Below are 576,716 nucleotides of genomic sequence, written 5' to 3'. Positions count from 1 at the left end.
TAACAAAAATTGAATCATTTTCTAAATCATTTTTATAACTTGCTCTTTTTACATGTTGCTGTATCTTGGAACCCTTTCTGTGTAAGTACATATAGATCTACCAAATTCTTTTCAGAGGTTTGTTTCCAGTGTTTAGCTGTTAGGAACTATGTACATCATTCATGTACATTTGTCTTTGTGTACTTAGGGGAATGTTTTCTATAGGTTACTACTATAATTACTTCTACAGTAGAAGTAAAATGTGGGGTTCAATTTTAATAAGTATTGCAACATTGCCAACACAAAACATTATATCAATTTATACACTTATGAACAATGTATGAAACGACTGTTTTCTCATATCTTATCCTGGTTTTACCTCTTTTAAAAATCTGACTGAGTGCGGTGGCTCACACTGGTAATCCCAGCACTTTGGGACGCCCAGGTGGATGGATCACCTGAAGTCAGGAGCTCGAGACCACCCTGGCCAACATGGTGAAACCCCATCGCTACTGAAAATATACAAAAATTAGCTGGGCATGGTGGGGGGTGCCTATAGTCGCAGCTACTCAGGAGGCTGAGGCAGGAGAATTGCTTGAACCTGGGAGATGGAGGTTGCAGTAAGCCAAGATCCTAGGCTGCTGCACTCCAGCCTGGGTGACTGAGGGAGACTCTGTCTTAAAAAAAAAGAAAAAATCTGTACCAACTGGAAGTGAAAATTTCTGTCTCATCATCATTTGAATTTGAATTTTTAAACTACAAGCAAGGTGGAGTATGTTTTCACATGTTGATTTCCTGCTTTTTGTTCCTCTTCCTGAACTGCCTGGATATTTCCTTTGCCTATTTTCCTATAGAGTTATCTTTTCTTATTGATTTGTAAGATACATTTTTATATTAAAGAAATTAGTAATTTCTTTTCTGTATGTGTAATGATTATTTTGTCCAGTCAATTGGAGCCCTAAGTAACATCCTGTGAAACATGTTCCAAGGAATATAACAAACTTAGGAAAAAGCCATGTTCAGACCCTTCTCTCTGAACTTTCCACATAGGGAGTAGACCAGGGCACTGACTTGATTTTAACCTCTGTGTGAAAGTAAAATATATGTTATGTATTTATACACATACACATGTACACTATGTATAATTGGAGAGTATTTTTAAAAAATATTTTCTTAGTGGTAATTTTTGTTTCAAAAAATAAACTACGTGAAGATACTTTAATAAAAGATCCTTAAACTCCTGGGCTGTGGTGGATTATAAGGTAGAAGTAGAAATTGTTCTGAAGCTAGAAATAGGCTACAGATAAGTAAATCCAATGTCTACAGCTGGCCAAATATTTATTTTCCTATGGCTGTACGTAATTTGGAACTCATCACTCTGGAAGGTCTCAGGAAGCTCTGATAAGAAGAGTATCTTAAGGAGGTAGACTCTATCCACTTAATTTTCTCTCACCTTGAGCTGCTGGATTTAGTTCCACGGCTACGCGTTGGCAGCCTGCAGATTGCACTGTTAGGTGCACTCAGGGCCTAAGTTTAATCTTCAGAAATTTTTCCAAACAGAAATGACTCTGGGCCAGAGGTTCTTTGTTTTTGTTTCTTTCCTGTTCCAACCAAGTTGGATTCCTTTTCTCACAATTTGGATCTTGTCATTGCATTTCATATGAGCAAGACAGCTGGCTTCAGAGATTCCTATATTTGGTGATAGCAAATTATGTTCAGCATTTTTACAAAGTTCTTTTAAATCATTTATCCTGGTTAACTGGACGTGTTGGCTGTGTGCCTGGTACAAAAATTAAAGATTAGTTAATTGGATGCACTAGGTACATTGCTGTCAGCTCAATGTAGAACGCGTGATGAACTCTCTTACCTCCTCTAAGTGCTGTCCTCACTCCTCTGGTCTAAAAGTCATGCAGCTTTTTCTTGTTCAATACTATTGACTGCTCTGTAGAAAGAAACAGGAGGAAAAAAGACCTCAACTTTCAAGCCCCCAAAGCTATATTTGCTAGAAAACTGAAATATATTCAGTTTCCAATAATAAAACATTTTCATATGTAGCTTTGGAGGAGCTAGAATATATTTTCTCAGAATTTGATTTCACATGTACAGGTGGTCCGTGAGGGTAAAAGTAAACTATCCACCCTGAGCCCCTAACAAAGCGAAGAAATAGGAAATAGAGAAATATATGCACACAGACACTAAACGGGAATTAGAGAAATAGACACACTCTGTAACCGTTAAACTATGAAATCAACACATAATGGCACTGAGCAGAGATATGTAAAATCTCTTTAAAAGGGCCAAAATCGATGACCTGCCTTAGGGCTTGAAGGCTTGGCTGCTGCTGGACTTAGGTATAAATGCATATTCAAAGAAAAAACACCATGTATATTATTTATAAAAGGAAACATAGAAATGTTACATGGCAACTGTTTTGGTTGTTACATAATAGAGCTATATTAACTTTGCTTCTTCCTTGCTATTCATTCCATGTGCATTTTTTTCCAATCAAAGATACTCAATGGAATAAAAATATTTTTCCCTTTTTTAAAAAAGTGTTCTATTCGCTAAAATAGTGGATCTGCTTCAAAGCTGTGATTAAGCATGCTCATCTGACTTGGTTGGGACAGAAGCTCCTATACCCTCTCAATTTGTTAAGCTACAGCTGAAATATTTTGATAAGAGAAAACAGGAAACAGCTCCACAAACAAACAAAAGTACATTCAAGGTGGAATCAAAACTTTTCCTTCATGGGAAATAAACTAACAATATCTCTGTTTTCTTCTGAGCAGAGGAGACCTGGCATAGAATATGGCTTCTTATACCACTGAAACATTCATTGAAATTAGGTCTCATAGATGAAACATATTGACTGTCATACCCTTTGGTTCAACCCCTCAGCAGCTGTCCAACTAACCAGGCTTCATGAACAGAAAGTTGAGACAAACAGCTCTGCTTCATGGACACACCCAGAGCACATACTTAGAATGCCCTCCCCACACCCCAGACTTCCATACTCACTCTGTCCTACCCAGCAAACAGTCGGCAACCAAATACATGTTAATTCGATTGTACCACAAGGATAATCATCCCAACCAATCACCTGTATGCGGTATCACTGATCTCCTAAAAACGTTCAATGGCTGGAGATTTTGACTGAATTTTGACCATCAGGTTTGATGTTTCCCTACCCACACCCGTTTAAAAAAAAAAAAACCTACTGCACTCCTCATTCTTCTGATTTGAGTGATTGTGTCATGATTACTTAATTTGCTTTTCATACTTTGCAGTGGAATTTAGATAGCTCAGATGTTTAACTCTTGAAAAAATGGTTACCAGTCACACATAACAACTACTTTCTTTAAGCAATGTCATGGGTGGGTGAGGTGGCTTACACCTATAATCCCAGCACTTTGGGAGGCCAAAGTGGGAGGAGTCCAGGAATTGGAGACCAGGCTGGGCAACATGATGAGATCCCATCCCAGGAGGTCGAGTCTGCAGTGAGCCGTGTTCGCGCCACTGCACTCCAGCCCGGGTTACAGACGGAGACCCTGTCTCAGAAAAAAAAAAAAAGAAATAAAGAAAAAAATGTCACAAGGATGTTGATAACTTATTTCTGGGCTTGTTCAGTAAAGCATACAAACCAACTTATGTATTTATGTCCTGCATCAAATATGACCTTAAAAACAAAGGCACAGCTCAAGCCAGTCAAAGCAGGTGTACCCTCATTGGCAACACTGTGGCGCTGCTTTTCCTCACTCTGGCATTTTTCTACATGTAAAAATAATCCCATTCCTATGGTATATGAGTGCACATATGTGGTCAAAACCACAAAATGCAAATGAAAGGTGGTCAGGGCACCATTTTATGACTGTGCACAGGCCTTGAAGCTTTGGCCACGAGGAAAAGAGAACTCCGAAGCAAAAACTTCGATGGAAACCATGGCACAGGGATTTAGTAGTCACTGGTCGTGGGCCCCAGGGAATGGCTGTGTAGCCGGCCCCAAACTGCAGTGAAGCCTATGAACACGCAGATCCCTAACATCATACATGAAAGCATTGGAAGGAAACATTTAGGTTGAATAAATGGATTCTGAGATGAGAGGGACTTTGTAAAGGGCCTGTCATTCCTTAGGACCACACCCTGACAAAAATCCTCTCCAACTTCTGACTGTTGTCTGAAATCGCACAGGTAGATTCTAATTTTCTTTGGCTTAGGGCTTTCTTCAGCATTTTTTAAATAAAAATATTTGAGAGAGATATAATACTGTATGCTCCTCTTACTGGTGCCCTAATGTGAATAAGGAGGAGAATATTCCTAAAATAAAATGTGTCCATAGGGCACGGGGACACAGGGAGAACCTGCCTGCAATGGGTCCTTGAGAAGAGGATGCTATGGAAGGTCGGGGTCAGGAGGCTTGATGCTCACCTGTGTGCCAGTGGCCTCCCTGGTGCCCTTCTTAACTTTCATTCCCATGGAGAGCTTTAGTATCTCAGCTCCCCATTGGTGATCCCCTGCAAAGTTGAAACAAAGAGGGAATGGGCTGTTCAGTTGCTGAGCAAAGGAAACAGCTGCTGATCCACAGAGGTCGTGTCGTGTAGTAGAAATAAATGGGGCTTGCAGTTGGGAAACACTTTTGTAGCTCTCTAAGGCTTTTAGGTCTTTCTGTGTGATCAACTCTCCTCTTGTGGAGGATCAACCCTGTCTAGATATTTACAAAATTAACACTTCAAGTTAATTCCTAAACCCAACCCAGCCCTGAGAGCCTGCCAATGCGCAGGGCTGCAGAAGCTCTTCCACAGTGAGGAGTGGCAATCAGTGGCTCTCAGGAGATGGGCCAACATCCCTCCCCCATTCCTTGCTCTCTGCCACCACCATGTCTCTGCCCAGAGATGTAAGATTTGTTTTGCACCTTTCTGAGTGGATCTGAAAGCCTTTTACAGAAAAGAATGAGGGTTAACCCAGGACAGAACTCTTAGTTTGTATTCATCAGATTACACTTGGCTAAAGACACAGTCACAGTTGGAAGCAGGAACAGACTCTATCCTTCCTAAGAAGCCTGGTAGGGGTTTTGTAATCACAGGATGAGTCTGGAGTATGAGACAAATCTCAAATAAGCTCAGAAATGTGGCAGAGGTGTGCCTCGCTGTGACCTACATGCTACATATGCTGTTTCCTTTAGTCCAGTCAGCCGGGTGGTAGTAGTGTCCATAGATATCGGACAATAACAACAACAAGGAACATTTCCATAGCATTTACTATGTGCCAGACACTGTTCAAAGGCTCTTACATACATTAATTGATAACAATCCTTAGAGACAGGTATACTACTACCCTTACATTTGACGGATGAGAAAACTGAGGCACTAGGGAGATTAAGTAACTTACCCAAGGGCACACAACAATAATTACAACTTATTACACTTTAATTTCTCACAATAACTATTACTGTTAGTGTCCTTATTTTGCAGATGAGGAAACCGAGTATCAGAGGCCTAAAGTACTTAACTAAAGTCAAACTGTTGAAGTGATGGCATGGCCGGCCTCTACCATTTGGGGAGCTTGGGGCTACAAATAGCCTCTATTTGTACTCTTGCCCCAAGCTCCCCAAGTGTTAAAGCCTATTTGTACTCTTGCTCCAAGCTCCCCAAATATTCCATGAATAAATGGAATATTTGTTCATATTCCATGAATAAATGGAATATTTGTTCATATTCCATTTGAAAAAATATGCAAAACTAATATAACAGGCTAACAGTTAGACATGTTCCCTCCTCCTACTTTGACAAATAAACCTTCATAACAACCAGGAAGCCCAGATTCAAATTTAGAATGTTCAGACTCCTTGGTCTGAGCCAGAAAGAGGCGGTATACCATGGAGAATCAGACCGTAGCCCCTGGCCTGGTGCCCTTCTCTTCCCACCTTTGAAATTCAAATATAGATACTCCAGTGTGTGCCGTCCACCCATTCTTCATCCTGTCTGCAAACAGTTATCCCTAGGGCACCCTGAACTCTAGGGCATACACATCCTTGAGAGGACAGACCCTGGAAGAGGCTCTTACAGGCCCTGGAAACAGGCGCAGGGCCGCTTGTACAGGGAATTCTGGAGTCTCAGGACCTGGAACACGGTCTTGAGGGGTATATATGGGCTCTGGTGAACTCTTCACTTCACGAGGTGGAGTGAGCCTTGAGGAGGGCAAGGGCCCTTTAGAGGTCATAGCCCAGGGCAGAGGACCCTCTTGTCTGGGTCAGAGAGTGGTGCTGGTGATAGTGCCACAGCTTTACCCACCTCTGGCCAACTCCAATGTTCTTGCTATACAAAACCACTGTTCCTGTCACTCCCTTGCCTCTGATGCCCCCAGTTTTCATGTCACTGAGATTTGAAGTGGGTAGAGGGAACACCGTGGGAAGGAGGGAACCCTAAGGGGGTTCCCTTGGCGGGGAATGATTGGAGGGTGAGGAGGCGAAGGAGCCCAAGATATTTCCTCTCACTCATTCCCACACTTCCCTTTCCCACTGGGTCCTGCCTCTGGCCTTGGATACACAAACACTGCTCAGAACAAATCCAAGTCATGACCGCACCCTTTCCTTGTTTATGGACACAAAGTAGGGAGAGAATAGGAACAGCCTTGAAAATGGGGTTCTTTCAGAAATTGTTCATTCTCCCCTAACCTGGAAGATAGGACTTTTGAAGAGCGCCCTGACTAGCCAGCCCCTGCTACTGCTGTTACTTCCTAGCACCTGGCAAGGGCTATTTACATGGACTTAAGGGGGATCCTGTCAATCTGTCCAGGCTTCTAAATTTAGTTTCCATAGATAAATGCAATTTCCTGTGTAAGCTATCATAATTAAAACTTTCCACAGGCTTAATGTTGTATTGTTGACGTTCAAATGTCATCACTCACAGTGTCATGCTTCCTTTTTTAAAGAACCAAATTAACACCCCCACTAACCAACAGCTCCCAAACCCCCAGCGTTAGAGCTAAAACTCCAGCCAGCCCCTGGCCGTGGATGCCAGTTGCTGCAGTGCAAGGCCTCCCGTAGTCTAGCCCTCCCCTCCGCCAACATGACACCAAGAATTGAAGACAGTCCTCCTGCCTGAACACCAGAACATGTGTGTCTTAGGCCTGGGACCTCGGAAAACCACCCACACCAGCATAAACATAAAAAGGAGGCCAGAGTTGGCCAGACAACGTATCAGATGTCCCCAAAGGGACTGGAATCAGAAACAGGAAAGCTGTCAGGAACTGATCTCTCTTCCTGCCACCCTGCTATTACACCACGGTGGTTTCCTGTGCCTCTGCTTTCTCCCTGCTGACCACTTTTCTCTGCTTCACTCTTTCACCCCAAATGGCTGCCCAGATAGCCCCGCAGGTTCTCTTCTTAGGACCATGTGCGGCTCAATTCCAAACGGAGAGAATCTGATTGGCTTAGCTTGAGTCATGTGCCCTGTCTGGTCCAATCAGCTGTGGATCAAGAGGCTGGGTGGAGTCAGGGCCCTTACAAATAAGCCTGCACGGCCTGTTCTTGGGGTAGAGTGAGTGAGAAGTGTCCTCAGCGAGGTGGGAGTGAGCAAAGGCTCTGAAGGTGGGCCTAGTATACCCAGTTCAATACCCAGATTATACATATGTTTAAAAGTTATAGCGCTACTGTTTTACCTTTGCCCTAAGTTTTTGGTTGATAAGCACTCTGAGGTCAAGTTTCATATCTGTGCTTGTTCTGTGGCACATAGTGCACCCTTATTTACCAAGAATCATCATCGTGGCAATAGCTTTATCATCCTACCTCCTACCATTAAAACCTTTTTGGCTTTCTGTTATGGAGCCGTACTGAAAGCCCAAAATCAGAAGTAAGAATAAACATTGCTGAGAAGTAGTTATGATCACTACTTTGCATTTTGCCTGGCTGAAGCCTGTTTGGATCTTGCATGGAATATGGCTGTTGTCAGCCTATGTCACTTTTTAGGCCCAGAGACCAATCACAGCTTTCACTGCATTTACTTGACTTGGCTAATATGTAAAACAATAGCCGATTCTACCCTCTGAAATATCATAAACCTCTCAGTCCATAAATCTCAGACGAGGATATCTGAGGAATTTCTGGCAGATACACCAAGAAACATCGCCAATCTAGATGTTAGAGGAATTTGTTGATTCTCCAGCCAACCAAGAACATTAACGCTTCACCCGTGTTCCAGAGGAATGCAATTATTTTGTACAGTCAGACAGTCTTTAGGGAATGGGCAATATTGCTATTGCTTATTTTAAGAAATGTGCATTTGGTTTCTCTGATATTAATGTTCATGAAGAACAAAGCACTCATTGCAAACTAAATTTTGGGCATGGTATAGTCTGTGCTGCCAGATGAAGTTTCAATGTAAAAAAAACCACTTTTTCTTGCTAGAATGACTAAAGAAGAATTTTGTGTACCAAAATCAAGACTGTAAACTAAAGTCCATTAATCCGTTTATTCATTCATCTGTTGTTCATTGTGCATTTGCTGTGTCCTAGGCACTGCACTAGATGCTGCATATACAGAGACAAAGGACACAGTTCTTGCCCTCATCAAACTCACAGTCCAGCAGCAAAGATAGATTCATAAACCAAAAATGATAGTGCAATGTACTAAGGGTAATAAGTACACATAAAATGTTAAGGGAGGACATAGGAGGGACTTGTAACTCAGCCCGGGTTGGGTGGGGTGAGGAAAAACTTCCTGATGGAGAATAAAGCCTGAGTTGACTTTTAAAGCTGAAAATAGAGTTAACCAACAAATGAAGTGGAAAGCATGAAAGAGCACGATGGACTGTGGATATGGGTGATTAATTGTTTTGGCTGGAGGTTAGGCCAGGAGTAGTAGGGATGGGACTGGAAATGTCGGCCTGGGGCCAGGTCATAAAGCCTCAGGCCTTGCTGAAGTTTTGGGACTTTATTCTAGGATGATATGGAGTTTTCAGAAAAATTTTTAAAGAAAACTTTTTATTGAAGTGTAAAATATATGCAGAAACATGCACATATAAGTATTCAGCTTGATAAATTTTCATGAGCTGAACATAGCTGTGTAGCCAGAAGCCAGATCATAACACACCCAGCATCCTGGAAGCCCCCTGTTGTTTCCTTCCAGCCACCACTTCCCTCTCCAAGGCTGACCACTGGCCTGATTTCTAACACCATGGATTTGTTTTGCCTGTTATTGAATATTATTTAAGTGAAAGTTTAAAGTGTGTACTCTTTTGTGTCTGGCTTCTGTCAGTCAGCATGATGTTTGTGAGCTTTAACCATAGTGTGTTCAGTCTCATGGTTGTATGATATCCTGTTGTATGGATATCTGTAAGTTATTTATTCCTCCCATTATGTATCAACATTTGAATTCTCTCCTATTTAAGGCTATTATGAATCGTGCTGTGGTGAATATTCTTGTGTATGTCTTTTGGTGTGTATACGTTTGCATTTCCTTTGGATAAAATATCTACGAGTAGAATCTCAAAGGCTAGGCATATATTCAGCCTTATTGGATTCAGCTCAACAGTTTTTACAAAGTGATTGGACTAAAGTCCCAACATCAGTGTATGAGAATTCCAGTTGTTCCAGTTTCCAACATATGATGTTTGTTTTTAAATTCATTTTAGCCATTCTAGTGTTTGTGTAGTAGTTACGGACTGAATTGTGTGTATTCCCACCCCATGCCCCAATCATGAAGACCTAATCCCAAAAGTGACTGTATTTGGAGAGAGGGCCTTTAAGGGTGGAGCTCTTATCCATTAGGACTGGTGTTCTTGTAAGAAGAGGAAGAGACACCAGAGATCACTCTTTTTTTGCACACATACAGAGGAAGGGCCACATGAGGACAGAGTAATAAGATAGCTGTCTGTAAGCCAAAAGAGAGGCCTCAACAGAAACCAATATAAAGAAAATAAAAAGTGATTTTCATACATAACTGTAAACACAATGCAGAATCTACCTTTCCCTTGACATTATTCAGTGCAGGATATGTGCTAGGTACTTGGTAAACATTAGCTGCCACCATCACCATCACCACCACCACCATCACCACCACATTATCATTGTGGAGATATCTAGGATTACTTCTCTGGCAGATTGCAAAAAGGATCACATTTCTCCACCCCTCTCTCTGTCCACACTCCTTAAAATGTGACTTTGCATCTACTTCCATTAAGAGGTGGTGTATATTTCTCCATCCCTTGAACCTGGGCTGGCTTTGTGACTTCTGGCCAAGAGGATGCAGTGGAAATGATATGGTGTTTTAATTAGGATCCTCTGCCCCAAGAGGCCTTGAATGGTTTCCACTTTCTCTCTTGGAACTCTGTCCATCTGCCATGTGAATAAACCTAGGCTAGCCTGTTGGAGGATAAGAGACCATATGGACCAAGTCATCCCAGTTGTCCCAGCAGAGGTTCCAGATATGTGAGAAAGCCCAGTCAAGATCAGCTGAATCTGGCTCCAGTCAGCAGAAATGCCCCATTGACCCATAGGCTTGTGAGCAATAATAAATGTCTGTTGTATTAAGCTACTGATTAGGGGAGGTTTGTCAGGCAGCAATAGGTACTTGCTTCAACTTTCAAACAGAGACATAAACTGAGATAGAGGATATAGGAGGGAGAATGCATCTGGAGGTAGGAGTTTAATAAACTTCAGACATATGGAGTTTAAGATAGCTAAGAGCATTCTGTGGAGGTGTTGAGAAGAGCAGTCTGATCTAGAGGCAAAGATTTAAGAAAACTCAGCATTAGTTAGAAACAGAAGCCCCAGGAACGACTGACCTTTTCCAGGAAGACAGAAGAGAGGGCTGAGAAGAGAACTCTGGGGAAAATCAACACTTAAAGTATGAGCAGAGGAAGAAGATGATGAGAAGGAACAACCAGAGATGTCAGAGGAAAACCAGAAGACAGTGTATAATGGGAGAAAGACATGAGCATTTAAAACCACGTCATGAGGGTGGGAAAGAAGGTAGGAAAAATGGTCAATGCATCCTCCCCTATCTAGAGGACTCTATGCACTGGACACAGGAGGGGAGTGTGGGATAAGCCTAGAAAGGAAGGTGATAGGCAGACCATGAAGGACCTAATAGGCCACCCCAAGGAGTCTGGGTTTTATCCTGAAGGACTTTAACAAAGGAGTAACTTGAACAGGTTTTTGTTGGAAGATTCCTCTGCAGCAATGCAGTTGATGGACTGATTGGAGGGAGCAAGATGGAAGTCAGGGAGACTAGTTGGGAAGCTCTCAGAGAAATCCAAGTGAGAAAAGACAAGGGCTTGAACTGAGAGGATGACTGTAAGTATGAGAGCATCTTTTCTCTTCATGCCTACATTCTGATGGATTCAAGAAAAAGTTAGGAGATAGAACTGGCAGGCCTTTGTGACTGATTGTATGTGGTACATCAGAGAAGACAAAATGACTCTTAGTTTTGGGGTTTAGGCATCTGGGTAGATGACCTAATATAGATGGAAATAAATGTAATGCAAGGGAATACTCTGGCCCTCTAGCCTGTGACTATAACATATTCTTCCTTGGTATACCTAAATTATTATACTATAGAGCCTGCACTACTAGAAATCAGCTACTGTCACTGTCCCATCAGTTATTTCTGAGAGTGTCTTAGAATGCCTCTCATTTGAGCTGCAGACAAGTTCCACTGGGTTATTCTTCTCTAGCCTTCTCATCTTGCTGCTGCTGGTGCTGCTGTTGCTGCTGCTGATATTGAAACCCTTCTGAGATTCTTACCCTGCAGGATCAGCTGGTTGAGGGTAACCACCACCTGTGGATCACCACTCCAGTCTTGGAAATAGGATGTGCCCTCTAAAAACTGACCAGGTCCACAAGTGCTGTCTCAGTTTGGCATCTCTAGAAATTGGCCCCTTTTTTTGCCTTGACTTTTTAGCCTCCATGTTGCTGCTCGATTAGATACCTGCTATTACTGTTCACTGCGTTCATGGGACAGCAGTAGCTACTCTGCCAGTAGAATGACTCTAGCCTTCTCCATGTCACTCAGACTCAGCTGGTCTTAGGCCCTAGATCTTTCTCTCCTCCAGTTCAAATCGCTTCTCACCTCCCATTCCTTGTCCCAGAGAAACCACTTCACAGGATGATTGACAGCAGAAACATCTATTTCTCTGCAGAAAAAAACTCCATTCCTATTTACCAGCAGGTAGTCTTGTTCCATCGCTCAAAAGATGCAATCACAAAATAGTCTAAAATAGCTCAAACGAAGTCAAAATTTTCCAAAAGCTGGGTCACTCACTCTTGTCCACAGTTACCTTGGTAAACAGGGAATGCAGGGAAAAGTTTACAGGAAGATCGTGTGTCCATTTTACCCTTGATGATGTTGTGGAAGTGTGACATTCAAGTGGATATGAGTCTGCAGTGAGGGAGAGAGAGAGAGAAAGGTCGGTGGATCAGCATGTGGGTGGTCTTGGAAGTCAGGGATGCAGTGGTGTGCTAGAGCTAGTTCATTCAGCTGTTAAGCGTCAGTTATATGCCTCTCTTCCCAACTCCATAATGTCTGGGAGCCTGATATTGGCCATAGTGAGAGTATTTACACCACAGAAATCAGCAAACACTGCAAGTCAGGGCTTTTCTTCACCCTGGAAGCGCTGCTTGTTAAACATTTGCCAGCACACCATTGTAGGTGAGGGTGAAATCATCCGAGGAGGGCAGATACAGCAAGAGAGGAAAACATCTGAGAGGGAACGCCAAGGAACAAATATTTAGGGAATGGACAGAGAAAGAGGAGTTGTAAATAGAACAAGAAAAACTATCCAGGAGGCAGTGAAAAGTTGTGCTGTAGACACTAAGGGAGGAGAGTTTGTAGAGTAACCCTGTGGGATATGTGTCTCAAGACACTCATAAATAAGGCCAGATTAGGTGACAGAGATCAATTGATCAGTTGTTGAAATGTTCAATTGATCAAAGGGTGGTTATTCTTATTTTTTAAAAGCTATTTTAACTATTTTTAATTTTAAGCAATCAAAAGGACTGCTTCATAGTCAAGCCAGTAAGTAGTTAAGGTTGCTGAAAATAGCTAGCCAGGGTTTTTTTTTTTTTTTTTTTTTTTAAAAAAAACCTGGTTATATTGGTCATTTCAACAACTGAATGATATAACCAGTCTATTGTTGGGCAATTGACCTATTCAAACTTTCTGTCCAGCCACCCAGACTTAGTTATACACATCAAATCATACTTTTTTGGATCTATAGAAGACTATAAAGATCATATATATTCTAATTATCCAGCTAAGAAAATTAAAGTTCAGAGAAGTTAAGTGACATGGCATGATCACAGTCAACACGCGGCTGCCTCCTGGAATAGGCATGACTGAATCCAGGTCTCCCAACTCCTCTCTCCTGCTATCCTTACCTCTTGGCAGAGGCTCTCCTTATAAATGCAAGACTAATATGAGTTCAGCTGAGTCTTGAGGCAAAAATGTCTGGAGTCTTTGCAATCTCTTTATGAAAATTCAGACAAATCAGGGTCATTAGGTCTATTTTCTTCAGCTAGGTGATATATCCCCAATAACACACAAGATTTAAGCCCATGATCGGCTCTGACTTCCCCAACCAAGGGAAACTGGAGGGTCTGGGAGCCATTTTATTTTCAAGGTGTTTCCAGGAAGAACATGTTGAGCAGACATTCTCTGGTAAGGGAAGTTTCATACTGACTTCCTTCGCTTGTCCTGAGAACCAGGAAAAGATTTGACTGCTTATTGCATCAAAAGATTAGGTTTTGAATCTGATTTTAACTCACAGACATTGTACAGTATTTATGTAAAAAATTATAACATCTATTAGAAGTACAAAGAACAACTTTGGTTGTATGAGGAATTTAAATCTATCCACTAGTATTATTTTCCACTGAAGCTCTTCAGAGGACTTGTGGTTCACAGTACCAGCTTCCTGAACAGCCTTGTTTCCTGACTGCTGTTCAGAAGCTCGGGAGACTCCCCCATGGCTTAGAAAGTGTGTGGGAGAAAACTCCACTCCCTTCCCTCCTCAGAAGGGGGCGGAGGGAGAACAGCTGCTAATTGAGTTTTCTTACTTTTTGACTTGAGGTGGGTGTGGATGCCCTCTGCAGAGCTGGAGTTCCAAATTGGGACCAGTATGATTCCTCTTATTACTCTTGTTTATCTAGTGAGCCAGACACTGAAGACCCTGTTTACTGCCATCCAGGAACCAATAAGTCAATGGAAAGACCAAACACTTAGTCCTCATTGTTATTTGCTTATATGTATGACTGCAGTCACCCCGTGCTACCCAGGCCCTGAATTATTAATCTCTTAAAATGGCATCTAATGGGCTGTGACACAGGTCCCAGCCACCTCTACTTCTTTTAGATGCTGTCTGGTGAATGCCCCTATGGCCCAGAATCTTCATCAACTTCTCCCTTTAAAACTTTGTTTACCATCACTGTTGCTTGCATTTTGCATATTCTCTGGGAGCAGATTTTCCTCTTTGCAAATGAAGTCAGTCATCTAAGGAAATTATTCACATTTCCATTTTCAATATATATTCTCCTTTCATGTGGGTGTTATTCCTGAATACATTGGTTCAGCAGTAAATTTGAATAATGGTTGATATCATCTGCCTCCTTTGGTTTTGTTTCTTAGTTTCCCCAGTAGATTAAACATTTTTTTTTCAATTGTCTCTGTCATTTGTATCTTTTTGAGAGGTGAAGCCAGCTGGGCTTCTGGGTCTGTTGGGGACTTGAAGAACTTCTGCGTCTAGCTAAAGGATTGTAAATGCACCAATCAGCACTCTGTAAAAATGCACCAATCAGTGCTCTGTGTCTAGCTAAAGGATTGTAAATGCACCAATCAGCACTCTGTAAAAATGCACCAATCAGCACTCTGTAAAATGGACCAATCAGCACTCTGTAAAATGGACCAATCAGCCCTCTGTAAAATGCAGCAATCAGCAGGATGTGGGCGTGGCCAAATAAGGCAATAAAAGCTGGCCACCCTAGCCAGCAGCAGCAACCTCCTGTTCTTTTCTTCTTCACAGTAAATCTTGCTGCTACTCACTCTTTGGGTCTACGCTACTTTTATGAGCTGTAACACTCACCGCGAGGGTCTGCGGCTTCTTTACTGAAGTCAGTGAGACCACGAACCCACTGGAAGGAACAAGCAACTCCAGACTCGCCACCTTTAAGAACTGTAACACTCACTGGGAAGGTCTGAGGCTTCACTCCTGAAGTCACCCACACAGCGAACCCACAGGAAGGAAGAATCTCTGGACACATCTGAAGCAACAAACTCCGGACGCACCATCTTTAAGAGCTGTAACACTCACCACAAGACTCTGCGGCTTCATTCTTGAAGTCAGCGAGACCAAGAACCCACCAGAAGGAATAAATTCCGGCTACATTTTTATCTTACACTTTTAAAAATACGTATTTTTAAAGCAATTTACAGTAAAACGAAAGGAAATTCTACATTGTGTTCTATGTAACGTAACCATGATACTAGATGTCTTGGCCATTAGTTTCAGTTGGTACTACTGGTCTTTTAAACATTTTAAAACTCTGTTGATGTGTCAGTTTCTTCCTTAAGGCATCATACACATACACTTTACACACACACACACAAAAAAACATTTATTCACTTAAAACACCTTTTTATTTGTAGGCCTGGCCTTATACTTGGTTGAGATAGGGAGAAAATTCTAAGTAACATCTCAATGCCAGGTTTCTGAGGTCATCTAAACGTTACAATACCCTAGTAGTGAATATTTATCAGAGAGCTTTAATTGTCCATAGACATATTGAGAAGCAAAGACTTAGGAAAGTTGCCAGTGATTGCTCCTCGACTAGAGTCAGTCACTTAAGTCAGTGGTTCCTGACAGTGTTAGGACAATGTTTCCAAAGGACTGTGCTGCAATGAGAGAAATAAGTCAATATAGGGAGTTTTCCTAAAGCACAGTTTATTCAATTTTTTTGAAAAACGAAGTTTATATCTTTTCTACTTTTTGGAAGTTAAATGTCCTTTATTTTATGACATGATGGTGATGTGACAGTAGATGATAAAATTTCTCCATAATATCCTTCCTTGGCAAAATAAAAATAAAATGATTCCTCCTCATCAGTCTCCCAAAGTTTTTCTGGACATTTAGGGATTATTGTTTGCATTCCTCTCTTTGTTTACAACACCCTTCCCCTGCACCAACATCTCTTGCTCTCTTTGGCATCCCAATGGCATTTACTATTCTCCAAATCAATTTAAAAATTCAAGGTCATGCTGGAATTAGTATGTTCATCCTTCCCAGTTACCATGCATGCTTTCTGTGATAATTACCCTCAGGTTTTGTAGGAAAACAGACCCCCAGAGATGCATTCACATATGCAAATATGCACTCAGTAAAAATCTGCTGAGTGCCTGTGTGTTGGAGAAACAGCAATGACTAAGACAGATGAGTCCCAGTTCCCTCGAGGCTCATTTTCTATGCATTGGGGGGTAGAGCTGTGGGGGAAGGGCAGGGAGATTAACAATAAATAAGTAAACACCTAATCCACAGAATTCCATATTGTGATAAATATGAGGTTATGGAGAAATTTCCAGTTTATGTGCATAATTACCAGAATAACTGGTGGTGGCCGTGGGAAAGGAATGGGCCACTTCAGATGGGGGCCAGGGACAGCTAAGGAGGAAGTGATGTTTGAACTGAGATCTGAATGACCAAGGGGAGCTGTCCATGAAATGACTGGTGGAAGAGTGTTCCAGGCCCAGAGACTGTGCAAAGGCCCTAAGGTAGAACTTGGCCTTTGCAGGGATAAGAGTGTGGAGGGAGGGAACAAAATCACAAATTCTGTTTTGAACATATTAAGTTGATCTTTGACATTCAAGAGAAGATTTTACATATGCAACTGGATATATTAGTTCTGAGTTCAGGCAAGAGGTTGAGGCTGCAGATAAAATTTAGGAAACATCAGCATATGGATGACATTTAAACCAGATAGTAGGGAAAAAGACAGGGCCAAGAAATGTCTGAATCAGACACTCAGACATTGAGGAATCGTGGACGAGCAATCAGCAGAGGAGCAGCTGGAGACGCCGGAGGAAACCCGGGGAATTTAGAGATGAAAGTATTTAAAAAATGAGGGGCCAAGGCACAATGTGGGTGGAACTTTTTCAATACAAAAAACCTTTCATTTATGTTATGATTTTCATAAGCCTGCAGTGATTATAAGTGTAAAGGTGGCTCCTGTCACATGATTCGGGCACTGCTTACTTTAAACTAACCCCGGTTCCATCCTCCATGTGCGTGGTGGGCTCAGAGCTCTCCTGGCTGCTTCTGCCGTCTTCTACAACAGCTTGGGCCACTGGGCTCTGAGCATATGTCCCATCCAGAGCATAACAGTGAGTTCAGTCCCTGGACACAGGGCTCCCTCTTAATTACTCTTTCAATTCTGAAACCTTACTTTCCTCTCATGCCAAGAAAAGAGAATATCAAGTTTTTAGAGACCCTGGTCTGCTTAAATTCTAAGGTAGATGTAACTCAGTTTCCATCTACCTAATCAATGTATTAATGGATTTAATTGATTTTACATAGAATAGTTTTGATTTCCTATTAACCAGGTTAGTGAACTACCAGATTCCCTACCTCACCCGTTTTTTAGATCATTGCTGTTTTTAAAGAGGGCCCCCTTTTCCTCTAAGGGTTTGAAAAATGCATTTAGAGAAGCAGAACATTTGGAAATCAGCTTCAAATGATGTTTCTCACATTCCTCTTTGAATGATGGCTGTGAAGACAGCCTGGAAACTGTTCAAGCCTGCCAGAAGAGTACTGCCTTATATCCTTCCGGATTACATTCTTTATTGTTGTTATTGTATTTTTGGATATTGTTTGGTCAGAGGCATAAAATAGAACAAAGATATCGGACTAGAATTTGAAATAACTGAATTCTGCTTCTAGCTGTCGACAAGTCAAAAATCTCTTTGTGTTTCAGTCCCTCTACTAAATGGGGCAGGCCTACCCATATTAGCTGTCTAATGTTAAGTGTAATTTTCTTTTCTTTATTTTTTTTCTTTATTTCTTTAAAAAAAAAAAAGGGATACACGTGCAGAACGTGCAGGTTTGTTACATAGGTATACGTGTGCCATGGTGGTTTGCTGCACCTATGGACCTCTAAGTTCCCTCCCCTCACCCCCCACCCAACAGGCCCTGGTGTGTGTTATTCCCCTCCCTGTGTCCATATGTTCTCAATGTTCAACTCCCACTTATGAGTGAGAACATATAGTGTTTGGTTTCCTGTTCCTGTGTTAGTTTGCTGAGGATGATGGCTTCCAGCTTCATCCACGTCCCTGCAAAGGACATGATCTCATTCCTTCTTATGCGTGCATAGTATTCCATGGTGTATATGTACCACATTTTCTTCATCCAGTCTATCACTGATGGGCATTTAGGTTGGTTCCATGTTATTAAGTGTAATTTTCAAAAGGGTAAAATCATCTCTCTCAGGAAAATAGAATATGAATACCTGTCAAAGAATGTATTTATTGAGGTGAACGTTAAGATGTTAAAACTGATTCAAAAAGCATTTGAGATTATGTGTGTGTAAAATTTAATTTAAAAATATTATAAGATTGATGAGTTAAAACTGGTTGGTGTCCAACAGGACAGTAAACTAATCTTTGTGCTTATTGGCTCTATTGCACAGAAACTATTTGCATCTTTACCAGACAAAAATTTTTAAGTTAACCTCTGCACCTATGGAGTGTAAAGTCAGTAGAAAATTAAGCTCAATACTGCACTGAAAGAAGACCCAATAATCAGTAATATTTTCTGCCTATTTTCAAATGTCAGATAATTTTTCTGACATATATGTGTTTTTTATATATATATAAATAATAGTGGTTAACATTTCTTGAACACGACTATGTGCTGGGCAACACTTAACATGTTCTATCTCTTTGGATACTCATTACAACCCTATGGGGTAGGCATTTTTATTATCCCCATCTTACAGGAGAGAAGACTGAGGCTCTTCTTAACCAGCCTAAGGTCGCAGAGCTAAGCGGCAAGAGTGGTGATTAAACTGAGGTCTGACTCTAAAATCTTTGTTTCAGTTCCTAAGTTATTAATACTATTATTATTATTATTATTATTATTATTAGAGGTCAAAAGGAATCAAGAATGTGAAAGTGCTTTAAAGACTGCAAATATACTATAAGTTGCAAGGCGCTCTTGTTAAATCTAGATCACTACTAAAGAGTAAGGCAGTGAGAGTTACTGCTGCATCATTGTGGAGGGAGCAGTGTTCATTATGGAAAAGGTCGGCTGTCCTGGAAATGCCTATGAGACTATCTCGACTCTGTTCCCTTGAGCTGAATTGGTTTTACTTAACTCAGACTACTTTTCTCTCTTTTTTTTTTTGGAGGGTGGATTTCATTAAGAGAGTCTCTTGGCCTATTTTTGATTAAATGCATGGAGAGGTATCCACTATGAAACCCTTCCTCGCTTTTCTTTGTGTTTTCTTTTCTCAGCTTAGTAGAGTGAAAAGAACACAGGTCTCCGGGCTAGACAGGCCTGAGGCTGAATTTCAGCATCATGATTGACTAATGTTAATACTTGGAGCAAATCACTTAGCCCAGCTTATCTTAAAACCTGCCCAACTGCACCAAAATCACTTGAGGGAGAACATAATGTTCATTCAGAAGCAGGGAAGGGGAATCATTTCCTTGTTGGTAAAAGAACAATATTATTATCTACCTTCAAAGTATTTTGAGAATTGACATCTAGTAGGACATCAGAAATGTTAGTTCTAGCCTGGGCAACATAACAAGATCTCTATCAAAAATTTAAAGAAATAAAAAATTAGCCAGGCATGGTGGCACATACCTGTTGTCCCAGCTACTCTGGAGGATGAGGCAGGAGGATTGCTCGGGCCTGGGAGGCTGTGAGCTGTGATCATGCCACTGCAGTTCAGCCTGGGTGACAGAGAAAGACCCTGTCTCAAAAGAAAAAAAAAAGAAGAAAAAAGAGAAATGTTAGTTCTGTTCTTCCCATCTTCTTTCTTTGTTATTTATTTATTTATTTATAATTTTTTCTCCAGTCTGTAGAACCTGTGAACTTCCCATCTTCTTTCTAAAGAAGTCTTACTAATTTGCCATTCGTCTCTCCTCCTGGCCCCTCCTACTTCTGTTTCCTTTCCTCTATTCCCCTCCTTTCCCATCTCCTTCCCATCTTTTTTTCTCCTCTTATCCCCTCCATTTCCCTCCCCTCCCTCCTTGGATCCCCACTTCTCTTCCTGTGCCCCCAACTCTTCTCCCCTTCCTTCCCTTCTGTGCTTTCTCATCTCCTCTTGTCCCTTTCCCTTTCCCTCCCTTTTCTTTCTCTTCCCTCAAGGATCCTGAGACCAGAATCTCCTAAATAGTGAGACCTTATTTTCACCTTACTAATGTAGAGAAACTATGGACTGAAATCTGGAAGGACCTGCTGTGACCTCTTTCTATTCCAACTCTCACTTCATCCATGAGAGGACTGAGAACCAAGGAGGTTAAACCCAAACCCAGATACCCTGACTTCTGGTCAGTGCTCCTCCTAATACATCACCAAGTCCCCTCTGTGTCTATTCTATCAACGCGACGTGATGGCTCCTCCCCATCTTCACTTAGCAGTTTATCAGGAGGCTGGGAAATACAGAGAGATGAATCATTGCTGTAGTTTGTTCCTGAAGAGTGAGGTAAGGTCTTGTAACTTCTGAGGCTACCAGAGAGAATGCACCACGGCACATAAAACAAAAAGGTCAAATGTCACCATCAAATGTGCAGTGTCCTCCCTAGCTGGTCAGGAAAAGGAGGCCTATACAAATGGCAAGGAAAATAATCTGTGGTCATTTCCACAGAGAACCACAGCTTTTACACTTCCGCTTAATGTCCCTGGAAAAAGAACAAAACAGCGTCCTGCAGGAGATAAGTCTGGTGAGGAAAACAGATAATAAGCTTGGTGAAAGCAGCCAGAGACCCAGCCACCACACAATGCCTCCTCCAAGTTCCTTAGTGGAAAAATTAAAGGCAGCACCAGACTTCCTTTGCGTGCATTAGCAGAGGAAGAGGTGCTTCCTGGTCCTGCCCCACTCTCTCCTCACACCGGTTCCACCGGTCCTGTGGTCTTGGCTCTAAATGTCAGGGAGGGAAGCTGGAAGTGGGTGCTAAGGTGGTACTCACCTCAGGAAGGGAGGGACTAAATTAGAAGGGTTGGGTCTCACAGAGTGAGCTACGTGTTCTGTAAGGCAGATTCCTTAGTTTTGCATGACAGTGTTGAATTCCCATTTGTATGTCTGAACTTTTAATAGAGTGGTGTTTACTGGCCTTCCGTCTGTTGCACTCTGGGGAGGGCTAGTGTCCCTATGCGGGGCCAGGGCATTAGAGAGGGCATGGCCCCTGCTTACTCAGGCTCAGGAGGACAGCAGGGATTAGGGCAGAGAAGGGGAAGAAGAGGCAGTTCTCTAGAGACAAGAGGTAGGTTGGTAGTTGTCAAGGGCTGGAAGGAATGGGGAATGACTGGTAATGGATTTCTTTTTGGGTTGATGAAAATATTCTGGAATTAGATGGAGGTGATAGTTTCACAACTTCATGAATATATTAAAACCACTGACTTGTGTGCTTTCAATGTGTGAATTTTATGGTGTGTTAATTACATTTAAATAAAAGAAATGTGATGATAACAAAGAAGGAATGGTGAATTTTGGAGCAATGCTAAGTGCTGTCAGGACCAGCTGCTCTCCCCCAGGTATCCTGCCTGCATTTCATAAACATTTTTAAGTGTCATATATTTTCATAATTTTCATTCTTGTAGTGGAATTATGGTCCACTGTGTACCACAATTCACAAAGAGATATCTCCAAGTTGGTCATTTAGGAATGTTTCTTTTTTTGCTGTTATAGGTGTCAAACAAGGGCAATAGAGCTCTGTTTTCACTCTGCCGCAAATCTTGGTTTTTCACAAACCTTCTCTGGAATTTATATTCCCACACTACTGTGAATATATAGTTAAATTGTTTGCTATTTTAATTCTTGGTGCCTTTTTCCCCATAGTTTTACATGGTCTCCTTCATAATCTTTTCTCAACTCTGCCAGCTCTCTGCTTACCTACCTCACCCACCTCATCATGAAAATCAAGCTCTTCTGACCTCATCTATGTTTCCACTGCTGGACTTACAGCACTGTTTTGTAATGTATTTACCCACCTGGCTCCTTTGCCAGACTGTGAGCCCCCTGAGGTCACACACAGTGTCTTATTAATTTCTGACTCCCTGTTGCCTTTGCTTGGCAGAAGGAAGGTGTAAAATATATGTTAATTGGATTTAATTGAATTGCTGAGGCTCTGAAGAACAGTGTGGAGTCTGTCCCTTTGCTTCGGTTGAATTACTATCCTTAGTGCCAATTACAAGAACTGGAATTGCTGGGCCAAAGGGCATGGATGTTTCTCCATGCTTGCCATATTGCTTTCTCAAAAGTGGTACTAATTTGTAGTGCCACCTGAAATGGATGAGTGCGCCAATAGCGCTGTCACCTTGCCAACCCATCATTTTTCAAAATGCTAGTTTAGTAGGTATCAAATGATATTTCAAGGTTGCTTTAATTTGCATTTCTTTGATTACTCCTAGGGCTGAACATTTTCTCAGGTGTTTATTTACTGTTTCTGTTTCTCCTTGGGGGAATTGCTTGTTCATAGTCTTTGCCCATTTATCAAAATGATGAAATACAGCTAATACATTTGAATAAGCTCCTTGTATATTTTATTTATGATCCTATAGTCTATCGTATTTGATATATATTTTTCATATTTTATATTTTGTTTTCTTCTGTTTTTGCTTTTTTACATTGTACAGAAGTTTAAAATGTATACATGTGTGTACCTATCTCTTTCTTTACAATTCCTTATAAAATTTCAAGAAAAAGTTCTTCCTCACAGATGTGCTAAATATTTTATTCAATGTTCTGTTCTTTTTTTCAACATAAAAAGTTAACTTAATCCACCTAGAGTATATTAAGTACTTAGTTACTTTTAAAATTGCTATCACAAATTCCAAAACCTCTTATCAAATAAAACTTGTATCAGTTATATTATTTGATAGCAAGTAACAAAATCCAACTAACAGTGGCTTAAACAAAAAGGGGCTTTTTCTTCTCACTTTATAGGAAGTCGCAGTTGGTAGGGTTGGCAGCATTTTGGTGTCTCTGTGATGTGGGTCCTGGAGACTGGAATGCTCTGGGCCCTTCTCTCATGCTACCTCCTCATGATTCCAAGATGGCTGCTGAGCCTCTATATTCAAAGCAGGAAGGAAGGGCAGTAAGAGCCACGTCAGTTCTTTTAATCAGGAAAACAAACATTTTCTTCCAAACCTACCAGCAGACTTTCTCTTATGTCTTTATTTTTATTTATTTATTTATTTTTTGAGACAGAGTCTTACTCTGTCGCCCAGGCTAGAGTGCAGTGGCGAGATCTCAGCTCACCATAACCTCCGACTCCCAGGTTGAACTAATTCTCCTGCCTCAGTCTCCCGATTAGTTGGGATTACAGGCACGTACCACCACACCCAGATAATTTTTTTTTTGTATTTTTAGTGGAGACGGGGTTTCACCATGTTGGCCGGGCTGGTCTCGAACTCCTGACCTCAGGTGATCCACCTGTCTTGGCCTCCCAAAGTGCTGGGATTACAGGCATGAGCCACCGTGCCCAGGCCTCTTATGTCTTATTAGTCAGAACTGTGTCATAAGGTCACACCTAGCGCAATGGTGGCTGGGAAAGTATTTCATATTTCTCTTTCTATAGAAAAAACAGCAGGAGAGAAGGCGTTTGGGAAAGGCCATTTAGTCAGACAACTAGGCGTGTCTGTACACACTTTCCTTCCCTCCTGCTGTTTTCAAAAGCTATTTTTGATAGATATATTTTAAGTGTGTACATATATTTAATTATTTATAGTTAAACTTTATTTCACAAAAATGCTACTGTAAATTATTAGGCCTTTTTAGTCTCTTCATTTGGTTCCATTAATCTATGATCTAGTTAGTGCATTATTTTAATTCTTATTTTATTATATAGCAAGTTTTAATGGCTGATATTGGTAGAAACTTTTCTGTGTCTTTTTTATACTCCCTGTTGATGGTATTCTTATTATTTTCATACATACATTTTAGGATAATTTTGTGAAATTAAAAATACTTATTAGGTTTTAGGCTGGGCACAGTGGCTCACGCCTGTAATCCCAGCACTTTGGGAGGCCAAGGCTGGCAGATCACTTGAGGTCAGGAGTTCAAGACCAGCTTGGCCAACATGGCAAAACCCCATCTCTACTAAAAATACAAAAATTAGCTGGGCCTGGTGGCACATGCCTGTAATCCCAGCTACTGGCTGAGGCAGGAGAATTGCTTGAACCCAGGAGGTGGAGGTTGCAGTGAGCCTAGATCATGCCATTGCACTCCAGCTTGGGAGATAAGAGCAAAACTCCATTAAAAAAAAATACTTACTAGGCTTTAGATCAGAATAGTATTAAATCTATAAATTCAATTTAATTCAAATTTAATTCTATTGGTCATATAGACATTTTAGTGTTATTAAGTCTTTTTATCTTGGAATTGGCTCTATTTCTCCACTTACTTGAATCATCTTTTAAATGTTCTAACAAAGTTTTGAAGGTTTTCTTTTTAAAAGTCACATCACATAGTTCCTAGCCATTTTAAGTTTGGAAATCTGGCCAGGCATGGTGGCTCACACCCGGAATCCCAGCACTTTGAGAGGTCTAGGTGGGCGGATCGCCCGAGGTGAGGAGTTCGAGACTAGTCTGGCCAACATGGTGAAACCTGTTTCTACTAAAAATACAAAAATTAACTGGGCACGTGGCATGTGCCTGTAATCCCAGCTACTCGGGAGGCTGAGGCAGGAGAATCACTCAAACCTGGGAGGCAGAGGTTGCAGTGAGCCGAGATCACACAACTGCACTCCAGCCTGGAGTGACAGAGTGAGACTCCATCTCAAATAATAATAATAATTAAAAATTAAGTTTGGAAATTTGTGATATGGTGTGTGTGACTATAAATCAGATATCTTTTCTTGTTGTATTATCTAGCTGGTAATTAAGGGTATGTAGGACTTGTCCTGTATTTTATGATTTTCTTGAAAATCAAACTGCCTCATTTAAATGGACAACTTCTTTAAGTTGTAGATCTGAGACTTGCCTACGCCCTTCTCAAGGTTATTGGCCACTTGTTGATCAGATCTCACCTTCTGTATCAGTTAGGTTGGATTTGATTGCAAGTAACAGTCAGCTGAAGCTCTACTGCCTTAGATAAGAAAGGCTCACATTACCAGGGTTGGTTTAGCAGCTCTACCAGGTCAGGAAGAGTTCAGTTTCTCTTCAGCTTCTTACTCTGCTGGGCAGCATAGCCTTCCTGCTGAGGCTGGTGGTCCACGTGGTGATCAGATGGTGAGCGGTAGTGACGCCGGCACTCTTGTTTATTTGTGTTCTTTGAAAGAAATTGTTTCTTTCCTAGACTGCCCCTTCCCCCATGCTGCCTCCCCCTTTCCCACAAACATCTCTTTCAGTCTCATTGCCCAGATTAGGTCCTTACTCACCCCTGACCCAATAAGTATGGCTAGGGGTATGAAATGATACCATTTAGCTTAGGCTTGTGCTAAGAGCCACGGCATTGCCTCTCCCCAAAGCAGGTAGGCGTCATGTAGAAGGTATGCATATCCCCTACTCCTGCCTCCACCACCAAATTGGAATAGTTACCAAGAGTTGAACAATGGATGTTGAGGAGGCAACTATACTCCCTAGCATAGTTTAGATATCACTTTTTCCAGGACACCTGCCCTGCTGCCCTATGTCCAGATTTGAAGTCTTTCCTTGTGTCTTTTCAGCACAGTAGGACTGCCTGTTTGCTTATGGAACAAGAAGAAAAAATAGTTTCTTTATAATTCGGTGGTCATCTTCTAAGGAGGGGGTATCTGGCTAATGGGAGGACCCTTTTAAGAGTTCAGATGTAAGGCTGAAGTGGTCTGGCATACAGAGGGGAGAGTCATAGTGTGAAAGGGACGATCCTGGGCCAGCAGCCTCTACCTGGGCTGAGAGACTGAGGGTAGAGTAGGGTGGGGTGAGGAGTTTAAGGATTGAGGTGATGCAGAGGACAAAGATGCTTACGGGGAGAGGAGAGCTATGTGTTGTGGAGTGTAAACTCTGTACCTCCTGAGGTTTTCCCTATGCATTCTTCAGTGAAATAGCTTTTCTTATTTGCCTAATATGAGTGGATTTATTTTAAAAGGTTTGCATTCAAAGTGTCAGGGCAAGAATGGGGGCCAGGCTGGGCACAGTGGCTCACTTCTGTAATCCTAGCAGTTTGGGAGGCCAAGGCGGGTGGATCACCTGAGGTCAGAAGTTTGAGACCAGCCTGACTAACATGGATAAACCCCGTCTCTACTAAAAATACGAAAAAAAATTAGCTGGGTGTGGTGGCGCATGCGTAATCCCAGCTACTCGGGAGGCTGAGGCAGGAGAATAGCTTGAATCCGGGAGGCGGAGGTTGCGGTGAGCTGAGATCGCACCATTGCACTCTAGCCTGGGCAACAAGAGAGAAATTCCGTCTCAAAAAAAAAAAAAAAAAAAAAAGAATGGGGGCTGACCTTGGAACGTGATGACATTTGGGTTTCACCTGCCTGTACCCCTCCTTAGACTCTAAATCTCATGAAAGCAGGGACCAGGTCTGTCTTTTTCACCTTTGCCTAGCTCAGTGCCTAGTACACAGGAACTTGGTGAGTATTTGTCGAGTGAATGAATAAATGAATGAACAAGCTTGGTAAAGTCAGAGAAACCTTTGTCACATCCCAAGTCTGCTACATTCTCACGTGTGGAATGAGGAAAATGATAATGACCTTGTAATCTTATCGTGAGATGTAAGTATAATTTAATAAATAAATTTAATTTATTTATAAATTAAATAAACCACAACTATGATTATTAGCTCTTCCCACATTTTACCAACGAAGCTACAAATACTAATAATCACACCACGAACATTTAGTGAACATTTCCTTTGAGCAAGATGCTTTGCCCTTTGCTAAGCACGTCACAATAATTACTTCCTTTAATTTTAATCCTCCCAACCATCCTGTAATTATCCAGATGTCAGCTGTTCCTTTAGGACATACCACATACCCAGCATCCAACAACATCTATCATTAATCAAAGGCACCAAAATCGAGATAGGGAAGGAAGGAAACTTTTTCTGGCCTGTTTCTTGCTCCCCCATTCTCTGGACGTGCACAGCTCAGTTGATCTAGTAAGACTGGATAGAGTGTGACTAGCAATTTACACTTAAGAGCTACCCCAGAGCAAAATGTGATGGATTCTCGGTTGTTGTAGCAACGGAGATCACATGACCTTAGAGAAGGCAGAGGCGGAGCCTGTGGTCACTAGTGATGGGAAGAGTCGAGGGTGGATTTGTGAGCACCAGGAATCAGTGGGCTTTGTTTTCTGGCAGGGTCTATTCCTGGAACAGCTGAAAATACTGAAGGCTAAATTCAGACTCTTGGATGAGACTCAAAGATTGACTGATGAGAAGCAGAAGAGAGAAAGGGGCTTTGTTCCTGTTTGTATAGGTCCCCTGTGCATATCTAATATTTGGGGACGTTAGTTTTGTATTTCTAGAATAGGAATAATAATATCTGATCTCTCATTTCTCATGCAGTATTTAGGAGTTTAATGAAGTGATTCAGAATTTCTCTATGAAAAAATGCTATAGAGACAAAAATTATTTCAGTAAATATATATATATATATAAAGCTCCATATGTACTCTGACACACTGAAGGAAAGGTAATACTGACTCATTTAAGGTTAATTTCTTCATGAGTTACAGGTCTGCGTTGTGCACTGAGATCTCCACAATAATACATTTATAGTTCTATATGCATGTATAATATAAATAAATGTATACTTAAAATCGTGGATGCTCTTAGAGGCAGAATCACATGCTTGTTGCTGTTCTTGGATTTCTGTCTTTTCAAAAAATATCAAAGGATCAATCTGATAATATTGTAACACAATCGAATTAAGTTGTCATTTGCTTTACAAGTCAAAGGGATTGCTCAAACCTTAAAGCAACTGGTAAAGAAAGTAACAAGAAAAACTGACTTTGAGGACTTCAAACCCTCTAGATTAGAATGACTTCATTGTATAGACATGTTTTAATCAAAAGCAGTAGAGGATTTTAATCAAAAGTGATAATGGGCCATGCCTGTAATCCCAGCACTTTGTGAGGCAGAGGTGGGAGGATTGCTTGAGCCCAGGAGTTCAAGACAAGCCTGGGCAACAAAGTGAGACCCTGTCTCAACAAAAAATAAAAAAATTAGCTGGGCATGCTGGTGCACGCCTGTGATCCCAACTACACAGGAGGCTGATGCAGGAGGATTGCTTGAGCCCAGGAGGTCAAGGCTGCAGTGAGCTATGTTCATGCCACTGCATCCCAGCCTGGGAGACAGAGTGAGATCCTGTCTGGAAGAAAAAAAAAAGTGATAATGGTTGTTATTAAGTTTTGGTGGTTAAAAGGAATAAGCTTCAGTCATCTGAAAAAAGTCCCTTGTCATGGAATGCTCAATTCTCCAATTGTGAGCTCTACTATAACTAATTTTAAAGGACTCAGCACTGGGACACCCATGCTCTAGTCTGAGTCCCTCCACTAATGTGGTAGCTAACCTTCAGAAAGTCATCTAATATTGCTGGATCTCTGTTATCTGCCAACTGAAGAGAATGGAGTAATTAACTTCTACAGTCCTTTCAGCTGTAAGATGCTGTGATTACTTTCAATCATTTCCAGAAAACTTAGTGCTTATCTTTGGAACACTGCTAAGCAACAGCCTGAAATGAGAGCTAAAAATGAAGCAAGACTCAATACTGTCGAGTTACAATTATAGCTAACGCCGCCAACATCTACACTACACTGGACCCTGTTCCTTACACTTTGCATTTATTATCCATTTAATCTGAAAAGCAACCTCAGGCATGCCCAAGTACAATAACCTACATCTCAAACAAGGAATGACAACAAATTTTGGGATTTCCAGGTACCAGCCAATGGATCCTTATTTACATAAAGACAAATCTATCCTGTCGATGTCATTTTGGAATAGTACAGGGAGAGACAATTGCTGGGTTTGCTTTTTCATGGCTTTTTATCTACTTGAGGCATTTGAGAGTTTAGCAAGCTCCAGAGCATAATTACAGATCAATTCTTAGTCTTTATCTTACTAGACTTTTCAGCAGCATTTGACATAGTTAATTGAAGCAATTCTTGAAACAATTTCCTTGCGGGGCTTCCGGGACCCCAAACTCGTCTGATTCTCTTCCCATCTCTCCAGCCACTGCTACTTATTAGTGACCTTTGCTGAACTCTCCTCACCTCCCCAACCTCTGCTTGTTGAAGAGCCTTTTCTCTTCTCCACCTACACTGACTGCCTTGGTGATCTCATCCAGGCTTGTGGCTTTATATGTTGGTGATTCTAAAATTAAACCTCCCCTCCAGGTCTCTGCTCTGAACTCTGTAGGGGCCAAAAAAAAAAAAAAATTCCCCTTCACTCCCTGAAGGTTTGCTGAAAAATCAACTGATAAAAGGCAGATTAATAGGATAAATGGCTATAAATTTATTAATGTGCATGGGAGAGAACCACAGAGTAATTACTCCTGAACCTCCTATGGGATTCAGAAGCTTATATACCATCTTGAGGTTTACAGAAAGAATAGGGGCTTGGACCATGTATTTTGGGTGAAATATTTTGGTTTTCTTCAACTCCAAACAAATATAGTCAACTGCCAACTCAACATCTTCACTTGGGTATCTAATCTCAAACTTAAGATATGCGAACTTTTGATTTTCTCCTCCAAACCTCCTCCTCCTCCAGCATTCTAAAATATGGTAAAAGGCATTACTGATTCACAACCTAGCCGTTCAGGCCAAAAACCTAGGATTCATGGTGGCTGCCTCCTGTTCTCTTTCATGCTGTCTCCTGTTCTCTTTCATGCCACACTTAATCTATCAGCAAATTCTGTCATCTCTATGTTTAAAAATGATTCAGAATCTGACTATTGTTCACCAGTTCCATTGCCTCCATCTTAGTCCAAACCTCTAGCATTCCTCACTTAGGCTATTACAGCAACTTCCAATTGGTCTCTTAGCTTTCACTCTTGCTTCCTACACAACATCCCTCCTCCCAACAAATCTCTTCTCCAAACAGCAACTTGTGATTCCTTTAAAGGGTAAATTGATCTGGCACAATGGCTCATACCTGTAATCCTAGCACTTTGGGAGGTTGAGGTGAGAGGATCACTTGAGATCAGGAGTTTGAGACCAGCCTGATCAACATGGTGAAATCCTGTCTGTACTAAAAATACAAAAATTAGCCGGGCATGGCGGTGGGTGCCTGTAATCCCAGCTACTCGGGACGCTGAGGCGGGAGAATCGCTTGAACCCAGGAGATGGAGGTTGCAGTGAGCTGAGATCGCACCACTGCACTCCAGCCTGGGCAACAGACTGACAGAGCGAGACCGTGTCTCAAAAATAAATAAATAAATACATAAAGTGTAAGTCATTGCTAACCCAACTACATTTGCTCATACGGAGAACGTAACAATCCCTAGTTCTTAGCATGGCCTGTGAGATCCTGTGGGAACTGGCTCCCTTCCTTCCTTCCTTCCTTCCTTCCTTCCTTCCTTCCTTCCTTCCTTCCTTCCCTAATTTTTGTATTTTTAGTAGAGACAGGGTTTTACCATGTTGGCCAGGCTGGTCTCGAACTCCTAACCTCAAGTGATCCACCCACCTCGACCTCCCAAAGTGCTGGGATTACAGGCGTGAACCACCGTGCCCGGCCCCTTTTTATTTCTTTATAACAAGTAACCTTCCTCTCTGGTTAGGGACTTTTGTCTTTTTTCTTTAATGCTGCTTCCCAGTGCTTACAGCAGTACTTGGCACATGAGAGGTGCTTGATAAATATTTGTGAAAGGAATGAATAAATCAATATTATAATGACAAAGCCATGTTGTAGAATGTGTGTAGATAATTTACTCCAGATTAATAAGAACAGCAAGGAAATGCCTTTGCAGCAATCAAAGAAACAATCTGTTCTTCCCTGGGCCTTTTAATGGTCTGGTCTGTCTCCTGCCTTGCTTCAGGAGCACACAGGAACCCTCGCCCACTCGGATGTGCTGTTCCTTGCTCTGGTCTCCGTGGACATCCTGAGCCTTGGCCTTACCTCCCTGGATTCCTGCTCGGCTCCCTGGCTCTCCATGTTTGGGTGACCTGCCTGGACCCTCCTCTTCAGCTTACACACCTATACCACAGTTCAGCTCATTAACAGAAAAATAGCAAATGCTATTAGGTAATGAGTATAATGCAGCATTTGCATTATACTCATTACCTAAGTAGCATTTGCATTATAGTCATTACCTAAGCAGCATTTGCATTATACTCATTACTTAAGTAATCCAATTCATTTTCCTATTAGAAAAAAACAAGGAGGAAAATAAAAATCAGCCCAAATCTCTTTTACATATACCCTTCAAAGATAATAACTATAGCATTTTGGTTTAACTTAGCTTTAGGTAAGAAACTATCTTGCCCCAGCTATGGTCCTATAAGATTCACCCTGGCTGGACTAGTTACCTGGTCTTCCCACCAGGAAAAAGGAAAAGGTCAGAAATAAAATATAAAGTAACATTTTATAGTTGATGAATCAGAAAAAAAGTCATCTAAAATATCATGTTGGTGAGGTTCTGATTAAATTTGCAAAAGTGTGTATATATATAATATATGTAAGTTATTATATATGTATAAAATATATATTATATATATGTTGCTAGTAAAATTTTAAACTACAACAGTCATTATGGTTGTGTGAGAGTATAACACTTTATGTTATAAAAATATTTATAACCTTTTTTGCCCTTAAAATAATCTACTAGCTGAAAAGCTTTCCACACACAAAGGTAATATTATAGTATAATCTATTTTAGCCAAAAAATGGAGAATCACCTATGGGTTCAATAACAGTGAAACGGCTAAGTAAACTGTGACATTAAAATCTCCATGAAAAATTATTTTTCTTTAAAATTATAATTATGGACAACAGAAAAAATGATTATGATGTAGTATTAAATGGAAAAGAATACAAAATTAGATTACTAATAGATAAAATATTTATGAATATGGACTATGGACAGTGAATGGAAGATAATACAAACACAAAAAATCATTGCAATGGGATGAAATTATGGGTGTTTTTTTTCAAAGTACTATTTGAGTATATTTACTGTTATTATTGTTTTTATATATTGTTTTATTACAAAAGGAAACAGACAACAAATAAAAATATGCAATTGCTGATCTCTGAAAGCTTATCCTCTTGCAGGCAATGTTTGTGGCCTACTTAGCAAGTGTTCCCAGCTCCCTTCCTTTTTCTACAGAAAGGTTGAAGATGCCATAGTAAATTTCCCAGCCCTGTTTGCAGCCAGTGGTTGCCATGTGATATGTTCCTGGCCAGTGAAATTCAAAGGGAAGTCTGTTGGAATGCTGCTGCAAAAATGTTTCTTCACTAAATAAGTGAGACCCATGAAGAGAATCCATTTTGTCTTTGTCTTTTTGCTCTACCTTTTTTTCTTCTATAGATAGAGAAGGTGGTCTCACTATGTTGCTCAGGCTGGTCTTGAACTCCTGGCCTCAAGCAATTCTCCCATCTCAGCCTCCCAAAGTGCTGCGATTACAGGCCTGAGCCACCATGCCCAACCTTGCTCTGCCTTTTTGCTTATGAGGATTGCTTCTGAGAGCTGTAACAATCATCTTGCAACATCACCAACTCTTTGGGGAAGGCAGGGTGGAATGATAGAAAGAAATCTAGTACTTTATGACATCACCGAGTCATTAAACAACCTCAAGGACAGACTGCCTCAAGACTTCTTGATAGCTAAACACACAAAAAAAGCTCTTGTGGTTAGAACCCTTTGATAGGTTTTTCTGTTACTTGCAGCTTAATGCATTTTAATTGATAAAATAAGAATCATTGACACACGGAGTTAGGCAAGCGTACAGAAACCACAAAGCAACAGGAAACATTATAATAAATATACAGATTAATTTAAAAGAATGTTATACTTTTATAGAAGGAAGTGAAAAACAGATAACCCAGTTTGTGGTTACTTGTTGCAAAGTTCCCTAGATCTGTTAATGTTTCTTAGTAAAAAAAAATAGTATTTAATATTTCTCATTAAAATAAAGCAAAAATCCAGACACCTTCTTTGGCTCGTAATCTTCTTTGGCTGATAAACATTTGTTTGTGTGTCTCAGGAAGCAGCCAATTAGGGTATGATATGGTAGTTGTTTTTCTCTTTCCCCACATCCTCTGACTTTCTTTCATTAACATAGAATACTACTAAATTATGTAAGATAGAGCTCTCTGGGATTTAAGGATGCACTACCTTGGTGGTGAGAATGTGATTTCTTTATCGACTTAGTATTGGGAGTCTCTTCAATTCAGCCTCTGTCTCTACTCACTACAAATCTGGTTTTGAAGACGATAACGAGTTATTGAATTTGCTGAGAAGGGAATTGATTGCTTACAAGCTGGAGAAGTTGGTGACAAAATAGCTTGTTATAAATGGACTCTTTATTAGAGACACAATTCTCGCTTATCCTGTTTTTTCCAAATGGTGGATGATGTAGCAAATCAGCTGACTCTTAGGTTAAAAAAGAAAGCCAGGAGAATGGGCTCTGTGGTTACTATTGATGAAAAGGTGAGTCTAGTATACACAGTGAGAGTAGAAATTAAATAGCAAGTGAGTGGTAAGAGTGAAGGAAGAGGTTCTGCTCCACACTGTGAATAGATGATGACAAGATGGAGTGAAATGTCTGCAGCATGTTTCATTCCTGTGACTACCAGAGTTGGCTGGCTGGGGTTTGTGGGGAGAGAGAGGGTAAGCAGCCTCCTTCATTCGTTACTGCTTTAGGAAGGGCTCCCCTGAAGCTGCTTGGGGAAGCAAGGTTGTTAGCAGTTCAGGTGGCAAGTATCTGTAAGTAACAGAAAACCCATCTCAGAGTGTCTTATACAAATATCTTTCTACTTTGTTTCTGTTGTCCTACATGACAAGGAATCCCAAAAGTAGGCTGATGTTCATTCACCTCAGCTGAGCGAAGTGTCACCAGGCATCTAGTCTCTTTCTACATATCTGCTGCACCATTCTTAATTAGCCAGTTTTTGCCTTCATCTTTGACTTCTCCTGATTGTAAGATTGCCATAACTCCATCATTTCCAATCCAAGGCAGGAAGAAGGGAGTGTGAAGGGAGGACACTACTGTCTTTTTCTTAAAATCTAGAAATCAAAATATTTCACAGGAAAACTCAGGAGACTTCTGTTTATGTCTCATTGTTCAAATTGTGTCATATGGCCATCCCTTGGTGCAAGAGAAGCTGGGAAAGAAAATATTTGGCTTGGTACTTTGCTAAATATTTTATGTTTAATATTTAGCCTGAGCAGAATTGGGGTTCTGTTAGCAAAATGCTGCCATGAAAACATAGGATCCAAAGAGTAGAAACATTCTATCCTGCTTTGCTAAAGATCATTCAGCCACTTTTAGTTCCTTAAAGGCTCCAGAGCTCCAGAGCTGTGTTCGGGTCTGGCAGGAGGCAGCCACAGAGCCCAGGAAGGAGAGCAGTGTCACATGGAGGAGCCGCCCTAGAGCAGCACTGTGGCCTCTCTCCCCACCCCTTTCTCCCTTCTCCCCATGGGAGGAGGAGTGATTTCTCTGATGGGGGATTTGGGAGGGAGGAGCTGGGTATGCTAACCTCATTCCCCTTCTTCCTCCTCTCCTTTGGGATCTTCTGACTCATCTGTTTCTGATCATACAGGAAGCTCAGCGGGGCAGACCTTGACCTTACGGGTGAAAACTGAGGTTGTCCAGCTGTGCCTGTGACTGGGGATAATACGGATAAGTCTCCTGTTGTTGTACAAGTAATCTGTCTTTATTACTAAGCCATTCTTAGTAATAAAGATGATAATTTTGATTTTCACTTATCTGACACCTCTGTCTAGCTCTTAATTGTTATTGAGCTCAGATGGATAAAGAAGAGGTGACATATGTGAACACCCTAACAGCCCCACATGCCTGAGCCCATGTGTATCCTCAGGCTAGAACGACCTGGGGAAACCCAAGGCTCTAACGATCCATACTGACAAACTTGAATGTGGGAGTTTATATCAAAATATGTGATCTTCTTTATTTGGGTTACCTTTGGTTTCCATTTCTATGACATTTTCCTGGCAGGATCATGTCATTGATCACCTGTAGGCCCAGCTAGATTCATATTACTCTATTTGGTTGAACTTATGCAGAGTCCAGCATAATTTAGCCAAGGTGTAAGGATGATTAAGGCAATAAGATTGCCCCAAAATTACTTCAGGGATGGATATTTAGAGTTAACAAAACATTAAGTCTTCATTCTTGGATTAAGTGAAAAACAAACTCTGGAGGAAAGAAAACAGATTTCTGAAAATATCATTTCCTTCTCCCCATAGCAAGAACATTGGCAATCTTCATTGTCAAGCAGCTGTGTTTGGAAACTTCTCTTATTTGTCTAGATTTGGGGTTATTTAAGATCCTGTACAAGTTATGACTGGTATATCTAAGTTTAATCCAAAAGAAACTCTAATTTTTTAAGCCATTATCTTTAGGAAAGTTCAGCCATCAGAACAATATTGAAAACTTCCTGAAGTGTTTTCAAGACCTCATCAGCTCCCTACATATGCATGCATGTAAGGAAAATGTATTTTTGTGGCTTCTGGGCAACTCTCATAATTTAAAACATATCCTTTAAAATCAACAGACCCACCCATGTAGAAGAGTCAAGTAAATTCTCACTGCTTGTCCGCCAGTGACATTACTATTTCCCTGAGGAGGCCTCTTCACATGTCTTATAACGTGGTGGGGAGGCTGATTGGGCAGGTCAGAGTGATTCTGTGTCCTGAGCTTCCCCGCTTTGGTGGAAGACTGGCAGCAGGGCACTCCCAAAGATCAAGGTTATACCCTGGCCACTCAGTACTCCATTAGCCCATCCTGGGGCTGTTCATGTCAGAGAACCTAAAGCTAGGTTGCTCAGAAAACTTTAAACTGCTCTGAGCACCAGGATGGAAGCTGATGACACTATTGGTTCAAATTCCAGGTGTTTGACCCAACCAGAAATGTTTGAATGTGATTGGAGATTTCCCATCTCGGTGAGGCTAAGGAACAATTAATCTTGACCTTAACAGTGGTAGCCTAAAACATTTTTCCTTCATTTGCCAAAATGTACCCAACCAAGTAAAGTTAGTGTATCCTTCATGGTTTTATCAGAGAAGCAGAATCACTAGGGATGGTTCAGTAATGAGGGATTTAACCGTATGCAATACGTAGGAGCTGGCTAAACCATCTCTGTGAAGCTATTACTTCTTCCTCTGATACTGGAGCTTGAAGTCAGAAGGACAGGTCGTCAGGAAGGAAAGATAGGTATGAAGCAGGGGAAGCACAGACAAACTGGAGCATGTGAGGGTGAGGTGGAACCATGAGGATGGGCTGGCCTCGTATTGGACTCTTACCTCCCTGCAATCCTACAACTTCTCTGATGCAGGTGACTTGCAGGGGAAGCTGGCGGCCTCTCCTTTGGAGAGTGATGCCCTTCACCCTGGAATCATAGAAGCTGACAGAGGAGACCTGGTGGGACCTGGAGGAGCTGCGGGCCCAGCTACTACCGCTTGCCAGCCAGTGGAGCAGCTAGAGCAGTGATAACATGTGTGAGCAGCAACAGCACACTGTGCCTGCAGCAATCTTGTTGTTGCCATTTTGGTTTTTTTTGGTTTTTTTTTTTGAGACAGTCTCACTCTGTCACCCAGGCTGGAGTGTAGTGGCACAATCTTGGCTCACTGCAACCTCTGCCTCCCAGGTTCAAGTGATTTTCCTGCCTAAGCCTTCTGAGTAGCTGGGATTACAGGTGCACGCCACCACACCTGGCTAATTTTTCTATTTTTAGTAGAGATGCAGTTTTGCCATTTTGGCCAGGCTGGTCTCAAACTCCCAACCTTAAGTTATCTGCCTGCCTTGGCCTCCCAAAGTGCTGGGATTACAGGTGTGAGCCACCATGCCCAGCCTGCAGCAACCTTCTGAGCATAAAAAAATACGATTGTTTCATTCCTGCCTTCTAAATCTCAAACCACATTTCTCTTCTGATCCAAGTCTGCTGTGCAAGGAAGAGAATTCTGGAACTGTAGTCCCGTGCAAGGAAGAGAATTCTGGAACTGTAGTCCCAGCTGAGCTAAATCGACATAATAGGCATCCACCACAGAGAAGAAGGTGGTTGAGTAGACTGCAGAGATATTAATGTCTCACCTCTTGATGTTTCCAGATGGAAAACTGAATGTGCTTTACAGCCAAGTAGCCAGATCTATTAATTGAGGGTAGGAAAATGTAAGCATTTTATCTTTGCATGACAAAAAGAATCTGAGATAGAGCACATAAAAGCTAAAGCCCAGGATAAACTATTCAATATATAAGAAAGATAGAAGGAAAATTAATAGACACCTTGAACAGAATAAGAGTGCTAAAGGTATATGACCCATCACACAGAAGGTTTCTTGAGGGGTCTCTGTAGCAACAGTAGTAATAGCTCTGGCTGAGAGACATTTAGGTCTTCATCAACATCCGTTTGAGTAGGAAGCAGGGATGTGAAGGTTAGAAAACTGGGAAGGTTCTGTTCTTTAAAACTCCCTGTGAAGGAAAGAGATTCAGCAATCCTGGTCAGTTCTCAATATCTCTAGAGAAAGTGCCTCTGTTAAGTCATCTAAAGGGGTAAGGTGAGGTAATGCACATGATCTGTCAATTTGTCAATATCTTTGCATCACTAGTGGCTCAAGGATGCTAATGGTAGATTTCTGATTCGATTTCTGGAATTCTTTTTCTTTTTTCTTTTTTCTTTTTTTTTTTTTTTTTTTTGGAGACAACGTTGTTTCACTGTGTCGACCAGGCTGGTCTCAAACTCCTGGGCTGAAGCAATTCTTCTCACGCCTCAGCCTCCAAAAGTGTTGGGATTACAGACATGAGCCACTGTGCTCAGTTAGGTTCCTGGGATTCTTAGTAATCTCTCTTTCACATTTTTTGATTTCTATAATTTTTTCTAAAGGGAAACTAGGGCCTTACAACCAGTTGGGAAAAATGAGCCAGCCCCTCTCTTCTGTGAAGGGACATGGCAGTTCTTTAAAGCCATCACTGTGATCACTGTTCGTGAGAGACATTCTGAAGCATTTCAGGAACTTTTGCAAGGTGTCTAGTTAGTTAGAGAGTTTTATGTGATTTGAAGCTGCTGCTTTTACTATATACCATGAAGCTGTGCGTCGTACTAATTGCATGTCTACAATCACCCTCAAGTGCATTTATGTTTGACCTGCATGTTATAATATTTCAGATCCATGTGCCTCTTGTCTGAGAAGATGACTTATTTGTTCTTTCCTCTGTGGATTGCAAACCAGGTTGATCCTTACAATCTAAACAAATAGAAAGCCAAGGATCATTTTATTCTGGTTTGTATGATAATATTTTAAAGGGAGACGAATTTTAGCTAACGTGAATGACATAAGATGCAAATGATGACTGCATATTTGAAAGGGAAATTAGTGTCATGAAAATTTAAACTAAGAGGGAAAAACATAAAATAAGTACATGTTGCAATTGATAAAAAGAAGGGCATCTTTTTGACCTATAAATAAATAAAATCTCCCCCTGGATATCCTACATGACCCTCAAAATGTCATTTTCAACGTTTGACAGAAGCTGGGCCTCTACATTTACAAGGTGTAAGTGTGATTCATATGAATTATATTTCAGTTCTGTAACTTCTGTATGATACAAATTGAAAATGTCTTAGCAGCACAGAACACAGATCAATTACTGAACATCTCAGCAACATAAAAAATATTGAAATTGCATTAATATATGGGCTGTAGTGCTTAATCAAAGTATTCCATGAATTATTCCAAAATACATACAATTTAAATCAATTACCACCCACAGATATTTGACTCTGAAAACAGAATTTCAGATAAGAGTCCCTAATGAATGGAGTCTTAACTGCCTAGAGTTTCTGAATTGAATGAAATTAGGATGTGGAAAATTTCCTATGAAATGGAAGGTCCCTGACAAGGTCCAAAGAGCCAAGCAAACCTGCCATTTGGCACGAATGATGCTCTCTTTAAGGACAGCTTCCTCTTGGAGGTAGAATGCTCACAGCTACCTTGGTGAGTAGGAACCATTTTACAATACAGGTCAGCGTGAGACAGAACCACTACCCAAAGGCTTAATAAAAGTGAGTACGGATGGACAGGTAAAGCTGCGAGGAGTGGACATGGTCAGATGAGGAGACCACCCCAGCTCCAGAAGTAGCTTCTGGGTGACCCTCTGTTTTTACAAAATAAAAAAGTCTTTGATTAGAACAGGCATGTCTTCCTTCCCCTCCACTCTTCCTTCCTCCATACAACCAACCAAACAGAACAAAATAGCTATGTGAATAAAGGCTTTGCATGCTGCTTCTTTCACCATTAGATATTACAACCCAGATGGGAGAGGCTCATTTCTCCTTTTCCCTCTTTCCTTAGCTCACCACTGAAAGAGCATTGATGTAGTTACTGATCAATTATTCATTGGGATTCGTTGGCCAGTCCTTAGTTTAATAGAGCAGAACAGATTCATCTCGGGGCAAAAGCAAGGCCTCAACAGAGGCTACACTGAATCAGGGAAGGCATCCTGGTGCCTGTGTATGCTTGGATAGCAACTGAGCCCTGTAAATCCACATGTGTTTAGCACAGGTTCTCCAACAGTCTGCTCTCTGTGGTTCCCTGGCCTTGAGGAGCTTGACTATGGATGTCTTGGGGAGAGCAGGACAAGGTATAAAACATTCCTGGCATCCCAGAAGTTGCCCTTGGGGGTACTGGTTTTTAATAGGCCCAGACACTGTATGGCCCCTTGGTGGCCTAAAACTAATAGAGGGCCCTAGTTTCAGAGAGAATCACAAGACACCAGTGTGATACTGGTGACCCCCATCACCAACAGAAGACCACCAGCCATGGAAGCAGATCTCTTAAGCTTCCTCTCCCTTTTGCGGCCCCCCAAAAGAGATCTAGGCCCTGAGATGGTATTTCAGAGCTCATGTATGTACACACATACATACATGCTCATATACAATCCAAACTTATGCTGAGGAAGAAGAGAAGAGCTTTGAATACCTTACGAGATTAGTTTAGATCAATTTTAATAACTAAAAGTGACCTGAGAGTTATCAAATCTGCCTAAAATGACACTAAGGGATGGAAATGATGATTTGACAAAACACGGATGAAAGTCGTGATTAAAAACCTATGTATCGAGCCCTTTTCTGTTATTTCCTTCTACGAATTGAGTTTCTTTAAATAAACTGGTTACCAGAGATGTATCATTACATAGTTTCTGTAAATTTTATTTTTTTATTTTATGTTTTGAGATGGAGTCTCGTTCTGTCACCCAGGCTGGAGTGCAGTGGCGAGATCTCAGCTCAATGCAACCTTCGCCTTCCCCGGTTCAACCGATTCTCCTGCCTCAGCCTCCTGGGAGGCTGGGACCACAGGCGTGCGCCATTATGCCTGGCTAATTTTTGTATTTTTACTAGAGGTAGAGTTTCACCATGATGGCCAGACTGGTCTTGAACTCCTGACCTCAGGTGATCCATCCACCTCGGCCTCCCAAAGCGCTGGGATTACAGGCTTGAGCCACCGCACCTCGCCACAGTTTCTGTAAACTTTTAATGTAGAGATACGACAACAGCACAGAGAGAAAAAGAATTGGATAAAACCTTTTTCTAGTTCTCTTCCCTGAGTATGTTTCAATCTATCCGTAAAAAGAAATACATAGGCAACCCTGCACAGGGCGTCAAGAAACCAGGGCCCTGGCTCCAGTATGGGAAACCTGGAGATTTGGCACAAGCCCCAACTCTCTCTAACCTCGGTTTCCTCATCCAGCAAAAAGACCCTGCAGTACAGTTTCCCCAGCTGCTTCCAATTTCCTCTCAACTTGCTCGTGAATGAGTCATAACCTGTCCTTTTAAAGGAGCCAGGGCATTTGCGATACATCAAATGTAGGTTAGATACAACTCAAACAGCTATCCCATGTAAAACACCAATTATATAAGCAAAGGATTCCTTGACTCCAGCTTTCGCGTGTTAACTGTGGAAATTAGACTTAATCTCGCCCACGTTCCAAAGGGAAGTTACTGAATGGACGTTGATGTGTATTAGAGCCTAACGTGGTGGCTATGGGACAGAGCACCTGGGATCCCTGACGGCTCTGCTCCCATCAGTAAGTGGATCCTGGCCACCAGCGTCTCAGCTGCTTTGCCATCTCAGAATTAAAGGAAGAGAGAGGAGATGCTCAAGGCTGCTTTTTTCCCCCCTTAGAAAGTTTCCAGAAAGTTATTTTATTTATTTATTTATTTATGACAGAGTCTCGCTCTGTTGCCAGGCTGGAGTGCAGTGGCGCGATCTCGGCTCACTGCAACCTCTGACTCCTTGGTTCAAGCAATTCTCGTGCCTCAGCCTCCTGAGTAGCTGGGACTACAGGCGCAGGCCACCACACCCAGCTAATTTTTGTATTTTTAGTAGAGACAGGGTTTCACCATGTTGGTCAGGCTGGTCTCAAACTCCTGATCTCAAGTGATCCACCCACCTCGGCCTCCCAAAGTGCCGGGATTACAGGCATGAGCCACCCCACCAGGCCCAGAAAGTTAATTATTAAATACTTCAAATATACAGTAAAGCACAGATAAAAGTATAACAGCATATATTTATTTATACACAATTTTTGAAACTGTTAACATTTGGCTACATTAGCCTCAATTAAAAAACAAACAAAAAAAGGAATAAAAAAATTTTAGTTGGAGTTGAAATGCCTTCCTAGCCTCAACTGAGATGTTACCTCTCTCCAGAGGTAATAGCTTCTTATCGTTGATATACATTTTTCCTGTCCATGTTTTTATACTTTTTCTACATATTTATTCATGAATAAATAAGATATTGTTTGTGTTTTTCTCTTTTACATAAAAGATATACCGGAAATGACTTTTTGTCACTTGCTCTTTTCTATTCAACTTTACATTTTCGATTAATCTGTGTTGAAATATGTAGGCATTTATTCATTTTAACTGAGATATAATATTTCATTGTGTGATTATGAAACCACAATTATGTGTTCTACTAGTGATGAACATCAACCTTCTAACCTATTCACATTACAAAGAATTATGTGTATCTCATTCTGTACCTGTCTGAGCAGCATATAACTGAAGGTGAAGTTGTTTCCTTGAAGGCCACGAGCATCTTCTATGTGAACAGATACCGCAAAATTGCTCTAAGTGGTTGTGCAAATGCACACACCCTGTCATGTATCAGAGTTCCTGTTGTTCAATATCCTCGCTAATGTATTACCAGACTTTCAGATTTTAGTTATTTAGGTGAGTGTGAAATGGTATCTCATTTGTGATTTTAACTGGCATTTCCTGATTACTAGTGATATGGTTTGTCTCTGTGTCCCCACCTGAATCTCATCTCAAATTGTAATCCCCATGTGTGGAGGGAGGGAGGGAGGTGATTGGATTGTGGGGGAGGCTTCCCCCATGCTGTTCTCACGATAGTGAGTGAGTTTTCACGAGATTTGATGGTTTTATAAGGGGGCTCTTCCTCTTCGTTTTCTTTTTTCCTGCAGCCTTGTGAAGACCATGTTTGTTTCCCTTTCACTTTCCGTCATAATTGTAAGTCTCCTGAGGCCTCCCCAGCCTTGTGGAACTGTGAGTCAATTAGACCTCTTTTTTTTTGTAATAAATTACCCAGTCTCGGGTATTTGTTTATAGTAGTGTGAAAATGGATTAATACAACAACTAGAGAATTTTTTCATCTGTTTATTGGTCTTTAGAGGCTGCTCTTCTATTAACTGACAGTATATACCTTCTGCTCATTTTTTTCGTTGGGTTGTGGCCTTTTTCTTTGGTAGTATTTTCTTCTATTTTAGGATACTAATCTTTTCTTGGTTGAAAATATGAGTTGCAAATATTTTATGCTTTGGCCTTTCACTTTATGTATGGTGTCTTTTGTCATACAATAATTTTACATTCTAATGTAGTCAAAATCCATTTTTTCCTTTATGGTTGGTACATTTTCTGTGTTAAGAAACACTTTGGGCTGGGTCTGGTGGCTTACGCTTGTAATCCCAGCACTTTGGGAGGCCAAGGCGGGTGGATCACGAGATCAGGAGTTCAAGATCAGCCTGGCCAAGATGGTGAAACTCCGTCTCTACTAAAAGTACAAAAAAAAAAAAGAAGGAAAAAAAAAATTAGCCAGGTGCGGTGGCAGGCACCTGTAAACCCGGTTACTCAGGAGGCTGAGGCAGGAGAATCGCTTGAACTAGGAGGGCGGAGGGTGCAGTGAGCCGAGATGGCGCCACTGCACTCCATCCTGGGCGACAGAGTGAGACTCCATCTCAAAAAAACCCTTCAGGCTGGGTGTGGTGGCTCACGCTTGTAATCCCAGCACTTTGAGAGGCCGAGTCGGGCAGATACCCTGAGGTCAGGAGTTCAAGATCAACCTGGCCAACATGGTGAAACCTTGTCTGTACTAAAAACACAAAAAGCTAGCCAGGCCTGGTGGTGCATGCCTGTAGTCCCAGTTACTCAAGAGGCTGAAGCAGGAGAATTGCTTGAACCTGGGAGGCGGAGGTTGGTCGAGATTACGCCACTGCGCTCCGGCCTAGGTGACAGAGTGAGACTCGTCTCAAAAAAAAAAAAAAAAAAAAAACAAAAAACCCTTCAGACACAGAGATGGAGGCAGTTGTATTGTGGAGAGTCTACACTTGGAATGCTTAGATTTGAATCTCACATGAGCTTCTTAAATGATGGGAACCCTTGCTCTTTTCTAATTCCTGGAAAAGTTTGTATCAGATCAGGGTTATCTGACCTTAAAGGTTTGTCAAAATCCAACTTATACAGTCATCTGTGCCCTGTACATTTTGTTGTTGTCATTGTTGATTTGTTCAACAGGTTTATTGAACTATCATTAATATGCCACACAATTCACCTATTAAAGTGTACAGTATTTTTTTTTTTTTTGGTAAAGCTATTCATGATGCAACCATCACCACAGTGTAGTTTTAGAGCATTTTCATCATCCCAAAAAGTTCATGACCATTTGCTGTCAATCTTAGCTTCCTCTCCTAGCCTCAGGCAATCTGCAGATATAAATTTGTCTTTCCTAGAAATGTCATATAAGTAGAGTCATACAATATGTAGTCTTCTTTCACTTAGTAATTTTGAAGTTCATATGTTATAACATGTTATCACTAAATCCTTTTTATGCTGAATGGTATTCTATTTATGGACATACCAGATTTTATTTATCCATTCAGCAGTTGATGGACATTTGTATTGTCTCAGGTTTTTGGCTATTATGAGTAGTGCTGCTTTGAACATTTGCTTACAAGTCTAAATGTAATTCAATTTGAGTAATCCATATTTTCTTTCTGGCTGGTTTAAGATTTTCTTTTTGTCCTTGGCACTTTGCTATTTCATTACAATATTTCTAGGGGTGGATTTATTTTTATTTATACTGCTCATTATGCTTCTTGAATCTGAGTACTCATGTCTTTCTGTAATCCTGTGAGAATCACAGTTACCATCCCTTCTGTCTGATGCTCTCCATTTTCTCCATTCTCTCTTCCTAGAATTGCCGTTATGTACGCCACACTTTTTCATTCTATTCTTACATCTCCCAGCTTCCCTGGGTTGCAGTTTAGAAAATTTATTTGCCTCTATATTCTGAATCAAGAATTTGTCTCTTCTGTTAGGTTGCATTTTCTGTTACCAGTTCATTAAATTCTTCATTTCATTGTCAATATTTATTTCTCTTTGGTTCATTTTCAGAAATGCCTTTTTCTTTACTCATTTTGTCCTGCTCTCTCCTAGGATCTATTTGTTTAAAATAAACTTTTTAATCATTTAAAATATATATAATATTTCTTTCTCTTTTAGAGAAGGGTGTCCCTCTGTCATCATGGCTGGAGTTCAGTGGTTCACTCATAGCTCACTGTAATCCCAAACTCCTAGACTGAAGTGATTCTCCCACCTCAGCCTCCCAAGTAGCTAGGACTATAGGCATGCACCACCATACCCATCTAATTTTTAAATTTTTGTAGACAGGGTCTTGATATGTTGCCCAGGATGGTCTCAAACTGCTGGACTCTAGTGATCCTCCTGCCTTGGCCTCCCAAAGTACTGGGATTACAAATGTGAGCCACTGCACCCAGCCATGTAATCTCTTTAAGGTTATTTTATGACCTACTGTTCTGACAGTATGATTTCTCCCATTTATTGTCTCTCCTGACTTTCCCTTGTTACAGTTCATTACCCTGTGTGGTTTATAAATTTTTACTGTGAGCCATTTTTAGCAGGTGTTCATTATCATATTTGAAATGTTTGTGCCTCCTGAGTTGTGGAAATGTCACTTTGGGACGGTTTTGCATTTGTTTCTGTGGACTAGGTGCTCCAAATCTGGTTTTCTACCTTTATTCTTTGGCTTGGGATTCTTATACAAATGACATAATCTGGACCTCAGACCCCCCAGCCCCATAAACTTGTGGTTTTGATTTCTTAGTAGGGACTTTTTGTTTGTAGTCTTGATTTTTTTTTTTTTTTCAATTAATGTTCCAGGCAGATGGTACGCTTCCTTGTTGCTTTCCTGACAGAGAAGGTTGTTTTCCTAAGCCTTTTAGAAGGAAGGGCAGCTCTTTGAGGGCTCTAGTTTTGTGTGTTTCTGATTACAGCTCCCCACCCCTCTGAGGCCTGGGGCCACATCTCCTGACCCTTCATCACGTATTGCCAGTGCCATCTCTTGGTTTGCCAGAGTCGTTCCCCAGGGTCACCCTGGTGCCAGTTCATGGGCCTGCTCCTCTGGCTTCAGACATTCTTGTTTTCTAGTTCCAATATTTTTTCTTTTGAGTGTGGCTGTGTATCAGAATCTCCTTCAGGTTGTATGCTGCCCAGTGTTCCTATGTGTCTGGAGCCATGTTGAGGTCGACTTCAGTTCATTGTGCCGCAGAGCTGGAGATCTCCATCTCTCTCCATACCCTGCTTGCTCAGGGGCGTCTGCTGACTGTTCATTCAGCCAGAGGACTGAGAGGTCGGAGGCATTGCCCTCTTTGGAGAAGGCTTAGGCCGCCCTTTATTCACCACTGCCCTCAACCTCATTCTTTATTCCTTTAGGCACCTAGAGAGTTCAGGTTCCTCAGGGAAGCCCCAGCTGTGTCTTCACATTTTTCTTCTTCCAGGATAAAGTAAAACAGGTCGAGATGGAGCCTCCTTGAGGACCAGCATCCCTCTCCCCTTTCCACATCCTTCTCTCTGTCGACCTGACAGAGGCCCAGGCCAGCATTCCTCCAGGCCTGAAGAGTGATTCTCTGGTTTCTCTGGTGTTTGTTCTGCTTCTTGCTGACAGATGTGGCTATTCATCTTGTTGGGGTGGTGAAGAACAGAGGCTTGGGTTTGGACGTGGAGATGGAGAGGAAGAAGTAGCCCTTCAGTTGTTTTGGCTCTTTAGATGCATGCAAAGGCATTCGTTAGGACCAGGCTGACTCACCACAGTGCTGCAGTGAGATTTGGAACCCAGGCTTGTAATAAAGCGTTGCTTGTGTTGTTGAAAGGGTGGTTATTTAGGAAGGGATTAGGATCCCAATGAGCCTGAATCACTTAGACCTGTGTTTCTCACGTGTGCCTGTGTATTCAAATCACCTGGGGGACTTCTAAAAATAATATGGATAGCCTGCCCCTAACTCAGAACAATCAAATCAGAATGTCTGAGGATGGGTTCTAGGTATCAGTGTTTTAAAACTCTCCTAGTGATTCGAATATGCAACCAGAGTGTCAAACCACCACCTTAGGCAAACACCATCTTAATAACGTCCCAATATTATTTCCGACACAAGTTAAAGTCAAGCATCTTCCCTCTTTAAGAATCATTAATTAGCTATGGGGAGAGGTTAAGAGAGCTCTGTGCAGACATGAGATAACTATTAACACATATATTTTTAAAAGGCCAAGAGACTGATTACCATGTGATACAACAAAACTTCAAAATCACGTGCTAAGTTAAGGTCAGTAAGCTAGGGAGTTCACTATTCCCCCTTTCCACCTCTTGATTATTTGATCTTTGTTTTGGTCTCTGTGGAAGACAAAGATGCTCAGTCTGCAACATTTTTGCAGCTGGAAGGATAGTCCCTGGAGTCCGAAGCCTTCACTTTATTCTGAGGGCTACAGTGTGACCCTACAGGGTTTAGAGTATTTTTTAGTCCTCATTGCTCCCTTCTTTATTTTGGGTTGCAGCCCTCCATGCAGAATCTTCTCTATGTTGTGCTACATTAAGTCCCACAAGGGACTCTTTGGCCACTCTAGAGCCATTCTCCAGTGCACCTGTGAGCTTCCCTCAGCTTTGAAGCCTTCTTGAAGGTTGAGCCAAATGTTGCCTGCGTGCATCACAGGGGAGAACATAGGCTCTCGGAAGATGCTGGGTTTTAGTGGACAAACAGTTTCCAGAATTCCCTTTAGGACACTCAGTTCCTTTCTCCAGGAAAGAGGGACGAGATGTCCTTTTCGCTTTGGCAGAATGTTCAAATGCAATCTCGGGGGTCCTTATGGTATATGAACAGAAGTTCATTGATCTAATTTCAAAAGGGCATGGACTAAAAACTCTTGAGAGGAAATGTCTGTTGAAAGGATCTCCTAGGTGCTTGCTATCTCTAGATAACCATGAAAAGTCACCAATCAATTCTGAAAGTCCTACAATTTCAAATCGTTCTCTCTGCCATCCTCCCAGGTCTACACTGACTTGCAGTTTGTTCTTCATTCCTTCCTCAACTGCATTAATGTAAAAATTCAACTGCAGCCATGCTATTTACCCCTTTTCTATGTTGAGGAAATGAATCTTTTGTCTCCTACTTTATTTCTTTCTCTTTTTACTTGAAATAATGTTTTTTTTTTTTATCGTGTTGTATTCAGTTTGCTTTGACACTTTTCTTTTTAAAACTTTTTTTTTTTTTTTTTTTTTTTTTGAGACAGAGTCTCGATCTGTCTCCCAGGCTGGAGTGCAGTGGCGTAATCTTGGCTCACTGCAAGCTCTGCCTCCCAAGTTCACGCCATTCTCGTGCCTCAGCCTCCCGAGTAGCTGGGACTACAGGCGCCCACCACCATGCCTGGCTAATTTTTTGTATTTTTAGTACAGAGGGGGTTTCACCGTGTTAGCCAGGATGGTCTCGATCTCCTGACCTTGTGATCCGCCCGCCTTGGCCTCCCAAAGTGCTAGGATTACAGACGTGAGCCACCGTGCCCCGCCTCTTTTTTAAAACTTTTAAAAAATAACTCCTTTCAGAAGGCTTATCCCACACATTGGTAAACACTAGAAAACATTGCTGTTACCTCAGGAGGATGTTGGAAGGGAACAACAGGATTATTCACTTTTTCTTTATAAAACTTTGTTTTCTTTACTTTCTTAAAATAGGCACATATTCAGCAATGAAAAATATTACAAAATAAATTCAGTCACAAAGAATCTAATGTGTTTGAATGTATGCAACCCCTTGATGTGTACATTTTGTCATAAGTGTACATACTATATGTATATTTTATAAATATACACATAAATACACAAATAAATACATTAGTATTTATAAAGAACTTCAGACACTGCCTCCCCCACCGTAGACCCAGTACATTATAAATAAAAAACCAAATATGTGTGCCATCATTTAACCAAACAAAGGATTTGCATTAAACCTGAAAGCGAAGGGAAATTCTGAGTTAAGTGTGAAGATACAATGCTTAGCCAAGTGTGGAGAGTATTCCACTGTTGATGGATATCTTCTGATGTTTTCTTTGTTCTCATTTGAGAAACTGGAATGAGTTAAAGTCAAGGAGCATGCTGAGGTTTAACTCATTCCATAGCTCCAGAGTGACACAGGCGTGATTTAAAGCCAGTGAGCCTGCCGAGATTTCAGTTCTTAGTGGAAGATGTCTGTCTTTGATTGATTGCATAGAACCAGGGGTTCTGAACACCTATTGTGACTGACCCAGGGCTGAATGCATCCAGGCAGATGGTTTGCTGCATTCCTGTAATTTTTCTGGTTCTAGTCAAAGCCCTTGGATGTGAGTAGCTAGTGGATCGATCGGGGACTGTTTGATGGGTCCTGGACCCTGCAACTACTCCCACAGCTCCAAAGGGTCTGGGGTATTTCTGGGTCAGACCCGCGCACCTCAAACCTTGAGAAAGACTGTAGGGTCTGGACCCTGACTAGGGCTTTGGGCACCTGTAGGACTGGAGGTGGGCTCTAAGCTAAGACTGTTAGAAGTGGGTGGCAGGGTGAACTAGGAGCACTCACAACCAGGATGGACCGACACAGAATCCTACACAGACTCCTGCCCAGCATGGAGGACAGGCTGCATCTGCCCTGACCTCAGCTCAGTGAGTTCAGCCAGCCCTGAACCAGCTTTGGTTTTGGCACAGTAGTTGGTGACAATGCTGCTCTTCCAATTAAGACTTTCCTTAAAGGCAACTAAAAAATAGGAGAGAATTAAATTTGCAATATGTTTTTGCAAATGTATTTTTCTGAGCTTAGTGCTTTGTAGCTGCATTTTTTTTTTGTTGTTATTAGAAAAAAACATCTTGCTAAACCATAAACAAAACTCTATTAAGCGGTTGCATTGGTGGTTGGAAATGGTACTGTTGCTAAATAAAAAAGTCTAACTTGATTTCGTTGGAATGGGAAATTCCACAGAGACTTGTGAAAAAAGTGCAGGGGCTTCTTTTGTATTCTTAGGCACGAATTCAAAGAATTCGATTGTTCATGGATCAATAATGCTACAACTATTATAACTTCTGAGATAATTCATGCTGCTGAGGTTTTTTAAGTTTCAGGGAAAATATTTTCATGAGGCCTACTTTGATGGGGCGAATTAAGTGTGGATTCATGACTGCTCAGGGAGGGATAGTTTGGGAACTTTCCCAGTGACTCCTTTCCAAGTGATGAGCCAAGTCCAGCCCCTGGGACCACACACTCACATCCTTCCGGCTATTTTATATGTGAAGGGAAGTCCCAGAGCACCTCCTGTCCTGAGACAACTGGTTAGGGTGGGGACAAGTTAGACATTATATTATAAAGTGAAAGTACCAGAAGCCCTCCCACCCATGTCCCAGGCCTAAAATCTAACTTGCTTGGCTTGTTTAGCTTCAGTAAGTCCCCTGAATTGGTGCCCTTTTAGGCTTTGGCTTTCCTAAAGGGGTAGACATTTATTTATAATTACAGCACAACAAAATCGCCCATACTGGAAATTAATTTTATGTACATTTAGTATAAAAGTACCTTAACATTTCAGTTTCGTTCTCATTTCATTTTAGCTCTCCAGAGACATAGCCTGACCAAAATACTGATTGCAGTATTTAGACATGGCCTGGGCCCTTTTCTTTCCGATAAAGAACAGGTGTGCTTATGGTTGAGGCACCATCTGTCTTAAAAGCTGTGTTTAGTCATTGTGATGGCTCACACTTGTAATCCCAGCACTTTGGGAGGCTGAGGCAGGAGGATTGCTTGGGTTCAGGAGTTCAAGACCAGCCTGGGTAACATAGCAAGACCCTGTCTCTAAAAGTGGGCCTGTAGTCCCACTTACTCAGGAGGTAAAGGCGGGAGGATTGCTTGAGCCCAGGAGTTCAAGGGTGCAGTGAGCTATGAAAACAAAACAACAAAACCCAAAAACCTTATGTATCTGATAGCATAGCAGAGATTCAACAAATATTAGATAAAGGAAAATAGGATCAAGGATCGATTCAGTTCTGTTTCAGTGTTTATCAAGTACCTTGCACGTCCAAGAAGAAAGGGCACAAACTTGTGCCCCCAAATCTGGCCATTTTCAACCTCACACTTGGTATGTCATCCAACCAGTGAAAAAATGATTTCCCCTGCCAACATCTTATTGAGCATAACTTCAGTGTGAACTTCTTCTGTATATTCTATAACAGAGTCATTATATCTATGTCAGGGTTTCTCAAACTGGGCACCACTGACATTTTGGGCCAGTTAATTCTTTGTTGTGGGGACTGTCCTATGCACTGTAGGATACTTAGCAGCAGGCTCCCCAGCCTCTATCCACTAGGCACAACCCTCCCCCATCCCCGACCAGTGATGAGAACCAAAAATGTTTCTAGACATTGCCAAATGTCCTCTGGGGGGCAATCACCCTCAGTTGGAAATCAGTGATCTATTTAAAATAATATTACATGGTTATGCCACTTTAAGCAATACTAAAATTTAAAAAACTCTAATAATCTGGGGTCTTTTCTTGTTTTGTGAAGGTGTTCTATAATATTCTACTCCAAGGAACACATACGGAATGGACTTTCCCCTGAGAAGTAAGGGTTTTGTTTATGGGAAAAATAACTGTTGTTTGGGGGTGGAGATTTATAGTTACAAAAGTTTTTAAAAATATTTAACTTATTTGAAACAATAATAGAAAAAAAAACCCAAAGATCCAAGTGGTCATAATCGTCACCTTGATGAACTCCTCTAACATTAAAAAAGTAAAATTAGCCAGGCATGGTGGCTAACACCTGTAATCCCAGCACTCAGGGAGGCCAAGGCAGTTGAGCTCAGGAGTTAAAGACCAGTCTGAGCAATATGGTGAAACCCTATGTCTACCAAAAAAACCAAAATATTAGCCAGTCATAGTGGCCCACGCCTGTGGTTCCAGCTACACAGGAGGCTGAGGCAGGAGGATTGCTTGAGCCCAGGAGGTCAAGGCTGCAGTGAGCTATGTTTGCATCACTGCATTCCAGCCTAGGCAACAGAGCAAGACCCTGTCAAAAACAAACAAACAAACAAAAGTGAGCATGGGAAACAAATGTCTCTTTCCTTCTGCTTCAGTCCCCAAAGTTAAATGTTGAAGTACAATATTTTTCATTTCAGGAAAAAAAAAAGTTTTCAGTAAGGAAAGTTTAAGCTTTCTTTGTGGAGAATTGGAACAGACATAAATGTGAACCTGAAGTGGAGACAGGGTGATGACTTAAGACTAATGCCAATTCTGAGCAAATCAGAAAGGAAGCCTGGGGCATTGCTCTCCTTAAAAGAGTATGAGACTATTTATTACTTATCTACTCCCTAGGTACGGATAGTCTTCCTTTTCCCATGGTGCACAGGCTGCATATTTTGGAAATATAGTTGTTTTTAGCTTAAATCTGATAGTTTTAACTCAGCAAGTTTGCTGAGACTGGTTTTCTGGCAGAGAGTGCCGTCCCCATCTTTGTTAAGGCTGACCTGCTGTGGTGCTGCCAGGGACTCATTTACTGCCTTTTTTCCTCGGTACACAGGGCACCCACTCTTTCACTCCATTACCATGTTGTTCTGGCGAGAACAATTAAGCCTTTGTCATGCTCTGAGTCTCCCCGCCTGGCCGTGAATGGGCACAGGTTTCTAGTGAAACGGCACCCATCGCTATGTCCCTGTCCTCTCCTTAAAAGGTGCCTGTAGATTTCAGCAGCTTTCCTTAATGAATCGGCTTTTCAGAAAAGTTCTAAATTTGTTTGATGTCCTGAAGCACTTGAGGCTCTTGATCTAAAAGTAGACATTATGAAGAATTTCTTAGTATTCTCTAAGCATGCTTTCCATCCAGTGAATGAGTCTCTTTATGTGTTCTAGCCACTGGCACCCTAAAGTTCAAAGACATACAAGTAAAAAGGGCCATTTGTATGAGGGAAAAAATATTGGAGAGCAACAGGATTTTTTGATTCTTTGTGACCTTTTATGACATTTCCCCTTTTAACATATTGCTGTTTCTTCATTCACTTATTCATGCAGTCACTGACATAAATTAACCAACAACTGTACGTAAGACACTTTGTTAGGCACCATGTGAGATGCAAGGCTAACTGGGAGGGAGCATGTCAGAGTGGCTAAGGACGTGACTTTAGGAATCATCAGATTTGTCAGCTTGGCCTCTTCTGGGCTATGAGCAAGTCACTTTACCTCTCCCAGGCCCATATTTCACATCTGAAAAATCAGAGTAATAATAGTATTTACTTGAGAGGTTTATTGCGAGAATTAATTGAGATACATTGGCAAAGCACATACCACCAGGCGTCTTGTAATTTCTCATTTCATGTTTGTCTTAGTCCGGTTTGTGCTGCTATAACAGAATACCAAAGACTGGGTAATTTATAAAGAAATGAAATGTATTTGGCTCATAGTTCTAGAAGCTGAGAAGTCCAAGATGGAGGGGTTGCACCTGGGGAGGGCCTTCTTGCTGTGTCATCCCATGTCAGAAGGCAGACAGCCAAGAGAGTGTGCAACAGAGAGAGTGTGAAGGGGGCCTACCTTGTCCTTTTATAAGAAAATCGCTCCTGAAATAACAGCATTAATCCATTCATGCAGGCAGAGCCCTCATGTCCTACTCACCTCTGAAAGGTCCCACCTCTTAATACTGTTACAATGGCAATTAAGTTTCCAACACATGCTTTTGGAGGACACAGTCAAACCATGGCAATGTAGTTTTTTTTTTTTTAAAGCAACTAATAGACTAAAATGAAAAAATATATTTACGCGAATAATTATTTATGGTAGAGAACAATAAATGCTATGAGAAGTAAAAACGAGAGTATATTACATAGAATTAGCACTATCTACTATAGCAAACAAGTCCCAAATTTGTGGTTTAACATGATAGGGGTGGCTTTCTAGGGTAGCACTCCTCCAAATGACTCAGAGGTCCTGGCTCCTTCTGTCCTTTGGCTTTCTAGAGCTTCATTCACTTCAACACAAAACTAGGAAAAAACAGTTTGTGTAAAACATTATATGGAATGATTTGTAGCTAAGCCTGTATATAAGCTGCTTATTAATCTGTTAGTTATCTGTTTATGACAGGTATTAACATGATTTAGATGGGATCAGGAATTCAACAGCAGCTTAACTGGATGGTTCTGGCTCTGGGTCTGTCATGAGACTGCAATCAAAGTTTGCCCATGCCATGGTCATCTGAAGGCTTGAATGAGATGGGAAGATTCTCTTCCAAGAGGACTCATGACTGTAGGCAGAAGGTCTCAGTTCTTTGCTGGCTGTTGGTGGGAGGCCTTAGTTCCTTGCCATGTGGCCCTCTCCACTGGGCTGATTGAGTGTCATTACAACATGGCCATAGGCTTCCCACAGAGCCAGTCACCTCATCTGAGAGGGAGGGAGGGGAGAGGGAGGGCAGAGGGAGGGGAGAGAGAGAACACATAAAGCGGAAGCTTAATGGCTTTTATGATCTAGTCTCAGAAGTCATATACTGCCATCTCCGCCGTATTTGTTCATTAGAAGAGAATCACTATGTCCAACCCCCACTCAGAAGAAGGGGAATCAAGTTCCACTTCTTGAAAGAAGTAGTATCAAAGAATTTGTGAACATATTTTCAAACCACTACAGTCTAGAAATGATGAATATCACTTCTGTCTGCATTCTGTTGGCATAAATCCGCCACATGGTCCAATTAAGTGAATGTGAAATGTGGTTTATTTGTGAGCACAGGAAGGAGAGGAGAATGGAATATGGGGTAGAAAACATCTGTGTTTATTAGCATGTGGAGGGTCTAGTTAGTAGATGCAAAGGAGGAGGTTAAGACTGAAGGGAAGAGGTGATATTTGAATATAGGTAGGATTTGAAGAGGTAGAGATACTGGAGAGGATATTTCAAGTGGAAAAATAAAAGGGCATGGAGGCAGGAAATGAGATGGCTGTAGCATGGGTGAAATGAAGTAGCTAAAGATCAGGTTGGAAAGGCATGCTGGGACCACCAGAAACTGTAAAAATGGAATCTTTCGATTAGTTGCAATGTTTTATAATTAATTCTTCATTGTTTATATTGCTTTTCAGGGCATATCTATAATGGCCACATTATCAATGATTTTCATAAGTAAACATGTTACTGCACTGGCTCAGTTTTATTGTTCTCAATTTCTCTTGAATATTTACTCTTAGAGCTCTTTGGACATTGATAACAATATAGTGATTTAGAATATTGTGTAGTATTGAGTACCCAAATGGTACTGATATTTAGAGAAATGGCTAAAAGAGAAAGGAAATTAGAATGTTTGTTGTCTTTCATTGTTCACATTTCTATAGTAGGAAATTTGTGCTTTGTAATCAGACTGACTTTATTAAGTTCTCTTCAGCCACTTAGGGAGTGAGCTACCTAACTTCTCTGGGCCTTAGCTTCCTCATTATAAAAATGAAACTGCTAATACTTACTGTGAATGTATTTCAAGGAGAAAATAAGATGGCATGAAACCACCTAAAAAAACATGCCCGTGATCTCTCTGTTCCTTTTCTTCCTGCACTGTGGCACAGGACCACTGTTACAGTCTTGGCTCCTTTTCTCAAGGTTTCATCTGGAAGGAAGACAAGAACACCCACTGAAAAATTATGGGAAAAAGTCTGATGGTTTACAATCAAGCGTTAAATCAGATGGAGTTCTGAAATGTGCCCATGATGGAAAAGTCATTCAAGCCTCAAAAGGGCAGATGGCACAGGAGTGAAAGGATGAGGAAGGCTGAATAGGCTCATAAAATCATAGATTTCAGGATTGGAAAGGTCTTTGAAGAACAGCATAGCAAGTAGTTGAAAGGATGGGGTTTGAAATTAGGCAAAGCCAGGTTCTAATCGTTTCTTTGTTCCTCGCTAGCTGTATACCTTTGGACAGTTTATTTCATCTCTCAGTCTCAGTTTCCTTATCTGGAAAATGGGAACAGTAACGTTCCCTGTAAGGGGTATTAAGAAAACGTGAGAAAACATAGGTAAACTACTTAGGGCAATGTACAAAGTAAGCCTTAGTAAATGGTAGCCTTTGATTTGTGGAGCCTTTTTATGGTAAGTAAAGAAACAGGCCTAGAGAGTTGTAACAACTCGCTCAACATCATTTGGGGGTCAGTTAGGAATTGGAGTAGAACCTCAGATTAGAACCAGCATGAACAAAGGCATAGAGGTTGGTAATATCATATCACATTGGTCTGGAACAGAGAAGGCAAGGGAAGGTTTGGGCAGAGAACGGTGGGGCAGGACCAGGCCTTGAAAGCAGGAGAGCAGCTTGAGCTTGATGCAGGAAAGAGGGAAATGTGATCTCAAATTCCTGGGCAGAGAGATGTTTTTTGCAAGCATATTCTGAGACTTCACTGCAAAGAGATGAATGATATAATTAATACAATAGACTTTGACTCAGAAATAGGAATACAGTCATTCAGCCACAAAACCCAGTGGAGAAAGACCTCCTAAAAGGCACCCAAGGCGTTTCGGCATTCTTAACCCGTAGTCAAGGAAACAAGAAGACTAAAAAAGATATCGCCACAGAAACACTGTTTTGAAAATATCTGTAGAGGAAAGAGGAAAACCAACTACGTCTTTTGTGCCCATGTTCCCATGGTAGCACGTGTCTGTACAGAATGCTTGGTAAGGCATGGGTGTAATCATGCGTATGTGTATGTCTGTGTGGGCATGTGTGTGCGTGCACACATTGTGTATGTCAGAGGCAAGTGTGGGAACTAGGTGTGGAGGACACATAGCCCTGGCTCATGTGGCCCTGCAGTTAGGGGAGAGCGTATCAGCACAAGGTCTCCCTGTAATGTCGACAGGTAGATAAGGAATTCCCAGGAGCTTTTTGAGTGTTTTAACTCTTGTGCCAAATGAACTGTGGAGTAGCATCTCAGAGGTCACTTTGGGTCAATATAGAAAGTTATCAATCAGCTGGAACCTGGAACCTTGAATACATGCAAATGAGAAGACATTCCAGGTGGGAGAAGGCAGTGTGATGTCATGGGAAGAACTGAGGCAGTGCAGGGGGGTTGGGGGATGCGGCATGGGGAGGCGGTCAGATGTATTTGCTTTGGAATCCAGGCTTGTACTAACTCACTGAAGAGCCTTTGGCAATTTGTCTCATCAATACATTAGTGTCTAAGAGTCATCAGTGAAAGAGAATAATAAAGTATACATTTAGTGGTATTGTAAACGTCAAAGGAGGTATCATAAATACAAGCACTGAGCATATAGGAGGCACAGAACACATTTATTTTCCTTCCTTCTTTTTTATTTTATTTTTTTGAGATGGGGTCTTGCTCTGCTGCCTAAGCTGGAGGGCAGTGGAGTGATCTTGGCTCCACTGCAGCCTCAACCTTCCAGGCTCAAGCGATCCTCCCACCTCAGCCTCCTGAGTAGCTGGGACTAGAGGTGCACAACACCACACCAAGCTAATTTTTTTTTTTTTTTTTAGAAGGACTTTCACTCTTGTCACCCAGGCTGGGGTGCAATGGTGCTATCTCGGCTCACTGTAACCTCCACCTCCTGGGTTCAAGCGAGTCTCTTGCCTCAGGCTCCTGAGTAGCTGGGATTACAGGCACATGCCACCATGCTCGGCTTCCTTTTTTTTTTTTAAGTGGAGATGGGGTTTCACTATGTTGGTCAGGCTGGTCTCAAACTCCTGACCTCAGGTGACCCACCCACCTTGGCCTCCAAAGTGCTGGGATTATAGGCATGAGTCACCATGCCTGGCCAACTTAATTTTTTGAATTTTTGTAGAGACAGGGTCTCCCTATGTTGCCCAGGCTGGTCTCAAACTCCTGGGCTCAAGGAATCCCGCCTTGGCCTCCCAAAGTGCTGGGATTACAGGCATGAGCCACCATGCCTGGACTTTCTTTGCCCTCCTAAATAAGGGATTCTCGAAACTTAGACTACTTAAGAATCACCTAGGAGATGCAGATCTCACCTCATCCCCAAGAATCTGATTCAAAAGCCTGCAAGTATGGCCCAGGAATCTGCATATGAACTAGGGCCACAGGTGATCTGATGAGGTGATCTAATAACCACACATTATGAAACACTAGAAGAGTGAGAACTGGAGAAAAAATAGAAGCCAAAGGATAAAATGTGAAATGCTTCCCAGACGTCCTTTTTTGCCTGTTTTATGATCCACATGGATGAGGAGGCATTGTTAGGGGCAGCCAGGTCACTTTCCAGAGATGTCAGTCACAGCGGATCAGGCCAATAAACCACATTTATAGCAAAAGCCTTGTTTTGAAGTTGAATCAGTGTAATTTCCTTGTATGAAGCCAGGCTAGGAAACTGGAGCCCTAGAAGCTACTTTTTGCTGATATCTAATATCATTCATTTATTGCTTCGTTCATTTGTTTCTTCGTTGGTTTATTATTCATTCACAGGTTTGGGTGCCTGCTGCGTGTGAAGCTTAAGTAGAGGCTTGCGTGCCTGTCACATGAGGTTTACAGTTCATGTTCTCTGCCCTCAAAAACCAAAGATGTGAAAATAAGACATTTTAAATCCCTGCAAAGGACAGTAGTACAGTACTTTCATCACGAAAGCACAAACTTAGGAGTAGAGATAACAAGGTCTACAGCTGTAAGAATTCAGGACATGCGGGTCCAAAGAGGCTTATTTGAGCTTTTGGGAACCGAGCTGGGACTTGAAAAGGGAGTTTGATTTAAACAGAGTAGAGGGGACAACATTCCAGTTTTCTCCTTTGGTTGAATACTTCTTTTTCTGTATGGTTTTGTGAATTGTTATATATGCTTTAGTTATTTTTGTTAGAACCGGTACCTCTGCATTTTATTGTTAATTATAATATGCTCTGTTTCCTGAGAAAGCTGGGCATTTCTGTTTCTTCCTTTCTAGACAATATTTTGGTAATTTCACATGCATATTTTCCCAAATATCTTTCAAAACAAAATTTTGATGTTCTAAAAAAAATGCATTAACATATATAAAACATATGATTTGGCCAATTAATTAGGGAAGAATTTAAGTTGCTGCAATAGACTTCCTGTTTAAAAATGTTATTTTAAACTCCTGTTGGTTGAGCTTAGGTGCAGGCCTGCACCTGGATAAGCTCCGGAGGCTGCAAAGCCGTGTGAGGCTGGGATTTTTCGCAGGAAAGACTAGCACTGGTTATCCTGCGTTGGTAACCCAGGGGAATATTATCACCACAAACCCAGGTCAGTTTTGTTCACCTTCTGCCCCACAATGGCAACTCTAATTAAGAAGGTTAAACTACTGACTGTTCCCAGGTAACAGGATGATAAAGTCAATGTTTTTCCCAGCTGGATTCCCAAATCTGGTAAAAAGGAAAGGAGAACTAGGTTCAGCCTGCTGTGTCCTGATGCTCCCGGCTCTGCAGGGCTCTCTAAATAGCTCCCACCAATTAACGGGGGAATCTATGGGCACACGTTAAAGAGAAGCACTCACATGTACTAAGCTCCTGTTCTGGGCTGGGTGTTTCACGTATGTCAACCCTTATACTTCACACGTGCTCTATTTTTAAGTGTATTCGCTACCAGCTTTATCTTTTTCTTTTTACAACAATCCCACAGCTAATAAATATTATTAAATGAAGGCTTAAAGGTTAATGAAATTACACCTTGACACAGAGCAGTCACTGGTCTATTTGACTCCAACATCTGTGCCTTTCCTCATCTACACACTCTCCAGCCCCGACGCCAAGCCCAAGGAGCTGTGAATACAGACACCTACTGTTGCCACACAAACATACCTATGGACTGCTGAAAACACAGAGAGAGCTGGATTTTCATTAAGGAAATAATGACTGTGATTTTCCTGGGAAAAATAGTGTCTGTAGTATCTTGCAGTGTAGCAATCTCAGGGGTGTGCTGGAGCCGACTTGTATTGGCTTGCAAGAGCCAATTGTTAGGTTTTACAACCAGCTGAGAATTCCTGAAAATCTATCATTAGAAGTTAAATTATATAAATGTATGTAAACTATATAAACTATATAAATTATATAAATAAAATTATGTTAAAAATAAATGTCATAAATATTCACAAGTTATTTCCTAATCATTTTACTGCCCTTGATTATTGCCTCTTCTCTTGAGGTAGAAATACTATATAATGGTGCTATACACTGTACACATCTCTTCCCAATTGATATTCAGTTAAGTTTTGTTGGTAGCTTGACATCAGCCATGGGAGTTGTAGCTACACGACGGAAATTGGTCAATATTACGAATCAGGCTGTTGTTTTTCAGGGAGCGTGGGTTCAACGTTTATCAGCACACCATGGAGAGTATGCAGACACGAGCCGTAAATTCCCTTTGTAAGGGAATAAACAGTCCACAAGGGCTGATGAATAGCTTCTGTAAGCCCAAGAGTGCTAGCCTCTCCTTTGAGACTTGGCCGAGAGAACCGAAGTCAGGAAAACGGACTGCTAAGGTGAGAAGTAAAGACTGTTCTTCAGAAGGACACTAGGTCATTCACAAAATCCTGGCATGCAAACTCTTGTGTGAACTTCACAGTGATCCTGGAAGGTAGTGCCTTTGCCCTCCAGGAAAACCAAGACTAATTTCTTGTGCTAACAGTGCCCAGCTGGGAGAAGCCCTGGTGTGTAGCTAATACTTTTTCCAAATACTTCAGCTTCCTGGGCCTCAGTGCAAATGGTCAAGCAGTGGTGGCCCTGGCTGTTGAGGTGTGTGAACACCATTCACAGCAGTTGGTGGCATGTGGTGTCTGGCAGGCTTTCTTTAACTCACTCCATGTTACTCCTCATCCTGGGCACTGCCAGCCCACTGCACCAATGAGTGTATAGTGCGTTATCCTGGGTGACTGTCACCAAAGGTCAGATTTATGTCCATGGGAATAATTGCCTGGAAATGAGTAAGATGGAGTAATTGGGATGAGGGTCAGAAATGAAATTCATAGCCTCAAATGTAAAATCATGTCTATTCCAGTGAAGGAATTTCTACCCCAAGAGAGGGGCCACAAAGCGAACTTGAGATTTTAAGGTAACTGTGATATTTTAGGGATCCTTAAGACTTAGTGAGTTGGTACTTACGACGACAGGAATATAGTTAAGGATGTCTTTGGATTTTATTTTTCTTCAACTGTTTGCATGAAAAAATTAAAAAACAGGCTGAGCACTGTGGCTCATGCCTGTAATCTCAGCACTTTGGGAGGGTTGCAGACCAGCTCGGGCAACATGGTGAGAGCCTGTCTCTACCCAAAAAAAAAAAAGGTAGAAATCAGCCAGGCATGGTGGCATGCACATGTGGTCCCAGCTACTCAGGAGGCTGAGGCAGGAGGATTGCTTGAGTTGGGGAGGTTGAGGCTGTAGTAAGCTGTGTTCATGCTAATGCATTCCAGACTTGGCAACAGAGTGAGTCACTGTCTCAAGAACAAAACCAAAAATGTTAAACAATTTTTGTCACTGTAAAAATTTTAAACAACATTGAAGAGTATAAAGCTAAAAAAGGGAGTTGCTTCTTTATCTCTACTTTCCAGGGATAGTCACATTATGGTGAGTAACCTTCCAAAACGTCACACACACACACACACACACCCCCTATATGATTTGAAAATTTTAAAACAAAAAATTGGAACATACTACCTATATCAATAGCTTTGTGACTTGCTGTTAGTTCACATGTATCTTGGAGAAGATCTAGCCCATGCTCAAATGCACAGTAGAGAATTCCATTGTGCAGATGTATCATAATGTATTTTAAAAGTTCCCTTGTGGACACTGAAGTTTTCTTCAATTGTTTACACTTAATATAGCAAATAGATGTCCTTGTAAATATGCTCTTGTTTTCTTGTATAGTTATTTCTGTAGCATAGACACCAAGGAGTAAAATTGTAAAGTAAAAACATATACACGTGTACAATTTTGATAACTTTTGTCAAATTGCCCTTCTAAAAGGTTGTACCTATTCTCTCACATTAAAGTACCTGCTTTCCCCCTTACCCTTACCAACATTGTATATAAACAATCTTTTCAGTTTTTACCCAACTATAGGGGAACATTTGTATTTTGTTCATCCTTTGCAATTACTTGACAGTATTTATTCTGTATTTCTTCTGTGAATTGCCTGTTTAGCCCCTTTGCTATTTTCCTTATTAACTTGATAACTTTGTTACTGATTTGTATGAGCTCTTTATATAAAACTTTTAATATCTTTATATATTAGGAATATTAATACTTTGTTATCTTACAAATATTTTCTCCCATTCTTCCCTTTATCTTTTAACTTTATTAAAGTTACATTTTTTGCTATGTCAACACTTTACATTCTTTTGTAGATAAACCTGCTGTTCTGTTCCTTCACAGCTTCTGGGTTTGGGGTCTTGTTTGGGATATTTTTAAATGCTGGTAAGGTAGCTGGAAACCCTTGAGAAAAAGAAGCCTTAAAAGTTTGAAGAATTAATGTCATAAAAAGGTACCCAGCATTTATTAATACTGCACTAGATATTCTATTATGTGTGAAGCAAAACAGAAAAATAATTCTCCAGTAAGATTAATAAATGCTTTTTGCAGATCAGGGAAGAAAATGCAGTGGGGAAGGCTGCACGGAGCCTTCTGTGCACTGCAAACACGCAGGGGAGTGGGGCGAGGGGCCAGCGGAAAACTGAAAGGGGGCCTTGACATGTGTATTTCATCATTTGCTCTAGAAGCAAAATTTAGCACTGGCTGATTCTGCCTTTATTTTTCCAAGAAAAAAGACACAAAAGAGAATTAGAAATCTGTTAAGTCCTCTGTGTTACATCCAAGTTCAGGCTTATCCCAGCCTTTTCTTTCCGATACCCATTTTGGATAATGTGCATAAAATTCCTATGAAGGGAACAAAATGTGAAGACCTGGTTGATATTTAAGTTCTTTAAATGGAGTCAAACTATCCTGTTAATTTGGAAAGATTCATTATTGGTTCTGTAAGCATTATTTTACCTTTACTTAAAATTTTAAAATCCTAATTCTCCTTTCCCCTGAGATAGTTTGTTCTTTATACTTTAAAATGCCATCCATGACTAAAGGAAAGTCCAAACAAGTTTTATAATCTCATCTCTCAATCAGATCACTCAAATTTAATTACTCAGAATACCTTGTTTTGAAAAGGACTTCCAGCACTTTTCCAGTACTTAAAATATCTCATTAAAGAACAAAAGAAAAGAAAAAAAGACTTCCATTTTCAGCATGTTAGGATTCCATCTGTAAGAATTAAAGAGTAGGGCAAGACATGCTCAGATAAAATGGGAAAATCAGTTACTATGGAGAGTATGGAGTAGAAGAGAGAAAGGAACATGGCAGGCATGCTGCACAGTACGGTACAGGCTAAGGAGGTAAGAAACGGCACTGCTGACCTCAGGAGTCTGGGTGCCATTGGCTAGGCAGTACATAATAACGAAAGTGAATTTGTCATTTTAATAGCCAGGAATAAATATGACCTCATGGGCATTCATGGGACTTGATGTGGAGACTTAATGGCAGAATAAAGGAAGGGAAGAATAGACTCTGTCTAAGAGAAACAGACTATTAGGAAGATAAATATGTGAGCAGAAATTCATAAACCAAGGATGATGCCCTGCTGGAGAATAACAGGTGCAGGGAAGAGATGGGAGGGCTGGAAGCAGCACAGAAGCAGGCAAAGCCCTAACTCACCTGACTTTTTGGGAGACTTCCACTGTTTGGCCATTACTCAAGCCTCCTTCAGCCCAAGGACATAGGTGGAGGTCACTGATGCCATGCCAAGGAGTTGTGTCTTTATTGAATAGGCAGCCACCTACAGTTTTTGAGGAGGAGGCAAAGTGTTGGGGCTGTAATTTAAGAAGACTAATTATACTAGGGTGAAGATTACTCTCTGAGGGCAGCAGCAGAGGAGCTCCTAGAAGCATTTGCAGGGCACGTATTATATCCCAGGAAGGCTACCTGGCAAGCCCTGGAACAAGTATAGAGACAGGAAGTGTTGCAAAAGCGACACACAAACCAGGGAAGGATAGGATGGCCATGAAGGAGCATTTATTTGTGCTGCGGGGTTGGAGGGGGAGCTTCTGAGAGGGTGATATCGGCACTAGGCCTTGGAGAAAGAGTAAGAAGTTACAGCCATGGGGGGTGTGAAGGCCTGGGCAGCCCAGGCGGCAGCATGAGGAAGGAAAGAAACACAAGCATGCGCGGCAGGTTCCGGAAAGACTGAGCAGCCAGCGCTGGGCTTGGAGCGTGGCTGGTTGGAGAGGGGCTGCCCGACTGTGAAGGTTGTGTCACTCCTTCAAGCAGCCATGGGGAGCCCTTACACAATTTTAAGCAAGGCTGAGATGGATACTACTCAGGTGCATCTGGAAAGACCAGTTCCAGCTGCAGTACGGAGAAGGGACAGGGTGTGAGAAGGTGAATTCAGGTCAGTAGGAGACCACTGCCTGTGGATGAGGGGAGTGGTAAGGTCCTGAACTATGGAAGGCGGGGCAGTGGGAATGGAAAAGAGGACTCAGAGGGACCCATTGGTGACCTAAGACACCATTAACTGGAAAGCAGAACTATACGAGGGGAAACGTAGGAGGTAGAGATGACCCTGGTTTGAAACATACCAAGAGTGCCAGTTAGCTATTGCAGTACAATAAAGGACCCCAAACAGAGCAGCAAACACCACCACTTTGTTATGCAGTAGGTATGACTTGTCCCTCCTCCTTAATCTGGGGCCTTAGCTAAAAAGACTGGGCTCAAGTGGCTGGGTCTGAAGAAGAGCTGGAGCTGCAAGGGCCACTTCCAAGATGACTTTTCCACTCATGTGCCTGGCACCCTGGGGAAGAGTGCAGGCTGGACTCTGCCAAGACTGCTGGTTGGCATGACCTCACAGCACAGCAGCCCCAGAGTAGTCAAACTTCTTACATGGTGGACTTTTATGACCTCTTCTTAGAAGTCTCCTGTCATCACTCCTGCCTTGCTCTGTTGGTCTAAGCAGTCACAAGCTTGCCCAGATTCGCAGAGGGGACACAGACTCCACCTCTCAATAGGAGGAGCTTCAAAAAGCCTGAGGCCGTGTTTTACAACCACCACGATGAGTGACATAATAAAAACAAGGGGACAAATACGGCTACAGGTACACTCTGCAGATGCCAGCAACCGACTGAAGATGAGGCTAAGGAGGAAGGAAGCCTTATGATAAATATGAACACTGACATTTCCTGCGTCATAATATCATTGCTGGTGATGAAGAGGGTGGGCATGGAATCTGACGACCTGGCTTGAAGATCGGCTCCACTGCATAGTTACAGTTTGACCACAGGCAAGTTTCTTAATCTCTCTGCTCCACCCCACATTCTTTATCTGCTGTCCCATTTTAATGATTATAATAATAGTGACCTACTTTAAAAGGTTGCTGAGAATGCTAGCTAAAACATACACAGTTCATAGAATAGTTCCATGAACGTTAGCAGCTATTGTTGTCAGAGCACCACCACATGTACTATCTCATTTATTCCTTCCTAGGACATCTGATGTAGCTGTTCACATTATCATTTAACAGATAAAGGACCCAGACCCGGAGGGGTTAGGTAGCATTCTCAAGGTCACACAGCCAGCAAGTGACAGAGCCGTGACTTCGGAAACCTGCTTTCCTGCTTCCATAGACTCAGTTCTTCCCACAGCTGCGCAGCTGCTCCCCAAACAGGAGCATGCCTGGAACCACTCCTGTGCCCACCCACATTGTGGGATTAGCTTCCTGGCCAACCCACTGTGTTTCTGGCACTGAAGCTGTCCTCCCAGGAGATGCCGCCTGGGCTGCCCTTGCCTTCGCCCACCACTGGCATGTCTGAAATTTACTAGAAGCAAGATGTGGAGAACTGCAACAGCAGGTGTGATGCCTGCAGGCACCCAGCCTCCCTGCTGGAAAACTCCAGACAGCTGCCTTTGGTGTGGAGTGGGGGTGGGGTATAGCCCTTTCCCCAGGGCCACTCAGAACTGAGGACCAAACTCATCAATGCATGGCCATTCCCTTGGGACCGCACCAGAACAGAAGCCAGGCCTAGATGTGCCTGCCCAAGATGACTGTGGGTGAATGTGGAATAAGGATGGGCCTGCCTTCCCCCTAAAGACCCAATAGGAGCCAGCACCCTGGTGAAGGGTGTCAGCCCCAGTGGTGGCACCTGCAGGGTACACCCTCTTGCTTCCTGGGGTCTCCTCTATGACTGAGCTCTGCACTTCACCTCCCTCTCTCAACCCTCCCCATCTTCCCATGTGGGGGGTTCAAAAATCAAGCAAGGAAATAGAGCAGTGACATGTTTCCTCTTTCTTCTTAAACAGCCTAAAAACATGGACACATCTGTGAGAAAATTAATCTATCAACCCATCGGGCCCTGCAACTGCCTGGAAAGGAATAACAGTGTCTGTAGCTTTCTGTTAAAGGTCACCCTCTAGGCCCTGAGGAATTTTTCCTGAATTACAAAGAAGGAACAGATCAAATGCCTGTCATAACACACTTCAGAAAACAAGGAGCAACCAGAAGTTCCCATTCATCTAAGGAATCTTTGAAAATCCTGCCCTGGGTGGAGTGACATTTGCTAACAATAAAAACAGTTCACTTGGCAGGCGACCCTGGGTACGGCCAAAGTTGACGGGGGCAGACTACCCCTCCAGGGACTGTCTCACCTCTCAAGACTTCCAGGAAGTTCAGGAGAACGTCAGGAACTCTGCTATCCTGGCCTTGGTGGGTCACAGCCCACCCCTCCATTCAGGCTTCCTCTCCATGCATGTCACAAGGGAAGCAGGCCCCCGCAACAGAACTTTCTCCTAAAGATCAACAGGCTGCTTCAACTTTTCCCACAGTTCAAACTAACCAGTGTCAGCTTAGGAGTCACTAGGCAGAACTACTCAGATTTGTGTGTTTGAAGTTATTTCGGTTCTTGCCCAATTCAGACTCTTGAGAGAACTCTGGATGGCAAAACCAAAAAACATGTCAACTGTATGGCAAGTTCTGTATTTCCAAGTTTACTAGTCGTCTTTACATGTTTTTTTTTTTAGTACTAAAAATAATTGTAATACACCTTTGAGTGGATTTGCAAGGTACTTTTTATGAGTAACATTTTATAATTTCCACAACACTCTTGTAAAGGTGGCAGGGAGCTTTAACTTTTTTCCTGCTTCCTTCTCTGAAAATGTAATTTTGACTTTCTTTCTTTCTCTTGTCTTTTTCCTTTCTCTTTTTTTGAGACAGAGTCTTACTCTGCTGCCCAGGCTGGAGTGCAGTGGCATAATCTTGACTCACTGCAACCTCCACCTCCTGAGTTCAAGTGATTCTCCTGCCTCAGCCTCCCGAGAAGCCGAGATTACAAGCACAAGCCACCACAACTGGCTAATTTTTATATTTTTAGTAGAGATGGGGTTTCACCATGTTGGTCAGGCTGGTCTTCAACTGACCTCAGGTGATCCACCTGTCTCGCCCTCCCAAAGTGCTAGAATTACAGGTGTGAGCCACTACACCTGGCTGACTTCTTTTTCTTAATAGTTGGCAAGACCAAAATATAGGACTAAAGTAGTATGGAATTACTCTATGTTTTTGTACTGTGTGAATTCCCCAGCAATAATGTTAGAAGCAAGGTGAAGGAAGGAACATCTCACTTGGCTGTTCTGCAGTGGGGATGCCCTTCATGCCCCTCACTGAATTCTTTTAATAACTCTAGCAACTTTGGTGTGATTGGTGTGATGAAAAATGTCAGCATGGCATTGGTTTACAAACTACCTTGTGGCCTGGGAAATCATATATCAGAAAACAAATGCACTCAGTAGTCTTCTTCCTCCTTTCAAAACAGTGCTTTGCTGTAACCAACGAATTGGCCTGGTTATTTAAACAACCATTTTGATTTGCCAGTGAAAATTTTCATGGGCTCGTGAAGAGATAATGAAACTGTACATCTATCTGGTTGCTTTACAAATTCTAAAGCACTTTCAAATCAGTTTTCTTTCTTAATGTGATCCTTAAGATGACCCACAACCCAAGTAGAGTTGCTCTAATTGTTCTTGCTTCATGGACTAGAAAACTGATGTTCATGTAGATGAGATGAACTGCTCCAAGACCTGCCGTAGGGTTAGAAACCAGATTTTTCAGCGTTTGGTCTAAGCTGTCTCCCCAGTGATGTAAAGGATTTTTTTTTTAGCCTCCTAAGATTATTGTTAGATGGTATGAGTCAAAATGTCTGTAAGTCCAGGTTCATTTCACATCAGGCAGACACACATACACACCAAATACACACACACCCCCACACACAAATTCCTGACACATTTTGCCTTTCGCAGTGTTTTGGTAACTGAGGAGTTAAGTGCTTGTCATGAGAGGAAAATTGTCCTGTGACCCAGTGTGATGGCTGCAGGCTCCTGTGGCCTGGTATGCTTTGTGCATACGATGCATGCAGTACCAATTCAAGCGTGAGGTCCCCAAGACCACCCTCATGTTTGATAATTTGCTAGAAGGACCCCAGAACTCACTCCCTCACTCCAGAGCTCTTGTATACATTATTATGGTTTATTACAGTAAAAGAATCAGATTAAAAATCAGCAAATAAAAGAGGCATATAGGGCAGGGTCCGAGAGAATTCCAAGCATGAGCTTCCAGTTGTACTCTCCCAGCAGAATTGTGGACAGTGCTGACTTCTGTCAACAACAATGTGTGATGATACATGGCATGGAGTAATGCCAATCAGGGAAACTACCTGAGCCTTGGTGTCCAGAGTTTTTATTGGACTTTGTCATATAAGACATGGTTGACAGCTGTGTGGCTGACTTCAGTCTCCAGTCCCTCTGGAGGTCAAGCAGATGCCATGTGGCCCAAGACCCCTCACCATAAATCACACTGACTATCTGGCATGGCTCAATGCCCCCAAGTAAACAAAGACACTCTTCTCACGCAGGACATTCCAAGGTCTTAGAAGTTACCTCACAGGATCCAAGAGCAAAGGCCAGACCTCTCTTTGGGCCAGATTAATCCTTTATTGCATAGGCATGCACTAGGGTTATGGAAATCTCATATTGAAACCCAATGGAGGAGACTGCAAGCAGACATCTGACAGGGCTTTTCCTTTTGTCCTTCTAGCTCAGTGTTATTTTCTAGTGCATATAAGAATTACTGTACACAAAGCCATGTATACCAGACATCATAGGCTATCTAATGGCTTTCAAAGAAATTTTAACTTTATTGACTGATGTTTAAAAGTACCTTCCCACTATCCACAACTCCTACCACAACAAAATACATAAGCTGCTGATGAAACTACTGTAAAGAAACAAAAGCAAAAGCAAACAAATGAAATTGTTTTTACAGAAGAACCAAATGTGGAAATTCAATTTCTGTTAGTGCTACAATTAATATTCTAGTCATGAAAATTGTGTTAGGTCATAAGTTTCTTCAACTCTTTTTGCTTATGATTGTGAAACAAAGAGCTAGAACTCTGGGGACCATTTTTTGGGGGATGTCTCCTAGTGTAAGGTTGACTAGATAATGAGGAAATTATGTGACCTATAAGGTTACTTAAGATTAAAACTAATGTTTTCTCAATCTACAGACTTCAAAAAGTTTACAGAGTAATTTGAAGAAATTTTTGTAATAAAGAAAATATTGCAAGTAAGTAAAAAGTAACATATTTTCTCTATCTCTTGAAATCCATCTTTGGCTTTGTGGCCATAGAATAGCACCGGACTCTGCCTTCCTGGCTGAAATATTATAGAGCATCCTGATATATTTTACTGACCAAAAGCATTTTCTCCATAAATCTTAAGTTGGCAATGAAGTTCTGTGGTGGAAAGGGTTTTTCTTCTCCTTTTTTACATTTGATTTATAGCATACCCTTTCCTAGGGCCATGTTCCTTAGAGAATAGCAATTCTGACTAATGGTTTCATGCTGCCTGTCCTCCCTACATCATGAATACAAATACCCAATTACCAATAAATATATATATTTTTGTATGATACAGTAATAAACCTTGCAAATTTGCTTTTTCAAAAAAAATCCTGTTTCACAATAGATCAAACCAATAGTTTCCAGATTTTGGAATTTCACAGACCAGGAAAATTACCAATTTTTTTTGGAGGTTGGGGGAACTGACATAGGGTTGTCAGATATATATATTTTGCCAAATGAAGAAACTATAAGGGAAAAAGTCCCCTAGAATCTATTATCAGAATAATTTCATGAAAGAACATCCTCATAGTTAATATATAGGTTAATCAGTGTGATTTACTGATTTATTTGCCTTGCTTTTCTGCTTACATCCTAACTTTTTCTGTCTAGATTTAATATAAATGTTTTAAATGACATCTTTTAATATTTCAGTGAAGATCTGTGAGTAACTAACTCGATTAGTCATGGAAATGATGAAGCACAGTGATTAATCAAACCATGGAGTCTAGTTTAGAATGCCTGGGCTTAAATCCCAATTTGGCTATTTACTAGCTGGGTGACCTTGGGTAAGTTACCTTAACCTCCCTGTATCTTAGTTTCATCATCTCTAAGATGGTTATATTAACACTATCTACTTCAGAGGTTTTGGAGATTACTGAGTTAAAATATTTATATAGCACTGAGAATAGTACCTTGTACAGTTATATAAGTATTATCTAAGTGCTTGCAATTACTATTAATCTGTGTATGTCAGACGATGTCCATATTTTACCCTCATTCTTATAGTTTATTTTAGCATGGAGTTCTGTGTTGACCATTATTACTTTCAGTATTTTTGAGATATTACTCCATTGCTGCCTTGCATCCATTGTTGTGGATGAGAAGTCTGCTGACATTATGGTTGTCTTTCCTTTATAGGTAAGAGCTCTTTTATCTCTGATTTGTTTTTAAGGTTTTTCTCTTTAGATGTGATATTCTGTGGTTTCACTATTATGCGTCTATGTCTGGATTTCATTTTTCTAGTTCAAAATTGATTTTTCCCCTTCAGATTGAAAACTCACATCTTTCTTTAATCCTAGAAAATGCTCAATCATTGTATAAGTTAGGAGTAGAATTTGCTACAAGCGATTAAAGAAAACAACAATCCTAAATCAGAGTAGTTTATACAAGATAGAAGTTTATTTCTTTCTCATACAGATTAGGCCATCCAGGTGTGTTTGATGATGTCAGGGGCTCAAGGATCCTTGCATTTTATTGCTTCTCCATTTTAAGCAAGATGGCTAAAACCTTAAACTATCACAGCTGAATTCCAGCTACTAGAAAGAAAATAGTGCCTACATCCTCCCTTCAAGGACATTTTTAGAAGTTGCACATGCTGCTCTGGTTATATCCCAGAACATAGTAATATAGTCAACCCAGCTACAAGGGAAGCTGGGAAATACTGTCTTTATTCTGGTCAGCCAAATTTCCAGCTAAAAATGGGTGATTTTATTAGTAAGACAGAGGTAATGACTGGCTATTGGGAAACAAGTAGTAGTCTCTATCATAGCCATTTTCGTTTCAAATTTTTTCTCATGTTCCTTGTATAATATCCTTCTGGAACTCTTAATAACATTCTATTCTCTGTCTTCCTATTAATATTTTAAAAATCTTTTTGTGTTGCATTTTGTGAGATTTCTTCAGTCCTATCTTCCAATTTACTGATTTTCTCTTAAGCTATGTTTAATCTACTGAATTAAGTTTTTTAAAAATTAGACATTTTAAACTGTAGAATCTCTATAGCTTCCCTCCCAAATGTGCCTATTTTTATGGTGTTCTGGTCTTTCTGTATACTTTTTGTTTAATTTATAAAGAAATGAGGTTTAATTGGCTCATGGTTCTGCAGGCTGTTCAGGAAGCACAGCACTGGCATCTGCTTGGCTTTAGTGAGGCCTCAGGAAGTTTACAATTATGGCAGAAGGCAAAGGCAAAGGCAGAGCCAGCATATCACATGGTGAGAGCAGAAGCAAGAGGTTTCTGTATACTTTGTATTCTCTTATGTCTTGAGTCATTTTAAGTATACTTACTTTATATAGTCTATCTGTTCTATTGTCTGTAATTCTTGGCATATGAGTTCTGCTAACTCCTTTCCTGGGAAGTTTTTGTTCTTTCCTCTTGTGTTTTTGTTTTTAACCATCTCATCTTGGGATTTTTTTCCACATTGTCTCGTGTGTGCAGGCTTATTAATTGTCACTATGGGGCAATTTCTTGTTTGTTTTTAACAGGGTTCTTCAAGTTTCCTGGTTCAAACCAGTATTTCTGTTGCTTTCTTGGTTTGCATTTCCTTCTCATGAATACACACTGGACCCCACTCCTGTGCATAGCTCAGTTTGGTAGGTGTGTCATCTAGGTGGTAATGAATCTACTACCTCCCCTAATTCCCAGGCTAATGGGAGGAGATAACCCAGAATTATTTTCACAGCAGCAAAGCTCTTCTAGGATCCTGGCTCTTTGCACAGCTCCAACTCCACTGCACCTGGGGCTTCCATTCCCATTCCAGCTCAGGCATTAAAATCTCAGCCCACAAGTTCATCCTCTGATTCCAACTCTGCAATTGCTTATTTAGTCTCACCTCTTGCTCATTGCTTGTTTGTGTTCTCTCCATTTCTGGCACCTGAGGATTTTAATTTCTTGTTTTAGTGCTTAGTTGTATATTTCAAATGTTCCTGTTATATTTTATCCTACATTTATCTGTGTTCGGGATGATGGGTGCTTCCAACATCAACGTAGTCCGTTAAGGCAGTAAGGAGTCTAACAAAGAGTATTTTAAATCCCAAAATGCAGTAAAGTTGCAGTCTCTTCAATAAAAGAATTGAAGTTATTTGTCTTGATACTTCTTTATTCTATCCTTGTTTTTTCATTTGTTATGGGCCAGCATTGCCCTGTTGGTTAACATCTGGGAATTAATGGACCGGTTATTGAGAAACTCTGGATCTGGTCCTAGTTGCTTGCTAACTGCAGACTTGGGGAAATCATTTATGTTCTCTGTAAATAGCTGTGAAATGCAATTATTATTTGCCCTGCTTCATAGGATTATTATAAGAGTCACATAAGATAATAGATTTTAAAATGCTTCAGTACTTAACATATACAAATTTATGCTATTAATAGCAATGTTAGAAACCATTAGCACCTTCATTAAAGTATTTTTGACTTTAATAATAAATGATGGTTTTTGTTTTTGTTTGGTTTTCTTTTTTATTTTTTGTAATTTGAAAAATGATCTTGTATCCTGGTAAAGGCTATCATTCTTTGGAAATAATAAGGGAACTACTTGGAAACATTCAAATATTCTTGTGAAATTTAAGAGCACTACTTGTACTGACAGGCAGTTATGACTTTAATAGACTATGGAATTCATTTTGGAGAGACACACCCTTTGCATTTAAAAAAATAGAGACTTAAACCTGGAAATCATCATTGCATTTTATTACAGATTTCCCACACAATGGATACTGAAAGTTCAATGACTTTCAGTCATTGTGAGGAACCATAAACTTTTTATCTTAATGCAGAAAAGATGCCCTCATGTTTGAAAAGATTGAGAACCAACCTAGCCTGTGGTAGGAACCACTCACTGGGCTTATGACCCCAGACCATTCTCCTCTAAATTATGTGGGACACAAGGACTGTGTCAATCCTCAGTGACATTTGTCAGTCAACCATGAGGTCTGTTGCAGAGAATGTGTTATTTCCTAATGGTTAAAGTACTAAGTTTGCAAATGATTTAGAAAATTAGAGATTGACTCAAGATGGTGGACTGATCACACACAGCCACTCCCTGTTGCCCTCTAAAGTCCATAAAATGTAGATAAATATAGATAATGAAATCCATTTTAATAGAGTTAGAAAGCAGGGAAACTTATGATCAGAAAAAAAAATTTTTAAATAAATTTTGAAAGATATTACTAAAGAACTCACGTTTAGAAGAACAAAACTAAAGGAAACAAAAGCCTAACCTGTGTAGAGATGACCTGATAGTAGGTCTGATAGGACTACAAGCCTAGAGTCAATGAATATGAAGAGGTAGAAGAAGCCTTGGGCCATTTATCAACTTGAAAAGTTAGGGAACTGCATGTGGAGCAGCAAACCAGTCATTCCCTTTCTGTTTCCCTGCTATGTTAAGCCAGGGTAACTGTGGCATGAATCAAATCATACACTGGGGCTGGAGAAGCAGGGTAATGCCCAAGTAGCTACCGACCCCCAGGAAGACCAAAGAGCTCATCAGACAAATCATGTTCAGCTCCTGTCTACATCCCAAACTTGTCCCAAAGTCAGGCTATAGTCAACAGAAACTGATAATAACCTGGAAACCATATAATCCAAGAAGAGTAGACAATTAAGAGACGTGAAGCATTTGGGAAAAAGTACAATACCCAGAGTGCGAGGTTCACACTCAACAAACAAAAGTTAATAGAATTGAGAGAGCAAACAAAACATTTTAAGCATAACTACAATATCCTAGGAGAGATGATCATATCCATAATAGAGCAAGAGTCTTATGTACTGAGGAAACATGTATAGATTGGATATTAAATATATACTAAGTTTAATAGATGGTCAAATATTAAGTTTCAATAAATGGACTGGCATACCAATAGACAAGGCTGAAAAGCAAATTAGTAGAAAGTGTCACGGAATTCTTGCATTACTTAGTGGCGAAGTACCATGAGAAAGATAATGAGAGCCATGCACAGTGGCTCATGCCTGTAATCCCAGCACTGTGGGAGGCTGAGGTAGGCAGATAAATTGAGCTCAGGAGTTTGAGAACAGCCTGGCCAACATGGCAAAACCCTGCCTATACTAAAAATACAAAAATTAGCCAGGTGTGTTGGTGCACACCTGTAATCCCAGCACTCAGAAGGCTGAGGTTGGAGGATTGCTTGAACCTGGGAGGTGGAGATTGCAGTGAGCCGAGATCAAGGCACTGCACTCCAGCCTGGCTCTGGAGAGACTGCCTCAAAACAAAAAACCACACATACACACACAGACAGATAATGAGAGACATAGACGATAGATCCAAGTGTTCAAACATTTAGCTAATAGCTGTTCCAGAAAGAGGGAAGAGAAAGAATGGAAGGGATGGAAATAACAGAAAAGGCAACATAATAAAATTTTCTAAGGTGGAAAAAAACCAAGGATCTTCAAATTGAAAGTGTTTTAATTCTTTTATCTCCAGTTTTGAAATTATATGTTTTAATTCTTTTATCTCCAGTTCTGAAATTATAGTCATTCTTTTGTACTGCAGACTCTTGCTCAGTTTGGTTTTCTTCTTGGTGTGATTTGTAATTTTTGTTTGTGACTATCTTTAACAGGGATTCCTTTTTTGTGTTGATCATGAAACTCTCTCCAGGGAGGGTTTGCATTTGCTTTTGTCAGGGACTTCAGTGGTATCACTAGAGGAATTTTTTGGTTTTGTGTCCTAAGAGAAGTCTTACATGTAAATTCATATTCCTAACTGGAGCATGGTACAAGCTTGGGGTTTTACTTTTTCACAAGGAGTTTATTCACTATCCATAGCTCCAGGCAGAGGCAAATTTTCTTGCTATCTTCCTGGTTATATGAGTGGAGTGGAGTCTGCCTTGTACTGACAGGCCAGCCATTTGAGAGTTCTAGCTTTATGCAGATTTCAATTCTATCTTTCTACTTTGGAGGACATAAGTTTCCATCCCTGTTCCAATGAGGATAAAAATTCAAGTCCCTAGGCTTTAAGACCTTTTTCCAAACATGCTAACAACCTCTCCCTTCCCTGTCTTCATACCAAAACTTGCATTCTAATTTTTCCAATTTTATAGTAGTATACCTATGGTGTTGAAGACTATGGAGCTATTAAAATAACAAGGTTGCCTACATATGTTGACAAGGAAAGATCTCCAAGATATACATTGGAGATATATATGTGGCAAGAACTAGAAGTCCCCAACACAAAAAAATATAATGACATTCATTATTTTGCAGTTTATCACAATTTCTTTAATGGAGAATAAATGGATAAAGATATAGCTGTAGTCTTATCAATACTGCAGATAATAGTGAGCAGCTGATATTTCCCAATGGAAATTTGTAAATACTCTTTATAACAGAGGAATACTCCACCTACTTCCACTTGTATGCAATATAACATATCTTATAATAGATACATTTTGGCACACCAAACACACCAAATTGGAAGTAGAATTAATCCTTACCAAACTCATCCAAAAAGCAAAGGTTGAGTTGGTGCTAGAAATGATCTGAGTAAAATAGAAAACAATTTAGAAAATACTTCAATATTCTAAGTACCCATATGTCTTTGAATTAAGTGTGTATGTGTCTGTGCATCTTGTACTGGCAGAAGTATTTTTAGATTTTCACACTTTTAATTATATATGGAGGAGTTCTAAGTTTTAGAATAATGAGGAAAAATTAAATATATAAGAGAACATTATCCTTAAATTGAAAATTGAATTATAGTAGCAGTGATGATATGATTACATTGACCACTTACTGATCAATGTGCATAATCACATCCTCAATAATCTTACGAAGTTGCTATTTTCCTAATTTTACAGTTGAGAAAACTGAAGTCTAGAGAGGTTAAGTTACTTACCCAAGGTCACACAGCTCAAGGAATGAAGTGAAGCCAACATTCCAACTCTAGTTTGTTTGATTCCAAAGCTGTCCACTCATGTCTAACAGGGCCTCTCTTCTAAAAGTATTATATTTGTTAATTACGATCATGTGTTGTGCAAAACAAAGTTGTGTTCATAAAGAATGTGACATAGAAATAATGTCTCACTCCACTTATTGGAGACCACTCTTATTAATAACATTTGGTTGTATTTTAATTGTCTTTTTTCTCTTTTTCCATTTACATAAATTGTATGTTCTGAAGTTACTGATAACAGAAAAGTAAATGTGAGGGCCAAGATGATGATTGTGAAATTTCCCTATATTCCAGGGATTAGATTTTTATCTGAAGAAGGTAATTTATTCTGATTTTTTAATTGGTGGATTTAAAGGCTTGTGCCTAGTGAAAAGAGCATCTCCTACAGTTGTTTGAGTGGCGCCTGAGGTCTTTTCTCTGCTCTCAGGAGTGCTGGGGCATGCCTTGGCTGCCTGTCTGACGTCTGTTTCTGATAAGTGAGTTTTAGGCTCTAACAGCTCCTGAGAATTTTGTTGGCAGAGACCTGGTGAGATCATTCTGCTTTCCGCTGAGTTTCCTTTCTCTGTTTTTTTGGACTGTTCTGATGAACGTGACCCTGGAGTGTTCAGTAATACCTCTGCTCCTTTAGGAACTGTTGGCCTACTGCCTGGTTTTATCTCTCTCTGTACAAAAGCTCCGTGTCTCTGGAAAAGAAAACAAAGTCGACATTAACCAGGAGAACGCAGATTGCTGGAAGATGCAGCTGTGAACTGAATTTGTGCGTTAGCTCAAGTCCTAGTCAGTGATGCAGGCACTTCTCTGCCTCTTCATTGGTGTCACCTCAGTCCCAAACTAGACACCACCATATATGGGTGAACCTTTTAAATTATAAAATAGGGTGCATCAGAAAATGAACAGGAAGGAAAAAGGCAGAATGTCAAAGAAGTAGCAGCTCATCTCCCATTCTCAACTTTTTTATCATTTGGACTGTTTAAGACTATTCACATCAAATTTCATTTCTTGCTCTAAAGATTGCTATGGATACAACAAAAACTACAGTTCATAGACCTAAGAATTTATGATTGCATCCCAAATGCCTATTAACGCTGATGAAAAGCTAAGTAATAATAAAATATGAAAGCAAACATCTATAGTTGGAAAAAAATCCAATAATTGACAATTACATTTCTATTTGGCTTTATAAACCTTACATGCATCTCCCTGCCACACACATGTATTAAGCATATCAAAACATTTGTCAAACTGCTTTGATATTATTACTATTATTATTATTATTATTATTATTATTGTTATTAGAAATGAGACTTGCTATGTTGCCCAGGCTGGCCTCAAACTCAAGTGATCCTCCTACCTCAGCTTCCAGAGTAGCTGGGACTACAGGCGTCAAGTCACTGTGCCCAGCATGCTTTGATATTATTTTACACAAATTATTTCAATAATTTAAGTAGACCAAATTCCAAAGACTGATTCAAATTATTATGTTTGGATTGATTGATTGAGATGAGGTTTCATTGTGTCACCCAGGCTGGAATGCAGTGGTGCAATTACGGCTCACTGCAGCCTCGAACTCCTGGGCTCAAGCAACTCTCCCACCTCACCCACCTGAGTAGCTGGGACTACAGGTGGCACCACCATACCAGGATAGTATTATTCCTTACATTTTACTATGGTATGTGGCTAACATTCTATCCTATTAATAACTGAAGTAGTTTGTTTAAATAGACAGAAAGATAATTATGACTTGAAAAAGCTTAAAGTTCTACAAATCTACTCTGTCTTAAAGTATTAAATAATTCTAAATACTGCCTCACCTTTCCCTGGAGAGGCTCATTCGGAGTTTTTCTGGCATCATATTGATGTATAAAAGAGATGTATTCTATAAAATTGTTTTGAAGTTCTGCTGATGTACCAGGAGAGGCAAGTGGTACTAAAAAAAAGATTTTGTGAAGTCAGGACAAAAAATTAGATTTGTTTATGGACATATAATCAGTATTAATAATATAAAATATGGTAACAAAACTAAATTCTTGAAGTATGCAAGATTATTTACACAATCTAAATAATAAATAGAATGGATTCACCATTCTTTCTTCATGAAAAGAGCCAAATCAAAACAACCAAATTAGCCCCACGTGTGGAATTATTAGTAATTTTTAAAACTAAAATTAATATTAATACAACAATATGGTCAGGCATGGTGGCTCATTCCTGTAATCCCAGCATGCCCTGGGAGGAGGCCAAGACAGGAGGATTGCTTGAGCCCAGGAGTTTGAGGACTAGCCTGGGGAACATGGTGAAACCCCATCTCTACAAAAAATAAGCCAGGCGTGGTGGCATGTGCCTATAATCCCAGCTGTTTGGAAGGCTGAGGTGGGAGGATCGCTTGAGCCCAAAAGTTCAAGGCTGCAGTGAGCCATGACTGCACCACTGTGCTTCAGCCTGGGCGAAAGAGAGATCTTGTCTCATTAAGGAAAAAAAAAAAAATTGTTAGATATGCTTTTTACACAGATACCAATACATTTTAGGGAAAACATAACTATAATTTGTTAACTTTTCACGACTAGAAAGAGTATGAGAAATTCTATGTTGAATCTATAGTTTGGCCAGTGGCTGTGGCCACAGGGTAGAAATTGTATGCCGAAGCTAGCACTAATGGAATTGGAAGACTCTAGGGCTGCTGCAGTTGTAGTTGAACACATAATTCTTTTCATTTCGCCCAATAACAGGGGTTCTGAAAAATTTGCAAGAGTATGAAATCCTTTAAAAATCACTTCTAAATAATCTTTCAATCTGGGTGATGAGTATATGAGTTCATTATATTGGTCTGTGCTCCATGTATGTTTAACATCTTAAATAATTTTTAAAACTCAGTTTTACTTTCAGCAGAGAAGGTTATTTAAAGATCAGAGCAACTTTCAGTACTGTTGCTGGCAATAAAAAAAGTTTAGTGAAGTAAAATTCTATCAAGGACAAAAATTTCTCCCTTAAAAAATATGTATGTGGCTGGGCGCAGTAGCCCACGCCTGTAATCCCAGCACTTTGGGAGGCAGAGGCAGGCAGATCACAAGGTCAAGAGATCGAGACCATCCTGGCCAACATGGTGAAAACCCCGTCTCTACTAAAAATACAAAAAAAAAAAAAATTAGCTGGGCGTGGTGGTGAACGCCTATAGTCCCAGCTACTCAGGAGGGTGAGGCTGGAGAATCACTTGAACCTGGGAGGCAGAGGTTCCAGTGAGCCAAAATCGCGCCACTGCACTCCAGCCTGGGTGACAGAGCAAGACTGTGTCTCAAAAAAAAAAAAAAAAAGTACGTAAGAGTTTATGTACAACGAACATATCTGTGAAATGCTATGTAACAAACTGGTAACAGTGGTGACTGTAGGGAAAGAGAACTGGGTGACTGGAGGACAGAGGTGGGGAGAAGTAGATTCAGTTTTCACTGTATATCTTTTTGTACCATTTGAATTTTGTGCCATATGCTTATATCAACTGTTAAAAAATAAAATTTAACTTTTAAAAATCACACCTTTAAAATTAGAGGAATACATAAGAAAAAATGTTAGTAAATTTACATGTATTAAGCATTCATGAATTCACTTTGATATTCAGACATTGTTATAAACTAATTTTATTAGCAAGCATGACTAATATTCAAATACTTATACATTACATGTTACAAAATGGCAATCTTTTCCCAGTTAGCAGTATAAAAAAAGTTAACTGTTAACATTTTCTTGATTTCTAATTGCAATCAACTGCTCAAAACTCATTTTCTACTTAATCATTACCTTTCTTTTAGAACTTGCTAGAAAACAGAAAACAGTAGTGCAAAGATTTAATAAGCATGACACTGAGAAAATTCTATCTATAATTTATATTTTTTTCCACCAAGTGGGAAAAGATGACCATTTTTTTTATGAATATCATGGTCCAACTCACAGAACATTAGTATGTGCGGACACAGTTTCATAACTTCGTGTATAGACAGAATGAAGCGGCTCTAAATTTAGGCATTAATTAGGTGGTGGTAATGAAGTATCCAAAGCATGCATTTGGTAATAAAATAGACATGTTTTCAAATTCTGGCTTTACCACATTTCCTAGTTGTGTGACTTTGAAATAAATCACTGAACTTCATTGAAATTCTATTTCCTCCTCTCTAAAATGAAGAAAACAATAATTTGCTTTTTGAATTGTGAAAATTAAGGGCAGTGTTTGTGAAGTCTCTAGGATGCTAGGGTCAAATTATGGAGTCTTCAAAGTTAGCAAAGGGCCAGCTCTTTTGTATCTTGACAAAAGGGGAAACCATGGAAGGGAAAAGGAAGCAGGAACCGGAGCTACCAAAAAAAAACTGTGAGAAACCCAAAGGCTTTAGTGAACTGGTACGAAGGGTTGGTGGCAATTTGGACTGGAGGGTAGGAAGGTCAGATGTAGCCAAGAAGAATAAGTTGTGGGAGAGCTTTTAAAATCTGCTCTTGACTTTCCCTCACATTGCCTTGGGAAGATCATGCTTGCCCAGGGCCACAGAAACTGGCAGCAACTGCCTAGCCAGTTGTTGTCAATACAGTAATAGCAGAAGCGCGCAGAAGTCCCTCCAGGATAACGAGCTGATGAAAATGGGTACATGTTGCCCCCTTGGGCATTTCTTCCTCCAACATTCCCCCAGCAACCGTCAATGCTGGTGAATTAAAAACATCAAGATACTGACTTATCTCAGTGATGCCTTTTTTTTTTTTTTTTTAACAGTTTAAGGGTGGTAGGGTGGATTCCTGACTACATGACCAGCCTAGTAGAGTGACAGTAATTAACAATGGTCTAAATAGGTTTTGTGATACCAGAAGCTCTCTGGCCTGAGCCTCATTTTCTTTCCTCAAATTTAGTGGGAGACATACAAACCAGACCCTGGTCTTCAGCCTTTGTCTGCACAGGCCTACTGATTCCCCTAGGGGAATATGATCTACCATAAATTTGACCATAAAAGAAAATTTTAAAACATATACTGTGTGAAGGAGAATTATCAGAACCAATATACCAAGAATTTAAAATAAGCATAACAAATATCCTCAAAGATACAGAACAAAGTATTGTTAATACGAACAAGAACAGGTCATAAAAAGGAATAACAAAAAATGTTAGAAATAAAAAATATAACAGTTGAAACAAAAAAATACATGGTCTAGACAACAAGAATCATGAACTAGAAAATCAGACTGAGAAGCTGTCCCAGAAGGCAGCAGGAAAGGATAAAGAAATAAAGAAAAGCTCAGAGACATGGAAGGTGGAAGTATCAACACCAGAACTAAGAAGAAATAGAGGGAAGGGAAGGAAATATTTGAGAAAATGATGATGATATATATCCAAGAATTAAAGAAAGCTCAAACACCTCAGATTGAAAGAGCTCACAGAATACCAAACAGGTAGCAGGGGCAGGAGAAAAATGAGGCAATGAGACACAAAGGATGCAAAACTTTAAGGAGGCACTTGCATGACCCTGGGAGTGAGTGCCTCCTTAAATTTTACACCCTAGTTGGGTTTCTCACTCTCCTCTCGATCTTGCAGTACAGATAAAGGAAAAACTCGCATCTAAGACATTTAATAGAGAAATTTAACATCATCTGGGACAAAGAAAAATTATAAATGCTTTCAAAGAGGTAAATTATGAAGGAGTAACAACAGGTTAATATCAAATTTCTCAATAGCAACATTGGACACAAGATAATTAATTTTTTTAATATTAAAAGGAAAAGCACTTTAAGCCTAGAGTTTTTATATCCAACCAAATTTTCATTTAACTGTGAAGCCAAAATTTCAAAAACATGGGAAGGAAAGGAAGGCCTCAGATGATTTCCCCCCAAAACAGACCTACTTTGAAAAACTAGAGGAAGAATTCAAGACTAGAAATAAATCAAAGAGGATGTCTGATATATAAGGAAGAAAATAACAAAAATTTTTGTTTCCTGAAAAAGATAAGGATTAAAGAACAGAAAATTCTAAGTATTATACCTGTAAAAACTCAGAACTAAAATTCTATTGTTTAACATTAATGGAGCCCCTGGTGAATACTATAAAAAAGAAAAAAGTAGTACAATGATTACAAAGGAGGAAAAAAAAAGTAATTGTAGGTAATATAATTACCTGAATAGAAAAACCACAAGAGTCCATCAATTATGAGAATAAGAGTATGGCAAAGTAAACAGACATCGGATAAATGTATAAAAATCAAAAATCAAGAGCATTTCTCTACAATAGTGATAACCTACTAGAAGATATAATGAAAAATAACATATATTCTTAGTAGAAACAGAAACTATATAGTATGAAGTTTCTAGAAATTAAAAAAGCATTCACAAGATCTCTATAGAGAAAAAATTTAAATTCTGTTAAAGACCTAAAAGTAGAACTGAATAGACATTCTATGCTCTTGAATAGGATGATAGCATTTTATTATAATGGTGACTTTTTCCTAAATTAATATATAATGTCACCACAACCTAATCAAAATTCTAGCTGGATATTTTGAGCAATGTCATACATTTCAATGTTTAAATAGAAAAATAAATCCCATAAATCAGCTCTGAAGGAAGGGTGAATAATTGAGACTTTCCATATCAGATATTAAGACCAGCTAAAAATCCATATAATTAAAATATTTTGGTACTGATCCAGGAACTGAAAATTAACCTGAGTAACGTAACAGAGAGCTTGCAGACAAACTCATTTATATATGGAATCTTAACATAAAATTAAGGAGGTCCTATAAGTAAATGGGAAAAGTGCAGATTATTTTATAAATGGTTTTCAGAAAAGTGGTTCACTCTATGCTGGAAAGTGGAATTGATTCCCTACTTAATAGTGCGCGCATGGTGGACTCTAAGATTAAAGACCTAATTATGGAAGGTAAAAGTATAAAATCAAGATAAGAAAATGTAGGAGAAAACTTTCTTTACCTAAGGGTAGGAAAAACCCTTCTTAAAACAGCCAGTACACAACCCATAAGGTAAAAACTTGATTATATTAAAAAACATAGGAGAACTGCTCGATGAAAGACACCATGGGCAAAGCTAATAGAGATGGCAGATTGGAAGGAGATATTTGTAACGTGGGAACTAATGGGACAGAACATCAGTGGTAATTTCAGAGTTAAGGACCTTTGAAAAAGCTGCTCCTCCACAAAAGCAATGAATACACTGGCAAAAGTCATCAAAATCAACTTTTTTAGAACTCTGGAGATTAACGAAAGGCATGCAATAATCTAAGGAGCATTTATTCAAGAAAAATGGCTTAATCTTCATAATAAAAGCAAGTTTGATGACATTTTAACTCATGCAGTTTCCCCCTCCCCCCACTCCCAATCTCCCCTCTGCAGAAGCCTTGAAAACCAAGAGCCCTGCAATTATGATGAAAACCAGAAGCCTATCAACTACTGGAAGAAGCGGAAGGGGTTTGGAGTGTCTCACAAATACCAACTCAAGAGAACTGTCACTATTTAACCTGGCCTGCAGGGTTCGTCTTTATAGACATGACTCAGAGCCCTAAAAGTGAATTATGCACCCCTGCCACCCTGCCCTTGCCTCACCCCACGACCAAGTATTCATCCGAAACAATCAGGGACGGTTGTTTAACATTACAGCTGCCTAAGGTGACAGTAACAGTTGGGGCAAATAAGCTGCCCCAAACTGGAAATGTATATGCTATGCTTTCTATTGGGTTAAAATCAGATGACAGCAATTTCCACATCTGAAAAATCCTCAGACAACAGAGTTTACATCTACCTACTGCAAGGAGATCTACATAAGATGAATTTAAGTTATAGTGATGTTTTAGTAAGTGAACTGCGTAAAGCAAAATCTGTCATCATTAAAAGCCCTCTGGAAGGAGCAGGACAGTGGAGATTTTGTTGGTCAGAGGAGTCGAAATTTCAGTTAGAAAGGAACAGTAAGTTTAAAAGATCTAATGTACAGTTGGTGCTCTCTATCCATAGGTTCTGTATCCACATATTCAACCAACTATGGATTAAAACTTTTCAGGAAAAATAAACCACAAAAATAATACAAATAAAAAACACGATAACAACTATTTGCATGGCATTTACATTGTATTAAGTATTCTAAGTAATCTAGAGATTAAAGTATATGGGAAGATGTGCGTAGGTTATATGCAAATACTACACTACTTTATATAAGGAACTTGAACATCTGTGGATTTTGGTATCCACAGGGGTCCTGAAACCAATCCCCTGGTTACTGAGGGATGACTGTGCAACAAGGTAACCATAGTTAATGTATTGTACTCTTGAAAATTGCTAAAATAATAGATTTTAAGTGTTCTCACCATAAAAATAATGTATGTGAGGTAATAAACATCTTAATTAGCCACTTCACAATGTATATTTCAAAACATCATGTTGTAAGGATGTTTTGTATAGATACAAACAATTTTTGTTTGTCAGTTAACACTGTCTGTAATAATCACAATAATACCTAGCCATGGATCAGATTAAATACAAATAGCATATCAGACAATTTTTCTTATAGTGTAACAAGTAAAGACTGGTTATAGAGTGGCTTCTTTTCAAAACCAATATAAAACAAATTTAATGCTTTACTAATACTCAAAACCAATTTTCTGGGATTTACACACTACTAAAGTAAATGGTTGGTAAACCTTTTTAATTCTGGGAAACTTTGGGATTAAATATAGAGATGAGAAAGCAAAGAAAGTTAAACCTGTAATTTGTTATTTAGTACATTATGTCAAAAAAATTTTGATCAAATACTAGTGTTGTGCTGACAATTTTAGGGAAATCTGATTAAGTTTATAAACAGTATTAAAATATTTAAGATATCTGAGTTTATTAGATTTACAAGGTTTTGCAAGTTTTCTTAGGTTTTTTTTTCTTCTTGTGGAACAGGGCTGCTCCATAGGTAGTAAGCCCACAGTAGCCACAAGGTTTATTAGGTTTTATAAGATTTATTAGGTTTAATTTATTGAATTTATAGAAATTATTTAAGGATTTGGAAATGTTTTGATTGTCAAAGCTTTAAGTTTTTCTTGTAAAGATGTTTGAAGTATTTGAGAAGAAAACAGAATATAGTAACTATTATTTTTTAAAGTTTTAAGTTCAGGGGTACATGTGCAAGTTTGTTATGTATAGGTAAGCTTGTCTCATGGGGGTTTGTTGTACAGATTATTCTATCACCCAGGTGTTAAGCCTAGTACCCATTAGTTATTTTTCCTGATTATCTCCCTCCTCCCACCCTCCACCATCCAACAGGCCCTAGTGTCTGTTGTTCCCTTGTGTCCATGTGTTTTCATCATTTAGCTCCCACTTATAAGAACAAGTGGTATTTGGTTTTTTTGTTCCTGCGTTAGTTTGCTAAGGATAATGGCCTCCAGCTCCATCCATGTTCCTGCAAAGGACCAGATCTCATTCCTTTTTATGGCTGCATAGTGTTCCACGGTGTATATGTGCCACATTTTCTTTAAGCAGTCTACAGTTGATGGGCATTTAGGTTGATTCCATGTCTTTGCTATTGTGAATAGTGCTGCAATGAACATATGCATGCATGTGTCTTTATTTATATTCCTTTGGGTATATACCCAGTAATGTGATTGCTGGTTGAATGGTAGTTCTGGAAAACAGAACATAATTAAATCAACAAACTTGCAATTTAAAATGCTAACAGAATTTAATTGACTTTGTTTCGTAAATGAGTCATTGTTAAGGTATATTTCATTTGTTCAACTTGAGTTAAATGTCAAACAAGTGAAAGATGCTGTTCTTATTTTATACAGTATTTAAAAATTAAAGACTTGAAACATATTTTTCAAATTTATAATGTTCAAACTGGAATATTTAAATCATAAGTAACTATGAATACCTTTTTATATAGAAAGGCTCTCTTTGAAATTAAAAATCTTATACTGAAACAGATTACCCTCAAAGAATTTGAACTGCCTGCAGACTTGACATAACAATAAAATCCAGGAGACAGTGGAGTAATATCTTCAAAGTGTAAAGGGTAATTAATTGTGAACCCAGAATTCTGCATTTAGCTGTGCTTTCATTCATTAAAGAGTGTGGGCAACTTAAAGACATTTTCAGACAATGAAAGATGAAGAGTTGGCTACTCCTAAACTCTCATTTAAATGACTGTTGAAGGGTATTGTGGTAGTCTGTTAAATTGGTGGCCCCAATGAATCAGGCCTCCCAGTATTCAAATCCTTATATAGTCCCCTCCCCGTAAATGTGGGCTGGTCTTGTGATTAGCTTTAACCAACAGGATATGACAGAGGTAACACTATGCCAGTACTAGCCATAAACTTTAAGAAAGCCTTATAGCTTCTGCTTTTGCATTCTTGGGAGTAAGAAGTCCAGCTACCCTGCTGGAGAAACCACGTGGAGTGACCACCTGGAGAAGGAGAGGCCCAGTCATTCCTGCATCCCAGCTGAGTCCCGTCCTCAGTCCATCTGCCAAGTGAATGTGGCCACACAAGTGACCATCACTGACCAGACCAAGAACTACCCAGCTGAACTCAGCCAAGATTGCAGAACATTGAGCTAATAAGATGATTGTTGTTTTAAGCAATTAAATTTGAGGTAGCTTGTTATGCAAATAACTAAAACAAATATTTCAGAAGGAAGTCAAATCAATTAAAATGAATCTTTTAAATAGTAATCTAAAACCTTCCATAATCTCACAAATAATAACTTTAAAAATAATTCTCTGGCTGGGTATGGTGGCTCACGCCTGTAATCCCAGCACTTTGGGAGGCCAAGGCAGGTGGATCACCTGAGGTCAGGAGTTCAAGAGTAGCCTGGCCAACTTGGTGAAACCCTGTCTCTACTAAAAAATATTTTTAAAAAATTAGCCGGGCATGATGGTGGGTGCCTGTAATCCCAGCTACTCAGGAGGCTGAGGCAGGAGAATCTCTTGAGCCCGGGAGACAGAGGTTGCAGTGAGCCGAGATCACGCCACTTGCCCTCCAGCCTGGGCGACAGAGCGAGACTCCGTCTCAAAAAAAAAAAAAAAAAGATTTCTTTTTCATCACGGAAATAAAGGGGGGAGAAAGGAATCTGAGTTATTATAAAGGGAAATTCCTTATTCAGGCATTACACCTATTAAAATTAAACATAATGACTGTGTTCATTTATACAGGCATATGAGACATTTACAGAAGCCCACAATAGTGAGGAATATCTAAACATGAAAACATCAAAGAAGATATTCAGATTGTTAGTGGTTACTCTACTTAAGAATTCAAATTGTACCCAAAGTAATTACTTGAAAGAAGCCTCATTTGATGAGAACTGCAAAAAATAAGGCAAAGTCCATGAAGAATGTTTGAAATCCACTCTCTGTTTCTTGGAAACTTGATCTAATTAAAATTAGAATTTTCTAAACAAGTTGCTATCTAACCATTTATATTTTATCAGCAAAGCCAGGATTTATTCAAACATACAATTTGCTGCTTCTATTGGTGAGAACTTAGGAGTTTTACTTTGAGAAATGTTCTTTTCTTAATTCTTTGTGTCTGCTTAAAGATCATTCACCAGTAATATTTTTCTCTTAAATCCCACTCTTCTCAGTATTCTGATCTTATATATAAAGACTATTAATATAAAAATAATAGTATAGATTTTCAAAATACAGTAAAAAGAAAAAAGCATAACTGTAGCAAAAAATTGTTGTTACATTTTGGTGCAAAAGAAGCAACACAAACTAAAACCTATTTTAGAAAATTAATTTTACCACTATATCTGAATTTGCAATTCAAAAGAACATTGAAATATCAAGTTGTTGATAATCAGCAAGGTTTTATTTAAGTACGAAATACCCCCTTCACATATTAGATTAGGCTTTCCAATTTATAAAGTTTTATTATATAAAACCAAATGTGAACACTTATTCTTACAGGGACTCAAATATGATGGAGCATAGCTGTTTGTTAACTGACTGTGGATGGCAGCCAGGAAATTGTGTGTGGTAGAAGACATAAAGAGCACTTTGAATTGTCGGCACAAGATAACATTGCTGAAATGCCAAAGTCCAGGCGTAATTAAGTGGGCTGATGGAACAGAATGACTATGAGATGACTTTTAATTGGTATTAGTGCATATTTATATGCACATATTAGTGCATGTTTATGTGCATGTTCATATGCTTATGGTAAAAAATCTGGCACATATAGACTAGTTTATATACATATTTTTAAATGTTACATTAAAATATTTTGTTTTTTAAAAATCACTTTCATCTAATATCCAAATACCTGAAATATGAATAAATTGCAGGCCTATATTGTGCAGTACATGTTACTTTAAATTACATTATGACTTTGTTGAAGAATGTATAATTATCATTTAACTAATAAATATTTATTGAATCTGGGCATTGTACTAGACCCTAGGATACAATAATGAACTTGGCCATGAGAAATACCAACAAAAGAACAGAGAAAGAAAAAGAAATACCAATAAAAGAACAGAGAGAGAATCATGCCAGGTTCTTGAGCTAAATTTCAACTCAACACATAACCTAGTACAATGCAATAACTGATAATAGAAACAGTTACCATTTATTGTCTACTATGTAGCAAACACTGTGTTGGGCACTTTACGTGTTGTTTCTCACAACAATCCTGCAAAGTAGGAATTATTCTCACTTCATAAATTGAGCAAAACAGGATGATTAAATTTAATGGGTTCAGGTTCACATAATACTAAGTTTAATACTGAACCAATATTATAAAAGAAGTGTTGATGGTGACAAAGTTGCTGTGATTTCCAGTTAAACATGGCAAATTCAATGTGCATTTCCCCCATTCTTTCCCCAAGCCCCAGTACAATCACACTACAGAAATTTAAGAGGGCTTACGTCCTTAAGGAAGAAAAGAACTAAATAAGAGTGAAGATTTTAACAAATTTGGAAGCTGGAAAACAGATGGATAAGTAGCAATAGACTCAAGTAAACTGCAGAAAACTGGAAGTTAAGTGCTATGGGGGAAGGGAATGGGGTAAAAATTAAGCCAATTAATGCCACAGCATTCCAGGAGTGCCTGGGAATCGGGAGGCATCACATACCTCTGAGGCAGGGAGCATGGGGCAGCGGGACAAGGTGATGTTGCAGAGGACTGCTTATGGGACTCCTGGATTTTCTGTCCTCCATCCTAGGCAGAGGTTTGGAGGATTTCTCTCTGGGCAAATTAAGTAGATCTACAGACCCTGATTTTGGGGGATCCCTTATGAAATGACTGAGCCCTGCCTTATGAACCCAGAAAAAGCCCATCGCTCCAGTGTCATCTTTCACCACTCTTCTACATCCCTTCAACTTGAGTAGCTGAAGTACCATAACTGCTCGTTATGTGGAAGGGACTGGTTGGCTACCAAAGAAAGTTAAAGCAAAAAATCATATGCCATATGTAGATACATATTTTAACCAGTTCATCAAATTTTTATTGGCATGCCAAGCCATTTTCTTTGAGGAGGTGTCCACTGACTGGAATTCCACTTTGTGTTTCTTGTACAAACCACACTTCTAATGCATCATTTCCAGTTTCTATTTCTTTCACACAGAATGAAAATGTAAAGACAAATTTCAAGCAAAATGAATGCAAAATCCTTCAAGATTTTAAAAATTCAGTCCAACTCCTCTTAGTTATTTTGCCTATACCTAAGTAGCATTTTTTAAAGTTAGCAATTGACCTTTTATCAAGTCTGTACATTCAATTTTGAATGTTTTATAGAAACAACTGTTTTCTTTTCTTATTCAGATTTTAATTTACAAGAATATATAATTAAAATATGGAAATACAGTAACAAGTACATAGACATAAATCTGGTTTGGAAACAAGCTTAACTTTCAGAGAGTGTCTCTACCTCCTTGGTCTGAGTTATATTCTCTGTCTCTAAATCCTCACATTATGAGCAATAGAAGATAATGTAGGTAAATTTGACAGATCAAAAAGGGCCGTGTAGGCCATAGTGAGGAATTTGAAATTTATTCTATGAACGTTGAGAAGTAACTGGAGAATCTAAAGGAGGAGAATATCACATGTGTTTTTAAAAAGATCCTTTGACAATGATGCAGAAAACATATATGGAGAAAGAAGAAAGGAAGCAGGGTAATAGCAGCTGTACTGCACTGGTTACAGTGAAGATGGAAAGGAATAGATTTGGGGTCTATTTTGGAGATAGAGGTGTCACAATTTGCTGATGGATTGAATGTGGGGGCAGGGAGTGAAAGGAGAGAGTTTTATAATGCCTTCTAGCTTATCAAAACTTGAACACCTGGTGGGAGAGTGGAGGTGGCATTCACTGAGATGGAGAAGACTAGTGGAGGATAAGTTTGGATGGAGGAAATGAAACATTCTATTCCAGCCATATCAGGTTTGAAAAGGTGACTAGCTATCCAAGAGGAGATGTTAAGTAGGTGTTTGGATATGTGAACTTGAAGCTCAGTAAATAAGCCAGGGTTAGAGAAATTTGGTTTTTAGACTGGTTCCTTTGACCTTTCACCTTAAACATCTATTCCTTGTTTCACCCCCACTGGATAGTATCAACTGATTACCTATATTGCAAATAATGATGTTAGCACCCTTCTTCTCTTCTACTTCTCATCTTCTATCAGTTGTGCACTTACTTTTCTTATTAAAGCTGCTAAGATACATTCTGTTGTGTAACCATATTTAAACTCGTGTCTATAGATTGAGCCTAAAAGTTGAAAACTACTAAACAGCATGCATAGTATTACATAATTACATACATTTTGTTCATTTAAGGGTCAAATGTTGTGCCAGGACTTCATTTCCTTCTCAGTGGGTGTAATGCCCAGTGCCACTTGAAAAAAAATGGTTTAGTATCCGTGCCAAATAAATTCCCTTTTCTAGGTCAAAAAGTATTTCCCCTGAGAACTTTGAAGATATTAACTCCATTGTACTCTTGCATCAGTGCTGCCTGATTCCATGTTGATACTTATTTCTTAGATGGTGACTTATTTTTCTATCCCTTTATGGAAACTTTTAGAATCTTCTGTTGATGATGACTGTTTTGCAATTTTGTAATGATATGTAGGGTGTGCATATTTTTCCCCTTCACACTTAGAAGCACCCAGTAGACCCTTTTAATGCATTTTATGTAGGGAAACTTTGTTATTATTTTAGAGGTTGTGTAGAGTACTATACAGTACTGGTTATGAGTATATGCACTGGAGTCAGGCTAGCTGGGTGCAAATGCCAATTATTCACTCTAGCCTTGGGCACGTTATTTCAACTCCATGCTTGCTTTCAAAGGAGTTCAGAACATGCTACTCTAAAATGCCACTCTGGCATATTGACTATATTGAGTTAAAGGCACTTGAAAAACAGCAGATGCAAGAAAAACAGTTTGACCTTCCTTCTCTTTCTCAAAAGCAGGAGATGAAATTCCTACGTAAAAGATATCCTCCCTATACCAGAAGGAAAGCATCATTCTTACCAAGCACAGGAATTTGAGGTGAGGGGAAATCTAGACAAGTAAACCTTGTTAAACTCACCCTTATCTTCCTAGTCATTTCTCTACCCAATTACCCTAGCCCAAACTCCTTTGCCTTGTCCCATTTTTACAATGTACTACTCTTTGTCCAATTTAGTATATGTGTTCTTTCTGTGTCTTAGGGTCTTCATTTCCTTATGAAGGCTCCCCTGCTATGTAAAACTTGTATTAAATAAATTTGTATGCTTTTCTCCTGTTGATCTTTGTGTCAATTTAATTCTCAAGCCCAGCCAAAAACACTAAAATGTTAAAAAATAATTTTGCCTCCCTACATTTTCTTATCTGAAAAATAAGAATATTAATAGTATTACTACACTATTATATTGCATAGAGTTCATGTGGGAATTAAATGAGTTAATATTTAGAAAGTTCCATAAAGTGCCTGGCAAATAGTATGTGCTCAATAAATGTTATGTTTTGCTAATTATCTACCTTCATTTTTACTCTTCTCTTTTCTGGAGCTCCAGAAAAGTTGGATTTCCCAAACAGATCTTCTGTTTTGCTTTCCTTCTCATTTTCCAAGCTTTTGTTTTGTTGTTTTATGCTGTGTGATACTTCCGTGACTTTATTCTCCAAATCTTTTTTTTAACTGGCATAATTCTAATCTTTGGTTGTCCATTTATAAGAAGGGGACGGGGGATCAGCTTGATTTACCGAAATAACTGGTGTGGTAGTTGACATCTGGCTAAGACACTGGGCTCTAGTAGTCTTAATGTTGGGATAGGGTGGAGTGCTCATGACTGGAGCCTTTATTTAAGGGACAGGCTTTGAAGTAACTCTCTGACTCTCTCCTACCCGCTTTTCATTTTTGCCTTCCACTATGCCTGCTGGCTCGGCGTGTAGCTCAGTCAGGGCTTTGGCCAGGCAGATTGTCTCTTCTTTGCTGCATCTCCTTCTAGAAATTGCTTCTTTATTCTCTTTTATCTATCAATAGGCTTCTAGTCTTTGCTACGTTCCAGAAAGTTCTTCCTTCTATTCTCTTCACTCTTAAGAGTTTATTGCTTTGCTACTATTTATAGTAATAGGGTCTTGGAAGGCAGGGAATTTAGATATGTGTGCTCAGTCTGCTATCCTGAACCAGAAGTGGAAACTTTATTATCTTTCTAAAGGACAAGTCATTGTTACAGATTATCTAATAGCCCTCTTCATCAGCTACCTTCCTTGAAGTGACAATAGTTACAACTCTTAAAATGTGGTGGCAACAACAATGAGCAGGATGCTACTAAGTTTCTGACTTTGAGGCTGGTGTTATTAATGATCAATACAATTTTCATTATGTCATATTAACTGCATTTGGAGACAAACTGTCCACTAGGAAGAAATAACAAACTTCCCAAGGGCTGTATTTGCTGTGTGTGTATTTTCAACTTCATAGAGAAGTAATTATTTTCAGGAGCTGTCCGGACATCTAATACATCTTAGTTTTGGTAGCAATAATTTGAGATAACATAAAAGGTTTTTACCACTGCAAAACCTTACCTATTCCACAAGAAGGCTTTTGCATCTTGCTGTGTTTGACTGGCAAAACCAGTGGACACGATGGTTTTTGGAAGTCACTCCTCTGGGTGCTCTTAGAGTCGTAAGGTGGTAGGAAGACAGGTTCCAGTGCTTTACCATGTGACCACCAGTCACCCTTTATAGAAAATAATTGGAAACACAATATTGGATACTGTAGGGCATTTTCATGTATTGCTTGATGTCTATGGATATTCAGTAATTCAATTTAACAAGTTAGTGGATATCCCAGTACTAATGTGGAGTTCTGAAATCTGGAAATATCTTTTCACAAAAAATGTATTTCTTTGAAGGCACTGGAAAATGAGTTGTCAAATTTTTAGCTAAAATACAGCTGCTGAATTCTTAAGCTACCTTCCTTCTATCAACAAATGAAGTGGTAAAAATCAGCAAAATAGCTGTATTTGTTTTATACTATGATTTTATTATATATGTACACGTGTATGTATAAAATATTTAATTTAAAAAATTATGTTGTAATCTTTTCATTATGACAATACAAATAATGTATTATCATCTAAAAATAGTGGTTTTCAGAAGTTTTAGTCCCTAGCCTGAACCATGAAATACATTTTATGTCATACAAGAGCACACAATGCTATACATACATAAAACTGAAACAAAAGTTTCACAAAATACTTACTATATGCAGTGTGCTTAACTATTTTTCTATTCTATTTTATTGCTTTCCTATTTCATTTCACGTTGCTGACTGCAACTCATTGATTTGTCATTCACTAATGACTCAGTTTGATAAACTTTGTTCTAAGGGGAAATCTCTCTAATGTTACTGAATTTTGGTACTAAAACCTAAGTACACAAGAAAGGGAAAACTGAGATTCTTCATTAGCATGTATGACAATTTGATTTCTTGGAAGTTGAGAGAGTAGAGAGGGGAACTGTTACTCAACTTAATTCTGACCAAATATTTTAAAACTGGTTGATTAGGTGGTAGTAAGAAAATGCTTGAGAAACCCTATGACACCTAGGAGTTCCTGGAATACAGTTAGGATATGAAAGTAACTTCCGGTATAATCAAACACCTACCGTGGGCTATAAGGAAGCAAGTCTGCCTTTTGAAAATCAACTATGGTTCCATAGCCAAAGACTTCTAAACTATGATTCAAGGGGGATAAATATGCAATTCTAATAGGTAAAATACTGACAATACAATTAAGGCTACATTGATGCAAAAAGGGAGATGTTTCTTTAAAAAAAAAAAAAACCTATGTGGCTGCATAGGGAGTCAGCTCTCAAATGAGCTTAGTTTCTAAAAAGACAGGCATGTATAAAAGACATATACAACATTAGATTTAAAAAATAATTAATGGAGTCAGCTTGTCAGAAGATTGTCAAGAAACTTAGAAGACATTTATAAATTTATAAAATTTTACAAATTGATAATTTATACAATTGTCAAAGGCAGCAAAAATAATGTTTTCTAGAAAAAATTGTTCATAGCTGAGTGAAATCCTACAGCCCCAAAAAAGGTTATCTTTTGTGTTCCGGCTAACAGTTTGGAGAGAAGAATCTGGTTCAGGAAAGTCAGAACTATTCATTCAACTTGAGGTTGTTAAGGAAAATTACAGTTAACTTGAAAAAGATGGGATGAACACATACCAAAGAACTAAGCCCTGAAGAGCTGATGAGAGAGTTGGACTTCACTTTGTCACTTTATAAGAGTGCCAGTTTTTAGGCCAATGACAAATTGTAAGCAGGAGTAATGGAATAATTGGTAATTGTAACTGGGGTAATTTCTGCAGAGATTACAGAAATTTAGGAACTAGGGGATTTTGGAGAATAGATTGGCTAATGCTTCACTTTTCAGAATGGGCTAAAAGGTGAATTTAAAAAATTAAGACTACTTGATGTAGATCCTAGGAAAATTCTAGAACAGATTACTAAACAGATGGTGTCTTCTCACTATCTGGCTGAAAATAGTCACATCTTACTGTTGTCAGAGCGCCTGCTTCTGGCAGCTCTTCTCCACTCCACTTCACAATTATAATAGTGCTTATTACACCCCAAGGTCTAGGATTTATAGGTCTTGTCTTACTTATATAAGCTCATCACAATTCTATGAGGCAGGCACATCCACTTTACAGATGAGAAAACTGCCAGGAGATGAAGTAACTTCCCCAAGATATATCACCAGCAGACTGCTGCACTGCCACAATTCAAACCCCAACCTCTTTGTGCACACCTCTAATTTCTGTGCTGCACTGCTGTATCAAACCTGCTGTGGAATGCAAAACCAGCTAAGTACAAACCAAATGAAATTATTTAAGAAGTGAAAATAGAGGCTGTAAGTGCACGTCTTAGTCTGTTTTGTGCTGCTACAACAGAATACCTTAGACTGGGTAATTTATAAGGATCAGAAATTTACTGGCTCACAATTCTGTAGGCTGGGAAGTCCAAGATCAAGGCACTGGCAGGTTTGGTAATTATGATTCTAAGATGGCACCTTGAACACTGCATCCTCACATGGTGGAAGGCAGAAGAGCAAAAAGAGGGCAACAGGGGACAAAACTTGCCCTTTTATAATGGCATTCATTTCATTCATGAGGGTGGAGCTTTCATGACCTAGTCACCCCTTAAGGGTCCCACCTTTTAATACAGTTACAATGGAAATTACATTTCAACATGAGTTTGGAGGGGACAAACATTCAAACCATAGCAGTAAATATTCTGAGAAAGTTCTTCTGTGATAAGATTGTAAAGCATACACAAACACTTCATATCATCTACTTTTGTTGATCAAAAACTTATTTTGCTAATACTCAAGTTACTGGAAAAATGGCTCTGGGATAAGCGAACCACTAGGAAATGGCTGATGGACTTTAATTATTATTATTTGTTATTATTATTTTTTTGAGCCAGGGTCTCACTCCATCACCCAAGCTGGAGCATAGTGGTACGATTACAACTCACTGCAGCCTCAAACTCCTGGACTCAGGTGATCCTCCCACCTTAGCCTCCTGAGTAGCAGGGACTATAGGCATGAGCCACCACGCCTGGCTATATTTTTTTCTTAAAAGCATAATGCAAAGCTAGCCTTAGAGCAGAGAGATAATTTCATCTTTTGAGCAAATTTCTTTTAAACTGAGAATTTTGCCAAAATAGTCTTTGTTTCACAAACATAAAGGAAATAGAGAACAGTTTTTCCTAAAATGTGACTGGTGACTTTAAGGCTCTGCAGTTTGTGAAAGTGTTCTGATGAGTGTTATAAATTGGATGCATCTTCACTTTAGCTGAGTGAAATCTTACAGTCCAAAAAAAAAGGTTGTCTTTCTTGTTTCTGGATAGTCTTCCTTATGCCTAAAAAGTTTGGTTTGTTCCTGGAAGAGTGAAAGTGCTTATGTGCCCATGCAACATGTGCGTGCCCTTTTGGTCCAAGCATTTATTCATAAAAGATTATGAGATTAAGGAAAGACATGGATGGAGCCTCGTCTTTACCTTTGTATCATACTGAAGGGAAAGACTAACAAAAAATTTACTGTTCTGTGTACCATCACTTACATTGGATTGTGGGGGGTTAACACAGTTATTTATGACAAAATAAGCTGGGAAGTTACCTAGCGTGATGGCTTTGTCTAGGCTCTGGGGAACAGATCATATCTTGCAGATTGTAGAGGGGGTTTTGCCTAACTCAAACTTTGGACCCAGAGAGGAGTTATCCCTACCAGTCTAAGGACTGTCTTCTTTCCTGCCCCAGGATGATAGTCACTGGGTTCCATGGTCAGGAGTTGCCTGGAGATTCCGGATGACGGGGCTCCTTCTAACCTGCAGCTCTGGGAAGGCCAAGGGCTGTTGCACTGTGGGTCCCTTAGTCACATTTGGAAGCCAGTGTAAGGCAGTCTCTATGTTATACTCCTAGTATCCCTAAGCTCTCAGAGATGTTTTAGTAAAGATTACCTATTTTCCATTCTTTGAGAAATTAAGGGAGAATCCTCAGAGGAGAAGTAGTAAAAAGCAAGTGAAGTATCCTAGAGGAACTAGTTAAGTGAATGCAAGAGGTCGTAAGCCAAGCTCCACAGCCACAATCGCGTAGCCAAGATGGCTGGTGGTGGTCATCTGTGGAACATAAAATCATACTTTGTGGATTCCCAAGGAAATGTGGGCTTTTGACAAAACCTAAACATAAACAATCGCATTTTGTTGGTAGAGCTCAGTGGCTTTAAAAAATTGAAGTACTATCACAAACACTAGGGCAGCTAAGGTCACATTGGTTACACTGTACCTAAATTCATCTCTATTTTGCTATAGATGCTATGAGTGCTTTAAAAAAATGTTTTTAAGCAGTTCATAATGCACCCCCCCATAAAAAATTCCAAAATTGTGTTCTGTGGAACACTAGTTCTCCAGCATATTAATAGGTGTTATACAAAGGAGTCCACAGTTAAATGACTTTGGGAAATAGTGAGAAAAGCAAAGTTAAATAAGTTTATCACAAGATTTCTCAGAACCTTTATATACCAATGTGAATTGTGAAGCTCTGAGAAAGGTTTATAAAAATACAGCTTTTCCAAAACATATTTGACTTTGCAAATTTATTTTGTTAAGCATGTAGGCAAGGGTCAGTGCTCTGAAAATTAAACTTTTGAAAATACCAACCTAGTATAATCTCCTTTAAAGTACCAATATTTAAAAATATTTTTATTTTATTTTATTTTATTTTTTCTTGAGATGGAGTCTTGTTCTGTTGCCAGGCTGGAGTCCAGTGGCACGATCTTGGCTCACTGCAACCTCTGCCTGCCAGGTTCAAGCAATTCTCCTGCCTCAGCCTCCCAAATAGCTAGGACTACAGGCACGCACCGCCATGCCCATCTAATTTTTTGTATTTTTAGTAGAGATGGGGGGGGGTCTCACCATGTTGGCCAGGCTGGTCTCGAACTCCTGACCTCATGATCTGCCCACCTCAGCCTCCCAAAGTGCTGGGATAGCAGGCATGAGCCACCGCACCCAGCCAAAAATATAAGACAATCAAACCAGTTTTCTTTGGAAGTGACTGAGCTAAAACAACTTACTTTTTTTAGCATCCCCAATTTTATGTTCCTAGGTAGAAATGTACGAAATCTTAAAAATCTTCTAAACAAATAAAACCAACCAATCTCGTCTTGCATCCTAAAGATATTATCTTAGCAAAAACACTTAAAACAACAGGTGTCATTTAAAATATTTAGGCAAGTTTATTTTCTTTACTCTTATTATAAAGACAGCATTACCGTCAACCAGTTTTTTTCTTAACCAGGCTAACCTTTAAAAAGAAACCTGTCATCTTAAAGGAACAGTTTACAAATATGTGAAATATACATTCTTTATTATTTCTTGGATAGTTAGAAATGAGTACATTTAAGTTCATTGTTTTTGGTTTTTATTTTATTATTTTAAAATTTGTTTTTAGAGATGGGGTCTTGCTCTGTTGCACAGGCTGGAGCACAGTGGCACAATCATTGCTCACTGCAGCTTTGAACTCCTGAGCTCAAGCCATCCTCCTGCCTCAGCCTCCTAAGTAGCTGGGACTACGGAGGCTTGCCACCACACCTGGCTATTTATTTATTTATTTTTGTAGCGCTCGGTCTCACTATGTTGCCCAGGAAGGTTTCAAACTCCTGGGCTCAAGTTACCCTCCTGCCTTGGCCTTCCAAAGTGTTGGGATTACAGGTGTGAGCCACTGTGCCCAGCCAATTTTATTTCCTTTTGAGCAGGGTCTCACTCTGTCACTCAGGCTGGAGTGCAATGGCATGAACATAGCTCACTGCAGCCTTGACCTCCCAGGTGCAAGCAATCTTCCTGCCTCAGCCTCTCAAGTAGCTGGGACCACAGGCGTACACCATTACACCCAGCTATTTTTTTATTTTTATTTTTTTGTATAAATGGGGTCTCACCATGTTGCCCAGGCTATGTTTTTAAAATATACACACTCCCTTCCTGCCACACCCAAATCAGACATGCTTGTAACTCAGTGATGTATCTTCAGTCTTTCTCTGTAACTCTCCTCATTCATATTCACTGACAGATTCCCTTATCTGAGCTCTTATTTCATCTCAAACTCACTTTCACCATCTCTTAAAGGTCCAGTGCTAATAATGATTCTACTACTATTCTGTCACCTAGTCTTGATGATAGCAGCTCTTAACACCTTTGTTCATTTTTTTTCCAACATACCTATAGAGTAGGAGTAAGAGAAAATTAGTTGGGATTAAGTTTTTAAACTTTTATGTTTCATATTTCTATTCTCAAACCAGCTTCTTTTTCTTAGTATTGCCAATGTAAGGATGAGTTCAGTGAACAGTTTTAAATTCAACCCTGAACTAGAGCTCAGAGTCATTCATGAGCCTTTGTAAGAAATGTAAGAACTTCACTAATCTGGATTTTGGTACCAAATTAATTTCCCCAGTGTAGGTCTGGTCTAACAATAACAATTGATTTCTTTCTGAAATAATTGGTACGAGAGCATAAGCAAGTGTACAAAATGAAGTACCCTCAATATGGCCCTTAAAGGGGTTTAGCTCATGAAATTAAAGAACATTTAACCACAGGAATTCCTGCCCCAAGAAGATCTGACATTCACAGCCATGGTGTGCTGTCCATGACAAGAACAGATGTCATCAGTACGAAGAGAGCTCACAAAAAGCAATCTCCATCTAAATGTTAAATCACTATACCTAACACACAGAGAGATGAGGAAAGAAGTGGAGTAGGAGGAGGCTGACACTGGCACAGTGGTCTGAGACCATTTAGATGGTACACATTTCCTTTTCCAAATATGCTGGAAAAAACCTACATGAGAAATTATTACCTTTGCTGTGACATATTTTGAATCCCATCTGTTGAACACTTGCCTGGCTCAGCACTGTACTAGGTCTTCTCTCATAGAATCCTGCTCTCAGCTGCAAATAAGTCCCCATCACTGTGCAGAGAGCAGTAGACTAGGATTCTGCTGCTACTAAGAGCTAATGTTTAGTGAGTGCTTCCTTTGTGCATTATGAATGCTCTTCTGCCAGGTTCCTACATGCTCACTCCCTCACTCTCCCTCTGGTCTTCACTCAAATGTCACTCAGTGAAGCCTTCTCTGACCACCAATTTAAAATTGCAGCTCTGCCTGCAGCATTCCTTACCCTGCCTTGCATGCTGCCCTTACTACCATGTAACATTCCAATACAGCTTACTTGTTTGATCTATTCCCTTACTAAAATGTAAGCTATGTAAGGACAGGATTTTTTTCCCCCATTTACTTTATTCACTGCTGTATCTCTAGTGTCTAGAACAGTAACTGACAAAAATATTTTAATTCTCATAAAAACCCTATGAGAGGGACAATTACTATCCTTACATAAATAAGGAAATTGAAGCTTAGCGTGACTTGCCCAAAGTCACATGGCAAGTGTGTAGCAGCAACACAGTGGAATGAACTAGTGACATACTGCAGCAACATGGACAAATCCCAGATGCTTTATTCTGAAAGACTGGTTCAATAAGCTACATACTGGGTAATTCCATTAACATGACTTTCTGGAAAGGGCAAAACTATGGAAAACAGATCAGTAGCTGTTGGAGTAGAGGAAGGGAATGACCACAAAAGGGCATAGGGGAACTTTTGAGGGTGATAGAAATGATTCATAGCTTGATTGTGATGGAGTAACATGACTACACCTTTGCCAAAATTCAGAGAATTATACACTATATAAGGGTAACTAATTTACTGTGTAAGGGTAGGTAGAATAATGCTCCCTCTCTCTGTCCCTAAAGATGTTCGTGATTTAAGCCCCAAATCTGTGAATGTTACCTTGCATAGCAAAGGGACTTTGCAGATGTGATTAAGGATTGTGAGATGGGGAGATTATCCTGAATTATCTGGGTGGGTGCATTCTAATCACAAGGGTCCTTATAAGAGAGAGTCAGGAGAGTGGGTCAGAGAAAGATTTGAAGATGCTGTGTTGCTGGCTTCAAAGAAAAAGGCGCCATAAACCAAGGAACATGGGCAGTCTCTAGAAGCTGGGAAAGGCAAGGAAACCCATCCACCCTTAGAGCCCACAGAAAGAACTAGGCCTGGCAACAGTCAGTGAGACGGATTTTGGACTTCTAAGCTAGATAATAAATATGTGCTGCTTTAAACCAGCTTTCAAGTTTGTGAAAATTTGTAACATCAGCAATAGGAAACTAATACAATAAATTGTACCGCAACAAACCTGACTTTGTAAAAAAGATAATGGAATATTTTTAGCATGGGATAGTCAGTGAAGTGTGGTTTGGCTAAACCAACAGCCCTGGGACAGAAATATGACTGTGACATTTGCTTATTACTTAATCTCAGATATGTTAATTAACCTCAAAGGAATATGTGTTATTTGTAAACTATTTCCAATAAGACTTCATAGAAATTGTTGTAGAGATTAAAGAATATAATTTATATAAAACACTTAGCTCATTCCTAGAACTTCATATGCTTTCAATAAATGATTATTATTTTACAGAAGGTATGTGAATTACTGAGTATCATGGGACATTTTTATATTAGAATATATATCGTAAATACATGAAATTTCTTTAGTAACCCCAAAGCACTACTTTGTGGCAATAATCTGACCCAATCTAGGGAAACAATTACTTAGATTCCCTCCCTGTATCCGTATTGTTTATATGTAAAAGTCAGCTGGCAAAATAGTTTCAGGTTACTGCTTTTAACTATTGGATTATGATAAGTACTACTCTGAGATGTGTCTCATCCTTTATAGTCTGTGACCAAATTATTCTGCAAAACAGCATCTGAATCTAAATCTCTATTTGTATACAATGAACATCTGTCCAACCTGTATTTCTGGCCCTTTTTTGGGATCTATGTAGGGAAATGGTTCATTGTATGTTCTTGCATTTGTGTTAATGAATTTAGCATAATATATACGTCCTCTTCCAACATGTGATTTTGAATGATGTATGCTTTTTCCAGGTTTTTCTTCGTGTTTAATTTCTTCATTTTCACTTACATATGTTATAGCAGCATCCTCTATTTTATGCTGTCTGAAAAACATAAATAGTAAACCATTTACCCCAGTAACCATTAAAATATTGAGTCAAAATTATGTAAAATAAGATTTAAATATACTACAAACAGCAGTCAAGACAATTTAGGCTGTATTAATAGTTATAAGGGTTTGTGCTGTTAAAATTTAGGAGGCCATTTTCTAATTCTAAATCATATAAGCGATAAAGGGCTTTGTGTTAATAATGATTACTCATTATAATATACCAGTGCAGTGCACCAACTCTTATTTGCTTGGAGTAAAGAAAGAGTAGTGATTGGATTATGCTTCCATATCATGTTTGCAGTACTCACGTGTGTGGATAAGTTACACGCTATAGTTAACTCAACTTCTTTAAAAGTTTTATTACCAAGAGAATGGCTTTATTCTCCCGTTTACCTAGTAAACAGCTATCTGGACAAGGATAAACCAATTAATTTTAAAAGTTTGTCTGGCAAACTTAAAGCTACCAAAGGAGCACCATTATTTATCTTTTCAAGAAAAGAACACTATGTGGCAGTCAAAATAAATCTCTTCATTTTTTGCCTCTAGTAAGCACTCTGTTACAAATACGAAAATTACTAAAATAAAATATTTTAAAAATGTATAGGAAGAAACAGCTTATCAGATTTTTCTCCTTTCAAATAAGGAGAAATTGAAATTATAAAAGGCAGTATTTTTAAAATTCACATACTTGAAAAATAAAGAATGAAATATATGAATTTGAATACTTTTTACATAGAAGCTTTTAAAATCAAAGCCATGATCCCACAGCAGGTGAGTCAATGAAACTCCAAATTCACAGAGAAAGCAGGTAGCACCGTTTAATCTTATACACAGCCCTTAAAGTATAACACCTGCCTTCCTCCAAACGAATGCCAGGTCCATCTCTTCTACCACATCATTTTTCTTTTTTTCCTTTTTGAGACGGAGTCTTACTCTGTCCCAGGCAGGAGTGCAGTGGTGCTATCTCCGCTCACTGCAACCTCTGCCTCCCAGGTTCAAGTGATTCTCCTGCCTCAGCCTCCTGAGTAGCTGGGGTTACAGGCGCGCACCACCACGCCCGGCTAATTTTTGTATTTTTTTTTAGTAGAGACAGGGTTTCGTCATGTTGGCCAGGGTGGTCTTTAACTCCTGACCTCAGGTGATCTGCCAGCCTCGGCCTCCCAAAGTGGTGGGATTACAGGCGTGAACCACTGTGCCTCGCCCACATCATTTTGCAGTTAAAACCCTCAAGTAGTTTTCCATTCATTTACAATAAAATACTGCCTCCTAATTGTAGCTCTGAGGTCCTGTGTGACTTGCCCCAGTGAACCTCTTCGACTTCACTCAAGACCCTCCAACCAGACTGCCTTCTGTCAGTTCCAGGGACACATCAATCTCTTTTCCCTCACGGCACCTGCACATGCTGTTCGCTCTGCCTGGACAGCTCTTCCCCAGCTCCCAGCACAGCTGGCTCAGGATATTTAGGTCTCAGCTTAAAACCATCTCCTCAGCAGCTTTTCCTAGATTTCTTTCCTCTACCACATGTATTCTCTATTTTAGTACTTTGTTCATTTCTTTTATTAACACCACAATTTTTTATGTACCTAGTTTTTTGTTTACTTGTTTTTAGTAAGCACTACAAATATCCTTTACTAGTCAATAAGTTCCATGAAGGTGTACATTGTTGAATTCACCATGTGCCCAACATCAGGAAAAGTGTCCTGTTCATCCAAGGTAAATGGACTGCCATTATAACATTTACATATTTCTGGTGAATCTGCTGGAGTTTACTCCAGCTTTGTTTGAATACCCTCAACCACCCCTCCAGTACACATAAAAACAACATTCAGAATCCTTGGATTCTAGTTCCCTGCTTCCCAAAAATTACTTTCTGCAAAGGATTTGGAAAAACTGATTACTGGTAAAGTGTAAAAAACTTCTAAACCTTTTTCTATTACCTTTCCAGAGATACAATTATTTATTTAAAGGTAGAGTCTTTGGGGTCAATTAATTTATTATTGTAGGCTTCTGGCATCAGTTTTTTCCACCTGTTTCTCATAGTTATCACCCAACAATATACACTTGTAGTGATCAAGTCCTTGAAGAAAAGGACTGGGGCTATTTGTTATATAGTTAAATTCATTTGATTAAGCACTTGTGGTATGAATGCCTACGGGTTGATAAATAAGTGTGAAATATATGACTCGAGCAATCTCTTGCCAGAAGAAAAGCACAGATAAAAACACTGATGGGCTCTGAAGTGAGTCAGACAGGGACTGGAATCCCAGTTCTGCCATATCTGAGCCTTTGTCTCATTTGCATGATAGGAACAATACCTATTGTAAGAGATATGAGAATAACATTGAATAATTCATTGTTTCAACAGATATTTATTGAGTTGCGTGCCAGGTGCTGTTGGAGGCACTGATGATAAAGCAGTGACAAAACAAAAATTCCTGCCCTCATAGAGCTTACACTCTAATGGGGAAAGGCGGATGAAAAAGTAAATTATATAGTCTGTTAAGTGCTAAGGACAATAATAAAATAGAGAATGGGAAAAGGGAGTGTATGTATGTAGGAGGTAGGTTTGCATTTTCAGGTAGGGTGGAGGCTGCATTGTGAAGGTGGCAAATGAAAAAAGAGGGGAAGAGAGAGCTAAGTGCATATTTGTGGGAAAAGCATTCTAGCAGAGTGAACTGTAACTGCCAAAGCTTCCCAGCAGAAGTGTAACCATCCTTAGCGCACTGCTTCTAAAAGTATGGGCACTGGAGTAGCAGCATTGGCATCAATTGTGACCTTGTTAGAAATACAAATTTATGGGGCCCATTTCCTTTATGTACCTAGTTTTTTGTTTACTTGTTTTTAGAAAGCACTGCAAACTCAGAATCTCTGGGGCTGGTTCCCAGGAACGTGTTTTAACCAGCTGTTTCGCTGATTCTTATGCACGTTCAAGTGTGAGAACCATTGTTCCAGGGACAAAAATACAGGCTTTGGAAGAGGGTATCCCTGGCTCCACATCATTCCTAACTAGCTGTATGTACTACCTTGATTAATAGTCTCAATTTAAGGTACATCAGAATCACCTGGATGCCTTGGTTGAAGCCAGATTATTGAGCCCCAGCCATAGAGTTTCTGATTCTGTGTGTCTCGGGGGTGGGAAGTCCCCAAAATTTGCATTCCTAACAACCAGGTGCTGCTGATGCTGGTCTTTATCACTGCAGATGATAGCAGAAAGGCCTGTTTGCTGTAGCAGAGTCCTGTCAGAGGGAGGCAAGAAACGGTAAGGGGCGTGTTGTGTAGACTCCATAGGCCATTGGAGGTGCCTTGGCTTTTACTCTACGATGTCGGATGGAGAACGGCGATCTAACCTGGGCTGTAAACGGATAGCTCTGACTGCTGTGTCGAGGAGGCTGCAGAGGGGTAAGGGAAAAGCAAAGCCACCAACTGGAGGGCTGTTGCAGCATCCCGGCAAGAGAAGCTGGTACTTGGGACTGGGTGGGCACAGTACTGAAAGTGATGAGCAGTGGTAGATTCTGGATAATTTTAAAGGTAAAGACTACAGAATCTGCTAATAATTGTGAGAAGGAGTGGATGACTTCAAGAATTTTAGATCCGGTAATGCAAGTCAAGTCCCTGACACACAGTATGTGCTCAGTAAACGGTGCGTTTTAAAAATTATTGTTGTAAGCGCTCAGCCAACTGGAAATTAGAGAAGCAAGGGGGCTGTCTGAGCTTGGCCTGGACTGTCCATGCTGGATCCCGGCCTCCCCCTGAAGGAGGAAAATAGTTTTTGGAAAGGGAAATAAGACACCAAACCCCAGCACTTACTGATGCTTATCTTCCTTTTCCTCCATGGGCCTCTACGGCACCAGGCAGCGAGGAGCCTCCTGGGAAGAACAGGGACGCAGCCCTGCCAGGAAAAGGGTGCGCAAAGCGCGGCGACTGTGACTCGCGCGTTGCTAAGCGACGGGCGCTAGTCCTCGGAAAGGGGCGTGGGGGGAAACTCCTGGAGTGCGCAGGCGCAGTTAAGCCGGGTTGGTGCTGGACTGTTGCTCACTGTGCGCGACTGCGCGGCGAGGAGGGCGGGGGTGCCTGGCCGCGTCTCTAGGCGTGTGGGCTCGACGCCCTGCGTTTGAACTTGCCCTTCCCATTGTAGGGCCAGGAGGGGTGTTTATCAGGACTGATTTGGTCCTTGAGGATAGGGGAAGGGCTGTTTCCGGAGCTGCGGGGCAGCGCTGCTGCCGTCTCCGCCGTGCCCGCCCTCCGGAGCCCGGCAGGTCGTCGTCAAAGCGCTGCCACGGGTCGCCCAAGCTGGCTGCAAAAGTGCGGGCCGGCGGGAAGGATACTTGTTTTCCCTTGTATTGTTAACAATACTGTGCGAGTCGTGATTGGTTGCTCCTGAGCTGCCTAGCCTTTACTCCAGAAAGCTTGGTTGTCACTGTTTTCCACCATTTCTGACAAAACCTTCCCCGGCTGGGCTGCCAGGATTAAAATAGAGCAAGGGAACACTCATCTCCTGCAAATGAGGCTCCCTGCTGTGTGTCATCTGTTGCAGCCTGAGCGGGGTTCAGAATAGGGTAGCTTAGGCAGCGGGTTGGGGCTTGTATGTGTAGCACTTACCCAAAAAGAGCAAGCTCCTGGGAAAAGCCGTTGCTGACTTGCATCCACCTTCTGGCCCTGGAATTTCTTACTTCATTTCACCATTGCCTCCCAATTTCCACTACCAGAGCCAAAAGTCTTTGGCATCTGTCATAGTAACTCACGCATTTCCCTGGATAACGGAAAAAGAAAAGTCCAGAGTTGAATTCTGCCTTATATCAGGCTATGCATACGTATATGTTTGGAATCCAGAGTCAGTGTTCGTGTGTGTGTTTACATTCACCTTGGAGAGTGATGGGAGAGCAGAGGTTGGTCCTAGGACTCATTTTATGTATGTGACCTGAAATCCTATCAGGAAGAAGAATATATGTGTAGATTTGACACCTAGTGACCTAAATACCTGAGTGTGGACTTCGTTGTTAAAGACTGGAGTGTGTGTGAATGTGTCATTGTGTGTGTGTGTGTTTGGTGAGTAAGGAGTGGATGAGTAAATAAATATGGGGCAAGTGGGTTGAAAACCAGAAAGCAGGGGGAACTAATAGCAATTGAGCTTCCACTAGGGGACCAGGCATTTGTTAGGCATTGTATTAAACACCACCTGCTTATCTGGTCTTATCCTAACCATCACACTGTGATTAGGAGCTTAGGGTCTGGGAGCAGTCAGTGTTTGAAACCTGGCTTTACCACTTAACTAGCTAGTTCACTTGGGCAAATGATCTAACCTCTCTGAGCCTCAATTTTTTTCATCCACAAAATGGGGAAAATACCTAGGGTTGTTGTGAGGTGTAGATGATTTAATACAGGCAGAGTACTGAGAACAGGGCCCGATGCTTAGTAAGTGCTTTGCCATTATTTTTATTGATCAACTTGATCTGCTTATGCTGCCACATGTCCTTGAGGGTTAGTCAACTCCCTCATCATTCCCCCTAATTTCTGCTTCAACCTTCACCAATCTCTTCAAGTCCTAAAACCACTTACCCTCAGGAACAATCTCAGGGCTTAAAGAAATGAGGGCATTTTCTCAACTTGATCCTTTCAGACTGACAAGTTCACCTGCATCCGTACAGGATTAGAGTCATTTGCCTCTCTTTTGAGCGGTATGGTATTAGTTTTAAATATATTTATGTCAATCTCTGTTAAGTAGCTTGCATATGTCTAGGACTTATTAAAAGCTATGAGAAACATTTAAAAAAGAAATTGTGGGCTAGGTGCAGTGGCTCACGCCTATAATCCCAGCACTTTGGGAGGCCAAGGCGGGCAGATCGTGAGGTCAGGAGATCGAGACCATCCTGGCTAACACAGTGAAACCCCGTCTCTACTAAAAATACAAAAATTAGCCGGGCGTGGTGGCACGCACCTGTAGTCCTAGCTACTCGGGAGGCTGAGGCAGGAGAATCACTTGAACCCAGGAGGCAGAGGTTGCAGTGAGCCAAGATTGCACCATTGCACTCCAGCCTGGGTGACAGAGCAAGACTCAGTCTCAAAAAAAAAAAAAAAAAAAAGGAAAGAATTTGTGCCAATCACAGGGAAGTCACAATCTAGTTAGAGACATAAGACATACAGTAAAACAAAAAACTGTGACCAAAACATCAATGATACATGAACGCATTATATAACTGATAGACAAAGTATCACATTGCAGTACTGATAGTATAATAATGTGCCAATTATTTATTCCTGGTGCATTCTCTGCAGGGTGCCGCATAAAAGTATGAATTTTATAATAACTTTTGATGTTTTTTATACAGAAAAAACACTGGGCTGCCATTAGTGGTTTTTACTACTAACTAAGCATTGACCTAGGAGAGACACTTAAACCTCTGTGCGCTATAGATTTTGACTTGTAAAAAGATAACTTCATATTGTCTTCATGATCTCTTCCAAATGTAAAATACAGTGATTCTACTGAAAAATTTGTCTGAAAAATCAATGAACACACTAGCTTAAATAATACATGTAATTTTCTAATTTGTGATAGATATTTGGATTCTTGTCAATGAAGAATAATTCAAAGTAGGTACTAATATTATGCAAGTTAAAAATACCGATGCTCTTTGAGCAAGAACACCATATGTGAGGGAACACAATAAGATGGAAATTGCACATCCAAAATGTTATAGATGTAGAAAATTTTCAACATTTTTTTGTAACCATAGGAAAATTCCAGAAGTAAAGAATGGCACAGTTGTATAACCTGATAGGAAAGCTGAGGCTCAGGGAGATCCAGCTTCCTCTCAGTTCTTTTTTCAATGTTGTGCGTGTGATACAGGTGAGGATCTCAAAAATATGGCATAAACAAAAGCTAGTCCTAGTTCTATTTTTAAAAGATAATTTATTTGCCTCATATACATGTGTTGTGAGGATTAAATGAGAAAATACGTTCAGAGAGCTTATCCTGGCACATAGCACTCACTAAGAGTTAGCTGTTAGTCTTCCTATTTTTATAACTAGTAGGGTAGAAGATTCATTAAGTGCATGCATTATGTTGTCTTTGTTTCATTATCTTATACTATAAAAATTTTATCAAACCAGAATATACATGAATTTGAGGATAATGGAAATGAAAAATGGTAGTGTTAGGTCTGCCCATCTTTGAAGATGGATAGGTTCAAATAAATCACAGAAATGAAAGGGACCCTGTGTTTTCCTCTGGTCGAGGTTCAAAGCTAATTGATTTGTAGCATGCTTTTAAGAGAGACATATTACTAAACAAATAAGTATAAATTGTTACATTTCCTAAAGGGTAAAAATCTCTAGTAGAAATCATATAGATCACTTCTGATATAAATAATCCTGGGTATGCCGGGCATGGTGGTCCACACCTGTAATCCCAGCACTTTTGGAGGCCGAGGCAGGCAGATCACCTGAGGTTGGGAGTTCAATACCAGCCTGACCAACATGGTGAAACCCCGTCTGTACTAAAAATACAAAAAATTAGCTGGGCATGGTGGTGGGTCTCTGCAATCCCAGCTACTTTGGAGGCTGAGACAGGAGAATTGCTTGAACCCGGGAGGCAGAGGTCGTGGTGAGCTGAGATTGTGCCACTGCACTCCAGCCTGGGCAACAAGAGTGAAACTCCATCTCAAAAACAAACAAACAAACAAAAAATACAAAACAAATCCTGGATATATGCATGGGTATGTTTATATTCATATAGATATATAAATTAAAATCTTAATTACATGAGATCTCCTGAAAGAATTAAAACAGCCTGAGTTACTACAAAATGATCAGAAATCACTAGTTTGCAAGTTTACCCGATTGAATGAAGAAATTTGTATTTTATGAATTTGGAGGGCTTATATTTTATTAATTTGCCCACCTCTATGATTTCATGACTTAAGGTTTATTTTTAAATAATCCCAAATACGGTTGCCTGTATAAATGTTGCATGACCAAACAAAGGGTGAATGAAAAAGCCTGTCTTAGGTGGAGAAAATAGTGAAGGGACATTTCCATAATGCAGTGGTATTTTAAATAGAGTGGTCATGGGGTGAAGATGGGTTGAATGAATGGCTATGGATATTTAGCTTCTTGAAGAAGGAACATTGCAAAATGAAACATGGCTGGGGTGATATCATTCTCAAAAGGTTAGGAATCACTAGTAGTTTTAGTCTATTTTCATACTGCTATAAAGAACTACTTGAGACTGGATAATTTATAAAGAAGAGATTTAATTGACTCACAGTTCCACATAGCTGAGGAGGCCTCAAAAAAGTTACAATCATGGTAGAAGGTGGAGGGGAAGCAAGGCATGTCTTACATGGTGGTGAGAGTGAGAGCAAGAGGGAATGTGCCACACTTTTAAATCATAAGATCTCGTGAGAAATCACTATCATGAGAACATCATGAAGGAAACTGCCCCCATGATCCAGTCACCTCCCACCAGGTCCCTTCTCTGACAACATGGAGGTTACAATTCCAGATGATATTTGGGTGGGGACACAGAGCCAAACCATATCATTCCACCCCTGGCCCCTTCCAAATCTCATGTCCTTCTCACATTTCAAAACCAATCATGACTTCTCAACAGTTTCTCAAAGTCTTAACTTATTCCAGCATTAACTCAAAGTCCAAGTCCAAAGTCTCATCTGAGACAAGGCCCTTCTGCCTATGAGCCTGTAAAATCAAAAGCAAATTAAGTACTTCCGAGATACATTGGGGGTACGGGCATTGGATAAATGCTCCCATTGCAAAAGGGAGAAATTGACCAGAACAAAGGGGCTGCAGGTCCCATGCACATCCAAAACCCAACAGGGCACTCATTAAATCTTAATGGTCCAAAATAATCTCCTTTGACACCATGTCTCACATCCAGGACAAGCTGATGTAAGAGCTGGGCTCCCAAGGCCTTGGGCAGCTCTGTCCCTGTGGCTCTGCAGGGTCCAACCCCTGCGGCTGCTTTTTTGGGCTGGCGTTGAGTGCCTGTCGCTTTTGCACGTGCACAGTACAGACTTTCAGTGGATCTACCATTCTGGGTCTGGAGGATGGTGGCCCACTTCTCACAGCTCCACTAGGCAATGCTCCAGTGGGGGACTTTGTATGGGGGCTCCAACCGCACATTTCTACTCTGCATTGCCGTAGGAGAGGTTCTCCATGAGTTCTCCACCCCTGCAGCAGGCTTTTCCCTGGACATTCAGGCATTTCCATATATACTCTGAAATCTAGGCAGAGGCTCTCAAAGCTCAACTCTTGTCTTCTGTGCACCTACAGGCCCAACACCACATAGAAGGTGCCAAGGCTTGGGGCTTGTGCCCTCCAAAGCAATGACCTGAGCTGTACATTGGCCCCTTTTAGCCACGGCTATAGCTGGAGCAGCTGGGTTGCAGGGTGCTCTGTTCCAAGGCTGCACAGAGCTGGGCCCTGGGCCTGGCCCATGAAACCATTTTTCCCTCTTAAGCCTCTGGGCCTGTGATGGGAGGAGCTGCCATGAAGATCTCTGTAATGCTCTGGAGACATTTTCCCCATTGTCTTAACATTTGGCTCTTCATTACTTATGCAAATTTCTGCAGCTGGCTTGGACTTGAATTTCTCCCCCAGAAAATGGGTTTTTGTTTTCTACCACATGGTCAGGCTACAAATTTTCCAAACTTTTATGCCCTGCTTCCTTTTTAAACATTAAGTTCCAATTTCAGACCATGTCTTTGTGAACTCATATGACTATACACTTCAGAAAAAGCCAGGTCACATCTTGAATGCTTTGCTACTTAGAAATCTCTTTCCAGATACCATAAATAATCTCAAGTTCAAAGTTCCACAGATCTCCAGGGCAGGGGCAAAATGCAGCCAGTCTCTTTGCTAAAGCACAGCAAGAGTGACCTTTGCTCCAGTTCCCAGTAAGTTCTTCCCTTGTCTCCATCCGAGACCACCTCAGCCTGAACATTGTTGTACATTTTACTATCAGCATTTTGATGAAAACCATTCAACAAGTCTCTAGGAAGTTGCAAACTTTCCCACATTTTTCTGTGTTGTTCTGAGCCCTCCAAAATGTTCCAACCTGTGACCTTTACCCAGTTCCAAAGTTGCTTCCACGTTTTCAGGTATCCTTACAACAGTGCCCCACTTCTCTTGGTACCAATTTTCTGTATTAGTTTGTTTTCACACTGCTATAAAGAACTGCCTGAGACTGGGTAATTTATAAAGAAAAGGGATTTAATTTGACTCACAGTTCAGCATGGCTGGGGAGGCCTCAGGAAACTTACAATCATGGTGGACAGCAAAGGGGAAGCAAGGCATGTCTTACATGGCATCAGGAGAAGGCAGAGGGGAAGTGCCACACTTTAAAACCATCGGATCTCATGAGAACTCACTCAATATCATGAGAACATCATTTGGGAAACCGCCCCCATGATCCAGTCACCTCCCACCGGGACCCTCCCCCGACACATAGGGATTTCAATTCAAGATGTGATTTTGGTGAGGACACAGAGCCAAACCATATCATTAGCCTAAGCTCTTTAGTTTTGAAGGTTTTCTATGTCTTCTAGCTTCTCTTAAAAACGATTTTCCTCATTCTATTTGAAGAAGTCCAGAGATGTGATCATCTTCCTTGTAGGTCATCGCTATATCTTATTAGCTAACATATAGCCAAGCCAGTATTTATCTTCTGTATTTGAGTACCTTCTGTATTGTGGCCTATTCTCATTGGAACATGAAATTTTAGTTTATTCTTTGAAATTCCTGGCACCTAGAAAATTATCTTACAAATGGGTCAGTCATGGTGGCTCACACCTGTAATCCCAGCACTTTGGGAGGCTGAGGTGGGTGAATCACGAGGTCGGGTGTTCAAGACGAGCCTGGCCAACATGGTGAAACCCCGTCTCTACTAAAAATGCAAAAAATTAGCTGGGCATAGTGCCGGGTGCCTGTAATCCTAGCTACTTGCAAGGCTGAGGCAGGAGAAACGCTTGAACCTGGGAGGTGGAGGTTGCAGTGGGCTGAGATTACACCACTGCACTCCAGCCAGGGTCACATAGTGAGACTCCGTCTCAAAAAAAAAATTATCTTCCAAATAATAGGTCCTGTGAATAAGACAGACACAGAAAATCCTTTATATCCCACAAAATATAAACTACTTTTAATTTCTAAGTGTTTTTTTTTGTGGAAATAGATAATATCTGTTCAATATACTTAGAGAATCTCATTTTTAAAATGGCAATTAGAACTTCCTTTTAAGCTAAAAGAAAACTTAAGTTCTTAAACTTTGCCCAAAAAATCTATTTTTGATCCCTTTGATTAACACAAATTGCCATTCTCTGTACTTTTCCTGGGGGAGGATAGCTAATATTTATTGAACTTTGGGTTTAAACCTGAGTTTAAATCCTAGCTCTGTGACTTTAGGCAAGTTACTTAAATTATTTGAGCTTTAGATATTCAATATTTCTCTTGTTAATCTTTAAAATACAGAAAAGAAGACCCTAACAGAGTAGGGATAAAAGAAGTTATCTTGTAGGGTTATTATATTAAATAAGATAATATACGTAAGGCCCATTATACAAAATAGGTACCCAATAATTATTATTTCTCCCCACCCTTGCCCCTTGTCTAAGGGCAGCTAGAAAGCAATACAGCCAGATTTGTTTTTAGACAAGTGTCTCTCTATATTCATACCTCATTACCTCTATATCTAGTTTTTCTACCTCTTGGTGTAAATGATAATAAAAATTTGCTGGGCGCAGTGGCTCACACCTGTAATCCCAGCACTTTGGGAGGCTGAGGCAGGTGGATCACAAGGTCAGGAGTTTGAGACCAGCCTGGCCAATATGGTGAAACCCCGCCTCTACTAAAAATACAAAAATTAGCCGGGCGTGGTGGCAGGTGCCTGCAGTCCTAGCCACTCGGGAGGCTGAGGCAGGAGAATTGCTTGAACCCGGGAGACAGAGGTTGCAGTTGGCTGAGATCGCGCCACTGCACTCCAGACTGGGCGACACAGTGAGACTCCGTCTCAAAAAAAAAAAAAAAAAAAACCCATAAAATCCTAAATAGAGTCTTTCTACTGTAGACTAGAAAAGGTTAGGAACACTATGGTATGAAATTGGGAAAAATAAGTAGAAAAAGTGAAGTCAGCCATGTTATAGGAGTCCATGGATGGTAGGTGGAAGGCTTTGAGATAGGAAGGCTGTAATAGGGGAAGAGAATATGATATATGCATTCAGTGATGGGGTTGTTGGGAAGAGTGAGTGTGCTCCATCTGCTTGTAAAATGTCATACACAATGCATTCTGACACACATGCAGCAGCTTAGGTTGCATGGTTTGTAAAACAGAAACAATAACAAGCCAAGAATAAGTGCATAATCACAAATCACCATGAATCTGACTTATGACTTTATATGGTGCCACAATTTTGAGACTATGCCACCGAACCGGTAAACAATGGTAGTGATGTTGATATGGATGGGTGGACCTTATGATAAATTTAAAAATTCTTTCCTTCTGTAGAAAAAGTGAAGTTAGGAGGTAAGATGCCATTTAAAGGACAATGAGGGTTTTGACCTAAAAGAATATGCCTAAAAAGAAATCACAGTTGAGGTTTTAAGTAGAAAAGTGCATACTATATATTACATGTATCGAGACATCACTTTGTACCCCATGAATATGGACAATTATTATTTGTCAATTAAAACTTTTAAAAAGAAAAGTACAATGCTAATAAGTGTTAGTTTAGTTTACCTCAAGTATCTCCTAGACCTATGTCTTTCTTTTCAAAATGGTGTGGCAAATAAAGATTTTGCAAGTCATTTCTTTTAAACTATTATTCTAACCTACACTTTTCCCCTCATTTAATTATAATGGCATTATGTGCTTTAAGTTGTAGTTAATTACTGCAGCATTTATAAGCTTTTCAAGAGTTTGGAAACTTAGCCGTATTTTTTATCCTCTTATAGTAAGTCTGGGAGCAAACTATTTAGCTGATTTGAGCTTCTCTTTTTCTTGCTTTCTCTGCCAACCTCTAGACTTTAATAATGAGTTGTAAGATTCAGGAAAAGAAATCTTAGAAAACCTTTTCTGTTTATAAAAGAAATAACCATTAGAAAGAAATGCAGCATTTCCACAATTTTTTGCCATGTAGAGAATAGATATGGAAAGCATCACAGACCTTGTTTCACCTACGTCATGGCTAGTCAACCTTATGGGGACTACAGGGAAGCCTGGGGGGCTATTGTTGCCTCAGGTCTAAGCCTTGCAAGCCATTGTTGTCTAAGCCACCACAGTGAACAAGGGCAGGAGATTCTCCTGTTGGAAATCCAGATTTGGGGCTGGCTTTTTTGTTTATCATCCCTGAGACAGTCAGCAAATCTGACCTCTCTGAGCCTCTGTCTTTATCTGTAGACTGGGATGCTACCATTTACCCTACCTACCTAGCAAGCTTGAAGGAGCAGTTACATACGAAAGAACTTGCTTAACAAGTGGGAGACATCATCATTAGGAAATCCAATAGCTGGCTACGCTAATGTCCTAACCCCACCCTCTTGGGATTAGTTTCACAGAAGGAGACAACTTCTGGTGTGTAAACTGTGGTTTCCATCAGCATGCACTTTGGTAATAGCCTCCCTGCAAAACTGTTGCTTGCCCTTGCTTTTTTGTTTATATTTTAGATTCTGTTTGTTTGCTGAGCCTGCTATTAATCCTTATTTTAAACCAGATTTCATTTCTGTAAGAATATTAGGCTGAGAAGCCCACTCATGAGATCAGCTATTCCAAACTCGTATCTGTCTCTCTAAACATGAGCCCAAATAATGTAGAAGATAGGACCACATAACTAATTTGAGACTTGTACTTTAACTTGATTGTGGTTTGATTAATTTGGATGAGAGCAGAAAAACTCACTAGTGTAAAATATAATGATTCTAAGTATGTTATTTTCCTAATGAATGCTTGAAGTTACTTAAGTAGTAGAAACTTAAGTTATTTAAATTTATCTTGGGCGTATTTCGTGGGGTTATATTCCAAGCTTATTATCTTCTATCACTTTATATTCTTATATAGTAACGTGAGGCTTATGTTACTTCTTCTGGCTACTACTCTTTAAACTTTTTATTTTTACCTTCTCTATGAACATTTTTACACTTAGATTCTTTGTCTTTTTTTCTGAACTGAATATAGATAGACCTGAATTTTCCTTCCTATTGTGAATATTCTCTTTGCTTCTCATTCACTATTTGAAGGACTATATAGCATAATAGTTACAAGCTGGGCTCTGGAGTTGGAGCCGCTTCTTTGCTGCATGACCTTGAGCAAGTTGTATCTTTCTGATATTTCCTTATCTATAAAATAATAATTATAGCACCTGCCTTCCTCACAGAGTTTTCGTGAGAGTAAAAATAAGGTGGTCCATAGTATACTGTCTGGCACATAGCAAGTGCTCATTGACTTCTTATCCATCAGTATTTTCATCAGATTATAAGTATTTTAGAAGTTGAGATTGTCTTTACTCCTCTCTGTTTTGCCTAGCCCCACGCATAGTACCTGGTACCTGGCGGATTCTCAGTAGATATTTCCTGAATGAATGGCAAAAGCATCTCGTTAAGTTTTATACAGACCCCTCTCTTCCTCTCCAGCCCACTGGTATCCCCCTGCTTCTGGAATTGTTCACTGGAAGTTACGAGTGTCAGAGACTGGACTTACCTAGGGTATCCTGAGATGTTGGTGATAGGCAAAAAAGATTTCATCTTTTTGATGAGACTTCATGTTCTTTTCTTGGGTGGTTGTTTAGCTCTTTTCTGGCTTTGGATTTCACACACTCAAAAAAATATGAATATCTTAACACTGGTTCCATTGGTTTCACACCTCCACAATTTGGATTCCTTGCTCCAAACTGTACTTTGGTTTTCCACAGACATTCCTCATTTCTATTTTACTCTGTTTGTTGATCTAATTAACTTTGCTGGAATATATTCTGTCCTATTTGTGGGGAATGGAGTTATTTTTGCCTTAGTTCATGGATTAGAAGGAAACTGTCACTTCATTTCTGGCATCCTTCTCTTTACCCACTTTCATTCCGCTGGAGAACGAACTTGCTAATCAGATTGTTAGAAGAAGATTTTGATTGGGACCACGTTCGTTGTATTAAAGTCTGTGCTCAGGGATGGTATACAACCTTGCCCTTTCTCACTTCCTGTGTCCAGGGTTTGCATGAAGCAGGCAGGGCCTGCCTTAGCTGGCTTCCTCATCTCAACTCTCTCTGTCCTACCTGCACCTTGGAGCTGATGGACCAGTCATCCATAATCATGCAACTGTTTGGAGGGAGGGTATAGACTTCAAGGCAGAGAGTATAAGAAATAAGAGAGTTCACTTTGGCCTCCTATCCTAAATCAATTTCTGTAATCTAGTTTTTACTAAAGTTTTTATTATTGCAATGGGTCTTTGTCTAGCTAATGAAATCAGTGTTTTGTTGACTATTTTGTCATCATTTCTTGTCTATATGCTCCTTCAGCAGAGAATCCCAGAAGTAAGATCCTAATACTAATCTCCATCCAGACCAACCTCTTTCACAAAACCTTTTCAGACAGCCATCATAAGGGTCTTTTTCTAAAACTACACTTCTTACAGTATTATGAGGTACATCCTGTTTTAATCACCCCCTATTCACCCTGCTGATGATGGAGAGATTCCTGCCCTAGCATTAGGGGAATGGTTAAACTCATGACATCTGACACTGAACAGATGTGATTGGCAGCAGTTTATTAGTCACGCATACTAACAGCCAAGGACAAGAGGACGCCATGCCATGCAGGGCCACGTGGGGATTGCACTAGAAAAGAGAATGAGGAACCAGAGGCTGTGGGAAGCAGGCTGTGTGGTATCAAGAAAATGGGATGACCCGCACTTTTCGCCGAAGGACGTGATTGGCTTATTTAAATAATTCTGTCGGCTGGTAAGGAACTGAATTTAGTGATAAGCAGGGAGGGTTGTTTGGGTAGGGAACCTTTTTCATGGGAACAGAGTTGGGGGCAAGGGAACTTCAGGAAAACCATTTGAGGCCCTCCCAATCAAGCCAGATGTCAAGGCAACACACAATATTGACCCTTAATTTTAGGGTTAACACCACACAGATTATAGTACCATGGCATCATTTGTTTATTACCTTAGAATTTTACTCTAGATGTGTGTTTGTGACTATCTTGTGTCTCAGTCAAATTGTGGGCTACTTAAGGACAGCTAGCATTTAAGTCTTCCACTTAAAAAACAATGCATGTTATGGTTTGGAAAAACATGATTATCATGAAAATGATCTGTTTTGTAATATCTCAGAGTGATACTTTGAAATGTAATCAAATGAAGAGAGCTTTAACATACCCAAGTTTTGTCCTTGCATATGGTGAATTTTTTAAATGTAGTGATACTTGTAGTACTAAAGGATGTGCAGAGTAGAAATTAAACTTGTATTAGTAGTCTGAACTCATGGCTGGCAGTGATACTTGCTTATACACGTACTGCTGAATTAAACCTCTGTGATGTGCCATGGATTGACAGCTCTGAACATTTACAGTTACCAGGGTTTGCTGACATTTGAAAATAGCTCATTTTTTTTCCCCACTCTGTTTTCAAACAATGGGTGAAACAATGAATGGAACATTGGCATTCTTTTTAAAATCCGAGTTAAGCTACAGCCTAAATACCAGAATGCTGATGTCTCAAATGTATTATGCAGACTGCATATTGTAGGCACTAATGGGACCCATTAAGATAATTCTTACTCTTGCTAAATTCAAGCAAATTGGTATGGGAGAGGGATGGTAAGGAGGTCAGAGGCAAACTGGAAGAATTTATAGTGTGTCCTCCCAATTTCTTAATAATCTAATATTAAATCCTTTCTTCATCTCAACCATTAATTTTATTTTCTACTTTATTAAAATATTTGTTAAATTGTATGCAACCACAAACCCAAAGATGTCTTTTTTAAAATTATGATATACAATTAGATGAATGAGTGAAAGTTTCAACATTTTAACTTATTTTTATATTTTCAGAGTATAAATCCATGATGTCTCTGAGATAGAATATCTTTTCTTGCATTTTTTACAAATAATCCTATCTAGATCCATCACAGTGCAAAAGAAATATTGTTGTAAAGAAACTACTGATTTTATTCTAATGTGAAAACTCAAAGCTGATTTACTTAAATGAAAATGAGGTTTCTGGCTGGGTGTGGTGTCTCATGCCTTGGTAGGCTGAGGCAGGAGGATGGCTTGAAGCCAGGAGTTTGAGATTAGCCTGGACAACATGCCTCTTCTCTACCAAAAAAAGAAAAAAGAACTTAAAAAAAATGAAGTTTCCGTTGCAAGACTCTTTGTTGGCATAAAAATATCCAGAGATAAACACTATAAGGATTAAGTGCTAATTCAGTTTCTACACTATTAAAGTTTAATTCTAAAATTTTCTGGTAAAATCACGACTTATTTCAAATTAGGAATTAGAAATATAATGCATAATTTTAAATAAGCTTTTTCATATTATAAAAGGAATGCATAAATACAGATAGATATAAAGCAAAATTCTACCAGTTGGAGACAATCACCATCCAATTTCAATGGATTTGCTTCCATTTCCCACCATCAGTCTATAGCTGTGCTTTCTTATATTGTAGTCACTAGCCACATGCAACTGTTTATGTTTAAATTAATTAAAATTAAATACAACAAAAAATTTCGGTCACATTTCAAGGGCTTAATAGCCACCTGTGGCTAGTGGCAATGGTATTAGCCCAAATATAAAACATTTTTTATTATTACAGAAAGCTCTATTGGTAGAGCTATTTAGAGGTATACTTATACCTAGACTATATCCATATGAAACATAATTCTATGTACATATATGGAATTCTTTCTATGTATTCTATATCCTATGTAATATACATTTTTATGCATATATGTAACACTACATGTACACACAAAACTATATGCAAAAAGCTGCAGAGAGTAAAACTATATATAGTTTCCATGAAGACTCACATATACACACTTTTGTTTTCTGCTTTTTCTCAAAATACACAGGCTTATAATACCAGATTTTGGTTTGCCAAAAATGTCTTCATTCTTTTTTTCTCTCTCATTTTAAAAAGACAGTTCTGGTTGATAGTTACTCTATATTAAGATCTTGAAGATATTATTCCACTTTTTTCTGGCTTCCATTGTTGCTGTTGAACAGTCAGCTATAAAACCAATTGCTGTTTGGTGATCTATCTTTTCTCTCTGGCTGCTTTTAAATATTTCACCTTTGTTATTTAAACTCTACAATTTTATTATAACATGTTCATGAATTTTAAAAGTGTTGTCTTGGAATATGTTGTGCTCTCTGTGTAGACTCTAGTTTTTTGGGTCAGTTTTGCAGAATTTTCTGTCATCACCATGATTACTTATCCTCTTTCTTCCCTTTAATTCTTAGAATTTGATAAGACATTTTTAAGACTTTTCCTTCTATCTTCTGTGTCTCTACTTTCTTTCAATTTTTCAGTGTTTATATAGTATTTTGGCAATTTTCATAAATTTGTTTTCAGCTCACTAATATTCTCTTTGGCTGTATCTAATCTACTGTTTAACATGATGTCTAAGTTTATAACTTTAGCATTTATGTTTTTTGAAACATTTAAAACATTTTATTTGGTTCTTTTTCAAATCTGCCTGACCACTTCAAAAAAAAAAAAATCAAACATTATTGAGGTAGAATTCACATACAATAAAATGTACCTATTTTAAGATTATAAGTTAATGAATTTTGACAAATATATATGTGTATCCACACAAACTCACACACCTACCTGTGTAAACTTCACCTAAATCCAGATATAGAACATAGCTTTTTTAAAAGTCATTGCTCTAAGGCTTACAATGTGGAAATTTAACTTATAGTCTACCTTCAAATTATACTACTTTATGTATAGTGCAAGACCCTTACACAGAATACTTAGATTTCTCCCTCGTATCATTTGCAGTATTATTGTCATGCATACTGCTTTTGTATGTATTATAAGCCCATCAATAAATGGCTGTTATTTTTGTTGTGAGGAGTCTACTGTCTTAAATTTTCTTTAATGAGAAGAAAATGTCTTCTTAATTTATTCCCATATGTACCCTTTCTAGTACTCTTTATTTCTTTACGTAAATCTGAGTTTCCATCTGGTGTCATTTCCCCTCAATTGAAAGAACTTCATATAACATTTCTTGTGCAGCTCTGCTGACAATTTTTTCCAAATTTGGTTTATCTGATAAAGTTTAAATTTTGTCTTCATTTTCATATCTCAATGGATATAGAATTCTACATTGCTAGTTTTCAGTTTTTTCATTCAGAAATTTAACGCTAGATACTTTTAATATTCTTTAGAATCCAGATTTTAAAAAAATCTTTCTGTAAAGAATGTTGTGCTTTGTTTTGGCCAGCAGTTACCAATTAATCAGTATGATACCTTAAAGTGCTATTTTTCATCTTTCCTAGGGTGGATCTAGAATGGTCACTGAGCACTATCTACTTCTGGCTTGAACTTCTCTTAGCTCCATGTTAGCTGTGAGATTTTCTTCTTTTTACAGTTCTCCAGGCATTCTTTGCACAACTTTGTGGAATTTCAGTCTACATACGCATGGCTAATATGCAGGAAAGACTCAAAAGAACCCCTGTGTATATTTCTGAAGCTTTTTTTTTCTGTGTAGCTTCTTTCCTTCTGGCATTCTAACCGGCAATTTTCAGCTGCCATTGTCTCTTTAAACACCATTTTCTGTCTCTTCAGCAACATCTCCAGGCACTGTTTGGATTCTCCTTTCTTGCTCCTGCAGTTTGGAGGCACTGTTTTAATTCTCCTTTCCTGCTCCTGCCGTTTGGAAATTGCCTGTATCCAGAAAACTAGGGCAATTGTAGGGCTCTTTATTTTGTTTCCCTTTTCTCAAGGACCGCAGTCTTGCGCTAGCTGTTGTCCTGTGTCCAAAAACAATTGTTCCATGTATTTTGTTGAACATTCTAGTTATTTACCATAGAAGATTAAGTCCAGGGTTTGTCACTATATTATGGATGATAGTCATTTTTGTCACTTTCAAATCTGTTTATTGTAATCAGCATATGCTTGGATTATGTGAGGAATTATTATAGGATAACTTTAACCATTGCTAATTTATCATGAATATGGGGTCTGACTTCTGTCATCTTAGCTTAAGCTCTTGGAGGAATATTTCTTTTATTTAATTCAACAAATACTAATGATCATTCCCTATGCTCATGCACTGTTACCAGTGTTACAGATGTAGCAAGGTGCACTCTTATAAAAATTTCTGCCGCAGTGTAGCTTACGTTGGAATGAAAGACAAAGAAGTAAAACATATTCATCAGATGGTGATATGTACCATGGAGAAACTAAAGGAGAAAAGTAGATAGGGAGTTTGGGGAGTATATGTTTGACAATTTAAATAGGGTGATCAGGGCAGGACTTGCTGATAAAGTGACATTCACCCAAAGACCAGAAGGAAGTGGAGGAGTGATATCTGTGGATATCCGGGAGAAGAGCATGTAAGTGAGAGAAAAAAATAAGTGGAAAGGCCTAAGAGCAGAGCTTGCTTGAGATGGTCAAGGAAGGACAAGGATTTCCATGTGGCTGGAGCAGAGTCAGCAAGAGAGAGAGTAGAAGGAGATGGGGCCAAAGACATAAGGGGAGGCCAGATTGTGCATGGCCTGGTAGGCCATTGTAATGATTTTGGCTTTTACTGAGAGTAAAATAGATTGCACTGAGAAGGTTTTGAGCTGGGGTGTGGCATGATCTGGTTTCTGTTTTAACAGCATCACATGTGTGCTGTGTTGAATAGACGGAAGAAGGGCAGAGGCAGAGGCAAGGGGTTTAGTTAGAAGGCTGTGACAGTAATGATGGTGATGGGGTCAGTGCTGCCACCTTAGAGGTAATCAGAAATGGTTAGAGTCAACATAACTTTGTATTATAAAAATATTAACATAAAAGAATAGGGAATAGTCTAATGAATCCCCATGTACCCACTTTAGAACATGAGTTGTCAACTCATGTTCAATCTTGTTTCATCTATACCTCCATCTATCTTCCCTCCCGTTCTCCTCCCAACTCTTCCCCCTACCCCACTGGATTACTTTTAAGCAAATCCTGGACATTTGAAGATAGAGACAACAGGGGCATGAATGCAAGAGAAAGGTAAAGATACCTTCAAAATTTTTGCCTTGAACATCTCAAAAGTTGGGGTGTTCACAATAAACTGAAGTGGAGAAGTCTGTGGGAGGGGCCATCAGCTGAGGGTGGAAGATTGTGGGCGGGTCCGTCAGCTGAGGTGGGAAGATTGTGGGAGGGTCCGTCAGCTGAGGTGGGAAGATTGTGGGAGGGGCCGTCAGCTGAGGTGGGGGGCAGCAGGAGGGACCATTAGCTGAGGTGGGAAGATTGTGGGAGGGGCCATCAGCTGAGGTGGGCTGTCACGGGCCGTTACTCAGCGAGGTCTGTGGGAGGGGCCATCAGCTTAGGAGGGAAGTGCGCCATAGTTTAGAACATTGAAATTTGAGATGCCTGTTAGATGTTCAATTGGAAATGTTGAGTACGGTGTTGGTTAAATGAATCTGGAGTCGAGAGAATAAGCTTAAGTGGTAGAAGTAAAGTTTAGGGTTGTCAACATGCACGTGGTATTTAAAGTTATGAGGTGGATAATATTGCCAAAGGCATGAATATAGGTGAAGGAGAGAGCACGTCTGGAGCCTTGAGCTCTGTGGCTCTCCAACATTACGAAGTTAGAGATGAGGAGAAATCACCAGAAAAGACTAAAAAGATGCGAATACTGAGGAAAGCGGAACCCCAAGAAAGTGTGATGTCCAAGAAGCCAAGTGAAAAAAGTGCTGATAGGTTTAAGTAAGAGGAGGACAGACAACTGGTCAGCGGAGTTAGCAGCCGTGAAATGAAATTGTTAGGGAAGAGGAAGCTGGTAGACTGGTGGGTGTGGGAGAGCAAAAGCATGATGGGAAACAGGTTCAAGGAGAATGGAGGAGTTAGACCACAGCAAGTGTAGACAGCTTTTTTGAGGATTTCATCTGTAAAAGAAGAAATATGTCGCCGTAGCCAGATGGGCCAAGACACGGAGAAATAATAGCATGTTTGAGGGGAGAGAGGCATTCAGTAGGAAACAAAAACTGATGATGGAGGAGTGATGGGGAGACTGCTGGAGCAGAGTCCTTGAGGTTATGGGATCCAGGCATTGCCTTAATTAGGATCATAAATAATTCATCTATGGTAATAAGATGGTAGAGGAAGAACTGAGGTACAGATGGAGGTAGGTGGGTAGATGCAATGCTCGGTGCTCATGGAAGTTCTTTCGGATGGAAGTAGAAAGTAAGGTCACGTCGAGTCAAGGAGAGGGTATGGAGATTTGAGGAGTGAGGAGCAAGCATGAAATGGCAGTCTAAAAGGGCAGGGAGTGAATGGATTAGAGAAAGTTACTGGGCAGAAGTTAGGTTCCTCTTGAGGTGGAATGCCTAGAGCATTTTTGTTTATACTGTATAATTTAATACTGTACTGTTTACTTTATGGCCATATACTTTATTTTTCTTTTGTTTTGTTTCTTGAGATGAAGTCTTGTTCTGTCGCCCAGCCTGGAGTGCAGTGGCACGATCTCAGCTCACTGCAATCTCCACCTCCCAGGTTCAAGCCATTCTCCTGACCTGGCCTCCTGGGTAGCTGGGACTAAAGGCTCCCACCTCCATGCCCAGCTAATTTTTATATTTTTAGTAGAGACGGGGTTTCACCACATTGGCCAGGCTGGTCTTGAACTCCTGACCTCAGGTGAGCCATGCGTCTCAGCCTCCCAAAGTGTTGGGATTCAGGCATAAGCCACCGTGCCCAGCCTTGCGGCCATATACTTTAACTCAAGAAAATTTCTCTTCTGTCATAGCTGGTTTTTCCTTCTGTTTCAGTTATCCTGACTTTTTCCCCAGGAACTTCTATCATTGATTTATTGGTGCTTTAGATATGTACTCTGTCTTCCAAATTATCTCCTCTCACACTTTTATTTCTTGTTCCTTCATCTACTCTCCTGATGAGCTTTTAAAATTTATTCTCGACACCATTGTTTTCTAAGCCTGCCTGATTGTCAAAGTCATTTGGGGCTTTTTTTTTTAAAAAAAAATAACATTTAGATTTAGAGACAAAAATCATGGAGGATCCTTATTCATTAGGTCTAGGGTGGGGTTTGGTAAGAAGTATATTTAAAATGCTCCCCAGATAATTCTGAAACCAGCTGGGTTTGGCAGCCACAGCTCTATATACACTAATTCAATTTATCAGTTGCTAATTCCAGAATGGGTTGTAATTCTGTTCTCTTTAGTATTTTCCACAGTTTGTCTTTAAGTGTGTGTGTGTGTTGCCTGTTCTTCAGACTATGATCTTTACATCTCAGCTAATATTCCTTCATCTTTATATTTTATTTTAACCTGCACGTTTTCTTTCTAAAGGCTGCCTTCTCTTGTTTCACAGAGATCAACTTTTATTGTATGCATTTCAGGATATACAATGGACATCAGCAGGTGTTTCCTGAAATATTTTTTGTGTAGTAATTTTTAGAGGTATGTACTTCCTCTGATTTTAAAACATAATGCACCCTTTACCTTGGGCTGTATAGCGCTTTTTGTGAATTGCAAGGCTGGCTTTTGTTTCCTGTTTCTTCATTTTTTAATGAGGAGACTGGTGATACACTGACATTTGCCAATAGAGAGTATTCCTCAGGTCTAACACCTTAGAATGGTCTATCTACTGTAATCCAGTGTTTAGGGTTTGTTTTTTTTTTTTTTTTTTTTTTTTTTTGCTATGAGATTTCTAGGAGCCTTAACATTTGTTTAAAAAAAACTATGAAATACACATACAAAAAATGTATAAAATATTTTGTAGAGTTTAAATAATTATAAAGTGAACCCCTATGGAGCTACCATTCAAGTGGAGAAAAGTAAGACCACCAGCTAGTTGAGGAAGCCTTCATGTACCTGTCCTGGAACACAACCCCTTTCCCCTAACCCAGAATAACCATTATCCTTGTTTTGTGATAATCACCCCCTTGCTTTTGTTTATAGTTCTGTTATTGCTGTTAGCATCTCTCAATGCAATTTCTAGCATGCTCTGCCACTGAGGCTCTTTTCTTTGCCTCCAGTTCCATGCTTTGAAAAAAGGGACTACCCGCTATGCCAGTACCTGTGACCTTCTCATTCCTATGTGCTGTGACTTATGAGTCATGTTAGCCCACTCAGTGGAGAAGGAGGGGTAGTTGGGATGTGGGAAAAGAGAGAATGGTTGATTCTTCTTTTGCTGCCTCAGAAAATCATCCCTGAGGAGTAGAATGATTTCTGCTCCATTTTTTTTTTCTGGTTGATGTAATATTACGCAGTGTCTGCTCACTTTGTCAGTGTCCTGGTTAACCGTTGCAGGCATATTTTTAATGCAGATTAATCTGCACTGAATTTGGTAGAAATTCTGCCTTGATGTTAACAAATGATGAAATGACTATGATTCTTGCTCTTTATAATTGTTTTGAAATAACACTAAATTTTCAATACAATAAATCTCCTGCACCTTCTCATTTTCTCTAGGTGTCTTCTAATTTTTGTAGAAAATGGGAATGAGAGAGAAAAAGCTATACTACAGGCTTGTATTCACTGCTACTTGCAAAGTCCATTTTGCCAACATGGAAAATAACACTAATCAAAGAAAAATGTAGTTTGAGGATGAAAGAAGGACCTTGAACATCCAACCAAAAATGTATACTGATATTTCCAGCAGAGAATAAAGCATAAGTCAGGCTCTCTAAAAGGCAAATAAAAAACACCCTATTTCTATAGAAAAACCAGCTAAAGAGATCACACAGTGACTAGAATTTTTAATTCTAAAATTTAAAATTTTTTCAGATGTCAGTTTTATTCAAAACCATTTGAACCAGTTAAGAAAAAGAAAAGTAGTTCTTATGTATGATTCTAAATGTTAGGTTAACATCTCCAAGACATGCTTATAAAAACACTTTTTAATTAACCCACAAATTATATATGTGTATTTCCTCTTGCACTTTTTTAAATCACAGTAAGATAAGAATAGGAATGAAAGACAACAGAAAATTAATTTCAGAAATATTTTAGCTGACAGGGCATGGCAGCTCATACCTATAATCCCAGCACTTTGGGAAGCCAAGACAGGAGAATTGCTTGAGGCCAGGAGTTTGAGACCAGCCTGGGCAACATAGCAAGACACTGTCTCTACAAAAAAACTTAAAAAGAAGTAGGCTGGATTACTGGTGGCACCTGTAGTCCCAGCTACTCAGGAGGCTTAGGCAGGAGGGCTATTTGAGCCCAGGAGGTTGAGGCTGCAGTGAGCCCTTACTATGTCACTGTACTCCAGCTTGGGTGACAGACAAAAAACAAAACAAAACAGATTTTAACCACCTTAGCCACCGTGCACCTTTATGGAAGCCATTATGAAGAAGAATTTTTTTCCAATAGTACTTTTCATGAATTATGCATGTTTTCAACAGAAATAGCTTAAGGTTAAGTATACATACCACATGGGCTTGACAGAAGTAATCAAGAGAATAGGAACTGCATTTGAGTTTAGCATTTATAGACATTTAGAAAAGAAGACCCTAGATCTAAATTCAGTGTCTTTGTGTTTTTTTTTTTTTATTTCTTTGAGGCAGAATTCTTCTCCAAAGATGTCTTATGGACAATCCTAATGTATGGAAGAGATGGGGGTGGAGCTGCTCTGATTAGAGCAGGGATCAGGGCCCTGGGCCAAGGTCAAATTGCCTCTCTTTCTGACTGCCTTTCTGTAGTCCTCCTAGTACCACCCCGTGGAAGTCCTGTGGCTCAGTGGAATCCTGTACAAAATCCTGATTTAGTCTAACTTCTTGACTTTGCAGTTGAGGAAACTGAGACACACAGGTAATCGGTGGATGGCCTGGGCCAGAATGCAGGTCTTCTTCCTAGAGCAGAGCATTGTCTACTATACCATGCTGCCTGTTTTCAGCTCCTGAAATTAGTTCCAGACATTAAAATGTTTCCTTTTAACCAAATAGAGAACATTTTTTTATCAACAGAAACCAAGGAGAGTTACTGTATAAATACATTTGTGGCCTGTATACTTTCAAATACAAGCTAATTTTTTGAAGTGAATTCTGTTTTTCTGTTGTCCCTAATTATGAGTTTACTGATATATGCTTTTGAAAAATTCCTTCAGTAGACAAAGTTAAAAATACTTAGTCATAAAAAATAGTGACCAGCTTGCAGCAAAGTCAAACTAACCGATACTGCTGCCTGTCTCCACCCACTGCCTGTTCGTGCCTTCTTCAGTGTTTTCTGCCCTTCTACCGTGAGGTGCTATGCCGCATTCTTCAGGCATGAGGGTACTCTCTGAACTTAAAGATTCCCACTACCAGATGAAACTTGCATTGCTTCTCCTCAACCTGAGAGGCCCACACCCTTCCTCAGATAAAAATCTCACTTCTCTCCTACACCCCTGTCGTTCCTCCTACACCACCGTTGTTCCTATGTGCCCCACCAGTAAAGAGCCTTTTTTTTTTTTTTCACATTCTCTCCAGCCAAGGAGATTCTACTGAACTTCCTGAGTTTAAAAAATCAGCATGTTGGCCAGGCGCAGTGGCTCACGCCTGTAATCCCAGCACTTTGGGAGACCGAGGTGGGTGGATCACGAGGTCAAGAGATCGAGACCATCCTGGCCAACATGGTGAAACCTCATCTCTACTAAAAATACAAAAATTAGCTGGGCATGGTGGTGCGCATAGTCCCAGCTACTTGGGAGACTGAGGCAGGAGAAGCGCTTGAACCCGGGAGTTGGAGGTTGCAGTGAGCCGAGATCACACCACTGCACTCCAGCCTGGCAACAGAGCGAGACTGTCTCAAAAAAAAAAAAAAAAAAAAAAAAAAAAAAAAGGCCGGGCACGGTAGTGGCTCACTGAGCGCCTGTAATCCCAGCACTTTGGAAGGCTGAGGCAGGGGGATCGCTCGAGTCTAGGAGTTTGAGACCAGCCTGGGCAACATAGTGAGACCTCGTCTCTACAAAAAAAATTAGCCAGTGTGGTGGCATGCACCTGTAGTCCTAGCTTCTTGGGAGGCAGAGGTGAGAGGATCACTTGAGTCCAGGAAGTCGAGGCTGCAGTGAACAAATATCATGCCACTGCACTCCAGCCTGGGCAACAGAGCAAGACCCTGTCTCAAAAACAAAAAGATAGATATTTTTGTATAAGTGTGAAAAATAATATGATTTTAGAAATCACACTTCTCCCCTAATTCTGATATGTTGCATCTTGAGGGGAACAGCATGGGCACATGGAGTGTTGAGATCGCAGGTTGATAGTCACTGAAATGTAGGTATCCAGTTTTTGCTTAATTTTTTCTTGGTTTCTAAAATGTCTAATTCTGATACAAATAAATGTATCAAAATTTGTTACCTAAAATGTATGTAAATTAAAAATTCACTGTGTAAATTCAACATGAAATTTGACAAGTTTACCGTTGAGATGTGTTACCTGGTCCCCATAACATATTTTTATATTGCTTTATCCTGATTTCTCTTGCTTTCTACCCACTCCTGAACACCTATTTTTCAATCATTATCTACATTTTTCATCAAGTAATAGAATTTAGTTATGTACTAATCATTAAGCAATCTTGACTAGTGTGATTCACTTTGTGCAGTTAGAAGATTGTTCTAGTGAAGTGTGATTTTCTTATGAAGAAAGCTGGGAAGGGAGCTACCAAAGGATATCAGGATAATAAGAAGTAACATATTGGTGTCACTTCTGAGATCATACATTTTTTTCAATCACTTAGCCTTTCTATGTGTGGAGAGATAGAGGTTTTGTTTTCAAACTTGTGGGTGAAAAAAATGTCTATTTTATTTTCTCCAAATCAAAGCGAGCCTGCTTCAAGCCTCATCCTGTCTGGAGGTGGATATCTTAGTCATCCCTGGTGCTTTGTTCCCTCTCTCAGAAGCAGCATGCAAAGGGTTATATGCAGAGAAAACATTAAGGAAATACCTCTCGGTGTCCAGCGCATACCAATTGCTATGATCACTGTTCAAACCACCATGGTCCCTTGTAACCACCCTGGTGTTTGTAGGATGCTTTGAAGCATTTTTGGGGACAGGAATCCTGCTAATGCTGGAAGCCCCTGGGCCTGGGATCTAGCTTCTCTGGGAACTACAGCTGCTTCCCTTTCAGGTTTAGCTATAGGTAGAGGTGCCACTGGGGAGAAAGGTGCAGGTCTCCATGACTTGGGTAATCCACAGCCTTTGGTTCCTTTCCAAAGTCTTGGATAATCTCCTTGTCTTCTTTGGCTCTCACAACTTCTGCTTCTCTTTTACCCCCTAAAAGCCCAGCATTTGTCTTTCTCCTCAACTCACAGGATAATGCCCTCTTTAAAATGAAATTTTGGAAGAAAGGTTGTCTTCAGGGGGATCTGGCACCCAAAGCTTCCCCTGAAATAAGGGAACACAAAGACTTGTCAACCTTTCTTGAATCAGGAGTGGGGAAACAGAAGGAGAGCAAAATCCAAAAGAACATCTCAATAGCTTCTCCTGCGTGACATTTGAAACATGTAATACTTAACATGATGATGGTATTAGAATAATAGGAAAGTTCTTTAGTCCTTTATTTGGAAAGTCATTCCCTAATGTTGTGTTGTTTTATATACATTTGATAACAATATTATCATCAAGGAGTTAACCTTTCCAATGAACAAACTCACCCCCGCCCCCTTCATCTCTCCTCATTTCTTATCTTGCATAGGTAGAAGAGAAAGAGGCCTGCATTCGTTCTCCAGGCCATGGAGGATAGCAATAGAGATTTGTTCCTTAGATAGAATAGTAGTTTTCAAAGTGTACTAGCAAGGTATTTGAAACTGTCCAAGTAGAGAAAGGGACACCAAGTATGCAAGGCTCTGGGGACGCCCATCTCCACTTTATTTTCACCAGCTGTGCTTTGTTTTTGCTTTTTTTAAAAACTTACGTATTCAATTCTATATAAAATTTTGGTTTAAGGAAGGATTCCATTGATATAAAAAGTTTGAAAATCATGGAATATGTGCAAGTATATGCCTACAACACTTGAAATTCCCCAGTGTTTTTCATTAAAGGTCTTCCTTTTTTAACATTATCATTTTATGCTATAGAAAAAACCTTCCCCTTTAAATTCTCCATTGCTTTATCAGTTACATGTGAAGCTTCCCAAGAGATAGGCCAAGTTTAGGGGACAGTATTGTATGGATTCATTTAGACTCTCGGTTTCTTTTCTGGTTAATAGGACATCTATTGTGGGTGGTGGTTGAAAATCTTGCTGCTTGCTATACTGAAATTGCGAGTTCTTGTTAGCCACCATCATTCAGCCTGAATGTTCACTGCACACAACAATATAGAAGGCATTAAAGTAGCTCCAACCAAATAATGTTCACATTAACCAGAATTTTAAAACTCTTTGTTGATAATATTTTATGGTTATATTGATCATCACATTTATTTCTAATCACTGGTTCTTTTTGAAGAGTTTAATAACAAATAACCGTAGTAACAAATTATTCAGAGGATTTTATAATTCAACATAGACAACAGTATATGAAAATAATTTTTAAATGGTTAACTTTATTTGATGTCTCGCCAAATAACATATATATGCTGTAATGTTCATTGAAATTAAAGATTCCATGAGACAAGTTTAAATTAAATGTTCACACTAAATATTTTGTAATGACATTTTAATCTTAGAATACTATATTTTTGCTTGTTGAAAACATAGTTGAGTAAAATTATTTCAGTGTCAGACATTTTTAGTAGCACGTACAGTCGCTTAGCTTTCAGAACAGAAAGTTCCTTTTCACCCTACTCTGCTACTATTATTCTAGTATACATAGTCTTAAGAACATACAGTATCTATTGTTCAGTGTGTTACAATTTTTCTCTTCTATTAGTATCTAATACTAAAATTAGAGTATTCAAGCTTAGAGATGGTTTTTTCATTAGAAAAGTTTGTGCGGTCAATGCGAGAACTAGGGCTTCCAACCTTGCTCAGCCAGGACTTCCTATAAAAAAACAGATAAATAAATAAAATTAGCATACAAAGTATACATGGATCAGCTAAAATGAGCCCACAGTAGGTATTAATGGGAGTTTACCTTTACTAAGTAATTTTTGCATATATGTGATATTTAAATTTGTTTACATTGTATATATCACTCTAAGAATACCACAGAGTATAATGTATAATTAAATACAGATGAAGAAAATCTAATAAATTAAGCACAGTCAATTCCTGATGATTTTATATTAGGGTTATCTCCCCCACCCGCCAACTTAAAACACTCCAAGGCCACTGTTACCTGGCTCTTATACTCAAAACGATCAAAATATTTTTATAAGGAGCTTAGTAATAAAAACAATTCACTATTGTTTCCTCATTACTCAGCACGTGGTAGATGTTTCATGTATTTATGTGTATATAGAGAGATACATATATCTCTACACACACACACACACACACACACACACACAGACATATATATAATGAAAGAGATCCATACTTAAAGAATAAAGAAGAAACATAATTTTTGAAAAATATTAAGAAAAAATGCTCATCTACTTTTATCTATTCAAATACTGTTTCTTACCACATATATTAACAAAGTGATTGCATTAAAGGACAAGTTGAATGCTCTGAAATATTTTTCTTCTTATTTAGTGCAATGGTTTATCTTATTAGTGATATCCACACATCTAATTTATGCATTAGGTCACTTACCCAAGATATTTCCTATATAGTTCAGGCCTATTGTATATTGCTGACATCTCAGATAACACTGAGGATTTTCCAGAATCTTTCTACCTATTACTAATTAGCTGGGACTTTAGGTTTATAAAACAAGGCTGTTTTATACAAATGATGGCTGTTATCTCAGTTGCTGTTGTAGAAACATCCTATGAGTTTCCTCATATCCCCAAATTATTTCAGGTTGTGAAGCTAGGGCTGTAGACAGCTATGCAGTATGATATGTGACAATCTTATATAACTTTAGATTTAAAATATTTTCTAGGTTAGCTGAAAATTACTTTTATAGAGAAGAATTCCAATGATTCAAATTGCTATTGTGCTTTTTAACCCTTTATTTGGATCTTATCTGTGACAGTTTTACTGGGTGAGATTAGTTTGGACTTCTTTCTCTTTAGCTCATTTAGGTAAAACCTTTAAAATGAAAATTTCATGTGTTGAAGAAAAAACTCAGTTCTTATGAAAAGGAACTGATAGCTTCAACTTTACTAGCCACGTCTTCTTGAAACCTCCTAGAAAACTGACGCCACAAATAATAATGAAAGCTAAAATTTATTAAGCACTAACAACTTTTTTTTTGGAGGGGGGAGGGTGCAGACAGGGTCTCACTCTGTCACCCAGGCTGGAGTGCAGTGGCATGATCATGGCTCACTGCAGCCTTGACCTTCAGGGCTCAAGTAATCCACCAGCCTCAGTACCCCAGGTAGCTGGGACTACAGGCACGCACCATCACACCTGGCTAATTTTTTTGAATTTTAGTAGAGACAAGATCTCACCATGTTGCCTAGGCTGGTCTCCTGGCCTCAAGCAATCCTCCCTCCTCAGCCTCCCAAAGTGCTTGGATGACAGGTGTGAGCCACCATGACTGGCCAAGCACTAACAATTTGTTCGGCACTATGCTAAGTTCTTTACATGTCTTATCTTTTATTCCACACAAGAACCCTGTAAGTCATAGGCTATTATTGCCCCCAGTTATTGATGAGAAAAGAGAGACACTTAAGAGATAGTAACTTGCACAGGGTGGTTAGCAGAGTGGTTGTCAGGAGGATTCAGATTCTGAGTATATTTTGAAGGTATAGTAAAAGTAGATTTGCTGACAGATTGAATGTGGGTGTGAGAAAAGGAGAGGAGTGAAGGATGACACCAGAGTTTTTGGTGTGAGTAACTAGTTGGATAGGGTTGTCATTTACTGAAATGGAGAGACTGTGAGAGGAGCAGATTTTGGGGGAAGGGGAAGATCAGAGGCTCAGTTTTGGAATGTTACATTTGAGATGTCTGTTAGACATCCAAAGCGAGATGGTGAGTAGGCAGTTGGACCTATGAGTCTGGTTAGAGGATATAAAATTTGGAATTTGTCAGCAGATAGAAAGTATCGAAAGTTATAAGATTGGCTGGGATCATCAAGAAAATGAATCTAGATAGAAAAGATAGGTCCAATGACTGTACTTTGGGGGTTCTCCAATGTGAAGTGCTCAGGAAGCAGAGGAAGAACCAGGAAAGGCAGAGAAGGAAGCATCCAGTGAGGTATGAGGAAAAACTGGTGCCCAGGGAGCCCAATCAAGCCCTCAGGAAGTAGAGAGGGATCCACCAGGCCAATGCTGCTGGCAGGGCCAGTGAGGTGAGAAATGAGAACTGGCCATTGTGTTTAGCAACGTCGATGTCACCTGTGACTTTGGCAGGAGCAGGAGCAGTTGTGGTGGCATGAAAACCATATTTGAATGGGCTCAAGAGAATGAAAAGGGAGAAATTGAAACCATGGAATCCAAGACTAGGGCTACTGGGCATAGGAACTGGGCAACGACTAATCCACCTGAGCTGATAACTCAATGTATTGACCTAGTTGAGATACCTGCCTGTATCTTGTCCTCAACATCATCAGGGACTTCTTCCCCAGCCAAAAGTATGGCCTGGGAGGAATCTATGCCACTGATGGGGCAGATGGTCATGGTGTTGGGAGACTGAGCTCTGTTTACCCTGTGGGGAGGATGGCCACTTTGTGTCATGGCTCCATATATGCTTCCCCTGTTGCTAGGAACCACCCTGCCTGATCTGCCTCCTCAGCTAGGAGTGTTCTGGTCACCTGTCACTTGGCAGGCCCTGAGACCTGACTCTCAAGTGCTGTTTTTGCAGTCAGTCTTTGGTAAGTGTGGCTGAGGTCTAAAGATGGCAGAACTAAGAGTTCTCCAAGCAAAAAAATAGTCACAAAATTTCACAAAATTTATGTCTAATGAGAAAGAGTGTGAAATATATGTATGTACGTGTATATGTATACATATACAAACACGTGTGTATGTATACATATATATAAAATCACTCACCCTTAGTGTCAGAGCCACATAATCAAACAGTACTAGTTATTACAATTCAGTAAATATTTAAGTAGGACTTTACGCAAGTCATTCTAGATACTGGAGGGCATACATAGAGATTTAAAATGGAATTCCTTTCCTCAGTAACTTACATTCCAATAGAAGAGTTTGGAAAATAATAAAAATGGCCATAATGTTAAGGCAGAATATGATAGGCAATGTGATTTATATTATATAAAGGGAGAAGGGAATTGGGGGGTTAACTCTGGTCAAGGTACTCAGAGACATCTTTGTGAGAGCAATGACATTTGAGCTAAGTTTTAAGGAAGACATTAGTGTTTTGGTTTTTTTCCCCAAATCTTAGAATGGGAAATGCCAATTTAAGCCTGACAGAAAACCAAGAAGCACAGGAAAAATGTTGGTAATGTTAGCAAATTTAAAAAATGCAAAACATTTGAATGGCCAGAAGAAAGTCTTAAAGCCAAACAAACAGCAAACTGAAACAACTTATTTGCAACTTTCTTACTATACAAATGGTACTTGAAAATTAATATACGTATGGCATATGGTATATTACCAATATGTATGGCCGTGCAATAGAAAAATGGGCAAATAACACAAGCAAATGAAAGGGAAAGGAATATAAATAGCCAGTAAGTAATGTGTAAAAACATTCTCACTCATACTCATAATTTTTAAAAATACAAATAAAGCAAGAATAAGCCACCATCTGTCACTTATGGAATGGGAAGATTTAAAAGCTTGATAATATCCAGTAGTGGCAATTAGGGTGTAGGAAAAGAGGCACTTTTCTACATTGGTAATGGGAGTGCAAAATTGTACAGCTTTTTGAAAGGGCAACTTGGTACTACCTAACAAATTATTAAAAGTCCTTGTCTTACAAACATACTGTCATAAGGAGGGTACCCTGGGATACAGGCTCTGAGATGATTAGCATGCAGGAAGTTAATTAGGGAGTGCTGTCACATTTAACAATTTGTGGAAAGCGAGGAAAGGAAAGGAGACAAGATTGGACTAAGGGAGAAGCTGGGCAATGATGCAGTCTCAATGAAGACCTTAGCCAAGACTTAAGGAGCTCTGAAACTGGGAAGACCCTTCACAGTTGTCTCAAGGTGAGAGGGCTGGTCTTTATATTCCCCACATTAACCCAGTTGTTAGAGGAGAGCTGCCCAGGGAAGAATACATGAACTCTAGTGAGGTGACTTTCTTCTGCTGAGGCAATTCCTGAAGAAGGCTGATGGCTAAGGGCCATCTTCCAGCAGCATTCCTGGCTTCTGGGGGACTGAATCCTTCAATCTTGAAAGGGAATCTGAGTGGTAGATCAGTGTCCACTACACATACTCTCATAAGTAGGCAAAGGGAATGAATTGAAGATTCGAGCAAAGGAGTGGTAATTGATGGAACAAGGCCCAGAGCTGTCAGAAGAAACAGGATCAAGAGATGAGTGGACTCATTAGGTATAGAAAAGAGGACATATTTTCTCTGTATGGAAGAGAAGACAGTGGATTTTAAAAATTGGAGAGCAATTTGGATAGGGAGAGGCATTCACATGAGATAGCTTTCATTTTCTCAGTGTGAGGGAGGTAAGGTAATTTAATGAGAATAAGTGGGGTGGAGGAAGAGTTGAGGGATTGAATAAAGTGAAAAGGTGTAATAATCACTAAAGGAGTTGACAAATGTTAAAGGAATTGTGAAAGAGCATTGAGGACCCTTAAAGTTAGTCTAGATGGCCAGGGACCTGCAAACACACCTGCCTGCAATGCAGTGTGCTCTTCAGGTGCCTGTCCTGCAAGCAGGGTCCAAACCACTGGGGCCTGGGATCAATGCCTGGGCCAGAGTTTTTTTCAGCAGGAACAATCCATTTCAGAGGGCAGATTTAACAATTCAGTCAGATGTTTCCCGGAGTGGGTGAAGGAGTGTGAGCCTCCCCATCCACCAATCTGCAATGGATTTCTCTTTTGCCCTACTGCTGAGCTGTGGTCTTAGGTTTTCTTTTTTTTCTTTTCTTTTTTTTTTTTTTTTTGAGACAGAGTCTCGCTCTGTCGCCCAGGCTGGAGTACCACGGCGCAATCTGGGCTCACTGCAATCTCCGCCTCCCAAGTTCAAGCAATTCTCCCACCTCAGCCTCCTGAGTAACTGGGATTACAGGCATGCGCCACCATGCCCAGCTAATTTTTGTATTTTTAGTAGAGATAGGGTTTCACTGTGTTGGTCAGGCCGCTCTCAAACTCCTGACCTCGTGATCTGCCCGCCTCGGCCTCCCAAAGTGCTGGGATTACAGGCATGAGCCACCGTGCCCGGCCAGTCTTAGGTTTTCTAGGGTGACCATTGCATCTGGGAGCCTCTGACGTTGGTATCTTGATATCTTTTTCCTTGGACTGGTCATATTCTCCAGGGAAGATACACCCTATTTCCTGCCTAGAAGCTATGAGTCTGGTTATGTGTGCTTTAAAAATCTGGGAAGAAGGTTAAGGCCTCAACATTCCAGGGATTAACTTTCACTGAATCCCTGTCTTCAGCACTACATCATTTTTTCAACTGTGTCTATAAAAGTGAAACTCTGGCTGGGTGCAGTGGCTCACACCTGTAATCCCAGCACTTTGGGAGGCTGAGGTGGGTGGATCAGTTGAGGTCAGGAGTTCAAGACCAGCCTGGCCAACACGGTGAAACCCCATCTCTGCCAAAAAATAAAAAAAGTAGCTGGGCATGGTGGTGTGCACCGTTAAGTCCAGCTACTCAGGAGGCTGAGGCAAGAGAATCGCTTCAACCTGGGAGGCAGAGGTTGCAATGAGCCGAGATCACACCACTGCACTCCAGCCTAGGCGACAGAGTGAGTAAGACTGTCTCAAAACAAATGAACTCTGGCTTCTGCCTGAGCAGACAGGGCAGCTGCTCTCCTGTGTGACATGGGGCACAACTGCTTAGTAAGCAGATTTGGAATCAGTGCTTTTATTTTTAGCCCCACCTTCATGCCCACTTCCAGTAGCCTGAGCCTTGAGGGATTTCCACTGTGTTAACTGGACCATTTCTCTGCTTTGGTAGCCTGCAATGCTTACAATCAAATTTGCATTACCACCCGCTCATCTGCTTTCTAGTTTCCAAGGTTTTATTGCTGTAGCTTTATCTCCCGTTATTTGTCCTTGTGGGTGTTTTTAAGGGTTTTTAAAAATCATTTTTACTGATACTTAAGTAGGGTTGAGGAGGGAGCAGAGGCAAATGCATGCGTTCAAAATATGCCATCTTCATATAAAAGTATGGCTTTATCCTTTAAATCTTTCATAAATCTGGAATTATGTGATTGCCTTATATGAAAAAGATGTCTTAATTTTGAATAGACATTTCCTCCTGCATCTTTTACTAAATAATTTATCCTTTTCTACAGATTCCAAATGTAACTGTTACACTAAATTTGTGCATATGCCTGAGTCTGTTTATAGGCATTCTATTTGGCACCATTGATATATTTACTTAATCCCTAAACCAGTACCAAACTATTCTAATTATTATGGTTTTAGAATATAAAACCAGTACCAAACTATTCTAATTATTATAGTTTTAGAATATATTTTAATGTCCATTAGTCCCTATACCGCCACCTCATTATTCTTCTAGTTTTAAATGTCCGTGTTTGTGTCATACATTCTATTAGAGTTTAGCATAATTTCATCCAGTCCTTTCACATCCCCTTTTAAATCTAAAAATAATTTGGAGAAAAGTGGCAATTCTAACATTTCAGCTTGTCCTCAAGAGTGAAAATTTTCTCCAGTTTTGCTCAAGTCTTTAAGTTTCTCACTAAAATTTTATAGTTTGTTTAATTCAGGTCCTGTATATTTCTTGATAAATTTATACTCATATTTTTCTTGCTATTTTGAACAAGATGCTTTTTAATCATTATGTTTTTAAACAAGATACAGGAAAACTAGTAATTTCTTGTATTGTAATCAGATGCCTTACTGAACTCCTTTAGTAGTATAATAGTTTCTCTTTTTCTTGGGGTTGCCAGTAAACCACTCCATGTATTTTTCCTGAATTATTTTCCCCAAATTCATTCTGTTAGTCCATTTTATCACATTGGCTGGACTGGATAATTTTTTTGTTTGTTCATTTTTTGTTGTTGAGATGGGGGTCTCACTTTGTCACCCAGGTTGGAATGCAGTGGCACAATAATAGTGCACTGTAATCTCGAACTCCTGAGCTTCAGCTATCCTCCCATCTCAGCCTCTCAAGTATCTGGGACTACAGGAATGAGCCACCATGCCTGGCTAATTAAAAATTTTTTTGTGTGTGGAGATGGAGTCTCAGTATGTTGCCCAGGCTGGTCTTAAACTCCTGGGCTCAAGTGATCCTCCCACCTTGGCCTCCTAAAGTGTTAGGATTACAGGTGTGAGCCACTGCACTCGGCCAGATAATTTCAAATTTCTTAGGCTATCCAGTCAGTTTGACTACTTGCCTTTCAGAAAATTTCTACAGTAAGTGTGCAAAAGAATGAAAAAAAAAAACAGGAAAAGTGTTCACCCACCCAAGGAGCCAACACAACCACAATACACTGCTCTGGTTCCAGCATATTTTACCTATTAGTTTAGCTTACTCAATAAATATTGAATGGATGGATGGGTAGATGGATGAATTATATTTGCTTGAATGTCCCATTGAAATCTAGTATTTCTGCGGTAAATCTGAATCAGTTTTGTGTGCATATATCTTCCAGGTATTTCTATTTAAGAAGGGTGATCCACTGATAAGCTTATAAAAACAAAAAAGAAGGTTCATCTAGTAAAAATGAAAGAATAATAATGTAAACTGGAAACTTCTGTTGATAGAAGTCAGGTTATTTGATAACCATGTGTCCCTCTTCACTCTAATATATTTTACATGCTTATGTAGAGGTTTTGAAAATGAAACTAATTTTTGTAGTCTATTTTATCCTTTACAAAAATCATGTTGCCTTTAACAGTTATAAAGTAACAATATAAGAGGAGATTTCATTATGGATGCATTTTTTATATGTTTGATGAGGATCATAAACAGTGGTGGAGACAATTTTTTTATGGAATGGAAAAGGACAATGATCTTGGGTATATTACTTTTAATTATCCCTCAGCCCACCTTTGCGTTAAGAAATAAATAAAACACAGTGCTGATAAATGTTAAATAACTAAGGAAAAATCTATTTGTGTAATAAATTAACTGTGCCATATTTTTTGTTCCTATACAAGAAGTCACCAACTATTGGTCCCCTCAGAGTTTCCACAGCATTCTAATTCTTGAGTACAGATGGCATGTATTTAGCCATCAAATACAGTAAGCACCACGCATTTATTGCTTTGGAAGCCAGCAGAGAGGCCAGCTGTGGCCTTCTAAAATGCACTTAGCTTTCTGCTGTTCTAGGGCCTCCTCTTTGACTGCCCCTATGTGAAAAGGGCCCCACCCCTACTCTGTTGCATGCATGATGTCAACGATCACATTTTGTAATTGCTATGTTTATGTGATTGTCTATGTGTTTATTATATGCCTCCTCCACAACAGAATGCAAATTCTAAGAAGGTGGCAGGATCAGGCTGGGTGCTGTGGCTCATGCTGTAATTCGAGCACTTTGGGAAGTGGAAGTGGCAGATCACTTGAGGCCAGGAATGCGAGACCATCCTGGCTAACATGGTGAAACTCTGTCTCTACTAAAAATACAAAAATTAGCCAGGCATGGCGGTGGGTGCCTGTAATTCCAGCTATGTGGGAGGCTGAGGTACGAGAATTGCTTGAACCCGGGAGGCGGAGGTTGCAGTGAGCCGAGATCGCGCCACTGCACTCCAGCCTGGGCGACAGAGTGATACTCTGTCTCACACACACAAAAAAGAAGGTGGCAGGATAGGTCTTACTATTAGATTCCCAACACCTAGCATGATGCCTGGTAATAGTGGGTACTCAATAAATACATATTCATAAATATGTACAATCATAGGTCAATTACAAATAAAATAAAACTTAAAGAAATACCCCCCGACCCCGAAGAAATAAATGTATACTGAATGAATGAGCCTTTGTCATCTGCCTACCTTCTTCAGGTCTACAGCTTCCATGCGTGGGAGGAGGGCAATTTCTAGGCACCTATACCATCCACATACAGAAAGGAACCCTGAATGCTACTTTTTAACTCATTAACTCACAAAAAACAAAACCCTCACATTTTAAAATACTCTTTGCAAGTTAGAGAAATATTTGCTCTTATTACAGAAACTCAGAAAATATTTTACTCATGGTAGTCCCTTCTGAAGAACACAAGCAATGACTATATTCCTTCTCTTAAAGAACATTGGAGGCCTATGGATTCAGGGGCCTAATGACCCGAATAGAAGCAGGTGAACCAAGTTTACTTGTGCAATTGGTTCATTTATCGGTGCCATTCCCCAATATTATTGCATTTTTTTGCGCTTGTGAGTTTATTCATTACATAAATATACATGGTAACTGGCTTTACCCAGAATTCGGGGTAATTCTTACAATACCACAGGAGGGCCAAGTCCATCCTGCAAGCCTAGTCATATGACATGCCATCAGCTTCTGTCAAGTCCAGTGCACAGCTGTATACACTCAACTATATAGTATAAAACCCCTTAGACATGTTTTCTTAGTATCTCAAAGATGTGCAAACATCTATTGTATTTATTGTATTAACTCAGGATATTTTACTCTTTTTTTTTTTAAGAGACAGGATCTTACTCTGTCACCCAGGCTGAAATGCAGTGGTGTGATCATGACTCACTGTGGCCTCAACCTCCTGGGCTCAGGGGATCCGCCCGCCTCAGCCTCCAGAGTAGCTGGGACTATAAATGTGTGCCACCACACCTGGCTAATTTTTTTTTTTAATTTTTTGTAGAGATGGGGTCTCACTATGTTGCTCAGGCTGGTCTCAAACTCCTGGCCTTAAGCACTTCTCACACCTCAGCCTCCCAAGAGCTGCAATTACAGGAGTGAGCCACCATACACAGCCTCAAGATTTGTGAAGAGAAGAAACCTTTCTTCCAACATAATCTTGCACAAAGGCTTAATACTTACGGTAGACAAGTGAAGTTTTTCTCTGAAGCAAGGCAATGGTTGGGGGCATATGTGTGCACTCATGTGTATGTCTACCTGCAGATACCATCCCACCGAGCCCTCTTGCTTCTCCAGTTGTACTGCAAGCATCTCTGAGGAATCCCGCGGGTTCTGAGGGACTCCATTTGAAAACTGCCCTATTAACCTAACACTAAGCAAAAATATAGGGGAGTGGAATGTATGAAGAATCCATCCTATGTAGAAATGGAAATCAACATAGGACTGTCTTTTCAATAATTCAAGTCAGTCAGTATTTCCTGTGTAGTAAGCTCCTGGGGTGATATAAAAAATTCCATTTAACTAATATCCTTGTCTGAAACAGAGGTGAAATTAAAGCACTAGAAAGCTAACACTATCAATAATTCATAGTAGTTCTATTCCCTGGGACTAAAGTGGGGTGGCATAATCCTTTCAGATGTCTCTTCAGCGCCAGTATAAAATGAAGACCATAGCAAGAAAGGAGACAGTAAAAAATAAAGACAGATAATGAATTAAAAGCTAATGTGATGCATGTTGGAAAATACTGAGTTGCCTGTCAATTTCAAGCTTTTAAACTAGCATTAATAATGGAAGGATAATATATAACATTTTTGCCATTCTCCTTTCTTTAACAAGTTTCTTTATTCAGTTACATGTGGACAAATAATACCATAGACTCCTTTATTATCAAATGTTTTAATGTCTGAAATATTTGTCAGATATGTAGCCCTTGATTAGTGAGTTCAGTGATTATCCAGGAAATCCTAGAGCATCCATAATTAACCTAAGACCTAAGATTCCTCATTTTTAAAAGGATGATACTGCTACTCACCCCACTGAGCTATTGAAAGGATTAGAGAGAATGTATGTAAATCACTTAGTGCAACATCTGGCCATTAATAACTATTATTACAGTGTAATTGTTTCCTGCCTTTGCCAAAGATGGTAGACAGCCTGTTTAGCAAGCTCTGTGACCCTCAGAGTCACATACTTCTAGTGCATCTCCACCAGTGAGACCTCTTGGTCTTGGCAGAGGTGCTTCTCAGCTTGCAGCGGAAAATGGCGCATCATCCAACCTCCTCAGTTGGGTGAGAGTCTGGAAGAGCCACTCAGGCTTGAGCTATGCCCAGGATTCTGAGAACCAGCTAATTGAATCAAAGGTCCTAGGAGTAGAGAAGGCAGAACAAGTGAGGGGATGACTATAACCTGTAACTTCCTTGCCGCACCGCAGCTTCTAGGTCAACACATATCTAGTGACAGATATGCCCTTCTTTCTGTTTTATTTGGTGGAACAGAATAGGTGCTGGCACAGTGGTAATGGATGGAAGTAGACTTTAGAGTCAGTATGCTTAGGTGTGAGTCCAGCTACTACTTCCTGGTTGTCTTGGAGAAGTTTCTTAAACTCTCAGTGCCTCATCTGTAAAATGAGGAGTATACTGCCTCCCTCACAGAGTTGCGGTGACGATTAAATAAAATAATCTGTAAAGTGTTTAACACAGTATCTGGAAAATAGTAAATGTTCAATTTTAAGCTAATGTCAGGGTATAGTCAGGGTGCAGTAGCAGGTAACTAAAACCACCTTAGCCATTTTAGGATGGAATTTAATACAGGGAATTAGGTACTTACAAAATAATTGGAAGAACTGGAATAACAAATCTAGATTGGGCCTGTTGGAGCAACTCTGCAGAATTGACTGCTAAAGTATAAATGTTAGAACTGTGATTCTCATGCAAGTATAAAATGACATGTCACAAATATTTTATTTAATACATTAATTAATGAGGGAATCTGTAAGATGTTAAGTCCAGTTCAAAGGAGAATTCAGAGATACATACACGTGTGTGTGTGTGTGTGTGTGTGTGTGTGTGTGTGTGTGTATACATATATACACACACAATCAGAAATGTTTCAATCAACTGGTTAATAGATGCAAAACTGGCTAAAATTCTACAGGACAGCACTGTCTGACAGAACCATAATGCAAGCCTCATCTGTAATTTAAATTTTCTAAGAGTCACATTTTAAGAAGTAAAAATAGTTAAAATTAATTTTAATAATATCTTATTTAACCCACTCTATCCAAGATATAATTATTTCAAGATGTTATCAATATAATAAAATCAATGAGATCTTTTTACATACTTTTTCATATCGAGTCTTTGAAATCTGGTGTATATTTTATACCTATAAGACATCTCAATTCAAACTTGCCACATTATAAGAGTTCAATAACTACATAGCTAGTAGCTTTCATATTAGACAATGTAGCTTTAGGGCAATAAAAAATAATGTTTGGAATTATCTTTTCTTCAGGGCTAAAATCAATTTTATATCTACCAAAAAAAAAAGATTTGTTTTGCTATGGATAAGAATTATTTGTGGCTGGTCATGCTGGTAATTCCAGCACTTTGGGAGTCCGAGGCAGGAGGATTGCTTGAGCTCAGGAGTTTGAGACCAGCCTGGACAACAGAATGAGATCCTGTTTCTGCTACATTCAAATAAAATTAAAAAGTAAAAAACAAAACTATCTGGATTTCTATAGTTTGCTGCAAATAAATTTCTACCTTACAGAGTTGTAAAATAGTTTAGTTAATAGGAAGTCACCAGTGCATACCCCTATAGAATTAGAAAATTCCTAAAGTTTCTACCAGACCATATCAGAATTTTCCTGAAAGACACTCCCGATCTCTATGACCCAATTTCAAGCCTTGGACAATTTTTCCTGATAGGCCTATTAGGGGAATCTGACTGCCAGGAAAAATACTGTATTTATGAATATACTACCCTAACTATCAGTCCAGGTATCAGGAAGGCACCACCAGAATTGTTGGCCCCCGAGCCACATGGGCTAGATCTTCACACCAGCTAAATGGATGCCTCAGGCACTGCTGCCTCTTTCTCCACTGAACTCAGTCCCAAATTCAAATTTCACAGGAATACCTCTGATTAATAATGACTAAATCACATTTGAAACTCTTGCTGCGAGGCAGTCAGGAAATGTAGCTCCTAGCTCTCCAGTGTCTGCAGTACGTGAAAGACCCCAGAAGGAGTTTGGAATAGAGGTCGACCAAGCCAATATACCACGTCTACTGCAGCCATTATTCAGTTAACAAGAGCTTCATGAAATTCTTCACTCTGGGATTCAGAGGAATTAGATTTTTTTTGCCGGTCTGTATGGTGGCCACACTTCTGTGGACCCTTTCTGGTACAGGGTTCTCAGCACTAGAACAGCATCCCAACCAACATTGAAGGGTCAGGTGCAGAAGAAGGCAACAGAGGACATGTAGAAGGCATGACCAGAGAAGAGGGAGATGATAGCCACCAACGTGTGCTGTTAGGAAAACCCAAGGCAAAGGTATTTTAAGAAGGGAGCAGTCAGTGTCCAAATGCTGTCAGGACCCAAGTAAAATAACTGAAAAGTGCTTTGGGGACCTCAGCAAGCTCAGCTTCAGTGAAGTGGTGGGGGTGGAAGCTAGATTTGCATGGTTTTAGAGTGAGGGGGAAGTTAAGAATCTAAGACAGCAAGAATAGATCATCTTTCTAGCTGTCTGCCTGTGAAGGAGAGGAGAGAGAGCAGCTGTATACATCTTTACGGTTCTGTTCTTGGCAAGGCAAGCCTGCCTAGATTTTGAATTCAATGCCTTCCAATATTTACGAGCGCCTTTGTCTCAGAAGAGCAATATTTGAGGAAGATTGCTTTAAGGATGCACAGTCCAGGATGTTCTCTCTTCCAGTTATGTTAAAATCGACTCCTACATGAAGCCAAATGAAAAATGAGTTGGCCAGACACGCCTGCGTTTTCACCCTCACCCTGATCTCTCCATCTCCCACCAAAAATGCTCATAAACAAATTGAGTTGGGGTTGGGGGATGCCATTAGCCGATAGAGAACTACTAGATAATCTAGTGCCAAATTGTGGCCCACTCATAGCAGAGGTTGTTATTTTAGGCATCACTTAAGCCTTGTCCTGGCTCTATTTTATGTCCCCACCCTAGTTTTTAATCCCTTTTCACTTTTAAATGTACATGCTCTTGTTTTACATACGCTTACAAATCACTTTAAATCCTGCTGGGAACAAAGTGAGGTGCAAACATAAAAAGCTCTGTATTTTCCCGGCTTGCTGATACTGTTTGTTTGATTTTATAATGGAAATGGTAGGGGTGGGGGAACAGATTTATTTAAGGAGTTTTGCTTTACGGCCGACTTCGTTAGATACCTTTTCCATTAAAATAAGGCATGCAACGTTCTATGGTTATAAAAACCACGTCTTCAAGGCACCAGTCTCTGTGGCCGTGGACTCCGGGACCAAGCCAGGCAGCCACGGCCTCGCCCGGGGAAGCTTCAGGTGCCATTGATCGCGGGGCGGCGGCAGCCGGGCACCCACCGGCTCCGACCTCTGTGCCGAGAGGAATGTGCAAGTCCTCAAAGGGAAATTCATAAAGCGAAGCCCTGACAGCCTGATGCAATTTGCGCACAATTGAATTAAAAGAATAGCGCCAAGGTGGGATGGAAAGGCGGCTAACGACACAAGAACCGCTAGAAGAACAGATGTGCTAGATGGAAAAGCAGAAGCAAAAATCACATTTTAATGGAAAGACGACTGTTTGGCTGTGTATTAGACACCGGCTGTATTGAGCATACTACATGTGGTTAACCCTGAAGATGGGGGCTCTCGGAATGCCTTGAAATATTTGACGAGAATCAAAAATAATGAAGCCCTTCTTTATGGACATGTCTCATTGTTAGGGAAATGGCTACCTTTTGAACCTCCCAGGATTTTTTTTTTAGATTCTCCTATGTGACTCAGTTCATAGGGAGGCTCATGATGGAAGGTAAGAATGCCATAGTAATGTTTTAGTTGGTAGGTGGCTGCCTGTAAATGGTACTTTTATAATTTCAATATTTTTCGGCACAAATGTGTTAAATGCTCACAAATTTCAGTCTGTTATGTAGACAGAGATGATCATAAAAAACGTTTTCCTTTTTGTACTCATATGCCAACTTTTAACAAAAATATAGAACAAAATAGAAGGTGAGGAAGAAATATGTATCTTCCTAATAATCTCTGCAGGTTATAAAACAAAGTCATTGCTAAATCCCAATAAAGGTGTTTCTGCCTAGATTTTGAAAACTAAAATTGGGTGTAGAATTGTCACCCTAGTAACAAAAAATTTAAAGAGCTTGGGCCTGTTGGTTGACTTAAATCTGCTGTAGTTTTCATAAATAAATCTAAGTTATTAACAGCTTGGTGAATTTTTGGCAAATAAGAGGACGTCATCAATATATCCAAGTTGCTTATCTAGTGGGAGGTGACAAAGTAGAAGAAGGAAGGATGTGAGGCTGAAAGGGAGAGGAGAGAAACATTTCATGGAAGAGGTTGTCTGACTTTAAGGTGTGCTCAATTTTGCTGACACCATTAATGATCAAAGAATATCTAGCAACCAGAATCAAAATGTAATTTAACTTCATTATATTACACCTCCCTCTTTTGAATTGAAAGCTACTTATATATAGTTGATAGCTGTCATTCTTTAGTTTTCCAAATGACTTTTAGATGATGAGGCTTTGAATAGAATTAAAAGCTTGGGGTCGCAGAAGTTACAACCATGAAACTAAAGCCAGTAGGTGGGTCCTGCTGTGGAAGAAACTGGACTCCCTGAGATTGGGTCTACAAAGTGCAGTTTGGACTTGGCAATCATCCAGATAAGGCCTCAACCTTTGGGAGCCTCTTCTAATTACACACTATTTCCTGCTACAGCTAAATGTACATCACAGAAAGAAAAAAACTAGTTAGCAGCTTTCTGTGGGATCCTACAAGGCACCGTTACATCGGTGGAGTTGCCAAAGCTCTTCTCTGGTCAAGGAATTGATCCTAAAAGCTCTCTGGAATGATCAAGTTTAGGGGAACAAACACCTGATTTCCTAGGAGATCAATTTATAAACTAGAATACCATGCATCATTTATAGTAGGCAAGTATATCAGCCATTTATAAAATAATTTTCCTTTTGAGGGAAATGCACTAATGCACTAATGAGACAGAATTACATTAGATTGTTCTTTCTCTAGCCTAGGTGAAACCTGGCCTAGAGAATATACATAATGATAGTATCCTTTTCCCCAGGAAGCACTGAAGAAATGGTAATATGGCCCACCTTTTTAAAAACTACACCACCCACTGCTTTTCACTTAACAAATCACTACCTCAGACAAGTTAATGAGGCTATAGTTTTCTTTTTAGTTGCTCTGTTCCTATATGGAGGATATGCCTTGGTCACCTGCATTATGCTGAAACACAGTCTGTTTCTGTTTCTAGGGTAAAGAAAAGGGAAAGCTTATCACTTAATTGTAGTATCTTTACAGACCACATCTTAAGGCAGCTTGCTTTGAAACAGGTGATTTTGTTTCCATTTTGGAAGGCAACAGGTCTGATATTTTCCCTGGATAGAGGAAAGGTGAAGGGAACAAAGCCCTCTCTAAATTGTGGCTACAGGAGTGGCAGGCAAGTGCAAGAATACCCCTTTTCCACAGAGGGAATTAACCCAAAGGGAATGACTGAAAGGGTCATTATGTTCTCCAAGACAATCAAGCAAGCAGCATAGAGAGTCAACGTGCTGATGAGGGAATGTTCCCAATACTGTGGGTGCTGTTCAAACTACCCTCACACCTAGAAATAACAAACACTGTTTAGCCAGCTTACAAGTCTGCAATTTGGTCAGGGCTCAACAGGGAAACCTCATCTTTGCAGTACTTGCCAAGAGCAGCTCTGAGGCTGAGGACTGGAATAACTGGAATCACTTACAAGTCTGGCAGATGATGCTGGGAAAACTCAGTCAGCTGGGTTCTGCAACAGCTCTGGCTCCTCAGTCGTCTCCCTCTATCCCTACATGACTTCTTCAGCATGGCGGCTTCAAAGTAGCCAGACATTTTATGTGTGTGTTGTCACAGGGATCCAAAGGTATGTCCAGTAGAGCCAGGCAGAAACTGTACTGCCTGCTCTAACCTAGTCTTGGAAGACACTCAGTGTCACCTCTAACACATTCTATGAGTTTGAAGTCAGTCACTAAGGCTGGCCCATGTTCAAGGGGAAGGAAATTAGATCTCACCTACTGTGGTCTGAATGTATCCCCCAAATTTCATATGGTAAAATTTAATTGCCAGTGTGACAGTATTAAGAAGTAAGGCATTTAGGAGGTGATTAGGTCATGAGGGGGGGCCCTTATGCATGGGATTAGCCACTTATAAAAAGGGCTTGAATGGGTAAGTCTGTTCCTTCCATTCCTTCCACCTCTTCTGCTATGAGGACATAGAGTTAGCCCCCTCTGGAGGAAATGGTGTTCAAGGTGCCACCTTGGAAGAAGAGATCAGGCCATTATCAGACACTGAACTTGCCAGCACTTTGATCTTGGACATCCAAGCCTCCAGAACTGTGGGAAATAAGTTTCTGTATACATTACCCAGTCTAAGATATTTTGTTATAGCAGCACAAATGCACTCACCTTTAGTGAAAAGAGTATCAAAAAATTGGGGAACATGTTTTTAAATCACCAGGGTAATTTTATGTAGTTAAATAATTATGTGATAGTATACTCTTTACTAAGTCATTCATTCACAAATACTTACGGAGCTTTTTACCATATATTGAATAAACATTGCATTTCAAAGTTAAAAAATTCTAGATATTATAGCCTGAGAAAACTCACATTTGGATATGATTTTATGTATTGAGAAGGCTGTATTTTGTTTTAGGCCTGTCTTTGAAAGTTTTCAAACCAGCACAAAATGTCAGATGAGGACAAATCCATTTAGAGAGGAGTATAATCAAAACAGCATAAAGATTTTTATTAGAATTCATTTAAAACCTGAGAAAATGGAAGTATAAATCCTTAATCAGTACAATTATATTCTAGAAAAGTTATCTGTTGAGCAAAGTAGTGTAAAAACGGATCATCTTTTCTACCAATTTTATATTTTCAGTTGCCTGGTATGTGAAAGGAGGATTGTTCTCTGATAGACATAGATGACTATTAGTTAGGGTTAGATTCAGCTTTGAAGCACAGTAATAGTGGCTTGAAGAAGGTAGTTTACAGAGAGTCCCTGATGGGGGGACTCTTTGTAATGGTTCAACTCACATTTTTTAGACTTTCTGGTGGTGCTAACATGATAAACATTTAGTAGAAATCTTACTTCAAATGTTGAATTTTGATCTTTTTCCAGGCTAGCAATATGCATTGATATTCTCTCACAATGTTGGGCAACAGCAGCAAACCACAGCTCCCAGATCACGAGGGTAAACAGTGGATACTCTACAATGTACTGCATTGCCAAATAGTTTAGCCCAGCTATAGGGTTGGTCTTGAATGCCTGGGCTCAAGAAATCCTCCCATCTTGGCCTCCCAAAGGCCACTGCGCCTGGCCCTGAGCACATTTAAGGTAGGCTAGGCTAAGCTATGGTGTTCAGTAGGTTAGGTGTATTAAATGCATTTCTCACTTACAGTATTTTCAACTTACAATGGGTTTATTGGTACATAACCCTATCATAAGTCAAGAAGCATCTGTATTCCTTTATCATATAAAGGAAGCCTGAAGGTGGGCAGTCCAGGACAGGTATGACAACTCCATACCTTCAGAGACCTTTCCAACTCACCACTCCATGATTTCTAGGATGTTGTCCTCCATTCTCATAACCCAAGATGGATGCTAAAGTTCCAACCATCACATCTGTGTTCCAGACAGCAGGATAGATGAAGGCAAAGAGGAGGAAGATTATATATGTTTGCAGTATGTTAAAAAGGTTTTCTAGCAGCTGCCACACAATACTTCTGATTACATCTCATTGGCCAGAACTCAGCTACAAAAGAGACTGAGATGTTGTCAATGTAGGCTTTATTCTGAGTGGCTGTGTGCCCAGTAAAAACACATGTATTACAATAGAAGGAGAGGATGATTACTGGAGGACAGCTAGCAGTCTTAGCCACAGGGTGGAAATTGAGTGTTCTGTTTTGGACACAGTAAGCATGAGATGCTTTTTAGACACCTACGTTAACAACAGAATTTAGGAGAGAGATTGAAACTGGAATTATAAATTGGGAACTGATTACAGATGATATTTAATGCCACAGGGCTAGATGGCAATACCTGGGAATAAATGGAAACAGAAGAGAAGTGGTCAGCAAGAGGAGCATCCCACAGAATAGGCTGAGAAGATGGAGCAAGTGAGGCAGAAGGAAAGCCAGGAGACCGTGGTATCCTAGAAACTCAGTGCTGTGGTCTGAATGTTTGTGTCCTCCCAAAATTTGTATGTTGAAACCTAATTCCTAATGTGTTGTTATTAAGAGATAGGGCCTTTGTGAGATGATTAGCTCATGAGGATTCCAAAGGGACCAGTACCCTTATAAAAGAGGGCCCAAGGGAGCTTGTCAGCCCCTTCCACCATATGAGGGCACAGCTGGAAGGCAAAATCTTTGAAGCAGAGCAGAGCTGTCACCAGACGCTGAATCTGCTAGTGCCTTGATCGTGAACTTCCCAGCCTCCAGACCTGTGAGCAGTAAATTTATGTTGTTTATAAATTACCCAGTCTATGGTGTTCTGTTACAGCAGCCTGAAGAAACGAAGATGCTCAGCAAAGAAGGTATTTCAAGAAGGGGGTCTCAACAGTCTCATGGGTTGCTGAATGTTTAAGTAACACAGGCCAAAGAACTGATCACTGGATTTGGCAAGTTCAAAGTCAAGGACACTAGTTGATCCTGGTTACAATGGAGAGGTAGAAAGCAAAGCCTGCTGGGAGGGAATGAAGAGAAAAATAGGTGGGTGAGAAAGAAGAAACAGTCAACATAGCTTTATCAAGGAGATGTGCTATAAAGGGCTGGAGATGATGTAGCTCTAGAGGACATCTTTTAAAAAACAATTGTAGATACAAGAGCATATTTGTGTGCCTATGGGAATGATGGGATAAAAAAAAAGGTGATGATGTGAAAGAGAGCAATAATAGAAGTAGCAAACCAGGATCCAGGGTAAAACTGAGTCACAAGAAAAGTGTACACAAAGGAGTCACGTGGAGACACACAGGAGAATGAAATAAGGGATAAGAATGAGACCAAGAGGAAATACTAGATGAATAGATTCTAGCAGTGGAATTGAGGGTAGCAAATGCTCAAAAGATAAAGAGGATTCTCTTGAGGGCCACCTCAGATAGACTGGTAGTGGATGCCTGGGGCTGTATGTTGAGGAGACGAGTGAAGCTTTGTCCAGGCTCCATGGGAGAAAGTGCAGTGATCAGTGATGCATCCCCCAGTATTCTGACCTGAATCGTTTATGGAGCCTGCTTTGGCCTACAAGCATGTGGATGCTTTTTATGAGTCTGGCTTTGGCTTTTAATTATATGATTTTTTTTTACAAAGTTTAAATCATATTATAAGAACTGTTATAATCTTTTCCACTTAATATAAAGAGAGTTGTCACTAAGGCTGGAGTGCAGTGGCACGATCTCGGCTCACTGAAACCTCCGCCTCCTGGGTTCAAGTGATTCTCCTGCCTCAGCCTCCAGAGTAGCTGGGATTACAGGTGCCACGATGCCCAGCTAATATTTGTATTTTTAGTAGAGACGGGGTTTCTCCATGTTGGCCTGGCTGGTCTTGAACTCCTGACTTCAGGTGATCCACTCGCCTTGGCCTCCCAAAGTGCTGGGATTACAGGCGTGAGCCAGTGCACCAGGCCAAAGATAGTTTTTTAATGTTAATAGATCAGTGTCTACATTCTACATCATCATTTCAAATGCTTCTTAAGTCTTCCATTGTATGGGTAGACTCCGTTGTATTTAATCAACTTCCTATTGTTGGAAATTCGAGTTGTTCCAATTGTTAAATAATTACAAATGTTAAAATATACTTAAATATTTACTTGTAAAACTCCTACTATATTACATCTACTTTATGATCCAGAAGGCACTACGAAGTCACGGTTTAAAACCATGGGCTTTTGAGTCAGAGCTAGACCTCTGGGATTCTAAATCTGTCTCAGGGTCTTAATCTGAGTAAAATGGGTTTAATAATATTTATACCTTACAGGAGTGTTGTGAAGATGAAAGGAGTTAATATATGTAAAGCACTACACAGAGTCCTGGGGCATGGAAAGCATGCAATGAAAGCTAGCTCATACAACTGAAGGGGCTCACGTCTACCCATCTCTGCCCTCAATGCTCAGCCCAGGGGTTGACAAGGTGTTCAATGAATTGCTTGTTCAATGAGTAATTTGTATAAGATCTTGGTAACAATATTAAAAGGTTATAATCCTAGTCACAGAGATAGGACTAAATTAGAACTCTTTAATAAAAATCTTGAGGCAAGATATTCATATCTAACAGGAATTGTATATGTATGATAATTAGGGTAAGTTTCATCTTTTTATTTTCAATCATTCGTGCATTAGGATAAAGCCCAAAATGTGTCATAAATCACTGAATTGAAAACACCACTGTGCAAAGTATAAAAAATTTCAAATCAACCATGCTATCATCTTTAATTTGTGAATGTTAGAAATATTTTCATTCTTCACATTATTAATTAAAACAATAATATTTGATCATTGTAAAACTTCAAACAGGATATACAGGAAGCAGGAAGTGAAAGCTCTCCTTTCTCATCTCCCAGCCCCACTCTTAGATATGGCCACTCTTTGAAGGTGTATTCTTTCACACCTTTCCTGTGCATATACAAGTATACACACAGCTACCTGTGAATATGTCCATACAGAGGATAATCAGCATTTAATTATAAGTCACACAGCTCTACTTTCATATTTAAGAAAAAAAAAACTTCCAAACAATTTCCATCAGAAAAAATTGTCACTAGTCTGGTGTTTTTATCCATTAAATCTTTGTTTCTAGTGATTTCCCCAGGAGTGAGTGGTTCATTGTAGTTGGCTAACCATGTAAGAGCAAGCAATAGAACAAAAACAAATGTTTTTGTTCTATTAATAAGGAAGTGAATAAGTTTTCTTAAACATTCATAGGAATAGATGGAGAAAAACATGTGACCTGAACTAAGATCAAATCAGGCAGAACTTTGTTCCAGGTCAGAAATAGTTTTAGGATCTTGACATATGACCACAAGGGCCATCTGCTTAGAGCAGGGCAGAGTAAAGCAAAATGTGGAGCAGGGTGAGGACACAAAAGAGGAGTGGATGAGAGGTTGGAAATTGTCTGAAAATGTTAAAGCTGATTTTAGTTTCCCATCGTCCGTGACGGTGGGATTTGGTGGTCATTTGTTATTTTAGTTATTTTATTTAAAGTCCCCAATCTCTAACCCTAACAGATACAGGAGTGTAAATAATATTTTTATTCTTTGAAGGACTTGGAGAACTTGTATATTCTTCTGTTATTTCATAAGAGATTTTAATTTACTATTTGAGATGTTTGAGGCAAAAAAATACTTAAATTAACATATATTTCACTACCAAGAGAACTGGTGTCTTCTGGGTAATGAATTATGAATAACAACATATGAAATAAATAGCAACAGTCACTTTGGCTCCTTTGTGGAAGAACATAGGATATAAATAAGTAAGTGTATACATGAAAAAATGAAAATAAACAGTAATGATGCTTGCTAACTGTGTTGCTTGCTTCTGTTATAACTCATTCATTCTAAAAAAATAATTAGCTGATAGGGTATAATTACTATTTTTATAATCTTGTTCAAACAAATTGAATTTGTGTAATGGAAAAAAAGCAAAACTTAGTAAAGCATTTTTCATAATCTAGGATCTATGTTGCTACAATCTGTATTTAACTCCTTAGAAAATGGTCCCATAATCAAGATCTCCTTCCTAGTTCTCTCACCAGGAGTTGTAACACTCTGATTCACAAGAGTAAGCTTTTGATTTTGGCTTTTTAATTTTACTTCGTAATACCAGAGCCTAGAAGGAACTTCCACATCACAAAAAATTGAGCATAAGGGTTTCACCAGAGTCTAGCTCTGGTGATTTCTGCCACATGATATCTTTGCTACTATAATTCTAAGGAGATGGGAAGTCTTACTCGACTGAAATCTTGTCTAGCCACCAACATCATCTCATCTTTACCTGTCCTGGGTATCATCATGTAGGCTAGTAACTTGCACCCCTTAGCCTACTGACAGAGACATCTGTATCTCCTATAACATCCATTGACTATGCATGTGCACTGTGGCAGCACCACTGATTTGCTTTAAACATGGTACTTAATTTGATAACTGAAGTAAATAAGAATTATCTGGCATCCAAGGCATCAGAATATATCCCACTGTCAGGAAAAGGAAATTGATCCCTGACTTCTGAGCTGCAATGACAAAGTTAATCATAATTGGACTCTAAGATTGAGACTAATCAGATATTGAGTCAAGGTAATCAACTGGAGTTGATAATATATAGAATAATCTGGTTTTGAATAGTGCTTTGCTGTTTTCAAAATGTTTTAAATTATGTTATTTCGTTTAAACCTCCAACTTCTCTCTGAGGAAGCTATTATTATTTCCATTTATAAGTGAAAAGACCTAGCCTCATAGAGATAAATTCCTCCTCTTCTTGGTGATGTTTCCTTTCCCACCTGGCTTTTATATACCTTCCCTCTATGATTCTGACACCTGGTAGATTCTCTTCAAAGAATTCACAAATCAATGATGCTACCCACTCAGTGGAATACAAACCTATCTTCCAGTTACCATCTCATTTCTCTTTCTTCCTATCGATTAAGTTTCTTAAGAGTAAAATATACTCAATGTCTCTTCCCAAGTTCACACTTACTCTTCTACCCATTGAATCAGGCTTCCAAGACAACTCCTCCACTAAAACGGCTCTCAGGAAGGTTGTCACAGACCACCAAGTTGCTAAATGAAAGGCATATATTGTTTTGCCATCTTACTTGACATTTTTCCTTTTCTCTGCCCACGGCTTTTGGGACACTACCCTTTTGCCTCCCTCCTGTGTCTCTAGGTGATCCTTCTAAGTGGGAGTTCCTTTTTACTTTGTTCAATCCTTTTGGTGATCTCTAGGCTTAATTTTGTGTTCTCTTAATCTTGATTTACTCTCTGAATGACTTCATCTGAACCCATGTTTATCATGAAAGCTGCAGCTTCATATACCATTGACTACTGAACCTCCCCGCTTGTATCCTATCTGCCTCTACCTCCATGCCCCCTTCCCACCCACACCTCCCTTACCCAATGTGCTCTTCCTCCTGCATTCTGAAACTTGGCAGAATCTGGGCAGTCACAGACTTTCAACCACCCCCTGGACAGTCAATCAACCATGATGTCCTCTTGATTTTAATAATCTTTCATATCTCTCTCTTCTTCACTCTTATTATCCCTGACTTACATCAGGTTCTCATCTGTTTGCCAGGGATGCAGGTCAAGATTGCCTTGGAGGCTTTGGGCCATTCCTTAGTAGGTGCAATGAAAAAAACAGATTTGTAACTTTCCTATCATGGTGTTTGGTTCTGGATATCTCCTATTGTTGGGTCTCAGTGGTGGGTCTTGGTCAGGAATGATGAAAATTACAAACCACAACTTGCATTTATCTTCCCTGTAGTTGAAGTTTATCTTAAAATGGGCATGGAAGAAGATAAGATAGCAAATCCAAAGCATTTAACAAACAGGTAATAGATACCTATTCTGTAATCTGTGCTAAGCATCTGGGATACAAAGACAAATATGGCATTGTCCCTGTCCCCAGTGCACTCATGTTCTAGTGGGAAAGGCAAATGATTACAATTCCGTATAATACTTGGAATGATGAAGGAATGTGAGAAATATTCTATGAATACAGGAGAGTTTTCATCCATGTATTCATTTTGCCTTTATTGCATTAAGTGTGTGAAGTGGGGAGGGAGGGAGTGGCAGCATGGCTGACAAGGTAGGGTAGGGCTTCCAGAGACGTGAAAATGCTCTCTTTCAGATAGAGACTGCAGCTCTTGAGACTGCAGCTCTGGATCCTGCCACTGGGGGTTCTGGGAATTCTGTTGGCTATTTTCTCAAGTGGTAGAATTATCCCAAACAAGTTACACAACCTCTGTGATTTCTAATTTCCATAATTCTAAAATGAAAAGTTGGTTAAAATCGGGAGTTGGCAAACTTTTTCAATAAAAGGCCAGATAGTAAATGTGTTAGGCATTGTGGTTCATATAGCCTCGGTATATGTGGTAGGCTTGTGGTCCATATAGCCTTGTTGCATTTACTCAACTGGGTCACTATAGTGCACAAGCAGCCACAGATAATACATAAACAAATAAGCCTGGCAGTATTCCAGTACAACTTGATTTACAAAAACAAGCAGTGGGCTGGATATGGCCCACTGGCTATCGTTTGCAAGCTCCTGGTCTAAACGATCTCCACGATGACTTTCAGATCTGCCATTCCATAGGTTCATGAAACAGCAGTTCTTAAATTCTTGATATACTTCATATTAGTTTTTAAATATACTTTTGTTGTGGTTGACCAGTTTAGAAAATTTTACTGTGGCATTAAAAGTGGTAAGATTTGAGGTTTAACTTATCATGGGTCAGTTAGCTTCTCTCTGTTCCATGACTGTACATCACAGACATCAACAAATTCATGGCCCTGCATGGAGCCACAGAGCTCCATGACTGGACAAATGTCATTCTTCCTTGTTTCTGAGAACACAACCTCAGCACATGCTTCCTTAATGATAGTACAGCAGCATCTATATACTGACATTATTTAGTTCCTTTCAAAAAATAAAATTATTTTTAAGAAAAGTTGTTAATATAATATCTGGCAAAAGAAACCTATAGGTAAATAGGTATGTTTCATTATGAAACTTTTAAATAAGCCAAATTGATTTTTATGGCTACTAAGCAAAAGAATGGTTTAAAAAAAAGTATGCTGTTATGCATGTAAGCTAAAGCAGAATCGGCAAACTGTCTATGTCATAAAAGCCAACAATTCTCTACTTTTCCAATGGTAGACATTGCTAATCAATCCTAGCAGTTTTCCCCACAGACTCTGAATGGATTCTCATAATTATTCCAACTCGCTGAGCCAGGAAATGATGCCAAGTTGATTGGCATTACCATGCCAGATAAAATCTATTGTCACAGTGCAACAAAAGTTACTATACTTTTTCTATTCCAACCACCAATTTATTCTTGCTAAAAGATGTAACCCTGGCTTCAGCAGCTATAAAATTCAACTCAACAAAATGAAGATAGGGTAAGTCTCACTAAAAAACCTTTCATAGAGAAAAACCTGGCATTGTTTATTGAAAGACTTAAAATGGGCTAGGTGCGGTGGCTGACGCCTGTAATCCCAGCAATTTGGGAGTCCGAGGCGGGCGGATCACGAGGTCAGGAGATTGAGACCATCCTGGCTAACACGGTGAAACCCTGTCTCTACTAAAAACACAAAAAAATTAGCTCGGCATGGTGGCGGGCGCCTGTAGTCCCAGCTACTCAGGAGGCTGAGGCGGGAGAATGGCATGAACCTGGGAGGCAGAGCTTGCAGTGAGCCGAGTGAGCCACTGGAGTCCAGCCTGGGTGACAGAGCGAGACTCCGTCATAAATAAATACATAAATAAATAAATTAATTAATTAAAATGTGCATAGTAGTTGGAGACTTGGGGATTTATCGCATTCTCTTTTTGGGTACATTTGAAACTTCCTATAATAAAATGTTTTTAAAGTATTCAATGAAGATAAAAATATCATGGTAAATGACAAGTAATATATTATTACATAAAGGTAAGGTAAAATATAAATTAAGAAATAATATAGAACTGAAATAATGAATGTTGCCTAATTGTAGAAAGCTTTGTGCCTATGATTATCTAGCACATGAAATTATAAAACAATTTTCATTATTGAAATCATTTTTTTTTTTAAGACGGAGTCTCTCTCTATCGCCCAGGCTGGGGTGCAGTAGCACGACTGTGGCTCACTGCAACCTCCGCCTCCCAAGTACAACAGATTCTCCTGCCTCAGCCTCCTGAGTAGCTGGGATTACAGGCGCATGCCACCACACCTGGCTAATTTTTGTATTTTTAGTAGAGACGGGGTTTCACCATGTTGGTCAGGCTGGTCTCGAACTCCTGACCTCATGATCCACCCGCCTCAACCTCCCAAAGTGCTGGGATTGCAGATGTGAGTCACTGCACCCGGCCCATTTTACTAATTTCTTAATAGGCATATTAAAGGATTTGTGTGTGTTTATATAAATGCATTAAATATCTCTGGAAAAATAAATGGAAACTATTAAAAGTAGCTGTCTCCTAGGAGGGAAAAGGAAGGAGGGAGAGTTATTTGTCACTGAATCTCCCATTGGTCCTTCTGAATTTTTGTACATCTTGCCTGTGTTGCCTTATTAAATAGGTAAACAAATAAAATGAGCATGCACTTTGATTCAGCGATCCTGCTCCTAAAATTCTATCCTAATAATCAAGGATGTAGGTAAAGATTTTGCCTCAAGAATGGTCATTACAGCATTGTACGTAACAGGAAAGTGTTTCAAGCAATTTAAATGTCTAATAATTAGGATTTTTTATATGTTATTTCCATAAATAGAAATAATAGCCATTAAATTTATGAAGATGAATTTTTACTAATATATAAAGATGATTGTAATATGGTATTATGCTTTTTTAAAAAGCAAGTTGCAAAACAGGATGTAGCGGATGACCCCACTTTTGTGAGAAAATAACATATGGACAGGAAAATATTTGGGAAATGTGCATCAAAGGGATAATAGTGGTTACCCCGTGAAATAAGAATGGCTTTCATTCTTTCCTTTTTTAATTATTTTCAAATTTCTCCAGTAAATATCAATTTAAAATTAACAAAAGATTATGAAAGGGTTTGAGAAAGTCCCTAAAGGAAAAAAACAATTTTTCTTGTGTGTGGTGTGTGTGTGTGTGTGTGTGTGTGTGTGTGTGTGTGTGTGTGAAAGAACAATCTGAACCCAAAGAAAAAGATGAAATGTGGTTTTCATGATCAAAGTCAAAGTCATTACAATAAATGCTGAAATTTTATTGACAATGTCTCTAGCTGGGAGGTAATGACATCCAGAGTTAAACACTAATGAAGATTCTACCCATGGTATTGAGTCTTCTCAGTGGGTTTAGTAACTCCATCATGGTAATGCAAGGGTAATTTTTCCCCCAGTGTGTAAATAAGTGTTATAACATTGACAACTATTAGACTAATGTATGTAGGATGTTTAACAAAGGAGAATGCTGTCTGAAATACCTACACTAACAACATGGAGACACCAGACATTTTGAGTGAGAGACTTTTATTAACTAAAATATGCTATTGGGACAATGGCCAGAGGGGAAGGGTCTTGCACAGCTTGCTAAGGACTTTTACTTTTTCTGTAAAGACATGGATGAAGTTGTATTTTGGGATAAAAACTCAAGGTAAAGGATAGGTTAGAGGAATGAAAATTAAGCACAAGGATAATAATGATTATCGGGGTACAGTAATAATTGTAATCTCTTTAAAGGAATTTTTCCTAACAAGGATAGAAAGGATAAACATGTAAGCTATTTAAGTTCTAGTTTCAACTTTTTTTCAGAAAAAGATATATGACATATAAATATAAATATAAAACCCATACCAATTGCTTTGTAAACTCCTATCATACATATAATTAGGGATACGCTTAATGTTGCACTTTGACTAAATATTAACTAATTAGAAATTCCATTAAATCAGAATGTATTTTGCCCTTATCAAATAGTCCATTAGGCAAATCAAGCAGGGCTTGGATGTTCATTATAAAGCAATACGTGCTGACTTTCCAATTTCACCTAAATGTAATTCACTTAATATGTTAGATTATATAAATATGCTTAATCATTTCTCTATGCTTGATGTTCCTTAGAAAGGAAATTGTTAGACACAAAGCTGATTCACACTGATAGCTATCAGTTTCTCCCTGTCAAAGCCTTGGGAAGCACATCCCTAGGAGAGCTGAAATAAAACACTAGAAGATTTCCCCATTCCTAAATTATTCCCTGATTTTATGGAAAAGGTTCTAAAGAAATGTTTTCTCTCCTGACCTAATACTGGAAGCTAGAAATAGTCAAGTGGGACTATTCCTCTTTCAAAATTAAAGACTGTTGCCAGCATACTGATGAGATTTTTACCTCTATGAAATAGCCAATTTCAAATAGTCAGTAGCCAATCCTCAGTTTCCTGTGGTTGGGAAGAAGATAGTGAGATACAGGACAGATAACGAGACCTAAATAGTCAGCTGTTTCTGGAAAAGTATACTCAGATTTAGGTTCATATTAGTCTGGCTGCTTTAGAAATGATAGTTGAATTCATACAATTTAAGGGTTTACATGAAATCTAACTTGAATAAATAAAGAAAAGCAGCCTCAATTTGGTCATCCACTAGAGCTGAATCATTTTAACTCAGGGTTCAAATAAATTTATTGGTGCATTTATTAAAACCAAAGTTATTGAGGCAAGGAGGTTTTTTTTCTTCTTTTATACCTTACCTTACACAGAACTTAAAAATAATATTCAGAAGCCTGAAACATGGTCTAGTTAATTCAGGACCATCTCAGGTTGAACTGAGTATTTTGAGCTATGTGAGGTTGAACTGCATATTTTGGTTTAGTTAAATGATATCAAAAGCACCACTGTTTAATGTGGTAGCACAAAACTGCAGCTGCTATTACATCATTCTGCTTTGTATCCATGTTGGAGAAACCGTGCATGGCTGATGTAATGTTTTCTCTTCTTGCAAATATTGTGGCTCATAAATTTTGATTCCCTATGGCTCTCTCCCATGCTTCTTTTTATATAAAAACTTAGGGAAAATCTTTGACATTCTAAGGTTAAGTGATTTGCAATAAAAAATGTTTAATTTCCCTAGATTTTTCTTTTAGTTTCAGAGAACTTTTTTTTTTTTTTTTTTTTTTTTTTTTGAGATGGAGTCTTGCTCTGTCACCCAGCCTGAGGGCAGTGGTGTGACCATGGCTCACTGCAGCCTTGGCCTTTCAGGCTCAAGTGATCCTCCCACTAGCTGGGACCACAGGTGTGCACCACCGTACCTGGTTAATTTTTTATTTTATTTTGTAGAAATGGGCTCACTATGTTGCCCAGGCTGGTCTTAAACCTCTGGGCTCAAGCAATCCTCCCACCTCAGCCTCCCAAAGTGCTGGGATTACAGTTGATATGGTTTGGCTGTGTCCCCTACCAAATCTCATCTCCACAACTCTCATGTGTCATAGGAGGAACCTGGTGGGAGGTGATTGAATTATAGGGGCAGGTCTTTCCTGCCCTGTTCTTGCAATGGTAAGTCTCACGAGATCTGATGGTTATTATAAGGGGGAGTTTTACTGCACAAGCTCTCTTTTCTTGCCTGCTGCCATCCATGTAAGATGTGACTGCTCCTCCTTGCCTTCCACCATAATTATGAGGCTTCCCCAGCCACGTGAAACTGTAAGTCCATTATAAACCTCTTTCTTTTGTAAATTGCTCAGTCTCAGGTATGTCTTTATCAGCGGTGTGAAAACAGACTAATACAACAGGCATAAGCCATCTTGCCCAGCCTAAAGAACAATTTTATAGTCTCAATATAATGGTGGTTTTTGAGAAGCTCAGAAGACAAAACGAGACACTTGTTCATGGTGCAAATTCCTGTTTTTAATTCCAAAAATAATTGTTTGTAACTATTGGTAGTATAGGTCTTCCCTCTCTCCCGGCTTTGGCTGGGATGAGGTGGAGGGCAGGAAGGTTATTGGAATATCTGTTCAGAATTATTCAGGCATAAAAGTTTAGAAATGTGGCCAGGTGCGAGGGCTCATGCCTGTAATCCCAACACTGGCAGGTCGAGGCAGGTGAATCACCTGAGGTCAGGAGTTCACGACCAGCCTGGCAAACATGGTGAAATGCCATCTCTACTAAAAATATAAAAAATTAGATGGGCGTAGTGGTGGGCACCTGTAATCTTAGCTAATCGGGAGGCTGAGGCAGGAGAATTGCTTGAATCCAGGAGGCAGAGGTTGTAGTGAGGTGAGACTGTCCCACTGCACTCCAGCCTGGCAACAGAGCCAGAATCTGTCTAAAACAAAAACAAACAAAAAGTTTAGAAATGTTAACTAATGACTTCAATGAGATTTTAAGTTTAAAAACCATAATTACAAAATCTACAGATTCTATGCCTTCTAGGGGCTGTGTAACTTCCTTTGGAATTTTTTGGCATAACAAAGAACACTCAATTAATGTACTAGTATTGTAGTATATCTTCTAATGGAACATTTAAAACTTTGTATGTTTAAATTACAGACGAGAACATAAGACTTAGTTTCCCATTGCATACCCAAACAGAAATGTTAATGCATGTGCACCATAGTTTGTCATTTGTTCAAAATTGGGTTTGGACAGACTCTATTTATTAAATTTGAACAGTCAGTTTTCTCATATTGTTGCTGTAACAGAAGCAGAAAGATAAAAATAACCCAAACAACTTTGTCAGAGAAAAGCCTGCCTACCACTGTTCCCACCTTGATCCTTCCTAGTTTCCTGCTTTCCTAACCCCAATTCTTTGAAAACAAGATGAAAACAAGCTGACCTGGTACTAAACATCTTCTTGTGAAAAGGCTCATGACAAATACAGTCTTTATAGAAGCTTCCACATTTGAAATGTGAAATGGTGAGATTTTTAGGAGATACCACATGAGTTTGTATTCTATCATTGAAAGTCTCTCTTGTAGGAAAAGCATTAAGACTGTTGTCTTTGCCTCATTCATTCATTCATTCTGCATCAACAAATATTTATTGAATACTTGTTATGTGCAAAGCAATATAAGCAACTCAAGGATGTGGACAGTATAGCCTCTGTGAGAATTTGTATAATGCATATTCAGGAACAGTCAGCCTGTCAAAATTGGATCATCTTATCTGACTTACATTTGGATGAGGACATCATTGGTACAATGGAAAGACCACTGGTCGTGAAGGAAGCCACTTACTCCATCGTTTGCTATTTCTAAGATCTGAGATAAATTAACCTCAAAGGGCTGATGGGTTGGAGAGCAGTGAAAACAAGAACATAGACTACCTTCAGGATTACTTTCACATTAGACTTACTATGACCTAGAAACAGGAAGTGTGAAGCATATGCACAAGACACAGATGCAGGCGAGCGGATTCAGCTCTGAGATCCCTCCCTAGTTCCTCATAGATCACTGGCCAAAGTTCATGGTCAATGCAGCTCCTGGGTAGAGATAAACCTGCCAGTCACAGGAGCCCAGAGACACAGACTCACAGCCTTTCATTCACAGACCCCCATAGTTAGGCCCCTCAGTGTTCCATTTTTTATTGCTTCTTGGGGCCTAACATGGGCAGCCTGCATCTGCTAAACTTCAGTTTCCTCAACACTGATATTTAATAATTGTATACTTGGTAGGCTTGTTCTCAGCCTTGGGCAAGATGGTCGATATGAAGTGTTTAGCATGGTGCTTGATCCATGAAAAGAAGGTGCTTCATCAATGGCTTCCTCAGTTGAGGAACTGAAAGTAACATGTATGTTTCTTGCCTTTCCAGCCTAGCACTCTAATACAGGAATAATGGCAACTGCATTCACTTCGTGACAACAGAATGATACATTAAGGGGTGAGAGAAAACTATGATTATTTGCAGAAAGCAATGCATGTCTAAAAATCCTAAGAAATTTGCTTATTAGCCTATGTGAGTTTATCAAAGTGACTAGGTTTATAGTGAATTCACTATAATTAGGGGATTTCTTTATTGTGGTAACCACTAGTTTAACAAAAAGAGAAGAAATCCCATTTAACATAGCCACAAAAAAGGGTGGAGGGGACACAGAAAAAACCACTTTACTGAGGTCCTGGTATTGCAGTTAAAGAGTTTAATTAATGCAAGGCTGCCAAGCAGAAGGACTGGGGTTATCACTCAAATCAGTCTCTCTGATAAGGGGCTAGGGTTTGTATGGATAATTTGGTGCACAGAGGGATAGGGAATGGGTGCCGATGATTGATTTGGGATGAAATCACAGGGGTATGGAAAATGATCCCAGTGTGCTGAGTCCTCCTTTGGGTGGGGGGCCACAGGACACACTGGTTGAGTCATGAGTCACTGGTTGGATATGGTCAGTCAGTTGCCAGAAAACAAAAGTGAAAAAACATCTCAAAAACCCAATCGTAGGTTCTACAATAGTGATGTTATCTATGGGCGCAATTGGGGAAGTCTTAAATCTTGTGACCTCTGGCCACATGAGTACTGAGCAGTAAGGGATTATAGAAACTATGCCTACATTTGAGCAGAATTGAGGCTCCTCCCATAATACTAATCTTGTGGCCTTTCATTAGTTTTACAAAGGTGGCTTCAGTCCCGGACAAGGAGGGGATCAGTCTTAGGGAGGGACTATTATCATCCTTGGTTCAAAGTCAAACTATAAACTAAATTTCTTCCATAGTGAGCTTGGCCTATGCCCTGGAATGAGCAAGGAGCACCACCTGTGAGGCAAGAAGCATCTTGCCTCAGTCTCTCACTTTTATCATCTCTGCAAACGTGGTTTCAAACCATGACATTTATAAAGAAAATGATAAAGAATTGTATGTGCCATATGTAAAGAAAAGTACAAAGCTTTAATGGACTATACAAAACAAGATAAACAGATTTAGATATATATTATACAGAAAAACAATGTTCACCAAGTGAAGTTATTTACTGTTTGTTAAATATTGAAATTCCACACTAACAAAGAAAGTGTGACTTATGATGCTGCTCTAGTCTCCAGAATTTCCCCAGGAAATCCTAAAACCTAAAGTATAAGTTATTACACTAATTGAATAAAGCAGTGTAAGACATGTAGAAATAAATTCAACATATACTATCATAAAATTAGGAAAAAATAAGTTAGTAATTACATTTTATTCATTGTATTCATTTTTATTTTTTATCTTTATTTTTAAAATTTTGAGACATATCTCGCTTTGTCACCCAGGCTGGAGTGTAGTTGTGTGATCATGGCTCACTGTAGCCTCGTCTACTGAGCTCAAATGATCTTCCCACTTCAGCCTCCCAAACAGGTGGGACTACAGATGTGTGCCACCATGTCTGGCTAATTATGTTTTAATAATTGCCAGGATAACTGGCTAAAAAACACAAAAACAAAAAGTAATTTAAATTAGCACTTATGGTACATAGCAGAGTAAGATCATAGTGCATTAAAGAGTTAACTATATCCTTTAATTTTTAGCAAACTAGGAGAAATATGCATCAAATATCTGTGAAATCTTTAGACAGCATTTTTGAAAAGCTTATGGCAACAATGGAAATCACACAAAAAAATAGCTTAAAAACATCAAGAAAAAGTGATTTTAACATAAAAAAACTAACAATGATTGAAACACACAAGAAGGGAAACATAATTAGGAAACAGGGAAGAAGTTAGTATACATAACAAATTAAGGACTTATCCAAATCTTCAAAAATATTAAAACCTCAAGAGATAAATGGTCAGAGGACATAAACATACTATTTGCATATGAAGAAATTTAAGTAAATTAGATGCCTAAATAAATTCTTGGAAGGATATTTATAATAGCAAAAAACTGGAAACAAAATACCCAGTATAAATTACAGTGCATCAACTCAACAGACTGTTATATAGTCATTAGAATTATTATTATGGAAACTGGAAAATTTGTTATTTAATATAATTCATATTATACACGTAGAAAAACAAATGAAAATTGTTATTGATATAGAATAGTGGAATAATGGCTTTTCTATAAATAAAATTGAGGTGGAACAAGGGAACAGCTGTACTAGTTATTGAACATTATTACTGATTTTAACATCTATTGCATTTTTCAACATAGAGATGAGAGCAAAAAAGTTAAACAGAAGAAATCAGGGATATTAGTGCCAAATGGTAAGTTATTCAGCTTCCTAGAGTTACGATCTTTCACCATGCCAGAACTTTTACAGAGAACACTCACATTTCCCAAAGGCACTGGGGAAGGTGAGGAACACGCTGTGGGAGTCACCAACCATATGTGATGATGGTTATACCTTTGTCTATGGGGCCTTATTCTGGGATATCAGTGTCATCAGTTTGTCTTTCTCCTTCCTGATGCTTTATTCTTATCATAATTCTTTTTAAAGTTTGCAGTTTGCCTGGATTTAGATAAAGGTCTTCATCTTTTAACTGTGAATTTATTTCTTGTATGTAGCTCCTAACATATTTCAGTATCCTCTTTGCCATCCCTTGCCATCTTGTTTACTGTTTCTCATGTAAAAGGCATTGTTTAGATTAAGAGTTAACAGCTCAGGCTGGGCACAGTGGCTCATGCCTGTAATCCCAGCACTTTGGGAGGCTGACCTGGAATAATCGCTTAAGGCCAAGAATTCAAGACTAGCCTGGGCAACATAGTGAGCCCCTGTCTCTACAAATAATAATAAAAATCAAAACAGTTAATAATTTGAATAATGGGCACAGTTTCACTCCTGGCTGAGTGTGTGACCTTGGACAAATTACTTATTTGTAAGCCTTGGATACATTTATAAGTAAGATGGAAATGATGACACAAACTTCATTGGGTAATTATGAGGTTTAAATTAAGAGATAATTCATATAATGTGCTTAATGTGTTACCTACTTATAACATTGTAAACTCTCAGGTTATGACATGAATATGTCACTTAAATGCCTTTCAAATTTTTAACTATTAAGGAAAAAAAAGAAAAACTCACAACCTTAAAATAATTGTTTGTTTGAGAAAGGGGTCTTGCTCCAGGCTGGAGTGCAGTGCTGCCAACACGGCTCACTGCAGCCTTAACCTCCTGGGCTCAAGCATCCTCCCACCTCAGCCTCCCAAGTAGCTGGGACTCCAGACGCATGCCACCATTCCCAGCTAATTTTTTTTTTTTTTTTTTTTTGGTAGAGACTGGGTCTCACTATGTTGCCCAGGCTGGTTTCGAACTCCTGGGCTCAAGTGATCTTCCTGTCTCAGCCTCCCAACTTGCTGGGATTACAGGTGTCAGTCACTGCACCCAGCCAGTTCTACTTCTTTCCATACATTGGGTAGATCACTATAAGAAAGTCATGGTTAAATTTAAAAAGGCAAGTTCCCTTACTTTGCCTTTTAAAAGACACCTTGAATATGGAATGGAATAGTGTATAAATAAATCGACCAGGTTTCCTTAATCACCACACCTAAGTAAACTGTATTTACTGAAATCAGAAAGATGACGAGAAGGAAAATGCATTTATTCAATCCTGGCTTTATGACTTAAGTAGTCCAACAACCTCATTGCAGCTACTAAAGTCTGTCAAATGATCAAAACCAAAATATAGAACTATTTGCTATAGTTCATATTTAAACTTTTGAAAATGAATCTCAGTTGAAAAGTTCAGGTAGGGAGGAAGGGGCATTTTCAAAGGAATTAAATGTTGTGGTTCAGGTTCAAAGCAGCTATGGCTGGCAGAAAATCAAGGCTTTCCATATTGTGTCTTAGGTAGTGATACCAAATGGGGTGCAGGTATTGTATATATGTATTTTTAAAATTTGAAATTGGTAAGTGTAGTATGAGCATTACTTGGACTTTATTTGAATTTATTTGAATTTCAACAGCTACCCACAGATGTGCTTAGCATGAATAGGCCCCAATTCCCAAATAGCACAATATTTCAAATCTATTTTAGATTCTGAAACAAGAGCCGATTCTAGGAAGATAGCTCTGAACCTTTTTCCCAGCTGCAGAAATAACTCTGCTTGTTGCCCCTCTGACCTACACCAAGGGAAGCTGCTTGAAAAGATGTTCTTTTGCCAACAATCATTTTACCATTGTAACCCACAAGTGGAAAAACAAACTATTGGCTCCTCTTCAGAAAACCTATTCTCACATTGCCAGAACCAGGTAGATAAAGAAAGCAAGCCATAGAGTTCTTTTAATTCCTGTCTCATTTTCCAGAATGATCTTTAAATTTTTGTTACCCCAGGGAGGCCTATTATTCATGGCATGTATGAAATGGGGCTTATATATATGTCAACAATTGGTCACTAGTAACCTTCCCCCAAATAATTAAATTCATCTAGGGAGGCTTTAGGACCACTCTTCCCCCAGCTCCCAATTCCTTCTCCCTCCTTCTGTTCCCACCCCTTACTTTAGGATGTATAAGCCCTTCTCATTTGAAAGTAGAAACCTCTCACCTGAATTCTCCTCTAGCTGTTGCCCTATCTTGTTTCTTTTCTTCACCCAGCTTCCGGAGCTGATGAATTCCTATTAAGTCAAATGGAAATTCTGAATTTCCTTTCAGACATAATAATGTTTTTATTGGGAGCTTCTTTGTGCCAGGCACTTTTATAGGCCCCTAAAAAACATTTTCTTGATGAAAAAATACATGAATAATACATGCTCATTATAACAACTCAACAATACAGAAACAGATAAAGATAGCATCAATGCCTCTCCCCACTCAACTCCGTATCTTACCTTGTCCACCACAAGAGATAAGAATTACTAACCCTCTTTTGTAGCTGAGAATGGCTCAGAGAGTACCCCGTAGAGTTTAAAAGGAAGAGCTTTATAGGCTCAGATTGCCTGGGTTCATTTCTTCGCCTCGCCATTTCCTATGTGTCCATCTGCAAATTAACATTTCTGCACCTCGGCCGGGTGCGGTGGCTCATGCCTGTAATCCCAGCACTTTGGGAGGCTGAGGCGGGCGGATCACGAGGTCAGGAGATTGAGAACATCCTGGCTAACACGGTGAAACCCCGTCTGTACTAAAAAAAATACAAAAAAATTAGCCAGGCGTGGTGGTGGGAGCCTGTAGTACCAGCTACTTGGGAGGCTGAGGCAGGAGAATGGCGTGAACCCGGACGGCGGAGCTTGCAGTGAGCCGAGATCGCGCCACTGCACTCCAGCATGGGCAACAGAGGGAGACTCCGTCTCAAAAAAAAAAAAAAAAAAAAAAAAAAAAAAAAAGATAGATAGATATCTATATCTATCTATCTATCTATCTTTATCTAGCTATATCTATATCTATATATTTCTGCACCTCAGTTTTCTTATCTGTTGAACAGGGCCAATGATAGTACCTGGTTTATAGGGTGTTGTGATAAGGATGTAATTTGCTAAAACAAAATTGTTGGAAAAACATTTACTATCCAGTCCATATTTTAATTTCCTCCACTGTCCCAAGAATGCTTTTGAGAGTTTTCCTGTCCCCTACCCCAAACAAGGATCATATACTTATATTTTTGAAAGGGCATGGGCATGTCCAGTGGGTTGTGGTAAATGATTGAGTGTGTTGGTGGATCTTGTTTACTCATATTTTATCCAGTATTTTTGTATCAATATTCACAAGTAATACTAAAAAGTCCTTTAGTTGCAGACCATAAGTTCTAGTATATGAGGTTTCCATTATTGTTATTTTGAAGGTGTTCTGTAATTTATTTATTTCCTTTTTGACCCAAGAGTTGATTTAGAGAGTTACTTATGTCAGCAATTACAGAACTGTTCTCAGAACATGCTGCTCACACTCTACTTTTTGCAATATATTGAGGTTTTTTTATGGGCATAATAAATTCTCAATTTTTGTGAATGTCCAATGGGCACGTGAAAAGAAGGGGTATTCTCTATTTTCAGGATGCTGAGTCCTAGATAGCAAAAATAATGAGAGCCAATATTTATCAAATACTTAATATATGCTAAGCTTCGCTCTTTAGAACAATTCTGTGCTTCACAACAATTCTGGGAGGTAGGCACTATTATTATGTCAGTTTTACAGATAAGGAAACTGGGCACAAAAGTAACTTTCCCAAGGTTATTTAGTAACTAAGTGCAGTTTGAGATTTGGACTTACCACTCTTAACCACTACATTTCAACTTATTTAATTAATCTTCATATCACCCCTGTATGTAGATATTTATCTGTGAAGCAGAGGAAGAAAACTCAGGCTCAAAGAGGTTAAGCGTTTGCCCAAAGTCATAATAGGCCACACCCTGCATTCTTCCCCTTTCTCCTTGGTATTCCTTTCAGCTGCCTCATCCATTGTCAAAAGGAGAGTAGGATGCTGATATGGTTTGGCTCTGTGTCCCCACCCATATCTCATCTTGTAAGCTCCCATAATTCCCATGTGTTGTGGAAGGAACCTGGTGGGAGATCACTGAATCATGGGGGTGGGTCTTTCCCATGCTATTCTTGTGATAGTGAATAAGTCTCATAAGATCTGATGGTTTTAAAAATGGGAGTTTCCATTTACAAGCTGTCTCTCTTTGCCTGCTGCCATCCATGTAAGATGTGACTTGCTCCTCCTTGCCTTCCACCAAGATTGTGAGGCCTCCCCAGCCACGTGGAACTGTAAGTCCATTAAACCTCTTTCTTTTGTAAATTTCCCAGTCTCAGCTATGTCTTTATCAGCAGTGAGAAAATGGACTAATACACATGCTTATCTTTTGACCCCCTACTTTTTATTATACAAATTTTCCTACATACATAGAAAGCATAGTACAATCAAATAGCTACATAATTCCACCTAGTTAAAGTTTGCTATATTTTCTTTCCTCCCTCTCTCCCCATAAGTTTGTTTTTGGCATTGTAGTTGAACTTTGTGAAGGTAAGTTGGAAATACCTTAACACTTGACTTCTAAATACTAAAATTCCTTTCCTGAGAATAAGAATGCTGTTTTCTATACTTTAATGCCATTTATCACACCTAAGAAAATTCATGTAATTCTTTTAAACATTTACTATCCAGTCCCTATTTTAATTTCCTCCACTGTCCCAAGAATGCTTTTGAGAGCTTTACTGTCCCCTACCCCAAACAAGGATCATGTATCTTGTTGAAACAACTCACCACCTAAATTTATACTTATATTTTTGAAAGGGCATTAAGATTTCTACTTGTTTCTGTATAATATGCATCCACCCATCTCCAGACCGGCATCCCTTTTTGGGCAATTACCTTGGACCTTCTCCCTTTCCTCCCACCTTGTTTTTTACATGTGAGTTTGCAGCACTGTCTGCCTGGCTTCCGCCCTTCCTGGCTAGTCTCCTGCTTCTGCCTTCTTCATTCTAAGCTCCCTGAGCAGGATCTGAGAGGTGAAGCCAGCTGGGCTTCTGGGTCGGGTGGGGAGTTGGAAAACTTTTCTGCCTAGCTAGAGGATTGTAAACACACCAATCAGCAGGATGTGGGCGGGGCCAAATAAAGGAATAAAAGCTGACCGCCAGAGCCAGCAGCGGCAACCTGCTTGGGTCGCCTTCCACGCTGTGGAAGCTTTGTTCTTTCACTCTTCACAACACATCTTGCTGCTGCTCACTCTTTGGGTCCGCACTACCTTTATGACCTGTAGCACTCACTGAGAAGGTCTGCGGCTTCACTCCTGAAATCAAGCGAGACCACGAACCCACCGGAAGGAAGAAACTCCGGACCCTTCTGAACATCTGAAGGAACAAACTCTGCACACACCATCTTTAAGAACACTCATCGCGAGGGTCCGTCGTTTCATTCTTGAAGTCAGTGAGACCAAGAACCCACCAGATGGAACCAATTCTGGACACAGATCCATGCCTGTTTCATTCACCACTAAACATCTATCACCTCCCTGACACACAAAAGGTGGTCAATAAATAGGCACTTACTGCTCTTCCTGTGCTCACTGTTTGTTTGGATTTGATGACTGAAGCTGGCTTCCTGGTTTCAACTAGTGATTGTAATATCTTCTCTCAGTATTCTGGCAGTTCAGTATATGGTGTATGTTAAAATAATGAAATTCTGGTATATTTATTTTACTATGATTATCCAGTACTGTAAAAGGTGCTGAATTATCATCTTGAAACATATGCAAAGAGTTATACACTATATTAAAATTTGAAAAGAATGAAGGAGCAACTCTATACTCCTCCAAAGGAAAGAGAAAATATCAATGGACAACCCAAAGCTTTTTTTTCGACAGGGTGTGTCACTATGTCACCCAAGCTGGAGTGCCAGTGGCAATCATAACTCACTGGAAGCTCCAACTCCTGGGCTCAAGCGATCCTCCCATCTCAGCCTCCTGAGTAGCTAGGACTACAGGTATGCAGCACCATGCCTGGCTGATTTTTAAATTTCTTTGTAGAGACACGGTGATATGGTTGGATATTTGTCCCTGCTCAAATCTCATGTTGAAATGTAATCCCCAGTGTTCGAGGTGGAGCCTGGTGGGAGATGACTGGATCATGGGGGCAGCTTCTCATGAATGGTTTAGCACTATCCCCTTGATGTTGTCCTCTTGACAGTGAGTGAGTTCTCACAAGATCTGGTCACTTAAGTGTGTGGCACCTCCCTCTCTCTCCTCCTCTTGCCATGTGCCTGTTGCCCCTTTGCCTTCCGCCATGATTGTAAGCTTCCTTAAGTCTCCCCAGAAGATGAGCAGATGCCACACTATGCTTCCTGTAAAGCCTGCTGAACCAATTACACTTTTTTCTTTATAAATTACCCAATCTCAAGTATTTTTTTATAGCAATTCAAGAATGACCTAACACACAGGGTCTCACTACCTTGTCCACGCTGGACACAAACTCCAGCCTCAGGTGATTCTCCCACTTTGGCCCCCCATAGTGCTGGCATCACAGGCATGAGCCACTACACCCAGCTTCTAAACCTTCTATCACATACATAAATCTTACTCCTACTTCAAAGACCGTTCAATAAAGTGGAATGTGAATGGGACAGTAATTAATTAGGTTGATACAGTTGTACCTAATCTATATTCAAACAGGATAAATTAAAGATGATACAGTTAAAACCAGAAATGCTTTACTTGAAACAAAAACTACAGTTTGCCATCCATAAAAAGTTATTTCTAAAAAAAAAAAGTAATCACAGAGAGATTATCCTAAAATGACAACTCAAGAAAATAATAGGAATTAGAGCAAAACTCTGTTCACCTCTCTGCCACCAGTGTAGAAACTGGAAGCTTTTATAGCAGCTGGAAAAAATTTGCTCCAAAAAATACTCTTATGGTAATGATGACATCATCAATGCACTCTTTTTCATTTTCAATTTTCCATGATTAACCAACTTATTCATTTACTGTAGTATCAATTTCTTTTCTAATACTTAAAAATTTTTATCTAAATTAGGCTAGAGTGATTATGTCTAACACTTAGATATTAGAAACATTTTATAATATCTATTTTAAAATTTGCATTTAAAACGTATTACTTAGTTTCACTGTTGTATTTCCTGAATTCTGAACACTTTTAAAATAAGAGTCTGGTATAAATACTGGTATTTTGGTTTTGTGTAACATAAACACTGTAACAGCAGTTGCATCATTTTGCTCCTGTATCGCATTCACTGGTGGGGATGCTTGACACTAGCCAGGACACAGGTCCAGTCACAAGCCTGTGGCTCTGCTCACCCCTGGCTGAAACACTCTGGGGCTAGTCTATCAGGCCAGGACTCTACATAGACCTTTTAGCCTTTTACAGTTTCACCAGGCACAATAATGTATATTTTCTTTCTATGAGTGCTACATTAGTAGAAAATGATTAAATCATAATTTATTAACTTTGCCAAGGTAAATCATTTCCCATGCCCTGGTAACTCAAATATTTTTCTCCTCTCTTATCTATATTTATATACAATAAAGACGACTGCAGCTGTAAAGCTACTTGGTTAATCACTTAAAACTTCTTTTTGACCATTTCCTTCACAAACAGTTTGATAAACTTTCCATGGGAAACAGAAGAAATTAGCAAAGTGTACATCTCCCTCTCTTGTTTACCAACATTCTTTTGAATCTTACGAAAGTAACATATTGTATTCAGGCCCTCAGCTTTCTAAACTGGGTGGCCTAGTTCTAAGAAAAATAGTTCTGTATGTTAAATCACTATATAAACAATGTTGTTTAAAGAATTTAAGTCAAGAGAGAGGGATCCCTTTCAAAACAAGAACTGAAAAAGAATATTTGAGGAGTCCAAGGAAAACAAGACTATACAATTCACAGGCTCTTTTCAGTCATCTAATATTGAGTTTATCTTTTAAAACATCATGTTTTTCTGTTTCCCAGAGAATTTAAACACTTTACAATTCTGTGATGTGCAGATTAGTGGCTAAATTGTACTCTTCCCAAGAAGCCATATCGTTCTTCCTTCCCTTACTCATTTTTCATTTTTCTTTCCTTTTTCTCCCTCTCCCTCTTTCTCCACATCTTTATTTCTGCCTCTAGTTGACAAAACATTTCAGAGATTTTATATAGCTCTCCTTGTTCTCCCTTTTTTTAGGAAAAAAAAATTATAGCCAGAATATTTCAGGCTCCAAAGTTGAAATTGTATATTATTCTTTTCAACTGTTTCTAGTCCATGCCTTAAAACAAAGCAGAATGGAACCCCAAAAGAAAATAACACTTCACAATGAACTCAAAGAATAATATCACTACTCACCTTTCAATTTTAAAAAATACATGTTTCCTAATGTATGTGTACCCTTGGGGAGATGTATAATACCAGGGTCTGTGACATTAAGAAATATAAAATTCTAAAGGTGTCTGCCTTCCCACTAACTGATTTTATCGAAAGGTAGTGGTGATATACCTTGGCCCTAGAATACATATCCAGCTTTGAGTCTCCTGTCAATGGTTTGGACCACCTATTGCCCTAAAACGTTGCTACTGTCATGTCATTCCCTCTCATTTCTCATGTTTTTTAGCTCCTGCCTCATTCTCACTTCTCTCTTGTCTTATCTCTCAGTGATTTCAATATACACATAGACTATCCTTCCCATCCTGGCCTGTTGGCTCATTGACCTCCTCCCCTGCAATGACCTTACCCTATCCTCTGTCTACCTCATTAGAGACCACCTTGGATTCATGAATGGGATTCTGACTAATCCCTTGCAGGTCATTCTCAAACCACTGTCTCTCAGCCCTCTAGCTTATTCTCCCTAGGACTCGACCCCAGGAGACCTTCAGTACCCTGAATCTTCCAATTCATTGATCAGACCACCTTTTCACTGACCTCATCCTGTATGTCTTCCGTCCTCCAGCTTAAACTCTAAGATCAATTATTATAATTATTCTCTTGCCCTTCTTGTTTCAGGTCTAAATCCAACTCTGCTTATTCACACTGCAGCTGTAAGTTGAATGCGGCTGGAGAAAAATTCATAGCCATGCTGATGGGCCTCATTTCCAATTCATGACTTTAACATTGTCTGACAATACTTTAGGTCACAGTCTAGTCACTCTTCTCTCTAGACAACTATTTCATACCTTCTTCTCTGTCCTCAGACTCCCACTGCCTGTTGCCCCATCCTCACACTCATTTGATCATCTTGCTTTCTATTTCACTGAGAACAATGAAGCAATCAGAAGACGATTTCATAAATCTCACTATCACTTCTACCTGTTTACTAGCATATACACCTCACACTTTGACTTCCTGCCAGTTACCACTAGTGAACTTGCCATGCTCCTAAAGCTGACATCTCCTTCTCCACTTAGGTACTAGATTCCACCTCCTCTTGTCTATTCCAGGACATCCCTCCAATAATGCTTCCTTCTGTCTCTTACATCATTAGTTTTATGCTCCCTACTGGATCATTCACATCAACCTGCTTCTTTACACATGCTTCATCTCCCATTTTAAAAACACGTTCTTTGATCCATTTCCCCACCAGCTATCATCCCATTTCTTTGAAACAAAACTTCTCAAAACAGTTGTATATACTCGCTGTTTTCACTTTTTCGCTTCCTGTTTTCTCTTAAACTTATTCCAGCCAAGCTATTATCCCACCACTCCACTGAAAGTAGCTTGACTACTCTTGTCATGATCCCATTTCTTTGTTTCTTTTTGGAGAAAAATTCCTCAAAAGAATTGTCAATATTCAATCTCCATTTCTTTTCTCCCTTTCCCTTTCAAACATATTTCAACCCCCACCACTCCACTGAAAGTGCTCTTTTTGAGTCACCAGTGACTCTTTGTTGTAAAATCCGACGGTCAATTCTCAGACCTCATACTAACTGACATGTGAGCACCCTGTGACACAGCTGAACACCTTCCTTTACACATTTGGCTTCAAGCACATTGCACTCTCTTGGTTTCCTTCCTACCCTGCTGGTCTCTCTTCAGTCTTCCTTGCTGTTTTTCCTCTTTTTCTTGACCTTATACTTTTGGAGTCTTCAGGGCCCAGCTTATCAGGACTCACTATCTTAGTGTTCTCATCCAACCCTTTGACTTTAAATTCCATGCATGCTGATTATCCCAAAATGTGAATAACTATCTCAGACCTCTCCTGAGCTCTAAACTCATTATGCCCACTTGGCATCTCAACTCTGGTGTCCAATAATCATCTCAAACAATATGTTAAAAAAGAGAGACAACTCTGATTTTCCTGCAAAGATCTTCCTCATTATAACCTTCACCATCTCTGCTTCCAGTAACTCCATCCTACCAGTTGCTCATGTCAAAATCATTGGAGTCATCCTTGACTTCTCTCTTTCTCTTACACCCCATGCTGGGAGGTGGGGCCTTTAAGAGGTGATCAGGTTGTTAAGATGGATTTATGTTTTTCTTGCAAGGCTGGATAACTTCTCATGGGAATGGATTAGTTTTTGAGAGAGTGGGTTGCTATAATGCAAGTCAGCCTCTCTTGTCCATTCTTTCCCAGGTGCTTGCTTGCTCTTCTGCTTTTTTGTCATGCTACTTCATAGCACAGCATATTGGACTTCTCAGCATCCAGAATTGTGAGTTAAATAAGCTTTTCTTTATAAATTACCCAGTCTCAGGTATTCAGTTACAGCAACAGAAAATGAACTAAGAGATCCCATAGCCAATTTACCATTAAATCAGGCTGACTCTACCATCATACTATGTCCACCATCCACCTCCATTGCTGCCACCTGGTCTGAGAAACATCTTTCACCTGGGTTACTGCAGTAGCCTCCCAAAAGATCCCCCTAAATCTACCATTGCCACCATACAGATTATTTTTCACCCAGGAGCCAGAGTGATTCACGCAAAACTTAAGTCAGATTTTGTGTCCTCTGCTCAAAATCCTGTAGTAATTTCCCATTTCACTAAGAATAAAAGCCAAATTTCTTACACTATCATACAAGACCCTACTTGATCTAGCCTCCCTCATTCACTGTGCTCCAGTCACGCTGGCCTCCTTGTTATTTCTTGAACATTCCAGACATGCTCCTGTCTTAGTGCCTCTGCTTAGCACTTCTCGTGCTGAAATGCTCTCCTCCAGGATTTCTACTAGCTGACTCCCTCAACTTCTTTGACTCTTTGCCAAAATCTCATATTTTCAATGAGGCTTCCTCTGACCACCCTATTTCATACTACAATCTCCTCCCCACTCCCTACCCCCAGGACTTTCAATCTCCTTGCTCTATTGTTTTTTCCATAGCACTTATAACTTTCTAATGTGCAATATTGGTTTCTTGTTATTATCTTTCTCCCCTGCTAAAATGTAAACCCCAAGAGGGAAGAAATCTTTGGTCTGTTCACCGTTATATCCAGAGGGCCTATAAGAGTACCAGGCACACAGTAGGTACCCAATAAACATTTGTTGAATGTTTAATAAATATTTGTTGAATGTTTAATAAATATAAAAATGGATTATGTGTTCCTTGAAGGTTTGGTAGCAGTCGCCTCAAAATCATTTGAACCTCATGCTATTTTTGTGGAAACATTTTTTTAAGCTACTGATTCCATTTGTTTATTGTCTCTAGGTCTATTTAGATTTTCTATTGCATTTCAGTCCGTGTTGATAAGTTATACATTTCTATGAAGCCATATATTTCATCTAAGTTTGAAAATGTATTGGCATAAAGCTGTCTAACATCCTGTCTTATATTTATTTAAACCATCAATGTGACTATAATTTTCTCTCCAAATATTGCTTATTTTCTCTCTCCTTTTATTATTAATCTTTGGTTAATGCTCTGTATTGTCTTACATAAATTTCTCCTGTTTATTATTACCTTTTCTCTATGTCCTTTGGCCTAATTCTATTGGTCTTTTATATATTTCTCAAATTATTTTTCATGATGAGTGATACAGCACTTGCCAATATTTCCAGTTTCCTCCTTCCAGGCTCAAGAGAAGATTACACCTCCCTGTCCTATTAAAGTTAGACAAGGCCAACTGACTAGCTGTAGCCAATGATTTATGTCACTTCTGACAGAAACATTTAAAAACCTATGCATGGGGAAAGAATTGTCTTTTCAATAAACAGTGCTGGGTCAATTAGATATTCATATGGAAAAAAAGAAATTGTGACCCCACTCATAAAAATCAATTCCAGATGGATGGCATATATAAATTTGAACAATCTTGGTGAGATAAGATTCCTCTTTTTTTCTTCTTTTTAAAAATAGAGATGGGGTCTTGCTGTGTTGCCCAGGCTGGTCTCCAACTCCTAGGCTCAACTGATCCTCCCGTCTCCGCCTCTCAAAGTGCTAGGATTACAGGTGTGAGGCACTGTGCCCAGGTGAGAGGTAAGATTTCTTAAACAGAGCAGAAAAACACTAAGGTAAAGGGGAAAATGACAAATTGGCACATATTAAGATGAAAAACTTTTGTTCTTCAAAAGGTACCATTAAGATGGTGAAAAAGTAGGCCAGGTACGGTTGCTCATGCCTGTAATCCCAGCACTTTGGGAGGCCAAGATGGGCGGATCACCTGAGGCCAGGAGTTCAGACCAGCCTGGCCAACATGGCAAAACCATGTCTTGACTAAAAATACAAAACAAAACAAAACAAAACAAACAAACAAAAAAACCGGGCATGGTGGTGGGCGCCTGTAATCCCGGCTACTTGGGAGGCTGAAGCAGGAGAATCGCTTGAACTTGGGAGGCGGCAGCTTCAGTGAGCTGAGATCATGCCATTGTACTCCAGCCTCGGCGACAGCGAAACTACGAGTCCAAAAGAAAAGTAACCCCACAGAGTGGGAGGAAATATTTGTAATACCTATACTGGAAGAGAAATATTTGTAATACCTATACTGGAAGAATGACTGACTAGTATCTAGCATGTACAAAGGCTTCCTACAAATCCATATGAAAAATAACGTCAGCCCAGTAGAGAAATAGGGAGAAGCCTCGGATACTGCACAAGAGAGAATATCCTAGTGGCCAACAAACACATGAGAAGGTTCTCAGCTCATTAGACTTTGGCTAAATGCAAATTAAAACCACCATGTAATATCATTACTCATCCAGCACGATGGCTAAAATAACAAAGACGTAAAGACACCACCACAGACTCGCGAGACTGAGGAGTGAGTGTCGCGAGACTGAGGGGTGGGTGTCGCGAGACTGAAGAGTGGGCGGCGCAAATGGGCGAGGTGTTTACTCGCCATTTTGTGTGAGGAACGTTGACGCTACCTACCTCTGGCCTGGCCTCTACCCACTGCTGCCCTGGCCGCTACCAACATGAGCCTCCCGGAGAGTCCTCACAGCCCCGCTACTCTCGACTATGCTCTGGAAGACCCGCACCAGGGCCAGAGGTCCCGAGAAAAGAGCAAGGCGACAGAGGTAATGGCAGATATGTTTGATGGCCGCTTGGAGCCAATCGTGTTCCCACCGCCCCGGCTTCCAGAGGAGGGGGTCGCGCCCCAGGATCCCGCAGATGGTGGCCATACTTTCCACATCTTGGTCGATGCGGGTCGCAGTCATGGAGCCATCAAAGCGGGGCAGGAAGTGACTCCACCACCCGCGGAGGGCCTAGAAGCGGCCTCTGCCTCGCTGACAACTGACGGCAGCCTCAAAAATGGCTTTCCGGGTGAAGAGACGCACGGCCTAGGTGGGGAGAAGGCTCTAGAAACCTGTGGGGCAGGGAGGTCGGAGTCTGAAGTGATTGCAGAGGGGAAGGCCGAGGACGTGAAGCCTGAGGAGTGTGCCATGTTCTCAGCCCCAGTGGATGAGAAGCCAGGAGGCGAAGAAATGGACGTGGCGGAAGAAAACAGAGCAATAGATGAGGTAAACAGGGAGGCAGGGCCTGGGCCCGGGCCCGGGCCCCTGAACGTGGGTCTCCACCTGAACCCCCTGGAGTCCATCCAGCTGGAACTGGACTCCGTGAATGCAGAGGCTGACAGGGCGCTCCTGCAGGTGGAGCGCAGGTTTGGGCAGATTCATGAATACTACCTGGAGCAGAGGAATGACATCATTCGCAATATCCCGGGCTTCTGGGTCACTGCTTTCCGCCACCACCCACAGCTGTCTGCCATGATTAGAGGCCAAGATGCCGAGATGTTAAGCTACTTAACCAATTTGGAAGTGAAGGAGCTCAGACACCCTAGGACAGGCTGCAAGTTTAAGTTCTTCTTTCAAAGAAACCCTTACTTCAGAAACAAGCTGATTGTAAAGGTGTATGAGGTCAGATCCTTCGGCCAAGTGGTGTCTTTTTCCACTCTAATCATGTGGCGCCGGGGCCATGGACCCCAGTCCTTCATTCATAGGAACCGACATGTCATCTGCAGCTTCTTCACCTGGTTTTCAGACCACAGCCTTCCAGAGTCCGACAGGATTGCTCAGATTATTAAAGAGGACCTCTGGTCAAATCCACTGCAGTACTACCTGTTGGGTGAAGACGCCCATAGAGCTAGACGTCGCCTGGTAAGGGAGCCAGTGGAGATCCCCAGGCCCTTTGGGTTCCAGTGTGGTTAACCTTTGCCTTTGGAATTACTCCTGCAGAAGGTTGCCTGCCACCACCAGCTGGACCTGAGCTTGGGCAACAGCATTAGGTATGCCCTTTACTTTTTTTGTTCTGACTTTCCTGTACCCTCTGTTTAAACTTTCCGTTCTCTCAACCTGAAGATTGAGACCTTGGTGGCTGTGCTGCTCCCCTTTCACCTGGTCGTCTTGCTATTCTGCATTAACATCACATGCTCCCAGCCGATGGGTCACATCCTTCTAAGCGAAGCGAATGATGCTGTAGGTTACACTGTATTTACCTTTGTTTGGACTCGGTTTGTTCCCAGGACCTCTGGTCTGGCTCCTCCTACTTGGATTTCTAGCTGTGTCTAAGAACCTATTCAGCTCACCCTGCTCTGCATCTGACAGTACAGGTGCATGGCCTGTGGACAATTGCTGGGCATTAATGAAGTCAAGGGAGAACAGCAGGGGGCAAGTTGGTCTGTGTGAATTATGGGACCCCATTACTTTTCCTGAGACTGGTCACCTATTGCTGCCTGCTACTGGCTATTCCCAAGTACTGCTACTTGGGCAGCTCCCTGCTGAGTGAACATATCCCAGACCATTGCCAGCTCCACTCTCTGGTTTCTAATAAACAGGGATCTCCAGAACACTGGTGGTGGACACAGCTTTCCTGTCAGCACACAAAAGACCTGTTCCTCTTCCAAAAGACCTCTCTTTACCACCACCACCCTCATCACTCAGAAACCCTACTGTTTGTTAGACAGGTGGTTGAGGGGACATGTCAGACCCTATCCTCATGGCAAGGTTAATATGTTGGTGTTCTTGACAAGTACCAGGCTTTCTCAGCCACAACCAGTGGATTCATTCAAAATCTAGGTACCTTTATTTGCCTCCCTTCCTGAACCTAATGAAGTGCCAGAGTGAGTGTACACTTTCTTTTCTCTCATCTCTCATAAATCTCTTCTGTCTTCCTTTAAAAAAAACAAAAGTAGTAGTTCAGAAACATCCGCAGAAGCAGGCTTTTTAGTTTCTTGGCTCTCTTTGTCATGTCCAGAGGCAGGCTGTTCTGTAAAATAGACTGCCAGACCTCTTATTGCCCATTCTCCTTTCTTCTCAGCCCCTCACCCCTCTTTAGCAATTCCTAGAGGGTTTAAAGGACTACAGAGCTGTATGGAATGAAAGGTGATTTCTAGTTCAGAGTGGATAGAAGAACTAAAGAGATTGTGATGGGTGCTCTAGGCAGGGAAAACTGAACAAAAAGGCAGAAATGATTCAGGGGAAAATCGGGCCTAGAATTTACACTGGGTTGACTAGTTATGATGGGAAGAGAAGTACTTTTTTTTAGTATGCACGTAGAAGAATAGAAGATGGTTGGAGTGTTAAATATGTTCCCTAGAGAAGGGTTCTTTGAAGAAACACTGCAATTTTGGGTGTTCTCTTTCTTGTTTGCATATGGCCTTACTTATGTGGAAGATTAATACTGTGTTATAATATTTTCTCTTTCTGTTTACTGGGAAGATTCAGCTGTACAGATTTTCTTTTACTTTCAAATAGAAATATTTGGAATAATATCAGTCTTTCTTTTTTGTACATTATGTGGATATGGATATTCATGGCAGTTTTCAGCCTGTTCTTGTTTCTGTTAAAACCGTATCTTTAACATTTTAATTTGAATAACTTGGTCTTATCTGATGCGGAAGACTGGAAACTATTGTGTTCATGGGTAAATAAACTACAAAATATTTATGGCTTTCATTGTCCTTTTTGATAACTTGTCCTGGTAACAACTTAGTAATTGACATGTCTCTTTTCTCAGCCTCCTCAGTAGCTGGGATTATAGGTGTGTGCCACCACGCCTGGCTAATTTTTGTATTTTTAGTAGAGATGGGGTTTCACCATGTTGGCCAGGCTGGTCTTGAACTCCTGACCTCATGATTCACCTGCCTCAGCCTAAAGAGTGGAAGTGCTTGTGAGATTGTTTTGTGAAATTGGAATTATACCATTGGCATATTTTTTTTTTTTTTGAGACGGAGTCTCGCTCAGTCGCCCAGGCTGGAGTGCAGTGGCACGATCTCAGCTCACTGCAAGCTCCGCCTCCCAGGTTCATACCGTTCTCCTGCCTCAGCCTCCCGAGTAGCTGGGACTACAGGTGCCCGCAACCACGCCCGGCTAATTTTTTGTATTTTTAGGAGAGACGGGGTTTCACCGTGTTAACAAGGATGGACTCAAATCTCCTGACCTTGTGATCCGCCCGACCATTGGCATATTTATTTTATGCCAATGGTATAATTCCATTATGCCAATGGGATCTTTCCTTATGAATGGATGATGGTAAAATTGAAGCATGTCACTGAAAAAAAACAAAACAAAGATGATGGAAAATAACAAAGGTTGAAAATAACAGAGATACCAAAAGGCCCATATACTGTTTATGGGAGAGCAGCTTTGTACAGATACTTTAGAAAGTTGTTTGGCAGCACCAGTGCGAACCCTCTGATCTAGTTCTAGGAATATACCCAACGGAAATATATACATATATTCACTCAAAGACATGCATAAAGTATTTCTAACAACAGAATTTTAATAGCTGACACTGGGAGCTGCCCTAATGTCCATCAATAGTGGAAAAAAAAACCCAATTTTTTAAAATGTTCACACAATGGTATACTATTAAGAAAGAATTATGCCTACATGCAATAATATGAATGAATCTCACAAATATGTTGTTGGATGTAAGAAGCCAGACAGAGTACATGCTATATAATTCTTTTATGTATGAAGTGTAACAGCAGGTAAAACTAATCTATGGTGGTAGAAGTCAGAATAGTGCTTACTACCAAGGACAGTGACGGGTCTGAGATTTACGCTCCTTGCAAGCTTAACAAGTTAGCCTTACATGCTAGGTCAGAGACAAAGGACCTTACAACTCAATAGTCAGAGTGTCAGTGTTTGCACTGGTTCCCTGAGCTCTAATTCCCACAAGGCAACAGAAAGTCAAGTGACACCTGTACATACAGTGGATTGTGTTACAGGAGAGGAACTCCTGTAGGGAACATAGGGAATCTGAATCTTTTATAATGGGCAGTAAGCATGCCTGTCCTTTTCGCTTTGAAGGGAGACATCTCTATTATACCGAATAGTAAGTAAACCTGTTCTTTGCTCTCTAAGGGACATAATCTCTATTTTCAAGACTATAAGCACACCTGCCCTTTGCTCTGGAGACATGGTCTTCCAAGGCTGCCTTGGAAAGACATTCTGAACACACGCAGTCAGTGCCTTTGCTCACAAGATATGCAGAAACATGAGACACATGGGAGAATTGTCTCCCAATAAACTTTTAGGGTGGTAAGTACCTATTGATTGGAAGGAAGTAAGAGATGGTAGATTCTGAAGCGCTGGTGATGTTTTGTGTCTTGATCTGGGTGCTGGATAAGTAAGTATATTCAACTTGTGAAACTTCACTGAGTTGTACATTTAGAAAACATACTTCTCTGTATGTATATTGTACTTTAATATTCTTGCTTAAGAAAAACCCAAAGTAAGCAAATAAATTCAAAACAAAAAAAAACACATTATTTTTCTGGAAACTCTCTGCCAGAAAAAGGCCAATTTAAAAGTATGCTGCACATCTTTTTGGGTAAACCATGAATTGATATGTGAAAATTGTAATAGGATCATTTACTAGGCCCATTCAAATGGTTAAAATCCATTTTCTAAGAATAGAAACACTGAATTATCTAGGCATGGGCCATCAACTCTTAGTATTTACAGTGCTCCACTCATTTTGTCAACTGACCTTTATCACAGTTTTTCAGTTATAAACACCTCTTTAATAATGGCTCATGATGGTTCATTTTTTATCTTCCAGCCAAATAGATCATCAAATCCATATATTTTTTATGCTGTTCAACAGGGATGATGCTATTCTGAAGACTGGCGTCACCATGTACTTGCTTTTTAAGATGCTCTATATTTCAAAGTTTCATGTCTTTTCAGGCCTCCCTCTTTGAGGTATATTTCATTTGATAATTAAGAGATAAAAACAATTTCAAACAATACCTATGGCATATGCTATAGACAATTACAGTATTAGTACCAACAAAAACTTCTATAGAATTATAATGAAATCATTAGCTTTGGCTTATTTGAGCAAAATCTTTCCACTTCTGTATACAGCAATGTATTTGGGTGATAATAATTTACCATTTGAAAATGAAGTAGTTTTTCTTTTACATAAAGAGTAGAGTATAAAAACAATAATGTAAAAGATTAACTTACCGCCTTTGAAACATAAGGTAGATTTAATTAGGCTTTTTATATCAATTCATATCACATAATTTTAAGTGGCATCCATATAGATGACTTGCCCTGTTTTCCAGTGGCACAATTTTCTCTTTGCTATTGGTAGCTATCAACATATGAGATAGAAGATACTTTCAACGCCCCCCCCACCCCACCCACCTGCCCTGAGACGGAGTTCTGCTGGAGTGCAATGGCACAATCTCGGCTCACTGCAACCTCTACCTCCCCAGGTTCAAGTGATTCTCCTGCCTCAGCCTCCTGAGTAGCTGGGATTACAGGCGTGCGCCACCACGCCGAGCTAAAGTATTTTTAGTAGAAACAGGGTTTCACCATGCTGGCCACGCTGGTCTCGAACTCCTGACCTCGTGATCTGCCAGCCTTGGCCTCCCAAAGTGCTGGGATTATAGCGTGAGCCACCACGCCTGGCTGAGATAGAAGATACTTAAAGTAGAGGGGTCCAGAATTCAAATTTAATCCGGTTTACTAAGATAGATGAGGATGGAAAAGGTAGGTGATATCCTCACATTTAGCATTAAACTAAAATCTAGAGCATAAAATAGAAAGTGCACTGAGCTACATGTCAGGGGTTGGGGGCTCTGCCATAAACCAGATGTTAACTTAAGCAAACCACTTAAAGGATGAAAACTATGTGAGTTTTCTTTTTTTTTTTTTTTTTTTTTTTTTTGAGACAGGGTCTTGCTCTGTTGCCAAGGCTGGAGTGCAGTGGTACAATCACAGCTCACTGCAGCCTCACTGTTCCTGGGCTCAAGTGATCTGCCTCAGCCAGCCTAGTAGCTGGGACTACAGGCACATGCCACCATGCCCAGCTAATTTATTTATTTTTTCTGGTAGTGATAAGGTCTCACTGTGTTGCCCAAGCTCATCTTGCACTCCTGGGCTCAAGCAATCCTCCTGCCATGGCCTCAGAGTGCTGGGATTTTAGGCATGAGCCACTGTGCCCAGCCCATTTTTGTCTTTTTAGTAAGTTTTGAAACATAATCTCTTCTAAATATGAAGATTTACCTACCCCTTAAATATAAGTTTTCCACAAGGTTCTGTGACCTCCCTCTGGCTTTTCTTTAAACGCTTTCTGAGTGACTTTACCCATGCCATGGCCAGAGCATGTAAATGACGGAGAATGTAAACTAGAGCCATCACCTTTGAAATAAGGACTCTTTTTTTTTTTTTTTTGAGACGGAGTCTCACTCTGTCACCCAGGCTGGTGTGCAGTGGCGCGATCTTGGCTCACTGCAAGCTCCACCGAGGTAGGAAATAAGGACTTTTAAATTGGAATCGCCCTTATTCCAAATTAGAGTCTGACAAGTCAATTTGCACAATGCTTCCAGAATTGTTCCCTTTCCATATCTATTCTCACCTTAATACCTCTTGTCTACATTATTGGCAGTCCCAGGAGTCCCCTTCCTGAATATTATCTCTCTTTTCCCATCATTTACACTATTGACAAAGTAATCATGTCCCTTTTGCTCAAATATCCTTGTCAATGCACCACTGCCTGCAGAAGAAAATCCAAACACCCTACTACTGCATCCAAGATCAGCTACAACCAATCCCCTACCTAACATTCTTACCAGAGTCCACTCACATGGAACTCCTTACTATTCCTTAAGTAGCCCATGTACAGTCCCGATTCTGTGCCTTTGCTCATGATGTTCCTTAACCTTGGATTCATTTGCCCACCTCAACCATGGAAATCACACCATTCCTTCTAAACTGAAATGCCGTATCTTCTAAATCATCTTTCCAAAACCTCCTACCTCTTGTAGCATATACTCTGTAGAATTTATAATTCATAAAAATGTATTTTGAGCTTAGTTGTTTACAGATGTTCGTAGTTTATATTTGTCACTCAATTTTAAGTTCTTCAAGGGCCAAGATGATGTTTTAGTCATCTTCTTTTCTTCGGTGATGAGTAAGACATAGTCCCTGTTCTCAAGCAGCCTACAGTCTAGCATAGGAGACAGACAATCTACAGTGTGACAAATGCCAAACTTAAGTGTAAGCTTGGGGGCTATGACATAAGAGGGAAATTTTCCCTACCTGAAGTTTAGGGAAGGCTTCCTATAAGAAGTGGCTTCTAAGTTCCATTCTAGACACCATACTAGACCATAAGTTTCTTCAGAGTAGGGGGCTATCTTTTCATCTATGTATCCCTAGGGCATGGTATTATATCTAGCACAAAGTGGACCCTTTAAGTAAATCAAAGATGCCCTTCTGTTTTTAGTTCTAAATGTGTAGAGTAGGAATCGTATGTCTTTTGTGATACTTATCTATTCCACCTATCATATGGTCAATAAATAATAATTGGCTAATGAAAACCTAATCAAACAATAACATACTTTCAGCCTTGCGGTTCTAGATAAGTGTTAATGGACATGGTTGCCCAAATAATTCCTAAGAAAATCCAGAGCAGAACTTCAGTCAAATCCTTCTAAGTACATTAGTTCTAATTCTCAGAAAGGAGGCTGTGTGGATAAATGAGTTGCTTTGCAATTATAGTCCCACACTGAGTCAAACTGCAACATTTATTCTTTAAGTTAATAAAAGTTAAAAACAACAGGCTTTATTACAGCCATTAACAATAGGCTATGGTAATAGTTATCATCTGTTAAAGTCTTAGGGCATGGTAGCCACTGGCTAAGCACTTTGTGTGCATTTTCTTAATTCTCATATAACTGTACAAAGTATTTCTGTCCCCATTCTGCAGCTGAGGAATGTGAGACTCAGTTGAGAATATGTTACTTCTGTCCAGTCACCCAGCCAGGTGGTGGTAAATCCAGAATTCTAACCCAAGTCTATCTGACTCCAGAGTCTGATAACTACATATGGACAGAAATACTATCTTTTGTTTCACAGTAGAACATTATGAAAATAATAATTGGCTTAGATTTTTTCCATTTGCATATAAGTTTTCTTAGCATATGAAACATTTACTAATTTTGATGTTAAAGTTATGACACAGGTGAATCTAAAATCAGAAGTATAGCACTAATATGTAATTGTTTATGTTTTCCATTTAAATATAATAAATATTATGACAATTTCTTTTGAAATCTGAATACCACCTACAAATGAATATAAGATACAGTAGTGCCTATGATACTTTCACTGTTGGCTAAAATCACCTTGCTAAAGGCACTGTAAAAACTGAAGTATATTTTGAGGTGTTCAGCAGCTCCAATGAGCTTTCTGCTTTAATTCCAGATGTAACCAACAGCATTTGGAAGACAATGTACTTTGTCCAGGAAGAGCAAATAGCAAAGAGTCTTTTTGGGTGGGGAAGGGATTATGTCACTGTCTAGAACTCTCCTAAGATAAACTTGGCTTGTCAGCAATGGCAGGCTGGAGGAAGAATGCACAGCCAAGCAATACACGTGAAGTCCCAGAAGTGAGATGAGAAGAGAAGGATAAAATGGAAAAATCTCAAGGAGAGAGCACAAAGGAAGAGAAATAATGTTATAGAGAAATAGTGTTAGCCTAACATACCCCAAAAAACGCTGCTATAAGACCTAAGAGACAGTGTTCCAAATTGTCTTCTAATCTAATTTTAGGACTTTGGGGCAGGGAATAGTTACAACCTTCCTGTGCTTGGAATTTAATACTCATGATGGGAGGAAGGTAGACTAGAGGGTCTTAAGTGTCTTTCCTTTTAGAGCTTTTATCCTATCATGGTGCAGGTACATAGCCCTGGGGCTTTACTATGATTTAGAAATATGTTGAAATCAATGGTAGAAATAAGTGGATACCTTCTTAACTTGATAAAATATACCTTGATCCCAAAGTAACTATTATGCCTAGCAGGACAACACTAGAGGTATTCCCACTCAATTCAGGAACAAAGAAGGATGCTCATTTGTCACCACCATTACTTAACATCCTAGATATTAGATATTAGACAATACAATTACTAAGAGAAAGAAACTAGAGGTATAAAAATTTAGAGAACATAATAAAACTACTACAATTTCTGATGAATATAGAAAACCCTATGACATTCAATTGAAAAAGTAAACAAGAAAACTTAGGCAGCACGATAGAGAATTATTATATCAATAGATTTTAGATTACAAACACAGAAAGTTGGAAGATGAAATGGGGGAAGACTATCTACAATAGCAACAGAAAAAGATGAAATACTTAAGAAAAAGCTTTAGAAATGTGCCATATTTACTAATAAAATTTTAAGGCATTCCTGAAGACACAAAGACTTGTACAAAGGGGAAGACATACCAAGTTAGTTAGATAGGAAGACTCAACCTCATAAAGTTGTTCTCCCTAAGCTAATTTAGCAATTAATTATAACTACAGTAACAAGGCCAAAAATTGGAGAAGGGTAGGGGTCGGGGGAGAATGAGACAAACAAATTCTAAAGTATACATTAAAAAATAACACACAGATCAGTAGAACAGAATAGAGAACCCAGAAATTAATCCATTTATCTACAGGCAACCCATTTTTGACAAAGATGCCAAGAACGTTAATTGGGGGAAAGAACAATCTTTTCAATAAATGGTGCTGGGAAAACTAAATAGCCACATGCAGAAGAATGAAACTAGACCTCCATCTCTCACTCTACATAAAAATCAACTTCAAGTGGATTAAAGACCTAAATGTAATACCTAAAACTATAAAACTCCTAGAGAAAAACATAGGAGAAAAGTTCCAGGACATTGGTCTGGGGCAAGATTTTATGAATAAGACCTCAAAAGCACAGGCAACAAAAGCAAAAATGAACAGATTATATCCAACTGAAAAGCTTCCGCACATCAAAAGAAACAACAGAGTGAAAAGGCAACCTGTAGAATGGAGAAAATATGTGCAAACTATTCATCCACTAGGGGATTAATATCCAGAATATACAAGGAAATCAAACATCGCAACAGCAAAAAAAAAAAAATCTGATTAAAAAATGGGCAAATGATCTGAATAGACATTTCTCAAAAGAGACATACATTTATCCAAAAAAATACATGGAAAAAAAAGCTCAACATCACTAGTCATGAAGGAAATGCCAATCAAAACCACAGTGAGATATCATCTTACCCCAGTTAGGATAGCTATTATCAAAAAGACAAAAAACAACGATGCAGAGAAAAGGAAACACTTACACACTGTTGGTGGGAATGTAAACCAACAAAACCACTATGGAGAACAATATTCCTCAAAAAACTGCAAATGGAACTGCCATATGAACCAACAATCCCACTACTCAGCATTTATCCAAAGGAAAGGAAATCAGTACATTGAAGAGGTATCTGCACCCCCATGTTTATTGCTGCACCATTCAAAGTAGCTAAGATAAGGAATCAACTTAAATGTCCAACAATAGATAAATGAATCAAGGAAATGTGGTATATATACCCAATGGAACACAATTCAGCCATAAAAAAGAATGAAATCCTGTGATTCCTGCAACATGGATGGGACTGAAGAACATTATGTTAAGTGAAAATAGCCAGGAACAGAAAGTTAAACACCTCATATTCTCATTCATATGCACGAGCTAAAAAAAAAGCCAATCTCTTAGAAGTAAAAAGTAGAAAAGAAGTTACTAGAGGATAGGGAGATGGGGGAAGGGGAAGATGGTGAGATACGTTAAAGGACACAAAATTACAGCTGTACAGGAAGAATAAGTTCTGTTTTATAGCACTATAGGGTGACTATAGTTAACAATATTACATATTTTCAAATAGCTAGAAGAGAGGGTATTGAATTTTTCCAATACAAAGAAATTATAAATGTTTGAGATTATGGATATGCTGATTATCCTGATCTGATCACTAAGCATTGTATATATTGAAACATCACTATGTACTCCATTAATATGTACAATTATTATGTGTCAATTCAAAAATGAAAATTATACAGAAAAAAATAAAACAAGGATTTCAAAGAAATCTCTAAAAGAGAATAAAATGAGGGGGACAATTCCTAGCATTTATTATAAAATAATATAAAGCTACAATAGTTGAAGGTGTATTCCTGACACAGGAATAGACAAATCAAGAAAACAGAACAGGAAATTCAGAAATAGATCTCAATGCATACAGAATTTGGTGTATGATACACAGGGTATCTAAGCCAGGCACAGTGGCTCATGCCACTGTAATCCCAGCACTTTGGGAGTGCTGTAATCCCAGCACTTTGGGAGGCTGAGGCAGGCAGATCACTTGAGGTCAGGAGTTCGAGACAAGCCTGGCCAACATGGTGAAACTCCATCTCTACTAAAAATATAAAAATTAGCCGGGTGTGGTGGTGCACACCTGTAAGCCCAGCTACTGGGGAGGCTAAGGCGCAAGAATTGCTTGAACCCAGGAGGCGGAGGTTGCAGTGAACTGAGATTGCACCACTGCACTCCAGCCTGGGTGACAGAGTGAGGCCCCATCTCTAAATAAATAAATAAATACATAAATACATAAGTTAAATCAGTGAGGAAAAGACGAACAACTCCAATTGTCTTGAGAAAACTGGAGAGGTGTTTTTAATAAAATTAAGTTGAATTCATGCCTCATACTATATACCAGGTAAATTCTAAAGGAGTAAAGATTTAAATTTTAAAAATGAAATAATTAAAATACTAGAAGAAAACAAAGGAAACTATCTCTACTAACTCAGAGTGGGGAAGGCTTTCTGTTAAAATCTGGAGACATAAAAGACTTTCAGGTCAGCTGTGGATTAAAAAAAAAAAACAGCAACAACTATAGTCACACACACAGCATAACAGTGTTTCCATCAGTGATGGACTATGGGCCTGCCAGTAATTCCAGCACTTTGGAAGGCCAAGGCAGGCAGATCACTTGAGGCCAGGAGTTCGAGACAAGCCTGGCCAACATGGTAAAACCCCATCTCTACTAAAAAAAAGATACAAAAATTAACCAGCCGTGGTGGCATGCATCTGTAATCCCAGGTACTTGGGAAGCTAAGGCAGGAGAATCGCTTGAACCAGGGAGGCAGAGGTTGCAGTGAGCTGAGATTGTGGGGATTACTCAGGAGGCTGAGGCAGGAGAATCACTTGAACCTGGGAGGCAGAGGCCGCAATGAGCTGAGATTGCGCCACTACACTCCAGCCTGGGCGACAGAGCGAGACTCCATCTCAAAAAATAAATGAATGAATGAACAAATAAATAAATAAATAAGATGGACTATGTATGACAATGGTCCCATAGGATTATAATACCATATTTTCACTGTGCCTTTTCTATGTTTAGGTACACAAATACTTACCATTGTGTTGCCATTGCTTACAGTATTAAGTACAATAACGTGCCATATAGGTCTGTAAAATAGGAGCAATAGGCTATACCACACATCCTAGGTGTGTAGTAGGCTCTACCATCTAGGTTTGTGTAAGTCTACCCTACAATATTTGCACAACAAAGAAATTGCCTAATGATGCATTTCTCAGAATGTATCCCCAGTGTTAAACGCGTTATTGTACTGGAAAAAAATTTTCAATCTACATGACAAAAAAAATTTTTCAAACGAAAAATGTCAAACTTGGGAAAAAATATTGTCATCTCATATCACAGACAAAGGGCTAATCTCCCTGATATAGAGAGCACTTTAAATCACTTTAATCCACAAATTCATATTAAGCAAATTCTTATAATGGTAAGAAAAAAGATGTAACCAAAGGGTTGCAAATTAATGATTCAGGAGTTTGCTAAAGGGTGCTAACTTCAGATAATACATACGGTCATGCATCATTTAATGACTGGGATACATTCTGAGAAATGCATCGTTAGGTGATTACACTGTTGTGTGAACATCATAGACTGTGCTTACATGAATCTAGATGGTATAGCTTACTACCCACCTAGGATATGTGGTATAACCTATTTGCTCCTAGGCTACAAACCTAGGCTGTCGCCTAGACTGGAGTGCAATGGCGCACATGGAGTGCAATGGAGTGTATAGTATGCCATGTTACTGAATAGTGTAGGCAACTGTAACACAATGACATTTGTGTATCTAAACATAAAAAAGGTATAGTAAAAATATTAATTTTAATCTTGTGGGACCACTGTTATATATGCAGTTCATCGTTGATCAAAATGTTGAATTATGTGGCATATGACTGTATATATTTTACCTAAAACATCAAGTCATTATGTGGCATATGACTGTATATATTTTACCTAAAGCATCAAATATATGTTCATTCTGCTAAATATAATCCAATTTTCCATTTTAATGGAGAAAACCAATAACCACAATGACAAGGTGAAATGGGCAAGACAAGCCTTCAGTTGACGTCACAGGACATCAATGATGAGCAAAGTCATCTCAGGATTACTTAATTCTCAAAGGGTATTCTATCTACCAAGCCTGGTGGTTTGCATCTTGTTTGACGTTGTATAGATGACAAAACTGCAACTGCTGCAGACTGCAGTCACTGTGCTGGAATGTCAATTCTGTAATGCTGTGCATGGTTTGAACAGATTAATTCAAATGTTTTGAACATAGCAAACCTGCCATTACTTTCACCAAGCATGCAATATAGTCATAGCGTCTGCACTTTTACTACGCGTATTATAAATACATGGCTAATTTCTCCCATATGCTATTATTTCAGCTGAATTTTTTTCTTTTTTGATACAGTGTCTTGCTGTGTCACCTAGGCTGGAGTGCAATGGCGTGATCTTGGCTCACTGCAACCTCTGCCTCCTGGGTTCAAGTAATTCTCCCTGCCTTAGCCTCTGGAGTAGATGGGATTATAGGTGCCTGCCACCACGCCCAGCTAATTTTTGTATTTTTAGTAGAGGCAGGGTTTCACCACGTTGGCCAGGCTGGTCCTGAACTCCTGACCTCAGGTGATCCACCTGCCTTGGCCTCCCAAAGTGCTGGGATTACAGGCGTGAGCCACTGCGCCTGGCCTCAGCTGAAATATTTTCATACTCTTAATGGCAACACATTTGATAAATAAATCTGATACAAGTGAAACATGGTTTATCCCTTGCAAAACTTTATTACATCATTCAAGAGAAAGACGTGACTATCTTCACTTCTCCTGGCATAGACGAATCTCTACCTCATGGAGGAGAAAAAAAAAACTGCAAAACTTTCTGCAATTCCCATTTGACTTCAGATAGAAACAACACAACAATATCAGAGGTCTTAATTAAAGAGGTTTGAGGGAAAGCCCAGGGTATCATGCCTTGAATTTTTTCAAGCTAAGCCTATACCTCCTGAGCACCTGAGTGCATACTTCAACACATTTGTTAGTAGAAGGCTTCATTTTTCGGTTCAATATCATACTTAAACCAGCTGGAATTTTTAGAGCAGTCCAAGAACACCCTGTGTTATAACATTGCTATTTCCATGGAAATTTGGATAAGGGTCAGCTGGCATATATTATAAATAGTTTCCCATGATATCCCTAAATTAGAGATTAATTCAACTTGTAACAACTGAATTGACTTAATTAAAAAATGTTTTTCCTGCCTTGTCATTCACAGGCATTTGGGGAGGGAGTGGGGGTGCTCTACTCTGAGACTCCTTGCTCCAAGGCTGAAAAGATGATACTCTTTGGGCCATGTCAATGGCACTTGCTCTCCAGCCAGCCAAAGGAAGAAAAAGGAATACAAATAAAGGCTGCCAGATTATAAGCAAAGACTTTACCAAGAAAAATAAAGTGGTAGAAAACCTCATTACCTCAATGAGAACAGACATTCATCTCCTCGGCCTAAATGTCTTCTTTCTAAAATTACTAAAGTAAAGTACAAGATCTGGATTATGTGTCAAAGGTGAAAGGGACCTTATTTTGCAGCCTAAGCCACTGAAGCAAGGAAAACATAGTCTGGGTCAGAATGTTAGGTAACAGATGCCCTAGATATAGGCCCCAAGTTTCCTGACTCTTAGTTCTCTATGTTCCCCACCCCGTTTGCCAGAGAGCCACTCATCTCACCAGGGAGTTGCTCATCTAAATTGCATCCTTTGTAATACGAGCCTGAGTCTTAGGAATTCAACTTGTCACAAGTATGATGAGGCAGGGAGTGCCGCAAAGACAAAGTTTTGAGGACCAATAAAAATGGGAAAACTAAAAGTTGGAGAATGAGAAATTATTGATATCTTTAGGGGTGGTACAGGAGCTCCGGTTAGAGACAGCCCTTCCCAGTTATTAGAAAAAGAAACACCTCTAAAGTAGAGAAGAATGAGTTCTCCAGGCTACAAAGGTCTGATGTGCTATTTTTTTAGAAAAAGTGAATTTTCTTTTTTGTTTGTCTGCTCACCAAGAAGGCTTCACCACATATGCAGAATGATTCCTGCATGAGGTCTGTTTTCTACTCTAAAGTAATAAGCTGATATAACTAGTTTATTCATTATTCCCTTCTTAGGGGATTGTGACTTCATTCCTCACCTAAACCTAGTTTCCAAAAAGTGCAACACTAAGATCATGGTGACACCCACCCCCATCTAAGCTACAGACTCTATGGGCATTCTCAGTGCTACTCACCTTCATTACGTTAATTCCAGATCTTTCTCAAACATCTACTTGGTCACATAAGATGGTTACAGAGCTCTAACTTCGTTCTGAGAAGAAATTCCCACCCCTAATGACTAACTCTAATCCCCTGGACCATGGAGTCACAATTCCTTCTGGGTAATGCTCTAAACTGGTGAGAATATGTAAAATTTTTGTTATAAATACTTTAAATTTAGGGATTACTTCTAAAGTACTTCTCAGAAGAATTTTAAAAATAAAGAAGTGAATAGATTCATATGTAAACACATGACATTTGGAAATATTTACCAGTTTCTTCTTCCCTATTCTACCATGAAAACAGCATATTTAGCTTCTTGGTGAGCCACAACTGAGCCCTCTATTTAGAGTTTGTCCCCCTTACCACCTTCTTAGGTCACCATGGGTGGTAAAGTAAGAATCATATTAAATTTTAGTTCAGCTGTGATGATGCTGTGCCCTTTATAACCTTGGTGGTTTAGACAACCCCCTGGAGTTTCTTAGTCATTATAAGCTCAGTGTTTCTAACAAGGACATATGGCACAGCCTCAAATACTCCTCTGGCTCACATCAGATGCTAACAATGCTATTTCAAGAGTGGGAAATGGGAGGAGAAGTGGGATGGGGCATGCTTTTCTCCTTAACCTTTCTAGGAAGCAGTTCTTGAGATTATTAGCTTCATTCTAGACTACAAAATACATGGGCAGTAGCGGGAGGCTCTAGGTTGATGACTTCATCAGTTCCATTTCTGTTTTTAAGCTGGCTAAGTTTGTTTGAAGCTAGCTAAAAGAACAAGACAGAGGCCATTCTTGGTCTCTTTATAAGCAGTGAAATATCACAGTATGGCCTCTTTCCTTTCAGGCAGGATCCCTTTGAGACATTCCTGGAAAAGCAGAACAGTCCATGACCATCAGGAAGGCATGCTGACTTCAGGCAATCTGGCAAAATACTGTGGGTGCCAGTGAGGTAAAAACATTATTAGCAGAGTCAAGACTTTCTCTCATCAAGTAGCTCTGACCTACACTGTGGATTCCTTTTGAGCAGCTATGACGAATACACATTGTGTGGGTCTAGGTATTATAAGTGGATTTATGATTTATTTAGGGAAATAAATTTACAAAAGACATTTAGAAGACCAGAGTTGGGATTTTTGCCCATAAAAAATGATGGGTCTATATGAGTCCTTAAATATCTACACAATAAAGAGATATCTCTGCCAACCACAAAAAAATAGGCTAGGCAGTACCCAGCTGCCTGGCCTATTTTTTTGTGGTTGGTAGGGATATCAGTTTTAGCCTTTGTACTTATAAGCACTCATAATATTTTGCTTAAATAATAAATTTTCATGTGCAATCACAATAATTTTATACTATAAAAAATTGAAAAAGTCTTGAATATACATATTAAGTCACTGGAAAATAATGCATCTTATTTGGTAGGCTTAATTTTTTAAATTAAAATTAAATGTTCTTAAAAATTTGTGGACCATATGCCTAAACTAAATGAGATAGTTAATTTAAACTAATGAAAGCTATATCTTCAAACATATTAATATTTCATTTTGCTATTTTAGGTAACATTGATGAACAGAAATATGATCAATGATACTATCTTTACATTCGAAAGATTAAAATATAGACCATACAAATTAAAAGACTTACTTAGTTTGTTATTCTGCCTTCTCCACTTTCTTTACTTCCTGTAGAGAACTCTTCCTATATCTTCTATCTATTAATCATTCATTCATTCTCCTACAAATATTTATTGAACATTTACTCTAATCCAGGCACTATTCCAGGGGATGGGATACAACTGTGAGGAGGGGGTGGGAAAAAGCTCTCTCCTCTTACAGAACTTCAGAATTTCTATTCAAATGGAGAGAGACAAAGAATAAGCAAATAAATATTGGATATATAATGTGTCATATTGTAGTAAGTGCTATGAAGAAGCATAAAACCAGGTAAAGAGTTAGAGAACAATATGGGAGAGGAGAGGTCTGGATGATAATTTTGAATAAATGTCAGAGAAAGCCTCTCTGATAAGGCCACATTTGAGCAGAGACCTGAATCATGTAAGGGAATGAGTCTTAGACATATCTTGAAAACAGTGTTCCAGGCTAAGGAAGCAATATTTTTAAAAATCTAGGAGTAAGAAGCATGCTTGGCATGTTAGAAAAACAGCAAGATAGAGACAAGCGAGTAACGAGAGTACGGCAGGGGATGGGGTCAGATAGGTTGCCGGGGCCCATTCATGCATGTCCAGAAAGTTAGATAGATAGAAGGTATCCAGAAGAGAGGGAAGAGAGAATGGGAAAGAGGCATATTCAAGAAGATAATGACTGAGACTTTGCAAAAATTGGCCAAAAGCACAGATTCAAGTAGATCTCCAAACTTAAACCAAGATAAGGAAAAAGAAAAGCACAACATAGTAAAAAATGCTAAAAATAAAAGTTATAGAAGACATATTAAAAGAAACCTGAGAGAAAAGACAGATTAACATCAAAGGTGCAAGTATCAGACTGACAGCTGACTTCTTGAAAGAATCAAGAGAAGCCAGAATAAAATGGAATTATCTTCAAAGTGCCGAAGGAATATAGCTATAAACCTAAAATTCTCTACCAGTAAAATTACTCCTCAATAATGAAGTAGAGAAAAAAAACATTTTTCACTTCATGTAGAGAATTTGTATCGATAGTCTAACCTAAAGACAACACTGAAGGGTGTATTCCGCTCCCAGATGGAAGCTCAAAGATGCAGGAAGGCATAAAGAACAATGAAAAGGGCAAACGTGGATAAACCTAAATTTTTAACCAAATATAGCAATAGTTATAATAATACATTAGGAGATTTTAAGTATATATAAAATGAAAACATGTGCCAATAGCATATAAGCTATATTTATATCAGACAAAGAAGGCCTTCAGGTATCCATGTGGGATTGATTCCAAGACCTCCTATGGATACCAAAATCCATGGATAGTCAAGTCCCTGACATAAGACAGAATAGTATTTGCATATAATGTATTCCCATGTGTTTTAAATCATCTCTAGATTACTTATAATACCTAATACAATATACATGCTATATAAATAGTTGTCATACTGTATTGTTTAGGGAATAATGACAAGACAAAAAGTCTGTATGTGTTCAGTACAGATGCAATTTTTTCCCAAATATTTTTGATCCCCAATTGAATCCACAGATATGGAACCTATGGATATGGAGGGACAACTGCATTTCAAAATGATAAAACTTTAACTTCTCTATTAAGAGATAATACTTCTACATTTTAATTCACCTAGTAACATAGCTCAAAATTATATATTAAACAACATTGACAAAACAGAGAAATTTAAAAATCATAGTGAGAAATCTGAACATACCTCTCTCAGGTATATCAGATAATTTATAACGATATGTAAAATTTGAACAATACTTTTTACGTATTTGACCTAATAGTCACAAATACAATACTCTACCTTGAAACATCAGAATATACACATTGGCTTCAAATATGCATAGATCATTATCAAAATCATATGTGAAAGCAAATTGCCACAAATTCCAAAGAATTGAATTTATACAAAACAAATTATTTTACCATAAAGAAATTAGACTAGAAATCAATAACAAAAATTTACCTAGAAAATTCACAATGCTTATAAATTAAGAAATATACTTTCTAATAACCCATAGGCCAAAGAAAAAAGTCACAGTGGAAATTAGAGCCCATTTTGAAGTAAATGTTCTTTAAAATTTATGAGGTGCACCATTAAAACTATTCTACGAGTAAAGTTTATGGCCCCCAAATTCATATATTAGAGAAGAAGAAAAGCTGAAAAGCAATAAGCTAAACATCCTTGATAAAAAGTTATGAAAAGAACAACTTAAATCTAAATAAAATAGGCTGGGCACAGTGGCTCACACCTATTTAGTAATCCCAGCACTTTGGGAGGCCAAGGAAGGAGGATCACTTGAGCCCAGGAGTTGGAGACCAGCCTGGGCAACATGGTGAGACCCTGTCTCAAAAAACAAAAAACAAACAAAAAAAATTCCAGAAATCTAAAGAAAATATAAGGAAGGAAATAAAAAGATAACAGCAACAAGTAAAACAGAAAACAAAAATACAATAGAGAAGATCAATAAGGGTAAAAGTTGGTTCTTTCAAATGATGAATAAATTTATAAACCCCCATGGAGAATAATGAAGAAATACAGAAAGCAAGCTTAAATAACCAATATCAGAAATAAAAGAGGAAACGTCACTACAGAGCTTATAGAGTTTTATTGTTGTTGTTGGTTGGTTGGTTTTGAGACAGGGTCTCACTCTCATTGCTCATGCTGCATGCATATTACGTGCATACAGTCAATTAAAAAGTCAAGAAAACATACCTTTTATAAAAACTAACAGCACAAGAAGAAAACTGTGAACAACCCCTTATTTATTTTAAAATTGAATTAATAACTTAAAGCTTTCCAAAAAAAACCCTATAGGTTGGCCAGGCGCGGTGGCTCACGCCTGTAATCCCAGTACTTTGGGAGGCCAAGGCAGGCAGATCACGAGGTTAGGAGATCGAGACCATCCTGGCTAACATGGTGAAACCCTGCCTCTACTAAAAATACAAAAAAATTTAGCCAGGCATGGTGGTGGGCGCCTATAGTCCCAGCTACTCTGGAGGCTGAGGCAGGAGAATGGTGTGAACCCGGGAGGCGGAGCTTGCAGTGAGCCGAGATTGCGCCACTGGACTCCAGCCTGGGTGACAGAGCGAGACTCCATCTCAAAACAAAACAAAACAGAACAAAAAAAACTTGTGAGTCTAGGAGGTTTCACTGGTTGATTCAAACCAAAACTTAATTAAAAAAAAAAACCTGTCTTATATAAATTCTTCCAGAGAATAAAACAGAGAATAGGAAACATTCTCCCCATCCTCAGCTCATCTTACAAGGCTAGCATAACCTTGATACTAAAGTATGAGAAGGGCATTACTAGAAAGAAAACTTACACCCCAATCTCATTTATAAACATAGAAGCAAAATGTTGGTTAAACAAATACAGAAATAATAGGGGTCTTCAAAAAGTTTATGGAAAATGTGTATTTTGAAAAACCTATGCATAGATTTCAGGGGTTTTTTGCATCAGAATAAACTTATGCTAACTTGTCATAAAATGTCTGAACAGGATCTAGTTTGAGGCACTAAGAAGGATAAGACATCAGTTTGAAAAGAGCCCCATCAGAGGAACATGAATTCTGCTAAAATTGAAACAAGAACATTAAATTTATGGTGAAGCTTGGGTGGAAGAATGGCTAAACCCTGATGCTTTACAAAAACTTTGTGGGGTCAATCCCCCAAAGAAATCAGTAGTGTACAAATGGATAACTCATTTTAAGAAGGGATGAGACAATGTTGAAGATGAAGCCCACAGTGGGCAGACCATCTGCATCAATTTTTAAGGAAAAAATTAATCTTGTTCATGCCTTAATTGAAGAGGGCCAATGATTAACCGAAAAAATAACAGCCAACACCACAGACATCTCAATTGGTTCAGCTTACACAATTCTGACTGAAAAATTAAAGTTGAGCAAATTTTCCACTTGGTAGGTGCCAAAACCATTGCACTTCGTATCAGCTGCAGACAAAAGCAGAGCATTCAATGGATGTTGCAAACAAGTGGGATCAAGATCCCAAAGCATTTCTTCAAAGAATTGTAAAGAGATGAATCATGGCTTTACCAGTATGATCATGAAGACAAAGCACAATCAAAGCAATGGCTACCAAGATGTAGAGGTGGCCCATCAAAGCAAAAGTGGATTAGTGATGAGCAAAGGTCATGGCAACAGTTTTTGAGAATGCTCAAAGCATTTTGCTTGTTGACTTTCTGGAGAGCCAAAGAATGATAAAATCCGTTTACAATGAGAGTGTTTTGAGAAAGCCAAAAGCTTAGCACAAAAATGCCCAGGAAAGCTTCAACAGGGGGTCCTTCTCCACCATGACAATACTCCTCTTATTCCTATCATCAAACAAGGACAATTTTGCCAGAGTTTCAACGGGAAAATCATTAGGCAACCACCTACAGACCTGATTTGGCTCCTTCTGACTTCTTTTTGTTCCCTAATCTTAATAAATCATTAAAGGGCACCCACTTTTCTTCAGTTACTAATGTGAAAAAGACTGCACTGACATGGTTAAATCCCAGGACCCTCAGTTCTTTAGGGATGGACTAAATGGCTGACATTGTCACTTATAAAAGTGTCTTAAACTTGACAGAGCTTATGTTGAAAAATAAAGTTTATATTTTTTCTTTTTATCTTTTAATTCCATTTTCCCGTGACCTTTTTGAAGTTCCCTTAATGTAAGAGAGAGAGCTAATACATAATGATCAAACTGGTTTATTTCAGAAATGGAAAGTTAATTTAACCTTCAAAACTTCAATTAGTAATGCAACTAATCTGTAGTGACAGAAAGTAGATCAGGTGTGGAGCAGGGGTAGGAGGGAAGGGGCTGGAGACAGGGATTACAGGAGGGATAAGAAAATGTTTGGGGCCAGGCATGTTGGCTCACACCTGTAATCCCAGCACTTTGGGAGGCCAAGGTGGGCAGATCACTTTGAGCTCAGGAGTTCAAGACCAACCTGAGGAAATGGTGAAACCCCATTTCTACAAAAAATGCAAAAATTAGCCAGGTTAGCCAGGTGTGGTGGCTCATGCCTGTAGTCCCAGCTACATAGGAGGCTAAAGCTGGAGAATCACATGAGCCCAGGGAAGTAGAGGTTGCAGTGAGCCACTGCACTCCAGCTTGGGCCACAGTGTGAGACCCTGTCTCAAAAAAAAAAAAAAAAAAAGTTTGGAAGGGAATGATACATATGTTCATTATTTTGATTATGGTGATAGTTTCACAGGTATACACATATGTCAAAAGCTATCAAACTATATACTTTAAATATGTGCAGTTTATTATATGCCATTATAGCTAAAGTTGTTTTTAAAAATGAGTGTAACTTATCACATTAATAGAATAAAGAAAAAAATCCACATGATCATCTCAACAGATTTAGAAAAAACATTTGATGAAAGTCAACTTCCATTCATGATTAAAAAAAAAAACTTAATTGTGAAGATGACTTCCTTAAACTGATAAAAAAATTTTAAAAGAAACCCTCTAGCAACATGTCATAATTAAAAGTGAAATGTTGTAACCATTCTGATAGGGCTTGGCTGTGTGTCCCCACCCAAATCTCATCTCGAATTGTAATCCCTATATGTCAAGGGAGGGGCCTGGTGGGAGGTGACTGCATCTTGGGGGCGGATTTCCCCCTTGCTGTTCCTGTGATAGTAAATGAGTTCTCATGAGATCTGATGGTTTAAAAGTGTGGCACTTCCCCCTTTGCTCTCCCTCTCTTGCCGCCATGTAAGACATGCCTTGCTTTCCCTTTGCCTTCTGCCATGATTGTACGTTTCCTGAGGCCTCCCCAGCCATGCAGAACTGTGAGTCAATTAAACCTCTTTAATTTATAAATTACCCAGTCTCAAGCAGCTCTTTATAACAGTGTGAAAATGGACTAATACCCATTTCCTTTGACACTGGGGGCAAGACGGCCTTCCTGTACCCATTTCACCTCCTGCTCCATGATGCCCATGCGATTTGGGTGACATGGACCACAACCTCGGGTGTAGGTCTAAACTAAGCAATGTAACACCATTCCTCTTGTCCGTTGATTGACTCAGGGAAGAGCAGGGATAAGCCAGTCAATGACCCCAAGCCCCTGGTCTAAGTGATGGTGTCAGAGGTAGCACAAGACCTACACTGGTCCTGTCGAAGGAAGCCAAGAGCTTCTTTCTGGGAAAACAGCAACTCTCCATTCCTCTGGAGAGTGTAGTACAAAGATGTCATGTCAGGAACTGCTGCAGCCATTTCTGATACAACAAGCAGAGCCATGGAGGAAGACAGAGTGAAAAGAATCACAGAGATAGAACCCGGTGAAGAATTATCCAGTTGTGTATATGAAAAAAATTCCCTTTATTTTTTGACAGATCAAGTCTGGTTCTCTGTTATTTGCATCCCACAGCCTCCTAACTAATATGGTTTGATGACATAAAGTGCCATAATTTGTGCAAAGCAATGGCTAGAATAAGGCAGACAAAAGTCAAAAGAATACATAGTCTAAAAGAAAATGTACATAGGTCAAAGTCATGGTAGAAAGTCAGAAACCAAAATTTCCTGAAAGGATTGCTGTTATTAAATGAAATAACATATGTAGATCACTTAGTACAGCGCCCGATATGCTCCAAGCTAAATCACTAACTGCAGATAGCAACAGCTAATGGAGCCTCAGGCTGTGGTGGCGTGCCCGAGAGGCAGGAAATGGACTCTTACATCAAAAGCATTTTCTTATTTAGAATTATGTCGCTCTCTTGAGTGGAATCATCTTAAAGTCTAGATGCCAATGAGTGATAGCTGTTAACTTTTGTTGAAAACCTATATTTGCAACTTCATATATATTTGTTTTTTCATAAGGATGATACAAATTCGATATCATTCCCAACTGATACATGAGGAAACAAACTCAGAGAGGTGAAACAACCTAGCAGAGGTCTCTGCTCCTTAAATGGTGATGCCTGCTTTTACCAGGTCCCAACCTGAGCCCGTGCTCATTCTTCATCTCAGGCTGCCTGTCTGATGTGAGATGAGACTCAGAAATGCACATGAATTATATGAATTTAGATAATTTATGTTAACAGAAAGATACTGCATTTCTTGGATGCATGCTATATCTTAGTATTTTTCTTTTGTATATGTATCTCAGACACATTTCATAATATTGACGAAAAGAGTCAAACTCTGTAAAATATTTTAAGAGATTTATTCTGAGCCAAATATGAGTGACCACAGCCTGTGACACAGCTCTCAGGAGGTCCTGAGAACGTGTGCCCAAGGTGGTCAGGGTACAGCTTGTTGTCATGTATTTTAGGAAGGCATGAGACATTAATCAAATACATTTAAGAAACACATTGGTTTGGCCGGGCGCGGTGGCTCCACATTTGTAATCCCAGCACTTTGGGAGGCCGAGGCAGGCAGATCACCTGAGGTCAGGAGTTTAAGACCAGCCTGGTCAACATGGTGAAACCCCGTCTCTACTAAAAATACAAAAATTAGCTGGGCGTGGTGGCAGGCGCCTGTAATCCCAGCTACTCGGGAGGCTGAGGCAAGAGAATCGCTTGAATCCGGGAGGCAGAGGTTGCAGTGAGCCGAGATTGTGCCATTGCACTCCAGCCTGGGGGACAAGAGCAAGACTTTGACTCAAAAAAAAAAAAAAAAAAGAAAAGAAAGAAATACATTGGTTTGATTTAGAAAGGTGGGACAACTCAAAGCGGGGCTTCCAGGCTTTAAATAAATTCCAACATCTTCTGGTTGACAATTGGTGGAGTTTGTCTAAAGACTTGGATCGACAGAAAGGAATGTTCAGGTTAAAGATAAAGGATTGAGGCAGGCACAGTGGCTCATGCCTGTAATCCCAGCACTTTGGGAGGCCGAGGTGGGCAAATCACCTGAGGTTGGAAGTTCAAGACCAGCCTGACCAACATGGAGAAACCCCGTCTCTACTAAAAATACAAAATTAGCCGGGTGTGGCCAGGCGCATAGCCGGGTGTGGTGGCGCCCAGCTACTCGGGCGGCTGAGGCAGGAGAATTGCTTGAACCCAAGAGGCGGAGGCTGTGGTGAGTCGAGATCACGCCATTGGACTCCAGCTTGGGCAACAAGAGCAAAACTCCGTCTCAAAAAAACAAAAAACGAAACAAAAAAAAGGTAAAGGATTGTGGAGACCAACTTTTATTGTGCAGAGGAAGCTCTCAGATAGCAGACTTCAGAGAGAGCGGGGGTTGTAAATTGTTTCTTTTGGGACTTAAAAGGGTGCCTACCTCTTAGTTGATTAACTCCTGTATCTGGAAAGAAAGGAAGGAAAACAAAAGGGGAAGGGGATTCTCTATAGAATGTGGATTTTTCCCACAAGAAACTTTGCAGGGCAATTTCAAGGTATAACAAGGAAATATATTTTGGGGTTAAATATTTTTTCCTTGTCTCATAATGTTATGCCAGAGTCAGACTGAAAAGTAAGTCACAATATATAGGGTCAAATAAAACCCATCTCATGAGAATTTATGGTTTGTAGGACATGACTCCCTAGACCCCTAAGGTAGGAATTTGGATAAGATAAAAAATCAGAGCTTAGACCTCAATAATAACAAAGCTATTTAGTGGACAGAACATGACAAATGCCAGACTAATATTTTTGATGGAAACAACACTATATGATGTTAGTCATCTAGAAAACAGCTTCTTAGTACAAATGAAACTAAATTAGGTTCTTAAAAAACTGTTTGGGGGACTCTTAACAGTATTTACAACTAGTTCTAAGAAACTATGAGCTTTAAACAGAACAGAAAAACTAGTCTTTGGTGCTGTTATAAAATATGGAGGCAATGGATAAACACTACATGAAAGAAAACAAAATAAAATGTTTTTGTTTTTCTCTTTCACAGAAAAAAGAGGATGGAATTAGCAAATGAAAACTATTCAAACTACTCTCCTAAAAGTACTATCTTGAATGTTTACTCTGTCTGTTAAGGATATCAAACAAGGCTCTCCAAATAATATACATTCTGCAAAAGTTAGTATAAGACAGAATAAGAAAGTGATATAATTAAATAATAATTTCATATCAAATTATTCCTCCCAGTAATCTCCCAAATGGCTTCGTGAACTCTGCAATCAGTATATTACATAACATACTACATTTCTTAAAAAATAATAAAAGAATAACAACATAGATTGGGCCATAAAATATGTGAAAGGGTGCTGTTAAATTTTGTAATTATGTTATGAAACTTCATCTCCCTGTTCCACAGTCTTTGGGTATCTAATGTCACTGCTACATGATGCCATGTCCCACAGAAGCGGGAGCTGCCACAATGGAGAAATAATGTTAGTAAAGTTAGGAAAATAAGTCTCTTGCCTGGAACTCTAACCCAGTTGGGCCATTTTGTAATGGCCTACCTGGCTCGGTGCCCTTGCTTCTGTTTGCCTCTGAGCTGAATCTATTACATTAACCCTGACTTATAACTATGCATCTCACTCTGGGGCCAACTTCAGCCCTCAGTAGGGGAGATAACATAAGAAATCTTTTGTCAAGAAATGCTGCCTCTACTTTGAATTATTTTATCTCTGATTTTGCTCTGATTTTATTCCAGTCCACTGTTACTGGAAAGTTTCCTTGCCCTGTATCCCAGTTTCTACTGGCTGGGTTCCTTACTGTGAAGTCTCAGTCCCCTGGTTATGGGCCCCTTATACTTTATGGGAGACTCCCATAATATCCAATACCCAGTGCCTGTTGGAATGGACTTTTTCTTTCTCTCCCTCCCTCCCTTCCTTCCTTTTTTTTCTTTTCTCTCCTCTTTTTTTGTTATGATTATCTCAGTATTTGGGTCACTTCCTAAACAATTTAGAACTTGGCCTCAGGGCTATATTCCACCACTTCCATTAACACCAACTGATGAATTATGAATTCATCAATTCATGGGAGGTGGTTTCAAATTCATAGAAGGTGGTTTGGCATACTGGTTAAGAGTATGGTTTCTGAAGTCAAGTTCCCTGAATCTGAAAGCTAGCACAGATCGTATGACCTTAAGTAAGTTTCTTAACTACTGTATACCTTGATTTCTTCATCTCCAAAATGGGAATAAAGACACTACCTGCCTTACACATGAATAACAGATGATACATAATACTGTATCTAATAAATAATGAGCACTTAATAAATGTTAGCTGTTGCTGTTGTTATGGTTCCAATATATCCACTTACAGAATTACAGACTGCACTACTATCTTTAGACCTTTGCTCAATGATAAAGATCTGCCTGATCTTATATATCTACTAATTTCTGATCCACTTCCATACTTAAATGTAAATTCCTCCTTCCTAATGCAGTGTGTAGTAAATGTGTCCCAAAGAAAGTAATAAGGGATTGAAATTCATTACCTGCAAATACAGCTACATTCCTTCCATTTCCTTTCAAAGAGAAAAGGGCTATTATTCAGCCAGCCTGAACCTGTTCATACTTCTCTTTATCTATGAGACACTACTTTTATAGCTACTCTGTCATCATGGCTTATCTTGAAGAGCAGCTGGGGTTTAGCTTTCTGAGAAGATGATTTGAAAGTTATGTAAAATCAGGCCAAAATATTGTTAGCTTTGAGTACTGGTCTTGTCCATTCCTGCAAGACTTCAAATGATGTAGCATTGATTTACATGATTCAGTTCCTATTCTATGCAATGTAGGTACCACTATTCATATCTGTAACAATACTTTGGATTGATAAAGCCTTAAAATATCACAACTTACTTTGGATTAATAAAGCCTTAAAGTATTACCACTCTGATAATTTAAGGCTTTATCACAAAGAGTATTATATGTGTGATACCTTCAAAAGCAGGAGAGCCAGAATTAGTGTGCATATTTTTTTTTTTTTTGAAATGGAGTCTTGCTCTGTTGCCAGGGTGGAGTGCAGTGGCGCAGTCTCGGCCTTCCAGGTTCAAGCGATTCCTCTGCCTCAGCCTCCCAAGTAGCTGGGACTACAGGCACGCGCCACCATGAACCGGATAATTTTTTGTATTTTAGTAGAGACGGGCTTTCACCATGTTGGTCAGGATGGTCTCGATCTCCTGACCTCGTGATCTGCCCACATTGACCTCCCAAAGTGCTGGGATACAGGCGAGAGCCACTTTGTTCAGCCCAGTGTGCATACTTTATAAGTGGAATAAAAGAGATGAGGGACAAAGAAAATAAGTTATTGACTTCAAACTCTTAAAAATAAGACTCGAATAAGAATCTGGTCCCTGAACACCTAATACTTAGTTAAACTGCTTTTGGAAAAATAGAAACTTATTACTCACTCTTTGACAAAAGATTTTCTGAACATACACAGGTTTAAGACTGGATTTAAAATTATATATATCCTAATATTGATGGCCCAATTTGGAACCCTGAAGCAGTCAACTTCCAAATTTTACTCACATTCAGTATTTGTACCCAATGGCTTGCAGATACGTCTTCAGAATATATGCACCTTCACCAAAATAACAAGTTCTTACCCAATTCCATAGCCTCAGGCAGTTTTTCATCATATAAGCCAAATGTGTTGATTAAAATTTTAAATCTATTTAGGAAAAAATATATCACATTTCTTTAAGAATCAAAATGAGTGTGTTGCTATGAAGAGTTGGCCTGAGTACTAGGAATGCTATATAAATTTCAAAATCATTTCTCAAACTCTAATTTAGAAATAATTTTGATACTGTGCTTTCACAGTTACTGATAAATGTTGATTTGTTGTAAGGGAATGGTGGTGAGGACTTAAAGGAGGGAGGTAGCTGCTGCCAAATCTAAACCTGGGACAAGAACATCAAATTGGAAAAGACTACATGTTCCATTCCCAGGGCTGACCTCTGTCACATCTTCCAGTATTCTCTCTTTGCTTTCACTTAAGGATTGATTACTCAAATTCATCCTGTGACCCAAGCCTAAGAAATACCCTGCTGTTACTTTGCAGGAGTAGATCACAGAAAGTACATTTACAGCTGCTTAACATTAACACTTCTTTCTTATCAGAAATGGCTCAACTCTTTTCCTGACATCAACACATTATTGAAAGTTCTGTACTGTAAATTCTTTGTCTTTCCTGACTCTGCCCTTTCAGGACTGCCTACAGCCAGTAATAACAATGGATTGTCTGTCAGAGGAAACTGCAGCCTCGAAATGCACATAAAAATTCCAGACGCTCAATATCTTTGAAAGATGGTCCAGACTTATCCAGGAGAGTCCATTTTTACTCACTTGGGTATTTAAATATTTTTTTTGTTTTCAATTTTGAATATGGGATTGCCTCCACCTCTTAAGACATCCACTACATCATGTAAATTTATAGTAACACAGTGTGAACTTCGGCCACACTGGTGCCAGTCTGGGATTTCTGCAGTAAAGGTGAACAATTAGGACAAGGATGTTTATACAAGACTTCATTTTCTCACAAACTTTTCCATATTTTTCTCTAAATATTTAAGTTAAGGTAGACACCAAACCAGCAAATCTACTAGAGTAAAACATTAAATACCGTAGATAATTTAATTCAGTACCAGACTAGACCGTCATCTCCTGAATTTTCTGCAATGAGTTATTAATCCTAGGTTAGCAACTTATACTATTGGCATCTTCTGGAATGTCTCCCCTCACTCCATCCCTGTTGTTGTATATTCAGAAAGTAAAAGCTTATTTTATTATTTGTCTAAGAAACAAGTAAAAAAAAAATACTTAAGGTATTCCAGACCCCAAAATGATTACCATTAATTGGAAGTAATCCTTGTCAGTGGGTCCTCTCATTTAGTATGGATAATATATTATACACTTATTTCCTTTAAAAACTACCAAAATAAAGATCACTAGCAATTCAACTTTTGAATACAAAAGACGAAGTTAAAAATGACATCCAAAGAGTTAGTGTTGCACCACTAGAACACCAACAAGCAACAGAGTAGAACTTCATCGTGACAATAATGTCCCTGAAACTTAAAATGAGCATAGTAAAATCCTAAAACATGACAAAACTGTAAAGAAGATCATGCTGATGCTGTCACTCCCCATGTATTAAAAGAAAAAAAAAGTGTTATTACAGGATTTTGTAATTAACCAAATTTTAAAACACCCTTGTTTTTCTCTGTGACTTAAAAATATAAATATGGTGTATTATTTTTAAATCACTCCATTTAATGATGGAAAAAACATGCCAGACCCTGTCACAATAACCAGCTCCTTTTCTGCTCCAACCATGCTCCACCCAGCCTGCCATATCCTGGCTCACCCCTGCTAGAGACACACAGCCGTGTTGTCCACAGCCAGATAGAGAATTTCTTGAGGGCGAAGGACTGTTTCTTGTCATGGTGTGTATCCCTAGTAACTAACATGGCACTCAGCACACTGTAGACAATATTACCTGAAATGGTTGGAACTGGCAATCACTGTGGCCAGTTAAAGGGCCCTGTCATTGCTGTGCCCCCAGAATGGTAATCCTTTCCTTATCTTGCAACTGCTCAGGATTTGAAGATTATTCATTTCCAGCCATACTGCTGGAATGAATTTAAGAGCAACCTTGCTTTCCTTTCTTCCATCCTGCCTACTTTTTTTGCCCCACAAACATAATCACTAATGTCTGTAGGTACTGTACGTTACAAAGTACTTTCATGTATATTTCTTTCATCTAAACCTTACAACGTTTTAAGGTAGGGAGGGCAGACATAATACTTATTTAAAAGATAACGAATAAGAAGTTTAGGAAGGTCAAATTGATACAGAAAGGAGGCAGCCAAATGCCTAGGCAGACGGGCTGGTACCCGGTGAAACCCCACCTCCAAGGCGAAGAAAGTTTAAAGCCTGAAAGCCAAGCTACAAGTTAAATCCTCAGACTGGATTAAGAACTTGTCTTCCTGTTTGGCATGCTTTCCTTTGATTGATCCCCACCCTTCACCTATTTTACATATACCTACCCTTTTCTAATTGGTTTTCTACACTGTCATGCCCACCTTTGAGTGGTGTCTTTGCTTTAACCTTTTTTGCATACACACAAACCAATCAGCACGCACTCCCCATTCTGAGTCCATAGAAGGCCCCATGCCTGGCTGCACAGGGGACATTCCCACCTTTGGGTAGGGGGACAACCCCCGCATCCTTTCTCTGCTGAAAACTGTTTCATAGCTCTATAAAATTCTTCTCCACCTTCCTCACCCTTCAATGTTTAGCACATCCTCATTCTTCTTGGGTGCAGGACAAGAGTTCGGGAACTGCTGAACACAGGTACAAGCTATACCACAGGAAAACTGGGGCATGCCAGTGTGGCTGAATGAGGCCTGGGTGGGGCATTGCTGGCTGGGGACTTGGAAAGTGACTGAGAAGAAAAATCCTACATCAAAATAATTTGATCTAGGTCACACAAAAATAAAATGCTCTTTATGCAATCTTAGTAATAAGACTGGACTAACAGTATTTAGAAGCCTAACCCCAATGTCCCGGTACAGAATCTTGAGACACCCCATTTTCAAACGCATCTCACATTCAGGGTCTGCCTCATCTTTTACTCATTCTCTTTAATTAGGTAAGAATATACCCCCAAATAAATGTTTTATTTAATAAATAAAACAATATTTGTTACGTTAAAAACACAGTTTTACTATACTCATGGAATATTAAAGATGAGTTTCCCACAAGCTCAAGATAAGGTAGTATCTGGCAAGAAACCAATGTCTGCCAAGTTGCTAGAAAAATTATTTCCTAAATTAAAGATGAACTAATTAAAATTATATTAGAAATGAGTGAGAACTAAAGTTCTTTTGGTCAATTTGTACTCAGATTTCTCCCACTGAAAATAATTCTGACAGGAATTAAGATTTTAGTGGCAAATTTGCAAGATAAGAGAGTAGTTTGGCTTATCCAGAAGTGGAAATCAGTTCTTCAACCATTTCCAACACAGTGTTGTAGAATCAAGTGCTTCAGACAATTTAAATTTATAGCAGTGTCTAAATTCTGGGCTCATAAACATATCAAGTTTTCAAGCTCCTAAAATTCACTCTGAATAGCTAATAGGAAAAGTGGTCTGGGAAAAACTACAGAAAAAGCTTATATCCAGATTTATTCTGTAGTTTTTATAAGTCACATTTTTGGAAAGAGGTAGGAAGTAACTAAAATTCTAAAGATAGACTTTTTCTTAGTTATGTAAAGTATCTTATTTCTAATCTAAGAAGAAAAGAGTAGCTCTTATATTAGATGCTTTCGGTTCTCACCATTTAAGGTTAGTTGAACAAAATTGTCAATGTTGAAAATTCAATGAAATTCCATTTTAAAAATTAAAATTGAGCTAAATGGGGGCTGTCTGACTGATGAGACTAATTCCAACTGATGCTGTTTCCCAAGAGAATCTCACTATTTTTGCTTTGTAATGAGACAGAGTCAAAGAAGGCACTCACTGACACTCCAGCTTGAGGGTAGAGGCATGACTCCAAAGTTGTTGGGTATCTGGGCTATCAAGGCTTCAATAGAAGGGAAAAGCTAATCTGCAAAACAGAGAGTAAAGAATATGAAAAGGGGCATGGTGTTGCAATCAAGGGGCAACGTTGAGAGGGAAAGAATGGTGGAGATCTCGTGTTTTGCATGGAGGTCCTCACCAAAACTCAGAAAATGCTTGGTGAAGGTATGTCTGGTAGAAACTGGAAAGGGTTGAGCTTTACACTCAGACTGACATGGCAAATCAAGGTGGCCTCCAAGGACATATGAAGGGGACCACATGACTGTAAGGCCGGGGAATTAGTAGAAATTGTACGGACAGCTTCAGACTTTCACATGCTAAAAAACAGCAATTTGGGTCTGAGCTAATTTATATGTAGATTTCTGAATGCTAAAGTGATTCTGGGTGACCTCTGGGTTATGTAGCAAATGACTAGAGATAACACACCAACAAATGTTAGGTAAATCAGTTTGTAATTTTTTTTTTTTTTTTTTTTGAGACAGAGTCTCGCTCTGTCACCCAGGCTGGTGTGCAGTGGCCCAATCTTGGCTCACTGCAACCTCCGCCTCCTGGGTTGAAGCAATGCTCATGCCTCAGCCTCCTGAGTAGCTGGGTTTACAGGCATGTGCCACCACAACTGGCTAATTTTTGTATTTTTAGTAGAGACGGGGTTTTGCTATGTTGACCAGACTGCTCTTGAACTTCTGGCCGCAAGTGATCCACTTGCCTCGGCCTCCCAAAGTGCTAGGACTACAGGCATGAGCCACCACGCCTGGCCTGTAATTCTATTTTTCTCCTAGTTCCACCCAAACACAAATAACACAGTGATGATAATAGCATGATTTTTGGAGTCAGATGGACTTGGGTCAAGTCCTAAAACTCAAGCCCTTTCCTAGCTGTGAGGCTTAAACTAGTCATTTAACTTTTCTGAGCCTCAGTTTCTTCATGCAACAAAAATAGGGTAATACATACTTTGCAATACCTGGCATATGGTAAGGGCTCAATAAATATGTGTTGACTGCCTGACAGATTTGACAGATTTGCTGTGAGGAGAAGAGAAGAATGCCAAACACTTGTGTGGCCAGGCCCTTAACAAATGCCAGCCATGGTTCCTATGTCATTTCATTTTGTGATTACTTGTAGTGCCAGCCAGGTTTATTTTAAAACTAATAATAAGTACCTCAACAACTTATTCCTCAAGTTCCATTACAAGAATTTTATTCTGGCGGGGTGTGGTGGCTTATGTCTATAATCCCAGCACTGTGGGAGGCTGAGGCGAGTGGATCACCTGAGGTCAGGAGTTTGAGACCAGCCTGGCCAACATGGTGAAAACCTTGTCTCTACTAAAAATACAAAAATTAGCCAGGTGTGGTGGCACACACCTGTAATCCCACCTACTCAGGAGGCTGAGGCAGGAGAATCGCTTGAACCTGGGAAGCAGAGGTTACTTTGAGCCAAGATTGTGCCCCTGCACTCTAGCCTGGGCAACAGAGAGAGACCGTGTTTAAAAAAAAAAAAAAAAAAAGAATTTTATTCAATAAAATTTGTAATGGCCACTAGCCAAGAAAAACTCTCAAATAATTGGTGTTTTATAATTCGTGTTTTAAGTGTTACTACTTTTCAATTAATAGAGAACTGATAGGTTAGCCATCTATAATTTTACTTTTTCTTAATGAAAATATATAGATGTGCTTTTTGAAATAGTAATGGTCATATCAGTCAGCTATTGCGACAACAATCCTACATAATAAAGCACCCCAAATTTAGTGACTTACAATAACAAACATTTATTTTCATGCTCACAAGTCTGTATGTTGACTACAGTTTGACTGATCTAGGCTGGGTTTGGTTGGGTGGCTTGGTTCAGGCTATAGGTTGGGCTCAGGTTCGATTCACTTGTGTTAATTCTGGAACCCAAGGTGAAGGGGCAGCAGCTGCCCAGGGAAAGCTCTTCTCATAACAAATGACCAGTGAAAAAAACTGAAGCCAAACCATGCAAGCATATTTAAGGCTTTATATCACATCACTAACATTCATTCCACTGACCAAAGCAAATCCTATGGCCAAACCCAACATCAGTGGGATAGGGCTGAACAGTAATCAAAAAGTACCCAACAATGAATGCTAAAATTTTAACTGATTAGGAGAAACTGCAATAAATTATTTCTACATCTACATTTTTACATAGAGTCAAATTCATATTAATAAGACCCTGAAAGAAAAGATCTTGTGGTAATTAAGGAGGAGAGTCTAAAGACACAAGGCACTAATTTTAATGTTCTGAAGTGAAAATTTCTGATATTCCAAATACTAAATGAGGTAACTCAGACTTCAGAAGTTCATTTATAATTATGTAGGAAATTATATCAAGCATATTTTATGTGTTTCAATTGAATCAGACTGTTTCTCTACTCAAACTATGTCAAACCATCAGAAGTAATTGATATTATTAAAATAGAAGATAAAAATCTTTACTATTTGATGAGATTTACATTTGAATAAACATCTGTCATTTTAAAAAATTCATAATTGTATCTGGGAAATGCTCCAGCACACCTCACTTAAAAGAAACTACAAAATATATTAAGATTGATTTAAAAAGGAAAATAAAACATTCAGTCAACATAACTGCATTGAAATTTAAGTATTTTTCAATAGACTTAAAATTCTAGGTTGAGAAAATAACAGACAATAAAACACATTTAGTCAAAAGCACACAAGTGTTTTCAATCATTTTATAAATCATTTAGTGCAAGCTAATTAAGAAAGATTACAGTTGGGTATTAATATGATAAAATATGCTGATACAATATTTAAAATATGCTGTAATGATAACAGAAGCAAAGAATTCCTTGGCAATATAAAAAATAAGTTTAACAGAAAATTTTATTTCTAGAGCTTCACTATTCTATAACTCAGGGCCTCAAATGTAACAATATCAAATATCTGTTTTAGGTATTGGACCCCTTAGAATCAACTGCTTTGCTCAAAAGTGTTTTGAACTTGGCCAGGCATGGTGGCTTGCACCTGTAATCCCGCACTTTGGGAGGCTGAGATGAGTGGAGCACCTGAGGTCAGGAGTTGGAGACCAGCCTGCCCAACATGGCAAAAACCCATCTCTACTAAAAAAAAAAAAAAAATATATATATATATATATATATATACACACACACACACACACACACACATCTATATACACACACATACACATATATATACACACACACATACACAAACACACACACACACACACATAAAAATTAGCTGGGTGTGGTGGCGCACACCTGTAATCCCAGCCACTTGGGAGACTGAGGCAGGAGAATTGCTTGAACCCAGGAGGTGGAGGTTGCAGTGAGCTGAGATCGCCTCACTGCACTCCAGCCTGGGCAACAGAGCGAGACTCCGTCTCAAAAACAAAACAAAAAAAGTGCTATGAACTTAACTACAGGGTAGGAGATATAACATTAGTGATTAATTAATTCGAATGAACTAATCTGTGAATGATTCTTTTAAACTTTAATATATGTCATTTCTATTCCACTCCCTCATATTATTCCTCTTTTCAGAAACCTGCATTAGATTTGCTTGTTTGAACAACCTCAAACCCAAACTCTTCACGGTGGCATTCAAAGACCTCCATTATGTTGTCTCAACTTATTTTCCAATCTTATTTTCTATTGCCCTATAATATGAGTGCATTAATTTTTGCTAAGCTGGTCTAATGATTCAAAAACAAAAAAAAAGTGCTTCTCACTTGCAAAACAAGCACTCAATGCCTCTGTATAATATTTGACCTATCTCTTAAGGGTCTGCTCAAGTCCCACCTCTTACACTGAAGATTTTCTAGTCAACTCCATCTTTCAGGGAGCTCATCTACCTCTAATCTTTGATAGCACTTACTGTCCAGCTGTGCATATGGAATTTATTACAAAATTGTCTTGATTTGTTGAAATCTTCACATGTATCATATCATGCCCTTGTAGATCCTAATGGCTTTAAGTATAAATTCCATATCCAAGATATAGACTCTAGATTTCCCATCCAAGATTTATTTTTTCTTTCTTCCTTCCAAAAAAAAATCCCAATTTAATGTGGATGGAAAGCACCCAGTTAATAATACCTTTCAAAACTCCCTGGAAGATGCCCGTTTGACCCTAGTTCTGACTAAAGAGATAAGAGCAGAAGTTTATTTGTAGAGACCTCCAGAAAAGCTACTGTTTTCCTAATAGAAAGGGACAGAAACAACATAAATATGGATGCCTGGAGGTGGAAAAGCCTCATGTGATCTCAAGGACAAAAGCTACATGTTAAGGACAGAAAAACTGGGGACACTGATGAGAACCTAGTACCACTATACCACCCCTAGACTGACTACCTCTAGGCTTCTTGTTATTTGAAAGGAAAAAAACACAAAAACCTTCCTGTTTGGTTATGTTACTTTAATTGGATTTCCACCAAATGAAGCAAAATGCAATCCTAAATAAAACATCTTAACACGACTTTTATGAATAAAAATTTTAAAATAATTACCAAACAACTCTTCAATGTTTAGTATCATGCTGTAACACAGAAGATACAAAAATAAATACATATGATCCCTGTTCTCCAGAAGCTGTCAATTGAATACAAGACATAAATGATTAATACAAGTTGAATTGTGATTCATGTAAGAAATATTTACTAAGCACAGGTATACAATATATATGTAGCACACCAGCAGAGGGACCAACAAGGATAGAAAGGTCAATCAGTCAAGGAGTCAAGGATGAGATCCTCAGAGTGTACAGTCTCATAGATATGTTAACAAATAGGAAGAAGACAATGTGCAGGACTAAGTGGTATAAAAAAGACACAAATTAATTCTACCTTTAATGAAGAACAAGACTACTTTTCACTGAGGAGATCAAGAACAAGTTTTTTCATGCAGAAGGTACACTTGTGAAGGAACTTGAAAACTGGGTGAGATACAGGTTGTGGGAATGGGGGTAGAATGAGGGAGAGTTTGCATTATTAGGGGACAAGGGAGAAAGAGAACTCAAAAAGTGGTAACAAGGTTTTGGAGTAGCATAATGGTAGCAATATTACCAGAAGGTAATACAGTGAGATGGTATATTTGGGGAAGATAAATAAAGAGTTGGATGTGGAGCCATACTTAATCTTAACAAAGCAGACAAAAAACTAGCTTTTTTCAACCCTCATCTCACTCCAGTTATCATGCTATTCTCTACTCCCTTTCACATCCTGCTAAAGGCATGTGTTTGACAATTATCTACGTAATACTCTTACTTTTTTTTAACCCATGATCTTTTCCCCAAGCTGACTTTATCATGTTAAAGATTCATCTGAAATAAATAATTAATAGTGAAACTCTGGCCAGGCACATACAGGCTCACGCCTGTAATCTCAGTACTTTGGGAAGCCGAGGCAGGGGGATCGCTTGAGCTCAGGAATTCAAGACCAACCTGGGCAACACGGTGAAACCCCATCTATACCAAAAAAATACAAAAAAAAAATAGCCAGGGACAGTGGTGTGCACCTGTGGTCCTAGCTACTCGGGAGGCTAAGGTAGGAAAGTCGCTTGAGCCCAGGAGGTAGAGGCCACAGTGAGCTGTGATTGCACCACTGAACTCCAGCCTGGGTGACAGAGCAAGACCCTGTCTCAAAACAAACAAACAAACAAAAAACCTAGAGCTGTGCTGTCCAAAATAATATTATTTTACTTGAATAAAATAATTAATTTTTTCAGTATCATCAGCCACAGTTCAAGTGCTCAGTGGCCACAAGTATTAGACATTGGGAGAATACTCCTGTAATTACAGAAAGTTCTATTGGACAGTGATGACCTAAAGCCTCTCTGAAGTTGGGAATAAGGAAAGGAAGCCCTGATATCACCACAGTTTTTCAGCACTTTTCTAGACCAGGTTTGAATCTATGCAATGGGTCAAGAAAGGAAAATGAGATCTAAAGAATGGAATTACTGTTTCTACGGGAAACCTAAGGAAATAAAATAAAAATATATTAGAACAAATAAATGATTTACAAGTATGATATGAAACAAATATAATCAGATTCACATATATTTGCACTAGTAATCATCAGAGCAAGTGAGAAAGGGCTTCCACTTACAATAGAAACAAAGAATAAGATATTGTAAAATAAACTTAACAAGAATGTGCAGTAGCTATATGACAAGCTAAAAATGTGATTAGACCTCAGTGCAGTAGCTCACGCTTGTAATTCCAGCACTTTGGAAGGCCAAGGCGGGTGGATCACTTGAGGCCAAGAGTTTGAGACTAGCCTGGCCAACATGGTAAAACCCCATCTCTACCAAAATACAAAAATTAGCCAGGTGTGGTGGTGTGTGTCTGTAGTCCCAGCTACTCAGGAGACTGAGGCATGAAAATCGCTTGAACTCAGGAGGCTGAAGTTGCAGTGAGCTGAGACTGCGCCACTGCGTTCCAGCCTAGGTGACATAGCGATACTCTGTCTCAAAAAAAAAAAAATGTAAACGTGATTAGGAGTTAAAAAAAAAAGATTCATCAATAGAGATATATTTTATATTATTTGATGGGACAATATTATAAATATGTCACTCTCCCCAAATTAATCTTCATATTTAATATAATTCCAATAAAATGTCAAGTTGTAAAATATTTGTATAATTTGACAAATTATTCTAGACATATCTGGAAGATGATCAGCTGTTAGACAAGCCAAAAAACTTTGAGAAAAAGAGGGGTTTTGCTCAACCAGACATCAACTGAAGCATATTATAAACCCTCGATAATCAAAACAGTATAAATCTGGCACAGAAATAGATCATAGAACTAAATATAAAAGTTTAGGGACAGACCTAATTATTTATATGGATTATTGCTTGTGACAAAACCAGCATCTTAAATTAGCAGGGGGATGAATTATTTAACAAAGTTTTTTAGAAAAAATTAAAGTTAGATTCCTGGCTCATAACACATAAGAAAAATTCTACATTGGCTAAAGTCTTTAGTGTTAAAACAGATGAAAACAGAGCTGAATAATTTAAAAATATTTGTATCAGGGAGGAATTCCTCAGCCTGATCCCAAATGCAGAAACCATAACAAGACTGACAGATTGGACTCACAGAAATGTAAATGTAAATGTAAAATGTTTGTGTTTTTTGGCACAAACTCCATATAAAGACAGTTTTTAAATGACCTAATTTTCATCAGTATAAGCTTTATTAAATACATTTATTTATTTTATACATAAATACAATGGAATGTCTTGCAGCCATTAGTAATGATTACAGGGAAATATATTTACTGACATGGAAAGAGAGTCAGAAAAATGATTACACCTAACTATGCATAGTATGCTTCCAGTTTTATAAGAAATTATATACCTTGTTATAAATTTACACAATTTATTGTGAAGTTACAAGTCTGGAAGAATATATGCCCAAACCACAATAGCAGCTATCTACAAGATGGTATCATGGTATCATAGTAAGTATTTTTCTTTTGATTTAATCTATATCTTCTGATTTTTCTAAAAGTAAACATGTATTACTTGGGTAATAAATAAAATGTATTTTTAAGTTCTTTTGATAAAATAACCAAGACACTCAACAAACCAGGCATCAAAGGAACATACTTCAAAATAATAAGAGCCATCTATAACAAACCCACAGCCAACATCATACTCAATAGGCAAAAGCTGGAAGCATTCTCCTTGAAGACTGGCACAAGACAAGGATGCCCTCTCTCACCATTCCTATTCAACATAGTACTAGAAGTCCTAGCCAGAGCAATTAGGCAAGAAAAAGAAATAAAAGGATTCCAAACAGGAGGAGAGGAAGTCAAACTTTCTCTCTTAGCAGACAATGTAATTCTATACGTAGAAAACCCCAAAGTCTCTGCCCAAAGGTTCCTAGATCTGATAAACAACTTCGAAGTTTCAGGATACAAAATCAATATACAAAAATCAGTAGCATTTCTATGTGTCAGTAACATCCAAGCTGAGAGCCAAACCAAAATTGCAGTTCTATTCATAGTAGCCACAAAAAGAATAAAATACCTAGTAATATAGCTAACTAGGAAGGTGAAAGATCTCTACAACAAGAATTACAAAACACTGCTGAAAAACATCAGATATGATACAAACAAATGGAAAAACATTCCATGCTCACAGATAGGAAGAATCAATATTGTTAAGATGGCCATACTGTCCTAAGCAATTTGCAGATTTGATGCCATTCCTATCAAACTACCAATGACATTTTTCACAGAATTAGAAAAAACTCTTCTAAAATTCATATGGAACCAAAATGTTTGAATAGCCAAAGCAATCCTAAGCAGAAAACAAAAACAGAAAAAGCAAATCCAGAGACATCACACTGCCTGACTTCAAGCTACACTACAAGGCTACAGTAACCAAAAGTGTGCTATACTGGTACAAAAACAGACACATAGACCAATGAAACAGATTAGAGAACCCAGAAATAAAGCCACACATGTTCAGCCATCTGATCTTTGACAAAGTTGACAATAACAAGCAATGGGAAAAGGACTCCCTATTCGATAAGTGGTGCTGAGATAACTGGCTAGCCATATGCAGAAGATTGAAACTGGACTCCTTCCTTTCACCATATAAAAAAGCAACACAAGATGGATTAAAGACTTAAACGTGAAATGTATAACTATAAAAACCCTAGAAGAAAACCTGGGAAATGAGATTCTAGACGTAGGCCCTGGCAAAGATTTCATGACAAAGACTCCAAAAGCAATTGCAACAAAAACAAAAATTGACAAGTAGGACCTAATTAAATTAAGGAGCTTCTGCACAGCAAAATAAACTATCAGCAGAGTAAACAGACAACCTATGGAATGGAAGAAAATATTTGCAAATTATGCATCCAACAAAGCTCGAATATCCAGAATCTATAAGGAACTTAAACGAATTAACAAGCAAAAACCAAACAACCCCATTAAAAAAATGGGCAAAGATGGCTAGGCATGGGCGCTCATGCCTGTAATCCCAGCACTTCAGGAGGCTGAGGTGGTAGAACTGCTTGAGTCCAGGAGTTCAAGACCAGGGAGATCTTGTCGCTACAAAAAAATAAAAATAAAAAAATAACCAGGTGTGGTGGCATGCCCCTGTGGTCTTAGCTACTTGGGAGGCTGAGGCAGGAGGATCGCTTGGGCCCGGGAGGTTGAGGCTATAGTGAGCAGCGTTCATGCCACTGCACTCCAGCCTGCCTGGGCAATAGAGTGATATCCTGTCTCAAAAAAAAGTAGGGGGTGTGGGGTGGGGGGCAAAGGACATCAACAGATAGTTCTCAAATGAACGCATACACAGAGCCAACAGCACATGAAAAAATGCTCAACATCACTAATCATTAGAGAAATGCATATCAAAACCACAATGAGATACCACCTCATACCAGTCAGAATGGCTACTATTAAAAAGTCAAAAAATAACAGATGCTGGCGAGGTTGCAGAGAAAAGGGAATGCTTATACACTGCTGGTGGGAATAAATTAGAAAGCAGTTTGGAGATTTCTCAAAGAACTTAAAACAGAACTGCTATTTGACCCAGAAATCTCATTACTGGGTCTATACCCAAAGGAATATAAATCATTCTACCATAAAGACACGTGCACGTATATGTTTATCACAGTACTATTCATAAGAGCAAAGACATGGAATCCATCTAGATGCCCATTAATGGTGGAATGGATAAAGAAAATGTGGTACATATACACCATGGAATACTACACAGCCACAAAAAAGAGTGAAATCATGTCCTTTGCAGCAACATGGATAGAACTGGAGGCCATTATGCTAAGCGAATTAATGCAGAAACAGAAAACCAAATACCAATGTTCTCTCTTAAAAATGGGAGCTAAACACTGGGTACACATGGACACAAAGAAGGGAACAACAGACACTAGCGACCACTTGAGGGTGGAGGGTGGGAGGAGGGTGACCATCGAAAAACTATCAGGTACTAGGCTCATTAGTTGAGTAATGAAATAATGTGTACACCAAACAACTGTGACATGCAATTTACCCATGTAACAAATCTGCACATGTATCCCCTGAACCTAAAATAAAAGTTGGAGAAAAAACAGCCATGACATTTAAAAAAAAAAAAAAAGTAAAGTGGCAGCTTCTATTTAAATGAGTGTATTTCTAGATGGTGAGATTACAGGTGATTTAAATTTACTTCTTTACATTAAACTTTTTGAATATTTTTGTACAAGAATATATTTACTCTTTTTGTCAAAATGAAATAAACGTAATTTATCAACTGTGTTTGGCTACTGTGCTGCTGCAGATTACACAACTACTTTAGAAAAGGAATCTGCTGACCACATGGGTGAGCTGACTAATGAGGAATGCATATTAGCTCCTCTGTACCACATCCTTGCTGCCTGGGTCACATTCAATAAGCTATGTGTCAGAAATTAAGCCATTTTCTTTGTATTCATTGGATATGGTAACTCCTGTTTTGATGCTGAGAGTTGGGAAGCAGATAATAAAGCCTGGAAGACAGACCACTACTAAGATGATCATAACTGGGTTTTTCCAGTCCTAGTAAAGCACAAGGAAATGCATTCTCAGTCAGCCGTGCAGGGAAAAGGAGATTACAGCTGAGGTCCCAGGATGACAGGTGAACTCAAATTAAAATTGAAAAGCAGAAATTCTATGTGCAATTTGATATGTAATCTATGACAATTATTTACTACAATGTGAAAGGCAATCCATCCACTTGATTTTCCAAAGATCATCCTCACCCTGTGTGTATTAGTCAATGAAATTAGCAAATTTTCTAAAAGACTTTGCATCCCCCAAAATAAATAAAAGCTTGGGCAATATGAAGATCAGTGAGATAAAACTCTCCAGCTTCAGATTTTTAAAAAAAATCCAAAATTTGCCTCTGCTAAAAAACTAACACTGCCACGCCATCACCACTACTAGTATACCAGTCATTCATTCTTCATTTGTTTATCCCTTCATTCATCTACAGTGAACACCTACTATGTGCCAAGCACTATGGCAGGCAGTGAGTGGAGCTTACAATCAGCCCCTGGTTGAAATCCTGCCCGAAATAAATTAGCTAGAAATAAGTCAGAAAAAAAGAGAGAGAGAGAGAGACAGAAAGAAAGCAGAGTTCCTGGCATCATGAAGCATACAAGTTTGCTCTATTTGCACTTTCAAGCACTGATTATGTCTTACCCTGCTGGTCAATTAAAGATGAAATAATGAGCCTTAAAGTTGCACTGTAATGCAATACATAGACAAAGAAATGGTAGACATCATTTAGATATTTGAAACACTGGTGAGTCTAGAGTTTGGTAAACAAATCACTTCTTCTAATATTGAAATATTCAAATTAAATATAACCAGTAATACATGAAGATTTGAACATCATAGTTTCCAAAGTAAAATAAAATAAAAATTATATGCTCAAACATAGAACTGACAACACTAACCATAGCCAGGACTGGATATAAAAGACACCAAAGCTGAGCTTCCCAATCATACTTTAAACCAAACTAGGTAGATCAGGATACCAAGTAGATGGGATTAGCAGAGCAAGAACTAACAGCAGTTAGGTTTTTCTCTTAAAATAAAACACACATCAAACTTACATAAAATGCATATTTCATATTAGTTAAATATCACTGTAATGCTATACTTTAAGTGGCTTTAGAATTGAAAAACTATTTGCATGTTTAAATGCATAGAAATTTGGTTTTGGAGCCCAAAGTATTTATTCATTTTTTGCCATCAGGAAACTCTAACAGTATTTCTAAAACAAAAATTTATGAATCTATTATTAAAGGTCTTCAAATTATTGATGTTTTAAAAAATATTTCTGTTTTAATTTTTATGATAATCTATAAAAAGAAATTTAAAGATAGTCTGCGTCTTTCAGATGACCCCATGCAACTGAGTACTTCATGAGATCTTTGTGCAGTCGTTTGTATGTACAATTGAGTTTACATCAGTTGACTTCAGGGAAATCTGTACGGCCAGAAGGAAGGCCCTATGGTCCAAATAAGCAGAGAGGTGAAAGAGACCAGTGCCATCTTTGCTTATACCAACTCATATCAATTTATTGGAAATAAGTATGGTCATAAGTATGCAAAAAAATTTTTTTTCTATTCCTGGGCCTAGCAGCAATTGCATCAGATGCCTATTTAATGAAGATGTCAATCAGGCTAACTTTACTCTCAAGTAATGGAGCTTTAAAGAGTTACCAAGTGATACATCTTTAATCTGCTATTCCAAGACTATTCACTGGCAGAGTTTTACTGAAAAAAAAAGACTTAATGAGCCTAATTTCCAATTAGAGACTGAAAATTATTAATACTGTTTTGAATAAACAATACTCATAAGTACTTACAATACTTGTGCAAATAGGTATTTGTTAGATATGTATTATCAAAATTCAAATACAGAAACAGATGAACCATAGAACTAGACTTGTGGCAACATCTTTCTACTATAATCCCCTAAATCAACAACTATTTCAACAAAGCAGAGTCACCCATCCCACTAAAACATATTGGAAGTGAATTATAACACCGCTCATTTGAATGTAATGGTTTTGTAATTCTATTTATATTTATTGTTTTAGTTTTATTTGTATAGAGTTATAAGCACAAAAATTATATGTTTGTATATATTAAGTAATGTAATAAACAATATAAGTAATGTAAGTAACATAATAAAAGCAATTTCAGTCAACATTGGAAGTCCAGGGATTTTATTTTTCTAAAAGAGGATGGGATCTATTTCTCAACTTGGGGAACTCTGCTTTATGATATACATTAGTTTTATCAAGGATTTAAGAGAAAAGGAATGTAGTACCATGGTTCTCTGTTAATTTTTTTTTTTTTTTTTTTTTTTTTTTGAGACACAGTCTCATTCTTGTCACCCAGGCTGGAGTACAGGGGCGCAATCTCAGCTCACTGCAACCTTTGCCTCCCAGGTTCAAGCAATTCTCCTGCCTCAGCCTCCGGAATATCTGGGATTACAAGTGCCCGCCACCATGCCCAGCTAATTTTTGTATTTTTAGTAGAGACGGGGTTTCGCCATGTTGGCCAGGCTGGTCTTGAACTCCTGGCCTCAAGCGATCCGCCAGCCTCAGCCTCCCACAGTGCTGGGATTACAGGTGTGAGCCACTGCGCCGGCCTTGATTTAAATTTTATTTATTGATTGCAAAGTAAGTTTTTTTCCATCCTTGCTTCTGCTTTATTCCTCAACTTCAAAGCTCAACATGGCAGGAATAGAGTGAAGATGGCCAGAAATGGTGGGATGCAATCAGGAAAAGGAACCCCTTTTTTAACAGTCTCTATACTGAATTGTAAATGCTTTCATTTTTTGTCTCAAACTGAACTGTCAGTTTCTGAAGAGATAGGACGGTGCCAACACCTGTTACAACTGAGAAGCGTAATAAATGTTTGCGAAATGAAGGAATGAACCATTCCAGGTCATTTTCTCACTCAGCTTATTCTAGTCTGGTCCAAAGAAAATGAGTCCAAACAATGTCTTAATATTGTTATTTTAAGACATACCTTATAAGAAGTGTACTTGTTGACTGATCAGAGAGTCACACTTGATTATTAAGTGTCAAAATTCTTGGAGACTTACCTGGAGGAGGCTCTCTGAATAAGAAACAATTCTAGGATGGACAGGGTATTCAAATTTTCCAGAGAAAATAAAACATGAACTTTTATCCCCCTTCCATTACAATTATTAACTATAAAATAATAAGTACAACAACCAAGAGTCAGAAAGCAATATGGAATTAAGATAAGCAGTACATTAAACAGCAATATTAAAAATGCATTATTTAAATATATTTTTTTAAATCCAATAGGTCACAAAAATGAAAAGTTTCTCTACTTCCCCCCAATGTCATATTTTAAGAAAACAGATTTTTTTCAGTTTCTGGGTGGTACTAACTGAGAAGCCAGCAAACATTCCTAGCTTCATTCTTAAGAACTGATGAAATACATCTGTAAAAATAAACAGTTTTAAAAGTGGAGCTTGCCAAAAAAAAAAAGTAAAAGCAAAGAATTGTTTTTGTCATTTCCTCAATACTTTAATAAAGGAGAAATCAAAGTAAAATCCAATAAACTTTCTATTACAAATTGCCTCAATGAACATATATGCACACACACACACAATCACACAATTGGGTATGAGGACACAATGCAACAAATGCCTACTCCCATAAAATTTGATTTATGACATAGAATATTATGTAATACTGTATGCATATGACAATTTTTCCTCTTACTTTTCTCTATAACTGAGACCTATACTTAGCCCTGAAAAAAAAAAGTCTCCCTTTTTTTTCAAAATCTAAACTAATTCTTATCAGCAGGCTGTCTAATGACTTAAGTGAATCACTAAGCCACTCTTTCAATTTGGGCTTCTGCAGCAAAGAGGCCTTTGGAGCTAAGAAAATAATTTTTGTTGTATCCTGCTCTTCTGGACAAAAGCTAATTTCCTGCCCAACCCTGGGAGTCACATGATTCCAAGCTAATGGAAAGTCATGTAGAGATCAAGCTCTAACAATTAAAAAGAAACATCCCACCCCCTGCACCCCCGGCTCCCACACCCACACAACAAACCTCCATTTACTATGCTAAGGATTTAAAAAAGAAAAAAGAAAAACATAGATGGAAGTTTCCCACAGAAAGTAAAAATTAGAAATGTAAGACTAAGGGTAGTATGTTATTCACATCAGGATCAAACTGAGAAATCAGAGAGACAGAGGGAAGAAGAGGGGAGGGAAAGAGGAAGAACCACTTTAGGGATATAGGGGGGAAATAAAAAGTTTTTTTTTTTTTAGTGTGAACTGAATTACAGAAGACAAAAACTTGGTGACACACATACAAAAAAATTAGAGGGTGAGTGTGACTGAAGACTCTGACTGGATCTTGAGGGTCAGATGAACAGCAAGCTTGACATCAAGGAACAGCAAATCACATGCAGACCATAACCCAGAGAATACATTTCATGGATCTGTGGGAGGTCCTGGAACACTCTGTGTTATAACAGGCTTAGGATTGCAGAAATTGCACAGGATGAGAAGTTGTTTGACCTTCTCTCTCTAATCTACATTTTGGCCGCTCTTCTAAGTATGCGTTCAAAATTGCCCAATATTGAATGCACACACAGAACTTGAAAGCTGAGTTTCAAAGAACAAACTAGAACAATACCATTGCAGAAGACCGACTCAAAAAATGTTCTGGAAAAAATCCAAACTGATAAGAATCATGGTTCATGGCTTTTGTTTCATGTCCTATTCACTCAATTTTGGAGTGCTACAGTATAATTCACATCTTTATTACTGCAGAGTTGCACTAAATATTGAATCCAAGTTAGTAAAAATGCTAGCTACCATTATCTTTAATTTGGCTTACTGACAATAACATATGCAAGAGGCCTGTGATGTTACATTTTATGTGTCAACTTGGCTAGACTATGGTGCTTAATTGTTTGGTCAAATTTTAGTCTAGAAGTTGCTGTAAAAGTATTTTGTAGATATGATTAACATTTACAATCAGTTGAATTTAAGTAAAGCAAATTACCCTCCATAATGTGGGTGGGTGTCACCCAACCAATTGAAGAACTTAAAGAACAAAGACTGAGGCTTCTGAGAGAGGAAATTCTGCCTCCAGACTACAACATAGAAGTTCTAACCATTTCCAGGCTTCAGAATCAAGACTACAATATCAACTCTTACTTGAATTTCTAGCCTGCCAGCCTTCCCTACAAATTCCAACTTGCCCACCATCATAATTGCATGAGCCATTTCCTCACATTCTCTTTATACACACACACACACACACACACACACACACACATATACATGTTGTATATATGTACATATAATAACTTGAGATATAGGCATATATATACCTATATATCTATATATAGATATCTATATAAACATATATACAGACACATACTTTCCCTCTACATATATACATATATATACATGTACATGCACACATATACACACACACACAATTGGTTCTGCTTCTCTAGAGAACTCTAATACAATGCCCCAAATCATAACAAAAAAATAAATGTACTGCATTCATCCTAATATTATGTAAATTTTATAACTTGAGAAAAACATTGGCTACCATCAAATTTACAAAGTTTTCAAATCACTCAAAAAGCCTGCCCCGAACAATATGGATGGAACCCACGAAAGTTCCCTCTATGGTTTATAGCTTTCATTACACATATTGAGAGTTTAAAACAGATTGCACCCCCTACAGGGGAACATTTAGTTTGCATTTCTAAATTACATTTTGGAGCCAGTAGGTGAATTTTATTTACTCTACAATTATGGAAAAAAATCACAAAGAGGATTAGATTGAGCTAAAGTGAAATGGAGAGTTTACAAAATACTAATAGGCACCTGGCATAAATAAAGGATATCATCATCGAGGACATTATCTTATTTTCAAAGTGCCTTTTAGTACATTCATTCTGAATCAAACACAATAGAGATATCGTTTCTAATTAGACCTTTAGCAAAGTGACAGGCAACCTAATTAAACAAGAACATATGATAACATAATCTGAATAAAAGCATTTTAGAATCACAGGACTTGAAAATAAATTTTAAGTGGATAGGAGAATAATTCAAAGTAGTTTTCCAAGCACGACCAGCAATGGTGGTAAATAACAGATCTAAATTACAATTCATGGTATCTGCCTCTAATGCACAATGTCATTCATTATGAATATTTAAGAAAATTATTTGCAAACAAATAAATTACAACGATATACTGAGCCCAAGGCCCCAAACTTAAAATCCAAATGTCTTCAAGGACAGGGGAATTAACAAAAATATGGAAAGTTTCAGGTATAAGAGGGTGAGGAGGCAGTGTGCATGCCCCATCAAAAAGCAAGCTTACATTAAAATAATGCAGTAACTTTATTCCTTCTCAAAAGAATGCATCAGTACTAGGCAGAATCAGTACTAGGCAGAATGATCCTTGGACTAGGCAATAGAAGTAAATTAGAATGATAAATATAGGAATTATTAAAGAGAACATGGCCATAAATATCCAGGAAATATATACACTCAAAAAAGGAATTTATGTTTGATAAGTACATTATTCATAATTATTGATACAAATTAACCCTAAACCAAAGCTTGTATCACATTAAAAGTGCAAAATTAGCTGCAGATGAATATCCTGACCCAATTATGCAAACACTCTGGTAAATCTGTGTAGACTAAAGGCTCTGAGAAGAAAGTTGAACTTCAGAGGGGTAGAGGGGAGGAGTATTTCAGAAAAGGGATTTATAAAGGAATGAAAATATTTGGAAGACATTGGTAAAAAGGAGATACTTGGGAAGGTAAATCTAAGTCACTATAGAAAGAATTTTGAAGAGATGGGTCTTTACCATCTAGGCCCTTTGTGGAAGAGCTGAAAATACCTCACAGCAACAGGATGTGACTGCTGCCTCATCTGGGAAGACAGATCAACTCAAGCCATCTCAAAGAGGTGAAGGGTAGATGTATAATAGGAGTAGGCGGGGAGAGGAGAATGTATACTGATGTCATAAGAGGATATGCAAAGGTTTTGTGAGAAACCAAGGACAAGAACAGAAAACAGTAGGTCACCCTCTAAGAAACCAAGCCTTCTCTTCCTTGCAGATGGTCTATCTGCTTCTCTCCGGGCATCATCTCAGATGCTGACTGCTTTTTCTGGTGGTTCCCTCTCTAGGCCCAGATGCTGTCTCAGAATTTTTTAGACCAGCTCCCATGGGTTACTGGCAATATCCACCATGGCCTCACAGACTTTACCCACCATGCCTATGCAGGTGCTTGAGAATACATACTCCCTGACCTAACAAAGCAAAGAAACTTTGTAGACATTTAAGGGACTTAGCAATTCAAAGGAGGGAAACCAGAATGGAGAGATAGGCAACTTTTACAAAAGCCAAATTAATGGAAGAAACAATAAAAATGTAATAAGAATGTTTAAGGGGATACACAAGGAGAATAACTACGAAAACTCAAGGAGAAGGTGCCTATGAGAAACATGAACTCTGGGGCTTAAGTTCCAAAAGGATGTAAAATGAATGGCTGGTATTAAAAACCAAACTAGTAAACTGGAATATGAAGCAAAGGAACTATCACATCACAAAGCAGAAATAATGAAATGTCAATCAGTGGTGAAAATATAACAGGCATACAGGACAGATTCAGGAGGCCTAATAAGCAAATAGCATTTCCAGCAAGAGAGAAAAGAGCAGAAGCAATAATCAAATAGGAAAACCCTGAAGTGAAGAAAGAATTGAGTTTTTTAGATCAAAGGAGCTCACCGAATGCCAGGCAGTTATAAGGGAAATAAAAGACACATTCTTCACATTTTTATGGTGAAGTTTTAAACTCCAACTAGAAAGAACAAGTCTTTTAGGCTTCAAGACAGCAAGAACAGGATATTTACTTATAAAAGCAAAATAATGACAACTGGCATCGGACCTTTCATATGCCACACTGGAACCTAGAATAAGTATATAAACTTTTAAGAAAAAAGGACTGCATTCCAAGAATCTTGTGTCCAGGCAAGATATAATCCAGGGGTGTCCAATCTTTTGGCTTCCCTGGGCCACACTGGAAGAAGAAAAATTGCGTTGGGCCACACATAAAATACACTAATATTACTGACAGCTGATGAGCTGAAAAAAAAAATCATAAAAAAAAAAAAATCCCATGGCCGGGCGCAGTGGCTCATGCCAGTAATCCCAGCACTTTGGCCGAGGTGGGCGGAACATGAGGTCAGGAGTTCGAGACCAGCCTGGCCAATATGGTGAAATTCCGTCTCTACTAAAAATACAAAAAAAATTTAGCTGGGCATGGTGGCACATGCCTGTAGTCCCAGCTACTCAGGAGGCTGAGACAGGTGAATCACTTCAACGTGGGAGGCAGAGGTCGCAGTGAGCCGAGATCGTGCCACTGCACTCCAGCCGGGGTGACAGAGCGAGACTCCGTCTTAAAAACAACAATAACAACAACAACAACAAAAACCTCATAATGTTTTAAGACAGTTTATGAATTTGTGAATTTGTGCTGGACTGCATTCAAAACTATCCTGGGCCGTGGGTTGGACAAGCTTAATATAATCTATAAGGTGATTGGAAGAAATTTTATATTTATAAGCATTCAGAAAGTAAATCACCACTTATCCTTTTTGAAAAAAAAAAGGGGGTATTAGAAGAGTATTCCAGTTTTGACATATGATAAGCAATCAAGGTAATATACCATATTAGTAGAAAAAGGAAAAACAAACCAACTGGCCAATTTAACAGATGCAGAAAAAGCACTTAACAAAATCTAGCACCCTTTCATGAGAAAAACCACTCAACAATTTAGTAATAGAAGCTTTCTCCACTTGAGAAAGGGCATCTACAAGAAACCCACAGCTAACATGATTATAAAAGAACAAATTATTTTTCCCCTACAATCAATAACAAGACAAGAATGTCTACTCTTGCCACTTCTATTCATCAATTACTGGAACTCTAGCCAGAGCAATTAGGCAAGAAAAAGAAATAAAAGTCATTCATATTAGAAAGGAAGAAGTAAAACTATCTCTATTTGCATATGACATGATCTTATATATAGATGATTCTGAGGACTCCACCAAAAACCTGTTAGAAGTAGTAAACAGGTTCAACAAGTATGCAGGGTGCAGGATCAAATACAAAAATAAATTGTTTTCCTATACATTATCAATAAACAATCTTAAAATAAAATTAAGCAAATAATTCCATTTACAGTATCTTCAAGAAGAATAAATATTTAGGAATAAATTTAACAAAAGAAGTGCAAGACTATAAACTGAAACTACAAAACATTGTTGGAAGAAATTTAAAAAGATCTAAATAAATAAAAAGACAATCCCAAGCTTATGAAGTGGAAGACTTAATACTGTTAAGATAGCAATACTCCCAAAGTTGATCTATAGTGTCAATAAAATACCTATCAAAATTCCAACAGCCTTTTTTGCAGAAATAAACAAGCTGATCCTAAAATTCATATGGATTTGCAAGGCAACACGAATAGCCGTAACAATCTAAAAAGAAGTCTAAAGTTGGAGGACTCACTCTTTTCAATTTGAAAACTTACTATAAAACTACAGTAATCAAGACTGTCTGAGCCAGGCACAGTGGTGTTCACCTGTAATCCTAGCTCCTTGGAAGGATCACTTGAGCCCAAAAGTTCAAGGCCAGCGTGGGCAACATAGCAAGACTCATCTCAAAAAAAAAAAAAAAAAAAAAAAAAAAAAAAAAAAAAAAAAGCCAGGCGCCGTGGCTCACACCTGTAATCCCAGCACTTTGGGAGACTGAGGCAGATGGATCACCTGAGGTCAGGAGTTCGAAACCAACCCGGCCAACATGGCAAAACCCTGTCTCTACTTAAAATACAAAAATTAGCCAGGCGTATTGGTGGGCACCAGTAATCCCAGCTACTTGGGAGGCTAAGGCAGGAGAATTGCTTGAACCCGGGAGGCAGAGGTTGCAGCGAGGTGAGATCGAGCCATTGCACTCCAGACTGGGAGACAGAGCAAGATTCCATCTCAGAAAAAAAAAAAAAAAAAAGCCAGGCACAGTGGCTCATGCCTGTAATCCCAGCACTTTGGGAGGCCGAGGCAGGTAGATCACCTGAGATCAGGAGTTTGACCAGCCTGGCCAGCATGGTGAAACTCCGTCTCTACTGAAAATACAAAAATTAGCCGGTCATGGTGACACGCACCTGTAGTCCCAGCTACTTGGGATGCCAAGGCAGGAGAACTGCTTGAACCTGGGAGGCGGAGAGTGAGCTGAGATCGTGCCACTGCACGATCTGCACCAGCCTGGGTGACTGGAACAACTGGATAGCCAATCGCAAAACAATGAAATTGGACCTCTACCTTACACTGTATGCAAAAGTTAACTCAAGATGAATCGAATACCTAAACGTCAGGGCTTTAAGCAGAAACTTAGAAGAAAAATAAGTGGGCCAGGCACAGTGGCTCATGCCTGTAATCCCAGCACTTTGGGAGGTCGAGGCAAGCGGATCACCTCAGGTCAGGAGTTTAAGACCAGCTTGACCAACATGGAGAAACCCTGTCTCTACTAAAAATACAAAATTAGCCAGGCGTGGGGGCGCACACCTGTAATCCAAGCTACTTGGGAGGATGAGGCAGGAGAATTGCTTGAACCTGGAAGGTGGAGGTTGCGGTGACTGAGACTGTGCCACTGTACTCCAGCCTGGGTGACAGAGTAAGACTGTCTCAAAAAAAGAAGAAAGAAAAGAAAAGAAAAAAGAGAGAGAGAGAGAGAGAAAGAAAGAAAGAAAGAAAGAAAGAAAGAAAGAAAGAAAGAAAGAGAAAGAAAGAAACAAAGAAAGAAAGAAAGAAAGAAAGAAAGAGAAAGAAAGAAAAAGAAGCTGGCTATCATCCAATTTTAAAACTTTTGTGCTTCGAAAGACAAGACCAAGAAAGTGAAAAAACAGCCTACAGAATGGGAGAAAATATTTGCAAATTCTATATCTGATAAGGTTCTAGTATTCAAAATATATAAAGAACTCTTACTATTCGACAATTAAAACAAAGAGAACCAGCCAGGCGTGGTGGCTCACGCCTGTAATCTCAGCACTTTGGGAGGCCAAGGTAGGTGGATCACGAGGTCAGGAGATTGAGACCATCCTGGCTAACATGGTGAAACCCCATCTCTACTAAAAATACAAAAAATTAGTCGGGCGTGGTGGCGGGCGCCTATGGTCCCTGCTACTCGGGAAGCTGAGGCAGGAGAATGGCGTGAACCCAGGAGGCGGAGCTTGCAGTGAGCCGAGATTGCGCCTCTGCACTCCAGCCTGGGCGACAGAGCGAGACTCTGTCTCAAAAAAAAAAAAAAAGAGAGAGAGAACCCAAATTTTTTAATGGGCAAAGAATCTGGATAGACATTTCCCTAAAGAGTGTATACAAATGGCTGATAAGCACATGAAAGGATTTTAACATGATCAGCCGCCAGGGAAATACAAATCAAAACCATAATGAGATACCACTTACCACTCTAGAATAGTTATAATAAAAAAGACAAAATAACAAGTGTTGGTGAGGATGTAGAGAAATTAGAACACTCATACACTGCCAGTGGGAATGCAAAATGAAACAGACACTTTTGGAAAACAGCCTGGCAGTTCCTCAAAAAGTTAACATAGAGTTGCCAAATAACCCAGCAATTCTACTCCTAGGAATACACTCAAGAGAACAAATAACATATGTACACACAAAAGTATGTTCATGAATGTTCATAGCAGCATTATTTGTAATAGCCAAAAAGTGGAAAGAGCCCAAATATCCATCAACTGATGAATGGATCAACAAAATGTGGCATATTCATGTTATTCGGCCATAAAATATAATGTATCACTGATACATGCTACTACATGAATAAACCTTGAAAACATTATCCTCAGTGAAAGAAGCCAGACACCAAAGGGCATATATTGCATGATACCATTTATATGAAATGTCCATAATAGGCAAATCCATGGAGACAGACAGTAGATTAGTGGTTGCCAGGGTTTGAGGGTAGAGGGAAATAGGGAGTGACTGCCAATGGGTATCCAACTCAAGCCTTGTTGAGTTGGATTTCCTCTATAATCTCATTTAATCTTCACAGTAGCCTTGTATATGATGAGGGCAAGTATGTGCATATATATAGATATATGCACATGTATATATGTACACACACATATAAACACATACACCCACACAAAACCATCTGTACTTTATAGATGAAGAAACCAAAGATCAAAGCAATTAATTAGCCCAAGGACACACAGCTAGCAATTGAGAGATACCAAACTCAGCTTCAGATTTTTTGACTCCACATCTTCCAACTGAAAACACACTTTCCTTTTCATGTGAATGAGCAAAGCTGTATAAAGATATCCTTTCTATAAAAACAAATATAATTGAGATGCAAAAGAGAAGCTTGTGAGTTAAAGGAATATTTGTTAACTAGGTTTCAATACAAAACTGTGTTTAAATTCAAGCATGCCTCTGCATGGATGCTCACTGCACACAGTTGGTGGATCGTCCAGAGAGGGCAGAGAATAGTAAGATACAGAACCATTGCAACGATCACCAGGCACCCATCAGCGTGGGTCCCGCATGACAGAACAGTGCAGTGCAGTGGTTAAAGGCACTGACTCTGAAGTCAGGCTGCCTGGGTTGAAATCCTGGCTCTGCAGCTCCATAGTTCTTAAACCAAGGTAAATCCAAACTTCACAACTCTGTATTTCCCTCACTTCAAAAATTATTTCTCCTATAGTCTTTTCCATCTTCCTAAGTAATAAGCCTAGAAGTAAGTCATCCTCGATTTCTCTTCTGTCCCTATCCAAAAGCAGATCCAATCCACAACAAGTCTTGGTAATACCATCTAACCCCAAAACTTACTCAACACTTTGTTTTTCTCCACTTGTACCAGCCAAGTCTCTATCCTGTCTTCTCTCACCAGGATCTAGGCCTCATGGGTGTGTAGCCTGTGCAGTGGTTCAGGGCCCCTCACTTAGGTCCCAGACTTAGTCTGATGCTCTGCTGTCACCATCCTGAAAATCTTAATAATCTTTGATCTTGGGCAAGTGAAATCTGATGGGACAATGACACGTGTGCACGAGCAGAGGAGACAGGTGCCATGTGTGTCTGTGGTTCCTCAAGACCCCATGTGGGTATGGTGTTCACGATGTCCCATGAGCACAGAATTTTAGCTTACCACAATGCATGGGAGCTTAGTGAGCCTAGAAGCAAGTATGAAGTAAGAGTGTTACATCTACAACTCAGCGAGCAAGGACCGTTCACAGGGCTGATGGGCCATGCTTGCCTTTTGAACCAGAATTGACTGTGAGCACAGAAAAAAGGCAATGGTGTTCTGAGAAACCTAAATGACCAAGAAACCCTATAATATCCTCTCTTATTTGTGTTACTTCCCTGTGTTAACCTAGCACCCATGCTGAAAATGACGAGAGAAGGAAAGGGAATCATAGGGCAACCCAGAGCTCCTTTTCCTTGCCCATCTTTTATCTACCAGGAAGCTGAGGGGAGAGAGTGTTGGTAGAATGGGCACGGAACGAGAAGTGAAATAAAACAGTTGAGCTTGTTTTGTGCCACATTTCCACAGTTCTGGTAAGAACAAAGTACATATGCATGTATGAACTATGAAATGTAAGTTCGGTAATATCAGTGATTCTGGATATGAGCTAAATGTTTTCTTTGATTTATTGGTTTTTGTTCATTTTTTATAAGTCTTTTATCCCTAAAAATGTCTTATATTTGCATTTAAAACCAGCATTGCACAATATACAGATGAATGGTAAAATTCATACTAATATTTTAAGCTTTAATTTTTCTTTACTTAGAATGACATTAAACAACAAAACAAACAAAAACACACCATGACAAGTTGATGGACTGTGAAACAAAAAGTTTTATAGTTTAGTACCTTTAATAGTACTCTCTTCCCCCTGCTTTTTGAACAAGAGCCCCCACATTTTCATTTTGCTGGAGGCCCCACAAACTATGTAGCTGGCCCTGTGGGAACCATATGATAGCCTCCTTCCTAACTGGTTCCTGGCTTCCTCTCTTCCCCTGCCACACTCCTTTCTCCACAGCAGCCAGAGTGTTCTTTTTAAAATCATAAGTTGCCCAGGCGCAGTGGCACACACACGTGTAATCCCAGCACTTTGGGAGGCCGAGGCAGGTGGATCACCTGAGGTCAGGAGTTTGAGACCAACCTGGCCAACATGGTGAAACCATGCTGTAAAAATAAAAAATTAGCCATGTGCAGTGGCGCAGGCCTGTAATCCCAGATACTTGGGAGGCTAAGGCAGGAGAATCACTTGAACCCGGGAGCCCAAGGTTGCAGTGAGCCAAGATCGTGCCACTGCACTCCAGCCTGGGTGACAAAAGTGAAACTGTCTTAAAATACAATACAATACAATACAATACAATACAATACAATACAATACAATACAATACAATACAATACAATACAATACAATACAATACAATACAATATAATACATACATAAATAAAATAAAATAATAAAATAAAATAAAATAAAATCCTAAGCAGATCACTTGAACCCTGCTTAAAACCCTCCAGTGTAGGAAGAAGTACGCACAATAAAATATGTTTCTTACCCAAGACCTGACTGTCCCTCCCCAGTCTTTTGACCAAATCCTCCACCACACATCCCCTTCCTCTCAGCCTTCCACCCCACTAGCCTTCTACTTATTCCTCAAAGAAAATGTGTTCCTGCCTCGGGGCCTTTGCACCATGCAGTTCCTCTGCCTAGAATGCCTTTACCCTAGATCTTTGTATGACTGGCTTCTCCTTGCCATTGGGGTCTCAGCTCATCCCTCATCCTGGCCACCCCATCTAAGGAGTTCCCCAAGCACTCCTGTCACACAACCTTCGTTCTGTCTTCTCAGAGCATGCATTGGTTTTGGATACTATGTTGCTTACTAATGTATTGCTTTCTCCTCAAGACTATAAGCTCCTCAAAAGCTGGATCTTTGTGTATACTGCTCACTACTCTTATAGGTAAAGGGAAAGGGGGTTCATGCCCCTGGGGAAGATGGGAGTACGTGGAGAAGTTCCAGCTTCCTCCCCCGCAACCCCTGTAGGGAGTGGGAGAGAGAACTAATTCTGAGATGCATTGTTCACTGTTCCTCAGAGTCCTCAGATATACAGTGCCCTGGGTGACCCCTGAGGTAGCTCTCAACCCAACATCAACTCCTGTATTAGCTTTTCTTCCTTCCCTGTTTCATTCTCCCCTCTCCATCATTCTGCTTCCTGAAATCACCTCCCAACGAACCACTCACTGTCTCAGGCTTGCTCTCAGGGAGATCTCAGCTAAAATAATCTCTAAGCCTCATTTTGCTCCTCTGTAAAGGGGGGTTATAATACTACCTAATCTTGTTAGTACCTTCTCCTAACACAGTGCTGTTTTAACTCAGTGTTGTGCTATGAGGATTAAATGAGGTGACACGTGGACAGTTCTCATCATGGTGTCCAGCACACATGAAAATTCCACCAGTACTACTTCGCTCGTAATACCAACAGCAAGCAACAGTTCAAGCAACACTTAATCTACCATGATACACTTTCACAGGAAATCAAACAGGCAATTCACATAAATGTGGGGCTATCTTCTAGCACCATGGTCCTCTGGGGGCGATTTCATCCCCACTGGGGATGTGACCAATATATGGAGACAAATTTGGTGACCACGACTGGGGGTTGCTAGTTGCAACTAGAGGGTGAAGGCCAGAGAAGCTGCTAAACATCCTAATGCACAGGACAGCCCCTCACAACAAAGAATTATCCAGCCCCAAATGCCAATAGCACCAAAGCTGAGAATCCCTATCTAGCACAGTATCCTGATGATGAGAGGAGCTTAATAAATATTTATTTAATGTAATTCACCAAATCTTAAAAAAAATTGAAATAATCACATCAGAAGAAGAAAATTAAATCTTGGCTGGAGGTCTGTGTATGTTTACCACAGAAACAAAGCCATATAAAGCACACATCCATGGCTCATTTGGGAAAAAGGACAAATCTTTTTTTTAAAGGACAAATCTTAAAATAGGTTAAGTCTGTAGTCCCAGTTACTCGGGAAGCTGAGGTGGGAGGATGGCTTGAGCCTGGGAGGTGGAGATTGCAGTGAGCGGAGGTTTCAGTGAGCCAAGATTGTGCTACTGCCCTTGAGCCTGGCTGACAGAGTGAGGCCCTGTCTGAAAAAATAAAATATGTTAAATATCAAGGTATGGCAGAAGTTCTAGATGCCCATTTAATACACATTCAGCCCTTTCTCTTTAGTAATAAAATCCAATTTTAATTAAGATGACAATGTGGGCCGGGCATGGTGGCTCATGCCCGTAATCCCAGCACTTTGGGAGGCCAAGGTGGGTAGATCATCTGAGGTCAGGAGTTTGAGACCAGCCTGACCAACATGTTGAAACCTTGTCTCTACTAAAAATACAAAAATTAGCTGAGTGTGGTGGCAGGCGCTTGTAATCCCAGCTACTCAGGAGGCTGAGGCAGAAGAACTGCTGGAACCCAGGAGGCAGAAATTGCAGTGAGCCAAGATCGCGCCATTGCACTCTAGCCTAGGCGATGGAACAAAACTCTGTCTCAAAAAAAAAAAAAAAAAAAAACCCACAACAAAACGATGACAATGTACCCCTCTAAAAAATTATTTAACCATCCTCTCTTGCAACTAAATGAAGCACATGTCACTGAATAACAGCTCCTAAGAAAAAGCTTTAAAGACAATTGACCCAGTTAGTACAGTGTTTTGTTTTTTTTTTTTTGCCTTTGGCCAGTCTTCATTCTTGCAACGTGGCTGCGGATGTGATAGCTGGGGCTGCGGGGGCCACATGGCAACCATGAGGTGCCCTGGAGGATGGAGTTTGGGATCCTTGTAAGCAGGGAACTGCCATGCGAGCCATGAACTGTGTATCTCTGTACTTCTCTTACGTAAGAGAAAAACCACCCTCTCTTTTGTTTCAGCTAGTATTACTTGGGCTTCCAGTGACACTTACTTAAGGGATTAAATCTATTAACTATAGTCGTGAAAGGAAGCTGACTGTCAAAGGATATATATCTAAAATATTAATATCATCTCTCAGTTAATTATCACTAGCAACAAAGAAGTTTAAGGATCTGAGAAGATCTGCGGAGGTCCATGAAGCTAGGTAAATTGGTTTGTGACTGGCAATGCCCTCTATACCATAGAATCTAACAATCGGCCCTTTTATAGCAGTGACCACATTCCCAAAGGAGCTAATGAGGCCAACAGAAGAGAAACACCCTGTAGGCAGATGCACATGAAGTTCTGTGAAGATCAAAAACTGCCATTGTAAATATGACTAAAAAGAAAAGAGTGAAGCAGTTTAGCCACTGAATTTTGAGGTCTCTATTCTGACCTAGTTTGGGGAGGTACCAAAAATAAGTCAATGCATATGGTTCTCTCTATTCCTACCTTCATTTGAATATTCATTATCAGAAAACACAACATCCTAAAATAGCTTCTAGAGTTTCCACTAGTGATACCAACTCTGAATATATACACTTCTAGTAATATACAGTCAAGTGACAGCCTACTATGTGGATAGCATTGTAAGAAGGTATAAAGGTTCATAAAAGAAGGAAACAGTTCATTCCTAACCTAAATAGCTTTCATATCTAGTTAGGAATACCAAACATGACACTTGCAAACAAATTGATAATAACATGACAAAGCAACAGAAAGTGTTTGCAGAACTTGTAAATATATTAAAGAGAAAAAAAGAACAAAATTAAAGGTGAAAAATAACATAGTCTTTGATGTTGATGGTACTTATTACTCAATAGATATAATTTGTACTATATGTTCATATAATATATTATTATATAACATTATGGACTTCCTGATAAAAGAAAAATAATCAATGAGTGCACTCAAGATTTTAATAACGTGCCTCCTGGATGAAAAAGCTGAGTTAAAGGAAAGCTTTAACTCAATAAAAGTATGCAGTTAATTTTTTTCACTTCCAAATATTGATGTTTTACTTCCTGTAGAATTGACTAAAATCCATTACACAGTGTTCCCAAAAGAAAATGTTGATGGGGGCTGGGCGCGGTGGCTCATGCCTGTAATCCCAGCACTTTAGGAGCCCAAGGCAGGTGGATCACTTGAGGTCAGGAGTTCAAGATCAGCCTGGCCAACATGGTGAAACCCCATCTCTACTAAAAATGCAAAAATTAGCCAGGTGCGGTGGCACACCCCTGTGGTACCAGCTACTTGGGAGGCTGAGGCAGGAGAAATCACTTGAACCTGGGAGACAGAGGTTGCAGTGAGCCTAGATCGTGCCATTGCACTCCAGCCTGGGTGACAGAGGGAGACTCCATCTCAAAAAGAAAAAAAAGAAAATGTTGATGGGGTGAAAGATGATCAGTCCTAAGGCTTCATATATCATGCCTATTTGGAAATCTGATTTTTAATATTTTAAGCACAGCACAAATAAAATCACATGAACAGAATATTTTACTCTATAATGTTTAAGCAAGTTTTAAATGAATCATAAATGAGAGTGTTTCTATTTTTTCCCAACTCATTATGCCAATTACTTTCTAATACATTACTACTTATTTGCAGATATAAAGACAACAGTAATATCCTAATTACAGATCACAAAAATTGCTGCCATTTTGCCAGCATGTGCTATTTGTATAATAACAGCTGTCAGTCATTCCAGGCTACATTCCCACCTATATTATAGATTAAAAATATAAGATTGATTTTCATCATGAGTATAAATTCACATATTATTAAATGAAAATTTGGCCTTATGAGCAAAACAAGAATACAACTGAAAGAAAAAAACAAATATAAAGCTAAATTGTATTCATTCAATACAATTTTTATTTTATCTTTTGAGTACTTGTCACGACTAAGTGTGTGCCAATTCAAGAAATACACACCTGATTCAGATGGAGGGTAGAGTCAGCTCTGGGAGCTCATCCCAGCACTACCATCTAACAAGTGGTATCTGTTTAAATGAGTTATTTCACTCTCCCTAAACTTACATTTCCTTCTATCAACGAAGTTTGATCATCATTTCCATTTTATAGACTTGTTTTAAGAATTAAATGAGATAATAAAGATATTAATGTGGTAACAGATACATAAGTATTCAGCAAATGTTACCACTTCTTCTTCTGTTATTAGAACAAAATAAAACTAAAAAGTACGGTACTTGACAAACAGGGAATGGAGGTCTCTTTTCCTCTTTAAAAGGACAGTTAACACTTCAATAAGTCTTAAAACAATTTAAACCAGGACTTCAACTTGAACCAAGTGTAGCATTATGTGAAAGGTTTTGCTCAATTTTGTTTTCATGTTTAAGTCACATTTGCAATATTTTCATAGGGACTACTAATTGAAGCCTGATATGGTTTGGCTCTGTGTCTCTACCCAAATCTCATCTTGAATTGTAATAATCCCCACGTCAAGGGTAGGACCAGGTGGAGGTAACTGAATCATGGGGGTAGTTTCCCCCATGCTGTTCTCCAGATAGTGAGTTCTCAGGAGATCTGATGGTTTTATAAGTGTCTGGCATTTCCCCTGCTGGTACTCATTCTCTCTCCTGCTGCCCTGTGAAGGGGTGCCTTCCACCATGATTGTAAGTTTCCTCAGGCCTCCCTAGCCATGCAGAACCGTGAGTCAATAAAACCTCTTCTCTTTATAAATTACCCAATCTCGGGCAGTTCTTTATAGCAGTGTGAGAACAGACTAATACAAAGCCCATATTTCATCTTCTATTTAAAAAATATTACAAGCCTCTTTTTTTAAATATAACAGGTAAGATATAATGAACAAAGTGGCATCAAAGTTTTTTGACTAATGACACAACTTCCCAGGTTCTGGCTGGAATTAGAAACTTATATCAATAAAACTGGATATGTTATCTTCATTTGTATTTTAAACAGTGCTCAGACTTTCGGATTTCACAGACTAGTAATTTTTAATTTTGAAAAGCACCATAAGGTTGACAACATTTTATATGTGAAATTTAAAAAAATTAAAAATAAGTACTGTGTAATAGGGACATTTTAAAACAGTAATAAATATAGGGATACTAGGGAAAATTTTAAAACTCTCTTCTACTATCTAGAGCATTTAATTAAAGAAAGAATATTCTAACACTATAAAAAGAAGGACATACTTTCAGATACAGGAGAAAAAAATATTTCCCAAGAAAGAATAGCTGGCTTCCGTACACTGATATGTGTGTATGTATATACACACATATATACACGTCTTCTGTGTATGTATCCTAAATTTTTTTCTCCATGTATTAGTTCTTGGATTTAAATTTGGGAGTCCTTAAGTAGAAACAAGATTTTTGAGAGATTTAAGATTTTATGTCATTAATTACATTTATCAATTACTGAAGAAGGAAACATTACTGGTCAGAAATTCACTCAATAAATATGTATTGGGTGCCTGCCATACACCAGGACTGTGAGCATTTTCTCAGTGGAGCCCACATTCCTGTGGGTGGACAGATAATAGGCAAACCTGTCTACATATGTTTATTATCTGTCTAATAACAAGCGTATGCTTACATATTGATCCATGCTAAGAAGAAAAATGAAGCAGGTTAAGATGACAGAGAATAATGGAGGGGGAGGGAGGGTATTCAAACAAATCTTCAACAAGGGGACATTTGAGCAGAGCTCTGAATGAAATGAGAGGGTTATATGGACACCTCCAGTAATAATAATGGTTAATAGTTACACAGCATTTACTCCTGTGCCAGTGACTATTCCAACTGCTTCTCATAAATTCATTAAATTCTCTTAAGGACTGTATATAGGTACATTTATTATCCCCATTTTATAGATGAGAAAACTGAGGCTCAGAAAGGTTAATTAACTTGTGCAAGGTCACACAGCTAGTGAAGAGCAGAGCTGAAAAGTGAACCCCAGAGAGTCTGGCTCCAAAGAGTCTTGCTCTTAACCACTACCACTATGTTCTACTGCATGTCAGCGGGAAGAGCAAGTGCCACCCTGAGGCAGCATTTGTGTGTTTGTTTGCCAAGATCAAGAAATAGCAAGGAGAGGCCAGCATGGCTGGAGTACAGGGAGCAAGGTGGATGGGCATAAAAGATCAGATCAGAGAGAGAGGATGGTACGGCGGAGAGCAGGGGGCAGTTTACATGGGGCCTTGAACTGCTGCATGGCAAGGACTTTGGGTTTTATTCTGAGTGAAAGGGGGTTAGGGTGGCTGTTGTGCAGAGAAAAGACTGTTGGGGGCACAGGGGAAAGCAGGGAGCTGAGTCTTACAGCTACTGCAATAGTCTCAGAAGAGAGTGATGATGACTCAGGCTGAGGAGGGGATCACTGGAGTGGGGGCATGAGAAATTGATATCTAGATTCCAGATATATTTTGCAAGTAGAACAGAATTTAGTAATGGCTGAGAGATGGAAGAGAAAGAAACAAAATTCATGGATTATACCAAGCTTGTGACTTGAGCAACTATAAGAAAGGGACTTTTGCTCATATAGGCATTTGCTCATATAGGGAGTACTGGGTAAGGAATGAGTTGGGGGAGAAAATTAAGACTTTGGTTTTGAACACACTAAGTTTAATATGCCTGTTAGACACTCAAGTGAAGCAGCTTGACATGTGACTCTGGAGTTCAGGTCTAGATATAAACATCTGGGGTATATCCATTTATAGAGGAGACTGAAAGCCATGGAACTGTAGAGGGAGAAAAGCACTATACGCTGGGACTCCAGCCTATCCAGAAACAGGAGATGAGGAGGAACCATGGAAGGAGACTGGGAGGGGCGGGCTGTCAGTAAGAGAGGCAGAAGATCATGGCAGTAGAGTATCCTGGCAGCCAAGGAGAAGAGAGAGGTAAAAGATGTTGCTGAGAGGTAAAAGTGAGATACGAAGACAGATAATTGGCCACTGGACTTAACACTTGGAGGTCATCAGTGACTTTAACAAGAGCAGTATCGGTGGATTAGTGAGAGAGAAAGGGAGGAGAGAAAGGGGAGACAATGAGAGACAAGTCTTTCAAGTTTTCCTAGACATGAAGAGCAGGAAAAAAATGGGACAATATGTGAAGAAGACAGAGGTCTGGAAAGTGGATTGGGGTTTTGTTTTGTTTGTTTTAAAGGATGAGACTGGATATCACACCAAAAGCTCAGGCTACAAAAGCAAAAATAAATAAATAGGACTACATCACACTAAAAAGCTTCTGCACAGCAAAGGAAACAATCAACAAAATGAAAAGGCAAATTATGGATTGGAAAAAAGTATTTGCAAACCCTGTATCTGATAAAGGATTAATATTCAAAATTTATAAAGAACTCATACAACTCAATAGCAAGAAAACATATAACTTGATTTTTAAAATAGGCAAAGGGACCTAAATGGACATTTCTCAAAAAACAAAACGTAAAAATGTCCAACAGGTATACGAAAAGATGCTCAATATCACTAATCATTGGGGAAACACAAGTCAAAGCTGCTGTGAGATACCATCTCACACCCATTAGGCTGGCCATAATTAAAAAGAGATAACAAGTATTGGCAAGGATGTGGAGAAAAGAGAACCCTTGTACACTGTTGGTGGGGATGAAGATTGGTGCAGCCATTATGTAAAACAGTAGGGAGGCTTCTAAATAAGTTAAAAGTAGTACTGTCATATGACCCAGCAATCTCTCTTCTGGGTATACACCCAGAGGAAATGAATTTGCCACCTTGTAAAGATATCTGCACTCTCATGCTCATTGCAGCGTTATTCACAATAGCCAAGATAGAGAAACAATCTGAATGTCCGTTGACAGAAGGATGGAAAAAAAACACAGATATACATATTAAATATAATAGAATTATAGAGAGAATATAGGATCTATAGAATACTATAGAATATGTAATTTGGCCTTTAAAAAAGAGGAGGTCCTGCCATTTGCCACAACATGGATGAACCTGGAGGACATTATGCTAAGTAAAATAATCCAGACACAGAAAATTTTTACATGATATCACTTACTATGTGAAATCTTAAAAAGTCAAATATACAAAGTTAGAGAATAAGGCAGTGGTTAGGTGGAGGGTGAGGGGGAGGAAACAGGGAAATGTAGATCAGAGGACAAAAAGTAGTAGATATTAGGATGAACAGGTCTAGAGACCTAATGGACAACATGACTACAGTTAATAATAGCATGTTATATTTGGGATTTTTGCTAAATGAGTAGATTATAGCTGCTCTGATCACACACACAAAATGGTCAACTGTGAGATGATGGGTATGTTAATTTGCTTCACTATAGTAACCATTTTACTATCCACATGTATCTTAGAACATCATGTTGTGTATTTTAAACATATAAAATAAAATTTGGTTTAAAAAATTGTGAAAGAGATATCACAGCATGTTTGTTTGCCAATGGGAATGATCCAGGAGAAGAGAGAGGTGACAGGTGCAGGAGAAAGTCCTTGGGTAGGCAGGTGGGCTAGGATCCAGAGTACGAGCGGAGGGGCTGTTTGTCTGCAGAAACAGGAGAAAGCAGAGCGTCAGGTATGGACATCAGTAGGCTGGGAACGGGAGTGTGAAGCCTACGCCAGTGCTGCTGGCAAGCACACAATCCTGGGGATCTTGTTAAAATGAAGACACTGATTTGGGAGGTCTGGGGTGGGGCCTGAGAATCCACATTTCTAACACGCTCCCATGGTTGCTGGCCATGGACCATACTTGTGAGTAGCAAGGCTGTATGGTTTGTTTCTTTAAACAACAATTTCTGATTATAAGAAGAAATGTATGTTCATCTTATAATACGAAAAGTACTACATAAAAAATTCTATACCCAGAAATAATCCTTGTTAATATTTAGAAGTATTTGTCAAAGGTTTAAAAATGTGTTTATGTGTTTGTGTGTATAATATTAATAACTACTATCATTTTAGAAAGTTCGAATATTATATCTACTGCTTGCTCTTTTAACAATATAATAGTGAGCATCTTCTAATTTCCTTAAACATTTTAAAAAATATGATTTCAAGGAAATCAAGTTATACGAACTGAGATATGGAAAAAATATTTAACTTTATTGAGTTTCTGTGTATGTATCCTAAATTCTTTTCTCCATGTATTAGTTCCTGGATATTTTTAAAGGTTTTAAAGAGTGTGTTTTAAGTAAATATGCTATCATTTAAGGTTCACACTCTCTATTAGAACTGTATTTTCTCCCTTCCAAAAAGCTCCCTTCCCACTCCTTTTCCCCCAGGATGACACCTGGGTGTGTCTCTTTTCTGCTGCTATAACAGAATACCTGAGATTGGATAATTTATAAAGAGGAGAAATTTAATTTCTCTCACAGTTCTGGAGGCTGCGAAGTCCAAGATCAGGGCTACGACAGGTTTGTGCCCGGTCTCTCTGCTTCTAAGGCAGCACCTTGAAGGCTGTGTTCTCCAGTGGGTAGAAATGTTGTGTTCTCACATGGCAGAAGAGGAAAAGAAACGTAGAGCCCATTCCCACACACCCTTTTCATAGCGGCATTATCCATCAGTGAGGATCCCACCTAAACTCCTCCCATTAGGCCCCACCTCCCAACACTGGCACTAGGGATTCAGTTTCCAACACATGAATTCTGGAGGACACCCTCAGACCTAGAAGAGTGCAAAGGAGAGCTTGGCTTATGCTGATAGCAGTGGAAGGCCTCTTCTCTGGGTGTGGCTCCCTGGATCCTCACCAGCCTCTACTGAGAAGCCCCTTGTGCCCAGTGCTTACCAGGCACCATGCAGTGCTGCCTGCTGTGCAATGGCTGATTCTGCCAAGACTTCATAGGCACATGGCAGCCCTGATGTATGTCCCTGGACCTTGCTATTTGCTCTGGTCTGTGACCTTCTTATCCTTCCCTACATCTCTTTCTGTTACCTGTTCACTCAGCCCTTTCGCAAGCAGCCCCTGGTTCTGCATCACACACACAAGCTGTGAATCCCTGGACGTAGTCTCAGGCCATCCACGTAGACATCTCCCTCCGGCAACACTACCCTGCCACTCCCAAGATGTGCGGACTACACCAAGGAAGTACAGACCACTCCTGGGTTCTTGGGTTCCCCAAGGCCTGCCACCATGGATCACGCCAATGACATCCCTGAGGTTTGTAACTCTGGGAGGGCAAGAGAGACACACTGCAATCTGAACCCCTGCTGCTCTCTGTAACAGCTCCCCTAAAAGCCTTTCTTCCTTCCTTCTGTCCTTCAGAAGGGGGAAGCTACCTGCCCCAGATTGCATGTGCCCTTACGTCTTGGCTTATAGTAAACGTACACATTCAGGCTGCCAAATTTTCTTCCTGACGTGTGAAGAATTCTTGGAAATTAGAGGCAAGGCTAGCTTTTAAGACTATTATTTTCCTATGGATGAAAAAAAAAATTCTAATTTGAAACTTAAAGCTGGACAATGTGCCTTTGTCCTCTTCCTTCCATGGTGCAGTAACTCAAAAAGATTACTTGGTTACATAATTTTTTTTTAATTAATGAACAGTATTTTACTATATAGTATATTGTAATTTATTTAACTACTATGCTATGACTGAACACGAATTATAATTTTCACAGTTTAAAAATAACACTATTGGCCGGGTACGGTGGCTCACACCTGTAATGCCAACACTTGGGGAGGCTGAGGCAGGTGGATCACCTGAGGTCAGGAATTTGAGACCAGCCTGGCCAACATGGTGAAGCCCCGTCTCTACTAAAAATACAAAAATTAGCCAGGCATGGTGACGGGCACCTGTAATCCCAGCTACTCGGGAGGCTGAGGCAGAAGAATCACTTGAACCTGGGAGGCAGAGGTTGCAGTGAGCTGAGACCACGCCATTGTACTCCAGCCTGGGCAACAAGAGCGAAACTCCATCTCTGAAAACGATAACAACAACAACAACAACAAAATGCTATTTATATATAAATCTAATATCTGATTATTTCCTAGGTACATATTTCTATACGTGTAATTATAGGAAGAAAGGAAAGAATATAAACATTTTCAAGGCTTCATCTACATACTGTTAATTAGTCTTGCAAAATTTACATACCAATTTACAATACAAACTGCAGTGCCTGAGAGAAGCTATTTCTCTATATACTTCCCACTCTGGCTACTCCATTATATTCTTTTTTTCTCCTCTTGTTTTTCTAAAAGTTGAGGTGAATTTCATATGTAACATAAAATTCAACATTTTAAAGCGAACAATTACTCAATGACATTTAGTCATTCACAATGTTGTGCTAGCATTCTTTTTAATCTTTGCCAATTTAATGGTTTAAAAAAGTTCTCTCTTTATATTCAATTTTGTTAACTACTAGGGATATTAAACATTTCGCATGCATTTGCAGATCAATGTTTTTTCTTCTCTTGTGAGCTACCTGAACTTTTTTTATATTTGGATGTTTTTTGCAGTGTTTTATATTTCAAATATTTAATATTATATTTATAATACATATATTTCAACTGTATTTTAACAATTTACCTTTTGCTTATAGTATTCCTTGGCATATAATGTTTTAAATACTTCAAGACGATCCTACACCTTCATATTTTATTTGACTTTCAGCTTATTAGGCCCTCACTAACTCTAAGACTTGGTGTCTGTATATTCTTCCAGCTCTTTAATAGTTTAATCCTTTAATCTGCATATGATTGGTTTTGTAGGAGGAAATGAATTTATTATTTTTCCAAATAACTATCAATGTTCTCAGCATTGTTCACCAAATAAATGCATATTTATCTATCTAGACTTTCTATTCTATTTCATTAACCTAACTGGCCAATATCTGTATTAAATTAGACTGCTAAAATCACTGTAGGATTTTTAATTCCTCATTCTAAATTTTTGTTGTTTCTTTTTAAAAAAATCCCTATGCTTTAGGCGGTAAATAACCAAAAGCTCAATTCCAAGAGGCTTAAACAATAGAGATTTGTTGGCATTGATAACCAAATTTCAGGGTTTCCCAAAACAATGGCCCTCAATACCACTGAATAACACATGTATTTTCATCTCCTATCTTCCAGCTCTGCCATCCACTGTGTCAAGCTCACCCTGCAGCTAGATCTCCTCATGGGCATAGAATGGCTGCCAGGAGCAGCCTGGATCATTGCATCCTCATTCACATCTGGCAGAAGAGTAAAAGCTACCAGCAAACCATTTTTTGTGTGTCATTAATCTGAATCCTGTCACCTGCCCATTCTCTTATCAATCACGACTAAGGAAAGGATTTAGATTATTTGCTTGGATTAATCAGGGGCACCCATAGACCTGGCATAGAATGGATGTTGGGGAGACAATCACAATTTTCATTATAATTAGAATTGCTTAAGGAGTTCAAGATCAGCCTGGCCAAGATGGTGAAACCCCGTCTCTACTAAAAATACAAAAAATAAGCCAGGCGTGGTGGTGGGCACCTGTAATCCCAGCTACTCGGGAGGCTGAGGCAGAGAACTGCTTGAACCCGGGAGGCAGAGGTTTCAGTGAACCGAGAAGGTGCCACTGCACTCCAGCCTGGGTGACAGAGTGAAACTCTTGTCTCCAAAAAAAAAAAAAAAAATTGCTTAAATGCATTAGTTAATTTGAAATGAATTGATATTGTTATAACATGGAGTCTTTTCTTCTAAAACATAGCACCCCTTCCCATTTATTCAAGTTTTCTGCTTTTCTAACATGTATTTCAGCAAGGGCTAGTAAATTGTCTTCCCATATATTCTGCACATAATCTATTTACCACATTCGTTTATTTAATTATATTTATCATATTTGTATTTATCACCTATGTTTATTTAATTCTAGATATTTTTATTTAGAGTTCTACCATGAATGGTATCTTATTTTCTGTTATATTTTCTACCTACTTGTATGATTTAGGATTTTTTTCTTTCTCTTTTTTTAGTTTAAACTAGCTTAAGCATGAAAACATTTACTGGTTTATATAACTGGAAGTCCTGGCCAGGATGCCCTTGGCTAAGCAAGAGGTCTGCTGCTTGGGGCTCACACTGTATAAGGTCCCCATGAACAAAAATATAAAAAAATTAACTTACTAAGGAATATGTGTAAGTGCCTCTGTCACTCCGAATGTGGCGCTTAGAACTGGCAAATGCAACCCACAATGCTAAATATCCATTCTCTTGCTAATACCACTCAGGTCCCTGAGAAATGTTTCTTTGTATGTCTGGCCCTGAGTTCTCAAAATAAAAAATTACTGTTTCTAAATGTTGTATTACCGTGGCCTTGGAGACAGACCCTGCTTCCAACTACTGGGAGGATCTAAGTAGGAATGCTTAGGTGAAAGAATTGACAAATTACCTTGTCAAATCCTTTCTCTTAGACTAAACGAATGCAAAAGATTCTTGCATAAGGAAGTATCTTTCTGGAAGTGTTGAGCATCTATCATCTTGCTTCTCTTTGGTTTCCAATTTGTGATTCTAGAGAAATAACTCGCATTACTCTTAAATGTGAACATCTGTACATGTAGCTATAACATGCTCCAAGTGTGATACCAATTCTTTACCTTGATAACTAGATGATCACTTAGCACTAAAATTAAGAATAATTTTATTTTCATGAAAATATAAGATTAAATTATAAGATTTTCAATAGATTAAAGTTTAAATGTTCAGATTAAATACATTCATAAATTATAATTGGTAGTTCATCTTACAATAGACAAGTTGAGATATCTTAGAAGATAAATGACATTTTTGAAAAATATAATTTAATATTTCACATTTTTGCAATTGCTATAATTTACTTTTATGAAAATATGTTCAAATTAGGCACATTTTAATACAATTACATTTTTAAAATATTTGAGGTCATTACTGTGAATAGAAAAAAATGAAGTTAATCTTTTTTTCTTTTTTTTTTTGAGACCGGGTCTCGCTCTGTCGCCCAGGCTGAAGTGCAGTGGTGCAATCACAGCTCACTGTAGCCTGAACATTCTGGGCTCAAGTGATCCTTCTGCCTCAGCCTCCTAAAGTGCTGAGATTACAGGCATAAGCCATGTGCCTGATATGAATATCTTGATTATAATAAACTTAATGATTTTGCTGAAATGAAAGCAAGGAAAATAAATTTTATAGAATAAATTACAACTCATTATCTTATTACTCATCTAAAAATGCTACCACATCATCAGAACACCCAGACATGTATAACAATTATTAAATTCAATCATTTTTTATATTTTGTTAACTTATAGTCATATGGAAACCATAGCTTTACAATTTTGATTTGTATGTTTGATTTATAAGTCATGAAAGGTTTAGTTATCAAGGCGGAGATATAGAACATACAGAACATATTTCCTTTAACAGCTTATTAACTTGACTTAAAACTCAAGATTTGGAAATAAGGATCGTGGGCCGTTTATGTTAAATGGTGGTGATGGCAAATATCTGTAAGTTGTTCCTAGCTTGAGTTATATTTGCCTTTAGCATTTCATCATTATCATGTTGATGTTGGTTTAACATAGATATCCTTTATCCTTTCCATATGAAGTATTTCCAGAGCTATGGGGCCAGGTCTCCCTGGTAAGTTTTGTGAAACCTGGATCTGCCCCAAGATGGGCACTGCCGCTATAGGCAAATAATAAGCCAAGAAAAAGAAAAAAAAACAACTTCCACTTGGTTAAACAAACTGTTCTAAATTCAAGGAGTCTCTGCCAGTTATGTGACTTTGCGTGACTGACTCTGCTTTACCCCTCCAGGCCCAAGAGACAAGGCTGTCCAGACACCAAACGGTGGTCACAGATTTTATCTTCTACCAGGAATGGTCACTCACACCTGTAATTCCAGGACTTTGGGAGGCCAAGGCAGGAGGACTGCTTGAGCCCAGGAGTTCAAGACCAGCCTGGGCAACAGACTCTACCTCTACAAAAAAAATAGAAAAAATAGCTGGGCGTGGTGACGCATGCCTGTAGTCCCAGCTAGCCAGAAGGCTAAGGTGAGAGAAGTGCTTGAGCCTGGAAGGTCAAGGCTTCAGTGAACCATGATTGTGCAACCGTATTCCCGCCCGGGCAACAGAGTGAGACTCTGTCAACAACAACAACAAAATTTATCTTCCCTGTAATCCCAGCACTTTGGGAGGCTGAGGCGGGTGGATCATGAGGGCAGGAGTTTGAGACCAGCCTGGCCAACATGACGAAACTCTGTCTCTACTAAAAATACAAAAATTAGACTGACGTGGTGGCGGGCGCCTGTAATCCCAGCTACTCGGGAGGCTGAGGCAGGAGAATCACTTGAAACCCGAAGGCTGAGGTTACAGTGAGCTGAGATTGTGCCACCATACTCCAGCCTGGGTGAAAAAGCAAAACTCCGTCTCAACCAAAAAAAAAAAAAAAAAAAAAAAAAATTATCTTCTATTTTTCTGTTTTCTTTGTTATTTTTAGTGGCAGAATGGTAGACGTTTGTACTGACACATAAATAAGTATATAGGGTTTTGTAAGAGAGGGTCCATCAGATTTTAAGATTTATGGCCTATGTTTTATGAACCTTTTTAAATGTTTATTTTATTTTACAACAAAAAAAAGTTTAACATAAAATGTGCATAGCAGTGGGGTAAAAATTCATTACTACTAGTCAGGAGAACCAGTGGACAGAAATGGCTTTGTGAGTCTCAGCCAAATAAGAACAATAATTAAACCCTGACCAGGCAGGGATACTGTTTATTCTATTCACCATCAGGTCACCAGAGACTGGCACATAGTAAGTGCTTAATAAATATTTGATGAATTAAATTGATTTGAAGATGTATAGAACAGTTTCTTAAAATTATATCATTGGAAATGGGTATTACAGAATTCAGATTATATGTAATTTTAGGAAAGTTAACAGGAAATTAATATTTATGTGGGGCCTGGCAGAAAGTCATGCTTACAATGCCAGGAGTTTTCTCTGGTTTAATTCTGCTACTACTATAAGTAGTAGGGATTATTATCATTATGTTCTTGTTATATTTTCAGCCTGTCATGGTGTTCAGCAAGGTTAAGAAACTTATACAAGGTGATAAAGCTGGACTTCAGTTCTAGTTTTCTCTCACTCCATTCAAACACACTACCTTCCATAACACATAAAATGAGGTTTGTATTATCCCTGACCATCCAGTCTAAAGTGTCCTGCCCCACTTACTGTCTTTCATCATCCTGTTTATTTCCTTCTAGGACTTGTCACAATTCACAATAATCTTGTTTATTTGTTAGTTATCCGACTCCCTTGAGAAATGTTAATGGTATGAGAGTGGGTAATTTTTCTAGATGTTCACAGCCATATCCTAGTGTTTTGAACATAGTAGTTTCTTGATAAATATGTTTTGAATACAATGAATGAACACACTGAAGTGCTTTTTGTAATACTAAAACAAGGTTAACCTAAGTAAAGAGATCTGCTATGGTCTGAATGTTTATGTCCCTCTAAAATTCCTATCTTGAAATCCAATGCCCAATGTGAGAGTATCTGGAGGTGGGTCCTTTAAAAGGTGATTAGGTTGTGAGGGCTGAGCCTTCATGAATGGGATGAATGTCTGTGATATTAACAAATATATATTTGGGCTGGGCGCAGTGGTTCACGCCTGAAATCTCAGAATTTTCGGAGGCTGAGGCAGGCGACTGCTTGAGCTCAGGAGTTCGAGACAGACCTGGGCAACATGGCAAAATCCCATCTCTACAAAAAAATACAAAAATTAGCCTGGCATGGTGGTGTGTGCCTGTGGTCCCAGCTACTCAGGAGGCTGAGGTGGGAGGATTGTTTGAGCCCAGGAGGTTGAAACTGCAGTGAGCCATGATCATGCCACCACACTTTAGCCTGGGCGACACAGCAAGACTCTGTCTCAAAAAGAAAGAAAACCAACAAATATATATTTGGTCTTTGATCACAGATTTCTGGCATAGAACTCCTAAAATCCTCAGAATCTCCGAAGTGATGTCTTTTCATATGCTAATGATTGACTGATGCCTGGCAACCCCCAGGTGGTAGCTTCAGGATGGAGGCTGGTCACTGGAAAGACCAAGGCATGATAACAGGTTTAAGATATTCAGCCCCACCCGCTAACCTCCAGGGAAAGGAGGGGGGCTAAAGGTTAAGCTGATCTCCAATGGCCAATGATTAATCAATCATGGCTACTGAATGAAGCCTCCATTAAAAAAAATTAAAAATAAAAATAGAAATAAATAAACAGGGTTTGGAGAACTTCCAGATAGCTAAGCACCTGGAGACTTCTGGAGGGTGGTACGCCCAGGACAGCATGGAAGCTGCATGCACTATGCATCTCTAAATCTGCATCCTTGGTAATATCCTTTATAATAAACTGGTAAATGTAAGTTTCCAAGTTCTATGAGCTACCCTAGAAAATTAATTGAATTCAAGGAGGGGTCATGGGAACCCCCACTTGAAGCCAGTCAGTTGGTCAGAAGTTCCAGAGGCCGAGACTTGCTACTGATTTCTAGGGCTTAAGAGGGAACCTTGGGGACTGAGCCCCCAATCTGTGGGATCTTGTCAGAGGCATTTCAACTAGAAAAATTCCATCTTGAATAGGAGCTGGGTAAAATAAGCCTCAAAACTACTGGGCTGCATTCCCCGACAGTTAAGACATTCTAAGTCACAGGATGAGACAGGAGGTCAGCACAAGATACAGGTCATAAAGACCTTGCTGATAAAACAGGCTGCAGTCAAGAAGCCAGCCAAAACCCACCAAAACCAAGATGGTGATGAGAGTGACCTCTGGTCATCCTCATTGCTGCACTCCCACCAGCACCATGACAGTTTACAAATGCCATGGCAACATCAGGAAGTTACCCTATATGGTCTAAAAAAGGGAGGCATGAATAATCCACCCCTTGTTTAGCATATAATCAAGAAATAACCATAAAAAGTGGGCAACCAGCAGCCCTTGGGGCTGCTCTATCTCTGAAGTAGCCATTCTTTCATTCCTTTACTTTCCTAATAAGCTTGCTTTCACTTTACTCCGCCGACTTGCCCTGAATTATTTCCAAGAACCCTCTCTTAGGGTCTGGATCAGGACCCCTTTCCGGTAACGATCTGATGCTATCTCCAAGTAGATAGTGTCAGAACTGAATTGGAGGATATCCAGTTGGTATCTGCTACAAAACTAATTGCTTGCTTGGTGGTGGGGAGATGCTCCTCCCCCACCCACCCACCCACCCCTCACACCACCTACATTTGGTCACAGGTCTGCACTGATTGTGGTTGAGTGAGATAAATTTAGAAAGCACTTTGAGTTTTTTCTCAAAAAACTTCATTTAATAAGCGCATTAAGGCATTCCCTTAATGTGCTTATTAAATAGACCCTAGAGAGCTCCCTCACCCTTTGCACCATGTGAGGACACAGCAAGAAGACAGCTGTCTATGAACCAAGAAGGAAGCCCCAACCAGACACTGAATCTGCTGGCACCTTGATCTTGGATATCCCAGCCTCCAGATCCATGAGAAGTAAATTTTTGTTGTTTACAAGTCACCCAGTCTATGGTATTTTGTTATAGTAGCGTGAATGGACTAAGACAAGATCTCACAAAGGGTCACTGAATAATGAACAGAACTCGCAGCTCAGAACTGAAAAGTTCATGGTTACTTTGTTCCAATCTTACTCTCTTTCCTTAAAACCCTACTCTTAGTGTTTTCAATTATGGTGCTATTTTTACTCAAGTTACATGGTGATCAAACTGTATTCTCTTACAAATCCTTCCCACTAAATGCTTTGTATTTTTCCTAGAATTACAAGTACACAAGGGATATAAAAGGGCCACCAAGCCTATTATCCAATATCCACACAAAGTCTGGCCCAGAAAACATAAAAGATGTTAAATTCAAGTAAAAGTACTGTTTACACCAGTTTGTTTAGCTGTTTTAATGAAGAGCCCTGAACTGGGGATCTTAATGTGGTGGGATTGGGGCATAGCCTTGCTTTCTTCTGTGGCAGCTACAGAGTATAGCCAGCCCAATCATCTTGAAAATACGTTTCTTTAGTCACTATAAACACTGCACAAAAGAAATCAGGTGGATCAGAACAAATCTCTTAGCACTACTGGATAAACAACTCAAGGTTCACGGTCCAGCCATAATATAACAGTCCTTTAAAAATGTGTTTATTGGAAGTTTTCAATGGCATAATAAATGCTTTGATGTATTGTGATAAAAATCAATATAAAAAGTGTATATATAACAATAGGGAATTAAAGAAATCCTTTTAAGTCTACATGATGAAATTATACATGGCCAATAAAAATCATGTTTTAGAAGAATCATTAAGAAGTAGAAGGCTCAAGACCAGCCTGGCCAACATGATGAAACCATGTCTCTAGCAAAAATATAAAAAATTAGCCGGATGTGATGGCAAGCACCTTTAATCCCAGCTACTCTGGAGGCTAAGGCAGGAGAATTGCTTGAATCTGGGAGGTAGAGTTTGCAGTGAGCCGAGATGGCGCCACTGCACTCTAGCCTGGGTAACAGGGCGAGACTCCATCTCAAAAAAAAAAAAAAAAATAAAGAAAGAAAGAAAAGAAACAGGAGGCCGGACACGGTGGCTCACACCTGTAATCCCAGCACTCTGGGAGGCCGAGTGGGGGCGAATCATCTGAGGTCAGGAGTTCGAGACCAGCCTGGCCAACATGGTAAAACCCTGTCTCTACTAAAAATACAAAAAATTATCTGGGCATGGTGGTGCGTGCCTGTAGTCCCAGCTACTTGGGAGGCTGAGACACAAACATCACTTGAACCTGGGAGGCACAGGTTGCAGTGAGCCGAGATCGTGCCACTACACTCCAGCCTGGGTGACAGAGTGAGACTCCGTTTCCAGAAAAAAAAAAAAAAAATAGTAGGTATCAGTCCTGGTCCTGCCAGGAAATAGATGGCATACTCAAACGGAGTGATTGAGAAGACTGACTAATTGCAAGGTGTGGGCAAGGATAAGAAACCAGGGAGCTGATGAAGCACCCCAGGGCTGGCAGCACTAGGGAGCTATTTCCATTCCTAGGCATGAAAGGGCCAGAGGAAGTAACTACCAGCAAAACACTAACACCTGTAGCTCTAGGAGAAGACCTCACACCATGAGCTGTGGATTTAGTAGAAGAATGATGCCTCTTCCAACACACAGCCTGGTGACGAGGGATATCCCAGTCTCTGTCCTCCCACCATCTGATCTCCTATCAGTGCCTTCCACTGGCAGCATTCAACTGGAAGGTAGAGGGCAAAGGAGCTCATTAATGTATCCCATCGTGGTCAGCCTCCCAGAACAGAGGTGGATGGAGGGCAGGAGAATGTGTCTGGAAAGGCAAATGGAGACTACCCAGCAAAATATTTAGTGAAAAACAAAGTATTATAATCCCAAATCTCTAAATCTGTATATGTCATAGGTCAGGTTCCCTAGCACAAAGATTCTGAGATTTGCATGCGGGTTTGTTGTGAAGTGCCCTTGGGAAGAGTGCCTGTGAAAGGAGAGGGAAGCTGGATTGACAGAGGGAGAGGTGAACTGTAATGCAGTTGCAACAGAGACCTTGGCCACTTCTACATCGAGCTCTAGAGCTAGGATGGCCCTTCAGAGTTGTCCAAACTGAATAAAGCAAGAAGACTAGACTTTGGTACCCTCTCAACAACAGATTCTTGGATGCAGGCTGCCCCCCTGAGGCCAAGGTCAATTCCTGGATAGAACCATTAGCAGCTAACACTCCAGGCACTGAGCAACTAAGCATGTCATCGTGAAGGTAGAGGTGGGGATGAGGCTGAGGGAAGCATGCTACAACATCCACTAAGATGTCAGTTAACACATGACTGACTCTGGGTGATAGAATTACACATAAGATTTTTCCTGCCTTAACAAAACTAATTTTCTGTTGTTCCAAGTGTTCTAAAACAAGTATTATATTAGAATACAGAGCAATTCAGGTGTTACAACAGACTTAAATAGTGTATTCCTCTGTCCTACAAAAGTTCAGACAGCAGTCCACAGCTGGTATGACAGCTCAACAACCATCAGAGACACTTGGTCGTTCTATTTGGTTGCTCTGCCACCTTCAATGTATGGCTTCCATCTCACAGTTCAAGATGGCTGCTCCAATTCCTGTCTTCACATTCTGGCAAGAAAGGGGAAAGAAAATAGTGGAGGGCACACCCTTTCCCTTTAAGGGCATAACCGAGACAATGCATGCATTATTTTCATTCACATCTCATTGGTGGCCATACAAGCTTCAAACAGGCTAAGAAATACGGTCCTTATGCTAGGGGGATGTCTTAGTCAGTTTGGGCTACTAAACAAAATACCTTAGACTGGGTACTTTATATAAACAACAGAAACATATTGCTCACAATTCTGGGTGCCAGGAATTCCAAGATTGAGGCACCAATAGATTCAGTGCCTGATAAGGGCCTGTTCCTCATGGATGGTGCCTTCAATGTATCCTCACATGGTAAAGGGGGTGTGAGAGCTCTCCAAGGCCTATTATAAGGGTGCTAACCCCATTTGTGAGAGCTCTGCCCTTATGATCTGATCATCTACCAAAAGGCCCCACTCCCTAATACCATCACACTGGGGAACGGATTTCAACATATGATTTTGGAGGGATACAAACATTCAGACCATAGTAGGGACCATGTGTACAGCGCAAGTTCAGGGTTTCTATTACTAAAGAAAAAAGGGGACAGATGCATGCTGGGAAATAACTGGCAGTTTCTACCACAGTATGTATTAGTTTGATAATCAGTAAATTTACAGTAAAAAAGCAAAAACAGGCCAGGCACGGTGGCTCATGCCTGTAATCCCAGCACTTTGGGAGATCACAATTAAAAGAACTAGAGAAGCAAGAGCTAACAAATTCAAAAACTAGGAGAAGGCAAGAAATAACTAAGATCAGAGCAGAACTGAAGGAGATAGAGATACAAAAAATGCTTCAAAAAAATCAATGAATCCAGGAGCTTGTTTTTTGAAAAGATCAACAAAATTGATAGACCGCTAGCAAGACTAATAAAGAAGGAAAGAGAGAAGAATCAAATAGACGCAATAACAAATGATAAAGGGGATATCACCACCGATCCCACAGAAATACAAACTACCATCAGAGAATACTAAAAACACCTCTATGCAAATAAACTAGAAAATATAGAAGAAATGGATAAATTCCTCGACACATACACCCTCCCAAGACTAAACCAGGAAGATGTTGAATCTCTGAAAAGACCAGTAACAGGCTCTGAAATTGAAGCAATAATTCATAGCCTACCAACCAAAAAAAACTCCAGGACCAGACGGATTCACAGCCAAATTCTACCAGAGGTACAAAGAAGAGCTGGTACCATTCCTTCTGAAACTATTCTAATCAATAGAAAAAGAGGGAATCCTCCCTAACTCATTTCATGAGGCCAGCATCATCCTGATACCAAAGCCTGGCAGAGACACAACAAAAAAAGAGAATTTTAGACCAATATCCTTGATGAACACCGATGTGAAAATCCTCAATAAAATACTGGCAAAGAGAATCCAGCAGCACATCAAAAATCTTATCCACCACGATCAAGTAGGCTTCATCCCTGGGATGCAAGGCTGGCTGGTTCAACATACACAAATCAATAAATGTAATCCATCACATAAACAGAACCAAAGACAAAAACCACATGATTATCTCAATAGATGCAGAAAAGGCCTTTGACAAAATTCAACAGCCCTTCATGCTAAAAACTCTCAATAAACTAGGTATTGATGGAAAATATCTCAAAATAATAAGAGCTATTTGTAACAAACCCACAGCCAATATCATACTGAATGGGCAAAAACTGGAAGCATTCCCTTTGAAAACCAGCACAAGACAAGGATGCCCTCTCTCACCACTCCTATTCAACATAGGGTCGGAAGTTCTGGCCAGGGCAATCAGGCAAGAAAAAGAAATAAAGGGTATCCAATTAGGAAAAGAGGAAGTCAAATTGTCCCTATTTGCAGATGACATGATTATATATTTAGAAAACCCCATCGTCTCAGCCCAAAATCTCCTTAAGCTGATAAGCAACTTCAGCAAAGTCTCAGGATACAAAATCAATGTGCAAAAATCACAAGCATTCCTCTACACCAATAACAAACAGTCAAATCATGAGTGAACTCCCATTCACAATTGCTTCAAAGAGAATAAAATACCTAGGAATCCAACTTACAAGGGATGTGAAGGACCTCTTCAAGGAGAACTACAAATCACTGCTCAACAAAATAAAAGAGGACACAAACAAATGGAAGAACATTCCATGCTCATGGATAGGAAGAATCAATATTGTGAAAATAGCCATACTGCCCAAGGTAATTTATAGATTCAATGCCATCTCCATCAAGCTACCAATGACTTTCTTCACAGCATTGGAAAAAACTACTTTAAAGTTCATATGGAACCAAAAAAGAGTCCGCATTGCCAAGACAATCCTAAGCCAAAAGAACAAAGCTGGAGGCATCACACTACCTGACTTCAAACTACACTACAAGGCTGCAGTAACCAAAACAGCATGGTACTGGTACCAAAACAGAGATATATACCAATGGAACAGAACAGAGGCCTCAGAAATAACACCTACAACCATCTGATCTTTGACAAACCTGACAGAAACAAGCAATGGGGAAAGGATTCTCTATTTAATAAATGGTGCTGGAAAAACTGGCTAGCCATATGTAGAAAGCTGAAACTGGATCCCTTCCTTACACCTTATACAAAAATTAATTCAAGATGGACTAAAGACTTAAATGTTAGACCTAAAACCATAAAACCCTAGAAAAAAACCTAGACAATACCATTCAGGACATAGGCATGGGCAAGGACTTCATGACTAAAACACCAAAAGCAATGGCAACAAAAGCCGAAATAGACAAATGGGATCTAATTAAACTAAAGAGCTGCACATCAAAAGAAACTACCATCAGAGTGAAAAGGCAACCTACAGAACGGGAGAAAATTTTTGCAATCTACCCATCTGACAAAGGGCTAATATCCAGAATCTACAAAGAACTCAAACAAATTTACAAGAAAAAAACAACCCCATCAAAAAGTGGGCAAAGGATATAAACAGACACTTCTCAAAAGAAGACATTTATGCAGCCAACAGACACATGAAAAAATGCTCATCATCACTGGTCATCAGAGAAATGCAAATCAAAACCACAATGAGATACCATCTCACACCAGTTAGAATGGCGATCATTAAGAAGTCAGGAAACAACAGATGCTGGAGAGGATGTGGAGAAATAGGAATGCTTTTACACGTTGGTGGGAGTGTAAATTAGTTCAACCATTGTGGAAGACAGTGTGGCAATTCCTCAAGGACCTGGAAGTAGAAATACCATTTGACATAACGATCCCATTACTGGGTATATAACCAAAGGATTATAAAACATGCTGCTATAAAGACACATGCACACATATGTTTATTGCGGCACTATTCACAATAGCAAAGACTTAGAACCAACCCAAATGTCCATCAATGATAGAGTGGATTAAGAAAATGTGGCACATATACACCATGGAATACTATGCAGCCATAAGAAAGGATGAGTTCATGTTCTCTGCGGGGACATGGATGAAGCTGGGAAACATTATTCTCAGCAAACTATCACAGGAACAGAAAACCAAACACCACATGTTCTCACTCATAGGTGGGAATGGAACAGTAAGAACACATGGACACAGGGCAGGGAACATCACACACAGGGGCCTGTCAGTGGGTGGTGGGCAGCTAACCAACATGGCACATGTATACATATGTAACAAACCTGCACATTGTGCTCATGTACCCTAGAACTTAAAGTATAATAATAAATAAATAAAAGAAAAAAGAGATTAGTAGAGTTCAATTTATTCTACTCATCCACATACTGCTCCCTCTCCAGGTGTGGAAGCTAAATTTGTCTTCACACCCTTCACTGCCATGGGTTACACACATTGTTGTGAAAAATTGGTCAACATGATTGACATTTCATCAGTTTTGATGATTTGGAGAAAAGAAGGAAATTCAACCAAGGCCAACACTTCAGTTGGTACAAATGTGTTCATAAACAAAGCACATGATCATATGAAACATCTTCAATTTTAAAAGCTTTGCCTTAAGTAATGACTTTTGTCTCTTTGCAAGCAAATATATATACATGTGTATATTTATATACATATTTTTTTAATGACCATGGTTAGAAGGAATATAATTTTTATTTTTCTAGAGACAGGGTCTCGCTCTGTTACCCAGGTTGAAGTGCAGTGGCACAATTATAGCTCACTGCAGCCTCAAACTCCTGGGTTCAAGGGATCCTTCCTGCCTCAGCCTCCTGAGTAGCTGAGACTACAGACACATCCCACCATCCTTGGCTAATTGTATTTTTTATTTTTGTAGAGATGGGGTATCCCTATGTTGACTAGGCTGATCTTGCACTGCTAGGCTCAAGAGATCCTCCTCCCTCAACCTCCTAAAGTGGTAGGATTACAGGTGTGAACCGCCACACCCAACCCAAGAATATCAATTTTTAAAACCAACATTCCAATTAGTACAGGGAAAGAAAACGGCACCTTTTTAAAGAAAAGCAAGCCCCTTAAAGAGGAGAAAGAACTGTAATTAGAAATGTATTAAGAACTAAAAAGCCGTTTTTAACTTGTTTCCTAAGACACCGAAAAATAGAACTGACAAGTACAACTTCCAAAGAAGCTTAGATTTACTTACTCTATTATTAAAATTTCCAGTTCAAAATTTTTAGAATTACTAATGAAAGGGGTGAAAAAAGCTCTTACAGGAAAAAAAAACTAAGATCCTCAAGTTAAATTTGTAATGCTTCTACTGGTGAAAATTGACCTTCATGAGCAAAGAAAACAACAGAGTTGCTCTCAAACAGGTTAATAATGTATTTAGCAACCAACGCCACATTGTGATTCTTATACAACCACAAACGACACAAGATAGTGTCCTAAATTTGTGGACATAACTTTTTGGCATAACACAGCTTTTTGGCAGATAAATTTGCTTAATAGAGAAGATATGCATTTGGCCATCAGGAACTAGGGCTCTTAGTGGATGGGTAACAGCTCGCCCCCCGATAACATTCCCATATTCCATTCGCTATCTTCAGTATGGGGAGGAAAGCTGTGGACTGTATTTCTTTATGTTTGAAGCCCTTCTGAGTAGTTTTATGAGATTAAAAGGGTCGTATTTGGGGCTGGACAGCAGACACGAAGGAAGGCCAGCGTGAACCTTTGGGAATGTGCACTCCGGCTTGCGCACTCCAGCCTGTCCCCTGCTGATCACATATGGGGAGGGGGATGTACAAGGTTAACCTTGAGAGGAGCTCTGGCTCAGAGATCCCGGCCCAGGATCTGTCACATACACACAGAAGGCAGCCCAAAGAGTATGAAATGCCGAGCCCTCCCGATAGTCTTGATAGCCTCCCAGTACAACCAGCCACTCCAGTAAATAAACAAAGTGAGCCCTGGCATTTCCCTGTGATTGACTTGGATGGCGCTGCACCTCACAGGGGCAGTGAGGAGGTGATTGTGTCAGGCAGTGGAGAATTACTGAGACCTGCAGATGGATGCTAACAGACCCTCCTCCCACCTTTGACTGTGTAACTACTTCATTACAGGAGTTCCAGGCCTTCAGATAAGGTCAAGAGACCAAAAGTATAAAGCATATCCTCCTTCCTTTTGCCTATCCAAATCTTAACCTTTCCTTTTAAAAATCCCTGTTCTTTACGAAGTCATATTACAATCCCAAAGTCATATTACAATCCCTGCCCACAAGATTTTCCCATCTAGCTGGAGATGTGAATATACTTCCAACCGCCTAAGAGACTGTGTCTATTCTGTGATTTTAAAAAAAAAAAAAAACTGTTTTAAGAAAAATTTCTGCAACAGGATTTGGAGGTAAAGTTTTTCTATCACCTGGTATTGGCAACCAAGTATCACCAAGTGTCACAAAACGCTAAAAGAAGAAATGAACTGGCCAGGCGTGGTGGCTCATGCCTGTAATCCCAGCACTTTGGGAGGCGGAGGCAGGCAGACTGCTTGAGGCTGTGAGTTCGAGACCAGGCTGGCCAACATGGTGAAACCCCGTCTCTACTAATAATACAAAAATGAGCCAGGCATGGTGACACACACCTGTAATCCCAGCTACTCGGGAGGCTGAGGCAGGAGAACCACTTCAACTCAAGAGGTGGAGGTTGCAGTGAGCCAAGATCGCGCCACTGCACACCAGCCTGGGCAACAGAGTGAGAGTCTGTCTCAAAATAAAAAGAAGAAATGAACAACTGGAGCCAGATTCCTCCTTGAGGGCACCTTAGGACACAACTTACATAGTTCTAAAAATATAAAAACTGACTGCTGATGCATTAACCAAAAGTCATATAAAAGCATAATGAGGAAATGAGGGAAGGAAAGACTAGTTTAAGAGTCACATCTTCATCTATCATAATAGGACATCAATAGATTTGTCTATCACGGTAAAAAGTCACCAGATAATATCTAAAGTTAATGATTTAAGAGATACCAGTTAATCTGAAATTAGGAGGAATACTCAAAAAAATCGCTAAAACTATTGTTGAGGAGTGGGATGGGATGGGTTGAAGAGGCAGTAGTTGCTGGTTTTTAAATATTTTTAGCACTGTTTGACTCTTAGCATCCAGGTATTATTTCATTAATTATTAGAATTATTGAAAAATAAAATTAACTTATAGAAATAGAAGGCAATATTTTTCTCGATGGAAAAAAAACCGTAAGTTTCATGGGCCTTTCCTGTGCACTGTTTGTCAAAAATGTTGTCTAGAGTACATGGATATGGCTGGTAGGTAGTAGCTAGACTTACATCAAATTCCTAGAGGTTGGCCAGGTGAAGTGGATCATGCCTGTAATCTCAGCACTTTGGGAACCCAAGGCAGGAGGGTTGCATGAGGCCATCATGGCCAACATAGCAAGACCTATTCTCTCTTAAAAAAAAAAATTCTAGAGGCTGAGGATTGTTTATCACATTTTTTGATGTAGGATCCAAACGAAGGTGAGCATGTGTGTATTTATTTCAGTAATGTCCATAAATTTGAAACTGAAGTCAAAGGGGGATAGGGGAGGCTCTCATGGGTGTGCTCCAAGCATCAAAGAAACAGATCAAAATCAGACAGACCTAACAAAGAGGAACAACACACCAGGACCCAAGAACGCAAGCATGCAACTCCAATGGCACCACACATGCTAATTAGCCCTGGAAGATTCACTGCTGAAACTATCTACTGGAGTCATCAGAAAAAGGCCAACCTCTGCTAAATAGCTTCCATTCTGTGGGGAAAAAGGTAAGCGATAAGTCTAACATACTTTAGAAAGAATAGCGTTCAAAATTATTTAGGTAGAAAAATTCTTCTGTAACACTCCTGATTGGTTCTTTGGACAGGAAAACCAAGCTTTACAAATCCCAACAGGTTTAAAGGAAAATGACGCCAAAAATAAAGCTTTGGCTCATCTTACCAGTGTTTCACCTCAGTTGTCTATTTTATAGGCCATTTAAGTGAAAGCATGCACTAAAAATTTTGACTTTGTCATCCTCAGCTATCCAGAAAATGGCAATGCTTAAAATTCTATTTCTAATACAATTACAATTAATGTGTTATCTATAATACACCCTCTACAGTCTTCCTGTTTTATCATCCATTTTACATTTTCCCAAGAGATACTGTATGTTCATTTTCACTGCTCTTTCTCTTTTTAAAATTCATTGGGTTTCTTTAATTCAATGATTACTATATCTATTTTAAAATAACTCAGCTGATATATAACAATAATGGCTCTACTACACCTGTCTAAATATTATCCCCGTAATGTATCTGAAATTATATTAGTAACACTTCTCTTGGTAATATCCAATTACTTTTTATGGTTTCTAACTCACGGTTCATGTGGCTTTTTTCCTTTATTGGACATTTGGATGTAGCAGATTATTTTATTATTTTATTTTATTCTATTCTATTTTATTTTGTTTGGTTTTGAGACGGAGTCTGCTTCTGTGGCCCAGGCTGGAGTGCAATGTCGTGATCTCTGCTCACTGCAACCTCTGCTTCCCGGTTTCAGTGATTCTCCTCCCTCAGCCTCCCAAGTAGCTGGGATTACAGGCATGTACCACCACGCCTGGGTGATTTTTTTATTTTTTTAGTAGAGACGTGGTTTCACCATGTTGGCCAGGCTGGTCTTGAACTCCTGACCTCAAGTGATCTGCTCACCTCAACCTACCAAAGTGCTGGGATTACAGGTGTGAGCCACTGTGCCTGGCCTGGACACAGCAGATTTGACACAGTGGTTTTGTCTGAAGACAATGGAAAAAGTGAATATTTTGACAAAACAGTTTTGAGAAATGTACATCAAAATATAGAAGCAATTTTTATAAAAAATGACAGTAATAATTGGGATGGAGAAATGGGATGGAATGAGGCTCTGGGGTGGCACTGGGCCCAAGAACAGGATGAAGACTTCTGTCTTTCATATTATGTGGTAATTTTTTAAAACTGGCTTATTATTTAGAACTTATCAAAATATTCCAAACTCAAAACAATTCCATCACAGACTGATAAACAATTAGCCATTCTCTCTGAACCTCTTTAGATATCTCCTACACAACTCTCTTCCCTCTGAATTATTGTTTATAAAAGCCCAAAGTATTTAAATAAAATTATGGATATCATAACATTTCACCCAAATACTTCAGTATACAGCTATAAAAAATAAAGACACTTTCCTACATAACCATGATGATATCACACATAACAAATATAATACTAATTCCTTAACGTTCTTTCATACCCAGGCCATATTCAAATGCCTCAGTAGTTCCTCCCCCAAATGTCTCTTACAGCAAATTTATCCAAATCAGAAAAAAAAATCTGTATCTATATAACATTTGTGATACAAATATAGAAAAATACTACAACTGTGAAATCTAAATGTGGGTATTACGCTATTCTCTGTCTTTTCTCTGGATTTGAGATTTTTTGTAATACAGTGTCCAAAAGATTGCCACCATTATATCTTTTCAGATATGATTATAAATGTATCAGAGGAGAGTGTTGTCTAGACTGTGCTACTGGGCCCTGTGCTGTTCAAAGCTGTCCTCAATTATTTGGACAATGATATAGAAATGATCCTTATCAAATTTCTCAGTTGATGAGCTAGGAGAAACAATGAACATGTTAGATAACTGAATCAAGATCCAAAAACACTTTGACAAACTAAATATAGCAGACTGCTGAGGAAATGAGTGGTGATACACTGGGTGCTTTTTTTGTTCAGTAAGAGCTGGAGGCAAAAGGTCACAGGTCGATAGATGCCGTCATGAGGAAGGGTCCTATGGATTACCAGTAGCTTTGGTGATGGCCAGATCAAATGGAATTGCCTGAAGCATTAAAAAAAAAAAAAAGTTACAGCTTTTTCAGAATTTGTCCAGCAGGTTTTCTGGTTTTCACTGGAAAATACCTCACACAAAAAAAGAAAAATTAAAATAAATTTTAAGAGTCCTTTATCAAGAGGGCCTGCCTGCTGCCCTCCTGGCTTGTGAGCTGCATCTGTTAGCCTTGTGAGATGAGCATTGCCAGCGAACTGGGGTGGCAAATGTGAGACTAAGAAATGGAGGTGGGGGGCTTGGAAGGTGGGGATACAAAAGCCAAATTGCTATAGAATCTTGAAGTAAGTTTCCATCATTATGAGAAATCTTCAAGGTGAGTAGCAAGGTAGCCTAACCATCTTGGCATCGAACTCAAGCACTTGACTGGGTCCAAATTCAGAGATTATCTTATCCTGTGCTTGGCATATTTCACAAGGACAGATGTGTCAGCCAAACTGGAGATGTGGACATGATAATGAGCAATTTTTTTAAAGTCACAGTATCTGAATGTAGGTCGCCTTGGCATTGACAGGGCAAACAGGAGGATCTCAGTTTGTACAAAAGTTAAAATCCTTTATTCAGTCTCAAGAGTTTTCTGGATCAAATCCTCCATGTCTTACTTCATTCTGTATACACATTCTTCTGTGTCTACCCATCCATCTTTCCTCAAGTCCTTGAGGGCAGAGACTGTATTACTCATCTTTGTATCCACAGTTCCCAACACTCTGCCTGACATATAGCAGATACTTTATAATATTTGTGGAATGAATAAATGCTTGCCCAGAGGACACAGGTAATAATCAAATGCATCACCTCATGCTGTATCAAAGACTACATGGCCCTCTGGGTGCTCTCTGACAACACCATGGTCAAGTGGAGCGCACACACTTTGGTTTCCTTGACTGACTAACCAGGCAGTAATTGAGGCTGCACCTAGATAAGAGCATTAAGAATGAGGCACCACTAAGCCAATGGACCAGGGTCTGATATTGCTGGATGGTTGTTTAAACTGAATGTAAAACTTCAAACTTTTAGAATGCAGTGTCACATGTGTGTGTTTTGGTGGATTAAGGCAGTATGTTTTCTGCAACAAGTCAGGCTGAATAGCTCTGATTCAATATGCTTACATGGGTTTCTAGGACTTTTAGAGAGATAACCCTCTGTAAAATGGCCGGTAATCATTGATTTAAAATAGATATATATAAACTCCTTAGATTTCCGCCAGAAGATTCCTTCATCCAGAGTCCAAGATGCACTGACTTTCCCTTGGGGCAGGGGTAGGGAAGAAACTAACAGGAAGACTGGTTTGCTCTCCTGGCACCCAGTCTCCTCTCCAGTCTAAGGCACCAATGATCAGGTCAGATCAGCTCTGTGAACCATCTTAACATGGATGGGGCATCATATAGTATTGCCTTCAAGTGTACTTTCCTTTGCCTCAAGTCTTAGAAGACTTTGGTTGTCTCTAATGTGTGTGTGTGTGTGTGTGTGTGTGTGTGTGTGTGTGAGAGAGAGAGAGAGAGAGAGTGAAAGAGAGAGAGACAGAGAGAGACAGACACACACACAGAGAAAGAGAGAGACAGACAGACAGACAGACCAGATGACCTCTCAGGTCCCTTCTAGATCTAAAATTTTAAGACAATTGTTCTGAAAGTACTAACTAACAATGAATGGCCAGCTTTGGAATTTGTGACTAGCAGTATTCAAAACATATTCATGATTGCAGGAAATAAGGCAGAGGACCCTAAAAGGAGATACAAAACCAAAAAGGTAAATGTGAGTGAAATAATATATCAACTTCAAATCGTTAGCAAGGTAATGCCACTGAAATCAACTAGTCTATACAGTGTCTCCAAGATGGTTAGTTAGAAAATAAGGCTGTTTCACTACTTGCAATAGCAAAGACATGGAACCAACCCAAATGCCCATCAATAAGAGACTGGATAAAAAAAAATATAGCACATATACACCATTGAATACTATACAGCCATAAAAAGGAATGAGTTCATGTCCTTTGCAGGGACATGGATGAAGCTGGAAGCCATCATTCTCAGCAAACTAACACAGGAACAGAAAACTAAACATCCCAAGTTCTCACTCATAAGCGGGAGCTGAACAATGAGAACACATGACACAGGGAGGGGAACATCACACACCCAGGCCTGTCACGGGGGTGAGGGGCAAGAGGAGGGAGAGCATTAGGACAAATACCTAATGGCTGTGGGGCTTAAAAACTAGATGATAAGTTGATAGGTGCAGCAAACCACCATGGCACATGTATACCTATCTAAGAAACCTGCACGTTCTGCACATGTATCCCAGAACTAAAAACAAAAACATAACAAAACAAAAAAACGCTGTTTGCCACAAGAGGCACCTCAAAAGGACAAATGTGGTCCCAAACACCCCTGGTTTCCATTCATATGAATTAATTTTTCTTAACTTCTCATTAATCTGTTTATATTTTCAGTTTATATTGTCCCTTTGCCAGTTCTCTTCCTTACTGTATTTCCTGCAGTCTTCTCTCTTCCCTATGTACCCAGTGCCGGTGCCTACCAACAAGTGTTTCAGCCTCCAGTCTGTCATTTGAATTCATCCTGAATATTCCATTAATGACTCCTCCTAAATCATCATTATGATTGGGTCACCCTGCCCCCAGCTGAAAGCATTCTTCAATGATTCCTTGGTGCACAAGGGACTAAGTCAAAACTCAAAAGCCTGGCAGTTAAATCCTCACCTATCTGGCTCCTAGACAAGAAGTTAAGATTCATGTCATCTGAACTTCTCCCCAGTTCCTGTGTGCATCCATGATTCACTCCTAGAAGCTTCACCCTGACCCATGCCATCTCTCTTCCATGGAGCATTCCCCCACCTTCCCTCTCCTCTGAATGTCTAAGTTCTATACATGCTCCAAAGCCCTAATCAGATCCCTCTTTCAGCCTTACCAGCCATTAGCTATCCTTTGGTCTTCCGAAATTCTACCACGCTTCTTTACCATTTGACAGAATACTCCCTATTTTGGTAATTAACTTTCACAGGCATAAGTTTTATTGCCTCAGCTAGACTGTTATCTCCTCAAGGTCAAGGACTTTATCCTTTTTAAAAAAATTTCCTAAAGTGCCTAGCACAATGCTCCCCACGGCAGATGCTCAGTAAATAATAAGTGAATGATAACTTTTTTTTTTTGAGACAGAGTTTTGCTCTTGGTGGCCAGGCTGGAGTGCAATGGTGCAATCTCGGCCCACTGCGACCTCTGTCTCCTGGGTTCAAGCGATTCTCCTGCCTCAGCCTCCCTAGTAGCTGACATTACAGGCATCCACCAACACACCTGGCTAATTTTTTGTATTTTTAGTAGTGGCGGGGTTTCACCACATTGGCCAGGCTGGTCTCAAACTCCTGCCCTTGGGTGAGCCACCCCCCTAGGCCTCCCAAAGTGCTGGGATTACGGGCGTGAGCCACCGCCCCCAGCCGATAACAAACATTTATGAACCACTTCTTTTTGTCTGAAATTATTTTGTCTGAAAACTTCTTCAAACTTCAGGACTTTCTCTCTGACTTCATAATGCTATGAATGAGTCTCAGTTTTTTAAATAATGTAATTTTCAAGGGTGTCCACTGCTGATTATAACAGAGGGTCTCAGAGACAGATCCTGGCAAACAATACCCTCTTGTAGCATTTAATATGATTGAGTCACTTACAATTAGACAAGAAAGCATTACATTCTATAAATTGTCTCTTCCCACTGTGATTGAAAAGGAAAAACTGACTTTAGGTATACTAAATCAAAAGCATATACACATAAATCACAGATAACTCACATGCAGGCATGGTTATGGCCTTACTATGTGCTATTTGGCCTCACCACTCAAAATGTGATCCGGGGACAAGCAAAATCCATACTGTTTGGGAGTTTGTTAGAGGCAGAATATCAGGCTCCACCTCAAACTTACTGAATGAAAATTATTCCTTTTAACAAAAGCCCTGGGTGATTTGAAAAGCACTGGACAAATCCAAAACGAGCAAAAGTGACTGTACAGAGTAATTTTTCTTTTTCTTTTCTGAGACAGGGTCTCACTCTGGCTCCAGACTGGGGTGCGGTGATCACGATTCACCGCAGCCTTGACTTCTCAGGCTCAAGCAATCCTCCCACCTTAGTCTCCTAAGCAGCTGGGACCACAGGTGTGCATCACAACGCCCGGCTAACTTTCTGATTTTTTGTTGTTGTTGTTTTTGTTGTTGTTGAGATGGGCATCTCCCTATGTTGCCCAGGCTGGTCTCCAACTCCTGGGCTCAAACAATCTTCCCCCTCTGGCCTCCAAAAGTGCTGGGATTATGGGGGTGAGCCACCATGCCTGGCCTGTACAGGAGGAAATTTTTTTATGTAGGTTCCGGTGAGTACAGGATTTTTATCCTTTCAAAACAGCCTTTCAAAACAGATTGTTGGGCCCCATCCCCAGGGTTTCTGATTCAGTACGTCTAGGGTGGGAGCCGAGAATCTGCATTTCTAACAAACTTCCAGGTGATATCCATGGTGCTGCTGCTGGCCTAGGAACCACACCACAGGCTTATACCATTAAAAACAACAGGCCTCATATTTTGGGAATTTTGCTCCAAGTGCACTTCCAATAGAAGAGAGAATACTGAGCTAGTAAAACGGAAAAGAAAAAGAAGCAGCAGCAAAATGTTTCATTTATGTTACAAGAAGGTAGCTGTTAACACTCCTTTGTACACAGTGGGGTAAAAATAGCTGAAGGAATTACTATAGCAACAGCTATAATATCCTCAGAGACTTTCTCTCCTGGCATTATTCATAAAGGGAGGTCCATCTTACACAAATTCTATTACAACTTTGAGACCTATTACAAACAATAAACATGGGAAACTTATCCCATTCGTTAAATACTGTGAGATAAAATACAACTTTAAGATGCATTTGAGAAATGACTCTCTGAGGCCTGAATTTGGATTTGGTCCAGCAATTGAACAATAACAAAAAAAAGTAAGAATCTATATGGTTGTGAAACAACAAGAAAAGGAGAGCTGAGAAATGTTGAGAATACTTATTATAAAATTTTTAATGTTTTTAAAAAAATCCCAAAATAGCTGCTTCTTTTAAAACAAAGACTTACCAAATTATAAATAAAAGAATATATAAAAACCAAAGAGCTCCATCTAGAGTTTGAAAAAAGGGTTATTACTTATACACACAAATAACAAAGCACTCTCTACCCTATTGTATCTATATTCTTTTCATTATTGTTAAAAATACGTATTCTTACAAAATATTTACAAAAAGGATAACTTTTTAAAGTGTGTAATACTGTTCATGTAAAAGAGAACTGACTTTTTCATAATGTCTGTAACCTATTTTTCTTCTAAAAATTTGGCAGTTGTATTTGTCACCGTGAATGATTATCTTCAGGCAAATCATTAAAAAGTTAGGATAGAACATGTATACCTACTATGTAGCCACAAAAGTTTTTAATATAATTTAAAAATTAAAAAGTTGGGATAGTGTTTAAGGCATTCATGGAGATGACAGCTTATGAAATTGATTCAAGGACCCAGTTCTTACCTGAGCTTGCTATACGCCCTTGAGTAACTCCTCTTTGAATCCTGAGTTTTCCCATCAATAGGGGTTAGATAAGACCAATGGTACTCAGACCTGGCTGCTCATTGGAAACACTTGAGATCATTGGAAATAATTTGATGCACGGGTCCCAGCCCCCAAGATCATGATTTAGTTGTTCTGCTGTGTGGAGTAGGAGGTGTGGGCAATTTAGTTGCCATGTAAAAGCTCCCCAGGTGATTCTGATATGCAGATTGGCTGTATCAGATTGGGTGATCTCCAAGCTGTCTTTCACCCTTAAGCATCCATTGCTCTAGTTTAGTGGCTCTGAAGCTTTCATGTGGATCACAGTCACCTGGAGGGCTTATGAACTCACACTGCTGGAACTTACCCTGGGCTCCGGATTCAGTAGGCTCAATGTGGACCCCAAGAATTTACGTTTCTAACAAGGTGCCAGGTAATGCTGATGCTACTGATCCAAGGTCCTACTTTGAGATCATTGTTCTAGGTTATTTTAAAATTATATTTTCCAATCTTCCAAATTATTCTTACTCTCTTTGATGAAACCACAGTATGATATGGTTAATTAATCTCCTTGATTCCAATCTCCCTTCTTCCAGTTCTTAGCCCATATTTTCAACACAGTAATCTAACCCACAAATACTATTGTGTCACTCCCTGGCCTGAAACTTTTCAACGACTCCCCATTGCTGACAGAAGGACAAATTCACATGATATGCAGAGCTTTTCAGTTTCCAGTAGTCTGTCATCTGCCTATGTTCCAGTCACATGTTCCCAAAAACACAATGAAGGCTCTTTCAGCTCAATGCCTTCGTATCTGACATTCTCTTCTCCTGAAAGGTCCTTATTCCACCTTCTCTTTCTGACATGCTTGTCACCATTCACTCTATGTGCCAGGTACTGTGCAAGGCACTGGGAATTCAAAGAAGAAAAGGACAGACAATCCCTGCCTTTAAGGAGCTTACAGTCTTGAGAAGTGTAGATGGCATTGTTGAATGGCAAACACAACACTAGTCTTAATACCTCTCCCCCCTCTCCCTTTCATCCTTATGAGTGGCTGAAAAAGCTGATTACTGCCAGGGATGGACAATAGCACACACATAGAAGTGTGCTGCCAGCTTCTGGGAAAGAGTTTGCTTTCCAGATAAAAAGGAAAAGACCCAGAGCCATCCCTTCCCCCAGCCTTGAGTGTGGGTGCACTTGAAGCTGGGACAGCCATCTTATAACCATGAGGGAAAGGACAAGAGAATCCTACAGACACGATCCTGACACTGATGACAGCTCAACAAGCACCAGTGGCTACTGACCTCCAGTCCCCTATATATTTGAGAATAAACCACCATTTGTCGAGCCACTTGTTTATCAGTTTTCTGTTACTTACAGCTGAAAGCATTCTCTTGAGGGGGAGGTGGGGAATATCCAGCAAGTCATCCTTTCACAGCAGCCGTGCTAAATGATGTCAGGAAGCAGAGCACACAGTGAGGGGCTACAACACAGCAAGTGGGGAATGAAAGAGTGGGGAGCAATCAGCAAGGCGTGGAGACAAGAAGGAAGCATCCATTCCAGGCAGAGGAAAGAACTTCTGCAAAAGTCCTCAGGGAGGAAGAGCACTTGTGGCAGAGGACAGAAAAGCCTGCGAGATGAATAGTGACAGAGGAAGCCAGAAGGAGAGGCAAGGCCTGTCCTGTTCCCCAAGGCAGGAGGAGCACTCTTCCCACTGTGCTGCCCCAGAGCTTCATTCCCAAACTCTACCCCTGTGCTTCCAACCTGTGCTAATTTACCTGCCTACCTCTCTCACCCCAGTTAGACTGGACTTTTCACAACCCCTTTAATCATCTTATGCCCCTTAGCACCTAGCAGAGGGACGTCGAAATACACATAATAAACATTTACTGAATGAAAACATTATCATGATAAAATACTTTAACTATTCAAAAATATCCTGGCTGGGTGCGGTGGCTCATGCCTGTAATCTCAGGACTTTTGGAGGCCGAGGCAGGTGGATTGCTTGAGCCCAGGAGTTCAAGACCAGCCTGTGCAACATAGTCAGACCCTGTCTCATTAAAAAAAAAAAAAAAAGCATCCTAAAAAGTCATAATCCAATATAAGCACTGACTTATGAATATTTTTGAAGCCCAGTTCTGCAACTGAGTTCCACCACCACCCAGGTATGCCACCTTCACGTGACCGAATGAGATGCTTGCTCTAGAACCTTATTGGAGTTAAAACAGGTGATCTCAGGCAGTATTGACTGATTTTTGAGGATTTTTTTTTTTTTAAAGCCCAGGGAGCTTGACTTTAGCAGCCCAGTCAAAAGTACCTGCCACAGACGAAGGGCCAACCAGGAGTGGTTTTATAGTAGTAAACCTATAACACATGGTTTTATAGTAGTAAGCCTATATACTATATAGAGAGAGTATATATACAACTATGTATATATAGAGAGTTACAACCTAACTCTGAAGAATATCAAACCAAATGTTTAGTTAGCTGACCCTTGCCCCAAAAAAGAGAAAGAGAAATACAAACTTGCATTATGCATCAAAATATTGTCCAAATTTGTTTTCAAACGGTAGGTTTATGGGTGATTTTATTTAATTTCCATTTCTTAATATTTTGTAATTGGCTTGATTCACTTAAATTACTTAAATCAATACAATTTTTTTACTTACAAAAGCACAGAAGAGAGCAAAACTTCCTCAGCCACGAGGCCTTAGTTTACTCAGTATGTTTTGAAAAACACTTGATAATTTTTATAATTAAAAGTGAATCCAAAGTTTAAATTTAAATTGCAGACAGCCTTTGACCCATATCCAGGAATCAACACTTCAAAAATATGGGGAATAGCACATATCTCATGTCAGTGGCATGGAGCGGGAGGGAAATAAGGCACAGTATTTTATTGGTTAGAATTGCTGGTGCATGGTGATAATCAAAAGCAGACCGTGCTGGGTGCAGTGGCTCATGCCTGTCATCCCAGTGCTTTGAGAGGTCAAGGCTGGAGGATTGCTTGAAACCAGAAGTTCGACAACAGGCTGGGCAACACAGTGAGACCCCGTCTCTACAAAAATAAAATAAGGGCAAAAAGAGGAAAAAAAATAAGAAAAGCAGGCCGGGCACGGTGGCTCATGCCTTTAATCCCAGCACTTTGGAAGGCTGAGGCAGGTGGATCACCCGAGGTCAGGAATTCGTGACCAGGCTGGCCAATGTGGTGAAACCTTGTCTCTACTAAAAATACAAAAAAAAAAAAAAAACAAAGTTAACTGGGCGTGGTGGTGGGTGCCTGTAATTCCAGCTACTTGGGAGGCTGAAGCAGGAGAATTGCTTGAACCTGGGAGGCAGAGGTTGCAGCGAACAGAGATCCTGTCATTGCACTCCAGCCTGGGCGCTGGAGTGAGCCTCCATCTCAAAAAAATAATAATAATAATAAAAGAAAGAAAGAAAAGCAGGCCAACTTTTAGTTGGTTTTCCTGTTGTTTTCAAATTCCCTATATACAATGTGCCCATAATGCCTGCACCAGGCAGATGATCCCACTACCTGCACTGGTGCATGGCTGTTTGCTGTTGCCTCTGCACAGAAAGCTCTTCCCAGACCCTCTGCACTGACAGCCTCCTCTTCACCATGCATCTCTTAGCTTAGAAGTCACCTCCATGGAAAGCCTTTCCCTGATTACCCCATCTAGAATTGGAAAACCACCACTCTCTTCTGCAAGACCTTATTTATTGCCTTCACGGCACTTACTACTATTTGAAAGTATCTTGTATCTTGTTTATTGTTTCTTTATTGTGGGTCTTCCCACACAAGAAATTAAACCTTATTTCTTGGTCACTGCTGAATTCTAGTACCTAAAACAGTGCCTGGCATATATAAAAGGTATCAAATATATAATTGTTTAATAAATGAAAAAGATACACATATTATGTATACAAGGATACTCACTGCAACGAGATTCATAATAGCAAAAAAACTGCAGAAAGCTGAATGCCCAGTAATAGATGAATGATTAAATAAATTATAATTTGTCTATAAATCTGAATATTCTGCAGTGATTTAAAAGAACACTCACTGCCATCAAAAGATATCCACAATATACAATACAGTGAAATTTTTTTAAGTTGCAGAATAATATGTGTGGCATGATCCCATCTTCACAAATGACAGAGATAAATGTAACTACATGGGAATGTATAGGTTTTTTTAAAATAATAAGGGATTATATTACATGTATTTTCAATATATATACATGTTACATGCATAGGAAAAAATGTATAGGACTATGGTATTAAGAGGACAGAAAGAACTTACATCTTTTACTCCACATAAATCCACATCATTTAAATTTTAGGACAACCATGTAAATCTTGTGTAAATTTTTTTTTTAAATCACATTTATTTTGTACTGGTAAACTAAAATAGATTTCAAGTTTTTGGAAAATTGAGATACCTTTTTAAAAAATATTTATTTAAAATATTTCATGCTCAGACCAGGCACAGTGGGTCATGCCTGTAAATCCCAGCACTTTGGGAGGCCGAGGCGGGTGGATCACCTGAGGTCAGGAGTTCAAGACCAGCCTAGCCAACATGGTGAAACCGCATTTCTACTAACACTACAAAAATTAGGTAGGCATGGGTGGCAGGTGCCTGTAATCCCAACTACTTGGGAGGCTGAGGCAGGAAGAATTGCTTGAACCCGGGAGGTGGAGGTTGCAGTGAGCCGAGATCATACCCCTGCACTACAGCCTGGATGACAGAGCAAGATTCCATCTCAAAAAATAAAAATGAATACATAAATAAGAAAATGAAAATATTTCATGCTCGTCTACACTATGGAATACTATGCAGCCATAAAAAGAAATGAACTCATGTCCTTTGCAGGGACGTGGATGGACCTGGAAGCCATTATCCTCAGCACACTAACACAGGAACAGAAAACCAAACACTGCATGTTCTCACTTGTAAGTGGGAGCTGAATAATAAGAACACATGAACACAGGGAGAGGAACAACACACACTGGGGCTTGTTGGGGAGCAGGGGAGGGAGAGCATCAGGATAAATAGCTAATGCATGCGGGGCTTAATACCTAGGTGATAGGTTGATAGGTACAGCAAACCACCATGGCACACGTTTACCTATGTAACAAACCTGCACATTCTGCACATGTATCCTGGAACTTAAATAAAATATATATATATTTCATGCTAAAGTTTTTATATTGTAGGTAAACTTTAAGATTACATAAAAAATAAACAAAATTAATAAGCAAATATTGAACTTGAGCTACACTTTAGACCAAATGGACCTAACAGACATATGTAGAATTTTCCATCCAACAGCAACAGAATACAGATTCTTCTCAAGAGCACATGGAACTTTCTCTAGGTCAGGTACCAAAAACAGTGCCTGGCATATATAAAAGGTATCAAATATATAATTGTTTAATAAATGAAAAATATATACCTTTATTATATATGTTAGGCCACAAAACTAGTCTGGACAAATTTAAGAGAAGTGAAATAATTTCAAGTATCTTCTCTGATAATAATGCTATGAAACTAGGACTCAGTAACAGGAGAAATCTTGGAAAATTCACAAATATGTGGAAATTAACATGTTACTAAACAACCAATGAGTCAAAGAAGAAATCAAAAGCGAAATTTAAAAATATCTTGAGACAAAAATGAAAACACAACACATACCAAAACTTATGGGATGCAGCAAAAGCAATTCTAAGAGGGAAATTTATAGCAATAAATGGCTCTATGCACCAGGGACCAGTTTGGTGGAAGACAGGAAGGAAGCAGGTAGGGTTTCAGGATGAAACTGTTCCACCTCAGATCATCAGGCATTAGTTAGATTCTCATGAAGAGTGAACAACCTGTATCCCTCGCATGCGCAGTTCACAATAGGGTTCGCTCTGCTATAAGACTCTAATGCTGCCACTGATCTGGCAGGAAGTGGAGCTCAGGTGGTACTGCCACTCACCTCCTGCTGTGTGGTCCAGTTCCTAACAGGTCACAAGGGTTGGGGACCCCTGCAGTCTATCAGAAAAGAATAAATATCACAAATAATATTATGTTATACCTCAAGGAAGCAGAAAAAGAAAAAGCCTAAATGTAGCAGAAGGAAAAAAATGACAAAGATCAGGGCAAAAATAAATAAAATAGAGACTAGAAAAACAATAGAAGAAAAATCAATGAAACCAGCAGTGGTTTCTTGAAAAGATAAACAAAATCGACAAACCTACAGTTAGGTTAACCTAGAAAAAAAAGTGAAAAGATTCAAATAAATAAAATGAGAAATAAAAGAGGAGACACTGTGATTTATACCACAGAATACAAAGAATCATAAAGATTAGTACGAACAAACAACCATATGCCAATAAATTGAATAATCTAGAAGAAATGGATATATTCCTAGAATTTATCCTACCACATATAACCTACCAATACTAAATCAAGAAGATATAGAAAATCTGAACAGACCAATAATAATTGAATTGGTAATTCAAAAAGACTAAATCAATAATACAAACTTTCCCATCAAAGAAAAGCCCAAGACTGGAAGTGTTACTGATGAATTCTGCCAAACATTTAAACTAATATCAATCCTTTTTGAACTCTTCCAAAAAATCGAAGAGGATGTAATACTTTTGAACTCTTTTTATGAGGTTAGCATTACCTTGATACCAAAGCCAGACAAGAACATTATGAGAAAAGAAAATTACAGGCCAATATCCCTGATGAACATAGATGCAAAAATCCTCAACAAAATACGAATAAGCCAAATTCAACAGCACATTAAAAGGATCATTCACCATGATCAAGTGGAATTTATCCCAGGGATACAAAGATGATTCAACACATGCAAATCTATAAATGGAGAACACCATATTAACAGAATGAAGGACAAATACTATATGATCACCACATTAGATGCAGAAAAGGCATCTGATAAAATTCAACATCCTTTCACTAATAAATTAGTATAGAAGAAATGTATATCAACATAATAAAGGCCATATATGAAAAGCCCACAGCAAACATTACACACAATGGTGAAAAATGGAAAACTTTTTCTCTAAGATCAGGAACAAGACCAGGATGCCCACTCTCATCATTTCTATTTAATGTAGTACTGGATGTCCTTGTGGAGCAATTATGTAAGAGAAAGAAGTAAAAGGCATTCAAATAGGAAAGGAAAAACTTAAAATTGTCACTGTTTGCTGATGACAAAAACCATAAAGACTCTACCAAAAAACTGTTAGAAGTGATAAATAGTAAAGTTGAAGAATACAAAGTCAACACGCAAAAATCAGTAGCATTCCTATACACTAGCAACAGACTATCTAAAGAAATATAGAAAACAGTCTCATTTACAACAGCCATCAAAAAAAAAAACCTTAGGAGAATAAGTTTAACCAATGAGATGAAAGCTCTGTACACTGAAAAATATAACATTGATTAAAGAAATTGAAGAAGACATAAATAAATATAAGGATATTCCACGTTCATGGATTGGAAGAATTAATATTGTTAAAAAGTCCAACTACGGGCCAGGTGCGGTGGCTCATGCCTATAATCCCAGCACTTTGGGAGGCCGAGGCAGGCAGATCACGAGGTCAGGAGATTGAGACCATTCTGGCTAACTCAGTGAAACCTCATCTCTACTAAAAAATGCAAAAAATTAGCCGGGTGTGGTGGCAGGCACCTGTAGTCCCAGGCACTCGAGAGGCTGAGGCAGGAGAATGGTGTGAACCCAGGAGGCAGAGCTTGCAGTGAGCCGAGATCACGCCACTGCACTCCAGCCTGGGTGACAGAGCGAGACTCTGTCTCAAAAAAAAAAAGAAAAAAAAAAAAGTCCACACTACCCAAAATGACCTTCAGCTTCAATGCAATCCCTATTAACATTTCAATGACATTTTTCACAGAAATAGAAAAAGTTATTTTGAAATTTATATAGAACCACACACACATGAAAAAAAAAAAAAAACCCTAAGTAGCCCAGGCAATTTGAGCAAAAAGAACAAAGCTGGAGGCAACATTCTACCTGACTTCAAACTATATTACAAAGCTGTAGTAATTAAAACAGCATGGTACTGACATAAAAATAGAAACATCATCCAATGGAACAGGATAGAGAGCCCAGAAATAAACCCACATATTTACAGTCAACTGATTTTTTTTTTTCCAAAGGTTCCAAGAACACACGATGGGGCAAAGACAGTCTCTTCAATAAAGAATAATGGGAAAACTGGACATCCACATGCAGAAGAGTGAGATTTGACCCTTATGTCACACCATATACAAAACACAACTCGAAATGGATTAAAGACTTAAACACAAGACCTGAAACTGATTTTAAAAACATACTATAAGAAAACATAGGGGGAAAACTGTGTACCCTATAATTATATATGATTATAATTTTGAAAAAATACATTTTTAAAAAAGTAATCAGTCTCATAATTGACAAAACTTGGAAGAAACCAGCTGAGCATGGTGGCTTGAGCCTGTAATACCAGCTACTTGAAAGGCTGAGGTGGGAGGCTCACTTAAGGCCAGGTTTTGAGACCAGCCTGGGCAACACAGAAAGACCCTATCTCTAAAAAAATTAATAAAATAACAAATTTGGAAGCAACCAAGGTGTCTCTCAATAAGTGAATATATAAACAACTTGTGGCACACCCAAACAATAAAATAGTATTCAGCAATAAGAAGAAATGAAATGTCAAGCCATAAAAATACATGAAGGAACCTTAAAGACATGTATCTAAGTGAATGAAGCCAATGTGAAAATATATACTATATTATTCCATCTATATAACATTCTGGGCAAAGCAAAACTAGGGAGACAGTAAAGACATCAGTGGTTGTCAGGGGCTAGAGGGAGAGAAGGAGGGATGAATAAGCAGAGCACATGGGATTTTTAGTGTAGTGGAACAATTCTCTGTGATACTATAATGGTAGACACATGCCATCATACATTTATCAAAACCAGTAGAATGTACAACATCACAAGTGAACTCTGGACAGGCACAGTGGCTCATGCCAGTAATCCCAGCACTTTGGGAAGCTGAGGTGAGAAGACTGCTTGAGCCCAGGACTTTGAGACCAGCCCGGGAAACATAGCGAGATCCCATCTCTACAAAAAATAAAGAATAAAAAAATTAGCTGAGCATCATGTACGTGTTTTTAGTCCCAGCTACTCAGGAGGCTGAGGCAGGAGTATCACTTGAGCCCAGGAGTCCAAGGTTATAGTGAGCTATGACCATGCCATTACACAGCAGCCTGGGAACAGAGCAAAACTCTGCCTCAAAAAAAAAAAAAAAAAAAAAGAGTCAACCCTAATGTAACCTATCAGCTTAGTTATTAATAATATATCAATATTGGCTCATCAATTGTAACAAATATACTACATAATGCAAGATGTTAATAATGGGGGAAACTGAGGGACCTAGGGAATTGGGTGTGAGGAAATATATGGAAACTCTCTGTAGTTTCCACTCAATTTTTCTGCAAACCTAAAGCTGCTCTAAAAAAGAAAGTCTATTAATTTTTTTAAGTAATTAGTTGCTACCTGAGAAAGCTGATTAAAGAAAAAAAGATAAAAAGTAATTAGTACTGCATTATGCATTTCTTTTATTAAATATGATTACCTTACTAAATGCACATATATAAAATATGAACTTTAAAGTAAAAACTATACCCTTAAGTCATTTTAATATAGATCGGTTATGTTCTAAAGGAAAATAAATGATTTAGTATTTGAGGTCTAAAGCCTGGTGTTAGAATTCCAACTCTACTGTAGATATTTTTCATGTTCCTAGTTTTCCATTAGAGTAATTTATATCAATTAGACTAAACTATTCTTTTTCCAAAATTACAGCTCCTCAGTGAATTTTGTTCCCCTAAAAAAATACCTTCTATGTTTCAATAGAACATCCAATGGAACCTTTCTTAATAACCCTGTCTATTTGTGTAAAAAGGAACTTGATGAATAAAGTATAAAAATATTAGCAAAGTACCTTGAAATACTCAGATGAAAAAGCAAGGAAAAGCTAGCCACTCTGGTTGCACAGACATTCATGCCACTAATGGTCTGCTGGAGAAAAGTTATTTTTGAAAATATTAAATAACTTTGAATCTGACACCACCTAATTGTTCACAAAATCCATTGTTGCATTTCAATTTACCATTGTCACAACTGGAAACTCAAAAAAATGTCAATTCATAGTTAAGGCAGAAAGGTGTTCAAATTTCATATTTCACACAAATGTCAAGTATTAATATCTATGGAAGAGGTAAACACAACTCTATTAGTGAGTATCTCTATTCTAATTCTAACTCTTGAACTATGAACACATTTTAAGTACATGCGCAATCATCAGCTCTGTATAGAAACACAGAATCTGCCGGGCGCGGTGGCTCACCCCTGTAATCCCAGCACTTTGGGAGGCCGAGGTGGGCGGATCACGAGGTCAGGAGATCGAGACCATCCTGGCTAAAACAGTGAAACCCCGTCTCTACTAAAAATACAAAAAATTAGCCGGGCGTGGTAGTGGGCGCCTGTAGTCCCAGCTACTCGGGAGGCTGAGGCAGGAGAATGGTATGAACCCGGGAGGCGGAGCTTGCAGTCAGCCAAGATTGCACCACTGCCCTCTAGCCTGGGCGACAGAGCAAGACTCCGTCTCACAAAAAAAAAAAAAAAAAAGAAAGAAACGCAGAATCTAGCCAAGCGCCGTGGCTCACACCCGCAATCCCAGCACTTTGGGAGGCCGAGATGGGCCGATCACCCCAGGTCAGGAATTGGAGACCAGCGTGGACAACATGGTGAAACCCCATCTCTACTAAAAATACAAAAATTAGCTGCGTATGGTGGCCCACGCCTGTAATCTCAGCTACTCAGGAGGCTGAGGCAGGAGAACTGCTTGAACCCAGGAGGCAGAGACTACAATGAGCCGAGTATCAGGGCACTGCACTCCAGCCTGGGCCACAAGGCGAAACTCTGTCTTAAAAAACAAACAAACAAACAAAAAAGAAACACAGAATCTTAGCTGGACAGGACCTCAGAGGACATCTAGTCTAACATACCATTTGATGAGTTAGACCTACAACACCCTCGGCTTGTCTGACAGCTGTTATACAGTGAGCAGCAAACCCTTTTCTGTAGAAGGCCAGATGGTAAATAGTTCAGGCTTTGAGGCCATCCAGTCTTTGTTGTAACAACTCCACTCTGCCCATGTACCACAAAAGCAGTCATAGCCAAAACATAAATAAATGGGTGTGGCTGTGCTCCAATAAAACTTCATTTACTAAACTTGCAAAACAGGCCGTGGGTTGCCAATCCCTGATCTAGACTACTCCTAGGTATTGATAAAATTCCACCATTATATACATTTAATGACTTTACAGGAAAACTTGTTGTCAGGGTCAGCTGAAATAAGCAAATTCAGCAAATTCACCCATGGCTCCAATCAAGATTATTGCCTTCTGGAAAAAGAGAGAACATTTACCCTTTCCTATGTATCAGCCCTTCAAATACTTGAAGGAAGCTATCATGATTTCAAGTATTTTTTCTCCAGCTAAATTCCCCAATGCCTTCAAGCATTCCTTGTATTATGACATAGTTTTCCAGGCCATGTAACCATTTCATCATCCTCTTATATACATATACCAGTCCTTTAATAATCCTTTGAAGTGCAGAGGACTGATACATAACATACGGTTTAAAAAATATGTAGCAATCAAGATGTAATTTTAATTTTAGAATTTGGCTATCTCCAAATACAAGTGTTTTATTTTACAAAACTACCATTGAGTCTTTATGGAAAATATATTTTCTGAGGACTTATTCAAAGGCTTATGCTCAGTGTCATAACACTGTACATTAATTTAACATGATTACTAAGAAACAGAAAATATTCTTAATTTTGCAAAAAAAAAGACATAATAAAACAATAGATTCAAAACAGTCCTTATGCATCAAAAAATGTTGGCAGAACTTACCACTGCAATTGGAATAATATAGTACAATTTGCAAAAGAAAGTCATCAGTCATTCTTTTTGAGAAAATAAAACACAGAAGAAGAAAACACACACATCCACAGTGTGTTCTTACATGCTGCTGGCTTGTTAGTAAAGACAGAGCAGGGCTGCTATAATCACAGCCAGGCCATCTCTAAATGATGGTCCCTGTTGTATTCCACATTTTCATGGCCTGGGAAGAAACAAATGTGGTTTTTTTAAAGGCAATTTAATTCAGATTTCTGCAACTTACTGTCATTGCATTTTAAAAAATTTTTCTCTTTTTAAAAATAGCTATAAGAAAGTAAGGCCCATGCCCAGCTAATTTTTGTGTTTTTTGTACTGATGGGGTTTCATCATGTTGCCCAGGCTGGTCACGAATTCTTGAGCTCAAGCAATCCACCCACCTCACCCCTCAAAGTGTTGGGATTACAGGTGTGAGCCACCGTTCCTGGACTGGCACTATTAGGTTGGTGCAAAAGTAATTGCGGTTTTTGCCATTACTCTTGCACCAACCTAATATATAGCTACAAATGTGCCACACTGAGTCTGACTTTGCAACTATTTTTGCAACATCTCTTATTGTGATTCAATTTCTTGATAATTCAGTACCTTAATATATTGCACTAGAGGAATAAATTCATTTTTTAAAACCTAAACATGTAACATCACAACTTATAATGTTGGTTAAGCTTAATTTACATTCTCCAGTGTCTTCTTCCTGCTTGCTTGTCATTACACAACTTCTCCCTGGATAATCCCATCCATGTATGTGGCTTCAAACACTATCCACATACTGATGACAACCAAATTAATTTCTCTAGCCCAATTTCTCTGCAGGGATGACCCATTTATCTAGGAGCCTAGTGGCATCTCCACCTGATCATTCCAACTGCCACGAGACAACATGTACAAAGTGGAGCATATGGGTCATAACATAGTAGCAAATATTTATTGATTATTACTACATGCCAGGCACTGCACTAAGTGCTTCATATGGATTTTCTCGCTTAATTTTCACCATGCAATTACACATGGCATGTCTATCTTCTTTCACCTGAAGCCCCATTAAAATGATAGCATCAAAATATGAAAGATGTAACAGATTGTTCATTGACTACCTAGTATACACCCATCCCCATCCCCTTCTTCCTGGCCAAGAGAATTTTTTTTTCAGGGCATCAAAAAACCAAGCCAATTTCTCAGTCTCCCTTGTAGCAAGGAGTAACCATATGACCCTATTTGAGCCAATGGAACACAAGTAGATATCTGTTTGGGGTGGGTCAGGAAAAGCAACACAATCCTTTACTCGTTCCTGCCTTAACTGTGGATATCATGTGCAGCTGCACTTTTCCTTTTTTGACCATGAGGAAAAGGCCAAGACAACCACAGAGACATTGGTCCAGACATTATTGAGCTACTGAACTAAGGCCAGTAACCATCTGCCTCCAAACTTCTTATTACTGAGAAAAATGAACCCTTTTTTTATATCCATTTTTAAGTCCAGTTTTCTGTTAACTTATAGCTGAAAATATTCCTAGCTGGTACAAAACTATAACCTAAACAAGAGGTTTCAACAAATAATTAGTAGGAAAACAGAGGGGCCAGGTGTGGTAACTCACGCCTGTAATCCCAACACTTTGGGAAGCCGAGGCAGAAGGATCACTTGAGGCCAGGAGTTGAAGACCAGCATAGACAACATAGTAGGACCCTGTCTCTACAAAAAATTAAAAAATTAGCTAGGTATGGTGGTGCACACCTGCAGTCCTAGCTACTCGGGAGGCTGAGGTAAGAGGATCACTTGAGCCCAGGAGATCAAGGCTGCAGTGAGCTATGACTGAGCCACCGCACTCCAGCCTGGGCAACAGAGCAAGATCCTGCCTAAAAACAAAAAGAAAGAAGGAAAGCAAGTGGAGAAGGAGTAACTATACAGTAAACCAAAGGATGTTACAGACTAAGTGCCTACAGAAATAATGAGAAGCAAGTCAGCTTACCCCCATGGACCTCACAGAAGACTCAGGATTTGGAGACACCACTGCAGAAGACAGAACGCATAGATCTGACATTTGGAGATTCACTAACAAAAATGCCAGTTCCCCACCCAGTCACCACCATTCCTCAAGCCCATAAGTCTACATATTGGAAAATTTCCTTAAGTCCTGCTTATTGTTGGCTGTTTTGATTTATGTATGACTAAGTTACTGAAAATATGATTGTAAGGAAAGCCGGCAATATAAAAGATAAGCAAAACAAGCAAACAGGAGAAAAATGGAAAGAAGAAGAGAAAGAAAAGAAAAGTAACTTAGAAGAAATAGAAACAATGCAAAAAGCAGCCAGGCACGGTGGCTCACACCTATAATCCCAGCACTTTGGGAGGCTGAGGCTGGCAGATCACCTGAGGTCAGGAGTTTGAGACCAGCCTGGCCAACATGGTGAAACCTCCATCTCTACTAAAAATACAAAAATTAGCTGGGTGTGGTGGTGGATGCCTGTAATCCCTGCTACTCAGGAGGCTGAGGCAGGAGAACTGCTTGAACCTGGGAGGTGGAGGTTGCAGTGAGGCGAGATCATGCCACTGCACTCTAGCCTGGGCAACAGAGCAAGACTCTGTCTCAAAAAAAAAAAAAGAGACAATGCAAAAATCAGAAGAATACTTTGAAAAGAAAGATACACATAATATCCTCAGAGAGATTTGGGGAAAACAACAACAAGAATGAGATGCTATGAAAGAGAAACAATTAAGATAGAGCAGCAGAAACAAACAAAAATAATAGAAAGGTTGGAAGACAAAGTTGAGCTAATTTCCCACATAATAACAAATGGAAACTAGGTGAGAAAAGTTTAAAATCAGGGGCCGGGCATGGTGGCTCACACCTGTAATCCCAGCACTTTGGGAGGCCATGGCAGGCGGATCACTTGAGGCCAGGGGTTCAAGACCAGACTGGCCAACAGGGTAAAATCCAGTCTGTAATAAAAAAAAAAAAAAATAGAGGATCAGGTCCATACAGAAGTTCTAAAAGAAGAGGGTCCAAAAGAGATAGGGAAGGAAATTGTCAAAGAAAAAACATTCTCCTCCAAGTGCATTTACAGCAAAATTAAAACATGCACAAAGGCAGATGGTTGTGAAAATGGAGAAGAGAGATAAGTGGAATATCTGACAAACTTTCTGAGGGAATAAACAGGTATAACTCCCAATCCTTTGTATTCGAATGACATCAAACCTCTCAACAGCAACACTGTAAGTTATGGAACTATGCCTTCAAAATTCTTAGTGTGAGATTATTTTTGGCATAGAATTTTGTAAGTCAATCAGTCAAGCACAAGGGTAAATGAAGGCATGCAGAGATGCAAACTTTTTGCCTCTCATGCACCTTTCCTTCGGAAGCTTATAGAGAATTATGTTTCTGCAAAATAAGAGAATAAATCAAGAATGATTAAAACATATGATTAAGGACACAGGAGCCTGCTCTACAGGAAAGCAGCGAAGAGCAACACCAGAGTGACAGTTGTGTAGCAAACCCAGACCCAGACTGGAAGACAGGCCTCCAGGAAAAAGCATGACAGACAGGTTGTGTGATGCACTTTGACATTTGCACATAGATCTGTGTGGGATTTGGAATACATATTGATGGATATATAGAGTTTCTGTTTTCTGTATATAGTCAAACATTAGATTGAACAACATGAAATTGTTGTTTTATAGATTAAAATATTGTCAAGTATTGATAGTTTAATATCATTTGACCAAATTTACAGGTGAATAATATAATGCCGGAAATTTGCTTTAAATACTCTAACAATGACAAAAAAAAAGTTGGAGGAATATATGAAACAAGAATGTCTGAAAGCATACTGTTATTGAAAGTGGGTAATGGGCACATGAGCTTCACTGTCCTTTTTTCTCTATTCATGTATGTGTTTGAAAATCCCATCATAAAAAAATATAAAAAGAGAAAAGTATAGCAACACCAAAATGTACATTTTAATAATCTTTCGCACACTGAACTAATCCTAGGACTGCTTGCCCCAGCCTGTTTGGAAAGTGGGAAAAATCAGTTCCTTCATTCAAGCACTTTAATCAGGTATCCTGTTACTTGCAGCCTAAAGCATCCTAATTTAATCATAGATCCTAGCTGATCAATCCAAAATATATCATGTCATTTATCACAAGGATTTAACAAAATTTTTTAAGTAGAAATCTTCTAGGCCTCGTTCTCAGATTATAATCAAATAAAAATAGAAATAAATAATAAACAATTACTTTAAAAGTTTTAACTGGGAATTTTACAAACACAAACTCAGAATCCCATTAGTTACAGTATTAGTTCAAAGAAGAAATAAAAAATGAAATTACAAACTATCCAGAAAGCAAGGAAGGAACAATTACTACCAAAACCAATGGAAAAGAAAAAAACTGTATTCAGGAGAAAATGCCTAATCACCTTCATTATTAACTTTAAAAAACTAAAAACAACGGCAACTAGGACTCATGTTGAAGACTTAGAGGAGCAACAAACAAAGAAAGAAGAGGAAATTAATAAAGATGGAAGTTGAAATTAATGAAATGTAACCCTCCCAAAAATTATAATCAATAAATCTAAAAGCTGTTTTTTAAAAATATACCAATTAAGTAGATAAATTCTGTCAGAGCTTGATTAAGGAAAAAGGAGGAGAAAATGAAGTTCTACAAGATTAGGAATTTTCAAAGGGCATATAAGCACAGATGCAAAAGAGATTTTTTTTTTTTTTTTTTGAGACAGAGTCTTGCTCTGGAGCCCAGGCTAGAGTGCAGTGGCATGATCTTGGCTCACTGCAACCTCTGGCTCCTGGGTTCAAGCGATTCTCCTGCTTCAGCCTCCCAAGTAGCTGGGATTACAGGTGTGTACCACCACGCCTGGCTAATTTTTGTATTTTTAGTAGAGACGGGGTTTCACCATGTTGGCCAGGCTGGTCTCAAACTCCTGACCTCATAATCTGCCCACCTCAGCCTCCCAGAGTGCTGGGGTTACAGGCGTGAGCCACCGCACCGGCCGAGATTTTTTAAATTATAAAATTTATCGCAACAAATTTGAAAACCTAGAAAAATTGGATAATTTCCTAGCAAAATAAAAAGGAATCCAAGAACATCTGGAAAACTCAACTATATCAGTTACTTGCTGGGTGCAGTGGCTCACACCTGTAATCCTAGCACTTTGGGAGGCCGAGGCAGGAGGATCGTTTGAGCTCAGAAGTTCAACACCAGCCTGGGCAACGTAATGAGACCTCACCTCCACAAAAAAATTTTTAAAAATTAGTTGGACATGGTGGTGCATACCTGTATTCCTAGCTACTTGGGTGGCTGAGATGGAAGCATCACTTAAACCCAGCAGGTCAAGGCTGCAGTGAGCTGTGATTGTGCCATTGCACTCCAGCTTGGGTGACAGAGCAAAACGTTTTCTCAAAAAACAAACATACCAGTTACCACAGGGTAGATTGAAAAGGTGGTTAAAGGTCAACATTGAGAAGGCAGCAGGACCAGGTGATTTCCTAATTTGTTTCCACTAACCTAAGAACAGTAATTCTGATATTTTAGTTATTCCAGAATGAAGAGAAGGATGGAAAACTTCCTAATATGTTTTGTGAAGCCAATAAAACTTTAAAATCAAAACATGATAGAATACCCCCCCCCCAAAAAAAAAAAAAAAAAAAAAAAACCGGCTGGGTATGGTGGCTCATGCCTGTAATCCCAGCATTTTGGGAGGCCGAGACAGGCAGATCATGAGGTCAGGAGTTCGAGGCCAGCCTGGCGAATATGGTGAAACCCTGTCTCTACTAAAAATACAAAAATTAGCTGGGAGTGGTGGCATATGCCTGTAATCCCAGCTACTCGGGAGGCTGAGGCAGAAGAATTGCTTGAACCCAGGAGGCAGAGGTTGAAGTAAGCCAAGATCGTACCATTGCACTCCAGCGTGGGCAACAAAGCGAGACTCCACCAAAACAAAACAAAACAAAACAAAAACCTTACGTGACTTATATATATACAAAAGTTCTAAATAAAATATTGGCAAGCAATACTTGGCAATTCAGCAATAATTTAAAAGAATAACACACTGTAACCAATCAAAGGCTAATTCAAGGAATGCAAAAGTAAAATTTATTGTGATAAAGTATATTTACCTAAAACCAACAGCAAACATCTTTTTACTAGGTGAAACAATAAAACTATTTTAAATAAAGTCAGAAACCAAACAGGCATGCCTGCTATGGCTATTATTATTCAACATTGTCATGGCAGGTCTGACAAATGAAGTCACTGAAACAAAGATACACCATTTTTACTAATTGCATAACTGTATTTTTTAAAAACCCAATAGACTATAGTTTTTTAAAAAACTGATAGAATTAATAAGAATATCTGATAAGGTAATACTATGATATCTAATTAATACACAAAAGTCATTAGATATTCCATATTTAAGCATGAACAACTAGAAGCATAAATGGGAAAGAAATCCATATGCAATAGTGAAAAAGTCATTAAGATACTTAGAAATAACTTAGCAAGAAAAGTACAAAAACCTATATAAAGAAAACCATAAAATCATACTGAAGGATAAATTTTAAAATCTAAGCAAATGGAACAACATCTGTGTGTTCTTAAATGGGAAGATTTAATATCATAAAAATGTCACTTCTGTCTTTATTTTTATTTTATTTTATTTTTTTTGGGACAGGCTACTCCCATTGCCCAGACTGGAGTGCGGTGGTGCAATCTCATCTCATTGCAACCTCTGCCTCCCAGACTCAAGCGATTCTCTTGCCTCAGCCTCCCAAGTAGCTGGGACAACAGGCGTGTGCCACCAACCCCAGCTAGTTTTTGTATTTTTTGTAGAGACACGATCTCGCTGTGTTGGACAGGCTGGTCTTGAACTCCTGACCTCAAGTGATCCGCCCGCCTCAGCCTCCCGAAGTGCTGGGATTACAGGCATGAGCCACTGCACCCAGCCAAAATGTCACTTCTCTTAATTTCAAGAGAATGCCCAATTAAAAAGCAAATACAATAATGGGATCCTAAGACATAAAATGGACATTAGGTAAAAATTGAAATCTAAATAAATAGGGATTTTAGTTAATACTAATGTATCCATATTGGTCCATTAATTGTTAACATACGTATCATATTAATGTAAAATGTTAATAGGAGGAAAACTGTGTGGGGAGTATATGGAAAGTCTCTGTACTATCTTCACAATTTTTCTGTAAATATAAAACTGTTCTCAAAAATAAAGTTTATTTTTGTAATCCCAGCACTTTGGGAGGCTGAGGCAGGAAAGTCATTTGAAGCCAAGAGTCCTATACCAGCCTGAGCAACATAGTGAGACACTATCTCTACAAAGCAACAACAACAACAACAACAACAACAACAACAAAATATACACACACACACACACACACACACACACAAATTAGCCAGCATGTGCACTCAGGAGGTTGACGTGGGAAGATCACTTGAGCCCAGAAGGTCAAGGCTGCAGTGAGTCTAGATCAGACCACTGCACTCCAGCCTAGGAGAGAGAGCAAGACCCTTGTCTCAAAAAATAAATAAATACATAAAGTTTATCTTAAAAGCATATGTGTGACACAATCATGTAAGTTTTCTTTTTAATAAACAGAATAGAATTCCAGTTAAATAGGTAAAAGTATCTTAAAGTTAAGAGAGGAAACAAATGCCCAAGAAAGCAAATAAAAGAATCAAAAAGAACAGTGAGAGGAAATATACTGTGGAGATAGTATAATTAAATCAATATGGTATACTGATGTAGGAACAGAGAAATAGATCAGTGGAACAGAATAGAGAATTCAGAAATAAAATCCAGTCTATATGAGATTTTAACGTATGACAAAAATGTATTTCAATGCAATGGGGGAAAGAGTGATTATTTAGTAAGTGGCGCCAGGACAACTGGCTATTCATCTGGTAGAAAATAGTTGGTCCAATATCTCATCTTTTAAATAAAAAACAAATTCCAGATGGAGTAAATGCTTAAATGTAATAAATAGAGCATCAAGTTAGAAGAAAACCTGGGCGACAACACTTACAATCTGTTTCTTAACCAGAGAGAAAAAAATAGCCATATTTGAGTTAATAAAAATGAAAAACAATTTATGTTGCAAAGCTATCATAGACGAAACCAATAGGCAAATTATAGATTTGGGAAAATACCTGCAAAAGCAATAACAGATAATGGGTTAGTAACCATAACCAATATACAAAGAGCTTTTAAAAATTGGCAAGAGACAAGCAACTCGATAGAAAAATGGGTAAAGGATGTGAAAAGGGAGTTCATGAGAACAAATTCACAGACATAAGCATAAAGATGCTCCAACTTACTAGTCATTAGAGAAATGCAAATTACAGCAAAAAATAATAATCACTCACAACCAATCAGGTAAAAGAAAAATTAGAGAGTACAATACCAATTGCTGACAGGATGAGGAGGAAAACAATGTAAATTGTTTACAGCTGTTTTGTAAAGCAGTCTGACAAATATTTTTACATTAAAAATACATAGCCACTTCAACCAACAAATCACACTCCTGGGAACCTATGCAATCAAAATAAAATCACCAATAAAATTTTATTGCAGCATTGCTCTTATTGCAAAAAACAAGACAGAAAAAAATGCATTTCCAGCAATAAGGTAATAATAAATCTATATATTGTGGAATATTAAGTAGCCAATAAAAAGAATGAATTAGAGATTACCATTCGACTTGAAAGGATTTTCCTGGATGTATCTTTGAGTGATAAAGTAAGATGCAGAGAAGGGAATACACCGTGATCCCATTTTTAAAAAGCAAATATTGAACAAAATCCATAAAAGTGTGTGTGTGCAAGTGTGTGTGTGTGTGTGTGTGAGAGAGAGAATGTGAACATGGAGACAAGCAGAAGAATACACACTAGCTTGCTAACACAGGTTACTTAAGAAGGGTGGAGAATGCAGGGGTTGAAAAGAAAACATGAGCACAGTGTATGATACGATTTCATTTATGTTAAGCAAATTAATCAATGACCCTCTATAATGTGGATTAGGAATATGACATGATTGGTATGAGCTTCTATCTTCCACATACTCCCCGTTTTTAAAAACTATATTATTATTTTTTTCTAGGCTCCCTCGAATCATGGGACATAATCTCTACTTTAAAACTTCCACACAATCATTTGGCATTTTCTCTTCCATTGAACTATCAGTTCTGTACAACGAAAGTCCCAAAATTTCTTGTACATTTTGTGACAATTCTACTTAAAAATATTGTTTTTCATTAACTGTCACCCCACAGTTTGTGAAACTGAACTTTTGGACCCCACTTTTCAATTTGAGGTGTAGTTTTACACACAAACACAAGTATGCACGTAAACATTTAAAATTAGAAAAATAAGGAGTTGATAATTATATATTTACTGTTTACTGAAATGTCCAGAAAATAAAAATACAAATTATGGAAAAATATGCACAAGGTATTCTATTTCGGTAAAAATCAGCAAAACCTTAATTACAAATGCATACTTAACTATTTTTAAGTGAAAGAGAAAGCTGTAGAAAGTATTCCTTGTCAGAGGTTAATAAAGGGGAGGGAAATAGACAGAAAAGTACACATTACAAGTTTTACCTTTATACTTCTCAGTGTTACGTTACTTCACTTATTACAATAAGCAAAACCTATTGCTTTGGAAATCTAAAAATATTAAGTAATGAAAACAAAGATAAATTGCAAACAATAAAATAAATTGAGTGTTACTTAGTACCTACCTCATAAGATCTGTTGTGAAGATTGAGATAATTCATACAAGGTACTTAGCATATTGCCCAACATGTAAATGCTCAATAAATGTTAGCTATTTTTTAATTTAAAAGAAAAAAGACTACAAAGAGCAGTGGAAATTATGAAGCTGAAAACACAAGGCTTTTGAAAACGTCATTGTGTACACAGGACATTTTTCCCCATATTACTGAATCTGGCCTCTCTTGGACTTCAAGGATTCATAGTTTGGTAACCCTCCAGCTCATTAAACACACTCTCATTGGCAGGAAAAATAAAATTACAATTAGATAAATAAAGCACTTAACTGTAAAAAGGAGATGGCAATCTTTTTGCCTGGAACGCTACCCTAAGAACTTCACGAACCATCCTAAGGCACTACGCATCTGTCACAACACTTCAAATGAGAATTACTTGGGCCCTGGACATCTCCCTAACGCTGGAGGAGATGCCACAGGACATACAAATTGGAGAGGGAAGCCACAATTCTTCTCGAGGCCAGCCCAAGTGGGAAGTCCATTCCTAAACATAGAAATGCTACTCCCAACTCTGAGAATTTCTTCACAGGCCTGCCTACAAACATATTAGTTTGATTGTAATCTACAAACAAAATCTGGTCCATCAATACTATTCTTACTGTCCAATGAAACATTAAAGTAGCCTTATAAGGCCAGGCACGGTGGCTCACACCTGTAGTCCCAGCTACTTGGGAGGCTGAGTCGGGGAGATCTGAGCCTGGAAGGCAGAGGTTGTAGTGAGCCGAGATTGTGCCACTGCACTCCAACCTGGGCAACAGAGCAAGACCATGTCTTAAAAAACTAAAAAACAGCAGCCTCATAAATTTCATGTACATGTTATTAATTTTACTACTCACATGGAATTGACTTTGTCTTCTGGCCCCTGCACTTGGCCTGTCACGGTGCCTTTGCTGGTATTCTTCACCCAGCCAACCACTCCTATTTTCCTAGCTTCATCTTCTGTATACTGTTTCAGGAAAAAACAAGAAGAATAAAGTGCAGCATCAAAAGTCTGAGTTCATAACATACTTGATTCTAATATCCAAAAAATGCTAACCTAATAATCATTTTTTGTAGTCAATGCCAACAATTGTATAGATGACCTACAGTAACCTCTACTTATAAGAACCTTCACATAAATGGTATCTTTTGTTAAATTTCACTTTCAGTAAAAACAATTCCACTATCATAAAAACATTATGAAAAACTACGCTGAGAGTGAGAATTATTTCAGAAACAGTTCCTATGATGTGTTTTTGGATACATAAAATTTAGCTGCATTGCCCTTAAGACTGCTAACACTAAATTACATTGTTAACCTGGGTTCCAAATCATAATCAATCCAAGATTCTCAATCACTGAGAAAAAACATATACAATTATGATCAACATAGAGTATTGATAAGCAGAAATAGAGACTACAACACTTCGAAATTTCCAGCAAAAATGAGGGAAAATCATTTTAATAAGAAAATTATAAACAACCCCATTAAAAAGTAGGCAAGGACATGGACACTTCTCAAAAGTAGACATATGTGTGGCCAAGAAGCATATGAAAAAATGCTCAATATCACCAATCATTAGAGAAATGCAAATGAAAACCACAATGAGATACCTTCTCACACCAGTCAGAATGGCGATTATTAAAAAGCCAAAAAATAACAGATGCTGGCCAGGTTGCAGAGAAAAGGGAATGCTTACAAACTGTTGGTGGGAGTGCAAACTGGTCCAGCCACTGTGGAAAGCACTGTGGCAATTCCTCAAAGAGCTAAAAACAGAACTACAATGTGACCCGGCAATTCCATTATTGGGTATATACCCAAAAGAATATAAATTGTTTCATCATAAACACACATACACACATATGTTCACTACAGCAGTATTCACAATAGCCAAGACATGGAATCAACCTAAATGCCCATCAATGGTAGACTGGATAAAGAAAATGTGGTACATATACACCATGGAATACCATGCAGCCATAAAAAAGAATGAGATCATGTCCTTTGAAGGAACATGAATGGAGCTGGAGGCCATTATCCTTAGCAAACTAACACAGGAATAGAAACCAAATATTGCATGTTCTCACGTAGAAGTGGGAGCTAAATTATGAGAATACATGGACACAGAGAGGGGAACAACAGACACTGGGGCCTACCTGAGGGTGGAGAGTGGGAGGAGGGAGAGGAGTAGAAAAAAATAACTTTTGGGTACTAGGCTTTGTACCTGGGTCATGAAATACTCTGTATAATAAACCCCCATGACACGAGTTTACCTATATAACAAACCTATATGAGTACCGCTGAACCTAAAATAATTTTTTTTTAAAAAAGAAAGAAAATTAAACTAGCAAGAACACTAACATAAACATGCTGGTTTGCAGAGTTTTTATAAGACTAAAAGATTCTGATGTTTTCTGTTGGCTCTGGACTTGGCACAGAAATGTTATAATTGTCTATGGGTAGATTTATCTCTCCTATTATTATTAATAGTCTTTTAAAATTGCCTTTTTCTAGCTCCAAATTCAGTTATGCTATGTAAGTAGCAACATTTTGATTTTGAATTATTTTAACTACATCATACTAAAATTTCTATTGATCCAGTCTACTAGAACTCTTTTTTTTTCTTCTGAGATGGAATTTCACTCTTGTCGTCCAGGCTGGAGTGCAGTGGCGCCATCTCGGCTCACTGCAACCTCTGCCTCCCAAGTTCAAGCGATTCTCCTGCCTCAGCCTCCCAAGTAGCTCGGATTACAGGCATCTGCCACCATGCCCAGCTAATTTTTGTATTTTTAGTAGAGATGGGGTTTCACTATGATGGCCAGGCTGGTCTTGAACTCCTGACCTCAGGTGATCCACCTGCCTCAGCCTCCCAAAGTGCTGGGATTACAGGCGCGAGCCACTGCATCCGGCCTTAGAACTTTTCAAAAACATACTCTTCTCCTGTATGGAGGCCAGGGTGATCAAGATCTCTACACTCCACATCCCCAGCTGTATGAAACAACACAAATCAAAATGGTAACAGCTAAGACTGATGTAAGACGTGGCCCTGAAAATAAGTCACTTTCTTATTAGATAATAACGAAAATGGAGACAATCTGAATTTTGGGGGATGGGGCTGCCTCATAATAGAGATTTTACCAGTGGGAAAATATTGGAACCCTCAGGAGTTGGGAACCAGGGACCTAATCTAGTGACCCACCTCAGATAGTAGGTGAAAATGCATGCCACAATTAAGTTGTAGGAAAGGAGTACTTTAAAAAAATTAAAAATTTAAAAGCAACATGGAGCCAGGCATGGGCATTTTGGGAGGCCAAGGCAGGTGGATAACTTGAGGTCAGGAGTTCAAGACCAGCCCAGGCAATATGGTGAAACCCTGTCTCTACTAAAAGTTAAAAAAAATTAGCTTGGCTGGGCATGGTGGCTCACACCTGTAATTCCAGCACTCTGGGAGGCTGAGGTGGCTGGATCACTTAAGGCTAGAAGTTCAAGACCAGCCTGGCCAACATGGTGAAATGCCATCTCTACTAAAAATAAAAAAGTAGCTGGATGTCGTAGCAGGCACCTGTGTAATCCCAGCTACTTGGGAGGGTGAGGCAGGAGAATCACTTGAGCCTGGAAGGCGGAGGCTGCAGTGAGCTGAGATCGCACCACTGTACTCCAGACTGGGCAACAGAATAAGACTCCGTCTCCAAACTAAATAAATAAATTTTAAAACACGACGTGGCGCTTAATCTGCTAAATCCTGGGAACCACTTCATTATGCAACATTAGCGTGTTTTGTTTTGCAGTGCAACATATGTACCGTTGCCTAGAGGATTTCTTCCATCCAGAACATGTAGAAAGTCCCATACTTTGTATTCAATACACCTAATCAAAGCGTTTCATTAAAATCACCCAAAGAGAGGTACTTTTGAATATAGAAAATGTTAAGTAAATACTAAGAAGGGTACAATGTTTTTAGCATTAATAAAAATCTCAATCAGTAATTTCAAAGAAATACATATATTTCTTCATTTGCTGTCAAGGACAGGGAGTAAACAGTAGACTAGCGCCAAGTAGAAAACTGCCCTATCTCTGTAATTGGGAATAACAGTGGAAAAAAAATAGCAAAATAATAAAGATTGTACTGACTTACCATTCTGAAGCAAACACCTGTATAAAAGAAAGATAAAAAGAATTGTCAGCTTGTCCTCCTTTAAAAGGTTATATGTTTCCTGACTTAACTTTTATCTAGGTGGTCCCCATTTATCCTTGGTTTCACCTTCTGCAGTTTCACTTAATCCTCCATCAACTGTGGTCCTACAATATTAAATTTAAAATTCCAGAAATAAACAATTCATAAGTTTTAAATTGAATGCCTTTCTGAGTAGCATAGTGAAATCTCATGCTGTCCCACCCATGAATTATCCCTTTGTCCAGCAGATCCACACTGTAGACACTCTCTTGGTTATCAGATCGACTGACTTGGTGGTACTGCAGTGCTTGTGTTCGAGTAACCCTTATTTTACTTAATGATGAACCCCGAAGCACGAGAGTAGTGATGCTGGCAAATGCGCCAAAGAGAAACCATAAAGTGCTTCCTCTAAGTGAAAAGGTGAAAGTTCTCGACTTGATAAGGAAAGAAAAACATTGTATGCTGACGCTGCTAAGATCTAAAGTAAAAACAATCTTCTGTCCATGAAACTGTGAAGAAGGAAGAAGAAATTTGTGTTAGTTTTGCTGTTATACCTCAAATTGTAAAAGTTATGGCCACAGTGTATGATAAATGCTTAGCATATCGAGGGTTCTACACTATCCACAGTTTCAGGCATACACTGGGGTTCCTGGACTGCATCCCGACCCAAGAACAAGGGGGAACCCCTGTATTTATTAAGTGGTAAGTAAATGAAATAAATAAAATGTTTACTCTGAATATATTTAGAAAGTGTTTTTGAAAATTAGTTTCTTTTAAAATGAAAAGAGAAAAGGAAGACTTTTTGGAGAAAAATAGTAATATTCTGCTGAATCCAAATAAATAAAATGCTGAAGCACATATTTATTCTATTTTTAAATGCTAAATAAAACAAAATAGTTATTACAGGTACAGTTGAGTATACTTGGCATAAAATTTAGCTGTCCTCAACTTTTAAGATATCTTCTTAAAATGTAAGGACTAAATACAAATTTAAATGTAATAAAACATTTGTGTATTTTATTTCTAGTTATAGAACCAATGAAACTTATGAAATGATATGCTTGACCATAACTTGGCTTCTGAAGCCTCAGTTCTTTATTTATTTATTTATTTATTTACTTACTTATTTATTTATTTTAGAGACAGGGTCTTGCTCTGCACCCAGGCTGGAATACAGTGATGCAATCGTAGCTCACTGCCCCCTCAAACTCCTGGGCTCAAGGGATCTTCCTGCCTCGCCTCCTGAGTAGCTAGGACTCCAGGCATGAGCCACTGTCCCTAGCTCTGAAGCCTAAGTACTAATGGAAACTAACTGAAATGGAAATGATTCTTAGAATCTCTATAGTGTAGATTACATTATGTTAATACTTTGAACCATGTAGGCTGGGAAGTATCATTGGTCTTGGTTATGTTTTCCCTATCTAGACCATGATAAGCTGTTCTATATTGGCCAACTATGATGGTATCCTATACTTTGCTTACCCAGCCTGCAAAACTATAGGAGTCTCATCTCAGACAGAGGTCAAGAATACTATGGGACTTCATACCTTGGGTGGTCTAGAACCAAATATTGATACATAGAGAACTGGGCCCTAGAGTGGGGGTGACACAAGAGACAGGCTGGTTCCAAATTATCAGGGATATGTATTTATGGTATGGGACCCCTTTAGTGAAAGGGAAGGCCTTCTTACATCTCTCCTGGGAATTGCAGCAATGACCCTAAATAACAGATCTCAAGTCAGTCCTTCAAATTGCAACTTGGAAAACTCTTGATCCAAAAGGATGAATTAGAACAGGCTTCTTTGGTATAGATATGCCCCACATCTGGGCTCCTACTTGAGAGTTGGTTAAAATAGGCCTAAGTAAAGAAACATCAGGAATGTATCAGGTGCAGAAATTCAGAGCTTATTAGTACCTATTGCAACTTAGTTTTTATTTCTACCTAGAACACATGGTAAATTTGGAAATTTACTTTTTCGTACTCAAAAGCCAAATGACAGAAAAAAAAAGTGCTTAAATTTAGAGGAGAGGATATAGCAATTAAAAAACATTGGGAATAGATAAACAACTGTGGTAGATCCACACAACGGAATAGCATGCAGCTGCAGCAATAAAAAGGAATGAACCAGGGATACAAGCAACAACACGTATGAATCACAAATGCATTATGCTAAGTAAGAGAGGCCAGACTCACACATACTGTGTAACTCCACTTTCTGGAAAAGGCAAACTATAAGGACAGAAAACTGATTGTCAGTTGCCAAGGGCCAGGAGTAGAGGGGAGAGTGCTACAATGGGGGGTGAAGAACTTCGGGGTGATGGGACTGTTCTATATCTCAGTTGTGGTGAGGATTACATGACTGTATGCATTTGTTAAAAATTCATTGGGCCGGGTGTGGTGGCTCACACCTGTAATCCCAGCACTTTGGGAGGCCAAGGCGGGTGGATCACCTGAGGTCAGGAGTTCAAGACCAGCCTGACCAATATGGTGAAATCCCATCTCAAGAAAAATACAAAAATTAGCTGGGCATAATGGTGGGTGCCTGTAATCCTAGCTACTTGGGAGGCTGAGGCAGGAGAATCACTTGAGCCTGGGAGGCGGAGGTTTCGGTGAGCCAAGATCATGCCATTGCACTCCAGCCTGGGCAACAGAGCGAGACTCAGTCTCAAAAAAAAAAAAAAAAAATCATTCAATTGTACACTATAAAAGGTGAATGTTGCTGAATTTATATTCTATCTCAATTGAAAAATAATACATTGGGAAAAAATACACTGGGAAGTCACAGCGGATGGATCAATCTCCAAAGAGTCCAAAAGGTATTGATTCTACATACAGCAGTTAAGCCTGGTTAAGAGGATACAGAAGAAAGCATCAGTAGCTTAGATATTTTATGCAGTTTTGTAAGCAGATTTATAGTTTCCTGATGGTAGTATACTGTGGTACCCAACAAGTATGAAGGAAAAAAAAGCAGCAAAGCAATGAAGACAGGATAGTATCACAAATGGAGTTTTTATAGGGCTATAAAAATATTTCAAGAGATAGATGTTCAATGTGGAGGAATGATGAGTGGGACATATTGATCTGAAAGAGAATCAGAAAGGCAATCTGTTATATAGATGGAGGGGAAGACATTAGCTGGTAGATATAAAAGGAATTAGCAGAAAATTCCAGAAACTTCAGGTCAACCAGACCAGGTAGGAGAGAGATAAAACAGGAGAGAAGACAAGCTGCACTGTGCAGGCAAAAGTGTGCGTCTTTTTATCATAAGGGTAAGGGGATCCCAGAACACAGTAAGACACTGACCAAGTAAGTAGACTGAAAGTTTTGGTCTAGGTTGTATTGTGTATATTCCCCTCTGAGTTCCTCAACCGCTAACAGGCCAGAATATTAGCGTTATGAAAAGAGAAAGCACTTGCAATGGCAGTAAACAGAAATTAGAAACACGTAGTCCATCTCTTTCCTATTTAAAGAGTAGTCCATGAAACAGCAGCACCTGAGAGTTTTTTTCAGAAAATAAAATTCTTGGGCCCCTCCTCCAAGGAACAGAAATGCTACAGGTGGAGCCCAGTAATCTGTTTTCACATGCTTTCCAGGCAATTCTTATGCCCACTAAAGTTTAGAAGCAATGGCTGACTCCCCCTTAAAGAAAGGTCTGGGAGAGATTTGAAAAGAGTTTATATTTCAGGTAAGAATTGCATCAAAAGGAGAAAATTAAAATCTCGTAGGGTACCACAGATCTGATGCACGCTCCATCACACTGTTCAAGTTGGTGTTGGTAATAACTCATGTATTTGCATGTCATTGTTGCCTCACCTTTTTTTCACAAGTCAGACGAATTACATGGAAAAAACCATGCATGATAAAAAGGCAACTCTCCCCTCCTGCACCCTAAAGGGACCTGACATTGGCACAGCCTAGGCAGCCTGTCACGTAGATTTCTCCCTCCATCTGTACCACTTACTAGTAGAAATACTGGAGCTGCCCAAAGAGGGAAACTGACAACATGCCCCTCAGTGAAGAGCAACGTCCTTTCAACATTTACGAATCTCGAGCAGCCCTTCCACCATCTATTCATTGATGATGACAAAGACCATTAGCCTATGGTGATGGGGTTTGAGAAAATTTTTAAAGTGGAATCAAACACAGATATTCCACTATGTGTTGCAGTGTTAAGGAAATTACCTGCTCCAATCTATTGATGTAATATTTTATTCACACTAACATAATCTAAGAATGAGGTAACTCAGGTAAATCTAATAGGCACACAGTTAAACATTGATTATTGACTTAACAAACATTTTTCAATTGTCTAATTTTAAGTGCAAAGAATGAGATGAGTAAGACACAGTCCCTGCATCTAAGAGTTTACAATCTAGTGGGAAAGATGGACAAGTAAACTGGCAATTAAATATGGCAATTAAAATAATGGACAATTTGGAGCTGTAAAATCCATAAGCCTAGATATAAATTAGAGTTCATAAGACAGCTACATGACAGACAATCACTCTTGGGTGATTTTAGGGCTGGCTTGTTGAAAAACAGGTCTTAGAGCTGAGACTTCAATGATGAGCAAAAATTAGTATGATGAGAGTAGAACATTACAGATAGGAGAGCATGCTCAAAGGCCCGAGGTTTGAGATCAGGGCATATCTGGATACCACGCATAGTTAAATATTCAAACCCATGCATTGTACTCATTTTCTAAATTATTTCTAGGCCCCAGTCGTTACTGAAGATTTACTGAAAAATAGTTTAATTCTGTTCCAACTGTGTCTAGAAGAATGGGTGATAATGTTTATATACTTAAAGTTACCATAATCTTTCAACTCATCTACTACAAGAACCTCCTTAACTAGCCTCCCTGCTTCCAATTCTGCCCCCCTTACAGTGTATTCTCCATAAAGCACCCAACATGGTTTCCTTTTCTTAACTAAAAATCAAAGCATTTCCTTCCCCAGCTTAAAAGCCCACAGGGGCTCCCACTACACTGGAAATGAAATGTATTCTGGTTGCCACAGCCCCCTAATTCCTCTACCTCATATCCTACTTCTCTCCTCTTTACTCACCCCATTCCAGCCAGATATGCCTCCTTTGGCCCCTTAAAGATGCCAAGCCCCCTAGCCTTTGTACTGACTATTCCTTCTGCCTGAATCCTCTTCCCCCTGATATTCTCATTACTGGCTCCTTCCCATTATTTATCCCTCCATACAAATGTCACCTCCTTAAAGAAATATTCCCCAACAAATTTATCTAAAACAGCAATGCACCCCATGTTTCTTGCACATACATTGTTTACTTTTTGATTTCCTATCTTTATAGTAGATTGTCAGTTCCATAAGAACAGGAATTTTTCTGTCTTGTTTACTTACCACTGTGTCCCCAACACCTAGACCAGAGCTTGGCACATGGTTGTTGAATAAATGAATTTTTAAAAACCAGCTGATAAATATTTATGTGAAATATTTAACTATCCTATAATAATTTATCATATAAATTTTTATATATCTTTATTATATATGTATTATACATTTATAATATAATATCATTAATAATATTAACATATTGATTATATATTATATTTATTGTTAATGTATATTGTGAATATACATATAATCATATTTATTAGACTTTAAGTTTACTTTCAAAGTGATGATGCTCAATTTACTGCATTCAAAGTTCTGGAAAGAATCTCAAGAATTCTATGTTGATTCTAGTAGAACTTTACACAGTGATAATATATAATGACTGAATATATAATACACATATATATGTAGACATACATGCTTAATGCTCACATATATCTCCATAGTACATATCTATTATATATAATAGATAGTATATATACTATAATAGATAGCAAGAAGTTACTAATAATGCCTAAATTGACATTATGCATATACATAACATTAGGCATATACATAGTATTAGTGCCAATCATAATCTTGAATGCTATAATCCTAAATGTTGAAATCCTGAAAGATCAAAATCCCTAAAGTCAGCCAGGTGTGGTGACTTACACCTGTAAGCCCAGCATTTTGGGAGGCTGAGGCAGGAGGATTGATTGAGCCCAGGAGTTCGAGATCAGCCTGGGCAACAAAGCAAGACTTCATTTCTGAAAGAAAAATAAAAATTTTAATTAAAAATCTCTAAAGTCTAAAATCCCTAATGATTAAAATCCTGAAAATCACAATCCTGAAAGATTAAAATTCTGAATGATAAAATCTAGAAAGCCTAATTCTGGGGATACGATTAGTACCTGTTTGGTTGTGTGCATAATATTTGCATCATGTTAGCTGCATCATGTTAAACAGAACTATTACCTTGTTATTGTCTTTATTTGGAAGTGAATTATGGTTTAAGGAGACACATATGGGTGCCAAATTGACCAGGGCTGGATTTGTGGACTTAATTTTAGGTGTCAATTTGACCGGATTAAGGAATACCTAGAAACCTGATAAAGCATTATTTTGGGTGTGTCTGTAAGGGTGTTTCCAGAGATTACTGTGAGTCTGAGTAGACCAAGTGGGTAAGATCTGCCCTCAGTGTTTTGAGTGTTTCAGAGAAGTGAAAATGCAGGCAAAAGATACAAGAAATCTCCCCTGCCAAATTATTCAATTGTGTATGACTTCCGCATCTTCACACATAGTACCACGCTTGCCCTAAAAAAAAAATCCTTCCTTTGTGCCAACTGAATTTTTTTTAAAAAAGGGGGGAAAAGGAAAAAAAATAACCTTCATCGGAGAATAAAAGGAATTTTTTTAAAGAGATGGGGTCTCACTCTGTTGCCCAGGCTGGAGTGCAGTGGTGTGATCATAGCTCACTATGGTCTCAAACTCTTGGCCTTAACCAATTCTCTCACCTCAACATTCCAAGTAGCTAGAACTACAGGTGCACACCACCACGTCTGGATAGTTTTAAAATTTTTGTAGAGATGGAGTCTGACTATGCTGCTCAGGCTAGTCTCAAACTTCTGGCTTCACTCAATCCAACTGCCTCAGCCTCCCAAAGCACTGGGATTACAAGCATGAGCCACTACCTCCAGCCAAAAAAAAAATGGAATTTGAAAAGCTCAGTGAACTTCTGAATGAAAGGCACTTGCTGATACAGAGGTTCCTCCAGTGATACAAAACACGTTAAATGATGAACTATTCTTGATCAGGGATCTGTCCATCAAAGAAGATAGACTTCTATTTATTAAACCACCCAATCTAACAAAGAAAAACCAGTGCATGCTTCAGTTTGGCTAATGTGTGGCACTTTCAAAACCATCCCCACCATTTTTTGCCAATTGCATATGATTCATCCCCCTGTTGGATCTCAAAATTCTAGAACTTATCCACTCATTTATGTATGAATGACTGGACAAAAGGGAAGCACTTTATAAAACACTTATTTGAAGATTTGGTGGATGTTGCAAAAGAAAATGGATTCAACTGAATCCCCAAATCATAATGACAGATTAGGTGCAACAAAGCTTCTGAAAGTGAATTTCAAGATGTCACTAACAAAGTTTATTTTTTCCATTCAGTCTGATGCATTTAGTGGAAAACTTAGATGAGTCGATTGGCCATGAGATATGGCAATGATGAAAACTTCAATTTAAAAATGTGTCATTTGTCTGCATTGGCTTTCCTTCCAGGTGATGAAATTCCAGAAGCTTTTTTTTTTTTTTTTTTTTTGAGACAGTCTCGCTCTGTTGCCCAGGCTGCAGTGGAGTGGCATGGTGTGATCTCGGCTCATTGCAACCTCCGCCTCCCAGGTTCAAGCGATTCTCCGGCCTCAGCCTCTAGAGTAACTGGGACTACAGGTGCATGCCACCACACCGGGCTAATTTTTTGTATTTTTGTAATTTTTGTGTTTTTAGTAGAGATGGGGTTTCACTATGTTAGCCAGGATGGTCTCAATCTCCTGACCTCATGATCCACCCACTTTGGCCTCCCAAAGTGCTGGGATTACAGGTGTGAGTCACTGCGCCCAGCCCAGCTTTTAATGGATTGAATCTGCATTTGCCTGAAGAAACCAGCAAAGTTACTGACTGGTTTAAAAATAATTATGTGCATGGTAGGATTACAAGACATATAACGGTGTTGTTGTTTGATCACAAGTATAGTCTGCACTAAATTTGTAGTCTGTATATGAGTGCATGCAGAATGAATTTCCATGTATGCAAAACATAGAAGCATAGCACTGAAGATGGAAAACCTTAATAGGGGATGATTATGTCAGTGTATATCAAATCATAGAAGAATTTCAAAAAGAGCAGTGCCATGTAGAATACGGATGTAAATGTATTTTCCAAAAAGAGCCATGTCCAAAAAAAAAAAAAAAAAGCAGCTATTCATCATGAAGGAAGACTTCAAAATATAGATAATGATTGTGAAAAGTTGGCCAATTCTTATGGACTACCTCCATGCAACTGCCTATAATCTTTCACTGTAATATACTTTTTTGCATGTCAATTTTTTTTTTTTTTTTGAGACGGAGTTTCGCTCTTGTCACCCAGGCTGGAGTGCAGTTGCACAATCTCGGCTCACTGCAACCTCCACCTCCCGGGTCCAACTTATTCTCCTGCCTCACCCTCCCGGGTAGCTGGGATTACAGGCACATGCACACCACCACACCTGGCTAATTTTTTGCATTTTTTAGTAGAGACAGGGTTTTACCATGTTGGGCAGGCTGGTCTCAAACTCCTGACCTCAGGTGATCCGCCCGCCTAGGCCTCCCAAAGTTCTGGGATTACAGGCGTGAGCCACTGCACCCGGCCAGAAGCATAAACTTTGTAAAGAGTTTTAGAGTTCTAATTTGTTTTATGCTTTTTTTTTTTTTTTTTTTGCAAATTTGACTCTATGAGTGTGTCACCACAACGCTGACTTAGTATTGTGTATGTATGTAAAAAATGTTGAAACTTCCTTAATGAATGAAGAGATGTCCTTTTTGTATACGTACATTTGTGAAAGATAAAATTTCTTGACATCCTGGCTTTTTGAGTGACTGCATATACAGTGGTGATCCGTCACAATTTTTGATCAATCTCATCAAAAGACTTAGGTTGTCCATCAAGGTATGTCAGATGACCAGTTACAAAACTGGTTGCACAGAATTACCAACTATAGTGATATGCATTTATATATTTTGCTTTTAGACCTACTTCCTTATGAATATAGTTCATCTTCTCGTAACTGTTACACCTATGTGACTGTCATCAGTACACCTCAGTGTGTACAGTCACAAAAATACATACGTTATTATTACCTATCTTCTTCTGCAAACTGGCCTATGAAGTTTCCGTTGTGTTTTTAAATGTTTCTCAAATAAATCTCCTTTTTATTTTTATTTATTTATTTTTTTTGAGTCGGAGTCTCTCTCTGTCGCCCAGGCTGGAGTGCAGTGGTGCAATCTCCGCTCACTGCAACCTCCTTCTCCCAGGTTCAAGCAATTCTTCCGCCTCAACCTCCCGAGTAGCTGGGATTATAGGCGTGCACCACCATGCCCAGCTAATTTTTGTATTTTTAGTAGAAACCAGGTTTCTCCATGTTGGTCAGGCTGGTCTTGAATGCCTGACCTCAAGTGATTGCCCACCTCGGCCCCCCAAAGTGCTGGGATTACAGGCGTGAGCCACTGTGCCCAGCCTGAATCCCCTTTTTAATATGTTTAAAAACTAGTTTTGTTTTTGTTTTTTGAGACATAGTCTCGTTCTTGTTCCCCAGGCTGGAGTGCAATGGCACGATCTCGGCTCACTGCAACCTCCACCTCCCAGGTTCAAGCAATTCTCCTGCCTCAGCCTCCTGAGTAGCTGGGATTACAGGCGCCTGCCACCATCTCCAGCTAAGTTTTGTATTTTTAGTAGAGACAGGGTTTCACCATGTTGGCCAGGCTGGTCTCAAACTCCTGACCTCTGGTTATCTGCTCGCCTCGGCCTCCCAAAGTGCTGGGATTACAGGTATGAACCACCGTGCCTGGCCAAAAATTAGTATTTTAAATACTCTTTGAATGATTTTTTCCAGATTATATTTTTGGGATTTTTGATCTTTCAGAACTGTGATTTGGGGGATTTTAGACTTTAAGGATTTTGATGTTTTGGAATTTCAACATGCAAGATTATGGCGTTTGGAATTGTATCTTTCAGGATTATGGCCCAAACACACATAGTATATACATAACAAAAGACATAAAAACCACAAGACTTTAAAAATAAATGGTCAAATTGGTTGTTTTATAGAATATACAGGATTTGGGGTTGGAAACTGGAGCAGGATATGGTAGCTGTTGCTTTTTATCACCAGCTTTTCTATACTGTTTTGAGTTTTTTTTTTTAAATCCATGTGCATATGTTAATTTGGTTTAAATTTTCAAAGTTTTAAATTTAAAAGCATTTGGGGCAGGGCATGGTGGCTCATGCCTGTAATCCCAGCACTTTGGGAAGACAAGGCAGATGAATTGCTTGAGTCCAGAGTTCAAGACCAGCCTGGGCAACATGGTGAAACCCCATCTCTACAAAAAATATGAATACAAAACGTAGCTGGGCATGACAGTACATGCCTCTAGTTAGCACATGCGTCTTAGATAGCACATGATAGCACTTGCCTCTAGTCCCAGCTATTAGGGAGGATAGAGTGGGGGAGGATCAATTGAGCCTGTGAGGTCGAGATTGCAGTGAGCTGTGATCACACTGCTGCACTCTAGCCTGGGTGACAGAGCAAGACTCTGTTTCAAACAAATAAAAAAACAAATAAAAGCATTTTTAACTATGAATGGTAACAATACACACATGCATTTATTAAATCTTAAAACAGTAAGTTTGAGGCACAATTTTTGGTTAAATTCATACTTCTTGACAAACTGGGTGGATAATAAAAGTGTCACCCATTGCTTAAGGCAGTAATAGATGGAAATAAACAAGGCTGAAATAAATCATATAGAAAAGATTCAATATGGGCTGGGCGTGGTGGCTCACACCTGTAATCCCAGCACTTTGGGAGGCCGAGGAGGGTGGATCACCTGAGATCGGGAGTTCAAGACCAGCCTGACCAACATGGAGAAACCCCGTCTCTACTAAAAATACAAAAAATTAGCCAGGCGTGGTGGCACATGCCTATAATCCCAGCTACACAGGAGGCTGAGGCAGGATAATCACTTGAACCTGGTAGGCGGAGGTTGCGGTGAGCCCACATCGCGCCATTGCACTCCAGCCTGGGCAACAAGAATGAAACTCTGTCTCAAAAAAAAAAAAAAAGATTCAATATGAACTTAATAGAAATTTAGGTTGTTTTTGGTTACGGAGCCAGTGTTTTGAAGGAGAGGTTATGGACACAAGATCACAATCTTTTTGTAATGTGTCCTTTTGTGTCACTACTTGGGAAAAAAACATCAAATGTAATAATTGTTTAGAAGTGTATTTAATATATGAACGACTGTGACAGGCACAGCTAGTTGCATACCCCAAATCCATTCTCCCATTCTTCCCTTCTAACAGAACTCTGATTTTACTTGGGGCAGCAATGTGCCAGTTGATGTTTCCCAGACTTCCTTATAGTGGGGATGGCCAATGAAATGTAAGCCGTATCACTGGTTGGGACTTTCAAGACAGCTCTTCAACAGGGGCTGACTTGGCTGGGAGTTAGTGGTTTCTCCATGTCGGGGTATTGCACTGGTACCCTTTTTTCTCCTAATCATGGTATGAATATTATGATTGGAGCTAAGCAGCAATCTTGAAATCTTGAGGGAGAGGCCAAGGACATCAGAGACTTTGTCCCTGACTTCCCTGAGGCACTTTAACATGCCAGGGGATGGAGGAAGAAGTGGGGAATGGGGGAATGAGGTGGGGAATGGGAAGCAGCTGGTAAAGGGAAGGAGGGGTGATGGAAATGTTCTGGAATTAATGGTAATGCTGCAAAACATTGTGAATATACTAAAAACTACTGTATATTTAGTGTTATGTAAATTATATCTCAATTTTGTTAATGCCACACACACAAAAAAAGGAAAGCAGAAAACAGGACTATGATGTAGTCCTTCCTACCTCTATTTGTAGAACAAGGGCAGTCATTCTCCAATTTTGCTTACCGTACAACCTCCCTGACTTTTTCCTATCACTCCATACCAAAACAACTGCAGTGAAGATCCTCTTGAAGTACGGCAAGTAGAACTAAATGACTGAGCTCTCTCTAGATTTTATAACTTATTTCTGCAGGAGAAAGCATCTTTCTCTCTAGCGGAAATTCCTTCTGTGAGGAGGCGTATCATTAGTGTGTCATTCCTGGCTACTTTCTACCCTGCCCTTGTCACAGGGACATGCAGTGACTCATCTACTGGGTAAATTTAGAAGGAGAAACATGCACAGCCCAGGCATGTCCTCTTCTTCCTCCCGCTGGGAGCAAGTTACCCACAGGGATCATACTTCTGGCTCTACCCTAGAGTAGCCTCCCTGTGCCTGAAGTTTGGGGTGGCCACTGTTTAATTCTGTAGTACAGGTCATTATAAAGTCCACTTACCTGCAGATAGACATCACATTCCTAAAACTCCGCTTTACTCTTTGTCTTGACAGTAACTCACACAATGAAGATAGGTGTTATTTGTTGGGCCCCTCAAACTACAACTCTTATTTTAAAGCCTTGGGAGGAAGGTGAGCCAAGGAGTCTCAAGACTTCTAGCCCATTAACTCTGCAAGGCACTGAACCATGCAGGAATCAACTGCTCAAAGTTTCATAAGCCACCAGGAATTTTCCCAGAATCTTTCTGAGAGTCCTGATTCCTAGTATGAAGCATACTGCACAACAGATAGATATCTATATAGAAAGAAAAGGTAGATGTGGAGACATTTTTCTGCACTTTATCAGTGTTGGCTGGAACACAGCCCTCTTGGGACAGGGCTTCTGTAGGAGATTTATCTATGGGCTTTCGTGGCCTCCCCATACTTTTTCCACCTCACTTGCTGAAGAGAAGGAAAGCTGATATGACACATGCAGGTTTTTTACAGACACTCTGCTCTGGAAACTGGGGCAGACATCAGCCCTTTTGGTGATAAAAGACTCCAGCACGATATGCTGCTCAGTCAAGGTCCAGTCCACTACAACTGTACCTCACTTTGTGGAAAGAGGTGTCAGTGAGAAACCCTGAGAGGAATGTTTGCAAAGTAAATCATACTTTGAATTGACAAACACACACTGATATTTAAAGAAACCTGTGATGAGTTTTAAATGTCAACACCTTTTCATGTAAAATCCTATTTTTTATATTGTAACCTACCATTTCATCCTGGGATCTGACTGCATGTGTCAATTTTGAATGCAGGAAGTGATCTATATGCTGCCTTACAAAGCAGCCCTTAATGACTGTAAATATCTTTAATTGTTACAAAGCTTTCCTTATGTGGAATAAAATTCTGCCTTACTTAACCTTTCACCATCAGTCCAGGTTCTGTTCCCTGGAGCCATACACCACGGCATCTTTCAAACAGTTAAAACAGCCATCACACTACAATTTCTTCTCCAAGCCAGATATCCCCAAATACTTCAATTTAATTCAGTTCACTTTTGAAGGACCCACTAGAGGCGTAGCCGTGTAGGGGATATGAAAACAAGCCACCAGCCTGACCTTCAAAATACTGTCATTATTTTCTAGTGAGAGACACATACAAGTGTACACAGATAACTGTAGCTGAAAGCAGAATGATTAAAAGGATAAACACAAAGTATAACTACTATAAATAAAATACTATAAGAACAAAGACAGGAGAGGGAATTAGAGTTAACCATATTTATGTTTCTTGACTTTAATGGTGGTACTTAATATTTTCAACCTCTAAAACACAGCTTTTCCATTTACTTGTCTATGTAAGAAAAATGTGTACTTCTAAATCATGCATTATCTGACAAAGCCATTTAATAATTCATCCCAGTTTTCATTTTAAGCAATATTTAAGAAATATGGTATTCATCTCAGTTATAGCAGTAGGAAACAGACAAATTCCTCGGTAGACAGGGACAGGTCTCCGGTGAAACCAGACCTTCAAGTGAAACCTGAAACCGAGTTGCCAGTTCCAGGTGGAGTCCACAACCAGAGTGAGAACTTCCTCGATGCCTTTTAGCCAACTGAATGGTGCTTTTTCCAGGCCCACCCATGGAACAATTAGCATACACCCCATTCTGAGCCCATAAAAACCCCAGACTCAGCCTTACAGATGGCTATCCACTTTCAGGCCCCCTCTCACACAGAGGGCTACCCACTTCGGGTCCCCTCTCTTTATCGAGAGCTTTTCTGTCAGTCAATAAAATTCTTCTCTGCCTTGTTCACTCTCCAGTGTCCGCGTACCTCATTCCTCTTGGTCATGGGACAAGAGCGAATGGCAGGTGCAAAAAGAGCTGTAACATATGCTCATGCTCGCCGAGCTATAGGAGTGAAAAAACCATTGTGTGCCAACATGCCCCCATTTGCTGAGCTGCAGGCAGCAGGACCCAATGAGTTGTGACACGCTCCCATTCACTGAAGCTGCAGACAGCAGAAATGAACGACAGTGTAACACTTTCTGGAGGCTCAGGCCTCAGGACTCCCCAAGCAAAAGCTGTAACACACCTTGGGGCTCTGTGGTTGCTGGCATCTCCAAGTTATTGGGCACTGCCACATCCCCCTCATCCAGACACCAGCATCCAAGGTAGAAGTTGGTCACGGCACCCCTGGACCAGCTGCGGGCTGACCACAGAGCCAAGGCAAGCGCAGGATCCAGACCAGTAGCACAGCCTGAGCGCAGTCTGCTGGGCCAAGTGGGCAGAGTAAGCCCAGTGGGCCCAAGCAAAGCCTGGGCAGAGGTGCCACTAGCCGTGGAGATTTCTGGCTGGCAAAGTGGCACTGAAAGAATTCTGTGTCATCAGTAGTCAAATAAGCTACTCTTATTCTAAAAAAACTCAGTCAAAAAAAAATTCTAAGCACATGTATACCAACAGATAGTCACAATGCATTTCTAGGAGTGTCATTAGTATTCCCCTGAGAGCTGGTAAAGCATCAAAGCATCTATACACAGCATAATCAATTTCCCTTTCAAATTTTCAGATTATATTATTCTAGATGTAAATATAATTAAACATCTATAGAAACATTATAAACCAGGCCACAGTTACAAACACTCTAAAAGCACAGGGGCTCAGTCCCCAGCTCTCTTAACCCTCTCCCAAAGTCCTTGATGCAAGGGAAGTTGATGGGGAAAAAACGTGGAGCTCCTTGAGAATGTGAAGATTTTTTAAAGTACAGGATGAAAAGAGAGAGAGAAAAAAAAGAGTAACTTTAGAGTGGAGAAACCAGACAAACACTATCACAGCCAGGTGATCAAGGTTAACATCAACAGTGATAAGTCAGATTGACAGTATATACCCTTGATAGGTGTGACAAGAGCAGCACTTCACCTCTGTGGTCTTCCTTCCAATACCCCATTATCCCAGTCTTATCATAACAAAAATATCAGACAAATCCCAATTGGGGAGCATTCTACAAAGTACTTGACCTCAAAGTACTCCTTAAAACTGCCAACGTCATCGACAACAAGGTAAGTCTAACAGAATGTCACAGCCTCAAGGAGCCTGAGGAGGCAAGGGGGCTAAATGTATCTGGATGGGATCCTGGAACCAAAAAAAAGACATTAGGTAAAAACTAAGGAAACCTTGAAAAAAGTAAGGACTTTAGTTCATAATAATGTATCCATATTGGCTTAAACCAGTTGTACGGTCCCTATACTAACAACACATCATTTTTGGTTGGAAAACGTTTTCTGCAATAAACTCAAGCAAGCCAATTTAATTCATTGATCAATTTTCCATACAGGAGGGTTAAAACATTTTCCATTTTTTCCATGTTCACTTTCATGTCATTGAAACAATTTTCACTGGGAATAGTTTCCACTCAAATATTTTAATGATGACTTTATCAATCCGTATTTTGTCCATAATAAATGTTCCCAATTATAGGTTCTTCCATTGCGAATTTACTTTCATAGCCATTATTTCTAACAAGACAGTTTTCACTAAAATTTTATTATTCCATACTTTATTTATTTTATTGTTTCTTTAGAGACAGTCTCACTCTGTTGCCCAGGCTAGTGGCTCATGCTTATAAGGCCAGAACTTTGTGAGGCCGAGGTGGGAGGCTTGCTTGAGGCCAGGAGTTCAAAACCAGCCTAGTCAACATAGTGAGACTCCCTCTCTACCAAGGAAAAATTAAAAAGTTAGCTGGGCATGGTGACTCATGCCTGTAGTCCCAACTACTCAAGAGGAGGCTGAGGCAGGAAGATCATATGAGCCCAGGAGCTCAAGGCTGCAGTGAGCTATGATCTTGCCCGGGTGACATAATGAGACCCTGTTAAAAAAAAAAAAAAAAAAAAAAAAAAAAAAAAGACTACTAAGATTCAAATCCCACTTCTTAACTTGTGTATAACTGGGAAAGAAGTTACTTCCCCACGCCTCAATGTCTCCATCTGTTAAATGAGAAAAACCATTGCAGTTACAGGGATGAGGATTAAATGAGACAATATATGTAAAATGTTGAGTACAGAGCTTGGCACATTCTAAATTGTCAGGGAATGTCAATGTAGATGTATGTAAATATGTGATGGTGAGTTTGTACTACATACTATGCCTTGATCAATAGTGGGCATGTACTCTCTTCCATTTAGCATACTGCAAACTATAGGAATTATTGCCCTAAAGTTGACTTTTTAAACCCCACTATTTATGTATAGTACGTTTCTCTTTTCCATATTTTTACTGCTGGTCCAAATTGATTATATACCGTGTTACCACTATGTGCACAAAAGTGGAATTGTATAGTTAATAGAAATATATAATGTAATAGCAGATAACATCTTATAATGGGAAAGCACAACTTTTAAAGTCAGAGAGATGTAGAATCAAATCCCATTTGTCAACTAAGGGCTTGTCCAAGTTACTGAATCTCTGTGCACCTGTTTTGTCCTTGTTAAAACAGGAATAAGACATGCATCTCACAAAATTGTGATGATTAAGTAAACAACAGTGAAATGCTCAGCACAAAGAACACCCATAATAAATGTCACACATTCACACACACACACAGACTCCTTCACTACTGCCATTTGTCTCTAGTGGACCATTCTGTCAGGTGATCTTTGCCACCACTTTCGTATTTTACATTACGTGTTTTGGTGACTTATTGTGGCAGTTTTCAAAGCAGGATAACATACCGCTGGGTTCACTCAAAGACTTTCTAAAGAGTACAGATCCATGCATAATGTTCAGGGAATCAATTTCCAGATCTTCAACTTCCACATATATTCCTTCCTAAAACTGACCTGAGACTCCTTTCCTACCTCCCTTTGCACAATCATCCTTTGAAAGAAAGGTCTCCTGTTATCCTAAGTGAAGTAACTCATGAATGGAAAACTAAACATTCTATGTTCTCACTTCTAAGTGGGAGCTAAGCTATAAGGATGCAAAGGCATAAAAGAATGATACAATGGATTCTGGGGAGTCAGGGGGGAAAGGGTAGGACGGGGTGAGGGACAAAAGGCTACACATTGGGTACAGTGTAAACTGCTTGGGTGATGGATGCACCAAAATCTCAGAAATCACCAGTAATGAACTTATTCATGTAATCAAACACCACCTGTTCTCCAAAGACCTATAGGAAATAAAAATAAAATTAAATTAAAAAAAGATCTCTTTACAAAAGGCACACTTTTACCCATTCTTAATCTTACCCTGGTACACTGCACCAAAGTGTAAAAACCTCTAGAGTACCAAATACAAGGATAATTCAACTCTTCCACCAACCGAGGTTCCATAAACACCCCCAGTCTTCTCATTAATAAATTTCTGGCTGAGTGCAGTGGCTCACGCCTGTAATCCCATCACTTTGGGAGGCGAAGTGCAGGAGGATCCCTTGAAGCCAGGATTTCGAGACTTGCCTGGGCAACAGAGACCCTTTCTCTACAAAAAAATTTTAAAAATTAGTCATGCATGGTGGCATGAGCCTGTAGTCCCAGCTGCTTAGAAGGCTGAGGCAGAAGATCACTTGAGCCCAGGAGTTCCAGGCTGCAGTGAGCTATGATTGTGCCATTGCACTTGCTCCAGTCTGGGTGACAGAGCAAGACTCCATCTCTTAAAAAAATAAAATTAAAAAAATAAACTTCTAACACAAATTTACCTTTAAATTTTAATAATGTTTATCATACTTTTTATATTTTCATCTAGTGTTCTAATAATAATTTCAATAATAACTCCATCCAGACAAAAAATTTAATACTTGGAGCTGTTGAATACAATGAGTTCTAAATTTCTCTTCAAAGAATCAGTATGTCAGTATGCTCGGTTCTTTGCGCTCTAAAGTCTAGCTTCCTCGTTCTCCTCGCCTCTAGTTTCAGTAAACAACCTTTTCCACCAGTTCTAATCAGTAGTTCACCTCTATTCCTCTGGTCACCTGCTCCATCCTGAGTCACCCCTGGTCACCTGCTCTGACCTGAATCATCCTGAGTCACCTGTTCTGTAACCACCCTTCCTGCCAAATTATTCACCCCGCCACTTGAGCTCGTACGCCTGCTCTTTAAAATAGCCAGTCGGAATTAGCTTAGACTGTGCGGTCCAACCCTAGCCAGTAGGGGAAAGACACAGCAGTAGAGGCTACCTGCATCAGGAATAAGAACCCCTTCCCCTCCCCTGTTCAGGTGTGCCGTTGCCATTGCTTCATCCGCGAGTCGCACCCTTCTATAGAGGTAAAATTGCCTTGCTGAGAAAATTCTTTGAGCGCTAGTTCTTCTTTTTGGCACCAAAGAACCAGCATTTGTTTCTAAGAGAGCCTTATTGTCAAAGGAAATTAAGAAAAAGCATTACACTTATTCATACATGTGCATATATGTACATATACATATTGCAGAAAAGTATGATAGGGTGAGCAAAAAAAAAAAAAAAACCCTCAAGCAAAACAATGGGGTAATTCGGTGGGAAAAGTGAAATGAAAATCAAATTCAAAGAGGAAAAGAAATGAGTAAAATTTCCCATTGTTGAAGAGTTTTATTTTAAATGAAGATGGTGGATGTTAAATCACTACCCTATTTATATTCCATTGCATAAATCTCAGAGTGACTTAATATTTTCATTTATAAATATCAATATTTTCAACAAGCCAGACATTACAAACTTGGCAACTACTTAAACTTAGGATGAAACAAAAATTAGATAACAATTTCATTCTTTTAAGAGCTACAAAGAGGTCTAAAAAAAGGTTTGACCTCTGAAAAATTAACCTTAAACCATCTAAGTGTCCTTCCTAAAACTCAAGTCAAGCCCAGGTAGCTTCAGTGGCAAGCAACGAGACCACTAGTTAAAAGACCCTCTTCTTTTCCTACCCAACTTCAACATTCCCCCGTGCCGCTTACTCCCGCACCCAGCAGCCGCCCACTTCTGGTCCTCAGCAGTCCCCTGACCCCTCCTCTCCCGCTCCCCCACTTCCCTCCCCATTCCCGTACTTCCGCCCGTCCAAGTCCTCGGGCGCATGCGCGTTTCGCCTCCCTCCCCGCCGCCGCTGCTGTGTCATGGCGGAGCGGAAGTCCCAGCCACAACGGGAAAAGGCATACTTTAGGTGGGAGGCGCTTCTCACAGCTTTCTCCCCTTCCTCCCATAACCTTTTTGATCTCCCACCGTAGAGGGGCCTCCTACCCTGCACTCTTCCGAACACCTCGTAGTCCACGGATTTGAGTGACTGGGCGGTAGACATGGCGGCGGCGAGCCCTCTGTTGAGGAGCCGGAGAGGGGCTCGGGGCGCAGCGACTGCGGCGGCTGCGAGAGGGAGGGGACACATGGGACTGCTTGGCGCACCCCGCGCCTGTCACCGGTCCCGGACGCTAGCGCGCCGGGGTCACGCGTCGGAAGCGGCAAATGAGACTGCGGGGCCTGGGAGCGAGGGCAGCCGGGGACGCCAGGAGGGAAGAGGCCGCTGGGCCCCAGGCATCCTAGGCCTCTCTTCCCGGACTGGGGAGGATGCTGTCTCCACAGCGCTCCCTACCATTTAATTGATCAAGGTACTCTGTTCTCAAAGTTAGTAAATAAAAGCCGGATGCTGTGCCCAAAAAAAGAGTGGCTTCCCCCAGCTTTATTAAAGTGTAATTGACAAATAAAAGTTGGGTATATTTGTGGTGTACAAGGTGATGTTTTGACATATGTATGCATTGTGAAATGATTACATCAATGAAATTAACGTATCCATTGCACCATTTTTTAATGAAGAGAACATTTAAGATCTACTCTCATCAATTTTTAAGGACACAATACATTTATCGCAGTCACCATGTTAGACAACAGATCTTCAGAACTTATTATTCACACTAACTGAAACTTTGTACCCTTTGACCAATATCTCCCCATTTCCAACCCCTTTCATCCCCCATCCCAGGTCCCCCACCCCACTCCATCCCAGCAAGATTGGCTTTTGAAATCAAGGGCCTGCGTGTTTAGTGTTTTGAGAGTTAGTAAATTATTTATGAAATGTTTAGGTGACTACCAAGCCAGCTTTTAAGATAAGGTCTGCAACATCTTGAGCTCTTCTGTACAGTCAGGAAGGAATTGAGCCTGAACTCGTATTCTAAACGGATTGTGATATTTTCTGGGATAAGAAACTTTTTAAAAATATGAAGTCTTTTATGCTAGTGGAAACAGACAAAAGAAAAACACTGTAGTCATCTTGTCTGCTGTTCATACAGTTTTTTTGGTGTGGGTTTGTTGCTGTTGTTTTGAGACGGAGTTTCGCTCTTGTCTCCCAGACTGGAGTGCAGTAGTGCAATCTCAGCTCACAGCAGCCTCCACCTCCCAGGTTCAAGAAATTGTCCTGCCTCAGCCTTCCAAGTAGCTGGGATTACAGGCATGCGCCACCTCACCCAGCTAATTTTTGTATTTTTAGTGGAGACGGGGTTTCACCATGTTGTCCAGGCTAGTCTCAAACTCCTGACCTCAGGTGATCCACCTGCCTCGGCCTCCCAAAGTGCTGGGATTACAGGTGTGAGCCACCACACCCGACCTTTTTTTTTTTTTTTTTTTTTGATTGTCTTGATTATTCTCAGCAACATCCCAATTGCCTAGAAGGTTAAGGCTGAATTTTATTTCCTGGTGAGCTATTACCAAGTTTTAATATAAAACCATCCACCACTCCAAAGGATCTGGATACAGCTATTGATAATCTGCCACCTTCTAGAATTCCAAATCTGTTTACTTGTGAGAATTTGCATTTCTCTATTTGTTGGCCTCAATACCTTGGCATATTTCTCTGCATCTGGCCACACAGTTAAAATAATCCACTGCAATCTGATTCAATATACTGTGCCAATTCTATTAGAGAACACCAAAAATCATCCAAAACTTGGTTAGAATATGGTTAAATCATTTTTAAAGTAAAATATATTCTGGAAATGCTAGTGCAGTTAATTTATGTAGTGAAGGTCTTAGTTTATTGCAGAGACCTCGTAACTTAACTCTTCCATCTCCCAGTTCATTCCATGCAGACTCTAGAATCAACATAAATTTTAAATCATTCTTCTTAATACGTTCAAAATAGAACCTAAGGTCTTCAGCCTCCACTACCTGCTTATGCAAATCCTGCATTTAAACTATAGTCAAGACACTCTCGGTTATTCTGCTCTCTCAGTACAGAGGTTTAAAACAAAGAACCTCTTCTCTTGGGTCTACTCTATCTGGAATGCCTCCCCCTTCTCCAAAATCTTCCTCTATCCCGCTCAGTCATCTCTGCGAGTGGTTACCAGATTTTATCCTAGTTATTTAGTGTGCCTTCCCCACTAGTACAGTCAGCCATCCATATTAGCAGGTTCTGCATCCATAGATTCAACCAACCTCAAACAGAATTTTTTTTTTTAAGTATCTTGGCCTGCACGGTGGCTCACACCTGTAATCCCAACATGTTGGGAGGCCAAGGCTGGCGAACAGCTTGAGCCCAGGAGTTAGAGATGACCAGCCTGGACAATACAGTGAAGCCCCGCCTCTATAAAAAATACAAAAATTACCTGGCTGTGGTGGCCTGTGCCTGTAGTCCCAGCTACTTGGGAGGCTGAGGTGGGAGTAGGATCACTTTTGCCCAGGAGGCAGAGGTTGCAGTGAACCGAGATGGGGCCACTGCACTCCAGCCTGGGTGACAGAGCGAGACCCTGTCTCCAAAAAAAAAAAAAAAAGTCATCTCTACTGAACTCATGCAGACTCTTGTTTCTTGTCATCATTCCCTGAACAATACAGTATAATAGCATTTACATCGCATTAGGTATTTTAAATAATCTAGAGATGACTTAAAACATACAGGACAATATGTGTATGTATGTTTCTATTAGGAACTTGAACATTCCAGGATTTTTATATCCAAGGGGATTCCTGGAACCAATCCCCTGCAGATAACAACGGACAACTATAGCATAGCTTCTAAGTAGTCACTGACTGGGAAGGTTGACATTTTCCTTTTCTTAATCTTTGACTTTTCTCCACATTTACCCAAGAGTACCCCTGCCAATTATTAGGTAGGTTTATTTGAATTTTAGAAGTGCTATAGCAACAATTGACATTTGCTTAGCTGAAAAATTTGCTGTGTCTGCCAGCAGTCTAACATTAGCAAACGGAAATTTTTATGTACCATTTCGGCATGGATTGCCAATAATATGTGATTCTAAGTCTTTAGAAAATGTACGCAAATGTTTCTAATATATGTTTTAAGTAATTATAGTATGAATGCAACTTTTATTCTTCTTTTCCATGTTGTAGTCTTTCCAATGAATATTTTAATAAATCACATTAGGTGGATAAACCACACATTTACCTACTGTGAGTCCCTGTTGTTACATATTCAGGCTGCTTCTCATTTTTCACTACCATAAAAAAGAAAATATTTATGCATGTAGCTTCCTTCCCACATATTTTTAATTGAAGTTGGAATATCAAATCAAGGGTATAAGCATGTATTGTTCTTGATATATATTGCCAAACTGTTTTTCGAAGGGCTGTGCCAATTTAAATATATTACTACCAAGACTGTATATGATTATTTGGCTTTTTATACAAACAAATGTATGCAGGTCCTTCACGTACAATGCATGATTAAATTATATGAAGCTTTGGTTTTGTAACCTGAGCAACAGCTTTGGAATAACTAGGCTTTGTGTTACTACTGGTTGAAATTAAAACCTGTTAATTCCCTTCTTTGAACCCTTTAAGACAATTGGTTTGTGATCTAGGATCATGTTTAAGGTAATACATAGAAAGGGAAAATCCTGCTTATATAATATGACTGTAAAAGATGACCAGGCACCAGAATCTGTAAAATAAGCATAGATAATACACATTTACATGTGTGTATTATCTATATATGACAATAATACATATGATAGATAATACACATCTCTATATGTGTATATCTAATAAGGATAGATAATACACAGAACCTGTGAAATAAGGATAGATAGTACTCTGTGTCCAAATGACATTTGAAGTGAGGAGGTACCGCCTGTAACTCTCAAATTCATCACCACATGGGGTCATTTGAAAGTGATTGCTAGAGTTATTTCTCAGAAATTTGATATTAAGATATGATTGATTTTAAGGACAAGCAAAATTACTTTATCCATCGGCATATTTCTATCCCTGAAATATTTTTGTAATCATTATGTTGAAAGTGCAGGACCCAACATGATACAAATTGTTAACTTCCATTCAATGATTCCCTGTGGAAGGAATACTTTATAGGTAAAATAAATGCTTAATTATTACTAAACTGGATTCAAAATTATTAGACAGCAGACTGTTGGTCAGCTGAGCAAGTAGCTGGTTTCCCAGAAGAGGCTTTAATCTTATTACAAGTTATCAGAAAATTGCTTAAGCGTTCTATCAGCAAAGCAGATTTCTTTCCAGAAGGAGATTCTGTCCCAGGTTTGAACCAATTTTTCTTTGTCACAGTCCAATTTAATATTAAAAAGTCAGAAGGATATGTAACATTAAAGTGTCTTCCCTCTCCCAGCTTGGTACTGAGTATGCTGAAGTGAGGAGAGGGCATGGTTGGTCCCCCCCGCCCTTGCCTTAGTTTCCCCCTACCTAGCTGAAAATGGGAACAAACAAGTACTTTTGAAATCCATTTAGGCTCTCTGGGAATGGTGAATATTCAAAGCTGACTACTTATTTTGCAGGATTCTTTTTGTAGGGACTCAGAGCTTCACCCCACTTGGAATTCTTGACTGCTGCTCCCTTGTTAGGCTATGCCAGTTCTCTCTACAGCCGTATCCCAGCTTCTGTATTAAGTGCCCCATCCCAGCTTCTGTATTAAATGCTACACCTCCAACCTCTTTCTGCTGAAAGAGACTAGCCCCCAGCAAGAAGGCCATCTGGGTGGGATCCATTTTAAACTGACCACAGGACCACATCCCTCCCTCCCATCATATCTAGTTATGGAGGCTCATATCTCTGCCCTACCAGTGATAGAAGTCACAGATTGCTCTGAACTCAACCACCTCTCTTTGCTCTGCTTGGCAGTCATTTTTCAGACATCTCCAGCCACAGCCTTTCCTCTTTCCTTTCCTCAGGTATCGGTCAACGTGTCTTTCTAGCTCCAAGGAGTAAACACCGAGTTCTCAGAGAGGTTTTCTTAAAGACTGTCTCACTGAGCTTGGGGTGATGGGGCGACACCTTGCTTCTCTCTCCCACGGTGGGAGGGAAAAAAGCCACAGTTCCCTACTGCATTTCCCCAAAGAAATACTCTGGATCCTGAGGTGGGTGTTGGACTAAAAATCTTAAAACTCTTTTAAAATGCCCCTTTTGCACAACACAGGGAGTTTAGCACCTCATCTCAAAATGTAGCTATAACTATGGTTTTGTTTTCAGTCCCAGGTCTCAGCTAAAGCAGAGATAAAAGTCCTGTTTTTCAAATCAACAGAATTCAATACATATACCTTGTTTGGATCCTGATTTGAGTACGTAAACTTGAACAAGACATTTTTTAGACCATTGGGGAACTTTGAATGTAGGCTGACTACTAAACATTACAGAATCATCATTAACTTTGTCACTGTGATAACGGCATCGTGGGTATATTCTTTAAAGGCCTTATCTGTTAGAGGCATGTACTGAAATACATAAGGGTACTATGATATAATATTTGGCGCTTGATTTAAAATCCTCAGGGTTGGCAGGTAGGACAGTTTAGATAGAATAAACTTGGAAATGGTGACAGTTTTGAAGCTGGGTCTTGGGTAGATGGGGATTCATTATACTATTCTCTAATTTTGTGTGTGTTTAAAATGCTTACGTGAAGTTTAAAAATAAAATTAAAAATTGAAGAGAATATAATTTAATTCTACGAAATGCCTGACTAGTAATCCTCAAAACTGTCAAGGTCATCAGAAACAGAGAAAGCCTGAGAAGCATCTACCAGGAGCCTAAGGAGACCTGATGACTAGATGCAATGTTAGTATCCTTGGTGGGATCGTGGGACAGAAAAAGAACTTGAGGTGAAAACTGAGGACATCTGAATAAAGTACAAACTTTAGTTAATAATGAGATATTGATATTGGTTCATTAATTGCAACAAATATACCATTTATCATTAACAATGGTAGAAAATACTATTTATTAATATTAAGATATTAATAATAGGGTAACTGAATGTGGGGCATATGGGAACTCTACTATATTCACAATAATTTTTTTAATCAACAACTATTCTAAAATTAAAATTTTACTTTCTGAAAGTTTATTTTAGTATCCTATTATATGTTTTCATAATAACATTTCAAAATAATTTCTCAATGTGGTGCATGAGCAGATTCACCATTTCAGTATACAGGCATATAATTTTTTTTATTTTTAAATTTATGTTTTATCTCAATAGGTTTGGGGGAACATGTGATGTTTGGTTACATGAATAAGTTCTTTAGTGGTGATTTCTGAGATTTTGGTGCACCCATCCCTCAAGCAGTGTACGCTGTACCCAATATGCAGTTTTTTTATCCCTCACCCCCTCCCACCCTTTCCCCCGAGTATCCAAAGTCCACTGTGTCATTTTTATGCCTTTGCATCCTCATAGCTTAGCTTCCACTTATCAGTGAGAACATACGATATTTAGTTTTCTATTCCTGGGTTACTTCACTTAGAACGATAGTTTCCAGTTCCATCCAGGTTGCTGTGAATGCCATTATTTCATTTCTTTTTATGGCTGAGTAGTATTCCATGGTATATGTGCATATATATGTATACCACATTTTCTTTATCTACTCATTGATTGATGGGCGTTTGGGCTGGTTCCATATTTTTGCAATTGTGAATTGTGGGCATATAATTTAAATTTCGAGGCAACCCTGAAGTCATGCTCAGGCATAGATAGGACCAAACAGTTAACTTTCAAAGCACTAAAGCATATCTGAACTGGCATAAAGAAGAACAAGTAGATAATCAAATATACTAAAACCTTTATTAATGAAAAGAATGTATTACAGAAATAGTTCATTTCCAGAGGAAGAAATAATATAAAATGCAAAAGAATATATCTAGAAGTAAGGAAAAGTAAAGGAAAATATCATTATAATTAGCATTGAGTCCTTTAGAAAACAGGAAGTAGGCATCTGAAGGTATTGAGTGAGAAAAAGGTAAAGTTAATATTACATCAGGAGGCAACTAATCACAGATGCCACTGCTTGGACACACCAAGGAGGCAAAAAATGGCAAAGTCAGATTTTGAACAGAGTGTGCCCAGACTATGAGCTATCACAACAAGACAGGGAAGGCGAAAAAGGGCCAGCCACCAACTCGGGGGAAAAAGGGCCAGCCACCAGCTCAGACAAAAAGTAGGCAACACAGACCCCTCCCTTCCTAATATCCCCCAGGCGTGGACTTCAGCTGGTATCAGGTTTGCTTTTCCTATGGAAGCAAGGAGCCTATCCGGGGAAGAGATTCGTCCTGATTTCTTCTTAGTTCACACACACTTAAACTCCCGAAAGGGCTTGACTCAGATTTACCCGCAGGTCTGGGCTAGTGTGACAACAAGGGCCTTCGTGTCTTTAAAATAACTCATCTACTTCATGATGTCCTTGGTGAAACAGTGGATTGGTACACACATCCATTGCAATCTCTTTCTAGCTGGACTTTCTGTTTCTGTAGGGCTGGGAAGTTTAAAGCTACAAACCCTGGACATTCTTGCAATTAAGATTCCTCATGTGATAGAGTTTCCACCAGCAGAATTAAAATTGTAGATGTGGAGGGAGGGTATGAGTGAGGCAGGGGCCATCTGCTGCTGGTTCTGTGATAAGCACAGTCGCGGAGGAGTTTAGTTATTCTGTGCCATTGTTAACTGACTGTTCACTGGCTTGTGGGGCACCAAGAGGCAGGGCACAGGACATCTGTTTTACTAATTAATATCATAGCAAGCTTGGCGGGTCCCGGAGTGGCAGCTTTTTGGATGTGGCAGTTTCCAGAGCATGGCAGCTTCTGATGATGGCAGGGGATGCATTGTTTTGAATCCAGCAGCTATAGCAACAACTTCCCAATTCAGCAAATGGTTTCCTATTGCAGGATCAGTAGATCCCTTGATGGCCCAGTTCTGCAGTAAAAGTCCATCCTAAAACTTCAGCCTCAAAGTGGATCTCTATCTGATCTCAACATTTGAATTTCCAGGGGAGTTTATGCCCAAAGGTTTTGATTCATTATGTCAGCAATGGATTCCCGAATTGATATTCTAAAAAAGCAACCCAGATGCTTGTGATACGAAGCTCAGATTGAGAGTGAGTGACCAAGAGCCTCTTTCATTAGCCCTGCCAACAACTTCATAAGCCATTTAATGCCCAGTGTTAAACAATTTCTGTTTAAACTGTCTGGAATGGATTATTTTTTCAGTAACTAAACCTTGACCAGTGCAATGTCTGGGGCAAAATCTTCACAACAGGAATAGAACAAAGGTTAGGCAGAATGAAAGTTCAAATATGCCATCCCTTTCTGTCAATAGAGGAGCATTAAAATTTTCAACACTTACAAAGAGAAGAAATAAAGATTGTAACAAAAAAAAACAAGCTAAGAATAGTAACAAAACCAAGCTTAGAGCTGTTGAAAAATAAATTGCTGTTGAAAGATTATAGAATAAATAAAGGCTTAGGTAGCCTGTATTATGCAAATTAGTCACATCATGCTTATTTATTTTTACTATCTACTTGGTTTGCAGCTATATTATTTTATTTTGGAAAAAAATGATAGAATAACATTAAAAAGAACATGTCTAGCGCTCTAGTTAACCATAATTTCTGGTCTGTTGCTGCCACCTACCATCTACCCAAGGCAAGGCAGTTCCCGTGGGTAGGGTTACTCTTTCAGTCTTCAGGAAGCTAGTGCCACCTAAATGTCTTTCATTTCGGTGACACACTTCTAAAATACTTTTAGGTGCATGCTAAACCCCTAAATGACAGGCTGTTTAATTACTGTTAGTACCCTTCACTCAACAGATGACTTAAGTATTAAAGTATCTTGACCATGAATTACAATTAGATATGGATGTTATAAGAAAAGCAAAATTTGGCCGGGCATGGTGGCTCACGCTTGTAATCCCAACACTTTGGGAGGCCGAGGGGGGGCGGATCACGAGGTCAGGACTTCAAGACCAGCCTGGCCAACACAGTGAAACCCCGTCTCTACTAAAACATACAAAAATTAGCCGGGCTTGGTGGCAGGCACCTATAATCCCAGCTACTCAGGAGGCAGATGCAGGAGAATCGCTTGAACCCAGGAGGCAGAGGTTGCAGTGAGCCGAGATCATGCCATTGTAGCCTCCAGCCTGGGCAACAAGAGCAAGACTCCATCTCAAAAATTTGTCTGGTAAATGTTAGTTGAACTCTTATTATATGAGACATTATGTTGACAGCATATGCATCTACTATATCCTTTAAAATTAGCTTTTCATAAAGACTGTGTGTCTCAGAGATCTCTTGTTAAGTAAATAAGATGGTTTTTACGTGGACATAGGAAGCTTTTTGCAGTATAAAAATATTTCACCTAGAATTATTTACTTTTCATCCTTACTCATAAAATCTGATATTTGTCTGGGAACGGTGGTTCACACCTGTAATCTCTGTGCTTTGGGAGACCAAGGCGGGAGGATCACTTGAGGCCAGCCTGGGCAACCCATCTCTACAAATAAAATAATAATAATAATTTTAAAAATTAAAAAAATTAAATCTTACCTTTAAAAGGTTGATAATAGTGATGAATGCAGTACAGTGTCAATAATTCAGCACTGAAAAACATTTTGCTGATTGACTATATGTGATTTCCTTTTGAGTCCATGAATAGTACATTAACTTACATTTGCAGTGGCATTTTATGATTATTATGACACTTTTATATACCAACTTCCATTTTATATTTACAGGTACAGAACTAAGTAGGACAGGTACTATACTTTAAAGACAAAGAAATAGTCTTAGAACATTTAAAGGATTGAACCCCATCTAGAATCCGGCCTTTTGCGGAAAAATTCAGTGTTCTTTCCACTCTGCCACACTGCCTTCAACAGTCTTTCATTCACTCATTCAACAGATGTTTACTGAATACCCAGTATGTGCCATGTGTAGGTGCTGGGGAGAAGGTGATGTTTTATTTATTAATAGGGTCCAGGCGCAATGGCTCATGCCTGTAATCTCAGCAATTTGGGGGCCTGAGGCAGGAGGATCGCTTGAGCCCAGGAGTTAGAGACCAGCCCGGGCAACATGGCAAAACCCTTCTCCACAAAAAATACAAAAATTAGCCAGACATGGTGGTTTGGCTGTAGTTCCAGCTACTCGGGAGGCTGCACCTGTAGTCCCAGCTACTTGGGAGGCTGAGGTGGGAGAATCACTTGAGCTAGGGAGGTAAGCCATGATCATGCCACTGTACTCTAGCCTGGGCAATAAAACGAGACCCTGCCTCAAAAATAAATAAATAAATAAATTTAAAAAATTTAGAGATGGGGGTAGATTAGGGCTTAGAGAGGTTGTCTGGGAAGGTCTCTGGGGAAGTGATCGCTGAAGAATGGATAAGAAGAAACCAAGAAGAAAGGTGGGAGAACTTAATCCACGCAGAGGGAATAGCATGTAGAAAGCTCGAGTTTCCCAAGTAGGAGAAACTGAAAGAAGCCCAGTGTGGCTGCTGCATTATAAAATATGAGATGGTGGCATTAAATACAGCTTTCAGTCAAGGCAAGGAGAAAGGTCATGCCAGGCTGTGGAAGCCACGGTGGAGTCTGGTTCCTGTTCCAAGTACAGTGGGAAGCCGGGGAAGAGTGCTCAGGCTCTATGTTGCATGCTGCAAATCAGAAGTTTTCCTGGGGGGAAATTTCCTGAATTGTTTTCAACAAAATAGTATTCAAAAAACATCTGAATATTTCCCCAAAAATATCTTCCAGAGACCACTAGATAGTTTGCTAACAATTGTGTAGGCTTCGAAGGGAATACCTGAATTATACCCCATGCCTCAGCTTGTAACACAGTGTTACACTGTGGACACAGTTATCCTCTAAGACCTGACTAGACCCCACTTTTTGTGCAATCCCCTATCAGCCTTTTTTGTCTAGTTGCACATTATGTTCACTTGGGGAACTTGGGGAGTGTTCTTCCCATCTCCAGAAATTTTAATGTAATTAATATGGTGCTGGGCCAGCCATCAGCAGTTGTTAAAAAGCTTCTCAGGTAGTTCTACTGTTTAGCCAGGGTTGAGGATTGCTGATCTGAGGGATTGTGATAAATGACTTTTATGTAATACTTTCTCATTGTCAAAGTGATTTTTGTCAAGTGTAGAATACTCAGACTAACATAAGACTAAAACAGTAGCCTGTAAGGTGACTGTTTATTTGGTGTATCACTCAGGCTCCAGAGTTCTGTATCTAGCAGTTTGGTAAAATCTAACTACATCAAAAATGTCTACTTAACAAAACCTGGAAAAGTTCTTTACAAAGGTGACAAAAGGACTTGAGCTACATGACTAAGCTTGCCCTTTTATGGTTATCCATTTTACTACACACCAATTTTAAAATAAATATATAATACACTATAATACCAAAGGTACATAGTGGGAGGCTCTGATAATTTCCACTTCTTCCTCATGAAGGAATTTATGAACACTTAGTCATTATAATCAAAGAATACTTTCTTTTCTCATCCTATCTTGATTCTGTTCTCCAAGACTACTGATCATCATCCATGCATCAATGTACTCTTGTCCCACACCAGGCAGCATCAGTATATATCTCCCATCAGAATCCTAATTCTACATGCCAGATGTTCTTAATCTGTACATTTGGAACAGCTCGAAGTTCATTTTAAGTACCAAGTCTCTACCGCCAATAGAGGCAGTACCCACAGTTACACTCAGGAAAATACTGGCTGCCTGCTTTCTTGTTCAACCTGGGGCTGGCTTTGGTCTGTTTAGCTTAGCCTTGCAGCACTCTCTCTAACCTGCAGGATCTGACTGGCATCTGTATTCAGTGTAGCTGCAGGCATTTCCTCTGCCTGCTGCATGACCTGGCCGGCTAGGGCAAAGGGTGGGGAAGGGGAGGGGCTTATTCTGCTCTATTTGGCTACAGAGCAACATCAAGCTGCATATGAATCACTCATAGTACTCCCTGTGGGATACCATTAAAGATCCTCTGATATTTAATGCTCAGAACACTATTCTCTAATATTTCCTATTCACTTTCTTGAGCTCTATATTTTCAAATAAATAAATCATATTTCATAGTCATAAACATGTTAGAAGAATAGGAAGAAAATCAATGGCCCATTTTACAGATGAGAAAACTGGGCCACAGAAGTTAAATCAGAGTAATAACTAAGCCATACAACTATTTAGTGTTTAGAATGAGGATGAGTAAAAGCATAATACCCATTGCATGGATCTATGTGTAATTTAAAACAGTAATCTTGAATAAAAATGTAAATAACAAAGTTAGGAAGCAAATGACAAACTGGAAAAAAAACATTTCCAGCATGCAAAACTGAAAGGAATTAAGACCAAGGTTAAGATGTTAGGAACACCTTAAAAGCACTGTCCTAACAGCAAAATGGACAGATAACTCATAAAAACCCAAATGCAAATGATCAACAGATATCTGAAATAATGTTTATGAATGAATGTGAAATAAAACAATGATGTGGTGGACATGTGTTGCTTTTATCTATGCATTATTCCTTCTCCCCAACTTTTGATAGAAAACTTCTTTCTCACACACTCCAACATGTGGTTGTGGGAGAGCTGATGATACTTGTAATATAAATTTTTTCTTTTGCTGGCACAGTATCCACTCTTTTTTTGTCTTTTACAAACCCTCTTTCTCCCCTATTAGTCCTTGTGATTTTAGGGGAGCTAATGCCTTCCCTTACCCTTGTGCAGGGGTGGCATATAACCCAATCCTAACTCATCAGATTTTTTTATACCTCTGCTACAATGAGAGGTAGGGATGGACACAATTTGGAAACCAGGCCAACCAAAGTCTTCCTTCCTCAGAACCTTTGTGGGACCCATTAGAAATGAGGTATTCCCTTTGAGACCCATGAGACTGCTGAATCATTTAACCCTGGAGCTATCAGGAATCATTTTGCCAACAGGCAAGAGAGAAAGCCTGCCTCAGAATGAAGCCAACAAAGAGGAGAGCAGGGCAAAAGATAAAAAGCAAGTCCTGATGATATTGTTTGAGCCCCTGTTCCTGAAAGAAGAACTCTCAACTAGACTTCTCAGTTGCATGAGCCAATATATTCTTTTTTTTTTTTTTTTTTTTTTTTTTTTTTTTTTTTGGCTTAAGCCAGCTTAAATTGGGTTTCTATCATGGCACTTAAATGAGCTCTGATTAATGTAGGATTAAATCAGAGACAACAAAGATGTCTCGTTCCTCTAGACCTCCTTAGCTAAGATGATATAAGCCTAGACCTCCTTGCAACCATGCCTCCCTCCTTAGAAAAAAGTGTCTGCAATAGAAGAGGAATGAGGGATAGCACTTTCTGTGACATCATTTGAGTTCTTGAATCAATCAACCCTGAGGCCAGCACCCAGATGCATGAGGCAATAAATCTCATTATTTGCTTAAGCTGGTCTCTAACAAGTGTCTCTCATTGTAACAATGTCATCAGCTCATTGTACAGAGTTCCAAAACAATTATATCTTACTTGTATTTGTCCTAATATAAATGAGATATCAATTTTCCTAACATTAAAAATAGTAATACCCAGTGTTATTGATGATATGCTGAAACAGACTCTCACGCACTGCTGGCGTTTGGATACAAACATTTTGTAAAGCAATTTGACTATAGTCCTCAAAAGCCTTAAAAATTATATACATTTGAGGGAGGGATGAATAGGTGAGGCACAGGGGATTTTTTGGGCAGAGGAACTATTCTGTATAATACTATAATGGTGAATACATGACATTACACATAGTCAAAACCCACAGAGCTGTAATACAAAGAGTGAACCCTAATGTAAACTGTGGACTTTAGTTAATAAAGTGTCAATATCCATTAATCTATTGTAACTACAAATGTATCACACTAATCCAAAATGTTAATAAGAAGTGAAAATATGTCGGAGGGGGATGTATATGAGAGCCCTCTGTACTTTCTGCTTCATTTTTCCGTTAAGCTAAAACTGCTCTAAGACATAAAACACACTAATTTTAAAAAGGAGAAAGGGAGGAAAGAAAGAAAGAAGGAAGGAAAGATAGATTACACACACTTCACCTGGCAGTTTTTTTTTTTTTTTTTTTGAGACAGTCTCCCTCTGTAACCCAAGCTGGATTGCAATGGCGCAATCTTGGCTCACTGCAAACTCTGCCTCCCAGGTTCAAGCGATTCTACAGCCTCAGCCTCCTGAGTAGCTGGAATTGGATTACAGGCGCGCTCCACCATACCCAGCTAATTTTGGTATTTTTAGTAGAGACGGGGTTTCACCATGTTGGTCAGGCTGCTCTCAAACTCCTGACCTCGTGATCTGCTCACCTCAGCCTCCCAAAGTGCTGGGATTACAGGCGTGAGCCACCGCGCCCGGCCCCTGGCAGTTCTTAAGTTATAAATCTCTCCCAAGGGGAAGAAAATAGGCAAGAATGCAAAGATATAAACAAAACAACTGTCATGAAGTTGTTTATTACAGTAAAAAAAAAGAATTGGAAGTACTCAAATATCCATCAACTTAAATAAAATTAAATAAATGATGATTCACATGCAGTCTTGGAGGATGATAATGTTGATCAAGGGTTCTTCCCTACAGGCCAGGACTGAGCTGCAGGGGTTCAAATGCAGCTCTCTCACAGGGCTATTGATGGATTCTTTGAGGCTCCGTGGGGTCCTCCGACCACAGCTCCCTGTTGTGGTGAGCACTATGGGGGCAACTAGTGGTACCCTCAGCTGCTAACTGCTGGCATTCCCTTGCCCTGGCAGGCCACCCTCTTTGGTGGATTATTTCCAAGAAGGCTTAGCCCAAGTACCTTGAATTGCTTAAAAACCTTCAAGAGTCTCCTAGCACCTACAAAGTCCACATTTCTTGGCATGATATTCAAGACATTTTATTAAGTGCTTGAGTTGACTGTTCCAGCCTCATTTCCCATTCATAGAAGAGTAGTTTTAGTTTTTTGAAAATACCAGGTACTTTCCTCTACCATTATTCAAAAAATAGAAAATAGTTCCCTGTGAATCGGCTGAGGCATGAATGGTCAATTCAAACTACAGTTTTAAATATCTTAAATACTATTCCTGACATGGACCAAATAGGAAACGAGTTAAAATGTGGCATGATTTTGTACAATTGGTAGAGTATTAAAAAAGGAGGATCTCGGGTGGGTGTGGTGACTCGTCCCTATAATCCCAGAACTTTGGGAAAGTGAGGCAGGATGATCTCTCCAGCCCAGGAGTTCAAGGCCAGCCTGGGCAACAGAGGGAGACCATATCTCTAAAAAAAAAAATCTTTTTTTAATTAGCCAGGTGTGGTGGGGCACAGCTGTGGTCCCAGCTACTTGCAAGGCTGAGATTAGAGGATCACTTGGGCCGCAGAGGTTGAGGCTTCAGTGAGCCGTGATCATGCCACTCCACTTCAGCCTAGGCAACAGAGCAAGACTTTGTCTCAAAAAAAAAAAAAAAAAGGAAGTATATATTTTAACATAAAACTAGAAACATTCTTTGACTGGCATAGGAGTTCTAACACTGACCCTACAAAGTGGAAAGAAAAGAGTAGTTTTTGGCTATACAGTGAACTAAATCTGGAAAGTCAAAACATGTAAATGTTCATTTATTATTTTTTACAATTTTGGAATAAATTCACAAACTACAGAAGACTAAATTGTGATTACAGAAAAGAGTATGTGATACACCTGGAAGACTTAAATTTGCATTTAACAGAAGTAAAAGAGAAGAACAGGGAAATGCAAATTAAAACCACAAGGAGATACCGCCTCACACCTGTTAGAATGGCTGTGATGAAAAAGATAAACGATAGTGTTGGCGAGGGTGTGGAGAAAAGGGAACATTGCGCATTGTTGGTGGGAGTGTACATTAGTATAACCATTATGGAAAACTGTATGTAGGTTTCTCAAGCAATTAAAAATAGAACTGCCACATTATCCAGCAATTCCTGGATACGTATCCTAAGGATATAAAATCAGTATGTTGAAGAGATATCTGCATTCCCAAGTTCACTGCAACATTTTCACAGTAGTCAAGATATGGAGCTAAAAAAAATAAATAAAAGATATGGACCTGAGTGTCCATCAGTGGATGAATGGATAAAAAAAAAATTGCTTTATAAACATAATGGAACAGTGTTAACAAAGAAGGAAATCCTGTGATTCGTGACAACATGGATGAATCTGAGGACATCGTGTTGCACAAAATAAGCCAGGCACAGAAAGACAAATATCGCATGATCTCACCCATATGTGGAATCTAAAAACACTGATCTCATAGAAGCAGAGAGTAGAATGGTGGGGACCAGGGTCTGGGGGTGGGAGTGGAGACTGGGGAGACGCTGGTCAAAGGACAAGAAATTTTAGCTAGACAGAAGAAATGAGTTCAAAAGATCTACGGTATAGCATGGTGACTATAGTTAATAACAACATGTTGTATACTTGGAAAATTGCTAAGAGAGTAGATTCGAAGTGTTCTCACCACACAAAAGTAAGTATTTGAGGTAATGCATACGTTAATTAGCTTGATTTGGCCATTCTGCAACATATACATATTTCAAAACATATTTGTACACCATAAATGTATACAATTTTTATTTGCCAATTAAAAAATAAACAAGAAACAGTTAAAAAGAAAAAAGGAACAGCAGGTGAAGGGAACCATCCAAGCACAAACATCCTCAACTCTTGGTTGATGGAACACCAAATAGAGGTTCTAAGATATTGTCTGCAATCAGCTGGGCACAGTGGCTCATACCTGTAATCCCAGTGCTTTGGGAGGCTGAGACAGGAAGATCTGTTGAGCTCAGGAGTTTGAGACCAAGCCTGGGCAACATAGCAAGACCTCATCTCTACAAAAATTTTAAAAATTAACCTAGTGTATTGGTGCATGCCTGTAGTTCCAGCTACTCAGAAGGCTGAGGCAGAAGAATCACTTGAGCCTGGGAGATTGAGGCTGCAGTGAGCTATGATCACATCACTGCACTCCAGCCTGGTGACAGAGTGAGACCCTGTCTTTAGAAAAAAAAAAAAAAAAAGGGACATTGTCTGAAATCAGAGAGGACCAGCACAGTAGCAGAGGTTAGTGACCAAATTATGTTGGGAGAAGGGAGGCAGGACAAGCAAGCTAAATTTGCATCCATCTTGGTATCTAAATCAAGTAACAACATATTTGGAGATATCAAGCTAATCACAAAAAGAACTAAAAGCAGAAACTGTTCAAAGAAGTTGCCTCGGGAGAACAAGTTAAAGGACACTATGAGAAAGCAATCAGTCAAATCCAGAATATAGGACATTCCATGGGACAACTGCCCTCGTTTCTCTAATGAATCAATGGCAGGGAGAGGAAATGAGTTATAGAAAAAAGGACATTCAGGAGACAATGAAACAATCAAATTCAACGTGGGCCCTTCATTGGGGGATCCTTTGTTAGAACTTTGAGACAATCAGAAAAATTTAATAATGAACTGGATATAAGATGATGTTAAGAAATTGTGGCCAGGTGCAGTGGCTCATGCCTATAATCTCAGCACTTTGGGAGGCTGAGGCAGGTGGATCTCCTAAGGTCAGGAGCTCAAGACCAGCCTGGCCAACATGGCAAAACCCTGACTCTACTAAAAATAATTTTTAAAAAATTAGCCAGTCATGATAGCACGTGCCTATAATACCAGCTACTGGGGAGGCTGAGGCAGGAGAATTGCTTGAACCTGGGAAGTGGAGATTGCAGTGAGCTAAGATCACACCACTGCACTCCAGCCTGGGTGACAGAGGGAGACTCCACCTCAAAAAAAAAAAAAAAGGAAGGAAGGAGAGAAAGAAACAAGGGAAGGAGGGGGAGGAAGAAAGAAGAAAGAAAGGAAGGAAGGAGGGAGGGAGGGGAGAGAGAGAGAGAGAAAGAGAAAGAAAGAAAGAAGAAAATAAAAGAAATTGTTAATTCATTAGGTATAATAATAGCATGGTGGTTAGAGTTAAAAATATCTTTTGCAGTTATAGATACAGGGAAGCATTTCTAGCTAAAATAACATGACGTCTCAGATTTGCTTTAAAATGCTCCAAAACCACCCCTTCCTCCCCCGAGAATAAAGAGGGACAGAGAAACAAGGCTGGCCAAATGTTGCAAATTGTGGAAGCTGTGTAATAGATTCCTAGGGTTCACCATACCTTTCCCTCCTTTCATGTATGCTTGAAAATTTCCAAAATATTATAACAGTGTGAGAACAAAAATTAGATTTAAAAAATCCAAAATAATACACTGTTGTTGTGTTGTTATTGTCATTTTTTGTAACCAGGTGCCTCTGAGGAATGGGATAGGATTTGGGGAACAGTGGTGCTGGCAAGCTTTTCATAGTTTTCATTTATTCAATGAATACTTACTGAGTCCTGCAATGCATGAGACACTGTGTAGACACTTTAGGGAAATGAAGAGAACAGATCAAAGTCCCTGTCCTCATGGAGCTCACATTCCCATCAGGGGAAAGAGACAACAAACCATAGACATAGTAAGTTATAATATGTAGAAGTGGGTAAGTGCTGTGAGGAAATAAGTGGGTTAAGAAGGACCAGGAGTGGGGCCAGAGCTGTAGTTTTAAATAGCAAGTGCAGGGAAGAGCTCATTGAAAAAGGTAACCTTGGAACAGAGACTCGGAGGAGGTGAAAGATATTATAAACCCTTTTGAATTATTGCTTTTTAATTATGTTCATGGATTACTTTGCTAAAAATAATTGAAAAAGATTCCTTTAAAATAAAATATTTCAGGCTGGATGTGGGGGCTCATGCCTGTAAGGCTAGCACTTTGAGAGGCTGAGGCAAGAGGATTGCTTGAGGTCAAGAGTTCAAGACCAACCTGGCCAACATAGCAAGACCCCGTCTCTATTTTTAAAAAACAGATTAGCTCCCCCTCCCCCTCTCCCTCTCCCCACGGTCTCCCTCTCCCTCTCTTTCCACGGTCTCCCTCTGATGCCGAGCCAAGGCTGGACTGTACTGCTGCCATCTCAGCTCACTGCAACCTCCCTGCCTGATTCTCCTGCCTCAGCCTGCCGAGTGCCTGTGATTGCAGGCGCGCGCCGCCACACCTGACTGGTTTTCGTATTTTTTTGGTGGAGACGGGGTTTCGCTGTGTTGGCCGGGCTGGTCTCCAGCTCCTAACCGCGAGGGATCCGCCAGCCTCGGCCTCCCGAGGTGCCGGGATTGCAGATGGAGTCTGGTTCACTCAGTGCTCAGTGGTGCCCAGGCTGGAGTGCAGTGGCGTGATCTTGGCTCGCTACAACCTCCACCTCCCAGCCGCCTGCCTTGGCCTCCCAAAGTGCCGAGAGTACAGCCTCTGCCAGGCCGCCACCCCGTCTGGGAAGTGAGGAGCATCTCTGCCTGGCCATCCATCGTCTGGGACGTGAGGAGCCCCTCTGCCTGGCTGCCCAGTCTGGAAAGTGAGGAGCGTCTCTGCCCGGCCGCCATCCCATCTAGGAAGTGAGGAGCGTCTCTGCCCGGCCACCCATCGTCTGAGATGTGGGGAGCGCCTCTGCTCCGCCGCCCCGTCTGGGAGGTGAGGAGCGTCTCTGCCCGGCCGCCCCGTCTGAGAAGTGAGGAGCCCCTCCACCCGGCAGCCGCCCCGTCCGAGAAGTGAGGAGCCCCTCCGCCCAGCAGCCACCCCGTCTGGGAAGTGAGGAGCGTCTCCGCCCCGCAGCCACCCCGTCCGGGAGGGAGGTGGGGGTCAGCCCCCCGCCCGGCCAGCCGCCCCGTCCGGGAGGGAGGTGGGGGGGTCAGCCCCCGCCCGGCCAGCCGCCCCATCCGGAGGAGGTGGGGGGGTCAGCCCCGCCCGGCCAGCCGCCCCATCCGGGAGGAGGTGGGGGCCAGCCCCCCGCCCGGCCAGCCGCCCCGTCCGGAGGTGAGGGGCACCTCTGCCCGGCCGCCCCTACTGGGAAGTGAGGAGCCCCTCTGCCCGGCCAGCCGCCCCGTCCGGGAGGGAGGTGGGAGGGTCAACCCCCTGCCCGGCCAGCCGCCCCGTCCGGGAGGTGAGGGGCGCCTCTGCCCGGCCGCCCCTACTGGGAAGTGAGGAGCCCCTCTGCCCGGCCAGCCGCCCCGTCCAGGAGGGAGGTGGGGGGGTCAGCCCCCCGCGCGGCCAGCCGCCCCATCTGGGAGGGAGGTGGGGGGGTCAGCCCCCCACTCGGCCAGCCGCCCCGTCCGGGAGGGAGGTGGTGGGGTCAGCCCCCCGCCCAGCCAGCTGCCCCGTCCGGGAGGGAGGTGGGGGGGTCAGCCCCCCGCCCAGCCAGCCGCCCCGTCCGGGAGGTGAGGGGCGCCTCTGCCCGGCCGCCCCTACTGGGAAGTGAGGAGCCCCTCTGCCCGGCCACCACCCCGTCTGGGAGGTGTGTCCAACAGCTCCTTGAGAACGGGCCAGGATGACAATGGCGGTTTGGTGGAATAGAAGTGGGGGAAAGGTGGGGAAAAGATTGAGAAATCGGATGGTTGCCGTGTCTGTGTAGAAAGAAGTAGACATGGGAGACTTCGTTTTGTTCTGTACTAAGAAAAATTATTTTGCCTTGGGATCCTGTTGATCTGTGACCTTACCCCCAACCCTGTGCTCTCTGAAACATGTGCTGTGTCCACTCAGGGTTAAATGGATTAAGGGCGGTGCAAGATGTGCTTTGTTAAACAGATGCTTGAAGGCAGCATGCTCGTTAAGAGTCATCACCACTCCCTAATCTCAAGTACCCAGGGACACAAACACCGCGGAAGGCCGCAGGGTCCTCTGCCTAGGAAAACCAGAGACCTTTGTTCACTTGTTTATCTGCTGACCTTCCCTCCACTATTGTCCTATGACCCTGCCAAATCCCCCTCTGTGAGAAACACCCAAGAATGATCAATTAAAAAAAAAAAGGAAGTTTAAAAAAAAACAGATTAAAAAATAATAATAAAATACAATAAAATATTTTGCCTGGCCATGGTGGCTCACACCTGTAATCCCAGCATTTTGGGAGACTGAGGTGGGCGGATCACTTGAGGCCAGAAGTTTGAGACCAGTCAGGCCAACGTGGTGAAACACCATCTCCACAAAAAATACAAAAATTAGCTGGGCGTGGTGGCACATGCCTGTAGTCCTGGCTACTTGGGAGGCTGAGGTGGGAGGATTGGTTGAGCACAGGAGGAAGAGGCTGCAGTGAGCCGAGATGGTGCCACTGCCTTCCAGCCTGGGCGATAGAGCAAGACAATGTCTCAAACACACACACACACACACACAACTGGGCCGGGCATGGTGGCTCACACCTGTAATCCCAGCACTTTGGGAGGCCGAGGTGGGTAGATCACCTGAGGTCAGGAGTTCGAGACCAGCCTGGCAAACATGTGAAACCCCGTCTCTACTAAAAATACAAAAAAATTAGCTAGGCATGGTGGCACATGCCTCTAATCCAAGCTATTTGGTAGGCTGAGGCAGGAGAATTGCTTGAACCTGGGAGGCGAAGTTTGCAGTGAGCCGAGATGGCACCACTGCACTCCAGCCTGGGCAACAGAGTAAGACTCTGTCTCAAAAAAAAAAAAAAAATTTTTTTTCTCCCCACCATGTCTTCTTCTCTGCCTACCAAAATCTTCCTTTCTTTTGCAAGCCAACCATGAGTGATCCTGCCTTCATGAGGCCTTTTTCATCCACAGCCAGAATTAACCACTTTTTTGTAGTTTTTGTACATTGCCAGTATCTCTAACATGTACTTCATTCTCCTAAGTAGGACAGCTCTTCATAGCTTTACTAAGCATTTTACTTTTCATTATTTTATTTACACTTCACAATGATACTGAGTGGGTTTGTTTGTTTGTTTGTTTGTTTGTTTGTTTTTTGAGACAGAGTCTCGTTCTGTCACCCAGGCTGGAGTGCACTGGCATGATCTCAGCTCACTGCAAGCTCTGCCTCCCAGGTTCATGTCATTCTCCTGCCTCAGCCTCCGGAGTAGCTGGGACTACAGGCGCCCACGACCACGCCCGGCTAATTTTTTGTATTTTTAGTAGAGACGGGTTTTCACCGTGTTAGCCAGGATGGTCTTGATCTCCTGACCTCGTGATCCACCCGCCTCGGCCTCCCGAAGTGCTGGAATTACAGGCGTGAGCCACCACGCCCGGCCAAGTGGTTTTTATTTAATATCATTGTTATTCCCACTTGACAGATGAGAAAACTAAGTCTCTAAAAGAGGAAGTGACCTGTACCCAGACACAGAAACAGCACCTGAATTCTAGGCCACATCCTCTGAATCAAACATTATTACTTCTCTCTGCCTCACTCACTACCTCTTTATCATTAGTTGTTTCCAAAAGTCTTGTTTTAATGTTAAAATTAGATTTGAGTCAAAGTACTATTTGCATACGATATTAATTTCGGTAGTTGAGAAAATCTTAGAAGGAAAAGCAAATCTCCCACCTAATCAATCTGCAGTCACATTTTGCAGAGACAATATTCTTTTCAATATTTCTACTTTTAGTTCTTCCGGCAGTTGTCTGTGTAACTCTAGAGAATATGCTTACACCTTTACATATTGATTTTTATCACCCTTAGATATTATCTGCTGACTTCCTCCTGTGAAGGGGGAGGACTTAGCTCATTTGCATTGCCCTAATGTCTTAGGTTAGGTTCCCTGGGAAACTGACTCTCAGGCAGAGACTTACATGTAGGAGGCACACAACTCTGGAGCAGTGAAGGCAGCAGAATTGAGCTGCAGGAGGAGTTTACCTGCTGTGCAGTCGACAATAGAAGCCTCAGCCCAACCAGTGGGAGCTCAGAGCTCACTTCAGAGTTGTCTACTCTGAACGATTGTACCCCACCATCAATGGGTCGTTGGATGCAGCCTGGGGCACATAAACTTAGAAAGCCAACTCTCTTTGGCTGAGGACAATTCTAAAAGAACTCAAGGTAGGTTGTCAAGCAGCCAGTACTTCTGGCAGCCAGAGAATGAACATCATGGTCCTAAAGTGGGGATCTGAGCAGAGCACCATGGCATGCATCACTGTACACCCTCTATGTCACTGGAACCCACCTGCTTCTATAGTAAGTTCACCCCATTTGAAATTAGCTACCCTGGATTTCTGGTTGGTTCCATTAGGAGAACCTTACTAGAATGTCAGGGGGCCAAGTTACAGTCTTTCCCTCTGTAGCTGCTCTCAAAGCCACTTCTGAGACACTCCATTTCCCTCTTCCACTACCAATTCTAGATTCCCCTCACCCTCACCTAGCACCTATGCTGCTCTAGATGGCTTAACTGGTGGATGATTCCATTCCTCATCCCTGATAAATCTTAGCCCTTTGTCACCCAACCCTGTTCCAAGGCTGATTATAGGATAACATAGGTTGGCTACATTGTTCACTTACCATCACAACTGGGCAGGAGAGAAAGAAGAGCTGCTCCTACGGATCAGCGGAGTGTCAAATATATTCTTCTCTGTCCCACCATGAAGCAGAAATCCCAACTTCTCCTGATTATCAGGATCCATTTTTCCTGCTGAAATGTGGTTCCTGTCCCTATTCTTCCCTCTTTCATAACCCACTTGTAAATGAAAGTGCCTATAAGACAGCTCTATTCCATTGTTCCCCAGCACTGCAAATTCAACATCTTCAAAACTGAACTGACATTTTTTTCCCTTCCTTAAACTGCTCTTTCTTCTTCAACCATCCAGTACCTCTGCTGGAAACCTGGTTCATCTTTGGGTCCTCCAACTCCCTCACCCTCTATAGCTGCCTTATAGCTCTGTAAAGTCTCCCTCCTAAATGGCTTTTAAATCAGCCTCACTCTCTTTCCCCACAGTTGCTGCCCTTGTCTGGGCACCCCTCCTTTCTCACACGGACTATTACAAACACTTTCTTTCTCCAGTCTTGCTCGTACTCCTCCCACCAGCATCTCTGAGGTATAAAAATGAGAAACAAAGAGACCTGGAACTAGAAATGTCTCTATCTAGAGCGACATTTAAAATCAAGAGAGTTGGCTGGGGTTAGTGGCTGACGCTTGTAATCCCCGCACTTTGGGAGGCCGAGACGGGTGGATCACTTGACATCAGGAGTTCGAGACCAGCCCGACCAACATGGCAAAACCGCATCTCTACCAAAAACACACAAATTAGCCGGGCATGGTGGCACACAACTGTAGTCCTAGCTACTCAGGAGGCTGATGCAGAAAAATTGTTTGAACCCAGGAGATGGAGGTTGCAGTGAGCCGAGATCGTGCCACCACTCCAGCCTGGGTGACAGAGTGAGACTCTGTCTCAATAAATAAATAAATAAATAAATAAATAAATAAATAAATAAAATCAAGAGAGTGAGATGTGCTCTAAGAGGGACTTGAAGAGAAAAGAGATAAGGGCATCTGCAGAGGCCATTAAAGAAAAAAATAGCCCTTTTGTTATTTACCTTCATGGATATAAAATGCTTATGCTGCAACATTTTTTCTCATCTTTTTTCCATGTTAGAAAGTATATATTGATTTCCTACTATTTTGGAAAATGAGGATTTAGCTTTCTTCCTGTGTTCCCCACCCCAATATACACATGCTTTCCCCTGTCCTCCAACTTAGTTATAGTTTAGATGTACTAAATCAATATTCAGAGATTGCTTCTTTTCATTTGATAAATACTCCTTTGAGCTGCTTTGAAATGTTGAGTTAAGACATAAAATAACCCCTTTTGTCCTTTTAATCATTACAGGCAGGCTCTTGTAGGTGTTGAGAAACATTAGTAGAGTTTCTTCTCTGCCTATTTTAAAAATAGAAAAATGTATTTTAAATCAATCAACAATTATGTCAGCGTTCATTGTGTCCAAGGCAACATCATGGAAACAAAGATGTCTAGTGTAGAATTCCTACCCTCAAAGCACCAACATGTAGATGGTAAAATCATCCAAATACATGGAAAACAGGAACAAGTCTATGCAAGTGCTGCCTAACAGATCTCAAGAGTCAGAGGAAGAAGTCCCGTGCATGGAGTGGCCCAGGACAATGATACAGAGGAGGGGAACAGAGTTGAGGGATTTGATAAGCTGCAAAGGAAAATAGGGCAAAAGGCAAAGAGAAAGAGGAAGAGCGGTCCAGGCGTAAGAGAATCCTAGAGTACTCTAGGCAGGATTGGCAAAGGCAGGAAGGGAGGAAACACCGTTTCATTTTGTTTTGTTTTGAGACGGAGTCTCACTCTGTTGCCCAGACTGGAGCGCAGTGGTGCAATCTTGGCTCACTGCAAACTCCACCTCCCGGTTTCAAGCAGTTCTCCTGCCTCAGCCTCCTGAGTAGCTGGGAATCCAGGCGCACGCCACCCCGCCCAGCTAATTTTTGTATTTTTTTAGTAGAAACGGGGGTTCACAACATTGGCCAGGCTGGTCTCAAACTCCTTACCTCGTGATCTGCCCACCTCGGCCTCCCAAAGTGCTGGGATTACAGGCATGAGCCACTGCACCTGGCCGAAAACACTTTTTTGAGGATGCCAAGTAGCCCAGTTTCATGGCAAAAGAGGTTCATGCAGTAGAAAAGCAGGAGATAAAGGGGCAAGGCAGGGTGAGAGCAGAATGTGATAGGCTTGAATGCCAAGAAGAGGATTCCCAACATTTTCTCATCATCAAAGTTATTAGACAGTGAAGAACACATGGGCAAACTTTTTTTTTTTTTTGAGACGGAGTATCATTCTGTCGCTCAGGCTGGAGTGCAGTGGTGTGATCTTGGCTCATTGTAACCTGCATCTCCTGGGTTTAAGAGATTCACCTGACTCAGCCTCCTGAGTACTGGGATTACAGGTGCCCGCCACCATGCCCTGCTAATTTTGGTATTTTTAGTAGAGACGAGGTTTCACCATCTTAGCCAGGCTGGCCTCGAACTCCTGACCTCAAGCGATCTGCCTGCCTCGGCCTCCCAAAGTGCTAGGATTACAGGTATGAGCCACCGTGTCCGGCTGAGCAAACTTTTTAATAGTTAAAAAGTCCTTAATTCAGTGGGAAAAATGCTGAATTATTAAGTGACTTGATGAACATGTTAAAGAAATATTAGGTTGGTGCAAAAGTAATTGCTGTTTGGTTTTGGGACCGCGTCTCACTCTGTTGCCCAGGCTGGAGTGCAGTGGTGCAGTCACGGCTCACTGCAACCTTGACCACTGGGGCTTAGGCGATCCTTTCACCTCAGCCCCCTGAGTAGCTGGGACTACAGGCATGCACCACCATGCCCAACTAATTTTTTAATTTGTTTTGTAGAGACAAGTTCTCACTATGTTGCCCAGGCTGGTCTCGAACTCCTCAATCTTCCTGCCTCAGCCTCCCAAAGTGCTGAGATTACGAGAGTGAGCCACTGCACCAGCCATAAAATACAATTTGTATGTTGAAAAATAGTAATAAACTTAATAGCCAGGAGATATATATATATATATATCTGAACTTCTGGCCTCAAGCAATCTCCTCTCCTGTCTTGGCCTCACAAAGTGCTAGGATCACAGGCATGAGGCACTAAGCCTGGCCAACATTTTTAATATTAAAAATAAATACTTAGTTAGCAAGTTAACACATTGATTCAATTAGTATTTGTTATTCAAGGTTCATTGACTGCTTAGTGTATCAGCTCTGAACTCTAATAATTAAGCTAAATATTGGGAAGTAAAATTATAAATAAGAGCTAGTCCTTTGCTGTAAGGAGCTAATAATCCAATGATAGAACAAACTTTCTCAACTCCATTTCGAGAGCAGCTCTAGTTTTCCCAAGAAATATCTGAAACCTATTAGCATAGAAGTCCTGTTAATGCACTTTATTGATCTTTCCTACTATCTTATCTTTCTTACTTTCTTATCTAATAGTCTTATCTAACAGTCTTTCAGCTGTCTGTTGAACATGCAATTGTGGGCTGTAGGGCTTCAGAATACAGATAGAATAGAATGTTTTATGGTGACCGATAGGAATGTGTGTGGTCAAAACACAACTTTGTCCTTGTCCTCACTGTACTCTTTCTGATATACTAAGTGGGAATAACCTTTCCCCAATCTGAAATGAAAACTCTGGCAGACTCCATAACTTTTCAGCTTAATCTTAATTAATAGGCCAATCTATGGTCACTTTAAGCCACAGTCTCAATTCAATAATTAGAATATCCAGTCCAAGATGTTGAACAGAATTCGGAAGTTGATTTAGAGGCGATTCTTCTTCCTGTGCAGCTTGGCCCTGGGGCAGACTGGAAGCCTGCCGTGAGAAAGGGGGTGTGGTTGTCTTCTCTCCCTCCACCTCCACCCCAGGCTCAGTTTGCCAGTTAGTCTCTGACCCCGCTGAGGAGATGGAGAGGGCAGAGTAAGAGGCTTTGTGCTCGCAGGCCCTGGCAGACACCTGAGGTTGACTCTCTGGTGAATAACGTACGGGCTCCTTTGAGACTCCCTGTGGGGCCCCTTTCATTGCAGCAGGAGGGACAGTGGCCTGTGACCCATTTCACAGTAATCCAGCTTGCCTCCTGCTTCTTGAAGCTGAGGTCCCTCCACTCCTCTAAGTAGTCCTGTTGAACATGATCCAACATGACCTCATGCTGGCTTTCTCTCTCTGGGCCTCTTCTGAGGAATGGGGAAAACACATTACTTTGCCCTAACACTCTCTGGAATACAGGCTGATTCTAACCTAGCAACACGCTTTTGGCTCCACTAGAAGAGTTGCTAATCCCTCCTCTTCTCACCTTTCCAGAGAGGAGTTAGACGCCAGTCCACAAAGACTCCCAGCTGCAGGGGCCATGTATTAAACTGTCCAAAGAATCTACTGGAAGTACCCCTTACTTGGTGAGGTAGGATCTGTGTCACAGCACAACCTTCTCTGAAGAACTCCTCCTCCAAAAAGTTCTCCCATCTTTGCATAATCTAACTGCTCTTCTTCCCCTGCCACTTTTTATATCCTTAATCTGTGTGAGAGTCTTGGAAAAATTTCCTTTGTAAATTTCATGTTCGGGAATCTGTCTCTAGCATCTTACATCTATTTTTTCTCAGTATCTTGGTTGAAACTTCAGTTTTAATGTCCTGCTACCTATCCATCCATCTGTCCGTCCCTTTATCCACTTATTCACCCATCCATATGTCTTGAGCAATACTTTTAAGGAAAAGTTGGGGGCAATAATGAAGAAGGAGATAATAGCAGAAAGAGGTGTATTCAAGAATGAAATTAGGTGGCTCACACCTGTAATCCCAGCACTGTGGGAGGCCAAGGCAGACAGATTGCTTGAGCCCAGAAGTTTGAGACTAGTCTGGGCAATGTGGTGAAACCCCATCTCTACAAAAAATACGAAAAAATTAGCCAGGCATGGTGGCACATGTCTATAATCCTAGCTACTGCGGAGGTTAAGGAGGGAGGGTCACTTGAGCCTGGGGAGATCAAGGCTGCAGAGAGCCATGATGGCGCCACTGTAATTCAGCCTGAGTGACAAAGTGAAATCCTATCTCAAAAAAAAGAAAAGAAAAAAAGTGAATGAAACTAGCAGGTCAATGCCAAGAAGATTAGAAACATTTAGCATCCAAAAATAACAAATGTACACTTTAATTTCTAAAACAGATATTTGTCTGGACATGTGTACAAGTGTGTTTCCCTAATGCAAACTTTCCCATGGATTAATATTATAATTTTCAAATGCTTTGTTTTCATTGATGATTTCTATTCATGTTACATTGGTTCCTTAAACTCTAACTGGCCTATTCTTACCCATACCTTAAACACAATAGTGTGTGCAAAGGCTGCTTCTGAGAAAGTAATTGCTCATAGACTGTCAGAATTTAGTAGAAAACGTTAATCTATAATTATTTTAAAATAGCTCTACTAGTTGCCTGTAGATCTGGGTATCCTATGGCATAATGTTTTATAAGTATCCTGGTAAGTTTGGAAAATCCTGTGCTAAACCATTTACCCAGGTTTCCTTTTTGTGGGACTTCCCAGAATTATAATTTACAAATGTGCTTTGAATCTGAAGAAGATAATTTAATATGCAGTGTCTCCAAACATTTGACCACAAAAATCCTTCAGTTTAAATGGGAACAAGAGTTTAGGAAACACTGGCTTCATCTATGAACCTGTAGCAGTCTGCGCTTGTTTCAAATGCCTAGCAAACACGCACTAGCGCGCGCGTGCACACACACACACAATTTGTCTTTCCCATTGGAAACTCCTAGGATGCTAGTTCCAGCTCCTTGATGTAATAAGTTGCTCTTTGAAATGAGGGAAACAGACCTGGTTCTCAGACCAAAATGATAATAAATGATGCAGCAAAATATAGAAAAGAGAAATATGTTAATCTCCTAAATACCTTATATTCTTTGGAGAATATTTTATGCTTAACTACCCACTTCCCACACCCGCTTGTGAGACTCATGAGCCAAGGGAACAGCCACCTTTGGCTCTCCCTCTCCCATCTGAAGTCCTCCCCACAGCTCACTCTCCCCTGCCTGCCCTCACTGTGTAGGTTTTAGAGGAACAAGGCCTGAACTAATCAATAACTGACCACCACATGTCTAGTGCAGAGGTCTTTATGAGTGTTAGCCTTCCAGTTCTGCAAAAAATGTAAAAGTGGCTGTGCCGGGCCCTCTAGCTCACACCTATAATCCTAGCACTTTGGGAGGCTGAGTCTGGTGGATCACCTGAGGTCAAGAGTTTGAGACCAGCCTGGCCAACATGGTGAAACCCTGTCTGTACTAAAAAAAACAATAATTAGCCAGGCCTGATGGTGCACACCTGTAATCCCAGCTACTCTGGAGGCTGGGTCAGGAGAATTGCTTGAATCTGGAAGGTGGAGGTTGCAGTGAGCCGAGACTGCGCCACTGCATTCTAGCCTGGCAACAGAGTGAGACTCTGTCTCAAAAAAATAAAAATAAAAAGTGACTCAAAGAAACTTTTAGAGTCACCAGAGGTCAGAGGCTATACATAGTCTTTATATATATATATACATATTTTTCCCAACATTTTATTTTGAAAAACTTCAAGCCTTCAAAAAAGTTGAAAGAATGATATAATTAACAGCCATATATTCTTCACTGAGATCAAATAATTTTAACTTTTGCCACATTGCCTGTCTCCTCCCACCTCTCTCTCTCTGTCTCACATCTCTATCTCTTTTTCCATACACAGTAAGTCCTCACTTAAAGTTGTCAATAAGTTCTTGGAAACTTCAACTTTCAGAGAAACAACTTATAACAAAGCCAATTTTACCACAGGCTAATTGATATAAACTAGAGTTAAGTTTCTTCAGCATATTTCTGGTCACAAAAACATCACCAAACTTCTGAAGCCCAAAACACATAGTATTAGACACTGAGATAAATGTGAGCTATATACACATTTAAGAAAGATGAATTTAAAAAAAAAGAAAGATGAATAAAAACTAGTAAGATAATGATTTGCCCCCTTACTCCAGTTTAATGTCACAGGTGGCCAGAGCCCATCCTGGCAGCTCAGGGCACAAGGTGACAACCAGCCCCGGACAGTCCGCAGTCCCGTGGCAGGGTGCACTCTCACACCCCCACAAGCACCCACTCACTCACAGTGCCACCACGTGGACCCGCCAGTGAACTAAATGTGCACAGCCTTGGAACGTGGGAGGAAACTGGATCACCTGGAGAAAAATCCCACAGACGTGAGGAGAACGTGCAACTCTACACAGACAGTGGCCCTGACCAGGAATATATTTCCAGGAATGATTTTTTTTCTCATCATTTTTCTCACACTGAACAAAACGACGTTGAACAAAGAGACTTATTTGAGGACTTGCTGTATTGTTTTTTTGAAAGTAAGTTGAAGACATAGAATATTCCATCCGGAAACATTCCCCACGCCTCACCTAAAAATAAGAACATTCACCTACATTATCACATTACCATCATCACATCTAATAAAAAGATAACCTAATTTCAATATTATCATCTACTATACGGTCCATATTTAAATTTTCCCAATGAGGGATTCCCTGAGCATCAGATCTTTTCTTGCTCAGGCTGGACACAGGTGGCAGGAAGAGGGCAGTGCAAGGCAAGTTGCTGACTAGGACAAAGCCCCGGGAAGCCAGGCCCCATTTTGCTGACTCTTACAGCATTACTTTCCTAATAAATAATACTGTTAATTGTTAAGAGTAATCAAATGTCTGGCTTCAGTGGTTGTGAATGTGATTTTTACTTCCAGCAAACCCATAAGAAGAAATCAAATCTGAGTTATTTATGAGTAAAAAATAAACTGAGGCTGAGCACAGTGGCTCATGCCTGTAATCCCAGCACTTTGGGAGGTGGAGGCAGGTGGATCACTTGAGGTCAGGAGTTCGAGACCAACCTGGCCAATATGGTGAAACCCCGTCTCTACTAAAAATACAAAAATTAGCCGGGCGTGGCGCATTCCTGTAGTCCCAGTTACTCAGGAAGCTGAGGCATGAGAATAGCTTGAACCTGGGAGACAGAGGTTGCAGTGAGCCAAGATGGCTCCACTGCACTCCAGCCTGGACGACAGAGTGAGACTCCGTCTCAGAAAAGAAAGAAAGAAAGAAAAAAAGAAATAAACTGAATACTAAGATTTGCATTTAATCCTTGAACTGACATTCCCTAAATGGATACCTTCTCTAGGCTTTGAAGAATTCTGATATATAAACCATTATTCTATTTTTGGAGTAGTAGAACCTTATTTATCAGGTCACCTTTCACCTCCACCAAAGCCCATGTAAGGAGCTGAACCTTTAGAGATGGAAGAAACGTTATACTCTGGGAAAAAAATAAATTGGAAATTATACTTTTAAAAAATCATTATTGTTTTATATTTGGGGATATTTGGGACATTTCTCATCTTTTCAAAATTTATAATTTGGTGTGATTTCTTGTTCTGTTTAAATATTCACTTTTGTACTTAATTTTACATTTGTAATCTTGCATTCTCTTTCTAAAGAGAGCGCTCAAAACTGTACAAGCATCAGACTACTCCAAACTGAAACCTGGATCTGCCCTGGGTCAGTTTTCAAGGTCAATTTTATGGGATTTGGCCAGTTTTATGTAGAATTTGGTTTGGGTTTTAAAGATGTTTATGCCCCAGGGTCTGGGGGGATGTAAGAGCATATTCTGTCCAGATTGTGCCTTTGGGGGGATGGGGGAACAGTAATTATCAGCAGGACTCTGGAGCTTCTTGACAGCAGGCCAGACTCTCCTAACATGTTTGTGTAGAGAGTCATTCTCCATCACATGTGTTTGGTTCTTTTAATCCTCCTGGTTTCACTATCCTTTCCCATCACCCTGTTTGCTGCTGACCACACCAACAATGGCTGTTCTCTGTAAACTTAGAACCTTGATTTCTCTTGAAAGTAGCAATCCATTGGGTTTTGTCCCAATCGAACATTTTGGGTCAGCTGTGGGAAGTAAAGTCTTTACGGCTCACAGATAAAATGTCATTGAACAAAGAAGACTGGTGTGCTGCCATCAGAGCTTCAACTAGAATGGGAAATAAAGATAATGTGTCAGCTTCACATGGCTTGCCATTGCTGTGGTCTCTGTCTGGGAAGCTAATGGCCGTATTGATTAGCCCTCAAGAGAGACATCATTCGCAAACTGACCCCTGGCGGGTGGCAGCAGACTAACATTTGTGCTCGCTTCAATAACAGATCCTGTTGCTGGGAATCGACATGGGCAGCCGTTGCCATGACAACACATCATGCAAGTCTCTAGTTTCCTCTGTAATTTTCCTGAGAAATAGTGACTATTTTTTTTTTCTTTTTTTTTTTGAGACAGAGTCTCACTCTGTGGCCCAGGCTGGAGTGCAGTGGCATGATCTTGGCTCACTACAATCACTGCCTCCCAGTTAAAGTGATTCTCCTGCCTCAGCCTCCCAAATAGCTGGGATTACAGATGCTCACCACCAAGCCCAGCTAATTTTTGTATTTTTAGTAGAGACAGGGTTTCACCATCTTGGCCAGGCTGGTCTCGAACTCCTGACCTCAGGTGATCCACCACCTCAGCCTCCCAAAGTGTTGGGATTACAGGCATGAGCCTCTGTGCCTGGCCATGACCACTTCTCAGTCCTACCTAGGAACTTGAGTTTTGCCTGCAAGACCATGAATGTCAGCCCATAACTCAAATACCGTAGGTTTGTCAGTACTAGAAAATGTTGCATAGATTTAGGTTGCAAACTATACAAAATAAGCTTAAAGACATGTGAAACCATGACAATGCAGAAATGGTTTAAAAATTGATTATTGGAGGAAAGTTATCTTATTTTAATAAGGAAGTACTTGTACTATAAAGGAACTATAGGTTGGGTGTGGTGGCTCACACCTGTAATCTCAGCACTTTGGGAGGCCGAGGCAGGGACATTGCCTGAGGCCAGGAGTTCCAGACCAGCCTGGCCAACATGGTGAAACCTTGTCTCTACTAAAAATACAAACATTGGCTGGGCATGGGAGTATGCGCCTGTAATCCCAGCTATTCAGGAGGCTGAGCCAGGAGAACCGCTTGAACCTGCGAGGCAGAGGTTGCAGTGAGCCGAGACCACACCACTGCACTCCAGCCTGGGCGATAGAGTGAGACTTCATCTCAAAAAAAAAAGAAAAAAAAAAGAGCTATATATGTGTACAAATTATGTTTACTAACATAAATGAGGAATAATGAAAACTGATTGATATTTCAAAATTCAGCTGCATCATTAGAGATCCTTAATATTGCATCCCTTCTCCTAATTACTGTGATATGCCTGTCAGATCAGGGTTAGGATTCAGGGAGAGCAGCTCCAGGCTGGGGCAGGACAGGGGGTTTGTAAATCTCTTGTGGTACCATATATGGAGCAAACTGAGACTTGAAAAATACTTGTGTCTTAGGCTTTAGAATTATGACTGCCCTCTGAAGAAGCCCATACGAGCTTCCTGGAAGATGACAGACATGTGGCCTAATCATCCCTGTTACCTCAGCTCAGCTGATAAGCCAGCCAACCGCCAGTCATGACGGTGAGGCCATCCCAGATCATCCTGTGGCCAGTCACCCCTCCAGGTGGCCACACATGGGAAACTGAAATCAGCTGAGCTGACTCAGAACAGGAGAACCACCCACCCGACCAGATCATCAGACATGTAAAAGCAAAAGCAGATACCTAATGAAAACAAAAAATCTCTCTCATCAGGTATGTAGAGTCATGCATCAGTTAACATTGTGAATAGCCTTAACGTTGGAAATGTGTCACTAGGCAATTTCATCACTGGGCAAGCATTACGGGGTGTGCTTATACAAACCTAGATGGTATAGCCTACTCCACACCTGGTCTATATGGTATAGCTGATTGTTCCTGGGCTACAAACCTTTACAGTATGTGACGGTACTGAATACTGTAGGCAGTTGCAACCCAGTAGTATTTCTGTATCTAAATATATCTAAACATAGAGAAGGTACAATAAAAATACAATATTATAATCTTATGGGGCTACCGTTTTCTAGGCGGGCCATCCTATTAGAGGTGCATTGTGGATGGAAATGTCATATGTACTGCAGGACTGTACTTGATAATACTGCCGTTATTATTACAAATACACCGTGCTTTTTATCTTTTTCGATGGGGATATTTTGAGATAGAGTTTTTCAGAATTCCAGTACTCATGGAGCACAAACTATAGCAGTATTATAAACAGAACTGAGGAGGTCCACATGTAGGCAGACTCCTCGAACACTGATTTCAATGAGGATATCACAGAATTCATTGTCTGCCACTATAAAAATACGATGAACTCAAAGAGTATTTGAGGTTATTTTTGCTCAAGAAAATTTGAAATGTCCTGAAATCATATAAACCATATATGAAACATGATAGAGGTTTTCTCAAATTTGACAAATCTGTTCAAAATGCTGCAAAACCAAAAGAAAGTTTTTTTAAGCTATAGAAACAAAACAGCCAGGCATGGTGGCTAACCCCTATAATCCTATCACTTTGGGAGGTCGAGGCAAGAAAATCACTTTAGCTGGGGAGCTTGAGACCAGCCTGGGCAACAGAGTGAGACCTTGTCTCTATTAAAAAGGGAAAAAAAAGAGGCAGGGCACGGTGGCTCATGCCTGTAATCCCAGCAATTTGGGAGGCCGAGGTGGGAGGATCACCTGAGGTCAGGAGTTGAGACCAGCCTGGTCAACATGGTGAAACTCCATCTCTACTAAAAATACAAAAATTACCTGGGCATGGTGGCAGGTGCCTGTAATCCCAGCTACTCAGGAGGCTGAGGCAGGAGAATCACTTGAACCTGGGAGGTGGAGATTGCGATGAGCCAAGATCATGCCACTGCACTCCAGCCTGGGCAACAAGAGCGAAACTCCATCTCAAAAAAAGAAAAAGAAAAAAAACCCACAAATTTTGATCAACTGCAACATTGGATTCTTTCTATAATAAGATTACGGTATCTCTGTAATGCTAATACAAAAGCATTGTCTCATGAAGAGGACATCAAAGAAACTGCATCCCAAAAAGCAGGAGAAAAAATACCATAGAGATGTGTCAGGCAGATAATAAAACAATAAAAATATTGTTTTTAGGGTCCTTGCTTCCAAGATGACAAAGAAAAGAAGAAACAATGGTGTTGCCACAAAGGATCACAGCCATGTGCAGCCTACGGATAAGGCTATTAGGTTCATCATTCAAAACACAGCAAAGGCTGCAGTTGTTAGGGACATTTCTAAAGAATATCTTTGATGCCTATGTGCTTCCCAAGCTGTATATGAAGCTGCATTATGGTGTGAGTTGTGCCATTCACAGCAAGGTAGTCAGGAATCAATCTTGTGAAGCCCACGAAGGCTGAACATTCCCATCTCGATTTAGACCTGCAGGTGCTGCCTCATTACCTCCACCAAAGCTCATGTAAGGAGCTGAGTCCTTAGAGACTGAAGAAACATTATTCTCTGGAAAAAGAAGAAAATGGAAAGGATAATTTAAAATATTATTGTTGTTTTAGATTTGGGGATATTTAGGATATTTGACACCTTTTCAAAATTTGTAGTTTGGTATGATTTCTTGTTCTGTTTAAATGTTCACTTCTGTACTTAATTTTGCATTTGTAATCTTATATTATTTTTCTTAAAGAGAACTCTCAAAATTGTGTAAGCATCAAGCTATTCCGAACCTAAATCTGGATCTGTCCCTGGTCAGGTTTCAACGTTGGTTTTATGGGAATCACTTGATATGGACTCAACAATGTCATCAAGGATTTCCTTTATTTCCATCCCTCTGCTCTGAAATCTGTGATGTCAGCATCACCCTAATGCTGCCTTTTTGACAGTGACAATGGAGCTGACTTCCTCCATGGAACTGTAGCAGTTCCAAGCTTTCATCTGTACTGTGTGCCATCCAGAAGGAGAGGGACAGCTGGTTTCTCATTGTTCTCTCAGAAGAATGAGAAAGCTCAAACAGAAGCTCCCATCACTAATGTGATTCCTAAATCAGCCACATTCCCCTTCCTGAATGCTGATTGGCTTAGGTTTGATTACCTGAAGAACTTAATGGTAGCAAGGTGGATGGAATTACTAGAATGGGGTTAACCCTCTCCCCAAGTCTCCTGGCTGGTACACAGTAAAGGTGAAAAGAGTGCTTGGAAGACAACCACGATGTCCAGTGGAGGGAAGACATGAGCACACCTTAGATATTCTATGGACTAAATTCTACATCAAGTGTCAGTCATCTAGGAGACAAAGATAAACAATAACTTGATACCTCCCAGCTCCTCCTCACTGAGACAGTCTCTTCATTTTAAGAGACTGTTTTGGTTTGAGATATTTGATTCTAATACTACTACAAAAGGAATTTAGAAACTGCAATATATCTCACTTTTAAAGTCTCTACTCATTCAGTAAACAAACAATATATGCCTACGGCATACCCTTCAAGGAGTGGGATGCAAAATGAAATTTTTGACATCATAAGTTAAAAAGCTTATTGAGGCCGGGCATGGTGGCTCATGCCTGTAGTCCCAGCACTTTGGGAAGCTGAGGAGGGTGGATCACTTGAGGTCAGGAGTTCCAGACCAGCCTGGCCAACATGGTGAAACTACATCTCTACTAAAAATAGAAAAATTAGCGGGTGTGGTGGCACATGCCTGTAATCCAGCTACTCTGGAGGCGGAGGCAGGAGAATTGCTTGAACCCAGGAGGCGGAGGTTACAGTGAGCCAAAATTGCGCCACTGCACTCCAGCCTGGGTGACAGAGTAAGACTCCATCTCAAAAAAAAAAAAAGCTTATTGAGATGTCTTAAGTGAAAAATTAAAATAATAAAATGTTTAAATAACTGAAATAAATAAATATTTGTTCAAGATGACAATAGAGGAGATGATGCAAGATGGTACAAGGATAGCTTCCAATGAGTTGTACAGATAATAATAATAGCGACAGGAGCTGGTTTCCATATATATATATGCGTACCATATATGGTACGCATATATATATGATTTGCATATATGTATATATGGAAGCTATTACTTTTTTTTTTTAGGAAGATATCACTTCTTATTGGGACAGTAGATGGCTGTCCTAGCATCTTCCTAGCATCAGCACACTTCCCCGTGTCAGAGATGAGACAGAAAATGCAATCATTGGCCAGGCACAGTGGCTCACCCCTGTAATCCCAGCACTTTGGGAGGCCAAGGCGGGTGGATCATTTGAGATCAGGAGTTTGAAACCAGCCTGGCCAACCTGGTGAAACCCCATGTCTACTAAAAATACAAAAATTAGCTGAGTGTGGTGGTGAGCACCTGTAATCCCAGCTATTCAGGAGGCCTGGGAGGCCGAGGTTGCAGTGAGCAGAGACAGTGCCATTGCACTCCAGCCTGGGTGACAGAGCGAGACTCCATCTTGAAAAAAAAAAAAAAGAAAGAAAGAAAAGAAAGTGCAATCATTGCTGCTTCAGTAGACTGAGGGGGTTTGCTTAGAACATAGTCCTAGTCTAGCATTTCATAACTTGTTCTCTTATTTGCTAAAGAAGGTGAAGTGGTTCAATGGAATGAGCACTAGGCCAGGACACAGAAGACTTGGTTCTACTTCCAGCGCTACTACTAATTTACATAACACCTTAGGAAAGTCACAGCCTTTCTGTGCCTTAGTTTGCTGGGAACATAAGCCAAACTCCCACACAGATTATTCCCCTATTCTGTACTTTCTAGCCTCCTTGAAGGGCTGCTTCCCTTGCAGAACAATTTTGCTGGACACTCTAATGGTCAGTCTATCCTCACAAGCCACTTCTCTGCCTGGTTACCACTTCCTCTTCTCAGAAGTCCCCTTTCCTTGTACTGGCTGTCTTGCCCTTGTTGATAATTATCTTCCCACCTCCAGCAGCCGTGCTGCAATACTGCATGCACTGATAATTTTTTAACCTTTATCACTAGCTCTGAGTTAGCATTTAGATTAATTTATTGCACAAACATTTATAAGTCCCTATATATGCTAGGCAGAGAGTTAAAAATAAAATGTTAAACAACAACAACAACAAGTTTGCCCTTATAAAGCAAACAATGGATAGATGCACCAAGGAGCTTATAGTGGTAGAGGGGAGTCACAAACAAAGGTCTTTTGCTCCAACTATGAGAACTTAGGCAAGTCATTTGAATTCTTAGGTTAGCTTAGATGAGTCTAGGACTTCTTCCATTTCCAAAAATCTCTAATTCTGCTTCAACCTTGTTCTATTTTGTGAAAATGTATCTTACATTTCAACAACAACAACAAAAACCAAGATAGAGAATCTAAATGCATTAAATAGTAACTCAAAGTGAGGGTAGGTTTCATTAGCTCTGTATACAAAGAAAAACACATTATTGAAAACCTGATTTATATGTGTATGTGTTTTTAGTAAAATTCAATACGGTTTTGTTTCCAAATAACAGTTATTTAGAAGACCCTGAAAACCCGATTCAGGATTACAGTTAAATAGAAATAATTTATAAAAATAGTTAAGGCTCACAGAGGTGAAATTATAAAGACAACTTTCAGGACTCAGTATAGACAGCTGCTAAGTGTTATCTTTTTCACACACTGTGCAAGCTATATTTGACCACTCCTAAGGGGCCCTGATCTAGCCACCACCTCCACTCCAGGCCAAGCCAAATGGCTGCTGTACCCTCTCTCTCTCTCCCTCCCTGATCCATCTCCAGGTCTATGAGTTCTTCAAAATTCCTTCTCCAAAACACTCTGGCCTTTCTTTCTCTTGGTTCTGAAAAATTAAATTCATCTTCTAAATGATATTCTATATAAAAATCTATTAAACTTCTAGACTAGTTAATATTTTTATATTCAATATTTTGTGATGCCTATTTTGATGTTTTTAGTACATTATTGTCTGGGTAGATTATTTAGTTAGGGACTGGGCCACTGGAAGCCTAGCTGCCAGTCCTTTCTCTGCCATTAACTAGCAGTGCGATCTTCCATGAGCTTCTCAATCTCTTTAAGCCACCATTCTGCAATCTACAAAATAAGGAAATCAGACTAGATATGCTATTTTTAAATTGCTAATTGTGTAAGTAATGCATACAATATATTCTCCGTATAAATTTTAAATACAATGCAGATAAGTTTGAAGTTCTCTTTGGACTTCCCCCGCCATTTTCTCAAGCCCAGTACCTTTTCATTTCTCTGGTGTTATCAGTTTGGCATCTTCTTCCAGAATACTTTCTTTACACTTACATAAGCTCCCCACCAGATTTAATATTTTACATATGAAAAACTAAGCAGTAATTATGCAAAGAAATGAGAGTTCAACTTGTGTACAAATGCATCATTTTCCAGATGGGAACATTTTCATTTTTGGCCCTAATGAATGTTCTAAAAACAATATTAAATCTAAAATCAAAACACTTTTTATAATGCAAAACTCGAAATATCTGCTACAAAGAACTCATAAAATATAAAGATTAATAAAAAAGAGAAATATCAATATGAGTGACATATTTTATAACCTTTAGTTATGTAAAAGGTTTACGAAAAGGGAAACTTCTAGAGGTAAATATTATATCATTTTATTACGAGAATTTTTTTTTTTTGAGATGGAGTCTTGTTCTATCGCCCAGGCTGGAGTGCAGTGGCGTGATCTTGGCTGACTGCAACCTCGGCCTCCCAGGTTCAGGTGATTCTCCTGTCTCAGCCTTCTGAGTAGCTGGGATTACAGGCATGCACCACCACACCTGGCTAATTTTTGCATTATTAGTAGGGACGGGGTTTCACCATATTGGCCACGCTGGTCTTTAACTCCTGACCTCAGGTGATCCTCCTGCCTTGGCCTCCCAAAGTGCTGGGATTACAAGCATGAACCACCGTGTCCACCCTTTTTTTTTTTCTTTCTTTTTTTTTTTAATTTTGAGACAGAATCTCACTCTGTCACCCAGGATAGGATGCAGTGGTGCCATCTCTGCTCACTGCAACTCCACTTCCTGGGTTCAAGCAATTCTCATGCCTTAGCCTCCCAAGTAGCTGGGATTACAGGCATGTGCCACCATTCCCAGCTAATTTTTGTATTTTTAGTAGAAACGGGGTTTCACCATGTTGCCCAGGATGGTCTCGAACTCCTGAGCTGAAGCGATTTACCCTCCTAGGCCTTACAAACTGCTGGGATTTCAGTCATGAGCCACTGTTCCTGGCCTATTAGGAATTATTTTTATAACCTCCATTACTAAATCTGTTAATAGCCTAAGTAGCCTATCAGGCACACACCGTCCGTTGAACTTTTATTGTGAATAGCTACTATATTTAGAACTGCTTTTTAGGTGAATCAACAATGCCACTTCCTAAAGTTATCCAGTCACCAGGACCAATGAGAAAGTAGAAAGAATAGGCCATTATAATGATTAATTTTGTGTGTCAACTTGGCTGGGCCGCAGTGCCCAGATACATGATCAAGCATCATTCTGGATGTTACTGTGGGGGTATTTTGGGTGAGATTACGACTTACATCAGTGGATTTTGAGTAAAGCAGATTGCCTTCCATAATGTGAGTGAACCTCATCCAATCATTTGAAGGCCTGACCTCCCCTGAGTAAGAGTAAATTCTGCAGCCTTTAGACCGCAAGTGCAACATTGACTCATCCCTGCATCTCTAGCCTGCTGGCCCACCCTGCAGATTTTGGACTTGTCAATCTCCATAACTGTGTGAGCGAATTCCTTAAAATACATTTCTTTCTGTATATAAATACATCCTGTTTGTTCTGTTTCTCTGGAGAATCCTGTCTAATACAGTTACACACACACACACACACACACACACACACACACACACACACAAATTCTGTTCTATTTATATATAATTAACATACCATAAAATTCACCCATTTAAAATGTACAATTCAGTGATTTTTATAATATTCACAGAGTTGTGCAACCATCACCACAATCAATTTGGTTTTTTATTTACTTATTTAAAATAAAGTAGAGATGAGGTCTCATTGTATTGTCCAGGTTGGTCTCGAACTCCTGGACTCATGTGATCCTCCCACCTTGGTATTTATTTATTTTTTAGAGATGTGATCTCCCACTGTCACCCAGGCTGGAGTGTAGTGGCCCAATCATAGCTCATTATAACCTTGAATTCCTGGGCTCAAGTGATCCTTCTGCCTCAGCACACTAAGTAGCTAGGACTACAGGTGCACACCACCAAACCCAGCTAATTTTGAAAAATATTTTTTGTAGAAATGGGGGTCTCACTATGTTGGTCAGGCTGATATAAAACTCCTGGCCTTAAGCAATTTCCTCACCTCAGCCTCCAAAAGTGCTGGGATTACAGGTATGAGTCACTGCATCCGGCCTTGTTTTCATTTCTTTTAGGTATATACCTAGCAGTGGAATTGCTGAGTCATATGGCAACTCTATGTTAAACTTCTTGAGGAACTGCCAGACTGTTTCCAAAGAATTTGCACTATTTTTCATTCCCACCATTATTATATGCAGGTTCCAATGTCTCCACATCCATGCCAACACTTGTTATTTTCCATCATTTTCATTTTAGCCATTCTAGTAGGTATGAAGTGGTATCTCTTTGTAGTTTTGATTATTTTTCTAATAATGAATGACATCAGACATCAAGCAACTTTTCATGTGCTTATTGGCCATTTGTAAATCTTCTTTGAAGAAATCTTTGTTCAGACCTTTTGCCCATTTTTTAATCATTGTCTTTATTTTTGAGTTGTAATAGTTATTTACATATTCTAGGTATAAGTTCCTTATCAGATATAAGGTTTGCAAAAATTTTCTCCCCTTCTATGAGTTGCCTTTTCACTTTCTTGATGGTGGTGTCTTTTGAAACACAAAAATTTTAAATGTTCACAAAATCCAATTTATTTACTTTTTCCTTTTGTTGCTTGTGTTTTTGGTGTCAAACCCAAGAAAGCATTGCCTTTCCAAAGTCATAAAGAGTTACATCTATGTTTTCTTCCAAGAGTTTTGTACTTCTAGCTCTGGTAGTTAGGTCTTTGATCCATTTTGAGTTAATTTTTTTTTTTTCCTTAGGTATGGTCTCCCTACATTGCCCAGGCTGGACTCAAACTCCTGGGCTCAAGAGATCTTCCCACCTCAGCCTCCCAAGTAGCTGGGACTACAGGCATGCACTACCACACCTGGCTCATTTTGATTTATTCTTACATATGGTGTGAAGTCAGAGTCCGCCTTCATTCATTTGTATGTAGATACCCAGTTGTCCCAGCACCATTTTGCTGAAAAGACTATTCTTTTCCCATTGAATTGTCTTAGCGCCGTTGTCAAAAAATCAATTGACTGTAAATATAAGAGTTTATTTCTGAACTCTCAATTCTAGTCTACTGATCATAAGTCTAGCCTTTTGTCAGTACCACACTCACTTGATTAATGTACCTTTGTAGTAAGTCTTGAAATTAGGAAGTGTGAGTCTTTCTACTTTGTTCTTTCTCAAGATTGTTTGAGTACCTTGCATTTCCATATGAATTTAGAATCAGCTTAAATTTTCCACTTTTAAAAAAGGTAGCTGGGGGCTGGGCTTGGCAGCTCACGTCTGTAATCCTAGCACTTTGGGAGGCTGAGGCAGGCAGATCATTTGAGGTCAGGAGTTCAAGACCAGCCTGGCCAACATGGTGAAACCCTGTCTCCACTAAAAATACAAAAATTAGCCTGGCACAGTGGCACGTGCCTGTAGTCCCAGCTACTCAGGAGCCTGAGGCACAAGAATTGCTTAAGCCCAGGGGGCAGAGGTTGCAGTGAGCCAAGCCTGTGCTACTGCACTCCAGCCTGGGCAACAGAGTGAGGCTCTGTCAAAAAAAAAAAAAAAAGAAGAAAGAAAATAATGAAGGAAGGAAGGAAGGAAAGAAAGAAAGAAGAAAGAAAGAGAGAGAGAGAGAAAGAAAGAAAAAAGAAAGAAAGAAAGAAAAAGAAAGAAAGAAAGAATTTCAAAAGGTAGCTGGATTCTAGAGACTGAGGTGGGAAGATCACTAGAGCTGGAGTGGTGAAGACTGCAGTGAACTGTGATTATGCCACTGCACTCCAGCCTGGGTATAGAGTGAGACCCTGTCACAAAAATAAAATAAAATAAATAAAATAAGGCAGCTAGGATTTTGATTGGAATAGCATTGAATCTGTAGATTAATTTGGAAAATATTACCATCTTAATGTTAAGTCTTCTAATTCATGAACATGGGATGTCTTTCCATTTATTTAGATCTTCTTTAATTTCTTTCAACAATATTTGATAGTTTTCAGATTACAGGTTTGCACTTATTTTAATTCACTCCTAAGTATTTTAATTCCTTTTGATCCTTTGCATATGTAACTGTTTCCTTTACACCATTTTCACTTTATTTATTTATTTGTATTTGTATATATTTTTTTGAGACAGAGTCTCGCTCTGTCTCCCAGGCTGGAGTGCAGTGGTGCGATCTCAGCTCACTGCAACCTCCGCCTCCTGGGTTCAAATGATTCTCCTGCCTCAGCCTCCTAAGTAGCTGGGATTACAGGTGCGCGCCACCATGCCCACCTAAGTTTTGTATTTTTAGTACAGATGGGGTTTTGTCATGTTGACCAGGCTGGTCTCGAACTCCTGACCTCAGGTGATCCACCCACCTTGGCCTACCAAAGTGCTGGGATTACAGGCATGAGCCACCACACCCGGCCTAACGTCATTTTTAAATTGTTCATTGGAGTATACAGAAATACAATTGATCTTAGACCAACCTGGGCAACATGGTGAAACCCTGTCTTGTCAAAAAATTATCTGGGTGTGGTGGTGCACACCTGTAGTCTCAGCTACTCAGAAGGCCGAGGTGGCAGAATTACCTAAGCCTGGGAAGTCAAGGCTGCAGTGAGCTATGACCATACTACTGCACTCTCACCTGTGCGACAGAGCGAGACCCAGTCTCAAAAAAAAAAGACAGAAAAGAAAAACACAATTGATCTTGTATGCTGCAACCTTGCCAAACTTGTTTATTAGCTCTAAGAGTTTTTGTAGATTCCTTTGTATTTTGTACACACAAGATTGTGCCATTTGTAAGCAGAGATAGTTTTACTCCTTCCTTTCCAATCTGGATGTTTCATTTCTTTTTCTTACATCATTGTCCTGGCTAGAATCTGTAGTGCAGTGTTGAATAGAAGCCGTGAGAGCAAATATCCTTGTCTTATTCCTAATCTTAGGAGGAAAGCTTTCAGCCTTTCACTATTAAGCGTGATGTTATCTGTGGGTTTTTTGTAGATGTTTTTCTCTAAGTTGAGAAAATTCCCTTCTATTCCTAATTTATTGCATGCTATTATCATGAAAGGGTGTTTGGATTAGTCAAATAAAGAAAAGCTTTTGAGGCCGGGTGCAGTGTCTTATGCCTGTAATCCCAGCACTTTGGGAGGCCAAGGCAGGCAGACTGCTTGAGCTCAGAAGTTTGAGACCAACCTGGGCAACATGATGAAACTCTGTCTCTGAAAAAAACAAACAAACAAACAAACAAACAAACAAATAGCTGGGTGTGGTGGCACATACCTATAGAGCTACCAGGCAGGCTGAGGTGGGAGGATCACTTGAGCCTGGGTGTTGGAGACTGCAGTGAGCCATAATCGTGCCACTGCACTCCAGCCTGGGTGACAGAGCTGAGACCCTGCCCCCACCAAAAAAAAAAAAAAAAATGGAATAGCTTTTGAAAATAATGTGAATTATATTTTATTTTCATTTAGATATCACTTAAAATTAGAGCATAGCTTACAAAGTAACTAGAGTTGTTAAGAAGGGTTTCCCTGGAACACAGAGGGCTGAATTGGTGCAGTGATCACCAATTCTGGAATATGTGTTAAATAACTCTGGGGTTGAGGATTCATAAAAGAGCTAAGTAAGTGGGGAAAAATCTCACCTATAGAAGCACAGTAAACAATGCAGAGGAACGGCAGATAGTGTGCTCTGGTTAGGTGTAAAATTCATCCTCATGAAACCACTTAACCAGCATTTGACTTCAATGTAAATCACTGGAATGATTTAACATGAATAAGAATTTCAGAATCCTTATTATAAGCCATTTTGTCAATTATGACTGGACACCTGCAGAGCAGATTCCACATGTATTTTTTCTTTCTTTCTTTTTTTTTTTTTTTTTTGAGATGGACTTTTGCTCTTGTTGTCCAGGCTGGAGTGCAATGGCACAATCTTGGCTCACCACAACCTCCAACTCTCAGGTTCAAGAGATTCTCCTGCCTCAGCCTCCTGAATAGCTGGGATTACAGGCATGTGCCACCATGCCCAACTAATTTTGTATTTTTAGTAGAGACGAGGTTTTTCCATGTTGGTCAGGCTGGTCTTGAACTCCTGACCTCAGGTGATCTGCCCACCTTGGCCTCCCAAAGCGCTGGGATTACAGGCATGAGCCACTGAGCCTGGCCCAAATGTATTTTTTCTTAAGAAGTAAAACATCTTGAGATTTAACTTATGCCAGAGAAGTATTCTGGGTTAAATATTCCCAGCACAATATCTTCTCTCTTTCATTAAAATCTGCATATTTTAGTGACTAATGTTTTTAAACACATATAACTTGCTAACTACAATTATGTCAATTACATAGCTAAATTCAAAAACTTAGTGGCCAACTAGCATATTCATCAGCTGGTCACCCTCAATGTGTTCAAAATATGGTAGCATCATGTGAATCTTTCCATTCATTCTGTATTTTGCTTTGTTTTGTTTTTGTTTTTTTTGTTTTTTGTTTTTTTGAGACGGAGTCTTGCTCTGTCACCCAGGCTGGAGTGCAGTGGCGCAATCTTGGCTCACTGCAAGCTCCGCCTCCCGGGTTCATGCCATCCTCCTGCCTCAGCCTCCCGAGTAGCTAGGACTACAGGCGCCCGCCACCACGCCCGGCTAATTTTTTGTATTTTTAGTAGAGACAGGGTTTCACCGTGTTAGCAAAGATGGTCTTGATCTCCTAACCTCGTGATCCACCCGCCTCGGCCTCCCAAAGTGCTGGGATTACAGGCATGAGCCACCGTGCCCAGCCTGTATTTTGCTTTGTTTTAGCAGTGGGAGATGTTTATGCAAGTTCTTGGGAAAGTAGGGGGTGAGAAATTTCAGGCAAATTATCCCCATATATATGACAAAACTGAATCACATTACCTTCTGGTTTGGTTATATAAAAATCCTCCTTCCTGGCTGGGTGCTGTGGCTGACACCTGTAATCCCAGCACTTCGGGAGGCCTGGGCAGGCGGATTGTTTGAGGCCAGGAGTTTGAGACCAGACTGGGCAACAAAGTGAGACCTCATCTCTACAAAAAATGTTTAAAAAAATTAGTTGGGTGTGGTGGTGCCACATGTAGTCCCAGCTACTCAAGAGGATGAGGTGGAAGGATTTGCTTGAGCCTAGGAGCTTGAAGCTACAGTGAGCTGTGATTGCACCACTGCACTCCAGCCGGGGCGACAGAGAGAGACCCTGCCTTAAAAATAAAGTTAAATAAAATAAATTAAAAATGAAAATAAAATTAAGTAATTAATTTAATTTAATGAAAAGATGAAATTTCATTATACCACCTAAAATTGCTGTACCAACAGCCATTGCTTCTCCTTCAAACACAGGCTGTTTGAGAAGAATGCAGCCTCCTTCTCAAACAGCCTGTGTAAGATTATATTCTCATTCACAACTAAATGGTATATTAGCTAAGATGCTTTTGGGCGCATGTAGCAGAAAACAACTCATGTTACCTTTAGCAAAAACAAAAAGAGAGACTTTATTATGAGGACACAGACATCTCATAATATCCAACAACAGAAATTCGAACAGGCTGGAGGGAAGAACTGAAAAACCATCAGAGCCCAAGCAGTTCTCTTTGGACCTAGTTTATGCTTCTCCTTCTACAGAATACCTGTTTCTTCTTAATCCACATGAGTCGAAAGCAATGGCCATCCCACAGCTTCTGAGTTTACATACATATCATAGCCAGACTGATTTTCTTTATTCCCTCTCAAGTCCTAAGAGAAAATTTCATTGGCCCAGTTTGGATCAGATGCCTACCTGTGACCAGAGGTGGACATCCTGCTACCTGCAATCCAGCCCTGAGGCCCAGGAAGTATTCAACGGGTCTTTTATAAGGTAGATCTTTTATAAGGTAGGAAGATATACTAAAGAGTGCGTACAACAAATGGATAGGACTGTACAAACCCAGTTCCTCTCTCAAATTCAACAAAAACATGAGTCATCCCTTCTCTCCTGGGATGAACCAACTAAAGGCACAGAGAAAATCCCAAGAGCATTAGAGAATCAATCTCCCTCCACACAGAAATATCAGATCTAGTGTAAGAATAAGCTAAGCTGGCTTATCAGTGACCCACTCCAACTGGACGACTGCCATGACAAAATACACCTGTAAAGTCAAACGCCACATTAAACAATGTGTGTTCATTCTCCTTCCCTCAATGTTTTGCTTAAATCTTATGGGTTATGCAAGCAGAGCTAAAAAATATTTTATGCGTAAGATAACCAAAGCATTTAGGCTAATAATAAAGCAATTTGTGCTTATAGCCTTTATTTGGAAAAGGCAAATGATTTAAATGTTAACTTTAAGGAGTCACTGAACTGATAATTATCTATTGTTTTGTTATGTTTTACTTTCCCCTACAGGTTTGCTAGTCTTTGGATATATTAGTAAGTGTGGGACATCTTGCATAGGAAAAAAAAAGTTACTTTTAGATATAAATTCAAAGTTGAGATGTTTAAAAAATAATTTTAGGTACAGTTACCACAGATTTTCCCCTTACAGATGAATAATTTGCTAGACTGAGTTCTAGGAATACCTAAAACTCATCTTTTTCCCTAGCAGATAACAATTCATGTTAAGTAGGCACTGTCTCTAAATATATTCTCCTAGTCTCATCTTTCAACATTATCTGCTAAATTTAACTACAGATCCTTAAGTTACATTTTTTTCCATAAATGGTGTTAAGCAAAGGTATTTTAATGTGGGAAGAACATAGTGCAAGGTAGAAATAATCTTGATTTTATTTCTGATGCTCTCGTTGACAATGGAAAACTTATTTCGCCTTCTTCTTCTGTAAATTTTATACAATGACAATGCTTTACAGCTTTGTGGTAAGAAAAAAATATGAAGATGTAGCAAATATAAAAATTGCTATGATGGCTGACACTGTTGTTGGTGATCTTGCTCTGCTTATAGGAACACAGACATTTTACTTAGACTTAACTTTCAGAAATTCAACCTTTAGAGTCTCAAGTAAGTTAACAATAATATCTGCATTTGTATAATGCTTTACAGCTTATAAATAATTTCTGTAAATGTTATTCATTTATTCCACATAAATGTTACATGACAAAAGTGTTACCATCAGAGGAGACAGAGGCTCTGACATGTCAACTGATCTGCCCAAGTTGACACAAATAGTAGTAAAATTCAGATTCAAATCTCAGATTCAAACTCCATCTGTTGACTCTAGCTCCAGCATTTTCCCTTATTTGTAGTGGAGCTACTCTAATGTTTTTAAAAGCTTCTGATCCTTTTTCTCATCCTAATTTATAATATAGGAGTCAAGTGGAGAAATTCACCAGAGTTTGGCCACCATGTCTGGATAGGTCAGAGATCCTGATGGCTTCTTTTAGCCACTTAAATTTTAAATTCCTTTAACTACTTCTTTAACTCCTCACCCTACTTATTTGTTATTTGCCTATGCTTTTGTCCCTATTAAATAGAGATGTCTTCAATTTCAAAATAATGGAATACATCCTGGATTGATACCAGTCGAGGGAACACATAATAAGGGAAAGGAACAAATGATAAATCAGATGATTTTATGGCACATTGGTTTGGCATAGGACTAGTAACACATGGCTGGGTTCAAATTCAGATTGCTAAATGTGAACCTCAATTTCCTTATTGGAAAATGAGGTCAGCAATATCTATTTCATACGGTTGAAGCGTGCACTAGTTTGTTTTCACACTGCTATAAAGAACTACTTAAGACTGGGTAATTTATAAAGGAAACAGGTTTAATTGACTCACAGTTCTGCATGTCTGGCGAGGCCTCAAGAAACTTACAATCATGGCAGAAGGCGAAGGGGAAGCAAGGCATGTCTTAAATGGTGGCAGGAGAGAGGAGAGGAGGATCCACCACGCACTTCTAAACCATCAGATCACGTGAAAACTCCCTCACTATCATGGGAACAGCATGAGGAAAACTGCCGCCATGATCCAATCACTTCCCACCAGGTCCCTCCCTCAACACATGGGGATTACAATTCCAGATGAGATTTGGGTGGAGACACAGAGTCAAACCATATCAGAGTGAGAGTCGAATAAACACATGGGGTATGGAGGGATGTGTGGTGTGTGTATAAATACATATTTATTAGTGGTTGGAAGAGTGATTGGTACAAAATAAGTGCACAACAAATAAAAATTGCATGACTTCAGTTGGAGAAATTTGTAAATAAGTCATGTTTGAAAGAAGAGGCTCTGAACACCGGTAAGCAGCACGTATTAGTTTTACAATTTCCTCTTGTTCCATCTTGTAAGTGCTGATGATAGTGGACTTTAGGCAAGAATCTATTCAGCTGAGCATGCATAAACACAGCCCAGAGGACATTTAAACAATGCTCTTAAATAGAAAGCAAAATGTAGAGTTTCCTCATGAATGAGATGCTTCATATCACTTTCCGGCTACAGCCTGTTAAACATTTTATTCACCAATATGTGTAAGGAGCAAAGCCCATGCGTGACAGATGGCAACCCAATTCTGGCTTCTCTAAAATGGCTTTCCACTTACTCACACCAGCCCAGGGATCTGTTGAATCAAGCACTGCAGATGAAGCCTCAGCTCTGAATACTATTTCACAGTGTGACTCAGAGACCAACTGCATTTTCCCTGATCAGGGATAGCCAAGCATTGAAACATGGTCTGAATTCAGAGTCTGGATCTAAAGAAAATGTACATACAATTGGTCATCCAACTCCAACAAGTTTATGTATGTATATAAAAGCATAGGAGAATAGAAAAATCATTTTGATCAGCCATTAAATTATCGATAGCAATCAGGATTTAAACAAAGTACCTGGGCCTCCTATAGTCAACATCCAATTCAAACAGCAAAAATCTAAGGACTAACCTTGATGCCTCTCTTTTCCTTAACTTTCCTCACATCCAGTAATAACGATTTCAAATGTTAAATAACCCTTAAATCCAGGCAATTCTCTGTGTTACCACTGCAACTCCTACTCTAAGCCAACATCATCTATCCCTTGGTCCCTCTATATTTATTTATTTATTTATTTATTTATTTATTTATTTATTTAGAGATGGAGTCTCACTCTGTCACCCAGGCTGGAGTGCAGTGGCATGATCTCGGCTCAGTGCAAACTTCGCCTCCTGGGTTCAAGCAATACTCCTGCCTCAGCCTCCCGAGTACCTGGGATTACAGGCCTGTGCCACCACACCTGGCTAATTTTTGTATTTTTAGTAGAGACGGGGTTTCACCATGTTGGTCAGGCTGGTCTCAAACTCCTGACTTTGTGATCCGCCCGCTTCGGCCTCCCAAAGTGCTGGGATTACAGGCGTGAGCCACCGTGCTGGCGGTCCCCCTATATTTAATCTGACCCTCCTTAATGCAGTCTGAAAGAGCTCTTCCAAATGCAAACTTGGTCCTGTCACTGCCTCCGCATCATTCTTGCAGCTTAAAGCCTTAAATGTCTTCCCTTTGTACTTATAATTAAGATTAAAACACTTAGCATGATCTATAAGGTACAGTGTTTTTAGTTACCACGGTGTACAACTAAGTACACTCAGGGCTCTTAGTTACTAAAAGCAGACGTGGACTCTGGCTAATTTAAAAAGCAAAGAAATGTATTAAAAAGATATTACCACTAGGAAGAAATGAAATCTGGCCCATTCAGACAAGAAAGAAATTTATAAAAGATATGGCCCCCAGCAGCTAAGTAAATGGTTGCCACAGCTTGCACTGCCAACACCCTGGAAACCACTGCCAGAGCCACTGCCACACCTGCCAAGGCCAGAGGAGAAGCCCTCACTGTTCTGCTTCTGGCTCCCGACCCAGATACTGGCTGGGTGGTGTTGACTGGCTGAGACTAGGTCCTGCACCCACACCTAACCACCTGGGAGCTGAGCTTCTATAATGGGAAGGCAGTGGGCCTCCTGCCAAGACCCCTAAAGTAGGGAATTCCCCATACTCAAGAAGGGGTTTCAAAAAATGCTGAGCAGCCAAAAAAAAAGAGGCCTGGTGTGGTGGCTCATTCCTTCATAGTCCCTGCACTTTGGGAGGCCAAGGCAGGAGGACCACTTGAGCCCAAGTTCAAGACTAACAAGGGCAACAATAGCGAGACCCCGTCTCAAAAAAGAAAAAGAGAGGAAAAGAAAAGAAAAAGAAAAGCATCCACTGCATCCTATAAACCTTTGCCTCCCCCTTCAACACCATCTCACCCCTCCTTCTCTACGCTCCAGCTACACTGTCCTTCCTTCAAATATTTCCCCTGAAGAGCTCTTGCCTCTGCCTAGAATGCCCCTTTCACCACCACCAGCCCCACCCTCTCTGGTCCAGGCTCGTGTCAGGGTCCTGGCAGGAAAAAGATGGCACACCCATGGGTGAGTTCCAGGAGGGAACCATTTACAAAGGTATGAGCATAGTTAAAGGAAGCCAACTAGCTATAGTGAAACATTCTGAACTAGCAACAGCAGGAATCCTTTAACACCCCCTCATCTAAAGGAATAAGTGGACAGTTGGTTCCCAGAACCTAGAAAGAATAGCTGTGGCCTTCAGCAGAGAAATTAAGTTAATCTATAGTCTGGCTGGAAAGGGGAGTAAATTGCCTGATTTCTCTCTGTTCCCACCACCCAGTCTCCTGCTGATGCCTCTCCTGGGTCAAACCCAGCCTGAGGCCAGAGGGACAGGTTGCTTGTTGATGCAGACCACAGAGGCCGCCTCCTGGAGCACACAGCAGGGTCGAGAAAGATGGAGGGTGGATCTAAAAGGGCTAATGGAAAAAAATCCAGTGTCTTTTATTTTAGGATATTTTCCCTAACAGCACCTAACTCTATATGTATCTATATTATCATAAGTGGCTTAATAATTATTATTATGGCCAGGTGCAGTGGCTCACACCTGTAATCTCAACACTTTGGGAGGTGGAGGCAGCCAAATCGCTTGAACCCAGGAATTCAAGACCAGCCTGGGCAACACAGTGAGACCCTGACTCTATTTTTTAAAGAGAATAAATAAATAAAATAAATTATTATTATTATTTTCTATCTTCCCCACTGGATTGTAATTTCCTCAAGGTCAGAGATTGAGTCTATCTGTGCTTACCATTGTTCCCCAGGAACTCCCCAGGAACTAGCGTAGTACCTGACACACAGATGGGCTTCAGTCAATAGTCGAATTAATGAAGGTATCTGAATATGGGATATTGTGCTTTAAATAGTCGAATTCTTAAGCCTTTAATAACTAGAACAGAGAAGTCATGTCTGTCTACTTCCTTGCCAGCCAGGCTGTTTTCCTGTTTTTTCTTTTTTGTTCATCCAATAAAATGTGCTTCAACTGCAAAATCTCTGTGACCTTGCCTAAAGTGAGCTAAAATTCTACGAGTTTACTTTTATTTTGCCCAAAATTTATCTTGCTAAGTTAACTTTTCTAGGTAATTTGTTGAGAGCTCATTCTATGGTATACATGTAGAAAGCTAACTTAATCAGGCTTCATGATAACCAGAAAGTCTAAACCATAATGCACAGCAGACATTCCAGTTTAAAACTCTTTGCCTTTGTGCTATATTAAAATGTGCCTTGAAACAGGCATGATGCCATATGATGAATAACATATGGTACATGACAGTCCCTATTCATATGGAAAATATGTTAATGATATCCTATATAGGAAGTAAAAGTGGAACCAGATTTATTTTTCTATATAGGTTGATCTGGTCTCAGCAACTAAAAATACTTATTTTCAATGTCACAGTGGAAATGAGATGGAGGCTGAATAGAGATGGCTGGTATGTGAGGTCACTTACAAAATAATCTACCAGATAAAAACAGGTGTATGATTGGGGAGGTCAGACTCAAAGTAATGTTGAGGGCAAATAGGAGATGTTTAGAGAAGCCCCTGAGCCGTAGCAAGGGAGTCGTTCAAGCCCAAGCTCTACCCCAGGTCCAGAGAACCCATGCCTTCCTGTGAGAAACAGACTCTGTAACCCCCAGATGTTACTCCCTCAAGCCTTGTGGAATGTGCTTATTTTTTCTGGCTAGAGCTCTATGAGACCCAATGCCCCCTTTTAATAACAATAGTTTGTAATATCTCCTTTACTTTCCTGAAATGGAATTCAGAGGCAATGCAACTTACGCAAAACACTTTAAAGCCAATATAATGATCTAACTATGTAAGATATTAATAAAATACATTTACAGGCCTGGCACAGTTGTTCACATCTGTAATCTGCGCCCTGTTAAGTTTTTATTTTTTATAGAGGCAGGGTCTCATTACGTTGCCTAGGGTAGTCACAAACTCTTGGGCTCAAGCAATCCTCCCACCTTGCCCTCTCAAAATGACGGGACTACAGCCTTGAGCCACCATGTCCAGACCAGACCTTGATTTTATAGTTCTGACATCCAGAATTATAAGAAAATAAATGTGTTGTATTACATCACTCTGCTTGTGGCCATTTGTTACAGCAGCTGTAGGAAACTAACATGCATGGTAACTGATTATTTTCTAAGCCTGATTCTAAAACCTTCTCATAAATTTCATGAACTAACCAATAGGCTCCCATTAAAACCCTTTTATGCTAAAGCCAATCAGAGTTGGTTTCTAGTATGTCCAACAAAGGACCCAGGCTGGTACAATTATAGACCAGCCCTCTAAGGTTCACCAGTAAGAAAACAACATCATCAGCAACTTTAGTCTCTGTTCAGGAGTCATACTCCCATGAGAGTGAAACTAATTTTCCAGATTAGAGCACGTGTCCACCTCTGTGGTCAGAGGGCTGATGTCTGGTGGGCAGCCCCACCAGAACCACACAAATTGGGGAAGGGGAAGTTTGCTCAAAGTAATGAATTAAGTGTTTTTACCAGGAAGGAGGAAAATAACCCCAGCAAGTCAAAACCAACATATTTTTAATAATGTAATATTTCTAAGACATAAAAGTCATCTTCATATCCAAAAGTTGGATTGCCAAAATAAAAAACCAATAAGGAACTTCCAGCTAAATATGGCAGATTGGCCAGACATGGTGGCTTGTGCCTGTAATCCCAGCACTTTGGGAGGCCAAGGCATGAGGATCACTTGAGCCCACAAGTTCAAGACCAAGCCTGGGTAATATAGGGAGACCATGCCTCTATGAAAAAATAATTAATTAATTAAAATATATATGGCAGATAAATTAAATGTGTTTGTCTTCTCTTTTTTTCTGAAATTTCATCTAAAAATGGTATAAAACATAAGGGCAGGTAGGAAATGAATATCAGCAGACAAAAAAAAACAAGTATTTGAAAGCTAGGATACAAATGAAAGAATGGTAAATAACGTTACCAAGCAAAAGAAGCTAAAATCTGTTTTCAAAGCAGTGGATCCCAAGAAGCAGCCAAGCACTTTACTCTGCAGGCATTCAAAAAGGCTGAGGACTTAGAAGCATTTGAGAACATCCTGTGCATAAAAAGCAGCATTTCATGCCTTATGACTACACATGGGTGGCTAGAGAATCTGATAAAATTCTATCATACCAAAATAAAATGTATTTGGGCAAATAAATTAGTAGAACCTACTTACCTCTGCAGAAAATTAATAAATTAGGTTATTAAAAGTAGAAATAGATAACTAAGATTATAAGATATTTGAGGAAAGCCTCCAACCTCAACAATAAATCCCAGAAGAAACAAAGACAGTAAAAGGAACAAAACAAAACTTTACTAAAATTATAATTGAATCATTGGAGAGATCAAAAAACATTATATCCATAAAAGAAGATGATTATTTTTTAAAAAGGAATAATCAGAACAAGAATAAGTTTATAGAAATTAAAAATATGGCCATGAAACAAAAAAAGTCAATAAAAGTATTAGAAGATAAAAGCAAACGAATCTAGAAAGTAAACTCAAAAGATAAAAAAGATAGCCAAAAAGAGAGAAAAAAATAAGATGCTTAAATATTCATTCCAGGATGTGCAACATCTGACTCATAGGATTTTCAGAAAAAGAAAACAGAGAGATGAATAAACTGATGGGAAGAAATCCTCAAATAAATCCAAGAAGAAAATATCCCAGAGTTGAAGTAATTCAATTTAGACATACAATTTCAGATTGGAAGGTCCCATTAAGTGCTCAGCCCAATGAATTAAAAAAGACTTACACCAAGTCACAGTATGGAATTTCAGGAAACTAAGAAAAAACTTGGAATTGCTAGAGGACTGGGGATGGGAGGCAAGCACATTAAAAGAATGTGGAATCAGAATGGGCATCAAACTTGCTGGTAGCAACTGAGTTCAGAAGACAATGAAGCAATCCTTTCCCAGTTCTAACAGGAAGTTATTTTCATCCTAGAACTCTATTCATATCCTTAAGTAACAAACAACTGTGCAGGTAAACATACAAGGCATCCATGCACTCTTGCTCACCCTACTGAAGGATGAGTCCCAGCACAATTGTTACCAATGGAGTGACCTAACCAAAATAAAACAAAACAAAAGAAATGGAAGATGGAAAACAGGGAATGTCCTGGGATGACAATCAAGACAGCAACCAGTCCAGACAGGATCAGGAAGACAGAGACCACAAATAGATTATCTGAAATGTTGAATGTAGTATTAGTCAGCATCTGAAAATCTAACGAAACATTTGGTTGAATTGATAGAAAAATAATAAGATGCTCGCCGTGCATGGTGGCTGACACCTGTAATCCCAGCACTTTGGGAGGCCAAAAAGGGTGGATCACCTGAGGTCACGACCAGCCTGGCCAACATGGTGAAACCCTATCTCTACTAAAAATACAAAAAATTAGCCAGGCATGGTTGCAGGCGCCTGTAATCCCAGCTTTTCCAGAGGCTGAGTCAGGAGAATCACTTGAACCTGGGAGGTGGAGGTTGCAGTGGGCCAAGATTGAGCCATTGCACTCCAGCCCGGGCAACAAGAGCAAAATTCCAACTCAAAAGAAAAAAAAGAAAAAGAAAAAGAAAGAAAGAAAGAAAAATGATAAGATGGAAAGCTAGGCAATTCTTAACTCAAAAGAAAGAAAACAAAAGGTTGTGATACAGCAGGAACATCACCATCTTGGACAAACCCCTCATTCTAAAGTTCACCTTAATAAAAAACTGCCTAAATCCAAAGGGCATCAGCCTAATGGCTTAGGCCAGCATGACCATAAACCACAAATAACATCTCCAACCAGAAACTTTCCAAACCCCTCCGTGACCAGAGACATGCTAGCCATGAGATAACCCACCTCCAGTGGGGAAGATACCAGCCTTGAGATAACCCCCATCTGGGTGGAAAGATGTCTGCCCCAAGATAAACATCCCTCCTCCCAGAGACATTCCAACCCCACCATAAAACTTCTCCCTCACACAGAAACATTCCAAGCTTATAATAAGCCCCTTCACCCTAAGACCAATATATACTCCAATATATAGTCTGTAAGAGAAAGTGCTCCTGACCAAAAAAAAAAAAAAAAAAATTATCAGCCAGAAGCCCCTCTCATGTTTTATCTAAAGTAAACCTGTCTTAACTGCCAAGCCACATTTTGTGTTTCTTTCCTCTTTCTTTAACTCTTACAGGTGGTACAATGAAGGATAAGTAGTCAAAGTACAATACTTGGGTTACCAATGACCAACACTGACATCATAATGTAAATACTCGATATTGAATTAACTAGAAATGAAGTTAGAATTATATTAGAATGACAGGAGAGGGAAATATGTGTGTGTCAGGGGTTAATAGATAATATCTAAAATTTGTAAATGAAGACATAGGTGTATAATGATAGGCATTTTATATCAGGAAAAACTACTGAAGATTTAAAAGCCCCTGGGAAGCACAGCTGAGGGGAGGGAGAAGGTACTGCTTTTTTTTTTTTTAATATAAGCTTTGTAGTACTATTTAATATTGTATATAGCTTTGTACTACTTTGATAAAACAAACTGATAACCCTGCCCCCAAAAAGAACCAATGAGAATAAGTCCAGAGCTTATTCACATTTTAGCTTGTATCATGCGTTAACACCAACACTCCATTTAATGTGAATTATCTTCAAAGACCCAATATTTACTAAATTTAGGAAGAGACCAATCATTGCTTCATATGCCCTACCTCCCTCAGGGACCAATACTTGAATTTTCAAAGCATTATTCACAAAGGGAAAAATATTTTCTCCTATTTTCTATGTGTGATAAGTGAATATCCCAAAGCATGAAATATGAATTTAAAATATTTGTTTTCCAAATGTTCATTGATTCTTTACATTTACTACACCACATCTGTTTGGCATTTAATAACCAAATCAAAAGCCTCTCTTCCTCTGCTCTGCCTTAGCCACTCAATCCCCTCTCAAATGGTGACCTCATTACATCACCCAGGGCCTTCCCTGCTTTGACTCCTCATTTGAGTAATTCCCACATTCACCTTACAAACTGCCAAATATTCAGTATCCTATAAACAACAGTATTATATATATTTTTGCTAACAACATATATATACACACATATATATATAAAACAGTAAAGAAGTGTATAAATTCAGAACCTATTAATCTAGAGTAAACAAATTTAGTATGCTTCTAATAAAACGTACTTCTCTGGTAGACAGAACAGTCTGTCAGTGCTTACATGACTGTAAAAAACTATCTTTGAATTGAATCAATCAAACATAGACTCAATATTCGTTTCTTTTACATGGGCACTTTTTCCCTCAAAATGTCTCTAACAGATAAGTTCTGCCATCCTGAGGCTAATTTTATATACCAAAATGTTCTGATGAACTGTAAAAGGTAGATATTCATTAAAATCAGTATTTATTTTGAAGACTTACTTAAGCAAATTGTTGATTTTATGAAAGTAGTTGATGAGCAAGAAATGTTCTCCTTCCATGGTTCTTCACTCACAATTATGACTTGACCAAAACCAAACTCTGATAATTGTATGAATTTATAGCTGGAAACAAAATATGTGAGAACAGTAAGAAAAAGTTCATCACCAAGAAACCCCAAGGGCAGGTTGCATAGTTATGTCATGAAATCAGTCAATCTAGACAATCTAATTTATGGTTCAAGTCAAAATTCATATCCCTTCCCTATCAACCCAAATATTGAAAGGGAAAACACACTAGAAAGCTATTTTATCTGAATTATTGGGATAATAGCTATAATTTTCACATAGTTTTGCAAATGGAATTAATGTTTTGGTGTGAGCAAGATATTGATAAACTATTTGTCATATCAGTTAGATATATTAAACATATATAATGAATAAATGAAATAAAAAGCATTTGTCTTACACAAATAATTAAGTTCCTTTAAGTTCTTTTTAAAAGTATTTTTTTCTGATTTTAGATTTACAGAAAATTCATTATATTCTTAATATAGGAATCAACAGGTAATATAGTAGAAAGCTATTAAAGTACAGGTGACAAATGGCAAATAAAATACAGATGACATACACAACATGCAATATAGTTACTATTTTCTGAATAAAAAATCTGGACCAAGATAAGCCCTTCCATGGGAAAAATAAATAATTTGAAAACAGAACTATCTTAGAAAATCCAGAATGTGTCATGATTGAAAATATACATCATTATAAATGCAAAGAAAGATATCATTCATTTAAAGAATACAAAGAGGTTCCATTTGATACTTATTTTACCATCTAGAATTCAACTGCACATTCTGAGCAAAAATATCTTTAAAAAAGAAATGGAAATAAAAGCAGTACAGGGTATTATGCTTCTGTTAAACTCAGTGAGCATGTGCCCTTGCCAATGGATATGATCAAACCTAAATCAGTCAAGGGATGTTGACAACCTGTGGAAAGAACATATGATTTTATTTGAATTGTATCCTGGACGATGGGCAAATATGTCAGAAACTGCCCATGTCACCAGGCCGTGAATGGTGATATCTTCTTTGCTGCCTATCAGTTCAGTAGATAAGCAGATAAACTTAGGGTGTCCTGCTTGGGTGACACCCTGATTAGTTCCACCAGTGCCTGGTTCCACTCATGAATCCTCCTCAAGCTGGTGGAAGACAACCAGCTCTTTTTCTCTACTCCCTGGAGAACCTTTTCTATATGGACATCTTTTTTGAAATTAACTACATTAATCCAGAAAAAGCAGCATTTTGAAATCATAGGAGCCTGGTGCAAATAATTTATTTAACTTCTCTGAGCTTAGGTTTCCATGGAGTGAAAGAAATCTATTTACAGTATGCCTATGGGGGTACTATATCTGACAGTACTACTATATTACAGTATGTCTATGGAGGTACTATATCTGACAGTACTACACATTATTAGACTCTGTGTTTATCACAACACATGTTACAGAATACACAATTTCAATATGTGTCAAATATTTCTCTAACTTCAGAATTCAATTCATAACTGAACACTTAGATGCATTGTTCTCTCTGCCAAATTGGACCTCTGGGTGCATGTAATTTGTTGAACAGCAGATAGGCTTAATATGTCTTTGGCTATTATGTAGTATATGGAGGGTGTCATAGGACAGGTTTTAGAGTTAGATTTAGGATGAAATTCAATCTCCACCATCACGTCCTAAATATATGCTATTAAGAAATTCGATTAACTTCTCTGAGCCTCTATTTTCTATTTGTAAAATAGGAAAATAATACTTTTTCTATCTACCTCACAAGGATTTTTGTAGGAATGAAATTGGACAATATATGTCAAAATGCTTTGTGAATAATAGAATGCTATATAAATACAAATTGTTTACATTATTATCACAATTATTACTGTGAGTAATGGAATTACTATAAATAATAATTTTATTATTCCTGACACATGATTTAGGAAAAAAGGAAGAAATTATCTCATTTAAGAAAAACCAGGCTGGGTGCCTGTAATCCCAGCACTTTGGGTGGCCAAGGCAGGTGGATCTCTGAGGTCAGGAGTTCTAGACCAGCTTGGCCAACATGGTGAAACCCCATCTCTACTAAAAATACAAAAATTAGCTAGGTGTGGTGGTGCACACCTGTAGTCCCAGCTACTTGGGAGGCTGAGGCAGGAGAATTGCTTGAACCCGGGAGGTGGAGGGTGCAGTGAGCTAAGATCACACCACTGCACTCTAGCCCGGTTGACAGAGCGAGACTCTGTCTAAAAAAAGAAAAAAAGAAAAAGAAAAACCAGTTGTTGCATAGCCAGCTCTTTTTTATATGAGGAAAAGTTAGTAAGTAAATATTTACGTAAAGCCAGAGAATTAAAATACAACTTCTAGTCTGCACACTACTACTGAAACTTCTTGGAGAAATCTCCCTAATTTATTTAGCCTGGCTTTCTTATCTCTAAAGTAATATCTACCTCATTAGATTTCTATGAGGACAAACATGGGAAAACAATGGGAGATATGTCAAATCCTTTAGAAGGAAGTCTCTTGTATTCAGATGAGTTATATGTTCCTTCTTTAGATATATGATTGTGGGCAATCATCTCACCTTGGTAATGCATCTTATTTTATGAACAAGACTGCAGATATCATTATCAGAGATGTATAGTTGTGGTAGAGTTAACCCAGGAAATCTTTAAGGAGCACTGGAGAACCTCAGCTTCACTCTTTAATTATAGCATGGTTAACACACAGTACTGTTATGTTAAGAAGACTTCAAACCACAGCTAAGTAAAATCGAGAGACAAAAATGACCCATTGTTTGCAGAAGAGGAGAACAGAACATTCAAGAAAATCAAAACAAGATCAATCTGTCAGCAGAATATCACAAGGACTTCGAACTTCCTTTTCAGACCCAGGAAATTTTCTTTAAAAGAGAAACTTAGAAATGCATCGTTGGCAAGAAAGAGAAAGAAGCAAAAGAAGAACCTTTTTTACATTATTAGCACATTATACCTAATCTAGAAACTATCTGTCTCTTATGCTATTTTTAAGTGCCACCTCAATGAAAAGAAGGTGAATTTTACATCTCACTGTAACTAATAATGTTCCCAGAATAAGTTATCTTATTCCATTGTAGGCAGAAGTCTAGCAAACGTCTTAAACCCTTACCAGCTCTGGGTTATGATAGGCACTCAGAAGCTGTTCTTTCATTGTACAGGAAAATCCCTATCTCGAAACTGTACTTGAATATAAGCCAGGATCTGGGCCTAGGGCCTGAGTTACTGGTTAGGGTTTTTATACCAATTCCATCCTCTACCCAGAGAGTCTGTGCCAGTATCAACATCAAGTTTCTTGACAGGAAATTGCTTTCTTCCCTTTCTTGAAATGAGATTTAATGAAAGACCAGAACACCTGTTGCCCTCTCCCAGTGAGAGTAAACTTTAATTAGTTAGGGTCTAATCAAGAGCAAAAACCACATAGTAATTTAAACAGGGATGTTTAATATAAAGAATTACTGAGTAAAGAAAGATAGGAGAGTGACTCTAAAGATAGAATGAAAGCTCTAAACACTGCTGTAGGACTGAGGGAAAGTTCCAAAAAAGGACAAACTTGGAGGAAGGGATCAGAGCTCATTGAAGAAGGTGTGGTCACAATCTACTTGGTGGCAGAGGAGTTCCTAAGTTGCACAGCCCAGAGATGGCTAAGAGTTGCCAGGAAAGAAGTAACCCTTTGGGGCAGGCAAGTCAGAGCCGGTGGGCAAGCTGGGTGTACACAGGGGGACTGGTACAGAGAGAGTCACAGAGCCACTGTAGGTGTGAGGCCTGGAACACACAGTGTCTGTGTCAGGATATCTAGGACCCAGGAAAGCTGAACTTGATGGGTGGGTGTGCAGAGTGAGTTGGGCTGCCACTGAGGGTGCTGGTGGGACTGAGAGCTGGGGAGGCCTTCCACAGCAACCGAGTGCACCTCTGCATATGACTTGGGCTAGAGTAGTCTGAGCTAGTGGATGAAGGCTGGGCATTCAGTTCACTAGACAGCCAGCCCTATGGGGCCCCCAGCATGCCTATGCAGAGCAGCAATATAGGACAGGGTGAAAGCCATGCTGTCCGGGTCTCCTAACCGCACTCTGCCAGTCAAGAAAAGAGCTGAAGAAGGCACACAGCAAAAGCAATGCCCTGTAGGCACTTATACTGAGCCAACAGTGAAGTTAAAAACATGCTCTTCAGGGGTCCAGCCAACAAGCCATCAGGACCAGGGAGGAAAACACCTTTTTTCTTCAATGCCTCTCTCCAGCACCCTCTACTGATGAAACATTGTGCCAGCTAGTAAAAGTAAAAACTAATTACAGGGCCCAGATATGTTTTAATAGATGAGTCAGTGAAGGGAGCTGAGAGGCAATAAATTGATAACTGGCACATTCTCCCTCTGGGGAAAGCACTCCATACAATCAGACCTCCCCAGTTAGTTGCTTTCTTTCCTGTTCACTAGAGTGTATCTTGTCCTCATGGGCCACCTACTTCCATCAACTTCCCAATGACTGATTTTTCTAACAGAGCCCTTCCAGCCATTTTCAATTGGAAACCTCAGAAATCTATTGCCTTTCTTGAAGGTGGCACAGATGTAAGTGAAGTCCTCTGGTGGCAGATAGAGTATTGCACAGCTCTTTTTTTTTGTTTAAGGACAATACTCATTTTTAAAATTGTATTTACTTAAAAGCATTCAGACTGTCAACAGAACAGCTGCGACTTTTTTTTGCAATTACAGTGTAATATTACGTTAACAGAGCAATTGTTTCTTATAAGCTGCAACAGAGACAACTGAAGATGAAAAATTACAATTCCCATATATAACTTATATATAATTTGTGCTGTGCGCCAAGGAGAACCTGCTTTAAATTTCCATGCCAATTTACAACCCCCATACTGTACCAGACAAAGTACAGTTTTAGCCACATTTTCAATAGTGGCTATTGAAAATGCCACCAGGACAGGGTTATCTAAAGACATGTTCAGTAGTGTGTTTACCATACAAAAAATGACACGGTATAGTTTAAAAATAAATCTTACACAGACTTACATTTCAATTGTTTTTCTTTGAAAGGAATGAGTTGTGTACAAGGGGCTTAAATGCTTTATAGATAAGAAAAAAAACTGCACTAAAACAAACTTATTCAGCATCATCATCTTCTTCATCTTCATCCTCCTCCTTCTCCTCATCCTCTTCATCTTCCTCCTCTTCCCTCTATTTATTTATTTATTTATTTATTTATTTATTTATTGAGACAGAGTCTTGCTCTGTCGCCCAGGCTCCAGTGCAATGGTGCGATCTTGGCTCATTGCAACCTCTGCCTCCTGGATTCAAGTGATTCTCATGCCTCAGCTTCCCGAGTAGCTGGGATTACAGGAATGCATTACCACGCCCAGCTAATTTTTGTATTTTTTTAGTAAAGGCAGGGTTTTGCCATGTTGGCCAGGCTGGTCTCAAACTCCTGACCTCAGGTGATTTTCCTGCCTCGGCCTCCCAAAGTGCCGGGATTACAGGTGTGAGCCACTGAGCCTGGCACTCTTCCTTCTTTTTCTTGCTTTTTTCAGCCTTGATGATTCCTTTTTTTGCTGCATCAGGCTTTCCTTTAGCTCAATATGCAGCAATATCCTTTCATATTTTTCCTTCAACTTCGCAGCCTTCTTTTCATAAGGCTGCTTGTCACCTGCAGCAGTGTCATTCCACATCTCTCCTAGTTTCTTCACAACATCACCAATGGACAGGCCAAGATGATCTCCTTTTATTTTTGGGCAATTCTCAGAACAGAACAGAAAAAAAGCCCAAAGGAGTCCTCTTGGGTGCACTGGGATCCTCAAACTTCTTTTTTGTCACCCGTTTAGGAGGGATATAGATTTTCATTTCTCTTTCATAATGGGCCTTCTCTACCTTTGCCATGTCTTCACTTTTCTCTTTAGCAGACATGGTCTTCCACCTCTCTGAGCACTTCTTAAAAACTCTGAGAAGTTGACTGAAGCATCTGGCTGCTGCTTCTTATGCTCTTCCTGACAAGTTTGCACAAAAAATGCATATGATGACATTTTGCCTCTCAGCTTCTTAGGATCTCCTTTGCCCATTTTTAGTTATTTTTCCTCAGTGAGGCAGAGTCGCCCAATGCCTGTCTGGTTCTCACTTGCCCAGTGCTGTCTCTATGGAGTTCAGTGTACTGCAATGGCTGTGAGAGCCATTGCACAGCTCTTTAAAGGAATTTGTGACCAAGGACGGTGGTTCTCACCTGTAATCCCAACAGCATGGGAGGCCGAGGCAGGAGGATAGCTTGACATTAGGAGTTCTAGAACAGCCTAGGTAGAACAGCGAGACCTTGTATCTACAAAAAAAGAAAAAAATTTAATTAGTTGGGTGCACACCTGTAGTCTCAGCTACTCAGAAGGCTGAGGCAGGAGGATTGCTTGAGCCCAGGAGTTCAAGGCTGCAGTGAGCCATGATGGTGCTACTGCACTCCAGCCTCAATGACAGAAAAAGACATTGCCTCAAAAATAAATAAATAAAATTTTAAAAAGACAAAGGAATTTGATAAGTGCAATCAAAAATTGAACTAGAGACTATAAAGACAATTTTTAGGGGGATGCAATTGTTTTACCCAGCACTGGAGCGGTGTATACATGACTATGCATTTTTTAAAACCCATATAACTTCACAGTAGAAAGAATGAACTTTCATATATGCGAGTTTAAAATTTTGTTTTCTTTAGTTATTTTCTTTTTTTTTTTTTTTTTTCAGGGATGGGGTTTCACTCTATCACCCAGGCTGGAGTGCACTAGATATCATGCTAACTGCAGCCTCCAACTCCTGGGCTCAAGAGATCATCCCACCACAGCCTCCTAAGTAGCTGGGACTACAGGCACGTGCCACCACATCTGCTAATTTTTTAATGACTTCTAGAGATGGGAGTCTCCCTATGTGTGCTTAGACTGATCTCAAACTCCTGGCCTCACATGATCCACCCACCTCAGCCTCCCAAGTAGCTGAGATTACAGGCAAGAGCCACAGCACCTGCAAGACTTTGCGACTTTAAAGGAAACAATATACAGCAGGTCCTCAAATAATGTTTCATTAAATGTCATTTTTTAGACTGTTCATGAAAAAAATTTGGTTTCTACTGTTGCATCATGAGGTCCTAAGGAAAAAAAAGAAAAAAATTTGATTCTTTATATGTCATTTTGCTTAAAGTTGCAGTTTCCAAGAACCTATTGATGTTAAGTAAGGACTTGCTGTACACAGAAATACACGCATTTATTTTCTAACTGTCCACTGAGAAGGCCTAGAAGCAGTGTCCACCCAGTAGCAATGAGCACACTTGTGCATAGATTTGGCTTTCCAAAAACCACTCTTCAATGAAAGAAACCAGGGCTCCTTGGAAAATAACTGATTCTAGGGCTGGATAAGGGAAAATACAAGATAAGCTTGGCAAAAAGTAAGTATAGTGCCAGGAAGAAAGGAATTGCTCAGAAAACAAGAGGGATGTGGAGCCAATCTGAAAGAGCTCCCAATGGCCAAAGCTGGAAAAATGTGAGCAAGCTTCTTATTCTGAGATGAGGAGATACTCTTTTTTAAAAAAAATACTGGTTGAAAGAATAGAAAGTACTCATAGTTGTTTGGGGGGAGTAAGAAGCAGCAGAGGGGCAAGGACTGCTGTTTTTTGTCAAAGGCCTTGGAAAATGATTTGACACTTGCAACCATGCCCATGCTTGCACAGCTTTGAAAGGAAAAAAGAAACCCTACATTAAAGCATAAGCAAACACAAAAAGAATGTAAAGTTAAAAGGGAGGATTTTGACAAGGGAAGGTTTTGTTTGTTTGGTTTGGTTTGTTTTATTAAAATGGGAAACAGCATATTTACATGTGGATAGGAAGCCAATAGAGAAAGCATAAAACCACGGAGAAGAAAAAGACACATTGACAGGGGCAAGTGTCTGAGGAGGTAAGGCAGTCTTATAAGATGGTGGAAGGATTCACAAAAGATCAGGGTGGCACTAGTCAGTTCATTATTATTATTATTATTTTTGAGATGGGGTCTCACTCTGTCACTCAGGCTGGAGTGCAGTGACGCGATCTTGGCTCACTGCAGTCTCCGCCTCCCGGGTTCAAGCGATTCTCCTGCCTTACCCTCCTGAGTAGCTGGAATTACAGGCATGCACCACCACGCCTGGTTAATTTTTGTATTTTTAGAAGAAACAGGGTTTCACCACGTTTCCCAGGCTGGCCTCAAGTGATCTTCCCACCTCAGCCTGCCAAAGTGCTGGAATTACAGGTGTGAGCCACTGCACCTGGCCCCAGCTCATTACTTCTAACCTATCTCAGAACAGACACTGACACATAGCAAATTCTCAGAGAATCTCTGTCCTTGTCCCTGCTGTTGCTTCCTGCTGAGCCCTGAGGTGCACCTACCCTTGCCTGGTATGAGGTGCTCTCATAAACCCTAAAAGTGCAGTCCCTGGGAATTTCAGAGCCAAGTCTGTCACTTCCTCTTGTCAGTGTCTAAATTAATTATCTAAAAGATTTGAAAACAATTCTGCACATTTAGGCACTGAAGATATCTTTAAAAATGCCATATATGTGAATGCATTTAATACTACTGAACTATACACTTAAAAAATGGTTGTAGGTCATGGTGGCATGTGCCTGTAATCACAGCTACTCTGGTGGCTGAGGTGGGAGGATCCCTTGAGCCCAGTAGTTCAACACTAGAGTGAGCTATGATACTGCACTCCAGTGGGGTGACAGAGCAAGACTGTCATCTCTAAAAAAATTAACTAATTGATTTAATTTTTAAAAAGTGGCTGTAATGGTAAGTTTGTTATGTAGCTGTTAACACATGGTTAATTTTTTTTTCTTTTTCTTGAGACAAAACTCACTCCATCACTCAGGCTGGAATGTAGTGGCACAATCACCACTCACTGCACCCTTGACCTCCCTTGTTCAAGCAATTCTTCCACCTCAGCTTCCTGAGCAACTGGGGCCATAGGGTGTGCCACCACACTCAGCTGACTTTTTTTTATTTTCAGTAGAGACAACATCTTCCTGTGTTGCCCAGACTGTCTCAAACTCCTGGCCTCAAGGGATCCTCCTGCCTCAGCCTCCCAAAGCGCTGGGATTACAGACATGAGCCACTGCGCCTGGCCTACAAAAACTTTTATTACAAAAAATATATATAAAATTAGGAAAAATCATCTCTAAATGAATAATACTACATTTGTCAGATTCTAATGACTTAAATAATAGAGTGAAGCCCAAGGTTACAATGCTTAGTGAGACCTGGAAGACCAACTTGATCTTCACCTGCAACCATGGAACCAGCCTTGGCTGGGGGAAAGAACTCACTTCCCAGATCACAGGGTCAATTCTATCTCCCTAGCCATTGACGAGTTTTCTTCTAGAACCATGACTCAACTCTTGAGGAGACAATTTCTTATCGTGGTATGGTAGCTGCGGTCTTTTGTCTAAGTAGAATGTTCATGATATATTTAATGTATTACAACCTTTTTAAAAAATCCATCTCACACTTTAAAAATTTGTTCTCAACTTCAGAAATAATTTTGAAAGAACAAGTACTGACAAAGACTACTTTTAATTATAGTAATAAGCAAGGAACTAATGGGGGGTATTCAGTCAAAAAGGAAAAATATGCTTCCATTTGGCCTCACCTCCACATTTCATTCCTAACTTAGCCCAAACCATATTCTAATACAATACAATCAATTTATTCATGGCAAGGTGGTAATTAGTATGTAGTCCTAGTAAAATGGGTCTGGTGATATTTTTTGATTTGCACCTTCTTTGGTTGGGAATATTGCATTCAATAACTGTATGGCAAATAAAATGACTCGACAGGGCCACGCAGCAGAAGTATTTTCAATAGCAAGTTGCCTTTATATGGGCATATTTCTACATTCTAAAATAATGTCTCCATTATCTTGGTTAGAGTTCAACTCTTTTAAATTTATAAGAAATATGCCATGCATGAGTGTGTGGTGATGATTCACAGATTTGAAATAACACCTACTCTCCTGCGGTTCTGGCACAAAATGTGTCAGTGAAGCCTGCAATTAGGAAAATTATCTTGGCCTGTCTTGCCACAAGATGGTGACGTCAATTATATACATCCAGAGCAGAAATCTGTCCCAAAAATGGGTTTAGAAAACAGTTATCCAGCCTTGCTTGGTGCCTTAGTGCCTTGGTGCCTTTGCAATGTCATCTAAATCTTTGTCACTGATGATAACACGAATAATATCTACTGAAAACTGCAATATAGTTTATTTTAGTCTTCACAACAGCCTTATGAGGTAGACACTATCATGGTCCCTATTTTACTGATGAAAAGAGGTTAAATAAGTTGCCCAAGATTATACAGCCAGGTAATGGTAGAACTTGGATTTGAACCCAGCTCTCTCAGACTCAGATGTTCACTCTTTTGATTAGGATTGGCTATATAATTTGAAGGGTCCATTGCAAAATGAAAGTGTGTTGCCCCCTTATTCAAAAATTATTAATAATTTCAAGATGGTAATAGTGAGGCATTGAACCAACGGGTGCAAGCCCTTCTAAGCACAGGGCCCTGTGTGATTGGACAGGTCATACACCCCTGAAGCTGGCCCTGCTTTTGTTCATATCACTTTCCTCCATTGTGGCCTTATCCCCATGCCTCAACCTAATTCAACAAATATTTTGTCGAGGCCGTATCTCCACTGAAAGAGGTCTTATGTTGATCCATGAGAGATACAGATTCAGCCTGGAGACAAACAACATGTATTTCTCAAGCAACCTTTTTTTTTTTTTTTTTTTTAGACAGTCTTGCTCTGTCACCAGGCTGGAGTGCGATGGCACTGCAGTTCACTGCAGGTTCACTGCAACCTCCGCTTCCCAGGTTCAAGTAATTCTTCTGCCTCAGCCTCCTGAGTAGCTGGGATTACAAGTGTGTTCCATCACACCCAGCTAATTTTTGTATTTTCAGTAGGGACAGGGTTTCACCATGTTGGCCAGGCTGGTCTCGAACTCCTGACCTCAAGTAATGCACCCGCCTCAGCCTCCCCCCAAATTGCTGGGATTACAGGTGTAAGCCACTGCGCCTGGACCTTTTTTTTTTTTTTTTTTTTTTTTTGACAGGGTCTGGCTTTGTCACCCAAGCTAGAGTGCAGTGGCATGATCACTGCTCACTGCAACCTCTGCCTGCTGGGCTCAAGCAATCCTCCTACCTCAGCCTCCCAAGTAGCTGGGACTATAGGCATGTGCCACCACGCCCAACTAATTTTTGTATTTTTTTAGAGACTGGGTTTTGCCATGTTGCCCAGGCTGTTCTAGAGCTCCTGAGCTGAAGCAATCTACCCACCTTGGCCTCCCAAAGTGCTGGGATTACAGGCCTGAGCCACTGCTCCCAGCCTAGCCAATCCTTTTGCTTGTTGAGATTTCACATCATACTGAGCAGCAGAAAGTGTTCCACAATTTTTTTTTCTGGGACAGAGTCTCACTCTGTCACCCAGGCTGGAGTGCAGTGGCGTGATTTTGGCTCACTGCAAGCTCCACCTCCCAGGTTCCCGCCATTCTCCTGCCTCAGCCTCCCGAGTAGCTGGGACTACAGGCGACTGCCACCACACCCAGCTAATTTTTTGTGTTTTTAGTAGAGACAGGGTTTCACCGTCTTAGCCAGGATGGTCTCGATCTCCTTACCTCATGATCTGCCCGCCTCGGCCTCCCAAAGTGCTGGGATTACAGGTGTGAGCCAACATGCCCAGCCAGTGTTCCACAATTTTATGAGTTTTCAATGTCAAGCCTTCTCTTTGGTTGGTCCCTAAAACCTCTCTTTTAATTAGCCTGCTCCTCTCTTAAAAACAAAACACTGTTATAAGACCAACAGTTTCGTATCCCCACTGCATAGTAACACGCCAATACACTGAGACAGGAGGGTTTGCAGCAGAGAAAGAATTTAATGGTTGCAGGGTGCTGAGTAAGAAGATGGGAGGAGACCCTCAAATCCATCTCCCCAAGGAATTGTAGGCTGGGGTTTTTAAGGGGATCGTGGAGGGCGAGGACCTGGAAAACTGGGGTCATTGATCAGTTGGAATAAGGGGGATGAAATCATTAGGATGTGGAAACTGCATTCTTTGGTGAGTCAGCTCCTTTTGGGGTCGTTCAGACCAGCTGATGTCAGTAGTTTCATTGGTATGCAGGACCTGAAGGAATATCTCAAATGGAAAACTTAACATTTTATAATGTTCAAGTTGTTATCTATAAAGCACTTTAGGGACACTATAATCTTGTAACAGGATCTATGAAATTCTAATACAACAGGCACTAAATGACGATGAGGAAGCAGGTCAAAGAGTGAGCTGACCTCATGATAAATGCTGAATATGCTGCAAACTTGGTTTATTTTTATTTCTGTCCCTCCCTTCTTTTCTGATTAATTTTTGTAAAGTTTATAGGGATGGTTTCACAACAACAAACCTTCAGCCACTTTCCACTGCAGTTTCTAGCATAAAACATGGCAGCAGATGTGACAGGAAGTCATTGCAGAAAAAAAAATGGTGGTGTCATGCATTACTCCCTCCTGCTGTGATTATTTGTAGCTGCTTCACCCTGATTATGGGAAAAGGCCTCATATCCTTGTAATTGTAGGGTCCTGATTAATAAACCGTTTGCCTCCCAGGATCTTTTTTTTTTTGAGAGGGGCGGGCAGGAGTGGGGGACAGCGTCTTACTCTGTTGCCCAGACTGGAGTGCAGTGGTGTAATCTCAGCTCACTGCAACCTCCACCTCCCGGGCTCAGGTGATCCTCCCACCTCAGCCTGGCACTGTGCCACCACACTTGGCTTTTTTTTTTTTTCTTTTGGTATTTTTAGTAGACACGGGGGTTCGCCATATTGCCCAGGCTAGTCTTGAACTCCTCGTCCCAAGTGATCTACCCGCCTCAGCCTCCCAAAGTGCTGGGATTACAGGCATGAGCCACCGCACTCAGCCGTAGATCTTCTTTTGAAAAGCTTTCCAAAACTTTCCCTTGGCACCTTTATTCAGTGGAAAGTCTGGAGCTGAGAGGATGACATATTCTTGTGTCAACACATATCCTGAGAACAAAGGGAGTCTGTTTGTGGTGTGTATGGAGTAACTGTGACGTGCAGTTTACATTTCTAGAGAAAACAATGGGCTCTGTGTGTACATCTGTTGCAGGGGAGTGTTTGGAGATGGAGATCTAGAAGAGAGATCTCGTCTCTGTCCTTGATGGGGCTTTCCACTTAATTTGATGCCCAGCCCCGAACTCTCCTTTCCCTTGCTCTTCTCACCAGCTGGAGCTTCTTATTTCTCATCCTCACATACATTTTTACTGTGATTCCCTTTTCCCTAAAAAATGTGGGTAGTTCCTGTTTTTAGTTTCCTCCTAATTGGGATAAGGAGGAGGAATCACAGCTAGCCCCCAGCCGAGACTCTTCACACTTTAGGATTTAAATGTGGACTGCAGGGGTTGATGTATCGCTGCCTTTTATGAATAAGGTTAGATGCAGTTATAGATAATGTGTAAATTTGCCATGGAAGGATGTCTGGATACATATAAGTAACCAGCATGGTAGTTCTCCATCATATCAGACCCATTATCCCCTTTATATAATAAAACATCGCCTTCATGATTTTAAATGAAATTCATATATCATATAATCTAATTCCACACAGGAAAAAATTTTTTAATTAGCACAATGTCATAAGTGTAAAATAAAGAAGAAATAAAACTGGAGTTAGGGTCTAAGTTGAAATAATTATAGATAGATTTTTCATTCATATCAATGCCCTGCAGGGCATTTGAAAGTCAGGCAGAACAGTTTCTTTGTTCTATGGAACTGTTCCACACATCTGTCAGTCTTGGCCCCAGCCACCAAATGCCACTGAGCATGCCTTCAATCACTGTGATAACCAAAAATGCATCCGTAATTCCCAAACCATATCCAAAAAGTGGTCCTGCCCCTGTTGAGAACCACTGGTCTGAGTAGGAGTGCCTGTATATTGGATTCCTTTTGATTGTCCCTTGGTTAAGATATTCAGGTAATAGAATAAGATATATTATACTTGCCATCCTCCCAGGCTAAGAGTTCTGGGGTTTGGCAATCCTGAACTCAACCACTCAACCAGCATGCATTTTCTATGTGTACACAACTATTTTTAGGCCACTAGTTTTAAAATAGCAGACACACACACACACACACACACACACCCCACACACACCCCATATTAACCAAGGTCCCTGGCCACATACAGTAACAAGGCTTTGGTCAGGGAGTGGCCATGCTACGCATGGACTGATGGCTATGTAGAGCAAGGTAGACAGAGCATTTATTTTGTGCTATATTTAAATTATAGGGAGGTGGAAATGGTGGGTGTGCTGATGTGTTTAGGTTCCTAAGAAAGATTGGTTGGTCTTCCACGTTGCTTCTTGGTTCTCTCTCTGATCTCCAACTTGGATTCGTGAAACGAGAGTCTGCATTGTAAATATGTTTTCCCTGGCCAAGGACAGATGGTAACATTTGCCTCTCTTTCGGCCTGCTGAATACAAATTTGAAGCCAAACAGGGACCCAAAGGGAATAAGGGTCCCCTCACCATCGTGCCCCTTGACACACACCCCTAATTAGGATCTACTCAAATATCATTTACCAGACACTAATAAAAATATTGAGTCCTGGCCAAAAAGAAAAATAAAAAAAAGTTGTATGTTTGTGGAAACTTCTGTGAGTCACTCTCCAGCATCTACCCTGGGTCAGTGTGTTTTGCTCCCAGAATAAGCTAAAATTTGAATGGAAGAAGAATTCTAAACAATCTAAGGAAAAACTTAAACAGAATAACCCCTGTACTCTATGACCTATGATATAAGATTTGCTCCTCTTAAATTATTCTGAGCCAAGAGCAACGTTTATAGCTTAACACCAAGCTTGTTTTCTGGGGGTACAGTTCTTATATGGACTATTAAGAATAAAGTGAGTTTGGGCTGGGCGTGGTGGCTCACGCCTGTAATCCCAGCACTTTGGGAGGCCAAGGCAGGGGGATCACCTGAGGTTGAGAGTTCGAGACCAGCCTGACCAACATGGAGAAACCCTGTGTCTACTAAAAATACAAAATTAGCAGGGTGTGGTGGTGCATGCCTGTAATCCCAGCTACTTGGGAGGCTGAGGCAGGAGAATTGCTTGCACTCGGGGGCGGAGGTTGTGGTGAGCCAAGATCGTGCCACTGCACTCCAGCCTGGGCAAGAAGAGTGAAACTCCATCTCAAAAAAAAAAAAAAAGAAAGAATAAAGTGAGTTTGAAGCAATGGACCGGAGACAGAAAATGAATTCCAGAACTGTGTGAGGTGTCTCATGCCTGTGGTCCCAGCAACTTGGGAGGCTGAGGCGGGAGGATTGCTTGAGCCCAGGAGGTTGAGGCTGCAGTGAGCTGTGATCGTGCCAGTGTACTCCAACGTGGGCAACAGAGCAAGACCCCACTCTAAAAAGAAAAAAATGCATTCTAAGTGGGGAAACAATTTATTCTTTCATGTATGCGTTCATTTGATACCTCACCCAGCTTAAACTCACTTATATTATGTTGCATGTACCCTCAGCTCCCTTGCCGCCTCTGACACTGAGATACTCACTTGAATAAACAATAACCTTTGTTGAAGAAAACATTCCCCATAGTCCAGTCGTACACCTGTGCAGCCAAATGCAACTAGTGAAGAACCAAACCATACTAAGAGATCTCACTTTAAATTCATGATCATAAGTTTTGAGTAAGCCCTTAATGCTGCTAACAACCACACTGAATTTCCCTGGCCCTTTTATTCTCCCACTCTCCTGGGTGACTATTTCACACCTTCTCTGTCCTCAAACCTCAAATACTTACTCACCTCCCCTCATCATTCTGATGCCCTTGCTTCCTATTTCACTGAGAAAATAGAATGAATCAGAAGAGAGCTCCCACAAACACCCACCGCTGCATCATGCCCATATTCTGGGCTTCCTTCCTGTGACTGTAGAGGAACACTCTGTGCCCCTAGAAAAGGCCACCGCTGGCCGGGCGTGATGGCTCATGCCTGTAATCCCAGCACTTTAGGAGGCTGAGGCAGGCAGATTGCATGATGCCAGGAGTTCAACACCAGCCTGGGCAACATGGTGAAACCCTGTCTCTACAAAAAATACAAAAAAAAAGAAAGAAAGAAAGAAAGAGAGAGAGAGGAAAAGAAAAGAAAAAAAGAAAAGAAAAGGCCACCGCTTTCCTTGTGAACCAGACACCACCTACTCAAGGACATCACTCCAGCAATTCTCCTCTCAATCACCTGCATCAGCTCATCCCTTTCCCCTGGATCTTTTCCACCTATCTATGAACACTATTTCTCCCATTTTTGAAAAACCCTCTGTTGACCTCACTTCCTCTTTCAGCTACTACCTCCATTTCTTTCTTTCCTAGGGGTTGTCTATATTCCCCATGTCCAGTACCTCTCTAAAACCTAATATAGTCAGTTATTTATCCAATCCACTTCAGTTAAATCACTCTCATCAAGATCTCCTCCACTTTCCTGTTGCTATATCCAACAGCCAAGCCTTAATTTTCATCTTACTTGATCAGTTAGTAGAATGTGATTACTCTTTCCTCCTGAACCACTTTCCATATAGTTTTTAGAAGGGCACTTACCTAATCTTTCCCCTATTTCTCTGGCTGCTCATTATCAGTCTTCTATGTTAGGTCCTGTTCATCTCTCTGACCTCCAAAACTTGGAGCATCCCAAGATTCAGCCCTTGTACCTCTTCTGCTTTCCATCTTCACTGACTCATTTGGCAATCTCCTCTAGTCTCATGACTTGAACTATCATCTAGGATGTGCTAACAGTGTCCGGTCTGCATGTCTCCCCTATACCCCAGATTCACATATCCAGCTGCCTCCTTAATATTATCACTTGAATAAAAGACATCTCAAGTTTAACAAGTCCTAAACTGAACTCCTGATTGCTGCTTGTCACTGCCCTACCACCAAATCCTGTTCCTTTTCTTCTTTTCCCGAGTTGCAGAGTTCAAAGCCTTGAAGTCATACTGGATGCTTCTTTTCCTCTCACACCTCACATCTGACCTATCAGCAGATCTGTCTGATTAACCTTCAGCATATGTCCAGAATCTGACCAATTCTCACCACTTCCACTACTACCACTGCTGTCTTTTACCTAAATTACTGTGGGAACCTCCAAACTAGTCTCCCAGCTTCCATCTTTGACATGTTGAGATTCTTCTCAACACAGAAGCCTGGGCCAGGCACAGTGGCTCATGACTGTAATCCCAGAACTTTGGGAGGCCAAGGCACAAAGATCTCTTAAGCCCAGGAGTTTGGGGCTGCAGTGAGCTATGATTGTACCACCACACTCCAGCCTGGGCAACAGAGCAAGACCCTGTCTCAAAACACACACACACACACACACACACACACACACACACACACACACACACACAAAAGAAAACAAATATAAAACACAGAAGCCTGAGTGACACCGATAAAAACATAAATTCAAGAAGATCACTCTTCTGCTCAAAAACCCTCCAAGCCCTCCAAAGGGCTGCATGTGCTGGCTCATGCCTGTAATCCCAGAGCTTTGGGAGGCTGAGGTGGGTGGATCGAGGAGTTCGAGACCAGCTTGGGCAACATGATGAAACCCCATCTCTACCAAAAATACAAAAATTAGCCAGGTATGATAGTGCACACGTGTAGTCCCAGCTACTAGGGAGGCCAAGGTGAGTGGATTGCTTGAGCTCAGGAGTTCGAGATCAGCTTGGGCAGCATCATGAAACCCCATCTCTAGAAAAAATACAAAAATTAGCCAGGCATGATAGTGCACACCTGTAGTCCCAGCTACTAGGGAGGCTGAGGCGGGAGGATCGCTTGAGCCTGGGAGGCAGAGGTTGCTTGAGCCAAGATCACACCACTGCCCTCCAGCCTGGGCCACAGAGTGGGACCCTGTCCCCCCCCGCCAAAAAAAAGGAAAAAGAAAAAAAGAGAAGAAAAGAAAAAAAAAATTAAAGCACGATGTAGGCTGGGGAAAAAAAAAAAAAAAAAACTTCCAAAGATATTTTTAGTAAAAGTTCAACTTGAAAAATTATTTTAAAGCCCTACATGCTCTGCTCACTGCCCATTCTCTCCCAACCTCACCCTCTACTTCTTTCCCACTTCCCTGTTCTATTATAGGAGCACGCTCCCCACCCTTTGCTGTTCCTTGAACATTCCAGACACCTCAGGACCTTTGTACTAGCTGTTCCTGGGATGTTCTTCCCCCAGATATGACTCACTCATTCACTCACTCAACTCCTTCCCTCAAATATCTCCTTCTCAGTGAGCCCTTCCCTGTTAACCCATCTAAAATTGCAATTTCAAGAGCTCCTTTTCCCACTTACTGGCTTTACTTTTTTTTCCTGCAGAATTTATTGCCACCTATGGAACAAATGTTTATTTTATTTATCTTTTTTTTTTTTTTTTTACCTATTCTGACAACCAAAATGTGAGCTCCAAAAAGGTGGGGGTTTTTTCATCTTTTTTCATTGCTGTATCTTAGCACTTAGAAGAGTATATATATATATATATATATATATATATATATATATATAGTATTCAATAAAGATTTATTGAATGAATGAATGCCTACTGTATGCAAAGAATCACCTTTAGGTTCTGGTGAAACAGAGAGGAATAAAGTTACTGAACACTCTGCACTTCAGGTTCCTCATCTACAAAATGGAGATAATAATAAGCCTCATGGGACTATTACAAGGATTAAATGATCAATAACTTATGTAGTGCTTAGAATAGCACCACGCACTTAGTAAGTACTATGTTAAGTAAATAAAATACATACATATATATATTTAAATCCCTGCCCTCAAGAAGCTCACATATAGTGGAAAGTAAGATATATTTGCAAAAAAAACAAAGAGTATGCAGTGTTAGCAAAGAAGACGGGAAAAGGGTCAACTTACCCTTAGGGTGAAAGAAGCCTTCACAGAGAAGCTGAACTTAATGTGAATCTTGGAGAATGAGGAGGTGTCTACCAGGCCAAAAATAAGGGCATCCTAGGCCAAGGACAACCGAACAAATGTTTGAATCAGGACGCTCAGAGGTTAGAATAAATCTGTCCTCCCACCTTCCAGGAAGTGTTGATCCAGAGTTGTCTCAATATATCCAGCTTGTTTTTCCTACTTCATGCTTTAATTTCCTTATTATATAAGGGAAGGTGTTGGTAACACTGAATATTAAATTGTAGTAATTTCACTGTGTAGGAGAGAAAGCTTCGGAGATTTTTACACCCTGGGGAAATATTTATTCCAATCTGCATGATGCACACAGTGAAAAGCACCTGCTAGCTCTAAGTCACCTTCACATTCCTGAAAGAATTTCCAAGTTTCTCATAGTTTATTGATATTTATAATGTTGATATTTTCAATCTTCTGATATGACCATTGATAACCACCTAGCTTATTAAAAGTCTTACATTTCATTTGTTTCAAAAGCACTCTGATTTCGATTTTACTATATATTTTATTCACTTTTTTAAAGTTAATTAAAAGCATGTTTTAGGCCGGGCATTATGGCTCACCCCTGTAATCCCAGCACTTTGGGAGGGTGAGGGGGGAGGATCACTTGAGGCCAAGAGTTCAAGATTAGCCTGGGTAACATTGTGAGATCTCATCTCTACAAAAAATTTAAAAGTTAACTAGGCATAGGGGTTCACTGTGGTCCTAACTACTCAGGAGGCAGAGGTGGTTGGATTGCTCGAGCCTAGGAGGTTGAGGCTGCAGTGGGCCGTGATTGTGCCACTGCACCTCAGCCTGGGTGACAGAGCAAGACTCTGTCTCAAAAAAACAAAACAAGCTTGGTATGGTGGCTTATGCCTGTAATCCCAGCAATTTGGGAAGCTGAGACAGGTGGATCACTTGAGAACAGGAGTTTGAGACCAGCCCAGGGAACATGGTGAAACTCCGTCTCTACCAAAAATACAAAAAAATTAGACAGGCATGGTGGTGGGCGCCTGTAATCCCAGGTATTTGGGAGGCCGAGGCCAGAGGATCACTTGAGCCTGGGAGGCAGAGGTTCTAGTGAGCCAAGATTGCACCACTGCACTCCAACCTGGGTGACAGAGCGAGATTCTGTCTTAAAAAACAAAACAAAATTCTAACGTCCATTGAAATATTTTCTAAAGGAGTTTTTCTCTACATTAAAAAATAGGAGTTAGGTCCTTTGGCCAGAAACTCAATGTAAAATTATATACATATTAATTAGGGACAACATTACTTCACACAACTCTAAGTCCTCTTAAATGAGTGATCTAGAAATCAGAGGAGAGGGACCTGACCATGAAGCAGTCAAGGCATCATCCAGGGAAGACCGCAGGGGCCACGCAGGAGGTAACAGAGCACCACAGTTGGGTGTCCAGTTTTCAGGATATGGTCCAGAAACAGTCCCGCCAATGTCCTGGGTGTAGGCCCTGAGAGATCCTAGACATTCAAATGCCACTTTATTCATTTACAATGAGAAATTAAACTCTCACATGGACCAGAATTTTCTTGCTTGCCTAATTTGTGCATTTTCTCCTTGAAGTCAAGGCAAAGAGAAGCCAATTCACCATCAGAAGACACTTTACTAACTTACCATGAGAAATCTCTATCTTGGGGACAGAAACTTCAAGGTGTGAATGCTCTGTGCATTTTCTCCCTGCAGACAGCCTACATGAGAAGTCAAATCATAATCTGAATCCTGCTCAGTAGTAAGAATGAAGATAGATAATCAAATATATGGAAGTGGGCTAAAAGACACTGTGGCACACTGAATAAGGCCCCCAAAGATGCCCACAGAAACTGTGAGTGTTACTTTACATGGCAAAAGGGACTTTGGGCTGGGTGCGGTGGCTCACGCCTGTAATCCCAACACTTTGGTAGGCCAAGGTGGGCAGAAATCACCTGAGGTCGAGTTCCACACCAGCCTGCCAACATGGTGAAACCCCGTCTCTACTAAAAATACAAAAATTAGCCAGGTGTGGTGGCATACTGCTGTAATCCCAGCTACGTGTGGAGCTGAGGCAGGAGAATCGCTTGAACCCGGCAGGCAGAGGCTACAGTGAGCCAAGATCATGCCACCGCACTCCAGTCTGGGTGACAGAGCAAGACCCTGCCTCAAACAAACAAACAAACAAAAAAAGAAATATGTATGCTAAAGGTTAAGACTTTCTTTCCCCTACTCTAAGCTTGGAGAGGTACTGCCAGTTTTGTCTATATGTTTACCTAGGCCAATCAATCGTCTTTTGACTGATATCTTTAGATATATTAATATACATTTAATTATATTGTTGACATTTTAGCTGGCCTAAGACTCAGCCTGTCTCCTTCAGGAAATTTAATATTTTTCTGCTCTGATCCTACAGTTTATTCTCAAAGGGCAATCTTATTTCCTCATTCTCAAGTCCTTAGAAGGTACTTCTCCATGATCACCCAAAATGTTAACAAATTATAAGAAGGAAACATCTACCATTGGGTAAAAGCCTGGTGCCAACAGGTAAGTTTCACTCTCTTCTATAACCGAAAATTATAGGTAGCCATTCTAATCCTAGAATTGTCTGAAATTTGTCACAAATGGGTCAAACTGTGATCATGTAGATGGTTGAGTATAAATTTAATACCACTACTCAAAAGATAACTGAACAATTTGCTTTTGAAATTGTCTCTAGGCCGGGAGCGGTGGCTTGCACCTGTAATTCCAGCACTTTGGGAGGCCGAGGCGGGTGGATCACAAGGTTAGGAGATCGAGACCATCCTGGCTAACACAGTGAAACCACGTCTCTACTAAAAACACAAAAAATTAGCCAGGGATGACGGCGGGCGCCTGTACTCCCAGCTACTCGGAAGGCTGAGACAGGAGAATGGCGTGAACCCGGGAGGCGGAGCTTGCAGTGCGCCGAGATCGCACCACTGCCCTCCAGCCTGGGCGACAGAGCGAGACTCTGTCTCAAAAAAAAAAAAAAAAAAGAAAAAGAAAAAGAAATTGTCTCTAGTTAGAGTCAGGGCCGGTCTAAAAAGTAGGAGAAGTGAATACCTTTGCTCATGAAATCACAACATGGTAGCAACAGCTGAAATCCCCATTTTTGCCGAAAAAGAAACTGGGGCCTAGAGAAGTTAAGTGATTTTGCCCAAGGCTGGGGCTCTTAAATGTCAGTGTGTGAGGACTCAAACCTCTTAAACCTCTTAACCAGAGTCTAGGCTTTTTTTTTTTTTTTTTTTTTTTGAGATGTAGTCTCGCACTGTCGCCTGGGCTGGAGTGCAGTGGCATGATCTCAGCTCACTGCAACCTCCGCCTCCCAGGTTCAAGCGATTCTCCTGCCTCAGCCTCCTGAGTAGCTAGGATTATAGTCGCCTGCCACGACGCCCAGCTAATTTTTTGTATTTTTAGTAGAGACGGGGTTTTACTATGTTGGCCAGGCTGGTCTTGAATGCCTGACCTCGTGATCCACCCGCCTCGGCCTCCCAAAGTGCTGGGATTACAGGCGTGAGCCACCGTGCCCAGATGAGTCTAATCTTTTAACCATTACACTATTGATATGATTTAAGAAATATGGGAAATATCCCTGTTGTAAATATACTGTCATGTGTCACTTAACATTGAGAATATGTTCTGAGAAATGCATTGTTAAGCAATTTCATCGTAGTGCAAACATCTTAGACTGCACTTACGCAAACCTAGATGGTATAGCCTACTACACATCCAGGTGATAGGGGATAGACTATCACTCCTAGGTTACAAACCTGTACAGCATGTTACTGTACTGAATACTGTACGCAACTGTAACACAATGGTAAGTATTCGTGTATCTAGATGTATCTAAACACAGAAAAGGTACAATACAAATACAGTATTATAGTCTTATTTTGGGGGGTAGAGGTTGGAGTCTCACTCTGCTGCCCAAGCTGCAGTGCAGTGGCATGATCCCGGCTCACCGCAACCTCCGCCTCCTGAGTTCAAGCAATTCTCCTGCCTCAGCCTCCCGAGTAGCTGGGATTACAAGTGCCCACCACCATGCCTGGCTAATTTTTGTATTTTTAGTAGAGACAGGGTTTCACCATGTTGGCCAGGCTGGTCTCAAACTCCTGACCTCAAGTGATCCACCCACCTTGGCCTCACAAAGGGCTGGGAGTCTTTTCTTTTATTTTGGGCTTTCTGGCAAAAACCAAAAAGCCTGCTTCTAAAAGAGCTGTAACACTGCTATTACAGTCTTATGGAACCACTATTATATTTGGTCTATCATTGATCAAAATGTCATTATGTGACACATAACTGTATTTCCCCATTATCTTTCAGGATGTCTGAAATATTATGATTCATTTGGTCTTGACAGCATGTATTTCTGGGAAAAGTGAAGCCAACTCTTTTCAGAATCTAGGGAGAAAAAATCATTATGTTCTTTCTTTATTTCTGTTACTAACACCTTACTTCAGACCACCATCATTTCTCACCTGGATTATGGCAACAGCCATCCGGCTGGTCTTCATGCTACCTTGGTTGGCTCCTTGCAGTCTGTTCTCCACATTACAGCCAGAATGATCTTCCCAAAATGCAGGTCTGATCATGTCACTCCCCTGCCTGAAAGCTTTCAGGGGCTCCAGATTGTCTTCAGCATGGTCTACACCAGTGTTTCTCACACATTAGGCAAAACCTTATATAACACACAATTTTCATCATTCCCCCACTCTCCTAAAAGTAAATTCATATAGAAATGTGTGGATAGGCCAGGCATTGTGGCTCACACCTGTAATCTTAATTCACTGGGAGGCTGAGACAGGAAGTTTGCTTGAGCCCAAGAGTTCGAGACCAGCCTGGGCAACACAGTGGGACCCTGTCTCTACCAAAAAAAAAAACAAAACACACACAAAAATTAGCTAGGCATGGTGGCACACAACTGGGGTCCCAAGTACTTGGAAGGGTGAGGTCGGAAGATAGCTCATGCCTGGGAGGTCAAGGCTGCAGTGAGCCTTGGTTAGACCACTGTGCTCCAGCCTGGACAACAACGCAAGACCCTGTCTCAAAAAAAAAAAAAAAAATTGCCCACAGGCACGACTGAGGGGCCTAACCACACTCCCACACTCATATCTCTGTGAGCCTCATTAATTTCGCAGACCTCACAAAGCTCAGACTGCTCTGAGCCACCTTTCTTTGTTCACCCTGATTAGTTTGCCTTGGGCTTTAATCCTCATAAACTGCCTAAATACCCAACACTGTACATACAATGGTTTTTGTCAATAGTTTTTGTAGAAGCCACTTTCTCTGCCTGGAACTCTTTCTTTCCAGCTTTATCTGACTAACTCCTTCTCATTCAGGTCCCTCCTTAGAAATGCTTTCCTCGGGCAGTATGGCCATTTTCACAATATTGATTCTTTTTATCCACGAGCATGGAATCTCCTTCCATTTGTTTGTGTTCTCTTTTATTTCATCGAACAGTGGTTTGTAGTTCTCCTTGAAGAGGTCCATCACATCCCTCATAAGTTGGATTCCTAGGTATTTTATTCTCTTTGAAGCAATTGTGAATGGGAGTAATTTATAGATTCAATGCCATCCCCATCAAGCTACCAATGACTTTCTTCACAGAATTGGAAAAAACTACTTTAAAGTTCATATGGAACCAAAAAAGAGCCTGAATTGCCAAGACAATCCTAAGCAAAAGGAACAAAGCTGGAGGCATCAGGCTATCTGACTTCAAAGTATACTACAAAGCTACAGTAACCAAAGCAGCATGGTACTGGTACCAAAACAGAGATATAGACCAATGGAACAGAAAAGAGCCCTCAGAAATAAAACCACACATCTACAACCATCTGATCTTTGACAAACCTGATGAAAACAAGACATGGGCGAAGGATTCCCTATTTAACAAATGGTGCTAGGAAAACTGGCTAGCCATAAGTAGAAAGCTGAAACTGGATCCCTTCCTTACACTTTATACAAAAATTAATTCAAGATGGATTAAAGACTTAAATGTTAGACCTAAAACCATAAAACCCTAGAAGAAAACCTAGGCAATACCATTCAGGACATAGGCATGGGCAAGGACTTCATGACTAAAACACCAAAAGCAATGGCAACAAAAGCCAAAATAGACAAATGGGATCTAATTAAACTAAAGAGCTTCTGCACAGCAAAAGAAAATACCATCAGAGTGAACAGGCAACCTACAAAATGGGAGAAAATTTTTGCAATCTACTCATCTGACAAAGGGCTAATATCCAGAATCTACAAAGAACTTAAAGAAATTTACAAGAAAAAATCAAACAACCCCATCAAAAAGTGGGCGAAGGATATGAACAGACACTTCTCAAAAGAAGAAATTTATGCGGCCAAAAGACACATGAAAAAATGCTCATCGTCACTGGCCATCAGATAAATGCAAATCAAAACCACAGTGAGAAACCATCTCACACCAGTTGGAATGGCAATCATTAAAAAGTCAGGAAATAACAGGTGCTGGAGAGGATGTGGAGGAATAGGAACGCTTTTACACTGTTGGTGGGACTGTAAACTAGTTCAACCATTGTGGAAGACAGTGTGGCGATTCCTCAGGGATCTAGAACTAGAAATACCATTTGACCCAACAATCCCATTACTGGGCATATACTCAAAGGACTATAAATCATGCTGCTATAAAGACACATGCACATGTATGTTTATTGCGGCACTATTCACAATAGCAAAGACTTGGAACCAACCCAAATGTCCATCAATGATAGACTGGATTAAGAAAATGTCGCACATATGCACCATGGAATACTATGCAGCCATAAAAAAGGATGAGTTCATGTTCTTTGTAGGGACATGGATGAAGCTGGAAACCATCATTCTGAGCAAACTATCGCAAGGACAGAAAACCAAACACTGCATGTTCTCACTCATAGGTGGGAATTGAACAATGAGAACACTTGCACACAGGGTGGGGAACATTACACACCAGGGCCTGATGTGGGGTGGGGGGAGGGGGAAGGGATAGCATTAGGAGATATACCTAATGTAAATGATGAGTTAATGGGTGCAGCACACCAACATGGCACATGTATACATATGTAACAAACCTGCGCATTGTGCACATGTACCCTAGAACATAAAGTATAATAATAAAAAAAGAAGAAGAAGTGCTTTCCTCCAAGAAGCCTTCCCTGACACCAATGAGACATAACCTGCTGAACTTCCTCTGTTATAGCACATGTCACATTGTGTCTGCGCCCCTTACTGCTTTGGCCACCTCCTCCTAGAGGATGAGTTTCTTGAGGGCATAGAGTATGCTGTGGTCACTGTCACACACACAATGATTGGCACAGATCTGACCTTCATAATGAAAAAGAAAAGGAAGTTGGAGAGCTTCAGTGACTAATTTGGGTGAACTTGTTTATATTTCTACTGAAGGAAACTTTGGGAAAGGAAAACAATAAGGTTAGGAGTACTAAAGGTCAGTTATTATTTTTTAGAGACATTATTTTGCAAATGTATAAAAATGAAAAAAATACACATATTTTGAAAGTATTAAAATGGCCTTTCAGCTGGAACCGCCGTCTTCCAGTAATTCGCCAAAATAACGAACACAAAGGGAGAGAGGAGAGGCGCTGGGTAGATATTCTCTAGGCCGTTTAGAAAACGTGGAGTTGTTCCTTTGGCCATGTATATGCGAATCTGTGGCAGGCCAACTCTCCCTGACAATTGCACAGACGGGGCTGCATGACAGTCACACAGACAGGCCTGCATAGCACTCCAGTTAGACAGACAGGTTTCCATAGCACTGCCTTAACATTGAGCAAATAGTTAAACCTAGGGAAATCAGTGCCCAGACATCAAAGCTAGAAATGAAACATATGGTCAGTAGGAGCCTTGCATGGGCTTCTCCCTAACCTGGAGCAAACCAAAATAATAGAGACAGTCATACATTCCTTGTGCCAGGAGTCGACGAAATCTGAGACGAGTCAAGGTAACAGAGGCAGCTGTTTGAATAGATTCATTGGAGAGTCTAAGGCAGCTCGCCAGGCCAAGCCGTAAAGGAGATAAGATAGAAATAATCACTCCAGTATCACAGTAGACAGGCCTTGAAGGTCCTGGGGCCCCCACAGTTTAATCAGACTTAGCAAGCATTTTTTTGCCTCCGACCTTCTAATTGAAACAAAATTAGCTACCAATAGACTTAGGTGAATATTAGACTGGTCTTGGGCTCATAACCTCAACCTACATAAGCACTAAGAAAATTGTAACACTTTGAATTGGTCTGGTGGAATTATCTCGGGCCTTCTCCCTGTATCTGGTTACAGCAATAAATTCCCTTCTTTCCTAGTTTGTCTGCTTCTCATTATTGGCGGGCCTCGAGAAAACACAGCCGGACCCGGCTTGGTTCTGGGAACAAATCTGTAAGAAAGGTGATATTGTAGACATCAAGGGAGTGGGCACTGTTCAAATAGGAATGCCCCCCAAGTGTCACCATGGCTAAACTGGAAGAGCCTACAATGTTCCCCAGCATGCTGTTGGCATTGTTGTAAACAAACAAGTTAAGGGCAAGATTCCTGCCAAGAGAATTAACGTGGGTATTAAGCACTTTAAGCACTCTACAAGCTAAGAGAATTTCCTGAAACGCATGAAGGAAAATGATCAGAAAAAGAAGGAAGCCAAAGAGAAAGTTACCTGGATTCAACTGAAGCACCAGTCAGCTCCACCCAGAGAAGACAATGTGAGAGAACCAATGGGAAGGAGCCTGAGTTGCTGGAACCACTTCCCTATGAATTCATGCATAATACATATATACACATATATGTGTGTGTACATATACATATATACATATGTGTGTATATATATGTATATATATGACCTCTGGACGGAAAAAAAAAGTAATAAAATGTAAGAAACCTGGTAAATATGACCTCAGGTAGGTCATCAAGGTAAACATCAACAGTGAGAGGTTATGCTGGTAGTATGTACCCTTGATATGTGTGATGAAAATGGTACTCCACCGCTGTAGTTTTTGTAGGAGTGAAGGGAAAACTTCCTCTTCACCCTCTGAAGGTTCACTGAAAAATCAACTGACAAAGGGCAGATTTTTTTTTCTTTTCCTGAGACAGGATTTCCCTCTGTCACCTAGGCTAGAGTACAGTGGTGTCATCATGGCTTACTGCAGCCTCAGCTTTCCAGGCTGAAGCCATGCTCCTACCTCGGCCTCCTGAGTAGCTGGGGACCACAGGCAACACCACCATACCTGGCTAATTTTTAAAATATATATATTTTGTAGAGATGAGGTCTCACTATCTTACCCAAAGTGGTCTCAAACTGCTGAGCTCAATGATCCTCCAGCCACCAGTTCTCAAAATTCTGGGATTACAGAAGTAAACCACTGTGCCGAGCAAGATTAATAGGGGAAATGGTGTGCAAATTTATTAACGTGTGCAGGGAAGAACCACAGAGCGTTTCCCAACTATGCAATGAACTACAGATGGTTATATGCCCTTCTTTTTAGGGGAAAGGGAGATGGGGAAGAGTGGATGATTTTAGGAGAGTAGTAAATGGTATTTAGGGGAATTCAATGGGACCGAAGAACATACAATGGCCTGGGACAAAGTCTATTGGATCTGCTGAGAAAACAATGGTTTGTGACAAAAGTCTGTCCATCCAGGTGTGTTGACAGACTTCAGTCTTTCTTCCTGTGATTTGAGTTCAGTTAATAAAAACTCAGAGAAGGTACCAGAAATAACTATTTTCTTCTTTGGTGGGTCTGGACTTTAAGTAGATGAGGGAACTTCAGAGAACATCATCCCATGTTTACAGAGAGAAAAATAAGATTGAGAGCCAGGAGGCTGAGGGGAATTGCCGGGAAAGTCAGAGAGACCTTGAGGCTTTTTCTTCAATTCAGCATGTCAGAATGCCATATTTTGGAGTATTGGTTTCTGAGTCCCAACATTCTCGTCCCCTTAACCCATAAACCCAGTCTAATAATAAGAAAAACATTAGACAAATTCCAGTTGAAGAACATTCTACAAAATATCTGATGAGTAGTCTTCAAAACTATCAAGGTCATTAAAAACAAAAAAAGTCTGAGAAATTGCCATAGCCAAGAGTAGCCCAAAGAAACATAATGACTAAGGCCAGGCACGGTGGCACATGCTTATAATCCCAGCACTTTGGGAGGCCAAGGTACGCAGATCACCTGAGCTCATGAGTTCGAGACCAGCCTGGTCAACATGGTGAAACCCTATCTCTACTAAAAATACAAAAATTAGCCGGGTGTGGTGGCAGGCACCTGTAACCCCAGCTACTTGGGAGGCTGAGGCAGGAGAATCACTTGAACCCGGGAGGTGGAGGTTGCAGCAGTGAGCTGAGATCGTGACACTGCACTCCAGCCTGGACAACAGTGTGAGACTCTGTCTCAAAAAAAAAAAAAAAAAAAAGAAAGAAAGAAAGAAACATGATGACTAAATATAATCTGATATCCTAGATGGGGTTCTGAAACAGAAAAAGACATTAGGTAAAACCTGAAGAAATCTGAATAAAGTATGGACTTTTATTCACAATAATGTATCAATATTGGTTCCTGAATTATAACAAATATACCAAGATGTAGAGAAGAACAGATTTCCTCACCCATTGCAAGGTTTATGGCTGAGACCTCTATAATAAAAGACAGATTAACAAGAGAAAAGCATAACAAAATTATTTAGTATAAGTTTTATGTGACATGAGAGCTTTCAGAAACGAGAAGACCCAGAAAAACTGTGTATTTTTATGATAGTCTGAAGTATGATTGGAAGACAAAAGGTATGATGGAATGGTAACAAACTGGGAGGAATTAGGCTCGTTTGTTCAGTTTCTTCTTGGCATCCCTGTTTGATATTTCTTCCCTGGGATACAGGGCAGGACAGCTGTTACATGACAGCCTTCTGGGGGAAAAGGAGGGAAAAGGCCAGAGAGTGACCCTCCAAGTTTTTATGGTCTGCTTCAGAGGAGAAAAAGGGTGAAGGCAATTCTAGTTTTTATGGCTTGCTTTAGGGGAGAAAGGCACAAGAGAAGGTCAAAGAGACCCTCCTGCTTCTGCTATCTTCTCAGTTTTCAAACTACCCTATTTCTGGACATTATGTTCTGAGCCCCAACAATGCTAATGTTAATAATAGAGGAAACTGGCTACAGGATATATGTGAACTCACTCTACTATCTTGGCAATTTTTCAGTAAACCTAAAACTGTTATTGGAGAACGGATAATGTTTGGTTACATGGTAAGTTCTTTAGTGGTGATTTCTGAGGTTTTGGCGCACACATCACCTAAGCAGTGTACACTGTACCCAGTGTGTAGTCTTTTATCCCTCGCTCCCCTCCCACCCTTCCCCCCAAGTCCCTAAAGTCCATTGTATCATTCTTATGCCTTTGCATCCTTATAACTTAGCTCCCATTTCTAAGTGAGAACATACGATGTTTGGTTTTCCTTTCCTGACCTACTTAATTTAAAATAATGGTCTTCAATTGTATCCAGGTTGCTGCAAATGCCATTATTTCATTTCCTTTTATGGCTGAGTAGAATTCTATGGTATAGATACATGACTCTTTTTATTCAGTCATTGATTGATGGGCATTTGGGCTGGTTCCATATTTTTGCAGTTGCGAATTGTGCTGCTATAAACAAGCATGTGCAAGTGTCTTTTTCATATAATGACTTATTTTCCTCTGGGTAGATACCCAGTAATGGGATTGCTGGATCAAATGGTAGATCTAATTTTAGTTCTTTAAGGAATCTCCATACTGTTTTCCATAGTAGTTGTACTAGTTTACATTCCCACCAGCAGTGTAAAAGTGTTCCCTTTTCACCACATTCATGCCAACATCTATTTTTTTTTTATTTTTTAATTATGGTTATTGTTGCTGGTATCATATTGTGGTTTTGATTTGCATTTCACCAATAATTAGTGATGTTGAGCATTTTTTCATGTTTGTTGGCCGTTTATATATCTTCTTTTGAGAACTGTCTATTCATGTCCTTAGCCCACTTTTTAATGGGATTGTTTTTTTCTTGCTAATTTGAGTTCCTTGTAGATTCTGGACATTAGTCCTTTGTAAGATGCATAGTTTGCAAAGATCTTCTCCCACACTGTGGATTGTCTATCTGTTTGTTTGTTTGTTGAGACAGAGTCTCGCTCTGCCACCCAGACTGGAGTGCAGTGGTGCGATCTCAGCTCACTGCAACCTCCACCTCCTGCATTCAAGTGATTCTCCTGCCTCACCCTCCCAAGTAGCTGGGACTACAGGCGCCTGCCATCACGCCTGGCTAATTTTTATATTTTTAATGGAGATGGGGTTTCACCATGTTGGCCAGGCTGCTCTCAAATTCCTGACCTCAGTCTCAAATTCCTGACCTCAGCCTCAAATTCCTGCCTCGGCCTCCCAAAGCGCTGGGATTACAGGCATGAGCCACCATGCCTAGTCAGGGTTGTCTGTTTACTCTGCTGATTATTTCTTTTGCTGTGCAGAAGCTTTTTAGTTTAATTAAGTCCCATCTATTTATCTTTGTTTTTGTTGCATTTGCATTTGGGTTCTTAGTCATGATGTCTTAGACTAAGTCGATGTCTCAGACTAAGACAATGTCTAGAAGAGTTTTTCTGATGTTATCTTTCAGAATTTTTATGGTTTCAGGTTGTATATTCAAGTCTTTGATCCATCTTGAGTTGATTTTTTTATAAGGTAAGAGATGAGAATCCAGTTTCATTGTTTTACATGTAGCTTACTAATTATCCCAGCACCATTTGTTGAATAGGATGTCCTTTCCCCACTTTATGTTTTTGTTTGCTGTGTTGAAGATCAGTTGGCTGTAAGTACTTGGCTTTCTAGGTTCTCTATTCTGTTCTGCTGGTCTATGTGCCTATTTTTATGCCAATACCATGCTGTTTTGGTGACTATAGCCTTATAGTATAGTTTAAAGTCAGGTAATGTGATGGCTCCTGATGTGTTCTTTTTGCTTAGTCTTGCTTTGGCTATATGGTTTCTTTTTGGTTCCATATGAATTTTAGGATCATTTTTTCTAGTTATGTGAAGAATGATGAGAATGTCATTGAATTTGTAGATTGCTTTTGACAGTATGGTCATTTTCACAATATTGATTCTACCCATCCAGGAGCATGGGATGTGTTTCCGTTTGTTTATGTAGTCCCTGATTTCTTTCAGCAGTGTTTTGTAGTTTTCCTTGTAGAGGTCTTTCATCTCCATGGTTAGGTATATTCCTAAGTTTTTTTGTTTTGTTTTGTTTTGCAGCTGTTGTAAAATGGGTTGAATTATTGATTTGATTCTCAGCTTGGTTGCTGTTGCTGTATAGCAGTACTACTGGTTTGTGTACACTGATTTTTGTATTCTGAAGCTTTACTGAATTCACTTATCAGTTCTAGAGGCTTTTTGGATGAGTCTTTACAGTTTTCTAGGTATATGATCATATCGTCAGGAAACAGCGACAGTTTGATTTCCTTTTTACCAATTGGATGCCCTTGATTTCTTTCTCTTGTATGATTGTGCTGGCTAGGACTTCCAGTACTATGTTGAATAGAAGTGGTGAAAGAGGGCATCCTTGTTTTGTTCCAGTTTTCAGGGGTAATGCTTTCAACTTTTCCCCACTCAGTATAATGTTGGCTGTGGGTTTGTCATATATGGCTTTTATTACCTTAAGATATGTCCCTTCTATGCCAATTTTGTAAGGGTTTTAATCATAAAGGGATGCTGGATTTTGTCAAATGCTTTTTCTGCATCTATTAAGATGATCACGTGGTTTTTGTTTTTAATTCTGTTTATGTGGTGTATCACATTTATTGATTTGCGTATGTTAAACCATCCCTGCATCCCTGGTATGAAACCCACTTGATCATGGTGGATTATCTTTTTTTGTGTGTGTGACAGAGTCTTGATCTGTTGCCCAGGCTGGAGTACAGTGACGGGATCTCGGCTGAATGCAATCTCTGCCTCTCAGGTTCAAGTGATTCTCCTGCATCAGCCTCCTGAGTAGGTGGGACTACAGGCACGAGCCACAACACCCAGCTAATATTTTTGTATTTTTAGTAGAGATGGGGTTTTGCCATGTTAGCTAGGACTCCTGACCTCAGGTAATCCACCCACTTTAGCCTCCCAAAGTGCTGGGATTACAGGCATGAGCCACCGCACTCAGCCTGGATTATCTTTTTGATATGCTGTTAGATTCAGTTAGCTAGTATTTTGTTGAGGATTTTTGCATCTATGTTCATCAGGGATATTGCTCTGTATTTTCTTTTTTTGTTATGTCCTTTCCTGGTTTGGGTTTTAGTGTGATACTGGCTTCCTAGAATGATTTAGGAAGGATTCCCTCTTTATCTTCTGGAATAGTGTCAACAGAATTGGTACCACTTCTTCTTTGAATGTCTGGTAGAATTCAGCTGTGAATCCATCTGGTCCTGGACATTTTTTTGTTGGCAATTTTTTTATTACCATTTCAATCTCGCTGCTTGTTATTGGTCTGTTCAGAGTTTCTATTTCTTCCTGGTTTAATCTAGCAGGATTGTATGTTTCCAGGAAAAAAACTTTAAGTTTATTTTTAAAAATTTGGCAAAAATACATACAATACCCAAAAATGGTGTATAAATGCAGTACGCCCATGAAAGGATACTCAACACCTTTAGTCACAGACAAATGCAAATCAAGTCACAATGCAATACTATTAGCAATATACTAAAATGGTTAAAATGTAAAAGACTGGAAAACTCAAGGGTTCATGTGGATATAAAGCACCTGAAATTCTCAAACTTTGACTACAGGAAAACAAAATGATAAAGTTGCTCTAAAAATCAGGTAGGCTGTCATCCCGGATACTCAGGAGGCTGAGGCAAAAGGACTACTTGAGCCTAGGAGTTTGAGACCAGGCTAGACAACATAGGGAGACCCCTCTCTTAAAAAAAATTAGTGTGACATTTCTTATAAAGTTAAACACATACTTTCCATAAGAGCTAGCAATTCCACTTCTGGGTGATTATTCAAGAATAATAAAATATATGGTCACAACCCACACACACATAAAATGTAAAATGAAATGATCAACAACAAAAAAGCATAATCACCTGGAAATTAACAACAATTCTTTGAAAGGTTATGAGGCTATGCACGCTGGGTATAGGAAAGAAAAAATATTTTTTCTTTTACCCTTTTTGGTCAGGCTGGGTCTCAAAAACAAAAGACAGATTAACAAGAGAAAAGAATACAAACTTATTTAATGTAAGTCTTATATGATATGGGAGCCTTAATAAGGAAAACCAGAGCTGAAGAAACAGTTAAACCTGTGTGTTTTAACACTAGGTTTGATGAAGATTGGAAAGTCGTGAAAAATATGATAGGACAAAAGGCGTATGAGCTAAGGAAAATAAACTGGGGAAACAGCAAGGCCTGTCCATTCGGATTCCTCTTGGGAGGCGTCTCTCCATCTTCAGAGACAAGGGGAATGGAGAGGGCACCCCTTGCCTGAGACTCCTACAACCTGCTTCAGTGAATGGTCAGAGAGTCCTTTCTGCATCTACCACTTCTCAAATTCCTTCAGCTTAAATTTTAAATATGGGCCTGGCACAGCGGCTCATGCCCGGGTAATCCCAATACTTTGTGAGGCTGAGGTGGGAGGGTTGCTTGAGGTCAGAAATTCAAGACCACCCTGTGCAACATAGGGAGACCCCACATCTACTTAAAAAAAAAATTAGCTGAGCATGGTGACACCTGCCTATACTCCCAACTACTCAGAAGGCTGAGGGAGGAGGACCACTTGAGCCCAGAAGTTCAAGGCTGCAGTGAGCTGCTATCAGGCCACTGTACTCTAGCATGGGTGACAGAGTGAGAACCTGTCTCAAAACAAAACAAAACTGTACTCTAGCATGGGTGACAGGGTGAGACCCTGTCTCAAAACAGAACAAAACAAAATAAAAGCCCAAAATATTAAATACAACAGGTCACCATATTTTGGGGTAGCGAATCCTGAACCCTGTCAGGGGTAAGATGTCATGATATCTACAACTTCTCAAATAATTTAACAAAAGAAAAAAGGAAGGAGGGAAGGAAGGAAAGAAGGGAAGGAGGGAAGGAGAGAGGGAAAAAAGCAAATGTGGCAAGACATTCAAAATTGGTGAATCAAGATGACAAATATATGAGTTGTATTCTTGCAACTTTTCTATAGATTTGAAAATTTTCAGAATAGGAAGTTGTGGGGGAAAGCAAGCTCAGTAATACCACTGGTAAGATGATAGGGATTTCTCTAGGGGTCATTTTTTTATTTTTTTACTTGGCTCACTGGCTCAAGGTTGGCCAAAGTATTTATGCTGCCCGAGCACTTAAAATGTGCCCGTCTTCACAGAACAGTCTGTTCTCACTATTTATTAAGAGTTGCCCAGATGGTTCAACTAAATTTAGGATTATGTGTTTAACACCAGTACAACCCAGTTGTAAAATAAAAAGCTCCCTCATATAACTTCTTTTGTACTCCATGACTCCAAAAAATGCTCAATTTATTTGTCCAGTTGTTTTGGATTATGTGGACATTCGTATTCAGGATCAATTTTAAAAGAAAGCAGAGGAGGCAATGAATATGTTTATGTCAACAATGCTACTGTGGCTTGGACATTTCTGGGAACCCCACTTTTGCGCTTCAGAGCCTTTTAAGAACCTCATAATAAAATTAGTGTAGTTATTTTAAATACATGCACATTTTATTTTGGATGAAACAGGATCAGAACAAGTGATCACCCAACTTATTTACTGTAGGATATAATAAATTCCTCTTCAAAGATTTTAGACTGTAAATTGTTAAGTACAATGAGTTCTGAGATCCTCTCCAAAGAACCAATGGTATCAATATGTTCAGCTCCCCTGTTCTTCATTCTCCATTTTAAAGTTTAACTTCCTCGTTCTCCTTGCCCCTAGTTTCAGTAAACAATCTTTTCCACCAGTTCTAATTAGTAGTTCACATCTATTCCCCTGGTCACCTGCTCCATCCTGAGTCACCCATGGTCAGCTGCTCTGACCTGAATCATCCCGAGTTACCTGTTCTGTAACCACCCTTCGTGCCAAACTACTCACCCTACCACTCCGGCTCGTATGCCTGCTCCTTAAAACAGCCAATCAGAATTAGCTTAGACTGTGCGGTTCAACCCTAGCCAAGAGAGGAACAACACAGCAGTAGGGGCTACCTGCATCAGGAATAAAACCCCTTCCCCTCCCTTGTTCAAATGTGCTCTCGCCATTGCTCCATCTGTGAGTTGTACCCTTCTATAGAAGTAAAAATTGCCTTGCTGAGAAAATTAAATTTATGTTCCAGTGCTATTTCTTTGTGGCACTGAAAATTTATTTTAACATTTACCATTCTTTAACACAAATGACCTTTGGTATTTCTGAAAAATCAAGTCTACCTTAACAAATTAAAATTTGCAACATAGATGCTATTCAAAAAACTTCCCATGTTTCTAAAATTAAACAAGAAACAAAATAAGAGCTCCAAAACTATTTTAGGCCAGGGATTGGTAAACTTTTTCTGTATATATTTAGATGATAAATATTTTAGGCTTTGTGGATCATATGGATTCTCGCACAACTAATCAACACTGCTGTCACAAGAAAGCAGCTGTAGACAATACTTAAATGAGTGAGTTTAGATGTGTTCCAATAATTTTATTTACAGGAGCAGTTTGTGGGTATTTGGCCCACAGTCTGCAGTTTGCCTATCCTTTTTTTAGGTAATGACAGGATAATTGCACTAACTTTATAGCCTTCCAATGTGACAGCAATTACTGAGCTATGTAATTTTTGGCTTTTTTTCTTTTAAGCAAACATTTGACCCACTGTTTTATAGTCTCTGGTAGGACATTTTAAAATCTTGTTTAGGAGCATTATTTTTTAATAGCATTTAAAGAAAGTATTGTACTGATACTTCCTCTCCCAGAGGGAAAACAATTACAACACAATTACAGTTTTATTAATTCAATCAGCAGGAACTGTATTCTGATTAAGAAGCATCATTAAGGCCAGGCACGGTGGCTCACGCCTGTAATCGCAGCACTTTGGGAGGCTGAGACTGGTGAATCACCTGAGATCAGGAATTCGAGACCAGCCTGACCAACATGGCTAAACCCCATCTCTACTAAAAATACAAAAATTAGCCAGGCATGGTGGTGGGCACCTATAATCCTAGCTACTCAGGAGGCTGAGGCAGGAGAATCCCTTGAACCCAGGAGGTTGCAGTGAGCCGAGATTGCACCATTGTACTCCAGCATTGGCAAAAGAGTGAGATTCCGTCTCAAAAACAAACAAACAAAAAAGAAGCATCATTCAAAAGAAAAGGCCAGGTGCAGTGGCTCATGCTTGTAATCCCAGCACTTTGGAAGGCCGAGGCAGGTGGATCACCTGAGGCCAGGAGTTCGAGACCAACCTGATCAACATGGTAAAACCCCATCTCTACCATAAATACAAAAATTAGCCAGGCATGGTGGCTCATGCTTGTAATCCCAGCTACTCGGGAGGCTGAGGCAGGAGAATCGCTTGAACCCGGGAGGCAGAGGCTGCAGTGAGCTGAGATCACGCCACTGCACTCTAGCCTGGGTGACGGAGTGAGACTCCGTCTCAAAATAATAATAATAATAATAATAATAAAAGCACAGGGGCCAGGAATGGTGGCTCATGCCTGTAATCTCAGCACTTGGGGAGGCTGAGGTAGGTGAATTGCTTGAGCCCAGGAGTTTGAGATTAGCCTGGGCAGTATGCAAAACGAGGCTGGAGGATTGCTTGAGCCCAGGAGGTCGAGGTTGCAATGAACCATGATTGCACCACTGCATTCCAGCCTAAGTGACAGAGTGAGACTGTGTGTCAAAAAAAATAAAATTAAAATAAAGGCCAAGCTCAGTGGCTCATCCCTGTAATCCTAGCACTTCAGGAAGCTGAGGCAGGAGGATAACTTGAAGATAGCAGCTCAAGACCAGCCTGGGTGACATAGGGAGACACACATCTCCACAAAAAATATTTTTAAAAATTAGCCAAGTGTGGTGGCATGCACCTACAGGCCCAGCTACTAAGGAGGCTGAGGTGGAAGGATTGCTTGAGCCCAGGAGGTTGAAGCTGCAGTGAGCCATGATTGTGCCACCGCACTCCAACTTGGGTGACAGAGCAAGGCCTTGTTGCCAAAAAAAAAAAACATAATAATAATAATAATAAAAAAATAGGCCAAGCATGGTGGCACACGCCTGTAATCTCAGCACTTTGGGAGGCCAAGGCAGGTGGATCACTTGAGATCAGGAGTTTGAGACCAGCTTGGCCTTAGTGAAACCCCATCTCTTCGAAAAATACAAAAATTAGCCAGGTGTGGTGGTGCACACCTGTAATCCCAGCTACTCAGGAGGCTGAGGCAGGAGAATCACTTGAACCTGGGAGGCGGACGTTGTAGTGAGCCGAGATGGAGCCATTGCACTCCAGCTTGGGCGACAGAGTAAGACTCTGTCTAAAAAAGGAAATAAATTAAAAGTACCCAGATAGCGATTGATTTTGCAAATGCTTAATATAAAGAGCAAAAGCCATAAGAAGTTCTATTTTGTATTTTATTTCTACTTATTTATTTTTGTAAAGAAGGGGTCCCGCTATGTTGTCCAGATTGTTCTCAAACTCTTAACCTCAACTGATTCTCCCACCTCAGCCTCCCAAAGTGCTGGGATTACAAGCATGAGCCACCACACCTAGCTCCCCACTCCCTTTTTTTTTTAACCTGTGCCTTTTATTCTGTTCATCTGGCAACAATTAATTGAATTAATTACTACAATGTTCACACTGTCAAAACAAAAAAGACATCAGAAAGCACCTGATTTAAAGTTTTGTGTTCATTGGGTTCTTTTTTTCCCTTTTGATGTTTTCTTTCCCACTATACCAGCGGCTCTCAAGTATGGTCCCTGAATCAGCAACATCAGTGTAACATGGGAATCTAATGGAAATACAAATTCTTGGGCCTCACCCACTTCAGACCTCCTGATCAGCAACTCTGGGGGAGGGGCTCAGTGAAACCCTCTAGGTGATACTGATGCTTACTTAGGTTTGAGAACTACTGGTCTACATCTAGGCAGATGGCTACCTAGCTATTGCAATACAGAAGAAAACGTGCTCTGGGTTGCTAGGTTACAACACAGGTCCATCGTCTCCCCACGTTCAGTAGATCTAAAGGAGGGGAGCTCAGATCTAATGGAGGGGAGAGTGAAGATGTGCTTTCAAATAGGAGCACTGGCCAGGTGCAGTGGCTCACACCTGTAATCCCAGTAGTTTGGGAGGCCAAGGAGGCAGGATCACATGAGGCCAGGAGTTCAAGACCATCCAAGACAACAAAGTGAGACCCTGTTTTGAAAAAAAAATTTTTAAATACAACAAATAGTAACACACGCTCACTGATAACTGCCACTCCTTCCACTCACCCCTGACTACCAAACCCACACACACGTAATACAGTAGCCTGTGAGATGCCTGTACTTACTCACTCAGCAAAAGATCAAGGACCAATAATACAAGATGGGGATAAAGGAATACTATTTTTCATAAGAATTACAGAGCCACTGACTCCTGAACTACGTCTATCTATAAGATTGAATGCAATAGTATCAGAAATATATTTTAAAGAAATTTCTATGGGCTGAATGTGTTTTCCAAAATTCATATGTTGAAACTTAATGGCCTGGCCAGGCACAGTGGCTCATGCCTATAATCCCAGCACTTTGGGAGGCTGAGGTGGGCAGATCACTTGAGGTCAGGAGCTCGAGATCAGCCTGGCCAACATGGTGAAACCCCATCTCTACTAAAGATACAAAAATTAGCCAGGCGTGGTGGTTCACACCTATAATCCCACCTACCTGGGAGGCTGAGGCAGGAGAATCACTGAACCCGGGTGGCAGAGGCTGCAGTAAACTGAGATGGTGCCACTGCACAGACTGAGACTCTGTCTCAAAAAAAAAAAAAAAAGAAAAGAAAAGAAAAGAAACTTAACGGCCAATATGATTGTATAAAGAGAGGGGGCCTTTAGGAGGTAATTAAGACCTGAGAGCTGATCCCTCATGGATGTGATAAGGGCCCTTACAGAAGGGCTTGAGGGAGTGGGTCCATTTGCTTTTGCTCCTCTGCTACGTGAGGACAGTCCTTGTTCCCTTTTGCCCTTTTCAACCCTTCTGCCATGTGAGAATCAGCAAGAAGGTCCTCAAAAGACACTGAAGGGCCGGGCGCGGAGGCTCACGCCTGTAATCTCAGCACTTTGGGAGGCCGAGATGGGTGGATCATGAGGTCAGGAGATGGAGACCATCCTGGCTAACACGGTGAAACCCCATCTCTACTAAAAATACAAAAAATTAGCCGGGCGTGGTGGCGGGCGCCTGTAGTCCCAGCTACTCGGGAGGCTGAGGCAGGAGAATGGCGTGAACCCAGGAGGCGGAGCTTGCAGTGAGCCGAGATCGTGCCACTGCACTCCAGCCTGAGCGACACAGCAAGACCCCAACTCAAAAAAAAAAAAAAAAAAGACACTGAAGGCAGGTGCCTTGACCTTGACTTCTCAGCCTTCAGGACTGTGAGACATAAATTTCTATTGTTTATAAATGACCCAGTCTGTGGTGTTTTTAAATAGCAGCACAAACAGACTAAGACAGAGATCTATTAGAACCTTCATTTCTAGAACACTCACTTATATAAAACTCTTCTTTGGGTAATGATGCATAGTCAAATGTCACTGAAATAACTGCACCCTCATTAGGGTGTGATGAAAATCCAAACAAAGACACGTGAGCACATTGCTTCCAGTTTCTCCCTGTTTGGCCTTAACTCCTGCTTGGTCAGAGAAATTTGAGCCTTATAAATTAGCAAGCCTCTTCTGAATTAAAAAAAAAATTAATAAGAATGTAACTAATGAATCAAAAAACTAATATATGCACTGTATTGTGTTAGGCATTCATGAGTAGGCAAGGCTACATATTTTTTTTATGGCACTGGGAGGGCTACAGATGTTTACAGAATGAGACAGCACTGTGAGCTAAGCCAGGCAGCAGTGGCCTCCAAACAGATGTGGAAACTGAGCAGACAGACAAAGCAAAGACCATGAGCATACATCCCAAATATGCTTAGCATATTTGGAGAATAATTAAGTCAAGCAATTTAGGTGGAACAGGATATTAATATAGGAAAGACTGGAGAAGTAGGTAAGGTCCATCTTACTGTGGCCATAAAGGTCAGGCTGGGGCTTATGGCTTGTTCTGACAGCAATGAGAAACATTTAAAATTCTAGTTAGCTGGGTGTGGTATCTCCCAGCCATAATCCCAGCACTTTGGGAGGCTGAGGTGGGAAAATCACTTGATGCCAGGAGTTTGGAGATCAGCCTGGTCAACATAACAAAACCCCATCTCTCCAAAAATATAATGACAACTCAGTGTAATCTACTCTAGATTACAGAGTAGATTACAGCTGGGCCTCTCAAACTGTCACATGCATCTGAAATCACCTGGGATCTTGTTAAAATGCAGATTCTAATTCAGCAGGTTTGGGGCACAGGCTGAGATTCTGCCGTGTGTGTGTGTGTGTGTGTGTGTGTGTGTGTGTGTGTGTGTGACGGGGTCTCACTCTGTTGCCCAGGCTGGAGTGCAGTGGCACAATCATGGCTCGCTGAATCCTCCACCTCCCCAGGCTCAGGTGATCCTTACCTCAGCCTCAGGAGTAGCTGGGACTACAGGCACACACCACCATACCTGGCTGACTTTTTGTATTTTTTTTTTCCCTGGAGAACAATGGCACAATCTCGACTCACCGCAACCTCTGTCTCCCAGGTTCAAGCGAGTCTCCTGCCTCAGCCTCCCACGTAGCTGGGATTACAGGCATGCACCACCACACCTGGCTAATTTTGTATTTTTAGTAGAGACAGGGTTTCTCCATGATCAGGCTGGTCTTGAACTCCCGTCCTCACATGATCTGCTCGCCTCGGCCTCCCAGAGTGCTTGGGATTACAGGCGTGAGCCACCACACCCGCCTGTAATTTATTTACTTATCTTTTTTATCAGAGACAGGTTTTCACCATGTTGCCCAGGCTGATCTCAAATACCTGACCTCAAGTGATCTGCCCGCCTCAGCCTCCCAAAGTGCTGGGATTACAGGCATGAGCTACCACGCCCAGCAAGACTCTGACTTTCTAACTCACTCCCAGTGATAGCTAGTATACTGCTGCTCCCCAGACCCCACTTTGAGTAGCCAAAGATTAGGATATTGTCCTAAATTCAAGGCATCTACTACAATATAATATTGAAGTAGAAAGAGAAAATACACCAAAAACATGGGGGGCCAGATACAGTGGCTCACACCAGTAATCTCAGCACTTTGAGAGGCTGAGGTGGGAGGACTGCTTGAGGCCAAGAGTCCGAGATTGCTGTAAGCCATGATTGCACCACTGTACTCCAGCCCAGGGGACAGAGCAAGACCCTGTCTTGAAAGATAAATAAATAAATAAAAAGAAACAAAAAAGAAAAAAAATTTTTTTTTTACAAATTTATTATTATAGTTTGCTCATTTATTTGCAAGGAACAAGCATTTCTCACTCAACCAGCTGAAATAAAAAGAGCTTATTTAAAAAAGGCATAGGGGACGGCTGGGAGCGGTGGCTCAAGCCTGTAATCCCAGCACTTTGGGAGGCCAAGGTGGGCGGATCACTTAAGGTCAGGAGTTTGAGACCAGCCTGGCCAACGTGGTGAAACCCTGTCTCTACTAAAAATACAAAAAATTAGCCAGGCCTGGTGGTGGGTACCTGTAATCTCAGCTACTCGGGAGGATGAGGCAGGAGAATTGCCTGAAATGGGGAGGTGGAGGTTGCAGTGAGCCAAGTTCGTGCCACTGCAGCCTGGGTGACAAAGTGAGACTTCATCTCAAAAAAAGAAAGAAAGAAAGGTAAAAAAAGAAATAAAGTGAAGATAATCCTGACCCTAGCCCCACCCTCATCTTCACTGCAGGAGATGAAGAGGAAGGAAAACCACAGAAACTGAAAGGTTTGCATTCCCCAACCTGCCCTGCCTGCCTTAATTTTACTGAGTTTCTTTCTTTTTTTTTTTCAGACGGAGTTTTTTTGCTCTTGTCTGCCAGGCTGGAGTGCAACAGTGCGATCTCAGCTCACTGCAATTTCCGCCTCCCAGGTTCAAGCGATTCCCCTGCCTCAGCCTCCTGGGTATCTGGGATTACAAGTGCCTGCCACCACTCCCGGCTAATGTTTGTATTTTTAGTGGAGAAGGGGCTTCACCACGTTGGCCAGGCTGGTCTCGAACTCCTGACCTCAAGTGATCTGCCCACCTCAGCCTCCCAAAGTGGTGGAATTACAGGTGTGAGCCACCACACCCAGCCTCCACTGAGTTTCTTAAGCCTTCCATTGTAACCACAAATTGTTATCCAGTGTTCCCAGTGTGTCACTTCATTTAGTACAATTTCTCATTTCTCAGGCTAACTACTAACTGAATTCACTCACCTCTCTCTCTCTTTTTTTTTTTTTTCTTTTTTCTCTCTTGTAGTGCTTCTCTGTGTCTGGAACTGTTAAATAAACTCGTCATAGAACTTACAGTCAAGGATTTGTATAGAAGTGCAGGCAATAAATAATACATCGGTTAAAGTTTATTAGATGGTGGCCGTGCGCAGTGGCTCATGCCTGTAATCCCAGCACTTTGGAAGGACGAGGTGGGTGGATCACCTGAGGTCAGGAGTTCAAGACCAGCCTGGCCAACATGATGAAACCGCGTCTCTACTAAAAATACAAAATTAGCTGGGCATGGTAGTGCATGCCTCTAATCCCAGCTACTTGGGAGGCTGAGGCAGAAGAATCGGTTGGACCTGGCAGGCACAGGTTGCAGTGAGCCGAGATTGTGACATTGCACCCCAGCCGGGCAACAGAGCAAGACTCTGTCTCAAAACACACACACACACACACACACACACACACACACACACACACACACACACACACACACACATATTAGATGGTGGTAAATGTTATATTGACCAAAACATGGCAGGGGAAGGGAACAGAAATTGCTGAGGATGTGGAAGCTGGGGCGGGGGGTGGGGGCAGGTGGGGAGAGTTGAATTTAAAAGGAGCTCAGAGAAAGCCTCCCTGAGAAAGTGACATTTTGAGCAAAACCTTGAAGGGGTGAGGGACCGTGTCATGCATGCAGATAGATATATCTGCGAAATGTGTTTCCTGCAACGACAGTGCACGTCTTGAGGTAAGAGCATCTTGGCATATTCAAGGAACAGCTAAGAGCTGGCGTAACTAGAGCAGAGGGAGAGGGAGAGTGGGAGGTGAGATCAGAGAAGAAGACAGGTCAGAGCACTCAGGGCCTTGTAGGCTACTGTGAACACCAGCTTTCACTCTGAACGAGATGGGAAGCCACTCCAGCGCCAAGAGTGACTTGACCTGGCTTAGCTTTTAATAGGAAAACTCTGGCTGCTAGTTGAGAAAGAGGATAGGGGTAGGAGTGCCAAAGCTGGCCAAGCAACTGGGAGGCTTGGGAAACAACCCGCGCCAGACAGAGATGATGGATTAAAGGACTGTAGATCAGACGAGTAACAGAGGAGCTGAGGATAGAGGAGTCACCAGATTCTGGTGACTGACGGCCTCAGTGCTGTACCAAGAGGGAGAGTGTCATGCTTCTAGTCAGCATAGGGAGAGCAGAGAGACAAATACAAAATGCTTTATTGATTGATTGATTGATTGAGACAGGGTCTTGCTCATGCCTAGGCTAGAGTGCAGTGGCACAGTCATGGCTCACTGCAGCCTCAACCTCCTGGGCTCAAGTGATCCTCCGGCTTCAGCCTCCTGAGTAGCTGAACTACAAGCATGTGCCACCATGCCTGGCTAATGTTTATTATTTATTTATTTAGTAGATAGGAGCGAGGTCTTGCTATGTTTCTCAGACTGGTCTTGAACTCCTAAACTTAAGTGATCGTGTGAGCCACCATGTCCAGCCTGGGAGTATTTTTTTTTTTTTTTTGAGACGGAGTCTCGCTCTGTTGCCCAGGTTGGAATGCAGTGGCAAAGTCTCAGCTCACTGCAACCTCAACTTCCCAGGTTCAAGTGTTTCTCCTTCCTCAGCCACCTGAGTAGCTGGGACTACAGGCACACGCCACCACGCCTGGCTAATTTTTGTTTTTTTAGTAGAGATGCGGTTTCACCATGTTGGCCAAGCTGGTCTCAAACTCCTGACCTCAAGTGATTCACCAACCTCGGCCTCTCAAAGTGCTAGGATTACAAGTGTGAGCCACTTCACCTGGCCCCAGGAGTATTTTAAATCAGAAATGTTCATAGGTACAGTTCAAGTTAAAAAACTTTCCAAGGTAGACAACCTAAAAGCTAGAAGAGACTTGAAACCATTTAAAACTCAAATAAAATTCTCTGAAAGCATTTATGAATGTGACAAGATAACTTACTGAGCTACTCAAGAAGAAAATGCTCTAGAATGGAGAAACAAAGATTAGATTAAAAAAAAAAATACACCAAAAAAGATTTGAATATAAAATGGCTGAAAATACACTGATGTGTCCCAATTTGTCAGAATATCTTTTGTTGTTTCTAATAGAAAAGCTTATTGCTAAATGACACAGACCATTTTCCACTAGGGAAAGGGCAATCAGTAGAAATAAAAAGGTTCCCCAAAATGCAAGATACAACATTAAATATCTGTAACTTTAAAAGAGATTAATAAATGCATATCAGAGTCATCTTCTCCCTATTATTATGAGAGAGAACTACAAAAAGATGCTGTGTATTCATGGAGGAAAATGTAACACAAATCTAAGAATGGAAGCAAGAGACACTTTTGAAATGTCATCAAACAGTGCCAATGAATATTATTTCTGCTACAGAACAGCAGGAGAGAGAACGTTTTATTCAAAAATATCTAAGGAAATAAAAATTACGTTTAAATGGGATGTGTCAGCAACATCAAAAAAATTTAATGAAAAACAGAAAAGGAGCTCCCGGGACTGAAAGCATTCTATTTTTATTCTGGGAATAAAAGTGTTATATTATTTCCTGTGTATTCTTATAACTGATTACTTGGATATTTAAGCTTGATTCTCAATGCTAAAATGAGACAAGCCAAGCAACAAAGATTTAAAAATTTATTGAGACATTTTATTTTACTTTGTTACAACTAGCCAAGATTATTAATAATGTGACGTGTCTTTTAGCCTTTCTTTGTTCCTCACCTTTCTCTTAAGTGAATAAAGGAGGCATGTGCAGTCCAAAGTGGAGGGAGGGGCCGCGTGTGGTAGTTCAGGTCTGTAATCCTAGCACTTTGGGAAGCCAAGGTAGGCAGATCACCTGAGATCAGGAGTTCGAGACCAGCCTGGGCAACATGGTGAAACCTGGTCTCTACTGAAAATACAAAAATTAGCCAGGTGTAGTGGCGCATGACAGTAATCCCAGCTACTCAGGAGGCTGAGGTGAACTCTGCTGCCTCAAAAAAAAAAAAAAAAAAAAAAAAAAAAGAAAGAAAGAAAAAGAGAAACCGAAGTGGAGGAAGGAGAGAGATTATAATGGATTACATAGTTTCCTTTGAAATTTAATCCAAACACTAACACCACTCTCTTCTCTTTCCTATCAAAATTTTTAATTAAAAAAAATTTTTATGGGGACATGGTAGGTGTACATATTTATGGGACACATGAAATATTTTGATACAGGCATACAATGTACAATAATCCCATCAGGGTAAATGGTTCATGACTTTTTTTTTTTTTTGAGACAGAGTTTAACTCTTGTTGCCCAGACTGGAGTGCAATGGCACAAACTCAGCTCACTGCAACCTCCACCTCCTGGGTTCAAGCAATTCTCCTATCTCGGCCTCCCGAGTAGCTGGGATTACAGGTGCCCACCACCACACCCAACTAATTTTTGTATTTTTAGTAGAGACAGGGTTTCACCATGTTGGCCAGGATGGTCTTGACCTCCTGACTTCAGGTGATCCACCTGCCTTGGCCTCCCAAAGTGCTGGGATTACAGGTGTGAGCCACTGCGCCTGGCCAGTTCATGACTTTTTGACAGGCTGATCTCACATTTTTTCAGCTTTATTGACTTGTTACCATCCACCTTCCTAGGATATCAAATCTGCTCAACCTCCAAGATTTTAAATGTAAATGCCCATTCCTACCCATAACCTCTTGTTTTATCATTTTTCCCATTCTACTGAACCTGGTATTTGTTCTAAGAGTAATTTGAATTCAACCAGTAGGACTGAGGTTAAAGCTGCAGATTTTAGGGTCAAACTGCCTGGGTTTAAACTCACACTGCCCTTCACTAGCTGAGTGGCCAGGGACAGGTTACTGAATTCCTCTTTCCCTTAAATTTCTCAAAGACTTCCTGTGAAGGTTTAAATAGATAATTCATATAAACCTAGCACAAATTAAGTACATGATAAGTGTTAGCCAGTTAGTATCAGTATTCCATTTAGATTCATTTGTCCTCCTTGTAGCCTGGTTACTGTGCTCAGCTTGGCTCTCTTCCATTCCAGTTGAAACAAGACCCTTCCATTGTTCATGTTTTTCATCCCAGCTCCTGTATTACTTCATGCCTTGATTTCTTCCTGACTCTAACTGCACTCTAACTCTAAATCATCAGGGACACTCAGGAATTTATTATTATTATTATTTTTGAGACAGAGTTTCACTCGTGTCCCCCAGGCTGGCGTGCAGTGATGCAATCTTGGCTCACTGCAACCTCCACCTCCTGGGTACAAGTGCTTCTCTTGCCTCAGCCTCCCAAGTAGCTGGGATTACAGGTGTGTGCCACCATGCCCAGCTAATTTGTTTGTTTGTTTGTTTGTGTTTTTAAGTAGAGACAGGGTTTCATCATGTTGGCCAGGCTGGGCTCAAACTCCTGACCTAAGGTGATCTGTCAACCTTGGCCTCCAAAAGCGCTGGGATTACAGGTGTGAGCCACTGCATCCAGCCAGGAATTTTTCAAATAATTAATCTCTGTTTGGCTCCTTATTTCATTCCCCACAATAGTATTCAAAACCACCCCTACTTTCCTCGAGTCCTCAAATCTTTTGCTGTCTGAATTTTTTTTTTTTTTGAGATGGAGTCTTGCTCTGTTGCCCAGACTGGAGTGCAGTGGCACAGTCTTGGCTCACTGCAACCTCTGCCTCCCAGATTCAAGCAATTCTCCTGCCTCAGCCTCCTGAGTAGCTAGGATTACAGGTGCCCGCCACCACTCCCGGCTAATTTTTGTATTTTTAGTATAGACGGGGTTTCACCATGTTGGCCAGGCTGGTCTCGAACTCTTGACCTCAGGTGATCTGCCTGCCTCAGCCTCGGAAAGTGCTGGGATTACAGGCATGAGCCACCATGCCCAGCCTGCCTGAAATATTTTTTTGACACAACTTTGTCTCCTACTTCACTGAGAAGACAGAGGCTACCTTGCTAGCAGAGAATGCTTCTCCTGTACTCTTCCGTCATCCCATGTAGAAGGAACATTTCTCAGTGGATAGAACACAGGAGTTCACAAGATCAGCCTGGGCAACATGGCAAAACCCCATATTTACAAAAACTAATAGTAATAATAATTAACCAGGCGTGGTGGAATGTGCCCTATAGTCCCAGCTACTTGGGAGTCTGAGGTGGGAGAATCACTTGAACCTGGCCAAAGAATGTAATTCTTTGCCTCTGTGCCTCTATAGTCACTCTGTCTTAGCAGAAGTGGAGTGATTCACTTGATTGGTAAATTTGTGTAGAATAAACCAACATTTTCTAATTAGCCTTCAGACTATTCACATAGTCTGGACTTATTTGCTCTTTTCCTGGCCATAAGGTGCACATGAGGCAACCTCTGTCCCTGCAGGACAAGAGAAACCTGCAGTTTGGAAAGGAAGTATAGCTCTGAAGTCTGAAGACTTCCAATTGGATGAATGTTGAGGAATACTGAGAAATCAAAACCAAAACTCGGAACTTAGAGGAGCTATATAAATTTAGAGGTGTTAGTGGACTTTAGTGTGTAGGCAGAATGTTTTAAGCTTGGCAGCTGCATGGTCTTTGAATAGCTGCAGTCTAGGAAAGAGGCATTAAGCCTCAGAGCACATGGTAGTCTAACCATAGGGAGGGACTGCAGTTTATGGTGGCCTGGTCTACAGGTGAGTGAGTGAAACTGCGTTTGCAAAATTACGACAGTAAGAGAAATTCTAACATAGCTGACTCCATGTTGCTTCTAACCTCTGAGGTGTCCCTGGTCATTCCTGGGCATAGGCCGAGCTAACTTTGGGAAGAATTTAGTTTACAGTTTAACCTTAAAGCAAGGATGATAGTAGCCCTTCCCAAAACTAAACCACCTTTTTTTTTTCATTTGTTTGTTTTTGTTTGTTTTTTTTCAGTCAGAGTCTCACTCTGTCACCCAGGCTGGACTGCAGTGGCACGATCTCAGCTCACTGCAACCTCCACCTCCTAGGTTCATGCGATTCCCCTGCCTCAGCCTCCTGAGTAGCTGGGATTACAGGCACACACTACCACACCCAACTAATTTTTATACTTTTAGTAGAGACAGGGTTTCCGCATGTTGGCCAGATGGTCTCAAACTACTGACCTCAGGTGATCTGCCTGCCTCAGTATCCCAAAGTGCTGGGATTACAGGTGTGAGCCACCACATCCGGCCAACCTTTGTAAACCTAATGAAAAACCATGAAAGGCTGGCACGGTGGCTCACGCCTGTAATCCCAGGACTTTGGGAGGCCAAGGTGGGTGGATCACAAGGTCAACAGATCAAGACCATCCTGGCCAACATGGTGAAACTCCATCTCTGCTAAAAATACAAAAAATTAGCCAGGCATGGTGGCACATGCCTGTAGTCCCAGCTACTTGGGAGGCTGAGGCAGAAGAATCACTTGGACCCGGGAGGCAGAGGTTGCGGTGAGCCGAGATTGTGCCATTGCACTCCAGTCTGGTGACAGAGCGAGACTCCGTCTCAAAAAAAAAAAAAAAAAGAAAAACCATGAAATTAGGATGATGGGAGGGGCCTGAACTCCGCTAAAATGTAGGCGTAGTTTCTTTTCTTTTTCTTTCTTTCTTTCTTTCTTTTTTTTTTTTTTTTTTTTTTTTTTGACACAGAGTCTCTCTCTGTTGCCCAGGCTGGAGTGCAGTGGTACAATCTCAGCTCACTGCAACCTCCACCTCCTAGGTTCCGCCTCCTTGGTTCAAGTGATTCTCCTGCCTCAGCCTACCGAGTAGCTGGGATTACAGGCACATGCCACCAAGCCTGGCTAATTTTTGTATTTTTAGTAGAGATGGGGTTTCTCCATATTGGCCAGGCTGGTCTTGAACACCTGATCTCAAGTGATCCATCCGCCTCGGTCTCCCAAAGTGATGGGATTACAGGTGTGAGCCACCACACCCAGCCAAATGTAGGCAGTTTCTATAACCCTTACTGCTTAGGAGTCATGTGCCAGAAGTCACAATATCTGTGGCTTCCCCAATTGTTTCTACAGATAACATCTCCTATAGATAGTTTGAGCCCAAGAGATCAAGGCTGCAGTCAGCTGTTATTGCCCACTGCACTCTAGCCTGGGTGACAAAGCAAGACCCTGTCTGGGAAAACAAAAAGTAAATAAATAAACAAATCTAAGAAGAACTAAATAAATAGAGAGAGATACTGACTGGGCACAGCGGCTCACACTTGTAATCTCAGCACTTTGGAGGGCCGAAGCAGGAGGATCACTTAAGCCCAGAAGTTCAAGCCCAGAAGTTCTGGGCAGCACAGCAAGACACCATCTCTACAAAAAATCAAAAAACTAGAGGCCGGGCGCGGTGGCTCATGCCTGTAATCCCAGCACTTTGGGAGGCCGAGGCGGGTGGATCACCTGAGGTCAGGAGTTCTAGACCAGCCTGGCCAATATGGTGAAACCCCTCTCTACTAAAAATACAAAAATTAGCCGGGCGTGGTAGCAGGACCCTGTAATCCCAGCTACTTGGGGGGCCGAGGCAGGAGAATCGCTTGAACCCAGGAGGCAGAGGTTGCAGTGAGCCGAGATCGTACCATTGCACTCCAGCCTGGGGGACAAGAGTGAGACTTCGTCTCAAAAAAAAATTAGAAAATTAGCTGGACATGGTGCATACCTGTAGTCCCAGCTACTCAGAAAGCTCAGGTGGGAGGAACACTTGATCCCAGGAGACTGAGCCTGCAGTGAGCTGTGATCAAGCCACTGCACTGCAACCTGGGTGACAGAGTGAGATGAAGTCTCACCACGCCCGGCCTATATGTTTTTTAAAGACAAATACACCATGTTTATGATTACGAAAACTCAATATTATCAGGATGTCAGTTCTTTCCAACTTGATCTATAGATTTAATGCAATTCCAATCAAAATTCTAGCAAGTTATTTGGTGATTTTTAACCAACTGATTCTAAAGTTTATATGGAAAGGCAAAAGACCTAGGATAGCCAACACAATATTGAAGGAGAAGGACAAGGTCAGAGGACTGACACTACCTGATTTCAAGACTTTACTGTAAAGCTACAGTGATAAAGATGTATAAATGTGTCAAATGAATAAATGAATTGATCTTGGTCAATGGAACAGAAAAGAGAAACCATAGGCCTTCAGGCTGGGCGCAGTGGCTGACACCTGTAATCCCAGCACTTTGGGAGGCTGAGGCAGGTGGATCACCTGAGGTCAGGAGATCGAGACCAGCCTGGCCAACATGGCAAAACCCGTCTCTACTAAAAATACAAAAATTAGCCAGGTTTGGTGGCACACGCCTGTACTCCCAACTACTTGGGAGGCACAGGCAGGAAGATCGCTTGAACCTGGCAGGTGGAAGTGGCAGTGAGCCAAGATTGTGCCCTTACACTCCAGCCTGGGAAACAGAATAAGACTCCGTCTCAAAAAAAAAAAAAAATAGACTTTCATAAACAGAGTCAACTGATCTTTGGCAAAGCAACAAAGACAACACAATGGAGAAAATATAGTCTTTTCAACAAATGGTGCTAGAGTAACTGGATATACACACATACATGCACACACAAATCTAGATATAGACATTACATACTTCACAAAAATTTACTCAAAATGTATCACAGGCTACCTGTAAAATGATAAAACTATAAAATAATATTGAAGAAAATATAGATGACCTTAAATTTAAGGCTTTTTATTTTTATTTTTTTAAAGCTAACTCTTTAGATACAACACCAGAGAGACACTATACAGAGAGTGAGAAGACAAGCCACACACTGGAGAAAATACTTGCAAAAGACATGTCTGATAGAAGACTGTTAGACTGTTATCAAAAATATACAAAGAGCTCTTTTCTTTTCTTTCTTTTGTTTTTTTTTTTTTTTTTTTTTGAGACAGAGTCTTGCACTGTTGCCCAGGCTGGAGTGCAGTGGTGAGATCTCGGCTCACTGCAACCTCTGCCTTCCAGGTTCAAGTGATTCTCCTGCCTCAGCCTCCCACACACGGCTGAGACAAAGAACTCTTAAAGCTCAATAATAAGAAAATGAACAATCTGCTTTAAAAAAATGGGTAAACTGGCTGAGCGCGGTGGCTCACACCTGTAATCCCAGCACTTTGGGAGGCCAAGGCGGGCCGATCACAAGGTCAGGAGATCAAGACCATCCTGGCTAACACTGTGAAACCCGTCTCTACTAAAAATACAAAAAAATTAGCCAGGCATGGTTGCAGGCGCCTGTAGTCTCAGCTACTTGGAAGGCTGAGGCAGGAGAATGGTGTGAACCCGGAAGACAGAACTTGCAGTGAGCCAAGATCGTGCCACTGCACTCCAGCCTGGGCGATAGAGCGAGACTCTGTCTCAAAAAAAAAAAAAAAAAAAAAAAAGGCTAAACTACCTGAACAGACACCTCACCAAAGAAGATACACAGATGGCAGGTAAGGATATGAAAAGATGCTGAACAGAATATGTCATTAGGGAATTGCAAATTAAAATGATGAGGTAGGCTGGGTGCAGTGGCTCATGCCTGTAATCCCAGCACTTTGGGAGGCCGAGGTGGGCGGATCACCTGAGGTCCAGAGTTCAAGACCAGCCTGGCCAACATGGTGAAAGCCCATCTCCATTAAAAATACAAAAAAAATTAGCTGGGCATGGCGGCGCATGTCTGTGGTCCCAGCTGCTCGGGAGGCTGAGTCAGGAGAATCGTTTCAACCTGGGAGGCAGAGGTTACAGTAAGCTGAGATCGCGCCATTGCATTCCAGCCTAGGTGACAAAGCAAGACTCCATCTCAGAAAAAAAAACAAAAAACAAAACAACAAAACACAAAACAAAAACAAAGAGGTACCACTACGCATCTATGAGAATGGCCAAAACCCTAAACATTGACAACAATAAATGCTAGCGAGGAGCTAGATCAACAGAAACTCTCATTGTTGCTAGTAGGAATGCAAAATGGCATAGGCGCTTTGGAAGATGGTTTGACAGTTTTTTATAAAACTATACATACTCTTACCATACAATCCAGCAGTCACATTTGGTATCAGTATTTACCCAAATGAGTTGAAACATGTTCACACAAAACCCTACACATAGATATTAATAGCAGTTTTATTCATAATTGCCAAAACTGGGGGAAAAAAACAAGATACCTTACAATAGGTAAATGGATATATAAACTGTGGTACATCCAGACAACTGAACATTATTCAGTGTTAAAAAGAAATGAGCTCTGGGCCAGGCACAGTGGCTCACGCCTGTAATCCCAGCACTTTGGGAGGCCGAGGTGGGCGGATCACTGGAGGTCAGGAGTTCAAGACAAGCCTGACCAACATGGAGAAACCCCATCTATACTAAAAATACAAAAATTAGCCGGATGTGGTGGCAGATGCCTGTAATCCCAGCTACTCAGGAGGCTGAGGCAGGAGAATCGCTTGAACTTGGGAGGCGGAGGTTGCGGTGAGCCAAGATCACGCCATTGCACCCCAGCCTGGGCAACAAGAGTGAAACTCTGTCTCAATAAATAAATAAATAAATAAGCGAGCTCGGCTGGGCGCACTGGCTCACACCTGTAATCCCATCACTTTGGGAGGCTGATGCAAGAGGATCACTTGAGGCCAGGGGTTCGAGACCAGCCTGCCAACATGGTGAGAGCCTGTCCTTATTAAAAATAAAAAAATTAGCTGTGCATGATGGCGCATGCCTGTAATCCCAGCTACTTGGGAGGCTGAGGCACAAGTATTCACTTGAACCCAGGAGGTGGAGGTTGCATTGAGCCTAGATCATGCCACTGCACTCCAGCCTGGTTGACAGAGTGAGACTCTGTCTCAAAAAATAAAAAATAAAAGGCCAGGCATGGTGGCTCACGCCTGTAATCCCAGCACTTTGGGAGGCCGAGGCGGGCGGATCACCTGAGGTGAGGAGTTCAAGACCAGCCTCAACATGGAGAAACCCCGTCTCTACTAAAAATACTAAATTAGCCAGGTGTGGTGGTGCATGCCTGTAATCCCAGCTACTCAGGAGGCTGAGGCAGGAGAATTGCTTGAACCTGGGAGGCACAGGTTGTGGTGAGCCGAAATCGCACCATTGCACTCCAGCCTGGGCAGCAAGAGCGAAACTCCGTCTCAAAAAAAATAAAATAAAATAAAATGGCCAGGCATGGTAGCTCATGCCTATAATCCTAGCACTTTGGGAGGCCGAGGCAGGTGAATCAGTTGAGTGCAAGACCAGCCTGGCCAACATGGTGAAACCCTGTCCCTCGTCTCTACTAAAAATACAAAAATTAGCCGGGCATGGTGGTGTGCACTTATAATCCCAGCTACTAGGGAGGCTGAGGCAGGAGAATTATTTAAACCCAAGAAGTGGAGGTTGCAGTGAGCCAAGATTGTGCCACCGCACTCCAGCCTGGGCAACAGAGCAAGACTCCGTCTCAAAAAAAAAAAAAGAAAGAAATGAGCTATGAAGTAATGAAAAGACATAGAGGAAATGTAAATACACACTACTAAGTGAAAGATGACAATTGGAAAACACTACATACTGTATGACTCCTGCTGTATAACATTCTGGAAAAGTCTAAACTGTGGAGACAGTAAAAAGATCAGAGGTTGCCAGGTGTTAAGGGAGAGTAGGAATGAATAGGCAGGACATGGAGGATATTTAGAACATTGAAATTATTCTGTATGATATTATAATAGTGGAAACATATTATTGTACATTTGTCAAAACCCATAGAATGTACACCACCAATGGTGAACCCTAATGTAAACTATGGACTTTGGGTGATAATGATGGGTCAATGTAGGTTCATTAATAGTAACAAATGTATGACTGTTGTGGGGTATGTTGATAGTGGAAGAGGTTGTGCATGTGTGGGGACAGGGGAAATATGGGAACTCTCTGTACTTTTCACGCAATTTTTCTGTGAACCTAAAACAGCTCTAAACTATTAAGTCTATTGAAAACAACAGCAACAACCAAGCCATGGCAGGAGGAAGACTTCCTTGGCCTAACAGAGGGTATTTTCAGAAGTCAGATACTTGGGCCTTACCCCAAATCTACTGAATCATTTCTGCAGGAATAGGACGCAGAAATAAGTATTTTTGGCTAGACACAGTGGCTCACTCTTGTAATCCCAGCACTTTGGAAGGCCGAGGTGAGTGGATCACCTGAGGTCAGAAGTTCGAGACCAGTGAAGCCAACATAGTGAAACCCTATCTCTACTAAAAATACAAAAATCAGCTGGGCTTGGTGGCATGCACCTGTAATCCCAGCTACTTGGGAGGCTGAGGCAGGAGAATCACTTGAACTCAGAAGGCGGAGGTTGCAGAGAGCTGAGATCACACCACTGCACTTCAACCTGGGCGACAAGAGCAAAACTCCATCTCAAAAATAAAAAATACATATTTTTAAATTTGTTATTTTTTTTTAGAGACGAGGTCTCACTATGTTCAGGCTGGGGTGCAGCGGCTATTCAAAGGCACCAAACATGTGACTGCAGCTTCAAACACCCAGACCCAAGTATTCCTCCCACCTTAGCCTCTCAAGTGGCTAGGACTACTATGGTAGTGTGTGCCACCATGCCCAGCTAATTCTTAAATTTTCTGGAGAGACAGAGGTCTCACTATGTTGTCCAGGCTGGTCTTGAAGTCTTGACCTCAATCAATCCTCCTGCCTCAGCCTCCCAAAGGGCTAAAATTATAGGCACAAGGCACCACACTAAGCCAAGGAATCAAAATTTTTAATAAGCATCCGGGAGATTCTTTTGATCCTACTAGTTTGGGGAACATTGGTTTAAGCTATGCTATAGTTGAAAGCAGTCACAGCAGCCTGTGGCCAAGGACTAAAATTGTCAGCTCACAAGACATTTCACAGCAGCATTAGTGGACAAAACTCACTCTAAATGTACCACTGAAGGGGAAATAACTTAAAGCTCAAAGGCAAGGTTGCCCTTCCATATCCCCTTTGAAGTTAGAAGACCATATGACGTGGTTTGGCCAAAGGAATGGGAATGGAAGTGACGTAAGTGGAAAAGATGTGTTCTACTTATGGGCAGAAATTTTCAGAGCCAGGGAACATCTTATCACATTCCCTTGCCCCTGCTGGGGTTATCATGAAAAAAACCTGTTGCAACTCCAACTTCTAGTTCCTTAAATGAATGTAGTGTGATCAGATCTCTGTCACTTCTCAATTAATGTGCAGTATGAGTGAAAAATTAATTTGTTGTTTCAAGTCTCTAAGAATTTGAGGTTCTGCGTTATCACAGCATAACCCAGCCTATCCTGACTGACACAGGTTTTTCTAAATGAAAAGGAAAAGCTTCCCCCTTAGAAATGGAGAATTCAAAGTGCCAAATTTAACGTCTTGTAATTAAGTTTATGTTTACAGATCATGGATTCCAGAAACCTTATGTCAGATCAACTACCTTGGTAAAGCTAAAACTCAGAATTTCTCTTCCTCACACCTCTGACATCAGCCTTTGACCTGGTATTTGGCAACACCAATTAACAGGCTCTGGGGACATACTTTTTCTTGGAATAACTACACAAGAGTCTGGGGAATAGCTTTTTCTAAATTTGATGGGTGTGGGGACAAAACTATAATAATTTTGGGTGTTATTTACTTTTTGGACCCCTAAGAAGCTCAATGAGCTTCTTAGTAAAATAATATAATTTCTATTATATAGAAATAAGTATATAGAAATTTCTATTATATTGAAATAACAGATAGTAAATTAATATAATTTCTGTCCAAGCTGCAACTGCTTAAAAAAAATCCCAACCCTATTTAAGGTTTAAGAACCCCTCTAATTAAGATTGGGTAAAACACAGAGATGATGAATTCTGAACATTAATTTCTTTGAAGTTTAAATCTCAAGGGCAAGTGGATTTGACTTCAGACACTAACTGCTTTGGACTTAATTTGCATGGGGTTTTAATCTTTGCACTTTAATTTTCCCTGGGAATTTGATCATGGGAGAGAGGGTCTTTGTGTTTACTGTATTTTATTATTAAAGTATTTTAATGGTGCCAGGTCGTCTCATTGCAAGCTCTCTGAAATGTGAGATTGGACAATGCTACTGAAAATCATTGTTATGGAAAATAGACCAGGGGATTAATTTTCAGATTTGAAGTTTCTTTAATTAAGGTACTATTTGTGGTGGTTATAAAACAGGGCCTGTTTTATGTCTTGTCCTAGCAGCGTCTCTCCTATGCAGGGCTTCATCCTGGAAGGGTGCTAGGTTGGTTTTCAGCACTGACCCAAAGGGGCTAGAACATTCCAGCACCATCCAATCTTCCCACAATTCCCTTGGTTTCACCTGCAAAATAGAGCCCATGAAGTTCCTCTCTGATTTTGACTGCTATCCTCAGATGGGCCCTCTAAGATTTCACTCACTAAGTGGGACTCCTTCCTTCCTGGGCATGTTTTGGTAACTTGGCTTTTGGCTTTGTTTTATTTAGCTCCCTCTGCCTCCTCCCACCTGTGAATCTTGTTGCTCTCATGACATCTCCCTGTATGTGTATATTTGAGGGCTCATAAACTTGCTATTGATGTTGTTTGCAGGTTTTAGGTTTTGCGATCCAAGTTACTGTATCTGTGTTTGTGGCAAGTTTTGGGGCTATTAAAAAACTGTGCCACTGCCAACTGCCCAGAATTCCTTTTACTTTTTTTCTTAATCCCTTTATGTAGCAGAGATAATTATATCCTCCCACATCCTTTTTTGTATTTCCTTTACAGTTGCCTACCCTTCCCCAACAATTAAGCATGGCCATGTGACAAGTTCTCACTAATGAAACTTGCATGGAAGTAACAGGTGTCACTTCAGAACAGTGGCCGTGGGATCCCTCCACATGACTCTAGTCTCTTCCCCTTCAGTCATGAACAGAGAGCCCAAAGAATGAAACAGCCTGGATTCGTGAATCTCAGCATGGAGGGCAGCAGTCTCTACTTGAGTTTGCATTAGAAGGGAAATTTTTTTCTTTTCTTTTTTTTTAAACCCAGTCCTCCAGGCTGGAGTACAGTGGTGCAATTTTGGCTCACTGCAACCTCTGCCTCCTAGGCTCAAGCCATCCTCCATCCTCAGCCTCTCAAGCAGCTGGGAATACAGGTGGAGGCCACCATGCCCAGCTAATTTTTGTATTTTTAGTAGCACTGGGGGTCTTCCTATGTTGCCCAGGCTGGTCTTGAACCCCTGGGCTCAAACGATCCACCCCTCTCAGCCTCCCAAAGTGCTGGGATTACAGGCATGAGCCACTGTGCCCAGCTGGAAATAAACTTTTATGTGTTAAGTCACTAATATTTTGGGTCTGTTGCCACAGCATAAATCCAGACTACCCAGACACTTTCCCAACCAATTCGTTTATTAATCATCCTCTTTCACTTTTTCTGTTAATATGCTCAAGTATCTCCCATCCAAACAAAACCCTTCCCCTGATCCTATAGTTGCTTAAGTTATCATACAGATTTATTCTCATTCACTGATACATTTCTGGGAGGAAAAGTCTGTATCGGCTACCTCCACATCCTCACCACCCACTCACTCTTCAATTCCTGGGGACATGGGCTTCTGCTTTCTTCATTCTTCAGAATCTATTTTCTTTAAGATTACCAGTGACCTACTACTTGCCAAATCTTGTTCAACACTACTTGACCTCTCTTCTAAGGCCCCAAATTCTGGTCAAGTTGTTTTAAATCCTTTTATGATCACAGACCCCTTGAAACTCAGATAAAAGAGACAGATCCTATTCCTAGAAAAAATGCAAATACACGTGTATACAAGTTTTTTTATACATTTCAAAGAGTTTTTGATCAGCAAACACCACCAAAGTCTATTCATAAATAGCCTCAATAGGTCTGAACCTTGGGTATAGAATTCTGCCCTAGTCTTTACCTAAGAAAGAAACAGAAGAGGAAGAGGGTCATTCATTTCCGTGAAACAGTCACATGGAGTGTTTTTTCATTTCCCAATGTATTTTCCTATATTACCCTGACATTTTAACTCACTTTATTTTATTTTATTTTTTGCAATTCTGTAGTGGCTTCTTAATCTATTCCCCATCTATCTCTTAATTCAGTCATGGAGTAGTTGCTAAGTATAAACACTGTGCTCCTATTACACCAAAGGAAATGACATAGAGCTGAAAAAGAGATATGTCCTCATTAAAACTTGAGTACTAAAAGAAGGAAAAATATGGCCGGGTGCGGTGGCTCATACCTATAGTCTCAGCACTTTGGGAGGCCGAGGAGAGTGGATCACCTGAGGTCAGGAGTTCGAGATCAGCCTGACCAACATGGTGAAACCCTCTCTCTACTAAAAATACAAAAATTAGCCGGGCTTGGTGGTGCATGCCTATAGTCCCAGCTACTCAGTAGGCTGAGGCATGAGAATCACTTGAAGCCGGAAGGCAGAGGTTGTAGTGAGCTGAGATTGCACCACTGCACTCCAGCCTGGGCAGCAGAACAAAACTCTGTCTCAAAAAACAATAATAATAATTTTAAAAAGAAGGAAAAATATGAACAAGGGCGAGACATATTGATATACTTCTGAGGAAGGGTCAATACTATACTGTACTATAGTATACCTACCATACTTTCTATAGGAGAGTAAATGTAATCCTTCAAAGATAGGTTTGGTTTTGATAGGTAGATAGAAGAGAGAATGGTTTGTCAAATGGGGTAGAAGGTATTATGTGAGCAACAAGAGATCTGTAAATACAAACGAATATTGGGGAGATAGTGAATAGGTTCCACATATGTTGACCACAGAGGACACAAAGTTATATAAAAACAGAATGGTAGATTGGGGCTAGTCGTGTGTCAGCCTTGAGTATCAGCCTAAATAGTCTGGGCTTTATTTTGTACATAATAGGGAGACGCAACATTTTTGAGCAAAAGACTGACAAGGTAAAAATGATCTTTTAGAAAGATTAATCTGCTAAAAGTATTTAATACAGAGATGAGGGAATGGTCAAAGAAGAAGAATTAGGAGACAGTGCAACAGTCTGTGCTCTGTACTTGTGAAGCATAGATCTGAAATGCATGAGGAGAGCAATATTAGCAAAAGGGGCACAGCTGATGTAGCAGGCATGAAAGTACATTGCTTGGATCTCCTTTTAGCTGAAAGAATACACTTAGCTAATGGCCATCAGCTGCAGCACCTTTGGAATCTACCACAGCAAGCTGAGGTTATGATCTTCCCAGGCAGCCCATACCAGTGGCTGATCATGGCAGCATTAACAGGACCAGTTCTACCCATTGCAAAACTTCTCTTAACAGGCAATCTTTGCTCTTCATCTCCCCATTAAGTAGGCTGAGACTTTGCTCAATATATATCAAAGTCTCAGGCTCTCCTGGCCCAATCCTCTTTACTCCCCTCTTTCCTTTCACAGATATCAGATCAGCATCCAGATCTGAAGGCTTTCTTTACCCAATCCTCCATCCTCCTTTTTTATCTCTCATAGGTGTACATCCCCATCACCATTCCACCCCCTACACTTCTTGCACTTCCAACTTTATTTCAGTGTCTGCTTCCTGAAGGACCCAAAACTACACAACTCTAAATAGAAAAGCTGGATGTATCTATCAAGGAATCTTATTCTCTTAGAACCAACTATGCCTAGAATAGCCGTTTGTACATTGTGAGTCTTTTTTTTTTTGGGTGGTGGGGACAGAGTTTCGCTCTTGTTGCCCGGGCTGGAGTGCAGTGGCACAATCTAGGCTGACTGCCATCTCCACCTCCCAGGTTCAAGCAATTCTCCTGCCTCAGCCTCCCATGTAGCTGGGATTACAGACATCCACCACCAAGCCCAGCTAATTTTTTGTAATTTTGGTAGACACAGGGTTTCACCACGTTGGCCAGGCTGGTGTCAAACTCCTGATTTCAGGTGATCCGCCCGCCTCGGCCTCCCCACGTGCTGGGATTATAGGCGTGAACGACCGTGCCCAGCCCATTGTGGGTCTTTAGTGTTAAATATAAAAACGCTTTGGAAATATGTGGGAAGTTACACCCTACAAAATTTACATAAGTAAAAAATTAATAGTATTGAGGCCAGGCGAGCTGGCTCACACCTGTAATCTTAGCACTTTGGGAGGCCGAGGCAGACAGATCACTTGAGGTCAGGAGTTTGAGACCAGCCTGGCCAACATGATGAAACCTTGTCTCTACTAAAAATAAAAAAATTAGCTGGAAATCCCTGGAACCCAGGAGGCGGAGGTTGCAGTGAGCTGAGATCATGCCACTACATTCCAGCCTGGGCAACAGAAAGAGACTCTGTCTCAAAAATAAATAAATAAATAAATAAATAAATAAAAAATAAATAAATAAATAAAAAATAATAGCATTGAATTAATTGTGTCTAGAATTAAAGAAGATATTTTAAGTTTAATTATTTCATGCACTAGAAAATGAAGAAATGTGATGATTTATGCATTGAGAAAAACACCAAGGTCACTGTAGATATGGATGTTTTATACATGCTGAAATCTTTTCTCTGATGTAACTTGAGATTAAAGAAGAGACTAAAGTAGCTATTTGGACATTTCTCTATTTAGAGGAACCAATTTTTTTTCTCAAACAGATATCTTCATCTCACAACTGAAAGTCATAATGGGATAGATGGGCAGGACAGAGCAGTTCTCTGAGAGAAGAGCTGCAGCTAGAGTTTAGCAACTATGAGAGACAGAACATGCACTAAAGATACGACCTTCAGATAACAAAGATTCTTAAAATTTCTTTTGAATATTCTTTATGTCTTCTTTTCATGAGACACTGACGCAAAAACAGAAAGACACTCTTGTCATAGCGGTGTTGAAAACATATATATAAAGAACTGTCACATGGTATACCAACTCAAATTCAGAATATAACGGAAACGCTACATGACAGACCATCTTACACTATCAGCCCAACATAACCACTCTTCCTGTTTTGTTTGATGGGGGAAGTTATAATGTAATGCCAGAGGTATATTTTATGTGTGTGTATTAGGCTGTGGAAGATTGGTTGACTGGCTTTTGGTCACTGAGTTTCAGATATTCAGTTCTAGAATAATTTGGGAATAAAATTGCTATCCTATAGTAGTTTTGAGCTATTAAGAACTATTTGGTTGAAGGTCTGATATCTTATTCCATTTTTAACTGCTACTCAACACAAGATTTTCCTTTTGAAGTAGGTCTTGGTAGAGGTTGAAGCATTTCCACGATATAATTTCGAATTATTGCCTCTCATAGTCCACCCCAGCATGACCTCTTTCCTGCCAGTTTCCTCTTTTTTTTTTTTTTTTTTCTGAGTCTTACTCTGTCACCCAGGCTGGAGGGCAGTGGTGCAATCTTGGTTCTCTGCAACCTCCACCTCCTGGGTTCAAGTGATTCTCCTGCCTCAGCCTCCCGAGTAGCTGGGACTACAGGCACGTGCCACCATGCCTGGCTAATATTTTGTTTTTTTTCGTTTTTTTTTTTTTTTTTTTTTTTGAGACGGAGTCTTGCTCTGTTACCCAGGCTAGAGTGCAGGGGCGCGATCTCTGCTCACTGCAAGCTCCGCCTCCTGGGTTCAGGCCATTCTCCTGCCTCAGCCTTCCGAGTAGCTGGGGCTACAGGCGCCTGCCACCACGCCCAGCTAATTTTTTGTATTTTTAGTAGAGAAGGGTTTTCACCGTGTTAGCCAGGATGGTCTCGATCTCCTGACCTCGGGATCCGCCCGCCTTGGACTCCCAAAGTGCTGGGATTACAGGCGTGAGCCACTACGCCCAGCCGCCTGGCTAATATTTTGTACGATTTTTAGTAGAGACGGGGTTTCACTGTGTTAGCCAGGATGGTCTCAACTTCTTGACCTGGTGATCCACCCTCCTCGGCCTCCCAAAGCGCTGGGATTACAGGCGTGAACCACCGTGCCTGGCCCAGTTTCCTATATTATACATCCTCTTTCCCAAATTATTTTCTTCCTTACTTTACAAATTCTCAACTTTCTACTTTTTTTCTCTGAACTTCCACGTCTTTTCCACAACCCTCTACTCCCAACTGAGGGTGTTGCCTACTTCTCCGGGAAAATAGAGACTACCAGAAATAGCTTATCTTTTGATTCCCAAATCTTTTTTTTTTTCATCCTTTTTTTTCCCTCACTCTGTCGCTCAGGCTGGAGTGCAGTGGCATGATCTTGGCTTACTGCATCCTCTGCCTCCCAGGTTCAAGCGATTCTTGTGCCTCAGCCTCCCGAGGAGCTGAGACTACAGATGCCCACCACCACACCCAGCTAATTTTGTATTTTTAGTAGAGATGGGGTTTCGCCACGTTGGCTAGGTTGGTCTGGAACTCCTGACCTCAGGTGATCTGCCCACCAGAGCGCTGGGATTACAGGCTTGAACCACCACGCCCGGCCTGATTCCCAAATCTATGATTCAATCTGCACCTGTACTTTTTTTTTCTTCCTTCCAGTTTCAACAGTGGGAGTGTCCCTCCTTCCTTCATTTCACTCCTGCCCTTTGGATCTAATCCTTCCTTCTCCACACCATCATCTCTCTCTTTCTAATAACTTCTGATTTCTGATCCCAAAGATGGGCTAGCATCTCTCATCTGAGAAAGCGAAACAAAGCAAAAACCTTTTCTTGTCAACCTCTGTCGCCCATGCTGAAGTGCAGTGGTGCCATCTCGGCTCACCGCAACCTCTGCCTCCTGGGTTCAAGCGATTCTCGTGCCTCAGCCTGCCAAGTATCTGGGACTATAAGCATGTGCCACCACACCTGGCTAATTTTTGTATTTTGGGTAGAAACAGGGTTTCACCATGTTGGTCAGGCTGGTCTCGAACTCCTGGATTCAAGTGATCCGTCTGCCTTGACCTCCCAAAGTGCTGGGATTACAGGTGTGAGTGAGCCACCATGGCTGGCCATAAAACCTTTTTTCTGATGCGTATTCTCTTTAAGTTACTTCTCCTTCTTTTGCTTCCCGTCACTGGAAAACTTTTTTTTTTTTTTTTTGAGATGGAGTTTCACTATGTCGCCTAGGCTGGAGTACAGTGGTGTGGTCTCAGCTCGCTGCAACCTCAGCCTCCTGGTTTGAAGTGATTATCCTGCCACAGCCTCCCAAGTAGCTCGGACTACAGGTGCACACCACCATGCCCAGCTAATTTTTGTATTTTTAGTAGAGACGGGGTTTCACCATGTTGGCCAGGCTGTTCTCAAACTCCTGACCTCAGGTGATCTGCCCACCTTAGCCTCCCAAAGTGCTGGGATTACAGGCGTGAGCCACCGCACCCGACCTCCAAAATATTTCTCATCTCTGAGTACTTCTCACCGTTGGCACTACTTCTACCGTGATACAAGCCATTGTCATCTCTCATTGAATTGCTGAAAACGCCTCCTAATTAGTCACAGTACTTTCATTCTTATCCCCTTATAATCTATAGTCCATTCAGAGTCAGGAGAGATCTTTTGAAAGTTTAAATCAATTTATATCATTTTCCTGATTAAAAACTTGTCTATAGGTTTCCATTGCACTTAGAGTAAATTTAAGTGCTTGGTTCACTCACTAGGTTAAAATTAAAAGTAAGTGCTTACTATGACACTGGTGAAAAGAAGGAAGGAAGGAAGGAGAAAGAAGAAAGGAAGGAAGGAAGGAGAAAGAAGGAAGGAAGAAAAAAAGTAGGAAGGAAGGAAAGAAAGAAAGGAAGGAAGAAAGAAGGAAGAAAGGGAGAGAGGGAGGGAGGGAAGGAGGAAGGAAGGAAGGAAGGAAGGGGAAAAAAGGAAGGAAAGAGGGAGGGAAGGAGGGAGGAAGGAAGGAGGGAAAGAGGGGCAAGAGCTCTTACATTGTGAAAAAGCTTGGCTTGATCAAGAAATTGAAAGAAGCTGGGTGTGGTGTCATGTGCCTGTAGTCTTAGCTACTTGGGAGGCTTGGCAGGAGGATTGCTTTAGGCCAAGAGCTCGAGTCTGCAGTACCCTATGAGCGCACTTGTGAATAGCCACTACACTCCATCTTGTACAACATACTTAGCCCTCATCGCTAAATAAAAATAAATAAATATAAAAAACTTAAAAAAAATTGAGAGAAGGTCGGAGTGCCTGGAGCAGGGTGAATGAGGTAAAATCAATATATGAGATGAAATACGGCCAGGCACAGTGGCTCACACCTGTAACCCCAACACTTTGGGAGACTGAGGCAGGTGGATCACCTGAGGTCGGGAGTTCGACACCAACCTGACCAACATGGAGAAACCCTGTCTCTACTAAAAATACAAAATTATCCAGGTGTGGTGGCGCATGCCTGTAATCCCAGCTACTCAGGAGGCTGAAGCAGGAGAATCACTTGAACCTAGGAGGCAGAGGTTGCAGTGAGCCAAGATCGCACCACTGCACTCCAACCTGGGCGAAAGAGTGAAATTCCATCTCAAAAAAAAAAAAAGAAAAAAAAGTTACACATACACCAGCCATTCTATGCCTAGGTATGTATCCAAGAGAAAAGTAGTTATATGTCCATACAATGACTTATACATGAATATTTATTGAAGCTTTATTTGTAATACCCAGAAACTGGGAACAACCAAAACGTCCATTAACAGATGAATGGATAAGCAAACTATGGTATGTTCATAGAATGCTACTCAGCAACATTTGAGAGAAAATTATAAAATCACAACATCTGATGATGACCAGCAGCATACCTTTGAACACTTGACCAGCAGCATCACCTGGAAGCTTGTTAGAAACACAAATTCTCGACAGGGCACGGTGGCTCACGCCTGTAATCCCAGCACTTTGGGAGTCCCAGGCGGGCGGATCACAAGGTCAGGAGATCTAGACTATCCTGGCTAACACAGTGAAACCCCGTCTCTACTGAAAATATAAAAAATTAGCCGGGCGTGGTGGCGGGCACCTGTAATCACAGCTACTCGGGAGGCTGAGGCAGGAGAATGGCGTGAACCCAGGAAGCGGAGCTGGCAGTGAGCCGAGATCGCGCCACCGCACTCCAGCCTGGGCGACAGAGCGAGACTCTGCCTTAAAAAACAAAAAACAAAACAAAAAAAAAACGCAAATTCTTAGGTCATCTGCAGACCTACTGAATCAGAAACTCTGACAGTAGAAGCTCTCTCAACCACTGCTTTATGCTAATTTGCTGAAAGTGAGGATTCTTTTTCTTTTTTTTTCTTTTTTTTTTTTTTTGGTAAGACGGAGTTTTGCTCTTGTCTCCCAGGCTGGAGTGCAATGGTGCCATCTCGGCTCGCTGCAAACTGCACCTCCCGGGTTCAACAGATTCTCCTGCCTCAGCCTCCCAAGTAGCTGGGATTACAGGTGGCCGCCACCACGCCCAGCTAATTTTTGTATATTTAGTATATTTGGGGTTTCACCATGTTGGCCAGGCTGGTCTCAAATTCCTGACCTCAGGTGATCCACCTGCCTCAGCCTCCCAAGGTGGTGGGATTACAGGCATGAGCCACAGCTCCCAGCTAGGATTCTTGATATATCAACTATCTTGCTTGTTAGAAGTGAACTCTGGCTAAATTAAATAGAAGATGAATTTACTGAAAAGTGTTATATGCCAGGAGTGGTGGCTCATGCCTGTAATCACAACACTTTGAGAGGCCGAGGCGGGTAAGTCACTTGAGGTCAGGAGTTCAAAACCAGCCTGACCAACATGGTGAAACCTTGCCTCTACTAAAAATACAAAAATTAGCCAGGTGTAGTGGTGCATGCCTGTAGACCCAGCTACTCCGGAGGCTGAGGCAGGAGAATTGCTTGAACCCAGGAGGTAGAGGTTGCAGTGAGCCGAGATCACACCATTGCACTCAGCCTGGGCAACAGAGCAAGACTCCATCTCAAAAAAAAAAAAAAAAGAAAAGAAAAGAAAAGGGTTTATGTAACTCACAGAAGTGATGAGAAATGATGAAAACATTCTCAAACAATTGGCTGGGACCAAGGGAGTAGGAGTGGCAGGAACAGTCTGGTGGAGATGCTGCTGCCACCACCAACATAGGACATCTCTAGTATTTGACATAATGGCCACTGTAGGCAGCCACTACTCACAATAAACACAGCCTCAATGCCAAACTGCTAATACTAGAGCTACCACAGATCCAATATCACTTATCATCCCTTCATCTTGGCATTGCTTACTCAAGACACAAAGTACATAGTGGCTAAATCTGGGTCACAAGGCTGTCAGGGGAGTTAGTAGAGGGTGAATCTCATCCCTTAGGCTTCTAAAGTTAGAGGTCAGAGCCTACTTCCCACCAAGACCTAGATAATGGGAGATGTCCCGAATCTAGCAAGTGGGTTCAGATGCTGGGCAGCCAAAAGCAATTACAGATGTCCATTATGATAAGTACCCTAAATACACACATTAGGTGCATTTTAGCAGGACTATGCCCTAAAAGAACTGGGCAAATATATTCTTTGTTTTACTAATATCTGACTCAAGATTTGTCAGGCAGGGCATGGTGGCTCATGCCTATAATCCTAGCACTTTGGAAGGCCGAGGCAGGAAGATTGCTTGAGCCTGGGAATCCTTGTCTGTGAAAAAAAAAAAAAAAAAAAAAAAGAATTGTCTACCAATCTGACTTTTTGTTATTGAAAGATATGTCTTCTTATTTAAGTATTGGCTCACAGTAGATCACAATAGTCGATGGTGCCAGCAGGCACATGCTGGCCTGATAGCCTTTCCACTGCATGTTAGAGTAACGATGAGAAGAAATGACTGGGTTTGGAATATTCCTACTGGGACTGGACTCTTGGTGGCCTTCAGATGGTGTTATTTAAAACTGAATTACAGGCCGGGCGTGGTGGCTCACGCCTGTAATCCCAGCACTTTGGGAGGCCGAGGCAGAAGTTCACCTGAGGTCAGGAGTTGAAGACCAGCCTGGCCAACATGGCAAAAACCCGTCTCTACTAAAAATGCAATAAAAATAGGTGGGCATGGTAGCGCGCACCTGTAATCCCAGCTGCTAAGGAGCCTAAGGCAGGGAAAATCGCATGAACCCGGGAGGCAGAGGTTGCAGTGACCCAAGATCATGCCACTGCACTCCAGCCCAGGTGACAGAGTGAGACTCTGTCTCAAAAAAACAAAACAAAACAAAACAAAAATTGAATTATGGGCCAGGCATGGTGGCTTACACCTGTAATCCCAGCACCATGGGAGGCTGAGACAGGCAGATTGCTTGAGCCCAGGAGCTCAATGCCAGCCTGGGCAACATGGCAAAACCCTGTCTCTACAAAATACACACATATATATTTATATACATATACATATATATAGCCAGGCATGGTGGCACATGCCTGTGGTCCCAGCTTCTCGGGAGGCTGAGGCAAGAGGATCACTTGAACCTGGGAGGTGGAGGTTGCAATAAGCTGAGATCGTGCCACTGCACTCCAGCCTGGGTGACAGAGCAAGACCCTGTCTAAAAATAATAATAAATAAAAAATAAAAGTGAATTACTTGGGACATTCATAGGCAAAACATAAACCTTGACCTAAATGTCATGCCACATATAAAAACTAACTAATGATGAATCATGGACTTAAATGTAAAACAGAAAACTATAAAACTTTTAGAAAAAGAACTTTGGAATCTAGGACTAGGCAAAGTGTTTTTGATTATTATTATTATTATTCTTTTAATATGACATGAAGTCTTGATATGTTGCACAGGCTGGTCTTGAACTCCTGGACTCAAGTAATCCTCCTGCCTCAGCCTCTCGAGTCACTGGGATTACAGGTGCGCAACACCATGCCCAACCTAGTTCTTAGATCTCACACTAAATAAAAGTTTGACACGTTAAAGGAAAAACTGATAAACTGGACCTCATCAATATTAAAAACTTTTGCTCTGTAAAAGATCCCTTTAAGAGACAAACTACAGAAATAAAATATTTGCAAACCACATATCTGACAAAAGAGTAGTATCTGGACTATATAAAGAACTCCCAAAACTCAACAGTTAAAAACCAAGCAATCCAAAAACCAAAAAACAAACAAAAAAACCCACAAGCAATCCAATTAGAAAACATGCAAAAAACATGAGCAGATATTTCACCAAAGAGGATATAAAAATGGTAAATAAGCACATAAAAGCATGTTCCTGTTCAACATCATTACTCATTAGAAGAATGCAAATTAAATCCACAATGAGATCATGGCATGCTTATCAGAAAGGCTAAAATAAAAAGCAGTGACAACATCAGGTATTGGCAGAGAAACCGGATTGCTCTTACAATGCTGATGAGAATGTAAAATGATACAGCCACTCTAGAAAACTGTTTGACAGTTTTTTCTTTACAAAATGAAACACACAACTACCATTTGACCCAGAAATTGCACCCCTGGGCATTTATCCAAGAGAAACTAAAACTTCTGTTTACACAAAAACCTGTAGATGAACTACTTTGTTCTCTTTGCTAAATGGGAATTAGGAGCCTACACTTTGTAAAGAAGTCTGGAACTGCTTCCTTTTTTTTTTTTTTTAACTTTGTATACATACATAAAAGCATAATCCACATCTATAAAAAGATATGTATCATAAATGTACAGCTCAATGAATTTTAACATACTAACCACCCTCATGTAACCATCTCCCAGATGGAGAAACAGGACATAACCAGAACTCCAGAAGGCCTTTTCATGTCCTCTTCCATTCTGTACCCTACCCTCAGGTGTGACCACTTTGTGAACCTCTCATATCACAAATTAGTTTTGCTTGTTATAACACAGAAATGGAATCATACAGAACATGCTCTTGTGTGTCTGATTTTGCTTCAACATTCTGTTTTCAAGATTCATCCATATTGTTGCATGTATTTGTGCATTTTTCATTCTCATTACTGTGTAGTTGTCCTAGTCCATTTGTGTTGTTACAAAGGAATATCAGAGACTGGATAATTTATAAAGAAAAGAGGTTTGGTCGGGTGCGGTGGCTCACACCTATAATCTTAGCACTTTGGGAGGCCAAGGCAGGTGGATCACCTGAGGTCAGGAGTTCAAGACCAGCCTGGCCAAGATGGTGAAACCGGTCTCTCACTAAAAACACAAAAATTACCTGGGCATGGTGGTGCATATCTGTGATCCCAGCTACTCAGGAGGCTGAGGCAGGAGAATCACTTGAACCCAGGAGGCAGAGGTTGCAGTGACCCAAGATCACACCACTGCACTCCATCCTGGGCAACAGAGTGAAACTTCATCTAAAAAAAAAAAAAAGGCCGGGTTTGGTGGCTCACGCCTGTAATTCCAGCACTTTGGGAGGCCGAGGATCACTTGAGGTCAGGAGTTCCAGACCAGCCTGGCCAACATGGTGAAATCCCATCTCTACTAAAAATACACAAATTAGCTGAGTGTGGTGCTGTGTGTCTGTAATCCCAGCTACTCAGGAGACTGAGGCAGGAGAATCGCTTGAACCCAGGAGGCAGAAGTTGCAGTGAGCTGAGATCATGCCACTGCACTCCAGCCTTGGCAACAGAGTGAGACTCCATCAAAAAAAAAAAAAAGAGGTTTACTTGGCTCAAGGTTCTGCAGGCTGTACAGGAAGCATAGTGCGGGAATCTGCTTCCGGTGAGAGCTTCAGGCTGTTTCCACTCATGGTGGAAGGGGAAGAAGAGACAGCATATGCAGAGAGCACATGGTGAGAGAGGAGGCAACAGAAAGAGGGAAGGTGCCAGGCTATTTTATTTTATTTATTTATTTTTATTATTATTATTATTTTTGAGATGGAGTCTCACTCTGTTGCTCAGACTGGAGTGCAGTGGCATTATCTCGGCTCACAGCAACCTCTGCCTCCAGGATTCTCCTGCCTCAGCCTTGCGAGGAGCTGGGATTACAGGTGAACGCCACCATGCCCAGCTAATTTTTTGTATTTTACTAGAGATGGGGTTTCACCATGTTGGCCAGGCTGGTCTCAAATTCCTGACCTCAAGTACTCCTCCCACCTCGGCTTCCTGAAGTGCTGGGATTACAGGCATGAGCCACTGAGCACTGGTCAACCAGGCTATTTTAAACAGCTCGCTTTCAGGTGAAATCTCATGGGAACAAATAGAGCCTGAACTCACTCATCATTATGGGAAGATCATCAAGCCATTCATGAGGGATCCTCCCCCATGACCCAAACACCTTCCATCAGGCCCCAACTCCAACACTGAGGATTAAATTGCAACATGAGGTTTGGAGGGTCAAATATCCCAACTAAAGCAGTGGTATTTCATTGTGCAAACATAAACACAGTTTATCCATTATACTGTTGATATGTTGATAGGTATTTGGATAGTTCTGTATTTTAGACTCTTTGGGGTAGTGCTGCTATGAACATTTAAGTAGATATCTTTTGGAGAACATATATGTATATACGTACACACATTTCTGTTGGGTATTTTCCAGATAGCCATCAGCCTGGGTCCTGAAGTGAGAACATGAAGCAGGATCCCCTTTTGACCTGAGATGGAATATAGTATGAAAAAAATGCTAAATCCTGGCCAGGTGCAGCGGCTCACACCTGTAATCCCAGCACTTTGGGAGGCTGAGGCAGGCGGATCACAAGGTCAGAAGATCGAGACCATCCTGCCTAAATGTGAAACCCTGTCTCTATTAAAAATACAAAAAGTTAACTGGGCGTGGCGGCAGGCGCCTGTAGTTCCAGCTACTCGGGAGGCTGAGGCAGGAGAATGGTGGGAACCAGGGAGGCAGAGCTTGCAGTGAGCGGAAATTGCGCCACTGTGCTCCAGCCTGGGCAACAGAGCGAGACTCCATCTCAAAAAAAAAAAAAAAAAGAAAGAAAAAATGCTAAATCCTAAGCCACTGAGATTTTGGGATTGTTTATTAATGCTGTGTAACCTGGACCAATCTATTCATAAAATTAACATCCTTGTTTTGTTCTTGAGTTTAATGTGTTGGCTTCCAAAGTTTCATTGTTAGGTACAGAGCTTGATAAACATTTTAACAGGTTTTAAGAAGTTCACTTTTATTTTCTTATTTGATAAAAATTGTTATCATGGACTAATAAATGCTTTTTCTGCATTCATCCTACAACATTTGTTAAGATGTTGGGTTTTGTTTTGTTTTGTTTTGGTTTGTCTTGCATGAAGGTGGTGAATTTTATTGGTAGATTTTCTGACATTGAACTAGCCCTGTGTACCTGCAATAAACCTTGCTTGGTCCCAATGTATTTTATATACATACTACATATATTTTATATATATGCTATATATATAATATATAATATATGCATACACACACTTTTCTGGATTCAATTCACTTGAATTTCTTTTTAAGTTTTGCTCTTGTTGCCCAGGCTGGAGTACAGTGGTGCGATCTCGGCTCGCTGCAACCCCCACCCCCCCGGTTCAAGAGATTATCCTGCCTCAGCCTCCCAATTATCTGGGATTACAGGCATGCACCACCACACCCAGCTAATTTTGTATTTTGAGTAGAGATGGAGTTTCACCATGCTGGCCAGGCTAGTCTCAAACTTCTGACCTCAGGTGATGCACCTGCCTCGGCCTCCCAAAGTGCTGGGATTACAGACATAAGCTGCCTCGCCTGGCCAGAATTTTTGTTGAGTTTCTCCATCTATGTTCAGGTGGGACTGGGCTATAATTTCCTCACCTAGTTTTGGTGTGAAGTTTAAATTAGCTCTTGTTCCTAATTGCTAGCTACTAAGGCATTTATTAGCCTTCATCATTTACCTCTAAAGCACCTCACTGTCCACCACTGGTTGCCTCTTCAATGTGCTGGGTACCTTTGTTATGATGATGATGATGGTGATGATGATGAAAATGCCCAGAGTCATCTTTCTAAACCACAAGCCTCCTTGTGTCATGCCCCTACCTCAATGCTTACAGGATAAACCCCCAGCATCCAGCACCTTAGGAAGGCATCCATGACTGCTTGTAATCTGGCCTCAGTTTACCTTCTTGTCTCTTTTCTTGCCATGATATACATTTTCTGTGTTCCTATCACATTGTACTCATTGTTTCCTGGCCTAACTGGGCCCATTGAAAACTCTTGGTCTTTCTACAAACCGATGCTTCTGCTGGGGATATGCTTATTAACTTGCTTGCAAGACTTGATGAGCCAGCTGTCACCCCTTCAACTTCCTCCAAGTATTTGGTTACTACCCATAGCACTGTATTGATATATCTGAAGCAGCTTTTCGGAAAAAATCCAAAATTCTTAACCCAATTTACAAGGTACTACGTGATCTAACTCTGCTTCAGCCGTATATACTATTCTTAATCTCGCTCCCTAAGCATATGGGTGTTTTTTAAATTTCTCATACAAGCCAAATTCTTCCTCTACCTCAAGCTTCCATTCGTACTGTTTTCTTTTCTTTTTTGAGACAGGGTCTTGCTCTGTTGCCTAGGCTGGAGGGCAGTGGTGCAATCACATCTCGCTGCAGCCTCAATCTCCTGGGTTCAAGTGATTCTTCCACCTCAGCCTCCCAAGTAGCTCGGACTACAGGCACATGCCACCACACCCAGCTAATTTTTGTATATTTTGTAGAGATGGGGTTTCGTCATGTTGTCCAGGTTGGTCTTGAACTCCTGGACTCAAGTGATCCTCCTACCTTGGTCTACCAAAGTGCTGGGATTACAGACGTGAGCCACACTGTGCCTGGCCTATTTTCTTAGCTGAATCATTTCTAATCATCCTTCTCCACAAGTCTTCATTCATCAAATGTTGCTTCCTCAAAGAATTTGGTCTAGGCCTTGCATCCTAGTCCAGGTACCCCTGTTCTACATAACCAGAACAACATTTATCCTATTAAAGCATCTAATAAAATTATAACTAAGTACCTGTGAAGTGAGTTGTTTACTGTCTGGCTGCCCCTCTCTAACCAGTGAGCTCCATGATAATAGGACCCATGCAGAAATGGATCTTTACGAAAAGGAATATTTCATGCTAACTTATAGGTTGTTCACATTTCCAGCATATAAATCCCTGGTTCTCCCTGAACCTATTTATATCACACACACACACACACACACACACACACACACACACACACACACAGTCTTGTGTGAAGGATTTGTTGTATGGAAGTTGTGAAAATCAAGGAAAACAGCCAGGCTTAACATTTGAGTCGAAGCAGTGCCAAACTGGGACAACAGAAGTCTCATGCTAAGACAATCACTCAACAGGGGTAGTTTAGCAAGAGTCAAAGGTTAGAGATGAGAGTGACCATAAAAATATAAGTCGCACCTTTCAAAATTGATAAAACTTATTGGATGAGCGATTGAATTCTAGGCAGTGGGTGGAAGGGAGTTTGAATTAGTTTTATCTAGAGATCTTAAGATATAGGTAAACCCCAGCTGACATTTGGTTATAGTTTTGTCTGTTTTCATATCTGTCAGTCTACTAGAAAGTGAACTGCTTGAGGACAGGTACTGTGTCATTCATCTAACGATCTCTGACTTGGCACTCTGGGGACATAAATAAATGTTTACTGAATTAATGAATATATAATACACACTGGAGAACTAGGGATTTGATATATTATACCTTTTATGTGTCTGTAAATTTCAAAAGGTATTCTGCTTAGTACAAAGAAATAGATTGGAAATAGTAGCATTTCAAATATCAGATGTGATCAAGTGTGAATGTCTTGCTGGCTATTCAAATTATGCATGCAGATAATCCCATTGTCTGCCTGTGAGCAAAGCCTGTCCTATTTATACATATAAAAACTGGGGGGTAGGTGGAAAGAGTGTACGTCCTCTTTGTGCATTAGTTATTATCTCTTCACTGACTCTATTGTGAATCTTTTCAATTACCATTAAAAAATACATCTCTTTACTATATTTGATTATGAGGGAAGCTGTCACCTCCTACATTATTCATAGCTTGACAAAAAGAAGAAACACGAAAAGCTTTGGTGGTGCTGAAAAATTCTTTTAGTATTTAAATATCAAATAAACGTTTTAATAAATTTTTTATCATTAAATAAATACATCACTTAATGACGGAGATATGTTTGAGAAATGTATTGTTAGGCGATTTCATCATTGTACAAACATCAGAGTGTACTTACACAAACCTGGATTATGTGTCCTATTATACACCTTGGCTATATGGTGTAGCCTATTGTTTCTGAGGCAGGAGAATAGGGTCTGGTGGCAGGTAACCTAAGGCTGATTCACACTGACTTCCTAGAACTAAATCTAAAGGAAAACCCCAACTTTCCAAAACTAAGTAACAAAAGGACCAGAGGCCACTCCCTTTGCAACCCCCCTCCCCTTTTTATGCGTGGCAAATGGAAAATTGAAAGTATCTCTGACTGGTTTCTTTCCGCAACCAGTCAGACTGATTGCAAGCCAAGTCTTCTTTTGCTTAGGAGTTTAACTTTGTAACTTCACTTCAGCCTCTGATTGGTTGCTTTCCACAACCAATCAGACTGATTGTGGGCCACTACTTCACTTACATAGGGGGTACACCAAGTGGACAATGGGAAACCAGAAAATTCTGTAATAGGAAAATTATTGAGCCCCTATGCTCAGCCCACTCCCACCCTGTGGAGTGTACTTTCATTTTCAATAAATCTCTGCTTTTGTTGCTTCATTCTTTCCTTGCTTTGTGTGCTTTGTCCAAATCATTGTTCAAATTCCAAAAACCTGGACACCCTCCACTGGTAACACTTCTAGGCTGTGTAACACTTCTAGGCAACAAATCTGTACAGCATGTCCGTACTGAATACTACAGGCAATTGTAACACAATGGTAAGTAGTTGTGTATCTAAACATAGAAGAGGTGCAGTAAAAATACAGTATAAAAGATAAAAAATGGTACATCTGTTCCGGTGTGGTGGCTCACACCTGTAATCCAAGCATTTTATGAGGTGGAGGTGGGTGAATGGTATGAGCCCAGGAGTTCGAGACCACGTTGGGCAACACGGCAAAACCCCATTTCTACAAAAAATAGAAAATTAGCAGGACATGGTGGCACACACCTGTAGTCACAGCTACTCGGGAGGCTGAGGTGGGAGGATCACCTGAGCCTAGGGAGGTTAACCCTGCAGTGAGCTGTGATTGCACCATTGCACTCCAACCTGGGCAACAGAGTGAAAGCCTATCTAAAAAGAAAAAAAAAAAAGTACACCTATACAGGGCGCTTACCATGAATGGAGTCTGTAGGACTAGAACTTGCTCTAGGTTATGTCAGTGACTGAGTATGTGGTGGGTGAATGTGAAGGCCTAGGATGTCACTATACACCACTGTAGACTTTATAAACACTGTATGCTTAGGCTACACTAAATTTATAAATGGTATTTTCTTTATTTTTTTATTTTTTATAGAGATGAGGTCTCACCACGTTGCCCAGCCTGATCTTGAACTCCTAGCTCAAGCAATCCTCTTGCCTTGGCCTCCCACAGTGCTGGGATTACAGGTGTGAACCACAGCTCCTGGACTCAATATTTTCTTTCTTCAATAATAAATTAAATTTAGCTTACTGTAACTTTTTCTTTTTATAAAAAAAAAAAATTTTTTTTTTGAGACAGGGTCTCACTCTATCTCCCAGGCTGGAACACAGTGGTGAGATCCTGGCTCACTACAGCTTCCACCTCCCAGGTTTAAGCAGTCCTCCCACTTCAGCCTCCCAGGTAGCTGGGACTACAGGCACATTCCATAACGCCTGGCTAATTTTTAAATTTTTTGTAGAGATGGAGTCTTGCTATGTTGCCTCTTGGTAACATAGCTGGTCTTGAATTCCTGGGCTCAAGTGATCCTCCTGCCTTGGCCTCACAAACTGCTGGGATTAGAGATGTGAGCCATGGTGCCCAGCTATGAACTTTTAAATTTTAACTTTTTGACTCTTTTGTAATAATACTTAGCTTAAAAAAACAAACACATTCGGCCAGGTGTGGTGGCTCACGCCTATAATCCCAGCACTTTGGGAGGCCAAGGCGGGTGGATCACTTGAGGTCAGAAGCTCCAGACCAGCCTGGCCAACATGGTGAAACCTTGTCTCTACTAAAAATACAAAACAGCCAGGCAGGGTGGCACAAGCCTCTAATCCCAGCTACTAGGGAGGCTGAGGTGGGAGGATCCCTTGAGGTGGAGGTAGCAGGGAGCCAAGATCACGCCACTGCACTCTAGCCTGAGCCACAGAGTGAGACTCCATCTAAAAACAAAAACAAAAACAAAAAAACACACACACATTGTACTGCTGTACAGAAATATTTTCATATCCTTTTTTTTTAATTTTTTTTTTTATTTTTGAGACAGAGTCTCACTCTGTTGCCAGGCTGGAGTGCAGTGGCACAATCTCGGCTCACTGCAACCTCCACCTCCCGAGTTCAAGTGATTCTCCTGCCTCAGCCTCCACAGTAGCTGGGACTACAGGTGCATACCCCCATGCCTGGCTAATTTTTTTATTTTTAGTAGAGATGGGATTTCATCATGTTGGCTAGGATGGTCTCAATTTCTTGATCTCTTGATCTGCCCTCCTCGGCCTCCCAAAGTGCTGGGATTACAAGCGTGAGCCACCAGACCCAGCTTGTATCCTAATTTTTTATGTGCTTTTCTATTTTAAAACTTTTATATATTTTTTCTTTTTAAGTATTTTTTGTTAAAAATGAAGACACAAACACACACATTAGCCTAGGCCTACACAGGGTCAGGATCATTAATATCACTCTGTTCTACCCCCACATCTTGTTGCACTGGAAGGTCTTCAAGGGCAATAACACGCATGGAGCTTTCATCTTCTATAATAATAATGCCTTCTCGAATCCCTACTGAAGGACCTGCCTGAGGCTGTTTTACAGTTACCTTTTTTTTTTTAATAAGTAGAAGGAGTACAATTTAAAATAACAATACAAGGTATAGTATAGCAAATACATAAACTAGTAACAGTCGTTTATTATTATCAGGTATCACGTGCTGTATGAGTGTATATGCTATACTCTTTTTTTTAAGTTTGAGATGAGGTCTTACTCTGTCATCCAGGCTGGAGTGCAGTGGCACGATCTCAGCTCAGTGCAACCTCTGCCTCCCAGGCTTAGGCCATCCTCCCACCTCAGACTCCTGAGTAGCTGGGACCACAGGAATGTGCCACCATACCTGGCTAATGTTTTTGTATTTTTGGTAGAAGGTTTTGCCATGTTGCAAATATATATTTTTGAATATTTGAGTTTTGTCATGTTGTCCAGGCTGGTTGTGAACTCCTGAGCTCAAGCCATCTGCCCACCTCGGTCTCTCAAAGTGCTGGAATTACAGGTGTGAGCCACTACCCCCAGCCTGTGCTATACTCTTATACAAACTGGAAGTGTAGTAGGTTCGTTCACATCAGCATCACCACAAACATGTGAGTACTGCCTTGTGCTAGGCTACCCACACTCGGTTATAGGAACTTTTCAGCTCCATTATAATCTTGTGGGACCACTGTCTATGTGGTCCTTACTTGACCAAAACATCATTATGCTGTACATGACTATATAACTTGGTGGACAGGTATCATTAATCACCTGCATGATTTGATGAGGACTCTAAGAAAGCTCTTAATCATCCACAGTCACTCCATTTTGCTCCCAATAATTTCTATAATATTTTAGAATTAGAAGTTCTTTTTTTTTTTTTTTTTGAGATGGAGTCTCACTCTGTCACCCAGGCTGGAGTGCAGTGGCACGATCTCAGCTCACTGCAATCTCTGCCTCCTGAGTTCAAGCAATTCTCCTGTCTCAGCCTCCAAAATAGTTGGGATTACAGGTGTGTGCCACCATGCCCGGCTCATTTTTGTATTTTTAGTAGAGATGGGGTTTCTTCACGTTGGCCAGGCTGATCTCGAACTCCTGACCTCAAGTGATCCACCTGCCTCAGCCTCCCAAAGTGCTGGGATTACAGGCGTGAGCCACCATGCCCAGCCAGAAGTTTATTTCTTAATGGTTTTCCAGCTCTAGATGTGGCAGCCTCAGCCAGGAATGGTTGTATTAAACATAACAACAGATAACCATAAATGAGCTCACACACAAAAAAAGGAAATCTCCAGATGCCAGAAACAGAGGAAAGGAAAGCCAGAATGTTAAGTATGTGAGGTGACTGAATCAAATTTGAGGCAGCGTTACTGGATCCAGAAACAGCAAGTGACTTGGGCTTTTTTTTTTTTTTTTTGAGATGGAGTCTTGCTCTGCCACCCAGGCTGGAGTGCAGTGGCACAATCTCAGCTCACTGCAACCTCCCTCTCCCAGGTTCAAGCGATTCTCCTGCCGCAGCCTCCTGAGTAGCTGGGATTACAGGCGCATGCCACCACACCCAGCTAATTTTTTTGTATTTTTAGTAGACATGGGGTTTCACCATGTTGGTCAGGCTGGTCTCAAACTCTTGACCTCGTGATCTGCCCACCTCAGCCTCCCAAAGTGCTGGGATTACAGGTGTGAGCCTGGCAGTGACTTGGGTTTTAATATCTACCCAGGGATAGAAGTTGAAGGCTGAGACCTAAGGGAGTTGGAAGTAAAATACTGCATAAAAACAGAACTCTCCACAGGTTAAATTCCCAGGCCTGGCCAGGCGCGGCGGCTCACGCCTGTAATTCCAGCGCTTTGGGAGGCTGAGGCAGGCGGATCATGAGGTCAGGAGATGGAGACCATCCTGGCTAAATGTGAAACCCCGTCTCTACTAAAAATATAAAAAATTAGCTGGGCGTGATGGCGGGTGCCTGTAGTCCCAGCTACTCGGGAAACTGAGGCAGAAGAATTGCTTGAACCCAGAAGGTGGAGGTTGCAGTGAGCCCAGATCATGCCACTGCACACCAGCCTGGGCAACAGAGCAGGACTCCATCTGAAAAAGAAAAGAAAAGAAATATGGATATTAGAATGAGAAGGTAAAACAAATGTCTAATAGGAATTCTACAAGGAGTACAAAGAAATTACAAAAAAATAGTGAAAATTTTGCATAATTGATGAAGATGAATCTTTTGATTCAAGAAATACAAATCCCCCCAAAAATAAACAAAAAGAAGCCCACATCTGGCTACATTTTAGTGAAATGACAGAATGCCTAACAAATGCCTAAAATAATGAGAGAAAAATTCATTCCTTTAGCTGTGATTTTCCTTATGAGAAACTGAACTCCACATATACTCTAGTTCAAATGAAGTGAAGTAGATACAATGGCTGGATGAAAATGATTTTTGAAGGAAAAATTCAAAACTTAAAAATCCTACAGGAACTAGAAAAAACTCAACATTTCTCAGATCTAATATTCTTTTTTTCCTCCCAAATCTTCAGACCAGATCTAATATTCTTGTTCCTCTAATAACTGCAATTCAGCAGAAGTCTGGATATTTAATTACATTGCAATGAATCATTCTAATTCAAATACTTCTAAAGATTACGTTTCTGGCCAGGTGTGGTGGCTAACCCCTGTAATCCCAGCACTTTGGGAGGCTGAGGCGGGCAGATTGCTTGAGTCCAGGAGTTCAAGACCTGCCCGGGCAACACATTGAGACTCTATCTCTACAAGAAATTAAAAATTAGCCGGACATGGTAGCATGCACCTGTAGTCCCAGCTACTTGGGAGGCCAAAGTGGGAGAATCACTTGAGCCCAGGAGGTGGAGGCTGCAGTGAGCTGTGATTGTGCCATTGTACTCCAGCCTGTAAGAGAGTGAAACCCTGACTAAAAAAGAAAAAAAAGATTATGTTTCTGGCAACAGAGATTCATTCACTTGCCAATATATCTCTAGCCCCAAGTATATCATATATACAGAGAAAACTAAGATGGGCAAGATGTGACACTAATAACCTGTCATTTTTTGTTCACTGCTAATAAGTGATTAATTAGTGTTCCAATAAGCACATCAAAGACATAAATATTTGATTGAAAATTGTCTCTGCTAATCCCTCCAGCTGGAGAAGGAACCTCTCTCTTTAGAATATTTTCTTTGAAGGGCCACTGCATTTTCTGGGTCTTGCAAGAAGAGTGATTATAGTCTGTTTCCTTGAGGGTCTGATAAGAAGTCAGTGTCTCCCTCCAGGTCTGGTTAAAAGGATAACATCCTGTTTTTTTTGTTTGTTTGTTTGAGAGTCTCGCTCTGTCACCCAGGCTGGAGTGCAGTGGCGCGATCTTGGCTCACTGCAACCTCTGCCTCCCGGGTTTAAGCGATTCTCCTGCCTCAGCCTCCCAAGTAGCTGGGACTACAGGTGCATGCCACCACACCCAGCTAATTTTTTGTATTTTTAGTAGAGACGGGGTTTCAGTGTGGTAGCCAGGATGCTCTTGATCTCCTGACCTTGTGATCCGCCTGCCTTGTCTCTCCAAAGTGCTGGGATTGCAGGCGTGAGCCACCCAGCCCAGCCTCAAAAGGATAACGTGCTGTTATCCTTTGGCAGTGTCTCCTGACCTTCAAGAGATAACAAGTTGGACTGAGAAGAGAAAATCCACCCCAGACTTTGGGTTACTGTCTCCACTAATGAGCAGACCAGCTCCCCGAAAGAAAGGTCTTCTAACTTTCTCACTGGGAAGCATTTCAATAGTGTTCTCCATGAAACTTTATTTAGAATAAGAGGAAGAGACCTTATTTTGCTTGCTCCCGTAAATTCTTCAACTTTTCCAGTTCAGATGTTTGTTTCTAGGGAGCTCATTGTCATCTGGAACTGCTTCTCTGAATTTTTTTTTTTTTTTTTGAGACAGAGTCTCGCTCTGTCGCCAGGTTGGAATGCAGTGGTGTGATCTCAGCTCACTGCAACCTCTGCCTCCCGGGTTCAAGCAATTCTTCTGCCTCAGCCTCCTGAGTTGCTGGGACTACAGGCGCACGCCACCATGCCAGGCTAATTTTTGTATTTTTAGTAGAGACGGGGTGTCACCATATTGGCCAGGCTGGTCTCTTCGAAATCTTAAATCCAAACATTTCTATTCTTCTAGATCCCTTGCTCAGGCGAATCCTTTCATCTTTCCCTTATAGCTCATCAGCATGTAAGTGTCTTGACATCTCTCTTCTCCTTCCCTATTAGCTCTCTACTCTCTTCACTTACACGTCAACCAAACTTAGACTTTAACCACTCTCTTTCAAATATTCTCAACTCAATTATCTCTAGAGAATTCAGTGAGATAATGTAGGTAAAGCACTGGCAGACAGAAATGCTCAATGAATGATAGCTAACACTACCATCACTACTGGCAACATAAAAAACATTATCTTGATCTTTTGTCATTCTATTATACTAGTATGTCACTAGTATATACTGTATGTCACACAATCCTGGGCCACTAAACAGTATTAGGGAAAAAATCATTAAATTGTGCAGATAGATAATAGTAAATTCAAGCTTCCAGCCTTACCTGCCAAACAATTCTAACTTTTTAAATCAATTTTCTGAATTCTGAGACTACTCTAAGGCTTCTTCAATTTCCTCAAATCTACCTACCACTTCCCTATAATTCTCATTGTCTTGTTTCATAGGAAAAAATAGAAACTATAGAAAGAACTTCTCCAACTTCCAGTACCAAACATTCCAGCATCTGCACCTATGCTTCCTTCCCTGCTTTCCTCCTCTGACAATGGAAGCACAGTTTGATTTGCTTCTAAAGGTCAATGACTCCACATTCTCTTCCGCTCTTTGTCGTCCTCACCCAATATCTTTAACTTCTCTCTCCACTGGCTCCTTTTCATCCATATTTAAATATATCTAAATATGGCCGGGCTCAGTGGCTCAAGCCTGTAATCCCAACACTTTGGGAGTCCAAGGCGGGCGGATCACGAGGTCAGGAGTTCGAGACCAGCCTGGCCAATATGGTGAAAGCCTGTCTCTACTAAAAATACCGAAAAAAAAAAAATTATCTGGATGTGGTGGTGCGCACCTGTGGTCCCAGCTACTCGAGGCGCTGAGGCAGAAGAATCACTTGAACCCCGGAGGCGGAGATTGCAGTGAGCCGAGATGGATCCATTGCACTCCAGACTGGGCTACAGAGTGAGACTCAAAAAAAAAAAAAAAAAAAAAAATATATACACACACACACACACACACACACACACACACACACACACACACACATATATATATCCCACATTCAAAAATCCCTCCTTTTATTCCAAGTACCTCCTCATTGTCTCGCGCGTCCGTGGGAAGAGACCACCAAACAGGCTTTGTGTGAGCAACATGGCTGTTTATTTCACCTGGGTGCAGGCAGGCTGAGTCTGAAAAAGGAGTCAGCAAAGGGTGTTGGGATTACCATTAGTTCTTATAGGTTTTGGAATAGGTGGTGGAGTTAAGTGCAATGTTTTGGGGGCAGGGGGTGGATCTCACAAAGTACATTCTCAAGGGTGGGGAGAAATACAAAGAACCTTCTTAAGGGTTGGGGAGATTATAAAGAAACTTCCTAAGGGTGGGGGAGATTACAAAGTACATTCATCTGTTAGGGTGGGGCAGAAACAAATCACAATGGTGAAATGTTATCAGTTAAGGCTATTTTCACTTTTTTTGTGGATCTTCAGTTGCTTCAGGCCATCTGGATGTATACATGCAGGTCACTGGGGATATGATGGCTTAGCTTGGGCTCAGAGGCCTGACACTCATCTCTTTCCGGCTCTCCCTACCCCATTATTTTTTAAAAGGTTGTCCATATTTGCTGCCTCTATTTATTCACTTCCCATTTGTCCTTTGTCACCATAATCAGATTTCTATTCTACACTCCAACGACACTGTTCTTATGCGCTTTATCAATAAACTATCCAATAAACCCTTTCAGGTTTCACTTCATTTGACCTGTTAGCTACCTAAGGTAGGATTGTTCGCTTCTCCATGAGACACCCAGTTTCCTAGAACTCCTCCTCTCTCTGCTTTTTGTGAATATTCTTTGTGGCCTACCTTCCTTTTCTCTGTCTGTCCTTAAATGTGGGGCTCCTCAGAGATTTGTGAAGGGCCCTATTTTTTCATACTGTATATTTCCTTCCCTCCTGTCGTCCATCTACACGCTAATCTGCATCTCAGTTTAGATCACCCTCCTGATACATATGTCAACATACCCATCCCATAGGCATTCTGCCTCCCAAGCTGTTTCTGCTGTGTTCTTTATCTCAGTGAAGGACTTCACCTATCTACCCAGCGTCGTCTTGTCTCTTTCCTTTTTAATTTTTCACTTTCAGTCAACTACTAAGCCCAAGCCATTCTGCTGAAGTAGCTCTCAATTTCAACTGACATCCAGGCCATGATTATGTCACACCTTAAAGGGTCCTCCAGTTCCCAATCTTGTCAGTTCCAACCCATTTTCCAGACGAAGCCAGAGTGACTCTTTTTTTTTTTTGAGACGGAGTCTCGCTCTGCCACCCAGGCTGGAGTGCTGTGGCACGATCTCGGCTCACTGCAAGCTCCATCTCCCGGATTCACGCCATTCTCCTGCCTCAGCCTCCCGAGTAGCTGGGACTACAGGCGCCCGCCACCATGCCCGGCTAATTTTTTTGTATTTTTAGTAGAGACGGGGTTTCACCATGTTAGCCAGGATGGTCTCCATCTCCTGACCCCGTGATCCACCCGCCTCGGCCTCCCAAAGTGCTGGGATTACAGGCGTGAGCCACCACGCGCCTGGCCCTTTTATTTTTTGAGACGGAGTTTCGCTCTTGTTGCCCAGGCTGGAGTGCCCTGGCGCGATCTTGGCTCACTGCAACCTCCGCCTTCCGGTTTCAAGCGATTCTCCTGCCTCAGCCTCCCGAGTAGCTGGGATTACAGGCGTCCGCCACCACGCCCGGCTAACTTTTTTGTATTTTTAGTAGAGACGGGGTTTCACCATGTTGGCCAGACTGGTCTCGAACTCCTGACCTCGTGATCCGCCCGCCTCGGCCTCCCAAAGTGCTGGGATTACAGGCGTGAGCCACTGCGCCCGGCCGCCAGAGTAATTCTTAAAAAATGTAAATTATATCATCCCACTGCTATGCTTAAAATCTTTTGGAAGTTTGTCTCTAGGATAAAGCTCTGAATTCCTTAGGATTGCCTTCTCAGTCTCATTTCTCCGTCCCCTCTCTTACGCTATTTTGAACTTTGAATTTTTAGAATACATGCTTGCAGCGTCAAAGCTGTTCTCTCAGCTGAAATACGTGTCCTCCTCCCTCCTTTTTCTAACCAACTTTGCACTCAACCTTCATAGCTTAAATTAAGTATCACTTCTAGGAAAATGACACCCTCTCAAACCCCCTAGTTTCAACTTCTTTGTAGAGTTCCTAAGGATTCTTGTACTTATCTAGCAATTAAGAGCATTATCTTGTAATTCACGTCTTTATCTCTGCTAGACTAAGTCCTTGGGAGGGCGGAAACCAGGTTAAACTTTCTATCTCAATAGCCTAAACTGAGCGCCTTACACACAAAACAGCTGTTCAAATAGCATTTGTTCAGCGAGTAACTATTTTCTTCTTTGGAATGATGGCGGCCAGAATACCAGAAAGATGGGGACTTAAAGGGGACAGAAAAATTAAATCTATAAGGAACAAGCGGGATGGAGTAAATAAATCTATAAGGAGCAAGTGGGTACGTAGGCTTTTCCATAAACCCCTCTAACCCAGAAGCCGGGGCTGCTCGGCTAGGGGGACCAGGCCGACCTGGCTGCCGCCTGTCGTGGCGACTGGGACTCCAGTGGGCTGCCGCTTGGAGTGCGCGACCCCCGGCGAAGCAGGACAATAGCTTGGAATTCGGCCTCGTGTTTCCGGTGAGGCAGCCTCGCGCTGGGCCGGTGAGGCCTGGGGTGGGGGCTCCGAGCCGGGCCCACGGCGAAGAAGGCGCAGCCCGTTGGGCTCCAGCTGCCGCCACCACCGCCTCCCCCGACGCCGTCGCTCCGCCCCGCCCCGCCCCGGAAGTGACTTGAGGCCGGTCCGGAACCTCTGGGCCCGGCGGCTGCAGCGTCACCAGCAGAGCCGGTGCGGGGCGGGCAGAGCGGCCGCTGCCGCCGCCAACGAACTGAGAGCCGCGTGGGGCCCAGCAGCACGCCGGCCAGGGAAGGGGGCCTAGCGATCGGTCCGAGGGCGACGGGCCGCCAGCGGCCGCAGGGCGACGAAGACGCGGAGGAGGCGGAGCCCGGAGAGGGGTGGGGGCCGGGGAGGGTTCGGGTGGGAGGGGGTGGGGGGGGTGTCCCTGGGCTCATGGAGCCGGCCGAGCGGGCGGGAGTCGGAGAGCCCCCGGAGCCGGGCGGGCGTCCCGAGCCGGGCCCGCGGGGCTTCGTCCCGCAGAAGGAGATCGTCTACAACAAGCTGCTGCCCTACGCGGAGCGGCTAGACGCCGAGTCCGACTTGCAGCTGGCCCAGATCAAATGCAACCTGGGCCGGGCCGTGCAGCTCCAAGAGCTGTGGCCCGGGGGCCTCTTCTGGACCAGGAAACTCTCCACGTAAGTGTGCCCGGGCCTGCGGGCCGGGCCGGGGGGAAAGGCTCAGTGAGAGGTGTCGGGGATGGTTGCTCTTTGTCCAGAGGGCTGGACCCTTAGCTCTGTCCTCGCTGGAGCTGTCCCCGAGCGGTGATCCCAGGGTCGTGACAGAGCCTGTGAAGTACTCAAGCCGTCCTCCCTGCCACTTTCCTACGGGACTTCCCGGGTCTTTACCATCCCTCTACGTCCTCCGCATCTGCTTCTCCCGAAGTGTTCGGGTTGTTGTCTTCCCACCTGGGGGGCCCTGGGTAGCCCAAGGGCCCCGGCCCCGAGGGAGAGAGGTGAGCCTTTCTCAAGGGTCCTCCGTGGACTTTTGCGCATGGGAGAGGCGGGGCAAAGAGAATTTGTCTTTGGGGGAGTTCCTTGACTTGTCTCCTTGCTTCCTCCGGTTCTTCCTTCCCCTACGATCCCCGCCTCTTCGCATCTCCGTTGGCGTCTAGTAACTTTCTGAATGGAGAGAAGACCATAGGGAAACTTAAGGGTTTTGCTTTTTGGGGGCCCTCTCAGACCTGGCGGAGTTGATCGAAAAGGGTCGTTTAAAGTCAGACCTCATTCTTGAGCTTAACGTCTTATGTGGACAGTGTTGTTTTGGATTGTGTGTTGCTCCTGTTGTGACATTTCTTTTGGAGAGACATTTAAGATACTGAGGAAAGTAGGGAAGAGCACTGTCAGGATGTCCAGGGCGATATTAGTATCAGGCTTGTGTTAATTTTTTGAGTTACTCAGATTAAGAGATTACCTAAATCAGTTTCAGGAGTTCTGTTTGTAAACTAGCTTCAAACTATAGTGTCACTGAAATTAGGAAAAAAAAAAAAAAAACGAGTGAAAATACAGTGGGGGAAAAAAGGTTACATTTACTTGCTGGATGGGCATCTTTACTGTGTCCGAAGAGCTTTTTAAGAAAGAATTTTGCTGTATCTTGTTTGGTTAACTGTACATAAAATCTAGTAACATGGTATGTTCACGCATGTGGGTATGGACGGGTGAACACACAAGACATAACTCACTCATTCAGTGTTTACCCAAAGCTGCTGATTGAACTGAGTGATGACTCAGGGTTTTGTAATAGTTTTGTGTATATTCACTGGATGATTCTCATCTGCCAATTATTAAGGGGCCTCTGACAAATTTCTCATTTCCACTTGAGGGGTGGGTGGGACCTTTTTAATTAAAAAGAAGCAAAACTAAAACATGTAATTTGCCCTCTTCAGAGAGTGATCATAAAATGTCAAGGTTAACAGCTCTCCCCTTGACTAGAGTATAATGAAGTTTTTCGTGTTAGGATCCTTAGGAGAATGGAGGTGAGGGGCGGCAGAAGCAGGAATGCAACAGGGAGAACCACGTTTAGTCAAAAAAGAATATTTTATAAATAGTTAAAATCCAAATGCTTTTTCAAGTGAGACTCCTAGGTTTTTGTGTTGCTCAGGCACAGTAAAAATAGTCACTTTGTTACAGTAATTCCCCATTTTAATCACTTGGATTAGACTTGCCAGAGAATACCTACCATTTTTGGGGACGCAAACAGCTTTTTTTAGTGTACATTATATAAATATGCCATGGTGTGAAGGCATATCTGCTTTGGATTTATAAACCTAGAATCTACCAAGGCATAGTTAAGCATTGTTTTCTAAAGTATTTATTGTTAACAAGTTTGGTAAATTAGCACTCCGAGTTTTGTTATTGTTTTGGCTTATTAGATAAAAGTTTGTACCTAGAAAGGGCTAAAAATAACAATGGAGCTAATGTTTGGTGTTTAGGGCTGGATTGCAGATAGCTGATGGCTTAATACCCATGAACCCATAACCATTTATAGCTAAATAACCAGCAAGAAATGCTACTGGGTAGAATTTTATTTTGGAATAGTGGTTAGATGCTGGAAACTGATTCTTGATATTGCACTATGAGACATTTTGAATGCGGTGGGACATGTTGTGATCTTGGGTGTGTTTTTTTCCTAAGTCATGTTAAGGTGACCTGTTCATAGTTGTGCTTGTTGTTTTTTAAGCCTTCTGTGTTGCATAAGTGAACATCTGAATAATGCCAAAACGTGTGACGAAAGCTGAGTGGTGATCATATTTAGTACTTTGTAGAATAGAAAGTGGTAATGAAAAGAAAATCTAGTTTCTCCCACTAGCTCTGAGACTGTGGGAAAGTTACTTAATCATGTGTTTCAGTATGCTTGTGCGTGAAATGAGGGGATTGGACTAAATAATTCTTTTTTTTTTTTTTTTTGAGGTGGAGTCTTGCTTTGTTGCCCAGGCTGGAGTGCAGTGGCAGGATCTTGGCCCACTGCAATCCCTGCCTTTCGGGTTCAAGCGATTCTCCTGCCTCAGCCTCCCAAGTAGGTAGGATTATAGGCGAGTGCCACCATGCCTGGCTACTTTTTTTGTATTTTTAGTAGAGACAGGGTTTCACCATGTTGGTCAGGCTGGTCTTGAACTCCTGACCTCAAGCAATCTGCCCACCTCGGCCTCCCAAGGTGCTGGGATTACATGTGTGAGCCACCGCACCCGGCCTGGACTAAATTCTTGAGAAGCATTTCTACTCTGGTATTCTGCAGTTTTATTTTTTTAATCCTGTCAAGCTTCACATCAGTCATTGTGTGTATCTTTCTACAAGAACTGTTTGAATAATTTGTAAAATACTGGAAACAGTTGCATAGATCAAGTACATTCCTAAAGACCAAAGTGTAAATGCAGTTGAGAGTTAGTGGGACTATCTTGCTGATCAGAAATGTGCACCCGTAATCTGGACATCAGAGGTGTGTTTGGGACCAAGTTCTGGTTTGGAAGGTTCTCAGGCTTTACATTTGGTCCCTCTTTTTGACTTTTTTTTTTTTTTTTTTTTTTTTTTTTTTGAGACAATCTCACTCTGTTGCCCAGACACAAGATAGTGTAGTGGCACTATCGTGGCTCACTGCAACCTCCACCTCCACCTCCCTGGTTCAAACGATTCTCCTGCCTCAGCCTCCTGAGTAGCTGGGATTACAGTTGTGCGCTGCCACGCCTGGCTAATTTTTGTATTTTTAGTAGAGACGGGGTTTCACCATTTTGGCAAGGCTGGTCTCGAACCCAGGTGATCTGTGTGCCTCGGCCTCCCAAAGTGCGGGATTACAGGCTGAGCCACCGCCCCAGCCTTCTTTTTGACTTTTTTCTTCATTTTTAGTAGTTCAGTCCATTTAGAAACTTGCAGGTCTGTTTAACATCTCTGAAGAAAGGTTATTTCTATATTTTTAAATACTTGGCCATGTGATAGAGGCTTTCCTGTACAGACAATTTAAAGTACTAGAACTGTCTGGTCAAGAGAGGTTGTGTGATGTAACACATCACAAGGGAAATTTTTAATAAGGGAAGAAACAAATCAGAGAAGTTGAAACAAATTAGAGAAAGTAGGAACAAATTAATGGTCTTTGGACAATGGCAGACAGCTCATGGACACTGTGAGTGAAATATTGGTAGATAACTTGTATGGCCCATGTAGAGAATGAAGGGAGTTGAAGAAAGGTATTCTTAAAACTTGATTTTGTTATGCCTGTAATCCCAGCACTTTGGGAGGCCGAGGCAGACGGATCACGAGGTCAGGAGTTCGAGACCAGCCTGACCAACATGGTGAAACCCCATCTCTACTAAAATTAAGAAAATTAGCCTGGCATGGTGGTGCACGCCTTTAATCCCAGCTACTCAGGAGGCTGAGGCAGGAGAATCGCTTGAATCTGGGAGGTGGAGGTTGCAGTGAGCCAAGCGCCACTCCAGCCTCGGCAAAAGAGCGAGACTCCATCTTAAAAACAACAACAAAGAAAAAAACCCCAAAAAACTTGATTTTGCCCTCTTGCCTTTCTGGACCTTTCATGAGGGGCTGCGGGTGCTCGTTAGAACACCTCAGGTTATCTGTACGTGAGGTGTATCTGGCCTTGCCTCCAACATTATTATCTTTTTTTTTTTTTGGAGACAGAGTAGCTGGGATTATAGGCATGTGCCACGACGCCTGGCTAATTTTTTTGTATTTTTAGTAGAGACAGGGTTTCCCCATGTTGGCCAGGCCAGTCTCAAACTCTTGATCTCAAATGATCTGGCCACCCCGGCCTCCCAAAGTGTTCGGATTATGGGCGTGAGCCACCGTGGCCTGCCTAACATTATTATCCTGGCAAGATTTTAGATTATTAGTGGTTTTTCAAACTTTAAATTAAGTAGTGGAGTGTTTTATTTTTTATTTTTATATTTTTTGAGACAGAGTCTCGCTCTGTCATCCAGGCTGGAGTGCAGTGGCACAATGTCGGCTCACTGCAGCCTCTGCCTCCCAGGTTCAAGCAACCCTCATGTCTCTGCCTCCAAGTAGCTGGGATTACAGGTGAGTACCACCACACTTGACCAATATTTGTATTTTTATTAGAGAGGGGGTTTTGCCATGTTGCCCAGGCTGTCTCAAACTCCTGGCCCCAAATGATCCGCCCAAGATCTCGGCCTCCCAAGGTGCTGGGATTACAGGCGTGAGTCACCATGTAGTGCCAGTAGTGGAGTGTTAAAAAACCAAATTTTGGCTGGGCGTGGCGGCTCACGCCTGTAATCCCAGTACTTTGGGAGGCTGAAGCAGGTGGATCACAAGGTCAGGAGTTCGAGACCAGCCTCACCAACATGGTGAAACCCCGTCTCTGCTGAAAATACAAAAAAAAGTTAGCCGGGCATGATGGCGGGTGCCTGTAGTCCCAGCTACTCGGGGGGCTGAGGCAGAAGAATTGCTTGAACCCGGAAGGCAGAGGCTGGCTGCAGTGAGCTGCGATTGCACCATTGCACTCCAGCCTGGGCGACAGAGCGAGACTCTGACTCAAAAAAAAAAAAACAAAAAAACACACAACCAAAATTTTAAACTTGAAATTGGATTCCTCAGGCAAATTAAAACCCCACTCATTAAAAAAAAAAATACTTCCTTGATAGTAGAACTCTTGAAACCTCCTCAGGGCTCCACAACATACTGCTGGAAAAATCACTTGGATGCGCTGGGTGTGGCGGCTCACGCCTGTAATCCCTGCACTTTGGGAGGCTGAGATTACTTGAGGTCAGGAGTTCCTTGGCCAACATGGTGAAACCCTGTCTCTACTAAAAATACAAAATTTAGGCTGGTATGGTGGCACTCGCCTATAGACTGAGGCAGAAGAATCGCTTGAACCTGGGAGGCAGAGGCTACAGTGAGCCGAGATGGCGCCACTGCACTCCAGGCTAGGCGACAGAGGGAGACTCTTGTCTTACAAAAAAAAAAAAAAAAATCACTTGGCCTTTCTAGTTCTTTGTTCCTTTTAAACTGGTAAACTGGTCTGGAGGAAAGGGCGGGAAAAGGATGGAGAATAAGCGAATGGATTACTGTTTCCTACAACTTATCCCATCCATGATTCGTGTGTGTGTGTGTGTGTCTGTGTGTGTGTGTGTTTAAACAGAATTTTGATTTTAGTGAAGTATGTGGGTTTGGTGTAAGATGAAGCAAATTTAGATTCCCTGTTTGCTACAGTGACATGTTTTGTATTGTTTTATGATTAAGTGACTATATTATAATGTGAAGTCATTTTAATTGCTAATTAAAACTGTGGCACCCTTTAGAATTGAAAGTACAGTTGTTTTATTATTACAAATATTATGCAGCCTTCGTGGATTGATTATCCCAGTTGAAACCACATAATGTATTTGATTAGATTATGTAACCACCAGAAACTTAGGTGTAGTCAAGGTATGAGTTATCAAATACACAAACCTTCTCTTGTGGAAAGTAATAAGTGGCCACAGGAGCACCCACATTCATATCATCCCCGTGTTGGGAAAGAAAGGAAATGCTAACTGCTGAATCTGCATTGTCTGGTATGAGGCACCTAAGAGTATCTAATGTTTGAGTATTGAAATTGAAGTACACAATAAATGCAAGTGGTTTTATTTGTAAATGAATCTTGAAATCTTGACAAGTTACCAAACTCATCAGTGAGAACCAGTTAGAGAGAGTGATAGAAGAGGTTTTACTTTGTTGTTAAGTGATCATTCAAAATGGGAACCAAAATTTCTTTGTAGTGAGAAAGTTGATTTTCCATAAGGGGAAAAAAAAGGAACTGATTTTGGAGAACATGAATTTCTTTGATAAAGTTGTATAATGTAATAGCACAATAAGACATATTTCATATTTGATTTTTTCAAAAATTTTATTTCTGAGAGCAATTTTAGGTTCACAGCAAAATTGAATGGAAAGTATAGAGTTCCTGTATACCCTCTGTCTCTACACATGCATACATTTGATTTTTCATGATGATGTCACACATATACTTTTTTTTCAAAAATATTTGAGGCCCTTACTGTTTTCCAGAGATCTCTCAGTAATTTCTTGAAAACAGCTTGTCGTTTTCTTTTCACTAGTTAATTGGCTATTTCTTCCTGAACATCACTGGCCAATGAGCATATGTGTGTTTCTGATTTGAAGTTTTCTAATATTTAAACTCTTTTCATTACATATTTTTTATTATGAAAAATATCAAATATTCAAAAGACAATATAATGAACCTCATCACCTATCTTCACTTAATTAACTCATGGCCAGTTATGTTCTTTTCATCATCCCCTTTCCCCATTGTTTTTGAAGTATATTATTTATTCATGAATGTTTCCAGTATATATCTTCAAAGGAAAAGGAATTTTTTAAAAAAAGCAATACCAATACTATTATAAAACCTAAAAAAATTAACATCTATTATCACTTTGATCAATCTCATAAGGTTCTGCTTCTTTGCCAAATTTGTGATTTTACTTCTGAGTTTCCATTTCATTTGCATTTTTTTGCCTAAGGTTTACTGTAATCAAATCTCATGGACAGAGATCAAGAAAATAGCTCATTAATGAACATTTTCACATTATGACATCTTTCATTTCTGCCTTTTACCTTTGAAGACTTAGACTCAATCCTGGGGTAACAAGTATTCTCTTAAGTTACCTTCATTTAAAAAATGAAGACACAAGAGGCTCATAGGTTAGTGTACAGTCATGGGTTAATACAGTGTAGTAGAGGCAGACATCAATCTTCTTTGAACACAATTTTTTGAGTGCAATGCGTGGGCTGGGCACTGGTTTTGGCGTTTGGGATGTATCAGCGCAAGTTTTCTGCCCTCTGGAAGTTTCAGTGCGCTCTTTCTTTTTTGTGTGTTTTTTTTTGAAGAGATGGTCTTGGTCTCTTACCCAGGCTGGAATCATAGGGAGTGCAATCATACCCCCCTGTTTTAACCTTGAGCTCCTGGCCTCGAGCGATCCTCCCATCTCAGGCTCCTGGTTAGCTTGGACTACAGACATATACCACCACGCCAAGCTAATTTTTAAAGTTTTTCTTGAGACAAAGTCTCACTATGTTGCTCAGGCTGGCCTTGAACTCTTGGGCTCAAGTGATCCTCCACCTTTGCCTCCTGAAAGTGTTGGGAAAGTGTTGGGATTACATGCGTGAGCCACTGCATATGGTATGTGTCCTTTTTTTTTTTTTTTTGACACTGAGTCTCGCTCTGTTACCCAGGCTGGAGTGCAGTGGCGCGATCTCGGCTCACTGCAGCCTCCACTTCCTGGGTTCAAGTGATTTTCCTGTTTCAGCCTCCTGCGTAGCTGGGACTACAGGTGCAGCCACCATGCCTGGCGAATTTTTCTGTTTTTAATAGAGATGGGGTTTCACCTTATTGGCCAGGATGGTCTCGATCTCCAGACCTCATGATCCGCCTGCCTCAGCCTCCCAAAGTGCTGGGATTACAGGCGTGAGCCACCGTGCCCAGCTGTGTGCTTTATTCAGTGCACATTTTTGTTCATTTAGGACAGACTAGGCCAGGTGGTAACTTCATCAAAAACATTGAAGAAAATAGGAATTCTGAATGTATTATTTGAAAAGAAAATCTCATTCTGACCACTGTGTTTTAATGCCTTACTTTGAGGCACTAAGAAAGGCAGTTAGAAAAAAGAAATGTACCGTTTGATGTTCTGAGATCTGAATGTCACTTAAGAATGGTTTTCCCAAGTGTTCTTTCTGCAGTGTTGTAAAATAAAATTGTATTTGAAATACCTGTTGTTAATTGAAGTGGAGGCAAATTTTTACTGTTTTTTTTTTTTTGGCAAGCTTGTAAATAAGCATATAACTATATAACTTCTAAGAACTGTTTTTCTTATGGAACCTGGGAATTAACTTTTTTCTGCTAAATGAGACTTATTTTTAGAGAATCCCTTTCGCCCCTGTAAAAAGTAGAGGTTCCTCTTCAAAGACTTTCCTCCCCATCTAATTAGGAATAAATAGTAACTTCTCTTACAAGCAAAATTTATTCAAAGACCCTTGCAAACATTCTTAAATATCTGCTAGCCATAATGAAGAAATCAATGTACTTTATGTTCTTAGCTCCCACAATTTAGCCTAAATATTTGCCCTGGCATGCTTATACTGGTCCAAGCAAGCATTAGGTCATAGCCTGTTCCTCTTCCTTATTTGAAGGTGTTTTTATCTTTCTCAGCATTCCACAAGTTACTTCCTCCTTCCTTTGTTCTCTGCCTTTGCCTCTTTTAAAAAGTTCTAAGTTGCTAGCCAATCGGGACAAATACAGAATGTGAGGTCCCGTTCTAGCAAGTGGAAACCGGACACAACAGTAGGGTGGACGCTTCGGGTTATAAATGACCCTGTCTCCTTTGTTGGGTGTACTCTCCTGGCAAAACTGCTGGCGAGTGTACCTTTTCTGCAGAAAGTATAAAAATGGCCTTGCTGAGGAAATTAAATTTATGTTGAAGTGCTGTTTCTTTACAGCAATGGGGAATGAGCATTTCAAACATCCCCCTTCCCCCCCTTATTTTTAGACAGTCTTGCTCTGTCGCCCAGGTTGGAGTGCAGTGGCGCTGTCACAGCTCACTGCAAACTCAACCTCCCAGGCTCAAGCGATCTTCCCATCTCAGCCTCTGGAGTAGCTGGGACCACGGGCATGTATCAGCACACCCAGCTAGGTTTTTATTATTTTATTTTTATTTTTGTAGAGACAGGGTCTCACTATGTTGCCACGGCTGGTCGCAAACTCCTGGGCTCAAATCTTCCTGCCTCGCCCTCCCAAAGTGCTGGGATTACAGGCATAAGCCACTGCACCTAGCGCCTCTTCCCTCCTTTTCAAATACAAAAATCCTAATCTATGTTTCTGTCTAACCTTTGTAGAAAATTAGATCAAAATCTCATTCTATATGAACACCAAACTGAGAGCATGGTAGTAAAAACGGTAAGCAAACAACAACAGCAACAGAAAACCTCTACATTCATTGAGACCTCTATTGGAATGTTAAAAGCAGCACATACTATAAATATTCCCATTTGGAACCTTGAGGTTGACTACTTCTGTATTTGGTTTACACTTAACATTTCTTCTCTCTCTTTCTTTGAGACTGAGTCTTGCTCTGTCACCCAGGCTGGAGTGCAATTGTACCATCTTGCCTCACTGCAACCTCTGCCTCCCAGGTTCAAGCGATTCTCCTGCCTCAGCCTCCTGGGTAGCTAGGATTACAGGCATGCGCCACCATGCCCAGCTAGTTTTGTACTTTTAGTAGAGACTGGGTTTCTCCATGTTGGTCAGGCTGGTCTCGAACTCCTCACCTCACGTGATCCGCCTGCCTTGGCCTCCCAGAGTGCTGGGATTACAGGTATGAGCCACCGCGCCTGGCCAGTCCAGTGGTTTTCAAACCAGGTGATACATCTGTGGAACATAAAAAAAAATTCAAAAGCAACTGGTACCCAGAGCCCCACTGAAGAACCGTTAAGTTATAGCATCTTTCATGTACGTTTATCAGTCTGTCACCATAGCCTTGTGAAGAAAGCCAGATTTTATGGAGATTAAATGACTTCCCCAAGGGACTGACAGAGCAGTTTGAGTTCTTAACAGAGTTGTAGAACCATGCTGTTCCTGCTTACTTGGCTACTGGTTGAAATCAATAAATGTTATATCCAGAGTTGATTATGTTAGTTGCAAAGCAAACTAGAATAGAAACTTACAACATTTTATTCTGTTATTTCTCCTTGCCACCGAAATATGCATTCTTAATCTGCTCCTCTAGCTAGAGCTGTCTCCTGTGCCTTTTTTTTTTTTTTTTTTGAGATGGAGTCTCGCTCTGTTGCCCAGGCTGGAGTACAGCGGCCTGATGTTGGCTCACTGCAACCTCCGCCTCCCAGGTTCAAGTGATCCTCCCACCTCAGCCTCCCAAGAAGCTAGGATTACAGGCGCCCGCCACCATGCCTGGCTGATTTTTGTATTTTTAGTAGAGATGGGTTTCGCCATGTTGGCCAGGCTGGTCTGGATCTCCTGACTTCAAGTGATCCACCTGCCTCAGCCTCCCAAAGTGCTGAGATTACGGGCGTGAGCCACCATGCCTGGCCTCCTATGACTCTTAATTCTGCAGATGGTCAGATTATTTTGACCTCAGGTTGCCTCTTCAGGGTATAACTTAAGTGATGACAGCTTTCTAAACTTTCAAAGTCAATGACCACTTAATATATGATGAAAATTGGGCTAAAAAAATCAATCCACAAAAATCTGTTAATGCTTTATTTTATTTCACTTTTACATGTTTCGTCTTCCAGGTACTTGGAATGTCATATCTGACTGTCTTATTTGATTGCGAGTTGTTGGCCCAAAGGAACTGTTTGAGTCATTATTGTCTTGTATGTGTTGTTTGCTCTAGAAATGCTTTTTGAATATACAGGTAATTGAAAATAGGGGAGGTGAGTTTATGAAAAAACCTTTCCTCTTATTTGTTCACTCAGTGTTTCTGGCAGTGAGAAGCTTTATCTACATTTTTAATATTATATGTAATGATGAAGGACTTAGTCTTGGAATAAAATCACAGTAATTTGTTCCTGATCCCTTAGTTTTCTCTGCTACTTTTACCTCTCTTTTTTGTTATTTCTATATGGTGAAACCTTGGAAAGAGAAGGAAAAGACTGGAACTGATATAGCTATGGTGAAGTGTTTATTTTGGGTGGGCAGGAGTTGAAGTTACTGCCTGAAATTAATTGAGGGGGTCGTTCAGAGATCTCATGGGTCATGGTAGTTTTCCTTGCTGTAAAATATTTGTCATTTAGCCCTAGCTGTCAGGGATTAAGCAGCTTTTTTTCCCCCCTCTTTTTTTTGAGACAGAGTCTCGCTCTGTCACTTAGGCTGTAGTACAGTGGCATGGTCTCAGCTCACTGCAACCTCTGCCTCCTGGGTTCCAGCGATTCTCCTGCCTCAGCCTCCCAAATAGCTGGGACTACAGGTGCACACCACCTGTACATACAAAATAATTAATAAATAAAAAATACAATAATCAGTAAAAAATACAAAATAATTTTTGTATTTTTAGTCAAGATAGGGTTTTGCCATGTTGCCCAGGCTAGCTTCAAACTCCTGGGCTCAAGCAGTCCACCTGCCCTGGCTTCCCAAAGTGCTAGGATTATAAGGTGTGAGCCACCACGCCCAGCTCTTAAGTGGCATTTTAAAAAGTCCTTATTTCTCGCCATTTGTTTAAATATTTTACATTTTAGTAAAGTTTTAACATGTAATTCCTGCATATTTCTCTTTGAGAAATTTTCAATTAATTTTTTTGTTGGTAATTTGAATGGAACAATCTTCCGTCAACACTGTTACTTTTTATCTGGATGCTATACAGGAAGGCTCCTGACTTTTTTTTTTTTTTTAAATATGTATTCAGTAGATTTTAAAGTTTAGTCTAAAAGTGTTTTTTTTTTAAGTTGTTTCAGATGTTTTAGGTATAATCATAGCATTGACACCATACTTTTAGTTCCACCTTACCTGAAATAATTACCCTAATTTTTGTTACCTATTCTTTTGATCTAGATTCAGAATAATGCTGAATCATAATGGTAAGAATAGTCATTATTGTCCTGAATCTGACTTTAAAGGAAGCGCCTCTTGGGAGAGGAATGCCTTAAAGTCTGATATTGACTGTTTAATTAAGACTCGTGTGTGTTTTCAAATGGATTTGGTTTCTCTTGGTTATAATCCCATTAGTATTTTCTGATTTACACTGTATCATAATCAGATTGGACAGAATGATGTCTATGTGTTAAAAATAAGTGAGGTTTTTTTTGTGGCTTAGTTTATGACAAGTTTTTGTTTTTTTGTTTTTTTGTTTTTTTTGAGATGGAGTCTCACTCTGTGGCCCAGCCTGGAGTGTAGCGGTGCTATCTCAGCTCACTGCAATCTCCACCTCCTGGGTTTAAGCAGTTCTCCCACCTCAGCCTCCCGAGTAGCTGGGATTACAGGTGCACGCCACCATGCCCGGCTAATTTTTTTTTTTTTTTTTTTTTTTGACAGAGTCTTTCTCTGTCGCCCAGGCTGGAGTGCAGTGGCGCGATCTTGCCTCACTGCAACCTCTGCCTCCCTAGTTCAAGCAATTCTCCTGGCCCAGCCTCCTGAGTAGCTGGGACTACAGGCGTGTGCCACCATGCCCAGCTAATTTTTGTATTTTTAGTAGAGACAGGGTTTCTCTGTGTTGGTCAGGCTGGTCTCGAACTCCTGACCTCAAGTGAGCCACTGCTCCTGGCCAACAAGTTTTTATGTGTGTTCCACAGGAGATTGAAAAGTGAACATAGTTTTTGTAAGCTCAAAGTGTTCGTATTTGTCTCACACAATATTTTGTTACCATTATTAAGCACATAAAGTTTTGCTTTCTGAAGACTGTGCAATAAGTGGTACTATATACTGTCATCAGGAGATGCATAATGTCTTACTTCTTGATGATATTAGTAGCCATTTTACATCGCTAGGGATTCCAAAATGGTGATACTTAAACATTTTACTCTGCTTATTTGGTGGGAATCTCTAAAGTAGGGGTCTCCATCTCCCAGGCCACGTACTGTTAATCTGCTGTGGCCTGTAAGTAACTGTACTGAGCCGAATTTATAGCCCCTCCCCATTGCTCACATTACTGCCTGAGCTCTGCCTCCTCTCAGATCAGTGGTGGCATTAGATTGTCTTAGGAGCACAATCCCTGTTGTGAACTGCACATGAGAGGGATCTAGGTTGTGTGCTCTTTGTGAGAATCTTGTGCCTGATGATCTGTCACTGTCTCCCATCACCCCCCAATGGGACCATCTAAGTTGCAGGAAAATAAGCTCAGGACTCCCACTGATTCTACATTATGATGAGTTATGTAATTGTTTCATTATATATTACAATTTAATAATAATAGAAATAAAGTGCACAATAAATATAATGTCCTCAAATCATCCCAAAACTACCCCCGCCATCTGTGGAAAAATTGTTTTCCACAAAACCGGTCCTTTCTGTGTGTTAAAATTAAGTGCCAAAAAGTTTGGGGGACCACTGCTCTAAAGAACTTTTCCTCATGAAATGTTGTTTATCCTGAGTGCCTGTAGGAGTGGCAGGGTAAAGCTTAATTGTTCCCCTTCATTTACCAGTTTTTAAGTTAATGACTTGGTTCTCTGGCATTCCTGAAAGATGTGGCCTGTGAGGTTTTGTTTTGTTTTGATATTTTTCATGAACTCAATGGTTTTAAACATATCAGTTGCAATTACCTTGATTCACACCCTTTTCATTTTTGATTGGTGAGAAACCTATTCAAGTTGACTCTTAAGACGTTATTTAAGTAGCCTTTGATAAGGGACATTTAAATTAAGATAATACACAGAAATGCAGAAATATTGATTATCTGATTTTAAACATTGTATTTTACATTAGAACTTTGATATTAATTTTTTCATTGTTAATTCTAATTATAAAAATAATTCCTATTAGCCAGGCATGGTGGTGGGCTCCTGTAATTCCAGCTACTTGGGAGACTGAGGCAGGAGAATCGCTTAAACTTGGGAGGCGGACGTTGCAGTGAGCTGAGATTGGGCCACTGCACTCCAGCTTGGGCAACAGAGAGAGACTCCATCTCAAAAAATATATAGAATAATAATTCCTGTTTACTTTTTTAAATTATTATTATTTTTATTTTTTGAGACAGTTTTGCTCTTGTCACCCAGGCTGGAGTGCAGTGGCGTGATCTCGGCTCACTACAACCTCCGCCTCCCGGGTTCAAGCGATTCTCCTGCCTCAGCCCCCCGAGTAGCTGGGATTATAGGCACTAACCACCATGCCCTGCTAATTTTTTGTATTTTTAGTAGAGACGGGGTTTCACCGTGTTGACGAGGCTGGTCTCAAACTCCTGACCTCAGGTGATCCTCCTGCTTTGGCCTCCTAAAGTGCTGGGATTATAGTCCTGAGCCACCAGGCCCAGCCTATTTACTTTTAGAAAGTGAAAAAACTGAAAATGTGTTTTGAAAAACACAAAAAAGTTTCTCAGTTTTACCACCCAGAGGTAGGTTTTTTGTTTTGTTTTGTTTTGTTTTTAATTTTTAAATTTTTTGTAGAGATGTGGTTTTGCTATGTTGCCCAGGCTGGTCTCAAGCTCCTGGGCTCAAGCGATCTCCTGGGCTTAAACCATCTGCCTGTCTCAGTCTCTCAAAGTGCTGGGATTATAGGCGTGAGCCACTGTACCTGGCTCCCAGAGAGACTATTTTATGGTATCTACTTTTTTCTTTTTTTGTTTTGTTTTGGTTTTTTTGGGGACTAAGGTCTCACTGTTGCCTAGGTTGGAGTGCAGTGGCACGATCTTGGCACGTTGCAACCTTCGCTTCCCAGGCCCCACCAATCTTCCCACCTCAGCCTCCTGAGTTACTGGGACTACAGACATGCGCTATCACGCCCGGCTAATTTTTGTATATCTTGTAGGCACGAGGTCTCGCAGTGTTGCCCAGGCTGGTCTCAAACTCCTGGACTCGAGCAGTCTGCTTGCCGTGGCCTCCGAAAGTGCTTGGATTGCAGACATGAGCCACTGTGCTGGGCCTGTTTTGTTTCTTTTTCCTTGAATGATTATGTATTTTTATTTAGTTATATATATTTGTTTTGAGCCTTGCTTTATAAATATTATATTCCGTTCCATATTCTACTAAAGGTTATTTGAAAACACAATTTTAAGTGACTGCATTATAGTCTAAAGCATGGGTGTCTAATCTTTTAGCCTCCCTGGCCCACATTGGAAGAATTGTCTTGGGCCACACATAAAATATACTAACGCTAATGATAGCTGATGAGCTTTAAAAAATTGCAGAAAACCTAAATGTTTTAAGAAAGTTATGCATTTGTGTTGGGCCACATTCAAAACAATCCTGGGCCATCGGTTGGACAAGCTTAGTCTAAAGGAATAAGCCACACTTTAACAAGCCATTCTCATACTAGACTTATAGATTTTTTTTCAGGAAATTTTGGAAATTACATATGTGCATTTGGCCTTTTAAAAATTTTTTATTTTTGGAGAGTCAGGGTCTTGCTCTGTTACCCAGGCTGAAATGCAGTGGCAAGATCATGGCTCACTGCAACCTCAACCTCCCAGACTCAGATGCTCCTCGTGTTTCAGCCTCCCAAGTAGCTGGGACTACAGGCACGTGCCATCACACCTGGCGATTTTTTTTATAGAGACGGGGTCTCCTTGTTACCCAGGCTAGTCTTGAATTCCTGTCCTCAAGTGATCTTTCCTCCTCAACTTCCCAGAGTGCTAGGATTATAGACGTGAGCCACAGTGTCTCGCTCATTTTGGCATTTTGACTTTGATATTCTGAATTATTATTATTATTGTTATTTTTTTTTTTGAGACAGGTCTCTCTGTTACCCAGGCTGGAGTGCAGTGGCACAGTCTTGGCTCACTGCAACCTCCACATCCAGGGTTCAACTGATTCTTCTGCCTCAGCCTCCCAAGTAGCTGGGACTACAGACGCCTGCCACTACGCCCAGCTAATTTTTGTATTTTTTAGAAGAGGTGGAGGTTTTGCCATGTTGGCCAGGCTGATCTTGAACTCCTGACCTCAAGTGATCTGCCTGCCTCGGCCTCCCAAAGTGCTGGGACTACAAGTGTGACTCACTACACCTGACCTGAATTATTTACTCAAGATAGTATTGCTAGATGAAGGATTTTTATTAATTTGTTATTATTACATTTTTAAATATGTATAATAGAGATGAGGGTCTCACTCTGTTGCCCAGGCTGGTCTTGAACTCCTGGATTCAAGTGATTCTCCTGCTTCTGCCTTCCAAAATGCTGGGATTTCAGGCATGAGCCATGGCGCCTAGCCCACTGTCTTTCTTTCTTTCCTTTTTTTTTTGAAATGGAGTCTCCCTCTGTTGCCCAGGCTGGAGTGCAGCAGCGAGATCTTGGCTCACTGCAACCTCTGCCTCCCGGGTTCAAGCGATTCTCCTGCCTCAGACTCCCGAGTAGCTGGGTTTGCAGGCGCGTGCCGCCACACCCGGCTAATTTTTGTATTTTTAGTAGAGATGGGGTTTCACTGTGTTGGTCAGGCTGATCTCGAACTCCTGACCTCGTGATCTGCCTGCCTCGGCCTCCCCAAGTGCTGGGATTACAGGCGTGAGCCACCGCGCCCGGCCAGCCCACTGTCTTTCTTATGATTAAAAATTAAATCATTTGATTAATACACTGTAGGGCTGTGAGGAGGAAGCGGCTGGAAATGCTATTGTATTATCTTTTACTCTTTTTTGTTCTTCCCCTGTGGGAGGATGGAACAAAATGACTTGTTATCCATATATTCTGGATGGTTGAAAGAAATATTCTATATCAATCACGTTCAATCGTGACTGTTTACCAGGGTTTTCAGTTATTTTGGGACACCTAATAGTAATCATTAGTCCTAAAACCTAATGTGAAAATTAACTGGAAAGAGGGAATGCACCATCTGTAGATACAGTCTAAAGTAGGGTTTTTGAACTTAAGCTTACAGGAAAGTCAAACCAGAGTAGTCTAAAAAATGAAGATTGGTAGTCTGCACTCTAGCACTCCAGGAATTTATTTTTCATTCACCTTAAAAAAAAAAAAAGACAAACAGCTTTACTGAGATTTAATATTCCTAGGATTTTTGGATCCCAAGAATAATGCATTTTAAAAGTTACCCTGCATAGTTCTTCTTTTTCTTTTTTTTTTTTTTTTTTTTAATAGACATGGGGTTTCACCATGTTGCTCAGGTTGGTCTTGAACTCCTGATCTCAATTGATCCTCCTGCCTTCGCCTCCCAAAGTGCTGGGATTACAGGTATACTACGCCCAGCCTTTTTGCCCATTTTTAATTGGATTATGTCTTTTTCTTACTAGTAATTTGGATATGAGTTCTTTGTCAAATATATGTATTTCTGGGCTTTTTACTTTTAATGGTGTCTTATAGTGACTAGAAGTTATTTATGATAAAGACCAATTTATTAATTTTCTTTTTATAGTTAGAACTTTTGTGCCCTTTTAAAACAAATCTCTTGCACCATATTTTGATAAATGCTGAGATAAGAACCACTTGCTGGTTGGCGAGGAACTGGGGGAAATAGAAGCTTTCTGAGGAGTCCCTCCAGAATCTTTAGATTTGTCAGCAGCCCTAGGCTTTCCAGGAATCCCCCTGTTGGTCTCTTTTTATAGTATTAAAATTTGAGCTTTGTTAATTTTATGTCCCTAACTAATGTTAAATATACAGTTGTCTGTCTACTGCAATGAAAACAATGGGCTGTAGCTAAGTTACTTCAGTGGCTTGGAGCAGGGGGTCCCCCAACCCCCAGCTCAGGGACTGGTATGGGTCTGTGGCCTGTTAGGAACCGGGCTGCACAGCAGGAGGTGAGCAGTGGACAGGCGATTGGGCATTACCGCCTGAGGTCCACCTCCTGTCAGATTAGCCATGATGTTAGATTCTCATAGGAGCTCATATCCTATTGTGAACTGCCCGTGCAAGGGATCTAGGTTGTGTACTCCTTATGAGATTCTCCCTGGTACCAAAAAGGTTGGGGACTGCTGGCTTAGAGTACAGTGTTTCTCTAGTTTTTCTGCAGAAGTATCCTAACCACAGGGGAGAATGAATGCATGACTCCAGGGGCATCTGGAATCTTTCTGTTTGTTTGTTTGAGACTGAGTCTCTCTCTGTTGCCCAGGCTGGAGAACTCTAGCACCATCTCGGCTCAGCTGCAACCTCCGCCTCCCAGGTTCAAACAATTCTCCTGCCTCAGCCTCCCGAGTAGCTGGGATTAGAGGCGCGCACCACCATGCCCAGCTAATTTTTGTATTTTTAGTAGAGACAGGGGTTTCATCATGTTGGCCAGGATGGTCTCCATCTCTTGACCTCGTGATCCGTCTGCCTCGGCCTCCCAAAGTGCTGGGATTACAGGTGTGTAGTAGAGACAAAGTTTCACCATATTGGCCAGGCTGGTGGTCTCGAACTCCTAATCTCACGTGATCTGCCCACCTCGGCCTCCCAAAGTGCTGGGATTACAGGCATGAGCCACCACGCCTGGCTGGTATCTGGAATATTGACAAGGCCTGAAGCAGCCACTGAAAGCAGGGAATTTTTCTTTGATGTCTTCTGTCTTTATCTTAAAAATGTGTTCCAGTTTTTAGGGAGATGTTTGTGTTCATTTAAAATAACATTTTAATGATTCTAGCTTTTGCTCCTAAATTTAGAGTGAAATTGAGGGAGGCATCAGAAGGCTCTATCATTATGCTTATTCAACAGCCCAAAATAATAATATATTTGGGTGTAGGATCTTTTGTCTTCACTAATCTACGTGCGTTACCATTTTAGGGTGTTTAAGAAACTTTCATAATAATTATTTTGAGTATCCCTTATTTGAAATTCTGGGACCAGAAATGTTTAGGATTTTGGATTTTTTGAGGTTTTATAATATCTGCATTATGTTCTTACCGATTGAGCATCTCAAATCCAAAAATTAGAAATTGGAAAACTCCATGAGCATTTCCTTTGAGTGTCATGTTGTTGCTCAAAAAGTTTTGGATTTTGGAGGGTTTCGGATTTTCGGATTAAAGGTATTCAACCTGTACTGGCAGAACCAAAACAAGATCTCACGTCTCATTGCTCCTCCCTCTATATTTGCTGGTCTCATAGTACTAATGTGAGATCATGGGATTATACCTTGAAATGACAGAAAAGAGCTGAATAAATTCAGACCAGCTTGAGAAAATAAAAATGAGTTAATGAACCAAGAATTTTGAAGAATTTCTGGAAGATAAAAAAGCAGTTAGATGCCCTAACTTTAGAAATTAAATGTAAGTGCTGGGCGCAGTGGCTCACGCCTATAATCCCAGCACTTTGGGAGGCCAAGGCAGGGGGGATCTCAAGGTCAGGAGTTTGAGACCAGCCTGGCCAACATGGTGAAACCCCATCTCTACTAAAATTACAAAAATTAGCCGGGCGTGGTGTTGGGCGCCTGTAATCCCAGCTACTGGGGAGGCTGAGGCAGGAGAATTGCTTGAATCCAGGAGGCAGAGGTTGCGGTGAGCTGAGATCAGGCCACTGCACTCCAGCCTGGGTGACAGAGCAAGACTGTGTCTTGGGGGGAAAAAAAAGAAGTTAAATGTAAGTTTTATTTGATCTCAGGTACTGGGGGAGTGTTAAAGATCTTACGAGGAATACTAATGCTCTTTTTCCCGTTGACTTACATATTTAATAAAATGACCCTCCTCCAGGGGTTTTATGATTTTAAGTCTACAGTAATTTATTTGGATCAGTTACTTCTGAATTCTTAAATATACTCTGATTTGTTGTTCTTGGGTTTTGGGACACCTTTTTCTTTTCTTTTTTTTTTTTTTTTGAGACGGAGTTTCTCTCTTGTTGCCCAGGCTGGAGTGCAACGGCACACTCTTGGCTCACCGCAACCTCCGCCTCCCAGGTTCAAGCAATTCTCCTGCCTCAGCCTCCCTAGTAGCTGGGATTACAGGCATGTGCCACCACGCCTGGCTAATTTTGTGTTTTTAGTAGAGACGGGGTTTCTCCATGTTGGTCAGGCTGGTCTCAAACTCCTGACCTCAGGTAATCCACCCACGTCGGCCTCCCAAAGTGCTGGGATTATAGGCGTGAGCCACTGTGCCTGGCCATTGGGACACCTTTTTCTTAAATTTGCTTAAAGTTAATGCTTTTGATTACATTGTTTATAGTTAGAAATTAAAAATGTAATTTTGGATAAAATATTAAATTATTTTTGGTATAACCTAATTGTATTGTAATTATAAGTTAACTGTTAGAAACAAATAGTACAAGTTATGTAACTTGTTTACAATAAGAGAGCAGTGTTTTAATTGGTCATTAGATATTGATGATAACTCAGTTACCATAAGATACTTATTTGGCAATCTCCTTTTTTTTTTTTTGGAAGACAAGATCTCACTCTGTCGCCTAGGCTAGATGGAGCATAGTGGCGCCATCCCAGCTCACTGCCCCCTTGACTTCCTGGGCTCCAGTGATCCTCCCACCTCAGCCCCCGACCCGAGTAACTGGGACCACAGGCGCACGCCATCATGCCTGGCTAATATTTTGTATTTGTTGTAGAGACTGGGTTTTGCTACGTTGCCCAGGCTGGTCTTGAACTCCTGGGTTCAAGTGATCCTCCTGCTTTAGCCTCTCAAAGTGCAGGGATTACAGGCATGAACTACTTTGCCTGGCCTGGTTATGTCTCAATTGAAGTACAGAACAATTTTTTACTGCATAATAGTGAGAATAGATATAAAATAGTTAACCATCAAAGACATTTGAAATTGTTACCACACCTATTTTTAAAAATTGTCATTAAAAATAAGTATCAAGTTTATCTTAATTTTTAACTGTACAATACAGTATTGTTAACCATATATACATTGTTGTACAACTTCTTTTATTTTACTTGACTGAAACTATACCCATTGAATAACAGCTCTCCATTTCCTGGTCCTTGCAACCCCTGGCAGCAAGTATTCTACTTTCTGTTTCTATGAGTTTGATTACTTTGGATACCTACACAGTATTTGTCTTTTGTGACTGGCGTATTTCACTTAACATTCATACATGCTGTAGCTTATGACTGGATTTCCTTCTTTTTTAAGACTGAATCATCCTCATCACTGGTTCTAGCTGAAGTATGATGGGATCATTCTTCCTGGCAAATAAATTCCTGTTTCTATCCAGAAAACCAATAAAAAGTTTTCCATGAAATGTTAAAAAAAAAAAAAAAAGACAATAATCCATTGTGTTGTATATGCCACATTTTCCTTATCCATTCATCCTTCTGTGGCCATTCAGGTTGCATCTACATCTTGGCTTCTATGGATAATGCTGCATTGAACATGGATGTGTCATCATACCTATTTTTAAAGGGTATATCTATTTTTCTCTTGCAGATATATTCGACTTTATGGGAGAAAATTTAGCAAAGAAGATCATGTTCTTTTTATTAAGTTATTGTATGAGCTGGTATCAATTCCAAAACTGGAAATCAGCATGATGCAGGGATTTGCCCGCCTTTTGATCAACTTGTTAAAGTAAGTCTTTTTCCAGAGGTTTCTGTTAAGGTTTGTTTGTTTCTTCAGGGTTTTAGGGAATGAGGACTAAGTGTTTTTGGTAAGAAGACCAAGTCTCAAATTGCCAATTTGGAAAATGATTGCAAAAAACATTATCTTAATTTTCATCAAATGTGTCAGTTAACCTTTTAGTTAAAATTCCATCTCTTCCATGACATGGTCTCTTCTCTAGCACCCATTGAACTTCCCCTTTTATAGGTTGTTAAGTCCCTTGAGAAGACAAGACAAAGATCATGGATTCTTTTGCTTACCCTGAAGCATCCAACTCAATGCTGGAAACATTAAATATTCCATAGTGTGGGAAAACATGAAATTCATCCACAATAATGGCGACACAAATTTAAATGCCCTCTTTTATCTGCTGCTCTTTGAGGTTTGAGCAGCAGCAAGAATTGGGTGCATTATTCTTCTTAATACTATGTTCTGCTAGTGAGTGGCCATGGATGGGGAAAGCAAAACCCATGGTGATGAGCAGCAATGTTTAACTGTCCCTGTGTAGTATTTGTGGTATACACACATCTGTGCACATATGCATACATAGGTATTTATTTTATTTTACTTTTTAGGAAAAAGGAACTTCTTTCAAGAGCTGATTTGGAGTTACCCTGGAGACCACTTTATGACATGGTAGAAAGAATATTATATTCCAAGACAGAGCACCTAGGATTAAATTGGTTTCCTAAGTAAGTATTTCCATTTAAAGCACTTATTTGGGAGTACTTGGGGTTTTTTAGGGGGGTGATCATGATTGAAAAATATTGAGTTGTTTGAAAGAAACAAGCAGATATTTTAATGTGCCTATTTCTGTGTAATTTGACTCCTGAAACAATTCATTGCCCTCTATAAACTGTATCTGAGGCTGCATCTCTCTTGCAGATCATTGACTTCTTGCACCTACATCCTGCCTCTTTGATAGCTAATTTTTGGTTTTATATTTTATTCTGAGTTTATATAATAAAATATCATCTGCCCTTTTTTGGTTAATAGTGATTTCATACTAGACTGACAGGTATCATTTCTGTCCAGTTGTGGTCTAGCTTTAAATTTTCTCAGTTTTAGCACGTTTGGCTTATCATTCTTTTTTTTCTGAGATGGTGTCTCACTCTGACGCTCAGGCTGGAGTGCAGTGGTGTGATCTCAGCTCACTGCAACCTCCACTTCCCGGGTTCAAGTGATTCGCGTTCCTCAGCCTCCCGAGCAGCTGGGATTACAGGCATGCACCACCATACCCAGCTAATGTTTGTATTTTTAGTAGAGATGGGGTTTCGCCATGTTGGCCAGGCTGGTCTCGAACTCCTGACCTCAGGTGATCTGCCTGCCTTGGCCTCCCAAAGTCCTGGGATTATAGGCATGAGCCACCACGCCTGGCCTCTTCAGTGTTTTTGTTTGTTTTGTTTTGAGATGGAGTCTCGCTCTGTCGCCCAGGCTGGAGTGCAGTGGTGCGATCTCAGCTCACTGCAAGCTCCACCTCCAGGGTTCATGCCGTTCTCCTGCCTCAGCCTCCCGAGTAGCTGGGACTACAGGTGCCCACCACCACGCCCGGCTAATTTTTTTGTGTTTTTAGTAGAGACGGTGTTTCACCATGTTAGCCAAGATGGTCTCTATCTCCTGACCTCGTGATCCCCCTGCCTCAGCCTCCCAAAGTGCTGGGATTACAGGCGTGAGCCACCACCCCCAGCCTGTGTACTCATTTCTTGAAGAGCACCATTCTCTATGCCTGTATTAATTTCCTTTTTCTTTTTTATAAATTAAGTCTTTAAAGACTTCTGCAGTTTTCTCTCTCAGTCTTAGGCATGTCTACATTATTTCATTATGTCTTGTTAAATTCATTTAATCTATGATTAACCCTCAGCCTTTACTTAGGTCAACAGTCTTTGTCCCTTACCATAGAATTTTTTGAAAATGAGTGCAGATGGCAAATGTGAAATGGTGTAAGTGGAAGAGGTAAAACATGATCTTCAACTTAGGTCCTAATTGGTTTTTGGACAGTTTTGCACAAGTAAGGTGGTTAGAAGTCATTTATTTCTTGAAAGTTTCATGTGTTAAAACAAGGAAACTCATTTCAACCATAAAAATAGCAAATTTTATCACGAAATAGAATAGTGCATTGTGCAAGTATGCTTTTACCAATATTTGTTAGGTTTTCCTCCCTCCCTCCCTTCCTCTCTCCCTTCCTTCCTTCCTTCCTTCCTTTTTCAGGGTTGCTCTGTTGCCTAGGCTGGAGTGCAGTGGCAAGATCTTGCATCACCACAGCCTTGACCTCCTGGGCTCAAGCAGTCTTCCCGCCTCAGCCTCCTGAGAAGGTGGGACCACAGGCGTGTGCCACCATGCCTGGCTAATTTTTAAAATTTTTTATTTGTAGAGACAGGGTCTCTACACAGGGTCTCACTGTGTTGCCCAGCCTGGTCTTGAACTCCTGGGCTCAAGTGATCCTCCCGCCTTGGCCTCCCAAAGTGCTGGGATTACAGGCATGGGCCACTACACCTGGCCCCAGTATTTTTTAAGAAAACTCAAAATTGAATACAAAAGCTTTGATTGTAAATATTCCTTTTGGGTGTTATTTTTGCCACAGGGACCATGACCTATACTGGTTTGACTGAGTCTTCTTTAAATAAGAGGTCAGGGAATTTCTTACTGGCTTCACCATTTCAGATGAGATTGGGCACATTCAGGGTGGTATGGCCATAGACAGGCTTCACTATTTCATAGATCTCAGGGACCTTTGAACTGTGTTCAGATCAGTTATCCTTCTGAGATGTTTCTTGCTGATAATTTTGGCTGCTTCTGAAAGTATTTTGTAAATGAAAGGAGGAGGTAAGGCGGTTTCTTCAGTGATACCCTGTTCTTCAGTATGCCTTCTTGCTGCTTCATAACCAAGCGTCCTACTTTCCTGCCTTAAGGGTCTACCTTTGCAAAGGCACATGCTGCTTTTAAAGTCCTTTGTGGTCATTAATAAGTATCTATGGCTTTCCTCTTCAGTGATAAGAGCTGTTTGTCTGGAAATTTTCTATTAGTATTGGTCAGTCAGTGCTTATTGATTATGTTTACCATGTCTCTTCCTAAAGTGTCACATCATCCTTGTCCTTAAAAGTTTTACCATGGCTGTTCTTGATCTTTTGAAGAGACGTTGTGACTGAAACACAGCACTGACTCTCAACTCTTAACAGACTCAGCATTTCATTTTGTAATTGTAATTATTCTAAAATAAAATTTATAAATCATATAACCTACCTATACTCATTACCTACACTGTGACAATTTTGAGTTTTTTCTTCTTAGATATATTCTGCCACATTTTGAAACAGTTTTGTCAGCTGACTACATGTGTTCATACTATTTTTAGAATGCTATTTTTATAATCAAAAGTGAAAGATTGCTTAATTTGTTAACTGTCTTTCAAATTTTAAACTCATGTGCCTTATGTTTTAGTCCTTATTGAAATCACTGCTTAGAGCGGCATGTGTTTCAACATGATTTTAAAAGCTAGTTCTATTGTTTGAAGCAAAGATTATCAACTTTCCTCTCTTCCCTTCCTCTTTACCTTTCCCATCCTCTCTTCATCCCCTTTCCTATCCTTGTTTCCCTCTTTTCTTCTCTTCCTTCCTCCTTCTAGCTTTCTGTCTGTCTTTTTGCCTCTAGGACAAAAGACCCTTTTTAGTCTCTTTATCCTCATCTCAGTCTACTTTCTACTGGAGAAAGAATTGGTAGTGTTTTTTATTCAATAGAAGAAGTAAAATTGGAAAGGAGATGAGTGTGAACTAATTGTTAGCGATATAAGAATTATTATTTACTTTATAAATGAAGCTTTTGAATCTTATGGACATGGTTTTATTTTATAAAACAATGTCCCATACACTTACTTTGAGTAGCATATTGCAAGTTATAGTATAGGCAACATACTAATGGTGTTGCTACTAACAAAATATGGGAGAATTATGCATAGGTATGCTTTTACAAATGGGCACAAACAATTCATATTTCAGTTGCTATGTGTATAAATTTGTTTATTTAGTATTACCACTAATTTGGTTTTTGTGGGTGGTAGTAAAGGTTTTCATATTTGCATCATGAGTAGCTTGGGCCTACATAACTTGTTTACTACTTTTTAAAATTTATTTTTAAAAGTATCTATTCTCTTTTACATGTATTGTTCTAAGGGTATCATATAGTATTATATTTTCATTTTTTTCATATTAATCTGCCTCTGGAGAACCAATTTGATATTTTATTTTTCTGGTATTTGTTTATGGCATTTGTTTCTCTATTGATTTATTAAAGAGCTATTTGAATTGGTGCTCTTTAAGATACAGTTAAATCCTTTGTCCTCAGCTCCCCACACTCACCACATGGAAATGACATTTTCCAGACCTCTGTTTGGGGTTTCTTGGCACATGTGGCCATGCTTAGGAGTTTAAATTACTACCAGCAGCTCATGGATGATATGTAATTACAAAATTTAATATGATAATCAAATGGTGAGAAAAATTTCTCCTAAAACTTGTTGAAATTTAAAAGATTTTATGGTTGTAAACCACGATTATTAATATGATATTTACAATTATTTTTTAATGTAGTATTTGGAGAACATCCTATTTATTTAAAAAATATTCTTTTATTTGGAAATTTAAAATTTTAACAAAATTCGGCTGGGCATGGTAGCCCACACCTGTAATCCTAGCACTTTGGGAAGCTGAGGTAGATGGATCATCTGAGGTCGGGAGTTTGAGACCAGCCTGGCCAACATGGTGAAACCCCCATCTCTACTAAAAACACAAAAATTAGCCTGGTGTGATGGCGCATGCCTGTAATCCCAGCTACCCAGGAGGCTGAGGCAGGAGAATCACTGGAACCTGGGAGGCAGAGGCTGCAATGAGCCAAGATCATCCCACTGCACTCCAGCCTGGGCTACAGAGCCAGACACCCATCTCAAAAAAAAAAAATTTACCAGATTTTATTAATGATTTTGATAGTGTTTCTCACAAAAGTTGTTTCTGTGCTACAGTGTTCTTTCTTTAAAAACTGATCTTTTAAAAGCAATTTTAAAAAATACTTAGTTCAAGTTGATCAGGCTTATTGTCATTTAAAACAATTATGTATGCTCTTTTTACATGAGTGGTAAGGATTATTATAATTTCCTAACCCTTGCCCTAAAAGTATACTTTTTAAAAGTAATTTTAATGAAAAGTCAATGTTAATGTGCATCAGCAAGGAAAATGCTATACTTATTATTTATACCTTTTTTTTTTTTTTTTTTTTTGAGATGGAGTTTTTTTTGCTGTTGTTGCCCAGGCTGGAGTGCAGTGGCACAATCTGGACTCACCGCAACCTCCGCCTCCCGAGTTCAAGCGATTCTTCTGCCTCAGTCTCCTGAGTAGCTGGGATTACAGGTGTGCGCCACCACACCCAGCTAATTTTTTGTATTTTTAGTAGAGATGGGGTTTCATCATGTTGGCCAGGCTGGTCTTGAACTCTGGACCTCACGTGATCCACCCGCCTCGGCTTCCCAAAATGCTGGGATTACAGGCATGAGCCACTGCACCTGGCGTATTTATACCTTTCTTTATGGTGAAATTATCTTGGCCCTAATTTTGAGTGAAGTGGCAATGAAAAATGACTACTTACTAGTTTAACTGAGCAATCAATATTAGATTTTGAAGATAAGATATGAGATGGATAATGTCTAACTAACTTACGGTGGATTTGTTTGGGTGTAGAGAAGGCAAGTATAACTGACTTCTAGATGAAGTGCCTGGCACAGGTTTAAGAAAAAGAAATACTGTATAAACAGTTACCATTAAATTATAAAGGGATGAAGGCAGATATATACAGAATAGTCCATCATTACAGTTAAAACCAGTTCATTTATGAAAAAGCAAATATTATTCTGAAGTTAAATTTTAGTTCAAGAACTGTCAAGTGAAGCTGCAAGTACTTCTGGCTATGAGCAGCCTAGTTTACTCTCATCTTGAATATATCATTTGCTATACTTTTCCCTGGTTTAGAAGTGAATATTGTCCTGGTAGAGCCAAGGGGGCAGGAGGCATAAATCTGCAAGTTTATATGGTTCACTGTCTCAGTAACTGGAGGCGAAGACTATTGGTTTTCCTCAGGCTTATCTGTTAGTATTTGACATTTACTTTGTTAATGGCATCATAAGGAAATCGAGGTCCAGAGAGGAAAATTCACACAGAATCATTGGTTGAAACTGGAACAAGAGCTTAAGAACTGGGACAAGAACTCTCTTTTTACCCTTAATAATAGGGTGGCAGTTGGGGAGGAATTTCCTATTTTGATGTGATTTCCTAAATCATAAATTAGTAGCTACTCAGAGGCAGTAAGAGCAAAATAAGCACAAAAGTTTAATTCTTAAGGAAATTGAGAATACAATTTATTATGGCTAAGTATGAAATAATAATTAACATTTATTATCCTTAATTCTGGGCCGTATACCTGCTTTCTATACCTTATCTCATTTAATTTTTGTAACAGCTTTATGAGAGGTAGGTATTATTGCTTATATTGATGAGAAAACAGCTATAATATAACTAGGAAGTAGCAGAACTGATACTCAAATTAAGATCTGTCTGACTCTAAGGCCAAACTGTAAACCATTATATGCACTACTGTGGCTTTCTTTTTCAACCTGATGTATCTTTTTAAAGAGGAAATAGGGTATAAGAAAACCCATCCAAAGCTTAGTTACTCTGTAGATCCCTTTTGATTTTAAAAAAAAAAACAAGTGTTTTGAATTGTTATCACTTTAGTATTATACATTTCCAACAGTTGGAAAGTATTTAGTGATTATTCACTCCCTCTAAAAATTAGTGAAATGTAGTCTAGTAGCATCTAGCCTTAACCTTTTATTTTATTTTTAAACAGAAACATTGTTCCCTTCATCTTGAGAGATTACAAGAATCACAAAAGGTCACTATACAGATATCACAGGTTAGAGAGATTGTACCCTTTTCTGGATAAACATCATAAATCCAATGGTACAGGCCTTATATTTAAGAAGGGGTTGAAATTGACTTTATTTAGAGTAACTAAATTGCATTCCCACATACCCTAATCCTCTAATAAGTGAAGTGACTCTATCAAGTGTTATAATTAACTTCCTATTCTTCTGAAGCGTGAAGGGAACTGAAGAAAACATGTAGCTTTGCAGCCTTTTATGACTTGCTTTCTAGAATCGTTTATGACATTATGCGAAAGTATATTGGTATAGCAAGGTCGTATGTGAAAACAGCAGGTTTTCTGTGTAGCGCAGAACCAATAAAATAAATGTAATATTAATGAGAACACAAGCATTAGTACTGATAGAATTATGTATCTTATGCTCATTTTCATGGATAAACAGTTTACAATTTTAGAATTACCTTTTAAAAATCTTCATTTAAATTGAGTAATTTAGTTTAAAACTAGATGACTCTTTAAACCTTAGCTGTTAATTCTATACTTTGTTACTAAAAGAAGACCCAAGATCTGTGCTTTTTGTTACTCTGATATAAAATGTTTATTATTACAAATCAATAGACAGATAAGTATAAATATATATGAGCAGATAGCCTTTTTATAAGCACTTTGGAAGTGCCCAGAAATAAAAATCATAGCTGTGGTCTTCAGGGAGCTTTAAACGTAGTTGGATAGAAGTTTGCCCTGTTTTTTTTTAATGGGCAAACTTAGATTTTCTCTAAACTGTGTTTTTGAATTGCTTAGCCTTTTCATAAGAAAAAGAAGAACCTCCCTCTCATGATCAGAGACAGTGCTTATTGATGGCCTTTTGGCCATGTAGTTTCTTTTTTATTTTAGAAGTCATCTCATGTGTTGTAATCTAGTTGCCTCTTCAGTTAATTTTTCTCTGAGTAGTTTTGAAATTAAAGAGGATTTCTACTGCTCCAAGTAATGAGATTATAGTTTTCCTCTCTTGGTTATATAATATGTTGATTATTTGTGATGAGTTTGCTCTCTGTTATTCCTTGGAATTTCTTTGCAGATTAGTTCCTAAACTTTCAGAGAAGTTGGATAGACTTCTGGACTTAAGAATTTCAAAAAGCTTAATAAGAAAGTGTCAGGTGGAGACATTGCCTGAAACTTACTCCTTTCATATATATATATATATATATATATATATATATATATATATATATATATGTATATATATATTTATATATGTATTATATATATATTTAAATATGTATTATATATATTTAAATATGTATTATATATATTTAAATATATATTATATATATATAAATTTTTTTGAGATTTGGGGAATTTTATTTTTACTTGTACATATCATACTGTAAGTAGTCACACACGTATTTTAAAATTCCAGCTCAAAATTATCTAGTGCTCCATTGTTTATATTGTTTGTTTGCATTTGACCGCTTGACTATGATCTAGTAAATATTTAAATATTCCATTCTGGTCACGTGTTTAAACCAGTACACATTGGCCTTTTTATTAAAAAAGAAATGTGGATTATAAATTCATACACACATTTTTATGTTGGTCTCCTGTATTCACTTGAGGCAACTACATGTTGTAAAGTAAGTTATAATTTTTAATGTTACTCGACTAACTTTATAAGTATCTGCTCAAAGAGATGCTATTGTTCTTTTTGATAATTGTTGCTGGCCTTAAAGTGCCTGGGAGGGTTATCGAACTCTCATCAATTGGTTGTGAAAGCTAATTTCTGATGGAAACACCCAGATTTTGGTCTGTCTGCTGCTTGTGTTTTGATGTAAAAGTATTTTAGTAAAAATTATTTGAAGTTTTAAGCCACTGTGTTGATAAATATGGTGTGTGGTCATTGCTGCCTACCTTGTAAAGACTGAAAACAATTTGTTCTTTTCCCAGTGTAACCTTTTTTTCCCTTTAGTTCATACCAGAGACAGCGAAATGAGGGCAAAGGAAAGAGTAGATTAAGGAGTTTAGGTAGTTAATCCTTGCAGTTCCGTTTGTATGAAAGGGAAGGCTCAATTATTACATGTAAACAAATAATACCTGAATGTGTGAGGTTATCTTATAGATATTTATTAATTGAATTAGATATGTTCTTAAAATACACCAATCTAATTATCAAATGGCTTTCCCCCCCCAGTTCTGTAGAAAATATTCTCAAAACACTCGTGAAAAGCTGCCGACCGTAAGTAGCTTCTCAATTTATAAAGCCTCTTGTTGTTTCTGTGGGCTTTTCCACATCTTTAGTATGGTTTGAAAAGGAAATGAAAAGTATAAATAGTTCCTGACATTGTGATGTTAGTCACTGAGCACAACATACCGTTTCCAGTTCATTAACTGAACTTCTCAGATTTCATTTAGAAATTTAGAAATTTTAAAGTCATCCATTGTAAAGTAAGAATACCATACTTTACATAAAATCATCTTTATTTGGAAGCATTTCCTAGAGTATTGTTATTTGTTATTCAGACAAAAAATAGGAGTAATGCCAAGAAGGTGGTTCATAACTTTTTTCAACTATGTTCTGTAGAATATTTAAATATCCCATATTCTTTTCTTTTTATTTCAATATTTTTTGTAGAGAGTGGGGCCTTGCTGTATTGCCCGGGCTGGTCTTGAACCCCTGGCCTCAAGCAGTCCTCCCACCTTGGCCTCCCAAAGCATTGGGATTATAGGTGTGAGCCACCACTCCCAGCCAATTATCCTATATTCATATGATCAAAGATGAGTGTGGATAAAATTTAATTTTAATTTTTTTGGTTATCTTTAATTTTAATTAATTAAAGCTCAATTTTACGTACTTGAACTTTTTTTGTGTTGTTATCAAGTTATTCTAAGACTGTTTAGATGATATGGAATCAGTGACTCCTTTTTGGTGAAAAGCCATGTATTATATGCTTGTAATACTCATCTTAAATACATATTTAATAAATCGGATATTTATTGCTGACCTTCTGTATTACTCAATGTTGGGCAAATGTATTTTCGGAATATGAGATATCTGTCTCTCAAGCAACTTAAGGTTCACCCTGAGTCATAAGCCACCAATGAACAGTGTCATTTTATGCGAGGCAGTTACCTTCTTGGCCTGTGTTTCCTCACTGGAAACTTGATTATCACTTCAATACTTACTGGCTCATAGGTAATTCATAGAACTCCCAAGTTTTTATTTTGGATTACAGGGTTAACAATTGAATCAGAAAACTTAAGAAGGAGAATTGATCCTTGATATGTGAGATCTTTGAAGGTGGAGCATAGTTTGTTTTTGTTTTTTTAAAATTCCAACCTGTTACACAAGGACCTGACACATAAACGCTTTGTGAACTCAACAGAAGTATTCTTAGAAATATAATTTTATTTTTCACATAGAAGATTGCAGTATGATTTTAATTAACACAAGTATATGAAGATATAGTAGGATTAATAATATGCTGTGTGGGCCAAGCCTATAAGTCTATTTGAAAGAGTTTCCCAACTTATTTGGAAAGAATCAGAATTTTTCATATGCTGTTTGTATTTTAAACCTCTTAAGGCTGGGTGCGGTGGTGCTCTCCTGTAGTAGCAGCTACTTGGGAGGCTGAGGTGGGAGGATCACTTCAGTTTAAGAGTTTGGGTCCAGCCTAGGAAACACAGTGAGACTCTTGTCTTTAAAAAAAAAAAAAAAAAGCCCATTAAGGTGTATTTAGCAGTTTTACATGTATCCTCTTTATTTACCTTCATTTTGTGTGTATATGCACACTTTGGATTTTAATTTTGTCCAGGGACACTCCTGTCCATATCATACAGTTATGGAATATCACAGCCTGTAGACCAGATCATCTAGTCTTCTCGTATAGGGGAGGACTCTGTGTTCCAAGGAAGGTAAATGGTTTATTCAACATGCCTAGAGATTGCTGGACTGATGTTCTCTTTCTCGTCTACTGGTAATCCTTTTCCTGTTTAGACTGGATTCTTTTTGACAAGATTTTTTTTTAATTGTTACATAGCACAAAGGAAGTAAGACAAAAACTCTGTTTAATTTTATAGGTAACTGAGTGACTTGTATTTTATCTGAGTTTTATCAACTTCATAGTGTTTAGAAAAATTCCCTTAGACAAGAGAAGAATTTACTTTATCCCAAGTATGATGGGGAATTTTTTTTTTTTTTTGAGATGGAGTCTCACTCTGTTGCCCAGGCTGGAGTGCAATGGTGCAGTCTTGGCTCACTGCAACCTCCATCTCCTGGGCTCTAATGATCCCCCAACCCCAGCTTTCTGAGTAGCTGGGACTACAGATGTGCGCCGCCATCATGTCTGGCAAATTTTTTGTAAAGACTGGGTTTTGCCATTTTGCCCAAGCCAATCTTGAACTCCTGGGCTCAAGTGATCCATCGACCTCAGCTTCCCAAAGTTCTGGAATTACAGGCATGAACTACTGCACCCAACTGGGGCATTTATTTTAGTATTGTGAAAATGTGTGTTAGTTTGGACATTTGTAGACTGTGTTACATGCTATGACATATATTCTCCTCCTCCCCCAGCCTTTTGGTCAGTTATATATATTGCTGTTGTAGAGCTTTTAGCCAATAATCAGATACATGAAAACCTTCTTTTTTTATTAGATATTTTCCAGCAGATGCCACCGCTGAGATGCTAGAAGAATGGCGACCTTTAATGTGCCCTTTTGATGTAACCATGCAAAAGGCCATCACTTATTTTGAAATATTTCTTCCTACCTCCCTTCCTCCAGAACTTCATCATAAAGGTTTTAAGTAAGTATGTTCATATCTTGACAAATTCTAAAAATACGGTAGGAAATACAGATAAAGAAACTAGTAAAACAATAACAACTAGAAAAATCATTTTGCAAGTTCAGCCATTATTGTACTTCAAGTTTATTATACTTGAAGTGTGTTAAGGCTAAAACGGTTGTAAGATTGAAAGTAAAGAGATGACACCCAAATAAGATGAGGGCTTTAAGAAATTAAGAGAAAGAAAAAATTGTCAGAAGGGGTAATAACAGGAAAACAGATAAAAGGAGAAGGGCAGGGAAAAGGAGGTAGAAAATTGAAAACAATTGTTAAATAAGAATGGACAGTACTTAGTAATGAAGCAGAAGTTTAATCTGTGAGATCATATTTCTTAAATAAATTAGGAAAGGAATATTCAGACAAGAAATACCCCTTTGTTTTATTAAGTTTATAACTTCAGTATTGTTTTTTCTAGTTAACGTAGTTATCAGTAAGAATAATAGATTATAAAAAAGACAAAGCATAGCTGGCATTGAACCACTTTAAAATCACTTGCTATTCATAACAACATTTTTCTTCTTTAGACTTTGGTTTGATGAATTAATTGGCCTTTGGGTTTCAGTGCAAAATCTCCCACAATGGGAGGGGGTAAGTATCCCTTTTTCCCTTTCTTCCCCCCTATAGTTTTTTTTTTCTTTTTTCCCCCCCATACTTTTTTAATTTGGAGATAAATATTAATAGATCATTTGGTAAGTAACTTGAAGTTCCTTAGGATTGGCTGTTAGCCATGTTATGATCAGTTTCTTTTCAATTTTATATTATTTGTTGTATTCTAACAAAAGTATGCATTTATTTTGGTTTTATCAATATTTAGGAGTATAAGCATGTATTGTAAAATGCATGAAATGTAAGATCCCATTGTTTTCTTTGGTACCTGTACTATCATGCTGCTGGACATATAGTGGATATTTTCAGCATATTTGTTGGATTAAAATTTCCTTTTCTATATTCATTGTGGATGGTGCTTTGTCATTTTTCTTTTTAGAAGCATTTTAACTGCAACTGATTTTAAATGCGTGACATGAATCAATTTAAATTTGGAGGTTTTAAAAAAAACAAAGTCATAAACTATCTATTTAAGTAGATTGCACTAATGATTGCCAAAAAGAACAAATGGAGGAGGGGTGTGACTATGACACTTAAACAATAACAACAAATATATTAACTTTGTCCTTTTTGTTTACTTTCAGCAACTAGTAAATCTCTTTGCTCGATTGGCTACAGATAATATAGGGTACATAGATTGGGATCCATATGTACCAAAGGTAATTAACATTTTGGGGAAAAAAATTATCAGGCATGGGGTGGTAGGCGCCTGTAATCCCAGCTGCTCGGGTGGCTGAGGCAGGAGAATCTCTTGAACCCAGGAGGCTGAGGTTGCAGTGAGCCAAGATTGCAGTACTGCACTCCAGCCTGGGTGACAGAGCTTGACTCCATCTGGAAAAAAAAAAAAACATTTTGAACATAAATACGATAGCACCAACAACAATTTTATGTTGTAAAGGAGAAACGTTTTTTCTATGCCAATTCCAAGTGGCACATAAAATTTTCTTTGATCATTAGTAAAAACATATATAAATAATTTACAGGGCTGGGTCCAATTACCTTTTCAAAAGGTAATTAGACCATATTAAGGTATCATAAATGTGTTTTCTTGTGCAGGGTATGAACTATCAGTGTCAAAGTAATTTGGAAAGTACTAAGTATATTATCGAGAGCATCATACATTTGTACCTTCCAATGGATTTTGTGTACCGTATTTGGTTGCTCCTCTACAGTGCTGCCCACTTTTTAGATCACAGTATATATTTTCTTAGAGTAAATAAAGCTAGATGTTCCAGGTGTGTCTTCAGTACTATTTCACCTGTGGTAGAATAACCTGTGGAGCTTGAGTAGGGCTTGTGGGGGATATCCTGGTGATTCTGATGCACACACTTACATTAGAGCAAAGCTGGGGAGTAGCTGGATGCAGATGCTCTGTTTGCTTTTGCTTGTGGTGTCTTCCTGTGTTGTTTGGCCATTAGAAACTAATTGTGGAAGAGAAATCATTTCTCCCCACCTTTGGGCCGCTACCTATTGGTAATGATAGAGTTGGAATATAAATTTAATTTTATTATAATTGTTAAGTGATTGACTAAAATACAAATTCTTAGGGAAAAATCAAATCACCATTAAAATTTTGAAAGGGAAAGCATTCTGCTAGAAGATACTTGCATTTAGGTTGGTGCTGTTGTGCATGCTTGACATGGAATAGGAGCTCAGGAAAAATTATTTGTGCATTTGGGACAAGAAAGAAGTCAAAATATTTCATGTTTAGCCACAGTATGTTTTTGTCTTTTTATATTTAGCCATAAATAATCACATTTGTCTGTTCTTTGGATACATGGACACAACTGCTTTATGTCCATGTGCCTCTGACCTCAGAGTGTCATACAGCACATCTGTTGATATTTATATGTAATTTTTGAAGAATAAAGCAAGTTACTAAATACTATGTAATTTCACTTAAAAACCCTTGTGATAAAATGAAAATATCTTCAGTAACACTAATATACAGCACTTACTAAGCTAAAGAATTATTTTGATACCTGTAAATATCCTTACTTATTTTTTTCTTTTAAAAGATATTTACAAGAATTCTGAGAAGCTTGAACCTCCCAGTGGGAAGCAGTCAAGTGTTAGTCCCAAGATTTTTAACAAATGCTTATGATATAGGACATGCTGTAATATGGATCACCGCCATGATGGTTTGTAATACATTATATTTGTTTTCTGTAGTTTACGCCTATTTTGTGTTAACCTTACAAAAATTGTGGATAGTCGCAGAAGTTGATAATAGTGGCTTGGTTGGTGACTTGATTCTTGGATATTTTCTGATTTAGCAAGCTCATGTTTATCAAATCCAGAATATAGTGGTACCATTTCTAAATCTCCCTAACCAATGGACATTATAAATAGAGTCAAAAATCTAGGGTTTTGAGGGATTCACGATGTCTAACATTTTTACTGTCCGGGAACCAGACTTGTAGCCCGGAAGACTTTCCCAAGGTAGGATTACAACTCAGGATTTGTATGTGCTTAGACTCCATTACTTACTCACTGTTAATATTCACATAAAACATTGCATTGAACATAAAGCTTACTAACAAAGTAATCTTAGTGAAGGGAGAGATGTGAAGGATTACTTTGTTGACATCATTAAAGGAAAGTGAAGACATATCAAGCTTAGATTTCAATGTCATCTTTCATATAAGAATATTAGAACAGCTTCCTATTATAATTATCTAGTTTATCATTCATATATTGCTTCTGCAGCTATTTCTTCATGAATTATTATTCTGTTTTACACGTTAGCTTGTTTCTGTGGAAAAGACAATTTTTTTTTGTTTAAAAGTTTACTTCTTAAACTTCATTGTAAGAAAAACAAATTTAAGCCCCCCCTTGTTTTTGCCATTTTATTGTTACACAGAAAAATCCCATTTTTCTTAATCAGTAGGAGCAAACACTGAAAGATGTTTACTATCTTACATATGCAGTGAGTTGAAACTGGATTTTTGGGGGCTACAGAATTGGATAGTGATTAGTATTAGTTATTGTGTGAGTGAATTTTGCTCTGCTTTCTCACACAGTTCTCATTGGCAACTTCATTTTGTGTTAAGTGTGAAAATATGGCTGAGTGCCATGGCTCACATCTGTAATCCTAGCACTTTGGGAAGCCGAGATGGAAGGATAGCTTGAGCCCAGGAGTTTGAGACCAGCCTGGGCCACATGGCGAGACCCTGTACAAGAAAACAAAAGTAAAAGTAAGCACGGGCATGATAACACATGCCTATGGTATTAGCTCCTCAGCAGGCTGAGGTGGGAGGATCGCTTGAGCCTAGGAGATTGAGGCTGCAGTGAACCATGTTTGTGCCACTGCACTCCACCCTGGACAACAGAGGGAAACGCTTTTTTTTTTTTTTTTTTTTTTTTTTTTGAGATGGTCTCGCTCTATCGCCCAGGCTGGAGTGCAGTAGCGTGATTTCAGCTCACTGCAACCTCCACCTCCCGGGTTCAAGTGATTCTCCTGCCACAGCCTCCCGAGTAGTTGGGACTATAGGCGCCCACCACCATGCCCAGCTAATTTTTGTATTTCTAGTAGAGACAGGGTTTCACCATGTTGGCAAGGCTGGTCTCGAACTCCTGACCTCAAGTGACCTGCCCGCCTCAGCCTTACATCAGGTTTTTTATGCCTGATGTTAGCATTCTTGGTAATTTTAAGATGATAATCTTAGTGATAAATTTTAGTATCCAGGTTATTTACTGCAGAACAGTAAAGTACGCTGTTTGTTATCCTAAGTTGACAGGTATTTTTTTAGTTTTTTATGTTGGTTCAAGTAAGCTGCCCTTATTTGCAGTAGAATATTTTGAGTTGGTTTGCATGAAGTTCATCAGGGAATTGTTTTTGACTCTTATTTAAAGGTAGAATTTATTTTTGTCAGCAAGTTGACTATAAACTGTATTAGTGATTTACGTATAGGCTTGGGCCTGTTGACCTCTGTTTTTACAGTATGATGTGGGTACTGACATTTTTACTCTTTTATCTGGACAGGGTGGACCAAGTAAGCTAGTGCAAAAACACTTAGCTGGTTTGTTTAACAGCATCACATCTTTTTACCATCCTTCAAATAATGGGCGCTGGCTGGTGAGTAACTTCGTTTTGCATTATAGGGCTTGGAATTTTTAAAGATATGGTCATCCTTGACTATTGCCTATTGTGTGACCTGTAATACATTTTCTGTCCTTCATAGCTTTAGCTATATGTAAATGCTTACATTTAAATTAAATTACTGTGTGGGAGAGCATATAAATTAAATAAATAATATTGATGTGGTAACTGTTGACAACATGGCTCATTTTTGCAAAAAAATGGTAACAAAAATGCCTTAGAAGCATAGAACCATCTTTTCAGTTTTATCCTGTCATCTGTTTTTGTTGTTTTTAAGTTGTCCAGTTAAAATGGCTTTCATGTAATGGAAAATTATGTGCTAGAAATTTTTTTAGACTGGAATTTGAAACTCATTTTCATTAATTATTAGGAATAATTAATTGGTAACTTTTAATTCTATCTAGTTATGCTGTGCAGTTCTTTGTAATAAGATAATAAGAACTGTTATTTTTAAAATCTTTTCTCAAGAAGCTAGAGAGCAACCATGAATGTCTATGCGGCAAAGTAGAACCTACTTAGAACTTTTTGCTTCTGTGTCCCCAGAACAAGTTAATGAAACTACTTCAGCGGTTGCCAAACAGTGTTGTTAGAAGATTGCATCGTGAAAGATACAAGAAGCCCTCTTGGTTAACTCCTGTGCCTGATAGCCACAAGCTTACTGATCAAGATGTTACAGACTTTGTACAATGCATTATTCAGCCTGTCCTCTTGGCTATGTTTAGCAAAACCGGTAGTCTAGAAGCAGCCCAGGCTTTGCAGAATCTTGCACTCATGAGACCTGAATTGGTAATACCCCCTGTACTTGAAAGGTAAGTGGTTAGTGGGAGTCTCAGCCACAGCTAGGTTTTTCTTTTGGTCTGTTCAGCTCGATTCTCTTTTCTCCTCTGTGGCTTCTGTTTTGCTTCTTCGATGCTTATTCCTGTTCCTAGAGGAGAAGCAGGACATTTTAATGTAATGATTGGTAACTTGATAAAGGTTTATTGGAGAGAAAAAAATTGAAATGAAATGGGTAACATACATCTTTTGGATTCTTCACACATTTTAGTTACCAAAATTATATGCTTATGAATTAAGATCTGGCCTTCCTTTTTAGATCGAAATGTTGAGTGTCACTAAGGATTGAGAATATGGCAGTGAAAGTGGTTTTTGGATTTCTTTTATTTCTTAGAATCAGTGGTAGAGAAGAAAATTGTGTTTATTATTTTCATGTATTATATATTCAGGTGTGTTGTTTTTACAGTGTAAGTTTTATTTTATTCATTGTGTTTTGTGTGTTGAAATGGTAAGGAAAACTCTTTACTTGCCTAGCCACTGTCACAGAATAGGCGTGGTATACTTACAAAGAGAGAGACAGCTACTTTTCTTTTTTTTTTGAGATGAAATTTTGCTGTAGTCCCCCAGGCTGGAGTGCAAATCTTGGCTCACCGCAACCTCCGCCTTCCTGGTTCAAGGATTCCCCTGCCTCAGCCTCCTGAGTAGGTGGGATCACAGGCGCCCGCCACCACACCCAGCTAATTTTTGTATTTTTAGTAGAGACGGCGTTTCACCATGTTGGCCAGGCTGGTTTCGAACTCCTGACCTCAGGTGATCCACTCGCCTTGGCCTCCCAAAGTGCTGGGATTGCAGGTGTGAGCCACTGTGCCCGGCCTACTCTTAATTTGAGAGCAATTTTTAAAGTAACTTGTTCAAGAGCAAATTACTTAAGCTTTCTGTTGTACCTCTGATTCTTCCACTATCTGAAGCTTTATGATCTCTTTCTAAATGTTTTTGTCAAATATAGAGGAGGAATGTTAGTTTTTAGAACCCAGAAGGATCTAGCCATTGAGTTCCATAAAAATTTGTCCAAGGTCCCTAGTGGTAGAATTCAGACTATAGCCTATTTTCTGACTTATTGTTGAGACAGAATAAGTGTTGGTCATATTTACTTGGGGAAGGATACCGTGTTCAAGATCTTAACCAAAATGGGCCTCCATTATCTATAATTTTGAGCTGTTGATGCTGCCTTACCTGCCCTCATTGCCATAAATATTCAAGTTAGGCCGTACTTCATTTTCCCAACTTCTCCTATTTTTACATATACATCTTGGGGCATTGAAACTCTTCCAGCTTATAGAACTTAATTAGGAAATGGAGTGGGGGAAGATAGGCAGTTTCCTGTCCGTCTTCAACCCCCAGTATTCTTTGCTTCTTGGCCTCCACAGAGTAGCAGAAGCCAACAGTTAATGTTAGGTTCCCTGATGCTCCCTGGAGAGGAGGGACTTCATCTGTTTGCTTAGCTAACATTTTGAAGTTTGGAGTGTTTTTGATGTTTCTTTAGTTCCCCTTTGCTTTGTTATTTTCAGCTGATTAATTATGAATAGTGAGCTAAATTCTTAGTAGAAAGAACAAAGCTTATAAATAAATAGACCTATCACGTTTTTCTTTAGTCCTAAAATTTTGGACAAATGTAATATCAGCATATTAAGTGATATTGAATGCTTGGCCAAGATAAATATTTAATAGACCAAATTGACAATACAATGACATTTTTTGAGACTTTCAGTTGTAATTTGGTGCTGTTTTGAAGTGGCATCACCTTTTAAAATTTATTATTTATTTATTTATTTATTTATTATTTATTTATTTAGAGACAGACTCTTGCTCTGTTGCCCAGGCTGGAGTGCAGTGACATGATCTCAGCTCACTGCAACCTCCACCTCTCGGGTTCAAGCGATTCTCCTGTCTCAGCCTTCCGAGTAGCTGGGATTACAGGTGTCTGCCACCATGCCCAGCCAATTTTTGTATTTTTAGTAGAGATGGCGTTTCACCATGTTGGTCAGGCTGATCTTGAACTCCTGACCTCAAGCAGTCCGCCTGCCTTGGCCTCCCAAAGTGCTGGGATTACAGGTGTGAGCCACCATGGCTGGCCAAAGATTTTATTTTTAATAAAAGCAAAACTTTTTTAAAAACTAAAAATGTAGAAAAAAATCTTAGACACTTAGTTTTACATCTCCAAGAAAGCTTCTGTTAAAGAGTTTGGTATGTTTTCTCCATTAAAAAAAAAAAAAATAAGCAGCTAGGCTGGCTTATGCCTGTAGTCCCAGGACTTTGGAAGTCTGAGGAAGATGGATTGTTTGAGCTCAGGAATTTGAGACCAGCCTGGGCAACATGGCAAAACTCTGTCACTACAAAAAAAATACAAAAGTTAGCCGGGAGTGGTAACGTTTGCCAGTAGTCCCAGCTACTTGAGAAGCCAAGGCAGGAGGTTTACCTGATCTGGGCAATGTGGAGGCTGCAGTGAGCTGTGATCAGGCCACTGCACTCCAGCCTGGGGCAGAGTAAAACCCTGACTCCAGGGTTGGGGGTGGTCAGGGGAAAGAAAGAGTAGAGTATCTGTAACTTGTTATTCCACTGACTGACCGTTAGATTAGTATAATATAGATTAGGATGGCTGAAATCATGCAGGATCTATCAGTTGATGTTCTTTTGGTTTTTTTTTGAGACAGAGTCTTGCTCTGTCGCCCAGGCTGGAGTGCAGTGGCATAATCTTGGCTCACTGGAACCTCCGCCTCCCAGGTTCAAGCGATCCTCCTGCCTCAGCCACCCGAGTAGCTTGGATTACAGGCATGCACCACCACACCCCGCCAATTTTTGTATTCATGGTAGAGGCAGGGTTTCACCATGTTGGCCAGGCTGGTCTCAAACTCCTGACCTTAGGTGATCTGCCTGCCTTGGCCTCCCAAAGTGCTAGTGTTACAGGTGTGAGCCATCACACCCTGGCCTCTACCAGTTTGTGTTCTTTTTTCACTGTGGAATTGGCATGGAAAGAGTTGGTAAGGTAGCAGGGGATTGGGGACATGTGCAATAAATAATCTGTGTATCTTTCCTTTATTTGTGTACAGTAGTGTCTCCCCTTACTGGTGAGGGATGTGTTTGAAGACCCCCAGTGCATACCTGAAACCATGGATAGTACTGGACCCTATGTATACTGTGTTTTTTCACATGCATGCATACCTGTGATAGTTTAATTCATGAATTAGGCACAGTAAGAGATTAAAAACAATCATAAAATAGAACAATTATAAAAATATATTGTTCAGTGTAATAGAAGTTATGTGAATATGGTCTCTCGTTCTCAGGACACAAATATTTGGTTAACCTTTGTTAACTGAAACTACGGAAACTACAGATAACGGGGCTACTGTAATTGTTAACTTTGATTGCAGATTTTCACTCTGAGTATTTTGCTAACTGTAAGCCTTTAAGTCAAAGTGCAGTTTATGAATTTATTATATTTAATGTATTATGGTATTATGCATATCTGTGATGGAGACTTTAAAAATTCTGTTTTCAAACTGTAGAACATATCCTGCATTAGAGACATTAACAGAACCTCACCAGCTCACAGCTACTTTAAGTTGTGTAATTGGAGTAGCCCGCAGTTTGGTATCAGGAGGCAGATGGTTTCCTGAAGGTCCTACACATATGCTACCTCTGTTGATGAGAGCATTGCCTGGGGTGGATCCAAATGACTTTAGTAAATGCATGGTGAGTATATTGGTGATTATACACTCCGTATTTAGGTAGGAGGCAAAGTAAACTTCTCAGTGACAAAAGGTTGGAGAAGTTTGTGCATAAGCCTAATATAAATATGAAAATAAATGTTGTATAATTTAATTATTAAAGTAACAGTTGTTTATTTATTTATTTATTTTGAGACGGAGTCTTGGTCTGTCACCTAAACTGGAGTGCAGTGGCGCGACCTCGGCTCATTGCACTGTGATCCACCTCCTGGGTTCCAGCAATTCTCCTGCCTCAGCCTCTTGGGTAGCTGGGATTATAGGCACACGCCACCATGCCTGGCTGGGTTTCGTATTTTTAGTAGAGACAGGGTTTCACCATGTTGGCCAGGCTGGTCTCGAACTCCTGGCCTTAAGTGATCCACCCGCCTCAGCCTCCCAAAGTGTTGGGATTACAGGTGTGAGCCACTGCGCTCGGCCGACAGCTAGTTAATTATGAAGAACCTTACAGTGTTCAATTCTAAATGAGGAATACCCAGAAAAACTGTTGTGGGATTTTGATCAAGATAATTTATTGGGGTAATTTATTGTAGTTCATGGTATACTTGTATTTCTGAATTAGAATTATGTAATGTTGAAAATCCTTTGTATGTTTCCACAGATCACATTCCAGTTCATAGCAACATTTTCTACTCTGGTGCCTTTAGTAGATTGTTCATCTGTACTACAAGAAAGAAATGACCTCACAGAAGTAAGGGTATTTTATGGTTATAAAAGGGCTAAGATGTTCTAATTATTATTGCATATGCATAGTAACACTTGACAGTTTAGAAACGACTTTGGAAGTAAAATCACTATTTTGTGACTAGAATGGTACATATGGAGGGCCAGGACATCATTGGCAAGAGAGTCTACAGAGCACCCACCACAGGAGGTGGCTCAAAAATAGGCTGTTTCTATAAACATCTGACATCTGGAGGTGTATTTCAGTTTTATGTCACTTTTCAATGTTTTGTTAAGCAAAAGATGGTGATATTTTATTTTTCTATCATCTTAGGTTAGTAATAAATCTGTCCAAGGGATTGACATTTAATGAAGAAAGATTTTCTTCATTCATTTCTGTCTGGCTCTTTCAAAACTTCTTTCTTTCTTTCTTTCTTTCTTTTTTTTTTGAGATGGAGTCTTGTTATGTCACCCAGGCTGGAGTGCAGTGATGTGATATCGGCTCACTGCAACCTCCACCTCCTGGTTCAAGCAATTCTCCTGCCTCAGCCTCCCGAGTAGCTGGGACTACAGGCATGCACCACCATGCCTGGCTAATTTTTTGTAATTTTAGTAGAGATGGGGTTTCATCATGTTGGCCAGGCTGGTCTCGAACTCCTGGCCTCAAGTAATCTGCCCGCCTTGACCTCCCAAATGCTGAGATTACAGATGTGAGCCACTGTACCCAGCCCCCAGAACTATTTTCTTTATTGCAAGCATGTTGCCCAGGCTGGAGTGCAGTAGTGCCATCTTGGCTCACTGCAGCCTCTGCCTCCTGGGTTCAAGTGGTTCTTGTGCCTTAGCCTCCCGGGTAGCTGGGATTACAGGCGTGTGCCAACATGCCTGGCTAATTGTGTATATGTGTATTTTTAGTAGCGATGGGGTTTTGCCATGTTGGCCAGACTGGTCTTGAACTCTTGACCTCAAGTGATTCGCTTGCCTCGGCCTCCCAAAGTGCTAGGATTACAGGCATGAGCCACAGTGTCTGGCTAGCTACCGTGCCCAGTCGCGAGCATGTTATTGTTTATATTTTTCTGGACATTCAGGTAGTGAGAGACTAGACTTTGCAAAAATCAGCAGTTTGAAAACTGAATTTATAATAAAGATAGCTGCTTGACTTCTGTATTTGGCCCTTGTAAAATAACATTAATTTCTTCTTTCTTTGGTTCCTAGAAAGTAGTAGATGAAGTTGTTCTAAATTGAAAGTAGTAGATGAAGTCTAGCATGGTGCTGTTTCTCATAGTACCCAATATAATGGTTTAGTGTGGATACATTTGGCAGGCAATAATTGAGTTTTGTTAGTTCAGGAAAAAAAAACAAAGGCTATATGTAATCTTTCTCCATATTGGGATATTATAGGTGGAACGAGAACTTTGTTCAGCCACAGCTGAATTTGAGGATTTCGTCTTACAGTTTATGGACAGGTGAGCTTGTAACCCACACCAACGTTTAGCTGAAATTCTAGAAAATGACTCTTCTATCCCAGAAAGTTTAGTTTATTTCTGCATTATAACCTTTATTTAGCTACTACTGGTGCTCCTGAAGTTATAAAAGGATAATCGATTTGTGAACCACGTAGAAATTAAGTAGCTATCACTTGAATAATTAGGACAATAGAGAGTTACCTGATGACCACCAAAAATGTCAAACCAGATTTTAGTTGCTGAAATTATGCTTTGTTTGGATTATTTAGATGTTTTGGACTTATAGAAAGTAGCACATTGGAGCAAACAAGAGAAGAGACAGAAACTGAGAAAATGACACACTTGGAGAGTTTGGTCGAATTAGGTCTGTCTTCTACGTTTAGTACAATCCTCACCCAATGTTCCAAAGAAATATTTATGGTAAGAACATTGCTGCAAAAAATAAACTTCCAGCTTTTAAGTTTCATTTGATGTTTTAAAATTGACTTCAAGTTACTTTGTGTATATCATGCAGTTTATCATTTACATTCATACTAAAGTTTTAAAGAAATGTACAGTTGCTCATTATTTGCAAATTTCGTATTTGCAAATTTACCTGTTTGCTCTAACTATTTGCAACCTGAGAATCAAGCTTTTGCGACTGACAAAAATTCAGTTACTTAAATTTGATCTCACATATGCCATGTGTTCTCAGCTGAGAGCAAACGAGGCACTCTGCCGTCTTATATCCAGCTCCACTTAAACAACTGTCCCCTTTGCGATCTATTTAATGCCACTTTTTTACATTTTTTTGCTTCTTATTGGTGATTCTGCTGTTTAAAAATGTCAAAAATGGCTCCCAAGAGTTTATTGTTTAAAGTGGTTGAGGGTTCCTAAGCATAAGAGAGTTGTGCTGTGCCTAATGGAAAAAACACTGTGCTAGGTAAGCGTCAACAGGCATGAGTTATGTTGCTGTTGACTGCGGATTAAATGTTAGTGAATCAACAATATGTATTAAATAAGTTGTCTGTAAACAGAATCACACTTAGGATTATGTATTGATCAGTTGATGAAAATGTTGTCACCATAGGTTCACAGGAACATAATCCTGTATTTCCCCTGGGAGCAATGGTTCAGTATTTGCTAGTTCAGTGGTCACAGCAAATTTATAGAACATGACTACCATGAACAACAAGAAACAACTGTCGCAGGGGGGATAGCATTAGGAGAGATACCTAATGTAAGTGACGAGTTAATGGGTGCAGCACAGGAACATGGCACATGTATACATATGTAACAAACCTGCATGTTGTGCACATGTACCCTAGAACTTAAAGTATAATAAATAAAAAAAAGAAACAACTGTATTTTTTAATTTTACAATTAAAAACAGTTACTCAGCTGAGTTTTAGAAATTGCTTATGACATCACTCCCATGATAGAAATTAAATCCTAAGACTAACTGATGGATTAGAAGTAGTTATCTTCATAAGACATTCAGTAAGCATTCACTAATTCAATATTGGTTGGTACCTATTATTTGTAATGTGGTACCTATTATCTGTAGCCTTTAAGACTACACTTTATTTTCATTTCTGTTTCTTCTCCCATCATCTGTAATTATCACTGTTAAATATGTTAATCCTAGAAGCCAAACTGCCTTATAGCTGTGTGAAATAAATACTATGATTATGTTAGTATAAAGAAATGAACACAAATCATCTCTTATTTAACCAAAAAGAGTTGTTTATACTTTTCAGTATTGTTAACCCAGGTATAGAACTCATTCTTCCATTGAGCAAGTAAATTAAAGTTTTGTGACATGACTGTAAAATAAACAGACTGCTTCAGTTCTTTTAGGGTAAGGATAGATGTCTAGTTTGTAGTTGTCAGGATGACAAATTGTATTAGGTATTCCAAAAAATTCCCTTTGTTATATTCAATTAGCCAGAAAGACAATTAAATTGCATTTGCTTCCACCAGGTATAATTTTATGTGTAGGGTTTCTGTGGCAAGTGAAATCTTGTACCTCAATTTTTTTTTTTTTTTTTTTTTTTTTTTTTTTTGTTAACTCTGTCACCTGGGCTGGAGTGCAGTGTCGCGATCTCGGCTCACTGCAACCTCCACCTCCCGGGTTCAAGCAATTCGCATGCCTCAGCCTCCCGAGCAGCTGGGACTACAGGCATGCGCCACCATGCCTGGTCAATTTTTGCATTTTTAGTGGAGACAGGGTTTCGCCATGTTGGCCAGGCTGGTCTTGAGCTCCTGATGTCAAGTGATGCTCCTGCCTCAGCCTCCCAAAGTGCTAAAATTACAGGTGTGAGCCACCACATCCAGCCAGTACCTAAAATATTTTGTTCAAGTTAGGATCGTGGGCAAAGATTGTTCTTAGACCTGAATGTAACATCATTAAACAAATTCTTATAAAATCAGATGGTTAAAAATTGCCTATGGGCTTATTTTTGGAATTGTCTAAATATATTTATCATTTTCTTTTATGTTCTGTAAGATGTTTAATTTTCTTAAAAAATGCTCATTAAACATTTTCATATCTTAACAGGTGGCCCTTCAGAAGGTTTTTAATTTTTCTACTTCACATATATTTGAAACAAGAGTAGCAGGTCGCATGGTGGCAGACATGTGCCGCGCTGCTGTAAAGGTGAGTTTATTTTTTTGAACTGATGTATTAATGACTCAACAATCAACTAGTTTATATGGTTAATTATTAGAGGTGCTTCTATGCTTAAAATGCATAGTTCTTTCAGTAGCTGCTTATTTACAGCCTTTTACTGCCACTGAAAATATAATCTTGTATATATTTGCCTTTCAAAAAAGCCTTACTTATACAAATACATTTTCAGTGCTGCCCAGAAGAATCTTTGAAGCTCTTTGTTCCCCACTGCTGCAGTGTTATAACTCAGCTTACAATGAGTAAGTCATAAGGTCATTATTCTCTCTTTACAATTTTGGATAAGTTTTTTTCTTGGTTTCTAAAACTCTGTTAATGACAACAGATTCCTTTAGCTTCACAATATTTTGATTGGCAATTTGGGGAAAATTTGTCTCCAAAAAAGATATCATCCAGGTTGGCAGTAGCTTAAAAATGTTACTTTATTAATATTCTTATACAACCACCATTCAGAGGTTACCTTCAAAAATATCAGTTATTTTGTGAGATATAGAGGGGCAGAAGTCTTGGTTGGTGTGTTTATTTTCTTGAAAATTCTGTTTCTACCTCCTTTTGGAACAAGCTCAGCTTCATGAAGAAGAAATAAAAAGTCTTCCTAAAAGAGGTTTTCCTCAGCTATTGGAAATATTAAATAGAAGTATTTTAAAATGCTATATTTAGTTGAATGCATAGGTTTTTCCCCCTAATAGTATTTTGCTGTTTTTAGATGATGATGTATTAAATGATGAAGAGCTAGACAAGGAATTACTATGGAATCTTCAACTTTTGTCTGAGGTATTGTAAATCTTTGGAATAAGAAACATGACTGTGAAAACACTGACTTGCTTTTAGGATTTAGCTCTTTCTGACAAAATGACTTTAAAACATATGAAAAGTCAGAGTTTTGGAAATTTGATGAGGCTTCAGAAGATCAGAATATGTCATACTCTTATTGTCAAAGGAGTGGTGTAGTTGATCACTGCATGTTCAGCCATCTACTTAGTTTTACCAGTTAATTCTAATATGGGTAACTCATTAATTGAAAAAGTTGATCAGATTTGGGAATTTTTTTGGTCTACACTTTAAATTTGGCCATCAATCAAACTTCAGTTTTCTTTTCTTTTCTTTTCTTTTCTTTTTTCTTCTTTTTGTCTCACTATCGCCCACGCTGGAGTGCAGTGGTGCAATCTCGGCTCACTGCAAACTCCGCCTCCCAGCTTCACGCCATTCTCCTGCCTCAGCCTCCCAAGTAGCTGGGACTACAGGCATCCGCCACCACGCCCGGCTAATTTTTTGTATTTTTAGTAGAGACGGGGTTTCACTGTGTTAGCCAGAATGGTCTCAATGTCCTGACCTCGTGATCCGCCTGCCTCAGCCTCCCAAAGTGCTGGGGTTACAGGTGTGAGCCACCGCGCCTGGCCCAAACTTCAGTTTTCTTTTTTTTGAGACGGAGTCTCGCTCTGTCGCCCAGGCTGGAGTGCAGTGGCACGATCTCGGCTCACTGCAAGCTCCGCCTCCCGGGTTCACGCCATTCTCCTGCCTCAGCCTCCCAAGTAGCTGGGACTACAGGCGCCCGCCACTACGCCCGGCTAATTTTTTGTATTTTTAGTAGAGACGGGGTTTCACCGTTTTAGCCGGGATGGTCTCGATCTCCTGACCTCGTGATCCGCCCGCCTCGGCCTCCCAAAGTGCTGGGATTACAGGCGTGAGCCACCGCGCCCGGCCAACTTCAGTTTTCTTTATCATTTTTTTCAGAAGTTTAATTAGGGCCAGGCGTGGTGGCTCACACCTGTAATCCCAGCACTTTGGGAGGCCGAGGCGGGCGGATCACTAGGTCAGGAGTTAGAGACCATCCTGGCCAACATGGTGAAACCTTGTCTCTACTAAAAATACAAAAATTATCTGGGCATGGTGGCGTGTACCTGTAATTCCAGCTACTTGGGAGGCTGAGGCAGGAGAATTGCTTGAATAGAATAGACTCTTTTGAAAGGGATGTTACTATGGTGCATGAAAGCTTAAGCTCAGAAAATGTGTTTGATTTCAAAAAACAATTAATTATTAGAATGCAGTTAAAGTGACAATCCTAAAATTAATTAAAGTCATTTAGAGAAACACTAGGTTAGTGGCCAAACATTGAACTTTGCATTAATGATTGGTTCTTGTTCTTTTAACCAAAATATCTTCAACTATTTTTTCCCTCCTTTTAGATTACTCGAGTGGATGGAAGGAAGTTGCTTCTTTATAGGGAGCAGCTTGTAAAGATTCTCCAAAGAACCCTACATTTAACCTGTAAGCAGGGTTACACTCTGTCTTGTAACCTTTTGCATCATCTTCTCCGTTCTACCACACTTATCTACCCTACAGAATACTGCAGTGTGCCAGGTGGCTTTGACAAGCCTCCTTCTGAATACTTTCCTATCAAGGCAAGCATTTTCAGTACTTTAGGATTCAAGAATATGTTGATTTTTTGTTTTAAGGGATTCAAAGTGTTATTTTTTCTTGCATATGTTAGTTTTTTACTTTTAAGATAGATTATTGAAACTATTATTGGAATATGTGAAACTTGTGCTGTCTCACTTTGCATGGAACTGAAACTCTAGTTTTCTTTCCTATTGATATGTGAAACAACTTCGTATATATTCCTTATCTAATGTCTATAGTTCAATATAATTTTATTGCTAAACTAAGCCTCACTTAAACTCATCATCACTCTTACAGTATCACTCTTAGAGCAAACTCATATTATAATGAGTACTCTTCGGGGAGACTTTTTTCAGGAGTGATAACGAAGAGGCAGTAAGATGTTGTTTTCATGCTACTTTTTTGTATATCATTTGCTACCTTAGGTTTGGATTATGTGTACATTTTCTTTTAAATTTTAAAAATTGTGTATATGTATGTGGGTTTGTTGTTGTTGTTTTTAATTTCTCAACTTGCTGAGTAGATGCTGTTCTCTTCTAGGACTGGGGCAAACCCGGGGACTTGTGGAATCTGGGAATCCAGTGGCATGTTCCTTCTTCAGAAGAAGTGTCTTTTGCCTTTTATCTTTTGGACTCCTTTCTTCAGCCTGAGCTCGTCAAACTCCAGCATTGTGGGGATGGAAAACTTGAAATGTCTAGGTTGGTTTTATTTTATAATTAGAGTTATTCAGTTGCAGACTAAAGAAGTCTTTTTTGGCTTTATCTGTGGCATATCTCATGTATTAATTTTCAATTGTGTTTTGAAAATCTGCTATACATGTACTTAGAAAATCATTTAATATAATGTTGTATAACAGAAAATTTAACAACATTTAAACATTTTAAACCCAAAAATTGTGGGTTTCTTTTTCTAATTTTTTTTATTACCTTCTACTTAGCAATTTCACTTGTCTTTTGGAAGGTGTGTGTAGATATGCCTCCTTTGAAAGGAATGCCTGTTTTCCTAGACTCAGCTAAGATTTTATTGGGTTCTCAAAATTTTATTTTAAGAATTATTTTTATGAGATTTTTTTTTCCCTCTCCCACAGGTATTTAACAAGAAATAAGTATTTGAAACCATTAGACTTTCATAGTTTGAAAGTTTCTAAAATAATAGCAAGAAAATTAATGTATCAAACACCACAAATTTTTCATAAGCAGATTTAAGAATGCACTTGGAGAAAGAAGTGTGACTGACTAACATCAACTCTGTCGTACTCTGAACTGCTTTTTGGAAGTAAATGTTTAGTCCCATTTTTAAAAGATGGAATAAGCTGGAAGATCTTCTGTAGCATTATTTCCTCTTTTTGTTAGTGGCAGTGGTCTTTGGTAAAGGGATGCTTAAATTAACAGTTGTTTCACAAAGGGCAGTTAATTATTGTTACTTGTGATTTACTTAGAGCCTGTTTAAATGTAAGCAGGCATAGTGTTAGCAATAAATATATATTTAATTGTTCTTCACTGTTAAGTTGGTAAACTGAAGACATTTGCTATTTCTTTACCTTAATCATTTATATCCCCACGTGAGAAAACTTCTGTGCTAGGCTCTAGCAGGCTTATTAAATAGGGATTTGGAAATATGAAAATGTCTTTTTTTTTTTTCTAGAGATGATATTCTACAGAGTCTGACTATAGTGCACAACTGTTTAATTGGCTCTGGAAACCTCCTACCTCCGTTGAAAGGAGAGCCAGTTACTAACTTGTAAGTAAAAATAACTGTTTTCCACTTAACATATATTTTAAGTCTTAGTCACTTAATGAGTTATTGGTTTGTTGTTGTTATTGCTTTTATTTCTGTATCACTTTAACCTTTTTATTTGTCACTGTTAAGGTCAAAAATACCAGAGGTACAATTTAGATTTATAAACCTGAAGGCTTTATTCAGATTTTCACATGGTACCAGGATAGAATAACTTTAGGTATTAATTTTAAAATATCAAATGTGGAGATATTAAGTTAGTCTCTTAGTTTACTGAGTTAATTAAGATAAATGCTGTTCTTTTAAAAAGGAAAAATACTGCTTTGTTTTGACTGTAGCAAATGTTGATTCAGAATTTTGTAGCAAAAAACTTTAAAAAAAAAGATTTCTTCAATCTTATTCATTATGATTTTGAATTGGTTTTATGATTTTTTAAGTGCTTTTCAGAGTATTATTACTTCGAGTGAATAGCTAAATTGAATCCGTTGTTAGCTCCGCCATTTAAGGTGAAAAAAAATTAAGTTAGAATAAAATCAGCAGAGGCCCAGTGCGGTGGCTTATGAGGCAGGCGGATCTTTTGAGTGCAGGAGTTTGAGATCAGCCTGGATGACATGGCAAACCCGTCTCTACAAAAAAATACAAAAATGAGCTGGACGTGGTGGCGCATACCTGTAGTCCCAGCTGAGGTGGGAGGATTGCTTGAGCCCAGGAGGCAGAGGTTGCAGGGAGCTGAGATCATGCTGCTGCACTCTAGCCTGGGCAATAGAGTGAGACCCTGTCTCAAAAACATTTTAAAAAACAAAAAGAATAAAATCAGCAGTATATATTAATTTTAGCTTAATTATTAAACAGATAGATAATAATTTAAATATACTAAGACCATTTTTTTCAACATCAATATCTTGTTACTAAGCAAGTTAATGAAATCACATGTAAATCACATTCAAATGAGTAAGTGCCCTCTCTTCCCTCTCAAAAAACACAAAGGGGAAAATGATTTACTGATTTTCCAACAAAAACGTTAAAAAGCCTCAAGAAGTGGTTTCAAAATGTGGCTACATGTCTTTCCCATACTTTGTGTAGTCATTGTTTGGTGTCATGCATTTCCCATTTTTTTCACTCCAAAAACTGTTCTTAGGCATTGAACTTTTTAGATTATTAAGTTTAAGAAGGAGAAGTTAGGGTCATTTCAGGTAAGGAAATCTGTTATAAGTGTGTTTAGGAATTTGCCGAATTCTTTTTAAAGAACTTTTGTTTTTCATTAGTTTTGTTGTTTGATATAAGCGCAGTTGTACCAGAATTCATTTTTGTTAAAAAAGATTGATTTTGAACAATATTTAAAAATAAGAGGCTTCAAAAATTGTTTCGATTTTCACCTATGATCTTAACAGTGTGTAATACAGTAAGAACTTGACCCTTTTATGGCAGGCAAAAAGCTATTTCATACTTAACAAACTTTGCACATCAGCAAATTGAGTTCTGCTTGAAGGTGTCAACAATTAGAATTGTGGTCATTTAATCCAATAATTTATCTAAGAGCAAAAGCATGTATTTTTAATGTTAGTAAATTTTTAGTACTGAGTAATCATTAGGATGCACTGCTGAAGGGTCAGCTAAAGAGGCCAAGGGATTTTCCTTGCAGTTCGTATCAGCCTGTATCTTGATGCCATGTACACTGTAATAGTGAATTGAAGCAAAAGGCTTTATCCTTTGAAATAAATGTGCATCATGACAAAAGCTTCATATATTTGATTATTATAAAGCCAATTAGATTTTTTATAATGAAGTGCATTTTAATAAGGAAAAGAATATATTATGATAATCTTATGAATACCATATGATACAGACTATTAGTTTATATTACTATATATTATAAGCTATAAAATTGATCCTGAGTATCCTTTTATCTGCTTTTCCCAGAAAAGTTAAAAAGGAAAAGATAAATTTAGCCTGAAAGGTTTTGCGTTTTAGCACTTGCACATTTAGAGTGAAAATTTAATGTAATAATATGATGAAGTAATAAAAATCTATATTAAATATATGTATATTTATTTAAACATATATAGATTAAAATATAAAATGCTTCCTGATACTTAATAATATAATGAAATAAAACAATAAAACTTCAATTTTTAAAAATAATTGAATAATACGTATTTTTAGGGTTCTTTTTAGTTACATGTATCTGTGGGGGATAATGATTGTATAAAGTAAAATTAAGAATAAATGAACAGGTCTTTGCCTTTGAATTGCCAAAAGAGGGAGTTTTCCGTCTTCCTTTGACTTTTGCAAGTTCTTAATAGAATTGTATTTAATTTATAACTAGCATTACCTTCAGCTGAAACTTTATTTTGGCAAAGTATAGCTTTTTACATTTATTTCCTATGTGTAACATTTTTACTTTTTTTTAACAGATGGTTAATTTCATAAAGTACCATAAAATAAAATAGCCTTTAAAATTTCTAAAATGCTTATTTTAATATAGGTTAGTAATTGTTCAAATCTTCTAAATCTAAATTGATTTGAAAAAACTAATACAGTAATTCCAATAAATGGTCCCATTGTTCTGTGATACGAATTCATACTGCCTGGTGTGAAGAATGAATATCTGTAGCATGATTTATGGTGATTATCAGCAGATCAATTTGAAACTAGTAGAGAAAGAGAATTAACTTAGCACATTAGTTGCTCCATAGGAAATGGGAAAATATACTAGGTCAGGGAGAAAATGAAACACATAATTGTCATGAATATTTTAGTGTAATGTCTAAGATGTCTGAGGAAAATATCTATTGTTAATAACAGTTTGGCTGTGGTATTAGGAGACAGGAGACATTATGCATTTTCTGAAATACCAGACCAGTTTTTAGACGCACATAGCAATTCATAAGATTTTTTTTTTTTTTTTTTTTGAGACAGAGTCTCGCCCTATTGCCCAGGCTGTAGTGGTGGGATCTCAGCTCACTGCGACCTCCACCTCCTGGGTTCAAGCAATTGTCCTTCCTCAGCCTCCTGAGTAGCTGGGATTACAGGCATCCGCCCCCACACGCAGCTAATTTTTGTATTTTAATTTTTTTTGAGGTGGAGTTTTGCTTTTGTCACCCAGGCTAGAGTACAATGGCACTATCTTGGCTCACTGCAACCTCTGCCTTCCGGGTTCAAGCGATTATCCTGCCTCACATTCTCAAGTAGCCAGTATTGCAGGCGTGTGCCACCATGCCTGGCTAATTGTTTTTTGTATTTTTAGTAGAGATAGGGTTTCACCATGTTGGCCAGGCTGGTCTCGAACTCCTGACCTCAAGTGATCCACCTGCCTTGACCTCCAAAAGTGCTGGGATTATAGGCATGAGCCACCACATTCAGCCTCATAAAATTCTTTTTTTTAAACATTTAAACTTATATAAATCTTAGATAAAATTCTAGCTGCTGTAATTTTTTTTTGTCAGATTACTTAGTATTAAGATTGCCGTGTGTGTATTAGTAGTCTTTGTCTTCTGGAAGAAGAGTACAGTGATAAAAAAACAAAACAAACAAAAAGACCCTAGAAGCTTAGTTTACTTCTTTTTTTTTTCTTCTACTTTAAAAAAAATATAGAGAGACAAGGTCTCACTATGTTGCCCAGACTGGTCTGTGAGCTCAAGTGATCCTCCCACCTGGGCCTCCCAAAGTGCTAGGATTACAGGTGTGAGCCACCACACCAGCCTTTTTTTTTTTGAGATAGAGTCTTGCTCTGTTGTCCAGGTTGGAATACAGTGGCACAGTCTTGGTTCACTGCTCCCTTCATCTCCTGGGCTCAAGTGATCCTCCCACTTCAGCTCCCGAATAGCTGGGACTATAGGCGTGGGTCACCATGCCCAGCTAATTTTTGTATTTTTTGTGGAGATAGGATTTCGCTTTGTTGCCTAGGCTGGTCTCAATTTCCCGAGCTCAGGCGATCTGCCTGTCTCCACATCCAAAAGTGCTGGGATTACTGGCAGGCATGAACCACCACGCCCAGCCAAAGCTTAGGTTACTTTTTAGTTTTCCTGTGAGAATGTCTAACTTAGTCCTAATAGGGTATGTGGGATGGTCTTAAAATCTCATTGTTCAGGGAAGTGGCTACTAAATGGGAAAACCTGTCTTCTGTGCTATATTCTTATATTAGAGATTGACAAAAAATAAAAAGCCAAGTCCTAAGCATAAAAGTAAATGATCTACCTAATGGTATCCACTTTGGGGATGCCATGTACCTTTGGGCCTTTAGCAATATAGGGTTACTAAATATCTTTTTTTTGGAAACGAAGTTTCACTCGTTGCCCAGGCTGGAGTGCGGTGGCACAATCTCAGCTCACTGCAACCTCTGCCTCCCAGGTTCAAGTGATTCTCCAGTCTCAGCCTCCCGAGTAGCTGGGATTACAGGCGTGTGCCACCATGCCCGGCTAATTTTTGTATTTTTAGTAGAGACAGGGTTTCACCATCTTGGCTGGGCTGGTCTTGAACTCCTGACCTTGTGATCCACCCGCCTCTGCCTCCCAAAGTGCTGGGATCACAGGCGTGAGCCACTGCGCCTGGCCACTAAATATCTTATACTTACTATAAACTTTACAGTTTCAAAGGATGGATATAATAAAGTAATTGTGGGTAATTAAGGATAAATTTTTTTCTTATTTCGTACTATTGAAAACAGTTTGAATTTTTAACAGTTTTGTCAGATATCACAGGTTGTTGAATTAATCTTAAAATAGGACCTATTTTGCTCTTGGAACCTTTAGATAATGTTTTAAGAGAAATATTTGTGGTATAGTTTATACTCATAATTCTACCTTTATAGATGTGGAAGTTGGATTATGTCTTTCCAGAGTCACAGGAATTTTGGACCCTTGCCTTTAATCCTGAAATCATCATTAATTTTTCCTTTTGCAGTCCATTCTCTAAATAATCTTTTAGGTCTAACCAGCTATCACAGGATGCAAAAAACTAACATCTAAAAAACAGGGTTACTCAAGGTAGAGGAGTCATTTTTCATCTCAAAATATTCCTTTATTTTGTGTCCCCTTTCCTCTGATAGATTTATTACGTCATTTTTAGTTAAATCATCCTTAGGATCTCAGCTTTTACTAACTTTTCGCTCAAAGAAATTCATACTTAAGGTCTAATAGTGAGACCATTTCATTGATATGTGAAAGGATGTGTTGCTTATGCAATGAGGGGCAGGGCTAGCTAACCTCTCTTGGCACCTCCAGGAAACTACCCAGCTCTGCTGGGGGAGCTGCACACAGAAAAGGAAACAGTTACTACTCCACGGTGAGTAACCCTGTTTTCTCCTTATTTCACCTTCTGACTGTTTTCATTTATTTTTAAAAGCTTATGTGTCAGACTTGGAAGTAGTTCCTGTTTTCAGAGTTAATTTAAAATCTAGCAACATATAAGATTTCTCTTTATTTAGTGACCCTTTGTTCACTGGCAGGATAAGAGCCAGGTTTTCATTTGTGTTTATAGTTATTATTGCTACCTAGGATTGAATTGGATAATAGAACACAAAAATAGGCCTAACTGTCTCTTGTGAGACATTTGTACTTTGAAGGGAAAAAATCTATTAGTGGCTTGGTTTTACATCTTTTATGTTTATTTTTATTTGGAAGGGGAAGGGTTATTGGGAAGATAGGATGTTCTTTCACTTATACACAGGAAGAATTTTATATTATTGTTTACAGCTGTTTCATGACAATTCGCCCAGCCTTCATTTACATATGTGATTTGTATTATATATTTTGTTTTTGTGTTATTAGTTATTTCTTTTTCAGCATCCCTTCTTTCCTACCAGTGATTCTTTTCATAGTCCTGCTCTAATCATATCTAAAGAAGATTCCCATCTAGTGGTACGAATACTATAGTTGTTGAAAATTCATAGGTCCTTTTTTAGTGGTACAAATATTTTAATACATTTTACTATATGTTAGGTGGCCTGGTACTATCTAGAAGCTATGAAGCAGATTTAATTTTATTATTATTACATAGAGGGTGTTATTTACAGTATGTTGTGCTGGAATTATTTTTTTGAATTGTATTGTTCCTTAGGTTAAATGATACTATGGTTTGTAAAATGAACTAGTGAATGAGTAGGATGGATTTCACATGAGGAAGGGAGAGGTAGTGATGGAATTTGATTTGACTTACATATTGTTAACATAGCTTTTAGTCAGAATATAGATCTGTAAGACAGTGCCTTAAGACTATTCACTTAAGATTATGTGCATAGCTAAAAGCTACCAGAACAGTTTAATATATCACAGATTACATCCTGGGCACAATGAGATCTATAATGTCACAAAGAGATACAGTCATGATATTTTACTTGGGTAATGGGTAGAGATTTCTTTTAGTAAAAAATCTTCTAAAGGTCAGAAGAGGTAGGATACTATGGCTCATGCCTGTAATCCCAGTGCTTTGGGAGGTGGAGGTAGGAGGATTGCTTGGGGCCAGGGATTTGAGACCAGCTTGGGCACCATAGCGAGACCCTGTCTCTACCAAAAAGTAAATAAACAAAATTAGCTGGCGAGGTGGTGTGCACCTGTAGTACCAGCTACTCAAGAGCCTGAGGTGTATGTGAGTCCACTTGAGCCAGGAAGGTTGGGGCTGCAGTGAGCCATGATCGTACCATTGCACTGCAGCCTGGGTGGCAGAGGGAGATCCTATCTTGAAAAATAAATAAATAAATAGCTACACTTGCTGAGAAGCATTTATTGTAAATCATGTTAATCCAGTTAATTTGTGGTAGGCAAGAAGAGATCAAATTATGGTGGATAAGAATAAACAAAAGCTGTAATGTATACTACCCAGATATGTCCTATATATAGTCTTCCCTTGGTGAAGTTAGGGGATTGGACCTACAGCATACCAAAATACATTCATACTCAAGTGCCACAGTAGGCCCTGTAGAGCTCACATACAGGAAAAGTCAGCCCTCCATATGTGTAGATTTCTCATCTGGCTAATACATTTAGTTGAAAAAAAAATCTGCGTGTAAGTAGACCCACACCTGTGTTGTTCAAGGGTCACCTCTGTGTAGGAGATATGGAAGCTGTATTTTAATCCAAGTTTTAAAAGTCGAGGAAGAAGATAAGGCTTTTATTTAAATACATTACTTAATATTTTACAATCTTATACAGGATTTTTTAAAGTAGTCAGCATAAATGATTATTTTTCAAATTCCCTGATAAGAAAACAATTCAAAGTGTCACATGGATTTTAAGAAATTTGGTGTCAGGACTCTTAGATGAAACTTGTTTGAAAAACTTTAAATTCCCAAATGACAGGCTTTTTAGATATAGTAAAAACTATGGAGAATAATTGGTTATAAAGAATGCTTTTTTTAATTTGTATAATATGACAGTAACTAAAGTGACAGTAATTAAAATTCATGCTTGATTTAATATTATATGGCATTAGATACAGACTGCATAAGCTGCAGACTGTATATTTCTACTTCAGAAAACTAAGTGTTTATGGCAGCAGTGGGGAGACACATACTCTAATAGGATGGCTCATAGCAAGCACTTCCCCTGCTCTAACAGTGGGCGGGGGGAGGGTGGGAACTCTCTTGTGCTTTATTCTTGTTACTCTTGAGTACAGGCCTTTTCTCTTTGGTGAAATCTAATTTCAGTAAAGACATAACGTTCATGTAAAGGAATCTGATTTTATTTTTTACTAACAGATTTTGGATACATACATATTTTTGATCATGCAAAAATATTTAAGATGCTCAGGTTTGCCAGTGGTTGAAGCTTTATAGAAGGAAAACAAAATTTTAAGAGGAATTTGGTCTTGAAAGTCTGAAAAAGCAAATTAACGTTTGATACTATTAATATACAATATTAATAAGCTTTGAAGTAAGTTAGTGAAAAAGAAGCCATTCTTTGTTTATACTCTATGGGCTTGGTTTTGAAACTTGAGAAGGTATTGTTGCTATCCTCTGTACTGGGTTATGGTGAGAAACATAGTTAAATAACTGACATTTTAGAAATATGTTTTTACCTATTACTTAGATAAATACCTGAATTCATAACTGTCAAATATTAAGGTAGAGATAACCCATTTAATTCAGCTACTTTTTGAGGGTATACAATATAGCTGGGGATGTGTTGATTTAAAAATAGTATTTTCTTCATGGCAAGTCTTGTGCAGTTCATTGGTGATTAGTAATAATAATAAGATTGCTGTTTATTAACTCTGTATATGCTTGCCTGATTTGTGCCTTTTTTTCCTTTTAGAATGTATCTCTTTGATTAATAAAAGCTTTGAATTAAATCTCATATTTTGAAATAAAGTATTGAAAATTGAGGTATATTTTTCACTAAAGAAAATGTAGATTTCAGATATGTCAATTCTCATTTTCCTATAAAATCTGTCCTTGCATATGTAAAAAGTGACTTTTAACTGTTCAATGAATTTAACTGGCTGGGTCTGGTTGTGGTAGCCTTGTGGAGCAGGGCTACCGCTTATAGGCTCAGGGTAGCCTCTGGTTGTGGTATCATAATTCTTTATGGCAGATCTTTAATTAGGAAACAGTGATTTTTATACCTGAATTTCTTCAAAAAGAGTGTCTTATTACTGCACATTAGGAGAGATGTTTTTGACTGATTTTAAGAGGAAGGTAATGATTATCTAAATAAGCTTGTCAGCTCTATATGCTTTAGTAAAATTTGTTTTAACTGTTGTGCCATTATTAAGCTGACTTTTCTTTATGTAAAGGTTTATCATATTTAATCTTTTACATTTGAGTATTGGATATCAATATTATGTTCCTTTAGGAGGCCTCCTGAAGTCACTAAATTTTTTCTTTAAGTTGAATAACATGATTCTTACTGAAACAGCATTCATCTTGAGAAAGATAGATTGATTTTTCCCATTGAAGATGGGAAATCTGTGTCTGTTAAAAGAACATTATCTTTGTTTTGGTTTAAACAGTCCAGCAATGAAACTTTTCCCTTTAATACTTCATATTGGTATTATTAATAAATGCAAGCACTCTTGTTTTTATACAGAGTACCAAGTATGGTGTCCTTGGAAGAGACAAAGTTGTATACTGGACTTGAATATGGTATGTGAATCCTAATCTGAGTAAATCTGTGTGGATTATTTTTGTCAGTAACTCCACAAGGACTAAAATGAAGTATGAAGTAGTGTTTTTGTTTTGTTTTGTTTTGAGACAGAGTCTCACTCTGTCTCCCAGGCTGGAGTGTGGTGACGCGATCTCTGCTCACTGCAACCCCTGCCTCCCTGCCTCCCAGATTCAAACGATTCTCCTGCTCCAGCCTCCCAAATAGCTAGGATTACAGGTGTGCACCACCAAGCCCAGCTAAGTTTTATATTTTTAGTAGAGACAGAGTTTCACCGTGGTGGCCAGGCTGGTCTCCAGCTCCTGACATCAAGTGATCTACCCACCTCCGCTTCCCAGAGTGCTGGGGGATTACAACCGTGAGCCACCCTGCCCGGCCTAAAATGAAGTAGTTTTGTATTATGATGTTCCTAATCTCTTTTTTGATATATGAAAAGAATATTAATTATACAGTAGTCATTTTTGCCTTTTCTGGAGAAACTGGAAAATTATTGTATAAAGAATAGCCAGTAAGAAATTGGGTCAGTCTGTATTTGAATGCTATGTACAGAGGTAGGCTTTTATATATCATAATGCTCATTTATGTTTAAAATTATTCTAGCACTTATATGTTATACTTGGTGTAAATACGAATATTGTAACCCTATATTTAAAAAAACTTTATACCTTCCTATCATAGTAAATTAAGTTTTATAATAACATTTATGTAAAACATTTTATTGTTAATGTTCTAAATCTAATAGAAATTTAGCACCCTTTCTCATCGCTGGATTAACACCAAAGTTACATACATTAATTGCTAGGCTGTAATTGCTTGATTTACGTCACCCACAACTAATTAGAAAATTCCATGTATTTTAATCTCTAATTAGTGACTAGAGCCTTTGAAATATTGGCAAAGGTGGTTTTTCTTTCCCTCGCCTCTCCAACCTTCTTGCCCCATGAAGTTTTATAAGCAGGTCATTTTATCTATTTTTTATTATTATTATTTTTCTTTATCTTGAAGCATGATAGACATCTCATAAGCAGGTCATTTAAGTGTAGAGGTTTTAGAAGTTGCTGTAGCATGCCTAGCCATTAATTCAACTATGGTAAAGGCAGACCTATTTTTTTCTCCAATACTTTATCCCTCCTTGACCTAACCTGTTGATATAAACTTTAAAAGTCTGAGGAGCATTCAGTGTCTAAAATACCTTCTTTTATTTTTTCAAAATAGATCTGTCTCGAGAGAACCACCGAGAAGTAATTGCTACAGTTATAAGGAAACTTCTTAGTAAGTGTATCTGTACATTTAACTTATTTGTACTTTGGAATAAGTATTTTGGAATTTTAATCTATAACATGCATGTGTTTACTTAATGTTTTTTATTCTAAATGGTGAGAATATTGGGCAGTGATTTTTTTTCTTAATAGATTCTTGACTAATGCCTCAAGATTCTTATAGTAGTTCAAAATATTTTAACCAAAATCCTTTTCTTTCTTCCATTATAGACCACATACTTGATAATTCAGAAGATGATACTAAGTCATTGTTTCTTATTATAAAGGTACATTTGTCATTTGATAGTTGCATAATGATTAATACGATCAAGCTTGGATTGATGACTTGCAAATACAATTTGAAATTCTTTGACACAGATTATTGGAGACCTTTTACAATTCCAAGGATCTCACAAGCATGAATTTGACTCCCGATGGAAAAGCTTCAACTTAGTAAAGAAATCAATGGAAAATCGGGTCAGTATTTTCACCTAAAAGTCTGCACTAATTGTTTTAAAGTCGTATAATAACCTCGTAATTTGGGTATTATTCAGCATATAGAAGAAGTTTTCCTAAAAGGAAAAATAGTAGATTTAAAAGTATGTAAAAGTTAAAAACATCATGGTAGAAATCAAATGGATCCTAGCAAAAAATATATTTTTCTTATACAGAATCTTCTGCCTGTTTCCATGACAGTCTCTAAACTCTCAATGGGAATTTGGACAATAGCATTGAGACTACCTTGTAAGAACTTGAAGGAATTTAAAAATAGGAGGAATTATCTATGGGCATGAATTTAAAGCATTACACTTTATGTAGATCTGAGAAAAAGTTACCCTGTATTATATTCAGCTGCAGAAGTCATTGTAAGCTTCTTTGGGGCCTTGGAAGAAAGAGTATCAGTGTAAGCCAAGAGATGTTCATGGCAGAATTCTTACGCCAGAAACTTTTACTGAAATTGAGTCTAAAAAGGTTGTATGAGTTCATTGTTTAGACAACAGTTGCTAGATACTTTAGACAGAAGGAATGGCATGTAAAAGGGCAAGGAGATATAAAAACATGGCATGCTTTTAGGGGCCAGGGGCTGTAGAGGGTAAACTAGGTTGCTTATACTTTGTTTTGAGAAAGTGTTTCAGTTTTATATTCAGCAGTAGGAGAGTCATTAACAGTTCTTAAGTAGATCTGATTTGAATATTGATTGGAAAAGTCAACACTCAATTCACTAAACATTAAAAAGCTCTGCCACCACTGTGAACAGTAAGTACAAAGAGATTGATACTGTAAGCAAGAAAGGGAGTTAAACTGTTTCACTCCAGGTGAAAAACACAGCCTAAGTCAAGTCAGTGGTATTGAAATGGAAATAACATGTTTTGAAAATGGTAGAATTGGGGGGCTTAATGACTAAGGAACTGTGGTGTGAAAGAAGAAGAGTCTTTGAGCCTCAACTATCTGCCTTTGGTGACCAGGTGGAAGATTATATGGATAAAAGCTTAAATGATAACTTTTAGAAAAGATATTATTATTAAATTTTGTAGTAAACATATTTGATTACCCTGAAAGGCTATGGCTATTTGTAGATTTAAGAGAGTTGAGCAATTGTCTTAGTAGGCTGTTTTTGTACTTTCAGTATTTAACTGAATAAGAACACAACTCTGTTGCTCTCCCATGCATGGGTCTAATAGTAAACTATCAGAGAAAAACAGGGTGTTGGATGGGCTATTTAAAAGGGGGATATTTCTACTGTTAGCCATAAAAATTAAGACAACATTTTTATATAAGCCTGATGTCTTTAGAATAAAGGAAATACCACCACCACTCACCAGTCAACCAGGGACCTTTTTGACCACTTATTAAGGTATTTAGAGGCATCCATTGTTGAAGTCATTTAGGGAAAATGTTGAAGTATTTGTTGCTACTTTGTTTTCCAGCTCCATGGGAAAAAACAACATATCAGAGCACTGTTGATTGATAGAGTAATGTTACAGCATGAGGTAAATATGTTTTTCAGTCATAGTGACTTTTTAAAATGTCAATTTTCCAGATGAGTATTTAGTTTTGTTTTCATAATCAAATTTTAGTAAATGTTTGCGATTGTTTTCTTAGCTACGGACACTAACTGTTGAGGGTTGTGAATACAAAAAGATACATCAAGATATGATCAGAGATCTTCTTCGTTTATCTACAAGTTCATACAGTCAGGTAAGGCTTATCCAAACGCTGCACTCTCATGCCCTCCCATTTTATTACATGCAATCTTAATATCCCCCTTTTAAGAAGAGAGTTTAAATAATTTCACCCATAATTGGAATTATTCTCTCAATTATTGGAAATTGTAATTTCCAGTAATTACCTCCAGGAAGTAATAAAACCAGGACCAAAAGCTAGGCTCTCTTAACTCATGTTAGCATAGAAAACAGCTTTCAAATTGCAAATATATTCAAGCTAAGGTTGCTAGTCATTTTTTTGTAATGCTTAATGTTGCTGTTTGTAATTGCTTCTCATTTATTTAAATTTGGAAGACAGTGCTAGTGTGATATTGCTGGCACTTCAATCACATTTTGAAGCCCAGTCTACGAAGGCCACATAATTCCTCCTAGACATTAAGCTTGGGTTTTAGGAAGCTGCTACCACATGAATTGTGAGGTCTGTCCTTTAGTGTAGGAACAAGAGATTATCTGCAAGCACAGAAAAGTGGAAAAAGAGATTCATGTGCAACTAATTATTCTATCTTTATGAAATAATGTAAATTAACTACAGGTTAAGCATTGGAAACCCAAAATACTCCAGAATCCAAAACTTTTTGAGCACCAACATGATGCTCAAAGGAAATGTTTATTGGAGCGTTACAGATTTCAGATTTTTGGATTTGGGATGATCACCCAGGAAGTTTATAATCCACATGTTTCAAAATGTGAAAAAAATCTCAAATCCAAAACATTTCTGGTCCTGAGCATTTTATTTTACTTTATTTTTATTTTTTGAGACAAGGTCTCTCTCTGTTACCCAGGCTGCAGTGCAGTGGTGTGATCACAGCCCACTGTAGCCTTGAACTCAAGCCTTGAGCTTGAGCTCAAGCGATTGTCTCACCTCAGCTTTCTAAATAGCTGGGATTATAGGCGTACATCACCATGAACTCAGGTCTTGAACTCAAGCCTTGTAGCCTTGGGCTTGAGCTCAAGCGATCGTCTTATCTCAGCCTCCCAAATAGCTGGGATTACAGGCATGCGCCACCATGCTGGACTAATTTTTTTCATTTTTAATAGAGATAAGGTCTCGTTGTATTGCCCAGGCTGGCCTCGAACTCCTGGGCTCAAGCGATCTGCCTGCCTGGGCCTCCCATGGTATTGGGATTACAGGTGTGAGCCACCATGCCCGGCTACCTGAACATTTTAGATAAAGGATACTCAACCTGTAACTAATCTCTAGCTCAGAGATTCCCTCTAAAGTAATGTTTAAAATGAGTTTGAGGCCGGGTGTGGTGGCTTATGCCTGTAATCCCAACACTGTGGGTGGGAGGCCAAGGCAGGTGGATCACTTGAGATCAGTTCAAGACCAGCCTGGCAACATGGTGAAACCCCCTCCCTACTAAAAATACAAAAATTAGCCAGGCGTGGTGGCATGCGCCTATAGTCCCAGCTACACGGAGGCTAAGGCAGGAGAGTTGCTTGAACCCTGGGAGGCGGAGGTTGCAGTGAGCCGAGATGGTGCCACTGCACTCCAGCCTGGGTGACAGAGCAGGAAAAAAAAAAAAACTGGTTATAGTAAAAGCAACACATTGTACATATTTCAAACTCTTTTTTTGTTTGTTTGAGACGGAGTCTCGCTCTGTCACCCAGGCTGGAGTGCAGTGGCACGATCTTGGTTCACTGCAACCTCCGCCGCCTGAGTTCCAGCAATTCTCCTGCCTCAGCCTCCCCGGTAGCTGGGACTACAGGCACGCACCACCATGCCTGGCTAATTTTGTATTTTTAGTAGAGACGGGGTTTCACCATGTTGGCCAGGCTGGTCTCTAACTCCTGACCTCAGGTGATCCACCCACCTCAGCCTCCCAAAGTGCTGGGATTACAGACGTGAGCCACTGCGCCCATCCTACTATAACCAGTTATTATCCATTACTATTTAACTAGTTCATAAGTTGTAAATTTATACTGAATATTTTGTTTGGGTCAAAAATATGTGAGATTGTACTTAAGGTTTGCCTTAAAAGGGTTAAGTTGTTATGTGTCTGTTTTGGTTTATTTTAGTTCCTCCTGGAAATTCTTTAATTTTCCTCATGTGGACATAAGAGAAAATCTGGCTCTTTATATCTAGAATAATTCAGAATAAAAAGTTTAGTAGTATGCTGATTACTTTTAGCTATGTTACTGAGCAAATGCATATAGGTTCCATTCAGTCTCCCCTTTATCAAACATATTTCAGTCAGTGTAACCTAAACCATGGATATGGTCGGTGGTATTGTGCTTTCCTTTTGATATAAGTAAAGATAATCATTTACTTCTTTTTTAGGGTACGTGCTTTGAAATTTATTTTGTTAATGAGAAAAACATGTAAATTATCATTACTGTTTTTGATAATTTGTTTTAAACTGCTTTGTACTTTACTATTTAATAAAAGTCCTTTGTTAATAATACTTCCTCCAGGTGAGAAATAAGGCTCAGCAAACATTTTTTGCTGCCTTGGGAGCATATAACTTCTGTTGCAGAGATATCATTCCCTTGGTTTTGGAGTTCTTAAGGCCTGATAGACAAGGTGTTACACAGCAACAATTCAAGGTATAGGGTTTTTTTCCTATTTTACTGTAAACATTTTCAAACATACTGAAAAGCTGAAAAAATTCTACGGTAAACATCCATATCTTCTTCACCACTGAGATTCTGTATTTAAGATTTTGCTGTATTTGCTTTATCGCATATCTGTTCTTTTTTTTAATGTATTTCAAAGTAAATTGAAGATATCAGCACGATTCACCTTTAAACAGGTATGATCTTTGTTTCATACTAATATGAGGAGACTCATTATTTAGTTATTTACCTCTGTTTGTGATCAGTATTATGATGAAGAAAATATAAGAAGCAGACTTTCCTGAGGAAAATAATTGTTTAACTTGAGTGCTAGTGGCCAAGTAGCCTGGCTGGCATATGGGAGAGAGGGATGAAAGACCAAGAAGTTTAGAGTAGTATGACCAGTGTGAAGGAAGGGCTTAAGACAGGAAGGAAGAAATATGGTAAGTTTGAGCAGTGGTATGAAAGCTTATGCAATTGGAGTAGAGAAGAAAGGAAATTATACAGGATAAGGCAAATACTACATCCTATGGGGATGTAATAAAGTATAGGTAATATATAATGATTGCTTATACTGTCAGGTAGAAAGAAATAGATTGAGAGTGAATTAAGAGTGAGAACGGATGGGACTTGTTGATTGAATATGAGGGGACTGAAAAAAGGAAATGTCAAAGTTACTAAGCTTTTGGATCGTACAACTAGTTGCTGGGCACATCAGAGAGAGAGAGAGAGTAGTTAGATGATGACATAGTTAATTTGGACTAGTTTAATTTGAAGTGGTTCCAATGACCTAAGAGCACCATCAAGTGGGCAGTTAGACATCTGAGTCCGAAGATACCATTTCCATGTATGTTGATTATAATTGAAATCTATGGGCATGGATAAGAAAGCCTAGGAGGAGAATAAGAAGAGGACCAAGGGGCATATGTTGAGAAACTCCTTTAGAAGCCAAATAGAAGAGCTGAGTGACCCTGGAGAGGTCAGAAAGGTATCAAGAAATCGGGAAGAATCACAGAAGGCAGGGAGAGGTCTTTCTAGAAGGAAGACTCAGTGAGTAGAGTCATTGTTTTTTGGAGATAATGAAGACGAGCCCTAAACATCTTCCATGAAGCTTGTAAGACAGAGGTGTCAATAAACTATAGCTCAGGCTCAGTTGCTTGCTTTTGTAAAAGTAAAAGCTTGCTTTTTTAAAACTTCTTGAAACACAGCCATGTTCATTCATTTATATATTATGTATGGCTACTTTCACTCTACAGTGGCAGAGAAGAGTAGTTGAGACAGAGAGCAAATGGCTTTGCTGTTTGCTTTCTGGCCGTTTATGGAAAATGTTTGCTGACCCCTGGTGCAGATGTATAATTCAAGAGTGTTGTAGGTTTGACTCATTGACTATTCTGTTGTTGACCTTAATGAGAGCAGTTTAAATGGACAAAATTAGAGAGGTCAAGTACAATCAAAACAGAAAAATATCTATTAGATCAACAAAATCGAGGTTATGAGTGACCTTATAGAGAACCTGTAGAGGAGTGGAATACAAAGTCAGTAATAAGCTAGATTGGAATCAGGTGAGGTAAATTGGAAATCAAAAGTTTTGATAGTAAAAACTTTTTATGAAAAAGCACTTTAGAAAGGATACCTGCTGTCATCAAAGGATACCTGCTGTCATCAGAATCATTGTGGTTAATTGGACTTTTATGAGTAATAAATATGCAGTATACTTTAGTTTTTATGTACTTTGTAAATTACTCAGCAACCAGGTGTTAACTAATATTTAATAAATTATTTCAAACACCAAACTTCAGACTCTAAAATTTTAAGAGTGACACATGTTGTGGTTTTTATGATACAGTTGAAGAAAATCAGAATGGAATATATGTTCTTAGAAACATCCTTCCATTTCTTTATTACCTTATTAGTAGCCATTCTTTGAACAATTTCTTTTTTTCTTTTTGGAGACAGGGTCCTGCTGTGTCACCTAAGCTGGAGTACAGTGGCACAGGCATGGCTCATTGTAGCCTCAACCTCTTGGGCTTAAGTGATCCTCCCACCTCAGCCTCCTGAGGAGCTGGGACCACAGGTGTGTGCCACCATGCCCAGCTAATTTTTGTATTTTTTATAGAGAAGAGGTTTCACCATGTTGCCCAGGCTCTCAAACTCCTGAGCTCAACCAGTCTGCCTTATTTGGCCTCCCAAAATGCAAGAATTACAGGCGTGAGCCACCTCACCTGTCCCAAACTCTTTATTAAATGACTTAGAGAAAATATTAATGGATATCACCTAAATGTCAAGTTCAGATTTCTAAAAAGTAACATGTTAAATGTGTGAACATATTTTACTAACCAATATTAAGCATTTAAGTAATCAATACTCATTTAAAACCAATACATAGGTGCATTGGCTACAACTACATGATGCCTCTTATTTCCCATGTAAACATATATATATTTTTTTTTCTGCAGGGTGCCTTGTACTGTCTCCTTGGAAATCACAGTGGTGTGTGCTTGGCAAACCTTCATGATTGGGACTGTATTGTACAGACGTGGCCAGCGATTGTTTCTTCAGGGCTTAGCCAAGCAATGTCCCTGGAAAAGCCATCAATAGTGAGATTGTTTGATGATCTTGCAGAAAAGATTCATAGGCAGTATGAAACAATTGGCTTGGACTTCACAGTAAGCAATATCATTCTTTCATTCAAGTTTTAGTGTAAATCCTGTCTTGTTAAAATGCCCTTTATTTTTCTTGCCCTTTTTCCAGTAATAATATTCTTGGCATTTGAGTCCAGTGTTTTTTTAAAAAAGCGTTTGTTACCTGTTTGCTTTTTGTACTTTCATTGATCATTATTGTACATAACAGGGTGAAGTAGCAAGTTGGAGCATGGTAGGGAGACAGCCAGGGCTCCACAAAGGGTTATTGATTTGTTATATTTACCCTTATTTTGTGTGTGCCCACAGCTTCATTTTTCAAAGAGTTAATTATATTTTATGAGGTTTACCATGCTAGCCAAAGTCGCAAAAGATCGACTACTGGGTTCGTAATTTATAGTGAAGAAAACTAAAATTGAATGATTTGACTCGAAAGACTAAAGAATATAACTTTCAGTGGTGCTTAGGTTGAGAGTTATAGCAGATTTTCTAGGAACTTGCAAATCTGTATTTATACTCCCTCAGAACATGGGGGTGAGTAAAAGAAGGGTGAGCACAGCAGAATCACCCTCTTGGCTGGCGTGACTATGGTTGACATCTCTCCCCTGGTTTAAAAACCACTGTTCTAAATGTATTCCTTTTAAATCAAACATAGGGTTGCTATTTGCGACTGTCATTAGATTATACTTTATTTTTTAGAAGAAAAATTTTAATTGAGATGTAATTCACATATCATAAATATCACCCTTTTAATATGGACATGTTATATGCACAGTAGAATATTCACAGGGCTGTGTAACTACTCAAATTCCAGAACATTTTCCTTTTTCTTTGTTTCTCATTCTCATTCTGTCTCATTCTGTCCCCCAAGGCTAGAGTGCAGTGGCATAATCATCCCCTGCCTCAGCCTTCCTAGTAACTAGGACTATAGGTGTGCACCACTACACCCAGCTAATTTAAGTTGTTTTTTTTTTTTTGAGAGAGAGACAGGGGTCTTGCTGTGTTCCCCGGGCTGGTCTCAAACTCATGGCCTCAAGCAGTCCCCTCACCTTGACCTCCCAAAGTGCTAGGATTACAGAGATGAGCCACCATGTCTGGCCTCCACAATGTTTTCATCACCCCAAAAGAAAACAAGTACCTAATAGCAGTCGCTTCCCATTCTTCCATACCCCAAACCCCTGGAAACCACTTTCTCTGTCAATAAATTTGCCCATTATTAGATATTTCATATAAATGGAATCGTAAAATATGTGGACTTTTGTGTCTGGCCTCTTTCACTTAGCATGACATTTTCAAGGTTCGTTCAGGTAGTATGCATCAGAACTTCATTTTTTTTCCTGCTTTTTTCTTTTTAACAAGATTCCAAAGTCATGTGTTGAAATAGCGGAATTACTTCAACAGTCAAAAAACCCCTCTATCAACCAGATATTGCTTAGCCCAGAAAAAATTAAGGAAGGAATTAAACGCCAACAGGAAAAGAATGCCGATGCCCTAAGGTAATTGATGAATGGTGTACTTCAATAGATGACATTATAGATAGTAAGTTTTGGCTTTTTTTTGAGACAGAGTCTTGCTCTGTTGCCCAGGCTGGAGTACAGTGAGACGATCATGGCTCACTGCAACCTTCACCTCCTGGGTTTAAGCTCTTCTCATGCGTCAGCCTCCCGAGTAGCTGAGATTACAGGCATGCACCACCACACCCAGCTAATTTTTGTATTTTTAGTAGAGACAGGGTTTTACCACATTGGCCAGGCGGGTCTCGAACTCCTGGCCTCAAGTGATCTGCCCACCTCGGGCTCCCAAAGTGCTGGGATTACAGGCATGAGCCACTGCGCCTGGCCGATAGTAAGTTTTTAACATCTCTAAAATATAGATGTATAACATAACTGCTTAATGATGTTTACACATTGACTTCTGAAAAAAATACAAAAAAGTTGAGAAGTAATTACTACACAGATTCCTGTTTTTCCTTTTTAAGCTATGGAGGTATAAAACACCATCTTAAAAATAAGGCCGAGCACGGTGGCTTATGCCTGTTATCCCAGCACTTTGGGAGGCTGAGGTGGGAAGATCACTTGAGCTAAGGAGTTCAAGACCAGCCTGGGCAACATGGTGAAACCCTGTCTATACAAAAAAAACAAAAATTTAGCCTGGCATGGTGGCACGCGCCTACAGTCCCAGCTACTCGGGAGGCTAAGGTGGGAGGATCGCTTGAACCTGGGAGGCAGAGGTTACAGTGAGCAGAGATCGTGCCCCTGCAGTTCAGCCTGGTAACAGAGCAAGACCCTGTCTCAAATAAACAAAACAAAAAGTTATTTCACTGTCCTATCTTTTTTTTTCTAGTGAATTATCTTTCTTTTTTTGTTTTTTTAAGGTAGTAATATTTCAGAAACTACATAACTGGTACACATCAGTCATTAATTCCTAAATTCAAGTTTAGCAGATGTATCATTTAATAGTTCTTATAATAGTAATAACTTATTGGTCAAATTTGGTATCAGGATTTTAATAAACTGTTTTTGGATTCTTGATACCAAAGCACTTAAATGCTTCACTGATAACACTCAAGCAAGAGTCTTCCTAACTTGATTTTGTCTTTGCCTTATAATTAGTATATGAATATACCTCTTTGTTGTTTTCTAAAATGTCTATAAATAATAAACTCTTATAGCCTACCTAATATATTTCAGAAACCTGGTGTATCGTGTGTGTGTGTGTGTGTGTGTGTGTGTGTGTGTGTGTGCCACTCCCAATTAATTGATTACTACTTACAGAGTTACTTGTGCATGTCCATTCAGGAAAAGTTGAGTTCACTCTTCCTAGCCTTTCATGAGCTTTTCCCAGCATCTCTGTTCACCTGTCTACTTTCATTCTGGCTTGCTTCTCATCAGGCCGTTTACAGTCAGGTGGTGGGAAGTAAGTGGGGAAGGAGGGTGAAATTGGCTAGAATTTGAATTTCTATTATATTTTTGATGTTCATTTTAGTATTATAGTAAAATAATACCTCACCTTTTTTTTAAAGGAACTATGAAAATTTGGTAGACACCTTGCTAGATGGTGTGGAGCAAAGAAACCTGTAAGTGCAAAAGATTTTTGTAATTCTCACAGCATTTTTCATAAATACTATAGGAGTTTTCTACATGGAAGGCTATGAATGACTATGTCACAAAAAGTTATATTCCGGTTTGTGTATTTGGAAGCAGATTAAGAGGAAAAGAGATGGAGGGAAAGTTTGGGATTAATGATAGGAGCAGTATTCTTCACTAGACCTATTTTAATTCTTGAGAAATTTAAAATTATAAGGTGTTTCACATACAGTTTTTTTTTTCCAAGTGGTTTTATGTGTGATATGCTTTGTTATTTTTCCTCCTTTTAAGGCCCTGGAAATTTGAACATATAGGCATTGGGCTTCTGTCTCTACTGCTGAGAGATGACCGAGTGTTGCCTCTTCGTGCCATACGGTTTTTTGTTGAGAATCTCAACCATGATGCAATTGTAGTTCGAAAGGTACATACCTTGTTTTAGCTACAGTCTTGGGTTTGAGAATATGTACGTGACCTGAAGTCTTTAAATTCTTCACAAGCAATACACACTTGGTTAATAAATATCTTGAAGTGTATTGATTTGAAATCTCCCCCTGTTGATTCAGAGATGATAATGATTCATCTAACAAATGAACATGTTTAGGCACTCTGTTTAAAAGACTGGGGATATAGCAGGAAATAAGTTTATAGGCTAATGGGAAAGATTTAACAATTAGAAAATTAGGTGTGCAGTGTGTTTCAGGAGGGGCAAGAAACTCGAGGGTATAGCTTTTTACTCTCCAAGTGTTAGAGGTGAGGTGGGGGTTGGGGAGATGGCCTAAGCTGAAGCATTGGAGAAAGACCTTTAAAAATACCCTGAGGCTGGGCAGGGCTTGGTGGCTCATGCCTGTAATCCCAGCACTTTGGGAGGCTGAGGCAGGTGGATCACCTGAGGTCAGGAGTTCAAGACCAGCCTGACCAACATGGAGAAACCCTGTCTCTACTAGAAGTACAAAATTAGCTGGGCATGGTGGCACACGCCTGTAATCCCACCTACTTGGGAGGCTGAGGCAGTAGAATCGCTTGAACCCGGGAGGGGGAGGTTGCAGTGAGCTGAGATTGTGCCATTGCACTACAGCCTGGGCAACAAGAGTGAAAACTCTGTCAAAAAAAAAAAAAAAAAAAACCCTGAGGCTAAGATTTGAAGAATGAGCAGGTATTGGTTTAACAAAGAAGGGGTCAAAGTTTTCTAGGCAGAGAGACTAGCATGTGTCAAGACTGTAGAGTAAGAACTGCCTATGATTCATTCTAAGTCAGATTTAGCACTCACATGGATGTACTGCCAGATGTCGATAGGCGAGGTGTTTTTTTAAAGAAACAGAATCCTATTTCTGCTTTGAGTAAAGCAGACAACCAGTTAAGTGATTTAAACTTTTTTTTATGAATGTGTACCTTTTTCCTTTTCTAGATGGCTATCTCAGCTGTTGCTGGTATCCTTAAACAGCTAAAAAGAACCCACAAAAAGCTGACCATTAACCCCTGTGAAATCAGTGAGTACTACCAGAAGTAATTAATAGTGCTTTCCAATAAAACTCAGAAAATTTTCTTGACATGTATAAATTCTAGTTCTTGACCTCAAATATTGTTCTATGGATATTAACACAAAATATAAATAATATTATGAAGGAAACAGTTGACTTAGTAAAAGCTAGTGATAACTATTTACAAAAATAGATTGACTCTTTCTGCCTTCATATTTATCTCACCTACTAAGCAATTATACTAATTATTTTATCAACTGTATTTCAAAGACTTAAATTGCTGTTATTAATTTGTTAAATGTTTCTCTTTGGGTGGTGGGATTAGGGACAAGGTGAATTTTCTTCCTCATACCTTATTGTATTACCAGAATTTTTCAGAAGAAAAAACCATTTTTTTCTGGTCTCCAATCCAGGATTAAAACATTGCATTTAAATTGTATGGTATCTTTAGTTTCCTTTAATGCAATGTTTAATCCTGGATTGGATTATAGTCCAGAAGAAAATGTTTTAATTTTTTTCATATAAAGTACATTCAGTGGGACAACTGTCAAAATTTGAGTAAAGTCTGTTGATGAAATAATTTTACTGTATTAATGAAAGCTTTTTTGAGAATTGTATTTTGATTATTTGAGATGATGTCTACAGTTTATACTCATAGTTTAGATAAGTATGTGTGGAGAGAGAGAGAATATCAAAGTATGCATGGTAAAATGTCAAAATTTGGGTGTCTCAGTAAAAGATGTGGGAATTTTTTGAGCTCTGTAAGTCTGAAATTATTATTTCAAATCTAAATAGTTTAAACAAAATTAATCCTTTTAATTTTGGTAAAAGGAATGAAGTGTGTTTCATACTTGATCTCTCCCCCAAAATAACTGATTCAACACAATTTAGTAGATAATGCCATCTACTCTGTTTTGAAATGTGCCTCCAATTGCTCATATATATGTTATCTTAATGTTATTTTTGTAGTGTTGTTTTGTGAAGACAAAGTTATGCTGGTACTGTTGATTGAAATTTGGTAATAATTGTTGGGCGAATATTTTTAAATTCATCAAATGTGATTGTCTTTTCCTTAGGTGGATGCCCTAAACCCACCCAAATTATTGCTGGTGATAGGCCTGATAATCATTGGTTGCATTATGACAGCAAAACTATACCAAGAACTAAAAAAGAATGGGAGTCAAGTTGCTTTGTGGAAAAAACTCACTGGGGATACTACACCTGGCCAAAGTAAGTAACTTACTGTGCACCTTATCATTAAATGCCTTTGATATAACTGCTTTATCATATTTTGGTTTCTGGGGAGGTTCAGAGGCACTTGAAGGTTCTTTTATCTTTCCCCTTCCCTAGTCCTCTCTTTCTTTTGCTCCTGCCAATGCTATGCCTCATTCCTGCCTCTTTCCTTGTGCAAAAACCCTTAGCCTTTCTGAATCCCATGGTTATATGGCTAAGGAGGTTATTAATAGCTGCTCTAAATTATATTCCTACCTATTAATAATACATATGCCTAAACCAGCCCAGAGAAATACATATTTTTCTCTCCTTATTTACTCCATTTGTCATTAGGACACAGTGATCTGATAGATTTTTAAGGCCTAGACTGTTACTGCTGTACTCATCTCCCCAAACTTAGCATCTAGTTAGAGTTCATTAAAAGTGCCTTCTAATGCTTTCTATCCATGAAGCTCTAATATTTTTTTCTATGCGTATGATAAATATGAACTCTTACTATATAGGAATATGGTTGTTTATGCTGGTGTGGAAGAGCAGCCTAAGCTTGGCAGAAGCAGGGAGGATATGACAGAGGTAAGCATTCCATTTCACCATGGTTCAAATGCATCTTGTTTTGGGCCACTGATTTATCTCAACCTCACTTCAGTTCTTCTTCTTCTTTTTTTTCTTAATACAATTTGTGTTTTTCTGTATAGCACTGCATAAATATTGGTGACTATGTAATCCATTCTCCTCAACCCCTTCATACTAGTGCCAGTTGACATAGATGTTGATGTATCTAAGACTGAGTTACTACCCCATTCAGCCCTCCGTTGGCTACTGCTTTATGTAATTTGCTGCTCATTTCTTGTATCAGTTCTGATACAAGCGTTTTGAAGGAAAAGTTAATGACTGATTTTTAGTTTTCTATTGCATATAAATTATGGGATCTCCGTAAATGCATGTTGGTAGATTTCAGTTAAAACTCCTTAAACTTCATTTAATTTACTTCACTTTGAAAGTTGACTTGGCTGGGAGCCATGGCACATGCCTGTAATCCCAACACTTTGGAAGTCTGAGGCAGGTAGATCACTTGAGCCCAGGAGTTTGAGACCATCCTGAGCAACATGGCAAAACCTTGTCTCTACAAAAAATACAAAAATCAGCTGGGCGTAGTGGTGCACACCTGTAGTCCCAGCTACTTGGGAGGCTAAGGTGGGAAAATTACCCGACCCGAGGAAGGCAAGACTGCAATGAGCCATGATCGCACCACTGCACTCCAGCCTGGATGACAGAGTGAGACCCTGTCCCAAAAAAAGAAAAGAAAAAAAAGAAAGTTGAGAAAGGGTTTTTAAGTTTATGTACTTGGTCCTTGAGTTAATGGTATTGTAACTTTTTCTGATTCTGAACAGTTTGCCTTTTAACTTCTGGTGTTAGGTAAATATGGAAGTGATTTGTTGGGGCTTGACTTATAGTTTTGGGGATTTTAACAAATTGCACACCAGGTGTTACAGTGGCTTTCAGTCTTCATTTCCCAAGCAGAACATTTGTTGATTTTTAATTCACAGTGTGAGAAATAGGATTCAAACTTGAGAATCTGAAGGAAAACTTCCTGTTTTAGCATTTTTAGAGGGAGGTACTTGGTTTTAGAAATCACTGTAGTCTATGAGAACTAAGAATTCATGGAAACAAAAATACAGCCTGCTTTTGACTATCAAAATCTTGTAATTTTAACTTTTTCAGAATCATGTATTTAAGTGGATTTTAAACGCTGAATATTGTTCTTTTTTTAACTTTATAGGCAGAACAGATTATATTTGATCATTTTTCTGATCCTAAATTTGTTGAGCAGTTAATTACTTTTCTATCATTAGAAGACAGAAAAGGAAAAGATAAGTTTAATCCACGACGTTTTTGCCTCTTTAAGGTAACTATATTGTTTACATATCCTCTTTGTAATGCTTAGTAACTATTCAGTTCGTAGGTTCATAACTTATAAATATTTGATCAAAGCTAGCCATCTGCCTTGATCTAAAATGGCACTGGAATTTACACTGAACATGTACAGACTTTTGTTGTCGTTATTCCCTAAACAAGACATTACAACCAGTATTGACATAGCATTAATATATAATACAATTAGTAAGCATTGTATTAGGTCCTAAAAGTACTCTTAAGATGATTTAAAATATACAGGAGGATGTATATAGGTTATATGCAAATACAATACCATTTTATGTCATGGACTTGAACATTTTGGTATTTTGGGGTGGGGATCTTGAAACCATTTCCCCACATACACCTAGGGATGACTGTATTTATCTTTAATGTTTGTTGTAATTGGCATTAGAAGGAAAAAAAATACCCAAAACTGCATGCGTTTTTTATGTTTAGTTGCTTTTTTTGAGGTGTGATACTTAGAGAGATTATTAATGTTTGTTTCATTGGTTACATTTTAATGTGATATTTAAAATGACAGTATTCTTACTATTTTAACTTACCGCAATTGTTAAAGCAGTTCTAAAGGGGAGTGTGCTTGGAGCTTTTAAGCACGTTAGTAATGTACAGAATAATTACAAGCATAATTATAATCGAGATGATAGTCATTTGAGTACTGAAGAACAGTCTTTGTTTTTATAGGGTATATTCAGGAATTTTGATGATGCCTTCCTGCCAGTTCTGAAGCCCCATTTAGAACATTTGGTTGCAGATTCACATGAAAGCACCCAGCGATGTGTTGCAGAAATTATAGCTGGTTTAATCAGAGGTTCTAAGCACTGGACATTTGAAAAGGTGATGTATTAATATTTGTACAGAACATTTCCTGTTAAAGCTATGTTACCCATTTTGGTGGCAATTCCCAACACATTAGATACTGATAATTAAAATATGAAATCTTCAGTGATATGAAATATGCCGATATGTAGACATTGCTTTTGATTACAGATTACAGCCTAATGGTCTCTAGGAACATTTACTATCTTTAAATTTTTGAAGTTTTTATCCACATTGGGGGAAAAAATTTAAAAAAAATTAAAAAAGAATTCCAGTTTCTTGAAAAAGAGGAAGATCCTGGAACACTGGTCCTACATTATTGCACTGTGTCACTCTGCTGATGGTGCACGTGTGCTTCTCCCTTCATTAAGCCATTCCAGCTTCTCATTAAGTCCTTTCTCTTAGCCTCCTTATCATTTATATTACTTGTCCAGTCTTTTAGACAGTTGGAGTTTGACTCTCCCTTTTAGAGTATCCCTCTTTTTAATTGTAAGATATAGTTTTCACACACCTGCCTTTAAGGTTAGTTCATTAGCAAAATACACGAGACTAAAAATAACCTGGTCAAATGTCAGGACCACCTGAGCATAAGGTAGACCACTATTTTGTCGAAGAGATGACACAAATAGGGTTTTTTGGTCACCTTTTAGGAGGACTGCAAACACTTTTGCCTACAAGAAACAATTTTATTTTAAAATGTCACATGTATTCTTGTCATCCGTTACATTACTAAAGCCACTCTTGAGTTACCTGTTTTGCAAAACATAATTCCTATCCCTATATGTTCTTTGAGATAAAGCTTTTTTTGATAAAATCAAAACAGTGCTGCCACTGGAAATTTTGTCTCAAACCCTTCCTGCTGATTGAAGAATTCCTTCCTTCCTTCCTTCCTTCCATCTGTCCTTCCGTCTGTCCATCCATCCGTCCATCTTCCTTGTCTGTCTGTCTTCTCTTTTTTTTTTTTTTTGGACAGTCTTACTCTATCGCCCTATCGCCCAGGCTGGAGTACAGTAGTGTGATCATTGCTCACTGCAACCTCTGCTCCCTGGGTTCAAGCAATGCCTCAGCCACCTTCAGTAGCTGGGATTACAGGCATGCGCCACCTTGTCAGGCTAATTTTTGTATTTTTAATAGAGGCAGGGTTTCTCCATGTGGCCAGGCTGGTCTCGAACTCCTGGCTCTTGAACTCCACCTACCTTGGCCTCCCAAAGTGCTGGGATTACAGGTGTGAGCTACTGTGCCTGGCCTTCATTCATTCTTTTAAAAAAAAAAATTCAAAATTTTTTTAGGAACTTAAAAAATTAATAATAGTAACTGTTCATGTTTATGGGGTACATGTGATATTTTGATACATGCACACAATGTGTAATGATGAAATCAAGGTATATCCTTTTTAACTAAAATACAGTCCATGGACCTGCAGCAGGGGTAGCACTTGGAAGCTTTTTAGGAAAGTAAGATCTCAGGCCCACTTGACATGAATCAATCTGCATTTTATCAAGACCTCAAGGTGATTTGTATGCTCATTAACCTATGAGAAAATCTATGTGTGTAAATGCAGTCTCTGTACGACGTACATGTTTTTATGGGCTATTTATCCAAGACTTGGAATTTGAAGATTATATCTCAGGCTGATTACTAAATTAAATTAAAATGTCATTGCCTCTTTAAGGTTTAATCAAATGATCTTGATAAACATGGAAAACTTGATTGAGGTTTTGTTTCAGCCTAGCGTACTATTATACAAGATTTTTAAGAACACATCAGTCATATGAGAGATTTGTTTTGTTTTGTTTTTTTAGACGGAGTCTTGCTCCGTTGCTTAGGCTGGAATGCAGTGGGATGATCTCGGCTCACTGCAACCTCTGCCTCCCAGGTTCAAGCAATTCTCCTGCCTCAGCCTCCCGAGTAGTTGGGATTACAGGCATGTGCCACTACGCTCAGCTAATCTTTATTTTTTTTGTAGAGACATGGTTTCGCCATGTGACCAGCTTGATCTTGAACTCCTGATTTCAAGTGATCCTCCTGCCTTGGCCTCCCAAAGTTCTCGGATTACAGGCAGGAGCCACTGCACCCAGCCAAGAGATACTTTTTAAAGCGCCATGCAAAGTATTTACTCTTTTCTGAATATTTTTTGGGAAAAAATTTCACCTATACCTGGATATGTATGGTGATAATGTACTTTGCTGGATTATTTGGGTGCTCTAAAAAATAATTAGGGCCAGGCATGCTAGCTCATGCCTATAATTCCAGCACTTTGGGAGGCCAAGGTGAGAGGATTGCTTGAGGCTAGGAGTTCAAGACCAGCCTGGGCAACATAGCAAGATCCTGTTTTTACAAAACATAAAAAATATTTCAGGGCATAGTGGCACACACCTATAGTCCATGCTCCTTGGAAGGCTGAAGCGAGTGGATCACTTGAGCTCAGAAGCCTAAGGCTACATCGAGGTATGATCATTCCACTGCACTCCAGCCTGGGCAATAGCATGAGACCATGTCTCAAAAATAATTTAAATGATATACCTGTATGTGTGTACATTTCCAGGTAAAGAAAGATATTTGAAGAAAAATGTTCTGAGTGTCATTAACTCTTACCCATATATTTTGTTTTGAGTAGGTGGAGAAGCTTTGGGAGCTTCTGTGCCCTCTGCTTAGAACAGCACTGTCCAATATTACCGTAGAAACTTATAATGACTGGGGAGCTTGTATAGCAACATCCTGTGTAAGTTACCCTACATCTTTCTTTGTCTAACTGATCTATTCAAACTGTTTGATACTGTCTCTCAAAGTGTGTGAAATCTCATAACACTTCTTAAATCTTTTTGGGTTTTGTTTTTTAATTGTTTTTATTTTTTATTTCCATGGGATTAGAGACTATTATTCTAAGTGAGGTAACTCACTTCTTGAATCTTGAAAGTTTGTTCATACTTTTGTCATCTTATGTAATTGGAGATGGCTCTATTCAGCCTTTCAAATAAGTCTTGAGAAGTAACTCTTAAGTGATTATTATATCTTCTCTGCTGTGGTAATGCATTTTAAAATTAAGTGACAGTCATGTATTTGGAAATGTCACTTACATATAGTAAAAGCCACATAATACAAAGTTATAGGTATTATTTTTTATACCAGATATGTCCATAGCTCGTGTACTTTGATTGAAGATAATCCATTTAGCTAACAACAGCTTTCTCACTGTTAACTTGAACTGCGATAGTCACATTTGAGTTTGAGTCACCTATCAGTTTTAGTTTGATTTTCTTCTCCTGTACAGTCAGCCCTCCATATCCATGAGTTCCACATCTGTGGTTTCAGCCAACCTGAGGAGATGGAGAATATTTCAGAAGGGGGTGGGGGGATGGTTGTGTCTATAGTGAACCTGTTCAGATTTTTTTTTTCTTGTCATTATTCCCTAAACAATACAGTATAACAGCTATTTACATAGCATTTACATTGTATTAGGTATTACAAATACTCTAGAGAAGATTTAAAGTGTACAGGAGGATGTGCATAGGTTATATGTAAATACTACACCATTTTCATAACAGACTTGAACATCTGTGGATTTTGGTATCCTAAGGGAGTTCTGGAACCAATCCACCACAGATACCAAGGGACGACTATACTTATATATGTTTTCAGTATTTCTAAAATAATTGAATATGGCTGGGTGCACTAGCTCTCAACTTTAATCGCAGAACTTTGGGAGGCCGAGGCAGGAAGATAGCTTGGGGCCAGGAGTTGGAGACCAGCCTGGGCAACGTAGGGAGACTCTGTCTCTACAAAAAATAAAAAATTAGCCAGGCATAGTGGCGCATGCCTGTGGTCCCAGCTACTTGAGAGACCGAGGCGGGTGGATTACTTGAGCCTGGGAGGCAATCATACCACTTCACTCCAGCCTGGGCAACAGAGTTAGACCTAGCCTCAAAAATAAAATTAAATTAAATAACTGAGTATGATTTGTTTACAGAATTGTAGGTTCTCTGTTGAACTGTTACATCATATTTTAAACACAGGAAAGCAGAGATCCCCGGAAACTTCACTGGCTTTTTGAACTGCTGTTGGAATCACCATTGAGTGGTGAAGGAGGATCCTTTGTAGATGCATGGTAAATTTTTTTAAAAAACCTATGAGGTTAACACGAAAGGTTTTGTGTTAACTTATGTATAAATGGAAATGAATGGTCTATACTTGTAAAGTCTAGATGAAGTAATTACTTTCTTCTGGAAGGTGATGTGATCTGGTTCCATATAACATGTGATACTTAATAAGAGTTATTTATTAGTTGGACAAGTAAGTGAGATGTAGGCAACCTGAGCAATTTAAACACAAATTAGAGTCAGCATTCTTTGCTGTCAAATATTTTATCAGAATTGTCTTTTGTACTTTTGTGTCTTCATCACATCTTATTTTTCACTTTTTCCTGTTAAAAAGATACAAAGAAAGAGTAATCATTTCAAGGAAAAACTGCCTTGTTTGGGGCATATGGTGCTGTAGAAAGTTAGACAATAGTAATATGGATAATTTCATTAAAAAGAAGAAGCACTTAATTAATGAGAAAACTTGAATTGTGATGTTTAAATATTAGTCAGTGAGTATTCTTAAGTCAGTATTTCTTTCAGTTTTCTAGTAGTGTGGATGAAATGCAAATACAGAGAAAATGATATAGGAAAAATAAAATCTTCATAAAGAGGCTATTTTGAGTTGTGGATATTGTAGTATTTATTAAGTGAAAAAACGAAAAAGCTTTAAGTGAAATACAGATATTGTCTGTCCATACTGTCAATATGTAAAGGCAGAAAGGGCCTCCAATATAACACTACGATGCTTTAATTTTAGTCGACTTTATGTACTACAAGGTGGCCTTGCCCAGCAAGAATGGAGAGTGCCTGAACTATTGCACAGACTACTGAAGTACTTGGAACCCAAACTCACCCAGGTTTACAAAAATGTCAGAGAAAGAATAGGAAGGTAGGTACTGTTTTCTCTGTGGTGTACCTCTCGAGTTCTTTGTTTGTTTTTTTTTAAATTGTAATAGGTAATAATACATGCTGGTTATGTTGTCAGTGGGTTTCATGGTGTCTTTCTCAAATTGTTTGCTATTGTGTCGTGGGAAACAAGATGAAACACTCTGAATGTAAACTAGGACAGCAGTGTGCTCAGAAGCCAGAGATGAGCAGTCACAACACCTAAGTGTTAATACCCCTTAATTATAAGGCTTCTTTTACACACAGGCATAATCTAAGACCCACTCCAGGAATTGTCTTGGGACAGTTTACTTTGATTGGGTCATAACTTTTGAACCTCATTTTTATTTATAATGTGGCACCTCTTCCTATTATTAAGTATTTTATTTTGCAGTGTGCTGACCTACATATTCATGATAGATGTATCTTTGCCAAATACCACACCAACCATATCGCCTCATGTCCCTGAGTTTACTGCTCGAATTCTGGAGAAATTGAAACCTCTCATGGATGTGGATGAAGAAATTCAGAACCATGTTATGGAAGAAAATGGAATTGGTGAAGAAGATGAGCGAACTCAGGGCATTAAACTCTTGAAAACCAGTGAGTGGATAAAATTAGTAGAAACTCAGTTGAAAACATCTATTTGATTATCCTGTAGAGTTTTTTGCACCACTTTTTTTATTGTGGTAAAATAGACATAATGAAAAATTTACTGTTTTAACCATTTTTAAGTGTACAGTTCAGTGGCATTAAGTACATTCACATCCTTGCGCAACCATCATCACCATTTATCTCTAGAATCCTCTTCATCATACGAAACTGAAACTTTGTACCCTTTAACAACAGCTCCTCATTTTCCCTCCCCTCATCCTTTATAACCACTGTCTACTTTCCATCTCTGAATTTGCCCATTCTAGGTAGGTCACATAAGTTGAATCATAAGTCTTTTTTGTGTCTGGCTTATTTCATGTTACATAGTATTTTCAAGTTGAATGAATGAATTTCTGAATCATGTTGTGTCCTTAATCTGTTACCCATTCATCTGTTTGCTGGATATTTGGGTTTCCACCTTTGGCTATTGTGACTAATGCTGCTCTGAACATTGATGTTTGTATAAGTACCTGTTTGAGTTCCTGCTTTCAGTTCTTTAGGGTATGTACCTAGAAGTGGAATTGTTAGACCATGTAGTATTTCTGTGCTTAAGTTTTTGAAGAGCTGCCAGACTCTTCTCTGCAGCAGCTGCACCATTTTACATTCCAGTCAGCAAATGCACAAGGGTTCCGTGTTCTCGCCACCTGTTTTGTTTGTTTGCTTGCTTTTTTAAAGTATAGCCATCTTAGTGGGTATGAAGAGGTATCTTGTGATTTTGGTTTGCATTTCCCTAATGATTACTGATATTTCAAGAATCTTTATTAGCCATTCGTATTTCTTGTTTGGAGAAATATCTACTCATGTCATTCATTACCCAGCCCTCTGCTGCCTTTCACTCTGTCGTCCAGGCTGCTTACTGCAGCCTCAATCTCCGGGGCTCAAGAGATCCTCCCACCTCAGCCTCCTGAGTAGCTGGGACTACAGGTGTGCAACACCACACCCAGCTAATTTTTAAATATTTTCTAGAGACAGGGGTCTCCATATGTTGCCCAGACTGGTCTTGAACTCCTGAGCTCAAGGGATCCTCCCGCCTTGGCCTCCAAAAGTGCTAGAATTACAGGCATGAGCCACTTTACCCAGCCCATTTCTGAATTAGATTGTTTTGTTGTTTTTGAGTTTTAGTTCTTTATTTATTCTAATATCAATCCCTTATCAGATACACAATTTAGAAATATTTTCTCCTATTCTGTGGGTTGTCTTTCTACTCTCTGGATAATGTCTTTTTATGCACAAAAGTTTTAAATTTTATTTTGGGTGCTGTTATACTGCTTCTTAATAAGTGTCTAATTTATGAAGTAACATAGATGATATCTTTCATAGCACCGAAGAGCTGTCAGAGTGGCTGTATGACAATAACATTACAATATTGTTCTACTTTGTGGTCTGTAAATGAATGGCAAAGACTTACTCTGCATCTTTGTTTTCAAAATAGTATTGAAATGGCTGATGGCAAGTGCAGGAAGATCCTTTTCTACAGCAGTTACAGAACAACTTCAGCTTCTACCTTTGTTTTTCAAGGTAAGGTTTTGCTGAAATTAAGAATGCATCTCCTTTTGACCTTCATAAGGAATTTGTGTTCATCATCTGATGGTTGAAGTTCTTCAGACAGTGTGAATTTTGATTGGATCTCTGAAAAGTAGAATGGTCACAGGAAAATCATTAGGTGATAGTGGTTTAATATTTGTTGAAATCGTGTTTTAGTATTAGGTGATAGCAGGATTTTGACAGCTACATGAAAATTTAACGGAATATTGTTTTACCTGGTAGCTAATTTCTGAGTAATAGCAGATTAGAGGAATTATTGACAGTTAAAAGAAAAGCTACAAAGAAATTTTTTAATCTAGCCATTTCTGACTTCTTTACTAATATAATCTACAAACGAAAATGTTCAGTATATTGTGTTTGTTTTACAATGTTAAAGGACCCTATAACTGTTTCTAACAAATATCTGCAGGAAATCATTTGCCTCTGGTATGATATAATGACATTTTGTTAATGAAAGGCATGGCTTGAGGTGGTTTTATCTAATCATCTACTCAGGGGATGCAGCTAGTGGAACTAAGGTCACAGGTTGACTCATTAGTTTCCAAAATCATAGTTTGCAATAATGATATGGTTGGCTGTGGTTAGGAAAACAGTGTTAATTGTGCATTTGAAAGGCTTGGCATAAACATCACCACTTTTTGACATTATTCATCAGTACAGTTATTATTATCTAAGGAGGAGGGCCCTTATTATTGTTAACAAATGGCATGCTAAACTTTTGATTTGCTATAGTATATTTTGTCGTTAGGAAATTTCACAGTTAACTGTACCAGTAACTTTCAAAGATTGTACTACTAAAATACTTTTAAGAATGCTATGCAAAGGATGATACCCATGAATGTCCCTGGGATCTTTTGGGGTATAAAAGTAGACAGTAGCTGCTAGTATATAGGTCCTTCTTACCTATAGGTCTTTGGTGTATGTAGGCTTTGTCTGCCTAGTACTTAAATGTTTTTCCTCTGTCACATACCAAGCGGATATAGAACATTCATAAATTCATAATGTGCAATGATTGTTAGGATAGCTGGGGTTCCATCCCATTTCTTTCATTCAGAACAAATACAGGCAAGTATGTAAGAGGTTGGTAGAAGGATGATTTGAATCCACTTGAAGTTTATGAAAAAACTTATATCATTAGAAACCTGTACGATAGAGGCCCGGTGTGGTGGTTCACACCTGTAATGCCAGCACTTTGGGAGGCCGAGGCGGGTGGATCACAAGGTCAAGAGATCGAGACCATCCTGGCCAACATGGTGAAACCCCATCTCTACTAAAAATACAAAAATTAGCTGGGCATGGTGGCGCACGCCTGTAGTCCCAGCTACTCGGGAGGCTGAGGCAGGAGAATCGCTTGAACCCGGGAGGTGGAGGTTATAGTGAGCTGAGATCGTGCTACTGCATTCCAGCCTGGCAACAGAGCAAGACTCCATCTCGAAAAAAAAGAAAAGAAAAGAAAGCTGTACGATATAAGTTACCATTGACAAGCCTAACATCTCACCTGGATATACTAATATTGACGATATACTAATACTAGACCATCATGCTGAATGGGGCCAGAGGTACAAAGGCATCATGTCATAGTTATTTTGCACATAAATCAGATGTGTAGAGTGTGAGGATAAAGAGAGGCGTTTAAAAGAAACGTGTTTACTAAACCATGAGAGGAGCACAGAAGGAGTAGAAGAGGCGGTCAGAAATTCCCTTTCCAACATATTTCAGATGCTTATAAGACTTATAAGTGAAGATGCTTTTATAAGTGAAGATAATGGATAAACATTCAGAGTTCAGTGGAATAGTGCAGCAGAGTTCAGTGGAATAGTGGTACAAACTTAAATGTCATCAACAGAGATGATACTTAAAACCATGATATTGAATGAGATCATCAAGGGAATGGGTGTAGATGGAAAAAAAAAAAAGAAGTATAAGAATTGAGCCAACATTCACAGGTTAGGGTGATGAGAACACAACAAATAGAGATGATTCAGTTAGCATATGCCTCGTAACTTACTTTATATGAACTAAATTAGAACCATTTAAGAGGACTAGATTATTTTCAACTGTCCAAAGTTTAAAACCCACATTACCTTTCTTTATTGTGGATGGTCAACAACATTCATATCAGAGGAGAGACCAGCGAATGGCAGCTTATCACATGGACCCCGCACCCCCCCACCGCTTTTTTCTGAGACAGTCTCACTGCAGTGGTGCAGTCATGGCTCACTGCAGCGTCAATCTCCTGGGCACAAGCAGTCCTCCTGCCTCAGCCCCCTGAGTAGCTGGGACTACGGGCATGCATCACCATGCCTGGCTAATTTTCTCAAAAATTTTTGTAGAGATGGGGTCTCATGTTGTCTAGATTGGTCTCCAATGGTCCTCCCACCGTAGCCTTCCAAAGTGCTAGGATTACAGGTGTGAGCTACTATTTTTGGTCTCCCATTCCTAATTTAATAAAAAATAGTTAATAAAAAAAACTTTGAAGTTTGTGGAAAATTTCAGTAACAGTGTAAGTTTAATTTCTCTCCTTTTTAAAAGAAATAAATGCCTTTTGAGAGAAAACTGAGAAAGTTGGAAGGAAATATTCATAAACTACCATTACCATTAACCTTTCTTATATGTATCTTTTTTTCTTAAAATTATTGTGAGTTTATAAAAGCAGCACATATTCATAAAAGTATAAGATAGACTGACAAGACTAATTGTGTATGATAACAGCCACTGTTCATAGTTTTATTTATATTTATCTTATTTATTTATTTTTTTTTGTATTTCCTCAAATGTTATTTTCCTACACAGTTGTTTGTCAGTAGAGTCAGGCCAGTAGCTCTGCAGCTTCCCTTTTATGAACCCAATCAATATATTGTATGTACGTTTCCATGTCAGTAAGTAGATACTTGTTATTCCTTATGTGGCTTTTAGAATTTAATATCCTGTGCTCTCTAGTAGTAGATGTTTGGTTTTATGACAGTTGTTCACCAGATAGACAACAAGAGGCAGTGAGTGGAGTCATTAACAGCGTGAAGTTTTGAGCCAGGCTGCCTGGATCAAATTCATCTCCATGGCCCATGAACTAATTAGGTAATCATGGGCATCTAATTCAACCCCTCTGAACTTTATCCCTCTCATCAGTAAAATGGGGATAATGATACCACCCATCTCCTAAGGATGTTACGAGGATTATACGAGTTAATACGTGTCCCTCATTGTCCAAATTGAGGAGTGGGTGGCTGAGTCTGATAACAAGGAATTATGTGCATTTTCCATTTCCTGAGTTGCCATTAGCAAATAGCAAGAGTTTAAATTAAAAGATATTGCATCCTAAATTGAGAGAATAAGGGGTATTTTCATATGGGAAGTGCTTAAAGCAGCATCAGGCACATGGTAAACACTGTAGACATGTTCCTCTTCATTAATGATACAGTGAACATCTTATACATATCTTTTGCACTTTGCACATATTTTTTATAGAATAAATCACCAGAAGTGAAAATGCTGGATCTACTTCAGCTAACACATTGTTGTAAGAAACATATGGTACATTGGCTGTTCTGTTAAAAATCTTATTTATCCTATCCCATAAAAAGCAGTTTTATATCCATAAAAAATCCTGAAATATATATGTATTAAAATTATATTTATATATATCTATATATAAACTTGCCTATTCTGGTCTAAGAGTCTTCATATTCTTAAGATTAAAGGAAGAGGTTTTCCAACCAAGAATAGCTTACAAAGTCCTGGCTTTCGGGTAAATAGAGTCCTAGTTTAAAATCCTGCCTTTAGGTTGGGCACAGTGGCTCACGCCTGTAATCCCAGCACTTTGGGAGACCGAGGCGGGCAGATCACTTGAGATCGGGAGTTTGAGACCAGCCTGAACCACATGGTGAAACCCCATCTCTACTAAAAATACAAAAATTAGCCAGGTGTGGTGGCAGATACTGTAGTCCCAGCTACCCAGGGGTCTGAGACAGGAGAATCACTTGAACCCTGGAGGCGGAGGCTGCAGTAAGCCAGATCTCGCCACTGTGCTCCAGCTGGGAGACAGTTCAAAAAAAAAAAAAAATTCTGCCTGTGACAGGTGCTTTCTTTGTGACCTTGCACAAGCTTCTGAACTTGTCTCCTATATAAAGAGTGTGAGTTTAATATCAGTGTCCCTCACAGAACTGTTAGAAGGATGAAATGACATACCTGTAAAGCAGAAAGCACAGTGGTAAAGTACATACTTATTATTTTACTAATCTTTAACTGTATTTTAATTTGGAACAATTAAGGGCTCAAATGGTGGTGGTCAGAGAGGTATTTTATCCTAAGTTTCAAACTTCAGAAAATGCTCATCAAAATCCACAACTATAGTTTCGCATATGTAAAACTTAGAGAAGAATGTACAGATATTGTGGTACATTGGATACAGTCACCTCGCATTGTTGGTATTTCTTTAGAAAAACTATTTTTTTCAATAATCAGGAGAAAAATATCTTATAAGGTGATTCCTTTGCTAACTAAATGAACAGCATTTTCTACTGGTTAACATAGTTTAGTATATAATCTATCTGGTGAAATTTATCTATTGGATTTTAGAATTTTACTGTTTTTAGTAGAACATTTTCACCCATGCTGTACTTGAGAGTATTGTGTCTTAATTTCATTAGAAAGACACATTTTTTTCGTAATGGTAGGAAGAGAGACGGCTGATTCAACAGATGAAGTGAGTCATCTTAAATTCTGGTGGTAATAGACCTTGCCAGTAAATGAATATCTTCTTTTTTATACCACAGTTAACTACCCAAACTCTAAATCACCTCATATTTACTGTGAGTGTGAATAAAATGACCAGGAAAACAACTCCACGTGTAATGCCTAGAGATTTGAACTGTTGAGTATTTACCATTTGTACCCTGACTTTGTTGGTGTATGTCCTTTTATGCCTTTGACTATGAATGTGTCTCTGCTTTACCCTACGAAAGTGTTTCTGAAATTGTTTTATGAATAACAATTACTTAATTCTGCAAGGTGATTTTGGTTTTTAACTCAGTATATCATGTCCATCTTTTCATATCATTACACAAAATTGCCTCTTTTTATGACTAAATTGTACCATCGTTTAAAAATTTAACCAGTTTTCTGTTGATGGAACCTCTGGCTCTTCTTAAGTATCTTGCACATGTGAGCATATTTGTAGGATACTGCCTAGGTGTGAAATTGCTGGGCAAAAGAGATGTATCTGCATTTTTTTTTAAGAGATGATATCTTGCTATGTTGTCCAGGATGGCCTCAAACTCCTGGGCTCAAGCAATCCTCCCACCTCAGTCTCTTGTGTAGCTGGAAGTACCTTCGTGTGCCAGCACCACCACTCCAGCTAATTTTATTTTTTGTAGAGATGGGGTCTCACTTGTAGTGGCCCAGGCTGCTCTCAAACTCCTGGCTTCAAGTGCTCCTCGTACCTTGGCCTCCAAAGTGCTAGGATGATGGGCATAAGCCACTCTGCCCAGCCCAAGTTTACCACTTTTAAGCTTTTGCACACCTCTTTGTCTCTAAAGAAATACCCTTATACTGCTCATTTTTTATTTTCCAACTTAAGTTACTTTGCTATGGATGTCCTGCCATTTTGGAGATGTGGTTAAATTACTTCCACCATATTCTTCCTCCACACCAAGGCAGGGTTTTGAATCTCCTTGTCAAGTTTATACTTCTGTAATTTTTTTAACCTTTTAAAACACAATTCCTACTGGAATTGAATTAAATTCATAAAGTAATTTTGGTCACATGCCAGGGATAAAAAATAATGTGTTCTGACATCGCACCAGTTGATGTTCAATAATTAATGTTCAATGTTATTTCCTTTTCCTTTTTTTTTTTTTTTTTTTGAGACAGGGTCTTGCTCTGTCACCCAGGCTGGAGTGCAGTAGCACGATCATAGCTCACTGCAGTCTCAGTCTCCCGGGCTCAAGGGGTATTCATTGTTACTGAGTTGATTAGTGTTTCTGGGCTTATTTGGTAGACACAGCACATTTTCTAAGAGAAATAGCTCGTACTGGCATTTTCAATTCAAATTTGGGATTACTAAGATTTTATTTAACCACTTGTATTTTTATATCTTTTACCTCTCATGTGAAAACTCTTGGTTCCTGTTGACAGTTACTCTAAATTTGATTTTTATACATCCCACAAAGCATTATATTACCCTGCTTTTAAAAGTCACTGCTCTAAGTATGTTTCCTGCCAGCCAGATAAACAGTGAGTTTCACTTATTTCATTTTGCTTTTGCTTTTTTTCTGAAGAGACTTTTAAGGGATTACTTTATAACAATAGGAATGATTCATACGATAGGATATCTAAACTACAAGGATGTACTACAGTTTATTTAACCAGACACTCTCTAGATCCAATAGATATTTGAATTATTTCCAATGTTGTGCTTTTGAAATAGTGCTACAATGTAGATCTTTGTGTAGACATTTCATATGTTTGCCAGTATATCTTTGAGGTAGGAGGGTAGACATACATTGCCAGTATTGGGGGAAATTCACCCCCAATATTTCACATAGGTTCTTTTCTATTTTCCCTAAGTGTCGGCCGGTCTGAGAAATAAAGGGACAGAGTACAAAAGAGAGGAATTTTAAAGCTGGGTGTCCGGGGGAGACATCCCATGTCAGCAGGTTCCTTGATGCCCCTGAGCCGTAAAACCAGCAAGTTTTTATTAGTGATTTTCAAAAGGGGAGGCAGTATATGAATAGGGTGTGGGTCACAGAGATCGCGTACTTCCCAAGGTAATAAAATATCACAAAGGAAATGGAGGCAGGGCGAGATCACAGAACCATAGGACCTGGGCAAAATTAAAATTGCTAATTAAGTTTCGGGCACACATTGTCATTGATAACATCTTATCAGGAGATGGGGTTTTAGAGCAGACCACTGGTCTGACCAAAATTTATTAGGCAGGAATTTCCTCATCCTAATAAGCCTGGGAGCACTACGGGAGACCGGGGCTTATTTCCTCCCTTAGCTATGACTGTAAAAGACAGCCGTCCCCAAAGTGGCCATTTCAGAGGCCTCCCCTTAGGGACACATTCTCTTTCTCAGGGATGTTACTTGCTGAGAAAAAGAATTCAGCGATATTTCTCCTATTTGCTTTTGAAAGAAGAGAAATATGGCTCTGTTCCACCAGGCTCACAGGCAGCCAGAGTTTAAGGTCATCTCCTTTGTTGTCTGAACATTGCTGTTATCCTGTTCTTTTTTCAAGGTGCCCAGATTTCATATTGTTTAAACAATTTGTGCAATTAACACAATTATCACAGGGTCCTGAGGCGACATTCATCCTCAGCTTATGAAGATGATGGGATTAAGAGATTAAAGTAAAGACAGGCATAGGAAATCACAAGAGTATTGATTGGGGAAGTGATAAGTGTGCATGAAGTCTTCACAATTTATGTTCAGAGATTGCAGTAAAGACAGGCATAATAAATTATAAAAGTATTAATTTGGGGAACTAATAAATGTCCATGAAATCTTCACAATTTATGTTCTTCTGCCATGGCTTCAGCCGGTCCCTCCGTTTGGGGTCCCTGACTTCCTGCAACAGCCAGTAGAAAGTAAATGAATATGTGCTTTTGCTAGACACTCCTACACACCCCTCTTTATTGGTTATTTCCTCAGAGACTCACTTTTACAGTATGATATTAAACATCCCGATTTTTCCCAGTAGAACAGGTGGAAACATATAACTCAGTATGGTTTTAATTTGCAAAAAGAAATAATTTTTATTCTAAAATACCAAGGATTATATTAACTGAGGTAAAATATTTAAAGCTCAGCATTATGAAATGTCTTTGCATACCCATAACAAAAAAAGAACTGAATCATGCCTTTGTTATGACAAAGGCTCTCCTTGACCAAACTTAAGTCAGCTCCTCTGAGCCATCTTTCTGACTAGATCTCAACCTTGGGCTCTGTCTTTGGCCTGTCTGTCTTTGGTCCAGTTTTAGCAAGACTGTCTCTAATCTAGTTTAGAAAGAATCCCCCACCCTTGGTATCTGATCACCCTATTCTACCTTTTGCAGGAATCCCGTTAAGTAGGTTTAGGAGGAAACCTCCTACCCCTGATGTCGCTGAATAAACTTTTCCTTAATAATTTATCAAATGTCAGAATAATTTTTTTTAACAACAGTTTCAAGCTGAGTGTATTAATTCACTATGATAGTTTGTCCAGTATTTGATAGAAATAATTTCCCTTAGCAAACTTTATTTTTTTTTTAAGAGACAGGGTATCACTCTGTCACCCTGGCTAGAGTGCAGTGCTGTGATCATAGCTCACTGTAACCTTGAACTCCTGGGCTCAAGCAATCTTCCCACCTCAGCCTCCCAAGGACTATAGGCATGTGGCACCAAGCCCAGCTAATTTTTTTTTTTTTTTTTTTTTTTGTAGAGGCAGGATCTTGCTCTGTTATCCATGCCAGCCTCATGAGAATCCCTCCAACTTAGCACCCCGGAGTCCCTTAGCAAACTTTATTAAAGCTTTCCCCTACTGAATGTGCAAGGGTATATTTTTTAAATATTTAAAACGTATTTAAGGCATCAGACAGCATACATTCATAGTCAAAGTATGGTACCAGACAAACCTGATTTCTTCATTAAAACAAATACGGATACTGGGTACACTGGCCCATGCCTGTAATCTCAGCACTTTGGGAGGCCAGCGCAGGAAGATTGCTCAAGCCCAGGAGTTTGAGACCAATCTGGGCAACACAGTGAGATTCTGTCTCTACCATACATTTAAAAAAAAAAATAGCTGGACACGGTGGTGCGTGCCTGTGGTCCCAGCTACTCAGAAGGCTGAGGTGGGAGGATCACCGACCCCAGAAAGTTGAGGCTACAGTGAGCCATGGTTGTGCCACTACACTCCAGCCTGGGCTACAGCGCAAGACCCTGTCTCAAAAAAAAAAAAAAAAAAAAGAATGACAGTGGCTACAGCCATCAGATTTGTTGGAATTCATAATGATAGTCTTTTAAAAATTCTTATCTACTTTTGGAGGACAGAAGGGAAATCATTATTCCAAATGAGGGAAAGCTTATATATATATATATAAGTATTCTAGCTAATAATGAAGAAGGAATGACCATTTCGCAAATCTCTCTTTTTATAATGGATTATCACAGAAAGACAAAGCTAAATATCAATGAAAGAAATACACAGCACCACTTATGTTGTGCCCAAAAAAGTGAAACTTCAATAAAGTCAGACCTTTACATCTAATAGCCAATTTATAAGACTTACTGGGGCCAAGGAATACCACTGCAGGGATGCAATCAGCAAAGGCCACAGTGGGGAAACTATAAAACAACAGACACAGCTTTTTTTCCCTGAGGAAAAAAAATACAGAGCAAGGGATTTTAAGATAGTTGCGGGGGGGAATATATGCATTGAAAGAGATTTATGAAACATACCAAGTAAGTACAATATGTGGTCATTACCTTAAACCTGATTTCAAAAAACCAGTTGTAATAACACATGAATGTGGTACTTGGGGAAATCTGAGTACCGCCACATATTTTATATTATAACTGTAACGAAGTTTTATGTGTGATGATGTCCATTACATGATTCTTTTTTAAGGGACCTTTTAGAAATAACATAATAAAATATTTAGGATGAAACAGTCAGGGATTTGCTTCAAATAATTTCATTGGGGAATGAGAGTCAGAGGGGAGGAAAAATGAAACAAAAGATTATGAGTTTGTCATTATTGAAGAGGTGATTGGCTCATGGGGGTTCATTATGCTATTCTCTAGTTTATGTGTTTGAAATTTTCCATAAAAATTGTTAAATTAAAGATGTGTTGTCTCTCATGTAGGATGCCTTTGTACTTATTGGCAATTATTTTTCCATTTTTGTCCTTTTTACATTGTTTTTTAGATTGCCCCAGTGGAAAATGACAATAGCTACGATGAACTGAAAAGAGATGCAAAGTTATGTTTATCATTAATGTCTCAGGGGTTGCTTTACCCTCATCAAGTGCCTTTGGTACTTCAGGTGCTAAAACAAGTAAGAGTGTTTATAATATTTATGTCTTTTGATTAGGATTTTGGTTTACCATTCTAAGAATTTCAGTCAGCTGCAGTGCACACAGCGCCTAGTTTTTGTTTTGAATTTTCTTTTAGTATAAGAGAAGACATATATATTGACCAAAGAAACAGACCTAGATTCTGTGCCTGGCTCTGCCCCTGCCTTCTGTGACTTTGGGCAAGTCAGTCAAGCCAAAAATATGCAGATAGCTAATTCATTATTAAGTGCTTTGGATAAAAAGTGCTTATGAGGAAGGTGGATGGTGGTTCCTTTCTACCACCAGTTCCCCTTTGTTTTGCTCACTTCTGTTACCTGGTCTTTTCTAGAGAGACCTATACTGACTGTACATTTTCTGCCTGCATTGTTGGTATACTGTATGGTCAGCTTTATCCAGACATTACACATGTTATATAGAAGTGGACGTCTTCCCATAGCTTTCATTTTAAATTTGATAACCACACTGGAAAATATTTTCAACAACCTACAATTGTATTTCTTTGTAGTAGAATTTAGTAGTTGTTAATCATTTGCTTTCCAGACCCTGCTGTTGCTACCAAAAGTAAAATAATGTGCCATCCTCAGAGGAGTTAGGAGCCATTAATCATGACTGTCTCTTGTGAAATTGACTTTTACCTTTGTGTGGGTTTTTTTGTTATTGTTTTTGAGACAGAGTTCGCTCTGCTGCCCAGGCTGGAGTGCAGTGGCCCCATTCTGCTCACTGCAACCTCCGCCCCCCAGGTTCATGCGATTCTCTTGTCTCAGCTTCCCAAGTAGCTGGGATTACAGGTGCCTGCCACCACACCCAGCTAATTTTAGTATTTGTAGTGGAGACAGGGTTTCACCATGTTGGCCAGGCTGATCTCAAACTCCTGACCTCAGGTGATCCACCCACCTCACTCATCCTCCCAAAGTACTGAGATTACAGGCGTGAGCCACTGTGCCCAGCCTCATTCAACCTTTTATTTATAACGAAATATGAGCTTGTCCTAACTATACCTGTGTAAATAGAGTTAAATTAGAATATTACATTGTTTGTGTGTAATGTCACTATCTGTCATCTCATGTTCTTGTCAGTACTGCTTTATCGTTTATATTTATTTGTCATTCACAGACAGCAAGAAGCAGTTCTTGGCATGCACGATACACAGTACTGACCTACCTCCAGACCATGGTATTTTATAACCTCTTTATTTTCCTAAACAATGAAGATGCAGTTAAAGATATCAGGTGGCTGGTTATAAGTCTTTTGGAGGACGAACAACTGGAGGTAAAATTTAAGTTATAGAAAACGGAAATTCAGTCAATTTAAAGAAACCATCATGGTTCCCTTTTTAATAAGTATTTGCGGCCAGGTGCAATTGTTTATATTTATAACCTCAACTCTTTGAGAGACGAAGTCAGTGAGATCACTTGATGCCAGGAGTTTGAGACCAGCCTGGACAACGTAGCAAGACTGTCTCTACAAAAAGTACCAAAATTAGCTGGACATGATGGTGTGCACCTGTGATCCCAGCTATTCAGGAGGTCGAGGTCGGAGGATCGCTTAAGCCTGGAGGTTGAGCCTGCAGTGAGCTGTGATTGTACCACTGCATTCATCCTGAGCAGCAGAGTGAGACCCTGTCTCAAAAAAATTAAATAAAAATAACTTTAATTTTAACATAGCCCTATGTGAGTAATTTTGATACCCTAATCATGATTCCTTATAATACAAATGGAAGAAAAATTGGGCATGTTTTCGTTCTGTCTTCTTTGCAGTTGGGCAAATAATACTCCTGAACCCAAGTTTTCTTAACCATGAGAAATTGGGGATGATAATTGTAATTGTCCCACTAGTCCTACTGATTTTTAAGGAACTCATGAGAATGTGCATGATGGCAGTTTCAAAGGGATTAAAAATCTACACATAGGCGCTGCTATCCAGTAGACTTAATACAGGTTTGCTGTCCTTTTTTTGTTTTTCTTTGGTAGAAAAAGGTAACTTTTGTGGTGAGGTTACATTAATGGTTTGTACAAAAAGATAATGTATTATCCCATACAGCCAAATGTAAGAGCATGTTGGCAGTAAATATGGCATGAGATACTACTTTTTAAGTTGGCATTAAGGAAGAAAATGTAATGGAATTTTTGGTGAAAATTTTGCTTATTTTATGGACTTCATAGTTTTGTCTTGTAGTAAAGTACTCACAGTATTTTATATACTTATTGGTATTGAAAATAGATTTTACTCACAGGAAAGTAGGAATGGAAATTTCTCTACCTCCCTAATGAGTCTATTTATATTTCTTATATTCTGAGAGTGGATATTTTCTAGTCCCGGTGGTACTCACAGACTGGTTATAACAACTGTTTTTTTTTTTCTTTTTTTTTGAGACGGAGTCTCGCTGTTACCCAGGCTGGAGTGCAGTGGCACGCTCTCAGCTCACTGCAAGCTCCGCCTCCTGGGTTCACGCCATTCTCCTGCCTCAGCCATCCCAAGTAGCTGGGACCACAGGCGCCCGCCACCATGCCTGGCTAATTTTTTGTATTTTTAGTAGAGACGGGGTTTCACCATGTTAGCCAGGATGGTCTCGATCTCCTGACCTCGTGATCTGCCTGTCTCAGCTTCCCAAAGTGCTGGGATTACAGTCGTGAGCCACCACGCCTGGCCTGGTTATAACAACTCTTAACAGACTTCAATTAAAATATTTACAGCTGTGATTTTTTTTTTTTAATTTCTTATTATTCTTTAAAAACTAACCTAAAGGAGTGGAAACAATGACCTTGTCATTGTTTCCTAACTTTAATTATTATACCGCTTGCATTTAGGAGCTTCTTTTAGAACATTTTTATGGTTTCTCTTTTTTTTTTTTTTTTTTTTTTTTTTTGAGACCAAGTCTTGCTTTGTTGTCCAGGCTGTAGTGCAGTGGCACAATTATGGCTCACTGCAGCCTCTGCCTCCTGAGCTCAAGTGATCCTCCCACCTCAGCCTCCTGAGTAGCTGGGACTATGGGTATTTGCCACCACACGGAATTACTTTTTTTGTGATTTTGTAGAGGCAAGGTTTTGCCATACTGCCCAGGCTGGTCTCAAACTCCTGGGCCCAAGCAATCTACCCGCCTTGGCCTTATAAATTATTTTTATATTTTCTTCCATATAGAGGTTTAAACATAGCTGTTATATAAACATAACCATGATCATTAAAACTATCATATTTTTAAAGCAACATGTAAAACCAAAAAGCAGTAATAATTCGCTAAATTCTGTTCGTTGATAGTATGGGGAAAAACAATGTTATCTAAATGAGAACTGTTTAAAGAAACCTTACTGTATTTAAAGGAAACTTCTTAGAAATAGAGGAAAATAGTATGTTTTTAGCTGAGAAGGCTAAATATATTCTTTCCTCACTTTTTAAAGTTAGTTAATTATAGACATGTACCCTGGAGTAAAATATCTCAGAAGTAGACCCTGTCACTGGAAAAGAGCATAAATCAGTTGGAGGTGTTGGGGATCATTTGTTAGCAATTTGAAGTAAGAGAAAAATAAATTAAAACATCTCATATTACAGTATATTTTTGATAAAGAGATTTACCATCCCCGCCCCCCCTTTTTTTGGAGAGGGAGTTTCACTCTTTTTGCCCAGGCGGGAGTGCAGTGGTGCGATCTCGGCTCACTGCAACCTCTGCCCCCTGGGTTGAAGCGATTCTCCTGCTTCAGCCTCCTGAGTAGCTGGGATTACAGACACCTACCACCATGCCCAGCTAATTTTTATATTTTTAGTAGAGACGGGGTTTTACCATGTTGGCCAGGCTGGTCTCAAACTCCTGACCTCAGGTGATCCACCCGCCTGGGCCTCCCAAAGTACTAGGATACAGGCGTGAGCCACCATGCCCTGCCAATCACCACCTCCGGCTTTAAAAAATAAATTAGGAGAAAGTGGATTTGGATATTATTTATAGGAACGTAATAGGAGCAGAGATGACTTTCTAAGCCTTTGAGTTAATAGACGTCACATCAAAACATGCACAGATCTGACTACTCAGAGTGGTGGTGGTATTGTAATAATGTATGCAGATAGCCGGGCGTGGTGGCTCATGCCTGTAATCCCAGCACTTTGGGAGGCCGAGGTGGGCGGATCACGAGGTCAGGAGATCGAGACCATCCTGGCTAACATGGTGAAACCCCATCTCTACTAAAAATACAAAAAAATTAGCCAGGCGTGGCAGCGGGTTGTAGCTGTAGTCCCAGCTACTTGGGAGGCTGAGGCAAGAGAATGGCATCAACCCAGGATGTGGAGCTTGCAGTGAGCCAAGATCGTGCCACTGCACTCCATCCTGGTGACAGAGCGAGACTCCATCTCAAAAAAAAAAAGTATACAGATAAAGACATTACTTGCTATAAGCAGTGAAAAGTCACACCTCCCAATGACCAGGAAAATGCAAACTTGAAACAGTGAGGCATTTTTAGCTACTCCTAATTTAGTGTTTTCCTCCCTTCACAAAACAAAAATGTGTAGTGATGAAAAGCAGTGTAAGGTATAACTGGTAGTTCACATTTAAGTTTTGTGTCATTATATGTTAGCACTAGCTTTTTTGAAAAGCAACTAATAGCCATAAAATTAGCTGTAAAATTGTTTATATCTTTAAACTTACTAATCCCAATTTTTGTAATCTATTCTAAGAAAATATACTGCAGGCCGGGCACAGAGGCTTACGCCTGTAATCCCAGCACTTTGGGAGGCCAAGGCAGGAGGATTGCTTGAGCCCACGAGTTGGAGATCAGCCTGGGCAACAAAAAAAAAAGTGAGACCTGTGTCTACAAAAAATAAAAAAATAAAAATGGAGTATATTGAAAATATATACTGTAATATGAAAAGTTACACAAATTAAGAATATAGCATAGTACTGAGAATATGAAAGCAATCTAGTCAGTATTTATGAAAATAAACTTTGGTGGCTGGGTGCGGTAGCTCATGCCTGTAATCGCAGCACTTTAGGAGGCTGACGTGGGCGGATCACGAGGTCAGAAGATCAAGACCATCCTGGCTAACACGGTGAAACCCCATCTCTACTAAAAATACAAAAAAAAAAAAATTAGCCATGGTGTCAGGTGCCTGTAGTCCCAGCTACTTGGGAGGATGAGGCAGGAGAATGGCATGAACCCAAGAGGCAAAGCTTGCAGTGAGCCGAGACTGCGCCACTGCACTCCAGCCTGGGTGACAGAGCGAGACTCCATCTCAAAAAAAAAAAAAAAAAACGAAAAGAAAAGAAATTGTGGCATATAAGCTTTATAGGAAATAGTGCAACCAGTAAAACATTTTATGATGTATTTCATATGCTAGTGTAATGAACGCAGCAAAGAACATGTTACGTACTCGACAGACGATGATAAAATTATGAGAAACCTTTTGAAGGAATACAACAGAGCAAAACATCTGTTTTTTAAAATTATCATTGTGTATTATGAATATTAAACAAATGTTTGTGATTTATATGTGAAACAATGTCTTTTTACCGCTTTTTTGTTTTCCCAAAAGTTGAGTTACCATTCCAATTTGAAATGGACTGTGTACACGCTTCATTTAGTACTTTTGTAAACTGTGTTTGTGATCTGACAGCAGCCTGTGAAATTCATAAGAATCACATAGGATGTAAGTCTCCATGATGTATGCCAATTACAGAAATTAGGTTGGTCTGTGTCTTTGTTACTAACAAAAATAGCTATAGCAGTGGCCTTCAGAGATGTAGAGTCTGGAAAAACTTGATCTTAATGTCAGGTTCTGGCACTGCTTTTACAGTTATAGCCCTGATGAGAGCTATCAGTAGGGAAAATAATTTATGGAGAAATTTAATTTTGCTAAAAGAGATAAAAGTTTATGCTCATAACCCTAATGTAGTTTTTATCCATTATGAGGCCACAAACTCTTTGAGAATCTGCTGAAATCTCTATTAAGAAACTGCCAAAGAGCATACACAAAATTTGCATGCAATTTCAGGGAAGGTCTTCACCCCAGTTCCCACACTACCCCCTATCCTCCATTATTCCCTCAGACTTAGAATGTCAGTCCTAATAGAAATTATTATATCTACAGGTTCGAGAAATGGCTGCTACTACCTTAAGCGGTCTGCTACAGTGTAACTTTCTTACCATGGACAGTCCTATGCAGATTCATTTTGAGCAACTTTGCAAAACAAAACTACCTAAGAAAAGAAAGCGAGACCCTGGTTCTGTAGGAGATACCATTCCTTCTGCAGGTAACATTGCTGGTAGGAAACACCTGTATCCTATTGGGAATTAATGAGGGTTAACCAGGCTTACTCATATTTATTGAATAACTTGTATGTATGTGCCCAGGTCTATGCTAGGTATTGGGAAAAGTTTTCCCTACTTTTGAGGAGTTTTGCATATAGAAAGCAGGACTTGGAATGTAGAAAAGCTAAAATTGAGGTAGATAGAAAGGAACCTGTAGAACTGCTACCTAACAACTATTGTATTCAGTCTACCCTCCGCCCAGAATAGCTTCATAAAAAAGAGATATTCAGAATTAGTTATTTTGGAGGGTCTGAAAAACCTGTTTTGGAATTTAGAACTTAAATGTAGATGTACTAACAGAAAAAACTAAAGCAAGCCTTGTTTTTTATTTGGAGAGGGGATTATTCGGTCCTTCATTAGTCCTTTGGTGAGAGGGTGCGGAGTCATTGCAGGAGCTTCCAATCTAATTGAATATAGACACAAGATAAACACGAGAATAAGATCTGACTACTATGTCATGTTTAAAAAGAAATGTAAATGTGATTACAAAGATGCATCTTGCCATGTTAACTGTAATCATAATAGAAAATACATAAAAAGATTAATAGTAAGTAGGAATTTTATTGAATTTAGAGGAAGTGCTTAAATATAAAGCTTTTACTGCTGATTAGTGTCTTAATTATGTCATAAAGTTACCTAGTAACAGAATCCAATAAAATATCAATGTACATTCTAGTATCTTTGCTTTTTGGGATATATATATGTATGTATATATATTATATATATATTATAAATATATTTTATAATATATATTATATATATTATAAATATATTTATAATATATATTATATATATTATAAATATATTTTATAATATATATCATATATATATATATTATAAATATATTTTATAATATATATTTTTTGGAAACAGGATCTTCCACTGTCACCCAGGCTGGAGTGCAGTGGCATGATCTCAGCCCCCTGCAACCTCCACCTCCTGGGTTCAGGCGATTCTCATGCCCCTGTTAGCCGAGTAGCTAGGATTGCAGGCGCGCGCTACTACACCTGGCTAATTTTTTGTATTTTTAGTAGAGTTTCACCATGTTGATCAGGCTGGTCTTGAACTCCTGACCTCAAGTGATCCACCCACCTGGGCCTTCTAGAATACTGGGATTACAGACGTGAGCCACAGCACCTGGCCTGAGAACTCTGTTTTTTTAATGATAAAGCACCAAAGTATTTTTAGGTCTTTTGTTACACCAAATGATATTGTTCACAATTTTGACCAGTCCAAATTCTCTTTTCCTTACCTTCAACTCCCTATTTTCCATGTGTCACAAATACAAATGTAATATGCTTTAAAACATGTGAATACACACACCTTTATTGAGGAACTGAGAATTTGAAACCACTTACACCACTACAGAACTAACTTACACTACTACAGAAAGAATAGAGACTCTTTAGAATACAGACATGCTGCAATTCTCTGTTTTAAGAAATAGACATTCTTCATACATGATGTGTTTACTAATGAATTGATGTATTCTGGGTAGGGGCGTCACATCCAGAAAAAAAAAACCACGCTAATTTTGATTGGAGATTGTTTTAGAATCAGGGATTGTACTGGCCTAGGTACAATTATGCTGTCATTGATAAGCAACTATGGAAGTCTTTAAAAATCCTTTTTTTTTTTTTTTTTTTTTGAGGTAAGGTCTTCCTCTATCGCCCTCCTTGGAGTGCAGTGGTTTTGAATATGGCTCACTGCAGCCTTGACCTCCCAGGCTCAAGCGATCCTCCTGCCTCAGCCTCTTGTCTAGCTGGAACCACAGGCATGCACTGCCATGCCTAGCTTTTTTTTTTTTTTTTTTTTCCTTGAGACGGAGCCTCACTCTGTATCCCAGGCTGGAGTACAGTGGTGCGATCTTGGCTCACTGCAGCCTCTGCTTCCCTGGTCAAATGATTCTCATGCCTCAGCTTCTGGGTATCTGTGACTTCACATGCCATCACACCCAGCTAATTTTTGTATTTTTAGCAGAGACAGGGTTTCGCCACGTTGGCCAAGCTGTTCTTGAACTCCTGACCTCAGGTCATCCACCCGCCCTGGTCTCTCAGTGTGCTGGGATTATAGGCATGAACCACCATGCCTGGCCACCAGCTGATTTTTAAAAATTATTTTTGGAGAGACAGGTTCTCACTTTATTGCCCTGGCTGGTCTCAAATTCCTGGCCTCAAGTGATCCTCCTACCTTGGCCTCCCAAAGTGCTGGGATTACAGGTATGAGCCACTGTGCCCAGCTGACAAATTCTTAAATACAGAATTATTTTTAGTTTAGCCTCAAAATCAAGTATTTGATGTGTTTACATGTAGATTCATTTTAAATGCAGAAATTCACATATTGAAAACAACACAATTGAAAACTAATTTTATCTCACTGTAACAAGTGCATTAGAGACATATATATATTTGCACAAATGTTGCTATTCTCTTTGCAGAGTTGGTCAAACGCCATGCTGGGGTGCTAGGACTTGGTGCATGTGTTCTTTCTAGTCCTTACGATGTTCCCACCTGGATGCCCCAGCTCCTCATGAATCTCAGTGCACATCTAAATGATCCTCAGCCTATTGAGGTACAGTTCTTCCTTATTAGTTTGTACGTGTATTATCAGTGATGTTTTCTAAGAAACCATAATAATAATTTCCTATACACTCTGAACTAACTGCTTTCATAAAGCTGCTGCCTCTGCCAAGGCTTAGTCTGCTCACCAGTAATTATTAAAAAATTACAGAGACCTTGCTGCCATGGATATTTGAGATCTTTTGGTAGTGAGGAAATTATTGTAGCTTCTATCCCTCCCAGTCCAATGGAAGTAAAGTACTGTCAATATTGTTGTGATAAATTTTATGTTTCTATTTTTCTAGCACTGCAAAGTATTTTACTGGAAGCTAATATTAAATAGGAAATTATGATGGCATTTTTAGTAACTCAAAAGACCATTCACTTTGTCCTTCTCATTGGCTTTTTGGTTTTGTAGAACTTGGTATTGTGTGAGATCTGAAGTCTAGAGGGACGGTAATTTAACTAAAAGTATCCTACATATGATCCTGGTTGTCCAGAGAGGTTAAAACGTATGTGGGTTGTCTACTTTACAGATGACTGTAAAAAAAACCTTATCCAATTTCCGAAGGACTCACCATGACAACTGGCAGGAACATAAACAGCAATTCACTGATGACCAACTGCTTGTTCTCACCGATCTTCTTGTGTCACCATGCTATTATGCATAGAAAGGTAAGTCAGCAAAGTTCTGAATTTACATTGGTTTGGTGACTGAGAACTAGATATTTATTGTTTTTTTTCTTTTTGCTGACATTCTTAGATGTCAGTGTTTAGATAAAGTTGGATGGCGGGGATTGTTTGTTTTTAAACATGGCTTTTGCTACGGCCATTGGAAATGAGAATTTTGCTGTGCCTCCTTGCTTTAGGTTTAAAGCAGAGAAAATGTGTGACTGCTTTTGGACCTTTGTAGATGAGTGGTGTCAGCCTGGGAATAGTTAGATAAAGGAAAATACATCTTATTCTTGGTTGCCTCCTGGGTGGGGCTGGGACATTTTGTGTGGCCCTGAGGACTCTGGGTTCTAAAAGTTGTGAGAACTTGATCTGGATTCTTACACCCATTCTGTTAAAGAGGGAGTACCCAGAAGCCTTTCTACTGGAATAGGAAGAATAAAAATTTCATTTATTAGGCTTTTAGAGTTGGATGTCTTGTTACCTAATTGAAATTTTTTCCTCCCTGATACAGATGACTAGTCCTCACTTCAGGCTCTTTTCATCAAAAATTCCACACCCTCAGGTACCATCTGTGGTGGCTCTCTGCAAGTTTTAAAACTGCCTCTGCTGAGCTCTCATCATTTTGGTGGTTTCTGTGTTAGATCTCGTTAGTCTGCATTCCACAGCTTCTCAGTTGCCATTTGATTTCCCAACTTGTCCGGAAGTGTTTCCAGAATACTGATCACTTTTTTTTTTTGAGGCATCTGACAAAGTCACAAAGTCTCAGACTAGAAATAATTACCCAGTATGATCATGGCATCCAAGACCAGAGTCTCAGAACTCATTAAGAAACAGTTTACTTGGAATGGAGAATACCCATCTGTAATACAGGTCCTGTCATTTCATTCATCTCAAATTATTTTGAATTCTTCCCAAATGGCTGCTGGATTTAGGTGGTAATAGGGGCTGTGGGCCATAAATCTGAAGCCTTGAGAACCTTGGGTCTGGAGAGCCATGAAGAGGGAAGGAAAAGAGGGCAAGTCCTGAACCTAACCAATGACCTGATGGATTGCTCGACCAAGACACAGAAGTGAAGTCTGTGTCTGTGCACTTCCCACAGACTGGAGTTTTTGGTGCTGAATAGAGCCAGTTGCTAAAAAATTGGGGGTTTGGTGAAGAAATCTGATTGTTGTGTGTATTCAATGTGTGATTTTAAAAATAAACAGCAACAACAATAAAAACCCTGACTGGCTGTTTTTTCCCTGTATTCTTTACAACTATTTTTTGACCCTCTGAAAATTATTATACTTCACCTAAATGGAAGACTGCTGTGTTTGTGGAAATTTTGTAATTTTTTAATTTATTTTATTCTCTCTCCCTTTTTATTTTGCCTGCAGAATCGTTGAGAGACTAATAAGGCTTAATATTTAATTGATTTGTTTAATATGTTATATAAATGTAAAAGAGTGTATAAACTGTAGAGATAGCATTGGCAAGACATTGTACAGATGCAACCTTTTACACAACATCATTGTGTAATTTGTAAAGATTCACGTGTAGTTCTTTATTATAGTGATTTTGGGCTTTGTACCCACTGAATGCCATTTTTTGTGTTTTTAAATTATTTTCTTTATCTTGTTACAAAAACTGAGATGTGGGGTTTTTTTTTTTTCAGTTCACTTATCATTAGAATGTCTGAACTTTTATGTAACATTTTTGTGTGCATCTCTCAATGCTAACACCACATGTTTGCCTATGACAAGTTTATAGAGTGAAAGGTATCTTCTGGGTTGAAATAATTCACAAATTGGTGAATGTCATCTTGCAACACACCCTGTACAGTCTTCCTTAAAGGAACACTACAGTATATTTTTAGTATCTACATGCTGAATGACTGAATACAGACCTAAGCACAGCAGTGGTCCTGGTACAGTATTTAAGTGTCGGCATACACAGGCGTAATCCCTGTATAAAGTAGTGCCAAACTGATTTCAGTTGTGTAACTAGTTTAAAACCCAATAAATGGATTCTTTTTAACACCTGGCTTTTGTCTTCATTAAGAGGAGAAGACAGTTCTGTAGGCAGTGACTCCTGTGGATTTCCTTTTGCAGCCATAGATTTGTATCTGTAAATGTATGTCCTCTGACCAGTATAAATTATCTGGATCTGCCCTGTACAATACAGTAGCTACTAGCCATATCTGACTATTTATATTTAATTAAATAAAAAATGTATTCCCTCAGTCTCACCGGCATATTTTAAATACTCTTGAGCCACATGTGGCTAGTGGTTACCACACTGAATAATATCGATGAACTTTTCCATCATCACAGAAAGTTCACCTAGCACTGACCTAGGTGATTGATTGTTTTTGTGTGGAGGTGTGGGAGACAGAGTTTTGCTCTGTCATCCAGGCTGGAGTGCAATGGCACAATCTTGGCTTACTGCAACCTCTGCCTCCCATGTTCCCATGAGGAATGCTCATGCCTTAGCCTCCAGAATAGCTGGGACTATAGGCATGCACCACCACGCCCGGCTGATTTTTGTATTTTAGTAGAGACAGTTTCACCATGTTGCCCAGGCTGGGGTCAAACTCCTGAGCTCAGGCAGTCCACCTGCATCGGACTCCCAAAGTGCTAGGATTACAGGTGTGAGCCACCGTGCCTGATCCTAACTGATTGGTTCTTAAATTGATGTGCCTAAGAATCATGAGGGGATTTTGTTTAAATGTACAGGGAATTCATTGTTCCCACTTCATGATATCAATTCCTGGTCCTGAGGCCACACGTTGAGAAGTGAGGCTTTATGTTGTATGTTGACCACTTCAGCTTTTTTTAGTTAAGCTGTATGAAACTGCCTTAGCAATGGTTCCTAAATGGGAACTTTAAACAAAGATGTAAGATACTGGGTGCCCTCTCTGTTCCTCAGTGAAAACTTCTCTGGCAGGGGTGCTTAGGCATTACAGTATTAGAAGCTCTATGATGATTCAGTTGTTCAGCCAGGTTTGAGAACCACACGAATCCCACCACAGACCTAAAAAGAGGGTACCTTAATCTGAGTGCCTAACATGCTCCCAGGTGATTCTGATTCTGGGTTTGGAAGTCGCTTATTACTTTGATATTTCCCTAGTGACATTGTCCTATGAATTAATTGTTTACCAATAGGAAAAATGAAATTTTCTACCAGGAGGGAAAAGGAGAAAGGGGGTGGAGAAAAGAGTTGCATGGCTTGTATGGTCTAAGATAGTTCTTAACATGTATATGGTGTGTTAAAAAGCATGAGGACAGCAGGAACTGTGTTAAGGGTGGTAACAAGATTTACTAGAGGAGGAGGGGAGAGGCTGACCTGTGTTTGGAAGTCACTGTTGACTGGGCATGGAAGACAGTATGGGCCACTCTCTGAGGGTGGATGAGAAGTGAGGAGAAGAAAAAGCCTATTTATCTTTTTATAAGGTCAAATAAATCTTTAGTTTCTGAATGGATCCTTTAGAAAGCAAAGACTGCAGATTGTCCTTCAAAATGTAGGAGGAAAATTTACTCACCTATTAATGTAAATGAAAGTTTAGGTGCAAATATATGATAAAGCTGTTTTCAAATATTTGAAATACTTGTCATTACCAAGCCCTTTAAGCCGCAGGCCACTTTTGGTAATTAGGAGTGTGGCCAGAAAGACTAAAGAGCAATTTTGTTTTATTAAAAAATTAATTTTGGCCAGGCGCAGTGGCTCACATCTGTAATCCCAGCACTTTAGGATCGCTTGAGCCCAAGAGTTTGAGACCAGCCTGGGCAACATAGAAAGACCCTATTTCTACAAAAAATAGAAAAAAATAGCTGGGTGTGGTGGTACGTGCCTGTAGTCCCAGCTACTTGGGGGGCTGATGTGGGAGGCAGAGGTTACAGTGAACTGAGATCACGGCACCGCACTCCAGCCTAGGTGACAGAATGAGACCGTGTCTCACAAAAATAAAAAAATCATGAGCTATCATCACAGGAAAAGTAACTTTTTCTACGTGGCCTTCATAACTGTTTTTGTAGACTTCGTCTTCTCAGTATATCCTAATTGTTTTAAGTATTCCTTTTGAACATCAAGGTTGTTTTCAGTTTCCTGTACTACAGATTACACTGCAGTGCACATTTTCATACCTTTATGCTTTAAAACTCTTCTTTTGTTGGAGCAGTTCCAAGGAGTGAGAGATGCCTAGATGAGGAGCTTTTTTTGTTTTAAAGAACATTTTAACAGCTCTCATATTTGCTGTTTTCCTCAAAGTGCACATGTATCCATTTGCATTGCAATAATAAGAGTGTATTAGAAGAATGCCAGTGTCAGGGCAGATTGATAGCCAATTCATGATCTATAATTAGCCCTGCTTATTTATTTGCAGATTTTCCATTTTTTTACTACTACCAATGTTTTTTCCAATTTCGCTCACTTGTGGATTTTGTAGATATACTAGTTTTAGCCTTGTTGAATGGTTCTAGCTAGTTCTGGAACTTTGATGAGTCCTGATTTCCTCTTCTAGATCTCTAGAATCCTTTATGATTTGTGGTTTTTTGTTTGTTTTCAGTTTCAGACCATTTCTCCGGTAGGTATAACTCTGATGGTCTCAATGCAGCCCAAACCTATTGTAATCTCCATTCATATAGCCAAATGCCTGGAAATGAACTAGCATTTATTTATGCAGTAGCTAATTTATTATAGAGAGGTATATAATTTTGATCAGAATTCCCACTCCAAATGCTAATGAGTATTTTTCTGTGGATTGTTTCTGGGACTCATGGTTACCATTATTGATAACATATACTGGAACTGCTTTATTGCAAGTGGTTGGGAAGTGGAATATGTGGGAACTGGAAAACTTTCTTGAAGTTATTTCTAAACAGAATTCTGATGGCATACTCAACTCCTGGACTGAATAATAAGTTATCTAGCCTTCTTGCTTTTTGTTTTTTCGTTTGTTTTTGTTTTGTTTTGTTTTTATGAAAGCACAGGGAACTGAAGAAATTGCATTAATTAAATTACTTGATACTTGCTAGTTCTGTTTTAAAAAGATAAACCATTAGCTAAAATGAAGAATCCAGTATAAGTATTTCATCCGAACGGAATCAACTTTGCTTTTCTGGTAACCAGAGTGAATGAAGGAAAGGGCATTCAAATAACATTCTCTGTTTCTAAATAGCATCCCTGAGGTTAGAAAAGTAGTAAGATCCTAGTTAGCCAGGTTGGGATACTGAAGGGAGAAGAGTTTAACTGGTTTTATTTTGTACCCATCATAGCAGACATACTTAGGAATGTTACTTGATTGTTCAGACTAAAACCTATCTTAGGAGTTCATTATTTTGGACATGTATGAATTCTAGAAGAATGAGAGAGGATGGTAATTTTAGTTTTGTGTTTGTGCTTAATAAAATTAGCTTGTACATTGCACTATGATTTATCAAGATTTTTTACATTCAACATAGTATTAAGTAAT

At 39.8% G+C, this 576,716-nt stretch overlaps 4 protein-coding genes, 3 long non-coding RNA genes and 4 pseudogenes across 19 annotated transcripts in view, besides 17 other annotated features; 5 read left to right on the top strand and 6 right to left on the bottom strand.

Annotated features, from left to right (window-relative positions):
- The window catches only part of LOC102724072 (uncharacterized), a 12,512-nt gene extending 7,524 nt beyond the window's left edge, over positions 1–4,988 (bottom strand). Inside the window, exons 1-4 of one of the 2 annotated variants that reach the window (XR_001739475.2) lie at positions 4,405–4,988; positions 3,372–3,527; positions 1,847–1,921; positions 1–1,759 (exon numbers count right to left, since the gene is read on the bottom strand). The exon at positions 1–1,759 is cut by the window's left edge and continues 2,548 nt beyond it. This is a non-coding gene — a long non-coding RNA (uncharacterized LOC102724072). Of the gene's footprint in view, positions 1,760–1,846; positions 1,922–3,371; positions 3,528–4,404 lie in introns of those variants that run through there. The other variant, XR_940094.3, reaches the window with a different exon arrangement.
- A 48,170-nt stretch (positions 4,989–53,158) lies between these two features.
- On the bottom strand, positions 53,159–106,468 carry CIMIP6 (ciliary microtubule inner protein 6). Of its 5 annotated transcripts, none has more exons than XM_047443325.1 (8): positions 106,351–106,468; positions 105,606–105,779; positions 102,328–102,535; positions 93,479–93,632; positions 78,278–78,393; positions 76,410–77,149; positions 55,367–55,506; positions 53,159–54,305 (listed from the first exon to the last, which is right to left on the bottom strand). In XM_047443325.1, exons 1-6 carry the CDS (start codon positions 106,374–106,376, stop codon positions 76,790–76,792), a joined length of 1,038 nt encoding a protein of 345 aa, XP_047299281.1. In that variant the 5' UTR covers positions 106,377–106,468; the 3' UTR covers positions 53,159–54,305; positions 55,367–55,506; positions 76,410–76,789. The 5 variants fall into 5 exon arrangements, with proteins under 5 accessions (XP_047299281.1, XP_024308455.1, NP_001093866.1 ...); XM_024452687.2 differs by having other exon boundaries at positions 53,159–53,908; NM_001100396.2 differs by lacking the exons at positions 53,159–54,305; positions 55,367–55,506; positions 105,606–105,779 and having other exon boundaries at positions 75,771–77,149.
- Positions 106,469–132,051: 25,583 nt separating this feature from the next.
- ACYP2 (acylphosphatase 2) lies at positions 132,052–466,239 on the bottom strand. Of its 6 annotated transcripts, NM_001320586.2 has the most exons (7): positions 466,031–466,239; positions 463,542–463,639; positions 386,302–386,394; positions 379,992–380,113; positions 301,883–301,899; positions 298,604–298,713; positions 132,052–132,664 (listed from the first exon to the last, which is right to left on the bottom strand). In NM_001320586.2, the coding sequence occupies exons 2-7, from the start codon at positions 463,601–463,603 to the stop codon at positions 132,550–132,552; spliced, it is 519 nt and encodes a 172-aa protein (NP_001307515.1). In that variant the 5' UTR covers positions 463,604–463,639; positions 466,031–466,239; the 3' UTR covers positions 132,052–132,549. The 6 variants fall into 6 exon arrangements, with proteins under 6 accessions (NP_001307515.1, NP_001307516.1, NP_001307518.1 ...); NM_001320587.2 differs by lacking the exon at positions 386,302–386,394; NM_001320589.2 differs by lacking the exons at positions 379,992–380,113; positions 386,302–386,394; positions 463,542–463,639; positions 466,031–466,239 and adding exons at positions 169,987–170,056; positions 321,596–321,737.
- LOC105374610 (uncharacterized) lies at positions 157,714–198,332 on the top strand. Of its 3 annotated transcripts, XR_940091.3 has the most exons (3): positions 157,714–159,008; positions 165,350–165,418; positions 167,653–168,053. It is a non-coding gene; the product is annotated as an uncharacterized LOC105374610 (long non-coding RNA). The 3 variants fall into 3 exon arrangements; XR_007086321.1 differs by lacking the exons at positions 165,350–165,418; positions 167,653–168,053 and adding an exon at positions 198,068–198,332; XR_007086320.1 differs by having other exon boundaries at positions 165,350–168,053.
- Positions 165,306–165,355: an enhancer, noted in NCBI's record as "active region_15758". NCBI's record gives its function as "activates an Ori minimal core promoter by ATAC-STARR-seq in GM12878 lymphoblastoid cells {active_cell/tissue: GM12878}" and the evidence as "EXISTENCE:reporter gene assay evidence [ECO:0000049][PMID:35858748]".
- TSPYL6 (TSPY like 6) lies at positions 181,123–184,174 on the top strand. The gene has a single exon (NM_001003937.3). The coding sequence runs from the start codon at positions 181,201–181,203 to the stop codon at positions 182,431–182,433; it is 1,233 nt and encodes a 410-aa protein (NP_001003937.2). The 5' UTR covers positions 181,123–181,200; the 3' UTR covers positions 182,434–184,174.
- On the top strand, positions 270,345–270,408 carry RNU7-172P (RNA, U7 small nuclear 172 pseudogene; annotated as a pseudogene).
- Positions 293,206–293,500: a silencer, noted in NCBI's record as "tiled region #3084; K562 Repressive non-DNase unmatched - State 11:FaireW". NCBI's record gives its function as "represses a minimal TATA promoter and a strong SV40 promoter by Sharpr-MPRA in K562 cells {active_cell/tissue: K562}" and the evidence as "EXISTENCE:reporter gene assay evidence [ECO:0000049][PMID:27701403]".
- Positions 321,289–321,348: a silencer, noted in NCBI's record as "silent region_11486". NCBI's record gives its function as "represses an Ori minimal core promoter by ATAC-STARR-seq in GM12878 lymphoblastoid cells {active_cell/tissue: GM12878}" and the evidence as "EXISTENCE:reporter gene assay evidence [ECO:0000049][PMID:35858748]".
- Positions 321,839–321,908: a silencer, noted in NCBI's record as "silent region_11485". NCBI's record gives its function as "represses an Ori minimal core promoter by ATAC-STARR-seq in GM12878 lymphoblastoid cells {active_cell/tissue: GM12878}" and the evidence as "EXISTENCE:reporter gene assay evidence [ECO:0000049][PMID:35858748]".
- On the bottom strand, positions 328,361–331,049 carry LOC105374615 (uncharacterized). The gene is made up of 2 exons (XR_940093.1): positions 331,011–331,049; positions 328,361–329,639 (listed from the first exon to the last, which is right to left on the bottom strand). It is a non-coding gene; the product is annotated as an uncharacterized LOC105374615 (long non-coding RNA).
- Positions 341,865–342,560: an enhancer, noted in NCBI's record as "NANOG-H3K27ac-H3K4me1 hESC enhancer chr2:54321929-54322624 (GRCh37/hg19 assembly coordinates)". NCBI's record gives its function as "activates a minimal SCP1, AML or CMV promoter by ChIP-STARR-seq in naive H9 embryonic stem cells {active_cell/tissue: H9 hESC(naive)}" and the evidence as "EXISTENCE:reporter gene assay evidence [ECO:0000049][PMID:30033119]".
- Positions 353,986–354,280: a silencer, noted in NCBI's record as "tiled region #9427; HepG2 Repressive non-DNase unmatched - State 23:Low". NCBI's record gives its function as "represses a minimal TATA promoter and a strong SV40 promoter by Sharpr-MPRA in HepG2 cells {active_cell/tissue: HepG2}" and the evidence as "EXISTENCE:reporter gene assay evidence [ECO:0000049][PMID:27701403]".
- Positions 355,283–355,722: an enhancer, noted in NCBI's record as "active region_15757". NCBI's record gives its function as "activates an Ori minimal core promoter by ATAC-STARR-seq in GM12878 lymphoblastoid cells {active_cell/tissue: GM12878}" and the evidence as "EXISTENCE:reporter gene assay evidence [ECO:0000049][PMID:35858748]".
- Positions 355,366–355,660: an enhancer, noted in NCBI's record as "tiled region #4186; HepG2 Activating non-DNase unmatched - State 23:Low, and K562 Activating DNase matched - State 5:Enh". NCBI's record gives its function as "activates a minimal TATA promoter and a strong SV40 promoter by Sharpr-MPRA in HepG2 and K562 cells {active_cell/tissue: HepG2 | K562}" and the evidence as "EXISTENCE:reporter gene assay evidence [ECO:0000049][PMID:27701403]".
- Positions 362,956–364,155: an enhancer, noted in NCBI's record as "MED14-independent group 3 enhancer chr2:54300334-54301533 (GRCh37/hg19 assembly coordinates)". NCBI's record gives its function as "activates an origin of replication core promoter dependent on BRD2, BRD4, P300/CBP and CDK7 cofactors, and independent of MED14, by STARR-seq in HCT116 cells {active_cell/tissue: HCT116}" and the evidence as "EXISTENCE:reporter gene assay evidence [ECO:0000049][PMID:35650434]".
- On the bottom strand, positions 385,592–386,018 carry HMGB1P31 (high mobility group box 1 pseudogene 31; annotated as a pseudogene).
- Positions 403,264–403,317, bottom strand: LOC124906138 (uncharacterized; annotated as a pseudogene).
- Positions 407,485–407,872, top strand: RPL21P30 (ribosomal protein L21 pseudogene 30; annotated as a pseudogene).
- Positions 449,723–449,772: a silencer, noted in NCBI's record as "silent region_11484". NCBI's record gives its function as "represses an Ori minimal core promoter by ATAC-STARR-seq in GM12878 lymphoblastoid cells {active_cell/tissue: GM12878}" and the evidence as "EXISTENCE:reporter gene assay evidence [ECO:0000049][PMID:35858748]".
- Positions 465,841–465,890: an enhancer, noted in NCBI's record as "active region_15756". NCBI's record gives its function as "activates an Ori minimal core promoter by ATAC-STARR-seq in GM12878 lymphoblastoid cells {active_cell/tissue: GM12878}" and the evidence as "EXISTENCE:reporter gene assay evidence [ECO:0000049][PMID:35858748]".
- Positions 466,091–466,480: a silencer, noted in NCBI's record as "silent region_11483". NCBI's record gives its function as "represses an Ori minimal core promoter by ATAC-STARR-seq in GM12878 lymphoblastoid cells {active_cell/tissue: GM12878}" and the evidence as "EXISTENCE:reporter gene assay evidence [ECO:0000049][PMID:35858748]".
- Positions 466,091–466,516: a biological region, named in NCBI's record as "Sharpr-MPRA regulatory region 11857".
- Positions 466,186–466,480: an enhancer, noted in NCBI's record as "tiled region #11857; HepG2 Activating DNase unmatched - State 1:Tss, and K562 Activating DNase matched - State 1:Tss". NCBI's record gives its function as "activates a minimal TATA promoter and a strong SV40 promoter by Sharpr-MPRA in HepG2 and K562 cells {active_cell/tissue: HepG2 | K562}" and the evidence as "EXISTENCE:reporter gene assay evidence [ECO:0000049][PMID:27701403]".
- Positions 466,355–466,516: a silencer, noted in NCBI's record as "fragment chr2:54197973-54198134 (GRCh37/hg19 assembly coordinates)". NCBI's record gives its function as "represses an EF-1alpha promoter that drives an FKBP-Casp9 reporter gene in an ReSE screen in HepG2 liver carcinoma cells and phorbol 12-myristate 13-acetate-treated (for megakaryocytic differentiation) K562 erythroleukemia cells {active_cell/tissue: HepG2 | K562(+PMA)}" and the evidence as "EXISTENCE:reporter gene assay evidence [ECO:0000049][PMID:32094911]".
- On the top strand, positions 466,359–573,283 carry PSME4 (proteasome activator subunit 4). The gene is made up of 47 exons (NM_014614.3): positions 466,359–466,809; positions 488,069–488,209; positions 488,815–488,931; positions 497,352–497,396; positions 499,812–499,961; positions 500,525–500,588; positions 501,191–501,265; positions 502,625–502,747; positions 504,592–504,684; positions 505,252–505,517; positions 509,049–509,235; positions 509,869–509,958; positions 511,329–511,393; positions 511,663–511,813; positions 513,933–514,031; positions 514,234–514,303; positions 514,768–514,835; positions 516,248–516,463; positions 517,002–517,159; positions 518,106–518,201; positions 527,222–527,277; positions 528,512–528,568; positions 528,787–528,842; positions 528,934–529,032; positions 530,484–530,546; positions 530,659–530,754; positions 533,196–533,327; positions 535,793–536,002; positions 537,335–537,471; positions 538,998–539,051; positions 539,353–539,482; positions 540,467–540,548; positions 541,616–541,769; positions 542,276–542,345; positions 543,553–543,678; positions 544,392–544,544; positions 547,144–547,248; positions 548,540–548,631; positions 549,363–549,494; positions 549,885–550,093; positions 551,577–551,662; positions 561,597–561,725; positions 562,858–563,013; positions 567,814–567,976; positions 570,472–570,605; positions 571,129–571,267; positions 571,779–573,283. Exons 1-46 carry the CDS (start codon positions 466,568–466,570, stop codon positions 571,261–571,263), a joined length of 5,532 nt encoding a protein of 1,843 aa, NP_055429.2. The 5' UTR covers positions 466,359–466,567; the 3' UTR covers positions 571,264–571,267; positions 571,779–573,283.
- Positions 466,491–466,690: a silencer, noted in NCBI's record as "silent region_11482". NCBI's record gives its function as "represses an Ori minimal core promoter by ATAC-STARR-seq in GM12878 lymphoblastoid cells {active_cell/tissue: GM12878}" and the evidence as "EXISTENCE:reporter gene assay evidence [ECO:0000049][PMID:35858748]".
- Positions 466,747–467,511: an enhancer, noted in NCBI's record as "H3K27ac hESC enhancer chr2:54196978-54197742 (GRCh37/hg19 assembly coordinates)". NCBI's record gives its function as "activates a minimal SCP1, AML or CMV promoter by ChIP-STARR-seq in naive H9 embryonic stem cells {active_cell/tissue: H9 hESC(naive)}" and the evidence as "EXISTENCE:reporter gene assay evidence [ECO:0000049][PMID:30033119]".
- Positions 573,284–576,716: the final 3,433 nt, after the last annotated feature.

Source organism: Homo sapiens, chromosome 2 (genome assembly GCF_000001405.40).
Source record: "Homo sapiens chromosome 2, GRCh38.p14 Primary Assembly".
Lineage (NCBI taxonomy): Eukaryota > Metazoa > Chordata > Mammalia > Primates > Hominidae > Homo > Homo sapiens.
Note: the sequence above shows the minus strand (reverse complement) of the source record. Positions and strands in the feature narration are given on the sequence as shown.

Coding starts and splice junctions, on each gene's coding strand:
- CIMIP6 (XM_047443325.1), bottom strand. CDS start 106,376: ATGGAGGAAAAGGAAGATAAGCATCA. Junction 93,633..102,327: donor AAAAAGGGCCAGAAATACAG/GTTGGACAGATG, acceptor TTTTCTATAAAG/GGTGACTGGTGGTCACATGG. Junction 78,394..93,478: donor AAAGCCTTCTTGTGGAATAG/GTAAGGTTTTGC, acceptor TCTTTTTTTTAG/TACCACTTGCCTCTCCTGGT.
- TSPYL6 (NM_001003937.3), top strand. CDS start 181,201: ATGAGCCTCCCGGAGAGTCCTCACAGCCCCGCTACTCTCGACTATGCT.
- ACYP2 (NM_001320586.2), bottom strand. CDS start 463,603: ATGTTGCTCACACAAAGCCTGTTTGGTGGTCTCTTCCCACGGACGCGC. Junction 380,114..386,301: donor CCATGCTGTTGGGATTACAG/GTGAGAACCACC, acceptor TTTTGTTTCCAG/CTATAAATTCATACAATTAT. Junction 132,665..298,603: donor GAAGACAAAGTCAATTCCAT/GTGAGTAGTAAA, acceptor GTTTTTTTATAG/GAAGTCCTGGCTGAGCAAGG.
- PSME4 (NM_014614.3), top strand. CDS start 466,568: ATGGAGCCGGCCGAGCGGGCGGGAGTCGGAGAGCCCCCGGAGCCGGGC. Junction 517,160..518,105: donor GGAAAACTTGAAATGTCTAG/GTTGGTTTTATT, acceptor TTTTTTTTCTAG/AGATGATATTCTACAGAGTC. Junction 529,033..530,483: donor AGAAATCAATGGAAAATCGG/GTCAGTATTTTC, acceptor TTTGTTTTCCAG/CTCCATGGGAAAAAACAACA.